This window comes from Alligator mississippiensis, chromosome 5 (assembly GCF_030867095.1).
Source record: "Alligator mississippiensis isolate rAllMis1 chromosome 5, rAllMis1, whole genome shotgun sequence".
Taxonomy (NCBI): Eukaryota; Metazoa; Chordata; order Crocodylia; family Alligatoridae; genus Alligator; species Alligator mississippiensis.
The window spans coordinates 43,206,375-43,657,462 of record NC_081828.1 but is presented as its reverse complement, the minus strand read 5'-3'; the positions used below and the strand labels follow the sequence as shown (position 1 = coordinate 43,657,462).

Genomic DNA, 451,088 nt, shown 5'->3' with positions numbered 1-451,088 from the left:
GAACCTAGGGTCTTTTCTGCATGGGGTCAGTTTGCAGACTTTCTTAATTAGGGGAAAGGGTTTGCATTTCTGTTTGCTTCAGGTCCTGTATTCATTCTTGGATCCTGTACACATTCAATCCCTCACTCTGTGTAAATTGAGTGTAAAACTGAGTGATTTATACACTTCTTCTCTTGAAACATGCTGGAAGCAAATACAAGGATCTGTTGCCAGAAAACTGTCACTAGAGAGGATAATGATTTAGTTGTCGTGCTTAGGAAAACAATGTGTTTGCAGCCCGTTAGCAATCTGACAAGGTCGCTCTAAAAAGGCCAAGGTTTCTTCATCTGCTATGGTGCATATGTCCAGCAGGCTGAGCCCCAAAATCTATAGTGATCTTCCCAGATGGTTTATTCATTTGCCTGGAAAATGTGGTAATTTGATGTACTGGCAGATTAGGACCGAGAAGATCATGTAGCCAGCTCCTGACACTATTGTGGGAGAAGTACAGGTCATAATCTGTTGCTAACTCATCACAGCCTGTAGCGTTCCAGAACTGTCATCTGCAATGCATTATTCCAATACTGCGCCAATCTGAGTAGCAGCTGCTCACTAGCATCCTTCCCAATTAACTCAAAGAGTTTGGAATAAACTTTGGACTAAACCAAGGCCAAACTGCAGTGGACTGAACTGAGCAAGAGTGAAAATTTCTACACACCTGCTCTGCACTTACATATCTATTTACAGTGCTTCTAGTTTCTCTTGCTTCTGGGGGTGTATAGGTACTAAGAAGCCACCAAATCCTCTAAGTCTCTGTAATGATATAATCTCATACTATTTTTATTCTACAGTTTAAGATACAGATGATGTTGAATTTGTCAGCTCTGATACGTTTGACACTAATACTAAGCTATTCAAGCTGAGATATGCCATTATTCTCTAACCTTCTATCCCCTGCCTTGGATTCCTGATCCATGCCCTCCTAGTATTTCTGAGGGTTACTACAGAAAGATGCCCCAAGGAGGTGCATTTTATTTTGAAGGCATCTTCCAGACTTTGGTCACATGTGGATAGGTTTAGTGCTGCTCTCTCAGCCTTAGCCCTGACTTGTTTGACTTCCAAGTATTTCAGAATTAATTGGGATGTCCTATTGGCTCAATCCCTTGCATGTCATAGTTGAGCGCAAGGAAGGGATGACTAGTTCATGGGGTAGCAATAATATGCAGTGTTTCATCATTGTGTTGCTCCTTTGAAGCTGAACAAAAAAATGCCCCTCAGATATCAGAGCAGATTGCCTGTAAGAACATAGTCCAGTTTATACTGGTGCAGTGTGTGATGAGCACCTGCTGAGTGCTTGGCTCGGTCCCCAACCACTACTGCACAGGCCATAGAGACTCAAGTCCCCTTCTTCTTTCTGATGCAATAAGGGAAAGACAAAAAGGGTTTTGAGGTGTTAAGATCAAAAGGAACTGCTATGAGCAGCTGGATGCACACTTATGTGATAATCAGGGATTGTAGTTTTCCTTTTCCCATGGAAACACAGAGAAAAACACAGAGTTCCCCACTACTGCACACACTTTCAGGGGCCAGGGGAGACCCCTGCCCCCCTGTGCATGGGGGGGGGCAGGCTGCCCCCTGCAGACTCAAGCTCCAGCCCCACTGTCCTCCACAGCTTGGTGGGTACAACCCAGTGCTGCAGGGCATAGTGAGGCCACACAGGAAAGCTGCTTGCCACTGTGAGCTTTGCACTGCCCTGGTGATGCATCCCCTGCATGTGGTAGCAGGAGGGGTGGCAGTGGTGCTCATGCAGGGGACACATGACCAGGACAGCGTGGAGCACAGTTCCTTGCAGAGCTCAGGTTGCACCTGCTGAGCTGTGGAGACCCTGGGGGAGGGCAGCAGGGTGCGAGCCCAAGCTTGCAGTGCCCAGCCTGAACCCACCCTGCACACAGATCTGGGGGGCATAGGTCCCCCCTGCCCCTCTGGTAGTGCATGCGGGGCAGGGAGGCGGCCCCACTAACCCCCAGCCCAAGCCTGCAGCAGGCATTCGGGCGGGGGGGGGGCGCGCTCCGCTCGGCTGCAGCAGCTGCCACCTCCTGCCAGCAGCAGGGGGTTGTGGACCCAGGTTCTGGCCCTGTAGCCCTGGCAGCTGGGGACCCCCTCCAGCAGGGCTGGGGAGAGGCTGGAGGGGGCAACAGAGGGGCACCAGCAGAACTGGGGGGCTGTGGGGAGGGGAGTGAGGAGCATGAGCAGGGCCAGAGGGCTGTGGGGCTGGGAGTGAGGGGAACAAGCAGGGCCGGGGTGGGGAAAGGAGGGGCCTTTCACTTTAAACACAGATTTTGGGTGTTTTTTTAATCAGAGAATCTGCCATTTTTTAATCAGGGAAAACCAAGATCGCTGGTGACGGTGGTGGTGTGAAGGGAGGGAACTGTGCACAGCTGTCACTTTTGCAGTACTCACTCTGAGGATAAGCAGACTGTGGGTGACTGGTGCCTCCTGGCTCTGGGTGGGGGGAGGTCCCCCAGCAGCTAATCGCTGACCCCAGAAGCACCAGCGGCAAACTGGAATTGTTGCTGGAAAAACTGGAAGTGCCACCGGCACTTCTCAGGGAGGGCACCGGCTGGCACTCCCTACTCCCCGGCCGGTGAGGGCCAATTTCAGAGGGGCACATGCCCCACCATGCCTCCCCTATGCCTCGCCTATGGCAGAAGCCATCCATCCCCAGGGGCTGCCAGTCCAACACCTTCTATCACCACATTTCTTAAAACAATAGAGAATCTGTGCACAGCATTCCCCAGGAAAAGAATCAGTTGTTCTTTTTCCAGGTAAATGAGCTCAAATACAAGAGCCACTGCCTTTGTTTTAAAGCACAATACAAAAGTGCGCTGCACAGCTGTGAAAGTGAAAACCCCTTTAGCATATGGAGATACAATGAGTTAAGGGCCAGGTGCATGTTAGTGCGTATAAGCAATCAGCACAGAGTTCAGTGTCACAGACTGGGAAAGGACCCTGGCTGGTTGTAAAGACTGACTGGCCATGATGAAAATACACAGACATCTATATATGCTCTGGTGTCTAAGGGGCTGGAGTAGATAGCTTTGAGGACTTGTTGGATAAGTGGCTGCCTGCAAATGCAGGAGAGGGGACTTGATGGGACAAGAGGCCCCTTTTGATCCAATGTTTCTATATAGCACACCACTGAAAGTAGGCTTAGTGCAATGTGAGGGCTCCTCTGACATGGAACAGGCAAATGCCTCTAGTTCTCTTCACCTCTGCAAGTGCTCAGGCAGCACATTAATCGTTACTAGTGCCTGGTCCTTTGTATTCTGCTTGGGTACTTTTAGGCAGAAGAGCTAGACAACATAGAGGACATAGACACTGCCCCATGGAACCACACTTGAACCAGATAGTTCACCTACTGCTGCTCTTCATCCATGGCTGGAGCTTTGGCGAAGAGGTGTCCCTTTGGAGAGGAATAAATTCCATTTTTAATCCCACCCCTAAATCTAAGTTGATCAGACTCTGTCCTTCCCTAGACCCGTGGCCAAGTTTCATAGATTTCGTAGACATTAGGGCTGGAAGGGACCTCAGAAGATCGAGTCCAGCCCCCCCCCGCCCCAGGGGCAGGAAGTCAGCTGTGGTCATAGGATCCCAGCAAGATAAGCATCCAAATTTCTCTTGAAGGCGTTCAAAGTAGGTGCTTGAACCACCTCCGATGGCAGGCTATTCCAGACTTCGGGGGCTCAGACAGTAAAAAAAATTCTTCCTTATGTCCAGCCTGAAATGGTCTGGCAGGAGTTTATAACCGTTCTACCTTGCCATCCCCTGGGGTGCTCTAGTGAACAATTGTTCCCCCAGATCCTGGTGAACACCCCTGATAAACTTATGGGTGGCCATCAGATCTCCCCTGAGCCTGCACTTTTCCAGGCTAAAGAGCCCCATGGCTTTCAGCCTGTCATCGTAAGGTCTGTCTTCCTGACCTGTGATTGTCCACGTGGCTCTTCTCTGGATTCTCCCAAGCTTCTCCACATCCTTTTTTGAATTGTAGAGCCCAAAACTGAACACAGTACTCCAGCTGTGGCCTCACCAAGGCCAAGTACAATGGGAGACTGATGTCCTGGGATTTGCTTGAGAAGCATCTATGGGTGCAAGCCAGGGTTTTGCTTGCTTTACTAGCTGCAGCATCACATTGAAGGCTCATGTTCATCTTGTGGTCAATCATGACCCCCAAGTCCCTTTCATCCGTAGTGCTAGCCAGCGTACCACTGCTGAGCCTATAAGGATACTGCAGATTTTTCCTCCCAAGGTGGAGAACCTTGCATTTATTGGCGTTGAACACCATCAGGTTCTCATCCGCCCATTTCCTGAGCCTGTCAAGGTCAGCCTGGATCGCCCTCCTGTCCTCAGCTGTGGATGCTTTACCCCAAAGTTTGGTATCATCGGCAAACTTGGCCAGTCCGCTTCTGACACCAATGTCTGCATCATTAATAAAGATGTTGAACAACATGGGTCCAAGGACAGAGCCTTGAGGGACCCCACTGGACACAGGGCACCATGATGATTGACTTCCGTCAACCACCACCTTTTAGGTCTGACCACGGAGCCAATTCCCCAGCCAGTGGATCGTGGTGGACCCAAGGCCGCAGTTGGCCAGTTTTGCCAAGGGGTGATCATGGGATACGAGATCGAAGGCTTTCTTGAAGTCAAGATATACGACATCAATCTCCTCTCCCTTGTCCAGGTGATAGGTAGGTCACCTGGTCGTAGAAGGAAATGAGATTGGTCAAGCAAAACCTACCCGCAACAAACCCATGCTGGCTATCCCTCAGGATGTTGCCATCGGCCAGTCTGTTAAGAACAGCCTCTTTGATAATCTTTTCTAAGACCTTCCCTGGGCTAGAGGTCAGGCTGATGGGCCTGTAGTTTGCCGGATCCACTTTCCTCCCTGTCTTGAAGATAGGCACCACATTGGCCTTCTTCCAATCTTCAGGCACTACACCAGAGCACCAGGAGTTCTCAAAAATCTGTGCCAGGGGCTGGATTTTGATGCTAGCCAGCTCCTTGAGTACCCTGGGGTGTATTGTCAGGGCCGGCTGACTTGAAGGTGTCTAGCTTCTCAAGGTCAGTATTGATAGAAGGCAAGGAATCTCCCTCACCCAATCTCCTTTCTCCCATGGGACTGATGAAAAATTGACACAAAGTACCCATTTAGTAGGTTGACAAGGTTCCTTGGATGAATTTGATATCTTTTATTAGACCAACCCAAATAGTTGGAGAATAGTTATTAAGCAAGCTTTCGAGTTCAAAAACCCTTCGTCAGGCTAAGGAAGCTGCAGCAGTTGGTGTGTGCTCTTCCTGGATGGAATGAAAAGTAAACAAGCCAGGGGCTGGGCTGGGGAGTCAGTTGCCAGGCAGATTGTAATGCATGTACATCTTACCTTCCACACACAGGCTGCTGCTTTTGTGACACAAGAGCCTTGGATACAGGCCACTGCTGCCATAGTGTGGCCTCCCTGAAGGCTGCCAGGCTGGCACTCTTAAATCAGCAGGGGGGTTGGTACCCTACTGCTTGCTACTCTACTTCTTGCTTTCTACCTGTAACAGGAGGGTGGTCAGGGTCGCAGTGCTCTCCCCTGCTGCCTCCTTTACCATGCCAAGCTGCCGACTAGCACCCTCCAATTCTTGCCCACCATGACTTTGATCTTATATGTTTTATAGGGAGGCTGCCTTTCGTCTTCTTGTCCACAGTTCTCCTGTTATCTCTAGATCCTCTCCGATATTGAGTGTTCTGTACACTCCCACCTTATGGGCTATGCGTGGCTCCAATCATCCCTGTACCATGCCCCAAGCCTCGCAGATGTGACTGACGTTGTTCTGTCTTTCTCTCTCCATGCCCTCTCTGGTGCTCGGGCTCTCTGCAGCCCTGTCTCTCTCTCTGTGCCCTCTCTGGCACTCAACAACTGTGGCCCCACTCTCTCTGGGGGCCTTCTCACAATGCTGCCCCCTTTCTGGGGCTAGGGTCAGTGTACCCCGAATGCTGCGCCCTCACTGGCACTGGGGTCCCCACACTGCTATGAGTCCCCTATGAGGCCTCCTCCATCCCCACTTAGCCTCACCCAGACCACTGGTGACAAACAGCAACACAAACGCAAGCCCCTGGCCTATAACACAAACAGAAGCCGCCCAGCTATAACCACGCTCAAGCCTACTGGGGGTTGTTCATCTTGCAGCAGTGTCAGATGTCACTCCTGCATCCAGCTTCTCCTCTCTTTCATGACCGAGAGCTCCTTCCTCCTTGGCTGCTCTTAGGGAACTGCCTCCTGGCCTCCTGCCTGTGATTTATATAGGAGCCAGGCCCTGCCCCTTCTTGTCAGCTGGCTAGGCAAGTGTGAGTCATTAGTTCCCTCTAGTTGCCTCAGCAACCAGCACCTGAGGAGTTATCCTGGCTCTCCAAGTAGCAGGCACCTTAGTGCCCTGCTAACTACCCTCTCAGTTTCCTTCCTTATAGCAACCTTGTGTTCCCAACAGGAGACTAAAGGACCAGGAGAAAGCCACAGCTTGTATGCCTGAGGATGGAAGGTGAAGATAGAAAATAAAAACAGAGATGAGAGCAAGCGTGGAGCCTCTGGACTAGTTTGACTGACATGAGGAAGCCAGTGGGTTTGACTTGTTCTTAGAAGTATTTCCCTTTTCTAGGAAGAAACACAGCAGTCTTGCTTTCATTGATCTGTTGGCAGGAGAGTGCTACCACCCCATCCAAGGCTAAAGTAGATACTTAAAGGATGATGCAGAGAGAAGCCAGGATGCTGCAGAACCCCCTAAGCACAACATTCATGAGGAGCAGGGGCACTACTAGCCTTTTCCTGGTGTTCAGGTACCATGAGTGAGGAATACCTACCTTACTGCAGAGTTGTTAACTCTCCGAGTTTCTCAAGTCTGGAGATATTTGTTCTTTGTTCCCTTTCTAAGCCCCAGCTCCCAGCATCCTGGGGTTGTATGTGAATATCAGTCTTCTGCTTTGATGAAAAAGGAAGTATCTAGCACTTGGGGTTTGGGAGAAAAGTTAAAACTAAGTGAACAATTAATGTATAAACCCAGAGTGAAAAATAACTCCATGAACATAGCTATATTATTAAATCTCATTATCTTTAACCTAAACTCCTGACTTCATAGTAGCCTGACTTACAAGTTTAACCTGCACAGCTAGCAATACTCCTTATCAGCAGAAACAGCAGTGATATGCAAGAAGGAAGCATCTCTGTCACAAGGAAACCACAATGAATCTGTGGGGTCAACACCATGATGACAAGCAGCTGGCTCAGATTCAACCTCAGCAAGTCCAAAGTGCTGCTGCAGTTGACACTTTTTCTGCCAGACAAGCAAAGGGTTAATAGTGAAGGGTAAAGGTGTCACCCCATAGGCAACTCATTGCCACAAGTGAGAGCAGTGTGTTTCTGGTAGAGGTGGTCTACCCATTTCAGAAAGTCATGTTGCCAATCTGGCAAGTAGTGCTGGCTGCAATTAATTTGCATTTTCAGCCATCAATATTTGACCAATATTTCAGTCCTTAGTAGGCCTGGAAAAATAATTCCAGTGATGAAACCAGCATTGTATAAACTGAGGAGCTCAACTGTAACATTTTCATCATGGTAGCCATATTGGATTCCAATATGGCTGCTGTGAATTTACAGTTTTGTTCATTATTAAATACCCAAAAGATTTGCAAAACTGCTACATCAACTCTGTTCTGTTTCAGATGACCCTGATATGAAAACCTCCAATGGAGATTGTCGACAAGATATTTGCCTCTATTATCCTTAAGCATACATTACAATGGAGCCTATAGCGTCGCTGAGTTTACAATCTACTAGAATCATCATGTCTCAAAGTAGGTTCACAGTCAATGATTAGCCAAAGTCAGCATTCATTCAACACAGGATAGTTGCTGAATTTGACACTTGTTATGGCAGTATTCTTGACAGACTATCATATTGCGTTGATCCTGGGCTGCAACTTTCCAAAAGTCTCAATTGGCACCGTTCTTGCTATAGTTTTTTCACACACAAAGGACTTATTAAAAGACTGTTAAGAAAGTCACACAAGGTAGAAGATGAAAGTGAAACCCTACTAACAACATCATGTGAAGAACATACTAGGACATCAAGCAGATCATCTACTTCAGCAGTTAACTGGATGATATGCATATCCTGCCAGAAACATTCTAGTAAGAAGAGACTTGAGTCAACAGTTGTCATTTGAATCAGCCAATCCAATATACAAGCTGGCAGAGAAGAATGAAGTGTTGCATTGCTGAATTGGTGTTGAAGATCTAATAGCTGCTGAGGCACATTACCATCCTGAATGCAGGTGAGAGGAACAATGGAAGCAACAGTCTCTCATTCCCATTTGCATGTGAAGATTGTGCAAGAAGATATTCTTCTTTTTCCTGAAGTGAAAGCATGGCATCAAGTAATTGATGAACTAGATGCTGGTTTTGCATGGAGAAGTGTGTACAGTCTGAAAGATATATTTGAAAGATATTGCAATTTAGTAGAAGATGAAGGTGGTGAGTATCTTCTGACCACGCTGGGTGCGTCCACACATGCAAGCACATGCGCTTGCAACAGCTCAGATAGAAGCAGTACAAATTTGAGCCGGGGCTTTTTGCCTCAGCGCACATGCTTGGACATGCACTTTGTTGTGGAGCAAATTGTGCCACTAGGGGCAAAATAATTCTGCCTGGCTCCTCCCAAATCTTCAGCCAGGGGGAGCTAGAGCCCGGGGCCAGCACCTGTGCTGTCCCCAGCAGTATAAAAAGCTGCCCTGTGCTGTCCCCAGCAGTATACAAAGCTTCCCTGGCAAGTAGCTCAGGGCTACTACCTCTCAGGAGCTTCTGGGGCCCAGCCACTTGGTACCTGGGGACACTACCCCTTGTGCCAGCCGGACTGCTGAAGCAGCCATGACAGTTCCCTGCACCCTCTACCCACTGCAGCAGTCTGGCAGTGGGGGCTGCTGCCTGGCTGTGACCTGCTGCACACCTGCCAGACTCGGATGGGGACTGCAGAGCCAGTAGAGGCATCTGCCCCTCTGGGCCAGTTGCCAGTGGACTGCGGTTGCAGGGTTGGTCTTTGTGCGGCACTACTGCCATTTGTGCCCCCTGCCCAGCCATCTAGGCAACTATCACCTGGACAGCTATTGGGGTGCTCGGTGGGGGGCTGGTGGGGGGAGGGGCTGGCCACGGCAGGGGTTGGGGGGCTCGGGGGGGTTGGTGGGGGGAGTGACCATCCCCAGCAGGGTTTGGGAGGTTCAGGGGGCTGGCGGGGGGAGGGGCCAGTCCCATCAGGGGTCGGGGGCTGGCAGGGGCTGGCGGCTCTGGCAGCCAGAGCATCTCTATGGAGGATCCAGCCTCTGGTTGCCTCAGGGCACGGTCGGGGACTGCTTTTTTAAACTTTTGCAAGTTTGCAGCAGGGGGAACATTTTTTTTGTTCCCACACATGTCTGTTGGCCCACCTCAAAGGGGTTTGAGGCGGGGCAAGAGGCATGTGCGCGCTCATGTGGACACACCCACTGAAGCAAATGAAGCAAGAACTTCAAAGTTACTACAAGACAGCCATTCAGTTTCAGTGGCAAAGTAATACAAATCTTCCACTCCATGTCTTCTGAACTGTAATGATTGGTAAAGTTGTACAATCAATTTTAGGTTTGCATATAAACAATGAGGAAGCTGTTGGCCTGCAGTTCAAAGAAGAGTTTTCAGATACACGAAACTTGCGCTATGCTGCTCTCAAGATCAAAGCAGATTTGAAAGTTATAGCCAGTATGAAGGGATAAGGCAACTTGAATGAAGACTAAACCCAGTAATGTGATCCTAATAGCTTTTGCACATTGATCCATTTGATTCTGGAAGATGACAATGATGACTTAGATGTTGAAAGGCATGCACAAGATAAGAATTGAGACAGAGCTGTACTGAATATATGTCTGGATTTGGTTTACCTGCAATCAAGGGTAAAAAAGCTAATGCCAAAATGGGTTGGGTTGAGCTTACTAATACATCACGCAACTAGATCTAAGCTGGTCAAAGTCTCCTTGCTGCTGACTGCAGCACACCTTATGACACAGTGTGTCACATTGAGACCACCATTGCTGAGAAAAACGTAAAGGAATTTGGGGGAAATGGAGTTGTTATCCCAAAGAATCTTGTTCCCAGTTGCCTTGTTCAGTTTTCATTAGACAGCATTGACATCTTGAAGGAGACATTGGATGGAAAACAAACATTTCATGCAATAGAAATTGTAGCATTTCAAAGAGGACCATCAAAACTACTTGAGATTTAAGAAAGCACCAGCATAACAGAAAGAAAAAGAACCTTGAAAGATGTACCATCTGAACTTAACAAGGTCATTCTAGTGATGATGACCCATAACAAGTCATTGAAGCTACCTATCCATTGTACAGGTAGTAACACAAATGAAAAACTCAACAACACATTTGTTCAACGAATGTCAGCAGAACTACCATGGATAATGGGTAGAATATCAATCAACAACCAGGAGAACGTCGCTGCGTCAGGGTGGATAGCATTTAACTAGTTTCTTTTGGATGATACTTCACCACCCATCCATTGTCAAATTATGTCCCATACTGTCATACCAGCCTCTGAGTATGACACAATATGGATTGAAATCATGCAATGTAAAACAATTGCATAATGCCTGGAAGAATAGCACACAGTCATAACATTTGATCAAGCATTGTATTGCAAAGTAAATGAACTTGTATGGGCTTGGCCAGAAGAGATTGAAGGAATTCAACTCGGAGGTTTCTGTATCATCATGATTTATTTATCAGCAGTTGGTCAGCATTTTGCCACTTCAGAACTTGAAGATTGTTGGACAGAAAGTGGATTATTTTCAGAAAACATAGCCATCAACATAATAAAAGGGAAATTGTAAAGCTATGCTATCAGAGCACACAAGATGATATTCGAAGCAGTATGGCATATTTTGATAAATGAATTCACTATGCAGTTGTCCAGTTCAAGCAAATAATTAGATGATGATGTCATTGAGCAACTTTCCAGTAGCATAACTGTTGCATTCAGAAATGATCACTGTGAAATGGGAAGGAATACAGTTGTCCCAGGGGAGCTGGGGTGGCAGGAGGGCCCCAGGCCAAAAGAGAGCCCCACTTACCTCTCACAGAGCCTGAAGAGCCGGAGGAGAGGCTTGCGGCGAAACCACCGGTGAGGGTGATTAGCCGCGCGTATATCCAGCTGCGGCCGAGCAGCGTGGGCAGGAGACACCACCTGAGAGAGATAAAAAGCTGCCCCGACGATGCGGCGGGGCGGCTGAAAAGTGGAGGCTTGATGGGAGACCCCTCACATGGAGGGGATCAGCCACCGCGCCCGGCAGGGTGGAAAGCTGGGGGCAGAGCCGGGAGAGGCTCCGACAGAGTCGGCAGTGACACCGACAGCAGAGCTGGCAGGGAAGCCGGCTGTAACACCGGTAGCAGAGCCGGCAGGGTAGCTGGCTGTAACACCGGCAGCGGAGCCAGCTGAAAAGCCGGCATCAACGTCAGCCGCAGAGGCGGCAGTAAAGGTGCGAGCAACGCCAACGGGGGATCTAGCAGCTGCACCTGCAGCAGAGCCAGCGGCAGCACCCACAGAGGAACCGGAGGCAGGAGCCTAGAGAGCAGCATTGGGGCAAGCCGGCGCTGAGACATAGGAGCAAGCCTGCATGGGAGCCTCGGAGAAGAGGTAACAAAGGGGCGTGTCCAACAGGGCCTTGTCGGGCCACACTGGAGGGCGGCCGAAGACCTGAAATGGGGTCGGACAGTGGACCTTCATGGCCCACAGCGGCCTTAGGAAGAGGCGGGGACTTAACACCCCAATGGGGTGAGCCGCCAGGGCTGTGGAACCCAAGCCCAGGGCAATTCACGCGGCCCAGAGGCCAGAGGCACCCTTTTGGGCCTCCTGGCCCAGTAGTTTAGGGGCCTTAGTTATCTCGGTGGTGGGATAGGCACGTCACATCACAGGCTGATTAGTATAGGGTGATAGGGAGTCTTATTAGCGGGACCAGGTCGGAGGACCTCGTGGACCATACACCAGGCCCGAAGACTCAGGCACGCAGCTGGCAAGCCGTGGGCAGTGGTTGGGGAAGAGCTGAGGATACCAAAGGGGCCCGAAGAGCTACAGCCCAAGGTGGTGAGTGGCCAGGGTGTAGGGGAGGTCAGAGCCCCGTGAGTGCCCGCTGAGAGGCGCGACGACCCTGGAGGCTGCCCCAAGGGGGAACCCCTCCATTGAAGCAACATCCCAAGTCATGGCAGGCGAGTTAAGGGGACCCCCTGACATCAGCAGGGGTAGCCTGTGGGGTCCACCCATGAGCCCACGACAGACACGATCCATAGTCTGGGCTAAGGCTGCATGGGAGCGCTTAATCGAACAGAGGCAGGCACAACTTGGTGCATTGGCCGGGAACATGGAAAACCCGACATGGTGGCCTACGCCAGTGCACAGCCCGTGCCTATGACCACAGCAGATATTCTCGGGCAGAACTTGCAGGCTCTTACCCAGATCCTAGATTCACAACAACAGATGCTAGACTGCCAGAAAGACTGGCTCCGACATAGCCTGGTGTCTTTCAAGATGCCCAAGATGACTAGGGACAATGATCCAGAGGCCTACATCGAGGCCTTTGAGCACCACGCCCTTATGACCAGCCTCAATCAGGAGTGCTGGGCCAGCCAGTTGGGTACCCTGGTGGTAGGTAAGGCCCAGGCCGCCTATCGGGCCCTCCCAAGGGATGAGGCCAGAGACTACGAGCACGTGAAACAGGCTATTCTCTACCGATTGGAGATCAGCCCAGATCACTATCGCCGCCTGTTCCACACCAAGAAGGGGCCCGACGAAAGACGTCCCTGAGTGCTGCTGCAGCTGCTGCGGGACCTCCTCAATAAATGGGTAAGCCCAGCGAGGTCAGACAGAGAGGACCTGGCGGACCAAGTCATCCTCGAGCAATTTCAGAATGATCTAAAGGAAAGGACACAGTGCTGGGTTCGGCAGCACTGCCCACGGACCTGCGAAGAGGCCCTAAAACTGGCCGAGGCTTTTGCTGCTGCAGAAGCGAGCTATCCTAGGGAAAGAAGGAGCCCGGGACCTGTGACGGTGCCCCCAAAGGAACCCGAATGGCGGCGTCCTCCCACCCGGGGGGGCTACTAGGGACACCGTGTGTTTTCGGTGTGGACAAAACGGGCATTTCTCGCGAGAGTGTCCTAGCCAGTCCACCGAGCACTGGATTCCTGCCGACAGGCCAAGGGGCCCAGCTGACCGGTGCCATGGTCCGGAGACCAGTGAGCCAATGAACTGTAGTTATGCGGTCGGTGAGGGGAACGCGACGTGGAGCAGCCCAGTCATTAAGGCCTGGGTGGACGGACGCCCCTTGCAGGCAACCCTCGACTCGGGATGCGCCCAGTCCATGGTAAGGGCCGATGTGGTACGCCCGCAAGCGGGAAGGAAAGCCCCACCGGTGACGGTGGCCTGCCTCCATGGCAAAGCTGAGCGTGTAGGGCGGCAATAGATCCAGCTGCGCGTAATGGAGCATCAGGGGGAACTCCTGATGGGAATAGTACCCAAGTTGGCATGCGAAATGCTGCTGGGCCGGGACTGGAAACCAATTTATGACGTGCTAGACCAAGTGAGAGATGTGGAACAGGCACGCAAAAAGATGTGGAACCGTGAAGGATGGCTGGGTGAATTGGAGGAGGATCGCGAGTCAGCTGAGGAGGCTGAAGGTCTAGACCTTAACGACTTCACCAGCAGCGTGCAGTTTTGGGAAGCGCAAGGAGAGGACCAGGGGCTCAGGGCACTCCGGAAACAGGCTCAGGGCGCTTCGGGAACGGGGCCAGGACTCCAGGGATAGATCTGGGTCGCCATCAGAAGAACAACCCTGCTTTGAGGTAAGGAATCACCTCCTTTATCACATACCGGGGCATAGACGGGAGGGTTCCACGGAAGCGCAATTGGTAGTGCCTACCCGGTTCCGCCAGGTTGTCTGGCAATTGGCTCATGCAAGCCCTGTGGGAGGGCATTTAGGGCGAGACAAGACCCTGGCAAAAGTGAGCCAGTGGTTGTTTTGGCCCGGGATGGGGGAGGAAGTAGCCCGACAATGTGCAGCTTGCCTGGAATGTCAGAAGACCTGGACTGAACGCCCCGCCAGGGCTCCGCTCCAACCCATGCCTATTATAGACACCCCCTTTTCGAGGATAGCCCTAGACGTCGTGGGACCACTTCCCCGTAGCAGCTCCGGCCACCAATACATTTTGGTCATGGTGGACTATGCAATTCGATATCCAGAGGTCATTCCTTTACGGGCAGTAACCGCCCCCCGTGTGGCTGAGAAATTGGTAAAATGGATAGCAAGGATGGGGTTCCCCCGGGAAATTCTAACCGACCAGGGAAGGAATTTTATGTCCGGCGTCATGAGGGTGGTATGCCAGACGCTGCAAATAAGGCAGATCCGCACCTCAGTTTACCACCTTCAGACCAATGGGCTGGTAGAATGCCTGAATGGGACCATAAAGCGGGTATTGAGACGCTGCATTCAGGGGACCCCCGGAAGTGGGATCTCCTTCTACCCTTGGTACTGTTTACCCTTAGGGACACTCCTCAGGACTCCGTGAAATTTTCCCCATTTGAGCTAGTTTTAGGGCATCATCCTCGAGGCCTGTTACAAGTCCTGAAGGAGGAATGGGAATGAGATGGCGGACCTCTGCAAGAGCCGGCGGTATATCAGCAGGAGTTCCAGCAGAGGATAAGGATGGCCCAGGACATAGCCCGTGAGAATCTGAGGGAGGCTCAGGCCCATCAGAAAGAGAAGTACGACAGCCATACCAAGGAATGGGTGTTTGAACCCAGACAGTGGGTACTGGTACTCCTCCCTACGTTAACGAGTAAGTTCTTGACTCAGTGGCAAGGGTCATTCGAGATACTCTGACGGGTCCGGCCCATGGACTACGAAGTACATAGGCCCAGCCATCTCCGAGAGAAACAGATTTTCCACATAAACCTGCTGCGGGAACAGCAAGAACCCACAGGGTGGGTCACCTTTGTAGAGGCTGATGAAGAGGATCTGGGACCCCAGGGGCTAAGGAAAGGAGTTGTGCCCTCCGAGAAGGTAGAGACCTTAATTAGAGTCAGGGAGGAATTGTCCATGTTACAGAGAAAGGAAATGCTGGAGCTGATACACGGGTTCCGAGACGTTTTCCACAAAGAGCCTGGATGGGTTCGGGGTACGGTTCATACTATAAAAACCCCGCCGGGGGCGATAGTAAGGGAAAAGTGGAGACCCGTTCTCCACCATCTACTAAAAGCCGTATGCGAGGAGGTGAGCTCCATGTTAAAGCAAGGGGTAGTTAGGCCTTCAAGAAGCCCTTGGAGGAGTCTGCTGGTTCCTGTGCGTAAACCCGACGGGTCGCTTAGACTCTCTGTCGATTATAGGAGGCTAAATGCCCTAGCGGTCTTCGATGCTTTCCCCATGCCTCAGGTAGCTGAGTTGATAGAGAGGATAGGAGAGGCACAGTACATATCGACCTTGGATCTTGCGAAGGGGTATTGGCAAATTCCAGTGGCCCCGGAAGACTGACCAAAGATGGCATTTGGTACCCCATGGGGGCTCTATGAATGTGTCAGAATGCCCTTTGGGCTACATGGAGCAGCGGTGACTTTCCAACAATTGATGGATTGGGTTTTGGCACCCCACGCTGAATACGCGGCTGCATATATCAACGACATTGTCATATACTCCCAGACCTGGGCACAACACAAGAAAGCCCTTAGGGCTATACTATCAGAGCTGAGGCATGCCGGGCTCACGGCAAATCCTCAGAAATGCACCCTGGCCCAAAGGGAGACGAAGTATTTAGGGTTCTTGGTCGGCAGGGGCACAATTAAACCCCTGGCAGACAAAGTGGAGATTATACAGAACTTTCCAGCCCCCCAAAATTGTCGCCAACTACGGTCATTCCTAGGACTGACCAATTATTATCGAAGATTCGTGCCTCACTTCTCGAAGTTAACAACAACCCTGACGGAGGCACTTAAAGGGCGAAGAAACGGGACAGTAAAATGGACAGAGGAGATGGCGCAAAGTTTTGAAAGATTAAAGCAGGCGCTATGTGAGGACGTTATAATGCACACTCCTAATTTTAAGAAACCCTTCATTTTACAGACCGACGCTTCGGAGACGGCAGTGGGGGCCGTCCTCACTCAAGAAGAAGGAGAGACCGAGAGACCCGTAGCGTACGCTAGCCGTAAGCTGTTGCCAGCAGAAAGAAGGTACGCCACGATAGAATGAGAATGTCTGGCCATCTGTTGGGCAGTGGACCATTTTAGATATTATTTGATGGGCCGGGAGTTTAGACTGGTAATGGACCATGCCCCTCTCAGATGGCTGAGCACCGCCAAGACTGATAATGCCCGAATTACCCGATGGGCATTGGACCTTCTGCCATGCAAATTCCAGATCATGTACAGGCCAGGAAAGAGTAATACAATGACGGATTCTCTATCTAGGTGTGACAGCAGGGATTCGACCGGACACACGGAGTACCAAACTAAGGGACTCATCAACCCACCAGGTATGACTCGGGGAAACAAGACTGGAGCGCCCCAAGGCATCTTGAGAGGGGGTTGTGTCCAAGGGAAGCTGGGGTGGCAGGAGGGCCCCAGGCCAAAAGAGAGCCCCACTCACCTCTCACAGAGCCCGAAGAGCCGGAGGAGAGGTGCATGGCGAAACCACCAGTGAGGGTGATAAGCCACCCATGGGCAGGAGACACCACCCAGGAGAGATAAAAAGCTGCCCAGACGATGCAGCGGGGTGGCTGATGAGTGGAGGCTTGAAGGGAAATTCCTCACACAGAGGGGATCAACCGCCGCACCCGGCAGGATGGAAAGCCGGGGGCAGAGCCAGGAGAGGCTCCGACAGAGTCGGCAGTGACACCGGCAGCAGAGCCGGCAGGGAAGCTGGCTGTAACACCAGCAGTGGAGCCAGCTGGAAAGCTGGCATCAACATCAGCCACAGAGGCGGCAGTAAAGGTGCGAGCAACGCCGACGGGGGATCTAGCAGCTGCACCTGCAGCAGAGCCAGCGGCAGCACCCACGGAGGAACTGGAGGCAGGAACCGAGAGAGCAGCGTTGGGGCAAGCCAGCGCTGAGACCTAGGAGCAAGCCTGCACGGGAGCCTCGGAGAAGAGGTAACAAAGGGGCATGTCCAACGGGGCCTTGTCAGGCCACACCGGAGGGCAGCCGAAGACCCGAAATGGGGTCAGACAGTGGACCTTCATGGCCCACAGCGGCCTTAGGAAGAGGCGGGGACTTAACACTCCAATGGGGTGAGCCGCCAGGGTTGTGGAACCCGAGCCCAGGGCAATTCACACGGCCCAGAGGCCAGAGGCACCCTTTTGGGCCTCCTGGCCCAGTAGTTTAGGGGCCTTAGTTATCTCGGTGGTGGGATAGGCACGTCACGTCACAGGCTGATTAGTATAGGGTGATAAGGAGTCTTATTAGCGGGACCAGGTCAGAGGACCTCGTGGACCATACACCAGGCCCGAAGACTCAGGCACGCAGCTGGCAAGCCGTGGGCAGAGGTTGGGGAAGAGCTGAGGATACCAAAGGGGCCCAAAGAGTGGCAGCCCAAGGTGGCGAGTGGCCAGGGTGTAGGGGAGGTCAGAGCCCAGTGAGTGCCCGCCAAGAGACACGACGACCCTGGAGGCTGCCCCAAGGGGGAACCCCTCCACTGAAGCAACATCCCAAGTCATGGCAGGCGAGTTAAGGGGACCCCCTGACATCAGCAGGGGTAGCCTGTGGGGTCCACCTGCGAGCCCAGGACAGACGCAATCCATAGTCCGGGCTAAGGCCGCACGGGAGCGCTTAATCGAACGGAGGCAGGCACAACAGTGAAAGAACTATTAATGAATCTGCCAACGATTGTCTCGTCATACTGCTTCAAAAATTTGTGGAAGAATGCTTCCATCAAGATACATTCAAGTACTGGATGAACTATTTGGAAGTAGTCAATAGTCTCTCGTGCTTCATCAGGGCTGAACCTGAAGGAAACTAGTATGAAAATTTACATGTCTTAAAGAAATGCTTTTGCTGATAGCTGTGCATGATCATACTAATTACATGAGATGGGGGCCAGTATATCTTGAATATATGAAGATTTTAGTGAATTTTGCTCCTCTAGTGTATGCTGAATTTGTGGAAGGAGGATTAGGGGTCAAAATAACTAATCTCCCATTTAGTTGTATACTAAATTGCTCCTCTAATGTATGCTGAATTTGTGGAAGGAGGATTAAGGGTCAAAATAACTAATCTCCCATTTAGTCGTATACTTAGACTTCAGGAAGGCCTTCGATACGGTATCCCACCCCATACTGGTGAACAAGTTAAGAGGCTGTGACTTGGATGACTACACAGTCCGGTGGGTGGCAAATTGGCCAGAGGGTCGCACCCAGAGAATCGTGGTGGATGGGTCGGTTTCGACCTGGAAGGGTGTGGGCAGTGGGGTCCCGCAGGGCTCGGTCCTTGGACAGACACTCTTTAACGTCTTCATCAGCGACTTGAACGAGGGAGTGAAATGTACTCTGTCCAAGTTTGCAGATGACACAAAGCTATGGGGAGAAGTGGACACGCCGGAGAGCAGGGAACAGCTGCAAGCAGACCTGGACAGGTTGGACAAGTGGGCAGAAAACAACAGAATGCAGTTCAACAAGGAGAAATGCAAAGTGCTGCACCTAGGGAGGAAAAATGTCCAGCACACCTACAGCCTAGGGAATGACCTGCTGGGTGGCACGGAAGTGGAAAGGGATCTTGGAGTCCTAGTGGACTCCAAGATGAACATGAGCCGGCAGTGTGACGAAGCCATCAGAAAAGCCAATGGCACTTTATCATGCATCAGCAGATGCATGACAAATAGGTCCAAGGAGGTGATACTTCCCCTCTATCAGGCGCTGGTCAGACCGCAGTTGGAGTACTGCGTGCAATTCTGGGTGCCGCACTTCAAGAGGGATGCAGATAACCTGGAGAGGTCCAGAGAAGGGCCACTCATATGGTTAAGGGCTTGCAGGCCAAGCCCTATGAGGAGAGACTGGGGCACCTGGACCTCTTCAGCCTCCGCAAGAGAAGGTTGAGAGGCGACCTTATGGCTGCCTATAAGTTCATCACGGGGGCACAGAAGGGAATTGGTGAGGTTTTATTCACCAAGGCGCCCCCGGGGGTTACAAGAAATAATGGCCACAAGCTAGCAGAGAGCAGATTTAAACTGGACATTAGGAATAACTTCTTCACAGTTAGAGTGGCCACGGTCTGGAACAGGCTCCCAAGGGAGGTGGTGCTCTCCCCTACCCTGGGGGTCTTCAAGAGGAGGTTGGATATGCATCTAGCTGGGGTCATCTAAACCCAGCACTCTTTCCTGCCTATGCAGGGGGTTGGACTCGATGATCTATTGAGGTCCCTTCCGACCCTAACATCTATGAATCTATGAATTTGTAAACATTTCAGCCAACTAGCACAGAGGTTTTTCAACCGGGGATATGAGGGAAGGCCCTATGGAGTACATGTGGGCAGGCGAGGACGGAGCGCCGCCAGCCACCACCCTGCACCGCCATCTCCCAGGAGCAGGGCCAGGGTGGGCCGAGGGCAGTGGCACCCCTCTGTGGGCCGCACAGGCACTGCCCAGCTGTTTGGATGTGGGAATGAGGGGGGAAGCTTATACACGGCAGCAGCTGCTGCTGCCATCCACCACCCCACAGTGCTGCCATTGCGCATCCGGCTGCACGCCACACCTCCCTCCCTGCTCTGCATTCAACTGCCGGAGGTACACTTATTTAAAAAGGTTCACAATGCCTGGACTAGCAGTAGAACATGTTAACAAGATTGGCAAAATTGCCAGTGACATAGTAAACATAACATGTGATGAATCAACTAGACAACGATAGGAGCTGAACTACAATGAAAGAGGTCCCCTAACTGAGATAGTAAATCAAACGTTTGGGATCAATACAACAACATCTTCCAGTCATAATGAAAGACAAAGAACATGACTGAAATGAGATTACAGTGATGTCAAGTTGCTACAAGAGCAGTTCAAAAAGTTCCACTTGTATACAGTTTCCAACAATAAGCTGTTATGCATTTCTATGGGAGATGTTGTGCCGAAAGATATTTCATTAGACATTCTGAATGCATGTGACAAAGGAAGAGAAATTGTGAACACCATTATCCGGAAACATCTTACTGCAGATGCAACTGAGAGCTCCTATGCAATCATACCCAAATCAAAACTGAAAACCTTCAAGGATGTAAAGTCAACTATGGGACAGTGTGTAATCAAAATATATTATTAATATCTGACTTATCTGCATTCTGAAATTTTAAAAAATATATTGTCTTATTCAGTATAACTTGAATGAGGAGGCTAGCTTGAGTTATCATTTTTTCAGTATTGTATGTAGGGGCAGGGGCAAGGACAGGAGCAGGAGCTGGGGTGGTGTAGGCACTAAGGTGCACAGTTGGCAGCCCTGAGGTTGTAAGTCCAAAGGCCACAGCAGAAGCACTCATGGCGCAGCCCTGTCAGGTTCCAATAAATTTGCAAATTCTGCTAAACACCTTGTAACAAGGACACAAAAAAGAAAGGAAATATTGTAAGCCTACTATGAAATTTGTAATGATAGAATTTATGGCCACGTCCAGATGGGCGCGCACGTGCCTCTTGCCCCGTCTCAAACCCCTTTTGAGGTGCAGGAATGAAAAAATGTCCCCCACGTGAGAAAATTATGAAGTTAAAAAAAATGAAGTTATAAAAGTGGGCCAGGGCATCCTGAGGCAACTGGAGGCTTGGTTCTCAATGGAGACATTCTGGCTGCCAGAGCGTCTCTGTGGTTGGCCCCTTGCTCTGGTGCTGAAATGTGCGGCCTGGCAGACAGCGTGCTGCAGCAGCAGGGCTCCGGTGCCTGTAAGTAAGGGGTTGGGGGGGCTGGAGAAGGGGGGAGGGGACCATGGGGGGGGTCCCCCGCTGGCCCTGCTCACTCCCCCAGCCCATTTTCTTCCCTGCCTGGCCCCTCCCCCCACCAGCCCCCCTGACCCCCCCGATCACTTTCCTGCCCGGCCCCTCCCCCTGCCAGCTCCCCAGCCCCCAACAAACCCTGCCCTTCCTGGCCCCATTTCCCCCATCCCCCCAGGCCCCCCTAATCCCTGCCCCCCCACCCCATAGTTAAAAAAATAAAAAAAATAAACCCAGCACTTACCGGCAATCTGGCTGCCATCTGGCTCACTGGGGCCCGCCTGCACAGCATGGGGCAGAGGGACAGCCCCAGCCCGGGCCCTCCTGTCCTTTGCTGCCGGGGAGGCTCTGCCAGGAGGCCCTGGAGCCCCCCCCCCCCACCCTGCTTCTAAGCTAAGTAGAGGCTTTTTTCCGGATTTTTTTTCTGGTTTTTTTTTCTGGTTTTTTTTTTTAAGTGACGGTGCCTGGGGGTGCAAGTGGCGGGTGGGGTCTGGCGAGGCAGCCATTGGGGGGTCTGGGGGAGTGGGGAGGTCTGGGAGGGGCAGCCATCAGGGGGGTTGCAGCAGCTGGCAGGGGATGGGGCCAGGTGGGGCAGCAATTGGGGGGCTGGGGTGCGGCATGTGAGCCTTGTGGCGGGGTGGTAGCCCCTGCAGAGACCATTTGGCCCCTGTTGGGGAGCCGTAACCCCTGTGTGGTGCCGTAGCACCTGTTGAGGGGCCATAGTCCCTGCAGGGGGCTGTAGCCCCCCCACTGCCAGTGCTTTAACACTGTACATATATCAGTGAAACATTGCCCAACTGATCACTATCTCTGTCTCTGTCTCTGTCTCTGTCTCTCTCTCTCTTTTGTTTTAATTGTGGAGGAACATGGATTTGGGGTTTTTTTACAGAGTGACTTTGGGATTTTTTTTATCAGGGATTTTTCAGTTTTCCAATAGGGAACACCATAATTTTTGCTAGGGAGGCCAGTGGCAGGACCCTGCCTGCTCAGAGCTGGCACCTTGAACCCAGCTGGCTGTGGCTGACCTCCTGGCCAAATGGGGCCAGGAGGACATGCTTTGACAGTTCAAAGCAGGCCACCACACCCGGCACATCTTCTGGACGATAGCTGCCCATGTGGCCAGGCAGGGGGCAAACATGGCAGTAGTGCCACAGAGGCCAACCCTGCAGCCACAGCCCACTGGCAGCTGGCCCAGAGGGGCAGATGCCTCATCTCGATCTGGCAGGTGTGCAGCAGGTCACAGCCAGGCAGCAGCCCCCACTGCCAGACTGCTGCAGTGGGTAGAGGGTGCAGGGAACTCTCATGGCTGCTTCAGCAGTCTGGCTGGCACAAGGGGTAGTGTCCCCAGGTACCAAGTGGCTGGGCCCCAGAAGCTCCTGAGAGGGAGTAGCCCTGAGCTATTTGCCAGGGCAGCTTTTTGTACTGCTGGGGCCAGCACAGGGCAGCTTTTTATACTGCTGGGAATAGCACAGTTGCTGGCCTCATGTTCTAGCTCCCCCTGGCTACAGATCCAGGAGGAGCCAGGCAGGGTTATTTTGCCCCTAGTGGCACAATTTGCTCCACGACAAAGTGCATGTCTGAGCATGTGCACTGAGGCAAAAGCCCTAGCTCAACTTTGCACTGCTTCTATTTGAGCTGCTGCAAGCGCACGTGTTTGCATGTGTGGATGCGCCCTATGAGGTTTTAGTTTTAGAGTATTGTTTAACTAGGTTTTTTAAATACATTGAGTCAATACATACGTGCTAATGTATCAGCCATCTTGGAGTCCAATACAGCCTTTGATCTGGTATCCCATGATGTTCTCATGGGAAAATTGAAGGATTGTGGGCTTAACTGCTCGACAGTTAGGTGGGTAGGAAGTTGGCTACGGGGCAGGACCCAGAGAGTTCTAATGAACAGATCTGTGTCATCCTGGTGAGAAGTGGCCAGTGGTGTCCCTCGGACCCATGCTTGGTCCAGTGTTTTCAATATCTTTATCAATGATTTAGATGTGGGGATGAAGAGCCAAGTTCGCGGATCACACCAAGTTATAGGGAGCATGGTTACACTTGAAGATAGGATGAAGATACAGGCGGACCCAGACAGGCTGGCAAGTTGGGCAGATTGGAGCCAGATTAAATTCAACATTGAGAAGTGTAAAGTGTTCCATCTAGGGACAAACAATCCCCAACATACTTACAGTCTCAGTGGTGCCAAACTGACTAGCACCACAACTGAAAAGGACCTAGGGGTAATAATAGACCATAGTTTGAACATGAGCCATCAGTGCGATGGCAAACAATACTCTGGCATGCATCAATCTATGCATCTCAAGCAAAACCAAGGGAGCGATTCTTCCACATTACTCAGCATTGGTGAGATAGCAGCTGAAGTATGGTGTCCAGTTCTGGGCACTGCACTTCAACAAGGATGTGAAAAGCTTGAGAGAGTCTGAGAAGAGCCTCCTGTATTGTCGTGGTAAACACATGCAGCAAACTTTAGGTCAAGTCAGCAGAAGCTTGGTTTATTAGAGAATGCATTCTGGACAGACTCATACACAACTGGAGAATTGTGAAGAGGTCTGACCCCGTACAACAGGTGAGGCAAGTTCATATAGAAAATATGACATCATAAGCATAGCAACGACATATACCATCAGCATTTGCCATGACTTTGTTAGTAAAGTGCATGTCTTCTATTTATCTTATGTTAGCAGATTTTAAGGGTCTCTTGACTTGTAACCTTAGGGGTCACTTCCCGTTTTGGGCTGACTCAGCAGGCTGGTTTGTGGTTACTTTTGTGCTAAGTTTTTGTTTTTTACTAGACTAGGACAGGATGGTCCCAGTCTTGTGTTAGGCTGGCGGTTTTGGGTCATGTCCTTTTGACTTCCCCATAGCCTAAGCTGAATACATGATTTGCACCCTTACACATAATGGAGATTCAACTCCATTTTTCCCTTCTTCCACAGTATGATCAGAGACTTGCAAGGCAAGCCATACAAGGAAAGGCTGAGGGACTTGGGTCTCTTCAGCCTAAAAAAGAGAAGGGACTTGGTAGCAGCTTACCACTGTATCAGGGGGATACATCAAGAGCTCAACAAACAACTGTTCACCAGCACACCCTTGGGGAAAACCAGGAGTAATGGCCACAAACTCCTGGAAGACCATTTCAGGCTTAACACTAGGAAAAACTTGGTGTCCAGACTGTGAAATAAACTCGCTCCAGAAGTGGTGCAATTACTTACCCTGGAAGTCTTCAAGAGAAAAGTGGATGGTCACCTTGCTGGGGTCACCAGACCCCCAATTGTCTTTCCTGCCTAGTGCAGGGTGGCTGGACCTGATGATTTTGTGAGGTCCCTTCCAGCCCCTTACAATCTATGAATCTATGGCTACCACAACAAAATGTTATGATTGGTCTCCTTGGTTCATACAATGTTGGTTTTATCAGTAGAAAATAACTTTCAACCCTATTGGGGGTTGAAATATTGATCAAAATGTGAATTCATGGCAGTCATCTTGGATTCCAATATGGCAGCTACATGCACTACTTGCCAGATTGGCAACATGACTTTTCTGACTCGGGTAGACCACCTCTATCTGAAACATGCTGTTGCTGCTTGTGGCAAAGTAGCTTTTGACTACAAAATCTAGAGACCTTATTGGTCAATTTATACCCTACAAAGAGGCCAGCCTGTCCCATAGGAAATTGCATGCAGAGCCTGTTCGCTGCAGGGCTAGAAGCAAACTGCAACAAGAACAGTTTAGAAACCCTCTGCAAAGCAGAGACGGGGCCCTTCGGAGAGTCCTTTGTCTGTGCTGTTCCCTGCATTGGACAGCTCAGTATTCTGGCTGACTGCAGATGTGGCAAACAGCATGCAGACAGCTCTGCTGGCCAGCCAGCCAGCAGCCAGAGGGGAGGAAAGGACCCTGTTACTCCCTAGAGATCTTCCAGACTCCATGATGCAGTAGCAAGGATCTAACATATAATGAGAGTGATCAGGGTGACAACTGGTGCACATAAAGGTTTTTCACAATTGCCTTAACCTAGTCTTAGAGTCCTAGGATAAGACACATAAGACCAGGTATTGGAGAGTGGGAAAGGGGTTTCAGGAAGGAGGAGGCAGGGGGGGATATAGGTTCAGTGACAAACTACTGCAAAGCAGCCGATCTTTCAGAGTAGGGCTTTGGGGCTTGTCCTGAGAAAAGGATTCAAGCCAAAGGTCCTGTGCCAGTGTGTAGGATGAGCTGCAGTCTCCCTGGGCCTTGTATTTTGTTGCTCTTGCTCTCTGTGGCTGAGACCCTGAAGGGCTGTATTGCTCCTGGGAGAAGAATGGGGCTGCTGCATGGGAGAGATCTAGCCCCAATCTGCCAGGGGACGGAACACTAAGCCCCTTAGAACTGAGGCTAAAACTCAGAAAACCCTGCAGGAAATAAGCTGGTCCCACTATTTGGCCTTTTGCTTATTCCAAGGATCCAGTGCAACCAACCCCAAGCATTCAAGACTTGCCAAGTCTAGTCCTCACTGGAAGCCTGAGCCTGGCTTCAAAAATCATGAGATGTTTTAAAAATAACCCTTGCCAAATTGTCTTTCTTTGCACTCTCCAAAAGAGCCTTTAGGATTCACATTTTCAAGCCTGCCTATGCAAACAGGGGAGGACCTGGGACAGTAATTCTCAACCTTTAGGCTAGGGACAGACATTACACATAAACCCATTTAAGTGATCAGAAACTGGTTTAAACCTGTAACAGAAGAGATGTTCAGTGCACATAAACCAGTCTGAAAATGACTGAAACCAGTTTGAGATAAACCTGGTTGAATATAGTATCAGACTTAACTAATTTGGCTCAAACCAGTTTACGCAATATCTGTCCCAGACCTCTTGCTGGTTTAAGATAAACCAGACTCCCCCAGCATCCTAGCATGCTCTCTGGGCTGGCTAGGGCTCTCTGCTCTACAGCAGGGCTGGCCCCTCCCCTCTGCTCCCTGGCTGGAGCTCCTGCAGAAATTGCAGGCACAGCAGGGTCTGCCTGACTTCCTCTGTCCCCCACACCCCGTCCCCCTTGCTGCTTACTCCTGGAGCAGGGATTCCCCCCCCTCCCTTCCATCTCCCACAGCATAGACTCCAGCCCCACAGGCCCTAAGCATGTGGTATGCTTGCTAATGTTGAGAGGTATCAGTGTGTGTGTGTGTTTGCAACTTCACTGGGACAGGCAGACAGAACAGTGACCACTTAGGGCTTTTTGGAGCTAATCAACAGGTCAGCTGGTAAGCTTTTTAAGAAGAGTTTGAACTAATGGAGAGAGGCTATTGTTTTGCTAATGTGGTGATAAACACTGCTATCAACTTCCTGCAGGCTTGCTTGCCTATCAGTTTGCTGCAGACAGTATAAAGAAGCAGAGAGAGAGAGATTGAAAAGCTCCATATCATCAACAGATGCATGCACTGCATACACATGCATGCCCCACCTCCCACCCCTTTGCCTCAGAGTGGTAGCAGGGGGCTGGAGTCTGGCAACACTCCCACCCCTTGAGCAGCCACCAGGGAAAAGCCTGGGATGGAGCAGTCAGACCTCCCTAATCAGAGGTCCTGCTTTCACTTTTTTTTTTTAATTGAATGATCCTTCTATTGTAAAGATCTCAAAAAAGCTCACACCAGCACATAATGCCTTTAACACTACGGATTACAGTGTAAAATTTCTGGTTTATCTCAAGACTCCTCAGGGTGCCCTAATATCGTGGTTGAGAATCACTGAACTAGGATCTTACCTGTTAGGTTAGGGGTGAAAGCTGAAACCTGCTGTGAGCACATGATCCCAAGGGAAGGAAGAAAGAAAGAAGAAAAGAAGAACATCTTGAATAACGTGAATGAAATTGTGTTGGGGAAAAATAGTAAGTGATCATGTGATTAAGGACTGTGCCAAAATGCATATGCAAAAAGGAGGAATGCGCATAGGCTGCTGCTTATGCAAAAGCAATGCAGTTTTCTCTTTTCTTCCACCTCTGCTTGATGAGTTTTGTTTTGCTGGAGCTGCTCTGGCTCAGACCAAGCTAAGGTACCTTCCCTTCCTTCGGAGCAACTGCAGCTAAGTCAGAGTAGAAGGCCACTGCTCCCCTTCTGCAGGGCTTCCCTAAGTTGGACATGCCTTCCAGGAGGTGCATGACCTAAGGCCCTGTGAGGGACAGTGAATAAGAGACAGGCAGTGCAGCCAAGGTGATGTATAGGAAAGTGTTTGAGTGGGAAGCACTGGGATGGGAAGGAACAAACACCTACCACAGCCTTCAGCCAGGCTGGAATCTCCCTTGCCAAGTTGTGAAAAACCCCAGGCAGAGAATTTGGCTTGTGCCAACCCCTGCATTCTGCCATAGAGCTGTGGTAGCTGCAGTTGCTGTCAATAATGTGGGGGTGGAGGGGTTGCTCTCTCCCGCCAGCCTTGCAGGGAGGCAGTCTGTGCTGCTCCCATCTGTGGCTCCTTGAAGTGAGCAACAGAACCAGATCTGGCTGGTGAGACTGTAGAGAGGCCAGTAGGAGGCTTTAACTCTGGGGAATGGCTCCAGGCACAGGTATCACCTAGAGGGGGTTCCTGAGTACTGGCTTTTGGCCAGCCAGAGCTGAGGTGGGGAAAAGTGAAGGACTGCAAAGGGAGTGAGCCCCCTGGGGAGGGTATGAAGTGGGATAGGTGCTACAGAGCAGTTGCTGGAGCCCTGTAAGGCCTGTTTTTGGGAAATGCTTAGTTTTATTACACAGCTGAACCAGACTGCATTCCCAACAGGAGTGAATTATGCAACTGGTCCCACTTTTGCAGGGTAATCCGTGCTGGGCACTCATTGGCTAGTAGTTCATCCAGTGAAGCACGCTGACACAGGTCATTTCTTCACCCGGACAGCACAAATAGTTGTGACTCCTCTGGAGCTCTGATACATGTCTGCAGAAGACGCACCCTGAGACTTCCTTTCTGCCAGTTGGCTAGCAAAACTCTCAGACACCAAGCCTCATGGCAAACAGGAAGGTTGCAATTATTGGAGCTGGTGTTTCTGGGTTGTTATCCATTAAGTGTTGCTTGGATGAGGGGCTCGAACCTACCTGCTTCGAGAGAAGTAGTGACATCGGAGGGGTCTGGAGATATGCGGTAGGTCTGAGCTCCACTCTACGTTGTGAACCTCTCGTGCTGGGATGGAGACAGAAGAGTCCCACCTTTTCTCTTGTTGGGGGTGAGACTGGGATGTGGGCAATCAGGGTTGCAACCCAGAGGATTAGGTCCAGAGAAGCTCCAGACTAGAGTCCAGAACCAGGAGCAGGTGGGTCAGGGGCTGAGATCTGTAAGGGACTGAGAAGTAAGCAGTTATCTCGGGCAGTCATAAGCCAGGGATGTTGGAACTTCTGATGCACACCAGAGTTTCTAGCTAGGGGGTCTGGAACAGGCAGCTGTAGCCCTAAGAGGTCAGGAGTCAGCAAATTAGGAGCAAAAGGGATCCAGGCTGGAGTCTAGAACAAGGAGTCAGCAAGCAGGAAACAGCAGGTCCTGCTGATGAAGAAAGAAAGCCAAAAAGGAGTCAGAAGCCCAGGACCAGACAGAGAGACATCTGTCCTGTTGAGCAGCCTGCTGGCTAGGGCTGTGTGAAGCTTCAGTCCCCAATTCGATTTGGCCCAATTCGGTGGCCAAATCTCCAAATCCAAATCGAATCAGAGGACCCTTTAATCTCTCTGAATTGAACTGAAACCCTCCAAATTGATTCAGAGAGATTTGGACATAGAGACAGCTTGAAATGTTTTTTCTACATGCCCCTTGTAGCAGGGGATCGTGAATGCTGCAATGCTGGGGCACATGGAGTGTCCCACAGAAGCATGGGAGCTCCCCACCGTGCTCAGCAGCAGACCCAGAAGTGGACCAGAAGCACCTCCAGTCCAGTTCTGGGTCTGCCAGGGAGCATGCTGGGGGGGGCCTCTGCACCCCACCCCCCGGCTAAGTGACTGGTGCCTCTTGGGTCTGGGGGGGCACCCTGGGTCCCCCTGCAGCCAATCCCCAGGCTGGGGAAACATGGGGGGGGCATGCACTCCCCAGCAGACCCAGAAGGTTCACCACCAAGCACGTGTAGGGTGCCCCCGCATTCCTGTGGGACGCTCCATGTGCCTCAGCATCGTAATGATCACAAGCCGTGCTGGTACCTCAAGGTATGTAGAAAAAACTTTTAAAGCTGTGCCTGTGTCCAAATCGCTGATTCTCTGAATCAGCATCAAATCTTCAGATTTGGATTCGGCCAAATTGAATCAGGGACACAGATCTGAATCAACGAATTGAATCACTGTCCGATTTGGGCCGAATCTGAATCAAATCTGGCCCGCTTCGCACACCCCCTACTGCTGGATAGGCCTGTGCAAGTCGGTAGCAATCCGATCTGGCTTCAGATCCAGCCACTTCGGATGGCCACGATCCGATCCGGAGCTCCAGACCAAGTGGCTCCAAAGCTTCAGAGCTGCCTCGGAGATCCAGCCAAGGGTATAACGGGGAATCAATGAAATATCTATAACTTTGTTGTTTTTTGTCTGATTTGGGTGAAACTTGCAGAGATGGTAGCCTCTGCTGAGAGCATAAAACCTGCTAAGTATCAAGGAGATTGGTGTAGGGGTTTGGGAGGAACTGTACTCCAAATTCTTGGAAGCCAAACTCATGTCACGTCTGTGTGTTACAACACATGGGTGTGAAAACTGCAGGGGTGGTAGCTCTTACTGAGGCCACAAAGCCTGCCAAGTTTCAAGGAGATAGGTGCAGGGGTTTGGGGGGAACTGCCCCTCAAGCTGTGGACAAGCAAAACCCATGCCATCCAAGTCCCTTATTATCTTATGACCTCACTTCCCTTCCTGTTTTTGTCTCCTGGAATTAGTTGATGTGTCCCCAGTGGCCTTCCTTATTAAGGGAGACTTATAGTAGTCTGTGATGGGCTTAAAGGCAATATCATATATACACACACACACACATAATATACATATTACATATATACATATACATACATATATATATATACACATAAGTATAAGTTCTATGTATATATGTATATACAAGGAACTTTTAAGATTCCCCCCCCCCGATATGATTCCAGAGAGTTATAATAATAAATGACTGTTAGTTCAACACAGCAGTGTCCAGAGCATTGTTGCTGAACTCACAACATCTCATCTGGCTACAAGGATGGGATCCTTTGCTGAAAAGAGTCCCTAGATTGTAGGACGACATTCTGAGACTAGCCTGTGTTTTGTGATCAGAGGAAAGTTTTTTTCTTTTTCTTCTTCTTTTCTCTCTAATACGGCTCATGTTAGTTAAATGGCCACATTGGGGCATATAGAAGCATTTGATGAGCCAGCCGGCTTCTTGGGACTCTTATGCTGAGAGGCTATCCTATTACCTGGAAGCCAACGAAGTGGAAAACCCAGCACAGAAGTGCGTGATCCTCCTGACAGTCTGTGGTGCCAAAATATTTGCCATTGTTCGTTCCCTCACAGCACCTGCCTTGCCAAACACTAAGTCTTATGCTGAACTAATTGCCCTGCTAAAGACACATTTTTGCCCAAGGCCATCTGTTACCCTGCAGAGATTTTATTTTTTTAAAGGGGACCAAAAAGTCAATGAAGGCATAGCAGATGAGCTGGCTGAGTTCCGTTGTCTTGCCGAATTATGTGAGTTTGGTGATCTCCTGGATGACCTGCTTCATGGCAGTCTCATTTGTGGGGTTCAAGATGAAGCAATCCAACGTCACCTGCTCTCTGAACCAAATTTGACCTTGGCTGCTACACAAGAAAAAGCCTTGGCAGCTGAAGCAGCATCCCATAACGTGAAAGAAATTCACCAGGCATTCTCCTGCAATGTCCACTTACTCCAAAAAGATCAAGAACCAGATCATCACCAGCAAATTCAGCGGATTATACCCTCACCAACAGCACCACGTAAACCAATTAATCCACAGACATGTTTGAGTTGTGGCAGCCAACACAGACGAAGGGAGTGCAGGTTTAGGAATGCGGAGCGTCATGGCTGCAAGAAGGGCCACACAGAGGGTTTGCTGCTGGAGGGCCAGTTCCAAGAGACAAAAAGACTAAGGCAAATGTATTCATTCCCAAACCAGTCACAGATTAGGGTCCTCCCCAAAATGTGAGGTACAAAAATTATGTTTGATTCAAAATGTTGGTGGTGTTGAAACTCAAGTTTCTGAGATGATTGCAACTGTAGTAATAAATGGAAAGAAGTGAAAAATGGAAGTGGACTTGGGTTCAGGAGTATCCCTCATAGATGAAAACACATTCTTCCAGGTGTTTCGGCACCCTGTCCCCAAGTTATTGAAACCTGAGTGTCGCCTGTGTGGACTACAATGGACAGATTGTGGAAACTTTGGGTAGCTGCAGTGTAGATATCCAGTATGGAGCTGTTAGACAGCATCTACCCCTCATTGTCACTGACTTCCCACAGAAGTCTTCTGGGGAGAAATTGGTTCTCACCATTGGGAATCGGTATTCAAGGTGTACACAGTCTCTGCACAGAAAGTCTGGAAAGGCTTGCAAGGGAGTTTCCCCAGGTATTCTCCAAGGAATTAGGAACTTACTCTGGTCCACCTGTGATACTCCAAATGGATCATAGTATCATAGTACTTAGGGTCGGAAGGGACCTAAACAGATCATGAGGTCCGACCCCCTGCCCCAGGCAGGAACGAATGCGGGGTCATATCACACTGCGATAGCCTCTAGCTTTGTGAAGACTCAGAATGTACCTTTCACACCGCAGCTGAAAATTGATGCAGAATTAGTTCAGCTTATCGCACAAGGGGTCCTTGAGCCAATCGTACATACAAGCTGGACCACACCAATTGTTCCTGTTTTAAAATGTACTGGTAGTGTTCACATCTGTGGGGATTACAAGTGCACTGCTAATAAAGCACTTAAGTAGAATCTGCACCCAGTGCCTGCCATTAACCAGTTACTGTCTGTTCTTGCAGGAGGGAAGGTTTTTGCCAAACTTGACCTTACTCAAGCCTATCAGCTATTGATAGTACATGACAAGGCTGCTGAGGCCCAAACAATAATTGCACACCGGGGAGTGTTCTGTGTCAAGCACGTCTGGTTTGCAATTTCTGCGGCACCAGGAATTTTCCAGCAGTTCATGGAGAAAATGCTAGCAGGAATTCCCAGGATTGTTCCATACTGAGGCAATTGTTAAAATCTACCTTGGATATGATTCCAGAAAGTTATAAGGATGACTGCAAAAGACCCCATCCTTGCCCATGTCCTCAACTGGGTGTGGAGGGGCTGGCCTGCAGACAAATTGGCTGAGGTATTCAAGCCATTTTCATCACGTCAGCATAAGCTGTCTGCCTGCAAGGGTTGCTACTTGTGGGGAAATCATGGGGTCCCCCAAGGCTCCATCCTTAGGCCTATACTCTTTAACATCTTCATTAATGATGTAGACTTTGGTGTCAGAAGTGGACTGGACACCAAACTTTGGGGTAAAGCGTCCACACCTGAGGATAGGATGGTGATCCAGGCCAACCTAGACAGGCTCAGAAAATGGGCAGATGAAAACCTGATAGCGTTCAACACCGAAAAATGCAAGGTACTCCATCTTGGGGAAAAAAAACCTGCAGCACGCTTGCTAGCACCATGGCCAAAAGGGACTTGGGGATCATGATTGACCACAAGATGAATATGAGCCACCAATGTAATGTCACAGCTGGTAAAGCGAGCAAAACTCTGGCTTGCATCCATAGATGCTTCTCAAGCAAATCCCAGGATGTCACCCTCCTGCTGTACTCAGCCTTGGTGAGGCCGCAGCTGGAGTACTGTATCCAGTTCTGGGCTCCACAATTTAAAAAGGATGTGGAAAAGCTTGAGAGAGTCCAGAAGAGAGCCACGCATATGATCAGAGGGCAGGAGAACAGGTCCTATGATGAGAGACTGAGAGTTATGGGACTCTTCAGCCTGGAAAAGCGCAGGCTCAGGGGGGACCTGGTGGCTGCCTATAAGTATATAAGGGGGGTACATCAGGATCTAGGGGAACGCCTGTTCATCAGAGCTCCCCAAGGGATGACAAGGTCAAACATTCACAACCTCCTCCAAGAACATTTCAGGCTGGACATAAGGAAAAACTTCTTTACTGTCCAAGCCCCCAAGGCCTGGAATAGACTGACTCCAGAGGTAGTGCAAGCACCTACTCTGGACTCCTTTAAGAAACATCTGAACGTTTATCTTGCTGGGATCCTTTGACCCCAGCTGACTTCCTGCCCCTAGGGTAGGGAGCTGGACTCGATGATTTTCCGAGGTCTCTTCCAGCCCTAGTGTCTATGAAATCTATGAAGTAATAATAAACAACTGTTAGTTCAACCTAGGAACGTCCAGACTGTTGTTGCTGAACTCACAACATATCAGTAGCCTCCCTAATTAAGGCAGGCTTAAAGTTATCTTGGTAGTCCTGGATGCACTGTCCCATGATGCAACAAATAAGCCTGTCTGAGAAGGTTACATGGCATGTTCCAGCAGTAAAATAACCCAGGGCCAATTCCATAACGTCAGATTTCACCAGCGCATTAACCGCAACAGGGTGTCTTACAGACATCTCCTGCCCTTACTAAACGCCAGTTCATCTGCGCAAGAGGTATCGATGCCGATGGCCTCAGCCAAGGAGGTGAAATGACCATGGTGCTGAAAGATGCTGCTGGAACAGGACAACGCCCGCACCGTGTGCTGTATGGCCTGTTCTTGCAGTCAGAACACGTTACTCTAAAAGTGCTGCTCTGCTTTCTTGATCTGAGTAATTAGCTCAGGGGGGTATTTCCATTAAAAGGAGACATTTATGATGAAGCCTGCTGTTCCTTTGGTGTAATCCTGTTTATTAACAAAGGCCTATTTCTCAAAACATAGGACTTAAACAGCAGGAGGGAGTGTATTTTTTCACTGTGCTATTCTTTCAGGTAACAATTCAAAACTCAACTGGCTTTTTCCTACTATTATGATTTTCCAGGACTTCTCAATATGTGGTGCTTCTTAGTTGTTTCTGCTTTTTCTCTTACACTTAAATACAACAATAAATGCCCAAACCCCTCCATATGCTATCCTGTTCTCCAAGTTTATTAGGATGAGCCTGATGGAAGTCTTTTACAAAGTCCAGCACATGGACATTGTTCATTGATTCCCAGGAACGTTCCTGCAGACTGTCCCCTTCACGGTCTATTCGACAGTGTAATTTCCCCCAATCATCTTGGAGTCTAGAATCTGTTGAACAAAAATTCATCTTGACCTTGGATCTGCATGGCTGGTGAAGGCTTGGTGCTCGGCTTGGAAATGGGTTCTCCTTATGCGGCTTCAGCAGGGAGACATGAAAGACCATTTTCATGGTTCTGGAGAGCTTTAATCTGTAGGTGACTGAATTAATCTTTGCAATGATTGAGAAGGGGCCCAAATATTGGAAGTTCAGTTTGGTAGATGGACATGCAGAGGTGGATGCCAAACCTTTTCCCCCACTAAGAAGGCCAGTGCTTCTTGACGATTCTTATCTGTGAAGCTCTTGTAAGTCTCCTTGGCAAGTTCTAGATGTTTCTTTAGCTCTTGCTGGACCTGGTGAAAATTATTGACCATTCAGACTGCAGCTGGTGTGTAAAAGGTCTGAAAGGACAAGAGATGAATGTGGGGATGGAAACCATGGGTGCCTGCAGATGTGCCACGAGGCTGCTTCCACACACTGTAATTCCAGCATGTCGGAGCAGACTTAATTAATCAAGTCTGCTGAAGCATGCTAATTTGTGCACTCCAGCCAGCCTCTGCATGTAGTGTATCACCATCCCTGTGCTTCAAAATGGCAGCAGGGGTGCTTTAACTAAAGACCATTTGACGAGCTTTAGTTAAAGCGCTCCCACCATGATTCTGAAGCACAGGGATACTGATACACAAGATGCTGAGGTGCTTTAATTAGAGTGACTCTGGGAGTTGCTCTAATTAAAGCTCCCTTCCCACATTCCTGGAACACATGTAAAAGTGCCCCATAATTCAAAAGAAAAGGAGAGTGGTCAGTGGAGGCATGTTCAGAGTTATTATATGTGAATTCCTCAAGCGGAGTATGGAGACCCAATTGTCCTGGTGATAATTCAAAAAGTGTTGGAGACATTGTTCGAGTGTCTGACAGATCCATTCTGTTTGCCTGTCAGTTTGCAGGTGATGTGGAGATGAGGCTAGAGGTTTGATTTTTAAGTTTTGAGAGCTCTTTCCAGAAGTGGGAAACTAATTGTGGGCTGCAGTCTGAGACAATGCCCCCGGGAAGACCATGAAACTGAAAGATTTTTTTCTAAGAATAGTCAGGCTGTCTGAGGGCAGGGGATGGGCTATCCTGGTGAGGAGGTCCACTGCCAGCAGGATGCTTGAATGCCCTAAGGTGGGAGGCAGATCGGTAATAGAATCAAGACACCATGTTCCAGGGCTGGCTTGGCGTCTGTAGTGGTTGGAGGAGGCCTAGAGGCTTAGTGCATGGGGTTTTGGTGTGAACACAAGCCTCATAGGAGCCAAAGTATTTTTGAATGCTCTGATGTTGGGGCCACCTGAAAGTATGGAGGACCAGGGAAGGGGGGGGTGCAGATCGAGAAAAAATTATTTGGGGGCACACCTCCTGAACAGGTAAGTCCCACCTGGCTGGGCCCCACTTATCTTACCCCTGCTCCTGCCTCTGCAGCACTGTCCCTCACTGCGGGGACCTCGATCTAGCCCCCGCCCCTTCCCTTCCCCATGGACTGACCTGCTGGGCTGGGAGGTGTGCATGTGCATGCAAGCAGGCACTCAGCCCCCCTACCCCACCCTCGGATCGACTCCAAGAGGCTCCGAGATCTACCACAAGAGGCTCCAACATCTACTGGTGTATCGAGATCCACTGGTTGGTGACCACTGTTTTAGAGCCTTGAGTTCAGGCTCAGAGACAGAATCTGTACCCCTGGTAAGATATCAGTGAGGCAATCGTATGGATGATGTGGAGGAAGCTGGTTCACCCCTTCTTATCAAATACATCATCCACATCTCAGCATTTTGCAGGGATAGATGAGCCATTGGCTGGCAGACTGGCAATCTTTGGGTGTGTGGGCCTTGTTCCCCCTGCAGATGGTGTCAGGTGCTCTGGCTCCCTGCATGATCTGAGCTGTGATCTGGGGTCTCCCATGGAAACACATCCAGTTCCACTAAAGTAGAAAGAAATTGGAATTCCCTCTGCCCCCACAGAATATCAGGGTTGTGGAGGGAAAGCCATGGGGTTCCCAAGAAAATTGGAAAGTAGGGAAAATGGATCAGGTTGAAGCAGAGAAATTCCTGTGCCCTCTGATCCACACTTCCAATGGGGCTACTCAGGTGGGTTCTGCGGGGAAGGTAGACCCATCCACTGACTCCACTACATCTGGGGTGCATGTAGACCTGGTTGGAATCTGGTGCTGGGAGGCAAATGCAAAGTCCATAAAGATCCTAGAGGCTCTGGTATCCAGAAGAGCTGGCTTGGAGATGTTGTTCACGGCTGAATGACAAAAAACAAAAGGGGAACAGTAAGGTAAGTCTGGTCTCTGCTGCAGGAAGCATGGTCTTCTCCCTGAGATCTCATGAGTATATATGAATAAACAGCAATGGCAGGACATTGACCATGTCCCCATCCCCCTGCTTTACCTGTGGCAAAGTATGGTGTCCTTGGAGCTTTGGGGCATTGTGCCTGGTAGTTGTGTGACAAGGTTTTTCATGGACTTCTAAGAGTGGTAGACATATAGTTTGGTTTACATAGGAATGATCCTGCCTTAAGCAGGATGACTTCAATCAGCTGGTTTAGTGTGAGTCACAGCCACACCTCTTTCAGGGTTCAAAACAAGCAGGCCCTTTATCCGGCATTTTCCTTTAACACAAGTTGGGACTCTTTGCCCACTTCTCTCAACAAAAGAAATTAAAAGAAAACAGTGTGGCTTCTCCCAGTTCAGCCCACAAAGGTTGTCTAGCTTCTCCCAGCTGCAGCATCCTCTGTCTGATCAACTAGGTGCCTAACTGGGACTGAGGTGGAATTTAGGTGATCCAGAGTAGTTCTGCTCCAGCAGCCACAAAGCTCATTCGACCCCTCTGGTTTGGATAGCAGAGTTCCCTTGGGCCTGGGTTCTAGCCCCTTCTCAGCCCGAGGGGATTCACAACCCCACATCTCCTGCTTCTCACCAGAATGTCCTAACCACCAAACTGTAGGATAGAAGCAGTGTCCCAGCCAGGTGGTTCCTGAACAAGCCTCCCCCTCCCATATATATGTTCCCAACCCAGAAATACCCCATTGAGGCCACTTTGGGAGCAAGGAACTCTTGAAGAAATCCCACAACAGCCAAGGATGAGACTCGCTGATCAAGAGCTCTACTTTGTTGGCCATGAACCCAGAAATTTGCTACATTTGCTTTGAAAGGCAGAAGTTGTAGATTCCAAACTCATCCTCTCCAAAAGTAGTTTGTTATTTTAGAGAGTGAGAGTATATGATACTAGATGATACTCTCAACTCTGCAATTCTATAACAATTCTCTTTTTCCCTGCAGAAAAATCCTGAAGAGGGCAGGGCCAGTATCTACAAATCAGTCATTATCAACACCTCCAAGGAAATTATGTGCTTCAGTGACTTCCCCATCCCGGAGGATTTTCCCAACTACATGCACAACTTCAAAATCATGGAGTATTTCCACATGTATGCTAAGCACTTCGACCTTCTTAAGTACATCCGCTTCAAGGTGAGGGGAGAGCTGACATGGTGAGAGGGTGCCTGTGGGGAGGATGGGAACACTGTGCTGGCCTGTGCATGTGTCTGCATATGTGTGTGCCCAGGGACATGGATATGTGATCGGGTGAGCAGGTCCTGCATGGAAGAATCTTGCCATCAATGAAACTTGATGCCCTCGTTAAGTAGTGAAAGATCATGGTCATATTTCAGAGGCCCCAGAGACAGCCTTTCTCCTGTTCCAGTTGCATTCAACAGCAGCCCTAAGTGGTCAGAGCCTGGCAGGACACCGTGCTGTCCTTTGAGGACCCCTGACCAAGTGAAAGAACTGTATTTTGACCTCCCTTCAGCTGGGGCCCACCTGAGATGAAGCCACAGCCCAGCTCCCAGAAGCTGCTGCTGCCTGGTTCTCAGTGGGAGCTTGCAGGAATGGATATGGCAGCAATGTAAAGGCTGACAGGGACCTCACGGGGCCTGATGCTAGGGATCTGAAGTATGCTAGGGACTTATGTTATTTGGAGGAGATGGTAAGTGTGATAGGGAGCAGAGGTAGGAGGCTCTTTCTGGGGGCTCATTTCCAAGAGAGAGGATGAAATGCCCTGATGCCTGTCTTTTTTGTTCAGACCAACGTTTGCTCTGTTATAAAGCGCCCAGATTTCTCTACCACGGGCCAGTGGGACGTTGTTACAGAGACCAATGGGAAGCAGGAGTTGGCCATCTTTGATGCAGTCCTAGTTTGTAGTGGTCACCATTCTGACGCCCATTTACCACTGCAGTCCTTTCCAGGTATGTTGTAGAGTGCAATAAAACACTCCCTTGTGGCTCTCTGCCTCTTTATACACTATGTTTTGATCCCAGAGTATCGTTCCCCTCATGAGGCCCAGGTCTAGAGGGGTTACATGATGGAGGAGGTGACATATCAGCAGAGGCTCCTTGTCTTGGATGTCTAGACTTTCCAAAGCATTCAGTTAGGACTGGCTTAACCCTAGGTACCATTGATAATGCTGTTTATAAAGCCACTGCTTCGTGCTGTACCTGAGATGGGAGCAGTGTGGGAGTGGGGAGCTCACCTACAGGGCATGTTCTCTTAATAAAATAAAGGTGTAATTGGGGTATGTGCTGGCTTACCTATACTATCTTCATCTAGCTGGCAGGGATAACAGCAGGCATTGAAGGTGTAGCAAACCAGGGCCCAAACTTTCCAGTGACCCAGGGTAAGTACTGTGGTTGCTACTAGCAGATATTAAATTCTGTGTCCCTGTATCTTCTCAGTTGCTGTTATGCAAGCATGTAGCACAGCCACACCTCCACATGGCCTTTGGCTGTTAAACTATCTTCAGCACCAGGTCAGGGTGTTCTGTTAACACCAGCTCTCATCAACAGGTCACCTTCCTTGTGTATAAAATGTTGCAACCCAGAAATAGGAAGAGGTGAGGAGAAAAGCCTTAACTTTCCCCTCTGTGTATCCTTTTGTACAGGGCAGGCTTAATAAGCTTGTAAGTGTGGCTTTCTCTTTTCCTGCCTGCCCTTTACACTGGTGTCACTGCCGTGCACTGCAGTGAAGGGTACGAGACCTTTGAAGGCCGTCAGGCGGGTACTTATGACGCTTGGAGTGGAATTAGGCACAGACGCTTATCGGTTGCAAAGCAAGATTATTTACTCACGCCGTTAAGGTGGTGAAAGACGGAGGTCAGAGATATTTGGTTAGTTACAGCTTAAGGTTCGAAGGTCGGTCTGCATGAAAGTCTTTTGTCGGGCAGATAAACAGAAAAAAAAATTGGGCCGGCAGGTCGGTGATTTACGTCTTAAGATTGGGTCGAGACGCGAGGGGGGCACTTGCAAGTGATCAAGTTGTCAGTTACTCTGATACGTGTGATCAGAGGTCTCCAAGGTTCGTACGGAGGTCCCCCTTCTTCACGGAAGTGAAGATGGGTTTTATTTGTATATTAGCCAATTGTTTTTCGCCACGTCATAAATTTAATTAGAATCGCCAATTGTATAGTGGTCTTCGCTAGGGTGTTGTCATAGGAACACTCCCAGACACTCCCGTCATTCCGACCACTTACAATGATTTATATAAAGCAAAGAAGGCAAAAGTTTTTATCTCTGTTAGTGGCGCAGTAATAAATTTCTTTTTGACATGCGCAGAAAAAAAACCTGTTATTTTCATCTTGTTAGTTAACCCTTAGTTACCTTGTATAGACTAAAACTGTTTTGATTAATATATTTCTTGCTTGTGGCATGGGCAGTACTTAATTTGGTTGTGACAACTGGAAATCTAGGTGGGGCTGGGATTGTTTAGTCTTAGGGAACTCTATGATCAGCAGAAGAACAAACCAGATGATGACATGACAAATGCCAGGGACATGGACCACTGAGATTTTTTTGTTTTCTCCCACTTGTGTGTGGGTGTCTCCTGGCCTTGGTCTGAAAGAATGCTGGAGACCCTTGTAACACCCGCTCTGCCTTTGAATCTCAGGACCCACAGCAATGCACAGCCAGATGCATGGCCACAGCTGCTCTGCTCTTTCCTGCAGGTATTGAGAAGTTCAAAGGTCGCTACTTCCATAGTCGGGATTACAAGAACTCCCAAGAGTTCTTGGACAAGAAAGTGATCGTGATTGGCATTGGGAATTCAGGACTGGACATAGCTGTGGAGCTCAGTTACACGGCAGATCAGGTCTGTTCCAGGGAATTAAGTCCCCCATCACCTTTAACCCCTATACATTCAGAATAGTGAGACACATTGTTGCATGACTGTCACCAACTCAGCACTCTGGTACTCTGCCCCTTTCAAATTTATACCTTGCATCCAGTGTGTCATCATGCTCAGGGCCTCTCCAGCTCATCTAGCAGGCTTGGAAGAGGAAGATCTTACCCCTTCCATTGTTTGATCCCTGCCCCTCAGAGGAGTCCCCATTAATTGCTGTGGAACAGAGGCAGACTGCCCCCTGCCAAAAGCAGAGATGAGGAGGAAAGGAAAGCCCAGACCAGCAATTCAGATTTCCCCTTTGTACTGTCACAAGTTCACACTTGGTTGGCTTAATTTATGGGCCCTGTTGAAACACATCAGGCTTGCAGTTCACCCTGGGAGGGAATGCTGCATTAGGGCGTACAGTCACTGTGTTACAAGCAAAAAAACAGTTAGTACCAGGGATTAAAACTAAAACTCCCTTTTGAGTGAACAGGGCTGGGTGAATCTACTGTTGTTCCCCACCTAGTACACAGTCTCCAATGGCACTAAGGCTGGAGGGCTTTTCCCAGGTCTGGTTCATATTATCCCTCATCACCTGAGCCCCTTCCTGAAAAGTACAGGGAATTCAGATTAAGTGTTACAACCTTTCTCTTCTTGTGTGCACACCCTATTCAACACCAGTGCTTCCTGCAGGCTAATACAATACTTTCCACTGTTTTGCTACATGTGAATGCTGGGCGCTGCCAGCAGCTCTTTCTGGTGTTTTGGAGGCCCTGCACCACACTGACTTACCATACTGCTGACTCTGAGCTTGACAGAACTCCTAGCCTTCTCTTTTAACCATGGCAAACAGAAGTTCTGTGGCCAATACCGCCTCTCCGCATGATCTCCAAAAGAAACCGTCATGCTCTGTGAGATGTTCATTGCTTCCCCCTCTGAACCCACTCTTTCTTTTTTCCCCTTCATTCATTTGGCTCTTCTTCCACCCTCCAGGACGAGCAGCCAACTGTTGCTGTCCCCTCTTCTCTTCCCAAAACACTCTGCACTCCAGACAAGTCATCTGGACCACGTTTTATGGAGAAGGTCACTGTTCACCCAGTGACTGCTGTTCTTTACATCTTTGTTCAATAATTTATCAGAACATAGGCTGGGAAGGGACCTCCTGGGTCACTGAATCCAGTCCTCTACTATCACAGGCCACCAGGTCACATAATCCACTTTATATACTTATCAAGATCTGCCTTATAAGTAAGTAGGGGTTTTTGCCCCAGTGCCCTTTTTGTGAGGCTGCTCCAGAAACTCACTGTCCTAATGGGTAGAGACCATATTCTTATTTACAGCCCAAATTTACTCTAAGCCATTTTAGACATATTTGTTTTTGTGCTACATGGTGATTTTGCTTAAGCAGCTCTTCTCCCTCCCTGGTGTTTATCCCCAGCAGTATTTATAGGCAGCAGTTCTATTCCCTCGTAGCCTTCCTTTTGCTAGGCTAAACAAGCCAAGCTCTTGCAGTCTCCTCTAACATAAGCTCTCCATTCCCTTGATCTGTTCAGGAGCCTGTGTCCACACCTGTTCCTGTCTGACTTCATCTTTCCCACCCCACCACATTTGCTAACATCTCCTATCCTGTAACACCATCTCCTAAGATCCAGTTTCAAATGAGCATATTCTCTTTGCCATGTCATGATGACTGCAGCCAGAAGGATGGGAATGCCAGAGGGGAGGGCAGCTCTGTGGAGCTAGCTCCTATGCCAGCTGCTTCCTTCCCATCTCATACAGCAGAGCATTTTGCAGCACAGATCTGTTCTGCAAGTTTCCAACTGATGTTGCCTGTTAGCTCTGCGACCAGCATGTGAATTAAGAAGCTTTAATTTAGATTAGGATGATGGTTGGGGGAGCTTCCTGATAGTCTCATTGCCTGTGATAAGCAGATCTCAGTGCAGCAGAGAATGTGGCCCTGCCCTTTGAAACTGCTCCATGAGGTGAGCAAGAATGGCTTTATAGAAACAAAGAAGGTGTTATTCATACCAAATTATCTGCTTCTGGCACCAAGCAACAACCATCCATCTCTGATGCCATAGAAGTGCTGTTGATTTATCCATAACCTTTTGCATGGAGGGAGAGGACTCCTCTCCAGTAGCTGAGTTCTTTCCTGCCTGCCCACAGGCTTCAGTAAGGTCTGTGCTTTACTGATAAGAGTTAACTGCATTGCATGTGGTTTTGCACAGAGATCTGAAGGCCAGAACTAGGTATGTTCTTTTAAAATGGTGGCAAATGTTATTGCAAAACCATAGTAGCCCTCTCTCTTGTGTATCCCCCATGCTCCCTGGGAGCGATTTTCTTGAGGACAGCCTGCACATCCATTTCTTCTTGCATGTACCAGGCCTGTACATGCAACAGTGAAGCCGCTCTAGAACCATCCCCTGCAGCATCTTCTAGTCACATTGGAGATGGAAGTCTTGAGAGTAGTTGCCAGGAGCATACCTGGATTGGCTTCACCACCACATTATTGGGGTTGGCATAAGTAAGTGGGTAGTAGATAGGTCATGGTCAAGAATGTCCTTTTTTAGGAATGCTGAGGATTAGGTGTAGACATGCTGTAAGGAGCTGCTCACTGCTCAGCCTTCAGGGAGATGAAATCCAGTTACAGAAGTTTAGCAGTTAATAGTCTGCCTGGCTAGAAGGCTGGGAGTAAGCTGCAGTAGATGACTAGTAGATGAGGGAGGCTTAAAAACTCCAGGAGTGGAAGACAAGGGAGAAAGGAGACTGTGGTGCTGAGGAAAAACCACAGAACCTAGGTCATTCCTCTCAAAGGCTCAAAGAAGACATCAGGTTTTGGAGGTTGTTTCTTTGTTTCATTTATTGTGAGGATGAGGTTGCCCCATGTAAAATAATGGGGCAACCTCTGTATTTCCAACCTGTTGGAAACCCTGCTTATAGAGTGGACTGGCTTAGATAAAGCAACTGGGTGAGTGACCAGCTTATCATGGTCACTCACCCCATATGATGGACCTCATGAGTCACTCACCCCATGAGTGACCTGCTTATCATCCCATGGCTCTCAAGATGTCAATGCCCACCAATATTCTGTCCCTGATTTCAGCATTAATGCCCACTTACAAAACTGTTGAACGCGCTCCTGGGTGTTTTTTCCCATGTGGGTCTTTCATATGATGGACAAGTTCCCCATGACCAGCAACAAGGCCCATCTTTGTCCTGCTTCAGATCCTTCCTTAAAGCTTTCCTTTGCTGTGATCCTTGCAAAAGCCTCAGAAACCTCTGGGCAGTGCTCAACATGTCAACCAGCTTCACCTTATTGTTTCCTCAAGCCTCCTCTTCTGTGTGTCTGCACCTGGTGTCTGTTTTTTGGGCCAGTGAAGCCTGTGGGTACAGTGAAGATGCTTAAATGTCTCTGCTCTTTAATGAATTTAGAAGCCCCAAGCTAGGGAATTATAATGAAATGCAGATATCTTTGAACTCCTTGCTGCCAGCAGAACATTTCTCACCCAAAGACTCTATCAGAAAGTCACTTAATGTCCTGTTGGTTCTCAGTGGTTCTTCTGCTGTTACCTCCTTCAGGTCTTTCTTAGCACCAGGCGGGGTGCATGGGTACAGAGGCGGATCTTGGAAGAAGGGTACCCCACGGATGCAGCTTATGTCACTCGCTTCGTGAAGCTTCTCTTGGACATTATGCCTTTCACTATGATGAACTACTTTGCAGAGCGGAAACTGAATAAAGCTTTCAACCATGCCCTCTATGGCCTGCAGCCTAAGCACAGGTGAGCTATGGAGTCCAGGTGACTTCCTTGTGGGAGCTAGGAAGGAAGGGGCATCTTCCTGGAATTCTTTGTAAACATATGCAAGCCTGGATCACCTCCCTTTAAATGGACCCTATGGAAGGGGGGAAATCTGGGATATGTTGAAGACCAAAAGGGAGTATAGAGCAATGAGCACCAGGACAGAATGTAAGGTCTCTGACCACTCAAACTACAGCCCCAGGGCATGAATATCAGTCCCATTGCTGTCAACAGATTTGTTTTCTGTTGCCTGGGTGCAGCTGTCCCTCTTGCTACTCTGCCAGATCTCACAGCACTTGCCAGTCTTGTAACTGGCCTTTCCTGGAGCACGTATCCTCTTCCCCATCCAATACACAAAACAACAGCCTTTTCACTCTTTCAAACACCCCTGCCCACTGTAAATGCAAAGCAGAGTGACTTAGCAGGATATGTGGGAATAGACAGAGTAGTTCTGGGATGGCAATAAAAAAGGGATCATTTAAGCTGGATATTGGGAAGAACTTGCAGAGGTGAGCTCTTAAACAATACAGTTGAACACTGAGTAGCTGCAGTAACTGGGACTGACTTCTGTGCAGACATGAAAACATCTGGTTGATGGGTAACTGTACGATGTATGCCTGCATGCTCCTGCAGCTATACTAATGTAGCAAAACTCCTGCTGTTTCATTCAGGATTAAATTTACAGCCATACACTTATGGCTGCCCAACTGCTGGCTTTTGAGCCACACAGCCTGCGACTTGTTAAATTGTGGCCCCAGACTTCCACTGGGCCTAGGCCCCTCACACTGTCCCAGCTGAAGCAACAGGTGGGGGTTCTAGGCTCTCCTTCCCTCTGGCTTCCCCTGCCCTGTGGGATGGGGTGATACAAAGCAGTGCAGCCTGCAGTGCAGAAGAGCTTGGCATCCACAGTGCCTGAGTGACACAGTGCAGCAAGGGAGCTCACGGCCAGGGAACTAAGGCTGAATCAGAGTGCCTGGGCATGTGGTGCAGCAGGGAGGCATGAGGAGCAACAGTGGGGTGGTTCATGGTGCAGCAGAGGCCACGGTTTGCAGTGGAAGAGGAGTACCTGGGCCCTTAGTTCAATGGGAGGTATGAGGAACAGCTGCAGGGGGTTGCAGGGGCCAGCTGGGCACATGGTGCAGCAGAGGGGAGTGTGCAGCTCTCGGGATCCATGGCCTCTGCTGGTGTGGCCCCTGCTAGAATAGCCTGAGGGGCATGCAGCCCCTGGCCTCTTAGAAGTGAAACAGCCCTGACTTAGCTAATTCTTGTGGTTATGGGGGCATTCAGAGGCAACAATTACAGCCTAATAGCTAATCTGTGCTCCAGAGGCAGCACCCTCTCCCCTTTTGCAGCAGTTAAAATCTCCCTCTATCCATAGTCAGAGACTGCATTTGGAAATAGCATATCAGGAAATATAATAAAGTGTTTTTTCAAGTTCTCTCCTGATCCAACAGGAGCAATTCTGTGTAGAGCTTTAAGAGGTAGGAAGAAGCTGAGCTGCGGGACCAGCATGCAGTTAATTGGAGTGTAATGGCTTTGTGTTCTTTCATGGTTATTTATTCACACTGCATTATTTGTATTCTCATAGTGCCTAACACACCTGGTCAGATCCCTAGGTGCTAAGTATTATGCAAGCATAGGATAAACAGATGGTCCCAAAGCACTTACCCAGAGAAGTGGTAGAAACCCAGATGGTCTAAAAACTAGACTGAAAGAAACTGTAGGAAATGCCGTGTGTGAAGAGACACTGGCCATGCAGCAAGGTGGACTGGATGATCTTTTGGGGCATTCCCATGATGTGCTGGTCCATGCAAAGGAGGGAGGAGGGAGTTTTCTTCTCTCCTGACAGCCTCCAGGCCTGAGCCATGTCACTTCTTGCACAAACCAATCTGGACATTTCTGTACCCCTTTCTATGCCATTCAGGTTTTTCTGCCAGCATTCAACCATCAACGATGATCTGCCAAACCGCATCATCACTGGTAAAGTGCAGGTGAAATCAAATGTGAGCGAGTTCACTGAAACTGGTGCCATCTTTGAGGATGGCACCAGAGAAGACAACATCGATGTGGTTATCTTCGCTACAGGATACAAGTTCTCCTTCCCATTTCTTGACTGCCTCAAAGTGGTTGATAACCAGGTCTCCCTGTACAAGCTTGTCTTTCCACCTCACCTGGAAAAGCCAACGTTGGCTTTCATCGGCTTCGTCCAACCACTGGGGGCCCTCATGCCTATCTCAGAGCTTCAGGGTCGCTGGGCCACACGTGTGTTCAAGGGTATGTGAGCCATAATCCCAAGGGAATAGATTAGCAGCCTCTGGGTAAAAAAAACCCAGGTATTTCAGTACTAAAGAAAGCCCCAAAACATCACCATCCCTCAACTTTGCTGTTATTCTTTCCTGTGTCACCTGACACCTTTCAGCTTAAAGGGGATTTGCTTGTACTGTGTTGTCTTGCTTTTATAGGATGCCTAAGGGCCTGCATGCTTTGTTTTAGAATCTCTCAGTGAAACTTTTAATTTCCCTTACAAAGGCCATTATCAGCTCTGCTTTTGGTTTGTCTACAGGCTCTTCTTGGCTTGCTCTCTTGCTCCTGCTTGCTCTCGCTCTCTCCCCAACCCCACCCCACCCCACCCCACCCCACCCTACCCCATCCCTCTCTCTTCTGCTAGAGTCTCTCTCTTACTCTGTTTGTACCTTGGCTCTTGCCCCCCTTCTTTGCTCCCCTAAGTTTTGAAGTCCAACACCTTTCCTGACTAGAGTGTCCTGTCATCATGAGGTTTTTACGAGGATTCCAGAGCCTCCACTCTGTGGGGTTTCACTTGGAGCAAAATATGAGCCAGGATAGAGAGCAAAAAGACTTCTTCCCTAGGGCTATTTTCTCTGTTCTTTTGGTTGCTCTGGAGTCCTCAGCTCTGTGTTTGAAAGCACTACCTTGAACATCTTTCAGAATTGGGCTTTTGTTTTTTTCTTAGGGTTGAATGAACTGCCTTCTACAAGTGATATGCTGGCTGAAATTACCCAGAAGCAGGAAGAAATGGCAAAACGGTAGGAACTGTTATAAGAAACAGTAAGTGCTAGGCCTGTGGGAAGACTGCCCACCTGCCAGCTACCCACCCAGTTCCCTGGTTCATTTCTTGCTCCTGTGTATCACCACAGTATCCAATACCTGTTGTCTTTCACGTGCACATCCTTTGCCTCAGGGGAAAGACATGTTATTATTACACCATGCATGTGTTGTAAGCCAGATGTGAGTAGTCTGGAGTAATGGTTAGAAATGGGCTGTTGACAAAGGACTGGGCCAGAATTGAAGCACAAAGGGTACGCAAAAAATCCATGCTGGGAACCAGGAAACTGGAGATGAGGCAGGGTGGGAACTGGACGGAAGATAAGGTACCAACCAAAGGAGAAACACAGACTAGGAGCTGGATGAAAGGCTGGGCCTTAATAAGATCTGAGAACAACATTAAGTAGACTTGTCAATAGTTTGCTTTGTGTTTTTATACTTGGCTCTGAGAAAAATGTGGTCATGCAGGAGTGGGGTTTCGGGGGGGGGGGTTACCTTGGGGGACTGTTTATACAAATCATCCCAGTTTATCTTTGAGAAGAGGACTATCTCCCCACCCTTACCCCCAGACAAGAAAAAATTATACGTATGAGTGTGTTTACTCATCTGCCGGATAATTCTCTCCATATATTATTATGTTATTCTCTATGTCACACAATAGTTCTGTGTAGTGGGGTGTGAGAAGCCTATTCCTATATGAGAAAGCAGTAGGGAAATGGTGGTCATTCTGACTAAGGGCATCCTGTAGCTTCAGGCACATGGAAAACATAGGAAATAACAAAGAACTTGAATAAGGCCAAAAAATTGGCAAAAAAATCTGAGTTTGATGCTACTAGTTATCAGCTACTGGAAAAACATAAAAAGTCTTCTAATGCCAAGCACTAACAACTCTACAGACAGCAGAGTATAAGATCCCATGCCTTTTTTTTCTTGCATGCTGAGGAATTCCTACAAGTAACTTAACTTTTAGGAGGGTTGGCCCCTAAATTTTACCTAGGCACATAGGATTTGAGAAAACTTTGCAGAAAGATCTGAACTGGAAGACAGAACAAGGGCTGAGGTTAGAAAATGCATCCAGCTCATCTAAGGGGCAGAAAGTGAAATTCAACCACATGCTAAGGACCAGCACAACATCCCCATGCCATATATGTGCCAGTTAAATCCACTACACAGAGGTGAATGAAGAACAGAGGTCATCTAGCCCAACCTTCCAGGTGCGAGTCACCCAGCAGACAGAGCACTGTGTACAAATGGACATCCTCTTCCCTTGTCATTTCAGAGGGATCCAAGGTCTTTATGGCAGTGCCTCTCAGGAATGTCATTTGCTGGCCAGTACAGTCTATACCTCAATGTTTCTCTCTGTCTCTTGCTCTCTGCAGGTACGTGAAAAGCCAGCGCCACACCATCCAAGTGGATTATATCTCATACTTGGATGAAATTGCCAGCCTGGCAGGGTTCAAACCCAACCTGCTGTCTCTCTTCCTCATGGATACTAAGCTAGCCATGGAGGTTTTCTTTGGCCCATGCACACCATACCAGTACCGCCTGAGGGGCCCGGAAAGTGGGCTGGAGCCAGAGAAGCCATCCTGACCCAGAGAAAGCGGATCACCAAGCCCCTGAAAACCAGGAATGTGGAGGATTCTACCAACCAGTCCTTGGTGCCCCATTCCTTTAACATTTTCCTTGGTGCTGGTTTAGTTGCTGTAACTTTAGCTTGTATTTCTTTGCTTTTTTAGTCCTCTGGGGAACAGTTTACTGGTGAAATGATTCCTACCTGTGGCTTTCCTTCCTTCCTCTGCATTCATGGACATAGGATGTTGGCAAGACACCCTCACTTCCATCACAGGACAAACTTGTTCTGTGGCAGAAGCTGAGGCTGTCTCATCTTCTGCAGCAAAAGTGCAACTCACTTGTGGCCTGGGATCATCACTGGGGATCCTGGCTTTGTTTAAAAAAACAAAACAAAACACAAGTTCTTTTATTTTAAAGCCTCCAAATCCATGTTTTTCCATGATTAAAATGAAATGCCATTATACATTTACATATATATTTACAATTTTTACATGATTGATATATTTACAATTTTAAAGCAATCTGGAAGCTTACCAGTGTCTCAGTCATTATAATAAAATATATTCTAAATACCTATAAATTTTGGCATTTGATTTTGAGTTTATCATGGAAAATCAGAGCTCCCCCTACCTCCTTCACTCACCAGGATGCAGTTCTAGCTGTGGCTGCCCCTCCCCACCACTGCTTTGTAGCTCTAAACAGCCTGGATATGCCAGTGCCCTGCCCATGCCATTGCCCCTCACTTGCCACCCACAGCCCCCTGGCCCTGCTGATGCCCCTCACTCCTGTGGCTGGGGGCCATCTCGCAGTCAGTCTAATCCTTGGTCTGCCCACCTGCCTTGTCTTTGATGTAACCAAAATAGATGTTTACAAGGCGGGAGGCTGCCCATTTACTGCCCGATGCCAATATACGGCTCCGTACCATCCCTACACTGTATCCCATGCCTTGCAAATGGCATCACTATGTGGCTTTGGCTCCACAATGGACTTCACTCTACGCCTGCCTGACGTTCACACCCCACCTGGATCCCTCCTTCTCAAGTGATCTACTCCACCTTCATTCTGGGTTGCAAAACTCCCTAAACCCTTTTTCCCTCATGGCTGTGGCCCCCTCTAGGACCTTTGGCCTCACTGGATCTGGCCTTACATCTAAGCCAGTTGGGACTCCTGGCGTCTAGCCTCTGGCTGTCCCTTGCAGTGGGCGCTCTGGCCCTTTGACCAGCCTGGTCCTGGCCCCAGTATGGGCCAGCCAAGGTTACTTTGGGTAGGTACTAAGCTGCTTATCCTCATACTCCCATACAGGTCCGCCTTCTCGGGCCCCTCCAATCCCAGCTCACTCAATCACTAAGGCTGCCCTACGCACAGTCATTCAGGCCTGTCAACACAGACCCTACTCTATGAGACCTTCTCACTTGATTGCTCTACTGCTTTCTCACGCACCCCCACTGGGGCTCTCAGCCTTATGCCCCTTACAGCACCGTTACTAGACTCCTGGAGGCCCCAAGTGAACTTTTAGTATCAGCCCCCCCAACCACCCCTCTTTGCCAGAGATAATGATAATAATAATTGGACAACAGAAAAAAATTATCATTTTCAGGCTCCTTTTCTGTCCAGGCCCCAGGCAGCCACCTGGTTCACCCATGCCTGTATCCAGCCCTAGCCTCTTGTGTCTCAGGCCTGATGCCATGCCTGGACCCCTTGCCTGTCCCTTCTACAAGGTAATCCACCAGGTCATGAGGGCTGAGGCTATATGGCACCCCATACTCACCTTTCACTAGGGAGGTATGGGTGTGGCATATCCTAGGGACCACCCTGCCACAGGCAGCCCCACCACATCATCCAACCCCAGCAGGGTGTGGTTTTAGGTCACTCCCCAGAACCAGGAACCTCCTCCATCCCCATAGCTCCTGCCCTGAACCACCAGGTGTTCTGGGAAAAGCAGCTACAGCCTGGCAACATTGTCCCTCTGGCTCCCTGCAGCAACTTCCTGCTCAGCTCTGAGGGTCTGAGCTTATACTGAGGCTGCTCAGCCCCATCCCCCAACCCAGGAGCCCTCTTGCAGTCACCTGACTGCCTGGTTAAGCTGCATCCTGGCTGCTCCACAGTATGTTAAAGCTTCTTAAAGCGGCAGGCACCAAAGGTTCCCTGCCACTCTCCACACCCACAGCTCTGCCAGACGGGCCCCCAGCTGCCATGGCTATGGCACAGCAGGGCTGGCCCTCAATTTTTGGGGGCCCCCTGCAAGAAATAGTTCTGGGGTCCCCTGACATGAAGAAGCTGCCACAGGTGATGAGGGGGTGGGGAGTGGCAAGCGGGCCAGCAGCAGCAGCAGCATCTGCGGCAGGAGGGGTGGCAAGTGGATGAATGTGAAACCAGCAGATGCAATGTCGGTGGCGGGGGCTGGCAAGTGGCTGGACACAGGGGGCCCTTTGGCTGTGGTGCCCCCTGTGGCCACAGGTTTCACAGGACAGGACAGGACGGCCCTAGGAGCCAGACACCCAGGTCCGCAGCACCCTGCCCCCCAGCAGTACCCAAGTGGGAGGCAGTGGCTGCTGTGAAGGAACGGAGCATGGAGCCCAGTTCCCCCTCCCCCAAGGGCAGCACGGCCAGAGTGGAGCCTGTCGGGGGGGGGGGGGGGGGGGGGGGGGCAGATATGGGCTGCCCGCTGCAGGCTTGGGCCTGCCCTCCCCCTGACCCTCCATGACCCAGCAGGCAGAACCCAGCATGGCAAGGAAGAGCGGGGCCGGGCAGGGAAGCTCAGTGCCACCACTGGGACCTCTGTGCCACCCTGGTGAAGTGCCCTCTGCCCACCCGGCAGCAGTGAGGGTACAACTCTGTGCCACCACTCCCACTGTTGCCGGGTGACCATGGGGCACCTCGTCATTGCAGTGCATGGCTCCCAGCAGTAGCACCAAGCTTCCCTGCCCCATTCCACCCTGGCATGCCAGGTCCCACCAGCTGGGCTGTGAAGGCCCCAGGGGGAGGGCAGCAGAGTGGTGAGCTGCAAGCCCACAGTGAGCAGCCCGCTCCCACCCTGTGTACAAATCTGGGGGGGCAATTACCCCATGCCCCTCCCCCAGGGCCCAAGCAGGGAGGGGAACAGGGCCATAGGCAGCCTGTCCAGGGAGTGCAGGGGCTGTGGCTGCGCCTTCCAACCCTGGGCCCCAAGCCCCACACACCACCCAGGTAAGGCAGCAGCCCCAGTCTCAGCCCTGCCTAACTCCCACCCACACCATGGGGGCCTCAATCCCCCCACCCCCAGCTTACCTGAAGAAGCTGCTTTCCAGGCTTTATGGTGGCCATGTGCATGTGTACATGAGCCCATGCACATGGCACACCCTGCCTGACTGCCCTCCTCCCACTCCCCGCAGCCCCTTGTAGGCTGGGACTCTGCCAGCCTGCAAGAGGAAACCCACCATTTCTTGCATTTTTCTCCTTTAAAGGAGAAAATCTGGGTTTTTTTCCTTAAAATGAGAACATCCAGGTTTTACTATGTTTTTCCATGGAGAACAGAAAACCCAGATCCATGGTCATCATGTGCCTCATTAAGGTCCACTCAAGTTCTGCTTTGGGTATCTAAATCATTTTCACCAGAACCAATAAGGCCGGAGGTGGAATTTATGCTGGGATGAGTTCCATCCTTAGACTGAGGAGGAAGGTGACCTCTTACCTGGATCAAAACACTTTCTTTAATCTTTAGGACAACATTTGTCAGAATGCTGCAGAGATGTCGATTTTTTCATAACTTGCATCCTTGCCGATCCCCCTGTGGCACAGATGTAAAGGACAGGAATGACTTTTAGTGTCACCAGCAACATTCAACATTGTGTCCACCTAACCATCATCCTTGTCAATGCAGCTACTCAACTGCTTGTTTCCCCAACTGCAATGTAGAAAGAGGGATCTTATGATCACTGAATGGCCCTGAAATGGTCAGGATAGTCTGTATAGCCAGGTGCTAAGCTGCTGCACCTGCAGGACTGACTGGAGACTGGTAGTAACTGTAGACTATACTAGGCCTTAGGTTGCTTAACAGTAATATGGCATAGATTTTCTTGCATTCATTTGACCAAAGTTTGGGTAAGAGAAGAAAAGGCAAAAGAAATGATAGGCCAGAGGATGTCACAAGGTGTGAGCCATTTTAGAAAAGTCAAGAAAGATAGAATGGAAAAACTAGGTTAAAGGTTTCACTAAAGATTGCTTAACCACATTTAGTAGTTAGACAAGCCTAATTTCAGATAAGATATATATTACATAGGCAATAAGAATAGTCATATGAATAGTAATTAGAGCAGCACTTATTAGGAATACTTTTTCCCCTCCTTCTTTAGTAAACTTTTGGATATTTTAGCCAAGCCCTAGAGTATAAAAGTCTGGGTTCATCTCAGAATCTTTGCTTTTCAGCCTCAAAGCACAGTTATTTCTGAACAGCTCATCTGCAGATTAATTGAGATAAGAGCTTTTTTATAAATTAATTGGAAACCTAAGCAAAAAGTCCATTCCTCTAACAGGCTGGCCCCACGTTAGAGAGACTTTTTAAGACTTTAGGACTTGGAGAAATTAATTTTAAATTACCTCAAATGTTAACAAGATTGTTATTTCTTTAGAAGAATGCACTTTATAAAACAGTCTCCCCTCACCTGTCTAGCCACTTAATGGCAGAATGAGCAGCACAGTTGTAATGGGAGCACTGTGGCTCTACAGAGAGCAGGTCTTGATTTCTGGCATAACCTAGGCTTCTGACAGGTCTCTCAAGCAGGTGAGATAGATCCCTCCATACAAAGCAGACTAAGGGGCTCTACAGAGTTAAGAGCCCCTCAAACTGAGCTCTGCCGGCTGAAGAATCCCTGGGAAGGGAGTCCCTGATCTTGGTGTGTGCTTACTTCCTTCATGCATGGGAACTGCTGCTATTGATCATTGCTAGGATCTGTTACTTGGGTTGTCTGATGTAATTTCTTCTCTTTGTTGATTTGTTATACTTACACACACACTTCCAGATCAACCAAATAAACCTCTTTGTAGTATGCTGACCCTCGTGTATGAGTGTCCTTCCACAGGACACTGGCATAGGACCAAGTATCTGATGTCAACAGGGCTGTAAGGCTGCAACCAGACATCTCATTTTAGGTGGTCCTGCCTGTCTCCCATTTTGATCCAGATCTAAACAGGAGTGGAAAACCATTTACATCTCTGTCAGTAGGTGGTGAGTGAGAGCACACAGCCTGACAAACTTGTCCCTTGTATGACAAGCAACTAATTTACAGAATCACACACAGCAAACTGGGCGGGGAGGGGGGGGAGTATTAGCATATTACATCTTGCATATTTCATAGGTGCTTGAAGCAGGAAAATGGAGTGGTAGGTCTGTAGGAACGTGGGAGAAGTCCCAGCTGTGGACACACTTAACAACTGAACCACTGTAAATGCCGCAGATTGGGAACCAGTTCATACTTGTACAAAGTGCTGAGGCACCGGCACTAGTGGGTGGGAGTGGGCACCCAATCTAGCATCCCTCACAGAGGGCAAGTTGGACGGGAGAGTGACTGGGGTCATTGCCACTTCGCTGTTTCCTTCACAACCGGCTTGGGGGTTGAGTCTATAAGCCTCATACCGAGACCTCATCAGGCTTTCTGCAGCACCGGTGACTTGGGAGCTGCACCCGAAGACCATTCCACCTCTTGCAGGACGGTTCATCGTTATTACAGTGTATTGACCGGTGCCACTCAAGGCATTTTTAGTAGAAGGCAAAAACTGTCCTATTTGGAAACTGCCTGTTTTGGAGGCCCACCCCGTCCTTGCGTGACGCTGAGGCGCTAGGGCTAACGGTGGGCATTCGCTGTCATGGAAGACAATTCTGACACTTTCGAGCAGGCTACTCCCTCTTCAGCCTGGCAAAGCCCATGTCTGTTGACCAGATGGGCACGTGGCAAACCTCTGGGCTGAGAAAGAGAGAGAGAAAGAGAGGTGGCCTTGGGGGCAGATTTTCGGAGTTGCTCCTTGTGCCAGGCAGTAGGCTCCTTTGAAAACACTGAGTCTTTTTGCCCCGCCAAAAGACACTCGGCATCCAACACCGCTGAAACACCGATAGGTATTTTATTTACAAGCATTAACGCGAGCCCAAATCCTCTGAGTGCGGCCCCAGCTGGAGGTGCTGAGGTCTTGGGTCCCTGTGTCCATTCACAATAACTCACTTCTGCTGGTGTGTTTCAGTCAGCTCTGGATCCCTTAGAAAATCAGTCTTTGCAAAGAAATCTCACTCGTTTGGAGCTCAAGGGCTAGACTGACCACTTGTAATCAGGCGAAACAACACTGGCGCCCGGTCTGCGAGCCTCACCCGGGCTCAGCCGCACTTCTCCCGGGGAGGAGCCCCCGCCCTCAGGGAACCATAGAGCCCTCCCCCAGCGGGTAGAGCATCCTCAGCAGCCAAGCCCCGCCCCGCCTCAGGGGCTACCACAGAGACGCGTCTAGAGGAGAGAGCGTCCCCCGATCATAGAGCTGCCAGAGGCCGCCTCGCCATTTTAGAAGGAGGTGGAGAGCCGGGAGGAGGCAAGGGTCTAGGTACGGGGGAGGGGGCCGGGGCCGGGGCCGGGGCCGGGGCCAGTGGAGTGGAGTGGAGTGGAGTGGAGCGGAGCGGGGCGGGGCGGGGCGGGGCAGGGCAGGGCAGGGCAGGAGAGCCCCCGGGGCAGGATGGGGCCTCCTGTGGGGCGGGGGCGTCTCCCGCGGTGCTCGGCGCTGCCTCTGCCCGGGCTGGGAAAGCTTTGCAGAGCGTCACGGGCTGGTGTGTCTCCTCCCCTCCCCCGCCCTGCCCTGCAGAGACCGGTCCGCGTCGGTCAGGGTGGTGTCCCCCGTCTGAAGGGCTCAGCGCGGCCCACAATGGACGTAGCAGCCACAGGCAGCCCCCCCACCCCCTCCTGGAGCATCTCAGCACCCCTCGCCCCTGGTTATTGATGATACCTTGCAAATCTTTGCATAGTGGCTATTTTCCTGGAGGACTTGGAGGTTGGCAGGTGACCACAGGCTGGGGGGACTGCACCGGGGGCAGGATGAATTCAAAAGGACTTTGACAGTTCAGGATCAGTGAAACACGGTCAAGTGCAAAGTGCGGCGCTTCTGGGGGAGATACCAAATAAGCCCTCCGAAGGAGCGAAGCAGGCAGCAGCGCCGCAGGGAAGGGTCTGAGGGTTGGGGGGGACCGCAGGCAAAACGAGCCATAAATTTGATGCTTTTGCAAATGCGGTGAGTGTCACTCGGGAATGTGCGAACAGAAGCATCGTGCGCAAGACGAGGGAAGTAATTGCTCAGCTCTGTTTCATGCTGGAGCTCTTGTGACCATTCAGTGCCGCGCTTGTGGAAAGATGTAGACCAGGGCTGTAAAACTTGCTCCGTGCCCTGGGCTGGATCTAGACCACTGGGCTTCTTGCTGGCCTGGATCCATGGCACTGAGGGCAGTTAAGTAAGTGACCATGAGCTAGGCGGCCGCTTGCTGTGGCACACATGGCATAAGCAGCAGCAGACCAAGTGGCTTCAGGGCAAGCAGAGCTGTGCTGGCATGGCCCTCTCCAGCCCCCTTGTCACTGAGGGCCATATCCACTGGGGCCCCAGGTTGTGTGAGGCCCCACCCACCCTTAGCCATGTCCCCAAATTTACTGGTCCCCCAGTAGCCCGGCCAGCTGCATGGAGTGGCTCCATGGGCCGTGTGTTTGATGCCTCTGATATAAACAAATTGGAGAGTCAAGCATGGTACAAGGCTGAGCAAACTGTGTGTGAGGAAAGCTTGAAGGACTTACGTTTGCATTGTCTTAAAATAAAGCAGTTGTTTTCAAATACATAAAACACAAGGAGGAAGGTAGTGATTGGTTGCTGTCCCTGCCCACTGTGGGTAGGAAAGAAGTAATTGGCTTAATTTGCAGCAAGGGAGATGATGTAGGTTAGCTTTCAAGGCTAAGGGTATTTAAGCACTGGAATGGGCTAGGGAGGCTTGGGAGGCTGTGGATTCCCTCTCATTGAGAGTTTTAAGAGCAGTTCAGAGAAGTATCTTTCAGGGGTGGCTCTGATATACTTAATTCTGCCTTCGAGGTGGATTAAACAGTCTCTTGGGTCCATTCCATTAAAATTGAAAGGGGGAAAAAAGGTGTTAAAAATGTTCAGGGCCATTTGTCCCTAAAGTCGGGTGCCTCAGAACTACTCTAAGGCTTGTTTATGTTAGGGGTCATGAGTGAAGCTTGCTCTGGTGGTGTCCTTGCTGATAAAGGATTTTGCTCTCGCGTGTCATTGAACCAGAAGTTTTTGGGTAAGTGATAAGGAGAGAAGCCCAATAACACAGCTGTGGGTTGTGTATTGGTGATGCAGGAGAGTAAACAGCCTGGTCGGTTCCTATTTAGATAGTAGTAGGTACATGTGGCTTTAGCTATGTTTGGAAATATTTCCTTAAAAGCAACTTTGGTTCGAATTCCAGCCTCACTGTAATTTTCTCTTATAATAAAGCTCTCTAAAGCAGATGAACATTTGTAGAGGCAGGCAGCTGTTCCTTGCTTGCAGGTCACACCTTGTCCTGCTGTCACACTTTGTCCTTGTAGGCTTTAAGATATGCACTGTGGAGTAAAACAAACTCAGTAGAAAAATCCTGCTATCTCTGGTTGCTGAGCATCTGTGTAATAGCTAGGAGAGGACTGGAGAGATCTGTGTAACTTGCTGAGCCTCCTTTGTTCTCAGAGGATGTGTCCCATCTGTCATTTCTGTGTGTGGCTTGCAACAATATGGCCATTCCTTCTGACTTAATGTCTTCTAAGTGGGTGTCCTGCATCTGAATAGACTCGTCTCAATAAATAGCTCAGCCTGTCTCCACCTGTAGAAGAAGCTGCTATAGCCAGAACCAGGTTTCCCACTTAAACTATGCCTAGATGGCTAGCCAGGGACTCCTGACCCGGTCACTACTTCAGTCTTGTTCATTATGCCCGCAGCAAACATATCCTTTTGCTGTAGGTCAGCTCATATCCTGAAATTTATATTTGCGATTTGCCTGCTAAATGCACCTGCTGCAGCAGCCTCTGCCTCCTCTAACAGCAGAGCCTTTCACGAGTGCCAGGGTGTTCGTCCCAGTGCCCTAGTCTCATTCCAGCCTGGGTAATTCCATTTGGTCTCCTTGGATTTTCCTGACGTTTCTGTTAGGCATAGGATGATTCTTCACTTCCCGCTATGAAGTGCTGTGCTCTGTTGGTGGAGGCTGTTGAGCAGCTGCCACCTTCACTCCCCGAGGGGCTGCATTTCCTGGATGGATGTAGGATTTCTGCGTGCAGGCTGCAGAGCCCCTTGGGATCGTCCCCAAGAGAAAGAAAGTTGAGAAATGCTGAGTAATTGAGTCACCAGTGTAGGTGGGAGGGATCGGGAAATTGAGCTTTCTCCCCTCGCTCTTGCCCCTGTAGAAGTGTAGTGGCTCAGGTGCATTGTGCTCTTCCTTCTATGCATCAGTTACTGAACTGCCATGGGAAACACCACCAGCGAGCGAGTGTCTGGGGAGCGCCATGGCTCCAAGTCCCACCGCTCTGATGGAGCCAGTAGCGCCCACTCCTCCAAGGAGCATCCACACAAGATTATGGTGGGCAGCACAGATGACCCCAATGTCTTCAGCACCCATGACTCCAAGGTATGGGCTGGTCTCTCCCTATCCCTCTCCCCCCATGCAAGGCTTATACATACAGGTGCTCCTCACTTAATGTTGTTGCAGTTAACATTGTTTCATTATTATGTCGCTGATCTATTGGAGAACATACTCTTTTAAAGTCACACAATGTTCAGTTATAACGTCGTTTGGCTGCTGCCTGCTAGTAGGGAACTACTGTGACATAATTGGATTTGTTTAACATCGTTTTGCTTAAAGTCACATTTTTCAAGAACTAACTACAACATTAAGCGGGGAGTAGCTGTAGTAATACAGTGTCAGTACCCAGGCAACTTAGCTAGGCTTGTTTTCCTGCTAGCCTGAGTTAATATTTGCTGAATGAATTTAACTAGTACACTTTTATTGGGAAGTGCCTCATAATTACTGGTTCAGACACTGCTGTGTGTACAGTTGCTTAGTAACTCAGAGGTTACAGGTTTGAAACCTGTGCTTGAGAATCTCTCTTCTCTCCCCTGCCCATATTCCCTTGTGGTTAAAATCTAAGAAAGAAAATCTTCTCCTGACATCCTTCCCATGTCACATGCAATGTAAATCTGTTAGCCATTCATGCAGGTAAAGCCCAGTAGGTGCTCCCAAAATACAGGCTCATTTAAAAGACCCTACAAATGGACTGGGGGGGGGGAGTGGGGAGGGGATGTTATAACACGAAGGCTGTGTCACTTAGTTTGAGCAGATAACTGTGGTATGACTCAAGCATGTTCTCATCTGGAGTAAACTACCTCAGTTTCATTGACTGAAACAGAGCAATGATAGCTTTCTCCAGCTGGGATGCTAGAGCATGGGGAGGGGTGAGCCTGTAGGGGCAGGGAGCAGTCTTCACTGTTGGTAATAGTTCATGGAAGAAGCAAAGTAATAAGAGAGCTGGCCCTGACTGCTGTTGTGCCTATGCCTCAGTCAGGCTAAGGGTTGGTTCTTGTTGCCTTTTGTGCAGCTTCCCGGGGATAAGGAGTTTGTGTCTTGGCAGTCAGATCTGGATGAGTCAGCAAAGCCAGTGCAACAGGCTCGTCCCACTGTCATCCGCTGGGCTGATGGAGGCAAGGAGGTCTTCATCTCTGGCTCCTTCAACAACTGGAGTGCCAAGATCCCACTCATTAAAAGGTATAGAGCACTTCTGCAAAGAGCACCCTGGCCATCTTGCTTTCACTCCCTCTTTGAGCTGCTTCTCCCCCACCTCACTTGCCCTTCTGCTTTTTCCCCTTCACTGCCCGTACACCATTTCCTCTTCTCTAGTCAGGTCAGCTGCTCTGAGCACAATCAGTTAAGGACAGACTTTTCCTTGGTTTTCTCTGGTACATTCCTTTGAAGTTGTCACAGAGGACAGGGCTGTTGGACACTTTTTTCATGCTGAGGAACCTATAATTCTTTATGCTCTTCTAGCCCTGGCTGCCAGCCCGCCCAGTTATCTGATAACCTTCCTAATCAATATGATAAAATCCTTACCCTCCCTTGCATGCAAATTAAGTCAGTGCATATTTCACTTCATGGCATAGGATTACATTGGTCCCAATTTCTTTTGTCTATTGCTTACATTATAAAAGGCAGTGGTTATCTACATCCTGCATAAGTGCATGGACTGGTCCATAAGCACTCTTTAGATCCCTTGTCTACTAGGCAATCAAATTGTATCCCTGTTAACTGGATGATCAGTGAAAGTGCCTAGTAGCCATCAAGTTCAAGGTTTTTAATGGCAGCCATGAACTTACTAGGTCTTGTCTGTTTCAAATCTCTTATTAGAAGCATAAAGGGCTCTGAGTAATGAGCTAATCAGCTTTAATGAGGTATAAAAAAGTTAGCTCTTGCTGTTCCAATAGATAGTGGGCATTGCTTCTATTAAGTCCTGATACATGCATAACCTTTTCTCAGCCCCCAGGCTATGCATTTAAACCAAGTGCTGTCTCACTCTTTCTCCATCTAGTATTGGTACCTGACAGACACACACAACATGAGCTTCATGCCCTTTCCTTGTCTTAGTTTTCTCACCTCTGAATTGCAGCTGTTTAGTTCTTTAAATCTTCCCTCATCTCTCAATCTCTTTGGTTCCTGATTGTTTATGTTGCTCTTCTCCTACCACCCTCCAGCATATATGTATGTTTTTAGTAAGACATTGCTTGGGATTGAATGTACTATCTTGGATGTAGTTACAGAGAGCAGGACAGAGAGAAACCACTTTTTCTCTATGATCATTTGCCTTTGCAGTTAGCATATGAACTGTGGTTTTATGCTACTGTATCACAATGCCAGATTACATCTCATTTACTGTCTGGTGTCACCAGTAGGTCTTTATTTGTATATCCTCTCCCCATGTTTCTTTGCTGTATTGAGTATCTCTGTTCTGTTGACTTTTCCCCAGATATTTTAACTCTTATTTCTTCATGTTGAGTTATATTTTTTATTGTTTTGTGTCCGTATGTTATTTTGCTATTCCTACCTGTTGTTGGTTTTTTTTATCATTGTCAGTAATTGTAACACTCGTTATCGTGCTATTAATTCCTTGCCGTATTACGGTTTTAGTAATACCAGGCCTAAAACTGTGAACTATGCAACCTTCTCAGACTCCAGCTCCATAGGTTGTTGTTCACTGCTGCTTTTGTTTATGGCCTCTCCAAGATCAGCTTTCTCATAGAAATATGTCCCAAACTTGCCCTTTTTTATCCACACACTTGTATTGTGGCTCAGGTTGTGTATGGATATATGAAAACAATACACGCATGTTTTGTGAAAGCAATGCATGAGACACTGGGATCAAGTTGGTTTGTATGACAGGCGTGCCACAGAGGTTGGGAGGGGAGCAGTGTATGAACCATCAGTATAATAACCACACTGTCATTTGCTTTCTTCTCTCTGCTTTCAGCCACAATGATTTTGTTGCTATTCTCGACCTGCCTGAAGGAGAGCATCAGTACAAGTTTTTTGTGGATGGCCAGTGGGTTCATGACCCTTCAGAGGTAAATCTCAAAGCCATTTCCCTTCTCCCTGAGACTCTCAACTTTCCCCTCTTGGTTTGCTATCAGTGCTCCAGTGCAGATAGTCTAAATGCCCCAGGGCTTTGGGGAGTGGAAACAGTATATACCTTCTTCTCCAGACTAGTTGAGATTCTTTGCTTCTGTTGTCACAGTTCCTCCCCTTGGTTGGAATTGTATGGTCCAATGACCTTCACCTCTCATTTGATTAGTATGGCAGATGCTGTTGCCCTTACACCACATTATGGGTTGTTTCACCTTATTGTTTCAGGCTCTGTAGCCAGTGGAGCCTCGCCATGTCTTGGCTTACTTCCATCTCTCAGATTTTGCTTCCTAGGACTACAGGTGCAGCATATTCAACTGCATTGGGCTTGCCTTTCTCATGCAGGGCTGTAGGGATTGAAATTAAGGCACCTTTCTTAATGTTGCTGGAGCAGAGATGGAGCAAGCAGGAGGGATTTGCAATGCCTTGTGAGTCACTTGGGAAAGCAAGATGGCAGCTCCATCAGCTTACTCCTTTTGGTTGACTAAAGAATGTAGGATACTATCAGCACTGTCATCTGAATCTCAGTGAGGCTCTGGGGAGCAGTTGGGGACTAGGACCTCTCAGAGCCAGGATCAGTATCATCGGCCAGGCTGAGGCATCTGGTTACCACATCTCTTCTCACTTGTAGACAATTTCTCCTATTTCAGTTGCAGGAACGTGATGAGCATTTCAGTCTAGTCGTCAGCTAGTAGGAGGATCGGCCATGTGGAAGAGGGAGTAAGGCAGGGTGTGGGGTAGGATTGGAGAGTATTGCCGTTGCTGTCAGGCCTGGTCTAGACTACCACAGAACTATGACTGCACCTGCACTCTGAGACAGCAGAAGTCTTTCTCTGCCTGCTAAGCAGCATTGTCTCTGAGTGACAGCAGGCTTCCACCAATGTCCTACAGCCAGCAGAAGGCTTCCCACGCCTTCTGCTGGCTGCGCTTATAGCTTAAGTGCCCTTAGCCCCTGCTGGTACAGCTGCTATAGTGGGGCTGTGCCAAGCCATGTAGATGTGAATGTGCTCAGAAGGCCTCTCTGGATGTGGTAGTCTGCCACCAGAAGTTCCAGCCACAGAAGCAGCCTTGCATAGAGAGAACCCCAGTTTTGGGAATGTCTCCTAGGGTGTGAACAATGAAGCCCTCACATGGATATGGGGAAAATGATGCTGATCTCCTTTACAGTAAAGTGCTTTGAGACCTGATAGAAAGTTCTAGGTAAGAGCACAGAACATGAGAAATGCCATTTACTGGGTCAGAACATAGGTCCGTCTGGCCTAATAGCCTGCCTGACACAGCTTAGCAGTACTTTCAGCATGAAAGGGGCTATCAGACCTTCATGCTAGCTAGAGTTTCAAATTTCTATATGATTCAGTCTTAACAGAGGTGTTCCTCAGCCCAGCTCCTTCTGAGCCTTGGGCAGCTCAGAAGGATGAATCATGCCTGTGCAGTGATGGCAGGAGGCTGGATAAATGGAGAGTTTGGATTGTGTGTGTGGGGACCTGAGTAGGGGGATAGAGTGTGTCAAGAATGGAGTTTTGATAGATCGTTGTTTCCATTTTTGTTTTCCAGCCTGTGGTCACCAGCCAGATGGGGACAATTAACAACCTGATTCACGTCAAGAAATCTGACTTTGAGGTGTTTGATGCTTTAAAAGTGGATTCTCTGGAGAGTTCGGAGACTTCTTGTCGTGGTGAGCTTCGCAGGGCACTCAGTGTGCCATGCCACTGACTGCCTTATGCCTCTCTTCTCCTTTGAGACTCACTCCAAGCTCCTGTGCCACTGACTGCACTGCAAGGGAATGAACTCCTGGAGTTAGAACCTCAGCTGACAGCTGGGTGCCTGGCAGTAATATCTGGTTATTATGTTGCACTGCTGACCAAAAGTGCCCAACAGGGTCTGGATGCAACCTAAATGTATGAAAACTGCCCTGCCCTGCTGAGTTGACAGTCTGATGTTGTCTGCCTCAAGACAGACCAGACTAGTTGTTCTGACAACTTTGCACCACTCTAGACTAGTTCTCCCATGTGAATAAAATGGGTCTTGCAGCAGGTTAGTTATTCTGGAATATAAGTTACAATTATTGTGGAATAGTGACCATGCAAGAAGGTAGTGCAGCTGAATAACTTGTCCTACAAAATGCTGGTCACTTTTCCCAGTGCTGTTAAGGCCTTTGTGTTTCTGCTGTCTCATAAGTGAGTGTGAGTCATCTGATCTGTGCTTGCTGCAAACAGGAGCTGTTGTTACACCAGCTGCTATGTATTTTTAGTGTCTGGGTAATTTGTTCTAGCACTAAGCTGTGTAGAAAACCTCCCATTTTCTAACCAGGGTTACTAGGTTACAGTTTCAGAATCTGGCTGTGCCAAGCTGACATAGAATTACTGGGTAGTAGGTTAGTCATGTGTCAGGTTAGTGTGTTTAACCAATGTTGGCTGCTCTGTCTGTAAAAGCATATACTATGTGACAGGACCAATATCATTCATACAGAAGTAATTCCCATGTCTCTGCCCAGTCTGAGCAGCGAGCTCTCCTTTGAAAAGTTGTCAGCACCTGGGAACATGTGGTATGCTGGCTGTCTATTAACCAGTTGGGTTGGAAGTGGCTTGTGGTTGTACCTGTAGTGGGCTAGGTCCAGCTTCCAGTGCATTTGGATTCCCTCCATGGTAGATACCTGCAGCAAGGCAGAATTAGACTACGGAGACTGAATGTCCCTCTTGCTCCTAAGGGTGTTCTGAGGCCTGCTGGTAATGGGGGGCAGTGTAAATGATGTTTGCTCATCCATTGCCTTTGTTGATAAAGAACTTTTTGGGGGGCTGTTGAGCCACCAACTTGCAGTTAACTGATAAGGAGGGGAACTCCCACAGTACTGGTGAACAGTGTCTTGGTGTTGCAAGGAAGTGAATAGTGAAGTCTGCTTGAGTTGTAACTAATAGGCACATAGGGATTTAGATATGCTTGGAAATGAATCTACCCCAGGGGGCACATTTTCTGTTCCTCTGTGGCAGTGTTGAACTCTCACTTGATGTCAGTGATTTTCAACCATGGTGCCACAACTGTGGCATGAGGTCCCAGTTGAAACCACAGGCTTGCTTAGATTGCATGCTTGCTGTGCCTAGAAGCAGTGCCCTTAGGCACACAGCACTGCTCCACACCAGCTGCCTCCCACACCAGGAGCAGTGTCGTCACCACACCTGCATGGTATTATGAGCAGGCTACTTAGCATGGCCAGCCTGCATCAGTTCCAGTTCAGGAGGCTTATAACATATTTGAGGGCACCAGTTCCAGGCCCAGTGAGTTTGCAGCCTAGACATGGCTAGTATATAGCTGCCTGCCCTCCCGAGGGCACAAAACAGAGTGAAAGATGCAGTGAAGTCTTGTTGTAAATGGCAGAGGGCACTTGGGAAATCTGTGTCCTCCTGCCAGAGACAACTTACTCAGAGGCTTCTGCTAAAGTAGAGAGAGTTTGGGAAATAATCTCAACACTGTCAAGAATGGGGCATGTGCAGAGTCTCTGGCATGAGGAAAAAGATGCAGAAGATATTGCAGTGAGTCCTTGAATTAGAGGGGTATGGGAGACTGACAGCCAAGGAGCTTGTGATAGGAGGGAGGATTGCAAGGAGCCCCTGCTGTTTGGAATGAGCTCAGTGAAATATAAACCCCTCACATATTCTGTGGCCTGCTGGAATTAATGCATGCACCTGTTCTCCAGATCTGTGGCTTAACCCAATACTGGCTGGTTCTGCTGGAATAATCCAAAACAGTAATGCTAGAAAGGCCCTGCTGGGTCCCCTCCCATTCTCCTCTGGTGCCAATCTAGGATGGCATCCTACTGTGTACTCACCAGAGTTTTGTCCAATCTGACTTCAAATATCTCATGCAATGGATGTCACTTCTCCTATTGCCCTTCATATACTATTGTTTTTTCCAGACCTGTCCAGCTCCCCACCAGGACCTTACGGGCAAGAAATGTATGTGTATCGACCTGAGGAACGCTTCAAATCACCACCCATCCTCCCCCCTCACCTCCTCCAAGTTATTCTAAACAAGGACACCAACATCTCTGTAAGTATTAGTCATGTCCTCCGTGATGTGGGGGCAGCCTCGGCTGGAGTCAGCAGGGTTAGGAGGAGGGGAGTTTGGTCTGAGCTGTAAAGAGGGCTTGGTAATGCAGGGTAGGTCAGGAGTGGAGATGGCTCTAAAGTGGTGCACACAGCTCCATACCCTGTCTTGCACACAGCCTACCTGTTCATGGCCCAGGAATAGCAGGGGGTCTGTCATGTAATGTTCCCTCTGAGTCCAGATAGCCAGCTTCCTGCATGCTGGGAGTGGTGGCCTGGTCACCTGTGTTACCTTCCCTCCATTTTGGTCCCTTGCTCCATTGAGGGCCTAGCCCAGGTTCCATTGTCACTCAGTGCACTTAATAGATCATAGATGGTAGCGTCAGTGATGTTGTAGCTGTGATGGTCCTGGAGTTCTGTGAGGGGCAAGGATTCCTTAGGATGAGATCTTCTATTGAACCAACCACATAGTTGGGATAGAGTTAGACAAGCTTTTGGATGCAAGGCATTTCTTAATTAGTTCACCTGATGAAGAAGGTCTTGCATTCAAAAGTTTGTCTCACTCTATCTCAACTATGCAGTTGGTCCAGTAAAATATATTGCTCTAAGAAATCCTTGCCTCTTGCATAGATCATAGGTAAAATTTGAACTGCAGGCTAATACCTGCTGCAACAACTCCTCTGTGCTCCCCCTGTAATACCACAGCTGGAGGTTTTTGCAAGTGTGTCTGGGAGAAGTGGCCTCTGGTAATACAACCCAAGTGATGCTCAGGATTGACCCTTCTTTTGGTTTCAGTGTGACCCAGCGCTCTTACCTGAGCCCAACCACGTCATGCTCAACCACCTCTATGCACTTTCCATTAAGGTAAGTGGCACCGGGCACAGCTGGCTACTTGTACCCCTGCCCAGTCATCCAGGGAAGCTCTCCTATGTAATGTGCACTGTAAAGGCCCAGGAAAAGCTACAACTCCGCTCCTGGCTCTGCTGCCTGAGCTGTTGTGATGTGGCTCTCAGTGCACAAACTCAGTGGAGTTTGTCCTGAGTACCAGCATAGGGGTGTGCCTGGGTGTCAGCACCCAAATACATGGCAGTCACTGTAGGGGTAGGTTTTTTAATCCCACCCTCTCTGTGCTCAGTTGCCTTGGGATTTTGCTGCTGCTTGCCAGCTGGGAGGGGTAAGTAGTATTTCCCAGTGATGTGGTCTTCAGCGGCACCCTGAATTTCAGTTCTTCTGTGCCCAGGCAGCACCTCCAAGCCTGAAAGCCCCTGATAGAAAAACACAGGGCTCAGCTAACAACCCAACTGAAAATAAAAGCCTGGTCTGTTCTTTAGGAGAACCTCTGTAGGGGGTGACTGATCAAACTCTGCCTCTGAGCATCTCTCCACTTCCTTCCAGGGCACAGGAGCTGCCCAATGTTGTACTCTCCCACCTCATCCAGAGCAGTCAGATTGGGGTATCCAGTGACTTATTACATAGCCATTAAAACCTCATTCCAAATCTCCCTCCTTGGGCTTTCCCCAGTTTTTCTTCCTACTTGCCACACCCTCTTCCCCTGCTTGTCCAGCATTGGTCTCTCCCTGCACCTCCACAGCACTAGCACAAAAGCAGTCTCCCCTGCAGCTCCTCCTGCCGCATTAACTTCCATTTCTTCACTTCAGTGACTCTTGTCTCATTCCCCATCTCAGCATGTCCTCTCCATGTCTTACTGTCCCTGCCCTCTTTGGGGCACTCCCAGGTGTGCATACAGCCTGTGGGTCCAAGGTAATGCTTTGGTGTCCTCTCTTGCAGGATGGCGTGATGGTGCTCAGTGCCACTCACCGCTACAAGAAGAAGTATGTCACCACCTTGTTGTACAAGCCTATTTGAGCAGGGCCTGGCCCTCTCGCCATGTAGGACATGAGAAATGCCACTTTGTCTGCACACACTGGGCCACGGGTATATGGTACACTTGGCAATTGGCTCTTGCCTTGAACCTGGCAGAGATGAAAGCCCAGGATGAGCCTGGTCCTGCTTGGGGCCAAGAGCTCTTCCTTCTTGGTATTCTCTTGGGGAGGTTTGATTCTTAACCCTTCTGTAGCGTCCTGGCCGCAGGGGCCTCTGGCTTCGCTGTGTTCCTTGGGATGGTCTTTGTTACCTCATAACTTCCAGGTCTCCATGTTCAACCATAAATTCCAACCTCCACACAGCTGGAAGTGCTTCAACCACTCCCTCCTGCTCTTGCCTGCAGGAGCAGTGCCATGTCATGCACCCTCAAACCCTTGTCAGCACTCTTGGAGAAGGGCCTCTGTTCCCAGCAGCCCAAACACTGTTTCAGAAGCCCCCGGGAGTGGAATATCAAGGTTTTTTTGTCCTTTTCTCCCTGAGCTTCCTGTGCCCACCCTGAAACCAGATGACCTGGTTGGAATCCAGGAATGATGTCCCACAGTAGAGTCCAGGGTTGACCCAGCCTCCCCACCCAGTGCAGAGCAGAGCCCAGAGTGGGATAGAGGTGGAGCTCTCTCCTTTCCCCTTCCCTGCCAGAAGCATTCCCTGGGAGAATCCAGGCTTGGTTTATGGCCACTAGGGCTCCAGGGCCTAGTTGTTAGGCAGTGTCTTGGATTTTTCCAGGTGACAGGTGATAGCAGTTCCCCAGGGCAGTGTGGGGCCTGTAGCTTAGAAGCAGTGGATTGTTTGAGGAGAGCCCCACTCTTAAGGAAGAAATTGTCCCAGCCACTTTGAAGTAGTGGGCAAGCTAGTAGCATGGGTCAAAGGCTCGTCTCCCCAGGTAACTGCAGCCCTTGTATTGAGAACCAGCTTCTAAGCCCTTGAGGTCAGTGGAATGGCTCCTGTTGACTCCAGTGGGCTTTGGGTGGAGCTGTGAATGTTTTCCAGTTGTCACATTAGAGTTCTCCTGAGGAGCTGAAATCCTAACTCTCTTGTTTCTGGAGACTCAGTTAGTCTAATATTATTAGACTCAGTTGGTCTAATAAAAGATATATCACATCTACCCAAAGAACCTTGCTAGCTTCTGGAGCACAGCTCTGGGGTCCTTGGGCAGGGAGCTGCTCTGCGCAGTCTCCTGCCCATGGTAGTGTTGTGGGCAGTGTCCCCTGTGGAGGTCTCCTGTCTCCAAGCCTTTCCCCCCCATGTCTGTATTAATTGTTGTCCCTGAAGGTGCTGCCCATGCCTCTGGCCAGTCTCAGAGCAGAAGCAGTGGGGGTGAGAGAGACCTACCTGGCTTTGGAGTCTCTTCTTCGTGGAGGAGGGATAGTGCTTGCATTTCACCCTGGCCTTCGTAATTCTGTCATTCTGAAGAAACACTCAGCGAGTGCCATTGTCACAAGCACTTCAGCGCTTCGGGCTAAGCCTGTGCCAGGTTCAAAATTGGAGCCAGTGGGTTGGGGGAGGGGGTTGCGTGTTGCCATTGTATGCAGTTGCACTTTATTTGTCACTAGGAGAGCTCCCTACCCTGCCTCCGCCCCGTCCTGCTGGAGTGTTTCCCTGGGTGGAGGCTGCTTTGTGTGATGGCTAGACGAACACCTAGGGACTGGAGAGCGCTTTCCACCAGCGGACCTGTCGGGACAGACCCACAGCTGCTCTCTGTCCAAATTGAACCACACAGCGGCAAGTTTCACCTGATCCAGAGCAAGATGCCAGAGCACGAAACTCCCGATGTGGGTGGGACGGACTGTTGCCTTCTCTGCTTGGCTTGGAGTGAGGACTCTGCCTCTGGCCCTCAGGGAGCTGCCTCCCTCCTGCTGGAGCAGTGCCACAGTGACAGGCATCTTCTCTGTTGTATTTATTATAATATTTGTTGTCCTCCCTGCTGCTGGGTCTGTGTTGGAGGAAGTATTACAGAACACATGGGAGACTCCTTTGAGCTGCACTGCTGGTTCTGGTGCCAGCAGAGATGCCAGTGTGACCACAGACTCGCAGCTATCAGAAGGATCAGGGCCAGCATGCTTCCTGGTGTTACTTCCCAGGGAATTGCAGGAAAGTCAATGCCAGGGGAAGGCAATGGCATTGCCTGAACCTGCCCAACAGCAGAGGGCTGCTGACCCAAGCTGAGGGCCCAGATCCCTGGGCTTTAGGTCCCTATTGCTGCTTTGCTGCTCACAGCACAAGCCTGGCTTTGAACCACAGTTGCTGGCCTGTCTGCTGATTCTTGGTTCCTGTCCTTCCAGCCAGTGGGCAACTCTACCCTGGGGGAGCATGAAGGCCCACATCGCTGCTATTACCAAGCCCTTGAATCCCTTCTGTGTTGGAAGAGGAGTGGTGAGACTCCATTGTGGTGGAGTCTCCCCCTCATTCTTTCACCCCCCCCCCCAGCAGACAGAGCTTTCTTAGTAAGATGGAGGTTGACTTGTGGAACAACTGGCTCCCACTGCTGCAGTGAGGGTGGGGGCTGCATGTAACTTCCTTGCATACTGGAATCCAGGGCCCTGGCCCTTGCTTTTCTGCTTGCCCAAACTGGACACAGCGGCTGTTCAGGGTCCTGCTACTGGTAATAAAAAGCACCAGGAGCTGGAGGTTATCTCCCTGCTACACGCCACACAAGCCCTGGCAGGAGAACTTGGGCTGCTTGCACTCTAGTAGCCTGATCATTTGACCCCCTCCCAACTAAGTTAACTTGCACTCTGAAGACTGGGGCTTGGGTCTCAGCTTTGCAAAGATGCAGTGTTGCAGGCCTTGCCAGCTGCTGGGATTCCTACCCCCTGGCTGGTGCTGTGGAGCAGGAGTCAGAGCCTTTCTGCTGAGGGGCACCTGCTTGAGCTGGACAGTATTGAGGAGGGACCTGGCCTGTGTCCCACTTCACAGGGAGCTGAAGAGCTGGCGTGTACTTAGGACCTGTCAGCCAGGTACCATGTCCTGGGCCAGGTCAGCCTTTCATCCCCACAAGCAGGGTGGGAGGAGGAGCCCAGGTAGCTGTTCCTGAGTGCACGAAGCAGGGACTTGTGCCTCACCCACTGCTGCTGCTGTAGGCATTGCTCCTGTCATTGGTAAGGGCCTTCTGGAGGGAGCGCTGGCAAGACGTCTGGCCCCCAAGTGGCTGCAAACAGGATACAGGAGTCCCTTTTCCACTGGATGTACCTTGTCTAGCAATGCTTTTGAGTTTCCACAGGGATGTGACTTGAATAAAGTTTGGTATCGGAGTTAGTGCAGAGCCTGGGCTGTTGGGGACTGATGTGCCCAGAAAGAGTAGGAGGTGGTGAGTGTTACCTGACCTGCTGGGCTGGATGCTTCCCTGCAACAGCTTTGCTGATGACAAACTAACCTGCAATGGGGGGCTGGGGTGGAACAGGCAGAGGCAGGAGCTGGCTTCCTGGATGTCCTACCTCAAAATGCTGTGGAGGGGGTGGGACATTGCAGGCATTGGGCCACATGTGCCTAAGCCCAACCAGGGACCCCATGACCTGCCATGTGCTCTGGAGCCCCTGCATGGCAGTGGAGTGTGAGAGAAGGGACCGTGTGGGTGGACAGAGCCAGAGCTCGGGGGAACTAGGCCAGCTTCAAGCTCAGCTAGCCCTGGTTTGTTTGCTGCAGGGGACAGGTGACGGAGCAGTGCCCAGCCCTACCTTCGGAGCATCACAGGCATTTTCAGCCCTGGCAGGGGCAGAGCATCCCACACAATAGACAAAAAGCTGTTGTGTGGTGGCCACTGCCCCACAGCTCCTCAGAGGCCAAAAACTACAGAAGCCAATATTTTAAAAAAGTTGAGTTTATTGGGGAATTGCTGGCATCAGGGAGGAAACACTTCATTTCTTACATCTTTATTTCTTTCCGAAATGGGAGCCGAGTTGGCTCAGCGGGAGGCCTGCTGCATTAGAACGGTTGCTAGGACACATCATAGGCACCCCAGCCCCTGTTGCATGACGCAACTACAATATATACACATCCTATGAGCACAGACATGCTGCAGGCAAGGGTTGGCTGCCATTGGGCCTCTCGAGGCTGTTTACAGGCAGTGCTAAATTCTGCAGCTTCCACATGAACAGGAGGCCCGAGCTGAACAAGTGGCTTGACCAGCCATCTGTCCCATTCACCACCCCTTGCGGGCTCTACAGCAATTCAGCCTTGGGGACTGAAGACTCCAGCAGGGAAGGGACAGCTGTGCCCAAACCCCCTGGTGTGGAGTCTCCTGGCCCCATCACACCTTGCAGAGGCAAAGCAATGCTAGATTCCCAGCAGCCAGCTAAGCGCGGCCTGGCCAGGGCTCATCTTCCTACAGCAGGGTATGTGCAGCCTTAATGTTACGTGATCCTCCTGGGCCTGTGGTGACAGCTACTTCAATAATGCCCCTCAGGAAGCTACAGCTCTCAAACAAACTGCTCAAAGCTGGTATAGCCAAAGCAGGTGCTGCATTGAGGCAGCAGGTCAGGAGACATACGCACCTTCCTGCCACATCTCCCCAGCACACGCATCACTCAGTAGTATGGTGCAGTAATAGTCGGGCCCACCAGGTGGGTGATGGGTCTCCAGACAGCCTTCTAGCGTGTGGCCACACAGCTGAAGGGCACTGCTGCTGCGAGTGGTTGTCCATGTGGGTGATGGCATAGCTGGTGGGAAAGCCACTTTGCCAGATGCCCCTTGCCAGCCCTAGCAGTGACTCATCCAAGCAGCCTACCCCCTATGGACAAGCCAGAAACAGCTGCGGGCTAAGTCACATGCAGAATAATTAGGTTCCAGTGTGATCTGGAAGACTCCAAAGCCTCGCTCAGGAGAAGAGATCAGCACACCACAGCAGGGAAGGGCAGTGCTGCGTTCCTGAGAACTGCCACAGAGCCATGCCTGCTGGGTGGGAAGCAGGGGTGGGGGCTCAGTAGCTGCGAAGGTGAATGAAGCCAGGCCTGCTCTGTTCCTCCTGCCACGGCAAGGAGTTGGGATGGCTTCTCTTTCTTCCTGGCTCCTGGCAAGCCGGGCTCATGCGATGGCAGGGCTGGGAAGTGCCCGCTGGGATTTCACCTGGAAAGAAAGCACAAAACCAGCTGGAGGCATTTGCCATCGGAGGCTGGAAGGAGGCAGGAGGTTACCTGGGGGTGGGCGTCAGAGAAGCAAGCTAGTGCCCCTGCAAAGAGGAGGCAAGGGGCACCTCAAGCAGCACATGTGGTACACCTCTGCTGGCCCAGCTGGCCTCCCAAAGCACCCATCCTGCCACCTACCCCCCTGTGCATCAGAGTCCAGCACAGAGCTGTGCCCAGAGCAGCCACCCCTGGTACTGCTATTACCAGCGCTGCCATTCAGACATGTTCTAGAGCTGCCTGTGCAGTGGTGCAGGTGGTACTACCGCACAAGAACTACCTGCAGTTTCACTGGTAGCTGTCAGAGGCCACTTCTACATGGCTGAGCAGGCCAAAAGTAGAGCAGGGGGGTTCCAGCCATTTTGGAGTCAAGGACCCCATCAGAAGAGTCAAAGCCTCCCTCAGAATGTGCCAGCTCTTAGCTTTTGCTCATTTATTTTGATCACATAAAAATAACAGAGCAATTCTTCTGTTGCAAGGACCCTGGAAGCCCACAACAGGTTGAAACGGTTGAGTTTACCTTATAAATCATGTTTGCAAACCTGGCAGGGCTAACATTGCATGGCACCCTACAGAACCCTTGAAAGGATCTCAAGGTACCCTGCCTTGGACTCACTGAGGTAGATGCAAGGGTCCCAAGTGCCCACCCTGGTACTCCTACTGGGCATGCTGGTGCCCTTGCCGCCAGAACATGCATGGGGCAGGTGTGACATTGTCAGGACACCTGCATGCACACACACAAGCTGGGGCTATGCCTTCGCCCATGAAGGTGAAGGAGGCCTGAGGCTGGCACCTCCGTGCATGAGCACCACAGAAAACACAGCTGAGTGCACATGCCCACTCCCCACTTTACCACGGAGACCCCAGACTGTAAACATGCTGCTCCAGCAGCTCCAGGATGCTGTGCCCAGCCCATAGCAGGGTTGGTCCAGAGTGTGCTGGCAACAGAGGCTCTGATGTCCTAGCACCTCCCCATGGGAGCTGATGGAGGAGCCAGAGGAAGTTCAGAAAAGCCTCTCACCCAAGCAGGACACCCCACACCCCGCATACACCTCCCCACAGGGAGATGTCTGGTCCCTGACTGCAGCCCCATAGCCCTCTGCCATGTGCCAGGGAGGTGGGGGAGGTCTCCCAGAGGGTGTGGATGAAGGGCACCAGCCTGGGCCAGGCAGAAACAGTGCAGAAGCTGTTACCTTCGCCAAGAAAGGGAGGTGATTTTACAGAGCTCTGGGGAGTGCTCTTCTGGAAAGGCTCAGGAGAGAGAGAGAGATGGAGTGAGAAAGAGAGAAAGGGAATGAGAAGCACAACCGGCATAGCCCAGGGGACCCAGAGCCCGGGGGGTAGGAAGGCAGGGCCCAAGCACCCTACCACAGACTCAGCTCAGCCCCTTCCCTCCACATCCTGCCCCACCACAGACTACCCTGGCACTCTCCACCAGCTGTCTTTGCTCTCTGCCCCTTCCCCGCTCTTCCCTGGAGAGCCCATTTGTGCTGTCCCCTCCCACAGTGTACACCTAGAGCCCCTGAACCCCCTTGTTAGCCCATAGGGGCCAATCCCCCCAGTTTAATGTAGAGTCCTTGCTCATCCCCAGCCCCAACCACTGTTGGCCGTGACTGGCACACAGCTTGGAGCCCCCTCTACCACCCCCAGGGTGTGTGGGGTCTTGCCATGCTCTTGCCCCTGGGCTAACTCACCTCCAGGTTTGTCCTCGCCTTCTTCAGCACATCATGAGTTTTGGTCACTGCAACAGAGATGGGAGCAGTCAGCAGGAGCGTGACAGTGCTGGCATCTCCACCAGCAACCTAGGGATTATGCAGTTCAGCTAGAGATGCTACGAGGACATTTTGCCTAGGACATGGGGCCCTACAGCCTACATGGCCAAAACTACAAGGGTCCCCACAGCCAGGGCTCACTCTGCTGGAGCCATAGCCAATGCACCAGTGCCAGTAAGGAGCAAGAGCTCAAGAGAATGGAGCTGACGTGTGGGTGACCCAGGCAGAGGCTGTAGCTCTTCTTCCGCCACCTCAGGGACACAGAGTGCCAGGGAGACACTGGATTTGCAGGACCCCAGCCTCCGAGGCGTGGGTCATGGGGCACACCAGGGGAGCAGCTGTGCAGGGGCAGACCCTGGCCACATGATCAGAAGGGCAGTCAGGCTGAGCAGAACAGGCATAGTGACATTTGGATAGGGATGACCCTGCCTCAGGTGGAGGTTGGACTAGGTGACCTCTGGAGGTTCTTCCAGCCCTACTTCTCTGTGATTTATGAAACATCCATCTCAGTTGCTTTCACAGGAGGCTCCTCTGCCTAACACGCCCCCTCCCTTCTCCCCAACACACTGCCAGCCCAGGGCAGACCGGGGTCCTGGCACCACGGTTCCTACTGCCGTTCCAAGGAGGCCAGCCCCATACAGGGCTCAGCATGTGCCAGGCTCTGGTGCCCCAGCCTGCCAATGCCAGTGCTGCCACTGCAGAGAGGCAGCTGTGGGGAGGGTTGGATTCACCTGCCTGCCCTGGGGCACCTACTATGTACTGGCTGGCAGAGGAGCCTCTGCTCTAGCCATCGAACAAATGATATGTTGCTGGCATCCGAGCTAGCTTGAGGCCCTGGATACTGCCCCTTGTTACATGATGAGGGTGCTGTCAGTACACGAGGGTTAGGCGATAAAGACCAGTCTCTCCCCAGACTCCCCCACACTGCAGACAGTCCAGGGCACAAGCCTCTGGGCACAATCAGCACCCATCCTCATACATGAAGGGCTGATCACTTTTTTTTTTAATTTCGTGCCTTGAGCCAAATCAGTTCCAAATTCTATCAACTGAGCAGAACTCAATCATTCAAGTCTGTGTGGCACAACCCCTGGCAAGTATCCTGCCTCCCAGACTCTTCAGCCTGGGGCTTCAAATCCATGACAGGCATCCTACATGAAGGCCCCAAGCCTGGAGGCCTTGGAGTTCAGATGCCCCCTAGTTTTGCTTGCCTCTAACTAAAAGGCCAAAGGACCAAGCTAGAGGGAAACTCTGAGAGCAGTCCTCCATCACCATAAATTGTGTAGCTGAGATCATTGCATTTGGAGACATTTGGAGACTCACGCAAGGGTCAGCCTGCCTGAAATGCAAGGGACATGTCTCCTCTCTCTAGCGACATCAAGTCACTCAAGGCCAGGAAGAAGGGTATCTCTCCTGCCAAGCAAGTAAAACCACCTGGGCTGAAAACCACAACATGGTATCTCCCCTGCCAGGTCTATATCATGGTATCTCCACCAGGTAAGGGCTGATAACATGCAGAACATGCAACAGCCAAGAGCTGTAGGGAGAGGGAGGCTGAGCAGGGGTGGTAAGTGATTACCCTCCCATGCCCCTCCAAGAACTGCTGTGGTGATGCCTCCACCCCCCGCAGCTGCTACACCAGTGTGACCTCCCGTAGTGAGCACCTACAGTGGCTGATGATGAAATGCTCCATGTTCTCCTTCAGGCGGCTGGTGCTCTGCAGGCGCTCAGCTGTGCTCTGGAGCAGAGTCTCCTTCTTAGATAGTTGAGCTCGCAGTTCCAGGATCTCCTCCTTCATCACCTGCTCCTGGGAAGAGCCAGGGGGGATAGGTCAGCCTGTGCCACACATCTCTGAGAATCACAGCACAGCCAGAGCTTGCTCTCTCCATGCAACCCATCTGCTATCCTGACTCAGCCTTCCCTGGCAAAGATCTAGAGACCCCCACACACTGGAGGAGAGAGCTCATGACAGAAAGGGGGGCAGGTTGGGAGCATCCCAACGCTCAGTTGGCTCTTTGCACACAGCCAATCCAGTTCGAGCTCTCCGGCCTCTCATGGTCACTATTGAAGACTTGTGTATTGCCAATGACAGGTGGACACGATAAAGCAGCAGCCCCCAACTAATGCTGGCCCCTGGGCTGCATTTCTGAGCATGAAGCTCACAGCCAGGTGACATCACACGTCAGTCTCCCAGGCAACTTCAGCTTCCACTTGTTGCATTTCCTGTGGCTGTGACCAAGTTCAGAGGCTTGGAGCTTCTTGTGGCATGATCTGGTGCAATGACTTCTGGATGAGAAGGAGATGGGTGGGTAGGTGCATGCGTGCACAGAAGGGAAGTCAACACACTGGCTTCCATCCTGAGAAACCCTGGCCTTGGAGTCCCTGCACCCCATGTGGCAAGGCTGCTCTCTGGCTCCCTCTGACCACAAGCTGCCTCAGGTAGAACAAGATGAGATCTGCACTCAGTCACATCCTAGGCAGCCTGCTGATACTAGGGACGACACCAGTACATGGGAGGGCGGGCTGGAGGTATAGCCTGAGTGAATAGGGCAGGCACCTGTACTCCAAGATGTCTGAGGTGACAAGTCTGGTTCAGCCTACTACATAAAAGGGCTTGTACAAGTCAGTAAATTAAATAAAAAGCAATTAGTAAAGACAAAAGACTGAATCAATCCAAAGCAAGAAGGTCCCTGATGCCACTGTGCTGGCAAACCAGAACTCGGAGCCAGAAATCAACAGATCAGACAAATTGGCGTGCTGGAAATAAAGCCTGCTGGATGAAGCCAAGTAATAACCGATGGGCTGTTCTACTGTTGTGCCTTCCCCTGGCAACTTGGCACAAACACCAGGAGGATGGCAGCTTTAAAGGAGCATGCTTTGCCGTTGTGACTACTGCCCCACCATCTCCCAGGGCACAACTGAGCCTTCACCATCCAAAATCTGGAAAAGGCCCCGAGTTGACCAGGCCAGGGGGACTCAGAGGACACTGCCACTTCTACTGTGTTTGGCTAAGCTTGAAACTACACTTGGGGTGAGAGATTTGAATTCTCCCTTTCTGACCCTTCCTGGCTTGCCCTTTTTTTCCCCCATTGCATTTCTTCTCTCTTTCTTTCTGCCTCCTGCTTAAGCAGGTTCTGACCTGAGTTAGCCAAGGCTGTCTCTGGCAGCACTGATGGGGTCTACAATCATCTTGCTGGGGTGTTCTGATCCCAGCAGTCTTTCTTGCCCAAGTGCAAGGGGGCTGGACCTGATGATCTGTAAGGTCCCTTCCAGCTCCAACATCTATGTAACTATAAGGGAGGGTAGAAGCAGTTTCTTGGCCTGCCATGGGTACAAGTCTGCCAGCTCTCAGGGGGGTTGATCAGGCATGGAAGGGGATCAGAATAGCACTGTGGGAGAGTGCAGGGCCTAATTTATGGCCTGCCTACCATAAAGGTTGGTTTCCACTGTCACAGAAGAACCTGGATTTCATAGATTTCACAGACATTAGGGCTGGAAGTGACCTTGTAAGGTCATAGAGTCCAGCCCCCTGCCCAAGGTTAGGGTCAAAGGATCCCAGCAAGATAAACCTCCAAATGTTTCTTGAAAGTATCCAGAGTAGGTGCTTGCACCACCTCTGGGGGGAGTTTGTTCCAGGCCTTGGGGACTCGGACAGTAAAGAAGCTTTTCCTTATGTCCAGCCTAAAACAGTCTTGCAGGAGTTTGTGACCATTGGACCTTGTCATCCCTTGGGGTGCTCTGGTGAACCGGTGTTCCCCCAGATCCTGATGTACACCCCTTATGTACTTATAGGCTGCCACCAAGTCCCCCCTAAACATATGCTTCTCTAGGCTGAAGAATCCCATGGCTCACAGCCTCTCTTCATAAGGCCTGCTCTCTTGCCCTCTGATCATGCGTGTGGCTCTTCTCTGGACTTTTTCAAGCTTCTCCAAATCCTTCCTAAATTGTGGAGCCCAGAATTGGATGCAATACTCCAGCTGCAGCCTCACCAAGGCCAAGTACAGCAGGAGGATGACATCCTGGGTCTTGCTCAAGATGCATTGGTAGATGCAAGCCAGAGTTTTGTTCACTTTACCAGCTGAGGTATTATATTGGTGGCTCATGTTCATCTTGTGGTCAATCATAACCCCCAAGTCTCTTTCGCTCATGGTGCTGGTGAGTGTAACATTGCTGAGCCTATAGGTGTGATGCAGGTTTTTATTCCCAAGGTGGAGCACCTTCTCCATACTGAATCCCATCAGATTTTCATCTGCCCACCTTGCGAGCTTATTGAGGTTGGCCTGGATCACCGGCCTATTTATTCTCAAGTGTGGACACTCTTCCCCAAAGTTTGGTGTCGTCAGTGAACATAGCCAGTCTGCTTTTGACACCAGTGTCCAGATCATTTATGAAGACATTAAAGAGTACAGGTCCGAGAACAGACAGGATAGCAGGGGGAGCAAGCTACACAACCCCTCTGCACCTCACAGGAAAGGCAATAAAGAACACAGTTAAAATGAAAGCCTTATTTGATACTTCCAATTTCAAAAGCTTTAACCAGTGGTGACGCATAGGGGGTGCACAGGCATGCACGCACAGCCCCCGAGAGCACTGGTGCACCCCAACAGGCCGCACTCCCCGCTTAGGTGATGGGCAAGGGGGGCAGACAGGAGCACTGGTGTCCCCCCTGTGAGCACCAGCCGGGGAGCGGGAGCACTGGATGAAGCGCGACGGCCACTGCTTCCCAGTTGGCACGATTGGCAGCGGGGGGACCCGCCTGGTTGGTGAGACTGGCCATGGGGCGGACCCCCCCAGTCGCTGACTGGTCGCTGGGGGGCCGTGTGCTCTGTCCCGACTAAGGTGGCACCAGTTGCCCATGGCTTTAACTAACTTTCCAGTCTTTAAGGGAAGGTTTAGTCCAACCTTTTTGAATGTGGGGCTGGTTCACAAACTTTTTATCACCCAGTGGGCCGGCGAGCCATATTCAAAGACATCACAGGAAGTGGTATCATATCAGGAAGTCATGTTACATGCCCTTTGACACCAATGAAGTTGCAGGGGTTGACATGGCATGCATGCCCGGGTTGACACGGTGCTGCAGGAGCCGCTTGGCTACAACCGGGTTGACCTGGTGCTGGAGAAGCCGAGGGGGCTAAGCTGGGGTTAACCTGGGGCCCGCCCGGCCTGCCGGTGCCATGCCCAGGTTGACATGGTGCTGCAAGTCCCGCCTGGGCAGAACTGGGTCGGCACCAGCCAGGGAAAGCGGCATGCAGCTGAAGCCAACTTCCCATGTGCCGCTGGGGATGGGAGGAGGCCGGCCAGGTCTGCACCGGCCAGCAGAAGCGGTGGTGGAGCCGTGTGCCGCTCGGGACTCACCGGTGCAGGCTTGTCCCATCCCAAGCGACACACGGCTCCGCCGCCGCTTCTGCTGGCCAGTGCAGACCCGGCCGGGCTCCTCCTCCTGTCCCCAGCAGCACGTGAGAAGCGGCCCCCTCGTGGCCTCGCGCACGGGCGGCTGGGCCCGGAGAGCCGCAGTGCCCAGGGGGAGACTGGCCGGGGGATCAGGCGTCACCTTGCTGTGGGGCAGGGCAGGGCAGGGCAGCAGGGCTGGCTTGAAATGTGGGGGCGGGGGGTGAGGAGGCAGGCACGGGCCAGCACTGCCAGTGGCCGCTGCTTGGCCTCCCGCACAGGGCTGCTCCCCCGGGCCCCACGAGGGTAAGCAGCTCCCCTCCCCTCGCTTCCGGCCGGGGCCCACGGCGCTCCCTGTCCGCCTTGCCACGCTCCCTCCGCACTCTCTGCCCACCTCACCACCACGGCTCCGCGCTCCGCAGCGCTCCCTGCCCACCTCGCTGCACTCCCTCCACGCTCTCTGCCTGCCTTGCTGCTGCAGCTCCGCGCCACTGCCGCCGCCACTCCACAGTGCTCCCTGCCCGCCTTGCTGCCACCGCCACCATGGCTCTGTGCTCCATGCCACTGGCAGCTCCACGCTCCATGGTGCCACAGCCACGGCCACAGCACTGTCGCCGCTGTGGGCCAGATAAAATGGCTTGGCAGGCCACATGGCGGCCCGCAGGCCATATGTTGGACAAGCCTGGTTTAGGAGGTGGTGGCTTTCCCATGGACAAGCTGCCCTGTAGAATTTCCCTCCTTGGAGGTTTTCAGGAGAAGGCTGGACAGAAATTTGTCAGGGACAGCACACTGCACATTTGTGAGGGGGTTGGACTAGGTGACCCCTGAGATCTCTTCCAGCCCTGGAGTTGTACAACAAGGCAAGCTGAGATCTCGGTATGGGGAACCCAGAACCGTGGTGAGGTGTTAGGTGCTAGGCAGTGCCAGGGGCAGGGTAACACTTTAGGCTCTCCTTACCATTGTCCTGTGCTGGGCAGGGCTGGAGGCTGTGGGCAGCGCTGCCCTCCAGAACAAACTGAGGAGGGAGGAGCACTCCTCCAGAATCTGGTGCAAGGTGCTTGCACTGCCAAAAAGCTGCCTAATGCTTCCAAGCTCGAGGGCCTGCAGGGGGGAGAGGAGGCAGTCATTAAACAGAACCCCAGCCTCGCGGGACTCTGCAGCCAAGGCAACCATGCAGCCCTGCAACACCCCGAGCCTGTGCTGTGAGTGACCTGCAGGTAGGAGTAAGCCCTGCTGGGCATTCACTCTGGGCACTGCCCTCCCACAAGGGGCCCAGCTTTCACAACAGGCTGGCTTCCCATCTGAAAGTAGACTTCTGAGTCGGAGAAGGTGGGGAGAGAGGACTCTAGCTAACCCACCAGCATGTGGACAGGCTGTGCGCTGACCCACCTGGCATTAAAATGCCTCCATGCAACACTGCTGCTGATCCCATTCAGGAACAATTGTTTCCTGCAGGCCCAGCTCCAAGTGGGCTCCCCAGGATCTTTTACAGCCACCCATCCTCACCAAGGAGAAGCTGGCCCCAGCCAGGAAGCAGCATTACAGCAGGTTGGCAGGAAGCTCCCACAACCCTCTCCTTCACCCTTAAAGGGCTTAGAGGAGCATTATATGGTCCAGAAGCATAACAACCCACGCCTACCCCAACCCCCTTGCAGAGGGGAATTACCTCCGTGCCCTGGGCCTCCAGGCTGGGCACACTGAGAGCTGGCCGCATGAGAGATGCCATCTTGTGGACCAGCATTTTGCCCTCCAAGATCTGCTGCTTCAGGGTGCTGTAGTCATCCACATGGCCGATGATGTGACATCCATGTTTGCTGGCAAATGAACCAGTTGGGGCATCTCCCCTCAGGGAAGGGGAGCCCTTCCTCACTGAGGGATCCTCCTTGCATAGTTCTGAAATCAAAGCAGGGCCTCACAGTCACAGGGGCCAGCACAGCTCCTAAGCTTGGCCTTCCTCAGCGTGGTTGCGTGAGGACAGGTCTTCAGCTGGAGATCTGAGTTACCCTAAACCTAAACTGTGCTTAGGGGGTGCTATATGTCCAGGGCCCGGACCTGGCAGCTCCATCTGTTTGTCCAAGTTGTTCAAGCAATGGGCTGGGATTTTTAGAAATCCCTAGCGAGTTTGGGGGCCTCAGTTTTTGGAAGCCTTTCTTGAGACACCTTCAAGGAATGTGATTTTCAGCTAGTGCTAAACACTGACCTCTAAACACATGGTCCCTTTCAGGCTTCTCAAAGGTGGGGGCCCTCCAAAGTCAGCAGACCCTTCTGGATGCTCTCAGCCACAAACGTCTCCCAAATACATGACCTACATTGGCTATGTTTCTGCCCACCAGAACCACTGCCTGGCAGTCCCTGACATTCCCACCCTTCCCATAGGCATTCTCTTCAGTCCACAAATGCCTAGTATTGCTGTGCTTTGGTTCCCAGTCCTCCTTCTCTATATACTGCCCTCTCTTGAGACCAATCCTGCAACTCAGGTCACTCAGAGCCAGGAAGAAAAACATACTGTGAACCCAGGGGGAGGAGGGGAAGGGGCAGCATTCTTTGGCACCAAGGAGCCCCCATAGCTAAGCACTGTACATTTCCCTTCTTAGCTATACAGAAATAGGAACCTGAAAGTTAAGGCATTTCTGGGTAGCACCAGCTGCTCGGCACTCATCCAGTTTCCTGCCAGCATCCAGGAGACGCTTGGGAATGCCTCTGCCAAGACTAGCCAGGGACATGAGACAGACCTCCCCCCACCCCCCCACACCCACCCTCTCCGGAGGCAAGGCAGCACCTACTCAAGGGGAATGATGTTCACATGCTTCTTGGAGGACCCTGTGAGGAGGACAGGGAGCAAAGCAGGTCCCAGGCTGGGAGAGGATGGCTTGAGGGGCCCTCTCCCCAATGGAGTCACCGAGGAGAAGGCACCAAAGAGTGCTGGAAGAAGATGTAGGAGTGGGGGATTCTCTTTTCCTGGCAATCTTGATATCAAGCCTAGGCTCCTTTCTAAGAGAGATGCTCTCAGTTCAGCACAAAATACAGGGCTGGACAGGGGAGCCCCTGGACAGGATTCTCTGGCCTGGGCTATGCAGAAGGGCTGATGGATTGTGTGGAAATTTCTGCCTTTAAAACTGAAGAACACACAAATCTCTGCCTTGGTTCTGTTCTGCCACATAATGTGCAGAAAGCCCCCTGCATCACGCCTGCTCCAACCTCATGCTATGCATGAACAGGCTCCTACAGGGGCGACCAACGCCCTGGGAAGTCTCAGTTGGGCTTAGCCCCTGTGGAGTCTTTGCATACTTTACCTTTTGTCTGATGAAGTGAGGCATCTGGGCCTAGAGCAGTCAGTGAAAAGGTAGAGAAGAGAGGAGCTGGAGAGCTCATACCCACATCCCGAACTGGAGGAGAAGGAACCGAGTCTAAAAGGGCAAGACAACAAGCGGTTCTTTTACCAGGCTGAGAGCAATGGCCTCCCTCATCTTCAGAGAGCCCAGAGGGTCTAGAAGTGAATCATGGTCACAAGGGATGGACCAACTAGCCCTGCTGCCTCTGCCCCCATCCAGCATGGCCTCTGGCAGCCTTCTTCCTCCTCACCTTGGAAGAGCTGCCAGTCACCTGGTGGCTTGCTGGCAGCAAAGACATGGGAAGTAGAGCCCTGTGTCGCTAGGCTGGCTCTCCCCTCCTGCTGCTGCTCCAGCTGCTGCCGCAAGGAGTTGTTCACCTGAATGCCCTGCAGCAACTGGCTCCGCAGAGCTCGGACCTCGGCCAGGAGGGCATCCAGGTCACTGCTGGAAGGCTGTTTCCAGTACAGGTCCCTGATGCAAGCTGAGAACAAACACAAGTAGTTCAAGAACTATCTGTGCCTGCTGCTCCATGCTATGCCCCAAGGGATGCTGGCACCCCAGCTCCAGATCAGCTTGGGGCTGTAGCTCTCTGATGCTCATTGCCTCTCGTGCCATCATGGGCAAAGGCTCAATAATAACACCGGGCGAATGGTAGCCCCCAAACATCCCCAGCTTAGCATGTTCTCATGCCCCAGAGAGATAAAGAGGAGTTTACTTAAGGTTTCCAATCCCCAGACACCAGAGAAGAGTTATGGTGGAGTGTGGGCTTCACTAAGTTATACTAAAACTCCTCCTCGGTGTGGTGCCAGGTGTTTCAGCTCCTGCCTGGAAGGCACCTTTCTGGGGCTGGTGAGCAGCTGCCCATCTCCAGAGACATGGATGGAGGCCAGTGATGCCTGCCAAGGCAGGATCTAAGCTACTGCTTGTGTTGCAACCCTCTCACAGCTAACATTTAATGCTTGATAGCTTGCCAACACCAAGCAGAGCACCTTGTCCCTTCTCCCACAAGGGGCTGGTGAAGCAGGACACATACCTGACATAGGCACCTTAGAGGGGCCAAAGAGAGTCTCGTAGACCTGCAGCTCAGAGCGGAGAGCCTGGAAGACTAGCCGGTTCTCCTCACACTGCTGCTGTAGGAGAGTCACTGTGTGCTGAAGCCTGAGAAGAAGGGAATGGGTGGGGTCAGCAGGACATACACAGGCCTGCTGAAGGGAAGCACCAGGCTGGCTGGGCACCCTGTCGTCGTAAGGTCTGTTTTCCTGACCTCTGATCATGTGCGTGGCTTTTCTCTGGACTCTCTCAAGCTTCTCCACATCCTTTTTGAATTGTGGAGCCCAAAACTGGACACAGTACTCCAGCTGTGGCCTCACCAAGGCCGAGTACAAGGGGAGAATGATGTCTTGGGATTTGCTTGAGAAGCATAAATGGATGCAAGCCAGGGTTTTGCTTGCTTTACTAGCTGCAGCATCACATTGAAGGCTCATGTTCATCTTGTGGTCAATCATGACCCCCAAGTCCCTTTCATCCATAGCACTAGCCAGCGTACCACTGCCAAGCCTATAGGGATGCTGCAGGTTTTTCTTCCCAAGGTGGAGAACCTTGCATTTTTTGGCATTAAACACCATCAGGTTCTCATCCGTCCATATCCTGAGCCTGTAAAGGTCAGCCTGGATTGCTCTCCTGTCCTCAGGAGTGGATGCTTTATCCCATAGTTTGGTATCATTGGCAAACTTGGCCGGACTCCAATGTCCACATCATTAATGAAGATGTTGAACAATACAGGTCCAAGGACAGAGCCTTGAGGGACCCCACTGGTCACAGGGCACCATGACGATTGACTTCCGTTAACCACCACCCTCTGGGTCCGACCACAGAGCCAATTCCCCAGCCAGTGGATCGTGGTGGACCCAAGGCCGCAGTTGGCCAGTTTTGCCAAGAGGTGATCATGGGATACCAGATTGAAGGCTTTTTTGAAGTCAAGATATACAACATCAATCTCCTCTCCCTTGTCCAGGTGATAGGCCAACTGGTCGTAAAAGGAAATAAGATTGGTCAAGCAAGACCTATCCGCAACAAACCTGTGCTGGCTATCCCTCAGGATGTTGCCATAGGCCAGTCTGTTAAGAATGGCCTCTTTGATAATCTTTTATAATGGCCTCTTTGATAATATGACCTTGAAGACCATGAGTTCAGCCTTGGAAAGGCTGAAGGCATTGGCACATATTCTCCATTCTAGGTCCCAAGCACACTGACCTGTTGTTCTTTTCCTGCAGAGCCAGCCATTCCTCCCGCAGCTGCAGGGCATTCTGCTGCTTCTCCTGGACCTCTTTCACCAGCCTCTGCTGCTCAGCTTGCTGTTGCTCTTGCTCTGCCTGGGCATCCTGCAGCCTGGAGTGTGTTGTAAGCAGCGTCTCCCGTAGGCGCTCCAGCTCTGGGATGAGGAAGCAGACAGCACATCAGCACTACCGGTGGGGCAACCTCCATGGTAATGGCCAAGAAGCCAGGAAGGGGACCAGGGCCACATGTGAATAAGCAGGTGGGGAGAAGTGCAGCATCGGTTGAGCCTGCTAGGATGGAGCATCTGGTGCCCACTACAGACAAGGTGCATCCATGGGTGAGGGCCTAACACCACTCACCAAGCCTGTTCTCCAACCCACCACTCGAGATGTGGGAGGGAACTTCAGAGCCACAGCCAAACAGGGCCAGGCTGGGAGCAGGACTTCAATTAGGGTCCTACAAACAACAGGCTCTGCTTATACAGAGGGAGCAAGCTCAGATCTGCAGCCACACCTAAGTCTTGCCCTGAAGCCCTGGTAGCTGCACTGGTGCAGAACAGAGCATGGCTGACTGCTCCCACCTCTGGAAAGATGATCCAGCTGAAGCTGCAGGCTCTTGTTATCCTCCCGCAGGGCTCGGTTCTCACTACTCAACTGTGAAGCGGGCTCCAGCCCCTGGATGTAGATGTTGGTGGGTGATCCTGCAACAAGGAGCCACAGTGACACACAGAACAAAGCTGCTGGCACTCTGCACAAGCTTCCCCAAAAGCTGGCCTTTGGGAGCTCCCAAGGGTCTGCACCTGGAGGGACTCTGCCACAGCAGGGAAGGAGTTGTTCAGGGCTGATCCTGCAGGCTGGCCCCACAGGGAAGAGAAAAGAGATGTGAATGACCTGCTTGACAGTGTGTGGGGGCTCCTTAATGTCATCAAGGTGTTTACAGGCATCCCTCAGAGGCATTGGGTGTTGGCTGCAGCCAAGGCTGGGGATTTTGACTGGGGTGTGCCAGAGCTCCTGCTGCAACTTAAAGCCAGAGGTTTTTGGCTAGCAGGTCTTGCCCCTCTGCTCAGGTTCAGACTAACTGCTATATTTGGGGTCAGGAAGGAATTTAACCCCATGGTCAGATCGGTATGGACTGTAGGAGGTTTTGCCTTCCTCTGTAGCAGGGGGCATGGTCCTCAACCTGGGATCTTTTGAGGGTGTACAGACAACCTTCTTACAGAAGCAGGACGTTGACTGTCCTTGTTCCCCTGCTTTATCTGTGACAGGTTAGGCTGTTGTCTTGTGTTGTATCAGGATTGATGGTAGTTTTACTAAGAGGTTAGATGATGGATGCATTCAGGATGTTTTTTATAGGGATGCTCCTGCCTCAGGCAAGGGGTTGGACTAGATGACCTCTGGCGGTCCCTTTCATCTCTGCTTCTCTATGATTCTCTGATTCTGTGAAACAGGGGCCAGATCCCTCCGCAGCTCTGAGATAGCAGGCACACCCACTCACCTCAGGAGCTCCATTCTGAGGGGTGCTCAGCAGGAGCACAGCAATGGCAGCATCACACCCTGAGTTGAATATTTCCTTTCCTCTCCCCCCAGAACCTGGGCACCCCGAGGGGTCTGCCCCTTTGGGAACAATATTGACTGGGCTGCCTGAGCTCACATTTGTCTGGGAGGTGCCCAGTCCTGCCCCAAGCCCCAGGCCTCTGATGCCTGAGGCCTCAACTTGTACCATTGCTCTTGGTGGTGGACGCAATGCGGTTCTCCAGCTGCTCCCTCAGCCGGTCGTTGGTGCAGATGGACTCCTCCAGGCGCTGGCGCAGGCTGCGGATCTCAGCCAAGTGCTCTTCCAGCAAGTCAGCCCCTGCTCCGGTCAACAAGAGAGAAGCAGAATGAGGTGCCAAGGGGTCAGTTTGGGGAGCAGGGGTGGCTTGTTACCCAGGGCTAGTCCACAGTGTTGTCCAGGTGACCTCCCCACAGGCATTTCTACTTTACCATGACTCACCCCTCCCCAAAACCCCAAAGCAGCAGGCAAAAGGAGCAGGATATGAATTAAGAGGTTGTTGAGCCAAATCTGCTGCAGAAAGAAGGGTGACCTGGGAACCTCTATCTAACCCAAAACCTGGGCTGGGCCAGGCATGTCCTTGGGGAATCAGAACCAAGATCATCTCAAACCAGAGTGCCTCTGTCAGGAGTGAGCCCATATCTCTGCTCCCCATTTATCCACCCTCCTTCACCAGCTCCCACTGGGCACATACACAGTCCTGTCCCTGCCTCCCTCAGTATATCCCACACCCCCAGCCTACTCACTGAGATGGCTCACTTCCAACAGCCCTTCCCCACAGCACCAGGCACCACAGCTCCTCACAGTACCCTCTGCTCATCATAGTGCTCCCACTTCATCTTACCTGTCAGCTTTTGGCTGGATGGATACCCCGATGACCCAGAAGACAACTCCCCGTAAAAGGTCCCTTTCTGAGGTTGGCTCAGGTGAGGCAGATCCCAGAGGGCACCACTGTCCACAAAGCTGGCCTCAACTTTCCTGTGAGGCTGAGTCAAGTTCTGCAGGGAATGAGGCTGAGGAGGAGCCATGTGGGCAGCATGGAGGCAGTGGGAAGAGGAGGAGGGATTGGCCTCATTGAAGGTGCTGGTCAGGGAGGCTGCTTTCACCGGTGGCACAGTAAGGGTCACACCTGGACAGAAATGAGCAGAGGTGAAGGCCAGGCAGACAGAGTGGGAGTAGCACAGGTAGGAAGACTGGGTGCTACCACAGGGAGGAAGCTGGATATCACCTTGGAAAGCCTGTCCCAGGGGACACATCAAGGTGCCCCAGGCCCTGAGTGCACAAGGGCCCATGGATGTCCCTGGACAACAAAAGGGTGGCTGCACAGTTCAGACGGTCTCCCAGGGGCTGCTGAAAGGACTCCTTCCCCACTGTCCCCTCGACTTTGGCCTTGCTGAAGCAACCTGAGACCAGCAGGGAAGCCCTCACCAAGGATCTGAACACAGGCTCCCAGGGCAGAGAGCCTGGTCAGATCAGGATGCCTCCTTATGTCAAGGTGGGGTCTACCCCAGCCCTCCCTTGCAGCCCCTTTAGACACCTCTGCACAGAGAGAATTGGTTCTATATTAGGGTCTATTCATCTAACCCTCACCAAGCCAGGCCTGCAACCTCACACACATCAGAGATCCCCTGGCAGAGACTCCTGCATCCTGCACACAACTTCTTGGCCCTGATCTGCCCCTTTGCTTAATCACTCCACACCCCCGGTGTTACCTGAAGGCCCAGTGCACACCACTGCCCCCACACCCATCCCCAGTGCAGCCCTTGAGGTAGCTCCCCTCATCACACCCAGCTTCCTTTGCTGCCAAACCAGTTCCCCTCTAGGCACACATGAACTGAAGAGTACAGTTGACTGGACCATGCCATAGCACCAACCTGCAGGGCATCTGCAGACACACAGCCAGTCCTGTAAGCTGTCATGCACCGGTGAGAGTCAGGTGGCTTTAATGAAAGGCCCAGGGAGCAAGAGCTGGCAAGCAGACAGCAGAAGGATGAAGGCTTCTCAAGCTGACATGTGCTAAGCTGGGAGGCTGTGAGTTGACTACAACCAAGGCCAGCATCAGTGCCGGGATAGTGGGTACAGACACTAGAACACTGAACACAGAGCAGCAGGGCCTGGTTGGCTGGGAGGGACTTGGAGGAAGCAGGGACCCCTTCGGGGCACTTCCAGCACTGCCACTGTAACTGCTTCTGTGAATGAGCCAGGAGATCTCAGCCCTGCTCCTAGGAAGAGCCAGCCACCTCCCAGTTGACACCAGTTGTTCCTGTCACGGCCATCTCAGCAGAGAAGCCAGGGACTGACTGAAGCCATCCTTCTGGCCAGTGCCCTGCTGCAGTCCATGCTGGGGATTCAGGGCACAAGCCAGCCTCTGGGGCTGGAGGACAGGCCCCTGCCTGTGGCGTTATGCACACCAGCAAGATTATGTGCCTCAATACAAGAGCTGTCTGGCGTGCCAGACCCAAATAATCCCTCTCGACCCCCTGCACTTCAGTCTCTGCAGTAAAGGTATGTATAGGGGCTCCTCATCTAAATGTCTCACCCCCTGCATACCCCTTCCCAGTCTCTGCACTATGAGTTCAGGTTGGGGCTAGGATCCTCCTCTTCCAGTTGCTGCACTGTGGGGTACGTGTCCCTCTAAGCCCCCATTTCTGCTCCTCATCCAATCCCTTTCTGTCAGCAATTTTTACCTAACCTGTCCTGATGTTGGGAATTTCCACTGTTTCCCTTGCATTTCTCTAGTGAGACCCTGGCCACCAGCCCCTCCAACCTTGCTAGTGCTTCCAGAGGCTCTATGAAGCCTGCTGGACCCTCAGTACCACATACTAGCCCCTCTCTCCTGCCTTTTCTTGTCTTCTAAGTTTGGTGGGTGCTGGGGGACAGGGTGGTTTGGAAGCCAGGTTGGACTAAAGCAGGAGACCCCAGTGTGATGAGGACAGCACGTGCCTCAGACGGACAGACAGACAGACAAGGCCTGGGCAGATAAAATGGTTCTGCATGCCAAGCTATTGCAGAAAGCCATGCAGAACCACATGCCAACGTGGGGGAGTCAGAAAAACCAAGCAGGAGGCTCACTTTCTCCCAGCTGCTTCTGCAACATCTGCAGCTCCTGCTGCACTTCGGCCAAGGAGAAGACAGGTGTCCCACAGCAGCCCATGAGAGGAGGGGGAGCGAGAGGAGAGGGGCCGGCAGGCAAGAAGGAGGACGGCCCAGGGGCAAATGGAGGCAGAGGGAGGCTAAATGGCTTGGACAAGGAGTTGAAGAGCAGCCCTGGAGATAGGAGAAATACCGTAGATGGGTAGAGAGGTTAACATGACACCCAGAGCTGAGAATCTGCCTGTGCCAGAGGGAGGCAACATCAGGCAATGCACCCTCTCTCCCAAGCCCTCAGAGCCTTCCCACACATGGGCCAGACCTGAGCAACTCCACTGAGGTGAACAGAGTTGCTCTGAATTACCTCAGTGTGGGAAGGGTGGTCAAGCCCACAGAGTGAACACCAACCAGAAACTGGAAACATGTCTGGCTAACAGGCAGACAGCTCTCCGATCCTGCCCTGACACACACCGCCACTGTGCTCTACCATACACAAGAGGCTGGGGGTCCTGACCGCGTGCTCAGTCTGATGCTGGGCCTATTCTCTGCCTATGCAACCTCTGAGCATCTGTCCCCATTTCTGGGCATGAATCCATCGTGCCCAGGCAGGGGCAGGGAAGGGATTCTGCCCTCTCCCGGCCACACACAAAGGGGCTAATACAAAACTGAAAGCAAAATCTCAGTCATTCAGCCATGGATACAGCTGATGCTCAAATGTGTGGTTCTGGTCTCCCCCCAGAGGGTCTCCAGCTTGCTCCCAACCCTGCAGTATTGGGCAGCCTGCTATGACACAGGTCTACCTGCCCTCAGGCACTGCAGGGAGTGAGTCCAAGCCAGAGCAGAATTATCACATGTGGCTGACCCAGATCCCTGTAGGCATTGCCAATGCCCCATTGGGACTCTGAGGTTCTGAGGCTTACGGGAGGCACGTTTACACCTACAGAGCCTTGCACGAGACAATGACCCTGACTCATTTGCCAGAGGACTCTCTCCCTTCCTGAGATGGGACAGCAAATCCCAATAATGTTATACTAAGGAAGGCACTGCAACTGGGGATAATTCAGGAGCCTGACGTCCTCACATGAGGAAGCCCTAGGTTTGGAGGGGGTAAATGCTCCTGTGTACTTAATGGACCAAACCACGTACTTCTCTGAGTGCTGATTGCATTCATGGATCAAGCTCTCTGTAAACCAGCACAGAAGTAAGGGATGTTTTGAGCAGATGGGTGATGGCATTACTGAGCTGTTCCAGCCCAGTGGGAAAGGCTCCCCGGCACCAAAAACATCTGCTCTGCTTCTCAGAGCTCTAGTAACCTCCTACCCAGGGAGGCTTCACCCCTGCCACAGCCCATACCTGTGCATGCCTGGCCTGGATCCGTAGGATGGTGCTGTGAAGATGGCATGGTGGTGGGGTTGTCTCTGATAGACTCCACCCGAGCTTCATGGGATGCGGTGGCAGGGGATGAATTAGATGACAGAGCAGGAGCATTACCAGAATGAGTGACCAAATCTATGGGAGTCCACACATGAGAGAGAATGCTTTGTGTTACACAGGGGATGCCAGAGGCCCGGGCCCAAACCCCTGACAGTCAGCTCACTCCCTTCCCAGCTGCTTTAAGGGCAGGTGTTAGTTCCTTTACAGGTCTTTTCCCAGGGAATGAGCTAGGAATAGCCTCTAGAGAGCTGGTAAGCAGAGCGGAGGCTGGAAATAGCTAAATCCCATGAGCAGGTTTGATATTCAGCTTGCCATCTACAACAGCACCCTGCTGGGCTGGGGACCATGGGGTGTTCCAGGCAGGACAATGGGCTCTTCAGGTGCAGAGAAGGGAAGCAAAAATCTTCCATATGGAAAACAGTCCTGAGAGCCTGATCAAAGTACAAAGGGGAAACCAGCCACTGCAGGAAACAGGGAGCAGAAGTGGGTCCAACCCACAGCACTTGGGAGAAGGCAGCACATGAGTGATGGAAAGAGAACTACAGAGGTCCAGTGCCCAGCCCTGTAGCAGGCATCTTGAGGCTTGATTCCACCCCTACTTACACTGTGGTAAGCCAACGTGAGTTAGTTCCCTCCACAGTTACTCCGGAGTCACGCCAGAGTGAACGGGGTCAGGATCAGTGACTCTAGGACTCCCAGCAGTTAATGTGTAAACAGGAGACACCAGAGTAACAAGCCCTTGTGATTACTGGTGACCAAGATGAGTACCCCTGTCAGTACCCCCTTGGCCTGGCTCGTCTGTGCAGACACGAAGCACTTTGGGGCAAGGACCAATTTAGAGCATAACATAAGGAGACTTGTTTTGACAGGAAGGCCTCAGCTACGTGGAGAAGGTGTGATGGCAAGGTCCTTGCCAGCTGCCCCTGGCTGCAGAAGCATGGCTTGCCCATCTTTTGATGGGGCAGTTTCAGGGAAGGCACAGTCTGTATCCTTCCAAATGGAAAGGAGTTCCCAGTAATCTGAGAAAGTGATAAAGACTGAGGTACAGCAAATACTCATTCTTTACCACACAGACAGAACAGCTCTGCTGTGGTTCTTCAAGATATTTGGAGTCAGCATGGGTCTCTCTGAAGGCACACATGCACTACATGCACATGAAACCAGCAGCCACCTGGCTGACACATGTGCCCTGTGTTTTCTGTGAAGGTGTAACGGGGCATGGTGGCCATGATCCTCCCTCAGCTCCTTCACAGCTCCTTCATAGCAAAGGACTCTGAGATAAGGGGTGCACAGAGCAGACCAGGGGATCCACGCTGACTACAACACTTTGAAGAACAAGTCCCTCCATGGGAAGGAAGTGCTCTCTCTCCTACCAGTTCATGTTGGTGTGGATCCCACTTCAGGTGGCCCTCAAGTGCTATCCTTTCAGGGTGGTGGGAATGAGACAGTGTGATTGAGCACAGGTTGCAGCTCTCTTCTCCAGAATATAAATAAATCCATATAAAATTCCAGAACATAGGGCGCCTATACACATGCATCAAGGCTGCTCCAATGTGCTGTAATTACAGCTAGTCTGCTGGAACGTGGTAATTACCATGCTCCAGCAGACTCCAGTGTCTCATGTATCAGTATCCCTGCACTTAAAAATGGCAGTGGGGACATTTTTACTAAAGCTCATCAAACAAGTGGCTCTCAGAGCTGTTCTAATTAAAGCATACCCCCTCCCCTCAAAGCACGTGTATAAACACCCAAATGCTCCACAACTGGGAATGGGCTGGCTCCACTCAGCTGTCTTGCAGATTCTGATATTGGTGCGTTTCAGAAGCAGACTGAGCTTCGTCATCAGACAGACATAAGGGTTGCACATATCCAGAATGGTGTCAGGAACACTTCCTTCCCCTGGATGTCTATTGTACTTAGCAATTAATGGCACAAGACCATCAAATGACAGGGCTGGGCTTAAACCCTATAAGGTTAGTGCCCACTATCCTGGTATTTGGTAACTGGTGTCTCATCCCACAATTCAGAGGTGTAAACGGAGGATGAGGGAAGGTGCCCCTCTGTCGTCCTTTTCATTTTGTTGTTCTAGATCTTTGAATGGAAAATAATAAATACAATAATAAGAGGAAAGAGAAATTCCTTCACAAAGAAGTGGAGTTTGAATATGCCCCACGCTTTATGGGATTATGAGGTGCTCCAGTCTGTGCCAGTGCATGTGTCCATGTGGCTCCACTAAACATGGTCATTCAGAAGATTCCAAGAGTTCGTATACACCAGACTTCTGCTGCAGTTGTATGGGACCCATACAGGCTATCAAAAGCCAGACATCCCTGCCAGCACAGATGGGTGAGCAGCTGGGCTGTCTACAGGGTAAAGAACTCACATTTACTGGTTTGTTCTCCATGGCTGTGAGACATCTAGTTAACTAGCAACCAAGTATTTTGAGGTGCAGAAGTTCAGTGACAGCAAGGCCCATCTGGGCAGTCAGCTTCACCTATTCTTTATATGGGATTTCATACAGCATCTGGGGATCGGGGGATGGGGCAATAAAGGGAAATGTGGTTGCAAATCTGAATGTAGGGGACCAAGGCAATCTATGGAATATTCCAAGGTGACCAATGTCCCTGTAACTCGCAAGTGCCTCCAGCACCTGGAGATGCTTAGCAAGAGGAGCAAAAGAAGTGCCAAGTGTTGCTGTTTTGGCTGCTACAATGAGGTTGCTTTGCCAAGGCAGGCTTCCCTTTGATAAGGCACCAACAATCTGCCCTTCAGAGTCAAAGGAAAAGCCTGCCTGGCATTTTTAGAGAACATCTGAGACCATAATCAATTTAGGCAAATCAAACACAGAAAATGTTGCTCAGAGATTGGGAAAGTCAGAAATCCCACTGTAAGTGCCACTGGCACTCAAAATGCTGTTCTCCCTAGGGGCACCAGTGGAGAATTGCCAGTGCAAGCTAACTGCAGTATATATGGCACATTGTGAAGCGGTCTCAAATCTCCTCCTGGCACCTCCATTGCTTCTGGGCATTGGTGTAAGCCCAACAGATGCCTAGGAAATTCCTAGGGACTCAGAGAGAGGGCAGTTTAGGCTGATGACACTCCCAGCAGGCAATGTCAGATAGACTCCTTGGGATGGAAGCCTTCTTCTCTAACTTCCTGAGAAGAGCTCGGAGACCAGGCCAGTAGACCTCAGGGAAGACAAGGCAGTCTGCTGATGGAAAGAGGCTGGGCTGGAGACAGGGAAGCAGTAGCTCTTGGGTGCTCACTGTCAGTACTGAGAGTGTGCTGAATGCGCTGGGCTGGGCTGGGCTGGGCTGGGCTGGGCAGCCCTTCCCTGTGCTGCCAGCCTGTGACTGAGCTGAGCCCATGAGTCTCATCTGGCCTGGGACAGAAGCCTGAGCTGAGGTATTACCTGAGTGGCAGCGGGATGGCTGCTCATTGCGCTCCTCCTCCTGGTATTGGGTGTACTCCGAGGCAGCGTCCATGTCAGAGCAGGCCTCCAGGCCATCGGACAGGAAGGAAGCACTGCTGTCAGAGCGGGGTGACTCGGAGGCAGCACGGCTGCTGTGGGCGCTCTCAGAGCACTCCTGAAGCTTGGCCTCCAGGGTCTCAATCATCTTCTTCTTCTCCTGGAGCTCCTTGCTGAGCCTGGGAGGAGACACACATCAGTACCAATCCTTAGTGCACTCACAAGGAAGACCTCTCATGAAAGCAGCAGAACTCCCTCCCACTGCCTGCTCTCCACACTCGCCTGAAGGCCTGGCCTAAAAAACAGCCAGGTGCCCCATTTGCTCTCAGACATTCTGGTCTGTCCACCCACCCAGGTCCTTCCTTGCATGAGACACTAGCACCCGCTGTGAGGGTGCCCAGTTCCCATATCCTGGGCCTGGCAACAGAAAGAATGAAGAAGACAGCTTCTCCAAGGCTAAATGCCACATCTCCCTTCTGCCCTGCCGGGAGATGCCCCTTTACTCAGGGTCTTATAAAGGGGTTGCTCTGTGCAGTGGGGAGGCCCAGGGGTTTCCCTGGGCCAGAGGACAGCAGCAGCTGCTGGTAGGACCAGCAGTGAAGGGGGCGGAGGGTGTCCAGAGCCCTTCACTACACTGGTGCTGCCTTCTGCATATGTTTAAGCCTCCTGAAGTTTTTGGCAGATGCCCTGTCAGGGGAGATGTGCCCCTGGTGCTTACCTGATAGCCAGTAATCCATGTCCACTTTTATCCTCCACGGCAGAGCGGTCCCCTGAAAGCAAATCCAGAAGGATCCAGTCAGGGCATGAAGATGTCACAGACCACCTCCTCTCCCCATGCCAGGGCACAGCACCCTCTCTTTTGCATCTTGGCTGGCGATATCTCACCCTCTGCCCCTACCACTTACAGTCCCTAGCCTGAAACAGACAAAATCCCCTAAGTATGCAGGAGAGTGCTAGGCAGGGGACAAGGGACCGGGGCTCTGGCCATAGAGTGCAGTGAGAACCAACACCAGACAAATCCTTGGCACATAGGTGCCCAGTGCTTTTAAGGGTCAGGCAGGGGCCCATCTCACTCAGTCAGTTAGAGAAAGGTGTTCTCTAACTGCCAAGAGCACTTCTAGAGCCAGGAGCATCTTTATATCCCCACCTTTCCCTACAGCAGGATCTACTCTGACCCATCAATCAGCCTTATGTTAAGCCCCACAGCTGTGGCTATCCTGGAGGAACCCTCAGAAGCCCTTGACAGTGGTAGTGAGTTCCACTGGCTAACCACACCCTGTGCCTAAAGCCTTTCCCCATAGTGAGGCTGCGAGTAAACGGTGGTACCAACGTACTGCTGCTCAGCTTGCTGCTCAGCCTCTCGGCCAGCTGGTTGCCCTGTGCCAGGTGCTCCCGGAAGCTCTGGCCCATGTAGTAGTCGATGTCAGTGCCCCGCAGAAGCTCCTCAAAGGACTTGGTTGTATCCTTGAGGTGCTGGGTGAGGGTGTGACTCACTCCGCGGCCCTCCCGCAGCTTCTGGCGCAGGTGAGAGAGCTCCCGGGCCTGGGCTTGGATCAGAGAATCATATTTCCTAGGGGAAAGGTTGGTGGGGATTAGTGGGATGGTAAGGCAATCTCTTCCCGGCCTGTCCTTCCTCAAGGCAAACCATAGGGACCTGGCTGCTCCTCCCAAGAGCAGGTGCCTGCATGTTCTTTCACACACAGTGAACACAAGCATGGCCAAGCTGAGGAAGAGATTCTGACTAGCCTAGGGGGTGAGGTGAGACAACTCAGCCACCTGATGGTAGGGAACAGACTCCAAGAGCCCTATGCCCAAGGCAAAAGCACGGCATGGGATCCCTTCATAGAGATCCCTTTCGTAGGCAGATGGAGAACCCCAACAGTGCCCACTACAGTGGACACAGCATATAGCTATGGGCAAAGGCCAGAGACAACAGGCCTGGAGGAGCTCTAGGAACCTAGCTGGTATTAGCCAGGCTAACTATATAGGGCTGTGCCCAGCCAGTGGAGTCACTTGGCAGTAGGGAGGTTGCCCATGTTAGGAAATGTAGGCACCATGACTTCCTGCTCCAGAGTCTCAGCTGTTGGAGATGGTATTGCTCCCTCAAAACCAATGCCATTCTCTTCACCTACATCTTCCCCACCTCTAGGCACCCCAGAATCCCCTGCTGCCTTACCCTGGCCAGACAGTGGATCTCAGCTCCTGAGGCAGCATCCCTCCTGGCTTGGGCTTGGGCAGCTGGGCTTCCAGTAGCGACACTCTCTGTACAAGGCGCTCAAGGTCCCAGCTAGCCTGAAGTGCTGGGGGGCAGAAGGCACTGAAGCCATCAGACTGCCAGCCCTCATCCTCGTCAGTCGCACTGCGGGCAGGTGAGCCATCTGGTACACAGCCTGGCTTCAGCTTGTGGGGCCGCTCTGCGCCTGACGCATAGTCACTGGTGGCAGAGAAGGAGCGTGCACGGCGCTGCAGGCTCTGGATGACCTTGTTGGCGTTCTGCAGCTGTGCTCGCAAGTCCTGGATGTGCTGCTGGAGAACTGCGATGTCCTGCAGCTGGTCAAAGCCCAGGGTTTGTAGCTGACTCTTTAAGGGACCACCCAAAGGGGAATGGCTGACTGCAGATGCCAAGAGCTTGCACTGAGCACTCAGCTCCTCAGTCAGGCTGGCCTCGCTGAACACATCTGGCTCCTCACACTCTAGGGAAAGAGAAGGGCATGGGTGAGGCCTCTGCTTGCTCAGCAAGCCTGCTGTGAGGGATCTCACTCTGCTGCTGAGGGCTCAGGGCCACTGTTTGGCAGGGGGCTGCAATACCAGGACTCAAGGGGAGCAGTTTTAGCCTCAGCTCCTAGAGACCAGTGTTTCCCAACCCGTGGGTCATGGATCGCAAGAATATATGAAAAGGTTATGAACAAAAAAGGATTCTCCTTTAAAGGAGAAAAACATGGGAAACTGTGGCTTTTCCCTTGTAGGCTGGCAGAGTTCCAACCTGCAAGGGGCAGTTTAGGGCTGCTTGGGCCCCTCATGCCCCACACGCACACACCCTGCCCCACACACCCACCTCATGCTCCACACACTGGGGAGCTGGGGCCTAGGGGTGGGGGGCAGCAGGTCAGGAGTGAGGGGCACTGGGTCGGGACTGGCCATCAATGTTTACAAATGGGTCCTGGTACAAAAAAGGTTAAGAACCGCTCCTATAGACCACAAGGGGAAGACTCAAATTCAGAGCTCTGTTAAGTACAAGCACTAGGAGGCAGACAAGGGAGATAATTTATCTCCCCCAGGTTGCTGTGGGCTGTGAGGGGAGCCCCAGGGCACAGTGAAACAGCTGGGAGGCTCTCCAGAGCACTGGAAACAGGCCCGGTTAATGACACCATTAATGTATGAGGCGAACATAAGCCTGGTTTTTGTAGGTCCCACAAAATTAATAGCCGATTTAAGAGCAAATGCTTGGCAACAACACAGTGAATATGTGCACCAGATCCAGGATACTTGGGGTGGGAGGAGGTTGGTCCCGTAGAGAGGGCAGTTGGCTAGGACTCTGGCTTCAATTCCTTCCTCTGCCACAGACTCTCTGGGTGACCTTGGGCAAGTCCTTTATTCCCCCTCCCCCAGCCTGTCCAGCTGCAAAATAGGAACAATTGCCCCTTCCTTTGTCCCAGCTTGCATCTGCCTTGTCCATTCGAGCTGATAGTTCTGGTGGGAGGGTGCATGAGCACCCAGCTCAATGGGACCCTTAGGCCCTGCCCCAATGATGGCAAAAAAACACTAGAAAGAATAGGGTGGGAAAGCCCAGGGCCTAGTGTGCCCGGCTGGGTTGTTTCCCCAAGGAGCCAGCTGTGCTGCAAAAGCCACTGGGAGCCCTAGCCACATGAGTCCCTACAGATCAGAGAAGGGACCACACTGGCTTCTCGAGGATTTTGTTCTGCTTTAGCCCTGAGCACAACAGGCAGCCCCAGTACTGCTGTCTCACTGGGAGGCCAGGTCCTGGCCTACTCTCCCTACCAGGACTGGTGGTTTCCTCCCGGTCGGCCTCGGTTTCACTCCTCCCACACGTCTCGTAGCCCAGATCTTGGAGGTCCACTTGCACCTGCTTGTTGTCCTGCTGGACCAGAGGTTCACCTGCCATGGGAAAGAGCCTCTCCATTAGCCTGGGCCCCCAAAGCACATTGCACCCACTGACCACAGGCAGGAGCCCAAGAAGCCTTTGCTGTCACCTGGGAACTGCCAACCCCTGCTGCTACAGGGACAAAGGGGAGCCCTCCATTGGGGAGCTAACAGGCCGCAAGAGGCAGGCATACAGACATACACAGGATACAGAGCCCCAGCTAGGATTGGGCCCACAGGCATGGTCACAGGAAGCTAAAAACAGCAGGGCCCCAAATAGCACAGTTCTTTCTACTTGGCCCATATCAGGGCTCCACACATAGACCTGCTCCTCCCGCATCCCACAGCTTGGATTTGGGATTACCCCTTCCCCAGTCCAGCCCACAGCCCTGGCCTCAGCCCAGCACAGAGACCCAGAGGCTGAGTATCTCCCATGTGGGCTGTGTGCAGACCCCTGCACTCTCCCTCCCCCTGACCGTGGCTTATAGGGCACAAGACGCTGACTCACTGAGCAGGGTCCGGTACTGCTCCAGCTGCTCAGCCTGGGCCCGGACTGTGGCCTCCGACACCGCCAGCTTGTTCTGTAGCTCCTGGTAGTGCTGCCTGCCCTGAGCTGGCTGGGAGAGACGCTGCTGTGCTGACTGCCCAGAGCCAGACTCCCCCAACTGCGTCCAGAAGCTGCTCTGGAGACTGGCCTGTGCCTGGCGGGAAGGAAACAAGCAGTCATGTGCAGCCGCCCCACACAGCTGGAACAAGAAGCATGTGAGTCACTGCACCAAGCCCTGGATGGCCCCTCCAGCCTCGCCCTGCCCAGCTACAGCTCTGGTGGAGCCAGGTCTGTCCCAAAGCAGTTCCCCTCTCCAAGGACAGCATTGCCCCACCCTATCCCATCCCCTCTCCCTTGGGACTAGCTACCCAAAGCACATTGGACAGCCACAGCCAGACCTGGGAGAGCACAGGGCCAAGAGCTGCAGACCAGACTCAGGGGCACAACTGATCCAGAAATGGAGGGGGCAGCAGGCAGGGACAGAGCAATCAAACAGGTCTATGTGGGAAGGGGCGTAGGCACAGCAGACCAATAGATGGGGAGGAGCATGGACAGATCAGACACACAGACAAAGGAAGGAAGTGGTTGCAGGAGACACACAGACAAAGGAGGGAAAGGGAGTGGATGCAACTTGGATGGAGCGGGAAGGGGCCTGGATGCAGCAGACAGACTGGGGGTGGAGGGAAGGGAGAGAAAGAGGTTTCCCCAGTGAAGTCAAATACACCAGAAAGATGCAGGCAGAGGCAAACCAGGGACAGGACAGGGGCAATTAGTTGATCTCTGAGGAGCAGCAGGACTGAGAAGTCATCAGGGAGGAGCCATGGGGCTGACCCCAATGGCCATCTTTTCTCTTGCCTCTGACTGGCTAGAGGAGGCCTCAGACTCCCATCTCCCCTCTCCCCAGTTCACAGCTACACGGGGTGAACTCCACCCCACTTCTCCAGCAAGTGGAGCCTGCCCCATGCGGGCCAGGGCAAGACACAGCAAGGGGCTGCTCCTTACCCCCTCCAACACCAAGCCAAATGTGTTTAGATTCATAGATTGTAGAGTCGGAAGGGACCACAATGGATCATCGTGTCCGACCCCCTGCCCCTGGCAGGACAGAGGACCAAGGTCAGATGACCCCAGCCAGGTGACTATCTTACCTGGCTTCCTTCTGTGGGAGCTCGCGGTGGGCCACAAGCCAGATCTGGCGACTGAGGGCAGGGTCTCTTGGCTGCATCCTCGTGGGGCTGCCCCTCCACAGCAGGACGTTTTGCCGGGGCCGTCCCCACCTCCACATGGAGCCGCTCGACCACCTCCCTGGCCATGCTGGCCGTGACCTGGGGGCCAAGTCCACTCTTGTCCTCTCGACTGTGCAGCGCCAGCTGCTCCTTGAGGAGGGCGATGATGGTCTCCGCATTGCGCAGTTTCCGCTGCAGCCGCCTGAGCTCGGGCTTCAGGGCCTCGCCTGCCCCTGTCTCAGCCTTCTCCTCCTTGCGCTCCCCATACTCCGCCGACGACGTCGCCTCCCCCATCTGCTCCTTCAGCTCCGCGTTCTCCAGGCACAGGCTGAGCATGGCCTTCCTGTGAGGGGCACGGGCACTGCCGTCAGGGGGTTACAGTCTCACCACCACGTGCCCTTCCCTCCCATCCCACAGACCCCCTGTTCCATGAGTGCTGAAGAAATATGTTCTCCAGGGATCCAGGGCAGTAAAGGAGCTGCGCCTCTCCTTCCTGGCACCTGCACTCACCCGAGGGGCTGGCAGGACTGTTTCTGACCCTTCCATCTATACAAACTGGCACAACAAAGGGCACCCTCCTGGCCTGCTCTTGCCCCTGCTCATGGTCTTACTCCAGGTTCCCCTTGCCCACACATACACACCGTGCCCTCCTGACCTGTCCACACTTCTTTTCCACTCATTAGATTTTCAACAAGCACTGTGATGCTTTCTCTCCCTCTGGCCCTCCCATGTGAGAAGAGCTCTGTGCAACCTTCATTGGCCTTCCAGTGCCTCTTAGCACCACCTTTCATTGTGATCCTTATGGAAAAATATGGGGGAGGACCCTGGGTGCAGAGACTGTTATCCTAAGCAGTGTTGTCTCATGGTTTTCTCACCAGCTCCCCTTAGCCTTTTTCAACTCATTGTCTCTTGTTTTATGTCTAGAATTTAAGCTTCTTGGGCTAGGTCCCATCATTTTCTTGTGTATGTCCAGTATCCTGGAGCCCTGGCCCTGACTGGGGCTGCATAACATGGGGCAAACCTTGGCGTCAAGGCCAGGGACTCAGGAAATTCAAACCCTCTCATCTCCCCAGTGAGGTATGTGGGGACACTGGCCCCTGCGCAGACTTCCATTCTCCGCACACCAACAGTATGGCAGGCTCCTAGCCCTTGGGCCTTAGGAGAGGGTTCTGGCAAGGAAGATTCTGGCTGATGGCTAGAAAATGATATTCAGAGGTTTGCTTTTGGGATTGGCTCATAGGTAATATATGTATGCATTAGAATAATGGTTATAGCAGCAAGAGTTAATTGATTTCTAAAAACCTGTTTCCTTACACAGGTCTCATAACCTTCAAAAGCAGACAGGGTGCCTAACCCAGGCAGGCAAACAGCAAGGCCACCATATACACATCCTGGGTAACTGAAAACATCCACATTTTATTTTCATAATAGAGATAGGCCTGGCTTCAGGACCGCAGTACCTGCTTGCAAAAAGCCTTAAGCTTTCCGGTTTTGGGGGAACAGACCAAATTAGGAGGACACTAGTAATGCCCCAAATTAGGATGTGGGCATGTGATAGGTTTATGAAAATGGGATTTTGGCTGACAATACAGGACGTGGACAGTATGACGACTGCAGGATGACTCATTAACAGTGCCCAAAAATGAAGAGCCATTGGAGAAGAAAGAATACAAAAGGAAGAGTTTTCTAAACAGGAAGGGGACAATTGGCATCGGCTCCCAACCTCCAAGGTTGCTGATGTCAGACACTCAAGCAAAGAAACTCAAGGTTTGCTGATACAGAGTGAACCTCTCTAAAGGGGTCAGCCAAGACTCGTAGTGGAGTAAGGCTGTGGAACTGCTGGTGGAGACCTGTTGGCAAGGTAAAACTGTGTAGTAGTTTCAACCAGGATATTAACATCCTTGGTAAAGTCTTTGAAAAAATTATTAAGGCTCACATTTGTGAGAGCCCGGCAGGGCAAATTATGCTGAGGGGAAACCAGCACAGGTTTGTGGCGGGCAGATCGTGCCTGACCAATCTAGTGTCTTTCTATGACCAGGTTACGAAACGCCTGGACACAGGAGGAGGGGTGGACGTCGTATACTTAGAATTCAGGAAGGCCTTTGATACAGTATCCCACCCTATACTGGTGAACAAGTTAAGAGGCTGTGATGTGGATGACTACACAGTCTGGTGGGTGGTGAATTGGCTAGAGGGTCGCACCCAAAGAGTCGTGGTGGATGGGTCGGTCTCGACCTGGAAGGGTGTGGGCAGTGGGGTCCCGCAGGGCTCGGTCCTTGGACCGATACTCTTTAATGTCTTCATCAGTGACTTGGACGAGGGAGTGAAGTGTACTCTGTCCAAGTTTGCAGATGACACAAAGCTATGGGGAGAAGTGGACACGCCAGAGGGCAGGGAACAGCTGCAGGCAGACCTGGATAGATTGGACAAGTGGGCAGAAAACAACAGGATGCTGTTCAACAAGGAGAAATGCAAAGTGCACCTAGGGAGGAAAAATGTCCAGCACACCTACAGCCTAGGTAATGACCTGCTGGGTGGCACAGAGGTGGAGAGGGATCTTGGAGTCCTAGTGGACTCCAAGATGAACATGAGCCGGCAGTGTGACGAAGCCATCAGAAAAGCCAATGGCACTTTATCGTGCATCAGCAGATGCATGACCAATAGGTCCAGGGAGGTGATACTTCCCCTCTATAGGGCGTTGGTCAGACCGCAGTTGGAGTACTGCGTGCAATTCTGGGCGCCACACTTCAAGAAGGATGCGGATAACCTGGAGAGGGTACAGAGAAGGGCAACTCGTATGGTCAAGGGCCTGCAGACCAAGCCCTACGAGGAGAGACTAGAGAAACTGGACCTTTTCAGCCTCCACAAGAGAAGGTTGAGAGGCGACCTTGTGGCTGCCTTTAAGTTCATCACGGGGGCACAGAAGGGAATTGGTGAGCATTTATTCACCAAGGCGCCCCCGGGGGTTACAAGAAACAATGGCCACAAGCTAGCAGAGAGCAGATTTAGACTGGACATTAGGAAGAACTTCTTCACAGTTCGAGTGGCCAAGGTCTGGAACGGGCTCCCAAGGGAGGTGGTGCTCTCCCCTACCCTGGGGGTCTTCAAGAGGAGGTTAGATGAGTATCTAGCTGGGGTCATCTAGACCCAGCACTCTTTCCTGCTTATGCAGGGGGTCGGACTCGATGATCTATTGAGGTCCCTTCCGACCCTAACATCTATGAATCTATGAATCTACGAATTAACCTAAGTAACTATGTCTGCGTTAAAGTCTTTTGTGCAGGAGGCTGGTTATGAGCAGCTGTGGTCCTCTGACAAGCTTAAAGGTCGGAGTGCATGGAGAGAGCTGCAGTCAGCTTGGGATATGCCTGATAGTGTAAAGCTCAAATTTGATACAAGCAAGAATAAAGGAGCTGCGCTGTATGGGCTTTTACTAGTGCGCAAATCTTTGCATGAAGAGGTGTCCAGGCTGCAGAGAGAATTGGCTGAGGAGAAGAGTGTTAATGCCACACTGCGTAAGGATGTGTAGAGGTGGCAGGTGCAGGTTCAATCTATGGTAAATCAGACTCTGAATAAGGTGGTGGAGGTTCAGGCTGCTATGAGAAAAGTAGATGAAAAGGATCTGGAATGTCACCAGCTAAAAGAGGTGGTGCAGGCTTGGAAGGCCAGAACAGAGCAAGGGATATGACAGGTCCTTAAGGAGACAGCTCAGGAAAAGGTGAGCTACCTGAAGTGCTACCAGGAAATAGGGAAACTCAGGAAGCAGTTGTTGGGAGCTCAGGGAATTGTGGCTACTGTAAAGGCTAGAGGATTCCCTGAAGATGATCCTGAGCGGTTTCCCCCACCCTATGATCTCTCTTCCTTAGGGTATTGGGACAACCTTGGTCTAGACAGTGACTTGTACAGTGATGCCAAGTGTGGGGTATGGAGAAATATGGCTGACCTGTACAGGGATGTGTTGATGGTGTACTTCCCAGACAAAAGCTTGCTAGCTATGTTCCCAATAGAACACCAGTTAACAGATGCTTGCAATTTGTGTCCCAGATTTTTGGGAAGTTAAGGCAGGAAGAAAGGTTGCAGCCATTGCAGGTGGCCATGGTAGAGGTCGGCAGGGAAAATTTCCAGGGAGATGGCTGGATGACCCTGAAAGGCTGGGAGTGTGGAGGCAGTTGTTGAAGTATGAGAATAGGGATAATATTGATGGAAAACTGATCGCTGAGTTATTGCGCAGGCTGGCAGTTCACAGGGACAAGAAGAAGAAGGGAGGGGAAGAGGAAGTGAAAAACCCTGTCCTGGGGTTTTCCAATAGGGGTGCCCCATTGTTCCAGTCTCATTCCCTGAAATTGTGGCGCCTGTCAAAATAGATTAGTGAGGATGGCCAGTGGTTACAGTCTGGTGGGAAGACGACAACGGGGCTACAGGGACTCAGCCAGTGCTAGTGGATACAGGTGCCTCTGTGTCACTTTTGAATTTGAAATTTGAAACATCAACGCAACTGCTGAATGCAGGATGTTGGAAGGCTTTAATGGGAAGATGAGTATGACCCCCCTGACAGGTCAAACTGAATTTGGAATTGCTCTAGCAGAATTGAGTAGGGCAGGGATCCTAGGTATTGATACACTACAGTTGTCTATGAGAACAGACTTGATTAACTGAGAGCTTAGGCAAGTGGCAATCTGATTCTGGTGCAGAAGTAGTGACTGAAGCAGTGCATCGGTGTGCTGCCCTGAAGGCAGTTGAGCCTCTGGCACTTCCAGAGGACTGGAGTCTTGCTGTACAGGATCTAGCACAGCAGGTCCAGTCAGTCTGGGCACAGAGTAAGAGTGAGAGTAGTAAGATTCAGGCATTGGAAAAGGTAGAAGGAGGGGATCCAGCTCCTCAGCAGCAGTACAGGTTCCCAGAGGAAGCAGTCAGTGATATCAGGAAAGTCACTGATGATCTGGTGGAGCAAGGAGTGCTGGTTGAAAGGCTGAGCAGAAATAATAGTCCCATCTGGCCAGTGTGGAAAAGTGATGGGAAAATCTGGTGGCTGACAGTGGACTATCAGGTTCTCAATAAGGTGATAACACCCTGAGTACCTGTGGCAGCCAAGTACCCAGAGATAATAGTATCCATCAGTGAAGGAGCAAGGTGGTTCTCAGTGCTGGACTTGTCTAATGTGTCCTTTGCAAACACTCTGTACCCTGATTGTTAGTATAGGTTTGCTTTCACTTTTCAAGCTACACAGTATGCCTTCACTCAGGTTCCACAGGGATTCCATAATTCCCCTGCCATATGCCATCATCATGTGGTTAAGATGTGGACAAGGTTGACAGATGGGGACCAGAGGTATGTGTTGTCTGACATAGATGATATTCTGGTGCTTGGTAGGGAGAGGCAGGAGTGCTTGGACCATACCGAGAGAGTGCTACTGATTATCCAAGAGACAGGGTTCAAGGTAAACCCCAGGAAGGCACAGCTAGTTACAACCTCCTGTAAATACCTGGGGATACAGCTAGGGGAAGAAGGACAGTTCCCTGACCAAGATAAGGTCACGCTAATTGTACAATTGCCAAGACCCATGGATATCACCACTCTGAGAACTCTTCTAGGCTCGACTGGTCTTTCCAGAGAATTAATTGAGGATTATGCCTCACAGGTGGAGCCATAGTATCGTCTGCTTCAAAAGGGGGAACCTTGGAGCTGGGGACCAGAGCAAGGCTCGGCAGTAGCAGCACTGAAGGAGGTACTGGCCCTAGCCCCAGCTCTGGCATACCCTCCATATGGCCACCCATTTGTGCTCCAGTTTGGATCAACCTCCTGAGGCAAAGGAGCAGTCCTGATGCAAGATCATAGTACAGGTTTGTGACCAGTGGCATATGCCTCCAGGGTCCTCATCCTGGTGGAACAGGAGTGCTCCTGTGAGAGAGAAGTTCTCGTCCTGGTGTGGGCACTCCAGCATTGGATAAACTTAGTAAATGGGAGGACACAAACCTGGTGATGTTCAATACCGATACATGTAAGGTACTCCACCTTGGGGAAAAAAACTCAGCAGCATACTTATAGGCTTGGCAGTGCTACGCTTACTAGCACCACTGGTGAAAGAGACTTGGGGGTCATGATTGACCACAAGATGAACATGAACCACCAATGCGATGTCGCAGCTGGTAAAGCAAACAAAACCCTGGCTTGCATCTATAGATGCTTCTCAAGTAAATCTCAGGATGTCATCCTCCCACTGTACTTGCCTTGGTGAAGCCACAGCTGGAGTACTGCATCCAATGCTGGGCTCTACAATTCAAGAAGGATGTTGAGAAGCTTGAGAGAGTCCAGAGGAGATCCACGCGCATGATCAGAGGGCAAGAGAACAGGCCTTATGAAGAGAGGCTGAGAGCCATGGGACTCTTCAGTCTGGAAAAGTGCAGGCTCAGGGGCGACCTGGTGGCTGCTTATAAGTACATAAGGGGTGTACATCAGGATATGGGAGGACATCTGTTCACCACAGCACCCCAAGGAAAAACAAGGACTAACGTTCATAAACTCCTACAAGACCATTTTAGGCTGGACATAAGAAAAAATTTCTTTACAGTTTGAGCCCCCAAGACCTGGAATAGACTCCCTCCAGAAGTGGTGCAGGCACCTACTCTGGACTCATTCAAGAAACATTTGGATGTTTACCTTGCTGGGATCCTTTGACCCTAGCTGACTTCCTGCCCCTGGGGCAGGGGGCTGGACTTGATGAGGTCCCTTCTAGCTCTAATGTTTATTGGGAGTATTTGGTTGGGATGCTCCCAGTGGTTCTTAAGACAACACATGCACTGGTGAAGTATGTGGTGTCTGGAAAGGCAAATGAGGAGTGAGTGTCATTCCCCCCAGTTGATTATGTGGACTTCAGGACTACTGAATCACAATGTGCAGGTGGAGAAAGCACCCAGTCTGTTCCCTGTGCTATATGCCTTGGTCATAGAGGGAGCTCAACACCTGTGCTCCCTCCCATAGCAATATAGGCCTGACAAGTTTCCTTTCAGGGTCATACCTCTCAAGAAAATGGATTGAGAGCAACAGCAGTTGTGGGCTATTGATGGGTCAAGTTATTATGAAGGAAGGGAACCACAGACTGGATTTGCGGTGGTACGAGTGCCACCTCCTGGTCAAGATGCACAACCTATTCAGGTTACAATAGGGAAATGTAAGCCACATTTGGCGCAGGCAGCTGAAGTTGTTGCGGTGGCACAGGCCCTGGAGTTATCAGCAATTGAGTGGTAATTATCCGATTCAGATTGGGTTATCAGAGCGCTGTCAGATTGGTTGCCAGTCTGAGAAAAGAGGAATGAAAACAGTAGGTGGTAACCCTGTGATGCCTGCAGAGGTACTGAGGTACAACTGGGGAACAGCCCAGCGATGGGAAAAGTAAAGGCAAATGCAAGAGAGGGGCTGTATGTCGAGTGGAACCAGATAGTGGATGCAGAAGCAAAGAGAGACGCAGTCGAAGGCCAACTGTGGAAGCCAGAGAACCTAGAAATGGCAAGGGCCAATCCTGTAGCCCCTGTTAAACAAAAGGTGCTTCCTGACACAGATTTAATAAGTCTGCAGCAAGCAGCTCCCTCTATCATAGAGCTGGTGCAGCGAACAGAATCCTGAGGCTAGAAGGTCTGGAAAAACCCAGATGGGCTCATCGTGGCCCAAAAGGAGAATGGTGTAGAGGCTCCTGTATGGGTGGTCCCTGCAGGGATCCGGGATGAACTGATCCTGACCGGTAGACAACCAAGGACACCCAGGGATTGATAAAACACTGACATGGGCACAGGCAGCAGGCTGGTGGCCCAAGATGCAAGAGGATGTGGAGCAGTGTGTTAACAACTGCCTTCCCTGCGTTGCTTACAGTCCAGACACCGAGATTGTTAAGGGTCCTCTGGGTCATCAGCGGATTGAAGGCCCATGGAACAAACTTTACATTGACCTGCCCACAGCAAGAGGGTTCAAGTATTGTTTAGTGGTAGTAGATCACTTCACCAAATGGACCGAGGCTGTGCCAACTCGGAGAAACGATGCTCGGACAGGTTCTGATGGAGCACGTGTTTAGCAGGTTTGATTTACCTAAAGCAATTGACTCTGATCAGGGACCTAGCTTTGTGGGGGAAATTATAAAACGGGTGTGCCAGGCCCTAGGCATAAAGCAGAAAGTGCATCTCCCAGGTCATCCTCAGAGTTCTGGGTTGGCAGAAAGAACCAACAGAACCCTAAAATTGATGTTGAAGGAAGTCATACAGCAGCAAGGAGAAGACTGGGATGAAGCACTACCCCTTGTCTTAATGGTTATCCACAGTACTCTAGCCTCTCACAAGATTATTCCACATGAAGCAATGACAGGACATATGATGCTCCTCCCTAAACATTGGTGGCTAGGAGGGGAGTCTCCAGATGGGCTGCAACCCAGGGTGCTTGCAAATCAATGGTTTCAGAAGCTGCTTCACACCATTTCTGAAACTCAGAAACAAGTAGCTGTGGCTCTGAGTGCCAACACTGAAAAGATGGATCAGTACTTGGGACCGGTCTTATACCCTCCGGAGTGGCAAGTAGGAGATAAAGTAATGTACAGGGCCACCACTCAGACTAGTGGAAAGTTAGCACCTGTCTGGAATGGGCCGGTTCAGATTATAAATAAAGCCAGCCCTATGGTATATCAGGTGGAACTTGCTAAAGACAAGGAGTGTTTTCAGAAATGGCCCCATGAATCACAACTAAAAAAGTGGAAAGGTGACTAATTAACAAGGGGTTCAGGCCCTTCTCTGTGTTTTGTATTGCAGAAAGTGGAGCATCGCCTCCTGGGCCTCCAAGAGAGTTTGGCCATACCAAAGACCGTTCATTTTTCTTTCTTTTTGTTTTGCTTTGTTTGTGCTAGAGATGTATTCTAAGCTTTTTATAGTAGGAATAGTAATGCAATGTAGCTTTATTAATTCCTAGAATTTGTATAAAGATTTGGAACAAGGAGTAGAATGGTGGCATCCTAATGGAGATCAAGCCTGCTGTTTACAAATCACATACTGCAGATCTAATAGCATTCAAACCACAAAGTGATTAAGCCATGAACTTCTCCCATCAGATGATGTGGAAGGGCTGACTGAACAAGATTTGCAGGGGTCCCCTGATCAACATTGTCTATATATAAGGAGAGCCCAATGGGAAAAAGACCAAAGGTTCAAGTTACCCACTAACCACATGTTTTGGGTCACATCACAGTATCAATGGAATTCACCCAGGCAGTAACCAAGCTCATATGGGGATATGGGGAACCACAAGATGAGGTGAGCTATTTCAGACCAGATGCAAAAGTGCCACCAAAGGGGTGGAGAAAGAGACAGATGTCACCCCCTGACAGGGTGGATATGGGGCGGGGAAATGGAGTGACTTCGCCATGGCTGCAGATGCTAATTAACAGTTTCATAGTAGGTAGGGTCGGAAAGGACCTGAGCAGATCACCAAGTCTCACCCTCCTGCCATGACAGGAAAGAATGCGGGGCTCAAACGACCCCGGCCAGGTGATTATCCAGCCTCCTTTTGAAGACCCCCAGGGTAGGAGTGAGCACCACTTCCCTTGAAAGTTGTTTCCAGATCCTAGCCGCCCTGACTGTGAAGTAGCACCTCCTGATATCTAGCCTGAATCTACTCTCAGTCAACTTATCGCCATTATTCCTCATTACTCTCAGTAGAGCTCAGGGGAACAGGGACTCTCTCATTGCCTGCTGGTCCCCCTTGGCCAGTTTGTAGATGGCCACCAGATCCCCTCAGCCTTCTCTTGTGGAGGCTGAACAGGTTCAGGTCCCGTAGCCTCTGCTCGTAGGGCCTGCCTTGCTGCCCCCTGATCTTGTGGATGGCCCTCCTCTGGACCCTCTCCATGCTATCCACATCTCTCCTGAAGTGCAGAGCCCAGAACTGGATGCAGTACTCCAACTGCGGCCTGACCAGTGTCACATAGAGTGGGAGGATCACCTCCTTGGACCTGCTCGTGATGCATCTGATGACAAGGTGCGGTTGGCCTTCCTGACCGCGTCCCCGCACTGTCAGCCCATGTTCATCTTGGAATCAATAATGACACCAAGATCCTTTTCTGCATCTGCACTGACGAGAAGGGAGCTCCCCAGCGTGTAGGTCTGCTGCTGGTTCTTTCTCCCCAGGTGCAGCACCTGGCACTTGTCAGTGTTGAAACCCATCCTGTTCTCATCTGCCCACCCCTGTAACCTGTCTAGGTCCAATTGCAGCCTATTCCTCCCTTCTAGGGTGCCCACATCCCCCCACCTCTTAGTGTCATCCGCGAATTTGAACAAGGTGCTTTTCACCCCCTCGTCCAAGTCGCTGATGAAGATATTGAACAGTGCGGGCCTGAGGACCAAGCCCTGGGGGACCCCACTGCCCACATCCCTCTGGGTCAAAAAAGACCCATCCACCACCACTCTCTGGGTGCGGCCCTCCAGCCAATTTGTGACCCATCTGACTGTGTAGGCATCGACACCACAGTCACCTAATTTTTTAATGAGAATGGGGTGAGAGACAGTGTCAAAGGCCTCCCTAAAGTCCAGAAAGACTACATCCACTGTGACACCTGCATCCAAGGATTTTGTGACCTGGTCATAGAAGGCCACCAGGTTGGTCTGACAGGACCTGCCTTGAATGAACCCATGTTGGTTGCCTCTAAGCATGATCTCCCCTGCTGGTCCGTCACAGATGCGCTCCTGGATAATTTTCACAAAGAGCTTCCCCAGGATCAAGGTAAGACTAACAGGCCTGTGGTTTCCTGGGTTCTCCTTTTGAAAATGTGGATCACATTGGCCCTTTTCCAGTCCTCTGACTCCTCGCCAGAGCACCATGAGTGTTCGTAAAGCTGTACCAGGGGTCCTGCAACGACCCCTGCTAATTCCCTCAGCACTCTGGGGAACATCACCTATCCTTCCCAGTTCCATGTTGCTCATCCCTGCCACCATGTGGGAAGGTAGGGTGGAATGTTACCCCATGGCAACCAGAAGGAAATAGAGTATTCTCTGTGTGGATAAACATAAATGTGAGTTGGGGTCAGGCACCCCCAGTCCTGGATATTCCAATGGGAAGGCATGTTTTTAATGTTAGGGCCAGAGAAAGCACAGTTGCCCAGATGAATGTGACACTAATCCTTACCTTGCAAAATTCAGGTACCTGGGAGCTATATGCATTGAATTGTAGTGGAGAAGGATCTAAGCTGCAGGTTGATGTTATGGTCAAGGGCACCCCTGAGTGGCATCCAACTGGCATGGTGGTAGTAAAAGAAGATCTGCCCATTAAGATGTTGTTAAATGTCTCAAGAAATCAATGGGAGGTCATAGTGAATTTGACCCTGGTCAATGACAGTAAAATCTATCCAAAATGTGCTGCATGCTACATCCCTTTTTGCAGGGACGGAGGGCCTGGGCCTCAGTTATAAATCAGTCCCGCTGAGCTCGGCCTCAGCTGTCAATATTGTCTTGGGTGCAGCAGGCACAGGAAGGGAACTTTTAAATACCATATATCAGGAGATTTTAGTCAATAAACTTGGCTCATTGGGAACTACCCTACAGCATTTAAATGTGCCTCTTCAGGACAGCCTAGAAGTAACCAGTAGGGTACAGCTAAATTTGGCTTATGCCATGCAAGCATTCAAACATGCCCAAGGGGAAGATGTGATGACACTGACTGATGCCCTGCTAGCCTTACAGTGAGATATATCTGAAACCATTATGTGTGTCCAGGCTCAACTCTGGCCACTGGGAATTGTGAAAAGCACAGTCGAGCAAGAAGAAAATTGGCATATTCCAGTGGAATTGAAAAGACAAATTGGCATTAAAACTGGACAACCATAGTGGCTTCAACCTTATAACCAGTTGGTAGAATTTGAATTTGATCCTACCACCATGATGGTTAGAATGCAGATTGATGCTATTAGTAATGCTGAAGAAGAACTGATGTATCCTATATTTGTGTTGGGAGCTCATATCCATGAAAGTGTGGTTGTTCCCCAAACGGATAGGCATTGGGCTAGAAAAACACCCTTAGGACATGAGGCCATCTCAGCGTCCATGTGTGAACGGAGAACAGGCCTTGGATTTTTGTGTCATGAAGACATGCTTTAAGCAAAAGCGTTACGCTTAAAGCCAGATACTTACCAATATATCATAGAGGGGGAAGTTACAATAAATCTGTAGTCATAGACGAGGGCAATGGATGTGTATGTATCCGCACTTGGTGTGCATCTCTCATGGTAAATGTTTCATAGTTATTAGGGTCAGAAGGGACCTATTAGATCATCGAGTCTGACCCCCTGCCCTGGGCAGGAAAGAGCACTGGGGTCAGATGACCCCAGCCAGGTGTCTGTCCAATCTCCTTTTGAATATTTTCAAAGAAGGGGACAACACCACCTCCCTTGGAAGCCTATTCCATATTTTGGCGATCCTCACTGTAAAGAACTTTTTCCTGATGTCCAGCCTGAATTTGTTCTCTTTTAACTTGTGTCCATTGTTTCTAGTTACGCCGACTGTCGCCCTGGTAAACATCATATCCCCCATTTCCTGCTGACACCCCCCTGCCAATGAGTTTGTAGGCAGCCACAAGATCACCTCTCAGCCTCCTCTTGTGGAGGCTAAAGAGGTTCAGGACTCCCAATCAGTCCACTTAGGGTTTTTTCTGGAGGCCTTTAACCAGATGGGTGGCCCTCCTCTGAACCCTCTCCAGGCCATCCACATCCCTCCTAAAGTGCAGCAACCAAAACTGGACGCAGTACTCCAGCTGCAGCCTGACCAATGCCACATAGAGGGGAAGTATCACCTCCCTAGACCTGTTTGTGATGCACCTACTTATACAAGAGAGTGGTTAGCTTTATTTATTACATCATCACACTGGTGACTCATGTTCATTTTGGGGTCAATTATGACTCTGAAGTCCCTTTCCGCAGTTGTGCTGCTTAGAATGGTCCCTCCCAGACTATAGAAGTGCTGATGATTCTTTCTCCCCAGGTGCAACACCTGTTAAACCTTATCCTTGTTAAACTTCATCCTATTCTGTTCCGCCCACCTCCCCAGCCTGTCCAAATCCTCTTGGATTTGCTCCCTGCCCTCTAGTGTGTTTACCTCCCCCCATAGTTTTGTGCCATCAGCAAACTTAGACAGGGTGCTTACTACTCCCTCATCCGAGTCACTAATTAAAATACTGAATAGTACTGGTCCCAGGACAGAGCCTTGGGGGACTCCGCTGCCTACATTTCTCCAGGTAGAAACCGACTTGTCTACCACCACTCTCTGGGTGCATCCCATAAGCCAATGTTCCACCCATCAGACTGTGTAATAATCTACACTGCAGTTTTTTAGTTTATTTATAAGAATTAGGTCTGACACCATGTCAAAGGCCTTTTTAAAGTCTAGGTAAACAACATCTACCTCTGTTTCCTCATCCAAGCATTTTGTGACCCGGTCGTAAAATGAAACTAAGTTGGTCAGGCAGGATCTGCCTGCTATGAACCCATGCTGATTGCCCCTTAGCATTACTTTACCAGCTGGTCCCCTGCAAATGTGATCTTTAACTATTTTCTCAACGGTCTTGCCAAGAATAGAGGTGAGGCTAACCGGCCTATAGTTACCTGGTTCCTCCTTCCTCCCCTTCTTGAAAACAGGGACCACGTTGGCCCTTTTCCAGTCCTCTGGGACTTGTCCTGAGCACCACGAGTGCTTGAACAGTTGTGCCAGTAGGTCTGCTATGACTCCAGCTAATTCCCTAAGTATCCTAGGGTGAAGATCATCAGGGCCTGTTGACTTAAATACATTCAGCCCCTCCAGATGCCCCCTTACTAGGTCTGCATGAATCGCTGGTGGGTTGGTATCTATCCTGGACTTGTCTAAAGTCCTAATGGGATGCATATTCGTATTCGTGTCTAGGAACACAGATGCAAAGAATTCATTTAGAATCTCTGCTTTAGCCATCCTATCTGTTACCGGTTGTCCTTGTTCATCCTGAAGTGGTCCTAAGTTATCCTGCACTTTCTTTTTGCTGCCTGTGTACTTAAAAAATGACTTTTTGTTATACTTAACTTCTGTCGCTAGCCTAAGCTCCATCTCTGCTTTGGCTCTCCTCACTGCTTCCCTGTAAGCTCAAGCCAAGCAGGTGAACTCCTCCTTGGTGACTGCCCCCTGCTTCCACAGCCTATAGGCCTCTTTTTTTCCTCACCAGGCTCTCCTGGATTTCTCTTGCTCAGCCAAGAGGGTTTCTTTGCTTTTTTGCCCCCCTTTCTGTGGACTGGGGTAGTCTTTTTTTGTGCTTGCAGGATTAGTCCCTTGAGAAACGCCCACCCTTCCTGAACTCCCATCTTTGCGAGGCTATTACCACTCAGTCCCTCCCTAACTAATTTCCTGAGTTTACTAAAGTTGGCCTTCCTGAAGTCCAGCACTTCTGCCCTACTATTTATCTTCCCCACCTTTCGCCAGATAGCAAACTCTATCAATAGGTGGTCACTATCCCCTAGTTTACCTTGTACCTGCATATCCCCCACCAAGTCATCCCCTGTGGCCAGTACCAAGTCTAGCAAGGCATTACCCCTGGTGGGGATGTGTACCTCCTGTGATAGGTGGAGGTCATGTAAGGAGGTTAAAAACTTACGTGAACGGGCAGACCTGGCTGGGCCAACGTTAATGTTTGGGCCAATATTAGCAATAGTGATGTATGGTATTATTACTGTAACAGGGTATAATATTAATTATGCCAGAAAGAAAACTGTGCAGCAGAGTTTTACTATGGTATATGGTGTATGTGGAAATCAGCAGTTAAAACCAGTTGCATTGGGAAAATCACCCCAGCTGTTATGAAAAATCTTACAACATCCGGAGGTACAGGCTCAAATTAATCAGGTTATTGAAGGAGCTAGAAGGCATATGTCACTGTCCATCATGCTGTGGAGCAAATCACTCAGGTGCTATCTGAAGCTAAACAGGTAACTAAATATAGCTGGCAGGAAAGCATGCTGGGTCGGTCTCTCAAGACGGCTGGAGTGTTGAACTTGATGTTACATCCCCTTATTGTTGTGCTGGCTGTTGGAACCATTATCACCTTGTGTCAGTGTGGATTGTTGTACCGGTTACACATTCTCCTTCAAAGGATTACAGCTCATCAGCAGAGACAGAAGCTGCTTATTCTTTTAAGCAAACATAGTATTTAAGTTTCTGGTCACAGGACTGGATCAGGCCATCATGATCAGTCCAGTTGGGATGATGAGAAAAGTCTTGCCCGCTGTATAGGAGGGGTAGAAGTATAGGGAACAAGCCTAATCTCCACAGACTCTGGCCAAGGAAGGTTTCTTTGGTCTAAACACCTACTGGCAATCAGAGGAAGCACTGATTGTGGAGTGGAATGCGAAATAAAAGGTTTAATGGACATCTCTGGCCGTACATTCCCTGGCCCCAGTATGGGAGGCCTGCTTAAACCTGATTGACTAAAACTCAGTTGCTGGGCTAGGGAATGCTGAGGCAAAAACCTGAGCCAAAGAGGGTATGGGCAGCATGTGAATAAGGGTTAAGGGTTCATCACAATGTCTAGCCCATTGGTGCCCATGTCCACAGGTCATGGGTGACTGGTGCCACCATAGTTTGGGGGGGGGGGGGGCAAATGCCCCCCAGTGACCAGTCAGTGACTGGAAGGGGGTCCCCCTGTGGCCATTCTTGCTGATCAGGGTGGAGGGGTCCCCAGCAGCGGTCCCAGAAGTGGAGCTATATCTGGCGCTCCCACTTCCCAGCTCGCGCTTGCAGGGAGGGCACCGGCGCTCCTGCCTGCCCCCCCTGCCCATTGCCTAAGTGGGGAGCGCGACTGGTCAGGGGGTGCACATGCACCCCATATGCATTGCCACTGCCACAAGTGCTGTCATACTTTTCCCAGGATGATTAGTGGAGGTCCTCCCCACAAAGCTATTAAACATTCCAGAAAATGCCCTTAATTGTGCTTCATTTATGAAAGGAAGGTGTGAATCTTCAAGGAAGGGATTGATGGCTAAAAAATTATATTTAGAGGTTTGCTTTTGGGAACTGGCTCATAGGTAATATATATATGCATTAGAATTATGCTTATAGCAGCAAGGGTTAATTGATTTCTAAAAGCCTGTTTTCTTATACAGTTCTCATTACCTTCAAAAGTAGACAGGGGGTCTAACAGCAAGGCCAACATATACATATCCTGGGTAATTGAAAACATCCAAACTTTATTTTCATAGTAGAGATAGGTCTGGCTTCAGGACTGAAGTGCCTGCTTACAAAAAGCCTTAAGCTTTCCGGTTTTGGGGGAACAGACCAAATTAGGAGGACACAAGTGCCTCAAATTAAGATGTGGGCATATGATAGGTTTATGAAAATGGGATTCAGGACGTGGACAGTATGACAACCACAGGAAGACCAATTAATGATGCCCAAAGATGAAGAGCCATTGGAGAAGAAAGAATAAAAAAGAAAGAGTTTTCAAAACAGCAAAGGGGACAATTGGCATTGGTTCCCATCCTCCAAGGTTGCTGATGTTGGACACTCAAGCAAAGAACCTCAAGGTGGCATTTACGTACTGGCCGGACGGTCTGGTTGCCTCATGTATATTCTGGGCACTGGGAAATTGGGGTAATGTATGTTGTACTTGCTTTGCCTGTGCCGCTTTTATTTCCTATCACTGTGTATCAATACAATTTGCTTATTATCAACCAGCAGGGGTTGTGGTCAATCTGAAAGTTGTGCTTGCCTGGAGCAAAAGTATCGGGGCTGGGTTGTGAATCCAGTGCCAACAATGGCTTACAGTAAGGACCACAGCATTTCCCTGGGGCAAGGAAAGGTTGGAAGAGGAAAGTACAAGTCGTCCTGAAAATAAATCCTCCTCTGTCAAGATAACCCAGGGCAAGCAGAGGCCAGCCAGGCTTGGGTTGCAATGGTCCTGGAGTCTCTAAGGACCGTGCACCAGCTGCTGGGGGAAAGCTGTCTGTTGGCAGCCCTAAGAGGATCCACAGCGATATGTGGCTCAGTAGGACATCCAGGAACGAGCCATGCACTCCCAGCCACACTGGAGGATGCTGCCATGTGATCTTACAGTGCTTCTCCCTCCTTGCCTTTGAGTGTAGCCTGCCTTACCTGATGTGAGACACGGAGGAGAAGCCAGCTTCCTCAAGCTGTGCCTTCAGCTCCCTCAGCTCCCCTTCCACCTTCCTCTTCTCCTCCTTGATCTGCTGACTCTGTGATCTCTCCCACAGCAGCTCCATCTGCAGGCTCTCCAGCAGAGCTGGGGCCAGGGAATCAGACTGAATATCCTTGACTGCCAGCTTGTTCTCAAGGCCCCCTTGGCTAGTCTAGAAAGAAAGCACAGATGCTGAAGGAGAGGTCAGCACAAAAGACTGATAAGCTATGGTCTCCAGGGAGCATGGACTGCACAGTGCATGGGGAAGATGATTTCCCAGCTTTGGCTGAGAGGACCCCCAGGTTAGCAGGCACCTAGCAGTTTGTGTAAGTGGGGTGTCATGACAAGGACAGTGGGGGCAGAAAACACTCTCAACCCACCGCCCCTGCTGGCAGTGCCTGGAGAGCTCTAGTCTCTAGGGCCGACCCTAGGGGGGTGCAGGGCCCCCTTAAGAGAGCTGGGTGGCACGGGTTGCAGAGCGGGATGGAGGCAGCAGCCCTGGCCCTGGTGCTGATGGTGAGGGTGCTGCCGCTGGCGCAGCCTACCCCAGGGGGCCACCTGCAGCATGGGGCAACTGAGGTGAGGGCTGTTCTGAGTGGGCCAGGCTCTGTCAGGGATGCCCTTGCGGTGGGGGGCCCCCCAAGCTGAGCCGAACCATGGTGCCCGGTGCTGAGCAGCCTCGCAGAGCCTCCGGACCAGGCTGTGACACAGGGCAGGCACTAGGTAGCACCTTTGCCACAGCCTTCAGATGTCAAAGCATGGGGATCTACAAAGTGTGGAGCCTGGGGAGGTTGCCCCGATTTGCTGTACCCTAGGGACAGCCCTGCTTGTCTCCCACCAGATGTTTTCAGAGAGCACTAGGCCCCAATTCTCAGAGGGAGGATAGAACCAAACAGGTCACACTCCAGAGCAACATCACACTCCAGAATGACTCCCAGCAACACAGTAAGGCACAAGCAATATGTAACAGCTCCTTCCAGGTGGCCCCAGCTTCTAGGCTTCCCTCTAGAAATAAAGCACTTCTCTCAGGCTTACTTGTGCAGCTGTATATCTGGTTGGTGCCTCCTCCTCAATGCTGTCAGTGAATTCAGTGCTGGTGTCCTCGGTGTCTTCCCCCATGTGTTGACCTAGAAGAGACACCAAAGCAAGACATGAGAAAGGCAGGGGACTCCTTGAGCTATGTTGACTAACCTGGAAGTTAGCTTTTTAAAGAAACAAGCCACGCTCTGCCCCCGTCCAGGCCCACCCTTCTCCACCCTGGCAAACACTTGCAAACCCTTTTACAGCTACAGCCAAGGCACTCTGGAAGGCCAGCTGCTCCTGACCAGGACTCTCTGCACTGGGACACTAATAGCCTTCATTCCTGGCACCGGAGGCTCCTCCAGGTGCTGAGATCCAGTCCCTTTCCCTGATGGGCACCTCCCTATCAGCATGGCAAGGAAGCACGGGCTGTGGGAAAGTTTGGTCTGTCTGTTGACTTCAAAGGCGCCGTAGGAAGCAGGAAGTAAGGATAAAACTACCCAGCTCAGTCACACCCTGGAAAGTGCCCTGCCTCATGCAGCCTCTAAGGGAGCCAGCCAAGAAGCCAGCACAGATGCCAACAAGCCAAGTATGTTACACCCATTGCGTTCCCTGCTTCCCAGAGTCTCATAGCCACAAGACCCCAGCACAGAGACAAGCAGAACACAAACCTCATCCACCTACATTACAACAGAGAAGCCCAGGAAGAGGTTCTGGGTGAAGGGCCTTGGGCTACAGGTGGTATGTTAAGGAGCCCAATGATACCCAAGGAAAGATCAGGGTACAGAACTGACTCTGTTCTGAGCTTGCTCATTACCTACCAAGTACAATAAGTGTCTCTCGGATAAATCTTTCACTTTTACTAGTGCCCACCTAGTTCCAGGTGTGCCCACCATGCAACTGAGGTGAGGGCTGCACTGGGTGGGCCAGGCTCTGTCAGGGATGCCCTTGTGGTGGGGGGCCCCCGAACTGAGCCGAACCACGGTGCCCAGTGCCCAGCAGCCTGTGGAGTCTGGCCAGCAGAAAATGCCTTCAGCCTGGCAAGGTGCATAAGGGTCACTGGCAGTGGAGAGGCACTAGCAGCAGAAAGGGGATGCTTTTGCTCTAACAAGCCCATTAGTGCAGCCTGAGTAAGGCTGGCTTGGGTCTTTCCCCAGGTCATGGCAGCCCCTGGAGCTATGACTGTGAGGGGATCAGTGTTCAGACTCTCATGGGGAGAAAGCCAGTATCTGGCATCCCCTGGTGGTACATACAAGGAATTGGGGGTCTCCAAATTGAGGACACCCCAGGTTCTCATTCACCCAGGCTCAGATGGCTGCACCCCCACTCATTTGCCTGCTCTAGCACAGCCTCCAGTTTCTCCTGGAGTTGCACCCAAGAAGCAGGTCAGGGTTTTTCCCAAGAGCTGACCATGCAGGAGAGATTCTGGGGTCTGAGCCAGTCCCAGAGCAAGTAGGTCAGACACTGGGGCCGTGCTTAGCCTCTCCCCGAAGAGAAGTCTGGGGGCAGGGTAAGAGACATGCACAATTCTCTGTCTCAAGGAGGCAAGGAGGTTTATCTGAGTGTTTACATAGACCTTGTAGCTTGGAAAGAGGTAAACTGGCCTGGCTGGATTGTGATGAAAACATCACAAGACATCATAGGATGCAGGTCCCACTGATGAACTCACCAGGCCTTTCTCTCTCTCATACAACTGCTTGCCCTTGAACAACATGCTTCAGAGGACCAGAGCAGTGCATTGTTCCAACGTGTCTGGTGGCCATGTTCTGCCGTAACCCACTACCACAGACTGTCACCAAGAAAGCCTCCTAAAGCATCTGGTGCCTTCTGCAATGCTACACACAAGGGAATCTCCACCTAACCATGGCAGAAGCTAAATCAGCACCCTGAAGCATGAGATTTGGTTTGATTTACTTTAGAGCACACTTATTGTCATCCTTATGCTTGTGCGGATCCCAGTTCCTTTTAATGCTTTGCTGGGTGAAACAACTCTGACCTAACAGGAGGGAAATCACACGCTGTATGAACAAATCTGTCCTAAATGGAATGCCACCGCAGCCTGGAAAAACCCTTCAAGTCCTGCACAGAGACGGAAGCACAGGAGGGACTGGCCAAGCTTCTTCCCTACCCCCATGAGGCTCAGTCAAGTCCTCCAACCCCCGCTTTGCACTCTCCTCTGGAGAGTTTCAATGCAGCTATCCTGCTCTGATGATGAGGCAACCAAAAGTGAGCTCAGTACTATCACTGCTTTTGAGATACCCAAGCCTTCTGCCTGCTGACTACACAATGGACAGCTGCTTCTGTACTGCATCTTTTTGCACCTTAATCCTCAGGAGACGCCTCTCATTCATACACCAGTACCTGGAGTGGAGTTAAGCCTGTGATGCCAATGCCGATACGCTTTGCTGAATGCTTCTGCCATCTAGCGTCAATAGAAAACTCCACCAGCTCCCTCAAATGCTGCATATTGCGGTGCTTACACTCCTGCCCCCACTTCTCACATGCCCACACCAGCATGCAGGCAGCGAATTTCCACGCTTGCAGTGGAATCCAGCCTCCATCGACGTCTAATGCCCACTGACTTCACCACAGTCAGAATTTTACCTGTGATTACTGCATTGGTTCCACCTCCCTCTTTTCTATTTTAGATTGGACCAAGCTCTTCGCAGGTTTTCTTGACGTATCGCATCAGTAAAATACATTTTTCTGGTGCTGACAAAGATGCTAAAAGCCTTGTTTGAAGCTGAGCTACAGGACAAATAGCCAAAAATGTTCTAGTTGAGCAACTGCATACATATTCACTGTACTTGGACAAGCCAGATATTCTAGAGAAAACTATTTTTAGAAATGGTTGGGGTTGTTTTCAAATACATTGGTATATTTGCCCTTCCCTGATAACAGTCAAATCCTGAATCATGACTATTGCCTATTGCACCCTTTTATTGACCTTCCTCTCTCTTGTTTGGACACATCCAAGATTTGCACAAGTACATCCAGATTTGCAGGATGGGCAGTGGGGTGGGAAGTTTAAACCACCTTTGTGCCTCCCAGATTCTGACCATCTTTGGAGCCTAACAGCTCTAGAGGATGCTCCAACTTGCAGAGCATCTATCAGCTGTCTGCCAGAGCTCAGAGCAGGCTAGGCATGTTTCCTTTAGCTCCATGCAGAGCTGTAAGAGACAGCATAGGGCCAACGTGTTGGCCTTGCCCCAGTGAATTCCCCCCAGCAGCATTCCAGCCTGCCCTCAGACCCATGCGTCACTGCAATATCATATTGGGATTGTTTCTGGGACAAGAACTCATCCCAGAATGCCTGTTGCAACCTTAGGACTGTATAGAAAGACTATCCTTTCTGTTCCAGCATGCAGCCTGTATTCACAGTCCCAATTCTCACTGCTGCTTTCTTGCCATAGCAGGTACAAAACTGCTACATACACCCATTAAAAGTTCTCCTCTCTCCCTCTTGCCACTATGGTTTATTGTCTCACCCCTGTTAAGTAGCTGGGACCAATCTAGTTTCCACAGTCTGAATCTCCCCATATTGCAGCTCATTATAAATAAGGTCTTGCTGCAATTCTATTCACCTTTTCAGTATTACTATAATATTTAGAGTTATTTTAAAAGTGAGACTAACCGTTGAGCCCTGCCACTGCTCACCAGATCCATCCCTCTCCTCTCAGCCTCCTGCCATTTCTCTTTAACTGTCAGGTCTCTCTCTGCTAGAATAGGAATCATGTCCATTACATCTGTTTAAATATGATTATTGATAGCAGGACTCTGCCTTGGTGCCCCTGACCAGTGCAATCAGGGATCTCCCCATACCACTTTAATAGTCATTTAATAACACCATAATGCAGTTTACCTGGGTATCTGACCTCTGGAATGATAAAGCACAGTATAACTTGCACAGCATTCTGACTTTCCATTTTGCTTTTGAAATCCCCTCTGCTCTATATTACTCCTGGTTTCATTCTCTCTCCTTTCTTTACAGCTCTTTAACAAGGGATGGAAATTGAATTTACCAGCTGCCAACTAGGAAGAACTCTCTCTTTTTTTCTGTTTGGAAAATCAAGTCCAGGGTTGTTCTCCTCATGTTTTATTTTTGCCAATATGACAGCTGTCAATAACTTGATAAATTTGAAAATTCCTTTCTAATGCGTAGAGCCCTTTTACTTATTGAGCACATTCTTCTAGGCATTCCCCTACCTACTCTTCAGCGATTGCTGATTTTCTTAAGGATTTCATTATGTCCTGGTCATATACACAGATTTATTTGGAGATATTTCTGTTTTGTAACCCAGCTATCTTCTTTGCCCATCACATATGCTACTGGACTGGGTTTTTTACCACTAATGCGTTTGCTTCCCAATATGTTGGGCACCGCAACTAGCTGGCAAGATAGTGCTCTGGTATATTCTGGCATGCACATCTTGCCCAAACAAGCCCTGAAAATTCCAGGTGCAAATCTCTTCCAGTCCCTTTACAACGCCTTTTCAGCCACTTGCATCCTGCCCTCTTCCTCTGCAGGGTAATTACCTGTCTCAGTCTGTGGGATCCCTGCCACAATGCAGTAAACTTGCTTGGATACAGCCAAGTTGTTAGGAGCCCATGGGTGCATCCCCATGAGTGCATACATGGTTTGCGGCACCTCAAAGCTGTTTGAGGCACCACAAACCACATGCAGTGCATATGTACCTGTTTGTTGTGCTGCTAATTAACAGCAGTGCAGGATTTTTTGACACTGGGAGATCTCGATGTCAAAGAAAACTGCCACTAAAAAGTGGCATGGCACATGCAGCAGCAGGGTGTGCCTTCAGAAACTGGAGCCTGGCCAGGCAGAGCTACACTCTGGCTGCTAGCCAGTGGCCAAGGCCTGAGCAGCCAGCTCAACACTGCTGCTGCCCTGGGAGGCCTCCTGGTAAGGCTGCTGTGGCCAGCACAGGTGCTGACCGCAGGCTCCCCTATCCTATCTGGGTCCCTTTCCTGCACACCAGAGCATGCATGCAGGAGCATGCCTGGGGTCAAATATCAGTGGCACAAATATTGTCCCATGGGAAATATATCCCTGCACGTACACACTTGTGGGGACGCACCCCACCAGACTCTGCCTGTTTGCCCTCTTTGTCCTGCTGTTTTCAATAAGCCCATTCTTTGCTACAGCTACAGTCCAACTAGTGGGAAGGAGGCTGAGGAAGGATCCTCTCACAGTTGCCCTTGCTCTATTTCATCAGGCTGCTCCTTCATGCAATGAGCCATAATAAGGTCAGCTCCTCATTTTGGCAGATCATGTAAGATCTGCACATAGCCTGGCGTTTCTTTCCTAGCACCTAAGCCTTGGCTACGTTGCACCAGTGCAGTTGCACTACTAGGATCTCTCTTTCCTCCCACCTGAGCCTGGCAGAATTCCCCCACAGAACCAGAAGGTGCAAGTCCCAGGCTATATTCTTTCCCTAAGAATAACAGGCAGGGTAGGGGCCAGACTTGATGAGACTACAATGAATGCAGTTGGTATGTTCGTACTTCATTCTGTTCTGTTCCACCTCCCCCACCCCAGCTGATATCAGCCAGTCTGGATTTGCTGAGCTCAGGTACCCTACAGTTGCTCTATAAAGAGGCATTAGCCTCTTGCACAGCCAAGACAAGACAAGGAATTTCACCATCATTTTCAACAGGAAAGACTTACGTAGAAAATTCATGTCACTGTTTTGCATCCCCAGCTTCCACAGATTTTGGGCTTGCAGTGATTCATACCCAAGCAGCTGTCTGGCTTCTAGCTGCTAGAAGGGTTAGTGTGGAAGAGGGCCAAGGCAGCTTTCCCAATACCAGGGTTAGCCAAGTACTAGTCTGGCCCCATCACTTAGAATGGCCTTGAGGCTGCTCCCAGCTATCCAGAGCCCTGAGCTGCTAGGGACAGTGGGAGGACAACAATGCTTTTTGCCTGTTTTAAGAGGAAGGGCTGTAGGAAGATGCCTGACTGAGTCATAATACTGACTCTATGGCATTTTAAGGTTTCCCCATACAGCGAGGGAAGCTCCAGCTGGTTGGGAAAATGGCTTTTGGGTCCTTTTCAACCTCCACAACTGGGAGCAACAGACCTACAGGCTTTACTCTTTTCCTGTATGTTGCTTGACTCAGATACACAAAGCAGGATGCTATCTTAAACAAACTCCCAGTCTGACTCACTGTTTACCTTTGTAAGCACCCAAGCAAACTGCTCACAACCAGAAGGCATGAGTGGCATTGAACTGGTCTGCAAAACTTTAACCAGATGAGATCACACTCAAGCAGGGAACTTTGAACCGGAGCAGCAAAGGTCTGGTTGAATGCCCACAGAGGCAGAAGTAGACCCATACTAGCCTCCTCTGCCAGCCTTAGCTAGCAGACATCAGTGAAATTATACTGAAGTCAGTAGCATTCCAGAGTCTCACCAGCCAAGGACATAGCCTGTTACAGCATTCAGGAGGCTGCAGCATACTTTTGTGATCTGGACTTGCTATCCCAATGGCCTCCCCCCTCCACCTCACATACAGAATGATCCTTCCATATTTTCTAAACTCTCTCCATCCAGCATTGTTCCTCCCACTCCATCTGCCTCCCCACTCTTCCTGTATGGATGGGAGTCAGGGGGTCACACACTCACATTCACTTGTATCGGCCCATCCCATCTTTGAGATGCCAACTTCGTCGCCACCCCGTCGAACAGTTCAGCTCACTCAGTTCAGAGGCTCAAGCTTCTAACATAAGGGCAGAGTAATTTCACAGTTCATAATATAGCACTGGGATCAGAACCATTCTGTTGTGACCCCACATCTCTTTGATGGGGGAATGGATGGAGATGGATGGAAACTGACTCCTACTCCTTAACACGCCCAACAAATTGACCATATCCGGTGCTTATGGATACCATGACCTCAACTCTTAAACAGAGCACTGCAGTGTTGGAACTAGCTCTGCTCTTCTTTAAATTCATCCATGAATGATCTGGAAGGAGCTAATAGCTCTGCTAAAATTTGCAGATCACAGTGACCTGGAAGATGCAATTTATGTTACTGAGGAAATAGAATATGTAATTGGAGAGGTTAGAACCAGAGTCAGGAGACAAAAAACTGAGTTTTGGCTATAAAAATGCAAAACAAATACAGCTGAGGGAAGACAGAGATGTGTTCAATGGACAATAATAGCTATGCTAAAGGGAACACAGAAATGACAGGGGATAACAAGGTAGGCATGAGTTTCCAATGGGACATGGCTGCAGCAGAAAGGCTGATGTGATTAGAGCTGAATGTGCACAGCAAAAAGATATGTAGAACCAGACTGTGGCATTTTAAGGGATGTACCACTAAGCACACCTGGAGTATGGTAGCCAATGCTGGATGCTACCCTTCAAGGAAGACATGGTATGGGTATGCAGAGAAGAGCGTTTGGAGGGTATGCAGAGAAGAGCAAAAATGATCTAAAGCCTAAAACATATGACTTATGAAAATTGAAAGCGTTGGATTTGTTTAGTCAAAAGGAGAGAAGACTGAAGGGGTACATGATGGCAGTCCTCATATATGTACAAGGTTGCAGCAAGGAGAAAGGTATTATAGAGATGATGTGCCATCTCCATCAGGGGTACAGTAAGAATATCAGAAGCAAGGGAGATTTAGGTAGCTTTGAAGGAAAAAAACTTCCTAACTGAAAGGATAGTAAAGCATGGGAAGCGGTTGCCTGGATAGCAGTGGGATCTCTACCACTCAAAGTTTTAAGAATGAAGTTAGATCAACATCTCTCAGGAATGGCTGAGGCAGAGCTGATCCTGCCTTGGAGCAGAGGACTGGACTAGAGGGCCTCTTGAGCTCCCTGCCAACCTTGTTTTCTGTGATTCCACGACAACAGGCCAAGACGGCACTGAAAACAGGAGCAAGTTCAGAGACAAACACAGAAGGCCTTCTCTTCATCTGCCCTGATCCTGAGGAAATAGAATCAGCCTGACAGAAAGAACTAAATATGCAGAGTACAACTAAGCACCAGAGAGCAAACTGGGCAAGTTTACTAAAAATTTAAACAGTCACGAAACTATCCCTACTAGAGAGATCTAAGGATCATGGACCAGCTTGCCAGGAAGTGCAATGGAAGTCTATCCCTGCTGGGATTTAGATTGGCAAAGCACTGATGTTACCCTGCATGGAAGAAGCCTGTAAGAGTTTCCCTGAGGTAATCTGTTGGGTCCCGTCTACCCATGTTTGTCAACCCTAGGCATGCTCTCCCCCTGCCTAGCCTCATGCACAATGCTAGTGGACATCACCATGCTGATTGATTAGGTAGGAACATACTCCTGCTGTGCATGGAGAAAGATGATAAAGCACAGGGAGGGAAAATGTGGACCCTTTGTATTTCAGTAGGTGGCTGAACAGAATGAATGAATGGACACAAAACAAGCAGCTCTCAAGAGCAGATTCTTTGCTAAAAGGCCTAGGCTAGTTCAGGTTGTGGGTCAGCTGGCCTGCATGGTCAGCTCACCACTGCTTTTGCTCAGTGCCACTAGGCTGCCAAGAGACCAATTATTGACAAATCATAAAAAAATGGGAAGGTGGGAAGGCAGCAGAAACTTGGGAAAGAAGCAAATACGTGACCAACCTGGCAAAAGAAGAAAATAGGATCATAGCTCCTCTTCTCTTGTTACTAACAATAAAGTTATAGAACTTGAAGGAGGCAGCAGGGATACAACACATCTAAAAGCAGATTTGTAAAGGAACGGATATAGCCAGTCAAGAAGCTGTTGTCTTTCTCCCCCTCTAGAATTTGCAGATCAAGAGGAAATAAGAAATGCAATAAATATGACTTTCAGAAAGCATTTGGTAGCATGGATTGGTCATAGTTCTGGCTGTATTAAGTATCTTCATTGAAGCTTGGGGTACAAACTGCATAGGAATGAAATTCAGAGGTGGAACTGAAACAGAAGACAGGCCAAAGATAGCATAGCACAAAGGAACCGAGACAGATAAAAAATGCTACAAGATTTAGGACAGCTTAGTGGTCAGACAGGAAGACTTAAGAAACTAGACTCCAATATCCTAATCATTCCCAGATTTTCTGCATGGCTGTCTTCTAGTCTCCAAAACAGGGATAGCACCATTTTCTCCACCCTGCAGCAGGGGATGTATACTTTAGAATAAAAGCTATGGGATACTATGCTAATCGAGGCCATAAAAGTATCTTCCAAGAGCTCAGAAAAAATTGAACTATAATGTCTGAGGGAAACAGTTCAAAGCTCTACTATGGAAGATGCTGGGAAGCAACAGTGGTGGGAGAGGCAGGCTAGACACAGGAAGTCTGTAGTGTGATAAACTGCAAAGAAAACAATGCAGTGGCCATGTAGGGCTGTGTATCCTATGGCAGTGCCACCAATCCTTCACAGCACATTGACATCACTGCATTCTGGGCTGGCTTCCATTTCAAGGATACAGACAAATTCAGAGCCACTTCAAAGAACAGCATAACACAGTTACATGGGACTGATGTAGGAGGAAAGATTAAGACAGCCAAGTCCACCAAGGATGATTTTGGGGAACATAATAATCTACTGCAATGTGAAGGATACAAAGGCCAAAGGGAAAGGAGTCAGCATGGCATAACAGAGACATAAACAAGAGCAATGAAAGGAAGAGAAAGGAAGAGACTATTGAGATTCAGCACCAGAATAAACTTTCTAGCAGGAACACATTAGTGCATCCCCAGAGTAGGGATAAGTCAATTTAAATGCTAGCTGACACATTAAGAAACAATCCTGAACTGACCTTGGGAAGGTGGACTGGATGTGCCTAACTAGGTTTTATCTCTCTCTCTCTATATAGTCTGGAAGAAGGATCAGATCTAACTTCAGTGCAAAGTATGAAACACACACTGGTGAACACGAGTTAGACACATGCAATGATTTAATCGCCTGGTAAGTGCACAAGGGCTGCATTGTAAGGCATGACCCAGTCAGCCTCAGAAACTAAGGAGAACCAAGGCTCTTCTCTCCTGCCTGAGACCTATCTCATTGCTTACTGTTAAGATGATACAGATAAGTGTGTGTAACAGAGTATGGTTGACTAAGTGAAACACTAAATCCAGCCTCACAATTACACTGAGAATTTAAGAAGTGATATAATGAGAAAGCTAATATTTTCCTTGTGCAAGCATATACTGTCATTGAAGAGCTACTAATAGGGGAAATCCCACTACTTTTGGTCTCCCAGCACTTTATTAGAAATACCTTTTAGAAAGAGAAACCAATGCACTACAGTAGACATAATGTACTCCTGAATGGGACCTACGTACCCCACAAACCAGAGCATGGCTCTCCATATGCCCCACTGAGTCTTTCAGATTTGCCGCTAGCATAGCTTAAGGTGGGGGAGTCTAATTTTCTCAATGATATTAAAAACATGCAGGTACTGAACAGAGCAGTGGCATGTGCATCTCCTGGCCCTAGTCTGACACAGGGATGTGTGCACAACTCTGTCACCCAAACTTGGCTTTCTAGCAACTAATCTTCTACAGCTGGCAGTTTTTTCCTCTTGCTGAAGGAAGGGACTGGCCTAATATCACAAGCTATTGACAAAGTCTAATACAGGAAGAGCCAAGGTCTCCTTGGATGCGCTTTCATGTTTGGGAGGGAGAGACTGCTCTCAGCCCCAAGGATGGAAAAGAATCCACACCCAGAGCTGGATGGGATTAGGGCCTAAAAATGGACAATTTCTTTGCTGAGTCTAGCATCAACATCAGCTTGCCAAAGCTCACAAGCTCTGGCTACCAGGAAGAACTTGTTTTTCCCCAGACACTTTGCTCCTTTCCCCTGACACTGTAGCTTGGTTTCAGAGGCAGCCACTGTCCCAGGAGCAGGACTCCACTGGATGGAAAAGATTTAGTGGGGGGGAAAGAAAACAAATCCACACTCATGCAATTGTGAGATGATACAGAACATTTAAAATCACTTCTGGAGGAAGGGAATCTTTATTTGGCCCAATGGTAGAGGGAAGGGAAGGGAGGGGAAGGAAGATGGATGGAGATCAACTAAAATGGAATGGCTTGAATGTGCAAATACATTTTGTCACCTCCACTGCAGGGATAGAGACAGGCAGGTACACGAGACACAAGTGGATTGCACCGAGTGCCGTTTCCACGGCAGTCCTAAATGTACCGGTTCTATCGTTATCATTAGTAACAAATCTGCCCTCCCAAAGTCAGTCAAAGCCAGGCTTGCTGTTAGTGAGCAGTTTCCATCTTGGGTGCGTGGCAGTGTGAACGCCAGAGCTCAGAAGGCATGCTGGGATAGGACTCTCACACTCTCCTGATCCCCACCTCCAATGGCGCCCTGGGTCTCCAGCCTGCTCAAGCGTTCCAAACTTCTTCTAAGAGCATCTTCCAGTCGGTCCCGGAGTGCTTGGACCCCCTCCAGCTCCATTTGCAGAGTGTGGTTTCTCTCAGAGCTATTCAGACACGCCACACAGAAAGGAAAGAGGGTTAGACAGGCTGTAAGTCAATGCCCGGACCAGTAAGCCCACACAAAGAACTGGCACCTCCATTGTTAGGTACCACTTACTCCAGGCACTGGTCCTCAGTGCTCTAATCGCAGATTCAGCCCGTGTGCAGGTAACTCAGTTCCTTCCATTTCTCTTCTAAACCTCACCAGAACCAGCATCATGTGATGGGCTCCTCAGCACACCAACATTGGGCCCTGGCACATGCCCACTCAGACCCTTACAAGGAGCAGATTGCTCAAGCAACACTGTGGGTAGGAATGATGGTTTCCTGACGATTACTATTAGTACTAACCAGAACGCCAAGAGAAACTCCATGTGTAAAGTGCTGTCACTGAGAAGACAGCAGTCTAAGGGGCTGCATCCCCTTAGAGGGCACAGGGGTAGCACGGAGGGTAGGTAACATCCGTTGTGCCTTGATGCAGGTATGTGGCCCAGACAATCCACTAGCAGCCCCCTCCCAGCCAAGCAATTGGATAACAATGACAAAGCAAGGTGCACCCTTTAAGACTTGGCAAGCGGGAAGCAAACCAATGGGCACAGGGATGGGGGAAGCCAAGGGACAAAAAGAAAACACAAGAGGCATGAGCATGGAGGAATCTGAAGGGAGTGTGAGATCTCTGTGGCGCTATTAAACCTGACCTTTTTCAAACACTTGCTGTGGGAGTGCCTCACCTGGCTGGTGTGATCTCTTCAGCAGGGTAAAGCTGACAGCAATTCAGTCTTTCCTGAGCAACAGTGCACTGGGCCCCTCCTTGATTATTCACCCAGGCACCCCTTACTGCAGCACAGGTTTCCTTCTGGCTGATGCTAATGTTAAGTGCTACTGCTAAGGTCTTTCCAAGTCCTCTAGGAAATCCCTACTCCTTCATCTAGCAGGATGACATAGCAATGAAGGCAAAGAATGGTACAAAGTGAGGGGTAGAGATCACTTACCTGTCTGGGTGTGTGTGGAACTTCACCAGACTGCTGTAGAGCTGCCTTTCTGCTTGTAGAGCTTCATTCAATCGATTCCTCTCAGCCACCAGCCCTTCCAGCATCAGTAGGAGCTGTGGAGGAAGAAAACAAACAAGAAGCAAGAAGGAGAAAAGGAGCAAAGCAAGGCCTTTGCAATCCCAGTGGTGTGAGTTGTGCTTTCCACGGGGACAGACCAGGCCTTTCTGTCTAAAAGAATCCAAGTGGGAAAGAATGGGTCAGACTCTTGACTCCAGACCCCAGACAAAGCTTCTTTGCTTAAGACCAGAATGGGGTGTAGGCCTGTCTCTGCCTTTCTATGGACCATACAGAGAGCCTAATTCTATGGTTTATACCACATCCTGCCCACACAGTCTCCAAGGACAACAGTATTACAGTGCTATTCAAGGCTGAAAATAGTCTTTATGGTAATCCCAACTATGACCAAAAAAAGCAATAAGTCTGAGTCTGAATCAAAGGATAGACTCTGTCTGAGCGGGATACCACTACAGAGTATGTTACCTGTTGCCTCCTGTTCCCTGAAGCTTCCTGTCCTCGTGACTCTGTGATAGACACTTTCTCTCGAAGCATCAGAACTTCTTGGGTCAGTCGGTCCATGGCTGGAATTTCCTCTGGGTCAACCAGCTGCATCTGCAGGTCCTGAAAGCCAAGAAAAAAAAATGGTTGACTGGAGAATGGATCAACTACAGGAAAGACCCTTGAATTTTTTTTACAAATTATGGGACCTAAAATTAAAAACAAGGTTCCTAGAGATGCTACAGGATTAGCATTTTCAACAAAAGGAACTCCAGGAACTCCTGTGGACTGTGAAGTGCATTGCACACAACATCCTGAAGTGAGACTTTGCACAGGACGCAGAGCACACTGTTCTACAGAACACCTTAGCAAGAGCATTTTGCAAGTGAATACAGGCAACCCCCACTTAACGCTGTTTCACTTAGCACTATTTCACTATAACGCTCATTTAAAATTGATACCCGATTCCACTTAGTGCTCGAATTTTGTTATAATGCTCGTGGTCGCCAGCATGGGTCATTAAAAGAACTTGCAGTTGCCACCTTGGGTCGTCAAATACTTTCAGTTTTACTTAATGCTCATTTCACTTAATGCTCGTTTTTTCAGGAACCAATTAAGAACACTAAGTGGGGATTGCCTGTATTCCTAAATAATCCTTTGAGCAGAACATTAAGAGACTCCAGAAAAGCATCTCCAATGGTATCACGGGTTTATGGTTCCCCCTGTACAAGATCCATTGAACAAGAACCAGGACAGAGGATGCTGACTCCATTAGCTGCTACACACTTCATAAGTGAGGCCTAGATTACAAGTGAAGAGACCTGTTATTCATTATTAGATGCCTCAGTTTCATGGCTTATCTCCATGGAAACACCAATTCCTGGTTTCAGGTATCTCCTGTAGTTAACTAGAAGTCAGCAGGGGCAAAGTAGTGAATTAGATGCTCCTCATAATCATATCTGCCTGGGGGAGCTAAAGCACAGCAAATCAGGACAATTCTCAATACCCCACCTTTATAAGGTCCTCTTTGATCTGGATTTTCCTAGTCAGGGACTCCACATCCGAGGCCTGCACCTGCAGCTCTTCCTCCTGTGTGGCCACCACAGACTGAAGAGCTGAGAGCTCCAACTGTAGAGAAGAAACCATGGAGTCAGCAGTAGGCCTGAGAAAGCTGACACCCTTCACACAAACTTGACGTCCTGTTCTGGGCCACTCCACACCCCATGCTTCTACACTATAGCGCAGACTAAAGTCTTAGGAGGCTTCCTCCATCCAATGGGGCACTAGTATAACTGCTGCCTCTGAGGCCAAGAGACAATTTTTCCAAGGAAGGCAGAAGGCTTAAGACAGAAGCTTCCTTTCAGTCTTAACTCTAATCAGGCCCTTTCTTCAATCTCTCTATTGAGATCAGCAACTATGGAGTTGATGCAGTGAGATGAAGGGATTAGCATCAATCTGTTTCCTCCATGAATGACACTATGTGAGGAAAATCCTACAAAAGAATGGAAAGAGTCATGACACTGGAAACTGAAGCATCCCTTGGAAAGTGTAAAGCTAAGCTAGTAAAGCTAATGCAGGTCCCGAAAAATAAAAATGAAGTGATTTGCTACACTGAGACCTAGCTACTTTGGGGGAGGTTGTAAGGGGCAGCAAATTTTTTAGAACCAGATGCAAAGAAGAAAGTTATATCCATTAGGGAATCTAGATGTGATTACCCAAATTGGAAAGTGACCAAGACACCAGGGTTAACACCTGTAGTAAAGTACCACTAGGCTTTTACTATGGGCAATTCTTATTATTGCAGAGCTCAGGAAACCCCTAAAAAGAAGGGTCCCCACATGTTAGTATTAGAAACCCCTGCATCCTCTCAAAGGGGAAATGTCTGAGCACTGCACTAGAGTTTGAAGGCTGTCCAGTCTGGAACTGGTCTCAAGTGAAACAAGACACATGAGGTCTCTATACAAACTCACCCTGCTTTCCCTTTCCTTTCTTGCCATCAGCTCAAGTTCCTCTTTGGCATTAACAAGCTCCTTCTCCAGTTCTGCAGCTGACTCCATAATACCTGTAAAGAAGAATTACACTAATGCAGGGCTTGATGTGCAACTACTGCTTCCTTTCAAATGGAAAGGCTAGGGACAGAATCTCTTTGTAAAAATGAAATTTTAAATCCTGCACCAATTGACAGCACCTGAGCCCTCACCAGGAACAAATAAATAGCTGTTCCATGTCCTTTTTTGATGACCCTTCATGCTCAGTGATCCTTAAACACCTAGCTTCTGCTAAAGTCCAGTCTGACACACTCAATCTGGCTGCTTTCCCCTTCAGAATCAAATGGTCCTAGCCCTAGAGTGTCCCAGTATCATCTCCTGTCTTATATTAACTCTGCTTCTCCCAGTCAAGAATCTGGCATCCTGGTTACGCCAGTGATCAGCAAACATCAGTTCCCATTCCCACACCAACTCCTGCCACTCAGTGAGTCAAGAATCCTGAATGTCAGTCTCCATCCCCATATCCAGTACCCAACATCTTCAACTCCTTGCTAAACTCCCGCCCAGTTTTTTTTAATCCCACCCTTCCTCAGGGAGCCAGGGCTCTGGGTTTGATCTCTCAACACTCCTGCTTTGAGGTTTCTGTTGGTTGCTGTATGAAACCAGTAGAGAGAGCAGCAAAGTTCTACCCAGTGGCAAAAGCCCCATCTTGTCACCTTGTGAAGTGCAGAAAAGTTGCCATCGCACTGACCTCTTCCTGGCTGGTATTTGCTGTCCTGTTCCTTGGAGACTGTGCTGATGGTGGTGTCACCACAACCTCCTTGCAGTAAATCCTGAAAACACAAAGAACTCTCTCAGTATTTTACTGCCTGAGCTTCCTCTGTGCACCCTGCATGGACCAGGTCTCCCAGTCCCTTTCCAAGTGCTGCACTCCAGCACCTTGATCAAACAGGGTCTAAGGGAAGGGGCTGGCCAGAGGCCAGCAAGTCCTGGAGAATCCAGAGCAGAGCAATGGAGGGAGGCAAACAGATCAGATGTGGACAAGCCTAAGAAAGGACCCACAGGAAAGGTCTGAGGGACTCTGAAGCTAGGGGCATCAGAGGAGGTTGCAGCCACAAAAGCAAGAGTTGACTGAGGCCTACTTAAGGGCACTTAAACAACCAAACGATGGGAAGAAAGAAGTGGCAGGATTCAGTACAGGTCAGACTGCAGATGTAGGGAAGCAGGTGAAGTCGTACACAGCCTGAAGCCTGCACCATGCCTACCAATGGAATATTTCATATTGGGAAGGGGTCTTGCACAACAGGCCTGCCCAATCATATCTATTTTTTGAGCTTTGGGCTTGCTCTCTTCCCTGTTCTATTTCTTTCCACCCCCCTTCTGACACATCCCTCTCCTCCATCCACTTTTACTATGCTCCGCTCTTTCTGGAGCCATGAGATAGCATGCAGAGGACACAGAAATCCAGGATGCAACTCCTACTTGAATGGGCTGCTCTCCATCTTCCTGGAACAGCTTGGCATTGGCTCTCTGGTTCTTCCCAAGCTCCTTCCCCATCATTTGCTGGCGCAGGATTTGTAATTCGCAGCTTCTTTCTGCCAGAGCCTGCACCATCTTCTCTGCAGCAATCTGACATGGCACGAAAACAAAGGGAGAGGAAAGAAGGCAAAGGAGATGAATTGGTTTCTTCATTATTTGCAAGATATTTGGCCCCTCACCACACAGACTGCTTGTCCACGATGGATCAGGAAAGGCTTTTCATCTACCTACTAAGGTTAGGAGACAATCTCATTTCCAAGTTCAGTAGAAAGTCTGCACACAGTCAGAGCTATACAGTTTCTATTACAGCTCCCTGCTTTCACTAGCAAAATACTTGCTAAACACTTTGCTGATGCTATCAGATCTTTGACTAGGCTGGTAACAGTTCCCCTGATACCAAGCTGTAGATTTTATCATCCTTTCCTTGCTGAAAGGGAGCCCTGTGGGGATTCTAAGGAGGGGATAAAGACAGATGAAGAGTGAGAAGGAGCTAATATGGAAGGAAATGCTGAGAGGGGAGAAATAGACTCAACTTTTTAATCTAGTTCCCATGAAAGGTAATGCAATGCAAAAACACCCAGGTAATACTTAAATTCATGGAACTAAATATATAATAAGCAACACTGAAGACTCATTGAACTCTCATAGCAACAACTCATATGTATTGCCAACAAAAAACATCCTGAACACTAGCACAACAGTTAAATCTAACCATAATGGCCACGCCATGTCTACAAAACTGCAACACCACATGCCTCCATCTTCTGGATCTATGCAGGGCAGATGGCTCAAGGGCTTCTTTCTGGTGGCTTGGGATTACCCATGTGGATGAGGGGCTCTGAGGCTCACCCTTCCATTGGTTCCTTTTGGTGTTCCTGGCCCAGCTGTGGTGGAATGCCTATTCAAACTGGAATCTGTATATGCTCCCTCTGCTACATACAGCTCTGGGTCCTAGTACAGAACTTCCTACAGGCAACACAGGGCTATTTGGCCTGGGGACACCTGGACAGTGCCAGGAGAACTTCCAGTGGTCCTCCAGAAAATGAGGTAGTATTTGTAACCTTAACTATGCACTAACATGGGAGACCTCACATTCAATTTGACAGCAATCTGAAACTCAAGACATTCCCAGCAGCCTCCTGTCATGACATTGACAGAGGCTGGCGATGAGTCTCCAGTCTCTCTAATACAGTGAAGGTCTATCACATTTGCACTGGGTCACACTGCTCCAAGCATAACTTACTCGGCTGCGCTCCTCCTTGGTGCCAATGACCTGAAGCAGTCCCCGAATTTCAGACTCATGCTCCACCACCTGCCTGCTCCGGTCATTCAGGAGATCCTGCAACATCCTCTCCTTGCGCTGGAGGCGTACACACAGCTCTTCTGTGATCTCGCTCTGCCCAGGGCCTAGCTTGCAAAGCAAGGTGGCTGTGAGTTCCTAAGAAAGAAAAAGGAGAGGGATCAGATTTTCCACCTCCATATTCAGAGGCACTGAGTGCTGTGCCCCACATCTAGCTCTAACCCACTTAGTGATGACTGCTTGTTGAGATGGTGAATATGCCCTTCAACCTTATGGAAAGGCTGTCTGAGACTCAATGCCCGCTAGCATTTCTGCCAATGCATCACTGCCAGAGCCTGCCAAGACTCCAGGAAGTTCTCTAGGCTTTCTCCCCCTTGCCTGGCAGCATGTGGCAGCATCAGAAGCTAGGCCAATCAGTCAGAAGCTGCCCCTCTTTTGTGCTTTGGTCTTTGCCTTCAGGTCTGCAGTTATGCAGACTTTGTGCTCTTGTTCATATTAGTGTATTGGCCTCTTGCACACTGTGTTTGAAGAAAGGTACTTGGTACCTGAAAGCTTGCCTGTATCCCTCCCAACTCTTCTGTTGGTTCAATTACAGAGATCACTCACAAAAATCATTCCCTTTGAGCAACATATTTACATAGTGACACACTGGGTCCCAAAAACCACTTCAGGCCAGGAAGTCTTGGCTGGGCACAGGAGCAATACATACAGCCCTGTCTTCCCCAGGGGTGAGTAGATTGTGGAGGCCCAGCAGCAACCCTCAGGGACGACTAGTCAAGTGGTGCAGCAGCAGCAGACAGGGCTCTTACTTCCACTTCCTTGTTCCTGTCATGCAGAGAGGTCTGCAGCTGCTGAATGATCCCTTCTTGCTCCTTCTGCCTGCTGCTGGATTTGGCTTCCACTTCCTCTTTCAGCCATTGGAGGTTCTGGCAGGTTGCTGATGCCTGCTCTAATTCCAGGGTTTTGGCTTTCAGCAGGCTTTCTAGGCTCTGAAGACCATAAAGGAAACAGGGAACAATTCAACATGGGACAAAGCCCAGTTAAAGTTTCTTGGGCACTGAAATGAACAGGATTAAGACTGGTTGGGTTTCACCCTTCCACACAACCTGTAGTTTCAGTCTCCCTGGGGAAAACTTTCAGCATCCAGCTAAGTAATGCCCCACAGAACCAAGCTATCCAGAAGCTGACAGCCTGGTTCCTTCTGCAGTGGATCCCAGGACAAACAGAGGAGAGATGAGGAGCAGGACCATGGCAGGGACTTGCTAAGACTGCTAACGGATAGGCTGGGCCCAGTCATGGGCAGAAGGGTGCATCAACCAGGAGTGAACATAGCAACTGTCTATACCGCAATTGCCAGATGGGACTGTGCTCTGCAGGGAGATGTGAGCACTTACATGAATGGTGGCCTCATTGCTGGACAGGATGCTTCGCAATCTCTCCAGGTCACGCTCCCGCTCCCTTATTGAGAGGTGGAGCTGTCGCAGCTCTTGCTCCTTCTCTTCCAGGGCACAGAACTTATCATCTACTGCTCGCTATAAAATGAAAGGGAGGGGGGCACTTAAGGGTTATGGTAAGATGCCATCCCACAGAGAAGACACCCTGAACTTCCTACCCACTAAGGGAAGCCCTCTGCTCTCCCACTGGTGAGCTAGGGGACAGTACAGCTCAGTCTCCCGGACCCAGAGGAAAGGAGTGCAGGGCATGTGATGGGGGAAGAGCAAGAGGGATATGGTGCCACCCATCCCCACTAGAGTCCCGAAATTAAACCTAAGGAAAGACTGGGAAGAACACATTGGAGCATCCTGTTCTTACCTCCAATGCAGCATCTCTGTCCTTGACTCGCTGCTGCAGCTTTTCCAGCATGGCATTTGCCGCTGAAGGGCTCTTGTTCAAGCTCTGCTGATGATGTCGCAGTTCCATGGATTCCTGAGAGAAGTCCCAGAGAGGACACATGAGACCCACCACTGAACACCAGAAAGATGTTACTGAGCCCAGTCCAGAAAATCAGTGAGAGCAAGGCCAAGGCTAAGGCTGAGTGACCTCCTCTCTCCCTAAACACTTCAAGGAAGGGCAAATCCACTCACCATATTTATTTTCTCTTCTGTTTATTCCCCTCCCCTCCCACTCTGGCCTCAGCAGAAGCTTCCTTGGACCAAGTTAGCCTGGCATCTAGTTCAGCTGTTGCTGCTCCATAACCATGGCTGTGGCCCAAGACTTGCTTGCTTTCATACTCCAACCTACCCCCTTGGGCAACAGGTCCTAGTAAGATCTAGGCCCCCAGGGGGTAGCTGGCAGCCAAGTAACAAGAAGAGATTTGAGATCCTTGAAGGATCATTCCCAGTTTGAATGAGTCTTCATCTCACCTGCAGAAGCTGCTCTTTGTGAGCCAGACTCTGGCTCACACGCTGAAGTCTCTGTTCGTGGGCCTGGGTCTCATGGCATTTCTCCCACTCTAAGTTCTGGAGCTGCTGACCCTTATCCTTCAGCTCTGCTTGGAGCTTCTGCACAAAACTGCGCAGCTCCTGGAAGGAAACATACACTTCATTACTTTGTCCTTCCCTACAAACAGTCAGAGGACTAAGTGCACAGCAACAGACACGTGCAGCTCATTCAGAACTCCTATTACCCAGTGGAATCTCACCAAACAATAAAGGCAAGCTGGGCTGCAGGAGAGGGCACTGGGGATTCTGAGACAGGCACTCCGAGTTGCTAGAGTTGCTTTCCTTCAGCTAAGAAAACTGAAGGTTTAATCTCTCAGAGAAGCAGAATTAAACCCTTAGGACCATGCTGGTGTAGAGAGAGAGAGAGAGAGTGTGTGTGTGTGAGCATGCGTGTGTGCGCGCGCATGTGTGCACTTACAAAAGCTATGCTAGATACCTCGGCTGTACACCTGTGGATGCAATTAGCATTTCAGCAGCCATGCACAGAAGGTCTCTGAAGTGCCTCCATCACTATGAAGGTTAACACTTTCCCACATAACCACACACAACTCCTTACTTACATTCCTGATGGGAGCAAACTGTCAAACATGTACAATTTCAAAAGAACGGCAGCAAAGTATTTAGCGATTTTAAACTCTAAAATTCCTCCCCTGCTCCAAGTGACTGCTTGTCACAGAGTACTAAGCACCAGCCTAATTTTGAGGATGCAATTTCAACTCGTTTTCAATGCTGCATTTTGTTTCCTAGCCAAATAACTCAAAACATACAGCAGCCCAGTCTTCAGTCTCAGAGACGGTCCTTATTAGCTCAGGTCCAATTGAGTGAAGTTTGAATTGGGAAAGTGACAGGCAGCACATGACGCACATTTGCACTTTCTCCCCTAAATGCACAACTGCTCAATGAAATGTTTTAATCAGCACATCACAAGTGACTATGCGACTTTAAATCTGATGCAATATCTCCTGTGTTTAGGTACATCTGTTTTTAAACTCCTTGTTCTGGTCACAGGTGCATGTTTTCAGGTCCGTGGCTGCTAATCAGTTGAGCCACAGCTCACACTACAAACAGGCACAGCAGTCTCTGCACCAGCCAAAAGTTTGCCAGTAAGTGACACAACTCATCCACACTACTAAGCATCTTCCCTGACTGTGTGCATTTATCTTCAACTGTAAGCTGTTTGGACTAATTTGAGGTAGAATAAAGAGCATGTGTAAGGCATTTAGCTTCTCAAAGCTTTAAGATCACCTGTTTGCTTCCCCCATGCATCAAAAACACAGTATCACATTCATGTGAGGGGCATCAGCACAAATACAACAGTTGCCACAGGGCCAACCTGATTGTGTTTCCACGCTGCCTCCTGCTGCTGCTGCTCCTCCTGCAGGACAGTCTCTAGGAGCTGAAGAGCCCTCCTGGCTTCAGCCAGCTGATGTTCTTTCTGCCGCTGAGCTCTCTTTCCCTTCTGTACCTCCAGCTGGGTGCAGAAGAGTGTGTTCTGCAGCTCCAGCAGTGCCACCTGCTGCTGCTGGGCAGGGGATGGACTTTCCGAGATCTAACAAGAAGAGGAAAAACCACAAACCTGAGAGTGCATATGACTGAGCTCACAAGAACTGTTCAGAACAGTGACACTCAACCTTTTGGGCCTGAGGGCCTTATGAGTGATGTGGGGCCAGTTTGCAAGCTGGATCAGGGTCTGGGGCCCACCACCACCACCTCCCTACCTTGCACACTAGGATTGGGTCCCGGGGGCCTGGCACCACCCCCTCCCCTGCCCTGAATACCAGAATTGGGCCCTGGTACCACCCCTCTGCCCCACCATGTACTGGGATTGGATCCCAGGGGCCTGGCATGACCCCCCTCCTTCTACCGCCTGTACAGCAGGACTGGGTCCCAGGGGTCTGGCATTGCCTTCGTCCAGCCCTGTGCACTGGGATCAGGCATCCCATGCAGTGTGCAGGGCCCGGGGCTTCCCATGGATCCAGAAAATTGGCAACAGGGGAGCAGCAGCACTGCTTCACAGTTTCCAAATTTCCAGACCTGCAAGGAGCCCCTGCAGGCCAGGGGTTGAGCACCCCTGGTTTATAACAAAGAAGCCCCACAGAATCAAGCCCAAGGCTTCTCAGTGGGATTTCTAAGAAACCCCCATCTATCACTCCTGGGGACAAAGAGATGTACCTGTAAATGTCCAAGCTGGCTCCTATGTAGCATATCTTGTAGTTTGGCCATCGTCTCATTCTGCCCTTCAATCACGTGATACAGTTCTTCTGTCTGCAAGAAAAAGGATAGGATGCTCAACCTTTAGGAAGCCAACCATAAGCCTTGCTATCTGCAGGAATCTTGGGCATGCGTTCCCTCCATAGGAAACTAGTGCAAGCGCTTTGCCAGAAACAAGGCACGGGAGAAGTCCGTGAGATTACAGGTGTGTGGAGGCAGCTGAAGGGCTCCTTCTTCAAATACTGTCTAAAGCAATTAAGGCGCACCCACACACACACACACACACACACACACACACACACACACACACACACACACACACACACACACACACACACACACACACACACACACACACACACACACACACACACACACACACACAGCAACTGCACTTCCCCTGCCAGGCCACAATATGTGCTCACCCTCTGCCCTCCCTTGTGTTCCCAGTTACCTCACAATCTTTGCTCTTCAGGGTCTCGTTCAGACTCTGGATTGTACGATCTTGTTTCCGAGACGTTTCTTGGACAGATTTTAGTTCAAAATTCAACTCGTTCAGCTTTTCCTGAAGCAACTGAACATGTACAAGATAATGGCCTGGTTAGCAAGCACGAGGCTTTATCTAAAACATTCCTAAGAATCTCTTATGGAGTCCAAGCAGCCCAGATGCTGATCATGTCAAGACTGCTATGTTTCCCTGTTCCCGAGTTGTGTGGAGACAATTGCCACCAAGGAATGAAAGGCTTTGCCTTCTCACTGAGACAATACCCATTTGCTTCCATAGTACTTCCAGCCCCCCCAGTATCCAGTCTACAAGCAAGGCTCCAGTCCTTGCCTTAGAGCCCCTGTATCACACCATCTTACCCCTCCCCCACAAAGACCTTACTTACTTTGTTAGGCAAAGTCTCTTACACCCATCTGCCCAAATAATTTTCAGTCTCTTACAATGGAGGGGAAAAGGCTCCAGTCCATACCATTCCCAAAGTCCTCAACATAAAATCAGTTTGGAATCTCCAAATTAGAAACCACACAGCCCAAAGGCCATTTATTTTCCTTCCATCATCTCCTCCCCTAGTACAAATAATATATTACGACCCTCTATTCATAGTCTTCCAGTGCTTCCATCTAGCCATTCTGTCTTGTAGCAATTGCCTGGACTTGGGTAATGCCACATTCAATCAGATCAGTGTTTCAACCAGCCCAGCATTCAACACTGCGAAACACTGGCTTTAACACTGTAAAATCTGCATGATGGAAGTTTAGCAACAGCATGGCTGGAGGGATTGGGGAAAGTTTCTGTCTAGATTCCCCACTCAACTTATGGCTTAAAACAGCCATTTTCATCCTCACTAGAATACCAGCATATTATCTCCCATTAAACAACAAAGCCTTCCTTGTTTCTCATCCTGCTGAGATCTTCCACAGAAGAAATGCATGTTTCATAATAATTTTGGGTTTTTTGCCATTTTTAAAGACACTGCCTTTTAACATCTTGTTCTTTTACTACAAGGCAAATATTTATAGCGGCATGTACACCATACACCCTTAAGGGTATAAGTGCTCTCAAACGCTTTTCTAGTTCAGTATTGTATATCCCTGTCACATTACTCCCTAGCTGACTTTTCTTTATGCTAAAACTGCCTCTCTGTTTAATCTCAAGCCTCTAATCATTTTCACTACTGTTCTCTGGACTTTTTCTATTTCTCAGTTATCTTTTCTGGAAGGGAGTGGCCCAAACCAAGTTGTGGCAGCCCAGTGATTTATATAAAGACATTTTTTCTATTCTTTTCTTAGCATAGCATAACATCCGGTTTGCTTATGAAGGCTGCCACACATTAAGCAAAAGTCTGCACGGAGGCATCCACACTGACAAATGCTTTTTCTTAATTATCAGAGTTAAGGTAGAGCCCAGCAACATCCTTAACTACATCCATCAATCCCTGGCAATGTGCATTAAGTTTAATGTGCCCCCGGGCAAACTGTGCAGAATAATTTTCAAATTCATGACCTTTAAATCCACGCAAGGATGAGATTATGGGCTGTAATGCACCTTCCTTTGGTGAGGCCAAAGAACTGTACAGAGACTGGCAGAGCTAGAAGCGTGGATGACTTTCCTCCAATGACTCCAGAAGGACACTGTAAGATAGTATGTCAACAAGAAAGGGAAGCACGTCCTATCCTGGCATAAAAGGCACACAGCACCACCTTCAAGAGCAAGGTCACTACATGCACCTGGAAACTGCCAAGATTAAGGTGCTGGTATCAGCCTTCACAGCCAGGCTAAAAAGTGCTTCCCTCTGCTAATTAAGGTAAACAAGCCCCCTAACGGAGCTGAATTTGCTGGTGGCGAAAAAGATACCTTGTTGGTGGCATCAAATTGCTGGATTCTATCCTGCAGCTCCACAACATGCGACCTGGATACATGCTCTGTGGCTGCAGGCTCACACTGAGTCAGCTGCTGATGGTCCTCATGCAGATTCTAAGAGAGAAAGAAAGACATGAGAAAAAAATGGATCAAATCCTCCTTTGACTTCTCCTCAAACTCTGGACCTTGCAGCAGGGATGTAAGAAAAAACAATTCAGGGATCAGACCTGCCTCTCAATCTTTCAACCTGCTCTACCCTTCTGTGAGTTCTTTCATGCTTATTTCTGGCTGCTCCTTCCCTAGTCTTCTGAACAAGTTTCCTCTCTTCCTTAAGGCTCTGTTTTTTATTCACTCCTGTCCTCTCTTTACACCTCTCATTAGGTGATCTCATCTGATCCCTTAACTTTAACCATCCCCTTGAAGCTGGTGACTCACATTACTCAGCACTTTTAACCATGACTCCTCTCTCATCCTGACCTCAGGCAGTGTCTAAAACCTGCCACATTTCCTTCACGTCAGCCCATAATGTGACCTTTTCCATCTGCCCTGAAAAGAACACTCCTGTTCAGACCTTTCCTGCCTGTTGCCTCCCAACACACACCACATCCCCTTCAGTTATGATGTACCTTCCTCAAGACATGACCTAAACCAGTGCTTCTCAAAGCGGTGGTCTGTGGACTGGCGCTGGTCCGTGAGTCACCAGTCGCCGGTCCGCAGTGAGTTGCCAGGAAAGAAAGAAATATATTTTCAGAAACATAACATTGATATGTCATAGCACCACAGTTCGTATGTTCCAACACTCCAGGCGACGTCACATCCTGTGAGGTGAAGAAAAGAGAAAGAAACAGCTGGTCGCACATTTACGTAGTGCTGTTACATGCAGTTGCTGCCACCAGCTGAACTGGGCACCAGTCCCTGGCCCACTGGAAAAAAAATTGCCAGTCTGCCACATTAGATAGTTTGAGAAACACTGACCTAAACAAATTCCCCACCATGATGACTTAGATGACATCTGTGGTGCCCCTGCAACTTTTTCTCTATCAGTGATGCCAACTTCAATATCCCTATACCTTACCCACAAATATCTTTAACCCTTCCCCCACACTATGCAGAGAGAATTACTTCTCATTCAGGTCCCACCTAGCTTCTACTACAAAGCCTGAGAACCCAAGACAGACATGCATTTACTTAGAAAACAAAACCACTCCCTTCCTTAGGGTAATATGCTCTATGCAGGCCTCCACTGGGTGATGGTATAATTTTATTGACGTTCTGCTTTCCCATCATCCCTCCCTACTGGCTCACTGCCCAATGCCGAGCTAAGCCTGTGAGCTTCTTGGGACAGAGGTCATTCCTGACAGAGGTGGGGCAAGTGGGAAATGCTCTTTTTAGTGCCATTAACAAGAATGAGAAAATCCAGGGTTCAAGAACAACCAAGGGAAATATAAACCGTTGCCCAGTTTCCCCCTTCCCTCACCTTCCTGGTGTGGGCACAATAAAGATTTGAGCGTGTCTCAGCTAGCCTTTTCAAAGCAGTTGCAAGATACACAGAGAGCCAGCTCCAAGCAGTGCTAAGCATGGGAGATGGTAACTAGCTCCAATTAGCCCTGTCACATTGATTCACCAACTCTTTTTTCCCCAGGCGATCTTCTCCAGCAGCAGCAAGGCAGGTTGCAGCCCTGCAACATTCTGCAGCACTTGAGATGGAGGATGCTTTCTCCGCTGACCATTTTTTTATTCCAATCCCCTCCTACTCCTTCCCCACAATGTTTCCTGTCCTCACTTTCCTTTCTTCCCCTCCATCCTCTAACTCTTCTTCTCCTTCTTCTGTTCCTCAGCAAGGACTCCTCACTCTCTCCTGCTAGTTGCCCTTCTTCCACTCCTCTTCTGTGTCCAGGAGGGCACTCCCTGATCCAACTGTTTTCAGCACTACCTTCACCATTTGCTTAGGCACCCTGTTTTCCCTCTTTCCCTCCAAACTCTTTCATTTTGTTAGCTTCACCTGCAAACTCTTCAGAGCAGAGAAAGCACCTCTCTCCCATTTGCTGTACAACTGCAGTGGAACCAGAATCTTTATGTTCCAAAATATAACTGCACACACCATCCTCTCACTACAGAGGATGCAAGACTGGCAGAGACCATGTTCTCTACCATCTCCAAGCTAAGAAGATCTTATGATGCTCAGTCCCACAACATCTATTTGATTACCAGGCAATGAGGATAACCTCTGGAGGGCCATGCATCCAGGATATCAAAAAGTATCAGCCATGTTGGGGGGTTGAAGAGCAAGAAAGAAGGGATGGATCCTCCAGGCATCTCTGACAACCACAGACTCATACTCTAAAGAAGGCTATCAACATGACCGGATATGTAATGCAAAGAGATTTCTGTGTCTGAATAAGAACTTATGACTAGCCCTAAAAAGTAAATGCAGCCAGACAACTGAAAATGAGCTCTTCCATGTATCACAGCTATCGTTAATTGGCAGAAACTCAAGAATCAATACCTATCTTCCTGGTATTGCAGCCTTCTGCTTTTGTAGCTTGTAAAAGCCTGCTATAGAAAGCCCTAAAATAAAGATGCAATACACTTTACTGTGACCGACCTATGAAACTTGGTTTGGATCTAGCTCTCAGGAAAGGCAGGAATCATTGCTGGCTTGAGAGGTTAGGCAAGAGCAATATTATGTTATAAGTAAATAGAACAGGCCTTCTGCACAGATACCATGGACAGCCATCAGCATTTCAGCTGTATGAAGAGAATCACCTTGCCTGGTGGGTTTGTGCACGGACAAGGAACATTTGTGGGGAAAACTGTAACTGTTTTCTAGAACTTAGCTGGTGCAAAGGAGTCAAAAAACAATTTTTCTTCACCTTCTGAATTAAGAATGTTTATAAAATTAAAGTCTCTCTCATTTCATTACGCAATAAGGACAGAGGTGAGGCCAAGGCCTGGGATTTATATGAGACCTATTTACTGGCAACTCTGACTCTCCAATCCTTCTGTTAAAGTGGAATGAGTGCTTTCGATTTATGCCAGATTTAGCACTGAAGACATCATTCTGTGTTGGGTTTGTTGCCATGGTAAGAAACAGGAAATGAAAAACTCAGCGTAAGATTCACCAGAAAGACAAACACATGACAGAGGCTGGGGTTTGAAGAAACCCTTTGTAAGTAATTCTGAGACGCAATGAAGATGCTAAGATGCGTGATACAACTGAAATGTCATGTAATCACCATACGAACTAATGGTGGAAAACCTGTGCGTTAAGAAAGACCCTATTTTGGTATATCAGTCTGTAATGGTAAAAAACAGGCAACAAGGTACACAGAGATGATGGCATTTTCCCTTCACTTTTTAAGGTTCCCTAGGTAGTGTCAGCAAATCTTCAATTACCGGTGACAAATGGATCATCAGACTATGCTTTGGAATTTGTCAGCTTCCGTCAGTCTGGCTTCCTCCGTAGCACGTTTTCATGCTAAAAGCTGTTGTGGAAAAAGTACACACCCCTGGAAAATGCCAGAGCTTGGAAAAGAATGAGCACAACTCACTGCATAAGGAGAACAATCACCCAATAGAGCTACAGTTGCTTCTGTAGTAAACAAGTATCTTTCTAATCCCTGAGGCTACCTGGAAAATTAGACAGCACTAAACCTGCTAATGCCAAGACAATTAGACTGACATAAATATTGCTGAATTAAAGCTGACATAAGACTTTAATGGGTGGTAAGAGAAGTGAAAAAAGAAATACAGGTGCAGGCCTGTGATCATATATTAGCAAGAATTTTAAAGCCAGGCAAAAAAGCAGTCAAAATCCAGAGGTAAATGTTACCTGGAATCTATGCAGATGGTTAAAATGTTTGAAATTCCTGCAAAAGCTCACAGGCTCTCAGCAGTGACTGCTACTGATTGTTAAATCTTTTTTAAAGGATCAGTTACCAAGAATGCTAGCTTTAAGTCACCCAATGGAGCAAATCTATCTGCAAAGACAACACCCTCACTGCCAACAGCATAACGGTATTCCTGAGGGCTGAGCAAATCGGGAAAACTGGGGAGAGACAAAGAGCATTCGATTTTGGAGCTCTGCCTGCAAAAAAAGCAGTTCCTACCACTCCAGAACAGATCAGTTACAAATTATAACTTTATAACTTACAAAGGCCAAATAAAAACTGAACTGCTATTAAAGAAGCATTTGGCAGCTTAAACTACACCCTTTAAACTAACAGATTCAAAACTTACTCCCTAGAAAGTAATGAGGAGAAATTAAACTGGTGTTTGCTTGGCTGGAAACAAGAAACAAAAGGGGAAATATCAGCCAAACCTTGCTGGTATCCTTGATTCAGGGAAACTTAAGAGGCAAGATGCTAGAAACCTATGGAGGGCTCATTTCTCAAACACACCAGGAAAAGAATACCATGGAAATGTCAGAGAACAGGGACGAGGTGTGTATAAGGAGAGCGGTTGGAGGGCCTAGCTACCCATTCCTAGCCTTTTGCTCAGATAGGACTGGCTATCTGTATTATCCCAGCACACCTGAATCCAGATTGGACTCTCAGCCAAGATGGCAGGACCTCTGTTAAATTGCAGTGTTGTTCATCAACCTGTACCTGAACCTGAAGTGGCATATATTCCTCACAGAGATCTTCCCACAACTCCTGCAGGTCTGACATCTCCAAGGGAAAGCCCAGAGGAGGTCGGGAAAAGGACTTCACATCTGCGTTCAGGAATCCAGAACCAGTCGTCACCAAACCAGCATGAGGACTTCCATCCATCGTGTCGTGGCTGGGCTTGGATTTCACTAGAACAGGTAACCTACTGCCTTTGGGACTCTGAACAGGCTTGTAGTCACAGGTTTTGATCAGGCTAAGAGCTAGCTCCAACCTATTACTATTTAATGAAGAGTTTAGAGTGGTGCGATCATCGGAGCAACAGTCGCACTTCCCACTGCCTTTTCCACCTTTGTCCATTTCCTCCTCCTTCTGCTGCAAAGAGCCGACCTCCACAGTGGTGTCCAAGGATTCAATGGAGGACCCGGGAGTCCCTTCCTCCATGCTGTCTCCATCCGCAGGTACTTTGGCATTGGGTGATTCAGTGGCTCCAAGCTCGCCTATGGGTGGCTCTTCATTGCACACGCTTGCAGACCACCTGCTAGAAGGCCCACAAGAGATGCTCCTGGCCACCTTTCGCGGGATTTTACAAATGGCTTCGTAGTCAGAATCCGCAACGCGCAGAGCAGCACAGCCCCGGCATCGCCTGGGCCGGCTAGCCCCGCTCTCCGAAGCGTGGCAGCTGTGTGACTCTGAGGCCTGCTCCTCGTGCTCCGTCCAGCACTCGAACCCGGAATAGACAAAGTCCTCCTGCAGAAGGGCCGCGTATCGGACATCGGGCAGGCTCGAGAGGTCCACAGTGCCATCCCCCACTTTGTCATCAGGGCTCAGCTCTTCGCCGTTGTTCCTCCGGTACAGGCTGGCAATGCAGAACTTTAGGCGGTCCTTCTCCAGCAGCAGTTTCTGCAGGCGCTCGATGGAGAGCGCCTCGATGCGGGCGATGACCGTGTCGAAGCGGTAGACGCGGTCCAGCATGAAGGCGCACTTGCTGCAGGCGAACTCGGCCTTGCCATCGCGGCACAGCTCCTTGCCCAGCACGTGGGACAGCAGCACCTGCAGGTTGAGCTTGGAGGCCGGGTGGAAGATCCAGCGCCTCTGATTGCCGCACAGCTCCCGGGCGCAGATGCGGCAGGCGTCCCGCATCCTCCTCGCCGGCGCCTGGCCCCCGGCTGCAGCCCAGACCTGCGCGCAGACGCTCTCCAGCCCCGACTGCTCCCTCAGCGCCTCCGCAAGGCCTGGGAGTGGGGATCCCCCAGGCCTGACCCCAGGGGCTCCCCTGGCTCAGGCAATGCGCAGCCACCCCAGCCCCATGCACCCCCCTGGGCCACGGCTACACGGGCTCCCCCATGCCCCGCCTGGCCAGACACCCCCTCTTGCCAGCCCCCCTAGCCCCGCCCCCACCCCTTTGGCCCCGCCCCCAAACCACCCGGGCCCCGCCCCGGGGACCCCCGATCTGCCCCCGCCCGGCTCAGAGCAGGAGGCTGCCGCCCCGGCCGAGCCCCGCGGGGAGACGCGGCCCGGGCGCCGCCGCCCCGACCCAGGCGCGGAGGAGGAGGAGGAGGAGGAGGAGAGCGCTGCTGCCGCAGCCGCTACCGCTGCCACTGAGGCTGCCCGATTGCGGCTCAGATTGCAAGATGGCGTCGCCGGCTGCACGGCGCATGCGTCCTCCCAGCGGCATTCTGGGAGCAGCAGTTTTTGCCCTGGCCTCCGCGCCTCCTCCGCATGCGCAGAAGGAGCTGCACTGCTGGCAAGGGAGTAGCTGATGCTGGCAGCTGGCACAGCCCCAGGGGTGGAGGCAGCTTTGCTCGTCCCGCACCTCCAGGGGCCGGGGCCTGTGGAGGGCCCTTAGGGAGCCAGGATCGTGATCCAGGGTTACTCTCTGTGTACCCAGGCAGTGCCAGCCACAGCCAGGGATGTGCCCTGCACCCCCAGCCCCGTGCACAAGCCCCTGCGCTCGCTACCTGCTCCCAGTGCCACCCTGGTGTATTTGATACTGGGCCCTATGCTGCCTCCCGCCAGAGGTGCCTGCTCTTCCAGGACAGGGGCACTGCGCCTCTCTCCCTGCCTCCTGCTGATGCCAGGCCCCTGACAACAACAAGCACTCAGGCCTCTGAGATGGCGAGTGCCGCCCCACCCGTTCTAACATTAAGCACCCACACACTGGCCCAATCACCCATGAGCAGAGGGAGGTAACTAGCCGTGTTAATCTGAAGTCAGGCAAAAGGCAAGGTAGAGATGCACCTTGTAGACTACTACATCAGAGATGCATCAGCTTGCCTCTGCCAGCAGTGCCCCCTCCTATTGGGTTTCCTCTCCCCTCCCCTTTGTATGCCAACAGCTGCTTTCTAGTTGGAAGCTCTGCTTCCTGCAGTCCCTTCCCAACATCTGATGAAGTCAGCCACTACTTACAAAAGGCGATGCATCACTGACTTTGTTAGTCTGTTAGGTGCAAATGTACCCTGACTTCTCTCAGTCACCCAGCCATGCTTGCCAAAGGGCTCCTCACGCTACTCAGCACTGAACACCGCCCGGAGCCACATAATGCTCTACCTGCACAGAGCCTCCTGCCACTGAGGGTCCACCTGCTCCTGGCCCCACCTCACAGCAACCCGTTGACGCATGCCATCCAATGCCATGCGATATTGAGCTTCACCCACTCCATGTACCAATCAATCTTCTCACTGCCACTTGCCCACAAAGCTGTACCAGTTCTACCTATTGCTATGTAAAGCCCAGTGGTAGCCAGTCTACTCAGTGCCTCCTGGCACCCAAATGGTGCCTTTTACCAACCAGCTTCTTGTGTCACCAGCCACAAACTAAGACTCACAGCATCAGGATTCATTTTCTACCTAACAGGTACAGAAAAGTTTAATGCAGAAATCATCATCCAGGTAGGCAGGTCAAAACTCAGCTTTTTAGTGAAATTGCCACTGGTGGTGAAATAAGCCTGTTTTACCCCAGAGAAATAAGTCGTCCCTCCCTTACCTCTGCAACATAAGCATCCATCAAATCATCCTTCACTAATGTACCCTAATTCTGGAGAAACCGCCCCTATCCAAAAGAGAAAGGGCTTGTTCAATAACCACAGTCCATACAAACTCTAGTCCTTCTGATGATACATACTGCCAGAGACCAGTTAATGTTAACTGTCCATTAACTGCCCAGCAATGTGCTGTACCAATGTAACAGAAATGGTGCCTGCTCTATGGAGCTTCCAAAATCTGGTGGATACAGCAAACAGGCAGGCAGGCACAAGAAACACAGCAATCACAGCATGCCAGGTGCAGAGCCACCACCAAGTATTTTGTAGGTCTCATGGGAGTGGATAATTTTAAGAGGGTGGGGGAAGAAGGTGGCTCTGAGAAGCACTGAAGTCTGGGGTTTTTTTGTGAAACAATTTATTACAAACTAGATGACAAAAAATGAACAGCAGAGCAACAACCCGGAAACCATCTAAAACCTCAGACATGCAGACCGGGAAGAGAAAGAAATCTGAGAAAGGGTTGAAATCTTCCAACCCTTTGTGTGCAGAGAGCAGGAGGGTGGGGGGAAGGGTGGAAGAGAAGCCTGCTATACCTGCTGAGCAGGCAGAACTGTTTCAATTGGCTACCGTTCCCCAGGAAGTGGGATAATGGGTTGGAGCAGATGGAAGCCCCCCTGGAGACCGTCCTGTACTATGTCGTTCAGAAAGCTTAAAAGCTATAGATTTGGAAGCCAGCCAGCTGCCCAAATTATAGCTTCTCTGCTTCAGAGCCTAGACACTCATTCTGCAATGACAGGCCGGGGGGGGGGGGGGGGGGGAGGGTGGCATTATTCTTCACTGCAGCCGGGAAGAGGGCCTGCAATTACAGGGCTTTGTCGTTTCCTGTTTCTAGAAGGCAGAACTGTCCAGCTGTTTGGAAGCTGTTGGGTTTGTGTCTTGCTGGAGTACTGCAGGCACATCACTGTGCTCCAGCGTCCTTCAGGAAGGAAAACATTTTGGCTCATTTGCTTACAGGGAAAATCCTTCAAATGTAACACCTAGGATACAAGGTTCTTTGGGTAAATGTGATATCTTTTATTTGGCTAACTAGGTAGTTGGAAAAATTGTTCTTTGCAAGCTTTTGGGCACAAACACCCTTCTTCAGGCATAGAGAGAGCCTACAGGTCTCTCTATGGTACAGGAACAGCCTACAGAAGAGAAGCCAAAATGCAAAATGCAGGTCTGTGAAAATGCAAATGCGTGGCAGTGAGGATCAGAGGGAATGGGAGACAATAGGTAGGAGACAGCTTGGGGCAGGGAGGAAAGGGGGAATGTTGAACTGGTGATAGAATGTAGCTGGTAAAATGAAGACAGGTTACCTGGGGTTATCAAATGTTAGCCAAGTTATAACGTGCCATAAATCCAATGTCTATATTTAGTCCAAGGGTATATAGGTTGTAGCCACGTTGGTTTAAGGACATAGGCAGACAAGGTTCTTTGGGTAAATCTAGTATCTTTTATTAGACTATTTTTATTAGATTTTTTTTAGAGTACTAAAGGCTCAGATCAAGTGCAGGCCTCTTGAGGGCTCAGGATAAGTGCAGTGGCTTCTTAACCTGGCAGGTGAAATACCATGCATCTGTGTCCAAGAAGGCAGTTTTCCTGAACCACCCCACAGGGCAACTGCTCTTCTGGCGTGGTTCAGTACCCACTGAGATGTAGTGGCTTTAAGCCCAGTTTATGGAAATGGGAGACTCATCCCTTGCTTACTCCGAGGGGCTTATGGCTAAGGGCAAGCAAAACTCGGCAGCATCTGAACCCCAAGCCTCCGGGCTTGGACCTGCAAGTAGGACACCCACCAAAGGATCTGGAAACATCTGAGGCCCCAGGTATGGGTGGAGAATGTTTGCTGGTAGTAGGGCCGTTTATGGTTCCGGATTCTTGGATGTGGAATTAGTTTTGGCTAATTTGGCCTCAAATGCAAATTATTTTTTTACAAATTAGATTTATTATATTATTTATTTTTCTTAGATTATTTTATCTGAGTTGGTCTAATAAAAGACATCAGATTTACCCAAAGAACCTTGTCTGCCTATATTTAGTCCATGATTTTTTGTATCCAGTAGATTTATGAAGTGAACAACTAACAACCCTAAAACACCAAGGAGAGGTGCAAGTCTACTGACTTCAGCAAGATTTATCAGTGTAGCCAGAGCTCACCACTGAGGAAATCAAGGATTTAACCAATGTGATTGTATCAGGCCATGAACCGGGTGGAACTCACATGTCACCTGTAGTCTGGCCCTTGTGACAAGAGAACTGCTGCTATCATGAGACTTTCTGTAGTGTGCATCATTGCCTGTAACTCCAGCCACCTGCATGGTCAGGCTAGGAAAAAGACATGCCAGAGGATTAATACAGAGCAATCTTGCTGTGAAGAGGTAAGAATCACCTGTGTGGCACAAAACAGCTCTGCTTCTCTCTGCTAAAGGCAGCCTGTGCTGGCATCCTGACCAAGCTCCTTTGCTTGTGGTGAATGGGCTGTTGGACCAACAGGGGGCACCAGGATTCCACGGCAAGAGCTGATTCAGGAAGAACAGGTGGGGCTCCTGCCTTGGCCATGCTCAGGAGCCCAGTGAAGGGGTGTGTTGCCATTCATTTTTGGACAGCGAGCAGTCTCCACTTTCTTGCCATCAGCATTTTATTAAGCAGCTGCTCTTCCTGGTAGTTTGACATCTGCAGGGATACTTTGCACTCCATGAGCCTCAGGGGCCCTGGTAGGGGAGGGTTGTTTATTCCTCGTATTAGAGCCCGGTGTTTGCTCATTTGTCCAGAGATGTAAAGGCACTGCTGTCAAATCCTTTCCAGAAACACAATCGTCCATCGGAGCACAGAGCCTGCAGCCTGACAGCCACAGTGCATGCATTCAAAGTGGCTGGCAGGCTTCCACTCTGAGTTTGGTGTCAAATATTGGTTTAATAAAAGGTAGAATCCCTGGACCAAGAGTTTTAGAATTTTGCATTTCTTTTTGCTTCAGACCAACATGGCTACCACATACATCCCTGAAATATCACTGAGCCACTCCCCACATCAGAGAAATCTCCTTCACTGATGATCAGGCTCAGATCCTGGAGTTTATCACCATTTCCTTTTCTCCACCGCTGCTGCTTCATGTTCCCTGCAACTCGTGGAGAGCCTCTGCCTTCTTCTGAATTCTTCCGATGCCTGCGCCTCAAAGAATATTTCCACGACCAAACTAAACCCACCCCCAACAACAACTCATCCTCTGACAACATTCAAGAAAAGATCAATGCCAAAAAACCCAAAAAAACATCAGATTGGACACCTCGCAGTGGACGAAACCCTAACCTTGACCGCTACATTGACTACTTCAGGGAAAGAATGAACAATGAAATAATCAGCAACACGCGCCACCACAACAACCTCTCTCTACCAGAGAAAAAGGCCATAGAATCTCTAAGATCTAACCACCAAATAGTAATAAAACCAGCAGATAAAGGAGGAGCCATAGTCATCCTAAACCGTGAGGATTACATAAAGGAAGCCAACAGACAGCTCTCTGACACCACCTACTACAAAGAACTACAAGAGGATCCTACTCCCCTTTTCACCAAAAAACTCAACAATACCATCAAATCATTTCCACTGAGATTACAAGAAAAACTACAGACCTTGATCCCCCCACTACCTAACCCAGGGACTTTTTACATGCTCCCTAAAATCCACAAACAAGGGAACCCTGGCAGACCTATCATATCCAACCATGGGACCCTAACTGAAGAAATATCAGGTTTTGTTGAATCCATCCTAAAACCGCTTGTCACCCACAGAGCAAGTTTTGTCCAAGACACTACAGACTTGCTACAGAAACTTAAAAACATAGACCACCTTCCCAGCAACACACTCCTAGCCACCATGGACGTTACCAGCCTATACATCAACATCCCACACCAGGATGGCATCCATGCCTGCCTTACATATCTACAGGAACAAGATTACAACCCAGAATACAGACCCAAAGATATCACTGAGCTTATACACTTCACCCTCACACGCAACAATTTCACTTTTAATAATCAACACTTCCTCCAGATGATGGGAACAGCTATGGGCACTAAAATGGCCCCACAGTATGCCAACCTTTTTATGAGCCACCTGGAAGAAGACTTCCTCAAGAACTGCACCATCAAACCCTTGCTGTACTTACAATATATCGATGACATCTTCATCATTTGGAGTGAGAACCGGGAATCTCTAATTGAGTTCCACCAGAAATTCAACAGTCACCATCCCTCCATCCGACTTTCTTTAGAATACTCCAGCACCAACATCCCCTTTTTAGACACAATGATCAGTATCCAGAAGGGTAAAATACAGACCACAGTATACAAGAAACCCACAGACCAACACACATATCTGCACAGAACCAGCAATCACCCGAAACACACCAAAAAAGCTGTGATATACAGCCAAGCCCTCAGATACCACCGCATCTGTACGGAAGAGAACACCCGGGATTGCCACCTCACCAATCTTAAAAAGGCTTTCACCCAGCAAGGACATTCCTCCAGAGAGGTAGATCACACGTTTGAAAGAGCCACCTGGATACCACGTGAAGAACTGCTGCAGTACAGAAGAAAAACACCCACAAATCGCACACCGCTGGTTATGACGTATCACCCCTCCCTTGAACCTGTATGGAAAATCCTCAAAAAATTGCAACCCATATTAGAAAAAGACCCTATTCTTAAAAAAATCTTCCCAGAGCCACCCATCCTAGCCTTCAGACAAGCACCGAACCTCGCCAACCTCATCACCAGAAGCAAACTTCCTCAAGCCCAGAACACACCAAAAGGATCCAGACTGTGCCATGACAAGAAATGCAAAACCTGCCCCCACATCTCCACCACCTCCACTATTACTACACCCCACAACAGAGCCATCAGCATCCCAGGATCTTACAGCTGCACCTCCAGGAATGTAGTATACCTCATCCAATGCACCAAATGCCCTGATGGAAGATATGTAGGAGAGACCAGACAACAACTGCGCACCAGAATGAACGCACACTGGAAATCCATCTAAGACAGAAACACCCAATTACTGGTGGGGGCACATTTCTCACAGGAGGGCCACTCTCTCTCCAATCTCTCAGTCCTGATCCTCAAGGGAAATTTACACAACACATCCCAGAGACAAGCCTATGAGCTCCATTTCATCAACCTGCTGGATACTAGAGATCATGGACTAAACATAGGATTTTTGATACATTACAATCTGCCTGGCAACTGACTCCCCAGCCCAGCCCCTGGCTTGTTTACTTTTCATTCCATCCAGGAAGAGCACACACCAACTGCTGCAGTGTCCTTAGCCTGACGAAGGGTTTTTGAACCCGAAAGCTTGCTTAATAACTATTCTCCAACCATTTGGGTTGGTCTAATAAAAGATATCAAATTCACCCAAGGAACCTTGTCTGCCTTCTTCATTCATTCAGGGATCAGTTTTCTGCTGGCATCCTTTTCCTCTTCTATTCCGTCGGGTGTGTGCAGTGAAACCTGCCTCGTAAAATTGCTTTTAATAGGAGAAGGGGACAATGCTGCCCAGGACCTGCCTCCAAAAACACATCCATGAGGAGGTGACATCCCAGGAACTCCAGCTGCTGCTAGGTAATCTGGTTTGATCCCTTTGCAGCCTTGATGTCCCTGCTCACACATGCAGCTGTGTTTTCAAAGGATATTTTAAGAAACTGGTTTTAAACAGACTGCCTAAAGCCCTAAGCAATTCCATAAAGAGTATAAATCACAGATTGGACCATAATGCCCTAGAAATTAAGGTGTAATTTTGTAATTTTTTCTTTCTTTTTTCTGTTTTTCATCATTGAGAACAGGCAACAATGAAGCAAGATCCAGTTTTCCCAGCAGTCTTTTGGTGTTGCTACTATATAGCTTATACCAGGTCCTGCAGAGATGTAGCCAGGGCATCCTTTACTACCCATGATTTTAGTTGCAATGCAATGCAGCTATGTGTGTTTATGTAGCACAGGACTTGCCATATCAGGGCTCCATCTAGCCCAGTAGGGTATCAATCAGGACCAGCTGCTTCACTGAAAGCACAACTAGCAAAGCCCCTCAGAAAGAATGGACACAGAATCGGTTGCCCTAAGAGGAAGTAATTCTTCCAGTTAGCTTGAGGCTAGTATATGTTCTCAAGAAACAGCACTTGTATCCTCTGAACAGTATATTTCAAGACAGGCCTGGATGGTTGTGTGCATCACAAGAACATCCACAATATGAGTTTTTTATGTACAGCACTTGGCTACTCCTGTCCTCAGCAATCATTTGTGGCAGAGAGAAGCACAAGATAAATGTCTATTCTGAATAACACCATTCCCTTGCGTAGGTTTAATTTACTGCCGTTCGGTTCCCACAAAATTTCCATCACCCCTGTACCATGAGAATCAAATCAGAGCACCCGACTTACCTTCCCTTGGGAACTGGGATTCTCTCCTTCTCTGGCAGAGGCCAGAGCAGGCCATACAGCCTGCCCCCTTTCACAGCATGCCCTGCGGTAGAGACCTATAATTCCTAGCAGCCCAGGACATCTGATTCCCAGTGTTTCTCCAGTGATGAGGAACATATGAAATTTCATTGCAAAGTTTCCTAAACAGTGGGAGGTGGCTAGATTTGCTTCCAGCTGTCATGCCATGACCTCTTCCTCCTCATGGTAGTCTGGAATGGGGGTTGTACAACAGTGGTAACAAGCCAGGGATACCTCATAAGAATGCCAGATTCCAACCTAGCCCATTTGAAGAGGGCTACACAAGGTTTGGACACAAGGCTGTAGTTAAACATCTGGAAACCCACTGGTTAAAAAATGCTGCCTGAATGCTAAGGATCAAGTCCCTTAGCTAAGGGAAGTCCATCCCATGTATTTAGTTCAGCTAACCCATTCCATCATGGCTGGAAAACAGTTTTGCACCATTACCTTGTCCACACTGACCAGACTAATTGGGCCACTGCCCCCTGGTGCAGCTCCATTTAAGCTAAACAAGGCACAGAGTTGATCCAGTGTCTTCAGCCCTGTCAGTATAAGTTGTTTTAATGCATTTACCTAGCAGAAATAAAGCCCCAGTGTGGAAAGGAAGGGATTGGGAGTAAGACTACTTCCACACACACACACACACACACACACACACACACACATGATCTGCATCTAAGTAAGACACAGCGGTACAAATAAATAATTGCTATTGTACCAATCAGTGAACAAAATGAGCCCATAATCCCAACACCAGCTTTCTACTCAAATCCAGCCTTGGCTTAAATATCATGTCACCTATCTCTGATCTTGCTGTTTTTTATCCCTAGATCTCAAAATGCTTAACAAAGGGGGCTGAGGCACAGAGAGAGAGAGGAGCCTGGTCACCCAGGAGTGCAGTGGCCAAGCTGGAAAATGAACACAGAGAAGGACCTGATTGCATTGGCAGCAGAAACATCCTGGAGGCCTTCATGCTGCCATCTGGCATCTTACCTGCACCTCCATCTCCTTGGGCTCCTCCAGCCGCTGCAACAGATTCTGCTTCTCGGTGGACAGTAGCTCAATGAGCTGCTCTTTGGCACTCAGATTCTGGGTCAGCTCTTCAATCGTTCTGCAAAGAAGAAAATGACTTGGTTACCTTGGGCAAAAACAGGAGGATCTCAGATACAGGGCTCTGAGCTCAGTATAGGACCCTTGCCAGGGATGAAGAGACAAAGACAGCTCTACGTCAACTCTGGAGAACTGATTCAGGGGCCAGCTAAGGAGTGGTTGAATCCACAGGGTAAATCAGAGCTGCCTCAAGGCTGCTCTAACTGAGACCAGAGTGCCCACATCCCCTAGAGCAGGGGTGGGCAAAATCCAGCCTGTGAGCCAGATCAGGCCTGAGACAGACTCCATTTTCCAGCAGCCCTGGCCCCTGGCCAGTCTCTGTGGAGACTCTGGGAGCGCAGGGGCATAACGCAGGGCCATGACAGCATGGAGCTGCACAACCAGGGCTCTGCCCTGGCCCCACCCTGTCATGCCCCTCCCTGGGATCCCAGGACTGAGAAATGGAGCCAGATATGCCATTTTGCCAACCTCTGCCCTAGAGGATGCACCAGGAGTAATTGCAATATAAGGGCCTTCTGACTAGGCCCTCTCCCTGACCACACCAAGGAGGTGATGCAGGAGCTACAGCAATTACTAAGCTGGCAGTACAGCACCCAGGGAGTTCCTGTCCCCTGGAGTACCTCCTAGAGCCTATATCCACACCTTCACAACCCCCTGCACCTGCACCATAGCACCAAAGGGAACAGCAAGCCCCAAAAGGAGACACTAAATGCCAGGAACTGTCCTATTCTGTTCCTCCCCCAGTAATGAAAGAGGGCACTGCACCTGCCCCCCTCCACCCCAGCAGGTGTTCCTCACAAATCTCATCCCATCCATGGTCTCAGGTGATCATCAGCTCATCAAGGCAGCATCACCCACTGTGTGACCCTCTCTGGCTCAGCAGGACATTGCCACCCATCCGGGATTCACTAGTGAGCCACAGACTATACTGGAGACCTAGCCCCATCCCCAAAGTGAGACTTGGTTCACTAAGGAAGGCCATATCCTGTGTGACCAGCCCCACTGCAATCTGTCTCCCTCTCCCCAGCAAACTAATTCTAGGGTTTGGTAAGGGAGGCAAGTAACCCCTACTCTGGATCCAGAAGGAAGCAGGTACCCTGACTGGCAGGAAGCCAGGGATGAGGAAGCCACAGAAGTGACTAGGGGCACCTACTTGTTCTTCTGTGCCAGCGCAGCACAGTAATTATCCAGCAGAACCTGGGCTTTCCTTGCCTCCTCCTCCTTCCTGCTGATCTCCTTCAGCTTCTCGGTCAACTCTTGGCAGCGCTCCTTCTCCACCTCTGCCAGGGCCGCCGTCTTCTCTGCCTCGCTCTTTGCTAACCTGGCCTCCTGCAGAGGGAGCATGAAGTGAGCTGGACAGGTATCTCCTCTCCACTGGGGTGGGCTCTAAAGCCATGAGCCTCACTTGCTTTTCCATGGAAATAGCAGCAGTGTCTACAGGGGGCTGTCCCCACAGGATTAGGGGAAGGATACAAGCTGTTCAAAGTGCTAATAACACTGACTGGTGGCTGAAGCATCAATGTTAGTATTTGTGGGACCTACTGCTGGAGGCCTTGTGTGGGTTCTACACAGTTTTACTTGAGCTTTCCCTCCTCAAACTCCGCTTCTCCATGAGGAATGGTCTCCTGGCCATATTAGTCATAGACTGTGAAACTCCCAAAGATGTGTACTATGGAAAGATCACTCTGTGCAGGCTCAGCCACTTAGCCTTGGGGACTCTAGAACTTTAGAACTTCTCCTCTCCTATCGTCCTGGTCCAAAACATCCTAAAGTTAGTGATGGCGCCATATAAGCTGTCTCTTTGAGACATCTCTTGGAAAGGCCTGAAATATGCTCTCTGCAACAGTGAATTAGTTCCTAGAGGTGCTCATCTGGCCAAGTTTCTGTTGAAAGAATGGCTTTGATCATGCTGGGATTTTACTGTATTATCGGTGATATGCTAGAGTGCCCAGAGCCCCAGAAAGGCGGTTTGCTTATCATTAATGAAATCTAAATAAATAATGAAGCTGTGTTTGCTAAATAATGTCTCTACAGGCTTGCAAAGGCGCAAGGCAGTGACAGGGACTATTGATCGCAGACTGGTGCTGCTGGAACAAATGTAAGTTCCTCCCTGAAAAAAACACAGCAAGAGCTTGCCAAGAAACTCACTGCCTTAAATCAAGGATAAGAGAATGGGAAAGGTTAAAAATCACTCTCCTGAAATTTTGGGTTCACCCAACATGCTTCAGGCCAAATTCTGTGCATCTTCCATACCCTCATTTACACAAAACCCTTTCTCTTTCTTGCCTCTTTTCTTTATTTTAAGGCCCAAGGAAATTACATGAAAAATACAATGCCCTCTGTGACAACTATAGGAAAGATATGAAGGTAAAATCAAGCAACCCCAGAGCTGCAAGTGGGCAGGTTCTCTTAGTGCCATAGCTCTCTCACAATCTGGATTACTGCCTTCTACAGAGGCAGCTGGGTTTTCCACAGTGCCAAGCACCCAGCAATTCCCACTGAACTTCAGCTGTGTATCCATAATTACTGTATTTAAGCAAAAAGATAAGTGGCTTTGCTAGAATTGATGGAGCCTTTGTTTCTGAGACGCCTCCCAGAGATGCCTGACTCCTGTATGAGCAGACAGACACTGTAAAGATCAACAACAATGTAGGGAGGCTATTGCAAACCATGCCTTCTTGCAAGGAGGGCAGAGCTGTTGTTTCAGTGGAAAAAAAAAGGAAGCAGTGCCCAGTGAACACAGAACCCTGTGACCTACTCTCATCCCCCTGCAAAGGCCCACTGTGGAGTGCCTGGATCCCACAACCCCACATGCTGGGGGAAAAGGAAGAGAGGAATGAGTTGGAGGGTTCAGAGCTCTGCTCTTCATGAATAGAGGGCACTGACAGATGTGGGGGGAAATAAAACACTTGACTGGAAGAAGTTCGACCTAGCTTTGCAGCATCTGTAGAGACTGGGCACCTTTTAGTGCTTTTATCTAATAGCTGATTCAATCAGCTATTAGATAAAAAAATCCCCCAAAAACGCCCTATCTATAGCACCCTATCTAAAGTGCCCTATCTATACAGATGTTGGGTGAGCTGGGTCCACCTAACACAATGCCTCTTCTGGGCATGCGCTGGGCTCAGGATGGGGGGGACAGGGCAGGGGGAGGTGCAAAGTTTAGAGTAAAGCACAGTTCTGGGGATTTTTTTTAAGGCTGTAAGCAGCCAAAAAGGCCTTTTACCTGTGAGTTGAGGGAGAGTAGCATGGGCCTCAGGTCTGACCTGTTTCCTGGAACCAAAAGGGAGTCACAGGAGCACCCCAAGCTCTATGAGCATAACAGAACAAAGCATCTTGATTTCCCAGGTCCTGGCTCCCCAGCTCACAAAGCCCATTCCCTGTGATATATGTGCAGAGGGAATGCACCAAGAGAACAAGCACCCAAAGTGGCTGTGCCCCACAGCATGTGGGGAAGAAACCAGCATACCAGATTCTGCCGAGAGGGCTCACCAAGAAAGAAAACCCTACCACTCTTGGCAGATGCCCCAGGAACCCTGCATCCCTCTCCCATTGGCAGGTACTGCCTCATGCACCCACCTCCTGCAGGAGCTGGACCTTGTTCTCCAGAAGCTCATACACATGCTCTGATTCCTGCTGTCTCTCCTCATACTGGCGACGCAGCTCCGCTTCATTGCGATTGGTCAGGCTCTCAGCAGCCACCCTGAAACACATGGTGCCGGCAAGTGAGAGCAAGAGGCAGTACTGGGAGCTTCAAGAGGACAGTAAGTAAGGCTTTCTCCCCATGGCTGCTTCAGGGCATTCTGCCTTGGAGCTTGCAAACAGGGTTCAGCTGAGCATGACTCTAAATGAGTCTCTGCTGGGCTAGGACTGGGGACAGCACCAGTGCACACCAGCCAACTTAATTTTTACTAACACTCTCACCTCACTGCCCAGGGCTACATGGCACCATGGTAAGAACAGTCACCAGCAGCTAGGCCACTGCCACTCCCACCCTGCCAAAGCTGGTCGAGCTGCACAGGGGCTGTAGCCATGGGCGACTGGGACACTTGCCCCGCCCCCCCCGACCAGTCCCACCGACTGGAGGGGGTGGTCCCCCATGGACAATCCTGCGGTCCCGGGGGGGGGGGGAGGGGGGTGTCCCGTGACGGCCCATCACTGTGGTCAATCACTGCACTCACTGCAGCCACTGCTGGAAGTGGCTGCAGCTGCTTCTGGGAGCAAGCGCTGGCCGATTGCTGCAGCCACTCCCAAAAGCAGCTACAACAAGCGCAGTGATCGGCCGGCACTTGCAGGGGGGGCACCAGCGCTCCTGCTGCCCCCCCCACCCATCGCCTAAGTGGTGAGCACAGCTGTTAGGGGGTGCACCGGTGCTCTCAGGGGGTACACATACACCCCCATGCACCCCCTACGTGTTGCCACTGGCTGTAGCAACACTGAAAGATTTCAGAAGCTGATCAGAGGTGTATCCTGCTTGTCCTGGCATTTGGAGTTTGCAAGCAAAAGCACCTAGGGCATGGGGGGCAAGCCCACTCCTCCCACAGGACCAGGATCTGGTTCTGCATCCATTTTACCCTGCAGCGTGGGCATTACGCAATGAGTTTCAACTATAGCAAGGCAGATTTAGAACCAACTTCAGGAAACATTTCCTAAGAGTTAGAACTGCAGAGCAATGGAGCAACCTGCCCAAGGAGGCTGTGGAATCTCCTCCCATGGCGGTTTGCAAGATGAGGCTGGCTGGGCACTGTTGGGGAATGAACAAATCTCACATTTGTGCAGGGGTCAATCTAGATGTCCCCTAAGATCCCTTCCTACCCTACAATTTTAGGCAGGGATCCAGGTGCAGACTCTTGCCCTTGGAACACAGGGCTAGAGAGCACCTCAGAGACCCATGGGTACACACCAATCTGGTTAGCATGACAAGAGCTGCAAAAAGCAGTCATCCACCCAATCCAGGCAGGACAAGGGCAAAAAGGTGAGAAAGCAAGAACCTCTTGACGTCCCACATAACGCTGAAAGGCCTCCTGGGCCTAGCACAAACTACATAAGGAGATGGAGTGGGGAAGAGAAGTGACCCTAGCATTCTGGAAATACATGTATTAACCCATGTTTATCCCGCACTTGTTGCTGTTATTTCCAAGCCCCTGACATTTGAGGATGACAAGGCCATGCCCCACATGGCCCCGGCCATGACACCAGGTCAGACTGTATTCAGGTTTGCCTTCCATGTCTGTTTTCTGACTTGGCAGTGAGGATGGTGGCCTCTCCAGCTCTGAGGTGCTCCTCACATCTCAGGCACCACATGCTGCTGCCTCTCTCTTTCCCTTCCCTGATGGTCCACCCATCCTCTGGTGGCCCCTGTCACTGCTGCCTCCCAATATCTCCATACATGAGCAGATGGAGGTGCCTACACTTTTCCTTCCCTGATCAAAAATCACGGCCAAGTGCACAATGGATTGCAATTAAATCCATTTTCCAACTGTCACAACCCAAGGGTATGATTTTTGTCTGTGTGCGCTTCGGCACTGCTGAATCATTTCCTGTCACTCGTAGCTTTCTTTGCAGGGTGCATTTCTAGGTTGCAAAAAGAGAGATGCACGCTGCAAGGAGTTCCCGCCATTTGTATTTAAATTTGTGCCCCACTACTGGCCAGTTCTAAATTATTCCTACGTGGCAGCTAGCAATTGGCTTGCTAGCCGTATAAGAGGCTTGAGCAGTTTCTGCCCAAGTTGGAGGACTCCACGACTACCAGGAGGAGGAGAACTTCACATCTCATGAAGATCTCTAAGTGCTGCGGAGCCTATCGGACCCAGCGTGTATCTCAAGAAGGCTATAGGGGTCTGATCAGCCTCTCGGCTCTCCCCGTCGCTGCCTGATCCCTCGACGTACCCTTCCCTGCACGCAAAGTTCCACGGAGTCTAGCAAACTTTGTGTGAGTGAATCCAGTTCAAGACAGACCTAACCCTGACTGGCACTCCACCCCCCTGGCACTACTAGAAAGTGACCACTAAACAAGAGAAAAACAGCTTCCCTGCTACCTGGCTATATCTCAATTCCTACCTGTCCCCTGCAGCCTCACCCCCTCCTTGAAGTCTCTCTGCCTTTAAAATGTCACCTCTAGGCTACACTGAACACCACCATCCTGGTCCCAGGATCTGGGACCCTGTCAGATCTTCCAGGAGAAACAGTGTCCAGAGCAGATCACAGAAGGGCATATTTTAAAATCTGAAAGTCATTGTCATGTGAACATCACGTTTGGGGACTGTGATGATGCTTGCTTTGTTGTTTAAAGCAGTAGCTCTCAACCTTTTTTGTATCAGGACCCATCTGTAAACATCGCTGGCCAGTCCTGACCCAGTGCCCCTCACTCCTGACCTGCTGCCCCCCACCCCCAGATCCTAGCCCCCGAGTGTGTGGGGCAGGAGGTGGGTGTATGAATTAGGCAGGGTGTGGGTGAGACATGGGGATCCCAAGCAGCCCCTTGCAGGCTGGAACTCTGCCAGCCTGCAAGGGAAAAGCCATGGTTTTCCACATTTTTCTCCTTTAAAGGAGAATCCATTTTTAAAGTTTGTTCACGACCCTTTCATATATTCTTGAAACCCACAGGTTGAAAAACCATGCCTAAAACACCCACAGGGTGGCATCCTATTTGCAAACAGCCTGTGCTCTTGCCTTCTTTGCAGAGACTGTGATGGGCCTGAGCCGCACAGCCCCAGGCAGCAGAGGAATCTTCCAGCATCACGACAAACAGGTGCTGCCCGATTATTTTTAGCTCACAAACAGCTGCACCCGATCGAGCTGCAGCTAGAATGTTAGGCCAGATAACCCACCACCACCTCTTTGCCCTGCTCCCAGTGTTATTTACAGCATGCTGGCAAATCCTCTCTGATGCTGACACTCTGGTGCTTTCAGAGCCAGGAGTGCATGCAATATCCAGGACTTCTTTCCCTTTAAAAGCCTTGTCGGGATTCCATGAGACTCTGCCCTTCCATACAAGAAAAAGAAAGCAGCTCCTTGTCTTCCTTACTGCAGAGGAAAGTGTCAAATTGTGAGCTGAGCTGAACAAACCCTAAAGGATCAGAAACTGTGAGTTAAAATGGAAAGACCCCAACATTCGGGGAGGGCAATTCAACTTCTTGGCTTTTGCGCCACTTGTGGGGGAGGATCCAGCTCATGATTTTAAATGCTAGGGGCTGGTAATCTGTCTCTTTGGACCTTCCCAATCCCTGCCCTGGGGTAATTGGAGAAAGGGGCTTGCTGGGAGCTCTGGGGAAGCTTGTCCTTCCTAAGACAAACTCCTCCTCTACACAGAACAACAGGATCAGCAGGATGTTTGAGGCTCTGAAAGGCAAAGCTCTGCTTAACCAAACAATTTAAGCCACATAGATCACAAATTAAAGCAGGGGTGGGCAAAATGCAGCCCATGGGCCAGATGTGGCCCTCCAGGCCATTCTATCCGGCCCGCAGGGTCCCTGAAAAATTTAGAAAATTAATACTCATCTGCCCCTGGCTGCCTGCCATGCGGCCCTCGATGGCTTGCCAAAACTCAGTAAGCGGCCCTCCACCCAAAATAATTGCCCGTCCTGAATTAAAGCAACTGCTGCCCACAGGCAACTTGGAAAAATGTCTCTCCTTGTCCCCCGTGTCATTGCCTGGAAGGTACCATTCAGTACTCACCCACCACCCTAGGTCCTGCTCTCTCCCCAGTGGCCACACTATCAGCTCAGGTCCAACCACTGACCCTCATCTGTCTGACCCACCAGGTTGGCATGGGTTGGCTCAGGGGCATTCAGGGCAGCCACTGTGAGCACAGTGGCCTCACTACTGCTGTGCAGAGCCTTGAGTCTTAGAACAGCTGCTAATCCTGGCTACGTCCCCAGGACTGCATTGGGGTCACAATGGTGGCATGCAGAAAGAGGGATCGCAGAGCCACAGCTGGGTCAAGAGAGCACCACTGTGTTAGCAGCCACTCTCCCCTTCCAGCCTGTCCCTCCCCTAGCTCTTGGCTCCCCACATGGCAGGGAGGTGACACTCTTCAAGGAAAGAGGGACTCTGGCCTGGAGCCCAGGGGAGCTCCATGCTGAGAGTGTCCTGAGCCGGTGGTTTAGAGAAAACAGGTGGGGAATATGAGGCTCTGTGTCTGCAGGAGCAGTTCTGCTCTGGCATGTGTTGCTGTTGAATGCCAAGGAAAATGTTAGCCTTAAGATGTCATGACTAGGACACTTGTTGGGCTTGTAAGCCGGCACAGCCTGACCTGTACCCCATACTGCCCAGTACTACCTACCAGGAGGCAGGAAGAGATTTGGTCTGTGGGATCCCTCCCCCAGATGCTCCTGGATTAGGGACAAGATACGGCAGGTGCGGAGATGCACGGAAGATAGGATGTTGGCACTAAGTTGACTAGGCTTTCCTTGAGGACCTCTACGCCACTAGCCTTAGGAGGACTCTTCCTTCGCCTACAGAATGTACATGCATCTTTTCTGTCTGCATCCCCAGTGGCAGAGTTACTTACCATGTCTTATCTAGGACCTGCTGTTTCTCCTGGAGCTCTCGCTTCAAGCTCTCCACTTCCACCTTCAGCTCAATGTTCTGAAAGAAACAGACTAGCAATAAGGACCACAGCCTGGCCACCCTATCTCTGCAACTCACCCTCCCAGCCCTGCCCCTGCAAGAACCTGGACCACCTCCCTGTGCTGGGTCAGGGTTTAGTTCCTGGTCCTACCACCATCTCCCTCCCCAAGGTCTCTTGGAGCAGCAGGAAATTCCTGTCAAAGATTTTCCAACATCACGTTCCTGGCCAGTGAGGTCACCAGCAGGACAAAGTGCCTGGATTAAATGTCTCCTCGGGGTCCTTTATCCCTCTGGATCACATAATACAACAAGCGCATACCAGAGGAGCAGCTCTCCCCTTGCAGTCTCTTGGCTGTGACAAAGCCCTGTGACAAAGCTTCTAAAAGTGCCTTCATCCCCTGCTAACCCAATAAGCCTGGTTTCAGGCCTTCTCCAAACAAAGCAACACAGAAATCCCCCAAACTTTCTGTTCTTGGGAGTCCCAGTTTGCTCTCCAAAGTCCCCAAAGTCAATACAGTGATTCTTGTACACTTCATTAGGACATGGTTCAGGCCTAGAATATATGGCCTAGATTATCTTCCCCCACCTCTCTCTGCAGTGTTGTCCTGGTTTGGTGATAGGAAAGCTAAGTGGAAGTAGGCTAAGGAAGCAGATGGCATCCATAGTTTTCCTGCCTGGAACTGGAAAGAGTTCTGTCCACTTGCAATGATACCCCACCTCCCCTGATGAACATGTCAGATCTCACAAGGTCTTCCGCAATGCCGGGACCCAAGCCACATTATGGATGCTGAAGGAAACCAAGTAACTGGTCCTGCATCCCCTAGACCAGGATTGTGCTGTCATTTGGTGCTGGGTGTCCTGTGGGCTAAAAGTGCAGTCTTTCAAGAGACATAAAAGCCAGATCTCTTCCATTTGTGGTCCTGAAAATTTCTGTATCTCTGAGGGGCAACAGTTGGCCAGGCTAAGGGGATCACCCCAGCATCCTAGATAAACTTCCTGGGGATTTGTTAATTCTGTTTGTCTGACTCTCCAGCAGTTTCTGCTTCAACCTCCACCTCCTACTCCTCAGTGTTTAATAGGAGACCCTCCACAATCACACACCCAGAAAATCAAAGCAACAACAAAAGCTAACCAACAAAGAAATCCTCTGAAATGTGTCCTACTCAGGATCCATACCACATCATTATTTTCCTCCTGCTGGGCCTACTGTGTAGATTTACCAAGATGGAAAATCCCACTGCTTCTGATTCCCAGTGCTCTGCTCTCTCTGTATCCCCACCTACTTTGGTGCTGTTCTCTTAGGGGCCATCTACATTGTAGCTGAATGTGGAATGGCCATGTGGGTGGCCATGGTAATACCAGCTCCAGTCTGGCTAGCCTGAGTAACTACTACAGGCAAGACACAACTGCGTGGGTTGCAGCCTGGGCTGTGCAAGCCTGCTACAGACCCTGGACATTCACTCAAGCCCCTGCCGCTGTTTCTTAACCTGACCCCAATACAGTGGGTATGAGCAAGCCTGAAGTAAAAGCGATGAACACAGCCCCAAAGTTAAAGGAAAGCAGGCTTAGCTATAAGGAGTGCTGGGAATCTCTAGCTTAGCTGTTCTGGGTCCCTTTATCTAGACATCGCCTCTGCAGCCTGACTAGACCAGATGCTCCCTTCCCCCCAATGCTGGCAGCACATAGCGGGTGGACAAGGCCACGTGAAAGCATCTTCTGAATGCTCTAGGGCCCCTGAGCTACTGCCATCTCCTGCTCTGTATGGCAGGGGTCAGGGCTCATCCCTTATGTAAGGAGCTGTAACATCCTGCAGGGATATCTGAGCCAGAACTAACTGGCCTCTCCCTGCTCCAATAGCCTTGAGGCTGTCAAGCCACAAGACAAAATAGCAGTGGCTTGGGGCCTGCTATGTGCTTTTCCTGAGAGGGACCAGCCGCCCCAGCCTGCAGTGAGCACAGGACAGGGAAGGAGAATCTCACCTCTTGAGCCCTTGTTCACATACTGCCTGGCTTCTTGGGAGACTCACAGTCAAGCTGCTTCCTTTTCCTTACCTAAGGATGCTAAGATAGTCCAGCACAGGATTTTTCAGTCCCATATGACATCAATAAGTGATGCCACCATAATCCTCAATAAGCAGACCATCCCCTGGCCTGGAGTATCCTCTCTTCAGCACCAGAGTCACAAGATCACTTATCTTGCAAGCTTCACGTATCCCACTGGCAGCAACCAGGCCTATGAACCAGCTCAGTGAGCAAAGACATACAGAACTGCAGTGATTTCAGTTATCTAACACCGAGACAGTGCACCAAGTCAGCCAGGGGAGAAAGCCTTCATAAGCTTCTGACCCAAGTCCGTTCTAAATAGCAATCAAGAGTTATGTCTATCCAACCGTGAGTCCCCTAGGTGCACTGTTACAGCACACGTGCTACAGAGCTAGGAAATACTTTTATACAGGAGGTCCTCAACTTACAACGTTTCAAGTTACAACGTTTTGTACTTACAACATTTATAAATTGACACCCTGTTTCAACTTTCTGACCTCAGTTTCGACTTTACAACATTTGATCCAATGCAATGCCAGTGAACAAGTTCACTGCATTGCCCATCTCCAGGGAGAACATCTGTCCAAACTTCCTTGGACACTTTCTTAAGAAAAAGCCAAGACTCCAGAAGAACCTGCAGCCAAGACTCCTGAGAAGACTCCAGCCAAGAACCCTTCAAAAAGTCCAACCAAGAGCCCTTCAAGAAGTCCAGCAAAGTCACCTCAAAGAAGTCCTTCCAAATCAATATAATTGCTATTTACAATATAAATACATTAATGTAGCTATATTACTCATGTATAGTTGATTGAGAACAAAATTCTGGGGTACTTTTTGTGAAAATAGGGTATCGGGCCTTGGTTCAGGAACCAATCCCCCATTTATGATATTGTTTCCTATGGAAAAATCGGTTCCAAGTTACAATGCTTTGACTTAAGACGGGGTTTCCAGGAACCAATTGTATCATAAGTCCGAGGACTGACTCTCTCAGGCTCCTTGTTAGCTACACAGCTCTAAGTCACAAGTCTAGCAAGTCAGGGACAGAAGAACAGCTGGGAGCAAGGGGCAAAAAACACTGGAGATTCAAGGTTTAGCGCTAAGTCAGCCTTTTGGGGTAAGGATTAGCACTCGGGCCTATTTGAATTTGGCAGTCATCTCTAGCTGGAAGCTCCCTGCATGCCGTTTTGTAGACAACAAGTTCACAGATTTATGGAAAAAGGTTACAAGCTACAGAAGCTTTCCTCAGAGGCCCCCTGCCTGCGTCTCCCCTCAAGGAGAAGCACATTCTTTATTAAAGTGCAGACTCCAAGAAGGATCTACCGAAGGCAATCAGCTCCCAGCCGGCATCAACTGCCCAAGACACATCTCTGAATCCAGGCTCAGAATTAACCCCTGAAATACCAGAGTACTGCTGAATAGGGAAAGCTCCGCTGCCCCCCACCCACCCCCCACACTTACAACATTGCAGGAGTGGGGTTTGTGGGTGCCCTGCAGGAGGTGATGACAGATTTGCACAGCCTGATTTCACTCTCACTTAAAAATGTGTGAACGAGGTCCATTGAAGTGAGGGAAGCCCACCACAGAGGCAGTTCAGGCCCTGACTATCCTTACTGGGGAGTGGGGAGGAGGATCTCAGCAGTCACACTCCACCACTAAGCAAAATTGCTGAGGCCATCAGAGATGCAAGGTCTCCAAACACCTATGGGCTGTGCAGCACCCCACTTCCCAGTGCAGCTTGACCCAGAGCTTCTCCCAGCTCAGTCAATTATCTAGACCCTATCTCTATCCCTCTAATGCCCATCTCTCTGTTTACAGGTGCTCTGAGTCAGCAGCTCTGCTGCATGCACTGCTGCAGCCCCTTGTATAGCCACAGCAACTGCTGTGCACTACAAGCAGGCTCCCCAGTATTCAGCAAAGGAATCAGCCTCTTTACTGGGGGACAGGGTACCTCAAAGCAGTCCTGATGCCTGTAAGCACTTCCTATACACGGGCCCTGCCCAGGCTCTTCAGCAAATAGGTTCTGCTCTCAAGGCCTCTGCTATGACCTGGCCCTGTTAAAATGGCAGATCTGTGGCAGGGCTGAGTACTGGACCAACAGTTCTTCTCTCCACCTCATGGTGGAAGCTGGCAGACTCATTTCAACAAGAGCAGGCACTATAGATAGAAAGAGTGGGTAGGGTGTCTCTCCTGTCAGACAACAGAAGGCTCCTGTGCACAGAGGAAATGCACCGTGGAAATACAGGAACCTGATCATAAACAGACACTCAGACCCCACAGTCAAGGACTGCATTAAAATGGAACTAAGTAAAATTCATTGGTACTACAGGAAGACAGAAGAGGACAACAGGAAAGAAATGGCAGACCTCATCTGGTGAAGAGGGGTCTGACATAGACTTTTTCAGGAGGAGACCCTCTGAGGAGGGCAGTGGATAGGGGTACGGGTATGGAGATGGGTGCATGGGTGCACGGTACGAACTGTGTAATGGGTTTTTGGTGTGCTTTAAGCTGCCAAGTGAACCACAGGAGCCACTTGGCGGAGTGTTGGAGGTGGAGTGTATATATATATTTGCAAAAAAAAAAAAAAAAGAGGAAATGGCTCCTAAGGGCTACCTAGAAGTACCACACAGTACATGACATAGAGAGTAAGGTCTGGAGATGCTGCACCTCATAGGGGATCAGCTGGATCTGCTCGCGGAGGCTATTCATCCCATTGCCTGTTGGCATCAGACAAGGAATGAACTCAGGTTTATCACTAAATCCCCATCTCAAACAAAGGCTATGCACATAAGCTGCTAAGCAATGTATCCTACCTCAATTTGGTGGTGGGCAAAGAGTAGAGGGGCAAGCAGTGATAGCGTTCACCCCTGGGTTCTGGAGTCATGATAGAAGGGCAGTTCCAGAAGAAGCCACCCTGAGAGGCTGGTGAGCACCCCAGATCCTTCCATGCCAAGCTATAAGTCTGCTTCTGCACCAGGCAGCTTTCTTGCAATGACAAGGAGCTGCTATGCTACAAAGCTCCTGCTTTCAGAGCTGATGGGATGGTGAGATACAATAACAGATGTGGCTGAGATTGCTCCTCAGTGCAAGCAGCCCTGCAGATCTGAACACACAGCATGGAGCTTCCAGCGTGTGGGCCCATTCATTGCTTCCCTATGCACTCTCTTCTCATGCCCATAAGTCTGCTTGTTATAGCCACGTGTTGTCTCTGCCCTGTCAGTTCACTGGTGTATTCCCACTGCTCGATGGGTCAGGCCAAAAGGAAGGCAACAGAAAATGTGCCTGCTGTTGTGCAGCCAAGTTGCCCTGTCTGTGCTCTCAGTCTTGGTGAGCACCTATGCCACTTGAGGACATGCTGCATCGCTGTTAGAAAACAGTGACACCCCCTCCACCCCTGCCCCAGCCAGTTCCCCAACACACTGTAAAAAGAAGCCACCGTGTCTCCCAAGCTGCATGCCTAAATTTAGGCACCTTATAAGTGGCCTGACTTAACATAGGTGCTGCCCACGTGTCCAGTCAGACGGCTTATTTGGGTGTCTGCAGATGAATTCAGGCTCTTAAATTTAGCAACCTCCATTCAAACAAACAAAATGACTCAGGGACAAGCTGGGGGCGTGGAGGGGAAGGAATATTCTGGGTGTGTCACAAGGCGATGAGACATGCAAAAAGGAATAGGCAAACAAAACTAAAGAAGCCAACTGGATGCAACAACTCTCCAGGAGCTGGCTGCACAGTCAGGAGCTGCTAGATCTTGGAGTGTGATGGCCTGCATATCAGAGGCTACCAAAGCTTCGAAAATCCCTAAAGCAGTGGCTCCCAACCTGTTTTTGTTGCGACCCTAAATTGGCCACCAACAGGACCTCCCGACCTGGCACTGCAGGGGCTGCTGAGAGCGGAGTGCTGTGGTGGCGGCAGTGGCCCAGGGGCAGGGGAGCCGCCATTGCCCCCTTTGTGCACGGCAGCCCCACCCTGCCCACCCGCCGCTCCCAAGCCACGCGTCTGAGTGTGTGTATGTGTGTGGGCCCTTCACGACCCTACTGAGGACCCCCCGCGACCCTGATTTGGGTTGTGTCCCGAGGTTGGGAACCAATGCCCTAAAGACTGAACTATAGCTAGAAGACTGAGAGACCCAGGTACCACTGCAAATATTTGAGGCCTCAGCAATGGTAGAAAATAGGCTGGAGGAAGTGAATCCAGCATGCTATCTACCCACCAAGCTACACAAGAGAAAACCAATCCCCTCCCTCAAAGTCTCCTTATCTCTGGCTTCAGGTAAGGTTCTCCCCTGACCCAAAATCTGGTGAATAGATTGAGCCTAAGCACATGAGGCATGCCAACCAGCCAGAAAAAGCATTCTCTCTCCCATTGCAGAACACCAACCCATACCCATTGCTCAGCAATCTCCACCTGGTGCCAATTTCTGATGCTTCAAAAGAAGAAACCAAAGCAGCCAAATTACACATGAAGGAGGAGGTATGATCCCTTCCTGACCCCCTACAAAACACAGCTGAAGCCCTGAAGCATGAGATATAATGACAATCAGAGGTGTAAAGAGCCATTAGCAAGTCAAGGGAAATGCAGAGTGACCCTTCTCTCCCTGTACATCCACAAAGGAAAGGGAAGAACAGAGGCTTTCAGACCTGTACATGTGAGCCAAAGAGACGCTTTGGAGGTGGATCAAAACTGGAGGACAACAGCTCACCCTGTCAATCAAACTGCTCCCTGCCTCCTTGAAGCCCACTAGGTCCACCCTTTCCTTCCCTTAAAAAAGAGCCCCCCTTGGGTCCCAGGAAAGTGGACCATGACCACCAACGTGGTTTTCCTACAGGCACGAATGTGGCAGGGGGCAGTACCCTGACCGAGGTAATGCAATCAAAATGGCACTGTAGTGGAGGGTTGCACCCTTGTCTGCTTGGGGACAGGACTCTTTAAAAGAGCCTCATAGTTAGCCTCCCACTTCGACTTCCAGTGGGAGCATCTCGGCTATACGCTGACTTTATGGAAATGAGAGACTCCTCCCTAGCTTGCTCCTGCAGCCATATGGCTGAGGGCAAGCAAAACTCGGGGGCATCCAAATCCCAAACCTCCAAGCTTGGGCCTGCATGTAGGATGCCTGCCAAAGGATTTGGAAGTATCTGAAGCTCCAGGCAGGAGTGGAGGATGCTTGCCAGTAGCAAGGTCACATATGGTTCTTGAATGATTCACGCTAATTTGGAATTGATTTCGCTGATTTGACTTGGGACATGAAAAATTTTCCTTAAAAAAAAAAATAAAAAAAATGAAGAGGCAGGGAGCATGGCGTTCTAGATGGAGAGCGGGCAAGGGGACATGACTTTAAAAGTCCAGCATCACAGAGGGCCCATCCACAGTTGTACTATGTGAATTTCACATGGTTGATATGGAAAAGTCACTCCTGCTTTCAGTGGAAAATGATACACAATTAACAGATGCCAGGGGCCAAATTCAGAGGTGATGGGCAAAGTGGAGTCAGTCATGTTCACAGGCCCCATTCACTATGGGCTCTGGGTCTGGCATCACATCTTCAACCCCTTTCCTACCCAACCAGTGCAGCTCCCCTCCTAGTCTGCTCAGTCTTCACCTCAGGCATTTACTATCAGGCGCTTACACTCTGCTCCTGCCACCTCCCCTCTGGATTTAGCCCCCTGAGCCCCTTATGGATTCAGACAGAGGCGCCAGGAGAGAAGAATGTAGCAGGAAAAGTAACCAGCAGGAGGGGGTAGGAATGTGAGCTACAGCAGTCCACTCTCCTCAGACACCTCCTCCTGGCACTGGGGAGTGCGGGGCAAATTGGCAGGCTGCCTTGCAAACTCAGTGCTGTCGGCTGGTGTCTGTGGGTGCAAGGCAGTTTGAGGTCTGACCCACACCCTTCTCCTCTGCCGCTCATACTTGGGTAATGCTGCACACAGCACTGTGATACGGTTCCCTGCCCCGGCACCCCAGCTCCTTTCCTATCATCAAGCCAAGCCTCACTCAGGAACAAAGCCCCTGCTGTAACTGGGACCCCGATGCCGCTGCAGATTAGAGGGGCCCTGCACAGAGGACAAGCTGTTACTACCGTGATTGCCATTGCCGAGCTCTTTACATTAAACAACAAGCCCAGAGCCAGGAGGGCTATTTAGCATGCCCTGTACAGCCTGGCTGAATGCCACCCCAACAGGGCTTGGCCGCCTCTGGGACAGAATGTACTGGCTCCAGCTGTCTGCTCCCCAGATCAACTGTTCCTTGAATAAAATGGATGTTGCCTGCCCAGCTTTGGACACTCTCAACTGCACACTACCTGCTGAATAGAGGATACCTGGGGTAGGGGCCTGCTGAGTTAAGGCAGGCTCATGCAAAAATGGCTCTATCCAGATTTGGGGCAGTGGTGCAGCAGGGTTGACATCCCCTATATTAGATACATCATATTAAGGGGTGTGTGATGCCAATATTAGCTACATCATATTAAGGGTGTGCGTATGTGTGTGTACGCACACACAGATTTGGAGCAGTAGTGCAGCAAGTTTGAGATGCCCCATATTAGCTTTATCATATTAAAGGGGGTTGTGCATGTGTATGTGCGCAAATTTGGAGCAGTGGTGCAGCAGGTTTGAGATACCCTACATCATGTTAAGCAGGGGGTGGGATTTGGAGCAGTGGTGCAGCAGGTTTGAGATGCCCTATATTAGCTACATCATATTAAGTGTGTGTGTGTGTGTGCGCGTGTGTGCGCATATATTTGGACCAGTGGTGCAGCAGGTTTGAGATGCCCTACATCATATTAAGGGTGTGTGGCGGGGTGGGGGTGTAGATTTGGAGCAGTGGTGCAGCAGGTTTGAGATGCCCTATATTAACTACATCTTGTTAAGGGGGAGGGGGGCGTCCAGGTGCTGGTGTGTGCAAATACAGGCTGTGAAGGTTCCAAACCTCAGCTGAGTTGCTGTCTAACTGACAACAACATAGCCTGTCTCATCTTCCTTCTCCCTTGGCATAGCAATAGTCTGGCACTGAAATGGCCAATGCACCAATGTTCTACCAGCTGCCCTGCTAGAAGCTGGTGGATAACACTCCAGTCAGTTAATGCTGCAGGAATCTCACACTTCATCCTAGTAACCACTCTATTTATAACTCCAGCTACCTGGGAACAGCAGGAAGCTCCTGTACCATTGGCTGGAAGTTCCTGGGACATTTCAGCTTCATTCACACTTCACCCTTTGGAGGTAAGAGCAAAGCTGTCAGCACATTGGCCATCTTTGCCACAGCAAAGTGCATATGCACAGACATGTGCAGGGAGGTACAGCTGCAGATATGTGTGTAAGGTGAAAATGCACGCATTGCACATCCCTGGGTGAGCAGGCAAGGTTCCATGGGAAGTGAGCAAATATGCAGGCAAGTGTGCATTTGGGTGCAGACATGCAGGCTGGTGGGGGTGACGGCATAGGAATGGCATGATGCATGTACATGTGAACAAACTGAAACTGTGAGGAACACTGTAGTTAAGCTTGAGAAACCGTTTTCATTCTCAACCCCCTTTTTCATGGCTTCGCCAGCCACATGTCTCTAGGCTAGGGCTTGGCAACCTATGGCCTACAAGCCAGATCCAGCCTGCCAATCAATCCCATCCAGCCTATGAAGCTGGGACATCAGGAGCGGTGGTCAAGTTGCAAGTGGCAGCCTGTCTCTGGAGCAAGCTGTGCTAATGTGGCCCACTGCTCTAAAAGCTGCCATCCCCTATTCTAGGCTGAAGCTTTCCATGCCTAGTCTCATGCTGCAGGTGAAGAATTAAAAGCAAAACTGGGTCATCACAACGCAAGTTGGAAAAGACCTTTGCCATATGTCCCACAGGAGACATGCTCATTTAACTCGAACGGCTGAGGCTGAACACTTCAAACCTGGCTTGTTTTGAGGTCCTGGGGAAAGGAAAACAACCCAAGTCTGAAGGAAGAAAGATTGGTTGGCCCCAGGGGGGCAGCTGTCTGAAGCTGGCAGTTTTGTATGTGCCCCTTAGAATATTTGCTGTTTCTGTTTTAAAGCCGCTTCATCTGGTGGGGGCTAAAAACTTTGTGTGTGGATAGGAGATTCCCACCATTCAGATCCTCTTGGATCCAGTATCACTCCTGTGCTGTTGAGGTACAGCCACGGACCAAAGGGGTCACTACTTCCCATGACACCCAGGCTATTTAGTACTGTATTCTCAGGCCCTATCCACACTGCCAATGTGAGATACGGCAGCAGGTAGCCATGTTGTACGCAAGTCCCCTGGCATGGCCGTAGCCTAGATGTGCCCTGAAGAGTTCAGGAAGCCCACATTACTTGCATAGCTTTCCTGTGGAGTCATAGGGCATTTATACACATACTTTTTCATCTCACGACACACTGGAGATCCGCCACTTCAGAGCAGACTTGATTAATCAAGTCTGCTCCGCATGCGAGCTAACACGCACCATGCATGCTTATATTTTGTATAAGTGGCAAAATGCACAGTGGCGCTTGCATGTGTAAAAATCCTGATACAGCCCTGAGTACACCACATAGCTCTGAGTTGGTATATTCAGGGCTCTCTCACCTGCAAAGCAGGAAGTGTGAGGTTGATCAAAATTGCCCTCCTGAAAGGAAAGTGAGTTGCAGATATTGCTGTGGAAACATGTACAACATGTACAGCATGACCAAGTTCAGAATGGGGTAGAAACCTTCATTTTTGACCTTTTGTAGCTGCTGGGGACTTGATTTCTCAATCTAACCTATGAATCAGCAACAAGCTCTGCTTTTTATAGCCTTGCTTCATTCTTTCCTTTTATTCCATTCTTAAATATGACACACTGTAAAACTGCAGTAAGAGGAAGAAACTGAGTATGAATCAGTGGCATGGCTTCTTCAGATCGGACAGGGGTCTGGAGTTCATGCCACTTGAATGCTCAAAGCTATGCTATCTTCCCACCCAAGTCACCTATTTATTTCTCACTTTGCCTGAAGGGGTGGTAAGGAGAAAGGTCCAGAGTCACAGATTCCCCCTCACGTAGCCTCTAAGGAGGAGGGATGGAGAGAGGAAGGGATGGGGGATCTAGAGTGATGGAGGTCATCCTCACATACCTGCGCTTTGCTGATACATTTCAAGGAGACAGAGCAATGGAGCTAGACAGTGCTTCCCCCACCTAAGACAGAGGTGCCTTTGCTGGGCTGAGGGAAATTCTCTACTACTGTGGGGCTTTGGATGGTGACATCAGAGCACCTAGAAACCATCTCTTAGGTGGGTGGGACACCCTCTTTATTGACTGATCGTCCTAGCTATCTATGGTGCCTGACTAGCTCCAATCTGCTCACATTCACTTTCTCTGAGGCTTCTCTTGTCTGCACCAGTAGCTCTTGGTAGGTTCTCCCTGCTGCGTCCTAATTATACGAACAGCTGCTCTTATTTTCTTGTTAAAGAGAAGCATCAGCCAAGAGCAGATTTTCAGGCCCGAAAAGGCAAGGGAAGCATCAGTAACAAAGGCCTGGACAGACAGAAAAAGGTTTTGGGTAAGCAAAATGTTGCTAAGCCTCACAGCATTTAGTTCTTTTTTAAAGCCCCAGTCCCTAGAGTCATGGGACTAGGTGGAAAGTCCATCTTTCATTTAAAAGAAAATGCATCTGGCACTGATGACTGTGGAGAAACACCAACTGGGATAGCAGTAAACCACAAACAACAGCACTGATAAAATCAATGTATTTTCCTGATTATTTTAAATGTAAATTAAAATAAAGGTATTTATATAAACCTGTTCAAAATGAAATCCAAATTTAATGCAAAATAGGCTAAGGCCTAAATTTACTATAACCTCTTAATATATTTAAATACAAATAAATATGTTGAATCCATAAGCCTCTATCAAAACTTTGGTTTAGAGCCTAAAATAATCAGGTTAATCCACTGCATATAGGTAATCCCTCGCTACAATAAATCATCTACTGCTGCATGGGAATTTTTTATATAAGTTTATGTATCTAAAACATTTTAAATGGTTTTAGGTAATAAAAAGCACCTTAGATATGTTGTTTTTAGCATGTTAATTACATTACAATTAATGTCTTAAGGTAGGTAGCCACTTGACACAAATCAGGGGCAAAAAGCAAATAATCTCATAAAAAGACAACAAATCATTCATCGTTCACCAAGATAAAAATAATGAGATTCTGAAAAGATTAAGCTATAAATAAACACATAAAAACAAGTAAAAATTAATTAATAAATAAAAATAAATACAATAAATAAAAATTAATAAATAAAAATAAATTAAGCTATAAATATGTGCCTAAATACATGTAAATCATTGTAGTGTACTCACCAATGTACCAGAAAGTGGTCTCAAAGCTTGTGAAAGGGCCAATTTAATTTTAAAACTACATTTTCTCATGGCTACAGCATGGGGTGCTCAACTGCCAGCCCTCAGCCCAAAACCGGCCCGGGTAACCTAGTAATATGGCTCATGGGTCTCCCCACAAGTCCAGAAACTTGGTGTTGGGGGAGCTGTGGCAATTAACACAACCACTGTTCTTCACCATCACATTTCTAAGCCTCTCACAACTGAATCAGCCCTGGCCTTGCTAACCCTGTGCGGAGGGGTCGAGCCGCATTTCTGTGCATCTAGATTGATCCAGGGCCTGACCCAGCACCACAGAAATGGCCTGGCCAAGGCCTGACGTAGCCAGATGGCTGCACTGGGCCCAGCCCCATGTGGCTACATTGGCCCCAGCCAGGACATTTCTATGCAGCTGGATCAATCCCCACCTGGGGCAGCATCGTGTGCCAGATCAGTCCCATGGACCAGATCCAGCTTGCAGACAGACCACTCACCCAACCACAGGCAAAAAGATCAGGAACCACTGTTCTAGAAAACAATGAGAATGCACTTTTCTTTAGAAAAACAACTGAAGTACAAATGGAAAAGTTGACTAATATCAGCTCTTTAAATCAAAGCCTTCCAATTGCCTATTTCAATTGCTGAGTTAAACTGCCTTGATTTAAATCAGCCCACACAGAAAAAGTCATGATTTTGAGGAGCTTAGCTCCCATTTTTTGGAGTACCTGGAGGTAGCACCACTCCACTCCAGGTATGAACTGCACTGGAGCTGGTGATAGAAGTGGAATGAAGAAGCACTGGGGAGATGGGGACCAAAAGAGTAGCAGAATCGATAGCATGAGGAACTGGGGACCCCTAGAGAGAAGTTGGAGAAGGAGCGACTTGGACATGCTGTCCTCCCCTAAAACATACCAGAGAGGATTGAAAACCAGCAGGCTTCCTTTCCTCACCAGACACAACTCTGGGTGGGGTCACTCTGATGGAGCCAACATGGAGAGAGGAATCTTGGTCTTGTGGGGCCTCAAAGAAGCATCTTGCCCCCTTCCAAATTTTTACCTCAGACCCTGGGTTAGACAACTTTCTTGATGCAGTTTGTGGGTTTCCTCCAGAAGGGCAGGAAGCGGCCAATGCGGGGCTACAGTAAGATTTTGATTACAGTGTACAGGCTGAGACACTCCCGCTGCTGGAGCGTATTCAGAGACCACTCTCCAAAATTTTTTATGGATCTTGGCAATGATGAAGTCCCTAGAACAGGGCCCTAGTCTGTTCTGTGATGCAGATGCTGAATGCACCCTGTCCCCCCGTTACCTTGGATCCCCTTTATCAAAGTCACTATCCCTCCCTCACCGCCCCAATCACCAGAAGTGAAATGTTGCCCTGTTACTGAATCCCTCTCACTGAAATGCCCCTAACATGTCTGTCTGAATCCCATTAACCACAATGCTCCTCTCCTTCTCCTGCACCCCATCCAAACCTGCCCAAGATGCTTCCACTCCATCTCCACAGCCCCTTAAAGGAAACAACATCCTACCCGATGCCTCCCGCCTTCTAACCAAGATGCTCCAGTCCAGGACCCAGTCCTGGTAACAAAGGCATTCTCCCCAAGCCCCAAACGCTCCAAGTCCCGAGTCCCACTAACCAGGACCCTGAACACCCTCCACGCAGGTCATTAATCCTTCTAAGCTAGACATGCGTGCCTCTGGACCAAATTTCTGCAGCAGAGACAGCATCCTAATCATGAATCCCACTAAGATACTTCCCTGTCCATCATCTGAACTGCCTGGGGATCCCCCTTTTTGGGGCTGAAATCCCTCCCAACACGAATGACTACTACTCAGTTCCTAGTAGTACCCCATCTCCCCACCACCCCTGCTCCAGGGAGGTGCCCAGACCCCTCTGAGCAAGATCTAGGACCTATCCATCCCACCTCCATGCTGCACAGTCCTCCCCAGCCAGCTACACTCACCCGTTTATAGACATCTTCCCTGCTGGCCTCATACTTCTGTTGCATGCGCTCTTCCAAGAAGTAGATGCGGAGCTTGAGGCTGAAGTTCTCCTTCTTCAGGTCATTGAGGTGCTGGGACAAAGTACGGTATCCGTTAGACATGGTGGGTACTCCATGGAGGGGGGCATCTCCACACCCTCCTTTCACTCAAGTAACATTGTGAAGGGAACACCGTCAGACGAGCCCCCCTGAGAAGCTTCCTCAGCCCAAAGCTGCGGGAGAAGCTTATGAATACATGGTGGGAAGCCTGGAGCGCTCCCGGTCCAAGCTTCCCCGGGCTCAGCAGCTCCCACTGGGTGAAGGAGTGCGGCTCACTTTCCTTTTTTACCTCCACGAGATATTTGTGGAATCCCTGGCAGAGGAACATCAAGAGACAAGTGGTGTAACCCGAGCTGGCCAGAGGCCCCAGCCATTCTGCTGTCCCCTCACAGCGTCGCTCCGCCAACTGCAAGCAAGATTAACAGGAGGCTGGGGACTGGCAGCCAGCCCCGCTCAGGAGAGGGAAACAGACCCACTGTCAGTGGAGCAGAGACAGCAGCTAGACATCGTGATAAAACAGCACAAAGGGAAAGAGACAAGAGGGAGAATTCCCATCCATCCCAGCACTGCCTGCCCAAATCTATTTTCTATCAGATGAACCGCCTAAGGATCCACCCTTGCAGTCTGGGCAAGAGAAGGTTCTCCAAACTCACCTGCTACAGCCATGCCTCAGCTGATCTAGTCTGAGATCCAAGTAAATCCCCTGGGCAGATTTTAACTTGTGTCCTGGTCACTTTACTTGGGCACAAAGCAAAATGCAAGCAAGAGAAGGGAGTCTGAAAAGAAAAGAGCCCTCTGCTGCAATTGCAGTGCCAGGGCTAGTCAGAGATGGGATACTGCAAGATGTGGTGTGCAACAGGCCTGATAAAGGAAGGTGAAGTATCTTATTTTAGAACTGGGATATTAGAAAGGCTGATTCTCGCTCAGTAAGATCGGCATTTGACTGACCTTCCTGACTCTCTGTAGGTGTGGACTTGCAGATATAAAAGTTTGCCATGGAAATTTAAACACGGCCCTTCATACAGCTGCAGCCAGGCTGGGAAAAAGGACTGCAAATAGCTGTCATTAAATGCTGAGCTTCCTCGAAACTGGACGCAAAAGGCAGCTCTGGTGAGCAAGGCAGAGCTAATCCGATCGAATGCTGGGCTTCTCAGGCAGTGTTCACTGCTGCCCTAGAGCTAAAACCAAGAACCATTTCAGCTGAAACTGTCTCTTGTGGGAATACGAGGACAGTTGTTTTTGGAAGGAGGATAAGTTTGAGGCTCCCATTTTTCAGTAAGAAAGGCAAGAATAAAATTTAAAAATACAAAAGCCAATTTTTCCCCTTCCCGTCAAGCTGAAAGCTCATATTTTGTACATTCACTCTCCAGTGATGCAGCCAGTTAGAGCTGGCTTTAACAAATTCCAGGGCAGGAATTTAAAGGTAAAGGCTTTGAAGTTCTTGTGTGTAATTTTTAGTCAGCTGTTGAACACCAGTCACTGCACACACCAGCAAAAATCCTTTCCACAGCTCTGCAGAAACAGATGGTACCAAATGGGGACCTGAGCTATTTTCCTTAGCCTTTATATACTGCTTGATAGGAGTCTGCTCTGCATCTCCCTCCAAGAGCTATTCCACAGAGCACATACTCATTTGAATTCATTTGAAGAGTGAGACTTCTGCTACCATAAGGCCTAGGCAGGACATATGACTTTGTGGGGGAGATCTGCCTTCCTCAGAGCTGAGTGGCAAAGGATGATTTTTTTTCCCCTTATTGATGCATTTGAGTCAAATTGGGCATTTCCTGTTTTATCCCAGTCAAAATGTATAATGTCATTAGAAAAACAGATGAAAAAATTCATGTTGATTATTAACAGCTGTTTCCTTGAAGGGCCCACATCCATTTTCACAGCACTGCATCAAGAAACAACTGCTGTGCTGCCCCTCTTGTGGTTTAATCTCCAACCTTGTGATAGCTGAGGGTTTTGTTCAGTTCCCAGGTCCTGGAGTCAAGTGATGTTATGAGAATCTCAGCTTCTCTTTTGTCAAAGAAAGCAAGTTCGTAGCCTTCGTGGGCGCATCAAGACGAGTGCGGATGTACGACACGTGGCACCACAGACCCACCTGGGGCGCCACATACCACATATGCAGGCATTCCCTGTGCTGCTACTTTACAGTGTGGTGGGGGGGAAGTGGGGTGTTTAACCCTGGGAGATCCCAAGGTCAAAAAAAACCATGCCAAAAAAAAGCAGGGCGGTGCACATGGTGTCGGTGCACACCACCCAAAACCAGAGCCTGGCTCACCCCAGGTAAAGCTGCTGGGGCCAGCACAGTTGCAGCACAGCAGCATTATGCCCATGTCTTTTTATGCCAACATAGAAGTAGCCCATCTCTCCACTGGTGTTTTGCCCCTTCAATGTATTTGTAGAGAGCAATCCTCTCCCCTCTCAGGCTTCACTTTGCTAAGCTATACAAACCAAATGCTTCCAACTTTCTCTCATTTGATGGGCTCTCCAACTGCCTGACCATGCAGGAGCCTTCTTCAGAACCACCCCATCTTTCCTGGGTTTGAGTGAGGTCTCACCAGCACCTAGCCCGTGACATTAATCCTTCCCTACCTCTACTGGAAGGACCTCACTGAATGTATCCTAGGTCACATTTGCCTTTTTCTTGGCTGCCTAATCAGCCTGTGATCAACTAGGACAGCCAGTTCCCAACTCCCTTCCTCTCAACCAAGAAAACATGCAATTCCTGAAGCCCTGTCTTTTCTGAGCCCTTGGTAGGCCTGATCTGGCTCCTAACAGACCCAGGAAATATGGACAAAGTGGCACAAAGAGCTGAAATCATGGGCAACAGGTGCCTCCCAAGTCTGGGGGGGCACCAGATCGTTGACAGGGGGAGTCCCCCAGTGTGGCTGATCGCTGACAGGGGCAAGGGCGGGGGCAGGGAGGGTCCCCCTGAAGCTGATCGCCAATGGGGGGGGGGGGCCAGCAGCCAATCACCGAGCCTGGAACCACCAGCGGCGAAACCAGAAGTGTGCTGCTGCTGGCACTTCCGGTTTCATAGCTGGCGCTTCCAGGGGGGTTGCACAGCCAATCTCCCCTGTACATTGCCAATGGCTGAAAGCAAAGAGCACTGCATTTCCAGTAGATGCATTAAAGCACCTGGGCTAGCTGGAAAGCTGTATGTAAGCCCAAAGGGCACCTGAGTTAAAACGCAAGTTGCACAGGGCTTTGAAGGGATGCATGAGGCTCTTACAACCACTGCTATTTCAGCAACCGATGAAGGTCACAGGAATTGGCAGACATACAAGGAGAATTGAAACAGCCCAGGATAATAACCCGACCCCTTAGACAAATAACCTGGGCCTGCAGGCAAAGAGCACTGGAGACCCTCTCCAGAAGCCATTCCATTTGCACTGGGAGTTGCAAGGCCACGCACTGAGCCCCCGCTCAGCTCAAGTCCCCATTGGCTGCACTGGGAGCCTGGACTGAGGATCTGGCTGCAGGAGAGTAGCCAGGTGGGACTTACCTTTTCAAAGTCACGCAGGGTTTGAGTCTGGACCAATGGGCCACTGAGGAGGTGAGTCTGCATTAGAGGGCTCTGATCAAGGCCAGGCAGGGTCTGAGCCTGCCCTGGGCAACGAGACATCTCACAGTCTTCCAGCATAGGCGTCTGCCTTGGGGGGTCTTCCTCAGAAGGGGCCAGCAGCCCCTGCTCTGGGGCATCTCCGAGAAAGGCTGGAGAGAAAGCAGGGAGGCAGCACAATTAGGAAAAACAGAGCCTCTGCTTCATATATACTCTTATACCAGCACCGCATGACAGTGATTTTCCACCTTTTTTCATTTGCAGACCCCTAAAAAGTTTTGAACGAAGGTGGGATCCCTTTGGAAGTTTCAAATGGAGATGCAGACCACTTTGAATTGTAAGTGTGGGTATTCACATATTTTTGATTGATCGCTGTCATCTTTTGCGGACCTCTTAGACATATTTTTGCACGTGTGCCTATAAATATTTAAGGGCAATTATATGCCAATTCTAGCGAGAATAATGGAATATTATGGTGAAGTCTTTTAAATAAACATTATGAAATGTGTGAAAGCATGCCGTCATGCCTGTGTCATCATATATAGCTTTTCTGTGTGATACCTTGAAAACACAGATGCCAGGCTGCTTTAATGGATATCATGCTTGTTTTGGAAAGCACCTGAGTGAGACTGTGTCATCTCTATACTATTGTTGTTTGGTTGCCCTGAGATGTGCTTGATGCAGGCTCCTTGGGCTTAGCATTTGGGTCATGATTATTAGATTATTAGTTGTGATACCTGACGCAGCTTGAACTGTTCCACCATAGCTGGTTTTCTATAGGGTACTCTATTTAAGTGCGCTGCCTTCCTTCTTCACCTATGCACATGCTCGATGCCTGCTCCAACATGTGCTAATTAGCATGTGTCAGAGCCAACTCAGTTAATCAGTGTCACATGTATTCAGTGTCCCCATGCTTCAAAATGGCAGCAGGGGAGCTTTAACTAAAGCTTGTGTGACGAGCTTTAGTTAAAGTGCCATTTTGAAGGACAGGACACTGAATACGTGAGACGCTGCAGGCGCTTTAATTAGAGTGGCTCTTGAAAGCACCTTAGCACCTGCGCCACCCTAGCCCCTACTGCATTGCCTCAGGCCTGAAAATAGACTGTGCACTTCCCCGTGTATGCACTTATTCAAACAAAGCACACAATGGTTATTAATCACAAAGCAATGACAGGGCAATGCATGTAATGAGTACTGCCAGCACAGGGACATGTGCAGCCCCAAGACTGACTGGCTCCTCTCATTTCCAAGGCTTAATAATCAATTCCAGGATACATGAACTAACCAGTTTGGGCTGCTAATACCACAGCACTTACAACAAGGTGTACTTACCAGGCACTGTTAAGAAGCATTACTTGGGTAATGCTCTGCACTGCGTGCTGACTATTTTAGATCCTACTCTGAGATGCCTAATTCTCCCATGCCCTGTTCAGGACAAGTGCCTAAATCCCTTATTAAATCTGGCCCAGAGTGAATCTTCTCAACTCACACAGTTGGTCTATAGCAGAACAAGGAATTGAACTCAGTTCTCACAAGTCCCAAATCCTAACCCCTGGACCTATCTTCCTCTCAACTTGCAGGACATATATTGGGTTGCCAGTTGCAGTCTTCAGACTTACCATTACAAGGAATTGCGCAAATGTATGATCACATGACAGCACACATTAACAGGGGAAGGGGGAAAAAATCAATAAGCAGCTGGAGGATAATGGAAGCATGAGTAATAAGTTGCACTGGGGTTTATAAAGAACAAGCCATGCAGATGAACTCAGTGGCATTACATTAGCAGACTGGGGCTATAGGAGCAGGACTGAATTCATAAGGCCCCAGGGATGCAGCAGGACTGTGGCTGAACAGGGATAGTCTTGAGAAAGAGCTCTTTACCTGTCATGTGACTGGCTCTGGGCACCATCGCTTTCTCATTATCACTGCAATAATCCCTGCAGAGAAGTACACCTTGGGCGATGTCATTATACAGCACAAAAGAATAGCACCAGTCCCCATGACAGGATGATCCTCTCATTCTCGGACCTCAAGCACTGCCACAGACCCAGAGAGAGCTAGATACAAAGCCATGGTCCCCACCTGTGCTCAGGGAGCTTCCCACACACAGACCTCCCCTCCCTTGACTTGTTCACACAGGATCAGTAGTACGGAAGCTCCCAACCCCTCATTGATCCACAGCAGAGCTGAGGTTTAGGATTTCTCCTACTGGAGCTCCTCTACTTTCTGTAAGTAACTGAATACTCACTGGAGCAGGGACCTGAACCTCAGTCTCCCAGACGAGTGTCACAGCCACTATGCTACAGGGTCCGTCCCTGGCCCTATCAATAGCCAATGTGTGTTCCTAATGAAGAGCCCTCCTCATGTACTCAGAGACCTCAGGGCATTAAATCCATTCCCTGCCACTGTCATACATGAGTCACAGCTCCATTAGAGCAGTTCCAAAGTCAGATCCTTTTGCTGCAGACTGCCCAAGCTCTATTCCCCCTGGCAACAATTTCTTTGCATTTACTTCTGATTTTTCTGAGCAATTCCTCAGCTAAGCTAGCAGCTTTCATTCCCATTGCAGAGCTCTGGCTAGGTTCAATGGCAGCAGCTTTCCCAGCCTTCTCTTCTAGGTCCAGCCCCGTTCTGGGGCTAACTGCACTCCTGGAAATTCTAGCCCCTGCCATAAGCAGTCTGTATCCCCAAAGAATGATGCCATCTCATACCCACCAAAGCAGTGTTTCTCAACCTGTGAACCACGACCCAAAAGTGGGTCCCAAGAGTATATGAAAGGGTTGCAAACAAATTTTAAAAATGGATTCCCCTTGAAAGAAAAAATCTGTGACTTTTCCCTTGCATGCCAGCAGAGTTCCAGCCTGCAAGGGGCTGTTTCCCCCACACCCCCTTCCCCACACTGGAGGGCTGGGGCCCAAGGGTGGGAAGTAGCAGGTTGGGAGTAAGGGGCACTGGGTAGGGATTGCACATCAATGTATACAAATGGGTCCTGGTACAAAAAAGGTTGAGACCCACTGCATTCAAGGTTCCAGGCAGCACACCTATGGCAGGAGCCAATGGACCCAACTCCAAGGCTGTCACATAAGAGGATAATATTTGGGCACTGTAGGCAAACACCTGAGCCCACGCAGTGCTCACTGCAGGATGGGGGCCTTCAGGCAACTCCAGGGTTGAACCACAGGGATGAGTTCAGCGACTGCTGAAAAGAATAGAGGAAGAGTGTGCCGGGGTGGTGGAGAACACTGTAGCTCCTGGAAATTGTCCATCATTAAAGAGGAGAAACGCATGGGGATATTTATGACTACGGCTGTCGAACTCCATATCTAACAAGGGCCCTCTGCCTGTGGTTGTTTACACCTTGCTGATCTGTAACCTGTTGGATTTATGTTTGCTTCCTTAGGATCCATATTTTTAGCTGACAAAATGGCTCAGCTGGTTTTGAGAGCTAAGTTTGAGAAAAGGGGGAAGGCAGGTTTGTCAATATTTACCAAAAATTACTTGGAAGAGGTTCCCCCACAACACACACACACTTCTGCTGCTTCAGGAGTTTGAGGCAGGGAGCCAGAATCCAACCAGGGGTGGGTTTTGGAAAGGAGGGGTACCTTTTGCTTTCCCCAGGACAATGTGTGCAGGCTTAGGTGAATGATGAGATAAAGTGTGTGTGAGAGAGAGAGAGAGAGAGAAAGAAAGAGTGTGTGTGTGTGTGTGTTGTATGCTGTTCCAGTCAATAAGCATAAAGATGGAGAGGCCATGCAAGGCAAAGGGCAAGCTCAGCATGGTGCCTCGGGTTAGAATTGCTTTCAACCCCATTAGCAGCTCAGCTTCCCTCCTATCCAACTTGAGTGAGACTGTCTGAGCTGCTCAGCGGAAATTTAAGATCTCCCCTGGGGAGGGAAGTGGTTGCAGTGAGTGTGGGGGGAATCAAAGATTACCAAGGAACTGATGCTTCCAAGGGACCCAGTGGGGCACAGTGGACCCAGCTCTTGCTCTTTCCTGTACCAAATCAGCACTGCACTTAGGTGCATTCAACATGGCAGCCCTGCCAGCCTCTCTAGTTTACACAACTCAGGACCTTCCTCACTTCCAGATCCATGGTCAAATGGCAGCCAGGCAACAACATTCAATCTGGCACTGACTCAAGGAGAAGCAAGATAAATGGAGGGGGAACATATCGGCAAGTGAAGCCCATGCCCCTGGCAGTAACTGCAGTCCTCGTTCTATGCTTCATTATGAAATGCAAACACTTGCACATAAAACATTTATTCAATAGGGATCCTGAACTGTGAAAGCTCTGGACAGCCACAGGCACTAGAGGAAAAGTTAACAACGGCCATGAAAACCTCATGTTCTGGTAGAAATGGATATGTGTGACTTTCCGAGATATTTTCTCACAAGTTCTATGTCCCTGGGGTAGGGTGTGGTGCCTGATGGAGGAGATGTGGGGAGTAATTTTGTGGGCAGTGGAAGGGCAATTGGTTCTAGGAGGACTGAAAGGGCAGAGCAGTACTAGTGGCACCCAGGACTTCTGCCTGGGGCAGGCCAGCCCCTCCCTGCAGATAAATGGTGACTTTTGGGGTGGGAGGTAGAGGGAGGGAATTTATTTGGGGGGGAAGGGTGTGGATTTCTAGGAAGCCAAAGAGCAGAAACATGGGGGTCATTAGAGAATCAGGGAAAAAGGGGAACTTCACAGCTCCAACACCCAGGAAAAAGATAAACATTGATATGAAAAGAATGGAGGAAGAGTGTACAAGAGATGCTATGGGAGACTGAGCCTGCTGCACTATACTGAAGGCCAAGCTTTCTCCCCAGGAAGATAACTACAGTATAAGGATACTTGTAGGAGCAGGGAGATTGCTTAAGGAAGGACAGAGCCTCCACAGAGCTGGTTGCTGAGATCATTTCTGGCCTTAAGTTTTCTGGGAATCATTAACCCACCTAAACTTCCCCAGGATGCATCCCAAGTGGCACCTCTGCCTCCAGGCACTGAGAGCCTGCATACCCACCCGCTCATGGAGCAACTGGAGATGCAGTGGTATGCCTGTTTACCAAGCACTGAACGCTGTAGCATCAAGGCTTTGCAAGCACAGTCCAACGCCAGGGACTCCAGCTTTGCCAAGCCACTCATCCTTCCCCACAGCCCCATGCCACTTCTGGGTTCCTCTCCCTAACAGACAGGCACGAAAGCTCAAACGAGAAGCTGTGGGCACTGAATCACTCAGTTGGGAGTAGGGAAAGGAGACACTGCTCCTATAGCTTTACTATTCAAAGTGAAATATCAAGCAGATGAGCCCAGTGGGGTCCTGGGGCCGTCCAGCTAAGGAGAAGCAAAATGAGGGTAGAGGAAAGGTAGGTTTATGACACGTGGGAAGCATTTATTGCATATTGAATGGAGGGGGGGGGGGAGGGAGGGAGAGAGAGAGAGAGAGAGAGAGTGTGTGTGTGTGTGTGTGAGAAGCATTTAAGCATTTATTGCATATCGAATAGGTGGGTGTGGGGGGGTGTGCATGTGTTGAATAACAAATATGACATTAGCAACAGAGGACAGACTGCTTTAAAGCAAAGTGATCCAACATTAGCAACAGAGGACAAACTGCTTTAAAGCAAAGTGATTCAGGGCACTGATTTTAATAGTGGCTTCTGTCAGCAAGAGAGAATCCTGATTTAACTATCCGATTTTAATCTTGTTTTATACGTGTACATTAATTATTTTTCTAAAGAAATGTTGATTTTTACTGCTTGGGAACTATTAGAACATGTTCATTTGCAACAGTGTAGCATTTACACTATATTTGGTTCTTCTTTTTGCTAACCAGGGGGATGCACTACATCTTTACACATTTGTTTAAGCAATGATATAGTGTAACATAGGGTTATTCATATTTCTAATTTCTGCATTTATATTATGTTAGAAAAAGGTGAATGATACCTTTCCTTTTTACTACGATTAATCATTTACCTGTGATTTGTGTCAAGCACTCTTTGATTTGAAAGCGGAATTCAACTGAAATGCAAAACCAGCATTTTCACTGTTTGATTAATTTTAAAGAATACTTTAAATGTGCTGGACACACAAGAGAAAAGGCAGTTATCAGAACATGTCCTGAATTTAGAGACATTTTATTAAACAAATAAAGTATTAGCAGTAGTTAAGAAATTGAACTGATTGTTTCTGGTCACCTTGTCCATCTTGATTTTAGAATTAGTCAATCTCATCCTCTTTCACTTGATTTTTGTTCATAGATTGGAGAAGGAAAACGAGTTTTCCTGCTTTCTCACCTATTATTCATCTTTCCTCCTCTTTCAAGAAAAGCAGAGAAAAGCAGTTGCTACCATTGCTTTTCTCTGCGCCAGCATCAGGAAAACAACTGCTGTCAAAGCCCCACTTCACCCAAAGTTGCCAAAGCCCCATGTCCGTGGGCTGAATCAAAAGGCTCCATGAGGTGGCTCCAGGCCATAGGCTGTAGGTTGCCAACCCCTGGCTTAGACAAACAAACAGAAACAAAGAAAATATTCTCTCTCTGCCAGAGCAAGAGGCTACTGCTGCAGAAAGATGGTTTTGCCCTTTAACAAACTGTGATCCAGTGCCTTCCCCAGTTTGGGGATCTAACTTCTTTATATCTTTACAAGGATGCTTCGGGTTTTTTTGTTTATTTAAATTATTCCAATAGATTATACCAGTAGTCCCCCACATTTACCGAGCTATAGAGACCAACATTGAGTGTGTAAGACACTTTTGGCAACACCATACTTTTCCTGTTAAAACCTCATCAGTTTTAAGTCTTCAAAGACAGCTGCCATCCAGACCAAACTGACAAGCTATGCTAAAGCCTAAATTTAGTATAATCCAGTGGTCCACAAAATATGGATTACAGAACACTGGATTATACTAAATTTAGGCCTTGCCACAGGCTGTCAAATCCAAATATAATCTTAAATGGGTTTAATTTTAAAAAGAAAAAAACATGGAATTTACATTTAAAAGTCATATTCTTTAATTTAAAAGGGCATTGATTTTTTACCCTCCTTCATTCATAAGACAACACCAATGACAATCATTCATATTGCCCCAAGCTCTTGGCCCCTTTCCAAAGGCACAGTATCTCTGTGTGGCCCTGGGTTGGGATTGCCGTGGGGGTGCTAGACTTGCATATCCCTCCTCTGAGGAACCCATGCAACTCCCTTGTGCGCACTCCATTAACCAGCTTCCTTCTGCTCTGATCTGCAGAGAATATAAACCTCGCAGCCCTGGCTCTTTACCTTAAGCTATAACAACTCATGCCCTTCACTCTGGAGACCCCCATTTCAGTGCTTTGTAGGTGGGGCAAGATGGCAGCCATCACATCTGGAGACCTGTAAAAACACCTGGAGACAAGGTGGAAGAGACAACTCTGCATAAACCTGCCAGCTCTCTGCCACTCTAGCTTGAAAACACTCATCTTAGGAAGCTGAACACAAAGCCATTCTAGCCCCAGGCTCTCCCTACAAATGCTCTGAACCTCCAAAACCTGCCAGTGCAAGAGTGAAGGGCAGAGCAGTCCCTGTCAGAAGAAGGAACTAGTCTTGCTCCTTGACTTGGGTGAAATATCCCCCCTTCTCCCCTTGCCCTTTGCAGGAAGCCTCATGCTGAGTCTCCAGTACAGATACAGGCACAACTCAAGAATCACGGAGGGCCACTTTCCAAAGGTGGGATGCACTCTGATCAGATGAAAAGCTTCGGGACGCTTGCAAGAGGATAAGAGGTCCGCAGGTAAGAAAAGCATTGGAACACTATGCAGCGAGGGCACAGGAATCGCCATTTTACTTTTCAAGCCCTTTTTCATTTAATGAAGTGCTTTAATAATTACATTTGGGTCACTGGGACTGCCCTAGCTGGCTGCATCTCATCCATCCCTGTTCTCAAGCAGGGTCTCAACAGAAGAGCCTTCACCCACACACCCAAGGACAAACAGAATTCCTGACTATGCCTAGCTCATAGTCACAGTTCCACTTGTCTCCAAATACAGTTTCTCTACTGTAATTTAAACTTGCTTTGTTTTGAAGGAACAAAAATTGCAGATACAGAAAAAAGGGGAATTCTATGAGTGAAATCACAGGCCTAGAATGACCCAGATCCTCTCACTTCCGAGTGGTACTGACACCTATGCATCTGCCCATCCTTTGGGAGGCTGCCCTGCACACCTGTGGGTGTCCCTGCATCCCTGCAGCTCTGCAGGTGTGCCATGAATGAGGTGGGAGCTCTGACAAGGCACCAGCTCCTTCAGTGCCTTATGTCATTGCCAGTCTGAGTCAGATGCACACATCCAGCTTGTTGTGGAAACACACGCAGCATACTTTTGGGTCAGGTCAGCAGAAGCTTTTATTTAAAAGAAACTACAGCTGTAGGGGGGATTCCAAAGTGACATGGATTTCCCAAGCACTTGGAAGGGGTCCCCCCCCCAAGAGCAAAATCAGGAGGCTTATATACTTTTTAACAGTTGCTTACAACTCACGTGATCATATAGTGAAATTAGCATGAAAAGCGGCTATAATATTACTTCATTATTTCTTTGCTGTAATCAGGATGGGAACTAATGGGGGAGGCGAGGTTAGTTCACAAACCTCCTTCTTGCACCTGGAAATCAGATTTGTACATACTTTTTTGCTACCTTCAAGGCCGCAGTGAGCGAAGCAGTTGCAGAGGAGTTACAAAGAACAAACACTTTCTCTTATCTCTTCTACTATACAGAGCCAGCAATTCTCCACAAAGCGGTTATGTCATCTTATAACTAAAATAATCAAAGTTTAAGGCATATATTTTTTCTGATTCCACAAGCTGCATCTTCCCCAGTTGTGCCACTCATGATTGCAGCAAGAAAGCACCATGCAAGAGCTCTGATCCAAGCATGACTCTTATCAAACCCACATATTCAACAAAGGAAATTCTCTGATTAGACTGTTCACCAATTAAATATATGCATGCAAACATGCACCCAGGGAGATGGCAATTCTCATCATAATGGAATCATGGAAAAAGATGTTATTCCCCATCCACAGTTTGGCCATTTTATAAAACACTCTATGATGCTTTGACGTTATGATTTTGGAAAATGGAAGGTTGCTCCAGGGCTTCCCCATGAGATCTCACTCTACCATGCCGGTGTCACCGTTCATCACCTTAAGGGCTAATTTCATGGGCTCCCCAACAGCCATGCCTTGCAGATGTCATGCATACCAATTGAATCAGAACTGCCTCTGTGGGCTACAGGATCCTGACTCTGTTCATCCTTACATCTGTCCCTCTCTGGGCTATGGGCACTCTGGCCCCCTCGGTCTCCAGCTGTGGCCTTCGGTCCCTCTCCTTAGACCCTGGCCTTGCTCCTAGGCCAGGTGAGACCCATGGGCTCTCCAATACCAATAGTCTCCAACTGTGGCCCTTTTTGACTTTTAGCCCTTCCTGAGCCCTGGGCCCACTCCTAGGCCAGTGAGACCTATGGACACCTGGCCCTCCGTTCTCTCTGCGTCCCCTGGCTCCTCTCTCCCTGGGCCACCTGGGACTTTCCTATCTTCCCTTAGTCCCTTCCACAAGCCATCAGATTTTCCCCAGCCCTCTGGCTACAAGCTGGTTGCTCCACCGACCCTAAAGCTGAGCTGCCAGCTGCCCTAAGGCTGTCTACTCTCAGATATACTTGGTGGGAGCCAGGGTCACTCTCCCAGCAGCCTGCTCAGGAGCTCCTTCCCTATCAGTTACTAGGATGAGACAGCCTGCCTCAGGCCCTGGACTTATATATACCTCAGGCCTAGCCCCTTTCTGATTGGGTGTCTTCCCTGATTGCTGCCTGAGCTGTTTCCAAAACCCTCTCTCCTCCTCTCATGGTGGCAGTCATGCTAAGCACCCTGTTGTACAGGGCATAGATGTTGCCAAAATACCTGATATAGGGACACGGGACTGGGAGAGGTCTCCCAGGGCATTGAGTCCTATCTCCTGCACTCACAGGCAACCATTTACCCAAAGGTCCTCCAAAATCACTAGTTCAAACCCCATTACACATCTACAATGCACAGAACCAGAAACACCAAGAATATCCTTCAATGTCACAAATAGGTGAGGGGAAACAAAGGTACTGCAAGGGCCCTGGCACTACAAGAACAAGCTCAAGGACTTTGGTTAGACTAAATATTCCCTAAGGAAGAAAAAGCCATGCTACAGGCAAAGAACAAGGAAGACCAAGGTGCTATCAGTAGAACAGCAGGGAATGGACTGGGTGAGACAAGCCCAAATGATGGTAGCAAGCAAAACACACCTTATGCTGCAGAGGAAAGTGCAGCATGGTTCCTGCCAGTCTGACCTTCCTGACCCCGAGTTTGGCAATTCTGACCCTAAGCATGTGAATAAGACATATCAGCTGGGTGTCTTAGAAAGAGGAGTCTCTATATTGCCACAAAGCAGTGGGTCATCCTGTTGGGCACTGCATCTCCAGCCACAGCCGATCCTTGAGGCTTTGGAGGAAGGTGAAAAACCACACCCAGCCCTTACAAAAAGATTGTTCTACATCTGTGGTCAACGTTTTAGACTCGAGGCACCCCCCGTTAGATTCAAGGCACCCCTTGGAAAATGCAGCATGACTTTTCACTCATTTTTTAATCTGAAAAATACTAGAGCAATTCTTCTGTTGCAAAGAACTCAGGAAGACGGCAGCAAGTCAGAATGTTTTTACCACTATGGATTCCTATTTGAAATCTCTGGGTTTATCTTGTGAATCATGTTTGCACGCCTGACATTGATAACTTTGCATGGCATGCTGCACCACCCTTGAAAGGATCTCACAGCTCCCTGGTTGAGAACCGCTGTTCTGCATCATTATAACATATTATAAAGCCACAAGAAGCGAAGCACACAAATCAGGGAACTTGACTCCATTAGAGTAGGATAGAAATACTCATTTTTTACCACTTTCTAGTTCTGTTGGCTCTAAGGAGCCAAGGTAGCTAAGATAGAGACTATGCCTTCACAGACACAAAAGGGGTGTTTGTTTACCTTGAGAAAGTCCAGTCCTAATGGTAGTGCTTATCTCAGTGCAGCTAGTGGAAGTAAATGCCAAGTGATACCTTGACTATCGCTATCAAGACAACAGCAACCCTTGCCTCGTCTCTGCTAGGTCCTTACATTGTGCTAGCTCTCCTCAGGTAGACACACATATATGGTGCATTTGTCTGTGTTTTTCTGTTGGGAGGCCACAGCCTGAGTGAGCCAGGCTTTCTCCCCTTGCACATGGGTAGAATTGCTCTCCTGTGCCCCAGTCTGTTTCACCTGGCCAAATCTATGGATGACAGCAGGCTTCCACAGGGAACTGAGGGCCTAAATCCAAGCCAATGGAGTCACAAAACCATACCTAGGGAGCTAGCTTGGCTGGCAGAGCTACAAAGCACCTGAGAGGTAGAAGGAGTCTGTTCAGTGCTGTGGTTACACCAGGCTTCTCTGCTCAGATATTTCCCACTGTTGCTATCATCACTATAGCTCCCTTTAGCTGCCACAGCAGTCCTAGCTGTGCAATGTGCTGACAGACCAGAGTGTAGACCCCTGCTCTCAATCCTCCCTCCTCAACCCTTAGCACTATGCACCGCTCCAACACTGTACAAGGACCTGGCGGGGGATCTCTCCAAGGACAGCGTAGCAGCAGGATGTTTTAGGCCGTCATGCCCAGCCCCAACTTTGGCCACATGTCAGTTAGCACAACAATTGATATGGAACATCTTTCTCCATCTGCCGCTGTCAGGGCATCACCAAGTCAAATACAACACATAGCCAAGAGACCAACAAAACAAACTTGTGCCCGATCCATCCCCACCGTCAGCCTTCTTCTAACCAGTGTCTGCTGCCCAACTTCTTCGTTCTCCATCTCCACAAAGAGGCGAAGTGGTGAGGGAACTGGAGCAGTGTGTAACTAGAGCGGCCAACCCCAGTTCCGGAGAGTCTCAGTGAAAAGCATATTTTACTGCCATGTGCCCCTCCTCAAATGCACTCTGTCCAAGGGTGGTTGTGAACGCAAGCACCGTAGCAAATTCTAACTACCATCGAACTCAAACCACTTGCAACAAGTCAATACCAAAAGCCCTACATCTCTGCTCACATCTCTTCCTTCCATCTTTGCTCCTAACAATCCAACCTCCTGACCATTTCCTCTCATCTTCACACCTATGTCCATGGTCCCCCTCAGGCTGGGAACACGTCACAGGCTGGCAGCAATGCCAGACACTATGTCAACACAACGCTCTGGATGGAGCTTGCAGTGCAATTAATCTGTAAAGGAAAAAGTTCTTGCAGTGGCATTACTGTCCCCACCTTGCACGTGTTCCAAATCACAGTGCCAAGAACAGAGATGAAGAAGTACCAGAACCAGTGCACTTCTGGAGTGGATGGATAAGCCTCAGGAAGTGCCCTACACAGCCCAGCCACCTGCTCAGACTTGAAGTCCTGTCCTCCCATGCTGAGAGCTTAGGTACATATTTTGCTACACACTAATGCAAGGATATTATTTCAAAGTAGTTTTCTTTTATTAAGCCACTGCTCCTCACTGAGCTCTAGCCACAAGCAGAGCACAAACATGGAAGATGGGTGAGCTGCGAGACAGAGAGACACAGAGAGAGAGAATTTTTCTAAGGGGAGGGAAATGCCTCAATTTTGCAAAAAATGTAAAAAGGCCACAAACTCCTTCAGTTCAAAAGAATTCCAGGGGGAAGGCTGAGTGATGGTAAAAAGGCAGAAGTTGTTTTAAAACTTCAAAGTATTGCATGACTACAGCACCTTTCACTGAGAGCTTGCTTCATATAGGAATTTACTGAAATAGCTACCCCAGAACAAAGTATTCCAAAATGGAAAAACACACCCATTTACTCTGGAGTAACAGTGTCCACACAGGGAAGTCTACCAAAATAACTATTCCAAATACTTTTCCACTCCTTAAAAACCAGTCCACAAACTTCAGCCAAGGACAGAATCCCCTACCACTGAAACGCAGCTGCAACTCTGAAAGGGACTGGGCCGGTTATTGGGACAGCAGAACACTTCCTGAGCCTCCCAAGGGATCCTTAAACAAGTCACTCATGCAACTACTGGTAAGGACCAACTCTCCATAGCCAAAGAGATCTTAGAGCAGTGGTCTCCAACCTTTTGAAGCACAAGATCACTTTTTGAATTAAAGTGCAACCCAGAACCTACCTCAAAGAAAATGTAGACATAACAGTTTATATTTACTGAGATTGACTGTCAGAGGACCCACAATCAACTAGTCCATTGTGAGCTACCGGTTGATGACTACTGTCTTAAAGCTTTATTTAGGGCTTGAGGTACTGTTCCCAGACCTCGGGCATCACCTTATCCAACTGGCTGCTGGATGGCCTGCGGGCGAGGTAGGGGTCATGCTAACTGCACGAATGGTTCACCCTCCTGGGTCTCTGCAATGTGGAACGCAGAGCTCCTGCCCCGATGCTGGGGAGGGGAGTGCTGGGGACAAGGCCAGCTCCAGCTGAAGGAACCTGATTAAACAGATCCCAAGAGCTTCCAAGGGGCAGAGACGCCTGGGACAGCCACACTAAGGAGGCAAAGGGAGAAAAGAGAAACCCTGGTACTTACCTCCTTGCCCTGGTGCCTTCTATCTTCCAGCCCCTTTGCTCACTCAGTGCCTCACTGATGGTCGGAAGCAGCCCAGGGAGAAGGGGAGGAAAGCCCCAGGCATCTCCACCTCCAAGTACAGTCTCTCCCTCCCCAGGAGACAGTCTCCTGGAGCCAAGATCTGACGTGGCGAGTCTCTCGTCCTAGAACCACAGGGCAGAGACTCGCATACACCTTGGAGCAGAAGGGCTGGAGCTGTCCCACAGGCTCGCACAGACTCACAGATGACTGGCTGGCACGAGTTCCTCAGCACAGGCTGAGCTGTCAGACGGATGGAGGTGGAGTCCGGGACACTCATCAAAGAACTGCAATAGCACAGTGTGCCTTCTGCAAAGACAGCCCTTGCACCAGGCCACGGCAACAAGGTTTCCACTGAGCGGCAGAAGGATCTCAAGAGCCCGGAGCCCAGACAGTTATGTAAGCCCCTGGAATAGAAAGCAACCCCCAGCCTCCCCGCTTCAGGAGCACAAGGCTGAGAACACACCATGCTGAGAAGTGAGCCCTGGGCTCACTGTTGAGCCCCTGCCTTCCCTTGCTTCCTCCCTCACCCTCCCAGCCTGAGTTTCCCTTCCTGGGTGCAGGGTCTCGTTTGAAGAGGCCAAGTGCCCCCGCAACTTGCTGAGCACAGCAGCAGCTCACTGAGGAATTAGAGAGCATCACACTGGGTGCATCTACACATTCATTAATGCACAGTGATTACTGCACATTTAATTTAGTGCTTGTATAACCAAGTCCTAAATAAATGCACAGTAACCAGAGTTACTACGCAGTAGCACCAGCAAACACCTCCTGTACAGTAGCCTAAAAATACTGTGTAGTAGCATATTAGCACTGTCAGTGGTATGACACACTACTGCGCAGCGTTATTAGGCTACTGTGCACTTAGCATCTCATGTAGACACACCCACAGAGAAGCCCGGCTGAGCTCCATCTCCACGGAAAGTCTCTGGTACAGAGGGGTCCCCTTCTGCAGAGGCCTTGGGACCCTGGTAGCTGAAGACAGGCAGCTCACCCCTTCCCCTGCCTCACTGGCAGGGCAGCCATGCATTCTCAGGCTCTGGGCAAGACTATTCTTGGCCTCAGCAGGGATGGGGAGGGTTGTGATCTGGACAGGAACTTTGCCTGCCACTTAGTCTGGAATTATCCAACAAATGGAAGCAAACTCCTGGGAAGAGGCATGGTGCACACAGATAACCTCGCTTGCAGAGACAGAGCAAGCAGGACAGTCGGCTTTCAGCTTTATTTGCACAGCTGAAGCTACCCCACAGAAACCACAGCTCCTGGGACCTATCACCCCCTGCTGAGAAGGCAGCCATGTTAAGGACTGCAGCATTTGAGGGATCTGTCCGATGCGCCTCACTCCCCCAGTGCACCCAATGCCAGCCAAAATGCCCATGCCATGTGTCCACTTCCTGTGTACCTCCGAGGGCTACAAAGCACATGTCCTACTGGCTGTACACTCAGCACAGATGCATAACAAATTTTGGCAAGTCAGGCACCCGGTGCCAGTGGCTGGATCCGTACTTCCTCTTGGAGGCCAAGGGGAGCTGGGGGGTCTCCAGCACCTGTGAAAAAACTTGGTGCTGTTCTGATACCTCCATACACAAGTTAAGTGTCCTGTTTGCACCCCCAAGTTTGAAATGCCTGGTTTAAGGGACTTGCCCAAGGTTGCTGAAGAAGTCAGTGTCAAAGGCTATGTGACCCTGAAGTTCCTGGCTTCTGGCCCTACAAAGACCCAGCTGCATTGGCCAGGAACAGAATGCCAAACAGCCCCTTCAGCACTTCAGCCTGCTTGGCAGCTATCTTACCAGCCCATCACTGGATGCAAATGGAATGACTGTCTGGATTTGGTTAGGGGTCACCTAGGAAAGGATGGGGACTCATGTAGCTGGCTGAGGCCAGGAGGGCTGGCACCAAGAGACCCTATCAAGAGTGTCCCCAGAAAGCTTCACTTGCCTGGAGCATCCAGACTAGAGAGAAAGTTATCTTCCTGGGGACGTAGGCTTGAGAAAGAAGCAACCAGGGCCAGGCAAGGGAGGCGGTAGGTTCTTTCTTTGTGCTACCAAAGGGAAAGAACAGCCAGCAGCTGGGAGCAGGGGAAGCAGCTCAACAGGTCTACACAGCAGGTGAGAATGCAGAAGGAGCTGCAGAAGTGCAGGATGCCAGCTCTGCAAGGAACAGCAACCAGCAGAGCCAGGGAGGAGCACACTGGCCTAAGCAACCCCCTTAGAGCTTTGCTGTTCTGGCCTAGGGCACAGGAATTGGGCTGAGGCTAGGGAATGCCACTGGTGGAGCTAGGGCTGGGGGGAACAGTGAGGAACAATCAGCCAAGGAGAAGGTGGATTGGGGGGTGGGGGGGGAAGCAGGAAAGGTCAGGGGCCACATGGACTGGGCTCATGCCAGTCAGGTGAGGAGAGGAATGAGGAAGAGGTCACAGAGTTGGTGCCTCTTGGACAAGCCCTGCCTGACACTGCAAGCCAACCCTAGCCCTACTCTAGACAAGCAGAGTGTAATTACCTGCTGACTGGCTGACAAGCTGCTCGCTGCACCAGTCTAGGAAGGCTAGACCACTACCAGCCACTGCCAGCCCCATGAGATGGAGTGCCAAGGATTACTGCCAAACAGACAGGCCTGGCGAGGGACAGGACAGTCTAGGAGGCAGACCTGATCTTCATACCTGTTGCCAAAGAGCCCTCTAGAAACCTCTGCTCCATTGTCACCTACCAGCTGCCAGTCTGCCTAAGACTCACTGCTAGACATCCAAGCTGCCCTGCCCAGGACACCTTCATGCAGCATTAGAGGAGGACATTATCAGACCACATTATAAAGGGAAGATGGTGCCTTCTATAAGATGGTGCCTGCAGTAGTTATGGAGGAGCCAGACAGTCCCAGCCAGTCCATGCCCCAGTGGTTCCAGCGCAGGCCTGCTAGGACCTGCATACCACAACCACTAGTTCCATGAACCCAAGGGTGCCCGCTATACTGTTGCACCAGCTTTTGGCCTATGCCTGCTCCTCCAGTGCAAAATGATGGAGGATCAAACCTAGAGGCTACAGAAATCAACTAGGTCAATATAACACCAACCTTGGCATGTGTGTGGCACTGCACTGACATGGTTGCTTCACATCCAATTCAGGAGGCAGCTTAACCAGAGCAGATGCAGCCAGTTTCACTGTGGCGCTTCATGGTGACACACAGGGCACGTCTACACATGCATTAATGTGCCTTTTCTAATGTGCATTAAATTTAGTACCTCTAATGCGAGGTACTAAATTAATGCACATTAGGCTATGCTAATGTGCAGTAGTGCATTTGAATACTTTTTTGTAACAGTTAATGTGCAGTAGACTATTTTAATGTACATTAGTATAATGTCACAGTTTCTATATGATGCTTTAATGCACAGTAAAATAGTCTATTGCGCATTAAAGCACATGTAGATGCACCCTCCGAGACCAAATGTGTTTTCCTCAATAACGCCTTGGTTCTTTCAATCCCTTTGGGATGCTGGGATTGCTTTCTTCAAGCCGGGACTGTCTGTGGCACCCTCAGTAGATGCTCTCAGGCACATCAGAGGCGGCGGTCCCAAGAACAACCACAGGAGGTACCCCTAGAATGGTTTTGCTGCCACTTTTCTGGGTTGGTGCTTGCAAGTAGGAATATATAGGTGGTTCAGAGGAGCCCCTCCTGTGAAACATTAGCAACCTGGTGTTTTCCTACCCTTGGTACCTTTTTACCTGGTACAAATCTGTAGCCTATAGGAGGAAAGGAAGAGAAGAGTGTATCTGAAATAGCCTCCATCCACCCACATAGCAGGGAATCTGAAAACTGCAGATATTGACCTTCAAGGACAGAACAAGGAAACCTTGCAGTCCCAGCAAGAACACATTAGTCCTTCACAAAAGCCAGAAGAGCAGCACAGCAATGAAAACAAGCAAACCCTGCCTGCCTAACTCTGCATCTATAAGTTTTCCAGAAGCAATATAGAAAGAACAATGGGCTCTGCACACTGGATCCAACTACTGGCTCAGATACACCAGGATCTTGCCAACACCCATCCATTCAGAGGAAGCCAGGTGACCTATAATACTGCTGGTGGTGGTGCAATGCTGGGCTTGGACAATGAGGGGCCCACTGAAGCAGTGCACTGTATACAGGGCACCTAAGACAGCAAAGATCCAACACCAGCTCTCCCTGCTTCCCCAGCGCAAAGATCTCAGGGCTGCAGCAGCTGCCTCAGCATTTCTAAGCGTGGCTGGGAACTAACAGCATGGAGCCGTGTGCAAGTTCAATATCAGATCCATTCCAGGTACAACACGCAGCAACATAACATAAAACACACTTACATGAAAGTCTGAGAAGCACTTTACAAAGAGCTGTCCTTGCAGGTGCAGGTTCTACAGACTACCTAAGGCTGTTAAGGAGGACAGCTTTGCTGACTGGTGACCCAGAGCTCCAGATAGCCAGCTTGACAGGGCTGCTCCCTACATGGCCAAAAATCAATCTCTGTATTGAATGTCACCACCATCACAGGACAATGGTAAAGAATCGCAAACAAAGATTAGTTCTTTCTTCTAACACTGAATAAGGAACTCTTATTGTTCTTGTTATTGGAATAAAGTTTCAACATGTCAGTATTAAGCATTCCTGCTTTAGAATCGCTTATCTTCAACCTCAGCTTGAGGTGAACAGCAGGGTGATAGGAAGATAAAACCTGAACATAGTCATGATGATGTGCTTTGCCCTCAGCTCTGGGAGTACTCAGCTCTACTAATTAGCCAGTTAATTAACTGGCCTGAATGTAAAACATCATCATGGCTATGCTGCTCCCAGTTCTGGCTCCTGACCCAGAAGCAGTACAGCCAGGTTCCCATGGCTCTAAGGAGCCTTGTGCTGCATCCCTTCAGCAGGTACGAAAGGACCATGGGCAGGATTGACCTTTTGATGGGCCATGCAAAGGTTCAGTGTTGGGTTCTACTTTTTACTAGATGCCCACAAAAATACAAGTCATGGAATTGGCACCTGATAGTCAGCTTCATGGCTGCTAAAGCAGGGGGAAAGGGAGCACGTGATCAGCTCCAGCTTCTGAAATTGCACCATTCATGCTGCCCTAAAACTGCCCCTGAGTGTGGGACCACATTTTCAAATTCAGGATGACAGTCCCACCTCCACAAGGCCATAGGCACGGTCCCAAAATTCAGAGCAGTTGGTCACTTCAACTTAACAGGCTACCCATGAAAGCACAGTGGATCTCTTTGTCCCTGAGTACCTACAGCAATGAAACACACACCACAGACTCAGTAAATAATTTTCAGCTGCTAAACCCATGTTTTTCCAAACCACGCTCATCTCCAACAAGGACTACAGTATATCCAGGCCAAGTTTCCCATTTCAGCTGGTTCTGGTGCAGATCTCCCTAAAATACAGCTAAATTATTTTGAAAGAGAGAGGATTGTGTTCTTCTCACCCATGCAGAAGGCCAACAAATAAGTTAAAGGGATTCTGCTCAACCTTCCCAGGAGAAAAATGCACCCTTAGAGAGAACTCCACAGTGTAAAAATCTTCTATCCCAAAGGTGAACGTCTCCAAAATGGGAGCATGTAATAGTGTGAGGACGATGCTGCACAAAAACCCTTTTGCTATAGCAAAACTGTAGCTGTGGGCCTGGCTGAAATTGGAATGACACTGTTTCCTGGTTTGTACCGCACTTGAAATTCTCATCCTTACTGTTTATGTTAATGGTTCCTTACAAGCATGTAGCTGGCCAAGCAAATGTGGGAGCAACATGGGACAGGAGGCAATAAAATACCTAATGGGGCACCCAGAGCTCCTGCTCGAGAAGATTTTGAGAGGCATTTTAGAGGACCAAAACACTTCAGAATAAAAAACTCTACAGAAATCTACACAAAGGATCTGCTTGGCATGTGTCTGATACTCTGGACTAGTCAGTGGCAAACAACGTCCTGTTAAACACACTGTAAATTCTTCACATCACAGATCCAGGCTTTCATATGGCCCTGTGCTTTTCCCAACACACATACATGCACTTGACTAGCCAACATCATCATTATATGCTGCACCAATACCTGAGAATGCTGCAATTGGTGCCCATCTCTCATTTACAAGCACAGCGATATTGAGAATTTGAAGGCATGCTCAAACCAGGAGCTGGAAGCCCAGAAAGAACAAGTCAATCAGTAATATCTGACTAAGTAGGCTGTAGACTATGAAAGCTCATGCCTCTCTGTACTGTTAGTTCATAAGATGCCGCCTTGCCTTCTGCCTAACTTCAAGCTAACATGGCTAATTGTTCCCAGTATGATTGTCTTATGCAAAATCTCATATACAGCCTGATCCCAAGTCCACAGAAAGGAGCAAGGGAAGAGTGAAGAGAAGTGAAGGGCAACAATAACCACTGTCACAAGTAGAGAGTAGAATAAGAGATGGGGGTGGAGGTGGCATCTCAGTGAATGGGGGAAGAGGCTACAGGAGCAGGGAAGATGCACCTGGCAGGTCATGCTGGAAAACTGGAAGGCCCTGGGAGGAGCTTGGGTGAGTTAGTGCAGCTGCTGCAGGAGGTGGGCAGCAGGGTGGTGATGGTTTCCATCCCAGCAGCAAAGAACCCGGTTCTTTGCATTTATGCTGCAAGCAATTTGCATATATCATCTTAGCTTCAGCAGCTGCAGCAAGGCTCATGGCAGGGAAGGAGAGGGGGTGTCCAGGACAGCAGTGGGACGACATTGGGGGCCTCAGTTATACCCAGCTGTCCCCCCTTTGCACAGCCACACCACGTAATCGGGTCTGGGCTGGTCATTATCATGCTGGGTCACAACACTGGGCCTTTCAGGGTAGGGGATGAGGATGGGGGGAGGGCTTGGTTATCCTGCTATCTAGGCTAACACCCATCTGTGGAGCTCGGCACTGGGAGCCAGGGAGACTGGACAAGAGCCAGGATAGTTAGGACATGCTAGGAAAGGAGCACAAGGAGGGGGGAGAAGGGGTGGGATGGGAAAAGTGGTAATGCAGAGAATGGCCCCAAAAGGAAGGCGGCCTGGGGGCGGGTGATGCCCTCAGCCCCTGCCCTGGCAGACAGGGCAGATGTGCGCAGCTTCAGCCCAGAGCGAGGCTCTCTGTGCCAGCAGGCCCGGGAGCAGCCTGGGCACCCCACGCAGGGCAGCAGTGCCCTGGGGCAGCAGCCTGGGGGTGGACGGCTGGGAAAGGGCCGCGTAGGCAGGGCCTGTCCCCGCCACTGCCGAGGTCACCCCACACGTCCCCCTACCTGTCCCCTCCACGGCCTCCAACTGGGCCCCCGCCTGTCCCCTGCACCAGCATCTCGCCGCGCCCCATCGCCCGCCCACAAGCACCCCGCCTCCGCCCCCGGGGTCACTGACCCTCCCGCCCTGCCGTGTAAACGTGCCCCCGCACACCCGCCCCTGCCCCAGCACACGGGCGCCTCCCCCAATCCGGATCCCCGCTCCCCCGTGCACACGGGTGCTCCCTCCATGCGGATCGCGCTGCTGCCCCAGCCCCTGTCACTCCGGATCGCGCCGCTCCCCGCTCAAGCAGCCCCGCAGCGACCCCCCATGCGCGGACCCCGCGATCCGGATCCCCCCCGCGCTCACCTCCCGCCCGGAGCCCGCATCGCGCCCGGCTCCAGCGCCGGCGCCTCCCGGGCGCGCCCGCAGCAGCGCGGACCATGCGGGGCGGGCGGCCGGGCCGAGCCGAGCCGGCCCCGCGCGGCCGCTTCATGGGCAGCCCCCGCGTCCGGGGATGGAGGCGACTCTTCAGCCCCGCAGCCGCCGCCGCCTCCTCCTCCTCCTCCGCCCCTTGGCCTCCTCCCCTGCCTGCCAGCCCCGACCCACGGCCTCCTCCCCCTGACAGCCCTCCACCCCACAGCCTCCCACCCCACCTCATCCTCCCCCCCGCAGTCCCCCACCCCACAGCTTCCCCGCCCCACCTGGACAGTCTGCTCCACCAGCGACCTCCCCTCCCCCCGACCCTGTCCCCACCTGCCTCCCAGTCCCTGACAGCCTCCCCTCCCTCCTTCTCCCCTCCTCTTCCCCACCCCACAGCCCTCCCTCCATGGGGCCCCTGGCTGCCCCCCACCCAGAGCCTCCCCTCCACCCCGCAGCGTCCCCTCTCCTCTGACAGCCTCCACTCCCCTCTCCCATCTCACAACCTGCCCTCCCTTTCCCCTCTGCCCTCATAGCACCTCCCAGCGCACAACACAGTCATCCCAGCCACTGCCCACCACAGCCCCCCTGCCCTGCCCTGCCCCTCACCCCTCCCTGTCCCTGCCAGCATCCCCACCTCTCCCCAGCCATCGCCATCCCACAACCCACCCTTCCCTATTGGGAGCATCCTCCTCCCCACTGCAGCCCCCCAGCGGAGGTTTATTTGGGCTGCCTTTGAGTCCCAGGAAGCATCCCTTTGTTCTCACCCTAGCAGGCAGGGTACAGAGGAGCTCCTCATCTCCCTTCTCCAGGACACGGGTCTCTTGGCTCTTTGGGAAGAACTCCCTGAATCCCTGGATTCACTCTTCCTACATGCATCTGGATTGTGAAGTGGACCTCTTAGTGCGAGTGGGAGGGAAGTGAATAGGTGAGGAAAAGGCTGCTTGCCTCTATTTCCAACAGGCCAAAACTAAACATTTCAGAAGCCCTTTGTGAACTTGGATACCCACCTGAGACCTCTTGCAGGGCTTGATTCTCAGACAACAGATGCCAGCACTGTCCCAGAATCAGGACTCTATGGAGGCCCCAACCCAGAGGGCTAGAGGCATAGGTCCTGTCTGCATTTGGGGCCATCATGACCAGCCAATGCTTGAGAGGAAAGCTGCAGCCCCTGGTACAACGTTATCTGCTTTCCTCCCACTGGTGGTTACTTGTTTCTTTGCTCACATAGCCCCAGGTCCTATAATACGGCTTTCCCTATTCTAACACAGAACTAGTCTGCCTCAGTCACTCCATCCCTCAGTCAAGGAGGCCATGGCAGCCAGTGCTTTTGAATCCTTCTTTGTGCTGGTGCCTGGTTTCCTAGTAATTCAACTCAGAGCCTCAGCACCCCTCTCACTCCTCCCCAGGGACAAACTTCTCAACCTTCCCCATCTGAGGCTTCTTGTCTTCCTCCCCACTCCAGGTCCCACTTTCCAGCCCCACAAAGACCCACTTCTCTAACTGAGCTACTAGTTTCCTATACCATACACTTCTTTAATGGGACCTACTTGGCTTCTCACTGCCATCACCTAGGAAGCAACGCCTTTAAAAAGCCAGCCTTGGAACAGCACCCTGAGCCATGCACCGACTCTCCAGGCCAATGCTGCTGTGCTGAGGCACCTAATCATAGAAAAATCGAGCTAGAAGAGCCCTCTAGAGGTCATCTGGTCCACTGCTCCAGACAGGATCATTCCTATTCAAACCATCCCATACAAATCCAGGTCAAACCTATTCTTAAAATAACCCAATTAATTCTGCCACACAGCTACAAGGCATGTTACCCAAAGACACCAACATGTGCCACAGATAAAGCAAGGAGACAGTGGTGCCCAGTGACCTCATGTTGTAAAGGTTGTTAAAAGCTTGCAATTATATATATAGATATATATCTATATCTATCTATAATTATTTATGTATTTATGTATTTATTTGCAAAAATCTAGTTGGTCTAATAAAAGTTATCATCTCTACCATGAGTTCTGATTCCTCAAAGTTGTTAAAATGTGCTTAAGACATCCAACAAAGTGGGTGATGCCCCTTGTTACAGAGAAAGGGTGAACCCCCCCCCTCAGTCCATACCAATCTGACCATAGAGTAAAATTCCTTCTTGATCCCAAATGTGGCAATTGTTTTGACCCTGAACAGAAAGGCAAGGCCCTCTAAGCAGGAACCTCTGGATTTTAGTCCCAGCAGGAACATGCAGGGGACACAGCTCTCCCTACTGCAGAGTTTGGAAGGTAGATGCAAAGAATAGATCAGAAAACTCCTGGGTTTCATGGCATCTGCTCAAACTGCAGATATTAGTGCCTGCAGAGTCCTTTCCACATCTCTTCCTGAGCAACCTCAAAGGGGACTCAGCACTAAACCTGCAGGAGCTGGGGCACAGCATTTGGGGTGCAGCTGGCCCTGCTGCTCTGGACTAAAGACCTAGGAGGGGAACTCCTTCCTTAGGGATCCTTAGGATGCATCAGGCTGGGAGGTCTTGGTGACCTACTGTTCCCACAGGCCTCAGAGGGCTTACTGGGAAAGAATGACTTTGTGCTCAGGTCCTCCCAGTGAAATCTCCCCTTGCAAGCTGGGGGATGAGCAGTACCCTGGCTGAAGGGAAGCAGTTTCTATCAGAAGTGTCAGCAGGCTCCCCCTTGGATGTGCCTGTGGCCTCTGGGATGTGCCAGCTACTGAGCCTAGACCCAAAGATGTCAAAATCAGTGGGCTGCTCTTGAAAAGCTTTTCCTTCTGGCTGGCAAGTGATGTTGCAAGACACATGTCAATGCTTCCAGCTGTCCAGCAGAGGGCACCAGAGAGCTACAAAAGGCAAGAGCATGTTGTACCCTCCCATAATACCAGGGTCAAGGTCATGTGCAAACTGAAGTTTGCAGTCCATTATTATATGGTGACACTACTGTATGAACAACAGTGGCTTAATGTTATGCAAACTAGGAGAACTGCCAAGGGAATTATACATTGTTATAGCATCCAAAGATATTCAGGTAAACCCCCAGCCTCTAAATAACAGAAACACCTCTTGAGGAGCTCCACATCTCCTCCGCCATGCTACTGAATATAGCCACTCAACAGCAGGCTAGGCTACCAACACCTCCACACAGCCCTCCAGGCAGTGGCTGGAAAAAGAGCATCCATCCATCCATCCATCCATCTTCCCCCCTCCACAGTCCTCACTGATCTCATGCCCCAGCATGGCATGAGCTGGGAGCTGTAGCAGTGGAAGCAGACATGGGGTGCTTCTTTCTCTACTGATGGTAAAGGCCAGCCTCAGACAGAGATCAGGGAGGGGAGAAGTGTCTACTAAGCAGCATCCAGAGCTGTGGTACCACCATATCTGCAAACACAATCCACTGCCATCAACCATCAGGTCAGCAAACAGGTACAAGGCTAGTTAGAGTCGAGACCAGGTCGAGGAATGTCAGATCTTTCTCACAGGAGATCAGGAGTATTTTTTGTTTCTATTTGTATGCTTGTTTCCCACTGCTTTTTCATTAAAATTGCTGTTTTATCAGTGCAAAAAAGAAAATAGAAATATGTTTTTAAAATATATTTTCTATTACATTTTCAGTAAAAGCGTGGGGGGGGAAATCTTGAACATTTAACAAAACTGCTTTTGCTGCAAAAAATGAATTTGTTTTCAAGGAAGAGTTGTTTTACATCAAAATTACATCTGGACAGAAGATGTTCAATTACATCACTGAGACTAAGGCAAACCTATTATAACACCCTAACGCTCTTCTCAGACAAACCTCTACACAAGGCAAAATCATCCCCATTTTCCAGAGAGGTGAGGAGTATTGTATCCTGGGCTACCCAGCAGAGCTAGGACTAGCACCCATAGTTCCTACACACCAGTGACCTATCCCCTAGGCCAAAAGTTGAGGCCCCACTCCAACAATAATTACTTCAAGGCCCAATCCCACACCATTATCTGATTGTGTTTATAACCCCACTGAAAGGGTTGGGTAACCTCACCTGGTGTCATGACCAACTTTGAGAAGTGCTGTGCCCAGGCCTTTTTTGTTGTTGTTGTGGCATTTGGTAGGTTGAAAGTCTGTCCTCTATTAATACCTATGGTAGACGGCAGCACACCTGACATCCTTGCTGGTAGTCAGAAAAGACCAACCCCACCCTACTACAGAGCTGCCTTTTCTCTTCCACCCAGCACCAGCATACCTAAGATGGGAACTGAAGAGAACGTGTTTCCCAGTGCACAAGGCCTGCTCCTCCTCTCCACTGCACCCACTCATCAATGATGTTATCCAGATGCAGTGGCAAGACACCCAAGTCCATCAGCTGCAGGCCAGCAGGTGGTGGCCTACCCTCTCTCACAGCCCTGGCATCACCCTCCCACGCATTCCTAAATTCCCTGCACTGATTCTTGTGACTTCACCAATATAGGAAGGAAGCTTCATGTCACAGCCAATCTGTTCCAGCTACACAGGTTTCCATAGGCCCCTGAGTGTGAAACTCCTACCTGGACTAGGATACTATTCAAAGCATCACCTGGAATCAGCCTTAGCTTCCTGAGAGTTCAGCTCTCATTGTATGTCCACAACCTCTACCCTCCACAAGTGCACCAAAATGAGGGACCAGTTGGTGAGTCTAGTGAGTGAAGGAGCTGGAGCTGGCTACAGACTATGTTGCTTACTGTCTACAAGAGAGGAGAGTACACAGGAATCACAGCATCCAGAATTAAATGAAACACTCCGCACTGGAGCTTATAGGCTGTAGGCACATTAGCCACACATCCCCCTAGAAACCAACCTAGCTAATTCTGTTAGAGTTGAAAAGTAAAAATGTTGGGGAAGTGTCCAGTTTCTAAAATGAGGGCAGGCATGAGAGAGAGACAGAGACAGAGAGAGACAGAGACAGAGAGAACCCAGAAGCACAAGACAGGGAACACAACAAGGAGATGAGGCAGCCATATTGACTCAAAGCAAATGCCATCTAGGAGATGCCTTTAATAATGCTGTGTTTGACAACTGTAACATTAAACTAAACACAACTATTTGCCTTGAATTCCCACACACAAAAGAGACTAATAAATACTGTGCTAAAGCGATTCACTTGTGGCAGTATCAATGAGAAGTTAATATTAAATACCAAATCCCTACATTGTGCTAATGTCCAAGTGTCAAGGCATGGCAGAAGTAGTCCAAAGGTAGGACAAGATGGAGCTCTTAACTTGAGAAGAAAGCTGGGCTGATGGTTTAAGAACCAGGAGTCAGAAGGCCTGGGTTCAAAACCTTCCTCTGCTACAGACTTCCAGTGTAGCACTGGCCAAGGCTTTGTCCCTTAGTGGCTTGGCACCACACTAGACAGACAGGAATAGTAGCCCTGCTTTCCTCCACAGGGGCTTGTAACAATCAATACCCTAAAGCCAGGGCACCAAATCAACCAACCCTGCAGTCCAGGTGAGTAGAGCAGGGCCAGTCCACAGGCCAGATTAGGCCCATGGACCTCCTCCTCCTCCCCTTCCCCTTCCCCTTCCCCAGCATACCTAATTCAGCAGCTGCTCCAGCTGGTCTGGGACCTGAGCTGTGTGCAGGCATGGATCCCAGAGCAGCTGGAACGGGTGTGTCATGTAGCCCAGTCCAGCTGAAGTAGCAGCTGCACTGCATATGGTGGCTGCCTTGGACTGCACCACATGTGGTGCCTGCAGCTCCAGGACTGTAGACACCAGCAGCTTCCGGACTTCATCGCATATAGCACCTGCTTAGCCAGTGTAGGACTGGATGGAGCAGGCACCATGTGCAGCATGCATCCCAGAACAGTCCAGTGGGGCGACCACCACATGCAGCACGGCTTCTCTTCCAGAGAGACTGTGCTACATACAGCACCCTGTCCAGCTACTCCAGGATCTCCGCTGAAAGCAGTGTGGGCTCCAGACTGGCTGGAGCAGCTTCTGAATCAGTTATGCTGGAGGAGAGAGCAGGGAAGGGGCAGGGCAGGAGGTCCACGGTCCTGATACAGCCAACAGACCAGTCCCACAGCATGGATGTGTGCTGTACCCCATGTGTGTCTGATCAGACCCATGGGCAGTACCAGGAGCTGGATGGAGAGGCTTCACAGGCCAGATACAGCCTAAGGGCCATATGGTTAACACTTTTGCCCTAAAGGATGCTGGGTGCTCAGATCCAATTCTGAGGAGGTCTAAATAAGCACCCCAGAGAGCAGTCTCAGGTACAGTTCCTGATGAAAAACTCTCTTAACATGCAAGGGGGTCTTTAACCCTTTTTAATTCAATCTTTGCCCTCTCCAATAGCTGGACTAGTTTTGTCCAGCAGGTCTGGTCCTTTATCACCGGGAGTCACAGCAGCTCAGACAGGCAGATTCAGAGGCCACTGCGTCAAACCTTGCTGAGGGTCACAGCTCCAGCAAGGTCAGTGAAGGGCAGCCCTCTTCCACAAATCCTGTGTGGATCTGCAGGGGGCCAGCTCTAGGGTCATGTGTGCTAGAGCTTCCCCGCCCCCGAAGGGGGAGCTCCATGCCATGGGTCACTCGTGGGGCAAAATGCATTCTGGGCACTGCCTCCTTCCCCTGCCTCCTCCAGCTCATAGACCCATATAGCAGCTTTGATAGACATAACCAGTGGAGGAGGGGAGGGCCAGGGGTGGATGGCCCTGAGAAAGACATACTGTCCCTGTGGGATTTGGATACTGGTGCCACAGGAGTAAGCAGTTCTCCCCTCTATGTGTGAGAAGGAGAGTCATCTGCAGAAGGTCCATGCCCTGTGCAGCTTGTGGCAAAAGACCCATGTGGGCAGTGAATGCCTGGGCCAGCACTCCCTGCCCCATGACAGCAGTGTCAATGCCATGCAAGCTCACTGCCTGCCAAGGTCTGACCCTGAGGTCCCACCCCCACAGCTGATCCAAACAATTTAACCCACAATGAGGTTGGCAGAGAAAAAACCTCTCCTTTTTTCCACTACTGACCTTTGATCCTTTCATGGAGCACTGTCCCACTCACAGGGATGAGGCCGGTGCCTAGGGGACATCTAAGTGGGCACTACAGATTAATGCCCTCAAGGTTTGGGTGGAGTTAAGGCCAACCTTACTGTAGAATTCCCTGGCTACATATGATGGTGACATTTGCCCCTACACACAGTAAGCACAAAGCTAATATACCTCTGATATTTCACCACCCCTCCAGGACTCCCATGGGATGTGGGTATGGTCTGTACTCTGTAGGAGTCCATACTCCCGTGCCCAGGCCAAGATTCAAAGAGAACCCATTTTAGCTGAAAAAAAGAGTCCTGTTAGAATTATATAGATTGTTTCTTTTCTCCCTGTTCTCCCCGAAAGCTCCCATCAATACAAAGTGGCTCAAACTCTAAAAAAAAAAAAAAAAGAAGAAAAATCTCTTTTGGGCAGAGACTGAGGCTGCAAAATGACAGCTCAGATGGGGAATTTATTGGAAGATAATAAATGTGTGAAAACAGACATTTATCATGAAAACTGTTCTGCAGCTTTAACTGCTGGCTACCACCCACCACCACCTTTCAAATAACCTACTTATCTCCAGTGTTTGATTTAAAACCTCAGAGTTTTCTATCACTGAGTAGCTGAACTTTGGAGCTGACAGATAAGGACTGAATTCGCCTTTCAGTCGTTCCTGATTTATGCCAGAGTGAGAGAGTACAGCCAACAGCTTGGAGACAGGAAATGGGATTCCAGGCCAATCTGTGATAGGTCTCTCTCTATCTATACAGAGGTGTTTGTATTTGAGCTCTAAAGCTAAATCTTTGCTGTAGTAAAGTAGATAATCTTTTGAGCAATGTTAATTTTCCCATGGAAATGCTTATACAAAGAGAAAACTCTTTAAATCACTCAAAAACAGTGATATTAATTAAGAGTTAGAAATGCCTCTGGCTTTTGAAATGAAAACCATTATTTTTGGCCAGAGCTTATAAAAGGGACATTGACAGAAAGGGTTAAAAGCTATGGCAATAAGCTGCTAAGCAGGGGTCACAGTAGTGAGCAGAGAGTCCAGCAGGTCAGAGTTTATCAAAGCGGGTGCCTCAGAGTGTAAGCTGATGTCTATCTGCAGTCTGGATGAGAGCTGTGTGGCTCGCAGAAGCCCCTACAGCTCCTACACAGTGACTGTGTCTACATGGACTCTTTACTATGCAGTAGACTAATCTATTGCCCAGTAAAATGTCATTATTTAACCATGAGCTAGGCTACTGTGCAGTAAAATAGTCTAATGCACAGTTATCTACTACCTGAAAATACAGGTAGTAGATTAACTACGTGTTAGCTACTGCACAGCAGCGCATGTGTAGATGCTGATCAGAAGCAATGTGTTCCCAGTCAGTCCAGGCAGGAGGGGGCTCACTACTGCCCAGCTAAGCCCCATGTGGCAGGGAGCTGTGCTGGCTGCAGGGGCAGCTGTCTCCCTGTCACCTGGGGATAGGGACCATCCTAGTCCCAACATGGCCAGGAGAGCTGTCATGGCAGCTGGAACTGCTGCATCCCACCCAGGTAGGGTCAGGTCAGGACCCGATCCCCAAGTGGCAGGGAGATCCCCTGCCTGGTGGGGACAGCCACATGGGGATTGGGGCCCTCCAGATCCCCACTTGCCTGGCAGAGGTGTTTCCTCCTGGCAGGAACGCTGACTGGAAGCCACGTGGGGGTCCCAGTCCCCATGCAGTCCCAGGAGGGCCCCAGTCCCCGTGCAGCCAGAAAAGTTGTCCCCACCTGGCGGGAACAGCCATGTGGAAATTGGGACGGTTGTAATCTCCACATGTCCAGGAGAGGCATCCGTGCCTGGTGGGGACACTGCCTGGCAGCCACGTGGGGATCAGGACCAATCCCTATGTGCCTGCCAAGCAGCATTCCCCCCTGGGGCAAGGACATTTATCCTGGCTATGTGTGGATCAGGACCCTCCTGATCCCCAAGTGACTGTACCCACCAGGTGGGGATACCTCTCCCGGCCATGTGGGAATTGGGTCCGATCCCCATGTGGCTGGGACTCAGCAGTCCTGGCCGTAAGGACAGCTCCCCCCCACCCACGTGGGGATTGGGACCATCCCCCTACCAGTTCCAGGCTGATGCCCAGGGGAACATGGAGCTCCTCCTGGCTGCTGCAACGGGGCAGAGCAGGGCATGGTGCAGGAACATCCCTGGTCTCAGCTGCTCCGGTTGGAAGCAAATTTGTTCCCAAGCTGATGCACATATAGATCCTTTCTTGGGGACAGTTTACTTCACCTTTTAAAAATGCATAGTAACCTTACTGTGCATTAATAGCATATGCAGATGTGCCCAGTGTTTCTGACACTGTCCTCTGAGGTGCCTGGTGCTGGCTGCTCTCAGGGGTGTTATAGGCCAGAGGGGCTGCAGAGGCAATCCAGACTGGTAGCTTCCGTAGCCAAGACCAGGGCCCCTTCTCCTGATATGTGCATTACCACCTCAGTGACAACCATGGCACTTGCCTGGGACTGGCAGAGAACATCTTTTCATCAATTATTAACTCTTTATCAACCATTTCTAAATGAAGCCCTGAAATGAGGGGCAGACTACTATTGCTTGGTGCTGGTATGGTGGACCCCAGACAAGGCCCTGGGCTCTGTTGTGATAACCATTGTATAGGCCTGTAAGCAAGAAGATAATCTCTGTCCCTAAGAGTTCCCCCCTGCCTGTCGCACAGGACCCACCAGGTAGGTAAAGCAGAGGAGTGAGGGCAGGGGGAGGCCCTAGGGTTGCCAACTCTGTTTGAATCTATTCCAGGAGGTTTCATCATATCCAGCATTAATAACTGATCTACTGTACTGTACTCAGGAAGGCAAATGTACATTACTATTACATTTAAAAAACCCACTGGACTACTGTATAAATTGGATTCAACATTTAATATTTATTTTAATGAATGTTCTATCATTTATCTCCCAGGTGACTCTCAGCAGTCTCCTGGAGATTATATCTAATTCCTGGAGACTCTAGGGCAATCCTGGAGAGTTGGCATCCCTAGGAGGCCCACACAGCACTCAGAGATGGGTCGCTTTTCCAACACCCACATCAAAGACAACAATGCTGGAAGAGTACAGCCAGCTGCTCAGCCTGCAACCCTGAGAGACAGCATCCTCCTCAGGCTGACAGACAGGGAGGAGGATCCTGGCAACTCCTGCTTCCCTACGGCACAGCCCTCTGCCTGCACCCAGCCCCCAGTCCTCCCCCAGCTGCGTCACTGAGCCGCCCCTTGCTGAAACCCTGTGTCCACCAGTTTGCAGAGATAATACCAAGGTCATCCGTGTAGAGTCTCATCCCACTGGTACAGCCTCTCACAGCCCCTCCTGGGAGTTTACTAGACTATTCTAGAGCAGGACTCTTGCTTTTCTATTAAGAAAACCTCACTCAGTTTTAGAGGCCTTTCTTAGTGCTGAGGCCTTCCTGTACACAGAAGCAAAACAGTGATTGCCAGACTGAGGGACAGCACTGACGGGCAGCCCCAGGAGGTGGGGAAGGGCTCAGGCACAGACTTGTTTTCAACAAAACACAGCAGAAAGTGCCTGGAGTGTCTGCTCAGTGTGTCATTTCCTTTCCACGGAGAGGAGAGACTTTGACACCTGTCCACCATGACCTCCCACGATCATGGTGCTGAGGAGGCTTTCACAGCACAGAGCCAGAATGAGGTGGATTCGGCAAGCCTGTCCACAGTCTTGCTGGTGCTTTGAGTTCCCAGCTCTGCCCGAAAATCATCCATTCATCCTCTCCTGATTCAATCCCAGCCAACGGGTATGTCCAAACCCCAGGTCTCTTCATGTGACAGCACAAGGGACCGAGGAGAGGAGGGCTGTTTAACCAGAGAGTCAACCACTGGAGGGTGCTGCGCTGCGGAAGGGAGGGGATTCATTCACAAGGGTGGCTGGAGTTGCAGCCCTTGACCAGGTCTCCTCTGATTCTAGCTGTCCTGGACTTTCTCCCATCTCTGATGTCATCCCAGCCCTCCCTGGCACATGCAAAGGTTTACTTAGAGGAGAGTTCTGCCTGTTCTGTGACAGGGGCGCAGTACCCACCCCTTGGCAAAAAACTTTCAGGAAGGTTTTGCAAACTCTGATGCTCCCTTCTAGGATTCAGGGGTCTGGCATGGGGCTTACCAGGCTCATGGAGTAGCCATATAGAACCTATAGTTCCCCCACAAAACGAGTGCCCATCACCATGGCTAGCAGGAGCTTCGAGTTGAACAACTGCCCCCCGCCCCCTCCCCATCCTGTTTTTCCCATGGTCAGGAAGGCCTCAGGCCTAAACAGGTATCCAGGCTGTAGCCGTATTGATTTAGAGGCAAAGGCATCAGAACTCATGGTAGAGGTGATATCTTTTATTAGACCAATGAGATTTTTTGCAAAACAAATTCTTTATTTGCAAGCTTTCAGGCACAAGCACCTTTCTTCAGGCATAGGAGAAAAGATTTCATGAAATATGAACTTTCATTTCTGCATAGGACAACTTTTACCATCTTTTCTCCTATGCCTGAAGAAGGGTGCTTGTGCCCGAAAGCTTTCAAATAAATGCAAAAACTAGTAGGTCTAATAAAAGATATCACCTCTATCATGAGTTCTGATTCCTTTTGCCTCTAAACCAATACAGCTACAACCTGCATACCTGACACATGGAAGATACCTAATTTTAGCCAATTTTTAAACTGAAATCTTCATCATTTTACAAGGAGGAAGCAAGTTTTACCACCTAAAACCTGAGAACCTGCTCCTGCCTTTGTTCAAGGTAATTTGCATCATCACAGAGCCCAGAGATACCTCACCACATAAGGAAGTCCTGCCCAGAAGAGCATTCCATCTTTTTAGTCTTCTGTGAAATAGGAAACCTCATAATCAGAAGGAAATATGACTCTACATCCTGCTTGCCATCAAACTATTTTGAGGTAAACAAACTATTCCAACTTTTCTCTGAGCCTAATCTGCATAAAATTAACTGTTCCAAACAGGAGATTTTACCACACCTTCACCTCTCCTATAAAGTATGAACTTTCATTTCTACCTAGGAGAACTTTTACAATCTTTTTTCCTATGCCTGAAGAAGGGTGCTTGTGCCCAAAAGCTTGCAAATAAAGACATTTGTTTGCAAAACTCTAGTTGGTCTAATAAAAATAACACCTCTACCAAGAGTTCTGATTCCTCAGACCTAAATACACATTTCTACCCACAGTGACATAGAGACAGCTAGATTCGATAGTCTGTGCCTCCTCCAGGTAGGATCACACCAGGCTGAGGCGTATCAAGTCATCAGGGCACCCAGGACAACTGTGATGAATGGAAGCTGTGATGACTCCCAGCTGCTGCCATATCACTGGTGTGATGGTGTGACTGTGGTGGTAGCTGCTATTTTTTGCGCCCCCCCCGTCCACAAGTCAGTGCTAGGAGCTGCTGCCCCCATCGCTCTGCTCTAGACACGCTAATGATACCAGGCCTCCACAACACCACCTCCTCTGTGTGACAATGACCAGTAGGGCTGTGCGAAATGGCACCGTTCCGTTTCGACTTGCATTTCAATGAAACAGCTTTTCATTTTGAATTTCGTATCGATTCAAAACCTCTGTTCCGTTTTATTTCGTGAAAACAGTGAAGCACCCATAGGCTATAATGGGGAAGCTCAAAACAGCCTATAACTTTGTCATTTCTACCCTGATTTGGATTAAACTTGCAGGAATGGTAACCCCTTCTGAGGGTATGAAGCCTGCCATGTTTCAAGGAGATAAATGCAAGAGTTTCTGGGAAACTGCACCTCAAAATCTTGAAAGCAAAAAATTCATGTCATGTCCATGTTAAGTCACAGCAGGGTCAAAGCTGCAGGCATGCTAGCCCCTGCTGAGGCCACAAAGCCTGCCAAGTTTCAAGAAGATAGGTTTAGGGGTTTTGGGGAATTGCACCTCAAGCTGGTGACAAGCAAAACTCATGACATGGGTGACACCGTGTGTGTTAAGGAGCAGCAGGGTGAAAACTACAGGCCTGCTAGCCCCTGCTATGGCCACAAAGCCTGCCAGCTTTCAAGGAGATCGGTGCAGGGCTTCTGGGTTCTGGGGCCCTGCACCTCTGGCTGCTGCCAGACAAAACTCGTGACATGGGTGCTTGTGGGACTGTCTGTCTTGGGGCATAAAGGTGTGAAAACTGCAGGTCTGCTAGCCACTGCTGCAGCCACGAAGCCTACCAGCTGTCAAGGAGATTGGTGCAGGGGGGTTGTGGGGCCCTGCACCTCTGGCGGCTGACAAGCAGAACTTGTGACATGGGTGGGTGAAACTGTGTGTGTGTGACAAGGTGCGCCCTCACTCAGCCGAAACCAAGGCAGAAAGCAGAGCAGTTTAAACAATGCCTTTTATGCAGTTTCTCCATCCCCCCCCCCCCGAGCACTGGGATTGGAAGAGACCTCAGGAAAGGATGACAGTCACTGGCCAGCTACACCGTCAATAATGAGACCACTCCTTCCCTCCCCTGCCCCTTTCCCCTCCCTCTCCTTACTTTAGTTTCTGTTTCTGTGTAGGCAAGCCCAGCTTGAACTTCGAAACTCAAAATGTTTTAAAAATTTTGGAACTTTATGACTTGCCTTGTTTCATTTTGAGGCTGTTTCAAAGCTCTCTGTTTCATTTTGATTTTGCTGTTTTGAGCTCAAAATGAGTCGAAACAGCGTCAAAATGGCATTAAAATGAAACTGCTGGCGAAATTTTGCACAGCCCTAATGACTACTACCAGCTGCTTCAGAAATGAGCTGTAGAATACCCTGCCCACGGGAACATTTCCTTGTGCCTCCACCAACTGGTGTCTGGTTTAGGGCCTGAAGCAAGAGGGTGTTATAGCTTTCACCTTTATTTATCTAGGGTCAATGTAGCTGTGGATGGTCTCATCCCTCCTATAAAAATCTAGTGCTCTGTGAGATCTAGCAGTGGTGAGTCCCACAGACTAATCATGCTTTATGAAAAGACCATTCCTCTTCTTCAAGTTTGAATGTGTGACCTTTCAATTTCGTTGACTTCCCCCGATTCCTGCACTGGGAAAGGTGACTAGGAGCATAGTACTTATCTTCTGTCGGCAAGGTACTGCTCTGTATACCTCTCACTTCCCTCCATTGGAAGCTGCAGTCACAGGGTCTCCAGTCTTCCCAGGCCTCAAATGGTGTTTGTCTCTTTGCTGTAGGTCTTCTCTTTCTGCCTTGTTCTGTTTGAGAATGGGTTACCCATACAACAGATGTTCAGTGCACATAAACCAGTTTGAAAATGGTTGAAACCAGTTTGAAATAAACCTGGTTGAATGTAGTATCAGACTTAACAGATTTGGGTCAAACCAGTTTATGCAATGGCTGCCCCAGACCCCTTGCTTGTTTAAGATAAACCAGACTCCCCCAGCATCCTGGCATACTCTCTGTGCTGAGCAGGGCTCTCTGCTCCACAGCAGGGCTGGCCCCTCCCCTCTTCTCTCCAGCTGCAGCACACCTCACCTCTCCTCACCACTCCCTACTAAGCAGGAATTCCCTCCTCCCTTCTGCCTTGCTGAGGAGGTGTCTGTGTATTAGCCAGCAGACCACATGCTGACTATGGTGGGTGCTGAATCAACAGGCAGAATCAACAAGTAGCTGGTTACGTACCTCTGTTCTTTTCTTAATTTGGTGATAAACAGTGTTATTAATTCCCTGTTGGGCTAATCATAGTGTCCTGCCCAAGCCTGGCCATACCACCTCCCCTCCCCCCCAGCTCCATGCTGTGGAAGGAAGGGAGGGCTGCTCTAGTGCCCCCAGGCTTCTAGCATGAGCCACTGCAGGCATGTGCCTACATTTCTGGGATGTCTGTCCAGTTACAAAACTGGTTTAGCCTAGCCAGTTTAGACTAACTTGCAAAGACTGAATCAATTCTGGCTCAGGTTTTTTGAATGTCTGTCCCTAACCATAAAGCGTATCACACTAGCTTATATAATGGTATCACTGCATAGTCAGTGTGATTCTCCATCCTGTTTACCAGCCACCCGGCTGTACCTTCTCCTGGCTGGGATGAATTCCCACCCCACATAGCACCTCTGCAGCCCAACACCAAGCTAATCAGGAGCCCAGCCCTGCTTCTCTTGGCATCTGTGGCAAAACACCCACTGAGATTTCTGGGAGCCGGGAAAAACCTGCTTTATAAACATAGTACTACAGAAAAACAGGGCTCTCAATGTTTTCATAAGCAGGAGGTCATCAAGTCCATACCCTTTTGGCAGGATCCTCCCTGTCTAAAAATCATCCTAGTCAAGAGTTTGCCTAACCTGCATTTAAACAACCGCTGTAGGTGAACTGTTCCCATGCTTTACCACCCTCACAATAGGTGCCTAGATGCATGAGCCAAGTGGGGGGCATTTTAATCAGAGCAGCTCGCAGGAGCCATTCTACTTAAAATGCCCTCAGCCTCTCATGTATTCAGTGTCCCATGTTTCAAAATGGCAGGGGGGAGGGCATTAATTGAATCTGCTCTGATGCAGTCTAATCAGAACGCGTTGGAGCACATGTATAGGCACCCTGGAGCTGTTGGTCCATAGAATACCTAATAAGGGAACCCATTTGGCCTTTCATAACAGTTTTGGTGTATAAACCACCAAGAATCATGCAAAGACACTCAGCTTATCAGTCCCTGGGAGCCAGGGGAAGAATGCTCACTGAGTTATCAAAAGCTTACACAGTAGCCCCAGAAATGAGAGCAGTCAATTGCCTTCAGAGGGCTGAGCCATACGATTGCACTCAGGAGAAACACAGGTCTTACACTCTTAGAATTCATGGACAGCCCTACCACAGTCCTGCCTTTACCTACTGCAATGGGAGATCCTTGAAGTGACAGTCATGTGTAGCCTTTATGTGAAAAGAGGGGCCATGGGGTAAGGAGTGGAGCCCTGAGGTCTTCTTGGTGCTTTGTGTGAGGACAGTTTCTGTAGTGCTCAAGATACCATTTCTTGGAGTGAAGGTGGAGACAAAAGGCCTCCAGTGTCTTTTAGCTTGGAAGGCATTTCCTCAAGCTCATGAGTGAGCTGCTATGGGTGTTGGACAGCTTCTGGAGAGCTGGAGTGGGGGAAAACACCCCTCTGCCCTCACTATACTCCAAATGGCCCTTCTCATATAGCAGTGTGGCTTAAAAGGCTGACCTTTTTGCAGCATGTCAGCAGACAACCAGCGCTTTTAAACTTAGCTGACCCAACTTAGTGGCCTGCTATGCAGCAGGGCCAAGGGCTGCTGCTGCCAGTGACATCCGCAAGGATTGCAGCCCTTGGCCTTGCTGAAATTCCAGCCATTTGGCAAGCCACTGAAGCACAAGTGATTGAGGTACACTCGCCTGTGGAAATGCTGACCTCTGTTTTTGTGCCTGTCAGCCCTGCAGGCTCAGCACAACTGTTCTGGGAAAGCAAGTGGGACTCCCTGACGAGTCATGTGTCAGTAACACACCTGTGACCCTCCAGAACACATCCACCCTGCCAACCCCATTGTCCGCAAATCCCATCTCCACTTAAACTGCTACAACCCAATTGGAGACAAACTGGGACCATGTCTATAGTACCTGGAGGTTAGCTCATGTAGGTCTCAAGAACTTAGCCTGCAAGCTCGGTGGGGCAGAGACTATTTCTTTCCTGTGGTTTCCATAGCATCTGGTGCAGTGGCATCTGGGATTATGTCTCCTTGGTACTACTACAATCCAGGTGTAAGCAGTGATGAGGTTACACAGCTGTAATAACTATTTGCTATCAGCCAATGGCTGTGTCAGAAGGAAGTGGCAGTAGAATGATACCGTGTTCCTGTCTGCTCAGAGCAACAGCCCTCCCCAAAGCAGAAGGCCTGAAACAAAAACAGCAAGCAATGAAAGGAGATAGGCTGAATCATAGAATCATATAAAAATAGGGCTGGAAGGGACCTAAAAGAGGTCTTCTAATCCCTGCTCAAAGCAAGATCATCCCTACTCAAACCATCTTTGACAAGTGTTTATCTAACCTCTTAAAAAAATTCAGGAAAAATCCTCTCACAATATTGCTCATTGCCTCTTTCAGATCAAAGGATACAGACCTCACTGGCTGCCACAGCTGTGTATGGTCCTTTTGCAGGATTTGGGATTCTTGGCTTTGTAATTCCAAAGCCTCTCAGAGGAAGATTTGTGAAGGCTAGACTCTGGTGTTCTAACTGAAAGCTGAAATTATCCCATATTCACATGACTCCAGATGCTGGGACTTTGCAATACACCTCAATGGCAGGGAGACTCAGTAGACTCCCCAGAGTTGGCAACACTGAAAAAAATCTCATCCACATGTGAAAATTCATATACGTTAAAATAAAAAAGCAGGGAGGACTTTACTAGAAGGTCCAGATTTAAATGTGACAAGGCCACTGAATTAACAAGCCTTCTTGCAGCCACACAGCCAGCAGATCTGAGTTCTCTTCAAAAGGCATGGACACATTTCAGCCATTCCCTTCAGGTGCTTCTTCCCCATTTCACAGACAAGCAAATGACATGCTTCAATCCTAGCAGTGCTTACATGTGCAAAGTCTTACCCATGAGAGGAATCCCACTGGTTGCCATTGGGACTCCACATGCATGAGTGCTTACTAGATGGCAAATGGGTGCTTTGCAAGTGAAATAGTATTAGGCCCCTATGTACAAGAAAGCCATGTCAGTTGCTACAGTCCAGGAAAGAAACAACATGTATTTTCAACCTTCTGAATAAGGCTTCTGTCCATCTCCCTGTCTATCACAACCCCTCGGTCCCCCTGTGCAGGGCCATACAAGACCTCATGATCAGCAGATCTTGAAAGGGGCTTATTTTCCACAATGGTAACCAGGCTCAACCACGACATCATGTGGTTTTCATCAGCGAGGAGGGCATTCACTGGATGGACCGCACATGTGCCCTGCCCAATTGAAAGCACATGATGCAAGATCTCCTCACTGGCCTTGATGTCCCAAAGTGATTGAGCAGTGACTGGGGCTGGGACTGGCCCATCACGTGGGTCCTTATCTGGCCTGAAGGCCTGTTTGCTTTGTGCAACTCACCTGCACATGCAGTGTCAGAGATGACGGATGAGTGCCTTCTTTGCTGAGTCCCCAAGGCCCCTTTCCACCTTCAAGTGGAACTTGCTTTGTCACCATGGCCAGGGGCCATGAATAAACAAGTATTTCCTGGGTATGATAGAAGAGGGAAATTATTTGGGAAAATGGGGCACCCTAATCTGCTCCTGGCCCTTTAAGCAGTGAGGCTGAGATTGGTGTGGCTATGGCTTGTGAATCCTTAACCACCTGCCTTGCCTTAAAAAAGGGACTGGCAGAAAAGTGCAGGGACAGGGCTGGTTCCTGACCTCAGTCCCAGCAGGAGTCTGCTGGATGAACACTGTTGATTTCAATGCAGCTACTCCCGTTTTCCTGTGATGCAGCTGCGGTTGAAATCTGTCTGCTGAGCGTTCTCTGCTCCCGGGACCTGCGTTCCAGCTGCCTTTGAGAGGACCAGCAGACTCCCTGGAGCAAGTGAACTCAGAAGTGTGCAGGCTGCTTAACAATAAATCCCTGCCCAACGGGCACCCAGAAGTGTAGACTCAGGGCCTGCAAAGAGAACACAGGCCAGCTCATAGGGGGCTCTTTGTAGGACTACTTCAAAGCCCTTCCCAAACACTGGCTACCACAGCCTCCCTGGGAGAGAAAGAGGGAAGCCAAATTGCCCCCACTATCTAGACAGACAAACTGAGGCCCAGGAAGCTGGACCAAGTGACAGAGTGAGATGGCAGCAGGAAGGCAAGACTGCCTTCTAGCCCCTGCTTGGCAAAGGGCTGCTCAGCCCCCAGCCCACAAGTCATCTCTGAAGGGAGAGGATGTTTAGCTCCAGGGACCTCTACTTTGCTCCTCACCTGGGTTTTTGCAGCTGGGATGGGCAGGTGCAAAATCATTCTAATGGGGGGCAAAATCATTTCTGCTAGTCCCTGTTTGCTTTGCTAAGAGAGAGAGGAGAACAAGGCATCACAGAAGAGGCTGCCCCCTTGCTCTGGGTCAGGGGGGAGCCTACTTTCAAGGGCTCCTTCCACAGCAGCCTTGTCCCACTGCTCCCCTACCCATAGCTGCAGCCTCAGGGAAGCCCCACCAGTCTGGATCTGCTCCCTGGCAGATCAAGACAATTCTTTGACCAGAGGAAGAAAAAGTTTCTTTGGTGATGGGAAAATTACAAAGGGAGAGAAGCGGGGAGGAGGAGGGAGAAAGGGGGGCGGAGGGGGGGAAGGAGGTGGGATTATGGAAATCTGAGAAGCTTTGATCCAATGAAAGGAAAGAACGAGGAAAAAAATGCCAAGTTTGCAGTCCTTTTAGCTCATGCTGGCTGCAAAACGCAGTCTCTTCGTGTGGAGTAGCTCTGCACAGAGGCAGGCAGTGCAGCCCCTGCCTGCAATGGCCCTGGCAAAGCTAAGTAAGGTGCTGATCAGCGACAGCCTGGACCCCTGCTGCAGGGAGATCCTGCAAGCTGGAGGCCTCCAGGTCCTGGAGAAGCCAAACCTCAGCAAAGAGGAGCTCCTGACACAGGTCAAGGTGAGGCGCCCCCAGGAGAAAGGATGCCAAGGGGTGATGCAGACCCTGGGCTGCTGTAGCAGGCAGCAGCTCTGGGGCACCACAGGTGGGTGGTGAGGGTCCTAGAAAGCACTCTTTTCCTACTGCGTAGTGATGCTGGGTGCCAGCTGGGTAGGGGCACCTAGCTGTTCCTTAGTGCCAGCCAGTGCTCCATCATGCCTGTTGTACAAAGGCACTAGCACCAAGCAGTCCAGCAAGTCCTGGCTGCACTCCAGCACCAGTTCCCAGGCTGCTGAGCTGGCTGCAGGGAGAAGGGGGCCCAGCTGCACATGCCGGGTCCAGTCCCCGCCTCCTGTCTGATGCAAGAGGCTGGTTGTTTTCACTCATCTGTGAATCAAAGCCCATGTACCTCCCTCAGGGGGAACAGAAGGCAGGCTCTGAGCAGCTCCTCGTGTAATTGCTCAATGCTTGGGTGGAAAGAGCTAAACCTTGTTCCTCTGTTGCTTCATGTCCTCAGACATGCTACACGGGATGGGATTCCTCATAAAACCCTGCATTGTACAAGCCCAAATCCTAGGTGATCTATAGGTTTGCTGCTTGGGGTGGGATTCAGTGCCATGCTGCTGGGCTCTGGGTGCACTTCAGGGATCTGCTGCCTGGGGAGGGCACTTACTGGGGATCGGGGGAGAGGGGCCCCAGGGAAGAGCTGGGACTCCAGTTATGGGGAGAGGGGGGGCGATCATAGGATAAGAGAACCTGGGGCTCCTACCTCCAGAAAAGGGCCAAAGATCCCCAACCAACCTATTGGGTGATGGGGGCAGGGAGGAACATCCCTGCCCAACTGCCTGGAGCAATGAGCCTCAGTGGATGGTCTGAGAAGACTGGAAATAAGGCACACATGCTGAGAAGTGATCATGGGAGCACCTCACCTGGGGGCAGATGTGAGGGGTAGCCACACCTGACCTCTCTTGGCTGAGCTTGGGTGTCCTTTCTCATGCCCAGAGATCCCACTCTAGCTGCACTGCAAGCACCAGGCTGGATGCAGCAATCCTCAGGCGAGGTGCTCTGGTTTATGGGATGCTACTGGCCCATTTTGGTGACCAAGACAGCCCCATAAGGCCTTTGAGTGCACGTGAGGAGTGGCGGGTAATGGGAGTGAAAAGGTTGGGAGACATTTAGGTCCTAGAGCAAAGCTGTGGGTTGTGGACACCTTCCGCATCTCTGCCCACCTTCCTCTTACTTCTTCCCCTGGTCCCCACAGGACTGTGATGTGCTCATTGTCCGCTCAGCAACCAAGGTGACCACGGATGTCATCCGTGCAGCTGAGAGGCTGCAAGTTATTGGCAGGGCTGGCACCGGGGTCGACAATGTGGATGTGGAGGCAGCGACAAGGAAGGGCATCCTGGTGATGAAGTAAGAGCACAGTTCAGGCTGGGGCAAAACAGCCTCAGCCTGCCTGAGGCACAGGATGACTAGGCCACAGTGGGATGGACATGTACTGAGCTGGGGAGTGAGGGGGAAAGGCAGGGCAGAGCTGAGATTGGTGACTTGCATGTAGGGCCAGTGTACATACAGTTGCCACATGTGCACATGAGGGGGTGCCTCTGTGCGCCACCTGTGCCACCCACCTACAGGTATCTGGGGGCATACAGAATTCCTTGCCCATCAATATAGGAAAAGGCCAAGGGAAGAAACAGGGAGTGGCCTGTTCCCTTAGGAATCCTGTTCTCTGAGCTGGCAGAGTCATCTTGGCTGGGCTCCCTGGATCAGGAGGGGTCTATGGGAGGGTGAGCAGGGCTCTGTTCAGCCTAGAGCTGACCCAGAAATGTGCCTGAATCTGACACAAAACTCGGAGGTTAGATCCAGCCCTTGGACTAAGCCCAGTGGGTCTGAGAGGCGTACACCAGGCAAGGGCCTCCATAGGACTCCCAGCTGGGCCAAGAAAATCTGAGCCGCATGATGGGGGAATGAGACCGGCTGCAGAAATATGGGAGAGAGGCATGCCAAACCAGCCAGGCAGCAGTGGGAAGAGTTTGGGGGCAGCAATGCTGGAAGAGGCCAAGAAGGCACAGCAGCAGCAGCAACAGCAAAGACTGCAGCCTGCAGGACAGTGGAAAGAGCCAGCACAGCAGTGGGCAGTGTCCCCAGGTACCTGGTGTCATGGCTCTCATGGCACACATACCCCTGCCTGGCTGGTTCTAGGCTGACTACGCTTCCAGGGCATTCAGTTCTGGCCTGTGCTGGCAATTAGCCCCAAAACCAACTAGCTCCATAGCACAATGCCATCCCAGCTACTGGCACTCTGCACAGGGCAGAGAAGTCCCCCTTCTAGAAGCCAGGCTAGAGCAGACAGGACCCTCCTCACCAGCCAGCCATGCTAACCCCAGTGTGTTCTCCTTATTCCTCACAGCACACCTGCCGGGAACAGCCTCAGTGCAGCAGAACTCACTTGTGGGATGATCATGAGTTTGGCCAGGTCAGCTGTCTTGGGGTGGGATGGGGGCAGGAGAAGCTGGGTGCCTGGCCACTGCCTCGTTCTCAATCACTACTAAGGGGCTGCCCAGCCAGGGACCTCGGAGACAAAGTGCAGCTGCAGTCGCCATGTGTATCCTCCACATCCATGCTATGCACTGCCCAACTCAGCTGCACACTGCCCCCAGAACCCACCAGTACCCACTTCCACTCTCGTAAGTCCATCTACCCCCGACCTCAGCCACTGGCCTGCAGCCTAGGGTAACCAGCTCCCAAGCACAGAGTCATGACTCCTGGCTCCTCATCTTCTGCACAGCCTCAAAGGCCTGCTCCCCACAACACAAGGACCTGATTCCCAGGCACCTGGCACAGCACTCAACATCCACTGGCGCCCCTCCCACAATGGGTAAACCTGGACTATAGGCTCTAAGCCCTCTGCCATCAGCCATGTGTAACAGTATGAGAACCTGTCTGCTACCCTTCCACAGAACTGCTCCCAAACACTGCACTGACCCCCTACCCCAGAACTGGTCTCTGTGCCCACTGCCACTGACTCCATGGCTCTGCATATGATGCCCAGTCCACCCACCACATCCAGATCCTGCCTAAAGCCCTGGGTACCAGGCTGACCTCCCTCTGCACTATCACAAATACTGACTTCCAGCTGCAGCTGCCCCTTCTGCTGCAGCCTCCTCCCATAGCTGTGCACCAGCTAAGGCACCAAGGAGGGGAGAAAATCACAGCACCATAGACCTGCAAGGCATCACCCAGCCACCACTGTGTGTACACCCTCCACCCAAATACCTAAGGGCACAGACATATGAGGAAAACCTGCATGCAGCTGGAAATATCCCTGGCACATATTGAATCAGACCAAATTTACTATTTCAGGCAAATCCCCCAAGCAGCTGCCTCGATGAAAGAGGGCAAGTGGGACCGCAAGAAGGTAAGAGGCTGGTACCACCCCTGTGGCAACAGGGCACAGGACACTGGGAGGGGTATCTACCCTGTAGCAAGTGGCTAACTGCCCTGTTTGCCTTCTGCCCTAGTTCATGGGAATGGAGCTTCAGGGGAAGACCCTGGGCATCCTGGGGCTGGGCAGGATTGGCCGGGAAGTGGCCACCAGGATGCAGTCCTTTGGGATGAAGGTAAGGAGCCACCTGCCTCAACTGCAATCCAGGAATGGGAAGGACCCAGCTGCCAAATGGCCCCCTTAGGGCAGAGCCTGCTTCCTGGAGTGGGAAGAGGGAGAACAAGCTGCCCTTGCCCCTACAAACATATGGGGGAGTGGGGAGGAAGGATTCAATGACCCTAGCAGTCAGGGGAATGGATTTATGAGGGTTAATGCACTCGGCCTAGCACCTGCTGGTTCTGGAGAGGAGCATCCCAGAGGCTCATGGTGCACAGCAGGTGACATCAGGGCTCCCCCATGGCCAGGGAGTAGGCTGCACAGGTCTGACTGTCTAGGACTCCAGCTGCATCCCTGGGAAACCCCACCAGAGCCTCTGCCCCCCTCAGCTCAGCAGGATGGGAGCAGGCAAAGTTCACCACCATGAGCAGTTGATTTGACAAACAGGGCTGCTTAGCACTGGGTTGGAGCTACCTGCTGGCACCTATTATAGCCATGGCCCCTCAGACCTGTTGCTTCCCCTGGGAGTGCCGAGGTGGCTGAAGCAGCTACGCGAGTGAGTGGCTGCATCTGTGCTTAGACCATAGGGTATGATCCCATCATCCTGCCTGAGGAGTCAGCCACCTTTGGAGTCCAGCAGCTGCCCCTGGAGCAGATCTGGCCTCTGTGTGACTTCATCACGGTGCACACGCCACTCCTGCCCTCCACCACAGGTAAGGATAGCCTCTGCATAGTCCTGTGGTAGCTCTGCTGCCCACTGCAGCAGCCTGTCCACTCTGGGCTAAGCAGGGGTAGGGGCTGAAGGGGAAGTAGTCCAGGGCTTAGGCTCAGGATGGGGAAGGCTTTACTGCAGATTCCAGTAGGTTCCCTTAGGCCTCTTTGTTGACCTGTTGGATCAGGGCCTGGCTGCTCAGTGGTATCTGCTGCCCTGGTTCAGCTGGGATTCCCAAGTGGGTAGGAGAAGGTGAGCACAGGGAAAGGGAGAAGGCAGTGCAGCTGAGAAGGGGGCTGAGTAGATGAACTCCTTTGCAGATGCCCTGTCTCTCCACAGGGCTGCTGAACGACAGCACCTTTGCCAAGTGCCGCCAGGGAGTGCAGGTGGTGAACTGTGCCCGGGGGGGCATCGTGGATGAGGGGGCACTGCTCCGGGCACTGCAGTCTGGCCAGTGTGCAGGGGCTGCCCTAGACGTGTTCACACAGGTGGGTGAGCAGGGAGCGGGCAGCAAAGAGCCTCAAAGCTCCTAGTCCCATGAAACAATTGTCCTCATCACCCACTGGGGGCAGTGGGTGGAGAAGCCTCTGGCCCTTCATCCTGGCTGTGCCCAGCATCATGAGACTATGATGTGAATCTTCCCATTCCCCATGCCCAGCCTGGAACCTCTGTCCCATCTCTTTGGCTGCTGTATCATGCAGGAAAGGTGGCCCCTGCCTTCTGGAGGTGGTGGTGGTTTTAGTCTAGGCCAGTGGAGCCTCAGCTTCACATTGGCAAAGCACAACCCTTGCTTCCCTGCATTACTTCTGGGCAAACACTGCAAAGCTCTCAGGCTTGAGGTGCAGGCCCATAAAAATAGCTGGCAGGATTCCTGAACTTTAACCTTAACTCTGCCCTTCATGGTGGGAGCCAAGATGTTCCAACTCTCTGCTGGACCTTGCCACGTCCCATCTAGGCTCCCCCTTACCCCATCTTCTCTTGCTGGGTGTGGGAGGATGACTACACTTCCCCTTCTTCCTTCCAGCTTCAGCTGTGGCTCCCCTAGTAATAGCGATTCTTGGGCCTCAGGAAAAATAAGGGACCCCAGCTGGCATTATGACCCCTGAAGCAGTAGGAGGGCACCATTAGCTAAATCCCCCAAGGCCTGAGGTGTATGGAGATACTGCCTGAGTGTCCTAAAGGCAGGCTGTGTTGGGCAGCAGTCACCCCTTAAACAGGCCTCCCGCCAGGGAACAGGGTAGGCCTATTTAAGGGGGGGACTCATGGAACTACCTGTCTGCAGGAGCCCCCGCGGGACCGTGACTTGGTGAATCATCCCAATGTGATCTGCTGCCCACACCTGGGCGCCAGCACCCAGGAAGCACAAAGCCGGTGTGGCAAAGAGATCGCCCTGCAGATAGTGGACGTGGCCAAAGGAAAGGCACTGGTTGGCATGGTGAGTCCCCCACCAAGGAGCAATACCAGCCAGGGGGACTGAGTGAGCTGGTCCTGCTGCTGCTGCTGCCTTCTCCCCCCTCGGTCAGCAGGGTTGGGAGAGGAAGAGCAATTGAAATTAGAAGCCATTGGCAGAGCTGCCTGGAGGACACCCCCTGCCCTTCCCCTACAAGCTCCTAGAAAGTGGATACCACCAATGTCACACGCTGAGGTTGCCAGTCACAGAGTGACATCACATGTGTCAGAGTACGTGAGTGGGCCCAGCCAAGGGTACCTCAGAGACACAGTGGCCTTGTGTCCAGAGTACCTGGCTGGGTTCTAGTCCCAGTGCAGCCACTGGATGACCCTAAATGGGTGATTCTCCACCAGGGTGCTGCAGCACCCTGAGGTGCTGTGACAGCCTTTCAAGGGTGCTGTGGGAGAAAGGAGATAAGCAAATAAGCTTGAGGAGATAAGTGCAGGCTCTTCCCTGCTGGCTGCTCCAGCCTCTCTCCAAGCAGGTAAGCACTATAATAAATAAAATGGTTTTTGAAATGGGGTGCTGCTCCCTCCACAAAAGTTATGAGGGGCTGCCTTGAATACAAAAAGGCTGAGAACCACCATCCTAGATAAGTTTTGCCTTGATTTCCCCATCTGTAAAATGGGGATCAGTGTCCTGAGCCTTCTTTTCAAATCATTTTGAGGTCCATGGCTACAAGAACTGGATATTAGCAACATGATACAACCCCTCCTGCCCACCCCCATATCCGAACCCATCATCAATTCCTCCCCACAGGTGAATGGCCAAGCTCTCAGCAGCGCCTTCGCTCCTCAGACCAAACCCTGGATCACCCTGGCTAAAGCCCTGGGCTTGCTGCTACGTACCATGGCCAAGCAGGTGAATGGCAGCATACAGGTCTCTACACTAGGTGAGCTCCAAGGGTGCTAGGACAGGGAGACTCCTGACTCCCAGGTCAGGGATTTGGCTTGGTTTGGCTTTGGGGAGTGCCAAGAAGCCCTGAGACAAGCCTTGCCTGGTGCTTGAGGGATGGGGCGCACATTGGCAGGGGGGGGCCTTTCCTAGCTCTGCCACCTGATTCAATTTCACTCCCCTGGGATACACTCTGCCCCCTAGGAGAGCCCTTGCAAAATGCTGGAAACTACCTGACCCCAGCTGTGGTGACTGGCTTGCTGGCAGGAGCAGCGCAGAAGGATGTGAACCTGGTGAATGGACTGCTGCTGGCCCAGGAGGCTGGGCTCAAGGTAGGTGCCCCCCCATGGGGGTCAAGGGGAACCAGGAACATTGCAGAGCCAGGAGCCTGAGCCTGGTGATATGCTCTCATCCTGGGTGACTCAGCTGAGCTTATCTGGCTTGGGGCAAAGCCTTGCACCCCTCCCCCAGCAAGACAAATACCTAACACACCAGCCCTTCCCTGTGGAGTCTGCAGGGTGGATCTCCCTAGTGAAAGGTCCCTTTTGCTGGACACAGACCACGTCTATCGCAGATACTGGGCTCTCTACTGGTATGAAGCCTCAGCTGGGTATAATGTTCAAGGACACATCAAACTTGGCTTGAAGAGAGCTGGTTTCAATTCCGTGTCTGCCAGTGATTCTCCATATCACCTTGGTCAAGTTACTTAATATCTCTGTCCCTCGGTTTCTCTGTTTTGTACAATGGACATAATTACCTCAAGGGAAGGGTGAGGGCAAGTGACTGAACATAGTGGTCACATGTGTGACCCACATACCTTGGCTTTTGGCATCCAAACACTGAGCTGCCATCTGTCCTCCAGGTTACTTCTGTGCACAGCAACAAGGTGCCAGAGCTAAGCAGTGACACTGGCCTTCTTCAGGTCGCCTTGCTGGGATCACCCTGCAGAGCAGTGGGCTCTGTCCAGGGCAGCACTCCTGTCCTACAGGAGCTCAACGGAGCCACCTTCAAGCAGCTGGTTCCTCTTGCTGGCACCTTGTTAATCTACAGAGCCAAGGCCTCCAACCCCAGCACACTGTCAGCAGTGATCGGTGAGGAAAGGACTCCTGGAGGGCCAGAAGGCTCTGAATGTCATGTCTGGTTGAGTGAGGCAGGGCTGAGTTCCCACCTTGGCTGCTTCTTTTTCTGGCCCCACCTCAGATCATCCCTGGGGTTGTTGCCCGGAGCTGTGGCCTGCTTCGCCAGCCTCCATGGCGCATTAGCACTTGTTGCAGCACAAGCCCCAACAGGATAAAATCAATGTACATGCACTGCCAGGGCTGGGCATGTAGCTGGGTGCTGTATGTGGGCAGAGTGCTGCTGTCACCGTGGGCCTGTGCTGAGCATGTCCTGTCCTATTCACTCGCACAGAAATGCTGGGGAAGGCTGGGGCACGGCTGCAGCTCTGGAGGAGGACTGGGTTAATAAAGCAGCTGGGCTGCAGGCTCTGACAGGGCTGGAATCAGTCAAGCTGCAGGTAACACTATATGAGGAGCCGGCCCCAGTGCTCATGAGCATGGTTCACACAAGGCCTCCATTCTCCATCCTGTGAAGAATGGCTTACAGGTGGAAGCTAAGGCCTTGCAGGATGTGAGGCCACGGCTAGCCAGTGCACCAGGAAGAGCACCTACCCCTGCTAAAATTATATGCTGGGGTGTCCTCATAGAGGTGGGGGGGGGGTCTCTGAGGAGAGGGTGCAGTATGAGGAAGGGGAGGGAACTGGGGGGAAGAGTAAGGGCTAAGTGTGTAGCTCCAGAGAAGGGGGAAGTTTATGGCCAGGGTGGATCTGGCCCATGGCAAACAAATGATGCAGCAGATGCACAAGTCTCTCAGACAGACCCCCAAAAATTTCCCTACATGGCACAGGACAGCTTGGCCAGGCTGCCTGAAAGTCTCAGGCCTTCCAGAGGAACTTCACTGAAAGACCTGAAGGCTGCAGGCTCTGCCACAAATCATCCCTGGGGTTGCCCGGAGCTGGGGCCTGCCTCACTAGCCTCCATGGTGTGTTCTCACTTGTTATAGTGCAAGCCCCGGCAGGATAGGATCAATGTGGCGGGGCCAGGCTTGGAGCTGGGTGCTGTGTGTGAGCAGTGCTGCTGTCACCCTGGGCCTGTGCTGAAAGTATCCCGTCCTATTCCTTTGCTCAGAGCTGCTGGGGAAGGCTGGGGTACAGCTGCAGTCCTACCAGAGCTCCAGTGCCGTGGGGGGAGAGGAGTGGAGCGTCGTGGGCCTCTCCTCTGCACTGCAGAACCTCAGCGAACTGAAGCAGCTTGTGAAAGAGGCCTTTCAGCTCACCGTATAACCCACGACCGGAGTCTCTGCAGTGAACCCTCCGTGGATCCACGAGGGAGGGAAAGGCCCCCACCAGAACCAGCCAAGAGCTTGAGAATCGTGTGCATGGCCCCCTCCCCAGTCTGCTGCACTGAGAGCCACACAGCGCGGGGCTCACAGGCTGGGCGGGCCATTTTCACTGTAGTTTGGAAATAACCACTGCCAATAAAAGGTTTGGGAGGAGAAAGCATGCGAGTGTCCTGTGTTCAGTCTCCCACAGCTACCCTAGTGCCCAGGCACCCACAAACAGGGAGGGGGCTTCTCAATTATTCCCCACACTGAAGAAAGCTTCCTAACCTAGCTCCAGCCCCTTGAATTCAAGTGTTTAGGGGCATGGATGGGCTTTGAGACACTGTGGAGTCTAGCTTCAAGGGGAAGCTCATCTCTATGTGAAGACATAGATCTCATTGCTTGCTACCATGGCGATTTCAGAGGGGCAAGAGGGAATGTGGAGCATCTCTCCCAAAGACTTGGTGTGAGGTTGGAGGCTTGGCCCGGAGAGGAGAACGATCATGAGGGTAGAACTAGATAACCTTGTGAGGTCACTTCCAGCCCTACTTTCCTATGATCCTGCTTGCTAGAAAGGGAGATTCCCCAGAATCACATCTACACTACCACACGCCTACTCTAAACAGTCTAGTAGGCAGCTCACAGAAGCCACCTATCATAGCATGTCCAATCAAACCCTTTATGAGCTGCTTATGCAGTAGGCATCTGCCAGAAGGGAGCTGAAAGGTGGCCGAGGGAGAAGTGCTTTGTACTACCCAAGTTTCAAATCCATCCCTTCTGGTATGGCCCACAGCCTCACCAGTCAAAAAGACGACCAGATGCTTTGCAAGGAGGATCAGCAGCACCTCTGCCTAACCCACGCCGGGGTACAGCTCAACAGATATTCCTTAGGTCAAAGCCACACTACTAATTTCCTTCAACAGCGGGTGGCCTTTAGGTCTCAGTGGGCACGTCTAAATGAGATCCTACGTTGCCATAGCAATGAGCTACAGTGATGTCGCTTGTCATAGTATCATAGTTTCATAGTAGCTAGGGTCAGGAGGGCCCTGACAGATCATCTAGCCTGACCCCCTGCCACAGGCAGGAATGAATGCTGGGTTCACAAGACCCCAGACAGGTGATCATCCAACCTCCTCTTGAATTTGCCCAAGGTAGGGGCGAGGACCACCTCCCTAGGAAGTTGGTTCCAGATTTTGGCCACCCTAACTGTAAAATATTGCCTTCTGATCTCTAACCTAAACCTATTCTCCATCAGCTTATGACCATTGTTCCTTGTCACCCCAGGTGGTGCTGGGGAGCAAAGGGCTCTATCTATTTGCTGTTGATCTCCCCTGATGAGCTTGTAGGCAGCCACCAGGTCCCCCCTCAGCCTCCTCTTGCTGAGGCTGAACAGGTTCAGGTCCCTCCGTCTCTCCTCATGGGGCCTGTCCTGCTGCCCTCTCACCAAGCGGGTGGCCCTCCTCTGAACTCTCTCCAAGCTGGCCACATCCCTTTTGAAGTGCGGCGCCCAGTACTGGATGCAGTACTCCAACTGTGGCCTGACCAAAGTTGCATAGAGGGGAAGTATCACCTCTCTGGACTGGCTTGAGATGCATCTTTGGATCCATGACAAGGTATGGCTGGCCTTGCTGGCTGCGGTCTGGCATTGGCAGCTCATGTTCACCTTGGAGTCAATAATGACTCCAAAACCCCTTTCCGCCTCTGTGCTTTCAAGAAGGGAACTCCCCAGCCTGTATGTGTGCTGTGGATTCCTTCTCCCAAGGTGCAGCACCCTGCTATGTCGCGATGGCAATGTAGTGTACGTAGTCAAGCGCTAACTGTGATGCTGCCACTAGTGTGCAGTAGGGTCGGAAACAACCTATGCACTGCCAGATTTGCACAGTATCGACAGGTACTGCACAGTCAGGGGCACATGTAGACACGTCCACTGAGAATGATAAACAAGGCCTAAAGACTGTTAGCCAGAGTGGATAACTCCAAATGGTAGCATATGCCACAGAGACGATTACAAAAAAAGAGAGCAAGAGAGATTCTGCTCATTGATTCTCCTTGATTCTCTGATACGCTCCTGTTGAGAGCAGAAGTGTCCCAGATTTGCTTTCAGGACCAAGAGGTATTGCAGGAGAGCTGAGCTTGGTCTCATCAGTCATGTTTAAGGCAGGGAAGGGTGTTTGGGTGGAAAAAAGGGTATTATTGCCACTTGAAAAATATTATTTGGGCTTCTCTCCCAAGGGAGATGACATGACAGAGTGATTGGACCTTCCAGGAGAGATTTGGCAGTGAGCATCTTTGCACCTCAAGCCCATGTTTTGCTGGGCATTAGCCGATTCAACTATAAATCATTATTTTATTACTCCAGCATCTAGTCAGGGACAAGGGCCCTGATGTGCTAGGCACTGTGCTAACAAAAAATAGAATGCAGGCCACCTTGAAAACCTACATGAGGGCACATGCAACAGAAAATACTCAAGTTTGGAAGGTTACTTGCAAGAAGAAAAGAATGGGTGCTGACATTTTTTTCTTTTAAGTTTTTTTCTTTAAAGTTTCTGCATCCTCACACCCTAAAAAAAAAGGAAGTGGGGGTTTGTTTCTTGTATTGGTGCATTTTCTTGTTAAATAAAGACTACACACATGTAATGCTTCAAGCTTAAGAGCTGCCTTCCCAAGAACTTGTATAGACACTGCTAAAATCATAAAATACTTAGGCATCCTGAAATTTAAATTCAGATAGAGACACTTAGCTTCATGGGCGCTGTCTTCCACATAACATTTGTTACCTGTATTCTTGCCAAATATAATCCTTCATACAATGTCTCTTATTTAAAAGTATGTCATAAAGCAGAGGTTGTGCATGGTTTTGCTGTAAGAGATGTAGCCTTTACATTTCTTGACTTGGAGTTTAACTTTAAATAACATAATATGAACATCATTTATTACATTTTGATTAAGAAACAGGCCTGTGAGTTAATAGTGGCTTGTCCAGACTACTCTCTGGTGAGATCATGTGGTTCTAAAGATATGAACAATGCAGCAGCATTTGTTCCAAGGCTAGCTGGTTCATGGTTTGGAACACAAGTCTAAAGGAAATAACCTTAAATTCCACTGTCTGAGATATGCCCCAAGTGTCAAGGGAATCAGCCATTACCCAGCAGCAGTAATTCTCCTACACAAAGGGCTTCCCACTGGAGCCAGACACACACACAGTTTCTTCTTTATATCCTATTATTAATAATATAGTTCTCATAGTGTCCTGGAGGCCAACCGCTGGGCTTGGCACTGTACAACCACAGAATAGCAGACAGTCCCTGTATTATATTTATTACTATTAGAAGTACTGCCATGTCATCAATGCTAAACCAACTTCATTTGCATTGTAAAAGATAGATCTGTGAATGAAACCACTCAGTTTTCCTAGTTGCTGCAATGTCACCATGTTTTTCCTTCCCTGGCCCCTTGCTATATGTAATAGTTTAGTTTTGTATCTTATATGAAAATAATGTGGAATACAAAAAAGCACAAGACTGCAAAAAGGAACTCCTGTCTGCCAAGATATTCTTCAAAGATCATTTTAGCCTAGGGATGGCTAGAGCTAGAGCTAGAACTGCTGGTGAAAGGGTGGAATCTGTCAAATTTTAAACTACCCTATAGACTCCTACAGGAAGAATGTATGAAAATCTACCAAGAGGCTCTCAAAAATTACCCTAAAGGTCTACAGAATGTGTTGTCATTCTGTAGAACTCAACTGGCTTGTTTCCTGCCTGATTCTACAGGACTTGACCATAAGGGAAGGCATCTTCAAATATATAGGTCCGAATGGCTCTGAATATTTCCACCAGGCTCCTTATCCCTTTAGGTCCTTGAGCTGGATGCAGACTCTGCCTTGAAGCATGTACAAGCCTTCAGTCCTTGTGGTGACAAAGCCAGGATGTTTCTGCAGCTGGTTCTGTCTGTTTGCTGTGTCTGCATCTAGCATAGGGAACTGGTAGGGGGTGCACGTGCCCCTCCTGACGGCCGACACTGATGCTGTTGGCAGGGCTGGTGCCCCACTTGACAGGGCCGCTGCCATTGGCGGCTTTTGTGGGTGCCCCCCCCAGATTCAGGAGGCACCAGTCACTCATGGCATCTAGTCTGTTGGTTTTGCATTAGTAGCATGGTAGTTGGGCAAACCATCACCTCAGGCAATATTCTCACAAAGTTGCACAGATCTGCAGGGACAAAGAGATGGGAACGAATTGCTTATCATTCATCTCTCCAGCCATAGCCACAGTGCCAACTCAGCTGCATCTCAGATAGGAATTTGGAGCCTTGACATGATCACCAGTGTGTGTCACCTTAAACACACTAGGCTAATGAGTCAGTTCTCATCCTCCATGACCTATCTATACTTCATCATTTCAGCAAAAAGGCTCTGACCCTATTCTGGCAACTTTCTGCCTCTGGAAGATAGAGACCAGACTCAGGGACATTGAGAACAGAGAGATGAATAAGCCAGAGTCCTACTAGAACATAGGATTGGAAAGAAATCTCTTTGCCATCAAGTCCAATCCTTTCTTTTTTAGGTGCTATGCTGTTCAATCTCTTCCAAAAAATTATCCAGATGGAGTCTGAAACTAATTAAGAGATAGGAGGGCAAGAAAGCCTAAGGGAAGGCCGTTCCAGAATCATGCCACTGCTCTGATGATTAGACATGGGTTTTTGGTACCCCTTAAAGCCCTCTACCATGGTCCATTTGGGGGACATGAAAATGTTGCATTTCAACATTTCTGAATTTTATTTTTTTTTTGGCATTCCCATTATGTGGACAATTTCAATTTTTTGTCCCTTCCCAGGACAAAACCAATATTAAAAAAACAGGTTTCCTTTGGGCTGGAAATTCCCAATTTTGCACAAATCCACTAGCTTTCCTACCCAAACCCTCCACCTCACAAGGATAATTTCCACCTCTCCTCTCCCACCAACCCCTTCCCCAAACTTCAAGGCAGGGCTGCAGGGTGCAAGACAGGGAGAGAGGAAATTTAGCTGCCTACTGGAAACAACTGTGGTTTACTTAGCATTGAGTAAAACAGAAGGTGGAACTGTCCTCAGAAACCAGACAAAAGAGTTAGGTGAAGGCACCTACAATTTCAAAGAGTGCGGGTGACAAGCAAGATGGATTAGAAGAGCCCAGGCTGTGACCATTGTCCAATCCCTGTTCAAAACTTGCCAAGAATTTAGCAAGATTCAAAGAGGAACCAGACATTTCTCTGGCTACTGAGAATAGCCAAGAGTCGTCTCCATAAGTGATAAACTGTTTGCAAAGGGCACTAAACTACATGGCTTCAGGGTTCTTCAATTCCTTCTGATGTTCTTGTCTCTGAGACACAGTCCTACTTGTTAAACATTGATGGTGGGCCTAGGCCCCCAGGAATTACAAGGTCCCTTCAGTGGCTAGGGAGTCATTAAATGAACAACAACTAATCCCATGGGACAAATCATGATAAAACAGGAAAAGGAGTGCAGGTTATAGCTTAATAATTATGGTTTCAAGGGAGGACACTGAATAGAGAACTTTAGCTAGCGACCACTGCCCTTCAAACATATCTAAGGAGCCTGTGCACAACGCCCAGTGAAACTCTATCCGGAGACATGCTCAGACAAGGGAAAGGAAGACAGCCACGCAGCTGTGTAGGTTCCTCTGGCCAACTTCTCCTTCCTGGTCTGGTAGGTGGACAGCCTAGTCAGGGCCAGGAAGAGGGTGACAAAAAGTGGACCAGATTGATGTCCTGCACCCTGCTGAAGTAGTACATTGGGGTGTGCTGGAGGGGTTGACAAGGCAGGAATCTCACAACAAACTCCAGAGGGCTAGGCGATATGGGTGAGGACTACCCTTGCACAGGACCTGTTAGATATAGGCAAGGAATGTGGACAGCAGGGTGACCTTGACCTCCTGAAGGAAGTAGCAGGGGGTTTGTGGTGTAGAAATCTCCATATGCCAGGCCAGCACAGAGGGATCTGCCATCCCTGCCTGACAAAATCTAAGAGGTCCCCAATATGACTCATCCTGAAAGACAGGAGACTGGGCTAAATAGATCATGAGTCTGACTCAGTTTGCTCACTCCTGTGTTGCCATGATGACCAGGTAGTAGCAGGTATCCCCAGACCATCCTTGTTATCACTGGAGCCATCTTTGCCTTGTGCAAGTTTCCAGATAAGTTCCTGCTCTTCCTTCTCATGCTGGAATTTCTCCTCCTGGGAGAAGCCAACTCCATAATGAAGTCCTCCCCATCCCACAATCTGGATAAACTGAGACAACTCTCCTTCGTCCTCAACAAGACCTAACTCCTCCTCCTCCTCCTGCCCCAGAAATTTCCCTCAGACCCCCATCTACTTTCACATTTGCTATGATAACCCAGTCCTCAAGAAGGGATTCTAACCTACCTGGACAGTCCTGTTCCCTGTTAAAGTGGTTTCCTGGCATATGCCCGGCGGTATTTGTCATCAATTTGCTGCAGGTACCAGGTGCCTGGGAAAAGGTTGTCCTTGGAGCCATGGGGAGTGTGGTTTGCTGTAGAGAGAGAAACAGGAGAGAGAGACTGATGGATGGTCACTCAATGTTGTTGTAGCTCTGGGGTATTAGGCAAGCTAGGAGCATTGCCTAATGCTTCCTAGGAAGTAACCTTTGCAACTCCTAACTTCAAGTTCCTGGATGCAAGTACTTGAGGGAGAAGGCATGTGGAAATCACAGCAAGTCTGGGGCTAGCGTTTCCCTACAGTGCTGTGCACCTTTCGAAGGGCAGTCCTGGGAGGGATGTTTCTACCTGAAAAGTAACAGCTGGGAATAAAACCCAAGTCCTTGGACTCCCAGTTCTCTGCTATAGCCATTGGGCCACACTCAACAAGGGAGTTAGATGGGTTTCTACTTAGGTCAGACTTGTTTCTAGACAGCTCCCATCTGCCAGCTTGCCAGCAGAGATGCCAAGTGGTATAAGGAAGGTTAGAAAAGGGCCCTAATCAATCATCCCCAAAGCCTTGCCCACAGCCAGTCTTTGTTCATAGCGGTTCAGCTGTCAGTGGTGCTGGGAGAGAGGGGTGATTACAAGCTGCCTATAGTTTAACCTGACAAGAGTGGAATATTGTCCCATTATAATCAGCTTGTCCATCAAAGGGTCAAAGGAAATGCATGAAAATTGCCAGGTAAATTATAAGGTGACTGGTATCCATCCACTTTAAAAGCTAGTTTATCATGAGGTTTGTCTTAGGTTTCACAATTAAGATATCAGCAAGGGTTTTCAGAGACCCTGGGAGCTGAATATAGACAATCCATGAGAACAGACACCCACTCTTCTCCTGGTGCTAACTATTGTAGGGGCTTGCCAGCATGTCTCTAAAAGGGACTTTCTGAGGTATTATAGTTACTGCCTTTCAGCAGCTCCCTGCTCATGTGTGCTCTCCAACAGGCTGCAGTTCTGTCTTGTGGGCAGCTCTACACACCCAGGTGGGATTCGCTCCCTCTCAACACCAACATGGCAGCAGGGATTCTCACGTGAGCCTTTCCAAGACATCCAGGGTCAGGGCCTGATCCTGCAGGCTGCTATGGGACTTTTGACAAGAGAAGTAGGGGTCCAGAGTGTCTGACAACCAGGCCATTTCCTTAAGTGCCAATTTACAGCCCCAGTGAGGCATTGGCATGAGAATGGTGGAAGCAGTTGACTGCTGAGCCATCTTACAGTACGTACCCAAGTGATGGGTGTCCTCCCTCAACTTCATGATCTGTGCAAACTCCTCAGGCGGGATGCACTTCCGGGAATCCAGGCGAGTCTGCAGGTCAGAGAGGCTGGAAACCAGCTTGTCCAGGGAGGAACCTGGCATATAGAAAACCTCCCAGTGAGAGAAGTAAGCTGAGCAGAGCTCCAGGGAAGTGACAGTGTGCCCTAGGGAACTCTGTTGTTTCAGGCCATAAATCTCTCCTCTTCATGGCCATCCAGACTGTAAGGACATTTCATTCCTGTGTGCCCCATGCCTCCTTCCCCAGCTAGGCAAACCCACTCAGAAGTCTACAAGCAATGGATCCCATCTCTCCCTGCCTTGTGGTGGCCCAAGCCCAGATATCAATACCCCTTTCAAGATGAAGGTGTGGAGATCGTGGGAACATGAACCCAACTCCCAGCATTTGTTTCCTTACACCCTTCTGTGCCTTCATCATGAATCAGTTCATATTCTAATCTAAGCCAACCCCTGAGGGATTTCTATTGCAATTAAGTACCCCCATCATGGGCAGGTGGTGCCCTAAGTGGTCATACCTGGGCTTTGCCCCATATACTTTGAAGCAGCCAGTGTTAGCTGTTGTCAAGCCCAGGCCTGGGTGGATTTCACGTAAAATGTGTTGCAATCCTTCTGTCCTGCCTGGAACCCCTGGATGCGGCAGGGTGGAATCTGTCCTTCATTAAACCCAATTCAATACAAAGCCTCTGAACACCAGCACCCTCCTTCAGGGAGGTACAACAAGCAGATGACACAAGACCTTGCACTTAGCACTGGGGTGGGCCTTACAAGTGAGGGGTCTAAGCATTGCAAGGGAAACTTCCCCATTGGCTTACACTAGACTGGCCAGAGACAGGGGCAGCATGTTGTCTTGGCAGCCAGTGCACAACTGCACAAGTGTATTCCAGAACAAGAGGGAGCCAACAGGAACGGACATACCTGGGGCAGCATCCTGTGAGACTCGAAGGGAGAACAAGCTTGCAGCCAATCCTGAGCCATAAGAGAAGGCCCCGATCCTTGAGCCAGCCAGCTGCTGTGCAGAACATCTGCAGCAATTCAAAGTAAGCCAGTGATGGAGAGCAGCCAAGCCAGACACCTGAACCCCAAATTCTTGGAGCTATGTAGAAGCCAGTTGCAAGGGCATGTTTCCTGTAGCTGATCTACACACCTAGTAACTACTGGATGCATGAGGACTAGGGCAACCAGAAAAAGTTGGTGGTCTGTAATAAGATTTTCCCTTTTCCCCACTTCAGAGGGAAAATTTCCCTGGGCTCAATAGTAGGTAGCCACTAGCAAGCAGGACAAAGGGAAGGCAGATTTGTTCTCTGATCCTTACATCCTTGGCATAAAGAATTGTGGGGCTGAAGGGATAGAGGCAGGTTACAGAATCCTGATTGGCAAGTGGCTGATATCATTGCTGCCTGGTTGTTATGATAAATAGGGAGGTAACATGGCACTATCCTTATATAAGCATCCTCTGGAAACGTGTTCTACAGTCAAAGAAAGAAACACCAGATTTTCCAAACCAGCAGATTCCCTTAAGGAAGGCCTAGAAGGACCAAACACAGACATGCCTCAGGATGGCAGCTAAGAGACCCCATGACAGGAGGCCATGGTGAGGGGCTGGACAATCACACCCCACAAAGCTATTTTACCATGGTGATGGTGCAGTATAAAACCCACAGAGGTTAGATAGCTGAGCAGCACTTCGGGGAACTGTGGAAACACAGATGAGCATTAATCATGTGATAAGACTAAGGGAGACCAGAGGATGCTATTCTGATTAGGGGAAAGCTGTAAGCTGGGAGGCAGAGTAGACACGAGAATGTACAGATTTTAGGAAACCATTGCCTATCTTGGAGTGTGTTCCTGTCCCGATCTTCCACACCAAGTGGAAACAAGCCCATCTGGTTCTTTCTGTTCTCTCCCTTAAAACACACGAGGTTGGATTAAAAAATATCACTATGACTTGGAGTTGATGGGAGAAACCAGTGCTGACTCTGTCTTTTGAGGTAAGAAAGGCTCTGCCCTGGGGAAGAAAAGCAAACAGGTAGAGCACCCCTAGCAAACAGCTCCAAAACAAGGGGTACTCATCTCCCCTAAAAGGTCCATAATCCTGGGGGTACTATACCATGCATGGAATCAAATCAAAAGAAAAGGAAAGCCTCAGAGTAAAGCATTCAAGAAGCTAAACCAGAACAAAACAAAAAACAACTTTCCCCTCCCCGCCTCTCCCACCACCACCAGCACCAGAGAGAAGACTGGGTGGAACCTGGAATCTGTTCCTTTCTAGAGGGGTCCCCCTTCTCTCTGGGAGCTGAAGATGTTCACAAGGGTGCAAAGGCATAACATTCATAATGGCAAATGCTACATCCATTCCCGGCCCCAGCTTTGTATTGCACCTTAATGGCTCCATTTTTGCACCAGGTTTCAAAGATATAAAGGCAACCTCAGGAAAAAATGTAGAAAGTTCCCAGTCTTCTGTTCAGCTTTCCTCCATTCGGGCTAAGTAGCTGACAAAGGTCCTTCAGAATGGGAGTAACAGCAATTCAGCATAAAGCCAGCAGGATCAGACCCTTAATGAAAGCTGTCTTTGTGCCTGGCAATCCCCTAGGCTGGCCCTCTGCCAGGTTTCAGCACAAGTCTCAGCTCAGTCCCTTCAAGCTTTTCATTGCAACAAGCCTGGCAGCCATACTTTTTATTTATTAGCAAAACTACAGCAAAAATAGCTGAAGCTTAAAAGTAGCAGTTCACAGCGAGGACTAGAGTCTATGCTCATGTCAGGGCGGGAAAGACATAAATATAGAAGGGCTTCTCGTAATGGAAACATCATTGCTGAGTATTCTCAGTGGGATAAGAGAACAGAGTATGGGGCTGTACCTTCTCCCTGTTCAGTCCAGGCATGGGACTTTGCTGAGCCAGTGCTGTGCAAATCTCCCCTATGTAACTGCTTTAAAAACAGGCCAGATATCCCAACTCTAGAACTAGTTGTAGTCATGATATGTACCAGGTCTGAAGCACGTTAACTGAACAGGTTCTGACCACATCTGCAATCTCCTTCTACCCCAGGTGGGAGGGATCCCACCTGCCCCAGCCCTCTCCAGCTGAGAGGTGGGTATCAAACCAAGCAAGTCATTTTCACAGGAATAACCATGAGCTATTTCATATCTTACCCTAACACTGCCAGAACCAACTTGGGGATTGTGCGTCTAATCTTAGGAACATTCTTGGATTAGATTTTTAAAGGGATAAAAGGTTCAGAGGGGCAAGAATCACTAGACTTCTTAGGCATTTGCTGTATGAGGCATCTTATTGGTTTTCTTTTGCTGACAACATATCACTTAATAGCTTACTGTGCACATCACAGTAGATACTAGAACACAGAGACTGTGGAGTCCCTGGCAGCAATATGGCTGTAGTACCTTCATTCACAGGGTTCTTGGCATAACTTAATTGACATTAATAAATGTCCTTACATTTCATTATGTTTATTAGTGGTTGGCATCTGAGATGTTTTGGTGAAGGTGGGTTAGGCTGCAAAGACAGGGCAGAAGTTGGAGGTGGATCAGAGAAGGGAGAGGGCAGACTAAGCAGGGGAAGGGGGTCCCACAGAGGAGTGACTCACTGTGCAAGGAGAGAGGCGAGACACCCGTAGACAGAAGGGGTGTACATGTTGCCATTGCGAGAGGAAAGGAGCAGTGAGGGCTTGGTTTTCTGGCTGAAAATCTCCAGGCTTGCTTTTTGAAATGCCTTCTCCACATCCTTGTCAGAGTAAGTGTCTTCTAGCTTTTTACCACTGCAGAAGAGGAGGGGATTGTTCATTCATGAGCAAGGAGCCTTCAAAACCATGGCAGAGAAGGAGATTGGGAAAAGCCCTGATCTGTTAAGACTTAAAAGTTGAACCTGAATCCCTGCTGGCACCATTAGCCACACCTCTTCCAAACTCGGCTCTGGCTGCCTTCTCTCACACAACTTCAGGGACTTTGGCAAAGCTGTATGAACAGTACCAGGGCCAGAGTCTGCAAATGTCTGCAATCCACAATGGCAGTTCCCCCTGCTTGCACTCCTAGGGCATTTGTACATGTGATGGGGGTTTAGTCCTCAGGGTTTTATTCTATGCCCCCTAAATTGAAACGGTGAATTTTTAATTGAAACCTACCATTACAATTTTTCTGTCACGGTAAGACAAGGGGCCCAATCCTTTTTTTTTTTTTGTCAGAGCTGGAGCCTGACTGCAGCCAGGGGGTGAGCTGCCAGCAAGTTGAGGTGTCCCTGAGCTGCAGGGAGCCCTGGTCCTTTCCTCTGCAGCAGCGGCACCCCCCAGGGCTGGCCAGATGGGCTGCTAGTGGGCCAGGTGTTGCCCCAGCTCAGAGGCAGCACCTGGCCCAATCCAACTGTTCCCCAAGCCTGCCCGCTGGAAGCCCACTGGGCAATGCTCCCCGGGTGGGCTCAGGGAACAGTCGGATTGGGCCAAGTGCTGCCTCTGAGCTGGGGCAGCACCCAGCCTGCTAGCACCTGCCTGGGCAGCCCCAGTCAGGTGCTATTTTTGTCAACGCATGACAAAAATGTCATTTGTGCGGCTAAAAGCCACACAAATGACATTTTCATCATGTGTACATCGTGACAACCATCACATGTACAAGCGCCCCTAAATTCTTCTATAGAGATTACTATCTGCTGAGCCAAAGTACTTTGCAGCATCTCCTTCCCCACTCCTATATCTTATAGGACAGCCTGTTTGCCATGAGCCCTACAACATTCTTGGCTTCAGCCAGGCCTCTGGGGTCCTCAGACTGCTGCCTATCCTGCAGAGCAGGATCATCTCATTGCATCTTTATGCTGCCCAGTCTGTATCACCCATTGTTTCTTGCCTTATGCTTAGACTGTCAGATCTCTGGGGCAGGGCCATTTCTTAGTTCTACATAGATACAGCACTGAAAACAATGGAGTCCTAAGTTGTGTTAGTAATGCGTCTTCTTCTGCTCTGTTACTACCCACTTGCAGCCACTTGAGAAATCTCACTCATTGCACTACAAGCTGCTAAACTACACTTAGCAATCATCACAAAAATTCCCCCCACCTAGCCAGTACAGAATCAGGCCTCTCCCTAAGAAGATGCTTCCCCAGAGGTAGGTGTTCTACTGGACCCAACATCATAGTTCCTGCTAGAGAAACAGCAACCACCTGAAATACCCACAACCCTTACTCACCACCCATCCCTAAAAGGAGACATCTCACCACACTGGGGCATGCTCTCCAGCTCACCTAGACACATGCTCACAGACCCTAGTACTGAAGTGCCATCTGCCAGGATGCACACAACCCCTGGGAGAAGAATGACATCTACCAGAACATCCACCAGCATGGCAGGGAAATCTTACCCTCCTGCTTGTCTGCCACCCTTGTTAAGGAAATCACATTCCTTTTCCAAGCCCAAGTCAAAAATAATGTTACTTTCTGAACAATACCAGCACCCTCAAGCACTGTACTGGGACTAGGGTTCTATTCCCAGTTTTGCCACTGCCTGCTGGTGCCTTGGCCAAGTCATTTTTCCTCTCCGTAGCAAAACTGTACAATGGGGACAGGGATACTGACTCCCTTTATAAAAGGGGAAAAATGGATGGTAAGTACTAAATAAATTCAGGTATGCCTATTATCAATTTCAGCATCATTACTCTGCCTCATGCACAGGGTTGGACTAGCTGACCTCCAGAGGTCCCTTCCAGCCCAACTTTTCTATGCTTCTATGCTTATTGAAAATAACAGCCCCTGAGAAAAATCTCTGTCCCTGAATGCATGAAATCCCTACAAGTGAAGTATTTTACACCTTGCGACACTACTAGAAAATTAGTTCCTCCCATTGCCTGAGATCCCACCACCAAATTCCACCTCTATGAGTGGCAGCAGGCTAAGGGACCAACACTCCCCTGAAGAGCTACAGCTCTCACCCCATAAAGCTCACCCACCGGAAGCTCTGCAGCCCTTTGTAGATGCCACTCTCAGTGTCAGGTTTGGGAGCTGCCAGGAAGTCATTGAGCAGCAACCGTCCCACAGACTTCTGTACCAGTTTGCAGAAGGGTGTGTGGAAGATTATGAACTGGAAGTCTTCCATGGTAAAAGGTTTGGTGATCCCCTCTAGAACAAAATACGAGAGGTAAGCCAGGCATTAGATGACACCCATCAACTGCAACCCCACCAGGAGGCAACAAGTTACACAAAATCTCACTGACTTTTGGAGGCCTCAGACTTCCACTGAAAAACTCTCTTGGGTGTCCGCCAACCTTATACCCCTCCATTTCTCTACCTGGAAACCCACAGACCTTACACAACACAGAAGAGGAGTGGGAGACAACCACCATTCCTGAACAAAACAGAAAGAGTGAAGTCTGATGTGATGGGGAAGAGTGCAAAGAATCCACCAAATTGTGATTTCCACAAGAGAGAGGGGAAAATACATGGGCTGATACAGTAGGAGTCACATGACTCACAAAAAGACTTTTGCCTGGTGACTGCTAAGCTTTTTACCTTTCTGCCACTGGCTCTGGATTTTCTTGCGATAGACAGCATAGCATTGATCCAGTGCCCGGAAATAGCACTGGATTGAGAGTTTCCCATCTACCACAGGATACTCTGAAGCCAAGTCTGGCTTGTAGAAATCATAGGCATTCTCCATGTGGGTTCCTCGAAGACCTGGGAGGGTGAAAAACAGCAAAGGAATGAACATCAAATGCCGAACCATCTGCAATACTGAATACCAACTTGCAATGCACTTCCTAGCCAAACCCCACCACAATAAAATTAACTCACTCAATCCCTTAATTCACTCCCTTATGCCTTTTTTCCTGTTCTGGATCTATACTACAGCTTTTATAGTCTGTTCTGCTCTATGTAGAGTCTTATACTGTCATGGATGGGCAGAGTACCAGTAGTGCATCAAGTGCCACAATTAATATGTGGCATACAGGGTTCATTCTGTCCCTCATCCTCCCAGAGAAGAAATTTCATGTCAAGTCTCCTGCTTTGGTAAGTTTCTAAAGATCTATATGTACAGCTTGCTCTGTATTCACTTCAGAGAATACAGACATGCCCTTGGCATATGGTGGTGCTATTTAAAACAGTCTTTAGGTCTGGAGGGAATTCATTCCACTGTCTCAGACTGTCTTACCCTGGCAGAAGAAAGGCCCATAGTGGTCAAGGAGTGAAACTGTTTGCTGCACTATTCCTGAAGCAGGTTTAGGCAGATCTTGGCTATCCTGGGCTCAGGCCACTGAGTATTTTGAAAATAAGAATGTAGGCAGTGAACTTGCTGCCTATTGTATAGGAAGGCAGGGTAGGGCATGGAAAGTAGATTTGATGGGCTTTGCTGGGTATACTTTGTTGGTGAGGAGAAACACTACAGCATTTGATACTAGCTGTAATTTCCTCCACCCTGATGGCTTCCTGGATCAGTATATGTTGCATTGCTCCAGCCATGATGAGAGCCAACAAATGCACAGATAACTGTTGTCTGCCAGGATCTCTTCAGCACAGCAGATCTTCATTACTCCCGGTACTCAGTTCTGGATGCAGGCTGCAGACACTTGGGAAGTGGTCTGCCAGCAGAGATTACTCCCGAGGATGGGATTTAGCAGCTTCACTGGAGGTTGACAGGAAGGGGCTTTGGGCCTGTCATACAGGCTCAGCGCACCCTCGGAGAACCTGCGTGTTCCAACCTGCTCCCAGCCCTTGTGTTCCACTCTCAGCACTCAAGTTGCTAGTGCCCCCATCCAAATCGTGCCAGGTGTCAGAAATCTCAAGGAGATCAGAGTAGATGATGGGAAGGAAGGGCCCACTTGGAGGCTCAGGTGTGTCAATGGCTGATATTAGAGTACAGGGATAATTCACCAGGCCATCAGCTCCTTTCCCTAAGCCACTGTACCTTAACCTACTTTGGAACTGAATGGACTCCAATGATTCCATAACTGCCCTGAAGTCACTGCTGTGGCTTTATTTTTCTTGGACATACCCAAGCTAGCTTTAAACCTGCTAGTTCAGGTTACCCCTTGCAGAGTAGCCAGAGCTACACAGGGTACAGTGCAGGTGAACCTCTCTGATTTTTAACCACCTTCTCGAATGGGTTTTGCAACTTATGCTGAGTCTCTGTGCTGTCGTAGTCACACTGCTGGCAGTGCCCATGCCAGCTACTTTAAAGCTAACTCAGGAATCACTTCATGGTCAGCAGAAACTGAGAACAGTGAAAGCAGATCCTGAGAGACTCATGTCATATCAGTGTTGCCAGAGCTTTCCTAGCTCTCAGACCCATGCCTTAAGGAGGTAACAGCCCATCCAAGATAGCAAGAGGGCTGATAGTGTCCTTGATATTGACATTTCATCCAAAGACAAGCCCTGGGTGCAACTGGCTGGGTGAGCTGGATCAGAGATGATCTGTGAAAGTCCTCCAGAGGCGAGTTAGGAGAGGTTTTTGCATTTCAGGCTTCAGGACCCTGAGAGCTGATGTCTCCCAGGCAAACAAGTCTGGGGTATTTCATCACTACCACTGTAGCAAGATGTCAGTGAGCTCCTTTATGGGCTCGTTAGACTGCATATAAGCATAAAATGTTTTAGGTTGCTATCACTAAGCAAGACAAAGTCATCTGGGGTCCTCATTAGGGACTTGAATGAACTCATTTTTGATGTACAGCTCCCACTGATTTCAAACTACAAACACAATCTTGGCTCAATGCTAATCTATTCATGACAGCTCACCCATGAAGTGTACATATCTTCCCAACTCCAAAAATTCCAGCTAATGGAAAAGCAGGGGGAACTGGTATCAAAATGGACATGTAGCCTTAGATAGCATGTCCCAAGGCCTTGGGGTGCATAAAAAGACAAGCATATCAGACGAGTTTATAACAACAGCAGCGGTCCCTGAATTCCAGCCCAGAGAGAGGTCTCCCTAGTTGTCATATCAGTCCTTAACCCTGAGAGTAGCCTAGGACTAGAGTCTTTTCTGCCTGGGTCAGCCATAAAACATTCCTAGGAAAGGTCCACTCCATCAGCCATACTAACCTCTCTCTAGTGCCAGAGGGGCATTCGGGCCAACCAGCATGGCTACAGCTCCTGCCCCTCCTGTGGGACGGGCATTCCCAGTGGCATAAACAGCAATGTCACCGCAGACCACCAAAGCATATCGGCCTAGGGAGGAAAGAGAGCAGAAAATGATTGAACTGTAAGCATGCACAGAGGACATAAAAATTGGATGCATCCTTGCCCCTGCCCCAGATCAAAAACTACAGTGGAGTCAAGTTTGCTAATACATAAGGAGGAACATAACACATTAAAGAAGTGTTCAGGATATAGATAATTGAAACATAAAGCCTAATAAACACTTGCATTCCTGCCCCCAAATCCATGAGGCCATGCTACACTCCCACTGAGAAGCCATGCAACATCCCATATGAGACACCTACCCCTATGGGCCATGCTCAATTCACCACAGGTTTCCCCTAAGTACCATATCTCTTTCCACTGACATGTCACCAACACCACAGGCATGGAGGAAGGATCATTCAAAAGTCTTAATGGCAAAACAAGGACTAAAGAGACTAGACTTTTACCCCCAGATCTGAAAACAGACAACATCCTGGGACCTCTTTGAATCTCAATCTCCCAGCTGTAAGTCAAGGATAACAATCCTGCCTTTTTCCCAAACTCTGTTCAAGTCGTCTCCTTACACTGTCAGTGGGGAGAGGAACCGCCATCTTTCATTCCATATTTATATACAGGAAACCCTCGTTATTTGTGGGTTCAGCATTCGCAGTTTCAAATATTCACTAATGCTGAGCCTGCTTCTTAAATACACTTAAAGGAGCTCCTTGGGAGCTCTGAGCTTGCTGCCACCACACTCCCACTGCTACCGCACGCCTGCCACCACTCTCCCGCCATCACCAGAGCAGCCGTACCTTATTCGCGGATTTCGCCATTCGTGGGGGATACAAGAACATACTCCCCACGAATAGCGAGGGTCATCTGTACTGCATGGACTAATAGGTTCTATACTGTTGCTGACCCTTATGTCCAAGTAAAATCAATGGCAATTGATCAAGTAAAATCAATGGCAATGGCCAAGTTCCCAGTGGGCTTCATAGAGCTAAAGGAGCTCCATACCTCATGACAGCAAATGTTAAACTTCGCCTTCCTTGTATTTCATCTATGGCCACCTGCTTCCTTACCCATGAGGGATATTGTTGAAAGTATCCTCAGCTAGTGTTTGAGAACTCTTCAGAGACCAGCAAAGGAGGCAAATAGAGTTTGTGGCCTCTTTTCCTCTCCTTATTTGAAGGTGGAAGTTTAGGGACACTAAAATGTTTCTTTTTTTAATCTGAAAATATTTTATCCTCCTTTTTTATGTGAGAAATTCAGGAGTGGTCTAGCTTGGAGGATTTGGATGATGACCAGAGAACTAGTGAAATCATGATCCAGTGGGTGGTGAATTGGCTAGAGGGTCGCACCCAGAGAGTCGTGGTGGATGGGTCGGTTTTGACCTGGAAGGGTGTGGGCAGTGGGGTCCCGCAGGGCTCGGTCCTTGGACCGATACTCTTTAATGTCTTCATCAGCGACTTGGACGAGGGAGTGAAGTGTACTCTGTCCAAGTTTGCGGATGACACAAAGCTATGCGGAGAAGTGGACACACCGGAGGGCAGGGAACAGCTGCAAGCAGACCTGGACAGGTTGGACAAGTGGGCAGAAAACAACAGGATGCAGTTCAACAAGGAGAAATGCAAAGTGTTGCACCTAGGGAGGAAAAATGTCCAGCACACCTACTGCCTAGGAAATGACCTGCTGGGTGGCACGGAAGTGGAAAGGGATCTTGGAGTCCTAGTGGACTCCAAGATGAACATGAGCCAGCAGCGTGACGAAGCCATCAGAAAAGCCAATGGCACTTTATCATGCATCAGCAGATGCATGACAAATAGATCCAAAGAGGTGATACTTCCCCTCTATCGGGCGCTGGTCAGACCGCAGTTGGAGTACTGCGTGCAATTCTGGGCACCGCACTTCAAGAAGGATGCGGATAACCTGGAGAGGGTCCAGAGAAGGGCCACTCGTATGGTTTAGGGCTTGCAGACCAAGCCCTATGAGGAGAGACTAGGGCACCTGGACCTCTTCAGCCTCTGCAAGAGAAGGTTGAGAGGCAACCTTGTGGCTGCCTATAAGTTCATCACAGGGGCACAGAAGGGAATTGGTGAGGTTTTATTCACCAAGGCACCCCCGGGGGTTACAAGAAATAATGGCCACAAGCTAGCAGAGAGCAGATTTAGACTGGACATTAGGAAGTACTTCTTCACAGTTCGAGTGGCCAAGGTCTGGAACGGGCTCCCAAGGGAGGTGGTGCTCTCCCCTACCCTGGGGGTCTTCAAGAGGAGGTTAGATAAGCATCTAGCTGGAGTCATCTAGACCCAGCACTCTTTCCTGCTTATGCAGGGGGTCGGACTCGATGATCTATTGAGGTCCCTTCCGACCCTAACATCTATGAATCTATGATATCACAGAAATCAAGAAGCTTGCAAAGCAAGGCAAAGGGTTTGTTCTATTTAAAACTAGTTACTTCTTGTTAAGACCTCTTTAACAGCAATGGCTAACATCTTATAGAAAGGAAACCTTTCTTAAATATTTAACATCCTTGCCCATTTGGTCAGAGGGATGACCAAAGGCCTCATCTGTAACAACCAACAAGTATCTCCTCCTCCCCAAACCAGTACACACCAGAGCTGACATCCCAGATCTTTTTAAGCTACAGAAGCCAAGAATAATATAATATGCCTTTCAAGCCAAAATGAAATATTAAATAAAATCAAGCAAAAAGAATAAGCTCAATTTTGAAGCAGAGGAGGGTGGTGAAGATTGGGGTGGAAACCAACTGTAAAGACTGTTGACAAACTACCTAAAAGACTGATTGTGGTGCCCACTTCTCAGAAAGACTGAGGCCAAGGTCAAAATGTTTAAGAAATCACTGTAGTACAATATTTCTCTCAGAAATGCACCTCCCTGAGAGTGTAGGTACTTAGTATAATAGGGGTCTTGAGACAATGCCAAGATGTTGTAGACAGAGCATCTAATAGCCACAAGGATTTGAGGGGGTGGGGGAGTAAAGTGGCACCCCTCTGCTATTACGCTACTCAGGACATCTCTTTTGTAATAAAACAGGGCTGTCTAACTTCTGAGTGGCCAGGGCCACGTCACATTGGCCACAACAGGCCCGTGACCCCAACCATCTGGGCAGTTCAATACCCTCCACCCACCCCCATGCAGGCCACAGGGTTCCCAGGCCCCCACAGACCACCCATCCCACCTCCAGGGGCAGAAAATGGAAGCTGGAGGAAGGGGAAGCTCAGAGATCCTGGTAGCAGCAGAGAGGTGACAGCCAGGGAGAAGCCCAGAGTTTGGTGTTAACCACCCCATGGCAGCCACACGCAGCCCATGGGTCACCAGTTGGACAGCCCTGTTTTAAGCAACAGGAACTTATAACAAACATTATTTTTGTAAAGGTGCTGAAGGGTTTCCTCCAAGCTTGCAAGCTCAATCAGGGTGTTTGCACTCCTGGGACAAGGCTCTGCAGCAGGTGGTACACAGAATGCACAGCTGTAACTCCAGGCAGGAAGCCCAGGGAAACAGGGGACACTATCTGGGGAGAGGGTAGCTGAAGCTGTGCAGAGAAGGGCTGCTTCTGAGGGGGCTGCTACCAGGACAATTGCTTCTGAGAAGACAACTGGCAGAAGAATTGTTGCTGCTACTGAGGGCAGAGGAGCCACCAGCTACTGAGTACCCAGAATCGCCTGCTATCCTTTACTAAAGGAGCAGGGGTTGTGCAAATGGGTTCCCCTCCCCACTCTTAAGATCCCTGGATGCAGGGAGTCACTGGGAGGGGATCGGGGACAGGGGTTGCTAGAGGAGGCTTTCTGGGAGAGCTAGAGAAAGCAGTAGGGAATCAGTGGCTGTGTGGGAGCTCCAGCAGAGAGCTCAATAAAGTACAGCTGAGAAGGGGCACTCCAGGTGCCAACCACAGGGGAGCTGCCTTGGGAAGTGTCTGGGGAATGGTGTGATTGATTGTAGGCATCCAGGAAAGACTGGACAAGAGAAGAAACCCTGGTCTCCGGAGCAGCCACACCCAAGGTCCTAACAAGCACCCCCATCTTCTGTCCAGATGACAGTATCGCCACCCCTCTTCTGAGGCAGACGAGCCCCGCTCCCCAGTGGGCTACTTTGCTGCAGGCAGAGTGATTTTGTGGAGACCTAGCTGATTAAGTGTATATACCTGTTATAAATTGCCTGAGTGTTAAAGTTAATAACATCATTGCTTTTGCTATATGATAAGTCATTGCTTTATCTGCTGCTATAGATTATTATTGAGCTCGTTGAAAGTATTTTGTTTGTTATTTATGGGATGTTGAACTTGTCACTCTCTTAGTTATTATTGTAAATAATAAATTATTGTAAATAGTTATTTAGTGTGTGGTCTGATGAGGGGAGGACCACAGGACAGCACTCCAATGAATGGTGGCTCCCAGCCTGTAGACAGAGTGGGAGTAGACCAAGACCTATGGGCATCCCAGGATCCCAAAAGTTTGGACATGGCTGCAGGTAGCACCACCGCCAGGGTTACATTTTTATACCAGGTGATTTATCCTTAATGGAAACCAGCCCCTGCTGCTCACCTGGGCACTGCCTTCCTGAGATGAAGCTGGACCTTCCTCTCTGCAGATATAGCCCACAGATGAAGTTGGACCTTTGCTCTATGCAGATACATCCCACTTCCTCATGACATTGTAACTGCTTGGCACTTGCATGTGCTGCGGTGGGGATTCCCCAGCCATGGGGGATTCCCCAAGAGATACAGCCAGCTCCCACACCTGCCTTCTCCGATGCTCCGATGCTATTGGTGGTGTGCTGGGGCAAGAGAGGGGATATTCCCAGCTGGCATATGGTCCCTTAGGAGCATATGCCAGCATCTGCCATCTGCTACATGTTACAGCAGCTGAGATTAGGCTGAGGGAGCATCATGGAGCTGTGACTTGCACCCGTTAACATTTGCAAGCAACAATTAGCAGATGCGAATGGGAAGCCCTGCATGGGTTTCCATGAATTTGGGTGGACACAACACCTGTTTGTCCCACCTCCTTCCTGCAATCGCTCATTCCACACATTCTTCTATTTGTTTTTTTCGCTTTCTAGCTACACCAAGAGCAGACACGCCCCAGGATTACTGCATAGTAATTTACCTGGATTCTATTCCCTAATACATTTATAGCAGAGGAGTTAAAGTCAGCCCAGGCCCTGCACTGCAGGTTTCTTGCAGGCCAGATCACGGGGCCAGTAGCAATTAGGTGGCTGCAGCAGTGTGGGGATCCTCCCCAACTCCCTACAGCCATGTCCATCAGAGGCCCACATGCTGCACATTTATCATCCCTGCTCTATAATAAGGAGCAGACACAGGACCAGCCCTCCCAAACTTGACTGCCATGATAGCACCTGGTCTCTAGGTGGCAGCAGAGCTGGTTTGTTTTAAACAGGATAACACTGACTAGGAGAGAGGACACACAACTGATACCCTGGTGCAACTTGTACCAACATATATTGACTCCTCGTTTCCTGAAAGGTAACTTTATCGTGAAGTAACATGATGACCCCAGTGTAAGGCTGTGCCCTGGCTGCCCGTTCCACCTTTACTATGGGGGAAAGTCAATGTAGTCCATAAGAAGCATGTTGTGTGTCTGCAGCTATGCAGTCCTGAGGCGTAACTCATGCCATTTAATTCTGTATTTACCCACATGTTCATGACAAACATGCGCACATGAACACACCCTGAGTCCAGGGTGCACACCCACCCTCACCCATCCCCATGGCTGCTATGTTCAAACCTATACCTGCCAATTCAAAGAGACAATGCCTTGGAGACAATGGCTTTGTCTAAAGAGTGCACCATGATCCAGAAGGACTGATGGTTGCCTACAAAATGGGTAAAAGCAGGGATCTGATGGAAGTGTTGGTCTCATGCCAACCTCCACTGAATGCAGACTGACCTCCACAGAGAGAGGAGCAATATCTATGTAATAGGGGAGAAATTCCTTAATATTAAAAAATGGCTCCAGGTCAGAGCAAGCTAAGTCCAGCCTGCTTGTGGGGCTGGAGCTGGGCCCTACTGGGTGAGGGAGTCCCCTTCCTGCCATTCCTTTAAAGACCCTGTACTGCTAGCCTAGACAGGCAGTGCCTCCTGCTTTGGCAGGCCTCAACACCAACTTCCCTGACTCCTGGCCAAAGCAGCCAATTTGGTGAGGATTACCCCATGAACTCCTCAACACATCTGAGAGCACATAGGTGGTGCAGGCAGGGCTGGCTCTCAGATTTTCTTCATTCCCAGCCCCCTCCATCTTCTGGTATGCCCTGCAGCAAGGGATAAGGACTTTTTATATAATTTGTAGAGCCAGCCCCCACCCTGCTCTCAACCAGAGCTGCTCCCCTTCCCTCATTGCAAAGCAGTTGTCAGCCATCAGGAGTGCTACTAAGCAGCTGCAGATGGGAAGGCTGTTGAGGTGTTCTTCAGAGCTGCTCCCAGGATGGCATGGCCAGGAATTGGGGGACACTGTGCCCTCTACAACTCCCTCCATAAAAACAGGCCTCATGCAAGAACTACAGTGACATCATATCTCCATTTGACTCAGGGGTACACTGCTAATTCATGATCAAATCCAGTCTGCGTCAAGGGCTTTGATTTAGAAGCTTGAGGGACAAAAATTTGAAGTATCATAACCATGAGGCAAAGGCAGAGCTCATCCATTCCCCCTGCTCACCAATATCAACCTAGTTGTCATCTGCCATCTTTCCTGGCTGGACTCCAGAAAGTGCCAGGTGGAGTGACTGGAGCCCGTTCACTCCTTACACTGGACCAGGCCTTGCTGGACCCCACTTACCATCCCAGGAGCTGGACTCCACCCAGTCGGCAGCATTGAAGAGGGAGGCTGTGCCACCATAGCAGGCATTAGTGGTGTCGATGCCTTCAACATCAGTGTTCCCCGAGTCCTGGAAGAGCTGCATGAGGACTGTCTTGACTGCCTTGGACTTGTCAATAATAGTCTCTGTGCCAACCTCCAGTCGGCCGATGGAGTCCCAGGAGAGGTGGCTGCGCTCCACCAGCCTCTGCACCACAGTCAGGCAGAGGGAGTTAATGTCCTCGTGGGCTGAGCAGAAGCCCATTTGCCTCTGGCCCAGGCCTTGCGTGTACTTCCCTGCTTCCACACCATCATACTTCTCCAATTCCACCTGCTCTACATACTGTGAAGGGAAGTACACCTCCAAGGCCTGTATGCCCACATCCTTTGGCCACAAGTCTGATCGGGATGAGCGATCCATAGGGATGGTGGAAAAACTGCAAACAAAGAGAGCACTGCCAATCTTTTTGGTACATGGTGGGAAAAGATCCCAGATGTCTGAAGGGTGCACACAGCCAGCTGTACATGCATACAGACAACAGAGGAGACACTAAGTACCTGAGGACTGAAAACCTATTATGCCAACCAAATACAGGCCCCTGGGAACCATGGTAATTGGCTGCCCATGCTCATCTATTCAAGGCCAGAGAACAGACCTGAGACACTTCAAGGGGGCACACAGCCAGCTGTCTACACACACAAGCAATGGCGGGACACCAGACACTGAGACTGAAAACCTGTTACACCAAGCACATACAGATGATAGAGAAGACACCATAACCCCTGGGGCCCATGGTAATTGTCTGCCCACACTCACCCAATCAAGGGAAGAAAAGAGACAGCAATTCATTCAAGGCAATAATCTTTTAAGTTCATGGCCTTTCTCAGAGATGCCCTTCTTGAAGACATCCTGAAAGCAGCAACATCATTCCCTCTCTACACATGTAAAAAACCTGATAACTCTGATTCATGCCTCAGAAAGGAGCCCTCATTCATGCCCTGCATCCTGTAGAATTCATTTCTGCTCCCTAGGGCAGGGTCCCTTGAGTTATATAATAAAAATAGCCCTAGTAATGAATACCCTTTTTGATCCTCCAGCTTGTGAAGAATTTTTCCAGCACAAACTGCTGGGGTTCCCATCAGCTCCCTCAGGATGTTGCCTGACAGCCTAACAGACCAGAAATTCATTCACCTGGTATCCTGTCTAATTTATACTTCTCTTAATTCCTCACCCTAGCTTTTCTAGGCATGTACTCTCTACAACCATGGGGAGACAACTATAAGTAAACTAACTGGCTAGTGTTTGAAAAGGTTGCCTTCAAAGGTGTTTGAGAGTCAATGAAAAATCTTACCTTGGCTTCACTGAGTCTTAAATCAGGCCAGAGTATAAAGAAGTATATGCCCTAGATGTTACTATCAGAATTATAACATCTCTTAGCCAAGTTGTACATAATTAGCTCTTCAAAATCTAGCTCTACACCTCCTCCCTGGATTACCTTGTGACTCTTCTCAGTAATGCCTTCACGTGTTAGCCCCATTCAAATAAGGATGGGCACAAAATTAAACCCAATATTCCAGATGTACCTGTGTCAAAATTTAGAGAAGCACTCTCCCCTGGCTGGCTATGGGACAAGATGTCATTGCCTATGCAGCCCTATCAGATTGCAAACTCAGAGCTCGTTTGCTGCCCCCTTCACTGCTAAGTCCTACGCCCCTACCAAGTCCAGGCTTTTTCCCTCCCAGGATCATGGTTTGTGATTACTTTGTTCCATTTTGTTATTCATAACCCCATGCATCTAGATCCCTTTAAATTACCACTTAGTCCCCATGGTGCTCCTGTCCCTTCCCAGTTCTGCACCAGCAAGGAATTCCATCTCCTTCCTCCACACCACAAACGCACATCTCAGCATGGGTTACAGCTGCTACTGGTGGACTTGATACCCATCCCTCTTCAGCATCAAAGCTGTCTGCATAGCAAAGCCCAGAAATTCACTCCAGAGAAAGTCAAGTCCCCACCCAGAAAGCAACAATCCGAATGGCCCTTCTGCTGGGTCTCAGCTGAAAGCAAGTGCTCTGCCCTGATTCCCAAAAGAGGCAAAGGAAAAGGTGCTCTTGTATCCCAAAAGGCAAACTCCAAAAACTACCACTCACCTGCCCTTCTGGGCTGCTGCCACATGGTGTGCTGGCCATGAGGGCTGCTCCTGTCTCTGCAGCACTCGCTTCACTTGCAAATAGCGCTTGCTGCGACTGAAGAAGCGGAACATTTTCCACAGCTGATGGGCCAAACACAGCAGCAAGGTCCCCGTCCAGATCCACCTGCACTTTATATAGATTCCCTGGCCTCTAGCTGCAGGGCCAGGCTAAGTCCCTCCCTGCACTTATCAGGCAAGTAAACTGTGTGCTCTTCACTGGTTGCTCATCCAAAGGTCATCGCACACTGGCCAACACGACAAAACAGAAGCACCCTTTCCCCACACCACCGCCAAGGCCCCGCTTGCCACTTCTGCTGCTATCCATGGGCCTCACTCACGCTTCTGCTCCCCTATCACCCTCCTCAGGGCTTTCTCCTACTGCCCCTCCTTGTAGGGCTTTCATGTACTCCAAAGACCTTTGCTCACAGCCCCTCTGGCAGATCTGTCCGCTCCCCTCTGCTCCCCCTTGAAAGCTCAGAAGCATCTGTATAACTTTCAATCTATTCCAATCTATTCCCAGAGAGCCAGTGACTCCCACACATGCCTGTGAGAAGTTCTGGTAGCTCATGGGAGGAGAAAGAGCACTAGCGAACACTGTAGCCCCCATAGCTCCCATGTCTAAGGACTCTGCCCTTGGATGAATTCATCCAGTCAAATATTTACCAGGTGGGCTCTTCCCCCGTGGGTTATCAGCCACAGAGATGCACAGCAAAGTCAGCAACCACTAGAGAATTATGAGCCAAGAGAGAAAAGGTTTGAAACTTCTCCAGAAGTTGCAAGCTTTGTCCGTCCCAGACTTTGAACCAGCTTGTTAAGCTGCCTCCCCCTGAAGCTAAGCTGAGGGAAGGCTGCAGGCCATAGCTGATTGTGTCCACAGCATTGTAGACTTTGGTATGGAAAAAGTCTGAAGTCCCCATCTGTTCCATACAATGGATAGCTCACCTTTGTACTGGAGATGAGACTATAACTATGTCCATGGGCAACCCGAGGCCTGGACTTGTCCATGGCCCTGTGCAGACTGCAGTGATGCAGCTTGTGGGAGGGTTGTATTACTCCATCCTCTTTGGTACTCCTCCATAAAAGCCTCCTTCTGCAACATGCCATTAGCACACCGAGCAACCACTGAGCTGATGGCCTGTCTCCCCTAGAGTGTTCCCTCCGCTACCCTCAACCACACTAGGTGGCCATGGTCTCCTTTTTCATGGGTTCAAATGAGGTGTGTAGAAGAGGAAGCCCTGATCCTGTGGTGTTTATAAAGTCTAAGAGCAGGGGCTAGGTTCTTCCCTCATTTGCAGACTTCTGCTGGGGGCACTACAGGAAGGGCAGCACAGGGGAGACTGCTGGGCATGGGAAGCTTATACTCAGCCAATTGGGAAGTCTAACAGGAAAACCAAGAGTGATTTGCGGGGAGAGGGACAGCTGACTCCACATAATCTGGAATAGCAGTGGAATAAAGGCATAGCATGACACCCAGGGCTTATCCATATTTGTTATTTATTGTATAATATGGTAAAAGCTTAGTGGTTTTGGCCAAGTTAACAACCTGAGGTACTAGGTGCTATGCATACCACCATTTCTCCCTCAGGACATCTATGCAAAGATGCAACAAGTGGATACAAACAGCAAAGAGCGAGGTAGGTGCGAGGGTAAGTGGGTGGGCCAACAGCATGTACAATCTGGTCATCATAGGTCGCTGGGAAAATGGAGTTGCTGCGCTTATCTCCATATAGGCCCATGAGTTATTTTTGAACAACCCATGTCTACTTGGGAAGAGGCAAGCAATGTTTTTAAAACCACTCCCCTTTTATTTGCTAGAAACCTCAGCCCTTTCCATTTCCTTTTTTAACACATCACTTCCCTTTCTTCTCCATTCCTTGCGAGGGACCCACATGAGGCTTTTGCCCAATTATGACCCAATCTGGATCTCACTAAAGCCAATGGAATCTCTTTTCCTGACCTGCAGGCAGTGGTGCAAGTCCTTAGGGAGTACAATATTGCTCCAACTTGCACTACCAGCTGGAGCCAAGCAGCTGCTGTGCGCCCCATCTGTGGCTGTGATACAGAACAGACAAATTAGACAATGCCATAACCCACAGCCAAGCTCTGCCTCTCTTAGCTGCTGTGAGGGACAGTGGGTGCAGGTCTCTGGAAAGGCTGCCTGTCTTTGTGAAGGGAGGGGTTGTTTTGCTGTCATGCAGTGCTACTGACAGCAGAATTCAGGCCAAAGTCCTCTTGTGTTGTCTCACTGAACCACTGCTGCAGTTAACATGTTTACCATGGGCAGCCTTTGCTCTGGCATTTCCGAACTTGTGAGGGCATGACTTTGCACCCTTGATGTTTTTTTTTACCTCAGTTCTTGATGTAATAGCTACATTAAAGCAACCAAAACATCATGTAGAAAAAAATATATTGTGAGGCCTGCAAAGCTGACCCCTCAAAAGTTTAGAAATGCCAGAATGAAACTTTTCAACCTGAAACTTGAATATGCCTGTCTTGTGCATACACACTGGGATACAGTCTTTAATTCCCCAGTCACCTGCTCACTCATTACTTTATATCCTCCCTCCTCCAATATCTGGCTCAGGCCTCCTGTGTCTCACGCCACCCAGGCCCTGCACTGAAAGCAGTTATTTCATTTCCTCCTGGCTGTCTCTCTGCAATGCTCACGGCAGAATCAGAGCGTTTCACAGCTAGGAACAGATTAGCCTCTGCCACAGCCCTGCAAGGTGAGAAAGTATTATTCCCATTGTACAGATGGGGAAGTAAGGCACAAAGAGACAATGGCCAAACACTCACCAAAGGTCCGCTAATGTTGGATGCTGTGCTTGACTCGCCCAATGCCTGACTTGCCAGGGTATCAGCATTTTTATGTATTGTATGTTCAAAGCAAACTTCCACTGCCCAGTGCTTCTGCCAATCTGGCCCAGGTGCCTTACATTGGATGTCCAGAAAAAAAAATATTAAAGACTACCAATGAAGTTTGGCTAAGATCTTATAGAAGGCTCCCTTCACCCCGTAACCCAGATTTATTCCCAGAAAAGTCCAGCCCTCACAGTGAATGAGCCAGGGTCCTGTGGGGAAAAAATAGTTCATGAAATAATATTATAATGTGCATGTATTTCTGGTATTTCCTAAACGTTGAGTGTGTCACTATTCCTTCACCATCATTCCTTGATGCAATTTCCAAATTAATGAACCCCTTTCTCTAAAATTCTGCCTTGTGGAAACACCAACACACATCTCAGCTTCATTTGTAAGATTCAGAGCTTTAAATCCATGGCACAGAATTCTAGACCACCCCTGGAGAACCTGGTACTGCCAGTTGGAGAAAGTGCTAACAGTAGTAATCTGTTATCATCCTCTGCACATCAGGTACTTGAGTGATATGACACACACTTCATCAGTAGGTTTTACAGATATTTGCCAACAGCAAGTTCATGTAGTCTTGTGACTCCAGGGTTCAGTTCTAGTTCTTGGGTTGGGGGAGGAGGGGACAGCAGAAATGCACTACTATTTAGTATATTTTGATTCTATTTTCCCCAAGTTCCTGGTCCCCTCTGCACTTCTGTCATCTCCATTATACTCCCCAGTTCCTGAGGCCTCTTCTCTTATCCTCTTATACCCATGCCTACAAAGTCCTCAAACCCTCACCCCTGCTGCCCCCTCTGGCTCCTTACCCCCTTCTCCTTTCCTGCCTCACTGGTTCCTTTCTTCCACTGCTTCCCCGCCTTCTGGCCAGTGTTCCCTTCAATTTTTCCATACCATCTGACTCCTGCTATTCCTTTACCCCATGCTCCCACTTCCTCACCCTCCCACATCCCAAGGCAGGCTATGTCTTCTTCCTCCTTGTCTGGGTGCTAATAGCAGGAGCATTCAGAGCATGAGAATCTTTCAGTTCTGGCATCCAACACAGCGCAGTGGCCCTTAGCAGCACCACGGTGGCCCGCGCATCCCCAGGCTGGACACTGTTGCCCTGTGCATATGGGGGGTGGTACTTACGTATAGCCCTGTTGACGTGTAGAAGTTGTATGAGGCTGGAGCATGCTGATGGCATGCTCAGGTCCGTGCCAGATGGAATCAACACAGAATTGGGCTTCCAAGTTCTAACACATCCCAACTGATGTTTCTTTATGGGAATGCCAAAAACCACTGCCTTGACATTAAAAGCATCTCCTGCCAATCTTCAAGTCTCTGCTCCAAAGCACAAAGGTGAGAGAACTTAAAAATCAGAGAGAAGTAGGGCTGGAAGGGACCTCCAGAGGTCATCCATTCCAACGCTCTGCCTGAGGCAGGAACCTCTTTGCAAACCTACCTCTTGCAAAGCCTTTGTTGACATGGGCACAACAACAACATGTTTCTCTAATCTCAGAAATGGCTGAATCCTCCCAAAAGCTATTCAGCTTGAGGGCCTACACCCAGCAATTACATTCTGGCAAGTTATGAGCAAGCTTAATTACAGGTATTGCTGCCCACTATAGCTCCCTCTAGTATTAACCCAAATTGTAGAACAGGATACCCTGAGCATTTGCAAATAGGCTGTGGAGTTTGTCACCTGTAGCAAACCTGTTTGCATCCAGCCTGCTTAGGGAAGTGCATTTGGTAGCCCATATAGGAGAGGAACTTGGTGCCTCAGCTCCTGTGCCCACTTCATAAACTCACCACCATGCTTGGCACTCAATGGCAGACTTATGGTGTAACAGGGAGCCACTCCCTGGCCACTGTTACAAGCAGGACCCTGAGTATAGCCAGGATCATGACTTAATTTACCCAGAAGCCACGCTAGTCTTCCACTGCCACCAGCAGGCTCTCCAGGTGCAGCCAGGAACTGGTTCTGACCCTTGTGATGAGCGAGATCCCAGGTGTGACTGAGTCACCACCTGACCCAGCTGGAAGTCACACCAGGCCTCTGCCGCCATTGGTGGCAAGCCTACCCGGGGGTAGCAGGGAACCCAGAAGAGCTGGCAAGCTCCAGATTCCAGCAGTCCCCAGATGCTGGTGATCATGTGGCTAGGGAGCTGAATGTGATTGGCCCCTAAGAGGCCCAGCAGGCCCAAAAGTGAGAGGGCCAAGGCCCATTAGTCCCCTGGAGAGGGGAAAGCAGAGTCTCCTAGGGGAAAAGCAGTGCAGCTCTCTGCAGAGCCACAGAGGAAAAGCCTGGGAGAGCAACAAACTGGTGCTCTCCAGCAGGAACAAGCGTCAGATATCTAGAGCAGGAACCGGTGAAGAATAGCCGGTGGGAAAGAGCAGGTCACTCCACTCTCTGGCATAGAGACTAGAATACAGGTAAGCCACATTGCGCGGGGAGTGGCTGAGAGAAGTCCCAGTGGGGAATTGGTTGGCAGAGCCTACAGGCCAGCCAAAGGGCACCACCAAGGAAGACAGGTGATTTTTCTAAAGCAAGGTCAACAGGGAAAAATGTTGCATCTGCAAGGCCTATACAAGTGAGTAATGAGTGATGTGGAGAACCCCTCAACTGAGGGTGAGGACCGCATGATGGGTACTGGACTCATAGAACATGTGCACTGATAAAAGGGGTGCATGTCAGGATCAAGCGAACCCCAAGGAGCCTTATTGGGAAAGGTAGTGAATAAGCATCAGTGACCAGGTAAGCTACCGGTCAAGAGACTCCATATTGGAAAGACCATAGTATTGGCCTGACAGGTGTGGTGAGGTCACAGTGTAGGGAAGGTGGAGCCCTGTGAAGAGGACACACTCCTCATTGAGAGAATACTGTTTCCCCTCTTGGGTATCAACTCTCAGCTTCCCCTTTTGTTTAACATTAAGGTGTGGCAGCAGAGCATACAGAAGTGAGCAGCAGCTTTCAGGAAAAGCTATGGGGCACATTGCATCTGCTGACATAGAGCAGCCAAGAACTGCACCGCCTATAGATTAGTGTCTATTATCTATGGAAGAACCTCCCCTTAGATCCAGGGTGAGGTTGCTGATAGGGCAGCAACTGGGGAAGCTTGCTATGTGGATAAGTCCCAGTTCAGTCACTGCAAGTACTGTCAACATCTTTGTTTACACTTAGGAGTCAGTGGAGGGGAAAAGGCTACTCTGACTGCTGACTTGGGACTAACGAGCAAGGCCACAGCTATTGACAAGAGTATCAGCATTCCAGCCTCTAGACTGAGCATCAGCAAGTGCAAGGGGATGGACTGAATGCTATGAGATAAACTGACTCCATTGTGCACAACACTGTCCAATGAGTCCCACAGACAAATCCAAACCGTGAGGCTCACCATGTTGTTATGGGCGTATTCTTCTTTAAGCCTAATTCTAGCTAAGACTATTTTGTGCAATCCTTCCACCTCTACTCTGGGACCACCTCTCAGAAGTAACTGCAGCAAGAAAAGAGTTCCAGTGAGCATACTTGACAGGTAGCATTTGCTTGAGCTACAGTTGTGGAGTCTGGAGGGAATTCTATGCTCTGAGAAATACTACGTCATCAAGAAATAAGAGGGAAGGGGAGCAAAGTATATGCATAGTAGGGCATTATGGCACAGTTCATTCTGCACCAAGCACTAATTCTGACATTCCCTGACCTCAGCTTCCAAGACCTCCTTGGTTTGGTATGCAACTTCCCATGCGCAACTGAAAAGATCTACACCTGGAGAAGGATGTTTGTGCCCAAAAGCTTACAAAGAACAATTTTTCCAACTATTTAGTTGGTTTAATAAAATATATCACATTTACCCAAAGAACCTTGCCTGAAAAGACAAAACCATTCTTCAGCACTCACAGACTGAGTAAATGGTGTCCAACCCTTATCATGGACCACACCACAGAAACTGTTCAGAAGCAGACATCAGTTGTCTTGGGACTATACAAGTGCATCCAGGTGTACCTGATCCCAACCTCAATCATGCTCAGCTGTTAGCTACATTCACTTGAATGTAGGATAAGAAATGAGACAATTCCCCACTCCCCCCCCCCCGCCCGGGCCCACTTTAAACCTTACAAAAAGTCCTTCACAAACCTAGCACCTCAGACTGAATGGAGGATAACCAACTGACTGCAATGAACACTCCTCGCAGACAGCATTAACCATATTGAACTATGCTATATGCAGCAATGAATTGGCACTTAGGAAAGCACTTTCTCATTTTCATTTGTTAGCTTCAAGGTCATAAATCGGTGGCCCAGAAACTCCCTGGCCTGGAACAGAATATTTCAAGCAAAGACATAATTCTTCCTTAAAAGTGAACACTGTTGTTCTGCATCTGGGAAGCATTTGCTGGAAGGTGTGTTCAATGTTAGGCCTTCCCACAAAATTCAAGTCATTTCTCATTCTCCAGACAGGATTCACACTGGAAGGGGATGTCAGCCATGCTGAAATACCATTGGTACGTACGCCAATGCCACCAGCTGCCAGGAACATTCATTCATCAGAAGTGCTGCCCCTTGCAAGCCCTTTAACTGGGGAGAACCCAGGCCACAGATACACAGGAGTATGGCAACAGCAATAGGGACCACTTTGCCCTTCCTGTGCAACCAGGAAATTGCTGTTGAGAAAGGGAGGTCAGGAAGCCCCTGCTATACAAACTGCTTTGGAGTGTACAAGGGAGCCAGGCCTAATGCAAGACAAAGGTGGAGCTGAGATGGCTTTGGGATCAAGCCTGGGCCTGAACACACAGGGCCAAGCTGCTGGGAGTCACTGCCCCCAGGTTCATGGTGCAGGAAGTTACTTTCAGTGACATACATACCAAAGGGGAGGGAGATGGTAGCCTCCTGTGCCTCTCCCCTGGACGTTGTGGGTAGGAATGCCTCTCGAACCTTGCTGTGGCTTCTCAGGACAGATGTTCTGGTCACCAAGCAACTTTGGGGCGGTTCCCCAGGGGCCTTTCCTGCCACGACTTTGATGATTAGTTTGTTTGAATCGGGAGGACAATGTTTGGTCCTGCCCCCCTGAGGCCTTCCCTTGGTCGCTTCTGCCTCTCCTTTTATGTGGGGCTTCACCTCCCCTATGCCCCATCTACCACCAGCCATGATGTTGCCACTTGCATTGTTGAGGGTGATGTCCCAGATTTTCTTTAACGCTTGAGCTCATAGGGTCTGACGGCTGCAGTCAATTGGTGCTGTTCTTTCCCTGAAAGTCTTCTGTGGCCCCCTTTTTCCTGCATAGGTATCGTCCGTTCTTGGCACTGTCTTATTCCTCAGTGCGTCGTCCCTTTCTTGGACTGGGCCTTTACTGCCTGCCAGTGGCGTCCGTCTTAAGGTGTCACTGGGTCCCACAGGACTCCAGTCTTTGTCGGCGCCAGTCGATGCCTACTCTGGCTCCATGGGTGGTTCCCCCGGCTCACGCTGGCCGTGGATCCCTGGGGCTACCCCCTCCTGGGGTGTGCACCAGGTCCCCTCCCTGGGACCGCTGGTGCACTCCTGTCCCTCCGGACCGGCTGGGGGTTTCACTTCCGGTCCCCCTCGCTGCTCTTCCACCGGGCCTTTTATCCTGGCCCTGGGCATCCGGCTGGCCAAGCGGCCCTGGCAGGCATGTATAAAACATGCCCAAGCTGATGCAGGAGCTGTCCCCAGCTCCTTCCAGCTCGTCCATTTTTTTTCTCTTTGATCTTTGCCCACCGCGGTTTCATTTTTCCCGCGCTCATCTCCTGGCGTGGTGTCCTGCCACCTCCTGACTTCAGCAGGTAAGTCTTTTTCACAGAAATGATTCATCAAAGCACTGCTGGAGATAGGCAGTATTCTTCTAGTCCAGTGGTTCTCAATTTTTTTACACTCAAGGCATTCCTTGGAAAATGCCAGCTCCCCAAGCCACCCTTACTCCCCAAGCCCCCCATAACTCCAGCCTCCCACAAGTTACTGGCAACCATCTCACTCCTCCTTCGCCAGCTGTTAACTTCTGGTTTCCCAAAGAACCTGGAGAAATGTTAACTCCACAGACCTCCATCACATCTGGAGTCAGAGAAGTGAATTCACAGGGGAAAGCAGAATAGTTGGCTCTCGAACCAAGGACTAGAATGAGTTGCCATAGAAACCCAGGCTGAGCTCTGACAAAAAGGACACATTGACAGATCCCTGGGAAGTCTGAAAGGTTCTCGTCTGGTTCGGAGCAACACACAGTGCCCAGAACGTGAGCATGCATTTTGTTAGCTGAACCTTACATGCACAGCTCCCTGAGCCTAAAGGCATGCTTATGCATAACAAGAGTATGTATTACCTTCCCTTCCCCTCCTGCTCCCCAACACACACTTATATATTCAAATAAGTTAGAAACTATTTATAGCAAAAATGCAGAGCCCTGGAGCCAAGGCTAGGAAGCCACTGACACTAAGGGAAGGGATCCCCAGTATTGTCAGGTTCCCACCTGAATGAATTGTGCTGTCATTTTGGATCTGCCTCAAACCCTGCATTTAGCTCATTGCGGGGCTGAGAATGACGAGTAGTCACAATCAACAGGATTTGCAAATATTCTCAACACGAGTAAAAACAAGCAGATTTTCCTGCCCAGCCTCATCCCACAGCTGCAGCTCCACCGTGGGTGCATGCCCACTGCACATTTCAATTGTCTGACTTCTGAAATTTGCAATAGACAGAGCTGCATGGAGTCTTTTTCTTTAACCATGTGGGGGAAGAATGTGTTTTCTTTCAAAACTCAACTGACCCCTTTCAACTCACACTTAGACATTTAAAAAGCTGCAGGCACAGACCAAATCATAGGAAATTTCAGCCCAGAAGGCAACGACTTGCTTGGAAAGTTTTGAGTACCAGAAAAATCCAGTGTCAAAAGAAAATGGAGTGCATGCTGAATTCCATCAGTGAGCACTACTGACTCGATGGGTGTCAGCATTTTGTGTTGGCGGAACAAACGGATCCTGTGGGGATTGCACACACTGGGACAAGACTGGATTGATACAGAGCAGATGCTTCAAATAATTTAACAGGCAGAAAAACTGGGATTTTTTTAGTCTAAAGAAGAGATGACTGAGGGGGAATGTGATAACAGCCTTCACATACCTGAAGGGTGGTTATATGGAGGATGAAGACAGACTATTCTCTGAGGCTATAGGGGAGAGGACAAGAATGGATGGTCTTAAATTGCAACAAGCAAAACTGAGGCTGGATATCAGGAAGAACTTTCTAACCAAGAGTGGGGTGAAGCATTGAAACAGAGCCTCCAGAGCAGGGGTGTCAAGCGCATGGCCCATGGGCCAGATCCAGCCTGTAAAGCCATGCCATATGGCCTGTGGGGATCCTGGAAAGGTCAGGGATTTAGGGGCGGGGCAAGCAGGGATTGGGCCCGCTATTGAAATCCAGGTTTTGGAGCCCTGCTGAGAACAAGCATTGGCATCAGGGTCAAGCAAAGGTGTATTAACCCCTATGGCCCACTGATGATGCTTGCCCTATTGCTGCCACTTCTTAGGGATCCAACCCTAAGAAGCCCTGCAGATAGGATCTGGCCTGGTGTGCAGGTGAGTTTGACACCCATGCTCTAGGGAGGATGTGCAGTCTCTGTTACAAGAAATTTTAAGTGCAGGTCAGATGAATTTCAGTGATGGATGGATGGTTTAGCCAGGGATGTTTCTGCCTTGAGGAGGAGGCTGGACCAGATGGCCTCCTAGAGGGCCCCTTTCAAGCCCTTTATGATTTCAGCTGTTTGAGCTGAGAAATGGAATGTGATATGGAAAAGCACACCTAGCTTCCCAATGTTTACATCAACAGCAGCATGTATCAGCTCACCTGGGTGCAAGCAACATTCCTCAGAGACAGCAAGCGAAGATGGAAGAAAGTTCATTAATACCAAGATGATGCTGTTTTCATTCCAGTGACAGGAGACACAGGAATGACAAGAGACAGGAGGCAAAGGCAACCAGCATGTAGCATGTGCACAGTACCACACTACAGGGGCAATACCACTTTCAGATTAGGAAGCAGTGTAGGCAGTGTTGCGTGTCTCTACATGACACTACAATAAAAGAGTATGAGCAGATCCCATTACCCTCTTAGCCAGCTTTATTCCTACAACTTGGTTCTGATTGGCAGCTGCCCCCAGTCATCATATGCTTTACTGTTCAAAAGAATATGCTTTACTCTTCTAAGCAAAGTCTGGTGATGGGATGTACTGATGTGAGCCCTCCAGGCTGCTTTTCAACATAGGCAAGAAAGGTAAACCACATGCCAGCCTCTGAAGGTTTCAGCATCACTGGGCTACACACTCCAGAAGGCTGATCGTTAACCCTTATTACAATGTTAGCACCGGTCCAACAATCTCATGGGAATCTGATAGACACAAGTGGAATCTAAAGGAGAATGCATGCAGTTCTCCACACAGCTGGCTAGAGCTAGAACACAGAGTAGTCTCAACACTGATGGGTGATGAGGCACACTGGGGTGCCCTGAGCCTGGGGTGAAGAAATGAGTGAGCACTAAGAGCTGGCATTTTCCAAGGGATACCTTGAGTGTAAAAAAGTTGAAAACCACTGGACTAGAAGAACACTGCCTGTCCCCAGCATTGCTTTGATGGATGGTCTCCCTCCAGAAGGAAGTGGATGTGCAAGGTGAGGACACTGCTCAGTGCCATGGTCAGACTTTTCAACAAGATGCCAAAAGTAGGGAGTAGAAAAACCAAAATAACTGTCCTTTCTCAAAGCAGAGCAACAAAGGGCAAATTTATGCAACACCAGAAGAGTTCTACCTAATGCAGGTAGAAGGCCTCAGAGACATGGAGAGGAGCCAAGGGAGGATGGAGGAAAACACTAATGTGAAGTTTCAGTCTCAGAGCTGAACAAAACTTCTGCTAACAGTAAACTCACTAGAAATATGGAGATTCAGCCAGGAAGAAAATGGTAGGAAAAATATCAAAGATGCCAAATCGTCTCATGTGGACATTTGCAAAAGGAAGTGTGTTGTGTCAGAAATGCTGAGACACACTACCATGTTTTGAATGACATTTCAAAGTAGTTTTTTAGGGAGAAAATGGACCTCTATTAAGAGGAAAAGGGGCTGCTTTTGTTTGATTTTGCAGGGGAAAAAATCTTTGGTTCAGCCCCAAATAAATTCTTTTCCCCTGCTCCTCCCCACACCAATTTCCCACTTCAGCTCAAAAACAAAAAAGCATGGTTCACACCTCTCTACCCTAGAATGGTCAACTCAGGAGACTGGGAAGGGTGCTAGAGAGGTGCATGTACACACATGGAGCACAGTTACAGGACACAGGCTGTGGTCAGAGGAAAAGCAGTGAGGAAATACAGGAGTTAATGTTTTAATGGCAATGTTAAGTCAGACATATGAAAGGAGGATTTTCTAAAAGGATTTTCTGAAAGAAAGGAAACTCTGGAGTATTTTCTCTCCTGTCTGTCTTGTTAAGTGGAACTGAATATATTTATCTCTTTATGAGACAAGCATGATATATGATACACACCCACAGGACAGGTATGCCAACACCTTCATGTTTGCAGCAGTTCTATTTAATACAACTTTTAACAGTGCACTGGTAAAACAAAACAGGTCTGGGCTGGTATCTTTGCACTGAACCTCATGCACACATTTGGATCCGAGTCAACCTTCTCAGCTTGGCCCCCACTTCTGCAGGATCATCATTCTGGTAGGAGATTTCGTTGAGGCATGTTGGGAGGGGGAAGAGATTGCTCACATGTAAAACATTATGCAATTGTCCCATTTAAGCTTCAGCAAATGAGGTTGGGGACAGAGGATTTCCTACATTGTCTCTGGCTGAACAGTAGCAGCAGTAGCAGCTGCAGCAGTTCAGTTTACCAGAGAGGGGGATTAGCAGAGCCAGGAAGGGTTGTAAATATGTTTTCTTAGCTTCCAAACACCATCTTTAATGCTTTTGTCCTCGCAGCCCACCCAGCAGATGGGGCAGTACTAGGAGCAGATCCAGGGGCATGCAGTGGTGCAGTTGCACCCCGCTTTGATTTTTGATGCACCCAAAGTTTAACACCAACTGTCTAGCAGTGGAAGCAGCATTTCTATTCAGGGAGCAGTGAGGGGGTCACTTGACCTTGTCGTTCTTTATAATCTACCTGATTTCTTCTAAATTCTTCATTCCACAGGTATTAATGACCCTCTTTTCTTTTTCAATTGGCTTAATGTTACACTAATTAAGCTTTCTTTCTTCTGCAATTCTGCTGTGAGTTCACTGCTCCTGGTAATGTAGCTCCTGTTTCACAGCCTTACAGACTGTTTTTAACTCGAGCTAAAAACATTAACTCAGGTGTGGAAATAGCTTTCAGCAAAATACTGGATGCATTGTGAAAATGCATCCAGAAGACTTGATTTTGTTTTATGAATCTGAAAGAGATGTACATTTACTGCTAATGACCACAGGACTAAAGAAACAACAACTTTCAATTATTTTTGCCTAGTTTGTTGTGGCTTTAATACATAATACATGATATAAGCAGATCAATTCTTCATCCAAGGGAGCTGAAGGAATTGGCCGGTGTCATAGCAGAGCCACTGGCACAGCTGTTTGAGCACTCATGGTGCTCTGGTCAGGTCCCAGGGGACTGGGAAAGGGCCAATGTGGCCCCTATTTTCAAGAAGGGGAGAAGGGAGGAACTGGGAAACTAGACCAGTTAGTCTCACCTCTATCCTTGGGAAAACTCTGGAAAAAATCATTAAGGATTACATTTGTGGGAGCCCAGCAGGGGAAAATAATGTTGAAAGGAAATCAGCATGGGTTCATTGAAGGTAGATCCTGCCTGACTAACCTTGTTTCTTTTTATGACCAGGTCACAAAATGCTTAGACGCAGGAGTCAAGATAGATGTCATCTACCTGGACTTGAAGAAGGCGTTCGATACGGTATCTCATTCTGTTCTCATAAATAAATTGACAGGCTGTGATGTAGAGGATTACAGGGTCAGGTGGGTGGCAAATTGGCTTAGGGGTCGCACCCAGAAAGTGGTTGTGGACGGGTTGATATCAACCTAGAAAGATGTGGGCAGTGGAGTCCCGCAAGGCTTGGTCCTGGGACCAGTGCTATTTAATGTCTTCATTAGTGACTTGGATGAGGGTGTAGAGAGCACCCTGTCCAAGTTCGCAGATGATACCAAATTATGGGACACAGTTAACACACCAGAAGGTAGGGAACAGATCCAGGCGGATCTGGACAGGTTGGAAAAATGAGCAGAACAAAATAGGATGCAGTTCAACAAAGACAAGTGCAAAGTGCTGCACTGGGGCAAGAAGAACCACCAACATGCTTACAGGCTGGGGGATGGCCTTCTCAGCAGCGCAGCAGTGGAAAGGGGTCTTGGAGTCATAGTTGACTCCAAGATGAACGTGACTCGTCAATGTAACAAAATGATCAACAAGCCTAACCACACTTTATCGTGCATTAGCAGATGAAGGATGAACAGGTCCAGGAAGGTGATGCTTCCCCTCTATGCGGCACTGGTCAGGCCACGGTTGGAGTACTGTGTCCAGTTCTGGGCGCTGCACTTTAAGAGGGATGCGGAGAATCTTGAGAGGGTTCAGGGGAGGCCACTCGTATGGTCAGAGGCCTGTGGGCAAGGCCCTACAAGGAGAGACTGAGGGACCTGGATCTCTTCAGCCTTCGCAAGAGAAGGCTGAGAGGTGATCTTGTGGCTGCCTATAAATTCATCAGCGGAGGGCAGCAGGGAATAGGAGATGCTTTATTTACTAGGGCACCCCCTGGAGTAACTAGGAACAATGGCCACAAATTGACGGAGAGCAGATTTAGGTTGGACATCAGGAAGAACTTCTTCACAGTAAAGGTTGCCATAATCTGGAATGGGCTTCCAAGGGAGGTGGTGCTCTCCCGTACCCTGGGGGTCTTCAAAAAGAGACTGGACAAGCACCTAGCTGGGGTTGTCTGACACCCGTGCTCTTTCTTGCCCAGGGCAGGGGGTCAGACTCAATGACCTACTGAGGTCCCTTCCGACCCTAACATCTATGAATCTATGAATGCACATTCTAATAAAGTTATATATTTGTGTTGCTTCAATCTTCAACTGAATAAAATAGCCTTAGGCCCCTACTGTATTAGTAAAACTTCTAGTTTTGTTTTTTTGTCTAGAGAAAAGATGTGTTGTGTTATATGTGATGATGCACCACACAATCTGCACGCACCCCTCTTTCCAAAATCCTAGATCCACCCATGGACAGGGTCATTATCCTTTCTCTCTGTAGAAAGCAATAGAAAGCATTAGAGGCCACATACCATTTTCACTCAGGCTGGTGAGGAATGTCAGCTTAATCCCTTGGGTGCTTGATAGTCCCCCAGGACCTTCCCACAATCCCTCTCACATGCTCACAAGGACAGACAAGTTCTCCAAAAATTCTCCAATGCTTTCTACAGAGAGGGGCCCAGAGACCCAGAGGAACTTGCCCAAGGTCACAGAGGGAGCCCCTGACAGGTGTCCCCTGCTGTGTCCTGGGGGCTTAGGCCTGGATGTCAGACACCCAAGTTCATTCTACAGCAACCATGTGCCCTTTCAATGCTTTCTAGGAGCTCAGTCTCACCCTTTTGAAATGATGGAGGATAGGTATGTACTTACATTTCCAAGCTACTCCAAGTACTTTACAGCCTGGGGTGCTGGAGCCAGGAAGCCATTCATTCTCTGCCTTCTAGGGCAGGAATCAGCAGTCTTTCAGCAGCAACAGAGCGAATTAATGGAGCTCAGTTTCAGGCAGGCCTCTGCGTGTAACTTGGCTACTGCCTGCAACCCAGCCACCACCATATGCTGTTGATTCCCCACACTGCTGAATGCAAGCTGAATGAAATCTCTTTGTGGGCCACATCCAGCCAATGGGCTATAGGTTGCTGACCCCTGCTCCAGGAGAAGAGAGAGGTTCATTTGCCAAGCTTGCCCCTTCTGCCCCATCCAGACTTCCCCACCTGGTAAATCTGGTATCCTAACCATCATCAAACCCTGCACATGTTTTCACAGCTGGTGAAAGCCAAGACTTCTTTACTCCTTCTTGACCACTAGAGCACCTCTTACACACACCCAACTCAAAAAGCTATGCCATGAAAACCCTGCCCCCTCCCGAAACCACACACCTCTCCTAGTGTCTCACCCTGCCCTCACCCCACTCTCAAGCACCCTCCAGAGTGCCAGCTCCCCTCTCAGTTGTAGAAACCCTCCTGGGTTCCTCTTCATCACAGATGGGCCCATTAATGCAACCAGCTGCCAAAAAACACAGGCCAGTCCTTCCCTTAAGCTCCACAGTGCAAAAACCTTCTCTGACTACTGGAGCCACCTGACCTGCCCCAACACACACGAGTTACTTCTGTATTTCATTGCGAGCACATTCATATTCAGAGGGCAGGGGCGCAGGATTTGCCCTCTCAGCAATGCACACTGCACTGGGATCCTCAGCCTGGGACAGACCCTGTCAAGGACCCTGTGAGCCACTCTACATGATCAGCCCTGATCATATACCTGCTCTTGGACCAGCACTGGATCCCTCCCATTTGGGGAAGACAATCTGGTGACACCTAGTGGCTGCTTTTGAGATCTAAGAGATATATATAATAATGACCATCTTATTTCTAGGGAGGTGGTTTTCAACTTGTGGTCCACAGACCCCTGGGGGTCCACAGACTGCCTAAGGCATCTTCAAAAGATGACTATGGTCATTTAAAAGTATATGAACACCCACATTACAACTCAAAGGGATCTGCATCTCCATTTGAAAATGTGTTAGAGGTCCACAAATTTAAAAAGGTTGGAAATCACTGTTCTAAGGCAAGGCAGAACTTCTAATTAGCACCCGAAGGGGGCTGCAGGGGCTGCCAAGAATTGGCACTTTGCTAGAATCAGGACCTGGGTGTGTGATATCCAACAATTTGAGACTGCCAATCATCAGTGGCTGTTTTCACATAACTGTTTTTTATTTCTAGATCTTGGAAAGTGGTTGGACTGGTTGGACCCAGTCCTTCCTGACAGACCCAAGCACACAGACTTCTCTCCTTTTAGGCCTCACAAAACACACACAACAGAGCAAAGGGGTAAAGCTAGGGAGCAGTAGTGAGACTGCCCGACTGGGTTTATTTTTGCCCCTAGTGCTTCTTCACCACCTCCCCTGCTATGGGCTCTCATATAATTCACAACAGTGCTCTGTCCTTCTCAGCACCACTTGATCTTCTTATGTTCAGGGTATGCTTTTCCTGTCCCTTTGATAACATTTTCTATGAAGTGCTGCAGACCAACTGTTGCAGACTCATTTGTGACTTAAGAGCCTCAGTGAGAGTATCACTGCCCTAAAGGCACTTGGCTTTACAGCATTTCCTGAAGGTAAGTGGGCTCCCAATTTGTCTAACCACCTCTGGAAGTGTGCTCCCCCTCCTCTTGTACAACCCCTTGTAGCCAGGTCTCATGCAAAGGTTCATTATGGGCTTTGCTCTCTGCATTTCATCAGAAGGCTGCAATACCATGGGCTGATCACAGTAGTGACAAGCTCTCAGTTGATTTAAAAGCTTTGAAGATCAGGGGTGAGGCCTTGAATGCTGCATTCTGGAAAACAGACCAACTGCTGTGCAAGTATCCTGCCATCTAGCAAGCGATAGGCCCCTTGTCCTGGTGAGGTAATGCCAATACACTTAACAACATCCAAATGGCATTTCCATGGTTCTGCTTGAACTGGTGACCTGCTCAATGAATGGTCCAGTGCCCTGGCTAACAGAGTCCAAGTGCATAAGTTTATCTGCAAACAAGGCTGGGATCGATCTGAACAAGGAAAAGGAAGAGGAAAAAAAAGGCTTAGGATCTGCAGGGGGCCCAGTCTGCCCTCCAACAAAGCCACAGAACATTTGGGGACAATTCTGAGCTTGACAACTTCCTGAAAGCATCAGGAAAGCCTGGGCAGTGGCTGCCTGTGGTGTCAGCAGGGGGAGCACCTTGGCCATTTCCCTGCTCTTTGGTAGGGACTATGTCTAAGCATAATTAGGGGCTAAGTATTAGGTCTGAGAAGACCACACCCCAGGAGATGCAGGCTGCTGTTTCCTGCTGTGCTTTCAGCATGAATTCATGCCTCTCCTAGTATCTGTTTGCAGAGCCTTGCAGCTTCTTTGTCAGCAGCTACTGAGGAGATACTGCTGGTCTCCCCCCAGGAGTAAAAAGGGGGCCTTGGGAAGTGAGCAAGTGCCTAAATAGATGTGGTAAAGATTCAGCCTCCAGTTTAGCAATGACAGGAGACCTTTAGGAGCCTGGATGGAAAAGGCTAGTGCAGAACTCCTGTCCAGGGTAAGCCCTACAGACTACCCCACCTCCATCTATTCCCCATCCCAACAGGTCCCAGTCTGGGATGCAACAAGAAGCTAGAGCTTTTTCCAGGTGCTTTAAGATCCACAGCAGAGCATGGACTCCACCACAGTGCCCCACTTCTCCTCCATCCTCTCCTCCTGCCAACTGAAGCTCAGCACATTCTTGACATCTGGTCTGCATTTGGTAGCTTTGGGCCCCATCAGCACATCAAACCATGAAAGACATGTGCCACAGACTCTAGTGCCAACATCTCCTGCCTTTAGCTTTTCAGGAGATGTTGTAGGCCCACTATCTTGGACTGTTTTGTGGACACCTCCTATGCTCTCAGGATGATCAGGACCTGGGTCTGAGCACCTAGGGAGGCTAGCCTAGATGTGGCCAGCCACTCTGCAAAACCCTTACCAGAGTTAATATGCCCTATCTAGGGAACCATGATCCCATGGTTTTGTGCTGCTCTATGATTCTACACCAGTGAATTTTTGGAGAACTTGTCAGTCCTTGTGAGCATGAGAGAGGGATTGTGGGAAGGTCCTGGGGGACTATCAAGCACTCAAGGAATTAAGCTGACATTCCTCGCCAGCCTGAGTGAAAATGGCATGTGGCCTCTGTCGTGGAAACACACACAGAGTACTTTTGGGTCAGGTCAGCAGAAGCTTTTATTTAAAAGAAACTACAGCTGTAGGGGGAGTTCCAAAGTGACATGGATTTTCCAAGCACTTGGAAGGGGTCCCCCCCAAGAGCAAAATCAGGAGGCTTATACTTTTTAACAGTCGCTTATAACTCACGTGATCATATAGTGAAATTAGCATGAAAAGCGGCTATAATATTACTTCATTATTTCTTTGCTGTAATCAGGATGGGAATTATGGGGGAGGTGAGGTTAGTTCACAAACCTCCTTCTTGTACATATTTTTTTTTGCTACCTTCAAGGCCGCGGTGAGCGAAGCAGTTGCAGAAGAGTTACAAAGAACAAACACTTGCCCTTATCTGTTCTACTGTACAGAGCCAGCAATTCTACACAAAGCGGTTATGTCATCTTATAACTAAAATAATCAAAGTTTAAGGCATATATTTTTTCTGATTCCACAGCCCCTCCCTTTGAGACTATTTAGTCTCACTTTAGCCTTAAATTTTTATTCTCATGAGCCCCACTATTTTATCATGCAGCCTTTCATGTTTTTTAATCTGCTCACACTTTTGTAACACCATTATTTTAGACTCTGCTGTGGGTTTTCTTGTCTTGCTAAAGCTTTTCCTGCTGGCTTTCACGCAGCAGAGGATTAGTTGCACTAAGACATAAAACATTATCAGAACTATCAAGACAAACAATATTTTATACAGGATTTTTTTGCCAAGGGCCCCGAAATCTGGGAGCCAGGAGGTTAGCCAAGACCACATTTTTTTTAGACCCCAGTCAGTATTTTCTGAGGCCACTTGATGTAGGACCCTTAACTGATTTCGGATTTTGCGAATGTCAGTTTCGATTCGCATGTCCTGATTGACATAGACACAACAGGTGGAGTTTATTAAGGCACATACTCCTCCCTGGGATATCAATAGGTAATCTAGGACTATGCGGTGTTGTATAGTTACTTGTGAGATCTGGGAGATCTCTTTTTGCAGAGCCTGAATTGCATCCGCAGTGGCATTTCCCATAGCTTCCATTGTGGCTGAAATGTTAATTATGGCTAGTTCTAATTTTCTTATTCTAAGCCACGGTATGAAGGTTCTCACAAATCGATGGAACCCTGTGTTTCTGGTAGCTAAGGGGTTAACCGCCCTTTTTATGTGATGGTTGAAATTTTTTATTTGTTTCAGATATATTGTATTATGCATTTCGAAACCAGGGATAACACGTCCAAGAGTGCATGCCCCCACCCAATTCCAGGGCAAGATTTTATGAGCCCTGTTTCCGCAGAGTCAGTAAAGGCCTGGGGCAGAAAGGGTACTCAAATCTCGACAGTTGTTTTGCCCTATCCGGCACTTTCAATTGATATGCATCGTATAGGACGGTCCACGTTCAGCTGTTATCCTGCTGGACCGAGATATATTACAAGAAGTAAAATTGGAGTCAATGTAAAATTCCGATCTGTTTGCAATGAGAGCAACATGAGGTTCCTTAGAAAAGTTGTAGACCATGAATCCTGTACAATTGAGAGAGGGTACGTTACCCAACAGGATTCCACTGGTGCTACTAGGGCTATAATCTAGAGTAGTTAGGCAATGAGGGTAGTGTCCTATAGGTGTGGCTTTATTATAAGCTCCGGTGTTGTTGGATCTGTAACAGAAAGGCGCCTCTATTTTTGGGGAGATTATCCAGTTAGCAGGGGCGGCCCTCTATTCTTTAGGAGCGGACCGATGGGCAGCTAACGAGTAGAGTCTAACAAAGCCGCCGTTTATTGTTCCCCATTGCTGGAGGGATATTGGTACTCCGATCATTGGGATTCCTTGGTGTAGGTGTGCTGGGCTGTGAGAGCATATCCAGCAGTCACTTTTATTTCCAGCTTGAGCCACCGCATGGGAGATCTGCAAATACAAATTTTTCTCCCACCCCCCTTGGGTGATACTGAGATACCCAAGTGTGATATATAAGGATATCAGTGCCATTTTTAGATACGGGAGGGACAAAGAATCTTAACAACAAACATAACCAGCACCAGTAAGAAAAAGAACACTATCAGCCAAACCCAGGATGGCAGCCAAAGTCTTTCTTCGTTCTCTGGGCTCAAGTTACCTAAAGGGCTGATAATGTCGGCTCTTGGTCTTGATCGAGGTGGTGATCTTCCGAATGGGAGCATTCACTTTCTTCGAGGCCGAAGATGATATCTTCGTTCTTCAACTGATGAATCCGGCTGGGCTGAGGTGTTGGGTGCAGGGGAGAGGTTATTAGCACTTGCACCCTGATGCTCCTCACTTGCCTGAGTGAGGTCCTGAGGGTCTTTGTCCTTGGCCTCAGGGAAAGATCCCAACCTTGGTTGGAATACAGCTGCTTCGGGGTCCAATGGAGGTGATACCTTCTTGCAGTGCGAGGCGTGAGTCCACGTTTGGTGACCTTGGCAACGAACAGCAGAATTAGTGGTCAGAAGTACCTGGAAAGGTCCTTTCCATCTGGGTTGAAGTGCGTTTTTCCGTTGATAGACCTTTACGTAGATCCAATCCCCTGGTTCGAGGTTGTGACAGGGAACATCCGGTGGTTGAGGTAAGGCTTCTTGGACCTGTGAATGAACAGACCTGGCATACTTCATTAATGTCTTGTAATAATTTAGTACAGTTTCATCAGTTAATTGTAGGTCTGTTTGGTGAGGGGCAACAGGTGGTGTAGCTGGCATCCTCATGGGTCGTGCCATGAGTATTTTATAAGGGGTTAGGCCATGTTTTCTGTTAACAGTGTTTTTAATGTGCATAAGAGCAATGGGCAGTGCATCAGGCCATTTGAGGCGTGTTTCAGCACAAATTTTTGAAATGCGCGTTTTTAAATAAGAGTTTTTATGTTTTATAGCACCACTTGATTGTGGATGATAACTACAGTGTAGGTGTTGCTGTATGTTGAGTGCTTGGCAGATGTTTTTTATTATCTGTCCTGTGAAATGGGTGCCACGGTCACTATCTATTGTGAGGGGCAATCCAAATCTAGGGATGAATTCTTTGAGCAATTTCTTTGCTACAGTGATGGAATCAGCATGTACACATGGGTAGGCTTTCACCCATCCAGAGAACACATCAATAATAACAAGAATGTACTCATAAGAACAGCACTTAGGTAGCTGCACAAAATCAATTTGCAGATTTATAAACGGTCCCCATGGAGGGGGATGGGCTGCGGGTGTCGTTTTTACCCGTTGCCCAATGTTGTGAGCTAAGCAGATGGGACAGGAGCTACAGTACTGTTGTGCCATGGAAGGAAAATTTGGGGCAAACCAATTTGTTTGTACTGTAGCAATCATTCCTCCTTTGCTCGTATGGGCCACAGAGTGGGTTAAACGAGCAAGATGTGGCAAAAGCTCTCTAGGTGCCACCAGACGGCCGTCCGGGGAGCGCCAGAGAGAGTCGGGGTGCAGTGAACATCCTGCACGCAGCCAGTCATTTATTTCCTTTTTTGGGGCCTGATTTTGAAGAAGGGCCAGACTTGAAAGGCTAGCCAAAGGAGACTGGTCTGCTGAAAAACAAACAAAAACAGAGTTAGGAGCCTGTGGGCCAGAAAGGGCCGCATTTCTGGCAGAACGGTCTGCCAGATCATTTTCTCGTGTGACATCATCAAAGGGTTTCTCATGAGCTTTACATTTAACAATAGCAATAGCAAGAGGCAATTGAACAGCTTCTGAGAGCGCTTTTATATAACAACCATGACTGATTTGGGTCCCTGATGAAGTGACGAACCCTCTTTGTTTTCAGATTTGTCCAAAATCATGAACAACACCAAAAGCATACTTAGAGTCAGTATAAATGGTTGTGGTTTGATTTTTTGCAAGAATGCAAGCACGTGTTAAAGCAATGAGTTCAGCAACTTGAGCAGAAAGAGCTTGGGGTAAAGAATAGGCTTTTAAAACAGCATACTGAGTGCATACTGCATATCCCGCAACTAATTTGCCTGCATCATTTCTAAGACAGGAACCATTAACAAACAAAACAAGGTCAGAGTTCGGGATAGGAATGTCCTTGAGGTCAGTTCGAGGGGTTAACAATTGAGTTGTGATAGACAGGCAATCATGAGGCTCACCATCAGAGGCAATAGGCAGAAGTGACGCAGGATTCAGAACTGAACAGCGATTTAAGGTTACATTTGTAGCTGACAGTAGAAGTTTCTCATATTTAGTAAGACGGAAATTGGAAATGTGCTGAGTTTTGCCCTTGAGCAGAAGGGCCATCACAGCATGTGGAACTGCAACGGTTAAAGAGTGTCCCAAAACTAGAGAATCTGCCTTTTCGACCAACAAGGCAGCAGCTGCAACTGAATGGAGGCAAGGAGGAAGTCCCACAGCTACGGGATCAAGGGCAGAGCTGTAATATGCAATTGGGCGATGCTTTTCACCATGCAGCTGAGTGAGTATTCCTAAAGCGATTCCTTCCCGTTTATGACAAAACAAGGTAAAGGGTTTTTTATAATTAGGAAGTCCAAGAGCGGGAGCAAGAGTGAGGGCTTGCTTAAGGGCCACAAATGCTTGTTCGGCTTCAGGAGTCCAAGGGAGGGGTTCCGGGGTGGTATCATGAGTGAATGCTTGCAAGGGTTTTGCAAAAGCAGCATAACCCAGGATCCACTGTCTACAATAACCCGTTGCACCTAAGAATCCCCTCATCTGTTTTCTAGTCATAGGTTTGGGAATGTTGAGGATAGCTTCAACTCTACTAGGGGAAAGGTGTCGTTCTCCTGCTGAGATATCATGCCCTAAATAATGTATCTTAGACTTGCAGAGCTGCAATTTAGATTTTGAGGCCTTGTGGCCTTTCTGAGCTAAAGCTGTGAGGAGTGTCAAAGTATCTTGCTCACAGGCCTCTAAAGTGGGTGAGGCTAACAATAGATCATCAACGTACTGAACAAGGGTGGACCCCCCTTTGAACATGATAGGATCCAAATCTTTTTTTAGGATCTGGGAAAACAGGGTTGGGGACTCTGTGTATCCCTGAGGGAGTCTTGTCCAGGTATATTGAAATCCCTGATAAGTAAATGCAAACAGATACTGGCTATCCTTATGAACGGGGATAGAGAAAAAAGCAGAACAAAGATCCACTACTGTGAAATATGTAGCATCTGAAGGGATACAGGAAAGAATAGTGGCAGGGTTAGGGACCACGGGGAAAGCGGGTAAAACAGCAGCATTTACAGCTCGAAGATCTTGCACAAAGCGATACGTATCTTTACCAGGTTTTTTGACAGGTAGGATAGGTGTGTTGCAAGGGGAGCGTATTGGGGCAATAATCCCTTGCTCAAGGAGTGAGGAAACGACAGGCTTGATCCCTTCCTCAGCTTCCTTTGAGATGGGGTACTGTGGGACACGAGGAAGTGGCTTGGCAGGGTTCAGGATGATACGCACTGGTTTAGCACTCAGCATGTGCCCCACTTTATTCGCATGGGTGGACCACAGCTGTGGAGGTACTCGTGCCAACAGTTCCTCTTGCAAGTAGGAAGTGTCAGGATCAGAGTATTCCTGGGTTAGCAAAGCCACAAGCTCGGTTTCCCGGTACCTCAAGGTAAACACCATCTGGGCTACAATAAATCACGCATCCCAGTTTACACAGCAAATCCTTTCCAAGAAGGTTGACAGGTGCACAGGGGCTAAGAAGAAAGGCATGATTTTCAGACAAAGGGCCAATAGAGATGGAGACAGGTTCAGAGACGGGATGTGGGATAGGTTGTCTGCCTATACCAACAGCATTTACAGTTTCAGGAGAATAAGGTAGAAAGGAAACTCAGCAGCCTTTAGTGTGGAGCGGGACGCTCCAGTGTCGACAAGACAGGAGACAGGTTTACCAGAAATAAGGCATTCAACAAACGGACCAGATTGGTCAGTAGCAAGCAAAGGAGCAATGATGTCACTGTCCCTCAGGCTGTCCTATTCAACACTGGGAAAATTGACAGGAAGTGGAGGTGGGGGCTGGGGTCTGGGTCCTTGGCTGGGGCGGTTGGGGCATTCTGATTTCCAATGTCCTTCTTGCTTGCAATAATGACATTGGTTCCCATAGCCTGGGTTTTGTGGGCTCAAGGATCTATCTCTTCCCCTGAATCTACCCGGGCCTCTCCTTCCCCGTCCTCATCCCCTTCCTCTACCTGGACCCTGCAACTGAGAAATCTGTAAGGCCATTAACTTAAACTCGGCACTGTCTTTAGACCGTTCCAATTTGTTATGAAAATGGTTAGCCGCAGCAAGGACTTCGGTCAAATCTTTAGTTTCCCAGCCAATAATTACTGTTTGAATTTTCTCAGCAATTTTAGGGTTAAGTCCCTGGATGAATGCTGCCACTATTGCTTGTTTAGCATTTCCGACTGGGTTATCCATTCCTGAGTATCGTTCAAATGCCTGTTTGAGGCGTTCTAAATAGTCACTCGGGTGTTCATTTTTGTTTTGTTTACAGGTATTTATTTTGGTCCAGTCTGCCTTTTTTGGGCAAATTGTGAGAACTGCCTGAACCAAAGCATTTCTCTTGTCAATAAAGTCTTGGCCAATCCCTGGGTTTTGATCTGGCCAAGTACAGGCAGCGTACAGACGTAGCATAGTTTCCTTGGGCAAAATGGATCACATGAGCTGATTAATGTCAGCCCATGTTGGATTATAACAATTTATAACAGTCTGCAATTCTTCCTGAAATTTTTCTGGGTCTTCCCTGATTTTTGGGAACTTTTGAGTTAAATTGTAGAGAACACCTGGAGTCCAGGGTGCATGCACAGTTATTATATTTTGTCCATCGGTGCCAATGCCTGGCATTTGTCTTAGGGGGTAAACTTGTGCAGTTCGGGATCTCAGATTGATGGGAGATCTTTCCATGCCTATTCCCATTCTTCTAAATACACCTGTGGTGGGTTGTGACCCAGGAGGAAATTGCCACACTGGTGATGATTGAGTGGCAGATATGGTGGATGAGTCCGGACTAAGCTCCGTGGATGGATTTACTGAAGGAGCTTCAGCTAATGGGTCACTAGCCTGGGCTGCAGCCTGATGTTGAACCAGTTGTTGCTGATGTGGGAGTCCCAGGAGAGCAGGGTTCGAACAAAGGTCAAGGATATCCTCTGCTGGCTCCGGTGGTGGGGGCGCCCCGGGCAATGCTGGATACATCGGAGCGGTGGCCAGCGTGTAATTTGGGGGAGCAGCCAATTTCTCCCGAACAGCTTTTAACTGTTGTTTTAATTTTTCTTGAGAGTCTTTTAGGCTCCTAGTTTGAGATTCTGTCCGCCTTTTGGACATTTCATCATACCAATAAAAGAATGCGTCCCACTGGTTTTGTGGTGTTTTGGATCCACGGGACTCTAACGCCCCTGTCAAGTGCACTATTTTATCCTGATCAAATGTTCCTTCCTGTGGAAAATGTTTCACAGGATCATCCCTAGTATACCAGTTCCACTTATCCAGGTACTTGCAAGTCTCGGGAGAATAGTGTGTGTACATAAAGTACGCCGGAGTCCCCTTAGGGGGGACAGGAACCTGTTTAGACTGACTTGTTCCCATTTTCAGTCACACAGGGAGACGTAGGAGAGGCTTATTTAGGATGTCCGGGCCGCTCAGTGCCTTGCCCCGCAGTTTTTCACTGCCCAGACAAAAGGCTTCTGACCCGACACCGGCTCATAAAATGGAAATGGGGAGGGAAACACTAGAGGGATCCTTTCACTCCTGCTTTCGGCAGAAGCTACTGGGACAAGGGGTTTGGAAAAGACAAAATCACTCAGACGCCCTGTCCACTGGGTCACGAGGTTCCAGTTGGGTCCCCTTGCTTTCAAAACTGCCCTGTCAGGCAGAATTGGGGCAGCTGAACCCAACCGTAGTCTCAGTCCTGGTCAGTGGCTCATATTTCTAAATACACACACATGCACATTTATTCAGTCAGCCAGACCTCCTACCCCACACCGCCTTAGTTAATTAACTACAAGCCCGATGTGCTGTTGGATGAAGGTGCCTCAGACAGTTTCTCCCTAAAACGTACGTTACCAGACACAAAATGGGATCCTTTACCAGACAGAAAATTTTAGCCGGCAGTAAGGTTCAGACTGACCTGTTTTAACAAGGTTCAGATCCAGTTACCACGGCCACGTTGGGAGCCTACAGGCAGTCCTCCTCCGAAACCCCAATAGAGATTTTGAATTAGGTCTCTTACCTCTCAAGTTTGGCGCCTCAGGGTTCGGGGGGGGGGGGGGGTAGCCTGCGGTCCTCCTTCCTCAGCCTGTGTTCTGGATCCAAGTCACGGCACCAGGAATTGTCGTGGAAACACACACAGAGTACTTTTGGGTCAGGTCAGCAGAAGCTTTTATTCAAAAGAAACTACAGCTGTAGGGGGAGTTCCAAAGTGACATGGATTTCCCAAGCACTTGGAAGGGGTCCCCCCCAAGAGCAAAATCAGGAGGCTTATATACTTTTTAACAGTCGCTTACAACTCACGTGATCATATAGTGAAATTAGCATGAAAAGCGGCTATAATATTACTTCATTATTTCTTTGCTGTAATCAGGATGGGAATTATGGGGGAGGTGAGGTTAGTTCACAAACCTCCTTCTTGCACCTGGAAATCTACTTTGTACATATTTTTTTTTGCTACCTTCAAGGCCGCGGTGAGCGAAGCAGTTGCAGAAGAGTTACAAAGAACAAACACTTGCCCTTATCTGTTCTACTATACAGAGCCAGCAATTCTACACAAAGCGGTTATGTCATCTTATAACTAAAATAATCAAAGTTTAAGGCATATATTTTTTCTGATTCCACACCTCTAATGCTTTCTATCTCCCACAAAACTAAGCCAGCTAGACTGGATAAAAGTATCACTACACTCAGGAGTGAAAGCCAGATAGGTGTGGATGGGGGGCGGGAGTGAAACCCAGGTAAGAGTCCAGGCTAACTGCAGTGACAAGTGTCCTGTGACAGCGTTCTTACCTGTGGTAGAGGGTGAGGATAGGCCTATGGCAAAAGCTTCATTCCATAGCATTCCCTAGAAAACCAGACGTTCCCGTCAACCATAAGACAAAACCTGGCACAGATGAACAGAGGTCCTGTGCACAGAGCTGTACCATTGTCGTTTATTCAGAGATACAGGTTAGCACACACTGCCAGCAGCTTTCAGGAGTGAAGGAGGGAGCAGACATTCCCAGGATAAGAGGATCATTGCTTTGCCTTGCAGAGTCGCATCTGATGTAGGCCAATTCAGGACCAATAATCTTTCCCTTGTGATAGCTGGGGAAGACTGGGGTGGGCTCAGCCTGTGTAACGTGAGCTGCTGGTTCTCAGCTCAGTCTTTAGTAGATGGGAGTCTACATGAAGAGACTCTGGACAGGAATCTGGCACTAACTGTGCCAATGATACCAACAGGAGGGCCTGAGTCAATAGGTCACGGGGTAGAAATAGGGTTCTCTCTCTGTAGGGCAGGTAACATGGGGGAGGATTATGCTAGAGATACTGAACCCAGCAATAGATATCTCCAAGTGAACCCACATAAGCCTCTGAACTGGGAAGGGGGAGATGGCCTCCAGCCTGCAACTATGAGATTTCACATTCTACTGCCATTGGTTTGAAGCCTTCTAATAGCACAAAATTCATTCAGTAAGAGAGACATTTAGCAGAATAAAGCCAGCCCTACTGAGACAGAACAGCAGAGATCACTGAAGAGAATAGTCATGGCTTATGGACAAGTTGTGTGTTTCTCCTTGGCAGGAACTAAATCAAGCTTTGCCATGTGATGAAGGTGTCAGGATAGCACAAGGAGCAGGGACTGGTGGCTGTGGGACCTGTTGCTCAGTGTAGGACTGTGTACTTGCACACGAAGTGATGAGCTTCATGGCAGTCAGCACCAGACCACTTCTTAAACCCTGCAAAGAAAAGCAGCAGTACAGTTACTGGTACAGATATCGCCTGTGTTAGGAGAGGCATTAAGATCACCGCACAGAAGTTGGGGGGGGAGTGAAGAGATGCAAATGAAGACTAGCACTGGGGCAAGCTCCCAGGAGTGTGATATGGGGTAAGGCATGTTCTGTGGAGCTGCAAATTGTGCCTGGTGCATCAGATCCTACAGTGAGGACATGGGGGTATGGATAGGAGCAGGTCCAATGTAGTCTGGCAGCCGGATGAGACCTGCCAGAATATTCTCAGATCAGGAGGTGAGGAAGGGTTGGACATTGTCTAAATAATCAAGAAACAGGGATGCCAGAATAAAAAAAGATGTAGTTGAAGCAGAACTTCCTAGGAGCAAGGCAGCAGTGGCAGAGTATGCCCAACTGGGCTGGGAAGTGGCATGACACAAGCAGCCTTGGTGGGGGTGGTGGGACGTGACAGAGCATTGACCCATGTTGTGGAAGGAAAGCTTTGCTGTTCTGTGGGGGAAGCAAGGGCAATGGCAACCAGCTGTGGATGAAGGAGAAAGGGAGGCCTGGGATTACAGAAATTGCCACAGTGGTTCAGACCAGGACCCTTCTTATCCCTTATCTGGTATCCAGTAGCAGCCAGTGACTTGTTTCAGAGACAAAACCCCTATTTATGACCACGACAGGTTCCCTCCTAGCCCTAATACTTAGAGGCTGCCTTTACCAAGACAGCTGGGGGTTTTTTTGGTTGTTGTTCTGTTTTTTTAATATTTGATCACCCCGATCTCCTCACCTGGAAGAGTGCCTGATCCCTTCTGAACATGGTTAGCCCATGGAACCCACTGACAATACAGCACTGAGCAAAGCCTTTACCCATGCCTCCTATGTGGCATTTTCTTTCAATATTAGAACATGCTACCCCTCATTTCACTCACTGCCTCCCTTCTGCTCATCATGCCCCATTCTAGACCATTCACTACTATTTTGTACACTCTTATGCCTCCTTCTGATGATGTAATATGTTGATATTGAGACTGGTCATGAGGTGACCAGAACTGATGTTCATTGGTCACCAGATGTGCTGCTCAAGAAGAGGCTGATCCCATCTTCTTGTTATGCTGAAACACTCCTGTGGATTTATGTAGCTGACTAAATATGCCTAATCCTTGATGTTGCTCTTTTAATATGTTCTTCAGCCCCTTTGGATATCCTACTTCCCCTAAGGCCTTAAGGGCCCTTTGAGGCCTACTTTAATATAGGTAAGCCATCAAGTTCTACCTGTGAGACCCTGGGAACTCACAAACAGCTCTACCTAGCTCAGCTGGGATCCTGCTGGGAATTCTCCTGGGGGAGCCACCTACCACCATGCCTTACCATAATCCTGGGAGAGCTTGGCACATGATCCACTATGGCTCCCACTGGCAGAAAGCCATGAAGTGGACTTATATGTGCTTCCATCAAGCCACTTCCAGTCTTGGTTCTGCAACCAGAAAAGCATAGATTCAAAATTCCTTAGGAGGATATTTGATATTGAGGGTGCTGCTTTAATACCAGAATTAAATGTATAACATTTGCATATTAAGGAATACAATTTAAAAGCATTTAGAAGTATGGAAATGACAGGAAAGAAGGAAATTGTTTAAACAGCCTGGTGGTCACTACAATATCATTGTACTTAAGTCTAAAAGTCATTTGTAAAGTAACCCAAAAGCTGTCCTGTCTAGCGGTCTACCTGCTATCCAACAGACATATGTCTAAATCAGCTTCAGAAATCATTGACTCTAAATGTAACGCAAGGAACATGATGGAGTCCTTTCTTCCACAAGTAATGCAGCTGTCCAGCTGGTTGGAAAGGAAGAAAATAATTAAACATGAAACAGGAAAGGTCAGCGTATAGGATGTGTAACGAATAAAAAGAATGTACAATGCTAATGAACACACACCTCTCTGCAGCTGGTGGCCCATGTGCCAAAAATCATAGTGGTCACCTTTCTTCCTCTTTCTGCACAGTCCCCAGTATAATGGGCCTCCAATTCTAGTTAAAGCCTTTGTGCCTTCCCACAAAGCAAACAGCACTGCCCTTTGAGGTACACAACTTAAACATGCCAGGGAGACTGATCAAAAGGGAATCTGTGGTTGGTAGGAGGTCTCAGTATAGGACAGTGAGTGTGTAAGTTATGGTGAGGTTCTTCCAATTATTTCTGGGTACCAGGTGAGACAAGTTGGACTTGTGCTGTGACTGTTTGACTGGGATAGGACTGAAGGATACTGAGTCTCTAGTGGGTGCATGATGGATGAGCTGCTCATGTCTGTGATTAACACGTGATGTGTGAGCTGGAAGATGGGCCTCTGATTACCTTTTGGTTGGCGTGCCATGGGCAGATTTCAGGCACCACAGCCTTTGGGTGAAGCATTAATATACTATAAGCCATTGATAACCCTTGAGTGAATTAAGTAGCCCCTTAATCCAAGGAGACAGCACAAGCCATTTTCCAAATCCCTCTGATTTTCAAAGAACCATTTAAGCACATTTAAACCTACCAACTAATTCATGCAAGAGCAAGCAGGGCTCAGCTGTCTGCACCTAACATTGTTCCTCAGAGCACCTTGCCACAAATAGGCTGCCCTTCAGTAAGGGATCCTTTCAGTTCCCCCCATGCTGGTCGGTCACTTCACACACACACACACACACACACTCTCTCTCTCTCTCTCTCTCTCTCTCTCTCTCTCTCTCTCTCTCTGAAGTTATACTGGGGAGGATAGAGAGTCAGTGACATTTTGAGGGCAATACCAATCCTGTTATAGCTGCTAGCCAATGTCTCACCAGGACAGGCATGTGCCCATGCTCTGTTAGGAAGCTGCACTCAGGCATGATGAAGTGAGTGAAAGATGAAAAACCAAGCAGTTCACATTAGCCTGGAGCAACCTGAAGTAGTGGCCAACCCACTGGACAAGACCCTATCACCTCTGAAACCCAAGATACTAAACCTGTCTCTTGCTTGCATACCTTGCCTAGTCTCTAGAACTAGGCCACAGCTGCCTGGCAGCAGCACACCCAAGTGTAGAGCAAGCTTCCCTGCTCATCATTTACCCCTTGCATCACATACACACAGAGATGTACCATGCAACTACATGGCCCCAGTGCTATCGGCATCACTATCACTCCATCCTCCCCCCAGTATGAACCCCCTTCCTCCAGAACTCCACAGCAGGTCTCACCTAACCTACAATGTGGCATTTTACTGCCCAGTAAATCCACCTCCAGGGACAACAGAACACAGCAAGTACATGAGCCCCGCTTCTTGCACCCCCCACAACCCTAGGAGAAGTCTGAGGTTATCACATACCTTCTGAGGGTAATTCAGGCCAATCCACACAGGTTGGGTTTGCTGATAGTATGAAACAACCAGGGCAATGTAATGCAGGTCCTTGGCCTCATGGAGAGTGGCCAAATGAGCATCCTTCTTTAATGACTGACAATGGGCCTGAGCAATTAGAAAGACAGAATAATTAGTCACCATCAACAGCATGGATCTCTGCCTTGTTCATGTCACAACCCAAGGGTGTGATTTTTGTTTGTGTGTGCTTCGGCACTGCTAAATTATTTCCCGCCACTCGTAGCTTTCTTTCCTACGTGGCGGCTAGCGATTGGCTTGCTAGCCGTATAAGAGGCTTGAGCGGTTTCCGCCCAAGTTGGAGAACTCCACGACTATCAGGAGGAGGAGAACTTCACGTCTCGTAAAGATCTCTAAGCACTGCGGAGCCTATCGGACCCAGCGTGTATCTCAAGAAGGCTATACGGGTCTGATCAGCCTCTCGCCTCTCCCCATTGCCGCCTGATCCCTCGACGTACCCTTCCCTGTGTGCAAGTTCCACGGAGCCTAGCAAACTTCGTGTGAGTCTATTCAGAGCTCTTTGCTTCGAGTACTTTCTTCAGTTGGCGCGACGGGCTCGCTGTTTAGAGCCTCCAACTGGATTGGGCTAGAAGGTTCACGGGAAGGAACTCTAGTCCGCCTCTCTTCTTTTCTGTCTGTAACTGCAACTCAAGCAAGTTTTCCTGCCTGCACCGCGACCATCTTCGGTGTAAGTAAAATAATCTTAAATCAACCACTAAGCGTCCGTGCCTAATTCTAGCATGCCGCCTGCCTTCCCCGACCCGGCGTGTCCGGGCTGCTGGCCACAGCCCGCCGTGCAAAAAAAAAAACCCCGAGGGCCTCGGACCGCTCCTGGCCCGCACATGGCGACGAGGATGGGATCAGGGGAAGGCATGCTGGAGCTAGAATTAGTTAAGAACTGCCCTTGGTGCAGTGGAAAACGCCAAGTAGAAAACTTTATGGAGCTGGAGGCGCATATCGCTTACCACCAGGCGGGTGGAACAGGTGAGAGGTTTATCAGCTGATGTCTTTCGCTGAAGGGAGAAGAGGGAGCTTCCGAAGACGGAGCCCTGACAGAGAGGGAAGTGTATTTGCACCCCGCGGCATTCGGGTGTATAATGAGCGATGAGTGGGTCCTGTTCAGGCCCCTCGACACTGTGTCCCTCGCCAGAGTCAACCCAGCGGATGAAGTGAACCCAACCCTCACCCGGGAGTGTGCCTGTTGCCTAAGATGTGCTCGGGAGAGTGAAGAACCGGTGCCAATCGACCGGTTCGCCCCCTTTATGCTGGTGTCTAGATTAAGGGGTCACGAGCTTCCATCCGAGCTCCGCGAAGATCTGGAGATGGAGGAATGCACGGCAGATGAGAAGGTGGCCCCACAATACGACAAGGGGGGAGTACTAACTGCAACTTTTCGTACTGTAACTGATTTAATGCAGAAGAATTTAAGTTTGAAAGCCCAGCTGCGTGTGGCCATTCGAGCGGTCAAAGAAGCGGCTGCAAAAGAGAATCCTGAGACGCCACGACAAGATGGCGCCGAGCAAGAGGGAGAACGCGTGGAAGAACCGGAAGAGAAGGGTGGAGCTTCGGAGGAACTTGCGAGAGTTCAGTCAGCGACTCCGCCCACTGACGCAGCGTCGTTTCCGGTGACCACGCCTTCTTGCCGACAGAAGGGAGAATCGAGCAGAGGAGTGCATCCGCCCCTCCTGCCTGAAGTAATAACAGCAGCAATGACTCCCGCAGCAATAGTTCAGCCTGTAACAACATCGACTCCCGAAAGAGCAGCTCATCCTGTAACAACGATCAACCCAGTGACTGATGCACAAGATGCCGCCACCAGTCGCATTCGTGCTTGGATGGAGTTACAGCAGCTGTACAAAGAATCTGAAATGGAGTCTGACGAGGCTATAGTCTCATGGCTGGAACTCATGTCCATGGAGTTTGAGCTTGACTAACCGCCTTGTTGTGTGTAAATTTTGTAAATATTTTGAGATACGTTAACTTATTTTTTGAGAGTTTTTGTTTACAGATCCGGAATTCAGAGTGCGTGGTGAAGAGAAGCCCCAAGAAGGATAACATCATCGAAAGAAGTGGGGGCCTGATGCGCGACTTCACCATGACGCCCACTGAAGCCCTGATCGTGCAGTTCTTCGTTATGAATCTGATTATGTGTATATGTATTTGTGCTGGTTATTATTTGATTCGATCCCTAGAGGACGAACTTCTTATGTTAGCGAATTTTGTGTTTATTCGTTTAGTTCAACAACCCATGGTAAGAGCTCTTAATAACTCGAATGACGAGCGTGCAGTCTAATTCAGCTATGCCTTCAGCAAGGGGGGATGTCACAACCCAAGGGCGTGATTTTTGTTTGTGTGCGCTTCGGCACTGCTAAAATATTTCCCACCACTCGTAGCTTTCTTTGCAGGGTGCATTTCTAGGTTGCAAAGAAGAAATGCACGCTGCAAGGAGTTCCCGCCATTCGTATTCAAATTTGCGTCCCACTATTGGCCAGTTCTAAATTATTCCTACGTGGCGGCTAGCGATTGGCTTGCTAGCCGTATAAGAGGCTTGAGCGGTTTCTGCCCAAGTTGGAGAACTCCACGACTATCAGGAGGAGGAGAACTTCACGTCTCGTGAAGAACTCTAAGCGCTGCGGAGCCTATCGGACCCAGCGTGTATCTCAAGAAGGCTATACGGGTCTGATCAGCCTCTCGCCTCTCCCCGTCGCTGCCTGATCCTTGATGTACCCTTCCCTGCGCGCAAGTTCCACGGAGCCTAGCAAACTTCGTGCGAATCTATTCAGAGCTCTTTGCTTTGAGTACTTTCTTCGGTTGGCACGACAGGCTCGTGGTTTAGAGCCTCCAACCAGATTGGGCTAGAAGGTTCATGGGAAGGAACTCTAGTCCGCCTCTCTTCTTTTCTGTCTGTAACTGCAACTCAAGCAAGTTTTCCTGCCTGCACTGCGACCATCTTCGGTGTAAGTAAAATAATCTTAAATCAACCACTAAGCGTCCATGCCTAATTCTAGTGTGCTGCCTGCCTTCCCTGACCCAGCGTGTCCGGGCTGCTGGCCACAGTCCACCGCGCGAAACACCCCCCTCCCCCCCCCCCCCCAGGGCCTTGGACGGCTCCCGGCCTGCACAGTTCATAGATTTCATAGACTTTCATAGACATTAGGGCTGGAAGGGACCTCAGAAAATCATTGAGCCCAGCCCCCTGCCCAAGGGGCAGAAAAGTCAGCTGGGGTTATAGGATCCCAGCAAGATAAGCATCCAAATTTCTCTTGAAGGCGTTCAATGTAGGTGCTTGAACCACCTCCGATGGCAGGCTATTCCAGACCTTGGAGGCTCGGACAGTAAAGAAATTGTTCCTTATGTCCAGCCTGAAACGGTCTTGCAGTAGTTTATAACTGTTCGACCTCATCATCCCTTGGGGTGCTCTGGTGAACAAACATTCCCCCAGATCCTGGTGGTCACCCCTGATAAACTTATAGGTGGCCATCAGATCACCCCTGAGCCTGCGCTTTTCCAGGCTAAAGAGCCCCATAGCTCTCAGCCTGTCATCGTAAGGTCTGTTTTCCTGACCTCTGATCATGCGCATGGCTCTTCTCTGGACTCTCTCAAGCTTCTCCACATCCTTTCTGAATTGTGGGTCCCAAAACTGGACACAGTACTCCAGCTGCAGCCTCACCAAGGACGAGTACAAGGGGAGAATGATGTCCTGGGATTTGCTTGAGAAGCATCTATGGATGCAAGCCAGCGTTTTGGTCGCTTTACTAGCCGCAGCATCACATTGAAGGCTCATGTTCATTTTGTGGTCACTGATGACCCCCAAGTCTCTTTCTTCCATAGTACTAGCCAGCGTAGCACTGCTGAGCCTATACAGAGGCTGCAAGTTTTTCCTCCCAAGGTGGAGAACCTTGCATTTTTCAGTGTTAAACACCATCAGGTTCTCGTCCACCCATTTCCTAAGCCCATCCAGGTCAGCCTGGATCACCCTCCTGTCCTCAGGTGTGGATGCTTTGGCCCAGAGTTTGGTGTCATTGGTGAACTTGGCCAGTCCACTTCTGACTCCAGTGTCCACATTATTAATGAAGATGTTGAACAATATGGGTCCAAGGAGAGAGCCTTGAGGGACCCCACTGGTCACAGGGCACCATGACGATTGACTTCCGTCAACCACCACCCTCTGGGTCTGACCTCGGAGCCAATTCCCCAGTCAGTGGATCGTGGTGGACCCAAGGTTGCAGTTGGCCAGTTTCGCCAAGAGGTGATCGTGGGATACCAGATCGAAGGCTTTTCTGAAGTCAAGATATATGACATCAATCTCTTCTCCCTTGTCCAGGTGATAGGTCACCTGGTCGTAAAAGGAAATGAGATCGGTCAAGCAAGACCTACCCACAACAAACCCGTGCTGGCTATCCCTCAGGATGTAGGCGTTGGCCAGTCCATTAAGGATGGCCTCTTTAATAAACTTTTCTAAGACCTTCCCTGGGATAGAGGTTAGGCTGATGGGCATGTAGTTTGCCGGATCAACTTTCCTCCCTTTCTTAAAGATAGGCACCACATTGGCTTTCTTCCAGTCTTTGGGCACTACACCAGAGTGCCAGGAGTTCTCGAAGATCCGTGCTAGAAGCTAGGCTATGATGCTAGCCAGCTCCTTGAGTACCCTGGGGTGTAGATTGTCAGGGCCGGCTGATTTGAAGGTATCCAGCCTCTCAAGGTGTTCCTTCACGAGGTGAGCATTGATGGAGGGCAGGGGATCACCGTCACCCAGACCTCCCTGTCCCGTAGTGGGCATGGGCGTCCCATGGGACTGATGAAAGACCGACGCAAAGTACCCATTTAATAGGTTGGCTTTTTCCTAGGCGTCAGTTGTCAGATGTCCCATCTGGTTTAGCAGGGGTCCAATGTTGTCCTTGCTTTTCCTCTGGCTCCCCACATATCTGAAAAAGGACTTTTTATTGTCCTTGATACTCAAAGCTAGTTGGAGTTCAGTTGCAGCCTTGGCTTTCTTGGTATGCTTCCTACAGGACCGGACCAGTGCAGAATAATCCTCCTTGGAGGAGAATCCTGTCCTCCATCCTTTGTAGGCCTTTCTTTTTAGCCTCAGGAGGTCTGCTAGATCCCTGGAGAGCCAGGGGGGCTGCTTTGCCCTCTTGCTGCCTTTCCTCTGAGATAGAATTAGCTTGTGCATTGAGGATTGCTCCCTTGAGGAGCAACCACTCTTTCTGAACTCCCTTCCCCCTGGGGTCGTGGTCCCTTAGGGCCTCACTTACAAGCCTCCTGAGCTTGTCAATGTCAGCTTTCCTGAAGTCAGGGACTTCAGTATTGCTGACTGACTTGCCAGCTTTATGATGGATGGTGAAGGTGATCAGCTCGTGGTCGCTCTCACCCAGCTTCCCATCGATCACTAGGTCGCTGATTAGGTCACCCCCAGTTGCCAGTACCAGGTCAAACAGCGCTTTACCTCTCGTTGGCCTGTAGACTTCTTGGGTCAGGTAGAGGTCATCCACGCATGAAGCTTTGCGACCGCTCAGATTTTCCTGAGTGATCCTCCCATGAGATGTTCCAGGGCAGAAGAGTAGACCAGAGACACTGAGTCCCACACATGACAGTTGTCTGTAGACAAAACAGACCCTGTTCCCAGGAGCTTGGGGTCTTGGCTTAGAGAGGCACATGGAATGGGATGAAGAGAGGTAGGACTGAGAACCTGATGGCCACTGAAAAGTGCATGCAAACTCTTTAGGAGTATATCTGACTTGCTTTAACGACATCCAGACAATGGCAATTTTGAAAGATGGCATCTTAGAGCAGCCTGTGGCAGGAAGCTTATTGTGAACAATGGTACATGGCTGCCATTTTGAAAGGGAACAATTTAATTCGTTCAGGCCTCTGAGTCTAGTCACCTGCTATTGAAAGCAACAATCTTGTAGAAACTCTTTCATAAACCAATCAAGCTCCACCTTCAAAGTTAGCTAGATTTTTGCCACTCCCTCTTTCCCCCCCATATCCACCCAGGGTGGTCTAGAGCCATGTAGATGGGTGCCATACATTCATAGATGTTAGGGTCGGAAGGGACCTCAGTAGGTCATCAAGTCCAACCCCCTGCCCTGGGCAGGAAAGAGCACGGGGGTCGGACAACCCCAGCCAGGTGCATGTCCAGCCTCCTCTTGAAGAGCCCCAAGGTAGGGGACAGCACCACCTCCCTTGGAAGCCCATTCCAGATTCTGGCAACCCTTATCATAAGAAGTTCATTCTAATGTCCAACCTAAATCTGCTCTCCATCAATTTGTAGCCAGGGGGTGACCTAGTAAACAGAGCATCTCCTATTCCCTGCTGCCCCCCACAATGAATTTATAGGCAGTCACAAGATCACCTCTCAGCCTTCTCTCGCAAAGGCTGAAGAGATCTAGGTCCCTCAGTCTCTCTTCGTAAGGCCTTGCCTGCAGGCCTCTGACCATACAAGTGGCCTCCTCTGAACCCTCTCAAGATTCTCTGCATCCCTCTTGAAGTGTGGCGCCCAAAACTGGACACAGTACTCCAACCGCGGCCTGACCAGTGCTGCATAGAGGGGAAGCAATACCTCCCTGGACCATGTTGTAAGCACACTGGTGTCCTTGGAGATGGGGCTGTTTCAGGTTATCAGACACACTTAAGTGGAATATCACTAAACTGGGACACTCTTTGGGTTGACTAAGAACAGGACAGTCAGAGGGACTGAGTCCCTAGCCCTGGAGCAGATGCTCTTGGATAGAAGATTCTTACCTCAGCTTCCGCCCAGCTCCGCTGACTCCGGAAGTACCTGAAGCAGCTGGTTTTGGAGTAGGACCATCCAGGAAGGCAGCTGATCAGCTCTGCATTCAAAAACAGAAACATCAGGTTACCCATACTACACCTTGTACTGAGAAGTTAACCTGCAGGTATCAACCTCAGCTTGACTGCAAGCCCTCTGAGCATACCCATGGCCTTGCTCCATGTTCACACACCTTCAAGAGGCACTGCAGGACCTTGCCTCCCTCTCAACAGTCTCAGCAGCTGAGACCATTTTCCCCCAGCTCCCTCAAATACAAGCAAAACAAGAGAAAACCCTTGTAGTTTTTTCCAGTACAGGTGAATGCTTGTGCTGCAGTGGTGGCTAGAAACACCTTCTAATGCAACTGGTGAAGAAGACGGAGCCTACTGATACATCCATAGAGTGGATGGCTCAAGAGGTTAGTCTGCTTACTGAACACAGCAGGTCTATCCACTGCTCCACAGCAGGCCTGTGGAGAGAGTAAGATTCTGGATTTTTGTCTTCAAAATAAGTCAAGACTAAAACTCAACTCAGACTAAAAACTCAACTCTCCTTCCCCTTCTTCACAGTAAGCATGCCCTTCAGGAGCACAACAGTACAGAGGACCCAGCCAATGTGAAGTGGTGACAAAGCTGAAGAGTTAACACCTGCCAGAAGGGAGAGAAAGCAGGCTTTACAACCTCCAAACTACCAAGCAGGATTAGCCTCTAGTGGGCTACACTCCCTGACCAGCTGATGGCAGCGACCTCCACAATGTGCTTTGTGGGGAAACTGGGGTAATACACTTTATCCCAGGACAATCTGCTTGGAATCACAAAGGAGGGAAGGAGCAGTTTGAACATTGTCATGAAAAGACAGTTTCTTTTTTGGGAGGAGAATGTAATATTGCCCAAGCTCTCCAGCAGCAAGCACCTTGCAAATGTGCAATAACCAGTGAGCTGCAGCAATTTCTCACCGCCTTTATAGTGACCACAAATGCCAAGCCCCAACTGCACCAAACCAGTATCTCAGGCAGTCTGTGCCTTCTGGACAGTTCTCATTCCAAGAAAGGTTTAATTTGTTTGACAGCTGAGTAATTTATTAACTCTAAGGTTGGGGTAGCTCTCTACATATTCTAACATTAACCCAGGTTCTTGATACTCCTGTTTTGAGTTAACTCTTGCCTCCCCATCCGACCTGCTGCTTGTTTTTCTGCAGGAGGGGCCCAACCTGAATTTACTTTATTTACAAGGTCACGTTCAAAGCAGTTGCAGAGGCAGCATCTCAGTAAAAAGTGTCTTTTCCTCCTTCAGAGCTTCCCCATATGGTGCAACACACTGAGAAGACCACATCCTACCCTAAGATGGAGCAGTGGGGTTGAGTGCTGGAGGGCACTGCATGGGTTCAAAGGAAGGACTTTTCTGCCCTACACCACACTGCCTTGCCATGCCTTACACCTGATGCTATGTGAAGGGCAGTAGTGAGGAAACTATGCCCTTACATGTTCACATCCCTTGCCTCATCCTAGAATCCACCCTCTAGGGCTGCAAGCAGACCTTGTCCACACAGCATCAGGGCCATCTTCATCCCCATGATGCATGCATGCATTAGTAATTGGACAGTCCAAGTGCTTTCATGTGACTATTTCCTCTGCATGCTCCCAGACCATGGCTCCTGCTTCCACAGCCAATGCAATATCATCATTTGGAGGCTCAACTCAACTGAGCATTGCCAAAGAGAAATTGAGGTTCTCTTTCTCCCACATGCAACAGGTTTGAGGGCCATCACACCTCTTGTGGGGACATGGCCTGAATATTACAGAGCCTGCTGCAACCTCCTAAGCTGGAGTTTAAAGAGAGGCCTTGATGGCTTCAGCAAGGCCCAGAGAACCCAAATCAGTTTGGCATGCAGCACTGGCAGACCAATCTGTGAAGCATGTCTGGTGCATGGGGGTTGGGGGGCTGCTTAACCCATTATAGCTCTCAGTGCATTCAGGGAGCTAGTTATCACCAGGTATCTGGGTTTTCCATCTGCCATGGAAAAACACAGAAAAATCTAGATTTTCTCTTTTTAAGGAAAAAAATGCAGGAAATGGCAGGTTTCCCCTTGCAGACTGGGTTGCAGAGGGTTGGGTATTGAGGCCCCCATAGTGAGGGAGGGAGTTGGGCAGGGCTGAGGCTGCTACCCAGCTTGGTGGTGCATGGGGCCCAGGGCTGCAATACATGGCTGCAGGATCTGGGCGGGGAGCAGGATGGAGCCGCGGGCAGGTCATCCAGGGGGCAGTGTGGAGGCTGGCTCCCCTCTGCTGCGTGCAGTCCCAGAGGGGCATAGGTGCACGTGTCCCCCAGATTTGTGCACAGGGCAGAGGTGGATATGGGCTCACTGCCCTGCTGCCCTCCCCCTGGGGCAGGACCCGGCACAGCAGGGCTGAGCAGGGCAGGGAGCCCCAAGCCCATAGTGGGCAGCCTGCATCTGCCCCCACCCCATGGGCTCCGCTCCAGCTGTGCTGCCTGTGGGGGAGGGGGAGCTGGGCTCCAGGCCCTGCTCCAGCCACAGCAGCCGCCACCTCCCACAGGCAGCCACCAGGACTCAGGTGCTGCTGGGGGGGGGCAGGGAGCTGTGGACCTGGGTCCCTAGCCCCATAGCCCTAGCAGCTGGGGCCCCCTCCAGTAAGGCTGGTAGGATGGGAGGTTGTGGTTGGGGAATGAGTGGCATGAGCAGGGCCAGGAGGCTGTGGGTCGGGAGTGAGGGGTACCAGCAGGGCCGGAGGGGCTGTGGGTGGGGTGTGAGGTGCACTGCATGGGTAGCGCACCAGCATATCAAGGCTGCTCAGAGCCACAAAGCAGTAGGGGGGACAACCGCAGCTGGACCAGCATCCTGGCGAGTGAAGGGTGCAGGGAGAACTCCGATTTTTCATGATAAAAAATCCAAAATCAAACACCAAAATTTATAGGTATTTAGAATTTATTATATTATAGTGATTGAGGTACTGGTAGGCTTCCAGGTTACTTTAAAATTGTAACTATATCAATAAAACATTGTGTTCAACTGATACCTATATATAATGGTGTTTCATTTTAATTGTGGGAAAACATGGATTTGGGGGTCTTTTAATCAGAGAACGTGGGGGGTGTTAAATCAGAGAATTTGTGATTTTTAAGCAAAAAAGATAGGATTCCTGGTTATTACCCTCTGGCATTTGACTAACATGCACAGCATGAGTCACTGGTAGGAGTCTCCTCTTCCATACCCAAGACATCAGACCCCAAGCACCTCCTCATGGACAATGGAGCACAGTATGCCAACCCAGACACTTTCTACAAGTGGGATGACGGCAGCCAGGGATACCATTCTCAACCCCCCAGCCCAAGGCTGATTGAAGCCTCCTCCACACAGGCTGGGACTGGTGTCCTCCCTGTATTTCTGGGTATTGGGAAATTCTTGAAATTACATGCACTGTCCTTTGTTTACCTGCTGGCATAAGTCAGGAGGCATTTGCCAAGGGGAGAAGTGTCTCCTGCTGCATTTCTTCCTAGTGCATCAGTTAGGGGAGATCAAGAGTGATGTTTGAAAAATCAGTTCTGCAGGCCTATAGCTCATGTACCTGGGGCTCAAGGCCTGAAGCTTCAACCCCAGGAGAATGGCCTAGGAAGGCTGGTACTGATGTGCAAATACTGAAGCATGCCCACTCGCTGGGTGGGGATGAGGATTCATTAGTTCTGGTTGCAAGCAAAGTGCCTTCCCTGAGGCAGCACCCAGTACAGTCCTTGAATCACAGGGGTCTTTACAAGGGGAACACTGGGGCACAGAATGGCAACGTGACTTAATCAAGGTCACACAGGAGGCCATTGGCAGAGCCAGGAATAGAGCCCAGATCTCCCGTATCCCGGGTTCATTCTCTCACCGCTAGACCCAACTACCTGCCAACAGGACTGATGGCAGCATGAGGGAAAAAGCAATGAAAGGGAACTCAACCTCACACCCAAGCCCAGCCAAGAAGAGAGACTCACCAGTGGGTTTCCCAAGGCCTGGGCAGCTCAGCAGCAGCAGAAGCGCGACTGTTTCTAACAGCAACATCCTTCTTCCCAAGTGCTTCCTGGAAAAGCCAAGGGGAAGTAATCATCAAAGGCTCCGAGGCCTTCGCTGGGGTGGAAATGACCTGGAGCTGGCAATCTATTATACAGAAGGCACAATACACCCCTCCCCAGGAACACCATTTGCATCATGTGGTTGAAGAACAGATTAAAGGTGAGACAGAGGTCTTAGCTGCTTCTGGGCATGGAGCTCTCTCTACTACCCCAGAACTAGACCCTGGGCACCTTACACACGGGCGCCACCATGACTATCATCTTCGAGTTGTGCCAGTGCAGACAGACACCCATAAGCTCCTTTGTCAGTGCAGTGTTTTGCCTTCTCTCAGGACCTGTAGGGCTAGAGGCTTCTCCTCTTGTGAATATGCAAAAAAAAGGTCACTCTTGCTGTGAGACCACCTCATAACATTTATCAGGTCTAAACAGGGCTGTCTCCTTAAAGAGACAGCATCAAAAGAGTGGCGATCCAGAACTGACTGCTATCTTGATAGGTTGGAAAATAATCTCCACCCCTCAAAGCCATCCCCCATTACACCTGACTGCATCTCTGCTCTCATCCCACTGCCCTGCTTCTCTACAAATCTTAACAGTGTCCCACTTGCCACTTCCTCCCAATCTCAGCTTCCCACCCTGTCCTGCTGCTTCCCCAGCTTGGAAGCCATTCCCCAACCTCCTCCTTCCCCTCCTACCTGGGACAGTTTCCATCTCTGATTTTTCCTATGTATTATGAGGCAACTCTGACATTCTCCCTAAGCACATTCAGGAACCAGTTTCCAGTGACATTCAGTGGCACTGGGTATCTAGCTCTGGCTGGCTGTTGGAGGCTTCCCGTAGCCACAGACTAAGCCATGCTGACTGGCACTAATCCACTTTGGCTGGCTGGGATTCAGAAGAGAGAGCAGCTCAGCCCTTAGAGGAATACTTGGAAGGACAGTATTTATTTTCTGCCAGCTTCCGAGGGGGAGAAAGATCACTGGGGTCCTTCCAGAGGTGGCCATTTAAACAAGGGAAGAAAGTTTAAAGCACAGCTGCAAATTCCCTCATTGCGAGTCCAAAGGACTGGCCTAAAAATCAATGCCCACAAAAATGAGACTCAGCCAGACTTTCATGAACCAAGATAGGAGAAAGCCTTCAGAGAGACCAAGAAATCATGGACTTCAGCTAGGTGCACTTGCTGAGCCCCTGTGAAGGACCCAGCCAGCCTCTGGATTTGCACTATAGCCAGCTGTTTAATATCAGTTTTACCTGTTTTATGATGATCAGCAGTAGCAACTTCTTCAAGATCCCCAAGGTGAGCAAGGAGTATGAGTGCTCCTATATATCTATGTCATGCAACTGGAGCCAATCTGTCAAGAATCAATAACTCTGGCCATAAAAATGTTAATTACAACTCATAATTCCACCCCCATAGCAATCAGCAGACTCTTGCCTGTTTGTTTTACATGTTACTCCAGAAGCATGAGGAAGAGCCTTGCCTAGTTGGTAAATGCCTACATCCGGTAGCTAGAAATATTTCCTAAAAAGTAAATAAAGTTAAGTGTTTTATTAAGAATGTGGGCTCCACCACCAACTAGTTAACCCCTATGGATCATTTGACCAGGTCAGGGCAGTGGCCTATGCCTACATCATAACCGGATGCTGCTGAGTAGGCTCTGGCAGGCACCTAAGGCAAAGCTTTGCAGTTCTAGTGAATTTCCCACCCTGACACCCACTCACAAACAGCCCCACACGGCAGGCACAGCTGCTGTTGACACTGGATTTGGACCCGGCACCTATACCTTTGTTCCGAGCGGGCACAACCCTCAGACCGACCACAACACCTGCCAGTCGATAATAGGAGAATTTATTGATACAGAGTAAGAACAAAAAACCAACAATACAAACAATCAAACAATTCTATACCTACCAATCCTAGTGCTGTCATCAGAGTCAAAGTACATCTGGTCAAGATGCAGGCTCCAGGTCGAGGCTCTTTCTTAGGTGTCAGTGGTCTGGAGGTAGGATGCTGAGGTCCACAGCCCCACTCCAGCGGGGTGAATGAGATGGGCTGCTGGTATGCCCTCAGTCCATGGTGACTTCAGGGACTCCCGGGGGACAGGGGTGGGGATGGGGACCCCTCTCAAGGAGCAAAGCAAGGAGGGACGGGACAAAGGGAGGGATGGGAGGGACAAAAGGAGGGACGGGGTGGACAAGAAGGGCCCTTTATTAATCTCAAGTCTCTGTTTTTGTATTCTCCTTCCCCCTTAATGATTCCTGATGACTCTACATTATGGCTATCTTTGGTTGGCTCCTCTGTGTGATCATAAATTCACGTAGCCTCCCGGGCCTTTTCCTAATTTGGTAGGGAAAAAATGGGACTTAGGCTCTCCTGCTCTCTGAGGCCTTGTTGCTGGTGTCACTTATCTTGTGTTATGGGACAGTATGGTACATACTTCCTTTGGCTCCCAGGCTCTGTGTCCTTGTTGGCCTTGTTGTGCTAGACAGCCCATCTACTTTCAGGGACATGAGAAGCTGCATGTGCATCTCCCAAACTCTTTAGAAATCCGTTTAACCCCTGCTGCCCATCTTGACCCCTTATAATGCATATATCTATACCTATAAGCCAATTCCCAAAAAACAGGCCTTTAAATGCTGTTTCTAAACCAACAGCTGCCTGTGGGCCTTATCTGTCATGTTCAAGCATGAAAAGGAGAGCTGAGCCCTTTGGTTTCATTCAGTCATGCTCCCTGCTGCTTTCCTAGTTTACAGCCTCTCCAGGTCCGCCAGGCCAGGGTGCTGCAGTGCACAGCCCTCCATGCCTACCTGCAGGGCACATATACACACAAACACTGACCGACTCTGCATTAGCACCCCCCTTCCCACTTCTAGCTTCCCTGGAGGAGCTTCCAACTGATGGAGCAAAATCCATGTCCCACAAATCACTGCTGTTCCTCTCCATCCTACCCCATCCCACTGGTTTTGGGGCTCCAAACCACAGGTGAGAGTCCAGCTCATTTCTGCTCAGCACCAAACACCAACTCCCAAACAGTAGGGCTGTGTGAAACAGCACCGTTCCGTTTTGACTTGTGTTTTGACAGAACAGCATTTCGTTTTGAATTTTGTTTCAATTCCAAACCGTTGTTCCATTTCATTTCGTTGAAAGTTTTGCTGTTTCGACATTTTGCCCATAAGCTTTAATGGGGAAGCTCGAAACAGCCTATAACTTTGTCATTTCTGGCCTGATTTGGATGGATCTTGCAGGAATGGTACCCCTTCTGGGGGCATGAAGCCTGCCAGGGTTCAAGGAGATAGGTGCAGGGGTTTCAGGGAAACTGCACCACAATGTCTTGAAAGCAAAAAACTCATGTCACATGTATGTGTTAAGCCACAGTGGGGCCAAAACTGAAAGCATGTGAGCCCCTGCTGAGGCCACAAAGCCTGCCAGCTATTGAGGAGATAGGTGCAGGGGCTTCTGGGTTCTGGCTGCTGACAGACAAAACTCGTGACATGGGTGCTTGTGGGACTGTGTCTGTCTTAGGGCACAGGGGGGTGAAGCGTGCAGGTCTGCTAAGTCCTGCTGCTGCCATGAAGCCTGCCAGCTGTCAAGGAGATAAGTGCAGAGGGAGTCTGGGTTCTGGGGCCTGCACCTCTAGCTGCTGACGGACAAAGCTCATAACATGGGTGGGTGACTGTGTGTGTGGGGGGGGGAGGGTGACTCTGTGTGTGTGTGTGTGTGTGTGTGTGTGTGTGTGTGTGTGTGTAGGTGCACCCTCACCCAACTGACACCAAGGCAGAGAGTAGGGCAGTTCAAACAATGCTGCCTTTTATACAGTTTTTCCATCCCCCTGGCACTGGGATTGGAAGAGACCTCAGGAAAGGATGACAGTCACTGGCCAGCTACACTGTCAATAGTGAGAGCAGTCCTTCCCTCCCCTCACCTTCCCCCTCCCTCTCCTTACTTCAGTTTCTGTTTCCCTGCAGGCAAGCCCAGCTTGAGCTTTGAAACTTGAAACTTTCAAAACATTTTGACTTGCCTCATTTCATTTTGAGGCTGTTTTGAAGATTTCTGTTTCGTTTTGATTTTGCTGTTTCGAGCTTGAAACGAGTCAAAACAGCATTGAAACGAAACTGCTGGCGAAATTTCACACAGCCCTACCAGACAGCAACAATCTCAAAGGGCCTGCTGGCCTCCTTTGCTGGAAGCTCCTTGCAGGCTGTAGCTGTCCCTGCTCCAGCCTGCTCCACTCCCAACGAACCAGCACTCACCTCCCAGCACTGACAGACTCTTTGACTCTGCCTATGCTGCAGCCAGAAGCTTTCCCTTCCCCTTTTTCCATCCTACCCCTTATGACTGCTCTGCTGGAAAGGGCTCCAGCCTCTCCTGCTCTCTCTGTTCTAGGGTTTCCCTCCCTCTCAGCTTTTTCCAGCCCCCTCTTGCAGCCAATGTAAGCCTTGTCCTGTCAGCTCGTCTCCACTGCTCCCTTAAAGCCATCACCTCCATCCAGAGCACAAGCATGGGGATTCTCCGGCCTTGCTGGGGATGCTCCTCCTCTCCCATCAGTGCAGGCCTCAAGCACTTCTCCGCAGGCTGCTCTCTCTCCTCCTGGGCTCAGGCACATTCTAGGAACACAACCCCATCCTGCCAGCCCCAGCATCAACGTGGTACAGCTCCAGGTAACCCTAATAGGCCTGGAGCTGTGAGGGGTGTTTTGTTTGCTTTTTGGTTTGGGGTTTTTTTAGAAAAATATATAAGGTTATATATATCTACACTCCTAGTATCACACCACAAAGAAAAACCATAACCCGTTACAATAACCACATCCGCACTCCTATGCACCCATACAAAGGCCTGCTGGCAACCCAAAACCATTACAATATCCACACCCGTACACCCCACACAGAAATGCTGGTCCCTCAAACCAGACAACTCATCCCCTTCATCCCCACCCCACATTGCAGGGTCACAGACTCAGTTCACTTGTTGCCCATGTCACTGTTGCTCCAGCTCCCACTGGAGGACTCACTGCTGCTGTCACTGTCACTGTCCTCAGTCCCGTTTCTCTCTTCCTCGCTCTCACCACCCCCTTCTCCGCTAGCGGGCAGTTGGAAGATCCTGTGCCAAGCGTCTCTGTGCCAGCTGGTTTTGGCCGCATCCTCTCCATCCTCCACTACCAATTTCTGGTAGTAGGTCTGAAGTTCACTCAGAGCCATTTTCACACAGTCTGCCACCTCTACCTCCATGTGTCTGTACATCAGGAGGTTCCTGGCTTTCCACAGGGCGCTCCTGACACAGGATGCAAATTGTTTCCCCTGGTGTTTGGCGAGGTGCCCGTACAGCGCCACCTCTCTGGTCAGCCAGCTGGCACCGGTCATGGCTTCGCAGAGCTGCTTCACCCTATTTTGCACCCCCTTAGCGCAGGTGCAGAGCCAGAGGAGGTGGTCAATTGTCTCTGTGGCTCCATGGCAGTTGGGCCACGGGCAGCTGGGTCTCCCCAGATGTCCCTCTCTATGCCTCCGGGCCCGCCCTGACAGGGCTCAGTGGGCTATCAGCCAGTTCAGGTCCCTGTGATCTCTGTGCAGGTCCTTGCGGTCAATGTACTCCCACACGGCTTGGCACACATCGCCCGGGAGCAGGTCCATGGGCTACGTGATGTCCCTCAGCCTGGGGTGTTGCTCTTGCATGTAAGAGCCTGGTAACAGCCAGGTTGCAGTCATTCTTTTATAGGCATCCTCCTGTCCTCCCAGTCACCCTGAACCTGGGGTGGGGTCTGTCCCTCCTGTGGTAAACTGCAGCGGGTGGATGACCAACCCTCCGGTACGACCAGGCCGGGGACGAAAGGGACACTGACTCAAGTTAAGGTGGTAAAATAAACTTAGGTTTTACTTGCAACTAGTGCAAGATGACAGAAAAACTCTTAAACAGCAGTTAAACAGCAAGTAGGCAGCAGCTGCTTCTTACAACGTACAGCCAGAAGATAATAGAACAACAAAGTACGAACAACGATTGCAAATGCGGGTAACAACAGCAAAACTGTTGTACGAGAGCTCGGTGCGTTTGATATGTTTGGTAGTGAGTATACAATAGTCGGCCTAGGGGACACGGGCTCCTGGAAAAGGTGATCAGTCCTCTCCAACTGTTCGTGTGAAGCCCCGAGTTCCCTCCGCTCTGGCGCTCTGTCCCTTTTATAAACTCCTGAGCCAATCAGAATATGCTGCTGATGTTCAGTTAGGAGAGTGTGACTGCTGGCCGTGCAGCCACGCGTCTCATGCAGCTTCTGATTCGCTGAGGCCGTCTGATCACGCGCCTGTCTGCACTGTGATCATGAGCTCTTCACACGCTGAACACAACTTACCCTCATGTTTCACATTGGTCTGGCATGTGGGCTGGCGTTTGGTCACCTTTTTTACTCAGACACCTCCCTCTCTAAGGGCAGGGAGGGCCGAGTCTGTCGCACACAAAGCAAAGGTGCAAGCAGAGCTCCATGAAGGGCTATGGGTGGGCATGGAACCTGTGGCTGCCAGGGACTGTGCCACCAGTCAAGGTCTCCATTGGCTCAGTCCCAAGGAAGGAAAGCCAGGCTAATGAGGCCGCAGGCAGGAGCTGCGATACAAGGTTGGAGGCACATCAGCTGGGATGAACGCGAGGGCTCGGGAGTCCGTTCCCTTCTCTTGTCCCAGCTGTGCTCACCAGAGCTTTGGGGAAAGTCAGGCAGAATAGAGGTCCTCATCAGTCTAAGGGTTTCTCCACCTCAGGAAATGCCTTCAGGCCACAGCTTCTATCCCAGGGCAGCTGTGATCACTCCCACATGCTATGCTGGAGGAGACTGATGACTCTGAAACTCATGCCAAGCTGGGGCCTACTCACAAAAGTTAAAATACAAAATATCGATGCTAACTGCATAGTACAAGAGGATGTGAGTTCATGGCTAGGTTGAAATAATGAGATATCTCTTCCAGCTTATCTTACTATATTCATGATATGATTTTAAGCAGGCTCCTAGTTGTCTGGTACGTAACCGTGTAAAATATACAACCTTGATTAATTAGTATTTTAATTAATCTTGCAATTAACTCATGTTATGGACAGGAAGAGTCATTCTCCATGTGCAACAGATGTCTCCTCCTTATTTACTTCTTTTTTGCCTTGTGGTTCCTTTGATTTTCCAAGGACACTCCCCAAAAACTTGTGCATTTCTTGGTTGTTAATCAGTTTCTTGATATGTTCCAAACTTAGTAGAAATGGATAACCTCTTGTCACTGAGGAAGGTCAGTCATGCAAATTGAAACTTTCTGATAACCAATAATGAGCAATTTGATTAATAGGATTTTCCTATCAAATACTGCTTGGGACTCTCTTGATTTACACAACTACAAGAATGCTTTGAAGATGCTGAACTAAGGGTATAAGAAAGAAGTGGAACAGCTAACAGCACGCACTTCAAGAACCTGGCTCTCAGACTTCTTCCAGGAGGACTTGACTTAATGACTGTGAAAGGAAATGCCTTGTGCAAACACACCTCAGTCATCTCTAGGACATTAGGAATGAATTAACTGAAATGGATTTCCTTGCATATACATGGGGGTTGGACTTGATGATCAGGGGTCGGACTTGATCTGCTCAGGTCCCTTCTGACCCTACCCTACCAACTATGAAACTGCTGACAAGAAATACTGCTGTGCCCCAGCCATTTCGAGAAGCTGGAGGAAACAGACCATCTCTTGCCGTCTGTTTGGTGTTAAATCATTACCTTGTAGTTAATTATTGGACTTTGTTTTGGTTTAGACTCTGACATTGAATACTTGTAGTAAATACTATTTGTTCCATCTAGGAAGAGCACACACCAACTGCAGAGACTTCCTCAGCCTGATGAAGGGTTTTTGAACCAAAAAGCTGGCTAAAACATTTTTTTCCCCAACTATTTAAGGTGGTCTAATAAAAGATATCAGATTCACCCAAAGAACCTTGTCTGCCTGTAGTAAATAAAGCCTTTCTATCACTCGTTGAACGAGGTGTTGTGTCAAACACTTAAAAACCTAGGATTCCAGACTAGCCCATTTACTAACAGGGCGTGTGCCAAACTGCAGGTTTCTTGGAAAGCCGGCAAAGAGCTCCCATGCCAGCCATGGCTGCACTTGGCCAGGGGAGCCATCTCCGCTGGAGGTCAGGATCGGCGTTCAGTGGTGCTTGCTCCTGCAGGGCCTTGGATGTATGCAGGCTTCACATAGGGCGTTTAAGTAAATCAGTCTGCCTAACTGCCTCTGCTACTCGCATACCTATCCCTGGAAGGCACAAGGGCTTCCTGCCCTGTTCACCTGCCTCCTGCAGAGCCCCAAGTGCTGAGCCATTCCTCTTCAAGTGCTTATGGGTCTCGCTTTCTAGCTCATAGGACTGGCAGCTATGGAAGCTGTATCCCAGCTGCTAAGGAACCAGCTCAAGTTGATCGTTGTGGCTCTCTCCACATCCCAGGACTGATCAGGCAAATCTCCTTTCCCCCAGTGTGAAGTGCAGCAGCAGGCTGTAGACCAGTAAAACTGCCTTTGCTTTGTGTGTGGCAGACTCGTTTAGCAAAGGCCAGCTCCTGAAGCCTCAGTCTGGTAAGTGAGTGAGCAGGTGATGGTTAGGCACAATGAGAGACCAGAGATGGGGGATTAGTCACAATAGGTAACAGTCTTCATCTCTCAGCCTCCATCTCAATGGACTCCCCTCAAGGAGTAGTTCTCTTGCCCCTACAAGGGAAGCTTTCCAGGGGGGAAGGGCAGAATGAGCCCAAGTAAACACCATGTCCTGTCCCCTGAGCTGCGGTATTCAGGAAGGGCAGAGACCAAGTAGGAGAACCTTACCAAGAACTTTGTCTGTAGTCACAGGAGGTGTGTTACCAACTCCTCCTCCTCGAAAACACTTTGTAGAGCATAATGGATCCTTTCATGCACGTCCCTTCACGCTTGCCTGGGGCATGACCTCTTCTTGCTGTGACCCTTGTCCTCCCCAGCCCATCCTGTTTGCCTTACTCACTCTTGCCATCACTACTCAAGGTATATAGCATGTGAGACTCCTTGACAGGACCCACCTACTGTGTTGTCTGTGGCACCCAGCGCAAACACTCCAATTACAGCCCTGGTGACTCTCTAGGGCAGGGGTAAGCAATGTTTTTTGGCCCAAGTGCCGAAAAAACCACAATGTCTACCTTGAAGGTGCTGGAGTGCCAGCATGCCAGAAAAGCAAAACGAGGGCAGGGCTACGTGACAGGATGCACTGCATATTAGTATAGTTAATAATCATAAATGTTGCTTTTTATGGTAAATACCAGATTTTCTAAAAATTGTAAACCTGGTGACAATAAATAAAACTTCTGATACCATCTTTGATCCCCCACAACACCGCCCAGCCCTGCTCATGCCCCTTGCCCCCAGCTGCCAGGGGGCCAGGGACCCTGCTGGAGGGGGCCCCCAGCTGCCAGGGCTATGGGGGCAGGTGCACAGCTCCCTGCCCCCAACAGAAGGTAGTGGCTGCTGCAGCAGGAGCACGAGCCGGCTCCCCCACTGCTGCAGCCTGCTCCGGGCTCAGGTCGGGATGGGGCCGGCTCCTGGCACCAGCGCGCACTCCCGGGGGGCAGAGGAGGACCAGCACTCCCCAGATCTGTGCCAGGGGCCGGGCCTGGGCACACTGCGGGCTCGTGCTCCCGCCGCGCTGCCCTCTCCCGCCGGCTCTGCAGAGCAGCGTGTGGAGCCCGGCGCGGCAGGGCACGCAGGGAGGCGCACGACAGCTGCCTGCTGCTCTGAGCTCCCCACTGCCCTGGCCACACTGCCTTTGCAGGCGGGGGCAGCAGCGAGGGGCACAAGCTTGCACTGCTGCCCGCGCTGCCCCTGTGCACGCAGGGGAAGTGTGACCAGGGCAGCGCGGAGCTTGCAGTGGCCAGCAGCTTTCGCGTGCCTCCCCGGGGTACACACGCTGCTCTGCAGAGCTGACGGGGGAGGGCAGCACGGTGGGGAGCATCGCCGGCACCTGCTACTTCCCCAGAGCCAGGGCTGAGGGGCAGCCGGCGCTGAGGCCAGGCTAGGAGGCAGCTGCTGTTTGCAGTCTCCCGCCTGCAGCCGGCCCAAGCTCTGGGTAGCTGCTGTCAGCCATGGTGCCCGGGCTGCTTGCAGCAGGGCTTGCAGCCTTCCAGCTGCCCGCTGGGAGCAGTCCGGGCTCGTGGCTGGCAGCGGCTGCCTAGAGCCCAGGCTGGTGGTCATGTGCCAACAAAGGGTATGCATTCCGGGTGTTGCTGACCTCTGCTTTAGGGTCCAGGGTGCATAGCATGCCCTGCATTGGCAGAACCTGGTCCTCTCCATCTGCTCTGCCACAGCATGGATATCAGGGCCAAAGGGAAGGGAGGCAGATCTGACCCACTTCATATCCCCCTCTCCGCTCTGGCCTGCTTTTACAACTCCCCAGACAGGGCACCCTACCTTTGAGACCAGCTGTGTTTCTAGGTCTCAGATTAATTATGGAAGAGCACCTGAAAGAGCAACAACTGTAAAGCTGACTCAAATTGCAGAGAGGAGCTTCAGCAGGAAGGAAAACAATTATCTATATCATTCACAGGTGCCATGCAGGCCTGAACAACCACTCAGCTGGGAATTTCTCAACCCATCACCTACAGTTATCCAGGACCAGGAGCAGGCAGCTAAGAGGTGATCAGTTCCATCTCCCTATGCTGGTCTCACCCTAATTACTTAAAGCTCATTGATTTAAGGCCTGGAACAGAAAGGTTTAACCCAGTGATTTTCAACCTTGGGTATTATAGTCAAGGCATCCACCAGCAGACAAAAGGCACACCTCAGAAAATGTCAGCTCTTTTCCACTTGTTTTTTGACTATTGAAAATTAATAGAGCAATTCATCAAATCCTAGGGATGACTTATACCATCCTTATGGGCGGTGGATTGATTTGTTTAGTAGTTTTACCATAGCTTAAGACAAAGGGTTACATATTGCAAACCCCACCTTCCCTAAACAGATGAACACCCGAACAGAACCTCCCTTCTCAATCTACCAAGATGCAAAATTGTTCTGAAGAGCCTGCGCCCTAATGGGCACAACAAAGCACAAATCAGCATGCACTCGCTTCACGGAGATCAGTGTCAGTGACCATTAGGGTGCTAAACTGATGCTTAGAACAAAACTGAAGTTGAGGAAAGGCGAAAAACTCAGGTTTCCAGGCACCATCTCAATCACACTTCTTGAATGGTCTTGAAGGATCAGCTTACTGTGAACCCTCCAGAGAAAAGGTATTGGCATTAATGGACCCTGCTGTGGGGAGCTTTAAACTTTGCTGCTGGATGGTAACCAGACTGGGAGGTTCCCCAGAAAGAAGGCAACTCAAAAGCAGAGAGTGGAGCCAAACATAGGGAGGCATTCTCAGGAGTTGTACAAGTGGTGGGAGAGGCCTAAGGCCTTACTGAAGTCTCAAGCAAAGGTTAAGTGACCCCCACAGTTAACAGCACTCTCCTAACCCTTGGACTCAAACCTCTTCTCACCCTTCCCAGCACCACTTAGAGCCCTGCCCCAAGCCCTTTAAGCCCAAATGACTTGAGGCCACGCTCTTTGAAAGCATGACTTGGAGGCCACTTGCCATGTCCTTCCCACAAGCACACACTTCCACGTGACCTGCTTCTCTCTCAGGTCTTGCTTTAGAATCCCTTGCTCTTAAGTAGAAGCAATTGACTGTGAAGAGCACAAGGAATCAAGTGAAAATGCAGCCCCAGAGGTGAACAAAATGGCATTATAGAAAGAAGATGGCCTGTTGTTTCAGCAGTCACGAATCTCATGCCAGAAGAGTGCAGTACCACCCTGGTCACCACCCCAGGCTCCCTTCTGAAGTTATTCCAGGATGGCACTTTGTCTTGGTGGCACTGATGATTCTTGCATCTCTCATACAAGGATGTGAGACTAAGCAGTCAGGGCATCAACACCCACAAATAAAAGAACCTGTGTGAAGTGTAAAGTGTGATGGTCCCAGATTGTGCTTTCTAATTCCATGCAAGGGAAAGACCCCAGGCATCTCCCCTGCATCATGTCTCCCTTACCACGTTTTCTACAGATCATCAAGGTGATGTCCCTGCAGAAGTTGAGCTGGCAGGTAGGCCTATTTATCCCTTTTCCCTCCCAACTCCTACTGAGACTACTTGGGAAACAAGGGAACAGCACTCCACCCAGAAAGGGATCTCCAGAGGCAGCTGACCTTCTCTAGGGAGCAAAGGGACTTCACAAGCCCACAGACCCATGCTGATCCTTTAGCTCCTGTTTAGCTCAGATGAGTCTCATAGCTTGTTCTGCACTGGTGGCAATTCCCTTCCTAACAGAACAGCTCAAAATAAGTCTGAAGGGAACCTTAGAGATTTCTTCACATCAGGACGGAGCTGAGGGCTTCACTATGGGAGGGGCCATTTGGTGTAGCCTTAGTCTAGGACGCTAAATGGGTTCTTCATGCTGAGAGACAACGCCATGAGGAATTGGCAAAGCAAGTCAGAGGTACCTTCTAGCATATGCCTATGGTAGGAAGTGAAGATGTTGGCACCCAGAGGCTGGACATGTACTGTTTATTTTGGGGGATAAAAATGCTTATACATGGTGCAACAGCTATTTTCATAAAAGATTTTTATAAAAATGTAAAAATAAGCACATATTTTCCATTATTAATACAGGAAAATGCTGCTGTGTGAATAGTTACTCTACAGGCATAGGCAATCAAATACCACCCAACAGGAGGTATCACCTTTACAAAAGTTGTACGAAAGCGGCAGAAAGGGCCATCATATTACCCCTCTCCCTCCAGGTGCAAAACTGGCTTCGTTCTGTGGAAAGAGCATGCTTGCCTTGCCATGGCCACCAAATATTAAAAGGCACTTGGATATTTGGGGCAGAAAGGTAAAACGCCCTTGGTTTCTTCAGTAATAATTTTGCTACCCTTGATTATCTGCGATAAAACATACAAGTCCCAAGACCTCCACGAAGTTTGAGGGCTTCTGCCTGGAAATCCGAGTCAGTTGCATCTACTTCACAGTACACACCTCATTTGGTGCGGCAAGGAATGCTGTGCGCATCGCAAAAAATGCAGGACTAAGAGAATCAAAAAAAAGAGAGAGAAAAAAAGAAAAATTCTTCAGCCCAAAAATGTGGCCCAGGGAATGATTCGTGCAAAGGCCCTGCCTTCATGTACCATTGAGTCAGAATCAAAAGAAAACGCAGTTTTACTCTCGTCTAGAATTAAAAGCATCATCACTTGAAGAAATACTGCATATGGTTAGTTGCCAAGACATGGCTGCTCAGAGAGGAGCGGGATCCTTGTCTTTTGGTGGCAGTATAAAGCGCTCAAAGTCTCTTTGGAATGTTCATTTGCCAGGTTCTCCTAAAGAGGTAGAATTAAAGCAGTTCCTAAAATATTTACACTTCTCCCCTTGATTTGTCCAGAGCCCCTCACAAAAGCATTGTTCTAGCAGGACAGTGCACAGATTCAGACACAGGCAAAAGAGTTCTCTCATCCAGTGAAAGCCAGTGAAAATTGGGGTCTGTAACCTACTCGTATGTAGGGAAAACTGCAATAAAAATCCCACTAGAGTCCTGCAACAGCCCCACAGAGAGGAGTTTCTGATATGTCCTGAGGTGCATCACAGACTCTGGCCCCAAATGTCACTTGCTAAGCTGTGTCAGAGGAATGGTTTTGAAACTGCTTGTCAGCTACTGAATCCAGCTGCCGAGTTTTAGATACGGCGCCATTAACTGAAGTTCAGCAGCAGCAGGCAACACCACATGTGCAGCATCAGGGTGTGCCTAAATCACCTTCAGTGGCTATTGGGGGCAGTGTACTCTACCCAAGGACTGAGGGTCCCGTTAATAGAGGACAGGATGCTAAATTTGAAGGGTTCGAGACAACTATATTCAGAAGCGCATTACTCTTAGCTGGGACACTAGTAATGTTGGGAGTTCAGGTATTAGGTCAAAAGTTCCTCAGCCTTAAACTGAGAGTTTCTGTAGAAGATGGTTTCATTTCCAGAACTCCTATTAACAAATTGGTACCTCAGAGGGCTAGCACAGACAGATGTGGCACTTGCATGAGGGGTGGGGGGGATGTGTTAGTGTGCTAGTGTGTCAAAGAGGTCAGACATCTCAAGGAAAGTTTGGAAGACAAATATCTGGAGGTAACAGCTGAGGGAACCATGTCAGACCAGTACTTTGGTCATAGAATTAGAGAGATGTGCAAGGACATGCAGATTTATCTGAGGAGATTTATGGGGCTGGCAGCTGGAAAATGTACACACGTTCATGTATGAGGGACCAGGCACCTTAAAACAGGGGTCTTGTGCAGTAGGGGTTTAGAGAAGGCAGCTCCGGACACTAGTCTCACATGAGCATGGGGGCCTGTTTTGGTTACTAAGCAAGAGGGGGTCCACCAAGTGGGAGAGTAGGAAGAGGTACTTGTGGGTGCCATCTTGGAGCCAAGTTAAAAGTCAGACGCTTGCCCTCCTGGAGGACTAAAGCAGAAGCAGGGGAGAAGAGAGGAATTTAAGAGCAGTAACAAAGGGTGTAAGATGAGTAACAATAACATTACAAAACTAGTTTAAGATGAATTTCAGGAAACACTTAACTGTGAGGCTCCTGAGGGATAGTGTCCCAAGGGAAACGGTGGAATGCACTGAAATGCAAAGGCTGGACAACACTTGGGGAATCTAGTGTTGGGAGCAAATCATGTACTAGCTGGAGAACTGGTTAGGTACAACCCAACAGGTCTTCCCCATTGTTAGCTTCCACAATTCTCTTATTAGGGAACTGTAAAACCTACAGCCATCAAGGTCCTTCCAACAGAACTGGGCTCATTAAGACTCTTGAGCACTAAAAAAAAGAAAGGGTTCTTCATTTCCCTCTTGGAAGACCTTCATTGGTACTGGAGTCCACTTAGGTTCAGCCACCATTCAAAGCTCTTCATGCATAAACCTGCATGTTGTTCCGCTGCTGCTCTGACATTCGTGCTACCGGACCACGTTGGGTACTACCATGGCTGGGGCTGGTCGCCACATCAGACCAATCTGAGGCAGAGTGCGGGGAGGAGCTTGACCACTGATCGGGAGATTCGGGAGATGGCGTCAGATATGGGTGCTCCCCTTGCAAGTGCCTGTTATGGCTAGGAGTCCTCTCCGTGGCAGAGGAAGAGGTGTAGCTGTGCTGTGATGGCGGAGTGGGATACTTTCCCATCGAGCTCTGGAACTGGTGATAGGCTGGGAGGATTGTCTGAGCGACCTGCCCATCCTGCTGAGGGATTACTGCCATGGGAAAGGAGGCACTTGGCAGCTGAGCTAGATCTGGCGTTATCTGGTACATTGAACTAAGAGGACCAGCTACATTCTGAGGGCAGTTGGACTGGGCCTGTTGCGCCAGGACCTGCTGGTTCATGCCACTTTTGGGAACCAGCTGGAAAGTCATAATAGGGGGCAGTGTCTCCCTGGAGATTCCCACATGCTTCACATCTGTTTGACTCAGACTTCCTTGCTGAGAGCCACTGGGGTGAGCATGGACTACCTGTGGGATCATGCCAAACATCTCATTGTATTGGGATTCATTCACATCTATGTGGTTCATCCATTCGGTGGAAATGTTACCTGGCTGGAGTCTACCGAGCCCATTGCTGGAAGGTGTGGTTCGGTGCTGTGAAAGCAGCTGGCTGACAGATGGAAGCACAGTGTTAGATCCCTGCCCCAGCGGCTGCATCTCATGGAGACCAGAGAAGGACATGGGGTGCGCGGCCTGCACAACTGAGGCCGTAAGCAGTGAGCTGGGCGAGGAATGCAGAATCCCTGGGGACGGCATCACAGGAGAGGACGTTTGTTCAGATGCAAAAGCGTGGGGAGATTCCAGAGAGTCGACTGGTGAGAGGGTCACTGAGCTCTCAGAAAACTGACCCTTGCTCTCAGTCAGAGATTTCTTCCTTCTCCTCTTCGCTTCTTTGGCAAGATTTGGGGCCATCACACTCTTGGCATTTGGTTTCCTCGACTTCTTGCTTAGAGAAGCATGTTTCAAATTGAGGAAAGATCTATTGGGGCCACAAATCACTGGGGAGAGGGCAGAGTTTAGCATGGTGCCAGGGTGCCCAGATGGGCTGTGGGCCACATTGTACTCATTGAGAAGCTGCACAATGTCATGGTGCATGCGGTCCTGTGCCACATCACGGGGGAGACGATCCATGTGGTCTGTGATGTCCCGATTGGCAAAATGGTCCAACAGAATTTTAGCTGCTTCAAAACTCCCTTCCCGAGCTGCCAGGAAGAGTGGTGTCTCCTCCTGAAAGACAAACAGAGAAAATATTTTAACAACCTTGTAGTTATTCCAGATCTAGGTGGAGCACACATGTCAGGGAATTGATTTAAAGCTAATGCTCATTCAGAGTGAGGCAGTATACAAAAGGGTGTAGGTCTGATAAGAATTCTGGGTAACCAGCGCCACAACCAGCCAGCCATTCCAGAGGGCACCACAGGGCACAGTGAACCGGATAAGACTATGGATGAGGGTCATGACTGAATTTATAGCATAAAACCATGAGATAAGGCCAACCCTTCCTGTTGAGAGTACACCAACCTGCTGGGGGTTGCTGCAGAGCAATTTCAGAAGACGTGACACCTCTCCAACATCTGTGGCCATGAGAGCATGAGGAGCTGCTATGCTCCCAGTACCCCAGAAAGAGAGATGCTGGAATTTGACAGTTAACAGTGCAAATGATAGCATGATCACTGTGAAGCAGTGCATAGCTGAAACATAGCATGATTACTGTGAAGTAATTTACTCTGGACTTAACTCTGTATTAATGGGCATAAGCAATTGGTGACGGACAGGGGAGACAAGGCTGAATTCCTCAACAAGTTCTTTGCCTCAGTGTTCCTAAGCGAGGGGCAAGACAAGTCTCTCACTGGGGTTGTAGAGAGGCAGCAGCAGGGTGCCAGACTACCATGCGTAGATCCTGAGATGGTGCAGAGTCACTTGGAGGAACTGGATGCATTTAAGTCGGCAGGCCTGGATCAGCTCCATCCGAGGGTACTGAAGGCACTGGCCGACGTCATTGCACAGCCACTGGTGGGAATATTTGAACACTCATGGCACATGGGCCAGATCCCGGAGGACTGGAAAAGGGCCAATGTGGTCCCCATTTTCAAGAAGGGGAGGAAGGAGGACCCAGGCAACTATAGGCCAGTCAGTCTCACCTCCATCCTTGGCAAAGTCTTTGAAAAAATTATCAAGGCTCACATTTGCGAGAGCCCGGCAGGACAAATTATGCTGAGCGGAAACCAGCACGGGTTCATAGCAGGTAGCTCATGCCCGACTAATCTAGTCTCTTTTTATGACCGGGTTACAAAACACCTGGATGCAGGAGTAGTGGTTGATGTCGTTTACTTAGAATTCAGGAAGGCCTTCGATACGGTATCCCACACCATACTGGTGAACAAGTTAAGAGGCTGTGACTTGGATGACTACACGGTCCGGTGGGTGGCGAATTGGCTAGAGGGTCATACCCAGAGAGTTGTAGTGGATGGGTCGGTATCGACCTGGAAGGGTGTGGGCAGTGGGGTCCCGCAGGGCTCGGTCCTTGGACCGATACTCTTCAATGTCTTCATCAGCGACTTGGACGAGGGAATGAAGTGTACTCTGTCCAAGTTTTTGGATGACACAAAACTGTGGGGAGAAGTGGACACACCGGAGGGCAGGGAACAACTACAAGCAGACCTGGACAGGTTGGACATATGGGCAGAACACAACAGAATGCAATTCAACAAGGAGAAATGCAAAGTGCTGCACCTAGGGAGGAAAAATGTCCAGCACACCTACTGCCTAGGAAATGACCTGCTTAGTGGCACGGAAGTGGAAAGGGATCTTGGAGTCCTAGTGGACTCCAAGATGAACATGAGTCGTCAGTGTGACGAAGTCATCAGAAAAGCTAATGGCACTTTATCGTGCATCAGCAGATGCATGACAAACAGATCCAAGAAGGTAATACTTCCCCTCTATCGGGCACTGGTCAGACCGCAGTTGGAATACTGCGTGCAATTTTGGGTGCCACACTTCAAGAGGGATGTGGATAACCTGGAGAGGGTCCAGAGAAGGGCCACTCATATGGTTAAGGGCTTGCAGGCCAAGCCCTACGAGGAGAGACTAGGGCACCTGGACCTCTTCAGCCTCCGCAAGAGAAGGTTGAGAGGCGACCTTGTGGCTGCCTATAAGTTCATCACGGGGGCACAGAAGGGAATTGGTGAGGCTTTACTCACCAAGGCACCCCTGGGGGTTACAAGAAATAATGGCCACAAGCTAGCAGAGAGCAGATTGAGACTGGACATTAGGAAGAACTTCTTCACAGTTGGAGTGGCCAAAGTCTGGAATGGGCTCCCAAGGGAGGTGGTGCTCTCCCCTACCCTGGGGGTCTTCAAGAGGAGGTTTGATAGGCATCTTGCTGGGGTCATCTAAACCCAGCACTCTTTCCTGCCTATGCAGGGGGTCGGACTCGATGATCTTATGATTTTATGACCAGGTTATGAAACGCCTGGACACACCTACAGCCTGGGAAATTACCTGCTGGGTGGCACAGAGGTGGAAAGGGATCTTGGAGTCCTAGTGGACTCCAAGATGAACATGAGTCAGCAGTGTGACGAAGCCATCAAAAAAGCCAATGGCACTTTATCGTGCATCAGCAGATGCATGACGAATAGGTCCAAGGAGGTGATACTCCCCCTCTATCGGGCACTGGTCAGACCACAGTTGGAGTACCGCGTGCAATTCTGGGCACCACACTTCAAGAAGGATGCGGATAACCTGGAGAGGGTCCAGAAAAGGACCACTCGTATGGTTAAGGGCCTACAGACCAAGCCCTACGAGGAGAGACTAGAGAAACTGGACCTTTTCAGCCTCCGCAAGAGAAGGTTGAGAGGCGACTTTTTGGCTGCCTATAAGTTCATCACGGGGGCACAGAAGGGAATTGGTGAGTATTTATTCACCAAGGTGCCCCCGGGGGTTACAAGAAACAATGGCCACAAGCTAGCAGAGAGCAGATTTAGACTGGACATTAGGAGGAACGTCTTCACAGTTCGAGTGGCCAAGGTCTGGAACGGGCTCCCAAGGGAGGTGGTGCTCTCCCCTACCCTGGGGGTCTTCGAGAGGAGGTTAGATGAGTATCTAGCTGGGGTCATCTAGACCCAGCACTCTTTCCTGCTTATGCAGGGGGTCGGACTCAATGATCTATTGAGGTCCCTTCCGACCCTAACATCTATGAATCTATGAATCTATTGAGGTCCCTTCCGACCCTAACATCTATGAATCTATAAGTTTATTCTTCAGTGGGCACATTTAAATGTGCCCATTAATGTGCAGAAATAAGCTCCAGAGTGATTGCTGCTGGGTGCACATCTGCATGTGCACCCAGACTGCAACACACTGAGCTGGGTTGGAGCACATCCGAATGGCAGGGGCCCAGGGGAGGTCAGCCTGCCAGCCTGGGGCTGCTCTGACTGGGCTCAGTGTGTGGTGAAGGGACTGGCTTGGACACAAGGGTGCTCTAGTGCAGGGCTAGCTGGCAGGCACCCCCTAGCCCTGCACTGAAGCACCCTTGTGCCCTAGCCAGCTGAGGCATTGTCTACATGTGTGCTGTAGTACATGAAAAAAATGCAGCAGGGTAGTACTTGTATTTACAAGTATTTACAAGTACTACCCTGCTGCAGAGTTTATTAGTTTCGTGCATCTTGATAACGGCATACACATAGATACTGAGACATCTACTGTGCAGCTAATTAGCCAACTGTGCAATAAACATCTCGTGCAGACTTGCCCAGTAAGGAGTACACACAGGACTATGCCTCCCAAGCTGGCTGCCTGAAGTAGGCTCTTTTATAGTAATGGGCCACTAGGTGGCAGGGAAACCATTCTGAACTGAGCCAAGGGTTATCCTTAGATGAATTGGACTAGAGGAACAGACACACAAGTTCCATGCAGTAAATTACTCCACTTAGTAAAGTTACCATATGTTTTTCAAGAAATATTTTTGCCCTGGATCTGGGTGATTTACTATGTTGTGGGGCTGTCCACATCGTATCCGCTCCAGTTGTACTCTGTAGTGAAGTTAATTTACCATGGCATATGCAGTGTCGGCACCCTTCAAAAATGTAGTAAGCAAAGTGCAACAAACTGCAACTCAAATAAAGGAACAAAACTAACGTGGAGAAAATAAGTTAACATCTAGAGAATGAAGACAGCCAGAAGGACAGAGGCAGCAAGAGGTGCATGAAAGTCAGGTCTTGCCTCTGAAGGTCACTTGGATGGGCAGTGTACTGCTGAACACATGCCAGCTGACTGACACTGAAACACCAGTGGGCCTGTGCTATGGGGAGCACCAGAACAGTGCAACACTTTCTCATTTCACACTGAATGCAGAGTGGCATTGACTTCCCTACACCAGGGGTACTCAACCCCCTGGCCCACAGGCCAAATTCAGCCTACTGCATCCTGCCATCCAACCTGCAGGGCTCCCCATGGGGCTGGAAATGTGGTGGTGGGAGAGTGGTGGTTCCCCATATGCAAGATCTGTGCATGCAGGGCTGGGCAAAGGTGGTGCAAGGCTCCAAGGCCCAATCCTGATGTGGGAAGTTGGGATGGGGTAGTGCCAGGCCCCCAGGACTCAACCTCAGCACATAGGAGTGGGAGGGGGTGGGGTGTCAGGCCCCCAGGGCCCAATCCCAGAGGTACCTGGGGCCCAAGCCCAGGGGGAGGCACAGGACCAGGCCCTCCAGGCTCAGACTCAGAGCCTGGCAGTGGGAGAGGTTGGTGCTAGCCCCCCAAGGACCTACCCTGGTGTGTGAGGCTTGATCCAGTCTGTGAACTAGCATCACTCACTCATCTGGTCCACAGGGCCAAGAGGTTGAGCACTGCTGCCCTACACTGTTGATGAAGTTCCCGACTACAGTTAGCATGGACTCCCCAGACAGACTCTTATAGCTGGCAGGGTACAAAACTGTGAGGGCAGCCCATGGGTACATACAAGCCATGCCACGGTGAGAAGGAGCAAGAAGAGCTCCCTGAGCTCAAGAGGAGATGCTGGGTAGAAGGCATTTTTGAATAGTGAGGTCATTTCACTTTTGAACAGTTAGGTCACCCAGCTCTGGGTTTAGAAGCCTAGCATTAGGTGTCTGGATTTTGAAAAGTTTTGGCCAAACCAGCTCTCAATAGCAAGGCAGAACAGTGCACAACGGCAAAGCACAGATTGGGGGGGGTGAGAGTCAGAGGGGTGTGGGGGGGGGTCAGAAGAGAAGGTGACTGACAGGCAGCCCAGACAGTCCTGCTAAGGACATACACGCACTGTACCTTGTTGTCCTGCATGTCGCGGTTGGCTCCATTTTTCAACAACACTAACGTTGCCTCCACATTGTTAACAGCTGCAGCCCAATGAAGAGCAGATTTACCTATGGAGAAATTCAGTAGCTTCATGCAACAGACTAAATAATATCTCAGAGCAGTGGGATGCATAATACAACACCCCCATGGAACAGCCCCAAGTCCTGAGACCTACACCACTCCTCCCAGTATGGCTATCTCTGCAATGTATAGGATGCGATGTACATCACCATGACCAGCTGCAATGACCCTGGTTCCCAACAAGCTTGGAGAGTCCCATCCATGATATACGGTCTCATATGGCACCCTGCTTAAAGCCTCAGTGCAATACTCTCTCTCATCACAGTGCAATCAAAAAAGCCTCAGAGCTTGATGGCCTCTGCTCTTGGGAGCAACACTACCAGGCATTCTTCAGTGTGGGGCAACCAATCACCAGCACAAAGAACCAACACCTGTGTTCACTGAGCTAGCTACAATGCTAAGAACAGTGCGCGCTACATCCCAGGTGTTAATTCTTTGTTCCCATCCTATACTATGAGAAATGTTGGAAATAGGAAAGCCCCAGTTTGCCATGGCCCAGCATTCCCTGTGCCACAGTACCGTGGTCATCCACTGCATTGACATCTGCCTGGCAGTTGATCAGCTCAGCCACCATTCCCTCCACAGCCAAACGAGCTGCCAGAATTAACGGAGTTGTTCCATCATTCATGCGAGCATCCAGGTCTGTCACTCTGTTCCGGATCAAGATCTGAGGGACAAAAGAAGAGCGATCTGTCAATTGTCATATGGAGAAAGACTGAGAATCTAAAAGAAGTTTACACAACATTTAAATTAAAGGAGCAACATCAGTGACGAAATAAAAGGACCTGGAATACACAAAGCATTACAATGCACACCACTTACATGCTTATCAGATAAATGTATAATTCACTTAACTGCACAGCACAATGCCACTATTTACTGCCCATAGTTTACACTGTAATAAACTTTGGTTAGTACCTGCATGCTAGTTAAGTGCATAAATTGCTTAAATGTGTAGCATCTTTCAGCTCTGTCATCTTCTTTGCAACTAACTGCGCTCTGGTTAACTACATCAGAAACAGTGAAGGGGAAGCCCCACACTCACCGGCTGCAGCAGCAGCAACTGGGGCTCTGGGTGCTCGTGGCAGAGCTCCCCTGCACAGTGCAGGGCAGTGGGGATTGACCTCCCCCCAAACTTGGCACCCATGCAGCAGCTGTTGCATCGCGCGGGTGCAGTGTGGCTCGGCAGGGCGCTGCACACTGTCTGGGAGCTGGGGCCACTGGGGCTGAGCTGAGCCGGGCTCCAGATGACACGTGGAGCTGCTCCAGCTCCCAGACAGCATGAAGCACCCTGCCGAGCCATGCTGCACCTGCACCATGAAGCAGCTGCTGTGCGGATGCCAGGTGGGGGGGTGATCCCCGCTGCCCCCGTGCCCCATGCTGCGTGGGGAAACTCTGCCACAGACCTTCAGAGGCCCCAATCCCGGCTGCTACAGCTGGTGAGTGTGATGCTTTTTGTTTGTTTTAAAGTGCCGGGAGGCTGGGCCAGACAGGGGATGGGGCCGGGCAGGGCAGCCATGGGGGCTTCTCCTACGGCTCCTCTGGCTGTGTCTGCCTCTGCCATGGCAGGGGGAGCCACAGAGGCTATACCCTGCTGCCGCTTGCCCAGCCAGCATGGGGAGGGAGCACGATGCAGGCACGGCTTGCTCTGGGTGGCAGTAGGGCATAGCCCCCGCTCCCAGCACTGCTGCGCCTGCATCAGCGCTGGGAGCAGGATTCTTCCCTGCCACCGCCTGCCAGTTGGTGCAGGGGGGTGCAGGATGTGGGCATGGCAGCACTAGGAGTGGGGGCTTTACCCCCTCTGCCTGGAGTGAGCCGCACCCAAATCCTGCCCCCCCCCAGCCCCAGCTGGGCAAGCAGCAGCATGGCAGAGCCCCCGCTCCCGAATCGGCCGAATCTCTTTTAAATCAATGAGGATGCTTCAAATCAATTTGGAGCTTTTACTCGGTCTCCCAACTCAATTCAGATTCGAAGATTTGGTCCCTGAATCAGGCCGAACTTCCTCTGAATTGAATCAACTACCAAAGCTTCACAGAGCCCTACCAGACAGCTTTGGGGCTGCTACTACTGCAGCACTGACAAAAAAGGCAAGATTGAACATATCGGCACACATCATTGGTGCAGATGCTGACTCATTTGAACTGCTAACATCTGAGGAAACCAGAACTTCACCCATTTAGCTTGACAGCAAACAACATAGTCAAGTGTACCCCTATTCCATTGAGTGCCCTAAAGACAGACCCTAAATACTTTACCTGGAAGACACCCTGTGCATCAGCTGCCACAGCTGCATGAAGAGGAGTCCTCCCCATGTTGTCTCGGGCGTTAGCATCAGCACCAGCATCCAACAAGCGTTTTGCTGCATCTGCTCTTGAATAGCGGGCTGCTAAGTGCAGTGCCATCTCCCCAGTACGGTCTGTTTGAGCTTGCAAGTTAGCCCCTTGATAGATCAGGTCTGTTATTATATTTGCTGAGGAATCCTCCCCATCTTCATCTTCGTCACTAATGTCAGAGCTGCCCACACGCAGAGATGCCAACATGAGTGGGGTGCACCCATCTGTAACAAAGGAAATTGTAATGGCAACACCTCCATAGCAGCAGAAGACAGGAAGCTCCTGCTGGGCCCTGATATGGGGCCAGCAGGGAATCTGCACTTTCTTCCAGCCATGTCAAACACTTTTCTTATCTAAAAATCAAACAAAACAGAACTGGTGACCTCATCTTCTTCAAAGATGGAGACTTTATACCTAGCACAACTCCCTCAGGGAGTACTAACTGTTCTCACATAAAACTTTAAAAAGGTTTTGATAGATCTTATTTATCTGGAATTGGTTAACTCTAGAAGAGAGAGATACAAGCTGCAAAATCATATGGAACCTTAGAAAAGTGTAAACATGCACTAAAATGTCAGGTAAGACATGGAGAGAAAAATAATAAGCAAAGAAATGTTACCATTGGCAGCTAACTAGAAGGCAGTATTCATAACGCAAAGGAAAAAAAAAAAACAGGCAAGACTCTTGGTGTCAAAAAACTATATAAAAAGAGCATTAAGGTTGAAAAGTCAGTCACTCAGAAGGTGAGAAATGCCTGAAGTCTTGTTACCTGTGCAACTTCAGGTTGCTCTCTTGTGTATAACTATTTCTGATGAAGTCTCCAATTACAAGCTTGTATACTATTTTCCCACAAAAGACTTGCCTCATTTAGGGTACAGGATGGACAGTACTCTATGAAAGGACCAGTGCAACAGAATTGAATAATTATGCAATATTGCTTTTTATCCAGTGTATTCTATTTGTGGTCCCAGGTTGTTTTCCTCACACATTAATATAAGTCCTCTGTTGAATATACAAAGTTATGAATTCCTCCCTGGTGCTCTCACATCACAGTGTAGGTGCTTTGCAAACACCAGGTTGATATCGCTTCACACCATCCCTGACATGAGGCGCTTTTGCCTGTGTTTCACACACAGGAGCCTAAGCAAGGTACAATTTAAAGCTCAAAATGTCCACTAACTTTTCAGGGCTCAATTTGAGATACCCAGCATCTGAATTTCAGGGTGCTTACTCATCCTATATACTTTCAATGCTTCAGACCCAGTTCCCATGAGACTTCATAAATGTACATCCCCTCTGCAAATCTATCACGCTATATTCCCAGAAAAGCCACCATTAGTGGAGCCCTGCAAAAGTTTTGCTCTAAGTAACCTGCCAAACATCACACAATAGCTCTGCAGAAGCAGAAGACCGAATCCAGTTCTCCTGGCAGAGCCGTCCCTAGGGGGGTGCGGGGCCCAGGGCAAGTCAGCCTATGTGGGGCCCCCTTAACACCACACAGGGTCCATGGGATCCCCACAAAGGCAGGGCATGGGTAGAGGCATAATTAAGAAAACCAAAAAACTAACCTATCACAATCAGTGTCACACTGCCTACATTCTGAAATTCACCTTTCTGGACTCCCTTGCAGTGAACTCTGCTATAAGATTGTGGTAATCCAGGTTTGATGCTACTTCCTTCACAATGGACAGAATGGCAAGTCCACACAACCTCTCTTGAGACACAGCTGCCCTTAGGTAGTTCTTAATCATTTTTAATTTGGAAAAACCTCACTCCCCTGAAGCCACTGTGACTGGGATTGTCAGAAAAATCCTGTATGCAATTGCTGTGTTTGGGAAAGTACCACCAAATGATTTAAGAAACTCAAGGGCTTGAAGTGCACTACTTGTTCCTTCAGGGATGAATTCTTGTAGCTCCCAAAGCTCTAAGAAAAGGACCGCACCATTGATACAATGAGATTCTCCATCAGACAATGCAGTGCCCAAATCCATGCACCACTTTCTCATGTCATCTTCTGTCAACTTCACCGAGTTTCTTTACATCATACAGAAAACCGAAATTGTCAGCATATCCTTGCATTTGTTCAAATCATGTGATCAGTGACACAAGAGCCTAATCCACGATGACCAGAAAGTAACTGGTTTCAAACACTTTCTTGGGCAAATTCTCCAGCTCCTCCTTACCTCTCTTTCATTTCACACATCGTTCTCTGAATTTAGGTTCAACACCCATTTCAGATGCTATTTCTGTTGCTGTGATCTTGGCTGAGGCAAATCCAGTGTTCCTGTATTTTTGCAAAAAGTCAATTAGTCCTTTGATGTGTGCAAAAGCTGCATCAAACTGCATTTCCCTGGATTGAACTGTTTTACTCACAGTGTCTACAGTAAACATGATGTCATACCACATAACCATTGCAAACAGAAATTCAAAATTTTCAAAAATTCGTAGTTGGCCAGGGATTCAGTCTCACTTTTAACTTTTGAGTGGTCGTACTCTTCAGCAACTTGAAGCTAGGCATTCCTGATACCTCTTGTCTGGTAGCTAATTGCTTTTAAACTCTCTACTCAACACTCCCACCTAGTGTCTGACAACAGCTTTGGTGTTAGAGAGGGAGCACACACTCTCAATATTTGCAATCTGTTAGGTGAAACTGCAAAAATATTGTAAATTTGCTGTATAGCTCAAAAAAATGTCATGGTTTTTTTAACTACATTTCACCATATCTCCCAATACCAGATTTAAGTTGTGGCAGCTACATGGAGTGAAAAAGGCTCGGCAGTTGAGCTGAAGGATGTGCGCCTGTATGCCTTGTTTCTGGCCCTTCATATACCTGACCCCTACAATCACTAATATAGAGACCACATCCATCCAGCAGAGCTATGAGAGAATCTGACAGTCCTTGTCCACTTTTGTCTTGAACCAGAAGAAAGTCAATAAAATTCTCCATTTCCTTCACTTCTTCAGAAGTCACATCAACATAACAAAGCACCAGGGACATCTGCTCTTGGTGACTCAGATCAAGGGTTCAGTCGAGAATAACTGCAAAGTATTTTGCAGTCTTCACCTGTTCAAGAATTTTCTTCTTCACCTGCAACACCATCATCAAGATTAGCTCATTCTGAATACGAGGCCCAAGCTAATGGTCATGGATTTCTTTGTTTTTAATGCATCAGACATGTTCTTGCATCATAGGATCAAATTTAGCTATCATCTCAATTAATCCCAGGAAGTTACCATTGTTACGTTTATAAAGCCTTGCACGAAATGCTAAATTATGCTCAGCTAGGTACTGAACAACTGCTATAACACGTGTCAACACTGAATGCCAATGTTTCTTCTCCTTGTATATTTCTCATAGTGCGTACTCATCTATCCTCTCTATTGCAGACAATCTTCTCTTTATTTGAATACATTTTGTCGAGTTTACAATACGCTCACTGGATAATTCGTGAGATCGCAATCTGTCATTGAGATGTGTCCAGGCATTGCAGCCTCCCTTTACCAATTTGAGTGCCATTTTTGAGCCATGCAATTTGCAGCAGAAGCAAAAAGCTGCATCAGCTTTCTTCCAGTATACCAGCCAATTTCTTTCAACCCTTTCTCCATTTGGCAGACTCCATGTGTACATGTCTTCTGAAAAGTGTTGACTGTCATCATTCTTTGGAAAAACATAGTTATTACCAGTTATTTTCTCAGGCCTTCTCTCCACTAAAATGTCTACCATCTCATTGTTGAGTAAATATGGCCAATTTTCTGGATCATACATATTCTTCAGGGGAAATAGTGTTGTCAGATTTTTCTATGTAAATAGCCTGTGCACATTTTGCACTATTGTCCTCTTCCTCAGCCTGGATACAAATTGCTGGAGTCCATTAGTTTAGCATTTTCCCCCATGCCTACACAGTCAGATGGGTTACAAATTGGCTGGAGGGCTGCACCCAGCGAGTGGTGGTGGATGGGTCTTATTCGACCTGGAAGGTTGTGGGCAGTGGGGTTGCCCAGGACTCGGTCCTGGGGCCCGCACTGTTCAACATCTTCATCAGCGACTTGGACAAGGGGGTGAAAAGCACCTTGTTCAAATTCAAAAATGACACTAAGATGTGGGAAGAAGTGGGCATGCTAGAAGAGAGGAACAGGCTGCAACTAGATCTAGACAGGTTACAGGGGTGGGTGGATGAGAATAGGATGGGTTTCAATACTGACAAGTGCAAGGTATTGCACCTAGGGAAGAAGAACCAGCAGCATGCCTACAGGCTGGGGAACTCCCTTCTCATCAGCACAGAGGCAGAAAAGGATCTTGGAGTCACTACTGATTCCAAGATAAACATGGGCCGCCAATGTGGGGACACGGTCAGTAAGGCTAACCACACCTTGTCATGCATCCACAGATGCATCACAAACAGGGAGGTGATCCTCCACCTCTATGTGACATTGGTCAGGACGCAGTTGGAGTACTGCGTCGTTTTGGGCACCGCACTTTAGGAAGGATGTGGACAGCATTGAGAGGGTCCAAAGGAGGGCCACTCGCATGATCAGGAAGCAGCAGGGCAGGCCCTATGAGGAGAGGCTATGGGACCTGAACCTGTTCAGCCTCCACAAAAGAAGGCTGAGAGGAGATCTGGTGGCCATCTACAAACTGGCCAAGGGGGACCAGCAGGCAGTGGGAGAGTCCCTGTTCCCCTGAGCACTACCAAGAGTAACAAGGAATAATGGCCATAAGTTGACAGAGTAGATTCAGGCTAGACATCAGGAGGCACTACTTCACAAGCAGGGCAGGTAGAATCTGGAACCAACTTCCAAGGGAAGTGGTGCTCGCTCCTACCCTGGGGGTCTTCAAAAGGAGGCTAGACAATCACCTTGCCGGGGTTGTTTGACCCCAGCATTTTTTCTTACCCATGGCAGGGGGTCAGACTTGATGACCTGCTCAGGTCCCTTCCAACCCTACCAACTATGAAACTTTGAAACTTTTAGAAAACATAACATTTTCCAGCAAATCTTTCACTGCCTTAACCATTTCTTCTTTTTTTCTGACTTTTTTTGGACCTGAGCTTTATTTTCTCCATTTGTCACTATCCCTGCTAGTGCTAGCCATTGTATGTTACTGACAGGGCCGTAGCCCTGTATATAACAGGACCAGACTGGTCCTTTTGCCTTACTTAAACTGACAGTGGGGAGGGAGTGGAAGGGGGGGGGGCAGAGGGCAGGACAGCCCCCAGCGGCTCTTGCTGTAACATGCACCCTGGGAGGCACAGGGGGCAAATGCCCCCAGAACTGCACAGGGCAGGTTAGGGTGCCACTGTGGGCAGGGGCCAGGCTCTTCCAAGGGGGTGGGGGCAAGCTCAGGGCAGGCTGTGGCGATCTTTCTGTTCTGGGTCCCCCCCAAGTGAAAGCAGGCCCTCCCCTCGAAAAGCTTGCCACAACTTTCTTGACATGTGATGGGAAAAGGGGGCTCCACTTATAAGTACTTATGTTCCGGATGCGGCTGGCTTTGGTTCCCCTGGGTCCAGTGTCCCTCTTGGACCCTCAAGCACTCCCTCGGTGTTCCAGGAGTTAAATCCAGGGAGTGGACACTAGCTTGTCCCTCCAGCCAGTGAACTGAAGCCTTCCAAGCTCCCGGTCGGCTGGCCTCTCACAGGGCGCCTCTCCCTGTCATGGTGTTCCAAGCCTGCCTCAGTTTCTTCATCATAGTTACTGGCATGCTTAATGAGTACCTTTTATTTTTCTCATGGTGGCACCAGTGGCTGACGTCATCAGCCCAGCACCGCTCAGCTGGATAGATAGCTGGCTTTTAAATTGTGGTGTGGACACTGCGTGCTGCAGTGGCTCCGCCATTTGCAGCCAGTTCTTTTCTAATGGGTGCATACAAAGTTGCACCTGGCACCCTGATGTTGAAGAACAGGACCCGGGGCAGTTGCCCCGATTCTCCGCCCCCCAGGACAGCCCTGTCTCCTGGGCAGCATTCAGTTAAGCTAACCATGACACCGCGTTCACTTGCCTTATGCACTGCTTGCTTTTTAGCCTCTAGAACAAGTGGGTATACCTGTGCTATATCTAGAGTCCTCAGAAAACAACTTTCTTCACCACCCAACCCGATTTCTCCCCCAGGGGACTTGCCATCCTGTGTGCCAAGGCAAAAGTGTCTTGTGCAAAAAATGGTATGTAATCAGAGGCTTCAGTGATTGCATACTAGTTTTTGTGGACATAAAAAAGAGGAGAGGGGGTACTAGATTAAGGTAGAAAGGACAAAATCCTGGCATTTCCTAGCTTTGAGTGCTTCATGTTCCTGCCTTCACTTTCTTTTAATATACTTTCTAAAGTTTTCAAAATACATAAAACAAAGTTCTCACAGTGGAGAACCATACCAACCCTTTACCAAGATCACTGGCAAGGACTGGGGCCTTTAAAACCACAACATTTGAGCTAACAGTGTTTCAGGTAGCAACAGTAAGTTGTTAGCCCCATTTAGTGATTGGTCCACAGAGGTTAAGACATCTTTTGCCAGTGGGTTTCACAGGATTTGCTGGATAGCAGACAATTTTGAGATTGAGGAGTTGTGGGTTCAATGCCAAGTGCTGTGCTCTGGTGTCTATAAAACCTTCTGCCCAGTGTCTGAGCCTGTGCTAATCTGTGCACTGTTTTTTAGTCCTCTACCTTCTAGACAGGCTGCTTTGTCTTGTATACTGCCCTGGTACCAACAGAGGGAGTACTGAGAACAAAGGAGACTCCTGATTTTCCTACCTCTGGTCACTAACTCCACCGTGGCCAGAGAAGCAGCAGTGGAACGGAATAACTTGATCATCCCTTGCATCTCTGCTGGATGGGGTATGCTCAGACTGTGAGTGCACATATATAATACTTGGAAATTTGAACTTCTAGGCTCTAACAAAGCTCTATTGAGCACGTATGGATGGACTGCTATTGGCAGTCTTACAACTAGGCTATATTTGCCCTAGTTTTTATGGGGATAGCAAGAAGGCACATCCCACAGCACGGTGTCCCTTTCTCTCACCAAGTCTCCAAGCACAGAAGCACAAATGCTCTCTCAAGAAAACAGCAATCAGGATACTTTAAAAAAAAAAAAAGAAGAGCAAAACAATGTATTTTTCCTTAATCTCGCTGTTTGAAAAGACTGGACTATTTTAACTGAAACTTCAAAGAGTTTGGCCAGAGGCAGATACCAGGCATGCAAAATTCCTGCCCAAAGAATTAAAAGTTAAGCAACCAAAGAGAGGGTCTTATCATAATGAGGATTAAGCAAACTTAATGACAGGTGGCATTACCAACGGTGCCAATAATGACATATTACATTGGTTATGAGCTCACAATAGCTCCACTGCAAAGAATGCCATTCCCCTCCTGTGACTCACTTCATGTACAACACAAAGAACAAAACAGCACTTTGTAGAAGCTTCACTTGAGAGACACCATACAGCCTAGGGCTCCCTGCTGGAGCTGGGACCAAAGAGTTGTTAGAGCAAAAAGCCAGGCTGCAGAGATTCACAGGGCAAGTACTACCTAGAGGGAAAAAAACTTTGCTTTTAAATGGGGACTACAGAATATTAGGATATAAAAACCCTACATACAAAGTCGTTGGGCAACATCTTTGTGAGAAGCCCTGCCCTCTTGTCTCCTCCCCATCCAGGGATGGGTTTGGGGAAGGTGATAGATCTAATTAGGGCAGTCATTGGTCTTTACAAGGTAACTCCAACTGGTGGCCAAGAAACATCTGAAATCTGATGCTCTAACCCCTTCCCCTTAACCTGTTTTCATCCTCTCAAGAGCCTCTTGTCTGCTACACAAGGAAAGACTTCTATTAGCCTAACACCAGTCTACAAATATAGTTACTTCTCCACTACTCTACCTCTCCTCCTCACTTAGTCAGTGTTTTCTTCCCCTGTGACTAACTTCACTACCTGCCTTTGCAGTTGCAAGAAGACATTTGAACAACAGCAGCCTGCACATGACAGAATTAAAGAGTTCTACGGTTGTCTTCTGTGAACAGCTGCAATAAGAATGTCCTGGTTTTATTTTCATCCTGCAGCTGCTTGGTAAAACTTTGTGCAGCCACAAAGAGGCATCAAGAAAGTAGCAGTAGATTCACGTCAGAAGGTGTCATTCCCGAAGGGTTAGAAACTTAGTTTGAACTAAAGCTAGGAAACTGATGGTGTAAACTCTTAATGCCCACAAAGAAGAGCTGTTTCCTCATCACTTCATATTTAGTAATTATGACAGGGGTCAGAAAGCAAACTGTATGTTAGACAACATTAGGAAGGAAATCTGATCACTAAAAATGATGAACCCCCTACATTGCAACAGATAGAGAACTAGACCTGGAATAAGATCAGATATTAACCCCACAATATTACAGCATGAGAGTCACATTTTCAGCTACTGTAGTCAAGAAAAAAAACCCTCATAGCTAGTTGTTTATCTCAAGGAACAAAGTACCCTCAGTGGGGTACAGAATGACCACCAGATCTTTTATCAGATGACATGGCCCTGTATCTATTTACAGTAAAGGAAGGCAGGACACCACAAATACATTTAGCTGGTTAGTAGATTGAGTTTAAGAAAAAACTTCCTCATGCTCTGACAACCAGCATATGGTCTAATTAAGAAAACCAATAGCTACAGAAAAAGATAGTATAATGGTCAAGAGACCTTCTCTCTTTCCTTCCTAGACTATGTAATATGCATCTGTGTGCGCCCACATCTACAACACTACTCAACTGGTTCTTGCAACCTCAGGTGCTGACTGTTCAATTAATAAGGCTATTGACAGTAGCTGAGCTATTGGTCATTTTCAATATGGCAATTCACCCTGAATCTCTGCCACGGCCATGCCCTGGCCACCTCCTTTGACCATTAAGATGCCCTTAGTAGACACCTTGCCCTAAACTACTTTTATTCAATTCCTTCTCCAACAATGCATCACACAATTTGGACACAGTATGTTCCCTCCCATTAAATTCCACCATACTCTATGTGGTACAGACCATAAGCCCACCTCCCAGGTCTGGTTTCTTAAACTATAGGATAGCAGTCTGTCTCACCTCAACTACAGCTTAGCTTTCTGTAATTCTGCTAATGTCTTGACACTTTCTGCAATTGTAAGCAGTCCATGAAGTAGAAATGTTCACTGTTATGGGTATGGCTGGCCCAAACACACTTTGAGTCATGTATGGACCTGCAGCTGTCCCAGACACACTTATTACTTACCTGGTCCTCTAACATTGACGTCCAGGACATCTACTTCTTGATCTGCCTGAGGTGGTGTAAGAGCAAGGGATGTGGTCCCATCTATGTCAGCTGCCCTGAGGTGTTGTTGTGTCCACTGGCATTGATCTACCTGCTCATCTGCTTCTGGGAGCAATGTTTCATCTTCGGACTAAGCAGGAAAAATGAAGATTCACTTCAAAACCATTAGCACACACTATCAAAGATGCTTTTTTGAAATCAGTATCTCCCTTTAAACCTCAGCTTGGCATTCTTAGCCTTTAAGGTCCCACCAGGTGAAAACTGTCTTAAATTCACAGACATACTGGCATTGTTAGATCTGCTTCTGCCCCCCATTGTGATTAGAGGTTCTGCATGGGGATGGATCTCTGAGATAAAGTGATGGTTGTGGAGTCACTATCTGAAGTGCAGGGTTTGCATCTGGAAGGTTGTTAACTTTGGGGGGTGGTTATTTCTCTTTAAAGGCAATGGGAATATTGTAGGCAAGGGCACGTAACAGAACAAACAAAAACTTTTCCTTAAACAAAAATCCATTTCAGTACCTGGCACAACAACCAACACCTGACATCTCTTACCTTAGCTCTCTTTGGCTGAGGTCCCCTATCACCTGACCAATGTTCCCCTGCAGTACAGTCTGCCAGATTGCCGTCAGAAACTTGTACTGACAGATTTCTAAAACAAAAGGATATCTGTGTCATTTCACAGTGTGACAAACTGTTACCATAATTATGAAAACTCAGTCCAATTTTCTGTGGCTGCACATACTGCAATGGAACAATTTTACTATCAACCACACCCAATACATATTTTTTAAAGAAAAAGCAAAGTTGCGAAAGTAAGAGGTCAAGAGCCATGCTGGAAGGCAGATGTTACCTACTAACTCTTGTCCTGATGGTATTGCTTCCATAAGACAATGCTATTGTAGCCATGCAGCTAGTTGCATGGCCAAAAAAACCAGTGGCATAGTGGTTAGGTGGCCTCTGCAGGTCCTTTGAGCTCTATTCCATTTACCGAGGACATGGAGCATGGCTACGGAACCCAATCATTCTAGAACCTCTAATGTTTTAGCTTCAGGACCAAGTCCATTAATCTGGAAGCTGTTAACATCCCCAACTTTTACATAAGCTCCGGTTGCTAGAGGTGGACCAAAACATCAGGCTGCTCTTATGCCCGTCACAAAGCTAGCAAGAAACACACACAGTCTCACAGCATGCAACCTTAGGATCATAGGAAAATATGGCAGAAGGACCCTCATAGGGTCATCTAATCCAACCCCCTGCTCAAGGAAAGATCATCCTTGATTAAATCATCCCAGCCAAGTAGTGTCTGTCTAACCTGCTCTTGAAGATTTCCGGGGATGGAGATGCCACAACTTCTCTAGGAGGATGTTCCAATGTTTGACCATCCTAATGTTCAGAAAGTTCCTCCTAATCTTCAACCTAAATCTCCTCCATTGCAGCTTGAGTCCATTGCTCCTACAGCCACATAGAAAAGCCCTTCTCTGCTCTCTCTATACCAGTCAGGTATTTGAAAAGTGTTATAACCCCCACATCCCTTTCATCATCTCCAGGCGAAGTAATCCTAGTTCTTTCAGTCTTTCCTCATGAATCATGTTTTCCAGGCCTCGAATCATTTTTGATGCTCTGTGCTCGACACTTTCCAATTTATCCATATCTTTCTTGTAGTGTGGAGCCCCAAAACTGGACCCAGTACTCCAGGTGAGTTCTCACCAGTGCTGAACAGAATGGGAAAAAAACACTACTTTTGACTTACAAGGGGCACTCCTGTTAATATAGCCCAATATGATGCTGGCCTTTTTTCCAACAAGAGCACACTGTTGGCTCAAAACATTTAATTGACAAACCACAGTACACACACCATATTATTGGCTTCTGACTTTTCTGCAGTTTTATTCTTGATAAATATGGACCACTATTTTAATTTACTTCAAGTACAGTTAGAGCTCTTAATCTGGCTATGCTGGGGGTGAGGGGTAAAAAAAATAAAATCAAGAAAATGAATGGACATGTTATTTTTTTCCCTAAATAACATTATTCCTACAAATAAAAAGCTTCAAAAAATCTCCCTGTTTGCAGGGCATTGCCAATGGTTATGTAGAATTGGGTTTTTTTTGTGCTATGCTCAGTCTCATTTTAAATTTATACAGGAGACGGAGCTTCTACTATTAACATCTTATGTTCTTATAGTTTATAAGTGCCCTACAGGGTCAAACCAATAGTCCATCTACCCTAGTATCCTGTCTCCAGCAGTGGCAAGGGTGGATGCTTTAGAAGGAAAGCACTAAACTGGATATCTCTAGAGTGATCTATCCCCTATTCATTAACCTCTTTGGCATCCATCATTATTGATTAAGAGATACCAGAGGAAATATCTCCAACCATTCTGTTCAACAGCTATTAATAGATCTAGCATCCATGACTGATTACCAAGTACAAGACCTTCTGTCCAAGGGCACAAAGGTAAATTCAGAGAAAGGCATGTGAAATGTTGGCATAAGTAGTGATTTTCCCACAGAGTTTTAAGTGCCTCTGATAAGGGATTTATACACCATGTTAGTTATTTTTTTACTTTTGTGTTCCAGCAACCTAGAATGTATTAGCACAAAGGTGCTCAGTGACCTGAAGAGACCCTTACTTCAATCCAACTGCGTCTTCCCCAACTGGTTCTCTGCGTTTGTGGTTACTGGAGTCTCTGTGCAAAATAAAGCCCTCAGGGAGCCAGAGGGAGCCATGCTTCCGTTTTCGCTTTGCCATCATCACACCCAAAAGTAGGATTATAAGGCCGATCAAAGCTACCACAGCAAGCAGGTAAAGCATCTGGGTCTTCCCTCGTGATACACGTTCACCTAAAAATTCCAAGTGAAACATCAAGAAAAATGGCTTCTTTTCTCCCCACCCCTCAGATGAGAGCCTCTGATCTTCCTTTATTCTTTTTTATTCTTATTGTTATTTAATGCTTTGAATCACAATATGCACAGCCACACATGAAGGCACGTGACCTTGCAGCAGCTCAAATAAGAGTGGCACAAATTTGTGCTGGGGATTTTTGCTTTAGCACACATGCCTGAACATGCACTTTGGTATGGGGCAAGTTGTGCCTCTTGGGGCAAACTGACCCTGCACAGCTCCTCCCGCAGCTGCAGCCAGGGGGAGCTAGAGGCTAGGGCCAGCACCTGTGCTGACCCCAGCAATATAAAAAGCTGCCCTGGCAAGCAGCTGATGGCTACTTGCTCTCAGGAGCTTTTGGAGCCCATCCACTTAGTATCTGGGGAGACTAGCCCCTGTGCCAGCTGGACTGCTGAAGCAGCCCTAACCTAAAGTGACCCCTACACCCTCTACCCACTGCAGCAGTCTGACAATGGACGCTGCTGCCCGGCTATGACCTACTGCCACCTATGACAGTATGCAGCCACAAGGCCATGCGCCTGCCTGATCTGGATTGGGACTGCATGGCCACCTGGGCTGTAATATGGGCACTGTAGCAGAGCCTCCTGCACCTCTGGACTAGCTACCACTGGGCCGTATCTGCACAGCTGGCCTTCATACGGCACTGCTGTCATATTTTCTGGTGCCCCTGCCCTGCCATCTGGGCAGCTACTGCCTGGAAGATGTGCTCGTTGTAGTGGCCCGCTTTGAACTGTCAAAGCAGGTTCTCCTGGCCCCAAATGGCCAGGTCAGCCACCTTGTCTGCCCTCCAGCTGGGTCCCTGGTGCTGGCTCTGAACAGGCTCCACTGCCTGGGTCTCACCACTTGTCTCACTAGCAGAGATCCTGGTGTTCCCTGTTTAAAAACTGCAAATTCTCTGTGTGGCAGGGCACCTTTGGTGCCTGCCACTTTAAGGGCCTCAGCAGGCAGCAGAACAGCCTGCAGGTGACTGCACTGCAAAATCAGGAGAGTCACATGGCCAGCAAGAGGCTGCCTGATTGGACAGAGGGCCTATCTGCTACAGAATACAAGAGCAGGCTCTGAGCAGTAGAGCCTGCAGTTGCTGCAAGAAGCCAGAGGGAGAACATCGCATGGCTAGACCTGCTGCTCTCAGAACACCTGGAGGTCAAGAGCAGAAACTATGAGGATGAAGGAGGTTCCAGGTCCTAGGGAATGACTAAAACTACATCCTGCTGGGGACGGATGGTATGGTGGGGTATGGTGGGGTCCAGGTATGTCGGCAGATGCCCGAGTCCCAAGTGGGCTGTAGGCAGAGAGTGGGGTCCAGGCACGTCTATGGATGCCTGAGACCTTAGAGCCGTAAGGCCCCACAGACTCAGTGAGGGGGCAGAATAGTGGTCCGCAGCTGTGTAGCATAGAGCCTTAGGGGGCCTGAAGGACTGCACATGGGCTGACCAGAGTAGCCAGAGTTGAGGCCCTAGTGAAGGGGGCATGTGTTGAAGCCCTAGTGAAGGGGGCATGTGTTAACAGCCCCAGTGAGGGGGCAGGAAGCCCAGGCACATCTGAGAACACCCAAGGCCAAGCTGGGACAAACACTGAGTGTGGCTCAGCAGTGGAGCGGGGGGAGTAATAGTGGATAGCAATTTAGGATGCCATCTGTGAGGAACTGGACATGGTATAAGGGTAGGTTCGGAGCTGTGCATAATGCCCTAGGTATCGGGGCATAAAATGGGCAGCCTCCCACATTGCTACCTCAGGAATTATTACAAGACGTGGCAGGCAAGGCAGGGCAGAGTGCTCTAGACAGGTGATAAGGCTGACATTGTGACCGGCCTTGAGGTGGCCCTGTTACACTCTGATAAAAAAACTCAAATTCTCTCATTAAAATACCGAAAATCCATGGTCTTTTGTGTTCTTTTGTGATTAAAATGAAATGCCACTATATAGAGAGAGAGATCAGTTGGGCAATGTTTTATTGATATATTTACAATTTTAAAGCAATTTGGAAGCCTAGCAGTGCCTCTATCATCATAATGAAAATTTTAAATATCTGTACACTTTGGCGTTTGCTTTTTGTTTTTTTAATGTAGAAAAATCAGAGCTGCCCCTGCCCCCTTTGCTGACCAGGATGTGGAGCACTGAGTAGCACTGATATGCCAGTGCCCTGCCCCTGCCCTTCATTCCTGACTCACAGCCCCTGCCTGCCTCCACTAGTTCCCTCCTGGCAGCAGCTCTGTCCCAGCACCAGGATATGGGTTCAAGTATCAAATTTAGAGCCCAGGCTGCAAATAGGCAGTGCAGGGAACATTTTTTAGTTCTTAACATGCCTCTTGCGGTGTCTCAAACTGATTTGAGATGCTGCAACAGGCACATGCATGCTCATCTGGATGTGCCCAATGTGTTTAGAATAAGAGACTCATCAGGCTTTGGAAAGCTCAGACTATGGCTGTGCGGAGAAAATTCTGATGAGCTGGTACGACAATTAACGTACACAACACCTTTGCTGTATCATCTTCCTCTATCCTGTGTCTTAGAATTTGCATTTTATGACTGTAGTAGGACTTCATTTATTTTTTTTTTCAGAAGAACTTGCATAGCTTGTACACATGGCCTTTCTTGTAAGTGAGAAACTGGGACCACAATTTCAGGAACTGCATCTTCAATAAAGCATCCACTTGCTTTTACACAGATCTGGTTCTTTGCCAAAAGGAGCTTCTGCTAAATTGAAAATGCTGCTCTTTGCTCAGTACTTCAGCTCCCTCAAGATACTTGTTCCTGAAATACGGCTGTAAGATCACAGTTTAAAGTCATGGCTTTACTGTGTATCAGGGGTGCTCAATCCCCAGCTTGTGGGCTACACAAGGCCTGCAGAGCCATCATATCTGGCCCATGGGGACTCCCCATGGGTAAGGAAATTTGTCAGCCTTGGAGCAGTGGCCATTAAAATGGCTACCCTCCCTTTGCCAAATTCCCAAACTCCAAGCCCAGTGCAGCCAGTCAGGCTGGGCCACAGCCCCTAACCCACAGGGCCAGGCCATACCTCTCCCCACTTCTGAATTGGCCCCAAGCCACACCCCAGTCCCACCCCACAGGGCAGGGTTAGTGCCTGGCCATGCTCCCTTCCCCCATGGAGCTGGGTTGGGACATTGCTATGCCCCTCTCTCCCCAGAACTGAACCACACCCCCTTCCCTCAGCAGGACGTGGTTGGGGCGTGGCCGTGCCCCATTCCCTCCTGCTGGGGCTGAGCCACGCCTCCTTCTCCCATGGGGCAGAATTGGGGGTTGGCCACACCCATTCCTCCCAGGCCACAAGCCCTTCCCTCCCTGCAGGGCTGGCTGTGATCTGGTGATGCCACTCCGCCCTCCCCACCAGCAAAGCCAGGCCACATCCCATTCCTCTCCACAGGGCCAAGTCAAACTCCTTTCCCCTCCAGGGCTGTGTTGGGGCTGGCCTGCCCCCTACCCCACTCCACACAGTCAACTGGTGACTGCTGTGCCCACCTGGGCGCTGGATCAGGAACACCAGCTGAATTCGGCTCATGGATGGACCAGGCACTGCCCATCCAGCCCTCCAGGCAGAAAAGATTGAGCATCACTAAAGATTGAGCATGTGTAGTTACGTACACATAAAGGCAAATCTTTGAATTTGTAGAGGGACTGAACCATAGCACAACCTCATAACAACTAACCCTATTTATAAGAATCCTCTGCACTCAACAGAAGGGACTGTTTTGTTTTCCTTTTTTTTTTTTTTGAATGAAAACAATGCAGCAAACTAAATAGTCCTATTACAGTGAACAACCCCTTTTATGAACTCTTTTCTCAGTCCCCTTTTCTCAGAGGTTCACTATAATGAGGTTACACTGCATTTGAACAATTTCTATTCTAGTAGGAAGGCAAGAGGGTCAGATCATGTGATAATCCCTTGCATGTTTTTACCAACTGATCACCGGCTTGTGTGTGACAGATTATTTCTTTTCTTTTAAAACATATCACATAGAATGTAAAATAAAAAACCCTTAGGCAAGTGCATCACAACACACACATGCCCCTACTGCATGTGTCGGTAATTTACTGTCGGTAAATTAGTCCTAGGTGTATAAGGGTAAATTTACTGTCGGTAAATTAGTCCTAGGTGTATAAGGGTTTTGTGCAGGGGTGGGCAAAATGCAGCCCACGGGCCGGATGCAGCCCACCAGGCCATTCTATCCAGCCCGTGGGGCCCCTAAAAAAATTTAGAAGATTAATATTTATCTGCCTGTGGCTGCCTGTCATGCGGCCCTCAATGGCTTGCCAAAACTCAGTAAGCGGCCCTTTGCCCAAAATAATTGCCCACCCCTGGTTTTGTAGGATCCCAGAAATTGTATTTGAACACCAAGATCTCTGAAGCAGTTACAAGGCTGTCCTGCGACTCAAAATCTGCCATTTGACAAAAAAAAAAAACATTTGCTTCCTTCACACCCCAGAATTTTCCCCCTTTTCTTTAATGGTACTTACTTTCAACAGACACAAAAGGATAAGGCACCATGCCCTTAATGGCCTGAGCTGCTAAAAGAGCTGCTGCAGCTTCTGTATTTTTGAAGCACTGGTCCGACTCTTCAGCGCACTGTCGATTGTCAATTTCCAGGAACACCTTTGTACTGTAAGAGAGGAAGAGAGAATAGGTCCTGCTAATCAGAGTTTCACCAGACAAAAATAGAGAGTCTTCCAGGCTAATACTTTCATCTTGCTCTGGATTAGACAACCTTGATAGTTTTAGGTTTCCCCCTGGCAGAAGGTCAATACATCTCCTGGCCTAAAATATTGTATGTTTTGTACACACCTTGTAATGCAGACTTCACAGTCTTAGTAGAGAAACGCAAAGAAATTTGCTTACCCAATGGCCTCTTGTTCAAGCTCTCTGGCCTTGCGAATGACCAACACGGATCGCCGGCTCCGCAGTGCTGACTTCTCTCCATAGTATGGGTATACCATCAGCTTTCCCTGGGAATCTCGTTTTATTCTCAGGTTGGTGTGTAGAAGGGTTCCTAGAGTCCATAGGAAGCTATGGACATCTGAAAGCAGCTGTTCAGGGGGCATTAGCACCACAATTATAAGGGTACCTTCCGCCAGTTTCTCAGCTTTGTCACCGGCACAGTCCAGACCATCCCAACCACACTCCTCATTGTTACATCCTTTGTCACAGAGTCCATTTGCATAGTGATCCTCGCAATATTTACCATACCTGGAAGAGGGGCAGAGGGTTATAGACAGTAACATACTGATAGCTGTAGCCTGGGGTCTTGTCAACTAGGATGCAAAGCCTTCCACCACTAGCTAGTCCATTCCAGTGTGGGTGAAGCTCAAAATGATGGATTAGACTCAGGCATTTTAGGTGAGAAAATTCACCTTGAAGGTACCATTTACAATGTGACCTCACATCTGGAGCAAGGTATAAGTGGGAAGCATAGAGCACCTGATTCAATTGTAGTGTGAGCAAAATGAGAGAATTATTTAGATCAGTCAAGAGGGCTGCACCAAATACTGGAGACACAGCACAGCATGTCCAGCCCTACCACGTGACCGGTTATGTTGGTAAAGCTGTACCACATGCTGCCAGCCAGGAAACAGGGCAGCACATAAGTCACACCTTTAGGTCTCAGACATTGCACCTGAGCCAAAGAGATGCAGTACTTTTGGTGGGTGAAACAGAAGACACGAGACCAACACGTGAAAAAAAACCAAAAAATTTAAATCCTGCTCTGCCCTAGTTTGTGGTGCGCTCACATACATAGCATTTCTTTGCGAAGCAAGACCCACGGACTGCTCCATCGGATCCAGCAAGCAAGGTACCACATGGTGTCATTGATCAAACTGTCATTTTGCCCCCAACACACAGCATCTTCCAGATATTATTTCCAAAGAGCTGAAAAGCAGGTGAAAGAAGGAAAAGTCCTTTGAGGTATGAGGTGCAGCGAGAGCACTGTGATTATGCAATGTTCGTAAGGCTGAGGGAGCAGAGGCTGTGCAGGCCAAGCATATAAGTTGTTAAAAGCAATAGCAAGAGATGGATTAGTTACAGAAACCACTGCTGTCAGCATTGGGCCTTACTTGCATGTCTTAGGGTTCTGCTGACACTCAAAGTTGTCAAACAAGCACTCAGGCGTATTACAGGCCTCATCGCACAAGCCATTGAAATGCTCCCAGCAGCGCAGCGACGAAGAACAGTTGGCCCAGGGATCTTCTATCATCAGCGAACAGTCCCCTCCATCCCACTGGCAAGCGTGTGTGTTGCAGTCTTCATCACAGTAGCCATCTTTTGCTCGTTCCATGCAGTGTTGACCCAGACACCCTTCAGGTTCTCGGCTGGGGTGTACTGAATGCTCACACTGGCTGCCTTCAGTGTAACTGAGACACTGGCAGTAATAATAAGGAGCCTGAGGCCTAGGATGGCAACTTCCCCCATTCTGGCAGGGTGCACTGGTACAGCCTGCAGTAGCCCAGCACTCCTCACCCACCAAGAGCTCTGGACAGTAACAACGGGGCCCTGAGGATGTCTGGATGCACAGTTCCCCTTTCTTGCACCTCATTTGCCCACAAGTATTGCTGAATTCACATTTAGACCCAGAATAACCCTAAAGAGAAAAAAAGGGGGGGCAGGAGATCACATTGAGTAAGACTCTTAAGAGATAAGCTCTCAATTTTGTTATGCAGAGACATGAGTTTATCAATGAATAACCGCATCTCCACCCCGCACATCAAAGCCAGTACCCCCTTCCTAGGAATGTGCGGTGCTTCCCTAGATCTAAACCACAAAGACATGCTCTAAGAACCTTCAGTGACCAGGTGAGCCAAGCACAAAAATCCACCAATGAACACATCTCTGTTCCATGCAGCTGCTTTCTCCTATCTCACACTGCATTTTCATAGTGCTTTTCACCCTTGAAGTGCATCTCCCATAGTTAAACTTCCAAGTCTTGCAACTTCCTGAGACACATTTTCCAGGCTTGGATAAATATACCACATATAAACCAAGATAGGTTTTATTTACCTTCCACTATAACCCTGGTTTTCTAATAACTTTCCAAAATGTTCATGCCTTGCAAAATTAATTCTCCCATGCTTGATCAGTAGATGAAGTTGTGTGCACGCCTGTCCTTGAAAAGCTGGTACAAATGTTAGTTTGGTTTTTATTTAACAAAAGGGCTTGGCATAGTCTGGAGCAAAGCAAGTGGACTTGAGTAGGGGCAGATCCAGGGGGAGTGCACTCGTGCACTTGCACCCCTTTGATTTCCTGTCTACCAAAGCTTAAAACCAACTGTCTGGCAGTGACAGCAGTTGCTACTAGTCAGGCAGTGCTGAGGGAGTCACTTGACTTCTTGGCTCATTATAATCAATCTGATCTCTTCTAAACTCTTCATTCCATAGGTGTTAATGACCCTCTCCTTTATAATGGTTTTGATGTTCCACCAGTCAAGCTAGCCTTTCTGCCATGCTGCTGTCTGTTAGCTGCTCCTAGTAATGAAGCTCCTATTGCACAGCTCTGCAGATCATTTTTAACTCATTCCAGTGAAGTTACCTTTGTTTTTGCTTCAATCTTAAACTGCATAATACAGCCCTAGGTCCCAAGTATATTAGTAAAGCTTCTAGTTTATTTTTAGCTGGAAAAAATGTGCTGCTTTATATGCAATGTTGCACCTCGCCATCTGCACCCTTTTTCAAAATTCTAGATCTGCCTATGGACCCAAGGAGGACCCAAAAGCCTAGTATTAAATATTTAACAGAAAAGGTAGTTAAGCTTTCTCAACAAGGAACTTGCTGGTAGTAGTAATGAGCAATGCCAAGTTCCATATAACTGCCTATGGCATTCAAAAGTCACTGACTGATTGGTGAAGGGACTGCACTTACTCCCTCAGCTGGGAGGCACAAGAGTGGTGGAAAAGGACAGGGCTTTCCAGGCAGTGCAGAAGGGGTATATTCCACTTACAAAGGGAATCAATGAAAAAAATTATGAAATCAAAACGTAATAGAAGCTCTGCTGTTCTTTGCTCTGCTTTCAGAGCTGTCGTGGTACAAGAAAACTGGACTAAGCAATGCAATTTGAAGGCAGGTCACTTACTGGAGGACACTGGCAGATGAATCCATCAGGCATATTACTGGCAACAGCACAAGTACCTCCATTCTGACAAGGCTTCTGAGGACACACATCTATTACAGTTTCACAGTGACGGCCTGTTGCAGACGCATAAAGGAGGGAAAGAAAAGTGGAGAAACTTAGTTGCATGGAGAAGGACCACCAACTATTGCCTTTCTTTTTCAAAAGAAAACCCTTTCAGCAAATATTCCTATCTCATCCCATCACCCTGACTGTCTCCCATGTGCCATGGTTTACGAGAGGGTCAATTCTGGACCCACTGCCAAGATGATATTGAAAAACTAGAGTAAATGGAAGGGGAAGGGGGAGGACCCAAATACAAATACTGTACGCTGGGACTGGCTTGGGGAGAAATTAAACACATATGGTTTATATAAAAATGAGAAAGGCATGGAGAAAACGACACACAAATCATACATCCTTCAAACATCTGTAAACTCAAAGGCAGAGAATTCAGACGATGATGGGGAAAAATTTGTAACAGGAAATTAAGATGGAAAAGTGATGAATACAAGAAAAACAATTCTAGCAGCTAAGTGTCTTGAGGTAAAGGATAATCTTCAAAGGTGACTGTGGAAGTCCCATTTCTTGAGGTTTCTGAAACAAAACTGGTTTTATGCAATCACTAGAAGACAGCATAAGGACCAGTCATGGATTGCCAGGGAAATAGAATAGATAGCTTAATAGCATCAAAAAAATGAAAAACCAAGAAAAGACCATGTTTTGATTAATTCAGGAGGAAACAGAGGGACTGTGTCCTGGTACTTACCAGTAAAGGCACTGCGGCAGATGCATGTATAATTATTGACCAGCTGAACACAGTCTCGGCTACCACGAGGGCTACAAGGGTTGGAGAGGCATTCATTAATGTCCCCCTCACACTGCTTGCCTCCGAAGCCTGAAGGACAAAGACAGCTGTGGCCCCCAATTTGGTCTATGCACTGTCCTCCATTAAGGCAGCGAGGCCCTCCTGAATCTGGCATGCAGTCATCAATGTTCTCCTCACAAAGAAGGCCTGTCAAAACAAGCAAAAGTAACTTGAGTTTTTGGCTTGGCCAACTTGCTTATTATTGTGATTATTCTGGTCTAAATGTTGCAGGAATGTTACTAACACAAAAACATGTTTTGTACTCAAGTTTCTGATATGCATTCTTAACCACAATCTAACTTAAATGTAACTATGCCTGAGAATTTCCTGTAGGAAAATTTTCCTATAGGAAAACTAAACAAGATATTCAAAGGGAATGCTACAATGTGAGGGCTAATGAGTTTTAAAATTTAACCCTATGGATAGATTCACTGCTTGTGCAGCCACTATACAGCTTCTTTGGGGAAATGCAAAGTAACTATGGCATCTCAGACAAATCTGCAGATGTTTTCTGTGATCAGAACAGCATAAAGAAGAAGTCAGACTGCATGGGTGAACACAACCCTTAACTTGTCATTACGTTTTTTACTTAAAATTTTCCAGAGAGGAGACTGTAACAATTCACGTTAATGTTCTGCAGGCAAAAATGCCAAGCAATTACCAAATTTGCTGATAAAGTAGGGATCAGTGTTTATAAAGCCTGAGGATCTATGAAAGCCTGGAGGAAGACCCTGTCATGGAGAGTACAGGATGGATGAGAGAGGTTTTGTGAGGGGATTAGAGAGGAGCACAAAGATATGGTTAGGGGAAAGGGATCATAATAAGTATTCGTTACACAAAATCAGTGCACATATGTATTTGAAAACTAAACACAGAGAAAAAGCAACACTAGTGTTTGCTGAAGCATTCAGTTTGTGCCCCAAACAAATGCTCCATGTAGCACTTTCCTCTCAGCAAAAAAGGCCTGCTGCCTCCTGCTCCTACAGGGACACTGGAGAACTGCATTAGGATGGTAGTGGGGGTAAAGAACCCAGTCCCATATTTCCATTTCTCTATGAAGCATTTTGGTCTTCCCAGGAAATGTTAACACTTATAGCTTACAGGGTTGCAAAATGGATATGTACATGCACTGGCAAAAACAGCTGCCTCTGCAGTACCATCCTCTTTGTCCTTGCACTCAGCACTCTTTAAGGATGCAAGTTCAAGTAGGGCCCATTTCCACTGGCATCCTCTTGACTGTTCTTTTTTTTATTACCACCCCTGTCCTCCATCTTACAGACATGTAAATTATACCCACATACAACCCTCAGATTCTGCTGACACAAAGAAGTCAAGTTTATTCAACCCCATTTGGATTTAGTAATAGGTAAACAATGGTTTGCAAGCTTAGCCTCTGGTCAGAATGAAAAAGCCATATATAGCTTGAGCTGGCATACCGCATCTGTTAAACACCACAAATGGTTAAAAGTTGTAGAGTAGACAGCGCCTCAGATTTGCATTTGGTTTTGTGTCTGACATGAAACAGTCGGTGGGAGGAAAAATAAATAAAAGATGTTTTCCTTGCTTCGTGAGGTAGGAGAATTCTCTCCCCACCCTTGCACTTTCTAAGAAATTTCCAAAAATTTCCATATTCAGCTGTAGATCCAAGAAAAATTTTCAGACAGGTCTATATACAAAGCCTTCACAGTAATAAGACAAGAAAACAGGAAGATCACAAGGAAGAGACAAGAAGCAACAAGGTAAAGCGCTGCAAAAAATTCAGATCAGCTGTACCCAAGAAGCTGGGCGTAGAAACAGTTAGCAACCACACAGATGATGTACCAGCAACTCTAAATCAAAGTTAAGATTCTGGAAAGTGACTGACTTCAAAGAAAAGTCAGTCTAGCTGCCATGGCGGCAGGGAAAGTCTCAAGGAGTGCAACCAGCACATGCATCTAACAGCAGCAGCTCTCAGGGTTGTGAACAGTCTCATTCATTTCAGAGCACCTGTCCATGGTAATACAGGCAGCTTGAAGGTCCTTCCATAGGCAGGAAGAAATGAATAAATCCAGATAGGAATGAGCCAGTAAATTGAAGATTGAAAAGGTGTGCTGATATTCCAGTTAAAGTGGCAGATGGTGAACAGGAGAGAAATGAGATGTCCCTCTGTTTCCATGAAATGCAAAAAGATTTTTTCTCTGAAGCAATGGGCTGAACACAGCAAAATAATTCAATGGCAAAATAGTTCACATATAAGTAAGTGATAATCTACATGGGGCATAGAGCAGAATTTAACATAAATTAATGAGGAGGAAGCAGATAGAAAATGGCTTATGCGTTTGTATAAACCGCTTTGGTATTATGAGCCTTTGATGAGTTCCACCTGGAACCGATGTGACCTCAACTGGAGAACAATGCTTTAATGGGGACATCATATTTCAAGAAAGAAAACTGAAGTTTCAGAGGAATGTAAAAAGTTTGTGACTGAGTCAGGAAATGAGTTCATAGATTCACAGATGCTAGGGTCAGAAGGGACCTCAACAGATCATTGAGTCCGACCCCCTGTCTAGGCAGGAAAGAGTGCTGGGGTCAGATGACCCCAGCCAGATGCCTATCAAGCCTTCTCTTAAAGACCCCCAAGGTAGGGCAGAGCACCACCTCCCTAGGAAGCCCATTCCAAATTTTGGCCACCCTTACCGTGAAGAAGTTTTTCCTGATATCTAGCCTAAATCTGCTCTCTCTCAGTTTGTGACCATTGTTCCTTGTTACCCCAAGAGGCGCACTGGTGAACAAAGTATCTCTGATCCCTTGCTGCGTCCCCCTAATGAATTTGTGGGTGGCCAGAAGTTCACCTCTCAGCCTTCTTTTGCAGAGGCTGAAGAGGTCCAGGTCCCTCAGTCCCTCCTCGTAGGGCTCGTCCTATAAGCCCCTAACCATATGAGTGGCCCTCCTCTGGACCCTCTCGAGTCTGTCAACATCCTTCTTGAAGTACGGCGCCCAAAAATGGATGCAGTACTCCAACTGCTGTCTGACAATGTTGCATACAGGGGAAGTATCACCTCCTGCTGATGCATGATAAAGTGTGGTTAGCTTTGCTGATGAAAAGTTCTACAAGCAAAGGCTGAATGAATTGGGCACATTTAGCTTGGAAAATGACCAATGGAGGTAGGAAGAATTTGCTGCCTAACCAAAACAGTGGACCACAAGTGTTCTTTATACTAAGAAAATCAAGGCTAAATTTTAGAAAAAAGTTATATGCAACAAGCTGTCAAGGGAGGTTATATAATCATCATCACCAAACACTGAACAACTGAAGTAAATCAAATTTGCTCCAATGGACTAGCAGAGCCTGGGTTCACCAAAATAATTCTCACAAAATAATTTCTTTGACAGAGAAACAGAAGCTAAAATCTTAGTAATCACAGGGTCAAGGATGCTGGAGTTACACAACTAAACATGCTTCCTACAAAGCTAGTTGCATCCCCACTAAAAAGAAATCCAACTGGTTAGAACAGTGACTGTCAGTCATGGAAACATGAAATCCTTTTAAGGATGCTATGGAGTGCTCCACAATATTAGCACCAACAGGAGATTTCAAACAGTCTCATAGTTTCATAGTAGCTAGAGTCAGGAGGGACCTGAACAGATCATCTAGCCTGACCCCCTGCCACAGGCAGGAATGAATGCTGGGCTCACAAGACCCCAGACAGGTGATCATCCAACCTCGTCTTGAATTTGCCCAAGGTAGGGGAGAGGACCACTTCCCTAGGAAGCTGGTTCCAGATTTTGGCCACCCTAACTGTAAAATATTGCCTTCTGATCTCTAACTTAAACCTATTCTCCATCAGCTTATTACCATTGTTCCTTGTCACCCCAGGTGGTGCTGGGGAGAAATGGGCTCTACCTATTTGCTGTTGATCTCCCCTGATGAGTTTGTAGGCAGCCACCAGTGCACCACTTTACTGCAATACTTTGAACTTGAAAGGTTTCTAAGATACAAAATTCAAAATACAAAGCTACCAATAAAATTGGAGGGCCAGCTTTGCCAATATTTTAAAAGCAGGAGCTCTTGTCAAAAACATTCTGCCCTGCTGTGGGCTTTCTGAGTTCTGTGCAACAGAAGAATTCCTCTGTTATTTTTTTGTGGTCAAAGAACAAGTGAAAACTAAGAGTTGACATTTTCTGAGGGGTCTAATGAGGGATGTCTTGAGTCTAAAAGGGTTGAGAACCACTGGGCTAGAAAATAATAGAACAGGGAGACATTTGCTTCCCTCAGGGACTCATAGCATTTTATTTGAGGCCTATTCAAATTAAATTAATTCATTCCTGCAGGACTACATGCATGGAAACCACTCTATAGGAAAGTGAAATTCCTGTAGCTTTTTACTTCATTATTGAGTTTCATACCCCGAGTTCCTGGTGGACAGGAGCATTTGAAGTGATTGATGAGATCAATGCAGGTTCCTCCATTTTGGCAGGGCTGGAACTGACACTCATTCACTTCATACTCGCAGTTGACACCCTGGTACCCTGGCGCACACTACAGACATAAAAAAAAGGAACAAGCGTATATATCTTACCCAGCATGGACACATAAGCATGTATCTGAGATTAATGCACCCTAACCTAAAACAGGACAAAAAGCCAAAAATCTTCAGTGGCCAAATTCTGCTCCTATATGCATGTGGGCAGCCTTAGTGATTTCAGTAAGAGAATTTAACCAGGTAAGTACTGTACTCCTCACAAAATATCTAAGGGTGAACCATCTGCCTCCCACAGATGTCTTGCAGAAGATCACAAGGCAAAGTTGGAAGGCTTGATGCATCTCAGCTGCTATTAAAAAAAAACAGTCAGGTCAAACAAAATTCAAGTCTTCTGTAAATTCAGCCCCTTCAGAAAATGTGGTTCTGAATGTTCTACCGTTCTCAAAGCCCATAAAACTGGTGGCCTAAAATAACCTGTGGTGCTGTGAATATCAGGTAGAGGAGTCAGTGCACAGCAAAGGAAGACCTATTGTGGGAGGTAAGTGTTCCACCCATCCTACGCAGGACAAGTATAGATTGTTTCAATTTACTTTTTGATTTAATTTTCATATACTTGTAAGTTACAAGTGGAAGAGACCTATTAGGTGAATAAATCCATCTCCCCAGAGACATGGGATATCAGTGACTAAACTCCTGATAAACTCCAATCAAATACTGTTCATTCTTATCCTTACATAGTCTTTCAAAGTGACTCCAAATCCCTGACATTAACCAAGTTTAAATTTTCTCTCTGGGGCATGCTGCATTTTCCCAAGCTGTAGGTCCCTTGGCATTCAGTATCTTTATTTGGTACTTGAAATTCTTCCTAGTAAACCAAATCTGAACATTTCATCAAATATCATGCTTCTACTCTCTCCCTTGACAGTGCTCCTACTCAAGACAATTTGAACATATCACAGTTTTGGTTGATAAATAATCAAAATAATTTTTGCAAAGTACCCGGTCACTACCATGACAAACAGGTGACAGTCTAAGCACCAGAAAGGAAATGAAGAACTGTACAGTAAAAACTTTAAATTGGTGAAATTAGGCATTATCTGTGTTTCCTTTAAATAGCATCCTCCTTTACCTCACAGTTATATCCTCCAAGATAGTCCCTGCAGGTGGCGCCATTCTGACAAGGACTGGAGATACATTCATCCACCTGCTCTTCACAATAGCTACCAGTGTAGCCTGTCCGGCACTGGCAATGGTGGCTGTTTCCAACGTTAAGGCAATTGCCAGAGTGTTGACACAACTGGTCTACAGGGACCCCTAGAATAAAAGGTTAAGCAAAGTAAGCAGCCATCTGAAGCCAAAATTCACAAGAGAAGCCATCACCATTGCTGTTTCAGCTATGAACAGGTATTGCTAGACCAAAAAAGCAGAGCCTCTATCCTGAATCCTGGGAGTTGGGAGGAAGGAAGTGTGTGTGTGTGTGGGGGGGGGGGTAAGAATCTATTGATAACACTTTGAGGGCTATCATTTTCTGATAACAAAGAAGAACACCACTTACCCCTCTGTGAAGCAGCCGCTTGGCAGGAGACATTGGGCACATCACAGTAGGCACCACTCCAACCAGGGGGACAGTTGCAATGAAAGTGAGTATTCTGCTGGACACATGTGCCTTTGTTCTTACAGGAAAACTTGCTACACAGATCCACAAGTATCTAAAACAACAGATTCATAAATGTAACTGATATGCCATTGTTCATATTTTCCAAATGTTCTGCCTTTCTGGGGTTCAAGTTTAAATCCCCCAAACATTTTACACTCTGATAAAGGTACCAAGATACACTGGGTTTAACTGGTGTCTTAAAGTGTCCATTGTTGAAAATAAAGAGTTTGCAGTCGTTGCTTTTTACTTGCAGACAATTCTGTTCCCACTCAACCAGCTCAACAGACCATTCTCTCATCTCTGAATGACATGTGTCATCCTTACTCACTTATTTCCCTTTTTGAGCATATAGCCTTCTAGGAAAGCTTAGATGCTTGACTGATGTCAAGCTGACTGCACTGGCTAGGGTAGGTCTTTTAAAAAGAATAACAATTCTGGATTCAGCTGTTGTACCTGCTTTCAGTTGATAAAATTCTTCTTTTAAGAAGAGAACTGTCAATCTCTTTCTCAAATAGATTTAAGAGAGAAATCTGTGTTTTCAAGTGCATCAGAGAGGATATAATTCTGAACTTGTTCCTGCTTTCCAGGTTTTAGCCAGTTTCTTGTTGGGGTTAAAAGTATAGTATTACCATTTTATCTATAATAAACTGCTGACTATTTAATACACAGTTTCCAAAAGGGCTCACCTGCTTGCATTTTTATTTTATTTTATTTAGTCCTCCTTATTCCAGCTCTTTGTTAAATTAGATCAAACCAAACTTACTAGACTAAAATTGCAGTGGAGCCTATAAAATGTTAAACCCTTCCAATATTAGCTTCAATTGCATTTATCAATTTGAAGAGTAGAGAGTGCTCATATAAAATGTATATGATACACAATGATCAAACTCCTCATTCGGAACACAGAATTTGTCTCAGATCTGCTGAGCAGAACTGGGGAACTGGATGATTAATTTTTTTTGCAACCAAGGTACATGATGCCAACAAGAAACTGTTCAGTTTCATAGTATTTTATGATCGTCTTTCATGTTCCTTCTCTCAAGATGATTAAGCAATGCGCAGCAAATGCATAGTTCAGCTGCTCAGGATGATTGTAACTTTTGACATTCTTATGTTGTCCATTTTCTCTGCAAATAGAAAAGTCTTCAGTGACATAATTCTCCATATTGTTAGGTAGATGGTATTCTTGTCTGAGACCCAGCGCTCTGTTCTCTTTCCATTTATAGAATCAACAACATGGAAGAGCAGGAAAACATTCTTCTCCTGTATGGCTGCTTGTAGTCATCACTAGGCCATCTCTCACATTTGATTAAATATCTTGCATTAAAATAAGGCTGCTTTAAAAAAAATATTCTTCCATTATGTTTTCTCCAAAGGGCAGGCAGCATCCGGAAGCCAGGTGCTAGGTTAAGTGTCAAAAAGTATACGATGAATAAATTGGTCCAAAAATTATTAGTTGTCTTGCAATGCCAGGTTAACATGAACATGACTTGAAAAATTCTTATGAGATACAGGTTCTCTGATGACCTGTGTAGTATTCAGAGCTTATCTTTAAATGCCAGAGATCAAACAGTGCCTGAAAGCAGTAATTTCTTAGGCTTATTTTTGCACTGCCCAAATCAAAAGACTATCATGGCTGTTTTAATGACCATAGCATCCAAAATGTCTATATGCAACCTGAAATTAATGACCTGCTTCCACTTTGATAAGCCATTTTTTTTCAGTGGCATATTTGATACGGAAATGATCTAAATTCTCCACTTAGAATTGAGTTGCAAGCCTGAAATGAGCATGAACCCCATCTTAAAGTAAAATTCAAAACATATCAAGAGTTCAGTTTTTATTAATTTGTTTTAATACACCATTTCCTACCACTGCCTTAAAGTTTAGACATTTTGAGTAAAAAATTCACGCTAATATTTGGTAATGACTGCACAGTCATTTTCTATACCGATCAGCAGCTTCCACTTTTACTGTAGGAAACCACCACTTACAGTGCATAAAACTGTATTAACACTAGGTTGTAAAACCACAATGCCCCAGCCTAATTGACTATAATGGGCCTATTCAATTTAATGGACTGACTGATCATTTCAATTATTTTCCTACAAGAGACACCTTGACTGTTGGTATTGAACAAACTGGTATTCCAATTAACTATTACTCCAATTAACAGACTAGGTGGGGGAAAAAAGTAGAGTTTGTCTGGGTGCACGAAACCGCATGTCAGTGTTGCAATGGGCGAGCAGTTAATTCTGCTTTATTAACTATATTTAATGTCTCTATCCAAGTGGTGCCTACCTTATTTACTCACAAATTTTGACCTCGAGTAAAGCAAGCCTGAAGTGAAAGTGAAGTAAATAAGCTACCATTATCCTGGGCAGAGAACTATACACAGAAGGCTTTTGATGCTGTTCATTTTCTTCAGAAACCATACCACATGCTAATTTCAGATGTGGCTTCCTTCTCCAAAACTGTGGTTGAAGAGTTTAACTTCTAGGATAGACATAGCTGAGCTGTGTGCAATTTAGAGTGGAGGGAAAGCATTAACAAGTCCTTGCCATAACAAGGATTTTAATGGCATCAGCTGCTTTGTTACAAAATAGCACTGAATACAGTTGGCCTTACCTGCATGAGCATGTCAACCACCTCCCAATGGAAACAAGGGATATGGGGCTCTGCATTGTTTAAAACCTGGTATTCATTCAACCTGACTTTTTTGCTATACTTGTTACTTTCATCTGAACATTTGTAAGAATGGACCAGCTGAAATAACTGCTGAACATCTAGGTCTGGGCTACTTACCTGACAGTTCTTTCCAGTGTAACCCATGGGACAAACACAATGATAGGTCCCCAGGCTATCCACACAAGTCCCTCTGTTCAAGCAAGGATGTGAATCACATTCATTAATTTCCATAAGACAAAAGGTTCCTGTGAACCCAATTGGGCACTGGCATGTAAAGGAGTTGATCCCGTCCACACAAGTGGCTCCATTGAAACACGAACTAGAAAGACAACATAAGAGTGAAAAATAAAATAAAATATAAGACAAAATACAAGTTGGCTCACAGCCAAAAATTTTACATAAGATTTACAGAAGTGAGAAAGAACCAGCCCTACTAAAACTCCAGCCATCATTAGGACTTGTCAGTCTAGTCCACTCATTTTTTAGGTTAATTTTGGATACTGCAAGCTTGTAACAGATATGCTCTTCACTAAAACTCTTAGGTGTTTTCCAACATGACATCTGGACAGCAGTATCCTCCTCATTAAACACATCTGCTTTAGATAGTTTATCCACAGACCTAGAGCAGAGATTCCTCAACATATTACTAATGACAATTTCCACTGTTCAGACTTCAATTGCTCAGACTTCCTCCCCTCCCATTTGCACATATAACATCCCTTTTGCAACCACTACAATTACATGTACTGAAGAAAAATAAGGACATTTAAATCTGAGCATCTTTAAACACAATCAGTCTGCTGCAGGCAAGAACCAGAATCGCGTAATCGGCAAATATGTTGAACCACAAGTTGAGGATTCCTGGTCTGGAAATAAATGCCTATCATCAGGTCACCTACCTCACCTCTGCTGAGGCAGGGTTGCTCAAATATTCTCTCTCAACCTAAATGTACTGACAGAAAGGGCTTCCATGATTTTCCCTTCAAAAGATTATTCCCAATCTGTGGTACATGAGCTGCTTGGAAGTGGTATGCCAAAACCAACTTTGAATTTTTCAGTTTCAAAGGAACAGTCATCACAGGCACAAATATGCTCCAGCTACTAATTAACAGCTTTTGAGAAGGTAACAAACAGCTGTTAAATGACATGATTCCAACCACTGATTGGATTGACCACAAGGGGTAAGGAAAGTAAACTAGGTCTTCAGTGAATCATTTGTCTACTATCCAATCACACAATGAAACTCTGTCTACTCCGATGAAGCCCACCACAAAGTCCAGCTCTTTGAAGTACACATTTCCCTAAGGAAGACAGTCAAGAAAGCAGTAACATTTTTGATGGCATTGATGCGAATGTCCTAGAAGCATCATACCATGTCAGTTTGAGGGTTGCTCATACGGCATGACTGATTTTAGAGAACAAAGCTGCAAGGCAGCTTGATGAGTCTTGAATACTTCTTAAAGAAATGATGAGTCAAGTAAAGGAAAAAAAACTCATGGAATGTATCAAACCATTTTTTTCTTGCAATTATGTGAAAGTTCCATTATTTATGCTCAGCTCTTATAGACTAACATTTTGAATGAAAAGAGACAGTTATAAAATAATTCTTGTTTTTTGAAGGTAACAAGATGTACAATAATCAAGAAGCAAGATCTGTCAAGCAGGATCTTGTTTCTCTCATATTCCCATGAACACGGCACATCATTGTACAAGGTGTACAATGGCAGAAAAACTCTTTGGAAAATTGAATGATCTTACCACTGCAAACAGTGATGGGAAAAAACTGCTTCACTGAGTGTTGTATGGCTAACTTCCTCTCTCTGTGGGTATAAGCAGGAGTCACCAAAAGAAGTAGATCAGCTGCAGCAGGATGTGCTCTGCCATAGCTGATCGGCTTCATAGGGCAAAATGTATGTCACTTGCTGTCTCAGCATCAGGCAGGGGTCCAAGCCTGTGGAACAACAGGCAACGCATTGTCCACTTAAACAGAGACAAGCCTTGAAGATACCCTATGGCACATCTCCGTAAGTGGAGATGCTAGGGCTTCCTGCTTAATGACATGCCCCAGAGATTGCATCTCTATAAGAGGAGAAAGTCAGGCAGGTGCTCCTAGGCTTTGAGGGGCCTGATCCTTCACAAGAATTCCCAGGGTGCACAGAATAAGGGCCCCTCAAGCCCTGGAAATGCCTGCTAGCTCCAGGCTGCCTGCAGTCTTGCATCATGAAGCACACAGATCTCTATTGCAATAAAGTGGCAGAAACTATTACCACCTTTGGTGCAGCCACAAATTTGCAGCATTTGTGGTACAGTCAGGGGTACAGATATCTGTTTACTTGGCCTTTGAGCCGCTATAAATATTTTTTTTATGGTGGCACAAAGGTGATATCTATTTCCACCCTATGAAACAACAACCAAAAATTTGGCTAAACAAGTGTTACCTGATGTTGAGACCTCTCATTACAACATGTGCTCTAAGACACTTGCTGAAAACTGCCTGTCAGTATGAAGCCCTTCTGGAACAGGAATCAAGATGGCAAATTTTATTAAAGTACATGCACAGAACACATATTATCAACTTCAAGAGACGAAATCAGAAGTGATCAAAGACTTCTTTCCACAGCATCAAGATGGCCTTTGTGTAGGAAGCTGCTGACTCATCTCGCTGAACTCTGCTCTGCAGTACAAGTTCTCATTAACAATTTTAGTTTTGACTGAGCTGAACTGCTTGGCAAACAAGCTATACCTGCCAAAGACTGACTACCTTTTATTGAGCTGACCTGCTTGCCTGTCTCAGTAGGCTGAACACTACCTGGCTTCCAAGGACTAAAAACTGCTCCTGCTCATTTAAAACCATGGCAAGGCAAAGAGGGAAACTACCAATGACTCCATGCTGGAAAATTTCCTCAATTAAGATGTATTCCTGGCCTAACTGTTGACATAAAAACATTGCCTGAATTTGATCCCAACTGCAAGAGAAAAGATTGGGCCAGAGACCATCTTCAAAAAATGATGACACCCTAGGTGTGGTGGTTCCTCAACCAAGGAAAAGGAAAGGTTTGACTGAATTGTTCTATGATAGGGAATTAATGCCAGAATTCAGCTAACTGCAACTCAGTGACTTCTGGTTGACAGTGACAGGGTTAACCTTAGAATCATAGAAAGTTAGGGTTGGAAGGGACCTCAGGAGGTCATCTAGTCCAACCCCCTGTTCAAATTAGGACTGTCCCCAACTATGCCATCCCAGCCAAGGCTTTGTCTAACCAGGTCTTAAAAACCTCCACCAAGGAGAGAGATTTGGACACAGCTTTGATATTTTTTGCATCTTTCAGCTCTATGCACCTTCAAAAGACTGGTTTCTTTCCTGATGGCCAAAGGCAGGATGAATTTCAATGCAGAACTGAACCTTTTACTTAAGTTCATCAAATACCTCACCTGCCATAAGCATCTAGGTTCTGTAAAGCAGTATGTTTTACCCAGTTCCTGTAATGTACCTGTGTGCATGATGGCCATCTGGGTACAAAAAACCCTGCACATGCCTCACTGAAAGGACCTCCTCTGCTGAGCAAGAAGACAAGTATCAAAGAATGAAATGAGGGCAATTTCTGTGCCAGACTCTAGGATACACAAAGGCACACCCCTAGGTAACTGTGGGTCAATGCTTCTAAGCTGTGGGACACTGCCTCTGCTCAGGCACAAAGAACAGGCCCAGAAAAGGAGTTCTGTTACAGCTGGCTCCTTTGGGGAAGTGCAGTCCTGTGTTAAGCCACAAGTTAAGCCAGCATCCTTTGCCTGCAACTCAGTTAGGTCCTTATGCCATGTTAGGAAAACAGCAGGCCTATTTCTAACATTACTCCTGAATGGGACTGGCTTCCAAACCACCAGATAGCATTTCATAGCTACTCACTCACACTGTCAAAAGAAATGTAAATGTACTTGCCTCTCAGTGCATTCATTGATGTTGTTCTCACAATTGGTCCCCTCAAATCCTGCTGGGCACTTGCACGTGTAGCTGTTGACATAGTCAGAGCAGGTGCCTCCATTCTTGCATGGTTCATTCAGACACTCGTTGGTATCTGTCTGACACTGCTCCCCTTGGAACCCAGGCAGACAGATGCATGAGAAAGAGTTCACCCCATCCACACATGAAGCTCCATTCTGGCAGGGATCTATAACAACACCACAAATAAAAGTTATTAATCAAGGGAAAAGCAGGGAAGGGACTGGCTCCGAGTAGTCGCCCCGTGGAAAGAGCAACTTCTGCAAACCAATCTATAGCAAAAAATATATAATTTAAACTAAATTCTACAGGATTATCCTGTAAAGTAAAAACTGGTGAAAAGCAAAAGCCATGAAGCATGGGTTTACCAGACATCTTCCCAGATACACAAGGGCTACTTGTATACCTCAACCTAGTGCCTTCAAACACAATACCACCTCACACACACTGACCATTGAACCAAAAGCTCCTTGCCCCATCACACCACGTCTTCCATTAATTTATCAAAATATCAATTTAAAAAATGCCAAAATGAGGCTGCACAGTTGTTAGCTTGAATGGAGAATGGTATGGTCAATCTTTGGTGCAAGCTTTAGCCAGTCCTCTGGTGCTGATGCAGTAAGACGCAGGCCTTCATTACGCAAAGGTCCAATCCAATGATGGAGAAAGTATTTACTACTGGAAAAATATGTTCATATGATTAAAGTCTGCACTGTTAGAAAGAACACCTGCATCCATTTAAAGGTCACACGGCCACTGCAGAGATAAGTACTTAAAAAGTCAAACTCTTGGCAGCTATAAAGTGCTGTGCCTATGGCAGTCAGCCACCGTGACTAGGGCTGAAAGCCGAACATTAATTGTTGGCACTGCATATTTGCAAACAAGTAGAGGGGGTGATTATATCAGCTCTTCACTGTGTTTTCATTATTGGAAGGGTCCATTTACTTCTGGGATGTAAAGACAGTTGGCCCAAATCAAAGAAGGTTTTTATTTTTGCTACAGCTGACTTAATTTGGTGAGTTTTGCAAACCATCCTTTTGGATGTTTTTAAAGTACTAAGAATCATGTTAAATCAATCTTGTGACTTTACTTTCAGATAGGGTAACACGTGAATCATGTGGGATTTTAGATATCAAAATTACTAAGATAAAGCCTTTTTTTAAAGCAGCCTGTGAAAGTGTCCTTTTACACTGGAGTCCTGGAACAAATGCAACAGCACTACCAATAATCTAATCTGCTTCCAGGGGATGAGGTTACACGATCCACGTACCAAATCAAAATGACCTTAGTATTGACTGTTCTATATCTAGTTGTTCAGAAAGAAACATTTAAAACAACAGACCAAATGAAATATACCAAAATGGTATGTGCAGCAGTGCTGGAGAGTTTTTTTAACAAGGCTTTCTTCAAGTAGTAAACTTCTTTTCTGAACTTTTAAACCAAGTCCTCCTGAAAAATGTTAAGCTGTCTTCCTTTTCTTTATAAACATCTGATGTTCAACAGGCAAAAACCTAAGTAGGTAGGTAGTTTCCTTTCTATAAAGCAATTAAATGCACAAAAATCTCTTGATCAAATCTGCTTTCACTTTAGTTCTGGTAACCTTAACTACACGAGTAACTATGTGCAAATACTTATTCTAGAAGGAGAGTGCCTGCTGCTTTTTAGTTTAATTTGCTTTCAGAATAAACATATACATGAGTTATTCAGGAATAACTACTGCACTTTATATCCATGCTGAGCCTTAATCTGATTTAACTTTCAAGGCACACAAGCCTAAGATGTTACACTGATTCTAGCATGTATAAAAACTTCACAAACATGAGTCTCAATTTCAGCTTGTTATGAATGCATGCGAAACATTCAAACTTGCACTTGGCATATGACTCCTACTGTTCTGATTATTATAGACAGCTTCTATCAGAGAACTTTTAAGTGCCCATTTCTGTCCCAGAGGTGTAAGTTTTACAAGGCTGAGTATGTTCAAGATAAGGTTTTATAAAAGATACTGGTTTCATACATCTACCAAGGGCAGTCACTGTTAAGCAGACTGAGTTATTTCTATGGGAAAACAACCTGCCTGTTTTGTTCCACACTTACTTGAAAGGCAGTCATCAATGTTGCTTTCACAGTCTCCCCCAGTGAAGCCTGGGTTGCATTCACACAGGTAGCTGCCTTGAATGTTGTGGCAGACAGCATGATTCCTGCAGGGCTTTGACACACACTCATCAATATCCACCGTACATCTCTCTCCTGAAAGAAGGATGCAAGTAAAAGATCCCACAGAGCTCAAGAGTCAAACAACATACAATAATCCTGAAGATATTTAATCTTAAAATGGAAGTCCATTTATAGCATCTGATGAAGTAGACTGTAGCTTACAAAAGCTTATTATGCCTCTAGTCTCTAGCTTATGCCAGCTAGTCTCTAAAGGTGCCACCCTGCCCTGCTTATTGCCTGACTTCAGACTAACACAGCTAATTACCATTCTCAATATTAACACTAAAACTTATCCCTGCCCTTCCCCTCTCTCCTCCTCTCTACATTACCTTCCCAGCCAGGAGCACAGAGACAGATATAGCCATCAGAGCCAGATGATTCTTGGCAGATTCCAGAATTCTCACAAGGATCAGGGGAACAAGGAGCCTGCACTATCTGGCAGTTCACACCTGTGTGGGGAGAACATATCAGTAGGAACTCAGTGCCCACAGGAGTAAAGAGGTGGGACTCAAGTCATTATCCCATGGGGAAATGGACAGCATTTCCTCTTAGTCACTAGAGTTGGAGAAAAGGAAGATCACAGCTGTTCTTTAAGGAGAAGCTGAGCAAAAGCAAGCAATTATATCACTGTGGTCCCAAGTGACAAGAGGCAGTTTGTGGAAAGAACAGGACAGGTGGATTAACAGTATGTCACACGCACCAAGGGATGGGTTTAAAGAAGTTGGCATATCTAGCTGCACCAAAAAGGTTGCTTCGCTACTGAGGGTTGAAGGACAGGATCAGGAGATTTACAGTCAAGAATACCCACATACAGAGACTTAGGATGTGGTGGGTGACCTTGGTTTTGTTCCAAAAAAACCTCCAAGTTCATAGTCACTTCAATACTTCACACAGAATTAAGTTAATTCAGTTTGCCAGGGTCTAACTCAGGGGTGGGCAAAATGAGGCCTGCCAGGCCATTCCATCCGGCCCACAGGACCCTAAAAAGTTTAGAAAATTAATATTTATCTGTCCCTGGCTGCCTGTCATGTGGCCCTTGAAGGCTTGCCAAAAGGCTTGCCCTCCACTTGAAATAACTGCCCACCCCGATCTATCTGAAGAAGAGGGTAGATGCAGAAGCCACAGCTGGAAACTCCAGGCCTCCTGAACACCTTTCCTTAGGGTTTACTTTATCTCTAGAAAACAATCAACTTCAACAAATGGGTAACCACCGCCTGAGACCTTTTCAGTGGGGAGGAGAGAAGCCCCCTCTCCCTACGGGACAGCCTCTTTTTGCACTAAGGAGGCTCCCTTTCCTATTATAGCAGCTGCATGGTAGATGGAAACTCTGGTAATCCCTCATATACCCAAGCACCTTTCCATTTTGTCAGCATCCATTTTTAATTGGGGGTCAAGCACCGCTAGTGTTCCCAAGACTGTGGTCATAAGTATATTTGGAAATCTTTCAAAAGGGGTGCATCTGGTATGTTATAATTACTGCATGTGAATTAACTGAGAATGATTCAAATGTAGTAAAACCATTCCAACTTCAACCAACGATGAAAAATAACAGCTGCTGCCCTTTTGAAAGGGCTCCAAATGTATATGTCCACACCCTGATTCAGTTCAAATTGCTGAAACTGGTTGCAAAGAGCTGGAAGTCTGGAAGTCTTTTGTAATCACTTATAAATACAGTATATTAGCTAGGTAATTGGAATATTCAGTGTATAGATAAACAGGATTAACACAATGGAGAGACAACATGAAGGAAAAGAATAGTTTGTGTGAACTACCCCTTTAGCAAACAGCTGAGAGTTGTTAAGGGAGAATGCTTTGAGGATTTCCCAGCAGCAGCAGCAGCCAATCTACAGCAGTAGTTTTGACCAGAAGGATCAAAGCCTAGGAACCTAGACCAAAAGAGAGTTGGCAGTTCTAAAAATATCCTTCTCCCAGGAGATAGGCATTGTTTTTTTAGATGGGGACCAGATCTAGACACAGGACCCTGCAGGAGTTAGTCAGAAACCTGCCTAGCTCACCATCAGGGATTTGTGACCCTTTAAGTAGGACAGAGATGAATTCAAATTATATTTTTAAAAGTCTTTTCTATAAATGCTTTGTTCCAACTGAAAAAGTATAAAGTTTTAGGAATGCTGCTTAATCAGCATATACCACTGATCACACATGGCTCAAAGGAAGAACTACAGGAATCTGAACTCAGCTGCACTCAATGAGTGAGAATGGCTGATATTCTGGAGCTCTGGCCCCTGGTTCAGTCTAAGAATGAGAACTGCAGAATTCAACCCTGGGATAAGTAAAGGCATGAAGCCTAACTACTGAGACCACTCAAAAGTCCAGGAAAAGAACAAAAGTGCAGCTACTACAGTTAGGGCTTGTGCACACTGAGGAAAGTTATTCTAAACTAATAACAGGCTTGAAGTTAAAGAGGGGTAGTTAAACCACATTAAGCCTGTGTTCACATCCTCCTTCAGATATAGACTGACCTTAATTGGATTTTGCTCAATTTGCTTCCAAAACAAATTAAGCTAAACTGAATTAAGGTCACTTTAATTCTCAAGAAGAACGTCTATACAGGGATTTAATATTTGCTTCTATATGGATGTCATGTCTGCAGTGATCGCACCATAGTAATATCTGATTCCTTTCAATTAAAATATTATTCTAATTTTAAATTCTATGTTATGGTAATCAGATCTTCCCTTCATGTTTCATATTTCCATTTAATTCAAGAGAAAATACATATCACCAAGATGATTAAAAAAAAACCTATGAAAGGTGAAATTGTCACTGAATGGTCCTTCACCTTTGAATCCTCTCCTGCAGGTGCATCTATATCCATTCACCAGATTGTCACAGGTTCCTCCATTCTGGCACGGATTTGACCTACACTCATTTTCCTCTACTTCACAGTCCATTCCAGTCCAACCTGGGTCACAGAGACACATGTACCTGAAAGAGAACAGCATATTTCAGTATTATTCCAAAGTGCTTCTATTCACAAAAGTAGGCAAGTAGACAACCTTAGAGGAAAGAAATGATTACTCTTGTAAACATGACTCATCAACTTTTCTATTAACTTATACCAGGTGTAACACTTTACAAATATTAAAACAACCCAATCATCAAAGCTTTTTTCCAGTTATTAGTCCTTTTAATAAAGTACACGTCTGGTCTGCATTGCAGTTTTCTTGACAAACTATGTTAACATTTATTTGAGGCAAAAGAAACAAGGTGACAGCAAGGGAGAAAGATGGTTTTGAAATACAAAGTTAAAACAGGGAAGTGTGTCCAAATGAAAGCAGCTGGAATCAGCCACCACCTACTCCATCAGCTTCCAAAGCCTGCTAGATGTATAGCAACACTCCACCCATGCGTCACAGCTGAGGATCTGGCGACTCATCCTTGAACTCTAGCCAACACTTTTGACACACTGGCCCTCAAATGGCTCCTCCCACCCCATCACACAATCTCCTTAGCATCCTGAGGCCCAGCACCAGATGGAGAAGGGCAGAAACGCGAGAGGCAATGGTAGAAAATGAAGGATGACATGGACAGAATGAGACTTTTTATTTCCTAAGCCTATGCCAAAGTTGTACTAAAGACCAAAACAATCTTCTTGGCTTCTAGAACCTATCGTAAGAGGTTACCCAGACTGGTATATCACTCCATTGCTCCCAGGTTCCTAAAGGTCTGTATCAGAACATATACCAAGCATGAAAAACCATCATCTCTCAGAGGAGTTCAAACACATTCAAAAAGGCTTCTCAAATGGCATGGATCCTTGCCACCAACACTTGCCAACCAACAGTCCCCCTGAATTCCCAGAGTTCAGCGAGTTCACTCATCAAGAGGTAATGGACACATTAAAGTAATCAACCCAAGACCTGAGAATTCAACCCACGGCTTTCTGGGATGCTAAAATAATCATGAATAACTGGTGCTGCTTGAAACCAAAAGAGCCAATGTCTCCTTCAGGAGGAGTCTTCCCTGCCTCCTGCAAGGCAATACAGGTAAAACCAACACTCAAACCCACCTCATGCTGGACACCTCAGTTCTAGCTTCACACCATCCAGTGTCACACTTCCGTTCCTTGCATAAGATCATAGAGAAGCTAGCCAAAGGCCAACTGAGTGTGCATCCAGAGTTAATATTTGGCCCAATCAGGATTCAGGATAAGACATAGGCATAAAAATATCTGAATGACTCTGAAAAAAGATCTCCTGCAGCTAATGGAAACAGGGCAGAGAACCATTCTGATCCTCTTATGCTTCCACAGCATTTGACATGGCCCACCACAATATTGCTGCCATGCCCAAGTGAAGTGATAGCTTCAGAGGAGAGCGTTGAATGAAGTTATCAGCCTTTCTGCAACTCTGAATACTATGGAATACTGCAGCATTTCTTCACGCTAACAGAGAAAAATATCCCAAAAACCCACCTAGACTTCTGGGATAAAGACTGCGATCAATGACTCTTCTTCTCTTCTCAAGCAAAACAGAACTTGCTACCAGAAGCAGGGTGAAGCTCTTTGGTAAGGGAGATGAAGGTTTCTCAATGACTAGTTTGAGAACTCGGAACACACCCGTACAGGCCCTCACAAACCTGCTTTCTAAGCAAGCCAACTTCTCCAACCTGTTTTCTCCAACATAAGCATATTGCAGCATAATACAATCACAAAAGAGACCAAACCAAAACTAAGCACCCCACTGCACAATTTTCCATTTTTGAAAGGTTTGCATGACAAGATACAGCTAGCCTACACTGATCTCTTCACAAAATAGTCACAATCTGCTGCAACATGAACAAGTTTCACTTAATGTAAATTAGAAAGAAAATATCCCAAGCTTCACTGCATATTATGGGCATGTTCTGCACAACACTAATTCAAAGGTGGAGGCACTTTTAGAATATTTAGGATTGCCTACTTACAATCAGCAAATCAAAATGGTAAAGAGAGAACAAAGTAAGAACAAAAAGCTAAACTGTCTTCATTTTAAATAGTACATAACATTACATTCTTACATGTGCTTTTTTCCCCCTCACATCTACCTATTTGCTTTCAAAGACATCTGTCAGTGACTTCCTGCTGCTACCAGTTATAAGATTTTAAAAGATAGATGCAGACTTTGAAGTTACTTTTTTCAACTGTTATGGTAGAAACAGTTTCTTTACATATTGCAAGTCCTTACAGCCTAAAATCTCTATCTAGGACTATAGTAAAAAAAGCCAAAGCCTGATGAACATACGTACAATTTTTGCAAAAAACCTCAAGGTACTTAACATGACGTAGAACTCACCCGTTGACATCATGTGTGCAGTTGCCATGCACACAAGGGTTATTAAGACATTCATCTGTCTGTGAGTGACAGGTGGGGTGATGGTAGCCTTCAGGACATATACACCGAAATCCATTCATTTCATTGACACATGTTCCACCATTGTGACAGGGACTGGAGATACATTCATCAATATCAGTATTACATCTTGGACCTAAACAGAATATCACTTGTTAATTATTTCTTATATAGATGTACTCAGCATGCATGCAGGAACACTGAGTCCCTGCATCTTGATGCCTGTCAATGCCAAGTCAGCATAAAGAGATCAATTCTGAAAGTTATCACAATTTTATCTGTTTTAAAAATCAACAGGATTTGAATCCATTTAGCATTTTTGTAAGCTGGGGGCATAAAAGCAGACCACCTGTATCTAATACACTTTTTGAAAATGTGAAAACATTGCAACAAAACTTGTATTTAATAACTCCCAGTTATTTAATTGTATTTAATTTAACAAAACTTGTATTTAATTGACTTCCCAGTTCCCATAACCTTTGTCTGTTCCTTCAGGTACATGCTTGACAGTCTAGAAAGGGCTTCCCATAGCTGTGGTACTACTACAGATTAAAAGGCATTCCATGCTTGAAAAGGAATGTATCCAAGTCAAGAAGTAAGGCTGCAGACGAGTGGCTGAGCCGAAGACAAACACTTTGATGTATTAAAAAAATCACAACTCTCTCAGAGAACAGCAGGAATTTAACTGAAAGGCAATCAAGCACCCCAAAAGTAAGGGAGACCCAAAGAAAGAGTGGTCAGGCCCATGCCTTGATCCATTTTGTTGAATTGGGATGTATTTGTAATTTCAAGAAAGGGAATTTCCTTCTTTTAGTTGGAAGTTCACAAAGGTGCCCATAGAAATGCATAAAATATGCAAAATCTCCTTTGGTGGAAATTGTGAGAGAAAAAAATGGAACACTTCCAACTGGAATCATTCAGTTAATGATGGTAAAAATAAATCATATCATAACTAGGTATCAAGCATATTGCTTCACCTGCAATTATTTTATGAACATATTATGCAATACAACTTACAGAACATACCACACACGTCAGCCTTCTTTGACAAAAGGTCCTAAAATGCTAGGAGCAGGTCTAGGGCTGATCTACTGTGATACTTAATACAGCTTAAAAAAATTATAGACCATTGAAGAGTTATGTTTAATACTTGCAGGATACAAACCCTTATGATTCTAATAAGAACAGAACAATTTTCACAATATTCATTTTATCGAAACAATTTTCGTTTCATCGAACATAAACATCTGTGTAACAGTACACTGGCTGAGTAGAAAATAGTGAAGCCCTTGTGATAATAAGGCTGAATAGCAGCTTAGCACATGCTATAACACTGAATGACCGATTTGCATTTGCACATGAATACATTTTACTTTATAGACAGAACTGGCCAAATTCCCTAACCCTATTTAATCAAAACCCCTCACCATGATGTAGTCAGTCTTCTTGTTCAACAAAGAAACTGTAAATAAATCCACTGAGATTTTTTGAGTTACTATTTCTTGTGAAGCTGCAAAGAATGGATTCAAGATTGGACTTAACATGCTGACCTGAATGCAAGACAACTATGAATGACTTCTCCAACCAAATAATTAGATTCCTATACGTGGAAAAATGTATAAACTGGTTATAATTTTCCAAGTATAGAATCTAATTTTTGGAGAGTCATCTAAAATTTGTTCCTTCCACCGCTGCAACAGGGAAAGGAGTGGCAGTGGGGCATAGTGTTCGGGGGAGGGTGGGAAAGGAGGCCAGTCAATAGGGGAGCCTAGTGGCCTGACCTCTGCCCCGCAAAACTTGCTCCCCATCCCCCTCACCACTTTCCCCCCCACCACAGTACCTGGTCCCCCGCAGCATCTGCCCAACTCACCCTCCCCACATTGGGGGGGCACATGCACTTCCCAAGTACTGTCCCCCCTCCCAGTGCCTCATTCCCTCTGTCTGCCCCCTGCCCCACCCCCCACCCCCCTTACCTTCCTATTCTGGCTCTGACTTGGCTTGAGCCTCACTCTGGCCCTAACCAAGCCATGCAGCAGCTGTTGCGGTGTTGGCAGCTCCAGCCTGGCCCTGGAGCCCAGTCTAAAGCAGGGCCAGAGCCTTGCCAGAGTTAGAGGACAAGCAGCGGTGGCAGGCAGAGGCAGCAGGGGGGGCAGGCAGCAGCTGCAGCTCCGATTAATCCAGACCCTGGGCTGGGGCCCAAGCTGGAGCTGCAGCATCCACCTGCGCCCCCTCTGCCTCTTATTCAAATCCAAGACCAGGGCTTCTTCCCCGCACACACATTAAATGGGGAAAAAGACCTTTGTCTTGGATTCAGGTAAATACAGTAATTACATGGTAAGAATGACACTTCACGGCAAAAGGAATGACATTTCTTTAGCTCACTGGCAAAAAAATATAAAATTTAAGATTAAATTCACTAAGAACACCCACCAAATGGACCACTGCCTATCAAATCCAGGGACAAAAATCTTCACAACAAAACTAAAGACAATTGAAAGATTTACCGGTAACTCCCGGGTTGCAGATGCAACTGTAGTAGTTAATGCCATCTATACAGGTCCCATGAACACAGGGTTTATTTGCACAATCATCAAAGTTATTCTCACAGTTCACTCCTTTAAAAAAAAAAGGAGTAACATTCAATTAAATCCAGGCACAATTTAACAAAACAATGACACTGAAATTAAGTCTCCTGAAAAAAAATCAAGTTAAAGTACTCAAACTGCTTAGAAATAACATGTTGACTTATATGATTAGAATACCTATCCAAAGAGTGAGCGAGTAATAGATTAATTTGGCCCCCCAGCATAAGGAATCGGTCATATTGGGAATACATTAACTACAATATTCATTTGGAAAACAGACTCAATATTTGACACAAGGCAAGGCAGTTCCGATTTTTTTCTCCTTTAAAAACAGGCTCTTAGGTGGTCAGAGCATGGCTCTCATGGAAAAACACTTCACAGGATGGAACAATTTAAAATCAAGGTGATACTAATAATTCTTCTTGTTAGTAAATGGAATGATTTAAAGTCCATTTAGCCAGGGTGATTAGTTGTAAAACTACCATATTTTCTCACATGAAACACACCCCTGAATACAGTATGCACTTTGTTTTTGAAAGCAGAATGAAGACAAAAAGGTATTTACTTAAAAATACTGATAAATATGGTATTTTCCCCAAGGAAAACATGAGCAACTACAGCTGGGAAGTCGCAAAACACTGTGGGGCTGCTCTGTTAACCCCCTTGCTGTAGGACACTGCAGGTACTGCTGCTTGCCAAGCCAAAAAATGCCCAAAGCCTCTTCTTTTTTTTGAGCTGAGCTGGGTGAACACACAGCAGTCTGTCAGCTTTTCCTGCATAAGCCTGTGCTAGGGGAAAGAGAAAGCAACCATAGCCAGCAGGTAGGGAACCCCTTGTGCAGCACATGCAGCATTACTTTCTCTTATCCCCCTCTGTTTCCCGAGTTGAGGCTTGTGCAGTAGAAGCTCCTATTACTAAATTTCCATGCACCCTAATTTCCAGCAGGTTTTTTGGGAAAAAGGTGCATGTTATATTTGAGAAAATGTGGTAATTTAATAACTGCTCTTCAATTTTAGATTAAAATTTAAAATTAACTGACTTACACTGGCCTTCTCCTAATGCCACTCATGGTTCAGAATCCTATTTGGAAACAATGCTAGAGCTAAAAAATAGAAGACTGAAAAATCAAAGTCCTGAGCCTAACAATACTTAAATATAGTCTTACTTGCCACTGACTACAACTGGACTATCTGCTTGCTGGAACCATCAGGAGCTAATTTTTAACAAAAAGTTTTTTTGATATCATGTCCACCCCTTTGAAACAGTTTTTATTTTCATGCGAATAATTTTGCCTTTCAATACTCTAACAAAGCTGATGAAATCCTATACATAGGTCCCCCCCCCCCTTTTTTTTTTTTTTTTTGAAAACAGAAGCTGACATCCTACATCAAAATTTGGTCTCTCAAGTGTGGAATTTAAGTGACTCAAGAATCATGCACATTAAACCCTGACAGGATGCATAGCCTGGCTGGAATATTTCAGATTTCTTGACCTGAAGGTCAATACATCAGGAGGAGACTACAGCTGTGAATACAGCATGTGCTATTTGCTTATCAATTTTACATTCAATGCTTTTCCACTTAAAAGGCAATAGTGGCACCCTGAACTTACCCTTTTTCACCACAAATAATCATTTTAGGTGTGAAACTTCTTAGAATTTCTTATTTTACCTAGATACTTTCTGCTAACAGCTGGCAAATTAGTTGAAAGAAACAAGCACTTTGGAAGTTTAAAACTATAAAACAGGTAACAGAAAAGAGACAGATACATGTATATACAGATCTTTTCTGACTAAACCATAACTTTTGAAATAGTTTCTGAAGTCTTCATTTTTATCTACCCTACAGTCCTATCCCTTATGTACCTGATGTGCCTGGTAAACAGTTGCATTGGTAACCATTCACCAAGTCAATGCAGCGTCCTTGATTAAGGCAGGGATTGCTGTAGCATTCATCAATCTGTTCACTACAAATGGCACCCATGTATCCAGGATTGCAGACACATGTGTATGAATCAATACCATCTTGGCATTCACCATAGTGGCAAGGGTCAGGATCACAATTATTTATATTTTCCTCACACAAGATGCCAGTAAAACCTAAAAGGAAACAAATCAACAGGAGCCATTTAGAGGCTAACAGATGTTATGATGGAATCTGCATTGAGAATCAAACAAAAATATGGCATTCATCATAACAGGAACACCCCCCCCAGTAAAACTGTACATGGAACAGAAAACACTGGCTGGGTATATCATCTCTCCCCTAAACATGGACACCAGCAGACAAAGCCACAGCATGCACAGCACAGAATACTACAGAAGATGATGGATGGAAAATCTTTCCAGAGAGAACTACCTGAAATGCATTCATTTCAGACAAACCAGAGGAAAATGTACCCCTGACCATCAAACCTTTTTATTCACATCTGTATCCAAATAACTGAAGGCACTATCTTTCCTTCAGATACTCCGTGTTTAAGTGTTCTGATAAGTCAAACCAGCATGAGCTGACACCTGGATACAAGTTGAAAACTGCAGACAAAGACACTGAACTACTATTGCTGTACAAAATCCAGCAGGGAGAATAAAATAGCCCTGTAGACCCTTTCCTTGGATAACTGCCCTAAAAAAACCCAAAATAAACACTGCACTGAAAAAAAAATTATGACTATTTATCTTGCATGCACAAAATTAAAACAAAGGTAAGACAAAGTTCAAGGCTGAAAGGGATACCATCATGGGTCTACCCCACATGTAAGTAGCTTTTATGGTTCTTTTGGTAGAAAAAGACAGTAGATTTTGGAATTTCTACACCCAGTAGACTTTACTATTTTTATTATAATAAATTAATATACAGGCCTTACAAAGTGAGACTTTCTGCAGAATTTAAGGTTTAGGTTAAAAAAGCGTTCTGTTTTTGCAGCTGAAAAAGCCTTCTGAATGCTCCAAAGCTCAATCAATTGTAAAACGACAGAATGCTCTCTTGCCAAAGGCTGCAGGCAGGTGACTCCCATGTCTCTGCAGATATTCAAAGTTGTCCAAGCTGAAGCAGAATGAAGGCTCAACACAGCCTCCTGGGTGGGCAGCACAGAAACCAAGAAGAATCTGACCAGTTTCACGCTAAATTCTGAACATGAGAAGCAACAGCAGATGCTATTCACAGAAAGGACTAAACAGAAGATTGGGAAAGGAATAAGAAAAGCAGAGGATTCCTGAAACAGCCATTGGAATGGGGGCAAAGTAGAGGATGGTGAAAGTAGGAAAATCTTTCAGTCAAGTGGTTCCGTGGTGGGAGCCCCGGGGAATGAAAAATGCTCCCTCCGCCTTCTAGTAATGAAATGGGAAGGAGGGGCTACAAGCTTCAAAGATTGAATGCTAACACAAATTGAGCCCATCAGTAAGGTTTAGGGACAGCATCCTAGCAGAAATCCTAGTGGGCAACTGGGATTTGTAAATGGGCAACTGCCTCCCCTTTTTAAATACTGATTTGTGGCTAGTTCACTATTATTTCCAAGCTCTGTGAACGTGCACATGAAGGGATAGATACAAAAACTGAAGTAGGAGAGGCAGGGCAAGTTAGAAAAGTCATATATAAAATTATATTTAGAAGAAAAGAAAGAAAGGCAGATATCACATTGTACAGGAAGAAATGTGTACAGGCCTAGAGGGGGAGAGAAAGGACATGAGCTATGAGTGGAGAAAGAGAAGTCAAGTAATGTCAGGAATTGAAAGAAAAGGCAAAAAGCAGGAGAGCTGCATGTGGTCCAGTAGTTTGTACCTTTCATCTAGCTTCATAGCAGTCAGTTCCCTTTTAATAAATATACTATATAACTCAAATACAAGATGAAGTTCACCCCCATCAATCAGCATGGAGAAAAAAGCCCCTCATCTTGTATTCACATACAGGGAAACCTTATTAAATATATTGTCTATCATTAAACTGCTGCCTAAAGTAGCATGTGCTCAGTAATGGAAACTGACTGCCTACACTAAGCATGACTACAAAACACATAGCCCATATTCTGCAAACATACTGACAGGAGCTTTATTTTTTGTTTTGGTGGCACAAGGCCTGGAAGCCACAGAGTTCAAATGTCCCCTAGTCTTGCTTGCTCCTAGCCAAAAGGCCAAGGAGCAGCTAGGGGGAAAATGCAAAAGCAGCCCCCATTACCATAATTTTTTTTTTAATTATTTTTTTAAAAGGGAAAATTTTTCATGTTCCAAGTCAAATCAGCCAAATCAATTCCAAATCCATGAGTTAGCCAAGAATCATATGTGACCCTACTACCAGCAAGCATCCTCCACCCCCACCTGGGGCTTCAGATGCTTCCAAATCCTTTGGCAGGCATTCAATGTGCAATCCCATGCCTGGAGGCAATGGGGTTTGGATGCCCCTGAGTTTTGCTTGCCCTCAGCTGTATGGCTGTCAGAGCAAGCTAGGGAGGAGTCTGCCATTTCCATAAAGTTGGCATATGGATTTACCATATAGTTAGGGACCTACCAAATGCAAAGCAGGAGTGGGGTGTGCTGTGACTCCTTTAATCTTGCAGGTTCCCCTGTGCACCACCCCCCACCATGGATAGGCAGAGAGGCCCCATTGCTCACTGCTTGCTCCCGACTGGCAGGGATGCAAAAATCGCAGTTTTAAATATGGCATCATTTTTGCTACTCTCTGCTGACTGGCCAAGGGACCCTAGCAGCCACACTGTTACTAGCTGGCCAGGAGGCAAAAATAGCACCATATTTAAAATAGTGGTTTTCACCTCCCCACTAATCAGGAGTGATTAGCAAGGGGAGGAAGGGCACATGGGGGAACCTACAAAATAAAAGGAGCTGCTGTGTCCCCCGACTGCTCATGCCTGATCAGTAGAGAAGTGAAAGCCACGGTTTTAAATATGGCAGGCGTGCAGCTCATGCAGGCAGGCAGGCTCAGGGTGGGGAGGGGGTGAGGGGAGAAATGAGGTTTGCCATTTCTCCCCACCCACTTTGATGGAGCCTGCCTTCCTGGGCTGCTGCCAGGCTGCCTGCACAGTCCAAGCCACACAGAGCCCGGTGCTTCGCTCCATGGCTGTAGGGCAGCAAACTAAAACTCCTTGGAGGTGTTTTAGTTTGCTGCTCCCCAAAGTCATTTAAGGCGCATTACACTGCCGAATGTGCTAGAACGGCTGAAATTAGTGTGCAATACGCTGCCAACACATGCAAACACCAACACCATTAAAGTGGTGCAAAAGCATTTAACCCGCTTTAAAGTGTCATTCACATATGCCCCTCATTTCGTCTACACATGTTCTAAAAGTTTGTTTACGGAGTACCTGTGCTAAAATTTGAAGCAGTTTCAAAAAAGGTAAAATGCATCAATTCTGGATAAACTAAGCCTATGGGTACCTGTAGTAATTTGCCTAAATGCAAATTACTATAAATATATATTATTTCTAGGTCAGATTTTTCAAATTTTCCCCTCACTTCCATGTACCCAGGGAGAGTATGGTCTGACAGTAAGGAGGCGAGAAGCATCTGGAGGGGGAAGTTAGGAGTGGAAGCAGAGGGAAAGGGGCTACCTGACTCCCCAGATTTATTTTCCATACTGTAGCAAAGGGAAGGAGACAAATGCAAGGCAAACCTCCAATAATTAGGTTCTATACCTGGAAAACTTAACTAATTTATACATTTTCCATACACAAACTAATTATTGGGGGGCTGTCTTATATTTGAGTAAATAGAGTATTATCTAACCAATATTGAAGAGAACAACACAACAAATATATTCAGCCAATGCTTTCTTGTGTCTGACCCATTTTAATAACGAGTTAACAATTTATTACTTAGAATGCCAACCAGCAATATAACTATTCAGTCTAGCAACACAATAGAGTTCTCTCATTCAATGACAGAAAACAAGACAAGCAAATATTTTAACCTTGGTTTAAAAGGCAAGATTCATTAATGCATTGTTAAGATGTAGATGTCCCACACCAGAGATATTTAGAGCTAGCAGTTCTAAGACATCACCATGTCACCTTTATGTACATTTGGTTGCCTTCAAACCTATTTCCATGCCCCCAAACTCCCTATGGGGGAGTTTGGGGGCAAACCATGCGCTAATTCAGCATTTGGATTTAGCTCTGTCTTTTCCTGGCACTCCTTTTAGTAATGCACCATTGTCCATTGTTGCTTCTTTGCTTATCACCACTGGAGTGAGGTGACCCTATATTATTGGCACCGGGTTCTTCATGCTTCCAGCAGATTTTGCAAAGGATTCAGAAACAGAAGTTCCCCCTCTTCACTAAGCAAAAATTTCTTGGACCACACACCAGGTTGAGGCAGACATACTGCTTCCAAGTTAAAAAAAACAAAAAACACAAAAAAAACCTAGGCTTTTCCTTTTCCCTAACTGATAGGAGTCTGTCACATTGAATAATCTAAAGGGAAACCTGAAAACAACTACTCATCCTCTCCTGATTCCAGTCATTCCACTCTATATTTTAAAACTTCCTCTAAGAAAAAATACCCTAATCTGTATCACTATTTCACAGGGAACTTATCTGGACAGAGGGAATCATTCAGCTTTAAAATGCAGGCCAGGACAGTAACAGACATTTTAGAACCTGCCACCATCTCAGTTAAGAACATTTTGACAAGTGTGTCACTGAAGAGGTGCCTCCTAGCACCTGGAATTATTCTCAAAGTAAATGTCACATCTAGATAGTTATAATAAATGTTCACTACCATCAAAAATAGTGTGTGAGAGAGATTTCCATGCATCAGGTCCACATTATAGGAATTTTTTCATGTATATTCTGTTAAAACAGAGGAAAAGTTTCCTTTACCAGAAAACACCAGAACTATAGCACCCATTTCTAATAAATGTATAGTAATTTTTTTATTATGATAGCCATCTTCTATTCAGCCTCTTTTGGGACACTGACGTCTGAATGAAATTTATTCTGGAGAACCTATCTTTCTGACACAACCAGTCATGGTAATTTGTAACACCTGAGTTTCACTCAACTATTTCTCCAAGGGAATCTGGATATGTGATTGCTTTCTAGCCAGTCATTAACTTGTATTAGATGTATAGATGTGAGGGCCAGAAGACTGCAGAACAATTTACCTGGCCTTCCTGTGTAACAAGCTATGCAGTTCCAACCAATGATTCCTATACTGAGTGTGGTAACAGGCAAGTCACCTAGAAAACATCTTAGAGAATGACATCTAGCCTTGATATAAGGTCTTGATGCAACAGAAAATATACTACAGCTCTCAGCAATTTGTTTCATCGTTTAAGGATTGTCCTAATATGCTGTGCATTAGTCTTTCTATTCTAAAACTGTCTATGAACTGTCCCCAATAAAGCCAAATGCCATTCTGGCAAATTTGGATGCTTCTTATAGAAGTCATGTGGTAAGTGCTGTACAAATATACAGAAAAAACATGGACCTTATCCCAAAGACTTTATGGTCAACACGACCCCTATGGAAAAACATGGTATTAGACTACCCTTGACACCCTCTACTACTTCCCTTCCTCTGGGAATAGAAGGGCATGCCCAGTATAAATATCAGGACCAAGGAAAGGAAAGAATAGAAAAGGGAGAAACTAAAGTCTTATCTTAAATTAGACATTTCAGTTCTCTTGAACTTTTAGAACTGTAAGCTTTTTTTTTCTCCAGGTGTACCTCTGCATTTTGAACAGCACAGAATAAATTATCTCAACTAGACATATTATTACATCTTGAACAGCTACTAAACAGAATTAGATTATTTAAATGCTCTGCTAGAAATAAGAGGAAACTCATGTGAATCCATCCAGCCTTAGAGTTCTCATCTTAGACAAAGGCAGCTCTGGGGGTTAATCCAGCCTTTTTTTTTTTTTTTTACAGACAGTCTTTCTAAATCCTTTGCGTATATTTGCAAGTAAATCTTTATTCCACTGTCAAAAAATACAAACTTCACTTCAGGGTTATTCAGGGCTTACACTGTGCCTTCCTCATGGACTTAGCAAACTATTAGTGAATAAAGCTCTTTGTGACGCATTTGAACACCATTAAATTTTACAGATTGGGAAACTGTGAAGAAAATAAGTAGCAAAGTCTGGAACAGAACAAAAGTGAGCCTTCCTGACTAATCCTCTGCCTCAGCCAACTCATTCTTCACTTCTAAAGCACACCTTGTCTCAAAACCTTCAGTAAAGTGATAACAGGGGGGGCATCATTACCCACCTCAGCAGCCATTAAGTAGAAACCACTAAGCCTCATTCAGCTAAACTGGTTCACAATCACAGAACTAAACCTTTCCTTAGATAGCTCTAAAGGCCTGCCTCCTTTAGTCTGAAGTGACTATATCAAGCATTCCAAAAGAAATCCTAAAAGTACTACAACTGAGTTGTGAAGTACTAGGTTTAAAGTTGCCCATGCAACCAAAGGGCTGAATGCCACCCAGAAAGTCAGGTGTATCCTTGGCCCTGCTGAGTAGGAGCTCCTACGTGATGTTGGGCCAATCATTTAAGAGCCAAAATTTTGACAGTTGACCATTAATTGCATAATGCATTTTCTGAGGGGTCAAATTTTACAGCATTGTGCACACTTATGGCTCTTTATGTGGCTAAAAGAGTGGGAAATGGAAGACTTAAGTAGTCAGGAAGTAAACGGGCAGGAAGGAATGTAGTGTAGCATTCATGACTCATTTCTTCGTCTTTGGTTGCCAGTTCTTTCACTTACACCTAGGCTGCAGTCCTAGAAAAAGGACTCCATCCCCCCCACCCAGGATCCCTGAATGAAAAACACTACAACACCAGCTAGTACAGGAGACATTCTCCCCTCATGGAAAATAAGTCATGAGACAAAGAGCAAAGCTAAGACTCCAGCCAGCTGCAGTCATAAACCAGAAGGTTTACTTTACCTAATTGATATTCAGTGCTGTTCTCTGCTGCAAAAGGCTTGGTAGCAGAAGCTTCATGAAAAACAGTATTTCACAGATAGCATACAGCTGACACTTCCCCCTCCTTCCCCCAGCCCTCTTCTCTAGCATCCACAATAGTTGCCAGAATATGAGAAGCTGTGTAGAGGCTAACCTGTGGCACACTGGCACTCGTAGCCATTGGGATGATCAATGCACTTTGCTCCATTTAGGCAAGGTGTGCTGGAGCAGTCATCGATGTCAATCTGGCACACGGCTCCAGTAAAACCTGAAAGTGAAAAGGAAACAGAATACTGAAGCAACTCAAGGAGGAGTTGTTGTTCCTTCTTGCTGCTCAAAGAGATCCAGGCAGAACTCTGGCTAACAGATCATTGCCAAGGATTCTTTACTAACTCTTAAGAACTGCCCCATTATTATTTGGTGGATCTAGGTTGGATTGCACCCTTAGTTCCACTCTGGTCTCTCAACTGGTTGGTTTCTGGCCCAGCACAAAACCAACCAATAGGAACTTTCTGCCCTACAAGTCAAAGAGGCAGGAACAATTTTAATGATACTCATAAAAGGACTGGCCAGGGGCAACAGGAGCATAATGAGGGAAGAGCAAAGACTCTTCATGTTGGTACTCTTGGGAAAATGAGATGTCACTGGCAAAAGAGAAACGGAGGAAAATTTCTGACAGTCAAAGCAAGTAACACAGCATGAGGAAATGATGCATCTCTTACTACAGCCTTTAGTAAGAGAGTATTCCAACAACTTAGGATCTACCGCACAATATAGAACTATACTTCACAATACTTTATAACTAAGGAGCGGTATCAATGTCAGTTACGGTAAGAGACTCAGAAATAATGGGACCCGAGTACCAAGGAAGGGCAGTGAAGATTCAAGAATGGTTTGGGACCAAGGGAAAAATTGGACAATTCTATTGGCAGGCCCAAGAACTCATCACCACACAAAGGGGCTAGAGACTGAACATGTGTCAAGATAAGCAATTTTTGAGAAGGAAAAACATTTAACTTTTGACCCCCTCCCAGTGGCTTGCAAGACACTAGACCTGACACCTGGTGCTGGTTCCTTTGTTCAAGAGCAGCCTCTCCTTTCTAGACAGGAGTGCTGAGCCCCCTGCCTATGCTACAGGGGAGAAAAGCTTAGTCCTCAAACCTGGAGGAAAATAAAATGTAAAGCCTGAAAATGGGCCAAAACTATTCCAACCATGAAGGAGGTCCAATAAAAATCACCCAAAAAATCCTTGCCTCTCTCAAGGATTTCTCATTTTTTTTAAAAAAATATATCTACAAAGATTGGACTGTAATTCACCTCAATGTTCTTAACAAGTGAAACAGCAGGTGCCACCTACACCTTTGAGGCTAGGTGTTTAGTCTTAACGTGTAATTAAGTACATAGTCCCAGTGCTGCATCACTTCAACTGAGTACAGACCTATGCTTATTCATCAGGCATTAGAGTGAATCACTACTGTTTTCCTTGGATGAGTCTGAAGCTGGGTGCTGTACTAAGACTGTACTGGGACTTGCTAAGTCAGTAAACCCTACACATGCTTGCACTCTGCCCTTCCTTATAGAATGTTAGGCCTTTGTAGACAGATGCACAGAACAGATGCAGGACGGGAGAACTTACCAGGTGGGCATTTGCACAGAAAGTGATTGACCTTATCCAGACACTCTCCATTGTTCACACAGGGACTACTAAGGCATTCATTGATCTCTAGTTCACAGTGCATGCCTTTAAACCCTGAAAAAGACAACAGATTACAGGGGGTGACAAAAGGGCTCCAAAAAATACCCAGTTTGTTGGCCTCCCCTTATTCTACAGGAAACCCTCGCTATTAGCAGGTTCAGCATTTGCAGTTTCAAATATTTGCGAATGCCAAACCCGCATCTTAAATACACTTATAGGAGCTCCTCGAAAGCTCCACGCTTGCCACCACCGGGCTCCCGCCACCACCAGTGCAGCTATGCCCCATCCCCAGCCACCAGGGGCACAGTGTTTGAGAACATATCCCCCATGAATGGTGAGGGTCTCTCGTACTGCTAAAAATCAATGCCACATCTCACTAATGTAGAAAATGACGGTGACAATAAGTTATGCCACAAGACCAAGCATATTTGTAAAGGGTTAAATACAGGTGTGATGGGGGAAGGGACCTTAGAGGGGATGAATAACTTTGGAAACAATGGAAGACACTGGTCCTGGACTTCCTAGGCTAGGGTAAATTCACTCTATACTTCTGGATGCCAACTGACCAGCTGCACGGGTCAGAATTCTTCATCCATATTAGTATAAGGCTGTCAACTGGCCAAAAACATCTTTTTCTTTCTTTCTTTATGTTTTTTTAAAGGAAACATCAAGCATTGGTCATGACAAGAAGGGAAAACAGTAGACTAACAACATGGGCCACTTGCATTATTTATATGGCAAATTCTATAAAGTTAAGGATTTCAAAACATGGAATATTTTTTAAACAGTGAGATCTATCAGTCTGTTGACTAGCTGCCCAAAGTACTGAAAACCCCTTTACTTGGGAATATATAAAACAAGACTTGACAATGCCCTGGGAATTTTCCCAAACAACAATATAAAAACACACAGTTGAGAACTGACTCACTCAAACACGGTTTCTGCTAACTTTAAAACAAATCACTTCTGTACATCTCATTAAACAATGAATAACAAATCTATATGTTCATTAACACATTTACTGTCAGGTTCCTGCTTCTCCTCCTCTCCTACCTGTTTTTCCTCCACTCACATACCAGCAAACCTTTGAGACTGGTGTGTGCACAGCAAACTCTCCAGCCTGGTCTTTAGGCACCCCATCACACCCACATCTTCCATTTCTAAACTGCTTTAATCATTTTATGCCCTCACATTTCTGATCTTTCCCATCCTTGTTAGAAATTCTTGGGAAACTCGCTTTACCTGGCATACACAGACATGTGAATCCTCCAATTTTATCCAGGCAAGTGGCATCATTTTGACATGGATTGGAATGACACTCATTAATGTCCATTTCACAGCGTGGTCCTGTGTATCCCTTCAGACACTCACAGTGGAAGGAGCCCTCAGTATTCACACATTTCCCAGCATGTTCACACGGATTACTGTTTGCTGTAAGAGACATTCATTTACTACTCTTCCGCTCATGATGGTCTCGACACCACCAATAATCCCATCTTTTCTTGTATCACCACTGCTTGAGGCAAGATCTCTTCTGCCTAACAGGAGATGGCTACTGCCCTTTCTGTGGCATTGGGAAAAATGTAGCAGCCTCCAGCTTCTTATAGACAGGAAGGAAAAATCTCCCGAGTACCATCATACAGTCAGAAGAGCATTCTGATGTTCTCCCCACTTCCATGGGTCCTGCAGGGGCACTGACAGCAGCTCTGACCAGAGATCTGAAAACGTAAGCTTATTTTGGATAGGAGGCTTTAAATCACCTCTTCAGCCTGCCTGCTTGCTTCAGCACAGAGGCCAGCGCAATGACCCTTAGCCCATGTGGCCTTTGCTACCCATATCGTAGTCAGATTGACCTTGGAAATAAGTTAAGGTGAGGAAATAACAGGAGATTCAGCTTGGAAAAAGTAACCAATGCATTCAAGGAAAGATAATCGAAAGGCAAGATATGTAACACAAACAGTCACTTGAAATGCAGCAAAAGCATAAGAGAAAGAGCAGATTAGCTAAAATGTTTAAGTTACTATGGCAGAGAAACAGCAGGATTTGAGCTGCACAGACATAGAGCAGATGGTATCTTCAGATGATTCCAATGAGAATAATGACTTCTCATTACAGTTCTTTGAGTACTGGAAAAAATAAAATGAGCCAGGAGCCTGGTAAAGTAATTTGGGCAAATTCATATTGGAATCCATTAAAAAACTCAGAAGACCCTGACACAGTCCTGTACCCAAGCCATTTGGCCAGCAAGTCCACATCATGGAGGAAGGGAAAACACTCAATATAGACAAGAAATATTAAGAAGCTTCTTAAAAAGGTACTCAAAGGGACTAAAAGAATAGTGATTTGATGCTTTTTAATAAAGGTAGAGATGATTCATCATCAATATATTTTGGGTCTTTTTAGCACACTTACTTAAAGGTCAGAATTGGCTCATAAGGGTGGGTAGGACTCTCATACAGGTTTCTCTGTCATTTTGAGCTGCATCTCTAGAATCATTATGCAAGGAAACTCACTCATCTCTACAGCAAGTGATCTTCTCTATCTGTAGCCTTTCTACGCATCAGACATTTCCCCACTAACTGACAAAATATTCAAAAACCTTGCCTGTTAAATTCTTTCATGTGTTCAGATTCTATAAACTCTTCAAAGATTACATCAGCCAGGCAAGAGTCTTTATGAAGAATGAATCTAATCAGATTACCTGAAGACAGTACTGGGGTTTATTAGGAATTCATAAAGAATGGAAATCTTGCCATAAGTTAAAAGGTATGCCACACTACCTGAAATCTGGTACATTATTTTGGCAATCCTCCTCTAGAAGGAGATTGCAGAATTAGAGAGCATTCCGAGTAGTACTGGGATTGTCTGAGGAATGGAAAAATTCTTATTAAGAGACTGAAAATCATACAAGGAAACAGAGAAAAGGGAATATGATAAAGGCCCACAATTAATTAGTGGCACAGAAGTTTGTTGGGGTCTTCTTTGCTTGATCTCAAAACACAAAAACATAGTGCACAACAAAAGCAACAGATATTCAATGAAATGCAGAGACGGTATTCACCAAATTGTTAAAAGGACACACTTTCCATTTACTATAGTTAGGCCAGGGAACTCGCTACTTCAAGTTATATTTGAAGCCATGAGATTAAAGGTAGTAAAAAGGGTTGGATAGCTTCACGGCTAAAATGAATAACCAAAGCTGAAGAGGACAGAAGACAACCCAGGAGTTTTGTAAACAAAGCTGAATGCTCTGAAAGTTAACTGTAACCTCCTGCTTGGAAAATATCCTGTGCTTAATTACTGCAGGGTTTCTTGGACCTTTTCCTGAAGTAACTGGTACTAGCTTGGGCCAGAAAGGACACCAGCTAGATGGCGCTTTCATAATCTGGTATTTGGGGGCTCCTATAGATGTGTAGAAAGGCTGCTCTGATGTGCTGTATGTCCAGTGCAATGGAGCAGACTCGATTAATCAAGGCTGCTGGAGCATGGAAATTTCCGTACTCCAGCAGCCCTGGCATATGCGTATCACCATCTTGAAAAATGGCAGTGGGGTGCTTTAAACTAAAGTTTGTTCCCCCACCACCATTTTTCAGCGGATGGAGACACTGATACACTTGATACGTGGGCACTTTTCATTAGTGCAGCTCACTAATTAAAGTGCCACACCCCATCATGGAATACGTCTGTAAATGCCCTAAGTGTGTGATCCTGACTGATGGCTTTCACCCCCTGGGCCTGGCACAATCTCCATCTTAGTTTCCATTAAAGAATAGGAAGCTTTTGCCTTCTTACGGAGTTGTGGTGAGATTGTATTATCAGTGAAGTGCTTAGAAATAATTAGAGCTTTAAAATGATGGAATAACATTCAGGACACCACCTTACCTTTGTGTCGTCACCTAACCCAAGTACTTCGATAAGCTATTCCTATCCCTTCCCCCAAGTCTGCGATGTAGAAAATCCATTGTTAATAAATGCAAACTTTGACTGGAAACTTACCCATAGCACACTCATCTACATCTTCAGTACAGTCTGCTCCTTTGTAGCCTTGGGGACAAGTGCAGATATAGTGTCCATTCATAGGGTTGGTATCACATAGAGCTTCCTTCTGGCAGGGGTTGCTAACACATGCATCATCCAGATGACACAGGAGGCCTACAAACACAAATGGATGTCACACTAATAAGCTGACCAACAAGAAAAATAAAATCTAAATCAAACTGCACTCTACATGCTTGTGTTCTCCAAACTGATCTTTTGATGGAGGTCCAACTTTCCATGCCAGAACGTGACCAGAGCTTTGGGAGAAGTTGTTTTGCCAACAAGTTGCCATTAGGATTCTCACCATGCACACTACAGCATAATTTGGATATATTTATACGTGGTTACAAAGGGTTTCCAGCACTCCTAGAGTTCAGTAACAGCTTAGTTACCAAAAGCTTTAGCAGGGAGCAGCATTTCCCAGTCAGCTTCTCTTTCCTCACGCCAACTACTATGGGGCTGTCAGCTCATACACACACATACAGGCACATGCAACTCAGTCCTCACCACAGACAAGGGCTACTCACCCTCCACATACCAGCGTGGTTCCTGTGAAGATTTAGTACTCTTAGTTTGTAATCTATATCAGGAGGCAATTCCCTGCTGTGGCCGCAAGGGCAGCTTTACAGCTTTATGGGGGAGTGATCAACATTCCTCAGCTCCCCCACTTTAATATATATACACCTCAGTTCCCCCACTTTAATCTTGGGGGGAAGGAGGGGTAGGAAGAGAGAAGCACAGTTATTGAAGAGGCCCAGGGCTTACTCACCTCACTCTCTCTCTCTCTCTCTCTCAGGCTACTGGAGGTTTCAGTCCAGGTTAGTCAAGTAGCTCTCTCTTTGTCTGCACAAAAATCTTTCCACCAGTTGGGTGCACTGGCAAACAACTGGAAACACTCGGTATTTTTTTTTTAAGGTACATTTTAGGAAGTTCTTTCTGCTTTGTTAGCACTTGTGACAGCAGCAGCAACCCCAAACTTTGAGCCTGTTTCATCCTTACCTGCCTTTCCTTCTGGACAAATGCATGCAAATGAAGCCACACGATCAATGCAAGTAGATCCATTGGCACAGGAAGCCGTAAGACAGTCATCAATATTCTTACTGCAATCATCCCCACTCCAGCCGTTGACACAGACGCAGGCATAGCCGCCATTGTGGTTGGTGCAGGTACCTCCATTTTGACAGGCATTGGGCTGCAGCTGACATTCATCCACATCCTCAGTACAGAACTGACCTGAAAGGAAAAAGGAACAAAATTAACAGAACTGCATTCGCAAAGACACACAAAGGGAAAAACCTTGCACAGGATGGCTCTAAATGGAGGGGAACACTGAAGCTAAAGTCTAGACTCAGATTCTTTATTCTAGATCATGTGCTGTATGCAGCACGAGCCTCAGAACTTCAAAAATGTGTAATCATGTACTAAGCCACGTGGTGAAGCTCATTAACATGTGATCATAAAGAAAGACCTGAACCATGGAGACTGAGCGATGGGGGGTGGGGAAATCAGCATACATCCAAAGAGACAAAGTGCAAGAGGCAGAAGGATCACAAAGACACCTTTGCAGAGCTAAGAGCAGCCTAAGTAAATTAGAATCAAGCAGGAAGAAAAGGCCAGTTGATGGTAAAAAAACAGCCAGAATGAGAAAAAAGCAAAGTCCTGCAAGAGAAAGCAGCTGAAACCATCATCAGTATCCAAAGTGCACATTGGCCAATGCCAACAGAAGTGAACGCTTTTATAAATATACAAGTTTACAGCTAAATCAGGTCTTGAGATAAGTTCCCATAAAGGCTCCTGTTTCTAAAATCTCCTATGTTTTTTAATCCACAGGCATTTCTACAAGTAATAGCTAATGGTACCTTTCTAATACATATTTAAAAATGAGTAACTACTTTCCTGAAAAATGTTTCAGTGATTGAAAAGATTTGGAATAAAAAGAAGTTGAGTATATAGTTGATTCACAGCATAATCCAGATTCATGAAGCTGAAGGCAGAAAGGACCACCAGTCTGTCTAGTAGCCTGACCTTCCTCCAAGTCAAAGGCCATTACTTTTCACAATTATCCCTCCACTGAGACCTACAGCAGATATTTGACCAACAGCATACTCTTCCAGACAAGCACCTAATTCCGATCTGCAGATATCAACTGGTGAAGAATCGGCTGCTTCCTCAATAGCTTGTTCCAGAGGTTTTTACCCTGCACTGGTAAAAATGTACACATCCTTTTTCATTTTAATTCATCTGGTTTCAACTTCTAACCATGGATTTTTTTTATAACTATCTCCATTAGATCGAAAGTTCTTTGGCATCAAGGGTTTTCCTTCTCTAAAACTATCCATACGCACTGGAATCAAGTGCCTCCTCAAAATTCAAAACGAACATTGGCAGGTCAGAAATGATCTCAGCAAACTCTTTTTTAACTCTTGGTTGCAAACTGCCTAGGAAAGCTGATTTAAAAGCATCTATCTTGAGACTGTTTAATGTACCTCCTCAGTTACTAATGGATTAGGACAGGGATGGGAAATTATTTCGGACGCAGGGCCGCTTCCCAAGTTTTGGCAAGCCATTGAGGGCCGCAAGGGTAGCCTCACCCCTTGACAGGTGCCCCACCCCTTTGGTTGCCATCTTCGAACTGGAAGTCCCACCCCCTAACCCCTACCCACCAGAAGTCCCTCCCCTTGCCCCCCGGAAGTACTCCTTTCAGCAAGGGGGCTTGCCATCTTGGAATCAGAAAAATACCAAATTATATTCTAAAAATCAAACATGTACTACAACATTCATTAATTTCATTTAAAAAAAAACAAACTTGTGTCCTGATTTACATGTGTTTGTGTAGGGTACATAGAGATGACAGTATAATAGCTTAAAATGAAGTCTTACTCTTGTATAGTGTGGGAGGAGTTGGGTGGGTGGGTATGGGTGTGTGTGGGGGACAGAATAGGTGTGGGTGTGTATGTGGGGTGGGGGAGCATGCGGGTGTGTGTGGATGTGTTGGGTGTAGGTGGGTATGGGGTTGGTGGGAGGATGTGAGTGTGTGGGGCAAGGATGGCTGGGGAACACTGAGGCACACATGAGGGGGGGAGGGTCTGCCCAGAGCCTGTGCCCTCCCTTCCCCCACACTGCAGGCAGAGCCCCGACCAGTGCTCCTCCATCCTGCGCTCTGCACTCTTGGCCCCAGGGCATCGGTGCAGGCCCCATGCCCCTGCTCATCACCATTTTCCCCTCCATCTGCCACAGCTGCCCTTCTCATGCTGCTTTCCCATCCCCCCACACCTCCAACTCACCACTCCAGCACCATGTCCCAGCTGTACAGCCGAGAGCACAGGACACAAAAGAAAGCGGACCAGCCTGGCCAGCACCGCACAGAGCCAGCCGAGAATCATGGGGGCCAGGCTAGTTCCTGCTGACTCCTGCAGTCCAGTGTTACAGACAGGAACCACATGGTGCCAGAGTGGCAGCAGCTACAGGCAGGAAAGCTGGGAAATGGCTGCACCAGGCAGCAGAGGAGTGGCAGCAAGTGGGTGTGCAGAGCACAATGACAGCTGAGCAGGAGCACAGGGCCCACACCAGGGCAAGTGCCGGCGGGGGCCCAGGGTGGGCCATGGGCTGGTACAGGCTCTATGGAGCCAGGTTGGGCTGCGCCAGAAGGGAGAGGGGGAAACCAGCCTGGCTCTAGAGAGACCCTGCTGGCCCAGCCCCGTGCTCCTGACGCCCTGCTGGCGCTGGCCCCAGGACACCGGCATGGGCTTTGCGCTCCCACCTAGCTGCTGCTGCTGCACTCTACATGTCTGCTTGCTGCCCCTTCCCCCCACCTTCCACATCCATTTCCCCACTCACCCCCGACAGCAGAGTGGCCAGCAGGCAACCACATGGTTCCCAGCTATATCGCCGAAACTGCAGGAGCTGGCCCAGCCCGGCAGGGCCCCGAGGACTGAAGTGATCACCTGCAGTCCTCCCCTGCCTCCCTCCTCCCCTCTATCTCAATTTATCTCCAGCACTGGGAGACAGGAACAGTCCCAGAGTCTCAGGCCAGAACCCTCTGCTAGGCACGGGCTTCTGACTCTGGGGGTGGGGGGCAGGCACCAGGCCAGGCCAGGCCAGGCTGGCCTTGCTGCTGCGGCTGCTCAGTCCTGCTTCCATCTCCCCCTGGGTCCTACAGCTGCTGGCTTCTGTCATCTTTGACAGGCAGCCAGGGGCAGATAAATATTATGTTTTCTAAATTTTTTAGGGGCCCCATGGGCCATATTTTGCCTGCCCCTGGACTAGGAGTACCTCATGCACCAGCAACACATACATATCATCCTATGTCTTTTCATATATAGGGAACAGCTATACTTAAATGTTCTGCATCATCATTAATAAATGTTGTCATTTACCTCTAATATACCATGTTTAAGAATATCTTTTTGTTCCTAATATACTTAAAATGAGAGCTCCTTGCTGTCTTTAATCCTGCCTGCCCCAGATTTTCCCCTGAACAGTGAAGGGAACAACGAATACCCTTGATAAAACAATTAATGTTTACATAAAAGGCACTGTTGTGTTTAAATTATTGCCTCTGAATCATATGAGAAACAGATGACCTAAAATATTAAAACTTTAGCTTCCACACGGGTATGCTGAATATGGGACACCACCAAGGAATCCAGGTTATTAAATTTGTGGAGGAAAAAGCAGTATTTGGGGGGGGAACATTTAAGAAAAACCTTACCTGAGTAATTATACTCAGGTTGCAAGTATTGTTATTGTCTTCTGAGTGATGATTCATGCATTGCAAGGCAAACATGCATTCTTGCACTAATCTAAGTCACTTGTCTGTTAGCTTTACAGTTGACATCATCAACTTACCAACAACTTAAGCCAACATTCCAAAACCAGTTTTTAATAAACATGTTTGTACCACAAAAAACAATAATACAACCAACTTCCGTATTCAGTCATGGCCGTAACTAAATGCCTGCAGCCATTTTGTTACTAGGAAAATGAATCTCTTCCAGCCCTAGAGGTGGCCCAGTACTACGCTGTCTTCAAGGAACATCTGTTCACAGAGAGGGAACTGTTCTGCAAAATCCTCACTTACCCTGTAATATCCTACACCATCCCTCTGAGCAGAGCCAGTGTAAATGAGAGATTCCTAAAAGCAACAGCAGTCTCAGGTCTAGAGTGGCCCCTCACACAACTAAAAATGCTACGCCTTCTCCAAAAACAGCCTTCCTCCTGAATGCTAACTGATTATTACACTTCAACCAAAGATGGCTTATTTCTTCCTGCATGTCCACTAGATTTTCCTGAGGTTTCCTTAGAAAATGGCACAGTCTTTAGCAATGCTTTGAAATGCTCATCTGGGGGACTGTAAAGAAAAGCTCCTTTAGTGCAGAAGATGTGCCTGTGATTTGACTCTGAATCTGTTACACACATTATACTCCCCTGTAGAATACCACTGTGACAGGGGCCATCCCAAGGCCAGTCTTTAGGTCGGCCTGCCCACCTCACCTGCCACACCTTAATCTAATGAAAATAAATAGATGGTTTTAGGCAAGAGGCTGCCCTCTTAATGCCCCAGTACCCATGGCATACCACATGACTCCAACCTCCCCTTTTATCGTGTCCCAAGCCTCGCAGGTGTTATACTGTTGTTATCATCTCTATGCAACCCCTTTGCGCTGAGCCCTCCAGCTCTTGTGTCTCTACACCACTCAGGAACAAAGTTCTCTGGTGCCCAGGTCCCTGCCTCTCTCTCCCTGGTGCCCAGGTTCCCACACTCATCGCTGGGCTCTGCCCAGATTGTGTGCCCCTTTCTCTGAGCACTAATGAGGCTTCCAAACCTCCCCTTATAGCCTCATCCCGGTCCATCAGAATAAACCGTAACACAAATATAAGCCCTGGGCTGCAGCATAACAACACTTATGGTGACTGTGTTCTGTCTCTTTACTTCCACCCTTAAAACAACACATATCTTAGCCTGGGTACCTTAGGCCCCTGGATCCTCACTGTTCGTGTAGGCAGCACCTAGTCTCAGGTAGCTCACTTGGTCAGAGTCTCCTTTACTCAGCAGTTGCCAAAGAGAGTGTTCCTGCTAGCTCCAGCCCTAGGCTTATATGTCCCCCAGGGTCCTGCTTTCTCCCGGTCAACTGATCACCTGCAGATGCGGGACTATTACCCTATTAGGCCATCGCCCAGTACTCTTTCCTGCCATGGCAGGGGGTTGGACTTGATGATCTACTCAGGTCCCTTCCGACCCTACCAACTATGAAACTATGAAACCTGCAGCTGTGGAGCTCTGCCTAGCCTTCTGAGCAGCCTGGCCAAGCTGCTTCTGCTCCTTAAAGTAGAAGGCACATCTTGGTGTCCTGCTACAACCATGAAATAACTGTGCATATTATAAGGCATTTTAATGGTGTTGGTCCTTGACTAAATTACACTGATATTTGAAAGACATATTCGTGGCCCTACAATATAGAGATAAGGTTCTTTGGGCATTTTTTACTATGTTCTTCAGGATGATAAAAATGCTTTTGAGCTACTTACAGTTCACGTTCACTCCAAATTTCCTGATTTCAAGTTGCTCCTTTTGGGGTCTATTACCAGTAATTAATTGGGATGAGCACTGTGGAAATGTATGTTCTCAACTGTAGCTCTATCTTAATAAAGGTTTTTGTTTTGCTTTGGTTTTTTTATTGTTTTTGGCATTTCCTCATTTTCAACTTACATTTCAAATAATGTGTAAATAAGGAACCAAATGAATGCAATGCTCCTCTTTTATTACTGAGCATTTTAACAGTTTGAAGAAATTCTGCATCATCCTTACTTAAATCCTTCCTGATTTGAAGTAGGATTCAGATTCAGGTACTCACCCGGATTTGAGAGTGACACAAGGCAAACACAGCACAATGACCAGTTAAACTAAACATAAAGCTTCTTGACTTCACCAGAATACCACAAAGCAGATGAAGGGAGTATAAACTGCAGTTTCTCCCTCCTTCCTACTCTCCTCCCTTTCCTATACAGATTCCCTTTTCCCTTCCTTCACCCCTCTACGTTTTCCTGCACACTCTTCCTTGGTTTCCTCTTCTGCCTTCCCACTTGATCATGGCAAGAGGAAGCTTTTGAGAAGATATTTTAAGAATTAGGGTTCTCAAACATCACAAGATAAAGGGTAAAATGCCAAAAGCTGACATACTAAAGACCCAGTTCCTGGTCTCATGTGAATGTATAAGAATCTAAATTTCCATTTAATCATAATAGTTAGAAACTTTTTAAAGGAGAAAAAAGAAAAAGGTTGAATGTCACCTTTACCAAAAAGGGTCAAATAACAGAAGGCAAATAAAAACCCAGAAGCATCTTTTTAAAAATCTTATGATTTTTGAAAGAGTGGGGCATTACTGGATTACTGGACATTTTTGCAATGAAGTCTTCATGACTGAAAGCTTCTCCTTCAGAGACTAGCACAAAGCTTCAGAGAAACCTAAGGATAACATCTGAAAGTGGCTACCATCACCTATTCTCCTTAATGGGTCTAGGGCCACAGGCTGCCCTTACAGACAGCCACTGCTTCCCATTGCTCTCCATGGAAACAAGCCCTATACTCCCAAAGAAGATGTCAGGCAACATATGGCTTCAAACCTGTTTAATTTTATTGTCTTAAGTCTCTCCAAAGATTGCTCTTCAGAATCTGTCGACAAGCTTTCTTATTACAGGAATCATTCATTCTGAATTTTTTTCAAAACATCTCCTTGTTGGTTCTTAGCCAACAAGCACTTGACCCACTGAAGATTTACCTCTGCCAATGTGTCTAACTGAACAGGCTAAACCTGAACAGACATCATTAGAAACACAAAAAGTTCTTCAACAGTGTGTTAGCTTTCTTAAAGGACCACATTAAAATAACATTTCAACTGAAATTAACTGATTTGTAAATTCTTGGGAAGATTCATTCTGGATGCCAAAAGCACAGAAATTTTGTGGAAGATACAACAGCTTTCATTCATGAAGCTGCAATTTAATTCCTTTCAAGTGTACAACTCAGCAGTAACTAACAAGGAAAAGATTTTCAGTATCATGGGTTACACCAAGGAGTCAATGGAGCTTCTCTAGCTATGTCTGTTTCTGAAACTGGATTCTTAACCAAAACTACTTATGAGACATGTTTTATATCTGTAGTTAAGAACAATGTGAATTGGTGAATGCAAACTCTTGGACAAAGCTGTGAACTCAAACATGCTAATTTGGGGGAGCTGTACAACTCCTGAATATTATGTCTCATATGATTCTATGTGAGAAACATGATGGGCAAGGGAAGCCCAAATTACTACAAGAAACCACATTTAACTTTAACCTGACCAAGATATATGCAGAACCAGGGAAGTCAGTGAACTGCAGACTCAGGCTCTAAGTGACCTTATGCAGAGGAAGCAGGTAGGCCGTGCGGTATTTCAAAACTAAAAACTAGAAGTTGAAAAAGGGAACAAGCTTCAACTGTTAAGTGTGTTTTGCACACCATGGAACCGAGTTACTCCCTGTACTTTTCTCCTTAGAAATAAACAAGATTACTTTCCCCAAAAACAAGGGTCACAACATGCAGCTGTACCTGGGCAACCTCCATGGTTTGGTCATAAGCTTCTTTATTATTAAGCTTCTTTACTAAAACGAAAAAGATTTGAAAAGAAAAACAGAGAACCCCACGTTCTTGCTGAGCAATGATTCATTAATCTGCTCAAGTACCAACACGGGCAGTTCAGTTTCCTGCTTACAAACAAGCTAAGAAATCATAACGGTTTAGAGTGGATCTCACTAGTGACAGCCCTCCATTGGAAAGCGGCCCTCTATGAAGTTTGCATTGAGCATCTCCATCCACAAAAAATCGTGAGCAATATAATATTGCAGTCACCATCACTTCCACTACGTCCAGTTGCAGAGAAAAGAAGTCTTCAACACATCTCTGGTATAACAGATTTCTGAAAAGGGAAGGCTTTCACCAACACAAAAGTGTTACATCTGGAAATAAGTGTGTAGCAACAGGCAGCCTGCAGAATTAAAGCCATCGAGGAATTAACTCTTCTTCCTAGCACAGTCATTTCCATTGTCCCTACCAATTGAAGGCACTTCCCTATCTGTAGAATCCTCGTTTGCAGCAGCATCTACAAGTGAGCCTACTGCAAGACGTGAAAAAGACCCAATTCCTTCCTGGGATTCTGGTACAAGAAAACAGATTTTCCTGATGGAGGGCCAAGAGAGAGTCAAGGTGGCTGCAGGCCTCATTAGCTAACTCCACAAAGCTCTCACTGGTAGAAAACAACCTACCTCTTTCTCTCTAATAAATATAGGATGCTGAAAAATTGTCCAACTTCCTCAACAATGCTTCTAAGAAGACAGAATCTCAAGAATTCCACAACTTCTGAAAGACTATGGGATTACCTGCAAATGAAGCAGCAGCTAAGACAGCCCTTTCCTGGGAAAAAGCAGTAGAGATAGCTCCAAAAGCAGGGCCCATTAGATCTTATGCCTCCGAAAAGAAAGGAAGCACTCTGTCACCTGCATAATTCAAATTCTGGAATTTATTGCCAGTTGTTGGTGAGGCTGAGAATTCTGACTTTTCCTAAGAGCGATGCAACATTTATATGGATAAGAATATCCAGAGTTACGAGAGCTGGTGCTAGCAACATAAAGAAAAGATAAAGCATTACCTTTCAGGTCTTAAACCAGTCTTTACTACTGATATGTCAAAACCTTCACAGTAGTGCAGACACCACCATCACTGCCCATTATGGGGTTTCTTGCAACTTCTCCTGGAGCACTGAGAACCACTTGAGGAAAGATGATGACCCAACAAAAAAATCAAACAGGTCTGCTCCATTATGGCAATCCCTATATTGTATCCCTGCTTTGTTTTCTCTGCATCTCAGTATGAGAAAACTCACCTCCAATTCTGAACCTTTACAACCTTTTTCAATACTTTTTGTAAGGAACCATGACTCCAGCTACATCTTTCAGCCACAGGGATAGTATTTAGGCACCTGCCTCAAAGGAGATATAGCAGCCAAATCACATCTGGGGAGACCTTTTTAGAAAGAGATTTCCACAGTTCACACTGTACCCCACAGTTTTTATTTTGCTGTGGTTTTTTTGCAGGAAAAGGTGCTAGAGACAATTTTTTTTTGGTCCCTATGGAATCCTGAACCTTGTAGGCATCACACAGCTCTTGGCAGAATGCTTCCCCCACCCCCAAAGACATACAAAATACCTTTCAGGCCCTTTAGAAGCGGGGCAACAAAAAGGTCTCATAAACTCCAGGTTTTTCAACAAATCTGCCATCTTGAGAAAACCCAGTGGGAAAATGTTCTGGTATCAAATTCAAGAACTGAAGTAGTTCATATAGAAACTGAAGTTGTTTTAAACTAAGCTGACAGAAAAAAAAAAATGTTTCATGACTATGCCAGGAAGCAGGCAGTGGAACTGAAAGACTATAAGAGATTTTACACCTTCCATCTTCAACTGTTGGGCTTGAAGAACCTGTACATACCCCCTAGCTGTCAACTCCTTCCCAAAAACAGTTCAGTCTACACAATGAGTTAGCAGCCTAAGGCCCACAGAGCCACTGGATCCAGCCTGTGGAGCTTCAGCAGCAGGGGGTTTTCAGCAAGAAGTAGTGGTGGTCAGAAAAGTGGCCACCACTGGCCTGTCTCAGCTCTGAACTGAATTGTTCCAGCCTGCCACTAGAAAACGTTACTGACTGCTGATCTAAAGATTATACATATCACCTGCTACAGACTGACTCTATGGAAGCAATAACAAGAGCAGGAAAAATGAATTATGGTTACTGGTGGCGTGGGATAATGGAGTGGTTTGGACATGGCAGTGGTAGGTGAAGTGGTTTGGGATGGGAGGGTGATGGAGAAGTGGTGGAAAGGAAATACATCACCACATTAAACCACTCTTCATCTCGTCCATCCCCTCTCTCTTCACCTCCTTTAGAAAACAGAGTAAAGTTGGGAAAGACCTAGCAAGTGGAGAGATCTGCAAGACAAAACATAACAGATAACGCTAAAAATTACTATGTTTTCAAGCTAAAACAGCAATCTACCTGCAGTCATTACCAAAGACAATAATCAACTCTCTATCAGAAGTCAGCAGAACTATCTTATATCACTTAGTCTCACCTTGGAGCATATACCCACCAATACAGATTAACGATTGGATAGTCCAGCTTGCTTTGTGTTGAAAGCAAATTTATGCAAATGTTGACAGCACAGCACAGCTCCTCATAAGACTGCATGAGTTATCCAACTAAAAAGAGTACTTCTAAACCTGGAAGATCACTAGGAAAACAATGTGTTCTGAACTGTAAAGATATCTATTCTACTAGCAGACCAATTCACATATTAAAGTTATGTGTTTTAATAGTGGTTAATCAAGACTCACTACTGGGATTTTGCAACCAGCAGAAAATAAAGATGCACCCCGATTCACCCTGCATGTCCTGTTAACTACAGCAGGCACTTAGAATCCCTTTGAATAGGAAGCTACTCTACACACTGTTCGAAGATGCTGCTGCAAAGGGAATAGCAGCCTCCAGGATGTATGTTGGTCAAGTCACCTAGAATCACATGCTTGAGCTGTTGCTCTTCTACCTTTGGAATGTGCAACATGCTCCCCATGGCTTAGCATGGCCTAGCTCGGTGTGCAATGCAGTCATCACTCCTTCCTGCCCCTTTCATTCAGGCAGCTGAGCCCATAGAGTTATGACAGGGACAAAGAACTAGATTCTTCCAGGGCTCTGTCCAGACCCTACAAATGAGTGCAAAGGTGCTGACTGCTCCTAGCATTTTCAAGAAAGTGCTCCTTACCTGCCAGAATCAGCTGGGGGGAAAAAAAAAAGTGAGGGTCACAAATATACCACCATTGTCACAGAAGGATTTAAATTTTCTGAGAAGCTAGAAGTTAGAAGAAAATATATTTGGCAATTTAAGAAACAAACATGTTTATTACTCTGCAATTCCAGCATCACTGCCACTTTTCAAATCCAACAAATCTAAAGGCTTTATTGCTTAACATACTTTACTTTGGAGCTGAAAAGTTATCTCATGTGTAGCCCAATTTTTTACTCCAGCAATATAATCATTGCCATTACTGTATCTGTTTCTGCAACAGAAGCTGAATAAATTGGTATTTGGCAAAAAAAATAATTAAAAGATGATAAAAAAGTATAAGTTCTTATGTAAAACATGTGACATTAGTCCTTTGATGTTTATTTTCTTTCTTGACGAGAAAAGCCATGTCTGAAAGTCATTTCAGCCCGAAGTTTAAGTCTAGTATTTTCAGAAGAAAGCATGTTAAGTTGCCCAAATCCCACTATAATTAAATGGGAGTTGGACACTTAACTCATGCTGGCTCCTTTGAAAATCCCTGCTGAAAGCTCTGCGGAAGTAGATTCTTTTGGACAACAAAGTTCAAGAGGATACCCCACAGTCACAACTCTTAGTCAGAATACACTGGCCCTAAGGTCTGAAGATACATTGGAAGTTGTGAATTTTTAATCTCCAGCAAAAGATTCCTTCAGTTACCTTCCTCAAATGAAGCTACTTAGCGGATTCCACTGCTACATCCCAATCTGTTTGCACATAACACTTTCCCTGAACATGGTTGTTTCTTGCATGAAGAGGTATACACTATTGCATTGCATATGAATTATTTTATTTTGTTCATGAGAAAAGGGCTCTGGTAGAGCCCAGATGACCTTTATAAACAACTACCACGTGGCTGTCACTATCTAAACCACAGGGTAGGGATGAAAAGAAAGCGTGAGGGCCAAACCTACTGCCGAGGTGATAAAACACATTTTTGTTCAATTCCCATTTAAACAAGCGGCTCTGGCATGCATCCCAGACCCAGAGGCTGCCATCTTGTGATCCTGGCTCAGAGCAGATGAGAATGATTTCCAAAATCATCAGGCTCATCTGGAACAATCAAAAGCAGAGAACTCTTAACTCAATGGGAAACTTTAATCTTAATGAATCCTCCTTGTGTTCCCTTCCAGAAGGATATAATTTGGATTAAATTCACAAGCAGATTGATACAAGTAAACTGAAACCCATTTCTATAAGAAACAGATCAAATGAAAGGCATTTCCAATGCATTAAACACTGATAACTTAACGCAGAACAATTTGAGGTCTGGAGCTGGAAGGTTGTTTTTGGGTTGTTGGGGTGTTTTTTTTTTGTTTTGTTTTGTTTTTACTATGGAAGGTAGGAGTGGACCCCTCAAAGACCAGGAGGAGTAAAGGAGAGGAAAAAAAACACAGCATTCCCCAGCAATAAAGTGTATGAACCCAGAATAACAGCTCTACTACAGGGACAGGAAACCTAAGATGAAGGCACCAAACAACTTCAAGAGCTGGATTCAGGTACCAAGAAGAGAACTTCATATTTATAGAGCAATATAGGTGGGACTACAAAGAATCCAGACTCACAAACAGCTACTAATAGGAGAAATCATGATGGAATCCGATTCAGCATTAGGTTCTTTGATACAGCAGCAATCTTCACAGGATGCAGAAGAAACCACACATCTACATCACATGCTACTAGACAGGAGTGTCCCTATGCAGCACTAATTACATAAACATATTTCTAAAAAAGATAATTTCACTCAAGAAATAAAAGAGAAATTAAGCAAACAATCAAATTACATATTCACCTGAAAAGTAGTTTGGGCATTACTAGACAACTGAATACTACATATAAGAAAGGAATGTAGCAGAACTGTTACAATGATTTAGAACAGGGGTTGACAACCTATGGCCTGGATCTGACCCACAGACCCATTTAATCCAGCCTGCAGACATGGGGGTCTGGCAGCATTCAGTGGGGGGGGGGCTTCAGCAGCAGTCATTTTCCCATGCTGTTGCAGGGAGAAGCACTAACTACAGGCACTCTTCCCATATCACCATAGGGAGAAGCAGCAGTGGCTGTGAATGGGCCCTAGCACCTTCCCACCTACCTCTGCTCCAAAATGGGCCACTCTGGCCTACAACCTAAAAAGTCTGCTAACCACTGACTTCAAATTTACATGGTACAGCACTTTACAGGTTTTGACATCTGTATAAATCAGGAGTAGCAAGAAGTTTGCCTATAGATCCATAACATGTAACCAGGGCAATGGTGGGGGTGGCAGCCTATAAATTCTAGATCTCCTCGGGGACTTCTGGCTTCCACAGCCATTTTGATTATTGTCAACTGGCCAGTAAATTGACTGCATTTTTTTGAGTGGTCAAGGGCTACTTGCAGGCATGGGAAAATGGCGCTTTACTTTAAACTCAGTGCGCTCCTATGCCGAGCCCAGCACATGCCCAGAAGAAGCAGTGCATTAGCTGCACCCAGCTTTCCCAACATCTATAGATCAGGCGCTCTAGTGCAGCGTTTCTCAAGCCATGGTCACAAAAATACATGAAAGGGTTGCGAACAAACTTTAAAAATAGATTCTCCTTTAAAAGAGAAAAATCTGGGAAACTGTTGCTTTTCCCTTGCATGCTGGCAGAACTCCGGCCTGGAAGGGGCTGTTTGAGGCCTCCATACAACACTCCCCCCCCCCCCCCCCCCCCACACACACACACACCCTGCTCCACAAACAGGGGGGCTGGGGCCTGGGCAGCAGCAGGTCAAAAGTGAGGGGTACTGGAGCAAGACTGACCATCGATGTTTACAAATGGGCCCAGGTACAAAAAAGTTTGAGAACCACTATTTTAATGGGCCTTTTTGACACTTATCTAATAGCTGATTGGATCAGCTATTAGAAAAAAGCGCCAAAAAGCACCAATGAAGTGCCTGATTTATACAGATGCTGCGGAACTGGGTTGAAGTAAGGCTCTGCTTCTTCTGGTAAAGAGGGGGGGGGGGACGCGGCAGTGGCAGCAGTGTTTGCAAGCAGCCAAAGATTATAACAATTTAAAAAAAAACACTATATTTTTTGTAGTTTTCTTTACAGAAATATTTTTTGACACATTTCTTAATGGAAAATTTGTACTTTTCCGATGTATTATTTGGACATATTGGCAAATTTATTTATTTATTTATTTTTACAATCTGACCGGTCAACTGACTTTATTTTATCTGACTGGTCAAATACCCAACCCTAGTTTTAATGTTATCATAAGACATAAGAGAAGAGTAGAATAAATTGAAATGTCAGAGAAACCTGAAAGGCTTTTTTTTGTTTCTTATACTACTTTACAGTCTATCAACATAGGTGGTTGACTCTGCTGTAAGTCAGATGCATTCATGTAACGAGATCTAAAGCTCCACTGTGAAATTCTTTCTTGCAGTATAACTGGCAAATTAATTCTTGGTAGAAGAAGTAATTTCATCTGAGTGCTAACTGCCATATTTCCTTGAATACAACAAACATTTTTGTTCAAAAATTAGTCTTTCAAAATTGGAGCGTCTGTGTTAAGCTGATTTTCCACTCAGAATAGAAGTACAGAGATGCCATAAAAAGGATGCCGTTTCTTTTCCTTCGCTTCCCTCCAGCAGCTGCATAAAGACAGGTCAGAGTCCAGCAGGAGCAAACTAAAGGGAGAGAGGTGCAGTCACATCCTGCTTTAATTCCTGCTCAACTCAAAATTTAAAACCAACTACACAAAGCAGCAGTGGCATTTCTATTCAGGCAGTGCTGATGGAGTAAAATGGTTCACTGCGGTCTACCTGATCCTGCTAACTGCTCTTCATTCCACAGGTGTTAACAACCCTCTTCTTTTGTAATGGTCTTGATATTCCACTAAAACTATTCTTTGTCCAATTTTGTTGTTAGTTAGTCCTGGACCCTTTTTTTCCTCTGATTTTGCAGCCAAGCAGGTTTTAACTCTTTTCAAAATCCTAAATCTACCCAGTCTTTAGCAATAGCTACAGTTTCAGCTTTTGGCCATCTAGCCAAGAGGTGCTGTCAATTCAACTGTGAAAGGGTTAAAACTGTAGCTTCTTCCTGAGTAGGAAAGGGAGGATAAGCGAACTAAAAATTAGTTTCTATCTCTACTCTACGCAGCTTTAAATCCAGACACATCCTTTTTTTTTTTTTTTTGTCATTCTGCCTTCCCAAAAACAGGTACATTTCTTATTTGGGGGGTGTGTGGTATGCAAGAAAATATGGTATGTTGTGGTAGTAATCGTGTGATTGTATCTATGGGTATGTGTAGACGAAACGGGAGCCCTAAACTGAAGCAGTGGATTTTTAAAAACACTGCTTCAATTTAGGGCCGATTAAACCCCCATGTCGCGCACACACCCTGCTGACTTACCAGCAGCAGGGAGGGGAGGGTGAGCTGCCAGTGGGCAGAGTGGTTCATGGGCTGCAGCGGTGCTGGTGCTTCCCTCTGGACCAGCAGCGGCCCCTCCCCCAGGCAGCACCCGCCCACAGGCACCCAGCTCGGGTGGGCCCAGGAGGCATCAGAGCCAAGGACGGAAACACAGGGAGACCGCGCAGCTTAGGCAGACAGGCAGGCTCCAAGGGCTTCCTGCAGAGCTGCACGGAGTCCAGTGCTTCGCTCCACAGCTGTAGGTGCAGCAAACTGAAACTCCTCCAAGGAGTTTTAGTTTGCTGTGCCCTCAAGTCATTTAAGGTGAATTCCGCCATCGAATTTCCTACAGCAACTGGAATTAATGCGTAATACGCCGCCAAGTTATGCAAACACCAACACCATTAAAGCGGTGCAAAAGCATTTAGCCCACTTTAAAAAGTGTTGTGCACACACACCCCTCGTTTACTCTACACATGGCCTATGCTCCCAATTATTCTGGTAGTCCTCCAGCTGTCTTCCTACATTGCCCTGACCAGACAGTCTGTTTATCTATGACCTCTACTGCTCTAGGGTCGTGGGACCAGACATCACTGTAATATTTAAATATTGCTGCACAACCCGGAACTGTCCCTTTATGCTCACATACTGTAAGAGGCAGCACAAATAACATTTTGCTTTAGTCCTGTGCCATGCGGCTTCATTGTGCTTTCCAGTGGAGCCAGGCTGAAATCAATGGATTCTTCACCCTCTTGCAAAGGCTGGAGCAAAACTAAAGGTACTGTCAGAACTCAGGGCTGACTGTAACAGACATATTTCAGGGAATTGGTGTGATGGCAGATAAAGGTCACAACTAGGATGCTATGCAGTGCTCTCTATATATGCAAAGAACGTCGAGATGACTTCCAAGAAAACAAAAGGTGCAAAAAAAATCATGTGAACAGCACTGCATATCTCTGTTATATGGGAGCTGGACAGGATTTCTGCATGCAACACCAACATCTGCCTGCACTTACTTCACCTAAAACATGGTGAACAGACAAGGGCAGTACAATCAACAACGGCTCAAAAAACATATACATGACAGCTCTAAGCTTGAGCAAGACCCTATAGAGACAGATACCCAGGCTCCAGGCCCTGTTGCCAGAGATAGAAGTTGGCTGAAAACACTCAGGTTGCCTGCTGTACTGTAGATGAGACTGGTAAGCGCCACTTCATTGCCTTTTTCCACCCCCCACAGTTATTGTTATCGTGTGCTGTGAGTGAGAATAGGGATTCAATTCACTGGTTTGGATGTGCCCTTTATGTCATCAGCTGTACACAAAGGAGGCAGAAAGCAGCATAACTGCTTTTTGACTAAAGCAAGCACATTGCAGTTTGAATACTTAAAGAAACTGCTTGTTATGGATAAAGTGGGTTGAGTTGGATTTCTCTCAAGACTTCACTATAGGGACAGAATTATAGTCATTTCATTACTTGAACTACCAGTTCCTATACATTAAAAGGTTTCAGATTCTTACAAATTCAGCTTCAAGTCTGAACTCACAGTTTCTACAGTTTAAAGAGTTTCAAAAGCTATTACTCTTGCAAGGTAAAAAAAAAAAACCAAAAACAAAAAAAACAACCCCCCCCCTCAGAAAACACATAGCACTAATCAATCTGCAACCTCGACTTTATCATGGGACTAAGGAAGAAGGTAGGGCCAAGTGGCACCTTAAGGCATTTATAATTGTGCTCTAGGAGTGGGGAGGGGAGAGGGGCACCTTAATTAGAGCGGCTCCAAGAGCTTTAGATAAAGTGCCTCCACCGCCATTTTGAAGCGCAGGGATGTTGATACACAAGACGCGGGAGGCTGCTGAAGCACTGTAACTGCCATGCTTCAGCAGACTTGATTAAGCGCATCAGAGCAGCCTCCCTGCTCGTGTATAGGGACTCTTAGAAGTTAAAGGAATTAAACCAAAACCTCTTCTTTAAACTTGTCCCATAAAGGAAAGGGAACAAGGTTTGGAGCTCTCCTCCTTAGGTAGGAAGGGAACCTCATTCATGCACATAAGATCACCAGGTGGGCAATCCATCACCTGCAGATGGTGGGATGTAAACAAGAGGGCTCCAAACTACATTCAGCAAGCCTTGAGAGTTTAAACATGGCCCCAATCTGCCCACAAGGCTTAAGAGGGTCACAGCCCATCTTCACCAAACCCCTACCCCATCTGCCACTTGAACCTTCCAAGGAGACGGTGGGTAGCTGATGCCAATTCAAATCCCAAAAGCCAAGCTCGATTCATTGCACTCTCAGAAGACAAAGAAGCCTTTCTCAAGGGACCATTAGGTTCAGAGGCTCATGAAGGGGTCACCCATGTGCTTCAACAACTCTAAAGCTCAGGAAAACCCCCAAATCAGTATAGGGCTTGCAAAGGCTGCAGCAAACAAACATTTAGCAGCTGGTACACACAAAGCTTTTAGATACAAGTGGAATTGCCAATTTTTTGCAACCTTCCTGTGCTCCACTCGTACACCACCTGTCCTCTCCATCCCTCCAAGTCTCCCCCTTCTTACAGATTTCCAGAGTACATACAAGGAACAGAGATCTGGGGGAGGAAGGGAGGTGGAGATAGACACACGCACACACCAAAAACAGGTTTCTATTGGAAAAGAGGTTATCCACCTTGCATTTTGATTAAAAGAAATCTAAAAATGTCCATCAAGAACCCTCCTGTATGACTGGTTTACAGTGAGAATGGTGTTCTTTACCAGGAAACAGCTTCAAAACCTTCAGTCCCCACATTAATTCTGTCTGAGCAGCTGATCTTTACAAATGTTCTTATTTTTAAAAAATTGATCTAACCAAATAATTCTGATAACTGCACACTAAACCTTGTAGGAAAGTGCAGTTAAGCCTAATTCTTTTCTTATAAGGAGCAAAGAGTGTTAGGCATTCAAACAAGTACACAATTCATGAAAAAATGTCCAATTCATATATGTTTGTATATAAGGTGACTCCAGATCTAGCTTATAGTTATGAGGCCATTCCTTTACTTGTGAATTGAGAACTGGGAAGGCTGGAGAGTGGGGGTGCTGGAATCATGCTCAAACTTAGCTGCAATCTAAGCCAAGAAGTGGCTGTATCAGTCTATAATTTGGCCAACTTGTTTGCTTTTGCTAGAGGGCAAAGAATAATTTTGTGATTCAATATAAAGCAGTGCTTCCTATAGGTTGTTTCCTTATATCAAGCACAATACTTTCCTAAGCTCCACTTGGACTGTTACAGAGCTCAGCTGCATGGTGTGGTTGGGTTAATGCTATAAAGGTGACAGCAATCCTGCAGTAGCTACATGGGCACAATTTGAGTGAAGTTTTGCTCCTACCTGCTCAGTGGCATTCTTTTTTCAATTTACAGTAACTTCATTATTTAGCAGTCTCACAAGCAGAGAAGAGAAATGACATAACAGCAGCAGAAGACTCCTATACTATGAGCTACTTTCCCCGCTTGTATGTCCTACCCCAGATCTAATCTGCGGGCCCCACTATTGAAAACCTAGGTCTACACTAAGACCACTTCGTCGGTCTAGAAACACCAGTATGGGATACTTGCAAAATGGACAAAAACCAGCAAAGTTGCACTGTATATCACTGTAACAAATATATCCCACACCCTGCTAAGGGAAACAATCTATACCAGGAAAAGTACAGGTTTTCTGGTAAAACAGCAACTATGTTGAGAGCTTCTACCAATACAGCTGTTATGCAGCATTCAAACCTTTTCACACCCCTGCCCAGCACAGAGCTGTGCTGTCAGATATCTACACCTTAGACAAAGCCTGAAGTAGCGAATTAGGAATTTACCCTCTTTTGATGCAGCAGCTTTGATGTCGACAGTCAACTGCTAAGAACCACACTGACACCCCTTGTTACAGGCTGCTGAACCAGCAACAGATGTTAACAGCTTTCAGACACTCCTACATTAAGCTGGATTTACACAGGTGAGTAACCACTCAGTGCTGAAGCCCATTTTGAAAAGCCACCCAACCCAAGCAGGAAGATTTTGCACACCACTTACCTGTCCACTGTGGAGGGCAGCGGCAGTTGTAAGTGTTTACGCCGTCCACGCACACACCACCATTCTGGCACTTGTGATTTGGGCAGTCATCAATGTTGTGCTCACAGGTATCTCCTTCAAAGCCTAGGCAAATAAAAAATGTATGAAATGGAAATTATTTTCAAAATGGCCATTAAAGAGAATTACCCTGTTAACCTAGTTCCCTACAGAACACCAGAGCAGCAGCTGGACACAAGAACCAACAGTAACAGCCTTCTGCCTCTACCCAAGTCAAAGGAAAGGTTGGCTTATACCAGCAAAGCACTAGTCCTCCAGTCAGGCAATGGCACAGAGCTTTGCTTTAGTACTAAAAAGCTTCCTTTATTTTTTTGAACCAAAGGCCAGGAACTCTCATTTAACCACAAGGACAGCCTTTGGCAGGAGACTAGGGTTGACTGTGACAAGTTTGCCTGAAATGCCCGGACTTTAGCATGTGTTTACCTCCGAATTGCTCACCCCCTTGAGTTCACATGAAGGTAAAAAGACACACCTCTTCACATTGAACACAAGCCTTCAAATCTCTTTGTTGGTTCTACCACTCCCCAGTGTGGGAAAGAGCTAAGCCAAGCCCACATCACATGGCGCAGGGCTGTGACCCAACTTCTTACTTTGTACTCTTGATGCACCTTCTGGTGGCCTGAATGCACTAATCCGGTGCAGCACTGACCCTGCCCACATAATACCTGGTCCCCTGCTTTGTGCATTTTAGCTATCATCACCCAACCAAATCTATAAATTAAACCCTGATGGAAGAAAAAAAAGAATTCAGCAAAAATCCTGACAGCCTCTTTATATGCATATAACTATATTATAATATTTTCAACCATCCTGACAAACACACCCTCTATAGGTTTCCACATTTATATGGGCAGCAGGTGGTCTCTGCAGATAGTAATACTTATAAACATTTCATGGGAACAAATGCCTGGTTCTCTTCAGTTTTCTTAGCTTTTATTCTTTTCCATCTATTTTCTCAATTTGATTTCCATGCTTTCATATTTGTATTTGGAAGAGAAACCCCTGGCTCTTCTCAAAAGCAGTGTCCAGGCCCCACTCCAGCTTGTTCATTTTATGCTCCCCAAAATAACCCTCCAGGCAGAGTTAGATAAAATATCTAGAGATGGCAGAGATTCAGAGGGGTGGGAGTAACTGATTCCAAAATTCTTACGCAAGTTTAGTCTCTTTTGGGTTCTCTGGAATCTTTGACTAGTTACGGTGCAGTCTCCTCATCCAAAACACGCACACTTTTCCCTCAGCCCTCCATGTTCGGCTCTGGACAGCACAACAATATTTGCCAATCAGGTCAAAACCAGCTTTTAGAGGGTGCATCATCCAAGGCAGACATTGCAGAGCCTGTAAATGAGTTCCGTAAGCTCACCAGCTCTGCAGCAGCTCTTGCTAAGTTCAGCTGCTCTAAAGAGACCGTGGGGAGACTTGTAGCAAGAGTGACTTTTCTCTTGCACCTCTTAGCTGCATCCAGACAACAGCGTCCGTGCGCTATATGGCATTGCAGATATGTCTGCAGTGCTACACACTGCACGTTCAGCTGTTCTCTGCATTGCAAGAGGGCAGTGCACAAGGTTTTTTTTTGATCCCTGGATATCCAGAGGTTAAAAACAAAAAACAAAAAAAAAACGCCCTGCACGCGGGCACAATATGCACAGCTCAAAACCAGAGCTTGGCTGGCCAGAGCCACCAGCTCCAAAACCCTAAGGCACTTGTCAGCTAGCTCTATCAGCTTTGGAGATGCCAGCACTCAACTAATTCTCTAGTATGCCAGTCCCAGACAACTATGTATTTAGCTGTGCCTCTCTGCTGCATATGCAATTCCACATGGTTTGATGCTGCTGAGATAAAATTAGACTGCTGACCTCAGGCTGAGATGGAAATCTAGTTAAAATCAGGGGGATTTTACACTTCTAATTGCTACATTCCCATTTACTGTTTAGTCCTCAAGCCCATAACATAACTGTGGCAAGTCATTACTTCCATTATACAAACGGGTAAAAAGTATCTACTGGTAACACTGTTGCATACAGGACCTTTAGCAGATGAGTGCTCCAGTAGATGAGAGATCTATCTAGCATGGAAGTTAGCAACCAATGTGCCAGATTCAGACTGCAGAGCAATTTGATCTGGCCTGCAAATGTGTGGCTCTGGCAGCCTTTAGTAGCAGTTGCTCTCTCCATGCTGCCATAAGGAAAAGCAGCTGGAGTGGCCAAATCTTAGCACCCATCCACCTGCCTTTGACCCAAGCTGGGTTGTTCTGGCCCATAACCTGGAAAGGGTGCCAACTGCTGATCTAGCAAATAAGCAACAGCAGGTTCCACTGTCCTGGAAGTAAACTAGGGTACAATGAAAGCCTAGTATCACCCAGCTTCAGATACTAGGCCTTCGTTGAAAGGAACCCACCTTTGGTGCACCAGGAGTCATCTGGTACCTCCTTTCCTCCCTGCCATGTGGTCTTGGGCAATGAAACAGCAGGAAGGGGCCAACAAGATGCCCGCCAGCCAGCCCCTCCGCAGCATGCTGAATTGGGGAAGAGCGGCTTTGGGCTGGCAGGCTGACCCCCTGGAGACCCTGTGCCAGCTGGGGCTGCACCACCTTGGTTCAACATGCTGCAGGGTCCTGGACAAACATGTAAATGCTGTGTTTGGGCGCAATAAATTCCAGGACGAACTGCGCCAGAGTTTATTCAGGCACACTAATTTCATGTGTAGATGCAACCATTGTGTAGCAGAAGCCACCTGTATGTTACATAGGTTTAACCTAGACTTTCTTCTGCTGCTCCAAAACTTCCCTCTATCATTTCCCTTCTGTCTCTTCATATATTTTGTTTTTAGATCCACCCCCTTCCTAAACCCAAAGCTCAAAGAAGTTGAAGAAAAATGGGGAACTAATATGTCATTTATTTGGCATATTGAAAGTTTTGTTGGACTGATGGCTCTACCGGTCAACTCCTATACCCCTGTCAAGGGCCACATGGGTAGCCTCGCCCCTTGACAGGAGCCCCGCCCCTCCGGTTGCCATCTTGTGAGTGGAAGTCCTCTCCTCTAACCCCTGTCCTTTTCCACCAGAAGTCCCTCCACTCGCCCGCATAAGTATTCCTTTCAGCAAGGAGTTTTGCCATCTTGGAACCAGAAAAATACCAAATTATATTCTAAAAAACAAACATCTACAACACTCATTAATTTGATTTCAAAAAATATTTTTGTCCTGATTTACATGCGTTTGTGTAGTGTCCATAGAGTTGATTGCACAATAGCTTAAAATGAAGTCTTACTCTTGCATATTGTGGGGGGGACGGGACGTATATGTTTGTGGGGGGCTGTGGAAGTGTAGGTATGTGGGGTGTGAGGTGAGGGAGCATGTGGGTGTGTATATGGATACATGGGGTGTGGGGGAACGGTGGCTGGGGTGTGTGGGGGGCTGCGGGTGCATGTGTATGGTGGGATGCGCATGTGGGAGTCACCCTACGAACACACGTACACACTCTAGGGTACCAGCATGGCCCCGTCCTCCCCAGTCAGGCGATACAGCCAGGAGCCACATGGTGCTGGAGCAGTGTGGGGGCAGAAAGGCAGGGAAATGGATGGGAGTGAGGCGGGGCTGGGCTGCTCGGTCCTGCTGCTGGCATCCCCTGGGTCCTGCTTTGCTTTGGTCCATCTTTGACAGGCAGCCAGGAGCAGGTAAATATTAATTTCCTAATTTTTTTAGGGGCCCCATGGGCTGAATAGAATGGCTTGGCAGGCCACATCCAGCCCATGGGCTGTGTTTAGCCCACGGGCTGTGTTTAGCCCACCCCTGCATTAAGGGCAGGGAGAGAAAGAAGGGGGAAAAAATCACCAAGTCCTGGCTCCCTTCATTTAGAAGATAGCCTGACCGCTTTTAGGGAAACTCCATACAAATTAGAGAAGCGCATGAAGCCTACATGAAGCAAAAACACTGTGTGCTCTTCAGAAAATTTGTGCCAGGATAAAACAAAAGTCTTTGTAAGTAGTGCATGAGAACCTAAATATATTGAAAGGATGCATCTGCCATTGCATATTTCCTGAAGCATTAGGAACAAATAAAGTTGTACATGTAACATGCCTGGAAATGACTTTGTATAACTGCCATCCTCATCCCAACAAAAGCCTAATTCAAAAAGTAGTATGCTTTACCAAAGACAAAAACCAAAATGGATCTGAAATGCCAAAGATGACAACATTTTTGAGTTATAAATCCAAAAACCACCAAAGTCACCAACTGGGGGCCAGGGCAGGGGGATGTACTTCAAGATCTCCCAAACACTGCACCCAATTTGCCCCCGTTTTAAGAGAACCTCCTTTTAGCCCTCATCAAATACATCAGAAACTTTTAAGGTATGATTTAATGTCTATTTCAAGCTCTGTACAATCTGTAACACTGAGGCTGCTACCTTTGTAGCAAGATTCATCTATTGCTGCACAACTGTTTACAGAAGTTTAGCTTTCATTTTTAAAGGTTAGATTTCTAGCACTTCTGAAATTCTCAAAGCACAGACGCCAACACATCTAGGTTTGCCTAAGCCTGAAAGTGTTCTATGTTGTGCATCAAACCCTGATTGAGATGAATAGTGACACTGAAAATCCCAACTTCATGAATAATCACTGTAGAAGAGACTTCATTATTCAAATCTACATTTAGTGCAAGACATCGAGTGCTTCTCTGCAAGTATGAAAGCTTTTTCAGAGTAGCAAAATTCAAGTTGCTGCAAAACTGAAGAGATACTGCAGTAAGTCAGAGGTCCAGATTTCAACCTTAGAGAGTTCAAGGTCTTCAGTGATACAGGAAGAATCCTGCACCATCCACCCCAGAAGAAAAATTGGATTCGATGCATGTTTGTGACACTCAGCTCAAAGGAAAAGACTGTTTGACACCGTGGTTTTATGAACCAGCATCAAGTACTACTGAATACATGAAGTTACTTCCTCTTTCCAGGAAGTGTTCTAGTTCCCATAAACAATCTACTCTGGTCTGACAGATTGTTTCCTGATCCAGCTCTTGGAATTCCCTAGGGTTCTTATCTCAGTTAATGGATAATTATTTTGATGGATAACAATGAATAATCACTTTCCCAGCTAAGGACTTCCTCTATTGACTTGTTTAACATTCCATTAAGGGCCACTTGCCAAACCAACTCCTTATTTGTCAGCTACATTTTGAGTTTTATAGCTCTCTCTCACCACGTTTAAAAAGGAATTTAAAATGCCGCAGGTTAAATGTTTTTCACACCAGTATTGGTATTGCTTACTAAAAACTGACTTGACAAAGTTCCTACCTATTTAGGATTAAGGAGAGTCAATACAATTTGTATCAATTTGAACAAAATCTAGAAAAAAATCAAATAAAAAAAAAAATGCTGCTACCAACACCTAGAGACAGAATTATACCAGGCACAGAGAATATTTACAGCGGTGTATCTTGTGGTACATTTGTCTCAACTGCCAGCATCTTCCCGTATTTCAAACAAATAACTAGGGACTTACTTAGGCTTTTATTGCATGAATTTCATGGAAATCACAAAAATCAGGCAATCTCCGTGAAATCCATGGGGAAAAAAGAGCAGAAACACCCCCCCCCCCATGTACTAAAAATAAAATGCTGGCTTCCCAGCGGGAGCCAGCAGTCTTCCCATACAGCCCAGCACAAAGGGGGCTGCCAGCCTGAAGGCGAGCAGGAAAGATGGCTGCTACCCTTTGCCACTGATTAGCTGAGAGGACTGCCTGTTGTGCAACCCCACCCTCTCACCAAGGGTAAGGGGCAGGACCACAGGATGGACAGCCCTCAGCCAATCGGCAGTGAGGGGCAGGGCAGTAGGATGGACAGCCCTCTCCACCAATCAGTGGCAGGGCCACTGGGGCCTGTCAGCCAATCAGAGGCATAGGGGGTGGGGATGGCACCACAATAAGCCTGTGAGAATGATTGCCATGACTGCCATCCCTACAATCTCCTGGAGTCAGGGGAAGAATATTCACCAATAACCCCTACAAATAACTATAAAGTGACTGCAAGATTGTATAGACACAATTTCTGAAATAAGTAGTTACTTTGTAAAGTTTTATTGATCCAACTGAAGTTGTGAAGCATTTTTCAAGCACTTTAAGCTCTAATTCTTCTGGGCTTCCATTTTTTAATTAACAACCTCAAAAATAACTTTTCTTTAAAAAAAGTTTGAGAAAAATCTCTCCAGCATTTTCTGTTACTGATGACTGGGAATATAGACTTTAATTGGGCAGAAGTATATTTGAAAGTGAAATAAATTCAAAATTATCAAATACTATGTCATCAGAATTCATCTCTGGGTTGAGACAGCAGGGACCCCTTACTATGCTTTAAGTTATAGAACTGGATCTATCAAATCCTGCAGAGCAGTTTAATAGTGCTGCCAGTAGTGGTCTAGTGGGAGATATCCTATAGGTCTTCTCCACACTTCGCAACTCTGCAGTGGAAGTGAGCCCAATAAATCCTTAACTCTGGCACGCTCCTTCTAACTGAAGGAATTTAGATCACGTGTTGGATATCTATGGCAGGCCCCCTTCTTCCTTTCCTCACCCTTCACTTCACCCACTGCAGACACATCCCTCTGCTGCCTACTTCCCCATGAACGTTCAGAGTGCTACCAGGATTTGGGTTTTGTCTTCCAATACATCTGAGTGCTTTTTGATGCCTCCTTAACTGCACAAGGGTGATGAGTGCCTGGAGAATCTCATCTTCCCTTTGGACTATTGTAGAAGTACCTTGGCTTCACCAGCCCTTTCCTTCTGTTGATATTTTCCAAAGGAATAGTTATAAATACCAAAGCAAAGCAATACAATCCCTCTGATTCAGGCACAAATATCAGGGCATACGAAAATGCAGCTTCTCAAAACAAAATTATCCACACCCACACTGTATGCATGTTGCATAACCCTTCACACAGTTACTACCAATCAAAATGATGTGCGCACAATGTGGGCGAGTTCCTGTTACCATAGTAATCTAGCCTTCCATTTCCTGACTGTATTTTACTTGTCTGCAAGGTTGCTTCCACTCAAACTTGAGTCCCTGCAAGTAAAGGAAACTTAACTTGCATGAGCTATCTCATTGGCTCTGCACAGTTAGGCTCATAGTAGCTGAAGTTCCCCTTTTCTTTACCATACTCCTTGTATCAGATATTTTAAGCCCTTTGGGATGTCAAAGGCCAAACAGCTCCCACTCAAGAAACAGCCCCCTCTATGAAGCCTGCAGAGCCTGTTAACTGTAAGTCAAACAGCTCTGGGTTTTCTTTTCTTTTCTTTTTTTTCCCTTTAATAAAAAAAAAAAAAAAGATAACTGAGCGCAACATTAGGTTAAGAGACAAAGTACTCAAAAACAGTAAATGTAAACAGGTGGTTTCTCCAACAACAGAATCCCAGTTCCACCACACTTGAGATTTGCCAGACCTTTAAGTAAAGTATCTTAAAAGGTACATCATTCAATTAAAGCATCTAAATGCTCTAAAATCTACAGACAAGGTTCTTTGGGTGAATATGATATCTTTTATTAGACCCACTTAAATAGCTGGAAAACAATTATTAAGCAAGCTTTCAGGGTCAAAAACCCTTTGTCAGGCTAAGGAAGTTTCAGCAGTTGCTGTGTGCTCTTCCTGGATGGAATGAAAAGTAAAGAAGCCAGAGGCTGGGCTGGTATGCATAAAAGACAGGTAGTCAGTGAAAATGTAGACTGAGGAGTCAATGGGTGAGAGACAGGCTGGGGTGGGGAGGAGAGAGAGAAGGGGGATGAATAGTGGAGAGATACCTGGGGAGTCAGATGTCAGGCAGGTTATAATGTGTCATAAATCCAACATCTATATTTAGTCCATGACTTTTAGTATCCAGGAGGTTGATGAAGCGGAGTTTATAGGCTCATCTCTGGGAAGTGTTTTGTAAGTTTCCTTTGAGGATCAGGACAGAGATTGGAGAGAGAATGGTTTTCTTGTGAGAATTTCTTTGGGTGAATCTGATATCTTTTATTAGACCAAACTTAAATAGTTGGAAAACAATTATTAAGCAAGCTTTGGGGTTCAAAAACCCTTCATCAGGCTAAGGAAGTTTCTGCAGTTGGTGTCTCACCCATTGATTCCTCAATCAACATTTTCACTGACTATCTGTCTAGTATGCATACCAGACCAGCCTCTGGCTTCTTTACTTTTCATTCCATCCAGGAAGAGCACGCACCAAATGCAGAAACTTCCTTGGCCTGATGAAGGGTTTTTGAACCCAAAAGTTTGCTTAATAATTGTTTTCCAACTATTTAAGTTGGTCTAATAAAAGATATCAGATTCACCCAAAGAACCTTGTCTGTCTATATCCTTAGACCAACACGGCTACAACCTACACCCCTAAAATCTACATGCTTTCTGGTACTTCCTGAAAATTTGACCCGTCTCATAGGGTACAGGATAGGGTTTGCAACCCAAATTCAGTCACCAGAAGAGGCTCCTGGGGGAGCAGCATTTCTTAAACTCCACTTCTAGGAATCAGGCTATGGCTCTGATTGTCCCCCAAACACTGCTCAGCATTTGCCCCTGCTAATGTGTGGCATCTATAACCCTTCAATAAAGCAAGGCTGAAAGCATTACATAAAAAAGAGTTTAACTCTCCATTAGTGGACACTAAACACTCATGTGTCTCATGAATGCACAGATAAGCAAGCCAAGAGGTTTTTGAGCGAGGCAGCATTACCTGGCCAGTTCAAGAGAACACATTTCTCCTTATGTTAAAAACCATTAAGGAATCCCCTTCCAAGAATTGTTAAGGCAGAACACAGAACTAGAGCTATGCAGTAGGAACCACTGCCTTCCAGAAAGTCAAGCTGAACAAACCTACTTCTCAAAGCCAAGAAATCCACAATTAAGCTATACATTAACACAACATTAACTCTGCCATTTTTGAGCAATGCCTCAGGATGCCCATCACACACCATTACACATACACTTGCACTCTGTCTTTGCAGACAGTGCACAATGTTCAGAGAGCAAGGCACCTGATGACTATAGGACAGTCTAACCCCTTTTTGCTTATGTTTGTATGAGCTGAATAGGAGCTACCTACCGTTTTCATGTATGTGCTAAAATTTACAACCACCACCCCAACGCACAGGATACCATTAAACTTTACCCTTTCCCTTCCTATCATTAAATCATAGATCACTCATATGCTACCCTGCCGCTGACAATCCATGTTAGCAAGGTAAGCCCTGTGCACTGCTACAAATAAAACCTTCAGTTCTCTGTGCTGAAATGAGGCATAAAGACTTCTCTTTAAGTGCACAGCACATCTTCCTTGTCAACATGGCTCACTTTGAAATCTCCCCTTCTCTGCCATGCCTTGATGAAATGATACTTTCAGAAAAGGGAGGCTGCCCCAAAGCTTCCCAAGCCTGATCTCACATTCCTGAGCTTAGGTGTCTCCACTCTCTGCCTTATGGGCTAATAGCGTAGGCTCCGTCCTCCCCAATACCCATACCTCACAGATGTCACATATTAAACAAATCATAACTGTCCCCATGGGCTACAGGCTCCTGGCTCTGCTCATCCAACATCTCATGGGAAGAGCACACAGCCAAATCTGACCAGTCACATAGCATCCTCACATGCATTGATGACCTCTACCTAACGCAAGAGGTCTACAGGCCAACTAGGGGAGAGGCACTGCTGGATCTGGTTCTGGCCAAAGGGGATGATCTGGTGAACGATCTGAGGGTTGAGGGGAAGCTTGGTGACAGTGACCATGAACTGATCACTTTCTCAGTAAAACAGACATCCTCAACTTTGGGAAGGCCAACTTCCAAAAACTCAGGAGGCTGGTCAACCAGGCACTCAGAGACCATGGCCCTTTAGAAAGGGGAGCCCATGAGGAATGGTTGTTCCTTAAGAATATAATCCTCAAAGCACAAGGAAAGTCCATCCCATCCCAAAGGAAATGCAGTCAGCGGGCTGGGGTGCCCCCTTGGCTCAATAGGGAACTGTTGAACTTCCTGAAGCTAAAGAGAGAAGTCTACACCAGATGGAAAATGGAAATCATCACCAAGGAGGACCACACAGCACCAGCCCACACCTGTAGAGAGCAGACCAGAAAAGCCAAGGCAGACACCAAACTAAGGCTAGCCACAGGAATCAAGGACAACAAAAAGTCCTTCTTTAAATATGTGGGAAGTCAGAAGAAGAACAAAGGCAACACTGGACCCTTGCTAAATCAAATGGGGCAGCTGACAACTGATGCTCAGGAAAAGGAAAATCTCCTAAAAGATTACTTTGCATTGGCTTTCACCCATCCAAAGGGGTCACCCTGTCAGATAGGGCACAAAGCATCCAGGGGACGGGAGATGCACCCACAATTGATGTTGATCAAGCGAGGGAACACCTCGAAAGACTCAACATCCACAAGTCCATGGGCCCAAATGGTATGCACCCAAGAATCCTGAAGGAGCTGGCAGACATCATAGCATGCCCTATGGCAAAGATATTTGAGAACTTGTGGTGCTCGGGAGAGGTACCAAAGGATTGGAAAACAGCCAACATGGTTCCAATCTTCAAGGAAGGAAGAAAAGACGACCCAGGGAATTACAGACCAATCAGTCTGACACCCATCCCTGGAAAGATCCTGGAGAAACTTATCACAGTTTCCATCAGCAGCAGGATATCGGAAAGCAACTCTGAGTGCCAGCCAACATGGCTTTGTTGCTGGAAGGTCTTGCCTGATCAACCTCGTCTCCTTCTATGACCAGGTGACACATTGCCTGGACAAGGAAGACGAGGTTGATGTCATATCTTGATTTCAAAGAAGGCCTTTGATTGGTTTCCCATTATGTCCTCATGGCTAACCTGGAAAACTGCGGCCTCAACCATCTCACAGTCCGATGGTTGGGGAACTAGCTCCACAGCTGGACCCAAAGAGTACTGGTTGATGGGAGCAAGTCAACATGCCACAAGGTGACTAGCACTCTTCAACATTTTCATTAATGAACTGGATTCGGGTGTCAGATGCAGACTGGCAAAGATGGGAGATGACACTAAACTATGGGGGAAGGCAGTCACACTGGAAAACAAGTTGGGGATACAGGCTGACCTGGACAGGCTTGCAAGGTGGGTGGACCAAAACCTGATGGCATTTCATGCAGAGAAGTGCAGGGTACTCCACCTTGGGAGGAAAAACCAGCCTCCTACTTGTAGGCTCAGCAGTGCTACACTCACTAGCACCATGACCAAAAGAGACTTGGGGATCTTGAGACCACAAGATGAACATGAGCCATCAATGCGATGCCGTGGCCGGCAAAGCAAACCAAACTCTGACATGCACCCATCAATGCATCTCAAGCAAAACCAGGGATGTCATCTTCCTACTGTACTCGGAGTTAGTGAGGCCGCAGCTGGAGTACTGCATCCAGTTTTGGGCCCCACACTTCAGGAGGGACATGGATAAGTTTGAGAGTCCAGAAGAGAGCCACCCACATGATGAAAGACCAAGAGCCTTCCAAGAAGAGGCTGAGGGACATGGGACTCTTCAACCTGGAGAAGAGAAGGCTCAGGGCAGACTTGGTGGCAGCCTATAAGTACATAAGGGGGGGGTACACCAGGATCTGGGAGAACTGTTGTTTACCAGGGCTCCCCAAGAGATAAAAAGGTCTAAAAGCCACGAACTTCTGGAAGGCTGATTTAGACAGGACATAAGGAAAAGCTTCTTTACAGTCTGAGTGTCCGGTGTATGGAACAGACTCCCCCCAGAGATGGTACAAGCATCTACTCTGGACACAATAAAATGGCATTTGGATGCTTATCTTGCAGGGGTCATTTGACCCTAGCAGACTTCCTGCCTATGGCAGGGGGGCTGGACTTGATGATCTCGCGAAGTCCCTTCCAGCCCCTAATGTCTATGAATCCTTACACCAGCCCCTCTCTGGGCTACAGGCACTCTGGACCCCCAGTCTCCAGCTGTCCTTAGACCCTGGCCCTGCTCCTAGGCCAGTTGAGACCCATGGGCTCTCCAGCCCCACCAGTCTCCAGCTGTGGCCCTTCTTGGCTTCCGGCCCTGACTGAGCCCTGGCCCCACTCCTAGGTCAGTGAAACCTATGGACAACCTGATGCTACTCGCTCCAGGCCTCTGCTCTCTTTGAGCCCTCTAGCCCCTGCTCTCTCTCTGGGCCCTCTTGACCTCCAGCTAGGACCTCCTTACCTCCCTTTAGTCCTTTCCATAAACCACCAGTCAGATGTTACCCAGGAGCTCCTCTCCATAGCTCTCAGGGCTAGACTGCCTGTCCTGCTCCAGCTCTGAGCTTATATCCTGATAGCCCAGCCTCTATAGGCCATGTGACTCCAGAGAGCTGCAGGCTGCTTCTTGGGCAGCTTGCCTTCGCTTAAAGTAACAGAAGCATCAGGCCTCCTGCTACAGAGAGAGGGATTCAAAGGCTCCAGAATCTCCTGCCCGATTTTCTCACATCACAACTGCAGGTCCTTCAAGCTGTTCCAATTAACCCCTCTAGGATGCCGTACTGCTACACCTAATCCAGCCAACAGTTAGACTGCCTTCAGGCAATTCCCAAGACCTACTGACAACTCTAAAGGGGAAAAGAGTTACAGTTGCTCGGCATGTATTAACTCTATATTCACTGGTTTTCAGAGGTTTGAGTTTTGTTGAATTGAAAGTTCTGGAAAACCACAAGATAACAGCAGGTTGAACTATGCCATAACAGTTTCTCATTAGCAAACTAACCAATGGTTGTTCTTCACTCAAGACCTAGAACCCATCCAATGTTTTCTTGCCATGACCCACCCAACCCAACAGTCTTTCAAGTCTGAACTCTGTTCTCCTCATGGCTAGCAGTACCCTTCTGTCACGATCTGAAATAATGATGCCACAGCAACTCAACTTTCATATCAGCTCCCATCCTTACACAGACTTTTGTGCCTTCTGCCATGGCCCTGATGCTGGTCTTGCATTATAGGGGGAACTTAAGACAGGTATGACCAAGAGACAAATGCTAAAATGCCCAAACTCACCACTGCATTCCTGTTTCATTTTTGGAAAGAAACAGTATTTACCTGGCAGACAGTTGCATTCATAGATGAAATCACCAGTCTGATGACATGTCCCTCCATTCATACATGGTGAAGGTGAACATGGCACATATGTGCTTTCACAGCGGTGGCCGGTAAAGCCTGGCTTGCACTGACATCGATAGGAGCCAGGCACATTGAGACAGGTTCCACCATGCTGGCATTGTCCTGGTGTGGTACACTCATTCACATCAACTTCACATTTTTGTCCAGTGTAACCAGATAGACATGTACAGAAAAATCTCTCCCCAGATGCGATGCAAGTACTTCCATTGGCACACGGCTGAGACATGCAAGCATCAATCCACTGACAGTTCTTTCCTGTGGAATCAAGACATTTGAGTTTAAATAAGTAGAAACTGTTTGTATAGAAGATACCCCATATTTTTATGACACTTCCAAATCCCTCCAACACAACTGCATAAACAAACTGGAACAGGAGAATGCACCTCAGCTCTGCATTCCTCATTGTAACCAACAATATGATTTAGTTTTAGCTCATTTATACAGGACCTACAAGACAGCAAATACCATGATTTATGAGCAATAAATCCATAAGCTGGAATTCTACTGCACTGATTATATTTGCTCACTTCCCTTGCATTGTCTTCAAAGATGAAAAGCAGATTTCTATATGTTCCTCTTACACAGAATTAAACCTTCCTATAAGAATATCTTGCTATTCAAAATTGTTCAATAAGATGCTCTTAGGGCCTGCCCACCTATGAAAGTTATTCTGGAGTAATGTTCGGTGTAAACTTCATAGAACACTGGGGCTGGAAGGGGCCTCAGGAAGTCATCTAGTCCCATCCCCTGCTCAAGGCAGGATCCTCTTTGACTGAAACACCCCAGCCAGGTATCTGTCTAACTGCTCTTGAAAACTTCCAAGGATGAAGATTCTGCAAAGTCTCTGGGTAGCCAGTTGCTCTACCTGACCATCCTCACATTGAGAAAGTTCAATTTTGAACAACAGTCACTGTCTTGGAATGGCTACACTAATCAGTTGCCCCATGTATACAAAATGCATGCATATATTCAAAGATCAATTCTGAAAGGTAAGAAGTCCAAAGTCTGGCCTTTTTTTTTTCCTTTTTCTTTACTGTTCATGTTGTGTGCCCAAGTTCTCATTTATAATGTTAAAGCTATTAGCCTGATAGCATTTTAGAGCAACACAACAGCATTTCTGGGAGGGTTCAACTAAGTTTTTAAGGACATAACATGAGGAAACTAAAGATATATAAGTAGAATCCCACCTGTGTAACCTGGCTTGCATACACACTCATATGCATCTGGGCTAAGCAGTTGGCAGGTTCCTCCATTTAAGCAGGGGTGTGACACAAAGCAGATGTGAGAATCAGGATATCTGCAGTCCTCGCCTCTGAACCCTGGAGCACATTTGCAAGTGGCCTTTCCTATCACAGACGTGGTTTCACATGTTCCTCCATTCTGACAGGTACTGCTTTCACACGGGTTTCTGTACTGACAATAGTCTCCAAGAAAACCTTCTGGACATCTGGAAGAGAAAAGTCATGAGTAGTAATATGTTCACACTGAACCTCATTACACAAAATCCCTGTACTAGATTCCCACTGGTATCTCAGACATCTCAAAGACTCTGTTTTCCTATCTAAACTGCAATGCCAACAGTTCCTACTATAACAGTTAAGGCCCTCATTTTTTTATGGCTGGCCACAGTGATATTCTGGAAAACAGAAGATCATAACAATTAACTCTCAATGTAAAATTCCATTAAGTGCAACTTGAGTTTCATTAAGCACAAAAATTTTACCCTCTTCCTCCCTTCACCCTTGCAGATATACTTTGCTTTCCCTGTAATCCCTTCAAAATATAAATAAAATGTGAATGTATGAAGAGCAGAAATTGAGTATTAGTTTATTTCTCTAAGATAATCTTATTCTATTTAGTGTTCTTCTGAAGAAGTAATTAAACTGTGTGAATAACAGATGCTATCCATCTCTCTCTGGTACTTCTATAGCCTGAGGTACTGTAGTACTGAAGAGCCCCAAGACCTTTAGCAGATGTTCCTTTACACGTCCCATGGGGTAGAGTAGTGCTATTATCTCCTTTGTATGGATGGGGAACTGAGACTGACTTGCCAGAAGTTGCACTGGAAGTTAACAACAACAGTAATTGAACCTCACCCTCCCAAGTCCCACGCCAAATACCTTAACCATGATGCTGTCACTAAGGGGGGGGAGGGAGAAAAGTACTGGCATATTATTGATAATTGGGCAATCTCAAAGATTTGTGTGCACAGAATAATTGCAGCTATTTTTCACCAAGCAAGACTTGTGTCAACACAGTATGACCATGCTTGTCAGCCATAATCCATCTTCCAACTGGCCTTTGTACTATGCATTTTCAATTCCGCTTCCAGCAGCAACACACACACACACACACACACACACACACACACACACACACACACTTGTTTTTGAGGCAAAAGAGAAATCTGCAAAACATTAATCAAATAGGCCAAATATTTTTAAAAAACAAATAAAATTGGACTGTCAAGCTGCAGATTTTTCTACAATTTCAGGTTGGATGGTTTTAACTGAGGAGTTGTCAAAATATGCACAGCTTGTCTAAGGGACGACTAGAAACATTCAACTAAAAACATCCAACAATTGAAAACTGGATGCTCTGTTCTCCTGCTGCAGAAATGATTAAATTATAAATTAGGTCAGTCAGTTACTCTAACCCACCAAAACGAGACTCAGATTCCAAGGAGGGAGACCAGGTCTTTCATGAGGTCCAAGGCAGTGAACAGAAATGGGGCTGAAGTAAACTGTTTCCTAATTAATTTAAAATGCCCTCATCCAGGGAATTAACAACTGGCTAACTGGTAGGTGTCAAAGTGCAAATGTAAACAGGGACTTATAACAAAGTGCATGTGTTTCTACAGAGATGAGTTCTGGCCCCTGCACTATTTAATGCCTATCCATGTCCTAGAGGAAAGCATAAAATTCTCCCTGATAAAGTGTATGGATGCCAGGTTGCAAAAAAGAAGCAATCCAGATTGCTTAGTAAACTGGTAGCAAACAGTATGCTATCTAGCCACTAGAGACAAAGCATAGGGGTCATGCTTATGCAGGGGAGCAGGGAGGGTGATCCTGGAAGGCAGGGATTCTGAATATATTAGGATGGGGGGTTATGATGGATAACCATGTGACCAAGAGTTACCAATGCAAGACTAAAGGGTTACTACAATCCTGGGATGCATAAAAACGGAAATACCCCACAGAAGCAAAGAGGTTATTACCTCTGTATTTGACACTGAGTAATCATTACTTGAATACTGTGCACATATGGAGCCCACACTTCAAGAAGGGTGTTGAAAAACTGGAGAGGGTTCAGGGCAGAGTCACAGAAATCATTAAAGGACTGGAAATTATGTCATACAGCAAGAGACTGAAGGAGTTGCAGCTATTTAGACAAGGCTAAGTGACTTCATCACAGTATGTAAGTACCTACATATGGAAATAAATTTGTAAACAGTCTTCAATCTGTCAGGTAAAATGATAAAAATATCTAACAACTAGACAATGAAACTAGACAAATTCAGACTACAATTATGGTGCATTTTTTACTTGTCAGACTTTTTTGCTTTATTTTGTTTGCTGTGGGGGGAGGGGGGGCGTTTGCTTTTTATTTTTCTTACAGTGAGGATATTTAACCGTTGGAACAACTTACCAAAACCTGCGATAGCTTCTACAACACTTGTAATTTGTAAATCTTCACTGCCTTTTTAATATGCTCAGCCTTACATCCCAGAATTGAGGTAACATCCGATTGTGGGATCACCATATGAGAGGCAGTCTCATGCATCCAGGGCTCATGCCAGTTAAAAGTTTTATAGGTTAAATTAAACACCAAAAATTGTCCCCAGAAACAAACTGGAAACCAGTACAAGTAATTACATGGCACCTGCAAAACTGCATGTGAGTGTTCTAAAATGTTATCCCATCACTGGGTCAGGAATCCTTTGTCACAAAGGATGGAAAATGAGTCTGTACTCAGTGTATGCTCTTGTGTTCATGTATTGTCCAACTCTGCTCAGAGCAAACCTAGATAACAAGGTTGCAACCTCCAAACTAGGTACATACAAAGCAACATTTCTCAGCATCAGTAAGTAGACAGTGATCCAGTCAGACCAAACTGAACTGGAGTCACAGAAAACCCAGCAAACTCTTAATTGTTTGCAGTCATCCTGGCTTCACTTGGCTTTATTACACCCATCATATCAGTGGCATTTGAAGGAACAAGATAACACCCTTTCAAAATCCAGTGCGAAAGAGACTGGCCTGGTTCTTCACAGCTACCGCATCAGAAGAAAGATGCACAGAGCTGAACTGCTTTCACAAATGAGGGACCAGAATCCATATCACCTCACTAACTCTCGTCTAACTATTGAGGAAAAGTAGCAACTAAACAGAACTCTGCAGTACCCCACTTCAGACAACTTTCAGGCAAATGAATAGTTACCCAACACTACTTTCTCCATACACCCCAAAAATTCAACCTTTAAAAGGACATCTTTATCACTGATGGTTCCTAGTCAGACCACCACCACTATACTTAACAATCAAGACAGCTGAATGATGCAGAAGAACCAACTCTCACAATACATTCCCATTACCTTCTTTATAATTTCATATCCAAAAACATTACAGTTAGTCTAGTATTTAAAATATGCTGCCTTTATTCAGGAGATAACTTCGGGAAAAAGTCCTAACCACTACCTTAAAAAAAAAAACACAAAAAACAAAGGCAAGCTAATTTCTGTCCTCCCAAGGAAAGAGGTTATAATCACCACCACCAACAGAGCCCAAAATATAATATTTTGTCCTCCTGGAGTGACATAGAATAGGGTTTGTTTCGATCTTTCTAGAACCAGACTAGTCTCTGAAGTTTGTGGAACAAATCATAAAAAAATTAATGAGCTCCGTAGAATAGTGCCCCACAGGAAGCAGTAAAGAATGTCCCTCGCTCGGACTCTCTACATCTAAACTGGACAAAACACTAGGGAACATACCACAAAGAATGATCTCACCACAGGAACAGGGATGGGTGAAGCAAAAATATAACCCTTCCACCTCTAATTTAGCATTCCTCCTGGTTAAGTGCTCAGTTCCACACAGTCACCTGATTTTGCCTTTTTTGACGGTTAGAGAACTATAAAAAACTAAGGACCAGATTTTTCAGCCAGGCCTCATGCCAACCCCATTTGTGGGCACAACTACTAGCAATTAACATCTAAACGCTGGTGCAAGCAGAATTGGAAATATTTGCACACAATTCATTTTGGGCACAAAATCATACCCACAAAAATAGAAGCCAGCACTGAAAATCTGGCTCCAAATCAAGCTTTTTTAAGGGTCAAATTATCCTCTGCACAGACTAGACTCAGCAGCCATGCCAGCCACCACCTCCCCTCCTCATCCTCCTTCTGATTTGCTATTTCAAGTTCTCTACAAAATAAAATAAGCCACTTGTCTACAGTGCTGCTTAAAATTGTAGCAGTTTGTGTCAGCTCCAAGATGATAGGCTCAGAACAGGAAATAAAACCCTTTCCAAATAAAAGCCACTGTTTCTCCTTAGTCCATCTAACTCTCAGGAAGAGTAACAGGAAGGTGAAGTTTGTCCTGGCACTTTCATGAAGCACATGAGCTTTTTTAGCCTTGTCCAGCAAGAACTTAATCTTCTAAGAATGGATTTCACACAGAACCAGATTCAAATCATCATTTTTTGAAAGCTACAGAGCATATGAACTGGGAAAATGTCTTGTGGGCTGCATCAGCCTTGCAGCTGCTTCCAATTAAAACTTCTCCTTTACTCCCCCTGGGCTACTTTCCAGAACAAATACTTTAGTCAGAACTTAGCTTAACCCCACCCCCCCTCTTTTTTTTTTGCCTCTAACATGCAGCTCCAGTCTGCAGTTGCTGCCCACAGCATCACAGTGCAGCCTCTCAGCAAGTTTTACAGTGGATGCTTCCCCTCAACAGATAAAATAGTTACTTAAATCAGAAGCACTCGGCACCGAATTCATGATGCTGACAATGACAATGCCTCAAACAGAACTATCAAGACACAGAGAGCTGTTGCTGCTACTAAAACAGTTGTGGTGCCAGACGGCTTTGAAGCCTCTCCTCAATTTATCCTTTTTCTGCAGGGTTCTTGGAAAGAAGCGACCTTTCCATGGAAACGAGTGTTCTTCACCAGAAAGAGCTATGTTCATTTTTAGATACAATCACCAAGTCAGTCTACATACACCTTGACTGCTGTAGCTAGTCTTCCCAGATGTTTTGTTTTCATGGGAGTTTCCCATTTCAGGCTGAATGATCTCATCAGGGACAGCACGGAAGGCAGCATATGGTTCTAATCTAAAATACGAAGGGAGAAATCTCCTACTTGCCTTGCTCCCCTCCCAACATCCCCTTCACTTTCACTGGAGCATTATCCAAAGAGGATGAAAAAGTGGGCCCAATGAAGAACGTGAGAAGGGCCTCAAATATTGTGGGGCAGATTGTAACCAGACTTCCTTCTGGCTCTAGAGTTCTGACTCCCACACCTACACTTCCTCTCAGGAGGGAGGACAGGAATCTCTGGCCAGCTTTTTCCTTGTTATTTCTTATGCCTCAAGGTTTCCATCAATTTTTCAGTTAGATGGGAACCTCTTGTAAGAAAGGACTGTGTCCATGTTGGTGTTTCAGTCACATGTAGCCTAGTGAGCTCTTAGGCCACAACAGTTATACAAATGCAGAGAAATAATGGGAACAGAAGTCTCTGGGGAAGCTTTAGCTTTGTGCTCACATAAAAAAACTGTACTGCCTCCTAAGCTTTTACTTATGTGAAACCATAAACTTCAGCACCTCCCACCTCATTCCAAAGCTCATCCAGGGCAGAACTTCGAGCCAGACAACATTTGGTATCAGGGTCTGGGGGTAGCAGGATGTGTTTGGAATTGACGACATTGCACGAGAAGCCTGTGGCTGCTATTGCACTTCTAAGTCTTTGGGTGTGGTAAAACCTACACTCCCAAATACAGACTGGTTAGAAACCATAAGTTAAAAGGTGGCTTGGGGTCCATTCTCTGGGCTCTAGACTTCTTTGCCCACTTGTAACGTGCAACTTCTGCAAGTTAAAAATTCAAAGCGGAATGCACAGTATGTGCCAAAAGACAGGTCCCAGCTCCCTAAATTCTCTGCCTGCCCCTTAGCTGGCTGCCATCTGCCTCCAGGAGGCTCCATTGGTTTTTCAACCTGTTGCAGCACTAGTCCAGTTCCCTGGCAAACTCCTAAAGCTGCTTCATGTCACCACACTGGAAGCAAGAGGGCCTCCTTGGGCTCTTATCTCCACTGACAATCCATTTCTGCCTTGCGGGGTGAGCTACAGATCCTTAGACAAGAGAAAGGCCATGTTCTGGTACACCTAGGCTGAGATCTCACCCTTCTTAAAGCAGAGGAGTGTTCTTCATGCTGCAGATAGCTGTTGTGTTTGGCCCAGCCAAGCAGCTTCTAGTAGCTAAAGGGCAGGCTTGTTCTCCCAACAGCCTCAACAGACCTGCCAGAAACTGCAATAATTTGATGGCCACCATCAAGTGCAACTGCCAGATGCCTAATGCTTCACGGGCCAGAAGTACAAAGATGGCAGACACAAAGTGCTATAAGGGAGTAAGTAGGCCCTACAACATCTCAGCAACAGAGGCAGCAATGGGAATTAAAAAGATACCCTTAGACAAAGCTGAAGCCTGCTCAGATCTGAAAGGATGTAAGTGAGGGAATGGCTTTTCATCCTCCTCCATCTTCAGTTGCTGGTCTGTCATAAAGAACTTGAGGGGAAAAAGGAGGAGCCTGCAACTGAAAAGGCAGAAGAATGTGTAGCTCTGTAGACCTGACGAGTAGAAGGGAATCTTAGGTCATCTACTCTGACCTCCTATATATGAAAGACCATTCAATTAGACCCGGGTACTCCAACATTGAGCCCCATGACATTAGATTGAAGCATTTTGATCCCTGGCAGGAAACTAAGCTATTGTGCATCACAAGTTGAAGACAGGAGAGACAAAGGCAGCACCAGTGCCCCTATCAGGTGGGAAATTGTTTTAGGCAAGACCTACCAAGATGACTGTAGCATGGAATCCAAGCACCGTGCTGTAGGGGACAGCAAACATCCTATCCAGTTCCTTACCATTCTGATTTGGGATAAAAATCCTCCCTGCTGTGCATCTGATAATCAGTGTGATCCTGACATTGTGAACAACAAATACCTACCTAAAAAGATTCCCTGTACTAATCACCAGGACCAGTCAACCCTCTCTGGTGTACCCTCTTCTGGGAAGAGGCAAAATCCCTGATGCTTCAGAAGGCAAAAAAGCCCAACACCAACCAGCAATCTGGAACCAAATCCTTCCCAGATTGACCTTGGCTGTTCAGTCCCATATTGCATCTTACACTACCAGCAAACTAAAGAAAACAGTATCAAGAATCTGAAAACATTCCCTACTGTAGTAACATTAATGGCCTTGGAGGATAGGGGCCTCACTGTACCAAGCACTACAGGAATGCAGCACAATGCATCCACCTTCTATAAGGTTCCTGAAAATAGTTTTCTTCAACTCACTCTGGGGTCTGAGGCTCTCAGTTCTGAACAACTCCATGAATAAGGCCTATGGCTTACTATTTCACAGCTGCCTTTCTTTCTAGTGTACTAATAAAATCCACTTAAGAAAACTTGTCTTGTATCTAATCTTTGAAGAAACTCACTGAGACATTTTTGAAAGGAGGAAACCAAACCTTGCTCACAAACAGAAGCAGGGCTGTGGAGTTATCTACATCAGAGAAAGTCAAGATTTCTATCAAACAGTGCCATGAGAGAACCTGGCATAGGCCAGGGCAAGCACCGAGGGAAAAGAGCTCCCCAAGGGGGGTGCAGACCAGTCTCAAGAGCATGAAAGGGATAGAAAAATCAAGATCCAGCTCAGGCTTTCTTTTCAGGCCCTTCCCCTCCATGTGAGAACTATCACCCAGAAGCACCAGGCAGGAGCATCTTCTACCTGAGAGTCATGTTTCATTTTTAAGCAGGATATGGATAACACAGAACTACCCCTCAGATAAAGAAAGTGGTTTCATTGTTAAACTGTCATTTCCTTGCTGCTTTGCCAGGCATTTAGATTAGCAGCAATGTTTATCAGCCTCCTCATCTAAACCCATTCTCACTTGGGGTACAGCTCTCTCTGACATACAGGCTTCTGTTCCAGCTGTTCATTTTACTCTGAGAGACAGCAAAGTTAAGCAGGTTAGTTTGATCACATACTGGAACAAACAGCATTGCTGAGAGGAGGTCCAAAAAGAGGAAGAGTGCCTTTCATAGTATGGTGCTGCCAGACAGAGGAAACATTGAAGCAACCTCAGGAAGAAAAATAAACAAACAAACTAAAGGAGGGGGGGATTTGCCTAACTAGTAAGCCATGCTGGACTGCTAAAAGCTAAGAAAGCTCAGTTTCCTGAACACAATATTCTATTCTTGCAGCTGTAGCAATTTCAGAAAAACAACATTTATGCTGAAACACTAGACAGGAAAGTTCCCCTACTAAAAGTTCCCCATACTGAGTGCAGAGGAAAACAGGATGCTAAGAAGCATTATGGAAATTCCACTTTAAAGGACTGACTTTTCTTCCACACTTCTTTCCTTACTGCAAAAAAATTAGAAAGCTTTAGCTGGATCCAGAAACTTAGTGCAAGACCAAAGGGTTGCCAACTTGCAGTACAGATACTATAAGTGGCATGGGCAGACTCTGCATGTGTAGCATGAAAAATTGGGGATGGGACAGACAGCACAACAGCAGATAGGGCAGGAAGCAGAAAGAAAAGCAACAAATCAGGCAGGGAGCAGAAAGCAGAATGCAGGAGAAGGCAATCAGAGTGGCAGTTGGGGAGGGTGCCAGGGTAATTTGTGACACCTGCATAGCTTACACTATGTCTTTTCAGTTTCCCCAGAAGTCCTAGACAAGGAACAAACTGTGCAATTAAGAACAGGGGATGACTTATGACCTGCAAAACGCTGTTCCCAGGAATTAGGAAAGCAGCAGCAAGAAGATAAACTGTTCTACGCTATGTGTTTCAAATGGACAGTCAAAACTGCCAACACAGCCAGCCACTATTGCACACAGACAAATTTTAAACTAATGGGTGTCCACCCTCACATGACTGATAGCACTCCAAAGATAGTGGACAAATGCAAACCTGATTAATGCTTGGATAACACCGATGGCATCAGTGTCTTAAAAAAAATGAGAATGCCAGACTAAAAGTCACTAGGTACACTGAAAACCGGTTAAGATGTAGCACAATCAAGGACAGAGGTAACAGGAACATATAAAAGTTGGGGGAGAAGCCTATAGCAGGAAAAACAGGCTCCAACATTCTGATCAGTCTTATTAAATATCGTTGTTATGATCTGCACATGGAGATAGCAAAGTAATGAATTTACAAATCGGTGCTATGTGGGAGGAGATGCAGACACCAGTCATGAGACAGAAACAAGAAGTTATTTAAACAGACATGGGAAAGGAAGAGAAAAAGATTCAGCTTCAAAAAAAATGGAGCACATACATCTGGGGCTGGTTATATGAAGCAATGGAAAGGAGAAATCTGGGAAGCAATAAGTGGGAGACGGAGGGGGTGAGACTAACAGGCAACAGGGACTAGCAAATTAAGTATTACTCTGCAGTACCACATGGGGAGAATATTTATCTATTATTTAAAAATAATATATATATAAGATTTTTTATGTTGTTATTTAAATCTGAGAAAGTTTTTTTTAAGAAAAAAACTTGTTAAAAAATTAATTTGATTTTAACACAACATATGTTAAGACTTAACTTTATTATAACCTCGTAAAGATGCAAATTAAAAAATGCTGAAATCTATGCACTCCTAGCAAAACTTTGAGAAATCCCCTGCATGTGTTTCAATATAAAGAAAAAAATCAGGAGAAAACCTCTTGTTTTGGAGATCAAGTTTCATAAATGTGGGAGTAGGCCATGCACTGTATTAAGGGCTTCATCTGTAGGGGCGGCAGGGAGGGTGTTGCTGAGTACAAGAGACTGGCAAAGTCAGCAGAAGGCACAAGCCATCTTTGCACAGCAGAAGCATCTTGCAGACAGAAAAAAATATATTTCATATTCATTCCTCTTTCGAACTGAACGTTCAAAAAGGGTGAGAAGCTGACTGGGAGTTGGAGAAGCAGGAAAACCTGTTTCTCTTCCAGTCTATAAATAATAATGAGGAGGAAGAACCTGAGATGTACCAGTTTTAGCACTTGGAAGAACTACCTAACTCTGGAAATCTTCTAATTTTCAAGAGACTTTGGTGACTAGGAATACAAGTTCCAGTCACTTTCACAAAGCCACACTGGAAATTTTTCCTAAGCTATCCTGAGAGAATCTAATTCACTGACTATAGTTATTCCCCTCCCCCTCTTCCATAAACCATTCTCCTGTAATAAATATGGAACATGTTTTGGTAAGAAAACTTTATGTACCCAATTCACTTAGGACGGTTTTGTTTAATAAAAAAATAAATGTTACCTGCTATTTTGGGTGTTTAATTACAGCAGATCTGTCATCCTAACACAGTTGCTTGACAGTGAACAAAAGTAAAAAGTTAACTAAACAGTAAATAAATAAGGTATACCTGATCATTTCTTAACATACTAAAATGTGAAATTAACAAGATTCTGAAAGCATCAATCAATATAATTGCTTAGACAAATGTATACAATGTAACGTCCTATATCTCAGCAAGACATACCAAATCTGGCATGAGGGTTCTATTAGTGATACATTTATGCAGCTTAATGAATCTATCAACAAATAAGAACACATCATTCTTTAGAAAAATAACTTAAATACAAATGGAAAAGATGCATTAAAATAGATTCTTTCAATGTAGGAATTCCACTTGCACCCTGATTTATATCAGAAGTGGCCAAGCAACATGGGTAGCCTCTGTGCCTGGCACATGGCAGATCAGGGAGGGACCAGGCAGCACAGCACCAGATAGAGCAGGAAGCTGAAAGCAAAGCAGCAAATCAGGCAGAGAGAATGGGGGCTGGGAGCAGAAAGAAGAGTAGTAGATTAGGCAGAGGAACTGGATCAGAGTAGCACTTGGGGAGGGAGTGGAGCTAAGTTGTGGCACACCTAGCAAATCAGGTTGGCTCCAAAGATTTATAATCAATCCAGCCCAGTGCCATGGTGCTGGATGTGAAAAGGAAACCCAAAACGGAGGACTCAGGATGTCATTTCAGAAAAGGCTGTATTCATTTTGAGGTACCAAATAACCAGGAATAGAGCTAAGTAAGCAGAGCTGTTTCTTAGCTAAGTTAAGTAAGTGGGACATAATCCGCAACTATTTGAAGAATGTAAGCACCATGGGGAAAGAGGATTTCAGCACGCTACAGAATGGCATAACTAGCATTAATGAAATAAACAAGGCTTGAAAAATCCTTTTACTCCAAGCAAGTGGAAAGTTGACACTTGCAAATTAAAAAGCATTTGCACTACTCGCTTAGGCAGCATTTAAGTTTGCCTTTAAAAAGTTCTCTAAACATTGTTGGTATTAAGGTAACCTACCAGAAAGTGAGCTGTGTTGAAACAGCTGTAGTGTCAATTTTCAGACGCTACTAATTTCTGCGTATAGGTTTTTCAGGCACCAGGAATGTGAAGTTATAGTTATAGCAAGGCTGTCTGAGTTTGCCAGAAAAAACTCTACTAAAAACTAAATGGGTTTCTGTGACTCATTGCTCTGTGTTGCTTGTTAACCAGCACAGATAAAGAAGCAGAAGGACGGAGGGCTGGGGGAAGAAGAACCCTGAAAATAACCAATATTTGGACTGGATGGTATGTTTTAAATTCCAGTTGTAAATAATGCCAATTGCTAGGAAAGGGAGTAAGATCTGCCCTCAAAAGTCCCCACGCTATAGTAGGTTAGAAGTTTACTCAGAAGACTGATCTGCTTCAGAGCCTCTATTCCTTGTTCAGCACAAAATGTAAATCTGCCAATGTCCAAGACTAAGAAGAACCTCAGAAAAACAAATAAACAAACAAGGTATTTCAAATTAGGGAAAACTAGCCGAGAAAAACCACTGCATTACAAATTTCCCTAAAGTGGACCAACCCCATAATATTTATAAAATAAGAGAAAGGCAGGGCTGGAAGGGACTTCAGAAGGCCAACTAGTCCAATCATCTGCCTGAGGCAGGAATAGTTCCATTCTAAACCAAATCTTATCTATGTATTTCTCTAACCTGCTCTTAAAAACTTCCCAGGATGGAGATCCCACAACCTCTCTAGGTAGCCAGTTCCAATGCTTAACCATCCTCAAAGTGAACAAGTTCTTCTGAATATCCACCATTTCCCCTGTTGCACTTTAAGATAGTTACTTCTCATCCTGTCCCCCACAGCCATAGAGAACAGTCAATCACCAATCCTCTTTATAACCAACATTCAGTCTTGGAAGATTTATCAAATCCCCTCTCAGTTTTCTCTTCCCCACACTAAAAAAAACCCCTATTTTTCCAACCCTCCTTTATAAATTATATTTGAAGACCTGTAATCATTTTTACTATTTTCCACTGGATCCTTCAAAGTTGTCCCTATCTTTCTTGAAGCACAGTGCCCGAAACTGGACAACATCCTCCAGGTGAGCCCTCACCACTGCCAAAGGGGAACAGCAGAAGAATCATTCTCCTTGACTTCCAAGAAACACTCCTATTAATATAGCCCAATAGACTATTGAATGCTCATTGCTCCACATGATCAAAAGGCTCTCACAAAGGCAGGAGAAATGTGGCACTGTCATTCTTAGAGTGCTTCTAGCCAGGAAGTCCAACCTCTTTTCCACAGACATTTTGCCCAAATAGGAAAGGCCACTCAGAAGATGCTCAGAGGAGAACCAGAGTAAGGTTGGAAGTTATATTCAGTGCAAAGAAAAGTGTGCGATAAAGCTTTCCATTTCCTTTTCCGTTCTTCTGCAGGTATGCAACCCTACAATTCAAATAAGGTCAAAGACTCTGTACCAAGCAAAAATTCACACTGGGCCTAAACACAATCACGGCCTTTCCTTCATTTCCTTAAAGCTCAATAACCTTAACTGAAAAACAGAGGATAGGTGAAGTGATGTTTAAAATAAAAATGACTTACCTGCAAAATCCGGTGCCATTGGGATATGAGAAGCACTTTCCCTCATTGACACAAGGCTTAGAAGTATCCAGACATTGTAAGGCTGAAAGAAAAAAAAATTATACCAATAATATACCAGATCATCATTAACATCTTTTTAAATTTAGGTTGCATTCAAAAGCTTAAGTCTATCCCAACCATGCCCTTGGTCCAGTCAAATATACCACCTACATAAATCTTTGCCTCTAACTAACTAACTAACTAACAAGGAAATAGAGCCTCCAGGGACACCTGCATTAAATAGAGAATATTTGCTGCCAGTTCTTCATATTAATCTACAAAAGGATGCAATATAACAGCCAATATGTCAGACAGGGTTATGGTTAAGAAATAAACAAGTGCAGGTGGTTATTACGGAATGATACTTATAATAAAAATACAAAGGGAAAAGCCATTCTGTAGGATGAATTCAGATTTGCTAAGCATCTTTTAATGAGGCAAAGTATTGTCTACAGCAGGGGTCAGCAACCTCTGACCCATGGGCTGGATCTGGCCTATGAAGATGGCTGATCCATCCTGCAAAGGTCCAGGCTTACAGAGGGAACAGTGACAAAGAGCTGTGCTGGGCTTCGCTGCCCACAGCAAACTCCTCTGCTACATCTGTCCTTACCCTCACTGTAGAGGGCAAGTGCAGGCAATCTGGCTGATCCAATCTGGCAGAGACTTGCAGTCTGTGGGTAGGGTCAGGGCACAAAAAAGCCCACATTACCAAAATGTTGTTGATCCCTGGTCTACAGAGTAAGACTTAATCAAGTCAGGAGATTTGCCACTTGCCTGCAGAATACATCTTGAGCAAGTCATTCATTCCTGTGATTCTGTTCCTGCCCTCATCCCCAGATAGACACTGCCAACTTTTGTCTACTTAGACCAGTGATTCTCAGCGATTGTGCTGTAACGTCCTGTGGCACCTTTGCATACTTTTAAAGGTGCCACAGGGTGCCACACAATATTAGCACTGTTATATTTGCAAGCACATTCACATGATTCACAGGATAAGCCCAAAGATTTAGTGCCTGAAACATTCCAACATGCTGTGGTCTTTCTGAGTTCTCTGAAACAGAAGAATTGCTCTATTATTTTTCTGTAGCCAAAAAACTGAGTGACAGCTAAGAGCTGGCATTTTCTACAGGGATCCTATCCCCTCAAGTCTAACAAGGTTGAAAAAACAATGATTTAGACTGAAAGGTTAAAGTAGGGACTGTTTAACTGTGTGTTTGTAAATGCTTAATACAACTGAGCTGGGCAGAGGCCTGCAGGAACATCAGTAACAAGAGAGTCACCTCCTGCACTGCTGTTCTGATCTGCCCACTCACATGTTCTAGACGCTGTAGGGTAGATGGCCCCTTATTTCCCATTTTTTATTTTTACTGATTTGTACCAAATCCTGAACAATTCTATTCATCTTATCTGGATTTCTCTGGATTACTATCATGTGAGTGCAGCAGACACCTGCCTTCACAAATAACATGATTAAGGTAAAACACAGAGGTGGAAAGTTCTAGCACAAGCCAGTACCAAGGTCTAAATTCTGGACATGAATCACAAAGTGGACTTGGTGGGCTCCCTCACAAAGCAAAAAGGGCAGAACTATCAAGCCACTAAAGCTTCTCAGCATCCAGACCCACTTCTGTCTAGTGATGATACAAACACTGAGAGGATTGCTGTCACACTTCCAGGACTTGAAAGGCTATTTCTCAACAACTGATGAACCTGTTATTAAGTTGTTTGCTTTATCAAGTCTGTAGGAATGCTATACACTTGCAACTGCAAGGGATGAAAATGGAATTAAATCAAGTAACCTACAGTTACACAGCATTACTATTTCTCACAATATGTGAATGCCCGTTTCCTGTTAACTTGATTTCTGAAAACCGGGTACTTGGGCAGTCTAGGCTCTGCTCAGCACTCAGGAAATGAACAAAATTCCACTTGGAGCCCCTTAAGATAACCTCTGAGGTCAGAGTTACTAGGCAACAGGAGCAGAAACACAAGACTTTACACAATCATTTTCAAGCAGCCACCAAAAAAATGCTTAACCAGATTATGCTTCACACCTGCCCCCTAATTATTCCTCCCCTGACCAGTCACATCCAAAATACCTACATAATAAACTCTCACTCCACCAGCCCCCAAGAGTGGTACTGTAACATTATTGAAGCAGCAGCCCAAGCATTTCCACGACAACCGTTAGATTGGGTTAGCTCAACTTTTAATTGTAAAGTGTTTGTTAGAAGCCCAAACAGGCAAGTTACAATTCAGAGACATTTCCCACTATGTTTCTCCATTATCTTCCGAACAGTGTGAGTACGCATTCCCAAATTTTAACAGACTAAGCCAGGAAGACATACTGCACTTCACCACCTCTGCGTGCTTGAATATTCACTCTCCCCACATAGATAAGGGCAATAACGAGGGCAAATCAGAAGATTTGAACCATTTTCTTTACACCAGGGTTAACAATATATGGCTTGTGGGCTGTATCCAGCTAGCAGAACCATTTTATCTGGCCTGAGGAGGCAGGAGGCTTCTGAACCATTTTGGTGACAGAGGGCTTCACCTAGGTAGTGGGGAACAGTTGGAGCGAGACAGGGAGAGAGAACTGGAGCTGAAGCTGCAGCTGATTCCAGTTCTGGCAGCAGCAGCAGCTGTGCAGGCTGCACAGGAAGCAGGAAACACTTGGAACTAAGATCCATTAAAGCAGGTCCCCTGGCTCCAAAACCTTGCTGAATCCAGCTCTTAGCAACGGTTGGCTGTGGGTTACCAGCTTTGCTTGCTACTTCATTTGGCCCACAAAGCCTAGTTACCAACAGCATTTCAACAACAGAGGAATTCTAAGGCAGTCAGGTCACAGGTGCATCAGCAGCACTTAACCAGCAGTAGCAGCAAGGTCAGAAGCGCCAGCTGCCTCAGACCAAGCTGCCTTATTTCACCCCAATGGTCCTAAAGTTTGCCAACCTCTGCTCTAAACCAATGTCTTCAAATAGATTTCTGTGTTCTCTTTGAAGGCCTGTTCCTGTTAGCAGCTCTAAGTAGCTAGCTGACTTTGTTAGTGGCCAAATAGTAGTTACACTTTTGCTACATGGGCTACAAAGTCTCATTTTGCAGCAGCATCACTCAGCAAGGCCAAGAGGAAGGAAATAAGAGGGTGGCAGCTTTCAGCAAATATCCCATGGATTACTGAAGCAGAGTACAGTAGCAACAAAAAGAAAAAGTTGAAGCTTACAGTGACAGCAAGCGAAACAGCCTTTGGCCCAGTTTACCAGCCCATACAGTAGTACAGGAGAGAGGGTATCTCGGAGTAATGATTAATTCCCTTCTTGTTTTTTGGCAAAACTATGTTGCCTTGAACTTCTGTCTAGCAGGTCATTAAACCACAAAGAAAACCTGTGCCCATTTTTAACAGCTATGCAAATTGCCCACAAGTACCTAATCCTACATAGGCTTAATCATCTAAAAGTGGAAGAAACTAACCAAACTGAAACTGGCCACTTTTTTGTGCCTTCTTCAGCTTGGATAATTAAAATGATCTAAAAAGACTAAGCAAAAACACATGATCAAATGTAAATGAGATCATTGTTCCAGGTATATTATGGACATTTATTGTTGAAATATGAACCCCTTAAGAAAGAAGTTAACAGTTTACCCTATAAGCAACTTTTTGTGAGCACAGGGGAATTGGAAGTTCTGGCTCCCACAGCAAAATTAAGTTGTTCATGTGCAAAGCATAACTTCACATATTTCATAGTAGTTTTAGCAATTTAACTACAAAGCTACCTCTATTCTACCCTAACAGGCTATGCACAAGGGCCAAAAAAAATAAAAAATAAAAATAAAAAAATAAAAATAAAAAAAGCAAAGCAAAACTTCCAGTTTTATTAAATCCACATTAAACAGCACATTTAGGCCATGTTTAACATTTTGTTAACAGAAAATATTTTATATGTACAACATCAAGGAAATTTTTTTTTCCTCTTCAGATAAATTAAAAAGACTGATCAGACCCCCTCCAGAGGTTGCACGCAGAATCAATGGAGCAGACAAGCCTTTCTGAGTCATGCTGTTAACTATCCTTAATCCTTATGTCTCAGAATGACCTCCCACTACCCTCATAAATTAGTATAAATGTGAATTGCCTCTTGAACCTGAAAACTCTTTAAAAGAAGCCTCAGCACATCCATGCAGACTGCCAATGATTTCTTTTCCTTCACATTTGTCAGGAAAATCTGTTTTCATTGGGTGTCTTGACTGCAGAGTCAACACAGGTGACTAGCACCCATCTGGCCTGGATATAAGCAACTACATTGCCAAGACAAACTAGAGTTCCTGAGTTCTTATAGGTACAAGGTCCTTTGAGTAGATGTGATGTCTTTTATTAGACCAACTGAATAGCTGGAAAAACGTTCTTAGCAAGTTTTCAGACGCAGTTACTTTTCTTCAGGCATAGGGATTCTCTGTTGTTCTGAGACTCCAAGAAAAAAAAAATTACAGGTGCAGCATTCACCTGCACGTCACTAGGACTTGTAGAGACGCATCCCAGAGCTCCCTGTGCTACGGTAAACTGATCTGTTCTAGGATTCTTTCCCATCGAATTGTGAGAGAACCTGTCATTGCATATGCATGTAAGGAGTTATGGGAAGACACTGGAGGGCTGTCAGAGATCAAGTGGTTTAACTTGCATCCTCACTGCAAAGGAGGCTTTTCCTACAGGGTTACAGCTTGACTGAAAGCAGCATTCAGTCTCTAGCCTATACCCACGGCAAAGCCTGCAGGGTTAAAAACAAACTCATGCAAGAGTTTCATCTGTAAATGGAATGGGATTAGGGACAATGCCAAAGCAATATCCCACATTGCCACTGTGAAGACATAGCTTTCCACATGAAAGCTCTCAGCTAGGAGAGCTCTAATCTGCATATCAAGTACCCTACAAGGTTATTAGAGGGAAAAAGAAATTAGCAACCCTGACAGCAGCATGGGATACAGTGAACAGCAGGAGGTGCTTACAGAGCCCTCTTCTGAACCTGCAGGACAGATGCTCTAGTATGTGTGTAATAATTTAGCTGCAATTGTACTGGAATGAGTGACAAGCAAGCTTAAAGGTAGTCCATAAGGAAAAAAGAAAGTTGAGTTTGTGTCCCTTCTTACTTCATTATAATGGTAAAAAAAGACAGCCTGAAAACTGTCATTTGTTTATATTATATATTTCTGCATTTTTACATGAAAAGCTCTGGTTCTTTCTAGGCTGGAAGACTAAGGAAAATAGAGAATTAACATCAGCCAGGAGTCAAAAGAGTACAGCTGATAAGAGGAAAAGGTCTTCAGAGGACAACAAAATGCCATACCTAAAAAGAACCTGAAAGTGGCCTCCGAGATAACTGAAAGAGAATCATTTTGGGGAAAATAAAGTCCTTGTCAACAGATTAAGAAAAAAGAAGCAGCAACACAAATGCAAACAAAAAATGGCATAATTTAAGGCTGGAGAGATGGATGAAGAATTCAGAAGTTTTATACAGAAGTCTCCAGCTATAAACTGCCTCTGGAAAAAATTACAGAATATACTGAAGCTAACATGCCAAGAATAAATAGGGGCGGGGGGCATTGCTGTTCAGTTGCTATTGTGATCAGAACCTCTTTATTCTCTTCCTCTCAGATCTCTTTATAGGAAACACTGTCTCTAAATGGTGAGAATGCCCTACAGATAATAGAATTTTGGAAGCAAACCACAAGCAAAATAAGATAACTAGTTAGGCAACCCACAAACACCATAATGATTCTATGACACTATGATTTAAAGTAGGTTATTGACTCTGGGAAAGACCCATTGATAAACACAATTACAGACAGTTGCCAGATGCAAGATAGCTCATTTTTGGAGAAGGACCAATCCCTAAACAGCAGGAACATGGAGAAGAAACACATGGGAAATTCTTCAGTCAAAGAACAAAAATCATAAGCAGCCTTATAAGTGAACCAGAAAAGAGTTTAGCACAGGTTGTTCTTGTAGTAAATGCAAATCCACATTTTGTATGGATAACTGATAAGGGCATAGCCTTTTCTTTCAGGCTCCAGGGTATGAACTTAAACAGGATACATTTTATGTTAATATATAAAAGAAAGTTGTTGTTTTTTTAAAGGGAAAAGCTTTTTTACTCCAAGTGATTAAACTCAGCTTTTGTTCTCAAGGAGACCTGTTTAACTTCAATGACTCATAAAGGCTTTATTTACTCAAAACATTAAAGATTTAGCCCCTTCAAACTAGATTTTAAGAGCTCACAAAATCCCCAAGACCACCCATAGCTCTTTCAACAAAATGAAGGCCAACAGACTGAAGTAAACAGAAGCAGAACACTACAGGTTTAAACACAAAAAAAGTCATAGGATCACAGAAAAATGGCACTGACTTTAAGAGGTCGTCCAGTCCACCCCACTTCTCAGGCAGGATCATCCTTGTCTAAACCCATCTCATCTGAATATTTGTCTAACCTGCTCTTAAAACTTCTAGTGATAGAGATTCTAATAACTTCAGCTATTTTTATATCTTAAAGCAACAAACAGCACTAGCCCAGTTTCTTTAAAATAAGTCTTTAGAAGCTCACTTAACATGCCAGAATAATCCTTCCTCAGACAGTTCTGATTTTCCTGGCCCATCACAGTTCCAGGTACAAAATTTACCACCATTAGAGCTATCTAAAGCTCACCTTGCTAAAAGTCAGCAAGAAACCAGGAATCAGGTATGAAAAATATCCAGAGCCATGCTATAGGAACTGCTTGAAGGGATCCTTACAGGAATCCTCAAGTGACCAGCCTTAAGGCTTTTCTGGATTCTGTGCTGTTCTTGGACTCTACTGCTTTAGAGGCAAGAAACCCACTCTATTTGTAGCGCGCCATGTGCACCACAGTACAGTGCCTTACAGAATGAGATCAGACAGTCCAATCTTGCTCACACTCCTCTTTGCTAAGGCCCACGTATACCTCCCAAAAAGAAGGAAAGTTAAGCATTGCCATTTGAGCCAGTGCTCTTTAAACGTTTTGTTTTGCAAGATAGGCATTTTACAAAAAGCCTGAACTAAATTATACAGATATAGGTTCCTCAATTGAAAAAAGCCTGAGGTGGGAAGGAACAGAGCTAACTCCACGAGCTTTCTAGGAGAAGAGAAAGAGCCCAGAATTCTATGGAAAAAAAACAAAACACCTGATCAATTCGCTTGACTTCGTAACAGGACAGTAAGACTATATGCCTTGGCATGTATCAAAGCTCAAACTGTTATGAATCTTTTAAAATAGTCACCTCAAGAGAAGCAGAAAATTTGCACGGGCAAAAATGCCACCATGGCTCTCACAGGATTCAAGAGCCCAAGGAATGAACTTCTGACTACATTTTATAGAGCACAGGCTGGTTCCACAAAGCAAGACCTCAAGTCCTATATCGCCTATCCTCTCACCACAGCTTTCTTCTCCAATCAAAGACCCTAAATAGTCAGGAACTAGTAAAAACCTATCATTTTAGCCTCCCAAATGCAGAACTGGAGACTGCTTGCCCAGATTTCAAAGCTGGAATTAAGGTATTTTTGTCCCCATCTCAAACAATGCAGTCACTGTCTATGGAACTAATCTCAGTCAGCAAACTCAAATCAAACACTTCAGCACTTGGGCATTCCCAGAAACTTTCATTTATAGGTCCCTTGAAAAGAGGCTCCGAATACAAGCACCAAGAGTGTTCTGTTCTGTCTACCTTCTCTTGAAGTCTAAAGAGAGTGTCCAGTGGCTCCTGAGAAACACTGGAAAACTCAGACACAGATCAAAAGAAACTAGATGATTTGGATCCAGCTGATCATTCCTTTGGTTATGAAATGAAAACCTACAAGAACAGCTCCTCCCAAGGCTGTCTGCCCTTTCTCCTTGCAGCACATATTATGCCAAAAACCATCCTTAACATCATGTGCAGAGATCCAAGTCATTTCCCATACTGTTCTGCCTCTGAAGGGACTGAAACCAGGGACCAAGAGGGTCTCTCTATCCAAGCACCAATTCCACCAGTCAGCCACCCCTTGGATTTTTATGAATTTATGCAATGCATCTCAGCGGTTACGAAAACCTTTTGCTTTATCTTGCGGAGTGGCTTCCTGAATGTTTTATTTTGTCACACAAAGAAACCAACAGTAATTCCTTTATCAGATATAAAGAACAAGCTATAACACTGAAATTACAATATACAATGAACTACAGACAAAGACATACGTAGTACTGAAGTTCAACCTCTTGTCAACAGGTCATATTCTAAATTTACTCTCACAGCCATTCCTCCCAGCCTTCCCATAATTTTTAGACTGAAAATGTTTAGTTAACAGACAAAGCAAATAGATCCTTAAAAAATCGAAGCTGCAACGCAATGCATTTGGTTAGGGGTGAAGGAAGAAAAAAGCTTTTAACAAAGTAGCCTCATTAAGAAACCAAAATTTCAGTTAAAATGCTTAAAGAACCAAAGAGATATACATGCTCCTATGGAAACTTGGAAAAAACATGTGTTATGGAAACAATTGTGCTTGTGTTGCTTTCTTAAGTTTTTTGTCACTTCACCACTAATGTTCAGATTAAAGAGGATTTAGGAGTTTCTATGCCTGCAGAAGCCATAAACCAAGGCTTGTCATCAGCACTGCTTCCATAGTAACTAACAGTGATGTCATAGAAATAGGACTAAGACTTCCTGTGTGGAACAAACAGCAGAAAACAATAATCTCCTCAGATACAGAGCTTAGCTTTCATCTTTATGCTCCTATGCAGTACAAAAATGGACATGTACTCTAGAAATAGAGCTTTCTCTGAACAGAATGCTTGATTATTTCTGGAGCTCTCAGACAATTGTGTACTTAGTAAGATTTAAGATTTGGTAGTAGGAATTGTTCCTTCCAGATAGGCTTTGACAAGATGTTGCCCTTACACAGACTTGACTGTTGTTGGCAAGATGACCTTAGAATGAGCTCATACAGCCTAAAAGTCCAACTTACAAAAGGGCTTTTTAATACTGATGGTTGGAAAAGCAGGCTCCCTTTTTTCAGCATGGGTGACATACCCTTAAAATGCCCTGAGGAAGAGGGAGCAATGCCTCAAAATTAGCAATCACTGCCACACCACATTCTTTGGATTGGTGGATCTTAGCCAACAGCCCAAACTTGAAAGACAAGGGACTGGAGTTACATTCCTCCAAAAATAGTGTCTGCTTGTTTTTGTTTTTAAATAAAAGTCCCAAATCCAAAAGATGCAACTATACTAAATTCTACAGTTGTCCTTTTACTGCCTACTAATTTGACAAACCACCAGCTTGCATCCAAATCCCAGATCTCTCAAGATCAATAAAACCACAGCAGCATTAGTTTTACACTATGCTTTTAGCTAGAAAATTCAGCCTCAGTCTTGAAACCCCAGTGACTATTCCCTTTCAAAACATGAATGCTATTTTCAAAAAACAGAGAAGCAGCACAGGACTGGCTCAGATTAAAGAGAAATGCCAGCTGATTCACACAGCATCAGTGATTTAAAGACAGCTCACATTTAAAAAAATCCGAAGGTTGACAAAAATTCTCTCATCCCACTACACTAAAGAGATTCAAAAACTATTGGCTACCAACCTTCTCTAAATAAGAATACTTTATCTCCATCTTCCATAGGATTCCACAGGATAATGTGTTCAAACTTTTTCCAAGAGTTCAAGTCTCAGGACAGCAATCCTAAGTGTCCTTGTTGATTTAAGCTACTTAAAAGAAGAAAAAGATACAAGGTGCTGGGGGCCAAATCTTGTAGGGTTTTGGATATCAACGATTTATCTGGAAGCAAATAGGTAGTCAATTTAGCCTAAAAAAGCAAGGAAATACACCCTATACCACATTCCTACTGAGGAAGAGGACTAATATGTTCACATTATGTGAAGTTTTTCCCTGCAGAAAAGCCAAGAAGAGTGCACCGTTAATAGGTCAATCTAACAGTAACAGACATCAAAAACTGTGTCAGTCTATCCTCTAAGAGATAAATGATTCAATTTCCCTTACACAAGAAAAAAAGGAAAGTATGAATGCTTATTGTTTTTTCACTAAAGAAGATCAAAGGGGGCCCCAAACTCTGGACACCAGAGGCAATTATCAGAAATACCTCCTTGATAAAAAGAGCGTACGTTCTTCCTGGCCCACCTCTATTCTCTGCACTTGAGTCTTTTATAGAATTACGCCTCTCTGTAGACAGTGATTGAAACTGAAAAAATGAGTCACCACACCATTTAAGTCAGGGCGGGCAATTATTTTGGGCGGACAGCTGCCTACTGAGTTTTGGCAAGCCATTGAGGGCCACATGATAGGCAGCCAGGGGCATGTAAATATTAATTTTCTAAATTTTTTAGGGACCCCACAGGCCGGACAGAATGGCCTGGCAGGCCGCATCCTGCTCCCAGGCTGCATTTTGCCCACCCGACTTAAGTAATATAAAAAAGCAGAGCTGAACAGCCCAACTTGCAGCAGCTACTTCATGAAGCAGTGTCACATGCATTTGAGCAACAGAGCTGACATCATAAACCAGTGGTTCCTTGCACAAGAAAAATTAAGACAGTGAAACATGTATCTAAGAAGTATTCTTTGGAATTGTGATGAATTACTTTTATTTTTTCCTTTCAACTGCAACTTCACTTCCAAGAACCCTTTATGGGAAACGAACAGTATGGCAAGCTGATGATAAATCTGAAGCAACATAATTGACAATTAACCTTTTCCTATCACTGGAAAGAAGTCTGACCAATAATTCAAGCTTCACCTCCATAGTATGCCCTGACCTAAAGCTGGTTTGACACATCTATGATTCTATGATCTAGGACATGGGTGGACAACTTGAGGCACATGTGCCACAAGTGGCACGCATAGCCTCTGTGTGTGACATGCAACAGATAAGGGATGGAACAGTGGTAGATAGGGCAGGGAGCGGCAAGCAGAGCAGGGTATGGTGTATGTACTTGATTTGATAGCCGCCTACAAGTACGTTGGGGTGAGCATCAAGATCTAGGGGAGCAACTCTTCAGGAAGGCACCTAAAGGAAGGGTGAGGACTAATGGGCATAAGGTAATAGAGGGTAAATTCAGGCTAGACATAAGAAAAAAACTTTTTCTCTGTAAGGGTCACCAGAATCTGGAACACACTCCCAACAGAGGTGGTGCAGTCACCCTCCTTGGAGGTATTCAAGATGAAACTGGACAGGCACCTTGTCGAGTTTGTCTGAGCCCAATAACTTCCTGCTCACAGCAGGGGACTGGACTTGATGATCTTGCAGGTCCCTTCCAGTTCTATGATTCTATATCAAGCAGAGAGTACAGGGCATAAAGCAGAGCAGCAGCAGATTGGGTAGAGGAAAGGGATCAAAGTGGTACCCGGGGAGGGTGAAGGACCAATCTGTGGCAAGCCTGCCAAAAAGGTTGGCCTCCACTGATCTAGGATGTCAGATGACACCTGATGATGCCAGGAAGATGTTTTCTTCAACCTTCAACTTCTCTCAGAAAAGAGGTTTAGGAACAGTGGTAATTGAAAAACTCTTTACGACCACTGAGCAAGATAAAAGTAGTCTGATTTTTTAGAGTGGGTTATCCACAAAACAAAGGAAATTCTCTTCTGACAAGCAAATACCAACCATTTCAAAACTTTGCACACACTTTCACTCCTCACCACAGAATAAAATTGCTTAAAAGTCTCCATGCCACAACTGGTCAAGTCCTAAACATAATCCCTACCACCTGTGTCTTCAGGCATAGGCATAAGAACAGGCTACCATGAAGTAAAGGAAGGAAGAAAAGACTTTATTGTCATCAGCTGCTCCATGGTAAGTGCCCATATGCATGACCTTACTACGGCAATAAATGAAAGGTAAGTTGCTAGGGGTTAGTTTTGTTACCACAAGACAAGAGCATGTATGCAGGCAATTAACACAGAGCAGATGACATGCCCCAGAGCCCTTCCCTCCCTCACCTCAGTTTGTGTGCCTATGCCCTACTCTCCTCCACTCATTTAATTTGTCATAGATCATCAGTATAACAAGGCATCTGTCAGGACAGCAATAAAGGAAGGAGAAGTCCGCAAATCGTATCTCTAGTCAGGGACAAAGGACAGTTTTAAGGTACTGCAAGGCTATCAACATGTTAGGCAACCAACAGAAGGCTTCGAAGAGAGATGAAATCAGTCAGCATCCCTGAATTTTAAGATGACAGAAGCTCCACCCTGACCAGAACACAGGTTAAACTCACCTCTGGCATCAGTGCCAAGAAAGTAATATTATAATGCTGAAACACTGATATCTTCAGATCTACAGACCTGTTTGCCAGGATTATTTACACCTTAGCTGTTTACTAAATATATGGAGCACTTAAAAGAGTCAATGCAGTTTTAAGCAACCTGTCTGTCTCTTTTAAGTAGACAGGGCTGCTTCCTCAAAGGGAGGATGCAGCTTCGTGCTTCTCGGGGCCCAATTCTTTCAGTGCCATTTTTAACCTTCAGATAGAAAGACCAATGAAGAAAGTTATACAGCCGTCTTTATTTTGTTCACTTACCAAGTGATATTATAGAACTCCCCCCTCCCCCCACACACATTCTGCTGCCTTTCCCTATCACTTCCAAACTGAAAGCTCATCCTTTCAATTGATCCTTTACAAAAAGCATGTTGTCAAAACAACAGGAGAGTCCAGTTTAATTGTTCATTAGTCTCTGTCATATGTTTAAGTCACTTAGCTAGGGGAAGTTAGTAGTCTTTTAGCCAGAGTTTCCTTCAACCACTTTGAACTGCCCAGGGCACCAGCCTAGGTGCTGCAAGGCCTCGGATCCAGTCGGAGCACGCACCGCACCACTTCCATTCTCCTAGGGACCCGGCTCAGTACCAGGTCCCTTAACACCGGCTCCCAGTTTCCCTGCCGGAGCCACGATTCAGCACGACCGGTTTGTATCTCGTGCGCCAGATTTATTTCAGGCCTTAAAAGTAACATCTAATTTAACGAAAATATGTCACCCCCCCCCAGTTCCGCCCGCCCCTCCCCAATAAAAAACCCTTGAAGACTTTCTCACTTGTGTTTCTAGCAGCCCACTGTGCCCCGCCAAACGCGGCGGGGACCACGGCACCCCCCTCGCAACCCTCTCTTGATTTTTAGAGGTCCCCAACCCACTCCGCCCCCCACCCCGTGCAGGGGGCGAGAGAAGGCCACTCACTCACCCGCAGCCGGGTCCCCGCGGATCAGCGCCAGCGCCACCACCAGCAGCGCCCCGACCGCCGGGCCCGGCCCCCATGTGCCCCGCGGCATCGCCGCGCGCGGCCCGGACGAGACCCCGCTACCGCCGCCGCCGCCGCCGCCGCCTGCCCGCGCGGACGGATCTGAGCGCAGTGCCGCAGCTCGGCCCGCGCGGAGGGACACGGCCGACTCCGCGCTGCCTCCTCACGGGACCGCCCCTCCCCCGCCGCGCGCTTCCTACCCGCTGCTGCGTGACAGCCCGCCCTGCCCGTGAGGGGGACGTGTCACCAGTGCTTCCACTCGGGTGCCTGGGGTGGACCTAGAGCTGTGCACCACCCCTCCCCCCCACACACACACCCCCACCCAGAATGGGGACGGGAAAAGACAGCTGATTTTTGTGAGAAACCAGTGTTCAAAACACAGCCACACTTGGGCTGCCCCCTCTTCTCCCCTCCCGAGCAAGGCCTGGCGTTTCCAGGCCCTCCACAGCCTTGTCCGTGCCGGGACTCGAGGCCTCCATGGTGTGTCCACAGAGGCGGGAGCAGATGGATGAAGCCCAAGAACCTCCACAGCAACCGGAGAGTTTGATGAAGTTCTTAATGGACGTAGTTCTAAGGAGAACAAAACCTAGAAACACCCAGCGCCTTGATTTAGGGACATCTCGTGTCCTGTCATCACGTTCAAACTAGAATCTGCAAACCGTGATATTTGCGTCATTGAAGTGTCCCCACAACTGTGTACCCATCTGAGCCCTACTGACCCCTGTTCGGAGGCAGCACGCACTTCTCCATGTTGGCGAATCAAGCTCTGCCCTTGCAGGGAGATGCTCAGCAGTTGTGATATTCATCCGAACGTCCGCCTGGGTCACGTTTAGTTGTCAATATCACCTCAATCGAAAAATCACCTCAAGATGGTATCGCCTCAGTCGAAGCTATTTAAGGACTAAAGGAGCATTGCTTGTCAGTGCTGCCATGTGAACGGTGCCAAAATGGACTAGCTCCTGTCATTTTCCATAGTAATCAGTTGGGGGCCTACTTTTGCAAGCTTGGAAAGGAGGGGGAGATAGCCACCCTGAAGCTGATTTGCTCCCATCCTTTTCTTGGCCCCTAATTTCAGGCTTTTGACAGTCGCTTCCTCTTCACCGTGACAGTTAGACTACAGTTACTTCCAGGGTAGACAGAGGGGATGAACGATGTTTACCAGATGTACATATGGCTGATGTTCCTGACAATGTAGTCAAGAGGCAAGACTATGAGACTGGTCCGGTGTTAGGCAGTTAAGTGACTTATACACTTATTCAGCATTTTATTTATGCAATTTATATACATGTAATTGAAGCACACAGCTACTGTGAACCCCTTAAAATGATTAAGAAAATAATGATCTGGGGCACTGCCTGTCTCCACGAGTGTGAAGCTTTGAAAAGTCGGCCAACTGGGTCATAGGCCATGTCCAGCGTAGGCCAAAATAAACGCACCTGCAGTCTAGTTCAAGCAGACAGACATTTTCTTCTCCCTGCCCCTCTCCCAGCTAAGGCAGACACCCCCTGTGAGTACTAGGGGTCATCACTTCTGGGCACAGAATTGCACATGTGCAAACCAAGGACTGAAAATGAATCCTAACATTCTGATTTTAAGTCAGGGATTACAAACAATGTTTCTGTGTGTTGAATCATTGGCTCAAGGGGATGAAACTTAAGAGAAAACAACAACTGAAAAGAGTCAGAATTGCAGAGGAGCAAGAGCTTAATCATAACAAGGTGATTTGAGATTTTATATTTCTCGCTTGACTGGTTAAGGAGGAATCTGCTATCACTGAACGCCAAGATTCCTTGCTTTCAGTTGTTTTTGAGCATTAGTTATATCCTTGATGATGGATGGAATAGGGCAGTAAGCGTTCACCTATGATTTGTTTGATCTAATCACAGACTATTTACCATACAAGCTGGGACAGTATTTTCAGAATCCTAAGCATCTTTTACTGGTTGACTTCTAGTCACTCCAGTAACCAGCTCTACTTGAAAAAGAATGTCAGGCCAGGGAGCTCAGCCCAGACCAGAGGAAAACTCTCTTTAACTCTGTATACCTATTAAATCTGGTTTCCTCATGAAGCACCTGAGTTTATGTGCACTACTCCCGGGCTCCTAGGCAGCGAGATACTTTGTCACCTGAAATTGGGAGGCTCAGGCAGTGGATAGTAGCTTTATAGTCTATCTTAACTGTTATTTAGCATGATTCCAAGGGGTGGTCTATGGCTCTTGACTCAACCTTTACCACCCACATCATGCTGTAGCCTAGCCTTCACCTGTCACATTGCTGTGCTAAATCCTTGAGCACACCGCAAGAAGCTTCCATTGATCCCTTGCTTCACAGTAACTGGAAGCCGCATAGGATTTGGCTCACAGCTAGCTCACCTGCCCTCACTGTCCCTGGGATTAGAAGTCTACAAGCCATGTCCTCGTGATGTGCTTCCCACATTCCAGACCCCAAGGTATCTGTTTTCAGCTTCATTTAACCATGACAAAGCACTCATGGATCTCACATGGAATGAGTCATCATTTTATCCTGAATAAGCACCTATTAAGAAATGCTTTTCAGGAGCTGCATTTTTTCAGGAGTTATGTTCTAGTCAGGCATCAAGATATTGCTTGAGATTTGGCCAGTGAGAGCAGCAAGTAAACACAGACACAGAAGTCTATGAAACAAGTTTTATTAAGCTGGTGCGAGTGGCAATTTTTGAGCTGACCCTGCCTGTTGCTTGGCAGAATCATGAGTGGTGGGACTACATCATTTTGCAGACATGGGTTGACCATCAGTAGACACAGACACAGAGCAACAGGGTGGGGAGAGAACAACTGTATCAAGGTCCCTTGCAGTAGGAAAGAACCTAGGATAAGCATGGAGCAGACCTGTGGTGGTAGAGATTGTTTGTGACTCCCGCTCATTACCGATTTTGGCAAGTGGGTTGTTCTTACCAAGAAAATGCTGGAGCACAATAGGGTCCAGCCAGAGGTAAAGGGGAAGACAATTACAGTTGAAACAACAAGACATTTTAACAGGCAAGGGGTTAGAGTGGGGCATCCGAGTCCACAACTTAATTCTTGTGTGGGGGAATTAAAACTCCATGGCTCATTTCTTATCTAACAGCACCTTGAGTGTTGCTGTGTCAGGCAAAGGACTACACATTTGCCAACAACAGTAAGATTTGATCCATCTATGAGTATTTTGCCCAAAAGTAAGTAAT

The 451,088-nt window shown here is 47.9% G+C and overlaps 7 protein-coding genes and 1 long non-coding RNA gene across 31 annotated transcripts; 3 read left to right on the top strand and 5 right to left on the bottom strand.

Moving 5' to 3' along the window:
- The first annotated feature begins 21,695 nt into the window (after positions 1–21,695).
- Positions 21,696–49,453, top strand: LOC102560508 (flavin-containing monooxygenase 5). The gene is given in 9 exon segments (XM_059728275.1): positions 21,696–28,143; positions 37,571–37,759; positions 38,370–38,532; positions 40,284–40,426; positions 44,021–44,220; positions 46,163–46,512; positions 47,210–47,282; positions 48,681–48,847; positions 48,850–49,453. Coding segments are annotated over 9 exon segments (1,608 nt in total). The 5' UTR covers positions 21,696–28,008; the 3' UTR covers positions 49,038–49,453.
- Positions 34,101–55,916, bottom strand: LOC106738178 (uncharacterized). Its single transcript, XR_001373135.3, has 5 exons — positions 55,828–55,916; positions 53,857–54,033; positions 52,544–52,639; positions 49,076–49,243; positions 34,101–36,534 (listed from the first exon to the last, which is right to left on the bottom strand). It is a non-coding gene; the product is annotated as an uncharacterized LOC106738178 (long non-coding RNA).
- On the top strand, positions 55,324–70,727 carry PRKAB2 (protein kinase AMP-activated non-catalytic subunit beta 2). Of its 10 annotated transcripts, none has more exons than XM_059728272.1 (9): positions 55,327–55,431; positions 58,342–58,516; positions 59,484–59,650; positions 61,404–61,497; positions 63,110–63,230; positions 65,466–65,599; positions 66,391–66,459; positions 68,749–68,950; positions 69,030–69,206. In XM_059728272.1, the coding sequence occupies exons 2-9, from the start codon at positions 58,355–58,357 to the stop codon at positions 69,104–69,106; spliced, it is 1,026 nt and encodes a 341-aa protein (XP_059584255.1). In that variant the 5' UTR covers positions 55,327–55,431; positions 58,342–58,354; the 3' UTR covers positions 69,107–69,206. The 10 variants fall into 10 exon arrangements, with proteins under 10 accessions (XP_059584254.1, XP_059584256.1, XP_059584252.1 ...); XM_019486530.2 differs by lacking the exon at positions 69,030–69,206 and adding an exon at positions 67,384–67,427 and having other exon boundaries at positions 68,749–68,892; XM_019486529.2 differs by lacking the exon at positions 68,749–68,950 and adding an exon at positions 67,384–67,427 and having other exon boundaries at positions 55,328–55,431; positions 69,030–69,183.
- Positions 70,728–71,277: 550 nt separating this feature from the next.
- LOC102562600 (myomegalin) lies at positions 71,278–206,970 on the bottom strand. 11 transcript variants are annotated; one of them, XM_059728264.1, is made up of 49 exons: positions 206,863–206,970; positions 185,533–185,741; positions 182,311–182,427; positions 181,944–182,054; positions 167,549–167,625; positions 162,616–162,739; positions 160,190–160,365; positions 158,920–159,037; positions 144,426–144,617; positions 143,794–143,913; positions 141,889–142,008; positions 141,396–141,488; positions 140,557–140,772; positions 139,146–139,304; positions 138,595–138,708; positions 138,177–138,314; positions 137,592–137,771; positions 136,726–136,920; positions 135,426–135,572; positions 134,695–134,776; positions 133,926–134,017; positions 132,967–133,083; positions 131,941–132,078; positions 131,401–131,513; positions 130,286–130,413; positions 118,973–119,064; positions 117,895–118,109; positions 100,697–101,117; positions 99,513–99,705; positions 98,903–99,019; positions 97,080–97,596; positions 96,238–96,473; positions 95,622–95,673; positions 94,847–95,082; positions 91,354–91,509; positions 89,983–90,177; positions 87,755–88,039; positions 87,079–87,210; positions 85,940–86,059; positions 85,336–85,513; positions 84,116–84,240; positions 83,333–83,563; positions 83,044–83,157; positions 81,417–81,643; positions 80,708–80,851; positions 76,031–76,169; positions 74,288–74,334; positions 73,787–73,835; positions 71,278–72,537 (listed from the first exon to the last, which is right to left on the bottom strand). In XM_059728264.1, exons 1-49 carry the CDS (start codon positions 206,936–206,938, stop codon positions 72,392–72,394), a joined length of 7,719 nt encoding a protein of 2,572 aa, XP_059584247.1. In that variant the 5' UTR covers positions 206,939–206,970; the 3' UTR covers positions 71,278–72,391. The 11 variants fall into 11 exon arrangements, with proteins under 11 accessions (XP_059584247.1, XP_019342068.2, XP_059584248.1 ...); XM_019486523.2 differs by lacking the exon at positions 144,426–144,617; XM_059728265.1 differs by lacking the exon at positions 182,311–182,427.
- Positions 206,971–226,249: 19,279 nt separating this feature from the next.
- On the top strand, positions 226,250–235,673 carry PHGDH (phosphoglycerate dehydrogenase). Of its 2 annotated transcripts, none has more exons than XM_014605206.1 (12): positions 226,250–226,477; positions 227,718–227,869; positions 228,867–228,932; positions 229,820–229,874; positions 229,978–230,076; positions 230,638–230,770; positions 231,109–231,257; positions 232,052–232,204; positions 232,979–233,111; positions 233,318–233,445; positions 234,036–234,204; positions 235,300–235,673. In XM_014605206.1, the coding sequence occupies exons 1-12, from the start codon at positions 226,265–226,267 to the stop codon at positions 235,452–235,454; spliced, it is 1,605 nt and encodes a 534-aa protein (XP_014460692.1). In that variant the 5' UTR covers positions 226,250–226,264; the 3' UTR covers positions 235,455–235,673. The 2 variants fall into 2 exon arrangements, with proteins under 2 accessions (XP_014460692.1, XP_006276789.1); XM_006276727.2 differs by having other exon boundaries at positions 233,976–234,204.
- A 2,146-nt stretch (positions 235,674–237,819) lies between these two features.
- HMGCS2 (3-hydroxy-3-methylglutaryl-CoA synthase 2) lies at positions 237,820–261,965 on the bottom strand. 3 transcript variants are annotated; one of them, XM_014605194.3, is made up of 10 exons: positions 261,352–261,962; positions 259,183–259,637; positions 252,284–252,409; positions 249,758–249,922; positions 249,199–249,367; positions 246,858–247,028; positions 244,172–244,278; positions 243,208–243,333; positions 241,910–242,036; positions 237,820–238,053 (listed from the first exon to the last, which is right to left on the bottom strand). In XM_014605194.3, exons 1-9 carry the CDS (start codon positions 261,462–261,464, stop codon positions 241,930–241,932), a joined length of 1,539 nt encoding a protein of 512 aa, XP_014460680.1. In that variant the 5' UTR covers positions 261,465–261,962; the 3' UTR covers positions 237,820–238,053; positions 241,910–241,929. The 3 variants fall into 3 exon arrangements, with proteins under 3 accessions (XP_014460680.1, XP_006276790.1, XP_059584246.1); XM_006276728.4 differs by lacking the exon at positions 237,820–238,053 and adding an exon at positions 238,246–239,697; XM_059728263.1 differs by lacking the exons at positions 237,820–238,053; positions 246,858–247,028 and adding an exon at positions 238,246–239,697 and having other exon boundaries at positions 261,352–261,965.
- A 26,566-nt stretch (positions 261,966–288,531) lies between these two features.
- Positions 288,532–314,044, bottom strand: REG4 (regenerating family member 4). The gene is made up of 6 exons (XM_059728262.1): positions 305,575–314,044; positions 304,249–304,334; positions 300,232–300,320; positions 293,437–293,574; positions 291,464–291,569; positions 288,532–290,098 (listed from the first exon to the last, which is right to left on the bottom strand). The coding sequence occupies exons 2-6, from the start codon at positions 304,313–304,315 to the stop codon at positions 290,025–290,027; spliced, it is 474 nt and encodes a 157-aa protein (XP_059584245.1). The 5' UTR covers positions 304,316–304,334; positions 305,575–314,044; the 3' UTR covers positions 288,532–290,024.
- A 2,828-nt stretch (positions 314,045–316,872) lies between these two features.
- On the bottom strand, positions 316,873–447,968 carry NOTCH2 (notch receptor 2). 2 transcript variants are annotated; one of them, XM_006259955.4, is made up of 33 exons: positions 447,830–447,967; positions 434,570–434,651; positions 421,599–421,858; positions 420,331–420,666; positions 407,211–407,333; positions 387,871–388,104; positions 386,830–386,985; positions 384,076–384,264; positions 382,774–382,887; positions 381,292–381,405; positions 374,086–374,319; positions 372,141–372,251; positions 369,580–369,772; positions 367,086–367,231; positions 364,615–364,734; positions 364,166–364,318; positions 362,009–362,237; positions 358,189–358,390; positions 355,282–355,435; positions 354,856–355,040; positions 353,650–353,782; positions 349,165–349,410; positions 348,360–348,472; positions 346,352–346,875; positions 345,138–345,485; positions 344,759–344,901; positions 340,011–340,221; positions 337,931–338,027; positions 337,338–337,506; positions 328,041–328,342; positions 326,305–326,452; positions 325,675–325,772; positions 316,873–320,622 (listed from the first exon to the last, which is right to left on the bottom strand). In XM_006259955.4, the coding sequence occupies exons 1-33, from the start codon at positions 447,915–447,917 to the stop codon at positions 319,270–319,272; spliced, it is 7,308 nt and encodes a 2,435-aa protein (XP_006260017.1). In that variant the 5' UTR covers positions 447,918–447,967; the 3' UTR covers positions 316,873–319,269. The 2 variants fall into 2 exon arrangements, with proteins under 2 accessions (XP_006260017.1, XP_019342078.1); XM_019486533.2 differs by lacking the exon at positions 364,615–364,734 and having other exon boundaries at positions 447,830–447,968.
- Positions 447,969–451,088: the final 3,120 nt, after the last annotated feature.

Coding starts and splice junctions, on each gene's coding strand:
- PRKAB2 (XM_059728269.1), top strand. CDS start 58,355: ATGGGAAACACCACCAGCGAGCGAGTGTCTGGGGAGCGCCATGGCTCC. Junction 63,231..65,465: donor TTCGGAGACTTCTTGTCGTG/GTGAGCTTCGCA, acceptor TGTTTTTTCCAG/ACCTGTCCAGCTCCCCACCA. Junction 65,600..66,390: donor ACAAGGACACCAACATCTCT/GTAAGTATTAGT, acceptor TTTTGGTTTCAG/TGTGACCCAGCGCTCTTACC.
- LOC102562600 (XM_019486519.2), bottom strand. CDS start 149,549: ATGCGGGACGCCTGCCGCATCTGCGCCCGGGAGCTGTGCGGCAATCAG. Junction 138,315..138,594: donor ACAGAGATGCTGCATTGGAG/GTAAGAACAGGA, acceptor TTCATTTTATAG/CGAGCAGTAGATGATAAGTT. Junction 72,538..73,786: donor ACCTCCCTTTCTTGGCGAAG/GTAACAGCTTCT, acceptor CTTTCTTTCCAG/GTGAAATCCCAGCGGGCACT.
- PHGDH (XM_006276727.2), top strand. CDS start 226,265: ATGCTGGCTGCAAAACGCAGTCTCTTCGTGTGGAGTAGCTCTGCACAG. Junction 230,771..231,108: donor ACTCCTGCCCTCCACCACAG/GTAAGGATAGCC, acceptor GTCTCTCCACAG/GGCTGCTGAACGACAGCACC. Junction 232,205..232,978: donor GAAAGGCACTGGTTGGCATG/GTGAGTCCCCCA, acceptor TCCTCCCCACAG/GTGAATGGCCAAGCTCTCAG.
- HMGCS2 (XM_014605194.3), bottom strand. CDS start 261,464: ATGTTCCGCTTCTTCAGTCGCAGCAAGCGCTATTTGCAAGTGAAGCGA. Junction 244,279..246,857: donor CTCGCCTCTCTCCTTGCACA/GTGAGTCACTCC, acceptor GAATTGCTGCAG/ATGTTCTGCACAGCAGCTGG. Junction 243,334..244,171: donor CTCACAGGATGCTGCCCCAG/GTATGTCCGTTC, acceptor TCTATATGCCAG/GTTCCTCCCTGGACAAGCTG.
- REG4 (XM_059728262.1), bottom strand. CDS start 304,315: ATGTTGCTGTTAGAAACAGTCGCGCTTCTGCTGCTGCTGAGCTGCCCA. Junction 300,321..304,248: donor AGGCCTTGGGAAACCCACTG/GTGAGTCTCTCT, acceptor TTTTGAATGCAG/AGCTGATCAGCTGCCTTCCT. Junction 290,099..291,463: donor CAAGCTCTCCCAGGATTATG/GTAAGGCATGGT, acceptor TTTTCTTTGCAG/GGTTTAAGAAGTGGTCTGGT.
- NOTCH2 (XM_006259955.4), bottom strand. CDS start 447,917: ATGCCGCGGGGCACATGGGGGCCGGGCCCGGCGGTCGGGGCGCTGCTG. Junction 421,859..434,569: donor AATGGCACCGGATTTTGCAG/GTAAGTCATTTT, acceptor TTTCTCTTCCAG/ATGTCCAGAAGGTTTTCTTG. Junction 384,265..386,829: donor TGTAGATGAGTGTGCTATGG/GTAAGTTTCCAG, acceptor TGTCTCTTACAG/CAAACAGTAATCCGTGTGAA.